Below are 576,716 nucleotides of genomic sequence, written 5' to 3'. Positions count from 1 at the left end.
AATATCTCCTCTGAGTTATATGGGGATTCTGGGGGGGATATATATTGTGCAAAGGAACACAAATTTTTCTGTCAGTACAAGTTCTTTTTTCAGTTTTAACCAAATGTGATATTTACCAATTCACTCTCTTTCGCTTTCTCTCTTTCTGTCTCTCTTTCTGTCTGTCTGTCTGTCTGTCTGTCTGTCTGTCTGTCTGTCTGTCTGTCTGTCTCTCTCTCTCTCTCTCTCTCTCTCTGTCTCTCTCTGTCTCTCTCAATTCAATTTCAATTTAAGGGCTTTATTGGCATGGGAAACATCTGTTTACATTGCCAAAGCAAGTGAAATAGATAATAAACTAAACTGAAATAAACAATAAAAAATTAACATTAAACATTACACTCACAATAGTTCGAAAATAATAAAGACATTTCAAATGTCATTATCTACAGTGTTGTAACAATGTGCAAATAGTTAAAGTACAAAAGGGAAAATAAATAAACATAAATAAGGGTTGTATTTACAATGGTGTTTGTTCTTCACTGGTTGCCCTTTTCTTGTGCCAACAGGTCACAAATATTGCTGCTGTGATTGCACACTGTGGTATTTCCCCCAGTAGATAAGGGAGTTTATCAAAATTGGGTTTGTTTTCGAATTCTTTGTGGGTCTGTTTAATCTGAGGGAAATATGTGTCTCTAATATGGTCATACATTTGGCACGAGGTTAGGAAGTGCAGCTCAGTTGCCACTTCATTTTGTGGGCAGTGTGCACATAGCCTGTCTTCTCTTGAGAGCCAGGTCTGCCTACGGTGGCCTTTCTCAATAGCAATGCTCACTGAGTCTGTACATAGTCAAAGCTTTCCTTAATTTTGGGTCAGTCACAGTGGTCAGGTATTCTGCCACTGTGTACTCTCTGTTTAGGGACAAATAGCATTCTAGTTTGCTTTTTTTTGGTTAATTCTGTGTCAAGTAATTCTCTTTTTGTTTTCTCGTGATTTGGTTGGGTCGAATTGTGTTGTTGTTGTTGTTGTCCTGGGGCTGTGTGGGGTCTGTTTGTGTTTGTGAACAGAGCCCCAGGACCAGCTTACTTAGGGGACTCTTCTCCAAGTTCATCTCCCTGTAGGTGATGGCTTTGTTATGGAAGGTTTGGGAATCGCTTCCTTTTAAGTGGTTATAGAATTTAACGGCTCTTTTCTGGATTTTGATATTTAGCGGGTATTGGCCTAATTCTGCTCTGCATGCATTATTTGGTGTTTTACGTTGTACACGGAGGATGTTTTTGCAGAATTCTCTCTCTCTCTGTCTCTCTCTTTCTGTCTGTCTCTCTCTCTCTCTCTCTCTCTCTCTCTCTCTTTCTGTCTCTCTCTCTTACTCTCTCTCTCTCTCTCTGTCTCTCTCTCTCTTACTCTCTCTCTCTCTCTCTCTCTCTCTCTCTGTCTCTCTCTCTGCCTCTCTCTGCCTCTCTCTCTGCCTCTCTCTCTTCCTCGCTCTGCCTCTCTCTCTCTCTCTGTCTCTCTCTCTTACTCTCTCTCTCTCTCCCATTCTCTCTCTCTGTCTCTCTCTCTCACATTCTCTCTATTTCTCTCTCTCTCCCATTCTCTCTCTCTCTCTCTCTCTCTCTCTCTCTCTCCCATTCTCTCTCTCTTTCTCTCTCTCTCTCTCTCTCGCTCTCCCATTCTCTCTCTCTGTTTCTCTCTCTCTCTCTTCCTCTCGCTCTCTCAGATGTAATCATTGGTAGAAACTCATTTGTCTACATTCCATACATTGCACTCCAATAGAAAAACAACTGCTGAGTGAAGAACAAGGAACTACGTGTATGTTCTGTGAAAATCTTTTCTGAGAGCAGTGGAATCAGGGTAAGTTAAGAAATGGTAGACTTTTAACAAATGTAACTCGCTTCTCTACATTTAACTAATTTCACTGTGTAATAAACACTTTAAAACCTCCCTCAATGGAGAAATACACTTTAAAAAAATCTACAAATTCATCTTGAATCTCCTCAAAAGACAAATTGAAAACATTTATGGGACAATCTGCAGTTCAAACAATAACAAAGCGGATCACACCGCCACTGTTTTGGTAAAAAGCTGAGGGATGGGACTGGAGACATGTAACCACTCTCTAATTCATAAACTGACCATCCATGAAATCTAAATGATAGTTTTAAAAATGTTTTGAGGCTATACAGTGTTCATTTACATTTATATTGTTTACAAATATTAGAGTAAAACAAGCTTATATTTTGGGTTCTGATGGGGTACGATAGTTGAGCTAAGCACATGAGGCATTTCTAAGTAACATTCTTCAATAATCAATGGGTATACAGTAAATAATGTATATAAAAGCCTAAAATTGGATGTACCAAACGCAGATTGCCCCTTTAAGGTTGATCTTAGATGTGGGTAGTATCTGATTGGCTGTACCTCCAGGCACTAGTCCTACTGAATAACCTTGTCTAGATGTAAGTCTTAACCAACACTTGCAACCAACTTGACCTCTGTAGGTCTAATCCTAACCCCTTTATTATTGCAACCCCCCACACACACACACACACACACACACACACAAACTATTTCCCATCTGTGCTGTTCCTCTCTATCCTGCTCTTCCGGTGATGTGTGAAGGGAAGGATGTGGCATGCTGTATTTCAGATGCCTGGTTGAGCTTCACACTCCACCTCCCTGTATGAACTAGTTGGTCCAGATTTCAGTGATGATGACACACTGGTAAACATGTACAGTGCCTTCAGAAAGTATTCATACCCCTTAACTTATTCCACATTTTGTTGTGTTACAGCCTGAATTAAAAATTTATGAAATATATATTTTTTCTGACCCATCTACACACAATACCCCATAATGACAACGTGAAAATATGTTTTTAGACAGTTTTGAAAATGTTTTAAAAAATGAAATACAGAAAATCTAATTTACATAAGTATTCACACCCCTGAGTCAATACTTTGTAGAAGCACCTTTGGCAGCAATTACAGCAGTGAGTCTTTCTCTAAGAGCCTCCCAAACCTGGATTATGCAACATTTGCCCATTATTATTAAAACAATTCTTCAAGCTCTGTCAAATTGGTTGTTGATCATTGCTAGACAACCATTTTCAGGTCTTGCCATAGATTGTCAATAATATTAAGTCAAAACTGTAACTCAGCCACTCAGTAACATTCACTGTCTTCTTGTTAAGCAACTCCAGTGTAGATTTGGCATTGTGTTTTAAGTTATTGTCCTGCTGAAAGGTGAATGAATCTCCTAGTGTCTGGTAAAAAGCATACTGACTGAACCAGGTTTTCCTCTAGGTTTTTTTTTATCCTGAAAAACTCCCCAGTCCTTAAGGATTACAAGCATACTCATAACACAGTGGCGGTCGGTGTCATTTAAGATGAGGGAGGATGATTTTTTCATTTATGAGAATGGCCTTATTTCTATTACAGCATATTGGATGACTGTCATTCATATTCCATTCATCCAGCTCAATGTAACATCGATAGGTTTACATTTATATTTTAGTCATTTAGCAGACGCTCTTATCCAGAGCGACTTACAGTTAGTGAGTGCATACATTTTTTTTCACACTGGCCCCCCGTGGGAATCGAACCCACAACCATGGCGTTGCAAACGCCATGCTCTACCAACTCACATTTTCCCTGTATCTGTCAGTGATGCTGTAGGTGGGTGTAGTGGTGGAATCAAGCGCAGGACACCGAAGTACAGTCCAAAAGACTTTAGTGAAATTCCACAAGGGAAAATGAACAAACTGGCCCGAAGGCGAAACTCCGCACGACAGACAATAAAGCAATCACACACAACACTGGACAAACACAACGAGAAACTTATAGGACGCTAATTAACCTAAACGATAACAGGTGTCACAACAAACAGACAAAAGCAAACGAACATAGAAACATGCAACGGTGGCAGCTAGAATTCCGGAGACAACGAACGCCGAAGCCTGCCCGAACAAGGAAGAGAGGCAGCCTCGGCCGAAACCGTGACAGTACCCCCCCCTTGACGCGCGGCTCCAGACGTGCGCCGACTCCGGCCTCGGGGACGACCAGGAGGACGCGGAGCAGGGTGCGTCGGGTGCCCACGATGGAATTCCGTCAGGAGAGACGGGTCCAAAATGTCTCTCCTCGGCACCCAGCACCGTTCCTCCGGACCGTACCCCTCCCACTCCACTAGATATTGGAGACCCCCCATCCGACGTCTCGAATCCAAGATGGACCTCACGGAGTACGCCGGTGCCCCCTCGATGTCCAATGGGGGCGGAGGAGTCTCCCTGATCTCACTTTCTTGGAGTGGGCCAGCTACCACCGGCCTGAGAAGAGACACATGGAACGAGGGGTTAATACTTTTATATTCAACAGGTAGTTGTAATTTGTAACACACCTCGTTCAACCTTCTCAGGACTTTAAATGGCCCTACAAACCGCCGACCCAGTTTCCGACAGGGCAGGCGGAGGGGCAGGTTTCTGGTAGAGAGCCAGACTCGATCACCAGGTGCGTACACCGGTCCCTCACTGCGGTGGAGATCGGCGCTCGCCTTATGACCGACGGAGGGCCCGCTGCAGGTGGACGTGTGCAGCGTTCCATGTCTCCTCCGAGCGCCGCGCCCACTCATCCACCGCAGGAGCCTCGATCTGGCTCTGCTGCCAAGGTGCCAGAACCGGCTGGTAACCTAACACACATTGAAAAGGGGTTAGGTTAGTGGAGGAATGGCGTAGGGAATTCTGGGCCATCTCGGCCCAGGGAACGTACCTTGCCCACTCCTCCGGCCGGTCCTGGCAGTATGTTCTAAGAAACCTACCCACATCCTGGTTCACGCGTTCCACCTGCCCATTACTCTCCGGGTGGTAACCCGAGGTGAGGCTCACCGAGACCCCCAACCGCTCCATAAAGGCTCTCCAAACCCTGGAGGTAAATTGGGGACCTCGATCAGACACAATATCCTCGGGTACCCCGTAGTGCCGGAACACATGGGTGAATAGTGCTTCGGCAGTTTGCAGGGCAGTAGGAAGGCCCGGCATGGGGAGCAGACGACAGGCCTTAGAAAACCGGTCCACAACGACCAGTATAGTGGTATTTCTCTGTGAAGGAGGAAGGTCAGTAAGGAAATCCACCGAGAGGTGAGACCATGGTCGTTGTGGAACGGGCAGGGGTAGTAACTTACCCCTAGGCAGATGTCTAGGCGCCTTACACTGGGCGCACACCGAGCAGGAGGAAACATAAACCCTCACATCCCTTGCCAACGTGGGCCACCAGTACTTGGCACTAAGACAGTGCACTGTCCGGCCGATACCAGGGTGTCCAGAGGAGGGTGACGTGTGAGCCCAATAGATCAATCGATCCCGAACCTCGAGCGGAACGTACTTCCGACCCTCCGGGCATTGCGGTGGACTAGGGTCGGTGCGTAACGCCCGCTCGAGCTCAGCATCGACCTCCCACACTACCGGTGCCACCAGACACGACTCCGGCAGTATGGGAGTGGGCTCCACGGACCTCTCCTCCGTGTCATACCGCCGAGACAGCGCATCTGCCTTACCGTTCTGTGACCCAGGGATGTACGTGATCTTAAATGTAAACCGGGTCAAAAACATATTCCATCTTGCCTGGCGAGGGTTCAGCCTCCTCGCTGCCCGTATGTACTCCAGGTTACGGTGGTCCGTCAAAATGAGGAAAGGGTGTTGAGCCCCCTCAAGCCAGTGCCTCCACACCTTTAGGGCCTGTACCACGGCTAACAGCTCCCTGTCCCCTACGTCATAGTTTCGCTCCGCCGGACTGAGCTTCTTAGAATAAAAAGCACAGGGGCGGAGTTTAGGTGGCGCGCCTGACCGTTGTGAAAGCACGGCTCCTATACCGGCCTCAGACGCGTCCACCTCTACCTGAAATGGCAAAGAGGGATCCGGATGCGCCAGCACCGGGACCGAGGTAAACAGGTCCTTCAGCCTCCCAAACGCCCTGTCCGCCTCGGCAGACCACTGCAGACGCACCGGACCCCCCTTCAAAAGAGACGTGATGGGAGCTGCCACCTGTCCAAAACCCCGGATAAACCTCCGGTAGTAATTCGCAAACCCCAAAAACTGCTGCACCTCCTTCACAGTGGTTGGTGTTTGCCAATTACGCACGGCTGACACCCGGTCTACCTCCATCTTCACCCCTGACGCAGACAACTGATACCCCAAAAAGGAGACCGACTCCTGGAAAAACAGACACTTCTCTGCCTTAACATACAGGTCGTGCTCCACCAGCCTCCGCAACACTCTGCGCACCAGGGCCACATGCTCGACTCGGGTAGGCGAGTACACGAGAATGTCATCTATGTACACAACCACCCCCTGCCCCTGCATGTCCCTGAAGATCTCATCCACGAATGATTGGAAAACTGACGGAGCGTTCATCAACCCGTATGGCATGACAAGATACTCGTAATGGCCCGAGGTGGTACTAAAGGCTGTCTTCCATTCATCGCCCTCCCTGATGCGCACCAAGTTGTACGCGCTCCTGAGATCTAATTTAGTGAAGAAACGCGCCCCATGCAATGACTCCGTCATGGTCGCAATCAGCGGGAGTGGATAACTGTACTTCACCGTGATCTGATTGAGACCACGGTAATCGATGCACGGGCGTAACCCACCATCCTTTTTCTTCACAAAAAAGAAACTTGAGGACGCAGGGGAAGTGGAAGGCCGTATGTATCCTTGTCTCAGAGATTCGTCTATGTAAGTCTCCATAGCTTTCTTCTCCTCCTGAGACCGAGGATACACATGGCTCCGTGGGAGCGCAGCTCCTGCCTGGAGGTCTATCGCACAATCTCCCTGCCTATGGGGCGGCAACTGCGTCGCCCTCGACTTACTAAACGCAATAGCCAAATCCCCATACTCAGGGGGAACGTGCAATGCGGGCACCTGGTTTGGACTCTCCACCGAGGTAGCCCCTACGGAAACGCCCAAACATCGACCAACACACTGGGCAGACCACTCCATCAGAGCCCTCTCCTGCCATGAAATAGATGGGTTATGGGTACTCAACCAGGGCATGCCCAGCACCACCGGATACGCAGGCGAGTCGATCAGAAATAGCTGAATCATCTCCTGATGACCCCCCTGCGCACACATCCTAAGTGGCGCAGTGACCTCCCTGATCAAGCCCGCACCCAACGGACGGCTATCTAGGGCATGAACGGGGAAAGGGACATCAACAGGGAGACGGGGGATCCCTAAGGCTAAACAAAACTTCTTATCAACAAAATTCCCAGCCGCGCCTGAATCTACCAGCGCCTTATGCTGGGAATGAGGTGCTACCTGTGGGAAACGCACAGGTATACAGAAATGTGCAACAGAGAGCTCTGGGTGAGTGGGCGCCTACTCACCTGGAAGGACTCCCCAGTGCGGGACCTGTCGTCCTCTCCCCTAGGAGGCCATCCCCAGCACCTAGCCGCGGTGTGTCCTCCCCCGACCACAGTTGGTGCAGGAGATGGACCCCCTCGTAAGCCGACCCTTCCTCTCTCTAGCGCCAGCGCCCCGAGCTCCATGGGGCACGGCTCGGAGGCGCTGGAGGGTGAAATGGACGGACCCCCCTCGGAACGTCCGCGGGTAGCTAGCAGGTTATCCAGCCTGATGGACATGTCGACCAACTGGTCGAACGAGAGGCTGGTGTCCCTACAGGCCAGCTCCCTACGGACGTCCTCGCGTAGACTACATCTGTAGTGATCGCTGAGAGCCCGCTCATTCCACCCTGCATCCGCCGCTAGAGTACGGAATTCTAAGGCGAACTCCTGGGCACTCCTCTTCCCCTGCCGGAGGAAGACCAGACGCTCCCCCGCCGCTTTCCCCTCCGGGGGATGGTCGAACACCGCCCTGAAGCGGCGGGAGAACTCGTCGTAGGTGATGGTGTTCGCGTCGATCCTCCTCCACTCTGCGTTGGCCCATTCCAACGCCTTCCCGGAAAGGCAGGAGATCAGGGCGGACACGCTCTCATGTCCCGAAGGCGCCGGGTGCACGGTGGCCAGGTAAAGCTCCACCTGGAGAAGGAATCCCTGACACCCGGCCGCGGTCCCATCGTAGGCCCTCGGGAGCGAGAGTCGAACTCCTCTGGGTTCCGGAGCGGGAATGGGCTGACTTGCCGATGGTGCTGGCAGAGAGGATGGCGGTGGAGGAGTCCCCCAGCCTCGGATGGTGGTGATCACCTCCTGCAGTGCGGACCCCATCTGCAGGATCTGGTCACTCTGTTCTCGGACCCTGTCCTCCAGCGTCGCCTGGGCTGCTGCGGCTCCTGCTGATTCCATTCTTGAAGGTGTGTGATTTTGTCAGTGATGCTGTAGGTGGGTGTAGTGGTGGAATCAAGCGCAGGACACCGAAGTACAGTCCAAAAGACTTTAGTGAAATTCCACAAGGGAAAATGAACAAACTGGCCCGAAGGCGAAACTCCGCACGACAGACAATAAAGCAATCACACACAACACTGGACAAACACAACGAGAAACTTATAGGACGCTAATTAGCCTAAACGATAACAGGTGTCACAACAAACAGACAAAAGCAAACGAACATAGAAACATGCAACGGTGGCAGCTAGAATTCCGGAGACAACGAACGCCGAAGCCTGCCCGAACAAGGAAGAGAGGCAGCCTCGGCCGAAACCGTGACAGTATCCATCATGAGGTTGTTACAACCTAGCCTATGAATTAAAGGTTACAACGTAAACTTTCATTGAGAGAATTTTGAGTAATCAAGGTGACAGACAGTGACACATTCAATACCGGCTTGCACACTCTTGCCTGCATCTAGCTGATCTAGGGTGTAATTATTAGTCCAACAGTTGCAAATGAGAGTTTCTATTGGACAAATTCAGTTATGTTTATCCCCGTTTCGTTCCGTTTGCTTCCGTTTATTTTCAACAGAATCGGTGGAATGAATACACCCCTGATCCAATTTGTAAGTCGCTCTGGATAAGAGCATCTGCTAAATGACGTAAATGTAAATCACACGTGTAGCTCAGTTGGTAGAGCATGGCGTTTGCAACGCCAGGGTTGTGGGTTCGATTCCCATGGGGGGCTAGAATGAAAATGTATGCACTCAATAAAACTGTAAGTTGCTCTGGATAAGAGCGCCTGCTAAATGACTAAAATGTAAAATGTAAAAAAATCACACGCAAACACAGTTAACTTTCATAGCAGCCACATAAAAACAGCATGATCACTTTGCTCGTTGTATATATAATTCCTTCTCTCACCAAACCTTCATTTCATGACTGCTAACCGCTATACACAGCCTACATCATTGTCAACATAGCTACTAGAACTAGCGCGTTAGTAAACCCGCTGCAATCATGCAGTAGAGTGTACAGTCAGAAAGCAGTTTAGCAGTTACACCGGTGGGCCCCGATGGCAATAAATTAATAAAACCAAAAGCTTACCTTGACTTGGAAGAGTTCCAGTGTTGGATAGCCATAGCCAGCTAGCTAACATAGCATCTCTCTCTGTTTGAACCGGGTGTTTGAGTAGGCTAAACTAGCTAGCTGCATTCAACTAGCTAAGTGAAAGTTAACAAAATAAAACCAAATATAGCTAGCTCTACTCTCTCTCTCTCTCACTTGTCTCCTTAATTTTGTAAGAAATTAATTTGATCAAAACTGTTCAACTATTGTCTTTCTCTCTCTTTGAGTCAACTACTCACCACATTTTATGCACTGCAGTGCTAGCCATCTTTAGCTTTCAGTACTAGATTAATTATCTTATCCTTTGATTGGGTGGACAACATGTCAGTTCATGCTGCAAGAGCTCTGATAGGTTGGAGGACGTCCTCCGGAAGATGTTATAATTACTGTGTAAGTCTATGGAAGGGGGTGAGAACCTCCTAGGTTTTTTATTGAAGTCAATGTACCCAGAGAAGGACAGAAGCTATCTGTCCTCCGGCTACACCATGGTGCTACCCTACAGAGTGCTGCTGAGGCTACTGTAGACCATTGCAAAACAGTGTGTTTTAATCAATGTCATGGATTCTGCCGAGACTGCCCTTCCTTCTGGCTCGGGCAGGCTTCGGCGTTCGTCGTCACCGGAGTACTAGCTGCTGCCGCTCTATGTTATATGTTTCTATGTTCATTTGATTGTTGTATGTTGTTGCACACCTGTCCCCTATTATGTTAGTTTGTCTTCCTATTTAACCTGTTCACTTCCACTGTTTGGTGTTCGTGTTTATTTTGATTGTACGAGTGTCCTTTTGTGAGCGGGTTTTGCTCCTCCTTTGTTGTTTTGGAGGGTTTTGCTTGTATTTCTTTACTACTCAGTAAAATGGTTCTTCATCTCATTCTGTGTCCTGCGCTTGACTCTGGCCTACCGCATTCCACCGACATTCGTGACAGAAACATGCACCATTATGGAGTCAGCAGGAGCAGCCGGAGTCACCGAGACGATGGAGGAACGAGTCCAACGTCAGGAATTAATGATTCAGACTCTCGGGGTCACCATGGCACGAGTATTCCAGACAATGGAACGATGGGAGAGAGGTGGTATCCCGTCACCATCTCCAACCACTCACCCACCTACAACACTGGTCACCGCTTCGCCATCTGGGTCCAGTGGGATTCGGCTCTCGCTCCCGAGGGCATATGACGGAACACCTGCCGGGTGCCAGGGATTTCCCCTCCAGGTCGAGCTTTACCTGGCCACCATTCACCCGGCACCCTCGGGATATGAGAGCGTGTCCGCCCTCATCTCCTGTCTATCGGGGAAGGCGCTGGAATGGGCCAACGCCGAGTGGGGAGGAATAGACGCAAGTACTGTCCGCTACAAGGATTTCACCCGCCGCTTCCGGGCGGTATTTGATCATTCACCAGAGGGGAGAGCGGCGGGTGAATGTCTGTTCCACCTACGACAGGAGATGAGGAGCGCGCAGGAGTTTGCGCTGGAATTCAGAACTTTAGCAGCCAGCGCGGGATGGAATGAGAGGGCCCTGATCGACCATTATCGCTGCAGCTTAAGGGAGGACGTCCGTCGGGAGCTGGCCTACAGGGACACCGATCTCACCCTGGACCAACTGGTGGACATGTCCATCAGGTTGGATAACCTGTTGGCAGCCTGCGGACGTTCTGATCGGGGGCCATCCATTCCATCCCCCAGCACCTCCGAGTCTACCCCCATAGAGCTCGGAGGTGCTACGGTTAGGGAGACTGGGAGAGGGACCATCCCCTGCACCAACTGTGGCCGCAGAGGACACACTGCTGGTCGGTGCTGGGGAAGGTCCTCAGGAGGTCGAGGCAGCAGGCAGGGCACCGGTCGACCGTCTCAGGTGAGTAGGCACCCGACTCACCCAGAGCCTCCTGTTGCTAATTTGTGTATAGATATTGTTTTTCCAGAAGTTTCCCCCTATTCCCAGCATAAGGCGCTAGTAGATTCAGGCGCGGCTGGGAATTTTATTGATCGCCAGTATGCTCGTAGTTTAGGGATTCCTACTGTGTCTGTTGATAAACCTTTCCCTGTGCACGCATTAGATAGTCGCCCGTTAGGGTCAGGCATAATCAGGGAGGTCACCACCCCACTTCTGATGAGGACGCAGGGGGTCATGAGGAGAGGATTAGCCTCTATCTGATTGATTCTCCTGCGTATCCTGTGGTGTTGGGACTTCCCTGGTTAACCATTCATGACCCCATGATTTCATGGCAACAGAGGGCTCTTAAGGGATGGTCCGGTCAGTGTTCAGGGAGGTGTGTAGGAGTTTCCTTGGGGGCAAATACGGTGGAAAGTCCAAACCAGGTTTCCACCATGCACATTCCTGCCAAGTATGCCGATTTGGCTATCGCCTTCAGTAAAAAGAGGGCGACTAAATTACCACCTCATCGTCCGGTGGATTGTGCGATAAATCTCCAGGTAGGAGCTGCACTTCCCCGGAGTCACGTGTATCCTTTGTCTCAGGAGGAGAGGGCGGCTATGGAGACATATGTCACCGAGTCTCTGAGACAGGGATACATTTGGCCATCCACTTCACCTGTCTTCTCAAGTTTATTTTTTGTGAAGAAGAAGGATGGTGGTTTATGCCCGTGCATTGATTACCGTGGCTTAAATCAGATTACCATCAAGTACAGCTATCCATTACCCCTGATAGCTAGTATGACGGAATCATTGCACGGGGCACGCTTCTTCACAAAATTGGATCTCAGGAGCGTGTACAACCTAGTGCGCATCCGGGAGAGATATGAGTGGAAGACGGCATTTAGTACCACCTCTGGACATTATGAGTATCTTGTCATGCCATACGGGTTAATGAATGCTCCATCAGTCTTCCAATCATTTGTGGATGAGATTTTTAGGGACCTGCACGGACAAGGGGTAGTGGTGTATATTGATGACATACTTATATACTCCACTACAAGGGCCGAGCATGTGTCCCTGGTGCGTAAAGTGCTTGGAAGACTGTTGGAGCATGACCTGTATGCTAAGGCAGAGAAATGCCTGTTCTTTCAGGAGTCCATCTCCTTCCTAGGGTACCACATGTCCGCGTCTGGGGTGAGGATGGAGAGTGACCGCATTTCGGCCGTGTGTAATTGGGCGACTCCAACCACGGTAAAGGAGGTGCAGCGTTTCTTGGGGTTTGCCAACTACTACCGGAGGTTTATCCGGGGCTTTGGTCAGGTAGCGGCTCCCATTACCTCGTTGCTGAAGGGGGGACCAGTGCGTCTGCGGTGGTCAGCTGAGGCGGACAGGGCTTTTAGTCGCCTGAAGGACCTGTTTACCTCGGCTCCATTGCTGGCTCATCCGGATCCCTCCTTCACGGTGGAGGTGGACGCATCTGAGGCTGGGATAGGCGCTGTACTTTCTCAGCGCTCGGGCACGCCACCCAAGCTCCGCCCCTGTGCTTTATTTTCGAAGACTATGATGTGTGGGACGGGAGTTGTTGGCGGTGGTCAAAGCCCTGAAAGCGTGGAGACATTGGCTTGAGGGGGCTAAACACCCTTTTCTCATTTTGACTGACCACCGCAATCTGGAGTACACCCTCGCCAGGCAAGGTGGTCCATGTTTCTAACCCGTTTTGTTTTCACCCTTTCTTACAGGCCGGGCTCCCAGAATGCTAAGACAGATGCTCTGTCCCGACTGTATGACACAGAGGAGAGTTCCGTGGAGCCCACTCCCATACTTCCGGCGTCGTGTCTGGTGGCACCGGTGGTGTGGGAGGTTGACGCGGACATCGAGCGGGCGTTACGTAGCGAACCCTCTCCTCCCCAGTGTCCAGAGGGTCTTAGTGGGAAGTACTGGTGGCCTACCTTAGCCAAGGACGTGAGGGTTTATGTTTCCTCCTGCTCGGTGTGCGACCAGTGTAAGGCTCCTAGACCTGCCCAGATGGAAATTACAACCCCTACCCATTCCACAAGGACCGTGGTCCCACCTATCGGTGGATTTTATGACTGATCTTCCTCCCTCAAGAGGGAACACAACCATCCTGGTCGTTGTGGATCGGTGTTCTAAGTCCTGTCGCCTCCTTCCTCTGCCCGGACTCCCTACGGCCCTACAAACTGCCGAGGCCCTTTTTACACACGTCTTCCGGCACTACGGGGTGCCTGAGGATATAGTGTCTGATCGGGGTTCCCAGTTCACCTCAAGGGTTTGCCCCTTCGCCTGCCCTGCTGGAAGTTGGGTAGGCGGTTTGTGGGTCCATTTAAAGTCCTGAGGAGATTGAACGAGGTATGTTATAGGTTACAGCTTCCTATTAATTATCGTATTAACCCCTCGTTCCATGTGTCTCTCCTCAGGCCGGTGGTAGCTGGTCCACTCCAGGAGTCTGAGATACGGGAGGTTCCTCCGCCCCCACTGGACATGGAGGGGGCACCGGCGTACTCGGTCCGTTCCATCCTGGATTTGAGGCGTTGGATGGGGGGCCTGCAGTATCTCGTGGAGTGGGAGGGGTACGGTCCGGAGGAGCGCTGCTGGGTTGCTAGGAGGGATATCCTCGATCCCTCCTTGTTGAGAGAATTCCATCAGAATCATTACATTTACATTTACGTCATTTAGCAGATGCTCTTATCCAGAGCGACTTACAGTTAGTGAGTGCATACATTATTATTATTATTATATATATTTTTTTTTCATACTGGACCCCCGTGGGAATTGAACCCACAACCCTGGCGTTGCAAACGCCATGCTCTACCAACTGAGCTACATCCCTGCCGGCCATTCCCTCCCCTACCCTGGACGACGCTGGGCCAATTGTGTGCCGCCACATGGGTCTCCCGGTCGCGGCCGGCTACGACAGAGCCTGGATTCGAACCAGGATCTCTAGTGGTACAGCTGCGATGCAGTGCCTTAGACCACTGCGCCACTCGCCCCGCATCGCGTCCTCCTGGCCATCCCCAAGGCCGGGGGGTACTGTCACGGATTCTGCCAAGACTGCCCTTCCTTCTGGCTCGGGCAGGCTTTGGCGTTCGTCGTCACCGGATTACTAGCTGCTGCCGCTCTATGTTATATGTTTCTATGTTCATTTGATTGTTGTCTGTTGTTGCACACCTGTCCCCTATTATGTTAGTTTGTCTTCCTATTTAACCTGTTCACGTCCACTGTTTGGTGTGCGTGTTTATTTTGATTGTACGAGTGTCCTTTTGTGAGTGGGTTTTGCTCCTCCTTTGTTGTTTTGGAGGGTTTTGCTTGTATTTCTTTACTACTCAGTAAAGTGTTTCTTCATCTCATTCTGTGTCCTGCGCTTGACTCTGGCCTACCGCATTCCACCGACATTCGTGACAATCAATTATTTGGTGACGTGAATATATTTAGTATAGTTTTATCTAAAAGGGATAACTTGAAAATGTTCCACTATTTTTATTTTTATGAAATTCGCTGAGTAGGATGGTCCTCCCCTTCCTCTTCTGAGGAGTCTCCACTGCCATAACATGATTTAGCCACCACTATGCTTGAAAATATGAAGAGTGGTACTCAGTAATGTGTTGTATTGGATTTGCCCCAACATAACACTTTGTATTCAGGATAGAAAAGTGAATTGCTTTGCCACATTTTTTGCAGTATTACTTTCGTGCCTTGTTGCAAACAGGATGCATGTTTTAAAAAGTTTATTCTGTACAGGCTTCCTTCTTTTCACTCTGTCAATTAGGTTAGTATTGTGGAGTAACTAGAATGTTGTTGAGCCATCCTCAGTCTTCTCCTATTGCAGCCATTAAACTCTGGAACTGTTTCATGGTGAAATCCCTGAGTGGTTTCCTTCCTCTCCAGCAACTGAGTTAGGAAGGACGCCTGTATCTTTGTTGTGACTGGGTGTATTGATACACCATCCAAAGTGTAATTAATAACTTTACCATGCTCAAAGGGATATTCAATGTCTGCTTTTTTTTACCCATCTACCAATAGATGACCTTCTTTGGAGGCATTGGAAAACCTCCCTGGTCTTTGTGGTTCAATTTGTGTTTGAAATTCACTGCTCGACTGAGGTACCTTACATAAAATTGTATGTGTGGGGTACATAGATGAGGTAGTCATTCAAAAATCATGTTAAACACTATTATTGCACACAGAATGAGTCCATGCAACTTGTATTTATGCTTGCCATAACAAAGGGGTTGAATACTTATTAACTCAAGACATTTCAGCTTTTCATTTTTAATTAATTTGTAAAAATTTCAAAAACATGATCCCACTTTGACATTATGGGATATTGTGTGTAGGCCAGTGACAAAAAATCTCAATTTAATCCATTTTAAATTCAGGCTGTAACACAACAAAATGTGCAAAAAGTGTGAATACTTTCTGAAGGCACTGTACATGCAGTTTTATAACTAGGGATCCAAGTCTTTCCCGACCATGTGACCTGTCCAGGGAAAACAAAACTGCAAGCTGCTAATCTACATGGTTATTGCCATTGGATAATGCTGTCTGATAAAATACCTGTTTGATTCCAAATGTTATACAATGTTATAGATGTTTTTATTTAACAAAGTAAATCAAGAACTGCAATAAAACCAGTGTATTTATTTTTACAATAACATCATATGAATACGCCTTTTCTTCCATAACAATTTTAACATTGTGATAAATTATTCTCTGAAAATTATTTTGGCTCTGTCATTGAACTAGTCATAATAATATGAAGGCAACACGAGCGTTTGAAACACAGATAATTTAATTATACTAAAACTACATCACTAAACACATTTTCACAGCTCATGCTATATGCAAGATCTACAATAAAATCTGTTTACAACTATTTCATTAGCAATAATACAAACAACATTAGAACATAAACAACAAACAAATTATATATAAAAACATTTAAATTAGTACCTAGTCCAAAAAAGTGTTCCATCCCCTAAATGGTATATTGAAAAATAACCAAAACAAACTGTACACATCAGCTTATACCTCATTTATAGAAAACTGCATTTGGTATATAGTTGTATTTCGTAAAAAAAAAGAAAAGGTACTGAGACAAAGTCGGTGCCGCTGATAAATAGCATGAGTCCGGTCCCTAGGTGTCCAAGGTTTGTATATCTAAAGCTACCACTACCACCTTGCAAACAATGGATGATCAGGGTAGAATGGCTGTCCTTTTTCTGCCCGTCTGAGAAAAGAAATAATGCAGCAGTCTGACAAAAAGCAGCAAGAGCTGCATATGTCCAGAAGGGAGAGAAAAACAAGGCCCCATTAGAGAAAATAAATAAATAAACATCCATTCAAAATAAAGGAGACAAAACAACAGATATTAAAATGTGATCCATGTGGTGCAAAAATGCATTTAAAAAACAGCTACATCATCCTGGATGAAGTCCCGGAGGGAAAGTGTCCAAGGTGTTGCTGTTGTCTTCGTCCCCTCTGGGTTTTGGGACACCTCCTATTAAAAAAAAGACAACAGAATAACATCAAACTGTAATTTTTGAATGCCTCACAAAACACATTACTCAGCACTAGAAATTAGCTTGAAAAATATTAAATCAATTATGATTGTATACATTTGTATAGCAACGTATACATACACTACACCTTTTATAGTCACTACCTTTTGTCAAATGACAAACATTGTTACATTTGGCATAGCATCTTCCATAAGACTTACTCATTTATGCTACTGCATGTTGTTTACAAAAAATGGCTTATAAAAGATAGAACATTTTAATCTGCTTATCAGAAATGTGCTAATAAGATCAGATAGGTCACTTTGGAGAGCACACCCACCTTGTGAAACACATGACAACGGCAACGATAATGGCGATCTGTACGGCTCCGATGACGGCTGCTATGAGAACATAGTGGAGTTTCTGTCCACTGGGCACCACGTACAGGATGTTGAAGTCTTGGATCTCCTCACACTGCTGGCCAGTGTAGCCCGAGTCACACCTGGGGAGACAACCAAACCGTTAGCACTTAATTTCATGATACAGAAATTACCAGGTGTTTACTAAGAAATTACATGGTGAGATGGTAATTACACAGTAATTATCTATGAATTAGGACAAAAAGAGATTAAACACAGCATACACAGGTATGTAAGACAATGAGACACCATGTTTTCTTACCGGCAGGTGGGGATGCTATACTTGATTTCACATTGGCCGTGTTCACAGAAGTTGGCGTAGTCCTCTGTGCAGAGGGTGGGGATCCCTCCATAAGCTCTATCCTCCCCTATGTCTGCCGTGTCTTTAAAGGTATCCAGAAAATCACAGATATTAATATGGATGATATAAATATTAAAGAGCGCACTAGGCCTTGTCCTCAGTTGCAATTCAAATATAAATGACATTTATCACAGAGCAGAAATATGCTTTGTAGAGATGTAATAGTATAACAGCATTATTTCCATATAGACAACATGAACCATGGTCTGAGATAAATCAACTACCATAACAACATCATAACAGAGTGTGGTAAAAGGGAGCAGCCATACCAAAAAGATCAGTCTTGCTGTTGCTACCATCGTCTTCGTCTTTCTTCTTCCCCTTTTCTAAAAACAAGATAAATATCTGAGTGCAAGACAGAAATTTCCCAATATTACAAATCGGCTAAAAAAAAAGTATTTTGGCTAAATCAAAACGTATTTTTCTGAGCAAGCCATCCTTTCAGTAGCTACAGACAGCAGCATTTTAAATGTGAAAGAATTATTTAGGCTAGATCTTGCTTAAAAATAGTTTTTCAACTGTAAGAAGCTGAAAATAAATGGAATTGGAGGGACTCTGGGAAATAGTGTTCCAGCTCCATGTTCTAAGAGAGCCCTAGTTACCAGAGCGTACCACGGCTTGAAAAGTGCCCCCACTTCTGGAGCAAGCTGTGGCATGATAGAGAGGAAAAGCTGTCATAGTATTTTACACACATTTCTGCTCCACCTCAAGGACGGACTATAAATACTATTTCTGCTGTAATATAGTTAATATCCCAAGTAAAAATAGCAGTAAACTAGCATTCTGACACGGCCTCATTAAAATACATTTGGTTAATCAACAAACCAGTTGAATGTTAGTTATATGATGTAGATTTTGTACAAGTAAGATACCTACCATTTTTATAACCGACGGTACTGTTTAGGATGCACATTTCTGATATACAACAATAAGATGACCATAGATACAATGTGAGGGGTATAACGGGTTTCTATTTGGGCCAGTCGAAGCACGAGGCTGTTGGTAACATTACTCTGACAGACAGTTATTGTAATACGTGCATGCCTTTGCAATGTTCATTTGCATTACAAAATGAAATAAATTATAGATAAGTGGCGAGTGACTGGGTTTAACTTGAGGGCAATTTGGCCTGTTGAGATGTAGGGTGACACACAGGCATGCTTCACTACATTTAATGGCCCTCCTGCAAGAATTGGCCAACTGCACCGTCAGCAGAAATGCCTCAAAACTGATTTAAGAGATAGACACGTACATAGGGTCACATGACAAATGTTGTTAAAAAACATCTCAGAACATGCACAACAATTACTCTGAGAATGAATGTAATATCACCATGGTTACAAATAATATCACCATGGTCATTTAGCAGACGCTCTTATCCAGAATGACTTACATTAGTAATGTGAAATTATAGGAATCCCTAACTAGTTATCAGATTTCCAGGGTGGGATGTATTCTACTGCATTTTGAAAAAGGTATTCAAGTTCATGTAATATTTGGTGAAACAAAAAAATATATAGATAATTTATGTAAATAGATATTTTAGCCCTACTCTTTTTAGAACTAGATTTTGAGACGTTTTTAAAACAGGGCCACATTTGGGGTAGTACATCTTTGCCCTCAAATGGAGAACTACATTTTTTTTATGGCTTTAAACAGATGTTCTGGTAAGAGAGGAGAAACATATTTGTAGTTCTCTGACCAGCTGGTTGCCCCTTGGTCATTATAATGTGCCCCAAATCCCAATTGTGTGCATCCAGATTGAGGTCATGTCCACAGTGTAGTCTACATTTGAAAGAAGAATCTCAAGTCTTTTGATGCACTGTAGAAATATGTTGTATGTCGGGACAAACCTAATAGTCTCAGTCATCACCGAACAGCACACTGCATAGTCATAGTGAGAATCAATCAACCAATTGGGGTGGGCATCATATTGTTCTGAATGTGTTCACAACAGAAACATCAGAGTTTGACATTAACTAGCCATCATATAGGTCACTGCCAGTATAAAGTGATATAGATGTAGAGGAAAGTTAAGACTGGTGGGTGGGATGCTTATATAAACACAGCACATATCAGGAATATCAGGACTGGCACCAGGAACCCATGCAGGGGAGGATATCTAGGACACTGTACTCAACTATTAAGTAGGATGTTGCATTACAGCAGGATCCCCTCATCACTACATCAATAATCTCAGTCAAATATGAAATTGTGATTTATTTTATTTCCCTGAGATAGTGAATAATAAATCTAATCCATCGAAAGCCACAATCCAATGTTTTTCCCCAGAACGCAGTGTAAATACAGTACATAGGGCATAAAATGACATGTTTCTAAATTACATTTAAAGATTAAAACGTGGCATTACCTGGACACCTCCCTAGATGCTTCACATCAATCTTCACCTGCTTCAAGCACGAAGCCTCTCTTACGTGACAGGGGGTAATGTAGGATTTACCATCTGTTCCACACACCGGGTTGTCATTATGGCCACTGCAGTCAATGTTACACATACACCTGGGTGTCGAAGAAAACATTTATAATAAACATCTGTTTAATGAACATTGTATTAACACTGTGTTCATTAACAGTGCTAAACATACACCATCAATCAATTTGAATCGAATGGGACAACCCAGGACCCCAGTATATGGAGAAAATAAGCGAAGATATCTATGAAGGACTAGCGGTCGCTAAGGCGTCAGCTTATTGGGATCCAGATGAAGACGAGTCCTCCTTTCAGAGACTACTGAGAGCACAATAGCTGATGAAGACGAGTCCTCCTTAGAGACTACTGAGAGCACAATAGCTGATGAAGACGAGTCCTCCTTAGGACTACTGAGAGCACAATAGCTGATGAAGACGAGTCCTCCTTAGGACTACTGAGAGCACAATAGCTGCAGTGGAAAGTACTCACAATACATCCTCAGAGTCCACATCGCATTCTGCTCCAAACTTGCAGTTGACGCATTTTGTGGGCTTTTTCCTTCTGCCTGTGCCTGATCCTTCATCATCTGTAGAAAAGGAGAGTATTTCAAAAATGTGTTAATGGTAGCTGTCAACAGAGTTAATATTGTTCTATTAGTGTTTGGATCTGCAAAGCTTTTGTTTAAGCAGGCTATGTTTAACCAGCTATTACTGTAACACTATAACATGGTCAAATGTATTAAAGTGAAGCAAGACGAAGTTATGACACTGTACCTCCGTCGCCTGATCCAGAACTGCCATCTGTGTGTTACAGCATAGAAAATGAGTTAGCTTCAGCTTGGTCTAAAATTATTAATAACAAAATGACTAGGGACAGAATAAAGTGTTAAAAAAGGTGCTCCATGAAGGTGATTCTGTACTCTCTTGAGTGAAAGTGTGCAGCCTGCGACTAAGACTCACCTGTATAGCAGGCCCCTTCAGAGACCTGTGATATGGACTTCTGCTGCTTGCACGCTGCTCTCCTCAAGAAGCACTCGTTCTGATAGGTGTCTCCATTGGACCCACAAACAGGGATGTACTTCTTAGAGCACTAAGACACAACGGGCAATGGAAGGATGTTACTGAACCATCATAGCCTAGACCAGGGATCATCAACTAGATTCAGCCATGGGACATTTCTTTCTTTTTTCTTGAGCAGATAGTCAGGGGGCCAGAACTAAATTACAAATAATTTGTAGACTGCAAATTGACTGCAAGAAGCCCAAACAGATATAATATTTGACTAAAACCTTGCTTACATTTGTATACGACCACATACAGTATATCTCTCTATTATGTGAGGGAATACTTTGGAACAGATTTCCTAAATTAAAATCACTTGGTATTGGTATTTTATTAGGATCCCCATTAGCTGTTGCAAAAGTAGCAGCTACTCTTCCTGGGGTCCACACAAAACATGAAAGCTGACATAATACAGAACATTAATAGACAAGAACAGCTCAAGGACAGAACTACATACATTTAGGAGCTGATTTGCTTTGGCAAAGCCATTCCTGCTTGCTCTCATGCTCATGGCAATGGTAATGGCAGTCTTATTTGACAACAGAGAACATGATAGCCTATATTCCACTGTGTTACTTACATGGAACTGGCAGACACATTTCAGGTCAGCCCCATTCTCTTGACAGGTCCCCCCGTAACGGCATGTTGCAGCATCACACACTCTCAGGTCACTCTTCTTCTCAGACAAATCTGTTAAAAACAAGGTGTTCTTATCAGCATGGCAGTGAAATACCATTATTATAGTGATCCATTTGTAAAACCATATGAATATCTAGTATATTCTATGTTGTGTACTAGTATTTATGTGACATTGGTTTTCTACCTGGGAGACATTTTATAACATGAAGATTGGAGCAAATAGTGTGTGAAAACGTTAAACTCAAAACACAATTATTTCCCAAACTACAGCCTTCGAGAAAAACCTCCTACGGTGTAGCCTACCTGGAAACACATTTGTTTACCTAAAATACAGTTAGCCCGGGATCCAAACTTATATGCTGTTTCACCACAAAACAGAGTAAATCAGTTTGGATTCCAGGCTAAAATCCAGTATGAACCAAAGCCCTGACAACTTAAGAGTTCACGGCCACTTGAATACACCTTCCAGTATTGACTTTCATCCATCCGACACACTTGTATAAGACCAAAGCCCATACACTTGAACATCTCTCACTCTCTCACACTGGGTGATATTTATCAGAGGAAGGAGAAGGACAAATCAATGGCACTAAAAAGAGAGGAGTCAATGTAGCGAAGACCCGGGTCAACGTAGCGAAGACCCGGGTCATTAGCAACACGTAGCCATCCAACTCCTTTGCCACAAGACATCAATAGTCATCGCCTCACTTCGTCAACGGTTCTACTAATGAGAGATCCGGTACAGAGAGAGCTTAGCTGTGCATCGTTTGTACAAGTTTATTGAGAAAGTCAGTGCAATGTGCATTGAGCAACAGTCACTGCCCAGCATAACTGGACTGCGATATCTAGCCACTACTGGTCATTCGGACGAGTCGGTCCTCGTTTACACAGTAATGCCTTGGCATTGCATGATCACAGGAAAGCAAAGCCAATAACCATCAATAGGGACCCAGAGAACAGACTTGAAAAGATTGGAGAAGAGGGTAAAATCCGATCTGATAATCTTTGATCAGGAGCTCAAGCACATTATGTGTGAGAGGCATTCCTGATAGGAATTATAGGATTTCAGGTTGCCTAAGTGGGCTTACAAGGCAATTATAGTAAGGTATGCCATCACAATATTGTTTGAATAAGTTCATCATTAGCCTGGTCATAAGTAGAGAATTACATTGGATTACATCATCCGGATCAATGAATTTGGTCAAAACAACTCCTCAGCGATGTGAGTCTTCAAGATTAACTTTAATCAACCAGTAACAGTAAACTGTCAAAAACATTATGGATGAAGTGAACTTACAGAGGATTTTATTTCCCATGTTGACATTCAGTTGTATTATATTCTGTTTTTCACTAGCTACAGTAGGTGTGCAAAATGACTGTTGTGCTACTGTGCCAGAACAACTCTAGGTCCATGGACACCCTGAGGGAGAGTGTTTGACTCTGGAGGAAAGGTTAACGCAGAGCTCTAATGGAGGAGTGAGAAGGCCTTCCCAGCCTTCCTGGCAGGTTCGACAGCAGCCATTTACATCCTCCCGGGGTCAACAGCATTATCACCCAGCCCTCCTATCAACTATCAGCACATTGGAAAACCCTTGCCTGTGAGATTTACAGGGAGGAAGGGAGAGAGACGGAGGGGGGGATGGAGAGGGGGATGGAGAGAAAGAGAAAGAATGAGAAATAATGAGAAATAAAGAGATAAGAGGGAGCGAAGGAAAGAGAGAGAAAATGAGAGGTGATGGGAATGGAAGAATCCTACTTCACTGAGGTTTGAACTGAAGTTCCCTCCTGCTCAAATCGCCAGTCCCCATGAGGGAAGACCTATTTCAACATGCAGTAGGCGCTTGATGTTGTCTTATCCCCACTGTTAGAGAATGTTTAAGAAGAGGAAGCCACTATACTACTAAACCATTGTGTTGAGACAGGTAAACACGCCGCAGGGTCTAATAACCCAACCTTTGAACAAATGGGAGGCAAAGTAGTTTCAGGCCAAAGATTATAATCAGCCACTCCTAACAATCCCCTCCTATTCTCAATAGATCTGTGTGTTACTCAACCAATGGTCACAGTCTCGATATAAAGGGGCTATCCCCGATCCCAGTCACCCTGTACTTAAAGCACTATTGACCAAACGGCTCATTTCCTCATTAAAGTCACTGTCGCCCTGGGGTCCCGAAGCTAGCCGATTAAATACGGGTCATGACCTAAAAGTCCTCTGTAATCAATCAATACCACCACTGTATAGGAACACTAGTCTTTAAAACACTGCAGTAGAAGTCATAGTGGGACCAGAGCTAGAATTAAATCAAACCCTAATGAAATAGCATTGATCCTGACCTGCAATATAGGCACATGTGTAATGTAAGTTAGGTAATTCTGGCTGTTTTATCGATGTTTGTTCTTTATAGCAGTGCAGGTTAACAACAACCGTGCTTCCACTGAATTCAACCCAATCAATGCATGCTTTGAGAAATAAAATCTGTATTTCTCAGTAACAGTTGGGAAATACCACACTTCACTGTATTTAAAGGGACAGTTCACTCTAAAATGAAAATGTTGTCTGATATTTTCAGAAGTAGTCTAATGTCAGGTCAAGCTTAATCCATATCCCACATTTTCATTTGGGTCCACTAGATCCAGCTACATGCCTCAACCTGAAAACGATGGAAGAAATAAGCACTGAATAAAGGTAAGAAATTATATGGTTATTATATTTCCATTCTGCTAAGGTCACATCTGCTATGGGGTTTACTAAGGGGTTTGGGATCAGCACCCAATTATAGGTTGTTTGAAGAGCAACCAGGACCATGGGGAAAAGGAATGGCCTGCTTATTGACGGAAGTTAATCAGGCAAGCAGCAAATGTAAACAAATAGATTGACAAGAGGAAAACAATTGGCTTTATCAGGACAGCTCGCTCTTTGTTATAAATTGGCTGCTTTTAAATAAAAGGGGAAACCGTAGCCTACTGAATGAATACAATACATAGGCCTTGTTATGGGAATGAGAGGAAGACACTCAAGGTTTATGGGATTAAGGAGAGGGTGGAACTACATCCACAACGTGTTTAAATTTCCATTCATCTTAAATATCATCAAACATAGGCCAACCTGTCAAAGTCACACTGAATGTTGGCTTCCATCCTAAAGTGGTGGAACCCCTTAGGAAACCACATAGCAGATGTGACCTTTTAGAAACCATATATATTCTGGGTATAAAGAGTAAAATTAATTTACCCTGAATTTAACCCATGATGACACTGTATACCAGTGGTGTAAAGTACTTGAGAAAAAATACTTTAAAGTACTAATAAGTCGTTTTTGGGGGGTATCTGTACTTTACTATTTATATTTTTGTACTTTTACTTCACTACATTCCTAAAGAAAATAATAATTACTCCATACATTTTCCCTGACACCCAAAAGTACACGTTACATTTTGAATGATTAGCAGGACAGGACATTTTTCCAATTCACGCACTAATGCAGAGAACATTCCTGGTCATCCCTACTGCCTCTGATCTGGCGAACTCACTGAACACACATGCTTCGTTTGTAAATGATGTCTGAGTGTTGGAGTGTGCCCTGGCTATCCGTAAATTTAAAAACAAAAAATCGTGCCGTGTCTGTTTTGCTTAATATAAGGAATTTGAAATGATTTATACTTTTACTTTTGATACTTAAGTATATTTGAGCAATTACATTTACTTTGATACTTAAGTATATTTAAAACCAAATACTTTTAGACTTTTACTCAAGTAGTATTTTACTGGGTGACTTTCAATTTTACTTGAGTCATTTTCTATTAACGTATTTTTACTTTTACTCAAGTATGACAGTTGGGTACTTTTTCCACCACTGTTGTATATAAACAAAAGTCATTACTCCTAACCAAGAAACTGAGCAATGACTGTTACCATTTAATAATGAAACCCAACCAAAGAAAGCAGGACAATCCAGGGTGGGGTTCAAATATGGATATTCTTCCCTGCATGCACCTCACCAATCCCCCCCATTCAGCAAGGACGATAAAGACCTCCAGGATGTGTGTCTGATAAACACAAATTATTCCCATACAAGAGCTTGCTTTGGCAAAGTTAATTGATAAAGTAAATTCATTGATACTCACCTAAGCAGCCCTTGCCTTTTCCTGAGACACATTCGCTGCTCTCAGGGTAAGAGGCTTGTGCTCCAGGCAGTATAGAGACGGCCAAAAGGCAGAGGACAGAGAGAAAACTGCCTGCTGAGGGTCCGTGAGATGAGAGGGGATATTTTATGGACATGATGCTGTGTAGAGTGGAAACCGTCGTTTCTCCAAATCACAACATATGCCTTTTTTTCATTCAAATTGCAGAAATATACCAACGAATCCACCATAAGTGAATTGATAGACGGAGAACAAAACGCGTTGTTGTTGGCAAACCGTTTCACCCACCGCTAGAGAAAGCTTTCATCTCCTTCGCAGAACGGGGATTATCTCCCAGCATAGCCATAGAAAAAACTGCATTATATCGGACTTTAGCACACAAACTGCATAAACGAAATGTTGGCTTTGCTCTATTGATCGCTCGTCTGGCAGTCGTACGGGATAGGGTGTGCTATCATGGGCTATTTTGACTGTCGCCTTTACCTTTGACGGGTCTGCCTCTATTTTATCCCAGCGGCAAACAGCTGGTTTAAAATGTCCCTGCGAGAATCTCTCTACATCCTTCCTCAACACAATCCCAGCAAAGGCGAAAATAAATGATATTGTTGTAGCAATTTACCCAAACAATGTCTGAGTGAGGTTTTGTGAATCACCATCAACAAAGGACTTCGGTGATGCTTGGGTATCACATGACGCGAGACCACCCCCAATCATTGAAGCACGCTTTGCGGTGGAGCGGTAAGATCACACCATAAATAAAGTATGTGTGGGGAGGAGATTCCGATTGTAGCCTAGTGGGATACGTTATAACGCGACATTTGCTAAAGCTACAGCCTAAGCCTACTAACTTTATTTTGTTAACAAGGAGTAAGACAATTACATTCATTAAAGTATAAGAAATTATAATTATTTAAATTATTATAATGGGTTTAAAAAATGCAGGCCTTATGTGCTCTCATATAAAACAAATTAATAAGAGGGATAGGTCTATCTGGCAGATAGAAAATACACATTTACATTTTACCAATCCATGTTAAAATGATTATTCACAGGTTACTTACCAACTACTATAAATTACAATTTCCCAGATTCCGAATCACCATATTTCTAAAAGAAAAAATATATATTCAAAACACTCAAACTGACAGAATGTGATTGTTCTGGCACTGAGTTTCAGTAGAAGTTGACCTCATGAGTAGCCTAACTAGAGGCGTATTACATGCATTAGTACATGCTTATAAGTGTTGGGAAGGGCTCGTAACCAAGCATTTCACGGTAAAATATTTGGCGCAATACATTTTGATTTGATAACATGGCTTACATATTTCATGACTTATTACATGGCTCATATCGCGTCTCTATTGCTCTCTCAGTCCTGTGGTGTTGGAGACCACAACATCAGTTGCATTATTGATCCTGATGACACAACCACTCTTTCCATTTCATTTTTGGACTGCCGTTCAAAAGACACATTGATGAGTATTACCACATAGAAATCACAGTCAAGCCTTTGCCAGATAGCTGAGGTGCTTGCTGTGAATGTTGTTATTCCAAGAGCACAACACAGGGTTTAGTTTTAGGATCACCGAAGAGAAATCAGGACTATTTTGACTAAAAGATGGATTCCTTTTTTCGGAGTGAAGATATGTGCCTTGCAGGGCTGTTTTCCAAACTGAGTCAGCTCACAACTGCATCAAGGAGTTTGAGCATCTAGGACTGGTGCAATTTAAAGATGTCACATTTCCAGTCAAATCAGTGGAAATGTGGTACACTGTATCTACCACTTTTTATTTACATTTGATGTTTCTCATGAATATGTTGAAATATTAATTTAGTTAATATTTTGTTCATATTCAATTAATCAAATAAAAAACTGATTTTTGTAACGGTCACCCCAGTTTAAATAGTGTTAAACTGAGCACAATATGCTAATGGCATGAAGTACATCAATTTATGTGCACACCAGTCTATAACGTATTGATTGAACCATGTACTCTGGATGCAATATCACTCTAAAATGTGTATTGATATTAACATTTTACTGTAAGTTGAATCATATAGTCATTGAAGGAAAGATCTGAAACTATCTAATGTATTATGCATTGTAATGACAAATAACATGTGAAACGTGGATAGACTGTATTACACATGGATAGGCCTTTTGATTGCCCTCTCAGGTTAAGATTAATGGATGTTGTCTGTAAAGCCTTCCACAAAAAACATTCACCATGCAAAACCAAACTGTTATTTTTGTGCATCATTTATTATCTTGCATTTACTTATGCAATTACATGATTGTAACATGTTATTGATTATTTTTGTCATTAAGTTTGGTTACATTACTTGATTCAGTGTTAGTTGTGTTTTCTAATGAAGGTAAACACTTCAAGCAGAATATGAGAAAATTGTTGACACTGAAATCATTACTTAAACTGCTAATTAGGCTATTCCTAACAGGTAGGCTATATAAGCCAATTGAAGTATACAGGTTATTTTTATGTTTTAGCTAAATCCTGGAACAGTGTCCTTTCAGTGCAGATTTGTGAGGGAAGTTAAGAAATTATTCGTAAGTATGGTGTTTCTAAAGGTACATTTAAATACATAGGAGTCTGGACGAAAGCCCCTTTTGATTGATACATATAATATTCCCTCACTAAATATTGTGCTCAATTTCTACTAGGATTCCTGTAAAAGGAGGTTCTGAAGGCAAACATCCCCATCCCAGCAGAATTTACTAGTGAGAGAATACCTTTACCATGAGATGTTCTGGATTTAGTGGTGCGATGCTTGCTCTCATGGTTGGCTCCGTGTAATCATTAGTTTTAAGTTGACCTTGTTTATGCCAAGTTATGCCAACAACTATGATTTGAAACAAACTGATTTGAATGGCATCCACATTCCTCCATTTCTGTTACCTCAGTCTAGCTTTGATCAACTGGAGCAGGAGCTGAAGGAGACCAACTCAATCCGAGACACTCAGGCAGAACACTCAACTAATGGAGATCAACCATCTCCTGCAGATGACTGCTGACTTTTTTGAGGAGGTAAATAACTGACTGCATTAGACTTATGCCCTTCAATGACAAATACTGGGATGGCAAGATGGAAAGATAAGAATTACATAAATGTCATAAAGAATAATAACATAAACAGCTGAGTCCCAGCTGAGCTTCCTTCTGAGGATTCAGTGTACTCGTCCAGGATGACAAGCTGATGCACCAGTTACACTAGCACCAACTTAGGTAGATTTTTAACCTCATGTTACTAGTCAGGCTAACCACAGAAAAAAAGCACTAGAGTAGGTCTTACAGTGTGTGTGCCTGCTACTCAATGGGCAAAACCGGGCATGGGAAGTCATAATTACATATTTTTCAGGTTGTTGTCTGGTTGTTTAGAAGTCAGATAACCAGATTACAACCAAGTAACAATGTATTTTTGTCCACTGGGAAACATGATGCCTTCCTCTTCTGTCCTCAGGCACGTTTATTATGTTTGTGACTGTTTTCTGCTCATAGGAGTATCCAGTGAAGAAGGATGTGTTTGTTGTATTTGTCCAAGGAGACCAGGTCAGAAGAAAGATCAGAAAGTTATGTGATGGGTTAGTGAAATTATCCCTTGAGTATGTCAAAAGTAAAATAATAAGACAATAAAACTGCTCTCAAAGATTAATATTATGTTCTACTCTCAACAATGCATATGCACAAAAGGAGGTGAGAACAAATGTCAAAACGCGCATTGAAGAACTTCGAATGGTAAATGGTCTGTTATATAACCCTTTCACGATGATGCTGCATACTGTATGTAACTGAGGTATTGAGTATGATGGGTCAAGACTACTGCTATACTGTCAATCGCTATGTATTTTCACGGTTGCACAGATCACCGGTTTCAGAATGGGAAGAGTACAAGATCTCATCAAATTAATTGACTTCTTTGTTTGTTTTCCTTCCTTCCTTCCTTCCTTCCTTCCTTCCTTCCTTCCTTCCTTCCTTCCTTCCTTCCTTCCTTCCTTCCTTCCACTTCTCCTCGCTTCTGTCAGGTCCTGAAGAGGACAGAACAGTTCCGTGCGACTGCCCTTACTACAGCAGCAGCAGCCAACCTCCAGGAGTGGACCACTAAAGTAAAGAAGATGAAGGCCATCTATTACACACTGAACCTCTGTAACATAGACATCACACAGAAGCTGATTGTTGCTGAGATTTGGGGTCCAGTGTCTGACTTAAACTCTGTGCACACCCGCTATGATAAAGGGATCAATAAGTACCCCGAACTTGATTTAATTACAAAGCATTCAGGGTGTACACAGACAGATTTAGGGTGCACATCAATGCAGATTTCTTAAAATTAACTGTGTGTGTATGCATGTGAATACAAACACATGCACGTGAATACACAACCCCGCACACACAACCTGATATAGCCTTCGAATTCTGCAACACTCCATTCACATAACAGACCATGAGCTTATTAACACAACTGAAGCAGCAATGGCAGCCAATCCAGATGAATGACATCGCTACAACAATAAGACAATAATTAAACTACAGTTTTATGATGTTTCCAAACGTTATGTTTTTATGTCTCATTTATCCTTTACCGGGTTGAATTCCGAAACAAGTTCTACAATGAATCTGGGTACAAGTTCACACCACTTTACTTCGACAGGATGCTCAACATGCAGTGATTTCAGATAGAGAAACATGCTATTGCTATTGCTAAAAGGCCATTCTCATATGCATTTATTGTTTATGTAGATATGTGTTTGTGTTAGTCATTGATCACATTAAGTTGTGTTGATCACACTCGATATGTGTGGTCCTCTGTAGCTCAGCTGGTAGCGCACGGCGCTTGTAACGCTAAGGTAGTGGGTTCGATCCCCGGGACCACCCATACACAAAAACAAACAAAAATGTATGCACGCATGACTGTAAGTCGCTTTGGATAAAAGCGTCTGCTAAATGGCATATATATATATTTTTTTATATGTGTATACTACACTACCGGTCAAAAGCTTTAGAACACCTACTCATTCAAGGGTTTTTCTTTATTTTTACTATTTTTTACATTGTAGAATAATAGTGAAGACATCAAAACTATGAAGGAACACATATGGAATCATGTAGTAACCAAAAAAGTGTTAAACAAATCAAAATATATTATATATTTGAGATTCTTCAAATAGCCACCCTTTGCCTTGATGACAGCTTTGCACACTCTTGGCATTCTCTTAACCAGCTTCACCTGGAATGCGTTTCCAACAGTCTTGAAGGAGTTCCCACATATGCTGAGCACTTGTTGGCTGCTTTTCCTTCACTCTGCAGTTTGGTTGAGGTCGGGGGATTGTGGAGGCCAGGTCATCTGATGCAGCACTCCATCACTCTCCTTCTTGGTAAAATAGCCCTTACACAGCCTGGAGGTGTGTTGGGTCATTGTCCTGTTGAAAAGCAAATGATAGTCCCACTAAGCCCAAACTAGATGGGATGGCGTATTGTCGCAGAATGCAGTGGTAGCCATGCTGGTTAAGTGTGCCTTGAATTCTAAATAAATCACAGACAGTGTCACCAGCAAAGCACTCCCACACCATAACACCTCCTCCTCCATGCTTTACAGTGGGAATTACACATGCAGAGATCATCCGTTCACCCACACTGCGTCTCTTAAAGACACGGCGGTTGGAACCAAAAATCTCCAATTTGGATTCCAGACCAAAAGACACATTTCCACCGGTCTAATGTCCATTGCTTGTGTTTCTTGGCCCAAGCAAGTCTCTTCTTATTATTGGTGTCCTTTAATAGTGGTTTCTTTCCAGCAATTCGACCATGAAGACTTGATTCACACAGTCTCCTCTGAACAGTTGATGTTGAGATGTGTCTGTTACTTGAACTCTGTGAAGCATTTATTTGGGCTGCAATTTCTGAGGCTGGTACCTCTAATGAACTTATCCTCTGCAGCAGAGGTAACTCTGGGTTTTCCATTCCTGTGGCGGTCCTCGTGAGAGCCATTTTCATCATAGCGCTTGATGGTTTTTGCGACTGCACTTGAAGAAACTTTCAAAGTTCTTGAAATGTTTCAAATTGACTGACCTTCATGTTTTAAAGTAATGATGGACTGTCATTTCTCTTTGCTTATTTGAGCTGTTCTTGCCATAATATGGACTTGGTCTTTTACCAAATAGGGCTATCTTCTGTATACCCCCCCTACCTTGTCACAACACAACTGATTGGCTCAAACGCATTAAAAAGGAAATAAATTCCTCATATTAACTTTAAAGAAGGCACACCTGTTAAATGAAATGCATTCCAGGTGACTACCTCATGAAGCTGGTTGAGAGAATGCCAAGAGTGTGCAAAGCTGTCATCAAAGCCAAGAGTGGCTATTTGAAGAATCTCAAATATAAAATATATTTAGATTTGTTTAAACATTTTCTGGTTACTACATGATTCCATGTGTGTTATTTCATAGTTTTGATGTCTTCACTTTTATTCTACAATGTAGAAAATAGCAAAAAAATAAAGAAAAACCCTTGAATGAGTAGGTGTTCTAAAACGTTTGACGGGTAGTGTATATGTCATCTATAACTGTCGCCATGGTATAAAAAAATACAGTATGTGCAAGCATGGTGTAGCATTTGCCACAAGATGGCAGCACACAATCATCAGTCAGTCATGGTTCTAAAATTACATTCAGCAACAAGAATTGCCAAAAACACAGTCAATAGAGAAAGATTTAGATGAGCATCTACTCCTTCAAATATGTTTTCACGTTGTATTTTATTATTTGTATAAAATGAAAATAAAATAAAAAGTGTTTACATTCAACAAATCTGTGAAATATCTTGGGATAGAATATGGAAAAATATGTTATTTTATTGTGATGACTGTACAGATTCTTCTTGTACATGCTTAGTGCATTGAAAGTAAAATCCCAAACCAATCAGTGTATCTGTTGCCCTGCAACATGATTCATATCAAGAGTGTAATAATACTGTATATCTTTATGTTTAAGTTGAACCCTCTCCATCCTGCTAAATAAATACTTTATTGTATAAACTAATTGGTCCTAATTGGCTAAATATTAAATTAGAGAGAATAGCTTGATCTGTAGATTTGGGGGACAGATTAGTTATTTGTGGATGTGCTACATTTAATTAATCTCTGTAGTCCTCTCTAGGAAAGAAAAGTGCATCATTGCCTAAACATCGACATTAGAATGTTCCATTGAAGGAACCACCAAGGAATGTAGGCTATATTTGCAGAGTTATTTAAGCCAGTTGTTGTTCAAATCTAAAAACTGTGTGTAAAAAGCATTGTAAAAAACCCTTTTGCAGTGTCTGAAAAAGGGTTACAGTTTCGGCTCACCTAACTTAATTTGCTTTCAACTGCTTGAGGAAAGGAAAGGGGATTCCCCCAGTTACCTTCAAGCCTAACAGTTGGCCTATATGACCATTCAGATTGACAATAACAATTATCAGCTACATACAAAAAATAATAGTAGCACATTCATATTCATAGCTCAATTCGATAAGGATGGTCACAACCCTCTGAAGACTGACCAAGTGCATTCAGATTTGAAAATGACCACGTCTATAACACAGCTGTGAAACCATACTGGTCACAGTTGGTATCATGGCGCTATTCCATCCTTATGTCTGCCACAGTTTATTCTAAGCATTGCAGTATATGTGTGTGTTCCTTTGTCTTTGTAAAAAAGAGGAGGGTTGGGACTTGACCATGATGGTAATCCCGGGGATTGACTGCACAATTGCTTCAGCCGTTTATTAGACAAGGCATAGGTACATTTTTATGTCTTATTTCATTTATATGGGTCCAGGTGCATCTTGTGTGCCAAGACCTTGGAGTTCTGTCAACACAAGACTCCTCCAAATGACTATAACACACAACTTAGAATACTTATTAATACACAACCTTCAAGTGTTGAGGTCAGTTCCATCCACTTACAAGTATTCAATATATGTAAAATATGCATACAACTTTGTTCTATCTCTATGGCATACACAATGGCCTGCCAGTTATGGGTGTTTACTTTGCTCTGTCAAAACTGGAGAAAGAATGACTGGTGGCTTAACCAAAATTAGTTTTCGTAATTCTGGAGATTTGGGTAAGTCATCAATCTTTGCTAATGAGAGGGGGAGGGCAATCATTGCTTAGAGCTGGACTGTGCTTTTGCAGTGAGTGCAAGTTGCAAGAGGCAGGTGAAAGCAGGTTAATTGAATTGGGCTTTAAAAAATGTGGATTGAAAGTGAGAGCAAGTGTGTGGTCACCTCTTTGCCCTCATTCCTTATTCTCCTCCGAGGGCACTTTTCCCACTTGCTGAGCAGAATATGCTTCATGCATGATGGAATCTCACTGAGGGGTCTCAACTTGTGTGCGTGTGTGTGTGTGTGTGTGTGTGTGTGTGTGTGTGTGTGTGTGTGTGTGTGTGTGTGTGTGTGCACAAAGGTTATCATAGTAAAATAAAACTTAAACTAAAACTTAAACTAATGATGACAAAACAATAATTTAATTATTTAGTCAACTGAAATAAAATCATGACCAAACCTATTTTAAAAACTAAAACTATACTGAAACAATTATATTTGACTCCAAAACGAACTAAAATAAAATAAAACCATCATGAGTTATGTTCATAAAAAAAGAAATGTTTTACTTTGCGCAAAAACCTAATGGGGTTTTCAAGCTACTGAATCTGGTGGGTAAATGCTACCAGGAGAAGCCGATGTTTCAAATAGGCTTAGCTTGTGCATCTCTTGGAATGGCCTAGTCAATGCCCAGACCTCAATCCAATTGAGAATCTGTGGTATGACTTAAAGATTGCTGTACACCAGCGGAACCCATCCAACTTGAAGGAGCTGGAGCAGTTTTGCCTTGAGGGCGGCAGGTAGCTTAGTGGTTAAGAGCGTTGTGCCAGTAACCGGAAGGTCGCTGGTTCTAATCCCCGAGCCGACTAGGTGAAAAGTCTGTCGATGTGCCCTTGAGCAAGGCGCTTAACCCTAATTGCTCCTGTAAGTCGCTCTGGATAAGAGCGTCTGCTAAATGACTAAAATGTAAATGTAAAAATGCATCGCTTTCACTAGCTGATAGGGAAAACCCCCCGCTAGGCAGCTAACTTGATTCTTCTTACATGTACTACTAAAGTTAAAAAGCATTGGATTGGTGTAAACATGGGCACGATAGAGTTTATTTCCTCCATATTCTTTTGCACCAATCTTGACGCTATTCCTTTTAAATTCAAGTCACATTGAGATTTACTTTATATCTTAAACCTAACCTTAGCTATGGGTTTCTCATTTGAACAACTGACCACAGCAAGGCCAATGTGTACAACGGTCTGTCTAACCGTGAATAATCACTGCGTGCAATACGCTTTTGTAAACCTCAGAAATTCTAAGCTTAATTGTTTTAAGAAGGTCATACCATGGATCATTTAGCTATTTGTTTTTGAATTTTAGGACCCCTTTAGGTATATATAAAAAAATGTAAAAATTATTTGATAAAATATTGAATTCGGCCTTTACTACTATAGCCCATAGAGACGCATTGAATAACACATTCATAAATGGCACAAAAAAAGACAGTCAAAAAACAAATAATAAGGAATAAAGTGTCTGTCCTATATCTAGGAGATATAAGAAAGCTCAGGAAATATATATATATATATATATATATATATATATATATATATATATATATATATATATATATATATATATATATATATATATATATATATATATTGTATATATTTAACCCCTTTTTTTTGCTAGCACAAAATTATCTCCATTAATTTGTATGGGTTAGCTGTAGATGAGTCCATCGTGTTCGTGTATGCCAAACCGTTCGGATGCTACAGAGGTTTTCGTGAGAAGACCGATTTTCGGGATGTCTCCTGGTCTGACAAATAACGCTGTAGCTCTGCCACTTTCCACCGCAGACGCAGAAGGGCGACATACAGTGCCTTGCAAAAGTATTCATCCCCCTTGGCGTTTTTCCTATTTTGTTGCATTACAACCTGTAATTTAAAATTGATTTTTATTTGGATTTCTTGTAATGGACATACACAAAATAGTCCAGATTGGTGAAGTGAAATTAAAATAATAACTTGTTTCAAAAACTTCAAAAAAATAAATAACAGAAAAGTGGTGCGTGCATATGTATTCACCCCCTTTGCTACGAAGCCCCTAAATAAGATCTGGTGCAACCAATTACCTTCAGAAGTTACATAATTAGTTAAATAAAGTGAACATGTGTGTAATCTAAGTGTCACATGATATGTCATATATACACCTGTTCTGAAAGGCCCCAGAGTCTGCAACACCACTAAGCAAGGGGCACCACCAAGCAAGCGGCACCATGAAGACCAAGGAGCTCTCCAAACAGATCAGGGACAAAGTTATGGAGAAGTACAGAGAGGGTTGGGTTATAAAAAAATATCAGAAACTTTGAACATCCCACGGAGCACCATTAAATCCATTATTAAAAAATGGAAAGAATATGGCACCACAACAAACCTGCCAAGAGTGGGCCGCCCACCAAAACTCATGGACCAGGCAAGGAGGACATTAATCAGAGAGGCAACAAAGAGATCAAAGAACCCTGAAGGATCTGCAAAGCTCCACAGCGGAGATTGGAGTATCTGTCCATAGGATCACTTTAAGCCGTACACTCCACAGAGTTGGGCTTTGTGGAAGAGTGGCCGGATAAAAAGCCATTATTTAAAGAAAACCTGTTTCAGTCTTCCAGAGATTTGAGACTGGGACGAAGGTTCACTTTCCAGCAGGACAATGACCCTAAGCATACTGCTAAAGCAACACTCGAGTGGTTTAAGGGGAAACATTTATATCTCTTGGAATGGCCTAGTCAATGCCCAGACCTCAATCCAATTGAGAATCTGTGGTATGACTTAAAGATTGCTGTACACCAGCGGAACCCATCCAACTTGAAGGAGCTGGAGCAGTTTTGCCTTGAAGAATGGGCAAAAATCCCAGTGGCTAGATGTGCCAAGCTTATAGAGACATACCCCAAGAGACTTGCAGCTGTAATTGCTGCAAAAGGTGGCTCTACAAAGTATTGACTTTGGGGGGGTGAATAGTTATGCACGCTCAAGTTTTCAGTTTTTTTGTCTTATTTCTTCTTTGTTTCACAATAAAAAATATTTTGGGTCTTCAAAGTGGTAGGCATGTTGTGTAAATCAAATGAAACAAACCCCCCAAAAATCAATTTTAATTCCAGGTTGTAAGGCAACAAAATAGGAAAAATACCAAGGGGGGTGAATACTTTTGCAAGCCACTGTAGGTGGATGTGGTGGATTGAGACACAGCCTATGCAAAAAAAACAGAGATCTCTATCTTAAACTGAAGGATTGTTTTAATTATTTTTTATTATATTACTTAGATTAACGCACCGGGGCGTAAATAGACTCTAGGGGTGTGAACTAAATAAAAACTACCAAATCAGGTCTGAAAACTAACTGAAAGTAAACTGAATTCAAAAAACAACAAAAATGTAAAAAGTAATAGAAATAAATAAAAACACAAATCTAAAATAACCTTGGTGCACATTGCCAGTGCCAGAGCGTCAGAATCCCTGCATGTGAATCTCCTTATTATTGTAAAAAATAAAGAGTATGTACTCAGCCCTATAGGTGTGGAGACATACGTGTGAATCTCATTAAAATAAAGAGTATATACTCAGCCCTATAGGTGTGGATACATACATGTGAATCTCATTAAAATAAAGAGTATGTACTCAGCCCAATGGGTGTGGATACATCTGATGTGCCTCAGAACCAGAGGAAAGAGGCTCTGAAGACAGACTCATGTCTTCCAGCATTGTAGTGTTTGCTCTGACTGAAAGGATATTTCCAGGTGAATACCATGATTTAACTCAGAAAGATGGACTGTAATTATTTGTTGTAATGTGTTGAGCATTGAGTCATGTTTGGTCACTGCTTTTACCAGTTTGTCAAAAAATGACAGTTACAACTGTGTTGACACAGCATACAAGTGTAAACCACAGATAAGGGTACACCACACTGCAGGTGCACTCATAAGGTTTTCATTATATTTAAGGACAAATGTTGTTTTGCATTGTCCACAAGAAGAACAACTTCTAAGATGTGTTGTATGGTGTATTATGTTGAAGCAGGTCGCACATCACATCCTCAGTCAGAGTTGACCTGGGGTCTTTTCCCACTGAACTTCTCTCACCTTATCATACACTGCAGGTTGTACTTTTAACAAAACAATTTCATGAAAACATTCCGACAGAGCAATTCATTAATGTTGCTCATACAGTAGTCATCCCACTGGATGCTCCCACTGGTTAGGACACAAGGTGAACCTGTTAGCATTATGATCCAGGTGACCTTGGTTGGACAGTTTGTGTTATTTAACAATGTGGGATTATGTGTCCCTTACTGTAGTCTTTTCCCAGCAACTATAAGACAAGTTAACAAAATGGAAGACAGAGATATTCAGAATAGTTTTCCACACATTTCTTGGATAAATGGTGTTGTAATTGTATTGAAAGTGGACATTTCAGTCCAGATCTTCGTTCTTCAGGTCTTTACTTTTTGCTTCCGCTCAGCGGGTAAGAATGCACTTCCAAATTCATTTAATTCACTGTCACCTAATGTACTAAAAGAAGAAAGGTAACCCATTTGCCTTAATGCTTTGTGTACTCAGAAATGCGTTGTTCACAAAGTGATTCATCGTGTATGTTGAAAGCCTTTTTAAACTAGCATAATCGAAACAGTTTAATAATGCATTTTGCATTGAAGGTCCAGTGAGTGCCTCTCATGTTTACTCCTAATCAACACAGTAGACCTCAAACTGCATTTGATGTAAAGTGATTTATGAATAGTTTTAGTGATAACAAATTGAGTGGCTTTAAATTATTATTATTTAATTACATTAAATTATGGATGAAGATAGAAATTGTGTACGGGAAATATGAGTAAAAAACAACAAGTTAAAACCCATCAAATCTAAAGTCTCAAGGAAAAGTACCAAGACAGGATGTGAATCACTGCTATACTCAGACATCTTTAGGTTAGAACAATGCTGCACAGTATCTGGACTATATCAACCGAAAAGTCGCTGGTTCGAATCCCCGAGCCAACAAGGTGAAAAATCTGTCGATGTGCCCTTGAGCAAGACACGTAACCCTAATTGCTCCTGTAAGTCGGTCTGGATAAGAGCATCTGCTAAAGGAATGAATTGTGAATGTAACAAGGGCCTTTCAACATTGTAGTACTAAGACCTACTGGGAGGAGATGAGGTCATTTGCTTCGGCTGAGAATCTTGTACCTCTTGTTTTTGTGACAGCAATAAACTACAAAGGTTTTAAGCCTGTATAGCCATAATCAAATGCATGATCGGCAATACAATTATATCATGCCCTGGTAGGGTGATGTATGTTGCCACAATGTACAGTTTTTTTATTCAGTAGTGTTGTTGAAAAATAGGGGTAGGGTTGTAGAGAATCGAAGGACCATGAATGTAATAAGAAACCTTAGGTGCTGGCTTAAGGCCGGTAGCAACCACTACAGAATGTCCGGTCAGAACAAGGATGAGGCGGATGTTCAGGTTCAGGGGAGTTTAATGGAAGAAGATGTCCACATTCACACACACATCACACACACATCTGACCACTCATGGTTCAGATATCTGAGAATCACGTACAGCGATAACTGACATTAACTATGGTTCTGAAAGGGAAGAGGAGAAAGAAAACTTAGGCTATAGCACTGCTATAATATGAATGACGTAGTACAGTGCATTCGGAAAGTATTCAGACCCCTTGACTTTCTCCACATTTTGTTACATTACAGCCTTATTCTAAAATTGATTAAATATGTTTTTTTCCCTCACCAATCTACACACAATACCCCATGATAACAAAGTGAAAACAGGTTTTTAGAGCTCAGGTGCATCCTGTTTCCATTGATCATCCCTGAGATATTTCTACAACTTGATTGGAGTCCACCTGTGGTAAATTCAATTGATTGGACATGATTTGGAAAGGCACACACCTGTCTATATAAGGTCCCACAGTTGACAGTGCATGTCAGAGCAAAAACCAAGCCATGAGGTGGAAGGAATTGTCCGTGGAGCGCCGAGATAGGATTGTGTCGAGGCACAGATCTGGGGAAGGATACCAAAAAATTTCTGCAGCATCGAAGGTCCCCAAGTACACAGTGGCCTCCATCATTCTTAAATGGAAGAAGTTTGGAACCACCAAGACTCTTCCTAGAGTTGGTCCATCAACCTAGAAGGGCATGTTGTGATAGCCTGAGTCTGCATATCAAATGTCTATCACATTGTAGCCGTTGCATCTACACATGGTAGTAAAATCTTTCTCTTATCCCTCCACTGTGTCCGCATTGAAACCAGATTTATTGGTGCCTCCCTGTATGCTGATTATTTACCAGATATTCTTTCAAAGAAATATGTATTTATTTATTTTAAGACAATTATTGATGCCATAAGTCAATGTTGCTACCTGTCAATGATTTTAGAGGCTGGTATAATGATGATTTAAATGGTTTGACCATCCAGATCTGTTTACGTTTACTTGATATCCAGATACAATGGGTCCCTGACAACCTTCGGAGTTGGTCAGGAAGATCTGATCACAATCAGATCCCAATGCGTCTTTAATCATCTACACCTGTCAACAAATGTGGGCACAATCAGAATGTGGACAAGATCAGGACAAAAGACGCATGTTAGAACCTGGTATAAACAAGGCTTTTAAGGAATCAGACAGTGTTTACTGACATTCCATTGCAGTGAGTGAGCTGAAATGCCATGAGATCATCAACAAACAAACTGGTGTCTTAGACCAGGGGTCTTCAACCTTTTCTTACTCAGGGACCCCGGCCCGGGCAAACCCAGGGACCTCCATCATATGTTTGCAAAAAAAAATTGTCTTATACAATACATCTTGCCATCAGGTGAATGATAAAGACAAGAAGAAGTAATCAACATTTTAAAATGAATAGATTTTGTAGATAGTTTTTCATTATTATGACCTCATCCCCACATTATAATTGGAAGAGGAAGTTAAAACTCTAACATAGCCTATTAGCTAAAAAGGTAACTCCAAACACATTTTCGCTAATAACAGCTGTTAAACAAAGGTTAGCCATGTGTTGGCAAAAATTTATGTCACAGTCAAGAAAGATTACCAGCAGCCAGCGGCACTTCCCTCAACTGGTACTCACGGTGTCAGTAGTTACCAAACTGTGGTCTGCGGACCACTGGTGGTCCATGGGGGGTACTGCAGGTGGGCCACGTTTTTCTTTTTACATTTATTTTTAAACAATACCAGTTGGGAGTAAAATGGTATTATAAGCAATTTTACATTAATTTCACATGCAAATTGTTTAACAACACATCTGTAATATGTCTTAAAGGTAGACTCAGCGAGAGGACGTTGCCATGAGCAGCACCGCAGATATTGAGATGAGTGAGATGCAAGACTTCACTCTCACACGGTCACACACTATCTGCACATGTGCACGGGTTCGCTTCACGCTCTTACAGTGTGGGAGCCACGGCACCAAAACAGCGGAGAAGTTGTGCCTCACGCTTCAACGCTCTTAGTTGTTGCGGAAATTGACACACTATGCTGTTTACTTTCTGCATCTACGTCATATCGCTGAGCCTACCTTTAAATCTGTTACATTCACTGATAAAATGCACTCTAAATTTGACTGCTGATATTTTATGTTAAAGGCCCAGTGCAGTCAAAAACGTGACTGTTTTATAATTTTTGCCCCACTATGAGGTTGGAATAATACTGTGAAATTGTGAAAATTATGATAATGCCCTTTTAGTGTAAGAGCTGTTGGAAAATACTGAGTGAAATTTCAGCCTGTTTTGGTGGGATGGAGTTTTGGCCTGCCTGGTGACATCAGCAGGTGGTAAATTAGTTAATAGACCAATAAGAAAGAGAGTTTGAAACCTCTCTGCCAAATAACAGCTAGTTTTCAGTTTTCCCCTTCCCAGTTAGACCACTCCCAGACAGTCCTAGCAAAATTCTTGCTTGAGAAATTGCTCTTTGCTGAGAAGCTATTTTTGTTTATTTTTGACAATTTTTATTGAAAACAATCAAATTCCAGATACTCCAGTGCAGAGGATGTGAGCGGAGTGGAGCCGGAGTGGAGATGAAAAGAATGTTGGCACGGCCAAATGCAGACTGCTGTGCAACTCCCTATTCGGGTAGGATGCAATTTTGGAATTTACATTTCGATCTGTCTTTTCAAGTGTGTGCTCCGTATTTAGTTTAAGATACACTACATGACCAAAAGTATGTGCATTAATATGGAGTTGGTCCCCCCTTTGCTGCTATAACAGCCTCCCCTCTTCTGGGAAGGCTTTCCACTAGATGTTGGAATATTGCTGCGGGGAATTGCTTCCATTCAGCCACAAGAGCATTAGAGAGGTCGGGCACTGATGTTGGCCGATTAGGCCTGGCTCGCAGTCGACGTTCCAATTCATCCCAAGGGTGTTCGATGGGGTTGAGGTCAGGGCTCTGTGCAGGCCAGTCAAGTTCTTTCACACCGATCTCGACAAACCATTTCTGTATGGACCTCGCTTTGTACACTGGGGCATTGTCATGCTGAAAGAGGAAAGGGTCTTCCCAAAACTGTTGCCACAAAGTTGGAAGCACAGAATCGTCTAGAATGTCATTGTATGCTGTAGCGTTAAGATTTCCCTTCACTGGAACTAAAAGGCCTAGCCCGAACCATGAAAAACAGCCCCAGACCATTATTCCTCCTACACCAAACTTTACAGTTGGCACTATGCATTAGGGCAGGTAGCGTTCTACTGGGATCTGCCAAACCCAGATTTGTCCGTCGGACTGCCAGATGGTGAAGCGTGATTCGTCACTCCAGAGAATGCGTTTCCACTGCTCCAGAGTCCAATGGCGGCAAGCTTTACCCCACTCCAGCCGATGCTTGGCATTGCACATGGTGATCTTAGGCTTGTGTGCGGCTGCTTGGCCATGGAAACCCATTTCATGAAGCTCCCGGCGAACAGTTCTTGTGCTGACATTGCTTCCAGAGGCAGTATGGAACTCGGTAGTGAGTGTTGCAACCGAGGACAGATGGTTTTTACACGCTACATGCTTCAGCCCATGGCAGTCCCGTTTTGTGAGCTTGTGTGGCCTACCACATCCCGGCTGAGCCGTTGTTGCTCCTAGACGTTTCCACTTCACAATAACAGAACTTACAGTTGACCGGGGAAGGTCTAGCAGGGCAGACATTTGACAAACTGATTTGTTGGAATGGTGGCATCCTATGATGGTGCCACGTTGAAAGTCACTGTCCTCATCAGTAAGGCCATTCTACTGCCAATGTTTGTCTATGGAGATTGAATGGCTGTGTGCTTGATTTTACACCTGTCAGCAACGAGTTTGGCTAAAATAGCCAAATCCAGTAATTGGAAGGGGTGTCCACATACTTTTGCATACATAGTCAGGGTTGGGTAGGTTACTTTCTAAATGTGTTACAGTTACTAGTTCCCTGTCCAAAATTGTAATCAGTAACGTAACTTTTGGATAACCCAAACTCAGTAATGTAATCTGATTACTTTTAGATTATTTCCCCTTAAGAGGCATTAGAAGAAGACAAAAATGTATGTTACCAATTGAATGACATCTATTGCAGGATAAATCAATGTTAGTGTTTACATAGCTGGCCATATATTTACTTTATGGGTTGGTTGTGTAGGCTTCTTCTAACCCATCGCTTTCTACTACATGTAATAATACGATTAAATGATATCTTTACATTAAAAACCAAAGTCTTTCAGAATTCCAGTCATTCCAATAAATGTTATACCCCTTGATCTTCAAGAATAGGACATGGAAATATGGAAGTATAGATTAGCCAAATTGTTTTACCTGAGCATAACCCCAAAACCAAGGACTTATTAGCCAGCCCTACTCCGTTGTTTATGATTTTGTTGTCATGGAGGACTGATTGGGCTCATTGATTCGAGTTGAAAAATAAATTCTGCCTGCTCTCATTGAATGGCATGCTTTGATCAATGATAAGTGATATCCATATCGCCGTAGACTACACCACTGCTGTCATCCTTACCTCCAAGCGTTTATTCAAGTTGGAAAATCTTTGATGCCGACAGCAGTCGCACCATTGCAGTGGTGATTTTAGCATGTAAATCTTGGTGGGGCAAACCCCAAAAACATTTTTGGGATGCATGCCAGCAAAGCCACTACACAACACAACACAACACAAGACCTAAACAATACATTAATTGCACTATAACGGTGACTAACGGTGCCCACAAACTGTTAGGGCCTACATAAAGCTGTCCCAACAGCAGAGTCCCAACAGCAGTCCCAACACCTTACCACTGCTACACCTGGCTATCAACGGAGGCTTGTCTGGCAGCGAAACAATACATTCAGCCTCATTTACTGCCTTTAAAAAAAACATAGCTGATATGGCTGACTTGCTTAAACAAATGTGGTTTCTACTGACAATTGAGATGTACAAACTATGGCATAAGGGGATGACGAGCGGATAAGAGGCAATCCGTAATTTCGATTAAGACATTAATGAGCGAGCTAGGATGGACGTAGTCAATATAACAATTTGTTCAGTACTTTTTAAATGTACAGCGACAGAATTCAGAACATGGGCCATTCTTACAGTATTCTCCCTGTACACCAAATCAGAACCGTATGATAAATAAAGGGGGCATATAAGCAGGTAATGAAAGCTCTTACAATATTTGATGATTACATTTCTCTGAAACAGGCAATAGGTTACATGTACACCACCATGTCAGAACAGTAGGTGAAATTAAGAGGGGAAGCAGGACCAAATTATTAGGGTGATGCACATGGGCTACTAACAGCTTACTACACAACATACACTTAGTATTACTTTCTCAGCTACAGTATACCTATCTCCCTGGCATATTACATCATTTCTGCAGCAGCATACAAGACATTTGTGCTGTGCTGTCTTGAACAGGAAGGTGGCGCGGCGGTCCTTCGTGGGCAAATTTTGTCATAAAATTTTGTCATCAAAGTCTGGCATTCTCTGGATTTCTGGTGCTTTCAATACTTTTTTTATTTAACCTTTATTTAACCAGATAAGCCAGTTCAGAACAAGTTCTCATTTACAACTGCGACCTGGCCAAGATAAAGCAAAGCAGTGCGATAAAAACAACAACACAGAGTTACACATGGGATAAAACAAAACATACAGTCAATAACACAATAGAACATCTATATACAGTGTGTGCAAATGTAGTAAGTTATGGAGGTAAGGCAATAAATAGGCCATAGTGCAAAATAATCACAAGTTAGTATTAATACTGGAATGATAGATGTGCAGAAGATGATGTGCAAATAGAGATACTGGGGTGCAAATGAGCAAAATAAATAACAATATGGGGATGAGGTAGTTGGGTGGGCTAATTACAGATGGGCTGTGTACAGGTGCAGTGATCGGTAAGCTGCTCTGACAACTGATGCTTAAAGTTAGTGAGGGAGATAAGTGTCTCCAGCTTCAGAGATTTTTGCAGTTCGTTCCAGTCATTGGCAGCAGAGAACTGGAAGGAATGGCGGCCAAAGGAGGTGTTGGCTTTGGGGATGACAAGTGAGATATACCTGCAGGAGCGCATACTACGGGTGGGTGTTGCTATGGTGACCAATGAGCTAAGATAAGGCGGGGATTTGCCTAGCAGTGATTTATAGATGACCTGGAGCCAGTGGGCTGGCGACTAATATGTAGTGAGGGCCAGCCAACGAGAGCGTACAGGTCACAATGGTGGGTAGTATATGGGGCTTTGGTGACAAAACGGATGGCACTGTGACAGACTACATCCAATTTGCTGAGTAGAGTGTTGGAGGCTATTTTGTAAATGACATCGCCGAATTCAAGGATCGGTCGGATAGTCAGTTTTATGAGGGCATGTTTGGCAGCATGAGTGAAGGAGGCTTTGTTGCGAAATAGGAAGCCAATTACAGTCTAACCAGACACCTAGGTATTTGTAGTTGTCCACATATTCAAGACAACTGGGAACTCTGAAAAAAAACAAGGTCGAATCATGATGACGTCAGTGATCTTCAGGTCGCAGCTCTAGAAAGAGGTCCGAGTTCCTGACTTACAATTCCGAGTTGGATGACCGTTCAAAACTTATTTTCCCAGTCGGAGCTCGTTTTTTCCCAAGTTCCCAGTTCTCTTGAACTCGCTGAAGTCAGATTTCCCAGTTCCGAGTTTCCAGTTGTTTTGAGATCGGCAGAAGTCATGCTGGATTGACAGCATGGCCAATGTTGAATGTTTATCCTTTTAAGCTTGGAAAAGAGACCCTTAAACCCAGACTTGCGACAACACACCCACTCCACTGAATAGCAGGCTAGCTTGCAGTTAGCCACTGATTCCTTCCAAACCACTCATTGCGATTTCCAACTTGTTGTGTAATGAGCACCAATACATTTGATCTATAATTTCTCTTCATTATTTCTCTTCATTTGACAAGGAGAAAAAATAATTTGCCAGTAGATTGTCGACTTGATTCATGATGATGACTGCTAGCTAAGATTTTGAAAGTATGATATTGACATGATCAGTCCAATCAAAGCTACTGTAGGTATAACATGTTTTTATGTAATTTTATCTGTGGCCAATGACCTTGAGCCTTCTTGGATGGGCACTTCTAATGTAACTCTTATGGCAGTACCCAAGGGGCTTGAATGTTTTTGCTCTACCCTTACATTTGGTGGTGATGTAGTGTCCCCATGAGTGTCAGAACACTGAGCCAATCACGGCGCAACTAGAGAACATTATCAACCCCTATGCTCCGTATTTTCCGCTGGCTGCCCCACCACCACCACAGAAAGCACTGAGCTAGGCTGAAACACCTGCATTTTGGAGCTGCCTTACTCAAGAAAGCAAAAAAGAGACCAAGTTTGTATTCACTTTATTAACTCAATGATTATTTTTTATTTGTGCTATTTTTGCAAACTGATATGTGACACTTATTAATGCCAAAATAACATGCAAAACAGGCAACCCCCTCAAAAAATAAAAAAAATGACTGGTCGCCACTGAATGACGGGTCGCCACTGAATGACGGGTCACCACTGCACCATTGGAAGAAATAGCTTGGACTGTAGCCTATTCCTGCTATTTTCCCACAATCCATCAAACACATTTGTGTGTCATCATAGTGGTCTCTGACTTGTGGTCAGACTCGCTCAGGTGAAGCAAACTTACATTTGCGCCTTTTTTCAATGCTGATTTGAATGTCATTGAGAAAACAGAGAAGTGTCAATGATTTTTTGCGCAAACATCCTTTCTGAATTTAAAAAGAATCATCTAGTTTTTCAAAAGTATCTATAATCTGATTAAAATATTTTTGCTGGTAACGTAACCGATTACAGTTACCAGTTTTTTGTAATCCGTTACTCCCCAACCCTGTATATAGTGTAGGTTATAAGTAGGCCTATTGTAAAATAAATAACATCAGCCTATTGCTGTCATTTGTTGGGTATGGTAGGCACTAGCCTTTGTTGGTAATTGATGTAATATAGCCTGTTAAAAACGTTTGTAAAGGTTTAAACAAGTTCGTAAGTGTTTTGTTTAATTCTATTGAGCCATTTTCTTTGGGCAAATTAAGTTCCAAGTGTAATGCTGTGTTTGCTGCAGTATAACAGCCTTCTCATATTTTCCCTATAAACAATGGCTTGACTTACATTTGATATTACCCTAATAAAGTTTAGAAAGGTTTGGTGTGGTGTGGCTATTATTAAGCTACAGCTACTGCAGGCCTATGAAGGCAGTGCGCACCCGCGCTCCAACTGACTCTGACAGATGAACTTGAGGTGAGAAATAATGTTTTAGGCCTACCAGAGTTACTCCTATAATCTAACAATATAATGCTTATCTTTAGCCAAAATATTCTGAAAATTAACGAATTAGCCCCCTGTACGCTTAAATGTGTATAGCAGACGCAGTAGCCATCTGACATAAAGAAATACATGTCGGTGTCATAGCATGCCGCCGGCATATCTCTATCTCTCTCTCTTTCTCTCTGGAGCTAGGCCTAAGCTTCTCTTCCTTTATAAATATATATTTTTATATTAATATCATACAGTGGACTCCAAAGCCTATAGGCCTACGCATGCAATGCCCTCATGCATTTAGTGCTCAAATCACCGACAGCTGAACCGTGAGGTGGACAATTATTGTTTTTGAGAAGAAAAAAACAATACAAAAATTATAAGTTATAAAGTTTTGCATACACTACACATCAAAACACAAGGAATAGTGTCTTTGTAATTTGTTATAGGCTGTTTTTAATGACATGTAAATGTGGCTCATTTGGTCAACATCCCTCGTTTATTGATGGCGCTGGCTGCGCCAGGTCGGATCTGAATGCATATGGATGTCTGGTAAATTTCTCAAGTGTCTGGTAAATCAAAATCTTCCTGGTCAAATTGTCCAGAAAACCCCAAACCCTGTACTACTAGCCACCTACAGATGCAGCATCTTAATTTGAGAGCCAGTTTGCTACAGCAGGAAAATAATCTTGCAGCAATAGGAAATGTGGATTATAATTAATGGACATTTTAGTAGGGGTTGATACATTTGTCGTAAGGGAAAAGCAAGTCTGTAATTTCAAAGTGGAAATTACAAACTTCAGAAACCTTTTAAACCTCAAATACGCTACAAGTTTTAAATGTCCTGTATCGCAGGACATTTCTTCTGCAACAGGGTGATCAAATTTAGATCCTACATCTGTAGCAATTTTATGACGTTGACTTTAGCTAGGTCAGATAGGTTCCCAATCTCACAACTTCATAACTAGCTACCAAGAAGCATTTTCAGGCTATCAATCAAGTTAGAGTAGCAAGGTTGGTAGACTTTATAAAAGCAAGCAATTGCTAAACGTACTGAATAAGACTCACATTCCTTTAAATCTTTTACCCAGATTTTAGCAGAGATGCAGAGAAGCATATTTAGTTTCTTTAAAAAAATTACCACCAGTCATGAGGATACAGACAGCTCAAGAGGTATGCTTAGATATGCAGAAAATTAAACATTTTTGGCATAGAATTAAGCATAATGATTGCAGGGAAAAGCAGTTTCAGGTGTTTGAAAAATTCAAAATTCTCCAACTTCCAGATGGGGGGACTAGCCCCCCTCCGGCCCATACTTTGTGCCCCTCAGATTTTTGTGGTGCATGACGCCCATGAGCGCAACAGAGCCAGTTACAACTTAATTATCTGATCATCAATAGATTAGACAAAAAGCAAGTTAGTTTTTAACACAGCAGCCACATATCATCAGGTAGGTCCTTGTGTAATAGCCTTTGACATGTTGTTGAAATGTTGAAGCTCCTTAAGATGGCCTACTTCCAAACCATAGTCACAAAGGTAGAAGGGGTGTTTGTTAAATTATATTTTTAAACAAAAAATGAATGGAACGAATTTGGAGCAGCAGTAAATGTTTTCTGTGAGCAGTCAAGAGATTGTTTGTGGAGTGGGGAAAGGAGGTTGAGCACCGGAGCGGTAAGCAAAGATGTGGAGCAATGAGTGGGATTTCTGACTACTCAACTCCACTCCCATACTCTGCTCCAGTGAGTGTAATTATCTCCAATGATTGTAATTTTCGCAATATTAGGAGTTGAGAAATAAAGTTGACATCATTAGAAAGAAGATATTATACTTTTTTCTACTGTAGGTAGCCTATGTAATTAAAAAAGTTATTTATTCTGTTGTTGCTAGCGATATTCATAAAAACATTGAAAGAATGTATATATTTTTAAGGTATTCTTTCTTTTAAAATATTTTTTGGGGGCAGACCCCCTGCAGTACCTGGGGGGTAGATCCATCACCCTAGGTTGAATGACCCTGTTTAGACAATAGCTTGCAATAAGAAGCCTAGGCATGTAGCCTACTTGCAATATTAACATATCAACCTAATGAAATGTTATTCCAGCCAGGGCTTAAACGCATGGATTGGCCTATGATTGTGAAAGACCATGCTTGATATAACTTTGTACTTGGCCGCTGTGCTTTCGAACGACACTCCTTCCCAATGACGTCAAAACAATGCAACGTTGCTCTGACTGCGATGCTACAGACTGAAGAGGACCAATCGCCGGGAGAGAGTGCCAGCGCAACGAAGTCCTATCCGAATAGTCTACACCTATTACCGCCCCTGGACGTAAAACGGGGGTAGATACATCACATAAAGGGGTGTTCGCCCAAGACTATGGAGAAGTTTATCCTGCAATTTCATTGAATATAACACATTTTGGAAACAATGAGACCTGAAACTGGAATAGTTCTTGCTGCCTTGTTCTGCGTGGGCTGCTGCGTGACACTGACAGCGCACAAGAAAGGTAGGTGTGAGACCGACTTTATCACGTTTATGCTTGTGGGTAATCTGATAAATGTGGGAATGAGTACTAGGTTAGCCTAGCATACTTACTTAAACGGAATGATTGACACGGAAACGGAATTATAAATGACAATGCTTCTTCTACTGGATATAACACAGTAACCTGTTTGTTGGTCGGAGGAAAAGTCTGCCAAACTTTTTTTTTTTTAAAGGAGACATCCACATCATGTAGCCTAATTCCGAAGATGTGTCACATGATTTCAATAGCATTTATCTCTATGGATCAGTAGACAAAGGCAGTAGGCAAATAAATTTGTATCAATTGCTATGAAAAAAATCAAATGAATAGCCTACTATTGATTTATGAGAGCTATTTAGACTACCTTTCTGAACACCTGCTTAAGGGCTTCATATATGTACATAGAGCTCTGCAATGTTTTTTCCTGTCACTGCGTTACTGTCTTAAGGCAATTTCTAAACAAAATAATTATTTTCATGAACAGAAATACCATGAATATAGGCCTAAACTAAAGTTGCATCATCACTCCTTACACATCAAACATTACACATCAGACTTCAAATTAAAGTACAATAGTCTATCGTTTATTTTTTACCTAATTAACCCACAAGAAGTTGCATAGCTGCTCTGGGACTGTCCATCGCCTGTTCCATGTCTAAACTGTCTTGGCACATTAGCCACCACTGGGAAAGAGGAGACCAAATCTGGTGTGGTGTTGTGCCAAAGTGGGTCTCCAGTCCAGATGGTGGTGATGACAGACGGGGGTCTCCCATGGAGCAGGGACTGCCCCTTGTCCCCCTGGCTCCTCTGTGGACAACCACCCGCAGTAGGTGACCCTCTGATCTGGCCAGAGTGCTATCTGTCTGGGACTCCCGCTAGTTTCAAAACACACCAGATTGTTAGCAGATTGTGGAAGTGTCCGATCTGATTAGGTGTTTGTCTGGGGATGTTGGGCAAAAGCCAGGGACACATTTCCATTCTAACCAAAATGGATGGACAATTCTGGTATCTATTTTATTCTATTCTACAGTTCTCGATGTATAGTGCAGTCAGACAGATAGACAGTGTCACTGGTAAAAAAATTATAATATTAGACATATTTAGCAGTCGTATCCTTTCCTGTGATATAGACTAAATAACATCTTCTGCTTGCCAGATGAATTCACAGTCGTGTTAGATGGAAATGTAGGTGAATTTGAATTTTTCATCCACTACCTTCTACAGTAAGCCACTATAAAGTTTGATATTTTTTATAATTTACAATGAAGAATGATTTTTCCTTTTTGGGTAGCCTACTAAAATTGATGTAAATTGAACTATAAAATGCTGACATGATTTTCTTATATTTTCTTCTGTAATTAACAGACCTCATCATGAGAGACAATAATTGAGTTATTGTTCATCTTTGAGTAAGAATAGCTGACTGTTCCTTTTTTTTGCCTGGCCTTACACAACAGCTTGAACAAAAGGTAGATCCTGGAAGGACCCTTGCTTATGGCTCACACCCAAATTATCCTGGTTTGTGTCTATGGCAATTAGTGTTCATCTTCAGTACATTGTTTGAATTGATTGTTTGAATTGAATTAATTTGTAATAATTTACTTCTTAGACATGTTCCCTCTGTTTCCACTATAACACAGACTTATAAGAATACATATGGAATCAGCACTGCTAATAACAAGTATCATTGGTTTATCAGTATAATTGTGATCCTCAATGTCTTTAAGAATTCAATAACTGTGTGTTAATAACAATGTAACAAGGTCCTTGATAAAATGAACGCACACTCTAAAAAGTAGGGGTTCAACAAGGGTTCTTCTAAGATCCTCAAAGTTCTTTGAAGAACCTTAGGGTTCTTGGCACTGAAAATGGCCCCCAAAAGGTTCTTCCAAGAACCCCATAGGAGGTGGGGTTCATCGAGGAACCTCCTCAGCTGGTGGGGGTTCTTGCAGGAACCTAACTGCCCAACTGAAACATTTGGATTTGAATTTGAAAGGACAGCAGGTGAAGGCACTTAACTGAAAAATGTAAAGATCTCCTCAATTTAAGGTAAGTTTTGTCCCTTGTATGATCTAAAATTATTATTGTTTTACGATGATACCATCTATCTTTTCATATTTGTGTAAATCTTTCTAAAACAGAAAATGGACACAATTCAATGGATATCAATCAACAAAGAGGTAAGAATATGTAGGCTATAAGAATATGTTGAAGGTTAGCTGTATTGGGTGCAGATGACTGAACTGCTCACTTTGGTGTCTGTGTCTGCAGGTATACAGACAAAAAGGCATACAAAGGTATGTCAATTGGTATTGGTATGTTATGCAGAGCACATTTACCATCCTCCTCCCTTACCTCTTCAATGAATGTCCCATAGGCCTCTACATTGTGGACAAGATATGTGTATGAAAAACATTATCAAAACAGTTTTTTTCATTCACATTCACCACAAAAAAAACAAGGTATGAATACTGACATGTGCATGTTTTGTTAATCATCTGTATAATTAAATTTTTTTGGATTCACAGACTTCACCCTCCCTACACCTCTGATGAATATAACAGGAAACCTGTTCGATCACCATGCACTGCAAAATCATTCTGGCTATGGATACGGAGAACATCAACACATTAACATCAACTCGCCAGAGGATATACCCATTGGACTTGGGGTTCTGCTGGGAGTTTACGTCATATTTAGATTTTTAATTCTGCTTTGCCACTAAAATCATAATAAACACTGAGAACTAAAATATTGTGTTATTGTTGTTATTGTTATGCATATTATTATTATTAATGTCCTTATTAATAATAATAATAACGGGATGAACAGCAAAAGGTTATTCAAAAGGTTATTCGAGGATCCATTTAAAGGGTTCTTCTAAGAACTTAGAGGGGTTCCCCCACACTTTCAATTTGAAGAACCCCTAAAGGATACTCCAGGAACCTTTTCTTTTTAGAGTTCAATTATTGAATGCAAGTAAATAGCTGGAAGGGGAATTTGCATAATTTGATTTGTAGACCCATCTTAAATTGATTAATGTAATGTCCTTCTCATATGAAACTAGTTCAGTTTATACCAGGGATGCTGAAATGATGTGACGTTTTCTGCTGTTTTGATTCAATGGATGGTATTGTTCTCTGGAACTCTTGCCAGGCTCTCAATTGCTGCCGTCTGCATTTCAGGGTAATTTTATTGTGTCAAGGGTCATCATGGGTTTTGGGTTTTGTTTTGTTGTGCAGGTTAAAATCATATGTTACATATTGCAATGCATTTGCGGAGAAAGCTTTTTCGGCTCCCATTTGTCGGAAGCATGTTATTCCTGGTTTGACATACTCAGCTGAATTCTTCCCTCGTAGAGATGCCAATGTTGTATTATTATTGTTCATGGATATTAATAGACATTACCAGATAGCCTTAGCATTGAGATGATACTCTCAGTGGATGGTGTCCTCTTTCGACGCAAAGAAAAGCAAAAGTGGGAAATAGAACAGAATTGTTGTCCTGAAAAGTAGCTCTGACCTTCGCTCCACTAGGCACTTACAGGACTAGTTAGGTGTGTAGGATAAGTCCATCAAACTCAATTTGTGGCATCAGTCTAATGACCAGCCCTGTGTTTTAGCCTCTGACAAGTTTTCCTCTTTGAGAATTTGTGGACAGAGGACAACAAAAGCATTTGCCACACAGAACCCTGTGAGTTTACCTAGTTATACCCTGCCTGTGGCCTCGAACAGACTGCATGGGTTGTAAAAACAGTGAAACCAGCCAGCCACACACGGCTCATCAGGCCTACACTCATTAGAAATACGGTCCTGCAAAGCTCTAGAAGGTCTTTACGGAGTCACACAGTCAATGTAACAACTTCTAATCCATTGAAAGAAGGTCCAGGCAGCTGTCAACATGCAATCCTTTTCACAAATTATTTGCATTCCAAAGATTCAAGGACTTTAAGAAGCTTGAACCACATACTGTAATGTAGTGGGGTCGACAGGTAGCGTAGCAGTTAAGAGCGTTGGTTTGAATCCCAGAGACGACTAGATGAAAAATCTGTTGATGTGCCCTTGAGCAAGGCACCTAACCCTAGTTACTCTGGATCATTTATTTTCTATTTTATTTAACCTTTATTTAACTAGGCAAGTCAGTTAAGAACAAATTCTTATTTACAACAACGGCCTACTAAGAGGCAAAAGGCTAAGAGTGTCTGCTAAATGATGGCTCACTAAAGGTCAAACTTGGTGTAGTGGGGAACAGCTACAACAACAAACCAGATGGGTATAGGGCACACCTGATTTTATAGGAGAAGCACCATAGACTACCAGATACATGAAGAAATTGTTTTATTTTATCAACTCAGAGTAGGTAAGGTGGAACTCGGTCTGACACATACAAGTTTGTGACATTTGGAATGAAGTATCAAAAGGTCTTCTACATATTCTGTCTGTATGTCCTTTCTTTGTGTCTGGTTCATGCAGTATCTCAATTTGAATTGCAATGCCGAGACGGTAAACTCTTGGCTCGTGCCGCCTTGCGTATTAAGAAGCAAAGTGAACAACACAAAGGTATCACAAATGTTTTTAACGGAAGGAATCCATTTGAGAAATGGAAACGTTTCTTTCTTTCTTGCTTCCAAGAACATGTGGAGTCAAGTTCTGGGCTGAATTTCTCTAGGCTCCATTTATGACAGTGTTTTTACCCATCAACCTGTGCACTCTATCCCTACCTGGAATGCTTGTAACGCCTCTGTTTCAAATGATACAAGTAAGTATCAATGTACGTTGAAAGGAAGTTGTTAAAATGTCAATAAGCTTTTGGTTCTTTAAATGCTTGATGAGTGATCAAGACTTTCCTCGAACACCTCCCAGTTTCTTGGAAGAAAGAAACTGATTGTTATGAATATTTTGTTTTGATATCACAATTATTCCGATTTTGGAAACGTGTTCAGTTGGTTGGATGACCAGACCATGTTCAGCATGGTCGTTGTCTTGTAGGGGGTTGACCTGAGAGGAGGGTTCTGAGCCTTTACAACCTTTTTCGTTTTTAAATGTTTTATATGTTCTTTAGTCCCCTATCTAAAGAACACAGTGTCCGTTTGACTGGAGGACCTTAAACCACCTTCCATAAGGTGTTACAGCAAGAGGTTCCAGATATGCTGTATGACCCTATATGACACTAAACTGAGCAGTATCCAAGCTGGTAAACAAATAACTTTTAGATTTGTTTTTCTTCTTCCATGACTTGGCTTTTATTGATTTTGTGTTGTTTAGCATAGATTTTATTAATCTGCCTAAATACCTCAGTGGCTGTGTCTACGGCATTAGTTATAATCAGCTATGTCTACGGTACATCAAGGACACTCTGTCCAGCCTTGGCATTTGGCTCCAGAGTCTGTTACAATTCTGGCCTCTCAAGCATATGTCGGCTATTCCCCGATTGATATGTCCTCTCCAACCAAGGAGGGCAGCTTTCTCATTGCTGTTTTCACAATACCGTTTTCACTAGACTAAATCCACCTTTTGAGAATTCACCATAAATCAGTATTTACTGGAAAGTTATTAGAAATCACTTTGAACACTTTAACATTTGACACTTGATGCCACATACGATTTCAAGAACGATGTCAATACAGCACTTGTTAGCCATTTAGGCATCATCTGTTATTGAGTGTGTGGAGAGTGAATAATGCTCCATTGATTTTAGGACTGAATATCCCACTTTATCACCCAGGGGGAGGTCACTTGGGAGTGTCCACTCAGTAACACTTATCAGTGTTAGTCCAATAAAATCATATCTCACAAATCACAGCTGCTCTGTTGGATGAATTGCAAAGGACATATTTAGCTAGAAAATTTCTGGCAAGTAAATTTTTGGCAAGTATATGAGGGAATAAAAAAAAACATTCACACCAGAACATAAAGATAAAATGAGGGTGAAATAAGTTTTAATGTAAGGTCAAGTTTAAATTAAGAGTTTTATGATTTAGCTTTTTTCTGTGTATTTTATTCCCAATTTAACAAAAACAAGTGCAAACTTTGCAGCTGGTACAAACACTTCTAGATACTGTAGGTATAGGTAAATGGATAATTCCATGGTAATGGAATCTCACTTAAAATGTATGCCAAACAAAAACCATTGATTTCAAAGTTTAACAAACCTATGCACAATGACTACTTTTAACATTTACTGGAAGAATTGTGACGATGCAAAGTTTTTTTTTTTTTTTATCCTCCATTTTTTTATGTGCCCAAGTTTTCCAAAAACTATGTTAAATATCTGCTCCGAATTAAGATTCAATGATGTCTGCAGAAAGAATGGGGTGTCAGCTATGACGTGACATATTGACTTTACAGTAGAGTACAAAACAGTAGAGTTCCGTATATTACAGTCGATTATAACTAATTTATAGGTCTACCTTTACTTGTTACGTCTGTGAACTTTCATTATCCTCCTTCCTCATTAGGTAGAGAAATGTGAAAATATATTAAAGATACAGTGCCTTCGGAAAGTATTCAGACCCATTGACTTTTTCCACATTTTGTTATGTTACAGCCTTATTCTAAAATATATATATTTTTAAAAATCTACACACAATACCCCGTAATGACAAAGCAAAAACAGGTTTTTAGAAATGTTTGCTAATTTATATATATTTTTTAAACGGACATATCACATTTACATAAGTATTCAGACCCTTTACTCAGTACTTTGTTGAAGCATCTTTGGCAGCAATTACAGCATCAAGTCTTCTTGGGTATGACACTACAAGCTTGGCACACCTGTATTTGGGGAATTTCTCCCATTTTTCTCTGCAGATCCTCTCAAGCTCTGTCAGGTTGGATGGGGAGCGTTGCTGCACAGCTATTTTCAGGTCTCTCCAGAGATTTTCAATCAGGTTCAAGTCCGGCCTCTGGCTGGGCCATTCAAGGACATTCAGAGACTTGTCCCGAAGCCACTCCTGCGTTGTCTTGGCTGTGTGCTTAGGGTCGTTGTCCTGTTGGAAGGTGAACCTTCGCCCTAGTCTGAGGTCCTGAGTGCTCTGGAGCAGGTTTTCATCAAGGATCTCTCTGTACTTTGCTCCGTTCATCTTTGCCTCGATCCTGACTAGTCTCCCAGTCCCTGCCGCTAAAAAACATCCCCACAGCATGATGCTGCCACCACCATGCTTAACCTTAGGGATGGTGCCAGGTTTCCTCCAGACGTGACGCTTTGCATTCAGGCCAAAGAGTTCAATCTTGGCTTCATCAGACCAGAAAATCTTGTTTTCCATGGTCTGAGAGTCTTTAGGTGCCTTTTGGCAAACTCCAAGCGGGCTGTCATGTGAGTTTTACTGAGGAGTGGTTTCCGTCTGGCCACTCTACCATAAAGGCCTGATTGGTGGAGTGCTGCAGAGATGGTTGTCCTTCTGGAAGGTTCTCCCATCTCCACAGAGGAACTTTAGAGCTCTGTCAGAGTGACCATCAGGTTCTTGGTCACCTCCCTGACCAAGGCCCTTCTTCCCCGATTGCTCAGTTTGGCCGGGCGGCCAGCTCTAGGAAGAGTCTTGGTGGTTCCAAACTTCTTCCATTTAAGAATGATGGAGGCCACTGTGTTCTTGGGGACCATCAACGCTGCAGAAATGTTTTGGTAGCCTTCTCCAGATCTGTGCCTCGCCACAATACTGTCTCGGAGCGCTACGGACAATTCCTTTGACCTCATGGCTTGATTTTTTGCTCTGAGATGCACTGTCAACTCTGGGACCTTATATAGACAGGTGTGTGCCTTTCCAAATCATGTCCAATCAATTGAATTTACAACAGGTGGACTCCAATCAAGTTGTAGAAACATCTCAAGGATGATCAATGGAAACAGGATGCACCTGAGCTCAATTTCGAGTACCATAGCAAAGGGTCTGAATACTTATGTAAATAAGGTATTTCTGTTTTTTATTTTGTATACATTTCGAAAATTTTCGAGAAACCTGTTTTCACTTTGTCATTATGCGGTATTGTGTGTAGATTGCTGAGGATATGTTTTTATTTAATCAATTTTAGAATAAGGCTGTAACGTAACAAAATGTGGAAAAAGTCAAACGGTCTGAATACTTTCCGAAGGCACTGTATGTTGGTTTTTGGTAATGGAATTTCAAGGCACAAGGCAATGTTCCTTAAACTTACGTAAGGCAGATACAATTATCCAAAAAGAAATATAAGTGTTGATATTAGTTGGCAGGGATTTTTCAACGGTATTGTGTTTTGATGTATTTCTGATACCTTTTAAGACTTTTTCTAAGACCCCTTTTCCATCTGTTTGACCAGAAATCAAAGCCTTTGCTTATTCCAAAAAAAACGGTTGAAAATGGTTGAAAATGTAAATGTGCCTTAATTAAATAAAAAAATATTGACACAGCTTTCATTTGACACCCAATTTGACATGCTCCTATGTTGGTGCTCACTGGTCCTTTACGTGGAAATGACCAAATTCTAGTATCTATTTTTACATTAGCAGACTTACAGGTTTGTGTTTCCCCCTGGGCTTAATCCCCTTATCTTTATTTTGCAAATCATAAAAGTAATTTATGGAACAGACCATGCTGGATTAGTTTGGCTGGAAAAAATGCCACCACATTCCCAGGAGAAATAGACCATGGTCAGGCTTAGATTCACTATTTTCTTTAAATGTTGTCCTTATGTCCCGAAATAACTACAGCAATTGGTGTGTTGAAGTAGAACAGGAGAGCTGCTGGGTGTGCAGGCTTTTGTTCCTGCCCTACACTCCTGATTTTTACTAATCAGCTGCTCATCAGGACTCGATAAAGAGCTGATACTGGTGTGTTAGGGCAGCGCTGGAGCAAAAACCTGCCTATCCAGTAGCTCTCCAGGAAGTGTTGGCCACCCCTGGAGTAGAAATTCTCACTTGTCTTGAGTTTCAAGTATACTAGTTCAAACTTGGTGCTAGATAGTTGTTCTCTTCAAGTTGTTTGAGTCCTGTCAGTGTCAAAACAGGTTTAACTCAGATATATATGGCCCTTTTTGAGATGTAATATAAGTCATATGAATTTTAGGCAATGACTGCAACGTTTAATCTCCAATGACCCCTAGAAAACACACTGACAAATAAACCATTATGCTATCTTATTTAATCCGAGGCACATAAGTGTTTCTATAGATACTCCATATGTGCCACCTCCTTGTTAACTGCACTATCTAATTTAAAGCAGCCTTAATGTAATTTGCTAAAATTCAATATAAAGCTGCTGTTACACATTTCTGTCTTTGTTGGCAACATTCTTGGACTTAAAGGGGGACTGCTCAGTGAATAATATTATTGTCTCTCGCTACATACGCTGTGAGAGACAGGGAGACCTTATCTGAGTCCAAAGGGTTGTGAAATTCCGGATCGGGGGCTGAAAAATCAACTTCCTGTCGCTGGGTTGATTCTTCTTATGTGGTGTTCTTTTCATATGTAAAGTATTCAGACCAGTCAGTCATGGTGATGAAATGCGAGACATTCACCTGGGAGAGAAGAAGAGTTTTCGTGATCCTAAGATAAGAAGCGAAAAATCCCTTCTCCTATTCGTTCAGTGACAACCCCTCTGGTTGTTTTAGCTCAGGTGTCAGATTGCAGATGACAGTTTATTTTTGTGAAAGATTCCACCTAGACCCGATGCTTCGAATGAATCCGGATCTAAGATTGTTATCACGTAGTGTACCACATCTTCTCATTCACAAAATACAGGAAATTCATCCAAAATAGAGTCAAAAGAATGACAGGATGAAATATATGACAAAGAATCTGTGACAGAGTGAATCCAGTTGTGACTTACAGTGAGGGAAAAAAGTATTTGATCCCCTGCTGATTTTGTACGTTTGCCCACTGACAAAGATATGATCAGTCTATAATTTTAATTGTAGGTTTATTTGAACAGTGAGAGACAGAATAATAACAAAAAAATCCAGAAAAACACATGTCAAAAATTTTATAAATTGATTTGCATTTTAATGAGGGAAATAAGTATTTGACCCCTCTGCAAAACATGATTTAGTACTTGGTAGCAAAATCCTTGTTGGAAATCACAGAGGTCAGACGTTTCTTGTAGTTGGCCACCAGGTTTGCACACATCTCAGGAGGGATTTTGTCCCACTCCTCTTTGCAGATCTTCTCCAAGTCATTGAGGTTTCGAGGCTGACGTTTGGCAACTCGAACCTTCAGCTCCCTCCACAGATTTTCTATGGGATTAAGGTCTGGAGACTGGCTAGGCCACTCCAGGACCTTAATGTGCTTCTTCTTGAGCCACTCCTTTGTTGCCTTGGCCGTGTGTTTTAGGTCATTGTCATGCTGGAATACCCATCCACGACCCATTTTCAATGCCCTGGCTGGTGGGAATGAGGTTCTCACCCAAGATTTGACGGTACATGGCCTCGTCCATCGTCCCTTTGATGCGGTGAAGTTGTCCTGTCCCCTTAGCAGAAAAACACCCCCAAAGCATAATGTTTCCACCTCCATGTTTGACGGTGGGGATGGTGTTCTTGGGGTCATAGGCAGCATTCCTCCTCCTCCAAACACGGCGAGTTGAGCTGATGCCAAAGAGCTCGATTTTGGTCTCATCTGACCACAACACTTTCACCCAGTTCTCCTCTGAATCATTCAGATGTTCATTGGCAAACTTCAGATGGCCCAGTATATGTGCTTTCATGAGCAGGGGGACCTTGCGGGCGCTGCAGGATTTCAGTCCTTCACGGCGTAGTGTGTTACCAATTGTTTTCTTGGTGACTATGGTCCCAGCTGCCTTGAGATCATTGACAAGATCCTCCCATGTAGTTCTGGGCTGATTCCTCACCGTTCTCATGATCATTGCAACTCCACGAGGTGAGATCTTGCATGGAGCCCCAGGCCGAGGGAGATTGACAGTTCTTTTGTGTTTCTTCCATTTGCGAATAATAGCACCAACTGTTGTCACCTTCTCACCAAGCTGCTTGGCGATGGTCTTGTAGCCCATTCCAGCCCTGTGTAGGTCTACAATCTTGTCCCTGACATCCTTGGAGAGCTCTTTGGTCTTGGCCATGGTGGAGAGTTTGTAATCTGATTGATTGATTGCTTCTGTGGACAGGTGTCTTTTATACAGGCAACAAGCTGAGATTAGGAGCATTCCCTTTAAGAGTGTGCTCCTAATCTCAGCTCGTTACCTGTATAAAAGACACTTGGGGGCCAGAAATCTTTCTGATTGAGAGGGCATCAAATACTTATTTCCCTCATTAAAATGCAAATCAATTTATAACATTTTTGACATGCGATTTTCTGCATTTTTTTGTTGTTATTCTGTCTCTCACTGTTCAAATAAACCTACCATTAAAATTATAGACTGATCATTTCTTTGTCAGTGGGCAAACGTACAAAATCAGCAGGGGATCAAATATGTTTTTCCCTCACTGTACTGGATGTGTCACATTACTATATGTTGCAGCTCTAATATTTCTCTAACGTCCCTACCCACTGGGCACACACTGTTTGAATCAACGTTGTTTCCATGTAATTTCGTTGAACCAACGTGGAATAGATGTTGAATTGACATCTGTGCCAAGTGGGTAATATTTTTGAAGATCTAAACAATTATGTTTATTTTTCCTCCAATTTGAATCTTCCTCCGTGCTTTGACAAACAAGGCTTTAAAAAAAATCCTCATTGCCATGTCATGTTGAAACATCGGGGTCACCTGCCTGTGGCTCAGTTCAGTGTTCACTTTTGACGGATTTCACCTTTGAACGAGGGTCCGGTTTTCAGTGAGGTCCAACATCATTTCCAGCAAAACCCAACTCAAACATCTCTGATCTGCCACAGCTCACATCCTAATGTCGACATACCAGGCATTTGTCAAATAAGACAAAACCAGTGATAGATGGGTCACTTGGCTTATGTGCTTGATGTGGGAGGACAGGACAAACACTTTTCAATCGAATCGATAACACACTTGTGACGCTGAGTGGTGGGCGTCAATGTTAATAATCTCCTGTAAATCTCATTGATTCGTCCCTAGCAAACCTATCGATTTCCTACCCAAAAGGTTTGTTTGACCGACAGATGTCGGACTTCCGAGAATGCACACATAGTGATGTTCTGTATTTTAAAGTGATATGCCAAATTGCAAATGTACATGCGTCCTCCCTAGTAGGGTCTGACTGTAGAGATTTAGAGCAATACTGATGCTTTGTTATTTTACACTGATCTCATTGATTGTGAATGATGACCCACACTTGAGGTGAGGAATGTGCAAACAAGTGCCAAGTTATCTCCTCTTGCGGGAAATGACCAATGTTTGTTTATGCATGCTTTGTGTGCATTGGTACGATAGCCATGCAAATCTACAGAATCGATCTTTCACAAGTTAATTCCCACTACAGGGACTGGTATTCATCTTTGGCTTTAGAGGAACATAGTTGAATAGTAGAGGGCCAGGTAATAGATTATGTCTTCAAACTGATTATTGTCATCTTGTCAAGATAGCGTGTCGGGAATATGATTTTTCTTGAATATTTAAAGCTAGAATCATTAGTTGCTACGTCTTTTATTTTACTTATAAATTAATTATATATATCCATGAAATCTTGAAGAATATAACTTATACAGTGGGGGAAAAAAGTATTTAGTCAGCCACCAATTGTGCAAGTTCTCCCACTTAAAAAGATGAGAGAGGCCTGTAATTTTCATCATAGGTACACGTCAACTATGACAGACAAAATGAGGAGAGAAAATCCAGAAAATCACATTGTAGGATTTTTTATGAATTTATTTGCAAATTATGGTGGAAAATAAGTATTTGGTCAATAACAAAAGTTTCTCAATACTTTGTTATATACCCTTTGTTGGCAATGACACAGGTCAAACGTTTTCTGTAAGTCTTCACAAGGTTTTCACACACTGTTGCTGGTATTTTGGCCCATTCCTCCATGCAGATCTCCTCTAGAGCAGTGATGTTTTGGGGCTGTCGCTGGGCAACACGGACTTTCAACTCCCAACAAAGATTTTCTATGGGGTTGAGATCTGGAGACTGGCTAGGCCACTCCAGGACCTTGAAATGCTTCTTACGAAGCCACTCCTTCGTTGCCCGGGCGGTGTGTTTGGGATCATTGTCATGCTGAAAGACCCAGCCACGTTTCATCTTCAATGCCCTTGCTGATGGAAGGAGGTTTTCACTCAAAATCTCACGATACATGGCCCCATTCATTTTTTCCTTTACACGGATCAGTCGTCCTGGTCCCTTTGCAGAAAAAACAGCCCCAAAGCATGATGTTTCCACCCCCATGCTTCACAGTAGGTATGGTGTTCTTTGGATGCAACTCAGCATTCTTTGTCCTCCAAACACGACGAGTTGAGTTTACCAAAAAGTTCTATTTTGGTTTCATCTGACCATATGACATTTTCCCAATCCTCTTCTGGATCATCCAAATGCACTCTAGCAAACTTCAGACGGGCCTGGACATGTACTGGCTTAAGCAGGGGGACACGTCTGGCACTGCAGGATTTGAGTCCCTGGCGGCGTAATGTGTTACTGATGGTATGCTTTGTTACTTTGGTCCCAGCTCTCTGCAGGTCATTCACTAGGTCCCCCCGTGTGGTTCTGGGATTTTTGCTCACCGTTCTTGTGATCATTTTGACCCCACAGGGTGAGATCTTGCGTGGAGACCCAGATCGAGGGAGATTATCAGTGGTCTTGTATGTCTTCCATTTCCTAATAATTGCTCCCACAGTTGATTTCTTCAAACCAAGCTGCTTACCTATTGCAGATTCAGTCTTCCCAGCCTGGTGCAGGTCTACAATTTTGTTTCTGGTGTCCTTTGACAGCTCTTTGGTCTTGGCCATAGTGGAGTTTGGAGTGTGACTGTTTGAGGTTGTGGACAGGTGTCTTTTATACTGATAACAAGTTCAAACAGGTGCCATTAATACAGGTAACGAGTGGAGGACAGAGGAGCCTCTTAAAGAAGAAGTTACAGGTCTGTGAGAGCCAGAAATCTTGCTTGTTTGTAGGTGAACAAATACTTATTTTCCACCATAATTTGCAAATAAATTCATAAAAAATCCTACAATGTGATTTTCTGGATTTTTTTTCCTCAATTTGTCTGTCATAGTTGACATGTACCTATAATGAAAATTACAGGCCTCTCTCATCTTTTTAAGTGGGAGAACTTGCACAATTGGTGGCTGACTAAATACTTTTTTTTCCCCACTGTACATGCCTCGTGAGTTTAGTTCAACTGTCGTACCCCATCAGAACCCAAAATATAAGCTTGTTTTACGCCAATGTTTGTAAACAATGTAAATGTAAACACTGTATAGTCTCAAAACATAGTTAAAACTATAATTGTGATATATGTTCAAGAATGGCCTTTTTCCCTTTATTCAGATTACAACCTCTCACTTTCAGTTATTTGAAAATAAAATAATCTCCAAAATATCCTATTTTTAAAACAAGCCATAGAAATGTGGTTGCAATTTCAGTTTAATCCACCAGGAAAGACAGAACAAATACTACAACAAATATTGTGGTTAAACTCAAATATACTAATTGATAAAAAAAAATATATATATATATATATATATATATATATATATATATATATATATATATATATATATATATATATATACACACACTACCGGTCAACAGTTTCAGAACACCTACTCATTCAAGTTTTTTTAAAAACTATTTTCTACATTGTATAATAATGGTGAAGACATCAAAACTATGAAATAACACATATGGAATCATGTAGTAACCAAACAAGTTTTAAACAAATCAAAATACATTTGAGATTTGAGATTATTCAAATAGCCACCCTTTGCCTTGATGACTGCTTTGCACACTCTTGGTATTCTCTCAACCAGCTTCACCTGGAATGCTTTTCAACAGTCTTGAAGGAGTTCCCACATATGCTGAGCACTTGTTGGCTGCTTTTCCTTCACGCTGCGGTCCGACTCATCCCAAACCATCTCAATTTGGTTGAGGTCGGGGGATTGTGGAGGCCAGGTCATCTGATGCAGCACTCCATCACTCTCCTTCTTGGTAAAATAGCCCTTACACAGCCTGGATGTGTGTTGGGTCATTGTCCTGTTGAAAAACAAATGATTATCCCACTAAGGCCAAACCAGATGGGAAGGCGTATTGCTGCAGAATGCTGTGGTAGCCATGCTGGTTAAGTGTGCTTTGAATTCTAAATAAATCACAGACAGTGTCACCAGCCAAGCACCCCCACACCATAACACTTCCTCCTCCATGCTTTACAGTGGGAAATACACATGCAGAGATCATCCATTCACCCACACCGCGTCTCACAAAGACACGGCGGTTGGAACCAAAAATCTCCAATTTGGACTCCAGGTCAAAGGACAGATTTCCACTGGTCTAATGTCCATTGCTTGTGTTTCTTGGCCCAAGCAAGTCTCTTCTTCTTATTGGTGTCCTTTAGTAGTGGTTTCTTTGCAGCAATTCGACCATGAAGGCCTGATTCACACAGTCTCCTCTGAACAGTTGTTGAGATGTGTCTGTTACTTAAACTCTGTGAAGCATTTATTTGGGCTGCAATTTCTGAGGCTGGTAACTCTAATGAACTTATCCTCTGCAGCAGAGGTAACTCTGGTCTTCCATTCCTGTGGCGGTCCTCATGAGAGCCAGTTTCATCATAGCGCTTGATGGTCTTTGCGACTGCACTTGAAGAAACGTTCAAAGTTCTTGAAATGTTCCGTATTGACTGACCTTCATGTCAAAGTAATGATGGACTGTCGTTTCTCTTTGCTTATTTGAGCTGTTCGTGCCATAATATGGACTTGGTCTTTTACCAAATAGGGCTATCTTCTGTATACCCCCCTACCTTGTCACAACACAACTGATTGGCTCAAACGCATTAAAAAGGAAATAAATTCCACAAATTAACTTTTAAGAAGGCACAACTGTTAATTGAAATGCATTACGGGTGACTACCTCATGAAGCTGGTTGAGAGAATGCCAAGAGTGTGCAAAGCTGTCATCAAGGCAAAGGGTGGCTATTTGAAGAATCTCAAATATAAAATATATTTTGATTTTTTTAACACTTGTGGTTACTACATGATTTTTGATGTCTTCAGTATTATTCTACTATGTAGAAAATAGTAAATAATAAAGAAAAATCCTTGAATGAAGTAGGTATTCTAAAGCTTTTGACCCCCCTTGAGAGGGGGGGGGGTGTAGAGGAAAAGAGAAAGCGCGGGGAGAGAGACTGAAAAAGAGCTGAGAGAGCATACAGATGAAGAAGGAGAGAGAGAGAGGGAGAAAGAGAAAGAGAGAGCCGAGAGTGCCTACGGTTGAACGGCAAAACGCAGACAACGGGGTCTCCGGCCTTTTGGAAGAGGGTAAACAACAGAAAGTCCAAGTTCTCTGGCCTTGAGAGGGGAACATTGGGGATAAATCTGTTGGTCAATTATCTGAGCCATGTGCTTCTGCTGCTCCAAGTGCAGCCTGCTGCCTGCCGCTGAGATTTTCACGCTTTTCATTAGCGAAAATCAAGGGGGATACAGTTTTAGAGTTTTATCAGCCCACAGCATATTTACAGTATATTAGTGCCTCGGTGGGATTGTTTTATGCTAAAACACTTATCCCTACAACAACCTTTCTGCACTGTGCACACTGCATCAGAACTGGGTTCTAATAGTCTTTGAAGTCTTTCAAATACTTAAGCTGTACTTGACAGTGTTTCGCCTTTACTTTATTGTACCAGAGACAGGCAAGCTATCGGCCCTTTTCACCTTAGAGTACCCACCGATTAAACTACAGTAAGATTAGCACTTGTGAACTGATTAAATTGGTGTCAGCTGACCGGTCACAATCAGTAATACCCTAAGGATCAGGAAACCCTGTTATAGTAGGAGAATGTTGTAGAGATGGAATGCACATTAACTCTATTATTGAGTCAATGAGGGATGGCTAATGTTTATCATGCGCTTTCCTCTTAATAAGTGTCTACCACCAATGGAATGGGCTCACCTCAACACAAGATGTAGGATCTTCATTTTATCATCCTGTTGCAGAATAACTTTCCTGCAATGCATTAAATGTAAAACTTGTAGTGCATATTTGAGGTTTAAAAAGGCTTCTGAAGTTTGTAGTTTTGACTTTGACATTTTTTACTTGATTTCCCTTACAAAGAATGTATCAATCCCTACAAAAATGGCCATTAACTATAATTCAAATAATAATTCACATTTCCTCTCACTTCATTCATCTCCCAGTGTCTGGTGGAAAGCATACTGAACCAGGTTTTCCTCTAGGTTTCTTTTTTTATCCTGAAAAACTCCCCAGTCCTTAACGATTACAAGCATACCCATAACATGATGCAGCCACCACTATGCTTGAAAATATAGAAGATTTGACGAAAAATAACACTTTGTATTCAGGACAAAAAGTTAATTGCTTTTGCACATTACTTTAGTGCCTTGTTGCAAACAGGATGTATGCTTTGCAATATTTTTATTCTGTACAGGCTTCCTTCTTTTCACTTTGTCAATTAGGTTAGTATTGTGGAGTAACTACAATGTTGTTGATCCATCCTACATTTTCTCCTATCACAGCCATTAAACTCTGCAACTGCTTTAAAGTCACTATTTGCCTCATCGTGAAATCCCTGAGCGGTTTCCTTCCTCTCTGGCAACTAAAGTTAGGAAGGACGTCTGTATCTTTGTAGTGACTGGGTGTATTGATACACCAGCCAAAGCGTAATTAATAACTTCAGCATGCTCAAAGTGATATTCAATGTCTGTTTTTTGTTTTTTTACCCAATAGGTGCCCTTCTTTGCGAGGCAAACCTCCCTGGTCTTTGTGGTTTGAAATGTACTGCTCGACTGAGGGACCTTACAGATAATTGTATGTGTGGGGTACAGAGATGAGGTAGTCATTCAAAAATGATGTCAAACACTATTATTGCACACACTTATTATTTGGCTTGTTAAGTACGTTTTAATCCTAAACTTATTTAGGCTTGCCATAACAAAGGGGTTGAATACTTTTCAGTTTTAATTAATTTGTAAAAATGTCTAATAACATAACTCCACTTTTACATTAAGGGGTATTGTGTGTAAGCCAGTGACAAATAATCTAAATTTAATCAATTTTAAATTCAGGCTGTAACACAACAAAATGTGGAAACGGTCAAGGGGTGTGAATACTTTCTGAAGGCACTGTACATTTGCATCAGCAATTGCTCCATAACCTGTCATCCAGGTTCACAATGGAAATAATAAAGTGTCCTTTAAATCTCTCTGTAACCAACATTGGGAATATAAAGGCTAATTATGGTGTGTACATAATGTATCTGCCCCATTTCTAATGCCTGTTAAGTCAACATACTGTATCATTTGTTTACTCAGGTAGGCCTACACATACTGAAGAAACGGTCTGCATAATGTAAAATTATGCAATATCTATTAATTTTTCAATGGAAGTGAATGTAGAAAGACATGCCACTGAAGAATGTGAGGAAAACTGCAGGCCAATTTCAGATCCCCAGGTATTTTTTTCTCAGGTTCAAACTGTCAGATAGAGGCAAGTACGTTCACTCAGGCCAGGGTGCAGCAGGCTTTTGCTCCAACCAAATAAGTCACACTGCTGATTCAAAAAAGTATGTTTCTTGAAGCCTTCACCAATACCAGCCCTCTGCAGATAAGAGTTTTGGGACTATTCCATTGGTTCCATTGAGCCAGACAAGCTCAGTCAAGCACAGCTAAAGTATTTAAAAGATGTATATATATTTATGTTACCCCCTTTTTTGATCTTGTCTCATCGCTGCAACTACCCAACGGGCTCGGGAGAGTCATGCGTCCTCCGAAACATGACCCGCCTAACCACGCTCCTTAACACCTGCCAGCTTAACCCGGAAGCCAGCCGCACCAATGTGTTGGAGGAAACACCATTCAACTGACGACCTGGGTCAGCTCGCAGGCACCCGGCCCACCACAAGGAGTCGCTAGAGCGCGATGAGCCAAGTAAAGCCCCACAGGCCAAACCCTCCCCTAACCTGGACGACGCTGGGCCAATTGTGCACTGTCCTATGGGACACCCGGCCATGGCCGATTGTGGCACAGCCCGGGAATGAACCCGGGTCTGTAGTAACACCTCTAGCACTGCGATGCAGTGCCTTAGACCGCTGTGCCACTCAGGAGTCCCTAAAGGTTTATATTTTAACGTAGTGTAGTATTTGAACCCACGTCTGAATTCAATTCACTCTACACAGATTAGGCCATTAGTGCTAACGTCATTCGGTGGGTGCTGATTAGACCTTCAATAGTGCTAACGTCATTCGGTGGGTGCTGATTAGACCTTCAATAGTGCTGTAAGTCAGTAGGTGGGTGCTGATTAGACCTTCAATTGTGCTGTAAGTCAGTAGGTCGATGCTGATTAGACCTTCAATAGTGCTGTAAGTCAGTAGGTGGGTGCTGATTAGACCTTCAATAGTGCTGTAAGTCATTCGGTGGGTGCTGATTAGACCTTCAATAGTGCTGTAAGTCAGTAGGTGGGTGCTGATTAGACCTTCAATTGTGCTGTAAGTCAGTAGGTGGGTGCTAATTAGACCTTCAATTGTGCTGTAAGTCAGTAGGTCGGTGCTGATTAGACCTTCAATAGTGCTGTAAGTCAGTAGGTGGGTGCTGATTAGACCTTCAATAGTGCTGTAAGTCAGTAGGTGGGTGCTGATTAGACCTTCAATAGTGCTGTAAGTCAGTAGGTGGGTGCTGATTAGACCTTCAATAGTGCTGTAAGTCAGTAGGTGGGTGCTGATTAGACCTTCAATAGTGCTGTAAGTCAGTAGGTGGGTGCTGATTAGACCTTCAATAGTGCTGCAAGTCAGTAGGTGAAAATTATAGACCCTTAATGTAATTCTTGAGGCAGGCTGTCTCAGCAGGGCATTTGAGGCTATTTCTGTTATATTATCTTAGGGGATATTGTGGCTGGGGTCAAGCATTCCATATTATTGAATGAGTCATTTTGGTGCAGGAAGGCAGCCCCAGTCAACTGGAGGTGAGAATAGACTTAACACCATGGAGCTGAAAGGCAGAGTGTATCGTACACTATCGTACACTATGCCTATTGTTCATTGTTCATGGTACAACACAATAATAACTAATTATTGTTATTATCGATATCCTACTAGTTCTACTTTAATTCTCTTAGGGCCGGATTCAAAGTTGAGATAAGCATGTGCTACTCAGACTTGTTGTCAATGGAAGACTCAAATTGGATGATATTTGGATGAAGTAGGGTGACCCAAATATGAAAATGTACTGTAACTGGTACATAGATAAAGTTTGATCATAAAGTTACTGGTCCACTCCCCTTGTGTCAAACACTTGGATTCAGGAGGCAGGCATTACCAAGGATTTACTTCCGGCTTTATGCAAAGTTGCATAAAGCCGGAAATGTAATACACCAACGGTAACGTCTTATCGTAACTGATTTAAATATGTACCACCTTAAAACCGTCATCACACTTGCGCCTACGCCTTGCTTTGGCTTTGTTTACAAACCGTAAGCTAGCTACAATAGCTCAAGCAGAATGTACGACCAAAGATACTGGTAACCTTTCATCTGTGTTGTGACTGTTAGCTAGCAAGCTACAGTGGCTTGCGAAAGTATTCACACCCCATGGCATTTGTCCTATTTTGTTGCCTTACAACCTGGAATTAAAATATTTTTTGGGGGGGTTTGTATCATTTGATTTACACAACATGCCTATCACTTTGAAGATGCAAAATATGTTTTATTGTTAAACAAACAAGAAATAAGACAAAAAACAGAAAACTTGAGCATAACTATTCACCCCCACCAAAGACAATACTTTGTAGAGCCACCTTTTGCAGCAATTACAGCTGCAAGTCTCTTGGGGTATGTCTCTATAAGCTTGGCACATCTAGCCACTGGGATTTTTGCCCATTCTTCAAGGCAAAACTGCTCCAGCTCCTTCAAGTTTGTCACGCCCTGGCTCTGGGGACTCTTATATGTTGAGCCAGGGTGTGGATTTTCTATGTGTTATTTTCTATGTTGTGTTCTAGATCGTTTAGATCTATGTTGGCCAGGGTGGTTCCCAATCAGAGGCAGCTGTAGCTCGTTGTCTCTGATTGGGGACAATACTTAGGCTGCCTGTTTTCACTAGTTTGGTGTGGGATCTTGTTCCGGAGGGTTTGTTTTGGTGTTATTTACCTAGGACTTCACGTATCGTTTGTTTTGGTTCGTGTTGTACACTAATAAAGTATGTACGCCTATCACGCTGCGCCTTGGTCCGCTTCATCATCTAACGACGATCGTGACAGAAGATCCCACCAAAACAGCACCAAGCCAGTGGTGCGCGTCGCCAGCCCGGTCCGGCCTGTTCCTGCTCCCCGTACCAAGCCTGTGGTGCGCGTCGCCAGCCCGGTCCGGCCCGTTCCTGCTCCCCGCACCAAGCCTGTGGTGCGCGTCGTCAGCCCGGTCCGTTCCTGCTACCCGCACCAAGCCTGTGGTGCGCGTCGCCAGCCCGGCCCGGCCTGTTCCTGCTCCCCGCACCAAGCCAGTGGTGCGCGTCGCCAGCCCGGTCCGGCCCGTTCCTGCTCCCCGCACCAAGCCAGTGGTGCGCGTCGTCAGCCCGGTCCGGCCCGTTCCTGCTCCCCGCACCAAGCCAGTGGTGCGCGTCGTCAGCCCAGTCCGGCCCGTTCCTGCTCCCCGCACCAAGCCAGTGGTGCGCGTCGTCAGTCCGGCACGGTCCGTGCCTGTTCCACCACCGGTCAGCTGCTCCACACCGGAGCCAGAGCAATCCGCTCCACCGATGTCCAGTCCAGCTCCGGCCAGCGGGGTCAGACCAGACCAGGGGCGCTACGGGGGGGTAGAGAGAGAGTGGTGGTCACGCCCGGAGCCGGATCCGCCCCCGAGGCGGAATGCCCACCCGGCCCCTACCCTCTTGTGTTTGGTTGGCGCGGTCGCAGTCCGTGCCTTTGGGGGGGGGTACTGTCACACCCTGGCTCTGGGGACTCTTATATGATGAGCCAGGGTGTGGATTTTCTATGTGTTATTTTCTATGTTGTGTTCTAGATCGTTTAGATCTATGTTGGCCAGGGTGGTTCCCAATCAGAGGCAGCTGTAGCTCGTTGTCTCTGATTGGGGACCATACTTAGGCAGCCTGTTTTCACTAGTTTGGTGTGGGATCTTGTTCCGGAGGGTTTGTTTTGGTGTTATTTACCTAGGACTTCACGTATCGTTTGTTTTGGTTCGTGTTGTACACTAATAAAGTATGTACGCCTATCACGCTGCGCCTTGGTCCGCTTCATCATCTAACGACGATCGTGACAAAGTTGGATGGGTTCCCGCTGGTGTACAGCAATCTTTAAGTCATACCACAGATTCTCAATTGGATTGAGGTCTGTGCTTTGACTAGGCCATTCCAAGACATTTAAATGTTTCCCCTTAAACCACTCGAGTGTTGCTTTAGCAGTATGCTTAGGGTCATTGTCCTGCTGGAAGGTGAACCTCCGTCCCAGTCTCAAATTTCTGGAAGACTGAAACAGATTTCCCTCAAGAATTTCCCTGTATTTAGCGCCATCCATCATTCCTTCAATTCTGACCAGTTTCCCAGTCCCTGCCAATTAAAAACATCCACACAGCATGATGCTGCCACCATCATGCTTCACTATGGGGATGGTGTTCTCGGGGTGATGAGAGGTGTTGGGTTTGCGCCAGACATAGCGTTTTCCTTGATGGCCAAAAAGCTCCATTTTAGTCTCATCTGACCAGAGTACCTTCTTCCATATGTTTGGGGAGTCTCCCACATGCCTTTTGGCGAACACCAAACGTGTTTGCTTATTTTTTTCTTTAAGCAATGGCTTTTTCTGGCCACTCTTCCGTAAAGCCCAGCTCTGTGGAGTGTATGGCTTAAAGTGGAACTATGGACAGATACTCCAATCTCCACTGTGGAGCTTTGCAGCTCCTTCAGGGTTATCTTTGGTCTTTTTGTTGCTTCTCTGATTAATGACCTCCTTGCCTGGTCCGTGAGTTTTGGTGGGCGGCCCTCTCTTGGCAGGTTTGTTGTGGTGCCATATTCTTTCAATTTTTTAATAATGGATTTAATGGTGCTCCGTGGGATGTTCAAGGTTTCAGATATTTTTTTATAACCCAACCCTGATCTGTACTTCTCCACAACTTTGTCCCTGACCTGTTTGGAGAGCTCTTTGGTCTTCATGGCTTCGCTTGCTTGGTGGTACCCCTTGCTTAGTTGTGTTGCATACTCTGGGGCCTTTCAGAACAGGTGTATATACAGTGGGGGGAAAAAGTATTTAGTCAGCCACCAATTGTGCAAGTTCTCCCACTTAAAAAGATGAGAGAGGCCTGTAATTTTCATCATAGGTACACGTCAACTATGACAGACAAAATGAGATTTTTTTTCTCCATAAAATCACATTGTAGGATTTTTTATGAATTGATTTGCAGTATTTGGTCAATAACAAAAGTTTCTCAATACTTTGTTATATACCCTTTGTTGGCAATGACACAGGTCAAACGTTTTCTGTAAGTCTTCACAAGGTTTTCACACACTGTTGCTGGTATTTTGGCCCATTCCTCCATGCAGATCTCCTCTAGAGCAGTGATGTTTTGGGGCTGTCGCTGGGCAACACGGACTTTCAACTCCCTCCAAAGATTTTCTATGGGGTTGAGATCTGGAGACTGGCTAGGCCACTCCAGGACCTTGAAATGCTTCTTACGAAGCCACTCCTTCGTTGCCCGGGCGGTGTGTTTGGGATCATTGTCATCCTGAAAGACCCAGCCATGTTTCATCTTCAATGCCCTTGCTGATGGAAGGAGGTTTTCACTCAAAATCTCACGATACATGGCCCCATTCATTCTTTCCTTTACACGGATCAGTCGTCCTGGAGAAAAACAGCCCCAAAGCATGATGTTTCCACCCCCATGCTTCACAGTAGGTATGGTGTTCTTTGGATGCAACTCAGCATTCTTTGTCCTCCAAACACGACGAGTTGAGTTTTTACCAAAAAGTTCTATTTTGGTTTCATCTGACCATATGACATTCTCCCAATCCTCTTCTGGATCATCCAAATGCACTCTAGCAAACTTCAGACGGGCCTGGACATCTACTGGCTTAAGCAGGGGGACACGTCTGGCACTGCAGGATTTGAGTCCCTGGCGGCGTAGTGTGTTACTGATGGTAGGCTTTGTTACTTTGGTCCCAGCTCTCTGCAGGTCATTCACTAGGTCCCCCCGTGTGGTTCTGGGATTTTTGCTCACCGTTCTTGTGATCATTTTGACCCCACGGGGTGAGATCTTGCATGGAGACCCAGATTGAGGGAGATTATCAGTGGTCTTGTATGTCTTCCATTTCCTAATAATTGCTCCCACAGTTGATTTCTTCAAACCAAGCTGCTTACCTATTGCAGATTCAGTCTTCCCAGCCTGGTGCAGGTCTACAATTTTGTTTCTGGTGTCCTTTGACAGCTCTTTGGTCTTGGCCATAGTGGAGTTTGGAGTGTGACTGTTTTGAGGTTGTGGACAGGTGTCTTTTATACTAATAACAAGTTCAAACAGGTTCCATTAATATAGGTATCTAGTGGAGGACAGAGGAGCCTCTTAAAGAAGAAGTTACAGGTCTGTGAGTGCCAGAAATCTTGCTTGTTTGTAGGTGACCAAATACTTATTTTCCACCATAATTTGCAAATAAATTCATTAAAAATCCTACAATGTGATTTTCTGGAGAAAAAAAAATCTTAATTTGTCTGTCATAGTTGACGTGTACCTATGATGAAAATTACAGGCCTCTCTCATCTTTTTAAGTGGGAGAACTTGCACAATTGGTGGCTGACTGAATACTTTTTTCCCCCACTGTATACTAAGATCATGTGACACTTAGATTGCACACAGGTGGACTTTATTTAACTAATTATGTTACTTCTGAAGGTAATTGGTTGCACCAGATCTTATTTAGGGGCTTAATAGCAAAGGGGGTGAATACATATGCACGCACCACTTTGCCGTTATTTATTTTGTATGATTTTTTGAAACAAGTAATTTTTTAAATTTCACTTCACCAATTTGGACTATTTTGTGTATGTCCATTACATGAAATCCAAATAAAAATCAATTTAAATTACAGGTTGTAATGCAACAAAATAGGAAAAACGCCAAGGGGGATGAATACTTTCGCAAGCCACTGTACTTACCAGAATGCCGGCAAAAGCACACTGTGTTGTGACTGGATGCCATAGTGTAAAATTAACCTTACACTATTTTCCGAAGAATGAAGACTTCTTACAGCAGTGGCTGCTTTTCGTTTAGGGTGGAGAGGCTGCACCTAAAATGTTGATCATGTCACGCGTGAGCAGTACACATTTCGAGTGAAGTTGCTTTATCAATTGGGGAGAACATTCGATTGGTCTTGCCAGGAAGCTAATCCTGAAGACGGATGCTCAACCATCATTGACCGTGGATCTTGCAAGCACTGACCATAATTAATGTAAGTATCAGAGTTAGATGAGTCTGACAGATTAGCCAACATTTTGGGGGGATCGTGGGGCTAACGTTAGATAACGCAACTGTGGCTGCTTTGACTTGTGAACGGTATATTTTCTATAACACACCGGATAGTCACTATATGGTTTTGCTTCTACCAGCCCTTAGCCCCCTACATTGAGTCTTAGAACTTCCAGCACACAGCTGGCACGAAGGAATGTTATCCACAAAAGGAGCTGCGGTGTGTGTATAGTATTTGTAATTTACCCCTGAAAATCCGATTTTGCCATTCCATTGTATGGGTTGTTGTCTTACAGTGGAGTAGCTTGTGCCATTAGGGTTAATCATGATGATTAGGGGGAGGGTGGTTATTATTATTTCACTTTTGTCTTTCCACTATCTAGCTGTAAACATCTACTCTGTCTGCACAGCTCCCAGGCAACCACTGCAGCCGGAATGCTGTGATACATGATCAGCTTTCCCAAGGCAAAGAAGGGGGGATATGCTGTGAAGCCTGTGAAGACAGACCCAACATACTGTAAGTCATAGTTATTCATTTCAAATCTGCATCAATTGAGCATTTTAGGTACACAAAATTCCAAATACAAACAACAAAAAGTGCACGACCAAATATTTCATATTTCAAATTGAGTACTTCAAAATCAACAGAAACCACATTATAGATCACTACATCAACGAATTGATAGCATCATAACTCAGAACAGTAAATAAAAGGAAATTAAATTCACTATCCATTTAACAAACATTTCCCTTTTCAAACATTACAGGCTACGTAGACTCCTGGATCTCCTCTTTAACAAGGTCACTCTTGATCCAGAGCAGTATGTGGGGAAGCTGTGCGAGCTCTCCATCCCAGGACCCCTGTCTGCCCAGTGTGAGAGGCCTGACAAGGAGGCCATAGCTGAATTGGTCTCCTGCCTCAATCTTGGGGATGACTGAAGCCAAGTGGGTGACTGAAGCCTGCTTGATTGAAGTGGGGTACATGTGTCCCCCTCCTCTCCCCCTCCCCTCCCCATCAATCTCTGTAGTTGGTTGCATTTCCTAAAGCCTAAGTAATTCCCTTCTATGTGATATGATATCACATTTTGTTACTTTGTATAGTTATTTTTCAAGCATTTGGACGAGAGATGAGTGTTACAAATTGTACGAATCAATGGATCCTGCACGCTGTAGGTCAAATGTAGGTCACCTTTATTTCGCATGTGTTCATGTAGATCAATATTTCAGCTATGCTGGCCTACTGCAAATGATAAAATAAACATCTGATCAATACATACAATTGTGAACATCTTGTCATTTATAATGCTAATGCAGCGGCACCAATAAACTGTCCAGTACCATTATTGTATGCTGTTTTCATGTACATTCTCTTATGTCTAAGCTTCTAAGGTGACTCAGGCTTTACTAATTATTGTGAAGAAGTGTATCAGTGGACTGTATTCTGTAATTAGTTACAAAACAATAAATGCAATTGTGTATTTCTGCTGTTTGTCTGATATCCAACAGTCCATGATCAGCGCTGTTGACCATGAGAGCATTTAGCAGAGAAAGTGTGTTGAGCAGTGGAGGACTCTGAGGGGAGGACGGCTCATAATAATGGCTGGAACGGAGTAAATGGAATGGCATCAAACACATGGAAACCATGCGTTTGATGTATTTAAAACCATTCCACGAATTCCACTTCAGCCATTACCACAAGCCCGTCCTCCCCAATTAAAGTGCCACCAACCTCCTGTGGTGTTGAGGCATACTATTTAGGCTCAAAATGACATGTGGCCCATTGTTTACCTTGTCATCAATGACATGTGGCCCATTGTTTACCTTGTTACCTGGCAATGACCACAAGGGTATTTCAAAGAGCTGCCAGACAAGGAAAGCTCATGAATATAAGCTCCCTGCCCAATCAGCCTGTTCTTTCAGGCTTCCTGATAGTTACCGATGAGAGAAAAGGTACAATCTCATCAATTCTGAGCATTTTAATAGCAAACAAATATTATGGAGGATGTTTTGGTCATTCAAAGGTTATTTTTACTTGGGAAATAGGATGACTGTGTGGGACCTTTAAGACAGCAGAATTATGGGGCATTCAGCAAGACGGGCATTTTCAGCAGGAACAATTAATGAAACGAAAAGGGCCAATCCTCTCATTATTTCTTCTCCCTTGTTCAGCCAGCAGTCTGAGAGCCTGTTTAAAGAGACAGCGGAGGTGAGTGGGAAGGCTGCAGTTAGTCCACTCATCCCATTTCCTGTGTGAATGAATGATTGTGACCACGTGTGTTTCTGTAAGATAGAGAAAGTGTGAGTGTGTGCGTCCTTGCGTGTGTGCGTTTGCGTAGACTCACCGTACAAATCCACTGTGACCGTAAAGCTCCTCGTATCTCAACAACTAGTGTCCACTCACTCCTCCATCTTTCCCTTCCTCCTCTCCCTCCATCCCTCTAACACTGCCCAAAGGATACATGGCACAGACTCAGGGAATTCCACACTTCTCTGTGAGGCGGGAGGGGAGAGGCAGGCGCCCAGGGGTGGACAGAGGAGAACTCTGGGGGAGGAGAGAGGTCATCTGTGGACCATTACACATGGGAACTGTGACTGGAACTTTAGTTCTATATTTTCAGCTAAGACAAATTACTTTCAATGCCTCTTACAGAAAACATTGGATTTAATGCAAACACACAATTGGCATCATCACTTGTAATGTCGGCTAAATTTACTCATACAGTGGGTGTAAAGGAAAAAGTCAGTTGAAAAAAGAGGGAGATTGCAAAATCTCTCTCATATAGACCCACGCAGTACAACACACACAGGAACTTCTTCCTATGAAGTCTGGCATGGCCTTGTAGTCAAGGATTTCCAAGTTAAACAATCAGTTGAAACCTGTTTTTTTCACAAACAAACAGGAGGAAAAGAGCACTAAACCAATAGAGTGATTCCTCACCAGAAAAATAATGATTTAGGGGATTTTACAAAATGTCTTCCATAGGATAGTCCTTTGAAGGAAGGATTATTGACATACAGTGCCTTTGGAAAGTATTCAGACCCCTTGACTTTTTCCAAATTTTGTTACGTTACAGCCTCATTCTAAAACGAACTATGGAAGAAGTTTGGAACCACCAAGACTCTTCCTAGAGCTGGCCACCCGGCCAAACTGAGCAATCGGGGGAAGGACAACCATCTATGCAGCACTCCACCAATCAGGCCTTTATGGTAGAGTGGCCAGACGGACGCCACTCCTCAGTAAAAGGAACGTGACAGCCCACTTGGAGTTTGCCAAAAGGCACTTAAAGACTCGCAGACCATGAGAAACAAGATTCTCTGGTCTTATGAAACCAAGATTGAACTCTTTGGCCTGAATGCCAAGCGGCACGTCTGGAGGAAACCTGGCACCATCCCTATGGTGAAACATGGGGGTGGCAGCATCATGCTGTGGGGATGTTTTTCAGTGGCAGGGACTGGGAGACTAGTCAGGATCGAGGCAAAGATGAATTGAGCAAAGTACAGAGAGATCCTTGATGAAAACTTGCTCCACAGCGCTCAGGACCTCAGACTGGGGGAAAGGTTCACCTTCCAACAGGACAACGACCCTAAGCACACAGCCAAGACAACGCAGGAGTGGCTTCGGAACCAGTCTCTGAATGGCCCAGCCAGAGCCTGGACATGAACCCGATCGAACATCTCTGGAGAGATGAAAATAGCTGTGCTGCAACGCTCTCCATCCAACCTGACAGAGCTTGAAAGGATCGGCAGAGAAGAATAGTATAATAATAATATGCCATACAGGTGTGCCAAGCTTGTAGCGTCATACCCAAGAAGATTTGAGGCTGTAATCGCTGCCAAGGGTGCTTTAACAAAGTACTGAGTAAAGGGTCTGAATACTTATGTAAATGTGATATTTCTGTTTTTTATTTTTAATAAATTAGCAAACATTTCTAAAAACCAGTTTTTGCTTTGTCATTATGGGGTATTGTGTGTAGATTGATGAGGGGGAAAAAACAGCTTAATACATTTTAGAATAAGGCTGTAACATAACAAAATGTAAAAAAAAAGTTTGCATATTTATGCCATTTTGGCCTTACCCAGGCCTCCTTTAAGACTCCATAGTGTTTCATCTGTAGGTGCTATAAGGCTTTGGTGTCATATGAAGCTTTACCGCTTGCTCTGTAACATGAGTAGTATTTTATTTATTTATATAACTTAACATAAATGTATGAATATTAAAAGCTATAAACATCCAAATTAAAAAATGTACCATCTTTTGGAAAATGTTCAACATATTATTGAAGTCGCTCTGGATAAGAGCGTCTGCTAAATTACTTTTAAAAAAACAAAAACAAAAACATAATATACTCTGTATCAAATCAAATCAAATGTTATTTGTCACACATGTTTAGCAGATGTTATTGCGGGTGTAGCGAAATGCTTGTGTTTCTAGCTCCAACAGTGCAGTATATCTAACAATTCACACAACCTAAAAGTAAAATAATGCAATTAAGGAATATAGAAATATTAGGATGAGCAATGTCAGAGTGGCATATACTAAATACAGTAGAATAGAATACAGTATATACATTTGAGATGAGTAAAACAAAAATGTGTAAACATTATTAGAGTGACTAGTGTTCCAGTGATTTCAAGTCTGTATATGGGGCAGCAGCCTCTAAGGTGCAGGGTTATGTAACCGGGTGGAAGCCACCTAGTGATGGCAATTTAACAGTTTGATGGCCTTGAGATAGAAGCTGTTTTTCAGTCTCTCGGTCCCAGCTTTGATGCACCTGTACTGACCTCGCCTTCTGGATGATAGCGGGGGGAACAGGCAGTAGCTTGGGTGGTTGTTGTCCTTGATGATCTTTTTGGCCTTCCTGTGACATCGGGTGCTGAAGGTGTCCTGGAGGGCAGGTAGTTTGACCCCGGTGATGCGTTGGGCAGACCGCACCACCCTCTGGAGAGCCCTGCGGTTGCGGGGGCGGTGCAGTTGCCGCACCAGACGGTAATACAGCCCGACATGATGCTCTCAATTGTGCATCTGTAAATGTTTGTGAGGGTTTTAGGTGCAAAGCCAAATTTCTTCAGATCGTCAGTGATGTGTACGTCGAGGAACTTGAAGCTTTCCACCTGCTCCACAGCGGTCCCGTCGATGTGGATAGGGGCGTGCTCCCTCTGCTGTTTCCTGAAATCAACAATCAGCTCCTATATTTTGTCGACATTGAGGGAGAGGTTATTTTCCTGGCACTACACTCCCAGGGCCTTCACCTCCTCTCTGTAGGCTGTCTCATCATTGTTGGTAGGGGCATATCAAAGTTCCAGAGTGGGATCTCTAATAGTTTTAAAGTTATGATCCAATTTGTAAGCATTACAAAAGAGTGAATGTGAAAATCGATTCAAAATGGTCGCCCTCTGCTGGTGATTTGCAGGATGTGATTGGTTACATTGCCTACTATGCCAATTTCTCTGTATAAAATTGGCCATAACTTTAAAACTAGCAGAGATCCCACTTTGGAACTTTGATATGCCTGTAGAGTATATTATGTTCAACAATAAATAAATACATATTTTATTCATGTTTATATTTTTCAATATTCATAAATAAATAAAAAGTTATTGAAATCAAAATACTACATATTACAGCACGAGCTTCATATGACACCCATTTTTGCTTTGTAGCGTCTACAGTTGAAACATTATGGAGTCTTAAAGGAGGCCTGGGTAAGGCCAAACTAATACATTTTAAACAATACAGTACAGCACAATATTGTACAAGATCAAATGTGTACATTAAACAATACATTAAAGTGGCAATCAGCAATTGAAACAATAACAAATCGTACTCCCCACCACTGTTTCGGTATAAAGCAGGGGGATGGGCCTGGAGAAATGTTACCACTCTCAAATTCAAAGACAGAGCTATGGATGCAAGGACTGACCATCCATGATTTCAAAATTATAGTTTCATCCATGTTTTGTTTATGCTATACAGTGTTTGTTTACATTTACTTTGTTTACAAACATTGAAGTAAAACAAGTTCTATTTTGGGTTCTGATGGGGTATGACAGTTGAACTAAGCTCATGAGACATTTAAACGTTATATTCTTAAAGAATCAATGGGTACATGTAATAAATGTATAAGTCCAAAAAGGGATGTAACAACTGCTGATTGTCCCTTTAAACAATACAGTATATATTGAATAGAAATCTGGAAACACTGGGCAGTTACATGAATCCCGCCCCCCCCCCACCACCACCCCAAAAAGAAAAGAAAAAATCAAGTTGAATTGTTTGTGTAGCATTTTACATTTTAGTCATTTAGCAGACGCTCTTATCCAGAGCGACTTACAGTTAGTGAGTGCGTACATGTTTTTTTTTGTTATACTGGCCCCCCGTGGAAACCGAACCCACAACCCTGGCGTTGCAAGCGCCATGCTCTACCAACTGAGCTACATGGGGCTTAAAAGTTGTATTCTTTAGTGATCCAATTGACATTTTAGTCATTTAGCAGACGTTCTTATCCAGAGCGACTTACAATTAGTGAGTGCATACATTTTTCATACTGGCCCCCCGTGGGAGCATCTGAGATAATTTCATTCACTTTCTTTTCATTCTATTATAAACTAACACCACCAACATTTCTGTCCACCCCCATCATTCTCTCCAGAGTAGAGCCGCATGTAAAAGTGATTGAGCTCCAGGAGGAGTACGACCCACCCCTCCAGCCCTCATCCCCCTCTTTTCTTTTGGGAATGTGTCTGTGGGAGGAGGAATGAGAGTGGGAACAAGGTTTGAGTGAGGGATATGAGGCCGGATGACCGCAGATGATGGTAGACTAAGGAAACAAGCTTGATCCTATTACAGGAAGTGTGTGGAGAAAGGGTTAAGGGTCAAGTCCTTCAGGGAGTGAAGCATCCAGAGGCAGAGGAGCTCCACAGTAGTGTAGGCTACATCAGTGCACGGAGAGTCTGCAGATAGGACACATATACAGTTGAAGTCAGAAGTTTACATACACTTAGGTTGGAGTCATTCAAACTCGTTTTTCAACCACTCCACAAATTTCTTGTTAACAAACTATAGTTTTGGCAAGTCGGTTAGGACATCTACTTTGTGCATGACACAAGTCATTTTTCCAACAATTGTTTACAGACAGATTATTTCACTTATAATTCACTGTATCACAATTCCAGTGGGTCAGAAGTTTACATACACTAAGTTGACGGTGCGTGTAAACAGCTTGGAAAATTCCAGAAAATGATGTCATGGCTTTAGAAGCTTCTGATAGGCTAATTGACATAATTTGAGTCAATTGGAGATGTACCTGTGGATGTATTTCAAGGCCTACCTTCAAACTCAGTGCCTCTTTGCTTGACATCATGGGAAAATCAAAAGAAATCAGCCAAGATGCCAAATGTAGACCTCCACAAGTCTGGTTCATCCTTGGGAGCAATTTCCAAACGCCTGAAGGTACCACGTTCATCTGTACAAACAATAGTACGCAAGTATAAACACCATGGGACCATGCAGCCGTCATACCGCTCAGGAAGGAGACGCGTTCTGTCTCCTATAGATGAACGTACTTTGGTGAGAAAAGTGCAAATCAATTCCAGAACAACAGCAAAGGACCTTGTGAAGATGCTGGAGGAAACAGGTACAAAAGTGTCAATATCCACAGTAAAACGAGTCCTATATCGACATAACCTGAAAGGCAGCTCAGCAAGGAAGAAGCCACGGCTCCAAAACCACCATAAAAAAGCCAGACTACGGTTTGCAACTGCATTTGGGGACAAAGATCGTACTTTTTGGAGAAATGTCCTCTGGTCTGATGAAACAAAAATAGAACTGTTTGGCCATAATGACCATCTTTATGTTTGGAGAAAAAAGGGGCAGGCTTGCAATCCGAAGAACACCATCCCAACCGTTAAGCACGGGGGTGGCAGCATCATGCTGTGGGGGTGCTTTGCTGCAGGAGGGACTGGTGCACTTCACAAAATAGATGGCATCATGAGGAAGGAAAATTATGTGGATATATTGAAGCAACATCTCAAGGCATCAGTCAGGAAGTTAAAGCTTGGTCGCAAATGGGTCTTCCAAATGGACAATGACCCCAAGCATACTTCCAAAGTTGTGGCAAAATGGCTTAAGGACAACAAAGTCAAGGTATTGGAGTGGCCATCACAAAGCCCTGACCTCAATCCTATAGAAAATGTGTGGGAAGAACTGAAAAAGTGTGTGCGAGCAAGGAGGCCTACAAACCTGACTCAGTTACACCAGCTCTGTCAGGAGGAATGGGCCAAAATTCACCCAACTTATTGTGGGAAGCTTGTGGAAGGCTACCCGAAACGTTTGACCGAAGTTAAACAATTTAAAGGCAATGTTACCAAATACTATTTGAGTGTATGTAAACTTCTGACCCACTGGGAATGTGATGAAAGAAATATCAGCAGAAAATAAATCATTCTCTCTAGTATTATTCTGACATTTCACATTCTTAAAATAAAGTGGTGATCCTAACTGACCTAAGACAGGGAATTTTTACTAGGATTAAATGTCAGGAATTGTGAAAAACTGAGTTTAAATGTATTTGGCTAAGGTGTATGTAAACTTCCGACTTCAACTGTATGCAGTTATGCACACACATACACAGGTAAGCATACACACGCACACTTAGGAACTAAGGGCGAGGATGTGCTTCCAGATGTCAGATTGCCCCAGAATGACATTGACCTGAACACTGAAGCAGCGTGGGGGGAACAGATACAAAACCAGGAGAGAGGGTGCAGCTGTGTTGATCTTAGTCACATCACTGAGTGAGGCCTGCTTAGGAACACACATGGAGCTCAATGTCCACTAATATGCATGTGAACTGCAGTTACATGTGAAGAAGTACAGTTAGGGACTGGAAAGTTCCAGCCAGAACATTCTATTTAGAGCATTATCTTCTGTTTTAGATGTAAACAAAAGGCACCTATCAATACATTTTATGATAACAAAGGTGATCCTGCCAGAACATGAGATACGACAGCTGTGTAATCAACCCAAGGCTCTAATGTTATTACACATTACAATGCACATGCATTATGATGGCAGTTGGTTAGTGGAACAGGAGGGGGGTACTGAGGAGCCATACCTACACCTGCACACTAATATTCTGACTTAGTCAAGAAGCAAATATGGCCTATGATTTTACTTATAATGTATTTGTAACATTTGTTCAAGGCCTAGGATCTTGCAACTTGTTAAGTTAAAAGCGGTTTCTTGAAGAATGACTTGCCTGTATACCTTATTAACCACAGCATGACTCTCTGAAAAGCTTTCTCGCAAGCTAAACTAATATGAACCACAAGCTAAGCTAAACTAATATGAACCACAAGCTAAGCTAAACTATTATGAACCACAAGCTAAGCTAAACTAATATGAACCACAAGTATATCAGACTTATTCAATGTTTTGTTTGGCTACATCCCCATGCTCATGCTGTGAGCCCTGTTGTCTGGTCCCAAGATAAATTACACAGGGACTTTGTATATTCCCTTACCAGCTGCTTCCATCTTCTCCCTCAGCTCCCACTGACTACAGCATCTGCCTCTAAAACTGTGAGTGTGTGTGCTCAACTCATGATACCCAACTCTCCTCACCATCCACAACACCTCCCCAAAATACACCCTTTCACAGGGAATGGTTCTCCCTCATTGGAAGAACAGGTACATTAAATTAAGCTTGTGAAAACTAACTATAGGTGTCCCAGAAAAATCTGAGCCAACCTATGCCGGTTGAGACACAATGATGTTAGAGTTTCAGAGGGCAGCAAAGTGCATGCGTGGAAGAACTTTCTTTCTCTCCTTCCTGATGATGGCGTGATGAACATTCCTCCTTGGTTGGTGTATAGCTTGCAGCAGTGTAGAATTAATGATGTGTCAACCTCTCATCTCCTCAGAACCTGTCCAACCTGTTGTGGAGACTCTCTGTAATGACATTTCACTTTATGTTAGGACTGACAGACAGTCATTATGTCACCATTACCTGCACCTCAACACCATTAAGTTGAACTGTGCCCATAGTAGGTTGGGTTTCATGGTGATATGCAGTGGAAATTTGTTTGGAAATGTACAGTTTCCACTAAATGATGTCTCTCATCCAAAAGTTGGAATCATTATGTAAATTACTCATACAGCTAACATTAAAGCCAAAGTTTGATGTATACAATTAGCAACTAAACTTCCATAGTGAAACAATGTTTTTTTCTCTTCTGGTTTCAGTGTGTCAGGGGATCAGCAACAGCCTGACACTGCTGGGGACTGAAGACAACCACTACAACAACCTGGTGAGGATGTACAGCAACTGTACCGTGGTCCTGGAGAACCTAGAGCTCACCTACATCCAGGACTACCATGACCTGTCCTTCCTCAAGGTAAGGAGATGGAGGGTTCGATTCCTATACCTTGCAGTGGTTCCTACCTATCCACCTTCCCTATGTCCTATAGCTCCTCACCCTCTCTCTAATCTAAGGTGACCTGAGAGAAAATAGTGTTGCAGCCATTTCAGTACTTTTCCTTCCGTGGCTTCTAGCTCCTAGTTGAATGCACTGACTGTAAGTAACTCTGGATAAGAGTCTGCTAAATGACTACAATGTCAATGTAATAGTCAGAATAAAGCTTTTCTCTCCTTTGTGACTTTACTACCACCAACTGAACAATGATTGTATTGCAATTTTAACTGGAATTACCTCCAACGTAGTACAGAGTAGGTTGCATGACCACTAGACCAAACTCTGGCACGTTCCATGATTTCCCCCTTTATCTCCCCAATTTCGTGATATCCAACTGCGATCCAATTACGATCTCATCGCTGCAACTCCCCAACGGGCTCAGGAGAGGCGAAGGTCGAGTCATGCGTCCTCCGAAACATGACCCGCCAAAACGCGCTTCTTAACACCTGCCCGCTTAACCCGGAAGCCAGCTGCACCAATGCGTCGGAGGAAACACAGTTCAACTGACGACCGAAGTCAGCCTGCAGGCGCCCGGCCTGCCACAAGCAGTCGTTAGAGCGCGATGAGCCAAGTAAAGACCCCCCGGCCAAACCCTCCCCTAACCTGGGCCAATTGTGCGCCGCCATATGGGACTCCCGGTCACAGCCTGGGATCGAACCCGGGTCTGCGATGCAGCCAGTGCATTCGGGAGGCCCTCCATAATAGTACTTCTATTCATTTCTATGTTCTCCCTCCAGTCCATTCAGGAGGTTGGAGGATACGTTCTGATCGCCCTCAACAAGGCAGCCAGCATCCCTCTGGAGAACCTGCGTCTTATCCGAGGACACTCCCTCTTCTTTGACAAGTATGCCCTGGCTGTAATTCTCAACTACGAGACGAACCACTCCTCTGTGACCCTCAACTACACCAGGGGCCTGAGGGAGCTGAAGCTGAGTGGACTGACAGGTTAGTGGGTGACTGGGAGGTCCATTTCAGTGACTTAAAGTACTTTTATGTATTTGAGGTGCGCTTGATTTAGCTTGGAGTTAGAATGTTGGGGTCTATATATCATTGGTTCCATTACACAGGCCAGACAACATATCTATGTGTCCTTCTATTTTGCACAGAGATTCTCAAGGGAGGTGTGAAAATTGCCCAAAATCCTTTGCTGTGTAATGTGGAGACCATCCAGTGGTGGGACATGGTAAATAAGGCCATAAACCCTAGTATGGAGTTCAAACTGGAGAGCTATGGCCGTTACTGTAAGTATGCTAGCTTCATTAACACTTAGTATAGTAATGAATCCTTCTCTCCTTAGTGTTCAGTGGAATCGTTTTGGGGTTGTTGTTTGTATGTTGCACAACTATTATGATAATTCCATATGATACAGCTTTCGGGTTTGTGATTTATAACCAAACTTGCATGGCCAGGTTTAACCATGGGTTACAACAGTATTCTATGAATGACATCATTCAGATGTTAGGCAGTGTTTTTCTCACCTTACAGGTGACAAGTGTGACCCGGGATGCTACAATGGATCGTGCTGGTCGCCAGGACCAGAGAACTGTCAAACCTGTAAGGATCCACTCTTCTCTCCCCGAAATTAGCATGAGAGTAGTCACACAAAAACCTCACATGCTATTTCTCTTGCATGATATGATATTGGTAGAATATTTTGTTCATGTTGAAAGTATTTTGTCGCTTGCTCATTTTCACCCACAGACCCTTGCGCTCAGTGATGGGTGTGTTTTGTTGACTGGTCCTCTCTCTCCAACTCCCATCTTTCCTCAGTTACCAAGCTGACGTGTGCAGAGCAGTGCTCTGGAAGGTGTAGAGGTCCTAAACCCAGCGACTGCTGTAATGAACACTGTGCTGCAGGCTGCACCGGCCCTAGGCCTACCGAGTGTCTGGTGAGAGACTCTTCTGACTTCGATGAATTCATCATTTTCCAAAAGTTATAATCACATAGGAAACACATTTAAAAGACAACAGGCAGACCCACACCTTGGCTGCTCCAGATATTGTTGGCAATATTGCACACTCATTGTGATCGTAGTCTTTCATTCTTGTATTCAAAGGCCTGTAGAGACTTCCAGGATGATGGCACATGTAAGGATGCCTGCCCCCCTACCATGCTCTACAATCCCAACACCCACCAGCTGGCTTCCAACCCTAACGCCAAGTACACGTTCGGGGCCACTTGTGTGAAGAACTGCCCACGTAAGGCCATCTACATTATCAATGGGTTAATAAAGATGAGGTCTGCTCAGAAAGGTACAACGTTACTGAATGGCCAGATAGAATTGGGAATTGTGCTCTATTTGTTACTTTCGCATCTGCAACGTTCAGAACGTTTCACCTCAGTGAATACACCCCATTATCTAGAAAACGCCCCCTCCACTGTACCTACATGGTGAAGAGACTTTTGCCTATAATTGTCTGGAGTGGTGAAGGTGACTTTGGGTGACCCCTGACCTGTCCTGTGATTGGTTGTTTCTTATAGATAACTATGTGGTGACGGACCACGGGGCATGTGTCAGAACATGCAGCGGCAACACACACGAGGTGGAGGAAAATGGTGTCAGGAGGTGCAAGAAGTGTGACGGAATCTGTCCGAAAGGTAAAATATTGCAAATGTAACTGTCTGTTTTTATTTGATTTATTTTACCTTTATTTAACCAGGTAAGCCAGTTGAGAACTGCGACCTGGCCAAGATTAAGCTGGGCAACATAAATGTGCTTTATTTTCAACTTTGCTAGCTGTGTCGTTTCTAAACCTCATAATGCTGCATTGGATCGTCAATGATTTCAATGTTTTTGTGTTCTTCTCATCTAGTTTGCGATGGACTTGGAATGGGGCTGCTTACTAAGGTCTTGTCAATCAACGCATCTAACATTGATTATTTCAAAAACTGCACCAAAATCAATGGAGATGTTTCAATTTTCCAGATATCTTTGGATGGGTAAGGATTAACAATCGCATTGTACGGTGTGTCCACGGGCTGTCCTAATATGCACACTGTAACAGTGAAATACAATGCAATTTACTCTGTGTTCATTCAAATTACTTTGAATAAACTTTAAATGACTGTGTTTTGAACTACTTCCTCTAATATATGTACAGTGCCTTCGGAAAGTATTCAGACCCCTTGACTTTTTCCACATTTTGTTACGTTAAAGCCTTATTCTGAAATGGATATATATATATTTTTTAATCAGCAATCTACACACAATACCCTTTAATGAAAAAGCGAAAACAGGTTTAGACATTTTTGCAAATGTATAAAAAAAAAAAACTGAAATACCTTATTTACGTAAGTATTCAGACCCTTTGCTATGAGACTCAAAATTGAGCTCAGGTGCATCCTGTTTCCATTGATCATCCTTGAGATGTATCTACAACTTGACTGGACTCCACCTGTGGTAAATTCAATTGATTGGACATGATTTGGAAAGGCACACACCTGTCTATATAAGGTCCCACAGTTGACAGTGCATGTCAGAGCAAAAACCAAGCAATGAGGTCGAAGGAATTGTCCGTAGAGCTCCGAGACAGGATTGTGTCGAGGCACAGGTCTGGGGAAGGGTACCAAAAAATGTCTGCAGCATTGAAGGTCCCCAAGAACACAGTGGTCTCCATCATTCTTAAATGGAAGAAGTTTGGAACCACCACGACTCGTCCTAGAGCTGGCCGCCCGACCAAACTGAGCAATCGGGTGAGAAGGGCCTTGGTCAGGGAGATGATCAAGAACCTGATGGACACTCTGACAGAGCTCTAGAGTTCCTCTGTGGAGATGGGAGAACCTTCCAGAAGGACAACCATCTCTACAGCACTCCACCAATCAGGCCTTTATGGTAGAGTGACCAGACGGAAGCCACTCCTCAGTAAAAGGCACATGACATCCCGCTTGGAGTTTGCCAAAAGGCACTTAAAGACTCTCAGACCATGAGAAACAAGATTCTCTGGTCTGATGAAACCAAGATTGAATTCTTTGGCCTGAATGCCAAGCGTCACATCTGGAGGAAACCTTGCACCGTCCCTACGATGAAGCATGGTGGTGGCAGCATCATGCTGTGGGGATGTTTTTCAGCGGCAGGGACTGGGAGACTAGTCAGGATCGAGGGAAAGATGTACGGAGCAAAGTACAGAGAGATCCTTGATGAAAACCTGCTCCAGAGCGCTCAGGACCTCAGACTGGGGCGAAGGTTCACCTTCCAACAGGACAACGACCCTAAGCACACAGCCAAGACAATGCAGGAGTTGCTTCGGGACAAGTCTCTGAATGTCGTTGAGTGGCCCAGCCAGAGCCCGGACTTGAACCCAATCGAACATCTCTGGAGAGACCTGAAAATAGCTGTGCAGCAATGCTCCCCATCCAACCTGACAGAGCTTGAGAGGATCTGCAGAGAAGAATGGGAGAAACTCCCGAAATACAGGTGTGCCAAGCTTGTAGCGTCATACCCAAAAAGACTCAAGGCTGTAATCGGTGCCAAAGGTGCTTCAACAAAGTACTGAGTAAAGGGTCTGAATACTTATGTAAATGTCATATTTCCGTTTTTCAATCAATTTTAGAATAAGGCTGTAACCTAACAAAATGTGGAAAAAGTCAAGGGGTCTGAATACTTTCCGAAGGCACTGTATGTATATACGTATATATGTGTGTGTATAATATGTGTCTTTGTAATTGCTTCTCTCAGTGATAGGTACACATCAACACCAAAAATGGACCCTGCCAAACTGGAATATTTCAAGACTGTGAAGGAAATTTCAGGTAGAACAGATGTTTAACTTATGTTCAATTGTTTTGTAATTCATCCAAGAGTAACAAAAGCAAAGACAATGCTTGATTACATTTATTTTTGTTATTTTCCTAAAGGGTTTTTGCTGATACAAGCTTGGCCCGAGCACCTCGACTCTCTCAGTCCATTTGAAAACCTAGAGATTATCAGAGGAAGGACCAAACATTTGTAAGTGTATCTCTGTCAAATCAAATCAAATTTTATTTGCCACATGCGCCGAATACAACAGGTGTAGACCTTACAATGAAATGCTTACTTAAAAGCCCTTAACCAACAATGCAGTTTTAAGAAAAGAAGGAGTGTTGTATGGCATTGAAGCTCGTTTGGAGGTTTGTTAACACAGTGTCCAATGAAGGGCCAGATGTATACAAAATGGTGTCGTCTGCGTAGAGGTGGATCTGAGAATCACCAGCAGCAAGAGCAACATCATTGATATACACAGAGAAAAGAGTCGGCCCAAGAATTGAACCCTGTGGCACCCCCATAGAGACTGCCATAGGTCCAGACAACAGGCCCTCCGATTTGACACATTGAACTCTATCTGAGAATTAGTTGGTGAACCAGGCGAGGCAGTCATTTGAGAAACCAAGGCTATTTAGTCTGCCAATAAGAATGCGGTGATTGACAGAGTCAAAAGCCTTTGCCAGGTCGATGAAGACGGCTGCACAGTACTGTCTATTATCGATCGTGGTTATAATATCGTTTAGGACCTTGAGCGTGGCTGAGGTGCACCCATGACCAGCTCGGAAACCGGATTGCATAGCGGAGAAGGTACGGTGTGATTCAAAATGGTCGGTGATCTGTTTGTTAACTTGGCTTTCAAAAACTTTCGAAAGGCAGGGCAGGATGGATATAGGTTGCAGCGGAGGGTGCAGAGCTGGTGACCGGGGTAGTGGTAGCCAGGTGGAAAGCATGGCCAGCCGTAGCAAAATGCTTGTTGAAATTCTCGATTATTGTAGATTTATCGGTGGTGATAGTGTTTCCTAGCCTCAGTGCAGTGGGCAGCTGGGAGGAGGTGCTCTTATTCTCCATGGACTTTACAGTGTCCCAAAACTTTTTGGAGTTAGTGCTACAGGATGCACATTTCTGTTTGAAAAAGCTAGCCTTTGCTTTCCTGTCTCATCGTTGTCGGTGATCAGGCCTATCACTGTTGTGTCATCTGCAAACGTAATGATGGTGTTGGAGTCGTGCTTGGCCATGCAGTCATGGGTGAACAGGGACTACAGGAGAAAACTGAGTACGCACCCCTGAGGGGCCCCCGTGTTGAAGATCAGCGTGGCAGATGTGTTGTTACCTACCCTTACCACCTGGGGGCGGCCCGTCAGGAAGTCCAGGATCCAGTTGCAGAGGGAGGTGTTTAGTCCCAGGGTCCTTAGCTTAGTGATGAGCTTTGAGGGCACTATGGTGTTGAACGCTGAGCTGTAGTCAATGAATAGCATTCTCACGTAGGTGTTCCTCTTGTCCAGGTGGCAAAGGGCAGTGTGGAGTGCAATAGAGAATGCATCATCTGTGGATCTGTTGGGGCGGTATGCAAATTGAAGTGGGACTAGGGCTTCTGGGATAATGGTGTTGATGTGAGCCATGACCAGCCTTTCAAAGCACTTCATGGCAACAGACGTGAGTGCTATGGGTCGGTAGTCATTTAGGCAGGTTATCTTAGTGTTCTTGGGCACAAGGACTATGGTGGTTGGTATTACAGACTCAGTCAGGGACATGTTGAAAATGTCAGTGAAGACACTTGCTTAAAAGTCTTACTCACATCGGCTACGGAGAGCGTGATCACATAGTCATCCGGAACAGCTGATGCTCTCATGCATGCTTCAGTGTTGCTTGCCTCGAAGCGAGCATAGAAGTGATTTAGCTCGTCTGGTAGGCTTGTGTCACTGGGCAGCTTGTGGCTGTGCTTCCCTTTGTAGTCTGTAATAGTTTTCAAGCCCTGCCACAGCCGACGAGCATCGGAGCCGGTGTAGTACGATTCAATCTTAGTCCTGTATTGACTCTTTGCCTGTTTGATGGTTCGTCGGAGGGCATAGCGGGATTTCTTATAAGCGTCCGGGTTAGAGTCCCGCTCCTTGAAAGCGGCAGCTCTACCCTTTAGCTCAGTGCGGATGTTGCCTGTAATCCATTGCTTCTGGTTGGGGTATGTACGTACGGTCACTGTGGGGACGACGTCATCGATGCACTTATTGATGAAGCCAGTGTCTGATGTGGTGTACTCCTCAATGCTATCGGAAGAATCCCGGAACATATTCCAGTCTGAACTAGCAAAACAGTCCTGTAGCTTAGCATCTGCGTCATCTGACCACTTCCTTATTAACCGAGTCACTGGTGCTTCCTGCTTTAGTTTTTGCTTATAAGCAGGAATCAGTAAATATAGAGTTATGGTCAGATTTGCCAAATGGAGGGCGAGGGAGAGCTTTGTACGCGTCTCTGTGTGTGGAGTAAAGGTGGTCTAGAGTTTTTTCCCTCTGGTTGCACATTTAACATGCTGGTAGAAATTAGGTCGAACAGATTTAAGTTTCCCTGCAATAAAGGCCCCGGCCACTAGGAGCGCTGCCTCTGGATGAGCGTTTTCTTGTTTACTTATGACCTTATACAGCTCATTGAGTGCAATCTTAGTGCCAGCATCGGTTTGCGGTGGTAAATAGACAGCTACGAAAAATCTTGGTAAATAGTGTGGTCATTAATCAATCCTACACTGAGGTGATGTTCAATATGTCTGCTTCAGAAGATGCTGCATGACACCTCTGCTATTGTCACAACTATGAAACTTGGTTTTTGAAATAATTGTTTCTATGGGGTTCGGTTCATGATTGATAGCAAAAACTCAGAAGCCTAGAAGATAAAATGTGAGCTGGCTTGAGAGGTTCCCTGCTGTATGATATTTCAGCAACTTCACATTGTTCAATTATATGTTTGGGCTAGCTAGAGTAGCACTAAGCTAACCTAGTAAACTAACATAACCTTTTCTCTTCCCGTAGTGGTCAGGTGAGTTTCGCTGCCCTCAACATGGCCCATCTGAAGTATCTAGGCCTCCGGTCTCTGCGAGAGATCAGCGATGGCAACGTTGTGGTGAAGGACAACTCCCAGCTCTGCTACACCAACGGAGACCACTGGAAGGGCCTGTTCAGATTGGACAAACAGTCCTCAAGGGTCGGCAACAACGCCGACATCAGCACCTGTGGTAAGCAAGGACAATGATCAAGTATGAACTCTGATCAACGCCTTTATACAAACTGCTTTTCTAGAAAAATGGTTACAATGGCCAAATGCTAACATTCATCCCAGTTAGTGTCTGTGATAGTCAAAACAGCCCTATTCCCATTGGCCACTGGTACTTGTAGTTAGCTTAGTTACTTAACATTGCCATGATTGGATACAAGCAATGAGGCAGTGACTCCACCTCCACCCTCTGATAGGTTAGATCGATTTTTAGCGCTATTGCTTACACCTATCCTACAAAGGAGGCTTCTGAGGGGAGGACAGCTCATAATAATGGCTGGAACGGAGCGAATGGAATTTGATACCTTTCCACTTATTCCGCTCCAGCCATTACCACGAGCCCGTCCTCCCCAATTAAGGTGCCACCAACTTCCTGTGCTATCCTATCCTTTCACATCTACCCTAGCCTTGGGGGTAGGGTCTAGGGGGGGTTGTTTCTGGATGGGGCCTATAGTTTTCCTCTCTCTTCCCTACAGCCAAGCTAAACAGTACCTGTGATGAGATGTGCACTGACGAGGGCTGCTGGGGGCCCGGCACCACCATGTGTTTTACCTGCCTGTATTACACCCGTAGGGGCCACTGTGTAGGGGTCTGTCACCTACTGGAGGGGTGAGCTAACCCAATGGCACAAACTATTGATACTTCTCATATGTCAAATATATCTACTGTAGGCTTGTGCTGTGTTCATGTTTTAACAGTTTTCCTTGCCTTTTTAGGGTGCCACGAGAGTATGTACTGAATAACAGGTGTCTAGAATGTGACCAAGAATGTATGGTGAAGAATGGAACCCGAAGCTGCTTTGGACCAGTACGCTACTTTCACTTCAAATCCATCTCAATTTTTTCATAAAAAATTATTTTGACATTCTCGCGTGATATTGAGTTACATAACAAATTCAGAGAATTAGATGAATTCTGTGTGACTTGGGAAATATAGCGAAGTCAGTGGTTTTACACAAGACAAGTGATTTTTTCAGTGATGATCAGCAATTCTATGAACCTCTGACCCTCCCCTCTCTCGCACTCTAAAGGGCCCTGACAAGTGTTTGGCGTGCGCCCACGTCAAAGATGGCCCCCACTGTGTCTATCGGTGCCCACACGGCGTTCTCGGGGACGGGGATAGGCACATCTGGAAATACGCTGACAAGAAGAGAGAATGTCAGCTCTGTCATGAGAACTGCACCCAGGGGTAAGGCATAGGCTACCCATCTATGTCTAACTCTGTTTGTTATAAAGCCAATGTCAGCTTATTTTGATTGAATGCCTATTGATAGACCATGATGATCATTTACCATGGTCAGGACCGTGTGAAGTAGTCTCCTGAACATAGTATTCCCTCCTTCCTGTCTGCAGATGCTCTGGACCTGGACTGAGTGGCTGCAGCACCAGAGGGTGAGCGAGGATCATATAGAGAACTATGGTGATCTGATCTTTCAAATAAAGCAACATGAAACCAGCCTGGTTCCAGATCTGTTTGTGCTGTTTAACATGACAATGACTATAGTAGTTAGCAAGACAGCACAAATAGATCTGGGATCATGCTAACATGAAACTGTATCATGGTGAAAGTAGCATTGATCAAGTAAATGAAGAGAAAAGTCATCTTGGGTGAGTTTCCCCCAAATAATTATATAGCTTACAGTATATAACCGTTTATTAGTCCGGTATAGGCAATAGATGAAAGATCAGTCAACCAATCAATCAAATGTATTTATAAAGCCCTTTTTACATTAGCAGTTGTTATAAAGTGCTTGATATTAGATGATCTTAGTGGTATTAAGAAGCTATTAGGAAACTCACCCCCTGTGCTGCTCTCCCAGTGGTCACGTTGCGTCGGTGGTGGCGGCCAGCGTGGTGGGAGGCCTCCTGGTGTTTGTGGTCCTGGCCCTGGGTGTTTTTGTGCTGCTCCGCAGACGCCACATCGTCAGGAAGAGGACACTGCGCCGTCTGCTGCAGGAGAGAGAGGTAACAGACAAGAGACCACAGCCACAGGAAGGACGCAAACTGTATACTTGGACATGCATTAGACATGCACATATAGGCTGCGTTCACAGTCACACATGCAGCCCAATTCTGATCTCTTTCCACTCATTTGTTTTTTGACCAATCACATCAGATCTTTTTCAGAGCTGTATTTGATTGGTCAAAAGACCAATTAGTGACAAAAAGATCAGAATGGCCTCCTGTAGCTCAGTTGGTAGAGCATGGCGCTTGCAACGGCAGGGTTGTGGGTTCGATTCCCACGGGGGGCCAGTATGAAAAAGAAAATGTATGCACTCACTAACTGTAAGTCGCTCTGGATAAGAACGTCTGCTAAATGACAAAAATTTAAAAATTTAAATTGGGCTGCCTGTGTCGCCATACCCTAGCTCAAGACCAAAAATGTAAAAGTAGGCTACAAAAAATACTAAAATAATTCCAATCCTGATTAAAATGCAACAGCGTATTGGCTAGCTGGCTTTAGGACCATGCGGAGCATTGCTCAGAGAGCTTTGCCGTTTAGGCAGTTCGCCGATTGCTTTGAATTTGATGTCGGCATTTGAGCTCGGCCTTGTAAGCCTCGCAGCCAGCTGTTTTATGCACCAGTCACTTTCACATTGATGTCGGCATAGGCAGTGCGTTCAATAGGCTAGGGGAAGATAAGCTTCCCCTAAAGTAAATTGAATTTGCCAAAATTAGCTATATAATTACTCGTGCCTATACAGAAATAAATAAAATCATTCAAAATACTACACCAGAGATTATGCGATGATAGATGCATGCAATCCTAGCTGTGGATTGTTTTAAAAGTGCGCAGTTTGTTCAGCGCACGCGGAACATAGCCTACCAAATAGCTGATTGTTGAGTTGCAGAGGTTAGTGAAAAGCAATTAAATAGGCCTATCGCAATATTTCAAAATAAAATCATAGGAAAAACATAGTTTAGAAAACAAATGGCTATTGCTGAAAAGACAAAGGAAAAGACTGATCTGTCTCTAGTTATCAAAATTCTCAACTCGCAATTGAGCAAACAGCAGCCTATCTTATTGGCACCAGCAGAGAGCATCGACCATATCCCCAGTGAGTGCACCCATATTCACTGTCTTTGTCATTGGATCAGTACCACTGGAATTTTTTTGGGGGGGACAATCATTTCCTCCTCCAGGCTAGATGGATGTCATATTGTACAATTTGTGTCTCCCCTTTTTGTAGGCCTAGATTAGATGGTTGCATTCAAGACAAGGTCGTTTTTACTGATCTGTTTGTCAGTGTCAGCAGAGGCAGCTATTAAAAAATATGTTGCTTATGTCTCCAGTCATATAAAGTGTAGAATTGCATGAAATGTGTTAATGAAAGGTCAAATTCTTCCCGTGCAAAGAAAGGAGAAGAAACATCTCTGATTAGGCCTACTCTGTCACTACGCGCGCTCAGGCATGCATTGTTCGGAACTGTCTGTTTTGCTAACAGTGATTGAGTTATATTATTAGCCTAAATTATGACTATGCAATCTACTCATCACATTAGGAATAGTAGCCTATCTTACATTAGTCTACAAATGCGATGATAGATGCATGCAATCCTTTATTATAAAGGTGCAATTTTATGGTGACTAAATAGCTTCCCCAAACTTGAAACTCGCGTGCTGCATATGGATGTCGGCATTTGAATTTGGCCTTGTTGTGACTCAATAGTGTGTATTATGCATTTATTTCACGTTGCACTGCATGTGCCGTACCACAAGTAAATTTATGATAAGGTTGAGTAGTGGTTGACATTGTATATGCCGTTCCACAGATCTTTAAACCTAATATTGAGGTAATCATTAATGGCTTGAATTATTTTTGTTTGTTTTTGCTGCTCTCAAAATAGCATTTTAGTTTTTAAATTGTGTAGAAATGCAGTAAATGAGCTTCAACTTCCCCATACCCTAGGTTTAGCTGAACTGACGCCACTGGTGTAAACACAGCCATACAAACTCAATCACAGACATGACATTCAACCACAGGGGCCAACATGTTAACAACATTTTACAGGGATGAATGACATACTGAAGGTAGATAAGACACTTTGCTTTGTTGTTGCTCCCACAGTTGGTTGAACCCCTGACCCCAAGTGGAGAGGCACCCAACCAGGCCCTGCTCCGCATTCTGAAGGAGACCGAGTTTAAGAAGATCAAAGTGTTGGGATCAGGGGCCTTTGGAACAGTCTTTAAGGTAAGCAAAGTGATCAATGCTTTTTTAATGGAGGTGGTTCAGACAGTGAATGATTAACCTTGCATGAGACCTGAAACTTGCATTCGCTCCCTGAGCTAATGCCTAGGCTTTAGCTCAGCGGACTAACAGTCTTGTGGCAGGACACCGGGGTCTGAATCCAGTCGATCACACTCTACAGTCATGGTCAAAAGTTTTGAGAATGACACAAATATTAATTTTCACAAAGTCTGCTGCCTCAGTTTTTATGATGGGAATTTGCATATACTCCAGAATGTTATGTAGAGTGATCAGATGAATTGCAATTAATTGCAAAGTCCCTCTTTGCCATGAAAATGAACTTAATCCCAAAAAAACATTTCCACTGCATTTCAGCCCTTCCACAAAAGGACCAGCTGACATCATGTTAGTGATTCTCTCGTTAACACAGGTGAGAGTGTTGACGAGGACAAGGCTGGAGATCACTCTGTCATGCTGATTGAGTTAGAATAACAGACTGGAAGCTTTAAAAGAAAGGTGGTGCTTGAAATCATTGTTCTTCCTCTGTTAACCATGGTTACCTGCAAGGAAACATGTGCCGTCATCATTGCTTTGCACAAAAAGTGCTTCACAGGCAAGGATATTGCTGCTAGTAAGATTGCACCTAAATCAACCATTTATCAGATCATCAAGAACTTCAAGGAGAGAGGTTCAATTGTTGTGAAGAAGGCTTCAGGGCACCCAAGAAAGTCCAGCAAGCGCCAGGACCGTCTCCTAAAGTTGATTCAGCTGCGGGATCAGAGCACCACCAGTGCAGAGCTTGCTCAGGAATGGCAGGTGTGAGTTCATCTGCACGCACAGTGAGGCGAAGACCTTTGGAGGATGGCCTGGTGTCAAGAGGGGCAGCGAGGAAGCCACTTCTCTCCAGGAAAAACATCAGGGATAGACTGATATTCTGCAAACGGTACAGGGATTGGACTGTTGAGGACTGGGGTAAAGTCATTTTCTCTGATGAATCCCCTTTCCGATTGTTTGGGGCATCCGGAAAAAAGCTTGTCCGGAGAAGACAGGGTGAGCGCTACCATCAGTCCTGTGTCATGCCAACAGTAAAGCATCCTGAGACCATTCATGTGTGGGGTTGCTTCTCAGCCAAGGGAGTGAGCTCACACACAATTTTGCCTAAGAACACAACCATGAATAAAGAATGGTACCAACACATCCTCCGAGAGCAACTTCTCCCAACCATCCAAGAACAGTTTGGTGACGAACAATGTCTTTTCCAGCATGATGGAGCACCTTGCCACAAGGCAAAAGTGATAACTAAGTGGCACGGGGAACAAAACATCGACATTTTGGGTCCATGGCCAGAAAACTCCCCAGACCTTAATCCCATTGAGAACTTGTAGTCCATCCTCAAGAGGTTCAATTGTTGTGAAGAAGGCTTCAGGGCACCCAAGAAAGTCCAGCAAGCGCCAGGACCGTCTCCTAAAGTTGATTCAGCTGTGGGATCAGGGCACCACCAGTGCAGAGCTTGCTCAGGAATGGCAGGTGTGAGTTCATCTGCACGCACAGTGAGGCGAAGACCTTTGGAGGATGGCCTGGTGTCAAGAGGGGCAGCGAGGAAGCCACTTCTCTCCAGGAAAAACATCAGGGATAGACTGATATTCTGCAAACGGTACAGGGATTGGACTGTTGAGGACTGGGGTAAAGTCATTTTCTCTGATGAATCCCCTTTCCGATTGTTTGGGGCATCCGGAAAAAAGCTTGTCCGGAGAAGACAGGGTGAGCGCTACCATCAGTCCTGTGTCATGCCAACAGTAAAGCATCCTGAGACCATTCATGTGTGGGGTTGCTTCTCAGCCAAGGGAGTGGGCTCACTCACAATTTTGCCTAAGAACACAACCATGAATAAAGAATGGTACCAACACATCCTCCGAGAGCAACTTCTCCCAACCATCCAAGAACAGTTTGGTGACGAACAATGTCTTTTCCAGCATGATGGAGCACCTTGCCACAAGGCAAAAGTGATAACTAAGTGGCACGGGGAACAAAACATCGACATTTTGGGTCCATGGCCAGAAAACTCCCCAGACCTTAATCCCATTGAGAACTTGTAGTCCATCCTCAAGAGGCGGGTGGACAAACAAAAACCCACAAATTCTGACAAACTCCAAGCATTGATAATGCAAGAACGGGCTGCCATCAGTCAGGATGTGGCCCAGAAGTTAATTGACAGCATGCCAGGGCGGATTGCAGAGGTCTTGAAAAAGAAGGGTCCACACTGCAAATATTGACTCTTTGCATAAACTTAATGTAATTGACAATAAAAGCCTTTGACACTTATGGAATGCTTGTAATTATACTTCAGTATACCATAGTAACATCTGACAAAAATATCTAAAAACACTGAAGCAGCAAACTTTGTGAAGACCAATACTTGTGTCATTCTCAAAACGTTTGACCACGACTGTACACAAATCACTAGTGATTAAACTGATTTTTATAAAAGGTGTTCCTCGTCCATGTGTTCATTAGTTTGTAAAAGGTGACATAAACGTGTCTTCTCCCTAGGGCATGTGGATTCCTGAGGGAGAAAACGTGAAGATCCCTGTTGCCATTAAGGTGTTGAGAGAGGCCACGTCACTGAAAGCCAACAATGAGATTCTAGATGTGAGTAAACTGTTTGTATAGATGATTCTAAATGAAGCCCAGGCGTTCCAGGTTGCCCTTTTTTTTTTGGGCAGCCTGGCTGCGCTTCTCAGCATTTCTTTTACATTTTAGTCATTTAGCAGACGCTCTTATCCAGAGCAATTAGGGTTAAGTGACTTGCTCAAGGGCACATTGACAGAGCCTTGTCAGCTTGGGGATTCGAACCAGCAACCTTTCAGTTACTGGCCCAACGCACTAACCGCTAGGCTACCTGCCACCAAGCAACTTTTCAGCAGATTGCCATATCCTATTCATGTGTTTTCTGAGATGTTGAATACTTCTCCAGGCATTGTGAGATCTGAAAAGATGACCTGGAACACCCTCCATGTTTTCTGTCTGCAGGAGGCCTATGTGATGGCCAGTGTGGAGCACCCCCATGTGTGTCGTCTACTAGGCATCTGCCTGACGTCCACGGTGCAGCTCATCACCCAGATCATGCCCTATGGCTGTCTGCTGGACTATGTCAAGGAGAACAAGGACAACATCGGCTCCCAGTGCCTGCTTAATTGGTGTGTGCAAATCGCCAAGGTGAGCAAACAGGAAATGACTTTGCTGTTACATTGGTGCTTTATCTTATTTTGTATATAGGTATGCCATACTCATGACTTTGTGGAAAACAGTACCTTCCATCTTATCACTAGCAAGCCTGTCAAAGAAGTACCTTTTCAGTCAATCTCGATCTGACTAATGTGACAAGCCTCAAATAGAACCATGCCAGCTGCTATCACAGCTGGATAACCAGATGTGTCTGCAATATGTAGACGAACGGCGGGTAGCGTGATTGATTATTACAAACGGGAGCAAACTGCTTTCTTCAACACTCACTCTGCTCTCCCACTATTTCAGGTGTGATTAGAAATGGGTCTTTGACGGACTGATATATTCACTTAACTTCTTTGTTACCCCTTTATAACCCCCCCCCCCCCACACCCCCACACACAGAGACACGCACGCATCCACCAAAACCCCTGGCCTGAGCAGAGCTTGCTTCCCAGCCATGGTTGTGACCTTGCCTCTGGCTATTCTTAGTCTATTTGTACAGTAAGCCTGCTGAGGGCTAATTATTGAATACACAGAGGTCTCTATCTGTTCACGGCTTGTCTTGCTGTCTCAAAGAGCAACACAGTCTTATTGATTCTATGGAGATATGGCTCAAAGCAGGTAGGGGCTGTAGCTATAAAGATACTAATAAGATACAATAATGATATGTTTGATAGAAAAGGGGGAATTAAGCATCTGAAGCTGTTTAGTCCCACTCAAAGTAGCCCTCTACGGAAGGTTAAGTATTGGGAGGTTATGTTAAAGTTCCTGGTGAGAGGGACCTTGTTCGTGTCAACATTAGTACAAATACTTGCCTCTGGATAAACCCATGTCAAATTGTAGTGATAGACTCTTTTAATAATTATAAAGTGCTTTTTCTAGGTGCTTAACGTGCTTTGCATTGTAAGGGGGACCTCAACTCATCCACTACCAATTTGTATGTACAGTGTCCGTATCAGGACAGCCTCAGAGTCACAAGGAGTTGGTGTCTGACGTCCATATGTCTTTTGGATGTTGTCTGCAGGGTATGAACTACCTGGAGGAGCGTCACCTGGTGCACCGTGACCTGGCGGCCAGGAACGTTCTGGTGAAGACGCCTCACCACGTCAAGATCACCGATTTTGGACTGGCCAAGCTGCTCACCGCAAACGAGAAGGAGTACCACGCAGATGGGGGCAAGGTTAGAGCAACTGACATCACTGCCATAGTCACATTTTGTGTTTTTATACAAATACGGTTTGCACAGTCATGCAAATCCTAGAAAATGTGGGGATTTTTTCTCAAAATGTTTATGTATGAACCCTGAACACAATTAACTTCCAATAAAGATTGAATTGAATTGTTACATGATGGTCAATGGACTTAACTGTGTGAGTAAAGTGAGTGAAAATATAATTTACTTGTAACTCACTCAACCATGGCTGACCAATAATCCTCCTTCCTACTGTAGGTGCCCATAAAGTGGATGGCACTGGAGTCCATCCTTCACTGGACCTATACACATCAGAGCGATGTGTGGAGTTACGGTAAGTCCAACTGGACAAACAGTACAACAAATATTTGAGGAAATAATCAAATAAACGTAATATCTGAACAACTACAGCTTCTGAAAGTGTCTACCTCTATTGAGTGCTACGGTTGATGTACCTGTAATGACATGCAGGTGTGACAGTGTGGGAGCTGATGACGTTTGGGTCCAAGCCCTACGATGGCATCCCAGCCATTGAGATCGCTGGAGTCCTAGAGAAAGGAGAGCGCCTGCCCCAGCCCCCCATCTGTACAATAGACGTCTACATGATCATGGTCAAATGTGAGTCATGTGCACCATAGATATGTAAAGAAACGGGTTACCAAGTTATTTGCATAACTGAACGCATTCAACCGAAATGTGTACACACGCGCGCAGGCTCACACACATACACGCACACACAAAATCAAGGGGTTTGATGTCTTACCTTCCTTCAGGCTGGATGATCGATGCAGACAGCAGACCACGGTTCAGGGAGCTCATCTCGGAGTTCTCCAAAATGGCCCGGGATCCATCTCGCTATCTGGTCATTCAGGTAATTAAGAATAATATACGCCCTCAGAATTAGATATTCTATTAGATAGTTGCATCAACTCTTATTTCTTTGATGGGACATTACAGGAATGGTCTCCCATCATAAAATAGATGCTTGATCTCAATGGGATTTTTGTCAATTTAGGATCAATCAAAATGAAATATTGACCCATATTGTAGCTACTATAGGCAATAAAAGGTATTGAAAACTATGATGGTATATCTACTTAATTTGTTGATGAGAGCAATTGATGTCCGAAGCATCATGTTTTAACTTAAGAAAGAATAAAACGTTGAATTTAATTTACTCTAAAATGTACATTTCAGGGGGATGATCGCATGTACCTGCCCAGTCCCACGGAACCTATGTTTTACCGTAGCCTGATCAGTACATCAGAGGACATGGAGGATGTGGTGGATGCTGAGGAGTATCTTCACCCCGATAAGGGCCTCTCCAATGGGCAGACCACCCAGCACCACAACTCTAGGGTAAACACACACACATGCACAGACATATGCACACATGCACACACACATCTTATGTTTGTACCGGAGTGCCAAGTGGTACCGGAGTGCCAAGTCTAGGTCCAAAAGACTTCTCAACAGCTTCTACCCCCAAGCCATAAGACTCCTGAACAGCAAATCATGGCTACCCAGACTATTTGCACTGCCCCCCCACCCCATCCTTTTACGCTGCTGCTACTCTGTTAATTATTTATGCATAGTCACTTTAACTCTACCCACATGTACATATTACTTCAACTACCTCAACTAGCCGGTGCCCCCGCACATTGACTCTGCACCGGTACCCCCCTGTATATATAGCCTCCCTACTGTTATTTTATTTTACTTCTGCTCTTTTTTTCTCAACACTTTTTTTGTTGTTGTTTTATTTGTACTTTTTTGTTAAAAATAAATGCACTGTTGGTTAAGGGCTGTAAGTAAGCATTTCACTGTAATGTCTGCACCTGTTGTATTTGGCGCATGTGGCCAATACAATTTGATTTGATTTGATGTGTCGATCGTCTCGCCACAGAACGGCCATCCGATGAGAGAGAACAGTGTGGTCCTTCGCTACATCACAGACCCCACCCACGGCGGTTCTCTAGAGAAAGATTTCCCAGCTCTTCCAGGTACAGTACAAACTTGATCTATGAGTTATTAAATTAACTTTCAACTTACAGTAACACATATGCATTGACGGCGTAACACTTCACCAAAATGCATCATCTCTGCTCTGTAATGTAAGCCTGGGTATTTACTTGACCTTCGTCTGTATTCTAGAATACATGAACCAGAACACCAGGCTCCCTGACGTCTTCAACCCCAGCTATGAGGATCCCACCGAGCCATCCTGGGCTAGTAGGCCCTCCTCTGGGTACGACCCGGTTGCCAAATTCTTCAACTTCCTGCCTCCCGTGCTGGAAAGGCCTGAGTACCTCAACATGGCCCGCAGTACCCTCCCTCGCTCCGTCTGCGAGCGCATGGACAACCCAGACTACCAGGAGGACTTCCTGCCTCAGGCCACGCCCACCAGTAGTCACTTCCTGCCTGCGGCAGAGAACCTGGAGTACCTCGGGTTGAGCGCTGCTGTACATGCCCCTGTACGCTACGGGTCTCCTCCCACAGAACACAGGGACAGTGAAGGACTATGGGTACTAAAGGAACTTGGATGGAGACGATGTGGGACATCAGGGAAGGGTTTGGAGGGATTATAGTAGTGTGGTTGTCCCTTTATTTCTGGAGTGAATAGGCTTTTTGCGTCGTCCTTGGACGTAAGTCAGCCAAAACCAAGATGGCGTCTGTCATGAACTGATGCTCCTGGGAAATGTGTACTCCATTTCAAATCCATTAAGCATCCACAGGCGACTTTGGGTGACTTTCCCATCAGAAGAATGAGCCAAAGCCTTGACAATATAATTATGTCACGCAAGTAATTTATTTGTACACTGTTGTTTGTTCAGTCCGGGTCGAGCGTGTGAAACAGTTGTTTTTTATTTGCTTGCCATGAAATGTGAATGTGGAGTGAACGGAGTACACACTGAGATACTGACCCCTAAGGCAGTGGTGGACACTGATGGACCTTATGCTTACATTGTATTGTGGACCCAATTTATTACAGATATTTTATCTGTTGTACACACTTGAATACCAAGACTCAAACCATTTTGGGTACCGAGAGCTACCAGTAACTGACAGGGTCAAGTCAAAGTATTTTGGAAAACGACACAAAAATGTACAGATGATCTAGATCAATGCATGCCTAACACATGACGGTAAATAATAGCTATTTATTCTAGGTTATTTGGGTCTCACTGTTTATCTTAGAAAGAAAACTGGTCTGTAAGTCTTATATCTTACTAGTATTAATAATTGAAATAGGGATTGAAAACTGGAAGAGCACAAATAGACACTATAAAGGACTTTATGGGCCCGATTCCGACCCGAGTTCTCTATGGGCCCGATTCCGAACTGAGTTAAGTGCACGTAAATGGAAAGTAGTTCCCTTTTTATGCACTTTTCTCTGTATGCGTATTCTGAATTTAAGCATGAGAATAGCGTTTTTGGTGGAGATCGAATAAATGAAGGTGTGGCGGTGTGTCGAAAGATACGCCGTATTCTGACCTTGACTTAATTCCACCACCTTTACGGCACAGACCCCTGGCGCCCCATTGTTTGGGAACCACTGCGTTAGACCTTATTCATGGTTTCCTAGCGCGTAAAGATGGTGGAATTAAGTCAAGGTCAGAATACGGTGTAAAAAAAAAAAAACTACATAAATACAAATATATAGATATATTGTTTTTACTCAGTCCGGCTTCAACTTACTCTTGAAAGTTGTAATAGTAGGATGCACAAGGTGAAATTTCGAAATTGGGTAGTGCAGCATCAGTTTTCCTCTTGTCATGTCAGTCATTGCATACCTTCGAGAGCTATTTATAGCCCATATCAGCTAATGTTTTTTAGCTAGGTTTTTTAGTCTAATAAAAAGCATGAGCTGGCACACACCCAAAGAAAATTATTTAGTGTAGAGGTGCTTACTAATGGTGAATAAACTGTAAGCTATAAAAATAGAGTTTATATATAAACTCCCAGTAATGTATTAGGTAAAACACCAGGGTCACCCTGAAGAAGGTACAGTGAATAAATTACTGGGAGTTTATATATAGAGTGTGCTATTTTTATAGCCAGGTTTTTTAGCTCATAGATTTTGTTGTAATGTTTGAGTCACTCAAATATCACATGAATCCACATTAGGCATGACAAAATGTGTAGAATTGCAGGAAATAAACTTGAAACCTTCAATTTTATTTTGGCCAACAAGAGGGATGTGAACAGTTTGTCATGAACAGTGCTTGTGCCCATAGAAATAGATGTGGCGCGCACGCAGGGAGGATGCGGATGTTCCCCAATGCTGGAAGGGGGGCCTGAGTGAAAAAGTTTGGGAACCCCTGGTCTAGCGAACTTACCGGTTCCAAGTGGAAAAAGCATCTACTTTATTTTTTCAAATAGAAATAAACAGCATTCTCCATGCACTATAATTTACAACTTAATAAGAGTTATTGATGAGAGCTAGGTAAATGAGTAATCCGTTTGGATAAGGGAATTGTAAATATAAATGACACTTGTTTTAGATAAATACTCCATGACCAAAAGTATGTGGACACCTGCTCGTCGAACATCTCATTCCAAAATCATGGGTATTAATAGATTGCTGCGGGGACTTGCTTCCATTCAGCCGCAAGAACATTAGTGAGGTTGGGCACTGATGTTGGGCGAGTAGGCCTGGCTCACAGTCAGCGTTCCAATTCATCCCAAAGGTGTTAGATGGGGTTGAGGTCAGGGCTCTGTGCAGGCCAGTCAAGTTCTTCCACACTGATCTCAACAAACCATTTCTGTATGGACCTCGCTTTGTGCACAGGGGCATTGTCATGCTGAAACAGGAAAGGGCCTTGGCCAAACTGTTGCCACAAAGTTGGAAGCACCGAATCATCTAGAATGTAATTGTATGCTGTAGAGTTAAGATTTCCCTTCACTGGAACTAAGGGACCTAGCTCGAACCATGAAAAACAGCCATTCCTCCTACACCAAACTTTACAGTTGGCACTATGCATTAGGGCAGGTAGCGTTCTACTGGGATCCGCCAAACCCAGATTCGTCCGTCGGACTGCCAGATGGTGAAGCGTGATTCATCACTCCTGAGAACGCGTTTTAGTGTAGCTAAACATTTTGAGAATAAGAACGTCAACAGTGTCATGTAGACTCTTAGCTCTTGTTAACAGTAGATATGTCAGATTGTTTGAGAAATTTCTACTTGTCTAACAAAACATTTTTACAATGGGGATTGTTTTAATAACCTGACTCTGTCTCTATCCCTGAGTTCAACATCCACATGTGAAATAATTTGTTATGAGTGTACAATACCAATTCAAATGTATTTCCCTAGAAATCAGCAGTCTTAAGCAATGTTAGGAAAAGGTTAGTTACTTGTACATAAATGAGCATTCCCTGGAAATCCCTTCAGTGACTCTTTCCATTCCTTTTGTTAAACCAATAATTCATAGGCTGCGTTTACACAGGCAGCCCAATTCTGATCTTTTTTTGCCACTATATGGTCTTTTGACCAATCACATCTTTTCACAGATCTTTTTCAGAGCTGATTTGATTGGTCAAAAGATAAATATCAGAATTGGGTTGCCTGTGTAAACGCAGCCTTAGTTGCTACATCAATTTTTTTTACTTATAAATTAATGACATACCCATTGATTCTTGAAGAATATAACTTATAAATGCCTCATGAGCTTAGCTCAACTGTCATAACCCATCAGAACCCCAAATAAGCATTTTACTCCAATGTTTCTAAACAACGTACATGTAAACAAACAGTGTATAGCCTCAAAACAGAGTTAAAACAATACTTCTAAATATCATGGATGGTCAGTCCTTGTATCCATAGCTCTGTCTATGAATTTGAGAGTGGTTACATTTCTCCAGGCCCATCTCTCAGCTTTTTTCTAGCCGATAACAGAGGCGGCTCAAGCTGTTTTTTTTATTGTGTATATTATTACAGTCAGTAATGTAAGTAGAAAATAGTTGGTAATTCAACTCAATTTAAGCAGTTGGTAATTGTGAGACTACTACACGCTCTCTGAGCCAACAGAGTTTGACACGTTACCATGACGTTCTTCCTGTGTTTGTATACTGTATCTACTAGTATTTGGTGTTTAGCAGATCAATTTCAATTGTGCACTTCACACATACAAAAGTACAACATTCCACTTTAATGCTATGTCCTAGACGCTACAATGCTGTAAAGGAATGCCAATTTAATATTCCCTAAAAAGTCAAATCTACGTATAATCAAATTATTTATCAGGTTTTCCGTCGGCAATAGAAGCGGACACCATCATGATGATGTTTTTCAAACCATAAGCGAGGTTTGTGTTCATTAGGCAGAGGGACTACCTTAACTTGTCCAATAAGAAATGCTCCTTTTCGTTTTACTGTTGCAAAACGTTGTCTATTGCATGCCCTAATGAGCATGACCCAGGGTTAGTCAGAAGGATGTCTTGTCAAGCAGACTAATGGACAAGTATGACATGTCATACACCATTGATTGTTAGAATATGTACAAATGATTTTATTAGCATGATTTGAACAATTATTTACAAAAAGTTAATGGACTGTGGGATAACATAAAATATGTCTAGACTCAAACTGTTACTTGCTTCATGAGTGCCTGCTCCCCGAAAACTTGCTTGAAGTATACCACATGCTCCTCACAGTGCTCACCTATAGGCCAATCAAAATATAGTATTAGGTCAAAGGTCAGTCAATACATGCCAGTGGCAGCTGGGCGGAGAGTCATTCATTTATTAGCTATTCATTTATTAATTCGTTATTTATTCCCAGGTTTATTTATTACCCCACTGCAAACACGTTGATTGTGTTTTTAGCATTAGTACCGATTGTGTCCTTATTAATTTATACATTTCTTAAAATTGTATACAGTATTTAGACAGGTATATGCTATGCTCTTTGTCATCCCCTTGGATTGCAGTTTACTTTGATAATGTGGGTGTCTATAAAACCTGAAACCTATAGGATAAAGGTTCACAATCACTGATACTCTCCCACATGTTCAAAGTTTCAAAGAAGCCATTCAATTGTGGTAAGAATTGTATGTTTGGGAAAAATCATAGATGCATCCATATGAATAAAAAAGCAACAGCTTCAGCACCTTTCAGCATATGCCTGTTGTTCCTGGTTTAGCGGAGTTATTATTTGGGTCAAGGCTATCTAATATAAAATCACACAGAGGGAGGGCACTCATTCATTGTTGAAAACAATGGCATTACCAACATTTCTACCACAGAATAGAGTCCATGTGTGAATTATTTATACAGTCATTACAAAGGATTTAGTCAGACCAGAGCCATAGAAATACATAGTCTGGTGTCACTCCTACACTATTTATCCAACCTATCGGTTTGTATAAGTCAAGCCATCTGGCTTAAGACAATGTGGTTCTAGATGAACTTTTCTCCTATGTGGGCCATGGTGAAAAGTAGTGCACTACATAGAGTATAGGGTGTGGTTTGAGCTGTAGCCCTAGTGTAGTGGTGTCACATCACCTGGGTTGAAGCTGGGGCTGCCTCTCAGACGCAGGTTCCTCTGCTCGAAGAACCGGAAGATGGTGTAGAAGAGCATCTGGTCGGCCGTCTGGCGTGCCGCGTCCAGGAACTTGCGGGCGGAGATGTTGTCGTGGCCGCCCACACTGCGGATGAAGCGCAGTGCACCCAGCACCTGCTGCCTGGACAGGAGCACCTCCACGATCTCATCATTAGCTGTGGACAGTCTCTGTCACACACACACACAGATCTAGTATGTTATAGATCAGCATGTTACACATAGATGTATGATGTTATAGATCAGCATGTTACACACACATACTGTAGATCAGAATGTCACATGGGAAACCATCACTGTGCTGACTCAAAGAAACTTAACTAGATTTATTGTTAGAATTCAGCCATAAATGGAGTTTGTTCACTTGAAGGTTCCTTATTTCCTATAATTAGCTGTACCAATAAAACTAATGGAACTTTAAAATGGGATTCTCTGAAAAAACAATCAACTCTCCAAAGGACTTTGGATGTCCTGTTTGATATTCGATAGCTGTTTAAACCGTGTGTGTATGTGTGTGTTTGGTTTTTGAGGGCATGTGTGTGTTTGAGTGCGTGTGTGTGTTTGAGTGTGTGTGCGTGAGTGAGTGCGTGTGCGTGCGAGTCTGTGTGTGTGTTTGCGTGTGTGTGTGTTTGAGTGCGTGCGTGCGTGCGTGCGTGTTTGAATGTGATGGTGTGTTTGAGTGTGTGTGTTTGAGTGCATGCATATATAAGGGATCCTACCTTCAACATATCCAGGGAGAGCTGGTGTGCAGGGGGGTATGTACTTTCTAGAGACAGCAGCAAACAGGCCTTAGAGAGAATGATGATACAGATGTTAATTCCATGACCAATCAAAATAAAGTTCTTACAGTAGAACTGATCCAAGGTCAGCTCAACCAATGAAACGAGAGAGAGAGAGACTAAATAATTAACCACTATTAGAGCAACATTATGCCTTTTACAGGAGGGATCACAGGAGGGGTAGATGAGGGAAGAGTTTCCCACGCATTATACTGGATTAAATACCATGTAGGAATTAATTGTGAAAGACCTGGGTCAAATACATACTTCAAAGGGTTTTACTATTGTTTCCATTGCACCTGGAAAACCATATGAAGCGCAGCTCAAGCTTTTTGACATGTATTTGACCCAGGTCTATTCTGAAGCATTGAGTCTTTAGCAAACAGCTTGCTAGCCCTTCGTCCTAAACGTTGTCTTATACGCCGCTGAATAACCAAAAGCTATTGATGACTATAGGACCAAACTACCATGAAATAGTTGAGCTGTTTGTAATAATTAGTGACTCACCAGCGGCTTGGAGTCGCTGAGGACGTGGTACTGGAGGAACTGATGGAGCATGTAGAAGAGGTTGTGCTGAACCAACATCTTAATGACCAGCTCATACAGGTAATGCTGGGGGGGGGGGAACAGAGAGTGCAACTTCATATTTCTGACTATCTCCAGGGCAATATGGACCAATAAATATGTAGGATCTACAGAAACATAAATCATACTAATGTAGCACTGACAACTTGTTACAACATGAAACAGTGGCATCTCACCATAATGCATAAAACAAAACAGGTTCTGATAGAGCCTCCCGAAAATATATATCTGCTTTTCTGCAAAGGAGTACCTGCACAGTGATCTGGACCTGGTTGAGTGAGCGAATGTACTCCATCAGCACAGCAATGATAAATTTGTGAGACGTGTCCTGTTGGAGGAGTGAAACAATATAATGTCCAGTCATCTTACAGGCAATTGCAAATTTTTATTTATTTATTATAAGGCAGCCATTGAAATAAGTGTTTTGCCGCTGTCACCTTTTTCTCAGAGAAGGAGGACAGGACATGGGTGTACATGTCTGACTGGTCGATAACCGCCTGCGTCCGGACGGGCCTCTCCCGAGCAGTGCTGCCTCGGCTGGGACCAGACTCCATAGCCTGGATGAGATCAACAGGAAACAACAGGCAGTGTGTGGGCTACTGTCCTGAACCACCGTAATACGGATGAAAACTCAAATCTGTTCATCTACATCCTTTTTGTTGTTCAAAATTGTTAAGACAGATCTAATAGTAAGATAACACTAAATATCTTTCCACTGGTGTCCCTTGATCTTGAAATTACTTAAATTACAATGAGCTTTGCTGTGCATTTATTAAAAGTAACATCATTGAAGTACACTACCGTTCAAAAGTTTGGGGTCACTTAGAAATTTCCTTGTTTTCCATGAAAACATGAAATGAGTTTGAATAGGAAATATAGCAAAATGCATAGGAAATGTAGTCATTGACAAGGTTAGAAATAATGATTATTAATAGAAATAATAATTGTGTCCTTCAAACTTTACTTTTGTCAAAGAATCCTCCATTTGCAGCAATTACAGCCTTGCAGACCTTTGGCATTCTAGTTGTCAATTTGTTGAGGTAATCTGAAGAGATTTCACCCCATGCTTCCTGAAGCACCTCCCACAAGTTGGATTTTCTTGATGGACACTTCTTACGTACAATACGGTCAAGCTGCTCCCACAACAGCTCAATAGGGTTGAGATTTTACATTTACGTCATTTAGCAGACGCTCTTATCCAGAGCGACTTACAGTTAGTGAGTGCATACATTTTTTTTCATACTGGTCCCCCGTGGGAAACGAACCCACAACTCTGGCGTTGCAAACGCCATGCTCTACCAACTGAGCTACACGGGACTGTGTTGGCCACTCCATTATAGACAGAATACAAGCTGACTGCTTCTTCCCTAAATAGTTCTTGCATAGTTTGGAGCTGTGCTTTGGATCATTGTCCTGTTGTAGGGGGAAATTGGCTCCAATCAAGCGCCGTCCAAAGGGTATGGCATGGCATTGCAAAATGGAGTGATAGCCTTCCTTCTTCAAGATCCCTTTTACTCTGTACAAATCTCCCACTTTACCACCACCAAAGCACCCCCAGACCATCACATTGCCTCCACCATGCTTGACAGATGGCATCAAGCACTCATCCAGCATCTTTTCATTTGGTCTGCGTCTCACAAATTTTCTTCTTTGTGATCCGAACACCTCAAACTTCGATTCGTCTGTCCATAACACTTTTTTCCAATCTTCCTCTGTCCAGTGTCTGTGTTCTTTTGCCCATCTTTTATTTTTATTGACCAGTCTGAGATATGGCTTTTTCTTTGCAACTCTGCCTAGAAGGTCAGCATCCCGGAGTTGCCTCTTCACTGTTGACGTTGAGACTGGTGTTTTGCGCGTACTATTTAATGAAGCTGCCAGTTGAGGGCCTGTGAGGCGTATGTTTCTCAAACTAGACTCTCTAATGTATTTGTCCTCTTGCTCAGTTGTGCACCGGGGCCTCCCACTCCTCTTTCTATTCTGGTTAGAGCCAGTTTGCGCTGTTCTGTGAAGGGAGTAGTACACAGCATTGTACGAGATCTTCAGTTTCTTGGCAATTTCTCGCATGGAATAGCCTTCATTTCTCAGAACAAGAATAGACTGACGAGTTTCAGAAGAAAGTTATTTGTTAATGGCCAATTTGATTCTGTAATCAAACCCACAATTGCTGATGCTCCAGATACTCAACTAGTCTCAAGAAGGCCAGTTTTATTGCTTCTTTAATCAGCACAACAGTTTTCAGCTGTGCTAACATAATTGTAAAAGGGTTTTCTAATGATCAATTAGCTTTTTACAATGATAGATTTGGATTATCAAACACAACATGCCATTGGAACACAGGACTGATGGTTGCTGATAATGGGCCTCTGTACGCCTTTGTAGATATTCCATTTTTTTTAAATCAGCCGTTTCCAGCTACAATAGCCATTTACAACATCAACAATGTCTACACTATATTTCTGATCAATTTGATGTTATTTATATGGACAAAAAAATTGCTTTTCTTTCGAAAACAAATACATGTTTAAGTGACCTCAAACTTTTGAACGGTAGTGTACATCCATTTAGCCACATGCATACAAACTGTATTATCTGTATCATGTTTTGCTAGCAGTCAAGATAGCTGTGCTAGAAACAGTGTGGCTTTTCATTATCCAGGTTATGCAGTGTTTTCATAGACAGTACTCACCACAGTGTAGGTCTGCTCTACCTCCAGGTACTCTTTGTAGACTTGGTTGAGTTTGTCGAACACTGTGGCGACCACTGGTAAGCTCCCCTTATCTTCCCCGTTGAGCACTGAAACACACAGAGAGGTCTTGCGTCAACACTATCTATGGGCACTATGGTTTAGGGTTCTCTAATCATGTACAACCTCGACTTCTTGTTTTATTAGTGTACTTGCTTCAGAAATGAACAGTCTCCCCTATCTGTTTCACGAGGCAGTCTTACTTTGTGCGCACACGGACAAGATGACCATCTTGCAGTCTCGTCTGCGCAGGAGGAAGTCCAGTAGCTTGCCCTTGTCCTGCAGGAGGTTGACGGTCGGCGGTAGCTTCACCTGCAGATACCACAGATACCCTGAAGCAGAGGGGGAACACACAGAACAGGTCAGACAAGCATGAGAGAACCTGAGCCCCACCCGGAACAACAAACTGTAGATCTGAGAAGTTTGAATAGGCGCAAGCAATATGGCAACCATTCGACATAGTCTACCAGAGAACGAAGTGGCTCTCCTACCACATTGGTTCCTGTACACCTATCTGTTCCTATCAGATCTACAGTGAATAGGGGTTAAGGACTAGTGGTCGTTTCTGGTCCAAATTAACACAGAAAGTTTGCCAGGACATAGTAGTTTATGGTTAGATGTGTGGGTGTTCTTCTCACTCACCTTCGCTTGCACTGATGATGATGTCGGGTTGAAAGACGCTCCAAGATGAGGAGTCTGAAGGTCAAGGGAAGCATCCGTGTTTATCAGTAATACCACCTACCATCTCCATGCTAGCTGTCCCAATTATCATTGATACCAATCCATTGACACAAGTGTCACCGCAGCTCATCCAGCTACTGGCGTTTCATAAAGGATACAGAGCTCACAAGGCACCGGAGGCTGGGAGGGTACAGCAGCAGGACCTATGGAGACAGGGAGATGTGAAGTTAGTTTAAAAGACATGGGACATAAGGGAGTGCAAGGAGAGGAAAAAAACCTGTTTTCAAAAGTGGCAGATGGGAGAGAAGTGAGAGAAGTTCTGAAAGTTCTGTCTCAGAGACAGAATGACACATGGGGTAGAAAAAGAACAACAGACTGATGTGTCACCTGTGTGTGACAACAGAAAGTGACAGAGGGATACAGTCACAGCTGGAGGGACAGACAGGCAAAGAGAAATATAAACTCAGACAGACAAAACTGGCAGGCATACAGACAATTCAGCCAGTCAGACAGTGACCAAAAATGGACCGGCATGGCCACATACAGTAGAGTAAATCCATGTAGCCTATACCTGTGAGGGGGATCCTGTAAGGGTGAATGGAGCGAGCAGGCAACACAGGCTGGTGGACGTTAAGGGCACAGTCAGGCTCCCGCAGCTTGATGTCAAATATAAGGGAGGTCTGAAACAGAAGACATTATCTACATCATTCAGGACTGAACGTGTTTGGATTTTGGATATGGAACAACATGACAGTAGTAGTTTGTCTGTCTAACCTCGTGGCTACCGCCGTTATTTCACAAGCTTGGGACTATAAGGTTCTTTCTGAATTTGTCAAAATTGAGTTATTAACATAGTCTTGTTCTGTTCAATGTTCTCTACCTACAGTGCATTCGGAAAGTATTCAGACTCCTTGACTTATTCCACATTTTGTTACGTTACAGCCTTATTCTAAAATTGATTAAATTACTTTTTTCCTCATAAATCTACACACAATACCCCATAATGACAAAGCAAAAACAGGTTTAGAAATCTTTGCACATTTATTAGAACTAAAAAACAGAAATACCTTATTTACATAAGTATTCAGACCCTTTGCTATGAGACTCAAAATTGAGCTCAGGTGCATCCTGTTTCGATTTATCATCCTTGAGATGTTTCTACAACTTGATTGGAGTCCATCTGTGGTAAATTCAATTGATTGGATATGATTTGGAATGGCACACACCTGTCTATATAAGGTCCCACAGTTGACAGTGCATGTCAGAGCAAAAACAAAGCCATGAGGTTGAAGGAACCGCCGTAGACCTCCAAGACAGGATTGTGTCGAGGCACAGATCTGGGGATGGGTACGAAAAAATTTCTGCAGCATTGAAAGGTCCCCAAGAACACAGTGGCCTCCATCATTCTTAAATGGAAGAAGTTTGGAACCACCATGACTCTTCCTAGAGCTGGCCGCCCGGCCAAACTGAGCAATCAGGGGAGAAGCGCCTTGGTCAGGGAGGTGACCAAGAACCCAATGGTCACTCTGACAGAGCTCTAGAGTTCCTCTGTGGAGATGGGAGAACCTTCCAGAAGGACAACCATCTCTACAGCACTCCACCAAACAGGCCTTTATGGTAGAGTGGCCAGACGGAAGCCACTCCTCAGTAAAAGGCACATGACAGCCCACTTGGAGTTTGCCAAAAGGCCCCTAAAGACTCTCAGACCATGAGAAAAAAGATTCTCTGGTCTGATGAAACCAACATTGAACTCTTTGGCCTGAATGCCAAGCGTCACATCTGGAGGAAACCTTGCACCGTCCCTACGATGAAGCATGGTGGTGGCAGCATCATGCTGTGGGGATGTTTTTCAGCGGCAGGGACTGGGAGACTAGTCAGGATCGAGGGAAAGATGAATGGAGCAAAGTACAGAGAGATCCTTGATGAAAACCTGCTCCAGAGCGCTCAGTACCTCAGACTGGGTCGAAGGTTCACCTTCCAACAAGACAGCGACCCTAAGCTCACAGCCAAGACAACGCAGGAGTGGCTTCGGGACAAGTCTCTGAATGTCCTTGAGTGGCGCAGCCAGAGCCTGGACTTGAACCCGATCGAACATCTCTGGAGAGACCTGAAATTAGCTGTGCAGCAACGCTCCCCATCCAACCTGACAGAGCATGAGAGGATCTGAAGAGAGGAATGGGAGAAACTCCCAAAATACAGGTGTGCCAAGCTTGTAGCGTCATACCCAAGAAGACTCGAAGCTGCAATCGCTGCCAAAGGTGCTTCAACAAAGTACTGGGTAAAGGGTCTGATTACTTATGTAAATGTATATTTCCTTTTTTTTTTTTTTTTTTTTTTAAATGTGCAAAATTTCTAAAAACCTGTTTTTGCTTTGTCATTATGGGGTATTGTGTGTAGATTGATTTAATACATTTTAGAATAAGGCTGTAATGTAACAAAATCTGGAAAAAGTAAAACACTTTCCAAATGCACATAGTACTCTAAATACCCCAATTCGAATTGTTGAATTCAAATGAATACAATATTAAAATTGCTGACACAATTCAAACCAATGAGGGTTCAGAACTTTAAAGCCAATTATCTCAGAATCATCTTTGAGCAGATAGAATCTTATAGTCCTAAGCTCTCGATTTCTTGCCAAAAGGAACTCACCTGAGAGCTCTGATGATGCACAACAACCAGGTTATCCACCACGTTGAGGGCAAACTTCCCTGTGGTGTTGAGTTTTAACACGTTGGTTTTCTTACAGGATCCCTCCCTGGGAACAACATGCTGTTAGTCAGGACCAATGACCTATATAAACCCTGGATTGCTGATGTAATGTATTGGCCATTGAGAGGCTTTGAAGCCACCGGTCGGCAATATTGTAACTCCCAATTAGGAGCAGTCCTACATAGGAATGAATGGAATTCTACAGTATTTCAATTAAATGTTTCAAGGACAAAAAAAATATTTTCTGTTGTATTGGGGACAGTACCTTTAGTAATCGTAAAAAATGTTACTTTAAGGAAAAATAATATATATATATATATATATATATATATATATATATATATATATATATAAAATATGTTTAGCTCACATAATATAAAAGTATGCATTAAGGTGTCTGTAATATAATAAATGTGTCAAGAACAAATCTAGAGATTAATAAATGCTTTTTTATAGCTTCCAAAATATGGCGTCACGGTGGCTTCAACACAGCGCCCCCTATCAGTCATATAGTGTATATATAAATCATTGGTCAGGACAGTGACTGACATAATATACCACTTTATCCCTTCAGATATTCCCTACTCATAAATAACACCATGCATATTTAATTTCAAGGTTGAATCAGTAAATGTCTATGAGTAGCTCCTTACTCTAGCAACTCTGCATATTAGGGTGATATGATTGCTGCATGACCTTGTTAAGTTAGTAGTATGAATTTCAGCATGTTTAGAGCAATGTCCATTAGGAATATGCTATATGAAATGTAAGATTTACCTGTGTAGCTGATAGAGGACCACCTCAGCACAGGGACTGTCAGTAGTTCTGGAGTGATGCTTCAGATACATTACATACAGCTGACCATAACTACCAGTAGAAACAAAGTGAACAACTCATTTAGCTTTTTATACTGCCAAAAGTTGTTTGAAAATGTTACTTGAATATCGAGCCAAAATATGACATTTCAATTCAAACTTACATGGTGGCCACAGCAATGTCCCTCTCTGACAGATTGAGCTTGGCTGGCTTGGGAACCACTGGAAGCTCGATCTCAAACTTGGGCATTTTAGACATGGTCCCACTCTGGAGGTACAAACAACAACGGGTAAGTTAACACCATCAAAAACGAGATAACGACAGCTTGGATAACCACTTTAATCAAATCAATCAATCAAATGAAATGAAACACTAACCAATCAAATGTACTGTTTGATGAATAGATTTTCAGCAACTTGCGGATGCTTTCTCAAACATGAACATGAGTTTTGGTGGAATATATCATGTCTTACTGTAGCTGGTTGTGGACATGTTTGAAACACTTATCATCTCATTATCTTGTGACCACTTACTTTGAAGGCAAACGGCTGCAGCACGTTGCCCTGGGCGGTGGTAGAGAGCAGGATGACTGCAGTCTCAGGACAGTACATGTACCAGTTCACATTGACGCTCTGGCTCTTCAGCAGCTTCAGGCTGCGCTTGTCAGGAAGCACCTAAACACAGCGGGCATCTCATTGACATCCACTTCATCGTCTGTCTAACGTCGGAAAAACTGGCACAAGAAGACATTTTTCTAGAACGTGTTTGGAGACTAATAGACATCCCTATATACATGCTTTTTCCAGGTACAATTTGACCTTACACAGTACAGTAAGACATCAGTAAGGCAACATCTGCCAACTTTATAGCTAAATTGAGACCTCTAGTGGTTGTAGTTTGATTTGAGTTGACATAGTCACATAAGCTTCATTTACATTTTAGTCATTTAGCAGATGCTCTTATCCAGAGCGACTTACAGTTAATGAGTGCATACATTTTCATACTGGCCCCCCGTGGGAATCGAACCCACAACCCTGGCGTTGCAAACACCATGCTCTACCAACTAAGCTACACAGTGTTTTAGAAAATAACAATACAAGTTCAATTCAACCAATTGTGTTACAATAATCTAGGACACGGTGCATTCCTAAACCACAAAACAATTGGCTTATTACTCCCGTATCACAAGAAATAGGAGTCGCAAAATATACACTGAGTGTACAAAACATTAGGAACACCTGCTCTTTCCATGACATAGACTGACCAGGTGAATCTAGGTGAAAGCTATGATCCCTTATTTATGTCACTTGATAAAATCCAATTCAAATCAGTTTAGATGAAGGGGAGGAGACAGGTTAAAGAAGGATTTTTAAGCCTTGAGACATGGATTGTGTATGTTTGGCATTGAGGGTGAATGGGCAAGACAAAAGTGCCATTGAACAGGGTATGGTAGTAGGTGCCAGGCGCACCAGTTTGAGTGTCAAGAAATGCAACGCTGCTGGGTTTTTCACACTCAACAGTTTCCCGTGTGTATCAAGAATGGTCCACCACCCAAAGGACATCCAGCCAACTTGACAAAACTGTGGGAAGCATTGGAGTCAACATTGGCCAGCATCCCTGTGGAACACTTTCGACACCTTGTAGAGTCCATGCCCTGACGAATTGAGGCTGTTCTGAGGGCGGGCGGGGCAACTCAATATTAGAAAGGTGTTCCTAATGTTTTGTACACTCAGTGTAGTTACCTGGTAGAACTCAATTCCCTGGTCAGTGATGAAAACGATTTCATTCCAGTTGGTCCAACAGAAGCCCAAAATACTGGCATTCCTCGTCTGCCAATCAAAACATCTGAATATCAAAACCACAACTATAGAAGATTGACTCATGCTTTGTTACACCTATTTAGAAATTACAGCTATTTGTAACTTGAAACGTTTGACACTGGATATGCTTGCATACCTTACATTCCTGGGAGCATTCCAAATGCGGATAATCCGGTATGAAGCTTATGAAATCCTAAAATAAAACAGAGGCTTTCGGTCAGGCCATCAGCACGGAAACACAATGTTGGAATAACTTAAAGGTAGGCTACCTTAATTGAGTTGAGAATGATTGCTGTAATGCTTACCACAGATTTTGGTGTTCTCTGGACAGCCAAAATCTTATTTCCGATCGAAAACTTAATGCACTTCACCTCTCCTTTGTCGTCCATTCTGTAATGAAAATAAATATTTTCATGAGATCATCTCACTGATCTTACGATCTTCATCATCATCATCGCAAGTTATGTGTGATCTTGTTACCTGAAGGCAACTGAGCTTTTGTCATCTGGTCCTTTAACCACAACCCCAGTGGCACCCCCTGATCGCACTGCAAACACCTTAAGGGGCAAACCGGGTAAATAGAGAAAGCTCAATATATAAAAGGACTTGGGAGGTAAATATTACATTTAGATAGGGTACCAATAGAAGAATGAGGGTTACTGAAGCAATAGAATGAGGGTTACTCCTCGTCTAGTCTGGTGAATGTATTGCCAGTGTTTACTGTGGAGAAACATTTCTTAATGTTGACTATGAGTTTACCAATTCGTCTACCTCCTTGGTACCTACTATATTAATTAGCCATACTGTATGGCTACACCTTCGCAAAGTTGACAGCCACCCTCACCTAGTTAGCCATCTGTTCTTGCTGAATGAAAGGAAATGTAATCAAAGTAAAAATCAAGTTCACGGATTTTGTATTTAACTAGCTATAAACGAGCTAACTAAAAGCATGTAGCTAGCTAGCTATATCTGTATGTCAGTGTGGTGTCGCCAGCATAATCCTGCTAGCTAGCTTTGGGACACTTTTTTTAAATATTTTTTTTTACACTCACTTTTATTGCAACAATAATAACAATATTACACCTCAATACAGGGACATTCCTGTGAAAGCTTTGGGACACAACATTGGGCGTCTGTGTATTGGTTGGACTAGTCATACAGACTCCCGGCGATGTTGTGTCCCCAAAGCTACTAGTTAGCCTAGGCTACTGTACCTGTTTATTTGCTTCGTCGAAAAACACATTGTTGACGCTTGAGGCATTTTCAAATTGCACAGGGTTTTCACAAAGTTCGAGGTAGTGTTCCTCACTCATTGTTACGTCTCGTAGTTGTCAGTGTTTGTGCTGCATAACAATTTCAGCACCGATTTGTCCAAAACATAGGGTCGTCACTAGTTACTACAGTCACAGAGTCATAAACCCCGCCTATTTCTACAATTTCTTAAAATGTGATTTTTAACCTTAACCACACTGCTAACTTTATTCCTAACCTTAAGACCAAAAATCAAATTTTTGTTTTCATGAATTTTTACGATATTGCCATTTTGACTTTGTGGCTGTGCTTGCTATCTAGCAGAACAAAACCCTCTCTAGGTAAGTTCCGGTTTCAAAATCATGTAACAGTCACGTGAATCGCCTACCATAGTAAATGTCCCTTTCAAAATATAAGTCCATTGTCAAACTCTGAAATCGAACGCTCCAAATAGGTACGGGTCGTTTCTGGAGTCTTTACTTTTTTTTTTTTTTTACAAGTTGGACTGACTGACTAAGATATTGGCACGTTGTAGTTACACAAAGCTTGCTTGTTATGCATCTTTTGTTATATATTTGCTAGTTTAGGTGTCTTCCAGCAGCAGCTGCTGCTCCATTTGTCCAGAGCGAAGCAAAATGACAAAGCATAAATTATTTTTACCATTTATTTCCACCATAATATTGCAATTACAGAGAGCACACAAACATGACAGCTCCATTGTAAGTACAATGGACCTCATTGTATCTTGGGAGACAATGACAAACAATTAATTGTGTGTCTTCATTCACAGCACCTTTTCATGATTAAAATATTCACTGATACTTTGGTTTCTTCACCAAAATGTTGGATGACAATTTGTTCCATTCAGAACATAATGCAATGCTCTTTTCATTCGAGCTCAGTTTACTCGTGAATATAACTTGTTCATAATGTCATTAATGCTGGTTACTAATACCCTCTAATTTCAAAAGCAATTATTGTGTTTGCATGTAGATGCATTATCTGTCATGTATCCCCTCAGATGTCCCCATCCATTCCATCTACAGCCGTAGTAATGGAATGAGATGTTGACATTTCATGGAGGTGGTTGGGAGCCTTTTTAGCCCACTGATCCATCTGCAGCCGTAGTAATGGGATGAGATGATGACATTTCATGGAGGTGGTCGGGAGCCTTTTTAGCCCACTGATCCATCTGCAGCCGTAGTAATGGGATGAGATGATGACATTTCATGGAGGTGGTCGGGAGCCTTTTTAGCCCACTGATCCCAGTGTAGCCTATGACACCATCTTGGGATGCAGCGACCTTTCGACCTCTTGCATACCTCATTGTGAGAGACCATGGGGGGGGGTTTACTCGACCCATTCTCTCAAACAATCAACCAAACAGGTTCCATGCAGCTATTCATGGTGTCTAATATCTCATTGTTAATCATCCTCGTCGTGTAATAGGGGAGGCCCTCCGTCACTGGTGCTGAAGGTGTACATTTTCTTGCCCCTTCTCTGCACGTGGTCCTCATTCATCTTCTCCAGTGCCTCGATCTAGAAAACGACAACTTTGTATGAAAATGACTATTTTAATCCCAGGTTTCCTGGTAAGCACTTTGTGACGAATGCATTTGTGGCGCTTTATACAATTTAATGGATTGGGGTCAAAATCCAGTATAAACATCCCTACCCCAAAAAGGCACTTTAGTACATGATAGATGTTGCTGCTGTGTGAGACTATAGATAACGTGAGAGCCCACTTTAAAACAGCCTGAAAAAGGCATTTCTGTAAATTCAATACAACTACATGAATCACCACCAGAGAAATAAACCCCTCATATGGCCTTCAAGGTTTTCTGACCTGGGCAAGGAACTCTGCCTCACTGTCACCACTGAGCTGCAGCCCTGACACAACGTTGAAGAGCTCGTACACGTTCATGGCCTCAGACACCCCGCCCTTCTGGAAGAACTGCGTTGAAGAGATAAAAAAACGATATCTTGGTATTAAAACCAACAGCTTGTCACTGATACAAACACTGGTCTAAGAATAGTTTACATATTGGTTTAGACTTTCGCTCATTTTCCACCAACATTCATTGCATGTTTTGAGGTGTGGCAGCTAAATATATTATCCATTCAAATTTGACTGATAAAATTCACATCATTTTGATTGTTGTGACAGCAAATCAGGACTTTAGTCAGTATTTACTGTGAGCTATACATTATAACAGGCAAATTAAACCTACAGTACTTGGATAACTGTGAGCTAACTTACCGTAGCCACGTTCCTGCAGTCCCTGAACAGGAACTCATGGCTGTGAGGGTGATTGGGCTCGATGGACTGACTCACGTCAATCAGCCAAACCTTCAAAAGACAAGATGATTACATCACTCAAGGCACAATCTCATGCCTGGATTTCCAGTGTAAATATTAAGGTGTAGATTGACCCACCTGGATATATAACGGTTAGACGAAAAGGATGAATAGCGTACCTTGCCCTCATGCCACAGCATGTTGTATTCACTCAGGTCAGCATGGACGAGGTTACACTCCTGATACAACTGTTGCATCATCTGCAAGGCCAGACAGACATCCAGGGGTCAAAATAATCCAGAATAATGATATGGTAAACTCTCTGGATACTCATCACTATGGAACTAGCGCTTACAACCAGAAATATTAGTAAAACGTATGCAACTATATACCAATAGAACCATGTCTATATTAAAGTGCATAGTGGCAAAGCTGCACTTACATGAACCACTTGGTCATAGGCCCTCTTCATGTCCTCAGAGCCCAACATGGCCTCCTTCAGTTTGGGAGCCGGCACATGGTCCTTGCCGATGAACGACATCACAAGGATGTGCTTCTTCAGAACCACCACCTCGGGGCATGGAATGTCAGCCTTCTTCATACTGATGAATTGAGTTTAGATTAAATCAGGTGGATTGGTGTTGGTCCATATACACTGAGTGTACAAAACATTAAGAACACCTTCCTAATATTGAGTCGACATTGTGTCAAGTTGGCTGGATGTCCTTTCAGTGGTGGACCTTTCTTGATAAAACAAAAACCTAACAGCGTTGCATTTCTTGACACTCAAACCGGTGCGCCTGGCACCTACTACCATACCCTGTTCAATGGCACTTTTGTCTTGCCCATTCACCCTCTTAATGGCACACATACACAATCCATGTCTCAAGGCTTAAAAATCCTTATTTAACCTGTCTCCTCCCCTTCAGCTAAAATGATTGAAATGGATTTAACAAGTGACATCAATAAGGGATCATAGCTTTTACCTGGATTCACCTGGTCAGTGTGTCATGGAAAGAGCAGGTGTTCTTAATGTTTTGTAGACTCAGTGTAGGTGACATCGCCACCACCCACCGTGCCAGGTTGTGCATCTCCTTCTCAGCCCACAGGCGGATGATCGTGCGGGGGTTCAGCTTGCTGAAGCGGTCTATGAAGCGGTAGTCATCTTTGATGTACTTGTCACGGTTCTTGAACTCGTTGAGTGTGGTCTTGAAGACCTTGAGCACACACTCATCTGGGACAGCATTCTTCTCCATGCTAGGAGAGGACGAAAACACACAAAACAGTATTGAAACCCTTAGAAACTTCAACTTAATTAACAGAGACATTTAGGGAAGTAGTTCTGTACCAAAACATCTACAGTGGGGGAAAAAAGTATTTAGTCAGCCACCAATTGTGCATGTTCTCCCACTTAAAAAGATGAGAGAGGCCTGTAATTTTCATCATAGGTACACATCAACTATGACAGAAAATGAGAAAAGAAAATCCAGAAAATCACATTGTAGGATTTTTAATGAATTTATTTGCAAATTATGGTGGAAAATAAGTATTTGGTCAATAACAAAAGTTTCTCAATAATTTGTTATATACCCTTTGTTGCCAATGACACAGGTCAAACGTTTTCTGTAAGTCTTCACAAGGTTTTCACACACTGTTGCTGGTATTTTGGCCCATTCCTCCATGCAGATCTCCTCTAGAGCAGTGATGTTTTGGGGCTGTCGCTGGGCAACACGGACTTTCAACTCCCTCCAACGATTTTCTATGTGGTTGAGATCTGGAGACTGGCTAGGCCACTCCAGGACCTTGAAATGCTTCTTACGAAGCCACTCCTTCGTTGCCCGGGCGGTGTGTTTGGGATCATTGTCATCCTGAAAGACCCAGCCACGTTTCATCTTCAATGCCCTTGCTGATGGAAGGAGGTTTTCACTCAAAATCTCACGATACATGGCCCCATTCATTCTTTCCTTTACACGGATCAGTCGTCCTGGTCCCTTTGCAGAAAAACAGCCCCAAAGCATGATGTTTCCACCCCCATGCTTCACAGTAGGTATGGTGTTCTTTGGATGCAACTCAGCATTCTTTGTCCTCCAAACACGACGAGTTGAGTTTTTACCAAAAAGTTCTATTTTGGTTTCATCTGACCATATGACATTCTCCCAATCCTCTTCTGGATCATCCAAATGCACTCTAGCAAACTTCAGACGGGCCTGGACATGTACTGGCTTAAGCAGGGGGACACGTCTGGCACTGCAGGATTTGAGTCCCTGGCGGCGTAGTGTGTTACTGATGGTAGGCTTTGTTACTTTGGTCCCAGCTCTCTGCAGGTCATTCACTAGGTCCCCCCGTGTGGTTCTGGGATTTTTGCTCACCGTTCTTGTGATCATTTTGACCCCACAGGGTGAGATCTTGCGTGGAGCCCCAGATCGAGGGAGATTATCATTGGTCTTGTATGAGGTGTGGACAGAGTGTGACTGTTTGAGGTTGTGGACAGGTGTCTTTTATACTGATAACAAGTTCAAACATGTGCCATTAATACAGGTAACGAGTGGAGGACAGAGGAGCCTCTTAAAGAAGAAGTTACAGGTCTGTGAGAGCCAGAAATCTTGCTTGTTTGTAGGTGACCAAATACTTATTTTCCACCATAATTTGCAAATAAATTCATTAAAAATCCTACAATGTGATTTTCTGGATTTTTTTCTCTCAATTTGTCTGTCATAGTTCACGTGTACCTATGATGAAAATTACAGGCCTCTCTCATCTTTTTAAGTAGGAGAACTTGCACAATTGGTGGCTGACTAAATACTTTTCCCCCCCACTGTATTAAACAGATATTAAACTGTATTACAACTATGGCTAATAACATATGGTAAATAAAGCTACTGCTATAGAATCTGTCAATGATTATGTCATCACAATGTAAATGTCATGCCATAACCTTAGGCAACCAGAGTTGGGGAAATTTCTATTCAGATCTGACTCATCATTAGGCAGGTAACAACACCTTTAGGCCTTCGGTCAATCAACCTTTGGTCAGCCAATTCAAGGTGTGGGTTCTTGCGACATAACTTGTAACGATGACACCCTCACCTTCCCCCATTTGCGTGGAACACCACAGACTCCTTCCCGGTGCTGATGCAGCCGTTGATGTTCTCCAGAATGCCTGCGTTCACCATTTTGTACATGAGCAGACGGGTCCTTGGGTCCACTGCTTGTTCCTGTGAGAGACAAGGGGAGAAAAAAAAATGAAGGGAAAAAAAAAACAAAGCATGAAAGAGGATCAGGAGGAGAGAATTAGGAAAGAATGAAAGTACATTCAAATTATACAGATCTGATTGTATAAGCCTTAGCATAGTGTTATTTTGAAATTCAAAGACTTCTACAGTGAATTTTGCTACTTGTTAGTGCTGAGCGATTAGTGCTTTTTGAAGTCGGTTCGGTTTGATAATTTGTTTATAATCACGTTTTCGATTACGGTTTCGATTATTTGGTTTGAATGCTGTAACACAGAATAAAACAATTAATACAAGTCCCCATGATGGTGGTGACAGCCCATGACTGCTTATCACTCATTTACAGTGGTGGAAAAAAGTAAAGGTAAAGATACCATAATAGAAAATGACAAGTAAAAGTGAAAGTCACCCAGTAAAATACTACTTCAGTAAACGTCTAAAAGTATTTGGTTTTAAATATACTTAAGTATCAAAAGTAAATGTAATTGCTAAAATATACTTAAGTATCAAAAGTAAAAATCATTTCAAATTCCTTATATTAAGCAAACCAGACAGCACAATTCTTGTTTATTTATTTATTTATTTACAGATAGCCGGCACTCTCCAACACTCAGACATCATTTACTAAATGAAGCATGTGTTTAGTGAGTCCGCCAGATCAGAGGCAGTAGGGATGACCAGGGATGTTCTCTTGATAAGTGTGTAACAAGTACTTTTGGGTGTCAGGGAAAATGTATGAAGTAAAAAGTACATTATGTTCTATAGGAATGTAGTGAAGTAAAAGGAGTCAAAAGTACAGATACTCCAAAAAAACTACTTAAGTAGTACTTTAAAGTATTTTTACACCACTGCTAATTTATTCACATAACTGAAATATTTTATTAAAGTAGTGTATATTACATTTGTTTTACTTGACTATTATTTTATTCCAAGTCATCATCTCATCTCTATAGAGCTGCTGCCTATGCTGTCTGACAAAATCACTATTTTGTAGTTCTTCAAAGTAAATAAGGCATACTTTTTATGACTGCTGAATACCAACTATCAATCACTTAGATCATGTATTTTTAGGTAGAGATACCTCGCGAAGCAACAGCTGCTCTCTATATACCCTCACGATTGCGCATTCTGCCTCTTCCGTAGCAGGCATGAAAGAAACAGAGCGGACAAGTAGATGAGCAATGGATTATGGTCTTTGTAGTTAAATTACCAAGTTTTATGCACTAAACTATGTAGAATATTGGCCAGTTGGAAACTACAACTCCCTATTACATCGCACAGTTCAGGCTGGATCTGATTTATCTCTAGAGAAACTGTGCAATGTGCACATTGAGCTCACAGAAAAAACACAAATGAAATCGAATTCAAATAACTGAACCAACATCAGTCAATTTGTTGTTTAAAAAACAAAAAATAACAGAAATGTTGGTTAATCGCTCAGCACTACTATTTGTATAAACTCACAGCAGTGGAGTGCTCCTTCTTCTCATGCAGCCGGGCACTGCGACGCTGCTCGGAGTAGCAGTGTTGCTTGAGGGAGTTGTACACCTGGTTGGAGAGCTTCAGGTCCATGCCAAGCCCATCTCCCACATTGATCTCTGGGGCAAACTGGGAGGACAAGACAGAGAGGGAGATTACAAAATGGCTGACAGTTCAGGATATGTCCACTTCAGTGTGTATGAACATTAAGCCACACATTTCAAAGCTAATGGAGACAACTGCTAACGACGTTAAATAGCCATGTATCTTTCTCAGTGTTGGGGAGTAGTGAACTACATGTAGTTCAACTAGTAATATAACTACATTTAGTAGCTTGGTGGTAGTTGATCTAAATCCAAATCTAGGTAACGTTTTCAGTAGTTAATTCCTTTTTTTGCCATGTAGGGGTGTAGCTAACTACTGGAACTACACATTACTTTTTTGCAAAAAATAAAATATGGGTGTCGGCAATAATAGCATTTATTTTTCATTATCAGTCCTGCCTAATTCTCACTTCAAACAGTTTGTGTGTTTAACAGGCTAAATTACACATTCTATTAACATATGACCCCAAAGTGATCGGTTTTTGCAATTGGTAGTCTATGACATTTTAGATTTAGATATGATAATTTTTCACTAAGTAGTTTGGATGTAGTGAACTATTTTATCAAAATAACTTTAGTTAGGTCAAATATATGTTTCTTAAGGGCAGCTTTAGTGTAACTTAACTTCTTCCAGTGTGAAGTAATTGGTATCTTGGTAAAATATATTTTCAGAGTAGCTTCCAACACTGGACTGTCTATTGAATAATGCTGTACCAAGCCAAAAGGTGATCTTGTTGTCACTCTTACATTGTCCATGCGTGCAGTATTCTTCCTGCCACACACAACCTCATCGTGCTTAGTAGTGATGTTCTTGCCTTTCCCAGTAAAGCCTCTCCTTGGAGTTGTCGTGGGCTTGTCTGGAATACATTAAACAAAAGTTAATATAGAAAGTTGAACTATTGCTTTAATATAAACAGCCACCAGTCACCAATATCATGAAAAGACTAACAGCCACCAATATTCTATGCAGCAAGACGTTGTCCTGTTACATGTATACAGTAGATGTATAGGGCCTAGCTGCAATACTAATATAGGGGTAAAATGACAAAGGGATAGGCTTTACCAGCTTTGTAGGGGTCGTCACGACTATCTTGCCAATCAACTTCATCCTCGGCGCTGTCGCTGTCCTCGTAAGTGTGCACCATGCGATAGTTCTCAAAGGAGATGGACACTGCAACAGTATATACCAATCATTGCTCAAATTCTTCATATTCCCACTTGATTCCTTTTTACACTCCAGAAACCTGGTTATGTTTATTAGAGTATCAAACAGAAAACATTTTGCTACTGAAAATGAAAAAATGTCTGTTTTCTTTCATTTGGTGCCTAAGGAACACAACCCTTCATAGGGTTGTCACAATACAAGTATCGCGATACTACGATACCAGTTTTTCCATGGCAAAAAAAACAAACTCTGGGGTCCTAGAAAACCTACTTTATGTAAAATTGTGGATGCTATAGCTTGCAAAGTAAACAAATGTGACTTTAGGTGACAACATAATGCTCTTTGTTTCCAATAAATTAAATCTACTTCCTGTTTTGATTCATTGCCACGATAGCTCAGAGTATCGCGATACTGGTATAGCAACAACCCTTGTATGGTTTTAATACAGGACTTGTCCATAGGCTTACGTTTGCTATCCCCATTGAACTTCTTTTCTTCTGTGCGCAGCTGGGTGTCAAACTCCTTGTCAAACTGCATCTGCAGCATCTGAGCCAGCATCAGATCACTGTCTGTCTCTGGCTCCTCACCGGCATCCAGATCAGCGCTGACACTAAAACAGAGACATAGGATATCGGCCATAAACATCAAATCAAATTTTATTTGTCACATGTGCCGAATACAACAGGTGTAGACCTTACCGTGAAATGCTTACTTACAAGCCCTTAACCAACAATGCAGTTCAAGATACATACCTCTCAAAAATAACCCAATGTCAGTGTGGTTTGACTTACAATTAGGTTATTAGGTTTGCCCATTAAATTGTTAGGAGCATATATAGTGTGCAACTTTTCTTTCTTTACAGTGACACTAACAATTGACACTGAAGTGCACACTGGCTAGAAAATAGGGTGAATATGTCATTCAAATGTCCTTACGAGTTAATGAGAATCAATAACACAGACAGGTGATACTGATGGGACTTACTTTGAGAAATCAGGGAAAGCATTACTTTCATCATCCAGTTGCTTGGCCAGCTGCTCGCTCATGACGTCAGTGAAGGAGCAGGGAGACACCACCTTGGTTGTGGTTGCGCCCCATGGACTCTGAAGGACCATTCATTCACATTATTAGTTAGGTAATGACAATACAATACAACAACAGGATGCATCCATTTGCTAACATATCCATGTACCATGTGCTTGAATAAAACAGTAACCAATGTCACCCATACTGTCAATTTAAAAAAAGCCAGCCATGCCCTGATTTGTCTGACTAGCTCGAATTAGCCAACGTTTGAAGCATGTCAGCCTGTTAGCGAGTATCAAACTTGGCTGGTATTGATTGATAAACGGCTGAATTAACTACCGTTAGCTAGCAAGTGCTAGTTAGATCAATTCATTTATAGCTGTATTTAAAACTAGGTCATGTTACCTGCCCTCCCCAAGACAAGCCATTTAAAGGCTCGGTTTTTGCCACGACCAGGGCCATTTTACATGTCCAGAATGTCGGACTGACTAGATAAGTTAACTAACCAACTCACCTTTGGTACTTCTGCAGTGATCGCTATTTGATCCATGACAGCAGTATACAGACAGTCAGATGTTGGGCTTGATCGTTAATAATGTTTGCGCAAGGACACGTTTAAAAGGCAGAGCTACGTAGAAAACCGTTTGCTATGATGACAGTCTATTTTGTTAGCTTCCTGAATTAGACACTTTAATGTAGATTTGTTAGCTTAAGTCAAATGATTATGATAGGATTTAAAAGTGAATTAACAGAATTTTAACAAGTCATCACGACCTATAGCGCAAATTCTCTGACTAGCGTTTCCCTTTACGTCTTCTTCTTCTTCTTCAATTAGGTTTTAAGGGCGGTTGGCATCCAATTTGTTGCATTACCGCCACCTACTAGACTGGAGTACAACTCCCTTATATTTTGCTTGAAAAATAAAATAAAATAAAGAAATACCCTACCATCTAACACTACACTCACAAATTCAAAATTATTATTAATAATTAACACCACCCTTCTCCACTATTTAAATATATTCATTCCTACCTCATGCCCTCAACCTGAAATGATGGGACATCACCACTTAACACTCCCTGTAACTCTTCTGATGTCTAGTCTCGCACACCCCAATACGTTTTCCTTTCTGAATAAGGAAATTACGTAATCAATCCCTCTTCTTCTTCTGTGATATAACGGCGGCCCACAAACCAACGTTAAAGGTGCATGCCGCCACCTATTGTGCTGGAGTGTGTGGTCAATCACGGTTTACAACATTTCTAAATCCTCCTACCTAACTCAGTACTTCTGAGAAAATATAAAAGAGCCCTACTACCTTCTAATAGACCCTCCCCCATCCCCAGAATCCAGGCTAGTGATTGCTTTGCAATGCTTGCAGTTAGCCACTGATTCCTTCCAAACCACTCATTGTTGAATTTGCGATTTCCAACTTGTTGAGCACCGATACGTTTTATCTATAATTTTTCTTCATATGACAAGGATTAAAAAGGATTTGCCAGTGGATTGTTGACTTGATTCATGATGATGACTGCTAGCTAAGATTTTGAAAGTATGATGTTGACATGATCAGTCCAATCAAAGCTACTGTAGATATAACGTGATTTGACGTCATTTTATCTGTGGCCAATGACCTTGAGCCTTCTTGGATGGGCACTTCTAATGTAACTCTATGGCAGCACCCAAGGGGCTTGAATTTTCGAGCTCTACCCTTAGATTTGGCAGTGACATAGTGTCCCCATGAGTGACAGAACACTGAGCCAATCACGGCGCAACTAGAGAACATTACCAACCCCTACGCTCCGTATTTTCCGCTGGCTGCCCAACCACCACAGAAAGCACTGAGCTAGGCTGAAACACCTGCATTTTGTAGCTGCCTAGCTCAGGAAAGCAAAAAAGAGACCATGTTTGTATTGAGGCTTTATTAACTCAATTATTAATATTTTTTTTATTTCTGTCACGATCGCTAGACGGAGTAGACCAAGGCGCAGCGTTGAAAGCAAACATACTCTTTATTGTGATCTCACGAACAAAACAACAAACGATAACGTGACGTCTATGGTTTAACACAAACCACACTGGAACAAACCAAACGGAACAAGATCCCACAACTATTGTGGGAAAACAGCCTCTATAAATATGGCTCCCAATCAGAGACAACCAGCAACAGCTGACACTCGTTGCCTCTGATTGGGAACCACTCTGGCCAACACAGAAATACACTACATAGAATATACACACCCTGGCTCAACATATAGAGTCCCCAGAGCCAGGGTGTGACAATTACATTGTTTGCAAACTGATATGTGACAGGTATTAATGCCAAAATAACATGCATAACAGGCAACCCCCCCCAAAAAAAATTATATTTGTTTTATTTTATTTATTTTTAGCTAAAAATGTGGGGCTCAAAACAGGTGGGGCTCTGCCCCATCTGTCCTGAATGACAGGTCGCCACTGGCTGGGACCCAGCGGAATCTCACGACTACACCCATTCTCTCAATTCTCCATAATAACATTAATACTGTCACACCCTGGTTCTGGGGACTCTATATGTTGAGCCAGGGTGTGTAAGTTCTATGTGTTTTGTTCTATGGTGTATTCTATGGGTGCTATTTCTATGTTGGCCAGAGTGGCTCCCAATCAGAGGCAACGAGTGTCAGCTGTTGCTGGTTGTCTCTGATTGGGAGCCATATTTAAACTGTCTGTTTTCCCTTTGTGTTTGTGGGATCTTGTTCCGTTTGGTTTGTTTCCGTGTCGGTTGTGTTAGACCGAGGACGTCACGTTTTCGTTTTGTTGTTTTGTTTGTGCATTCAATATATAAATAAAATATGTTTGCAACTAACGCTGCGCATTGGTCTACTCCGTATAACGTTCGTGACAGAAGATCCCACCATACCAGGACCAAGCAGCGTGTCCAGGAGCAGGCAGACTGGACATGGGAGGAAGCGCCGGGAAAGGAGCTGGAGAGGTTGGCGATGGCCCAGGTGGGCAAAGTGTGGTCCTGGGAGGACATGCTTGGGGGAAAAGGGCCATGGGCTAGGATTAAGGCCCTGGCGAGAGAGGAGCAACGGCATCAACAGTGTCGTCGTCGGACGGACGAGAGGCAACCCCAAAACATTTTTAGGGGGGGGGCACACGGCATGGACGACGGGGCTGACGGAGGCAGACAAGGGGCGAATTCAGAAGGCCACCAGGTTACGGGAGCCATTGGTGAGAGGAGGGAAGGAAGATGTAGAGGCGCGGCGAGAGGTACTGAGGTGTATTGCCAGTCCGGTCCGGCCCGTTCCTGATCCCCGTTTAAGGCCAGTGGTGTGTGTTCCCAGTACGGTCCGGCCTGTTCCTGCCCCTGGCACCAAGTGTACGGTGCGCGTCGCCAGCCCGGCCCGGCCTGTTCCTGCTCCTCGCACCAAGTGTACGGTGCGCATCGCCAGCTCGGCCCGGCCTGTTCCTGCCACTCGCACCAAGCCTACGGTGCGCGTCGCCAGCCCGGCCCGGCCTGTTCCTGCCACTCGCACCAAGCCTACGGTGCGCGTCGCAAGCCCGGCCCGGCCTGTTCCTGCCACTCGCACCAAGCCTACGGTGCGCGTCGCCAGCCCGGCCCGGCCTGTTCCTGCCACTCGCACCAAGCCTACGGTGCGCGTCGCCAGCCCGGCCCGGCCTGTTCCTGCTACTCGCACCAAGCCTACGGTGCGCGTCGCCAGCCCGGCCCGGCCTGTTCCTGCTACTCGCACCAAGCCTACGGTGCGCGTCGCCAGCCCGGCCCGGCCTGTTCCTGCCACTCGCACCAAGCCTACGGTGCGCGTCGCCAGCCCGGCCCGGCCTGTTCCTGCTACTCGCACCAAGCCAGGGGTGCGAGACGTCAGCCTGGTAAGGCCCGTTCCTGCTCCACGCACCAAGCCAGGGGTGCGCATCGTCAGCCCGGTCCGGCCCGTTCCTGCTCCACGCACCAAGCCAGGGGTGCGCATCGTCAGCCCGGTCCGGCCCGTTGCTGCTCCACGCACCAAGCCAGGGGGTGCGAGTCGTCAGCCCGGTAAAGCCCGTTCCGGCTCCACGCACCAAGCCAGGGGGTGCGCACTCGTCAGCCCGGTCCGGCCCGTTGCTGCTCCACGCACCAAGCCAGGGGTGCGAGTCGTCAGCCCGGTAAGGCCCGTTCCGGCTCCACGCACCAAGCCAGGGGTGCGCATTGTCAGCCCGGTCCGGCCCGTTGCTGCTCCACGCACCAAGCCAGGGGTGCGCGTCGTCAGCCCGGTCCGGCCCGTAGCTGCTCCACGCACCAAGCCAGGGGTGCGCATCGTCAGCCCGGTCCGGCCCGTTCCTGCTCCACGCACCAAGCCAAGGGTGTGCGTCGTCAGTCCGGCACAACCCGTGCCTGGGTCACCGGTGCCTGGTCAGGTACCGGTCAGCTGCTCCACACCGGAGCTGAAGCTATCCGCTCCTACGATGTCCAGTTCAGCTCCAGCCAGCGGGGCCAGACCGGACCAGGGGCGCTACGGGGGGATTATTAGAGGGTGGTGGTCTAGCCCGGAGCCGGAACCGCCTCCGAGGAGGAATGCCCACCCAGCCCTCCCCTGGTTTGTTGATGTTCAGGCGCGGTCGCAGTCCGCGCCTTTGGGGGGGGGGTACTGTCACACCCTGGTTCTGGGGACTCTATATGTTGAGCCAGGGTGTGTAAGTTCTATGTGTTTTGTTCTATGGTGTATTCTATGGGTGCTATTTCTATGTTGGCCAGAGTGGCTCCCAATCAGAGGCAACGAGTGTCAGCTGTTGCTGGTTGTCTCTGATTGGGAGCCATATTTAAACTGTCTGTTTTCCCTTTGTGTTTGTGGGATCTTGTTCCGTTTGGTTTGTTTCCGTGTCGGTTGTGTTAGACCGAGGACGTCACGTTTTCGTTTTGTTGTTTTGTTCGTGCATTCAATATATAAATAAAATATGTTTGCAACTAACGCTGCGCATTGGTCTACTCCGTATAACGTTCGTGACAAATAACTCCAATAGTAAGTCACTCCTATTAGATTTACCAGATGATAAACTATTCAATACAGACAGAGAATCTGAGCATACTATAATTCTAACAGGTTGTACGTCCTCCACCCACTGGAGGGCAACTATTATCGCCAACAGTTCAACTGAGTATACTGACAGTTCATCTGTTAGTCTTCTACATATCTGCACATCAAATTCAGGAACGTAAACGCCTGCTCCTGTGCGCCCACTATCTGGGTCCTTGGATCCATCTGTGAAAAGCGGTAAAAAAGCATAACAACTTCTACCAATGTAATTGTCAACCAGTTTCCCTATATCACTGACTTCTGACCAATCTTTCCTTTTCTCTACCAAGGTTTGATTAACAACAGGATCTGGGAGTCACCATGGAGGAACATCCCCTATCACCACAGAAGGCCAACCCAATCCTTCTTCGAAAGGAAACAAGCAGGTTAAACCATCGCAAGGCGCAGTGCTGCCACCTACAGTTCAATGTGTTTCCCTGTTCTTGCCCTGCTCAGCCAAGTCCTTTACTTGTATATATATATTTTTTAAAGTCCTTTGTCCTGCAATTTTGTTGTAAAAATGTATGTTATACTTTTACCAGCATTTGTTTACAATATGAGCCTAAAATATTGTTTAAAAAAAACTCTATAAAAACTCAGGAGACAGTAGTGGAAGGCCACCCCTAGTCAAAAAATCCTATAGGATTCCCGACTCCCCCCTCTCATTCTATTGATTTCAACGTGATAACAATATGAGTGATTTACAAATAAGTGTTGCGTTTCTCTTTCCGTTTTGGCGACCCCCAAATCAAAATGCACCACTCCAAAATGTAGCTGGTTGTCTTCAGCAGGTTGTCCTCTAACTAGTGATGTAATCAATATTTCCAGTTGTGGTTTTTGCATCCTGTTAGTTTCAACAGCTCATACAACCTTATTTCCCCCCTAATCAATATGGGTGATTCATTGCCACTTGTCAAAACAACAGGGTTTTTGGTGCACATGCAGTTTATAAGGTGCTCGTTAAAAGAAATACAAGCAATATGATTACTATTGTGGCACATGTATGTGTAAGTAGTACATTTTCTGTTTTGGTTTTCAATAAAATCAGAAACTGTTTATTGATTATTGAGTTGTACACTTCAAACTATTGTGGGGATCTAGATGTGATGCCTAGCTTAGAAAGAATGCATTAATGATTAAACATAATGGGTTTGTACTGTACTGATATAAATTGTTTCACATAACAAGCTGTGATTCATGTGAGGAACGTTAGGGGGTAGGATGAGATAAGAACTTGTGATTCTCACAGACACATACACGAACACTGCCTCTTTGTTAAACTGCGCTCAAGGACGTGTACTGCAAAAAGGTGCTGACTCGAGACGGGTATGATGATAACAATTTATGCCTGGCAACAGTGTGCAACGGTAAAGCGCCAAGGGACTGGGACCAGCCTGTGCGCCAACGATTGGCTGAGTAAGTCTAAACCACGCTCAGTCTCTACTCTGATTGGCCAGCAGGGAGCGGGAACTATCTCTGTCAGAGTATTTGAAGAAGAGCCTGTAACAATGGATCAGTTCTCTGTCTGCCCTGCGTGGTATTTCAGTGAGCCCGTGATCGAACCATCATACTTATCATACATACATTTTGCATATAATAAATTTAGCTTGGATTGAATATCTCTTGATTATGTTTTCTCTTATTCCAATACCAGATTTGAATTACGCTATTTCTAACAATTGGTGACCTCCGACTGTGATCTGGTAGCGGAACTTCGCTGGAATTCATCCAGCCCATTGGACATCGCTGTCGTCGGACGGTGTGTTTCACAAAGTGCCCGGCTTCTAAAAACAGGTAAGCAGACACCTATTGTTATGTAACTAAAGTTCTGCACATTGGCTTTATCCAAATTAATTTTGTGAAGCACCTGTTTGATGTAAGTGAACCCTATTGTACTATAAATAACGATTACAGTATACTACTTCGATTTCATAATATACTATGCAAATGTTTGATAATTGTGATGGTTAAACCCATGGGAATTGTATGATCATCAGTGCGAGCTATGACTGAGACTCATAGGAGGTACTTTAAATAGATAGGCAGTGCGACGCTATGGCACATATCAGTTCAGACTAGATATTACTAGGTTCATAGGAGGCACTTAAAATTCTTTAAGAAAGGGGTGACGCTATTGACACGTATCAGCAAAGGCTAGGTACGGCTAAGATCAGAGGGGCACTTTAGAGTATAGAGTGTTGTCGTATGCATGAGAGTGTGAATGATAAACCTGTATACCTTGATAGAAAACTAATTGGGAATTAAAGACGTCTGTGGCTGTCCAAACTGTATAATTTGTGAATAACTGTTGGGTTTGTGGTTGCTTAAACCGTATAACCCGTTAATAACAATTGGGAACATAAAGGTTAAAGTGATGAATGGCTAGTGTGACTGAACTGAAACGTTTGAGCTGATATGATTGAACTGTGGCGTTTGATGTTTGACATAGCATAATACTGGTTTTGAATAGTTGTGTTGAAGCAATTTGGTTTATTATTTGATTTAATGTTTGATGTTCGACATAGCATAATACTGGTTTTAGGTGGTTGGGTTGAGGCTATTTGGTTTGTTGTTTGATTTAACGGTTGATGTTTGACCCTGCAAAATACTGGTTAAATAATTAGACTGAAATAATTAGGTTTATCGTTGAAATATAAAGTAGAGAATATTTACATTTGCATTTTTTGTCATTTAGCAGACGCTCTTGTCCAGAGCGACTTGCAGGAGCAATTGGGGTTGGGTGCCTTGCTCGAGGGCACATCGGCAGATTTTTCGCCTGGTCGGCTCGGGGATTGAAACCGGCGACCTCTCGGTTGCTGGCACGGTGCTCTTGGTTACTAAGCTGCCTGCCGGCCCATATGAGTTTAAGGTTGTGCCGTTGTTTGATCATGTGATAAGGTTTAATGAGTAATCGGACCATTACTAATGTGGTTATGGAAGTAATGTATAAATAGTGGAGAGCCAATAGGGGGCTCCATTGAACTATTATGTTTTGTTGGGCATTTCGGTGGCATGAGGTGAAGTCTGTGTGTATGAGTGAATTCAACGGCTGGTGTGGGTGGTGACCGGATGCTACGGAGTGTTTGGTTTGGTGATGTTGAATGGACGATTTGTAGCGTGTTTTGGGGTTAAATAGGAGACTCACTTATTCAATAGAGAATGGGTGAAGGGAGAGATAGCATTACTTTGTGTTGCTAAATGAGGTGAGAGCTAGTGCGATTTTCATTTGGTGACGTCACTTGCTCTATGAACTGGAAGTATTTACTTTGAAAGCATTGCGGAATGTGTGGAGTGACTGGCGATGTATGTAGAGGGTCCCGGGTTCGAACACAGGTAGGGACAGTGGGTAAAGCTTTCGCATTGGGGCTATAGACCTAGATTACTACGTGCATTGAGAAATGTGAAAGGTTGAATTAGATAGCTTAAGTAGAAGTATTCTAGAAAGGTCTATGAAAATATGTTACAAGGTCCCCTTGCGCCTTCCCCGTTGGATAGAAAGGAGCAAGGGGAGGGGTGAGCGATAGTTCAAATGATAGGAATATCATTAAATGTATGCTTATCAACAATAGCAAGTATTTGTTTTATTACTTAGGGCCTAATCAGAGAGAACAGTTAAAGAAACTGAATAGCGAACTGAAATGGCGATAGAGCTGTGAAAATTGAGTTGAGGACAAAGAAGAGTAATTTATGGCTCTGGTTAAACTATAGTAATGCAATAGGCTACAATTATAACATTATCAGAAAAAGGTACAATTTAATGTGAAATAGTTATTACAATTATTATGAATAGTTATTACAGTTATTATCATTGATCCAGTAATGATAGAAGGATAGTAGAGGAAAGGCAAGGGATTAAATCTCATTTAGGGAACGAAGAAGAGTATGAAGATATATTAGGGAGAAAATACTATTAACTGAGGGATAAAAAACGTTTAGCTGAAAAAAGAAAACAGGAATAATTTACCTTACACCCTAATATAGACATTGCATTGAGTGGTTTTATGGATTAGTTATGAGGAATTAGATTGATACAAACAATTATTGATGGGTTAGGACTGGGGATATCTGTATCATGTTTTGTGTGTACTACCATCTTTAGATTACTGATGGTAATTGAAGGTTAACAAAAATTATAACCAGGAGAAAGATAATTAGCTTATCTCATTGGAATGTTGCCCAGGGCTAGGGGGAGCAGTAGTGAAGTTAGGCAGTATTTAAGTGGGGCCTGGCTATTTGTGGTTGTTGTTTTTCAAATGGGGTTTTTCAAACAAAAAACAACACACCTAGTATGATGTTTATAAAGCCTTGTTGTTTCAATTTTGGGGGGTTTTCAGCAGGTCAAGGGTGATAGGTCTTGGAGGAGCACGCACAGTGAATTTTATGGAGTTTTTCGGTTTTGCCTGAGTTTGGGGTATATATGATTTCTTATGAGAATGAATGTCATGAGGACTTAATGAACACTTGGGATAAGTAACATTTATGAAATATTTAGAATAATGGTAATGTTTGGTATACTATGGGATGGAACAGTTCGTTGAATAATTTCAATTGCCTCTGAACTCTGTTTTAACTTTCTGGTGTTAATTCATCATCCACACTGGTAAATTCTAAAGGCATGAGAGGAGGACTTTAGGATAGTTTATTTTACTAAGTTGAGGGTAATTTATAATACTGAAAAGTGTGGAGAAGATTATAATTTGGTAATAATATATATGATTTGAACCATAAAATAACAGAAGAGAGAGAGAGAGCTTTCCCTGAATGAGGGATACCTGTTGCTAGTCAATTGTACTAATCTTGGATTACTTTTAAGGGATAGAAGTAAATTGAGGTATTATCAAATGTTGTCATTTAAATTTCATTTTTAGTATGCTTTAATAAACAACAAGTTGGTATTTGAAACTAAATTAATGCAATGAGCTGAAGTAATCAGAGGAAGGCACAATCTAATGCGAGACAGCTATTACCTAGATCATTTATTTAGTAATGAGATCAGTGTCACGGTTTCGGCCGAGGCTGCCTCTCTCCCTTGTTCGGGCAGGCTTCGGCGTTCGTCGTCTCCGGAATTCTAGCTGCCACCGCTAGATGTTTCATGTTCGTTTGCTTTTGTCTGTTTGTTTACACACCTGTTTCTGTTTTGACGTAATTAGTGTCCTATAAGTTTCTCGTTGTGTTTGTCTAGTGTTGTGTGTGATTGTTTCCGTCAGTGTTGTGTTTTGCTCGGTTGAGCGTATTGTCTCCACTGTGCTGGAGCTTATTTTTGCACTTGTGTGTGCACCGTTACATTTTGTCGCACCTGTTAGTGCGCATTTACCTTTCGCCTTCGTGCGGGTTTTGCTGTCGGGCTTAGTTGTCCTGTTGACTGTGTTGGGCCAGTAATACAGCCTTTGGAACATTCAGTCTGCGTCCTGCGTTTGATTCCTACACTACACCTACAACACGCCCTGACAGAATCACACACCCCAACAATGGAATCAGCAGGAGCCGAAGCAGCCCAGACGAGACTGGAAGCCCAGGTTCGGGACCAGCAAGAGCAGCTCCTGCAGATGGGGACCGCCCTGCAGGAGGTGATTACCACACTCCGAGGCTGGGGTTCGCCTCCACCGCCGCCCGCCCTGCCAGCACCATCGGCCAGCCCGCCCATTCCAGCGCCGGAACCTCGAGGAGTCCGACTATCTCTCCCGAGGGCCTACGACGGGACCGCGGCTGGGTGTCAGGGACTCCTGCTCCAGGTAGAGCTATACCTGGCCACAGTGCACCCGGCACCTTCAGGGCATGAGAGCGTGTCCGCCCTGATCTCCTGCCTGGCCGGAAAAGCGTTGGAGTGGGCCAACGCGGAGTGGAGGAAGATCGGCGCCACGACGATTACGTACACCGAGTTCTCCCGCCGCTTCAGGGCGGTGTTTGACCATCCCCGGAGGGGAAGCGGCGGGGAGCGTCTGGTCTTCCTCCGGCAGGGGAGGAGAAGTGCCCAGGAATTGCGCTCGAATTCCGTACTCTAGCGGCAGATGCAGGGTGGAATGATCGGGCCTCATCGATCTATACCGATGCAGCCTACGAGAGGACGTCCGTCGGGAGCTGGCTTGTAGGGACACCAGCCTCACTTTCGACCAGCTGGTTGATATGTCCATCAGGCTGGATACCTTGCTGGCTACCCGCGGACGTCCTGCGGAGGGTCCGTCCATTCCACCCTCCAGCGTCTCCGAGCCTTGTCCTATGGAGCTCGGGGCGCTGGCGCTAGAGAGAGGAGGAGTCGGCAGGCTAGGGGGTCCATCCACTGCACCAACTGTGGTCGGGGAGGACACACCGCGGCTAGGTGCTGGGGATGGCCTCCTAGGGGAGATGACGACAGGTCCCGCACTGGGGATTCCCTCCAGGTGAGTAGGCGCCCCACTCACCCAGAGCTCACTGTTGCCCATTTTTGTATGCCTGTACGTTTTCCACAGGTAGCACCTCATTCCCAGCATAAGGCGCTGGTAGATTCAGGCGCAGCTGGGAATTTTATTGATAAAAAGTTTTGTTTAGCGTTAGGGATTCCCCTCATTCCTGTTGATGTTCCTTTTCCCGTTCACGCCCTAGATAGTCGTCCGTTGGGTACGGGCTTAATCAGGGAGGTCACGGCGCCACTTAGGATGTGTGCGCAGGGGGATCATCAGGAGATGATTCAGCTGTTCCTGATTGACTCTCCTGCGTATCCGGTGGTGCTGGGCATGCCCTGGTTGAGTACCCATAACCCAGCGATTTCGTGGCAGGAGAGGGCTCTGATGGAGTGGTCTGCTCAGTGTGTGGGTAGGTGTTTGGGCGTTTCCGTGAGGGGCTACCTCGGTGGAGAGTCCAAACCAGGTGCCCGCATTGCACGTTCCACCTGAGTATGGGGATTTGGCTATTGCGTTTAGTAAGGCGAGGGCGACGCGGTTGCCACCCCATAGGCAGGGGATTGTGCGATAAACCTCCAGGCAGGAGCTGCGCTCCCACGGAGCCATGTGTATCCTCTGTCTCAGGAGGAGAAGAAAGCTATGGAGATTTACATAGACGAATCGCTGAGACAAGGATACATACGGCCGATCCACTTCCCCAGCGTCATCGAGTTTCTTTTTCGTGAAGAAAAAGGATGGTGGTTTGCGTCCGTGCATCGATTACCGTGGTCTCAATCAGATTACGGTGAAGTATAGTTATCCACTCCCGCTGATTGCGACCATGACTGAGTCGTTGCATGGGGCGCGTTTCTTCACGAAATTAGATCTCAGGAGCGCGTACAACTTGGTGCGCATCAGGGAGGGTGATGAATGGAAAACAGCCTTTAGTACCACCTCGGGCCATTACGAGTATCTGGTCATGCCATACGGGTTGATGAACGCTCCATCAGTTTTCCAATCATTTGTGGATGAGATCTTCAGGGACATGCAGGGGCAGGGGGTGGTGGTGTACATTGATGACATTCTCGTGTACTCACCTACCCGTCTCGAGCATGTGGCCCTGGTGCGCAGGGTGTTGCGGAGGCTGGTGGAGCACGACCTGTATGTGAAGGCAGAGAAGTGTCTGTTTTTCCAGGAGTCGGTCTCCTTTTTGGGTTATCAGTTGTCTGCGTCAGGGGTGAAGATGGAGGTAGACCGGGTGTCGGCCGTGCGTAATTGGCAAACACCAACCACTGTGAAGGAGGTGCAGCAGTTTTTGGGGTTTGCAAATTACTACAGGAGGTTTATCCGGGGTTTTGGACAGGTGGCAGCTCCCATCACGTCTCTGTTGAAGGGGGTCCGGTGCGTCTGCAGTGGTCGGCCGAGGCGGACAGGGCGTTTGGGAGGCTGAAGGACCTGTTTACATCGGCCCCGGTGCTGGCGCATCCGGATCCCTCTTTGCCGTTCCAAGTAGAGGTGGACGCGTCGGAGGCCGGTTTAGGAGCCGTGCTTTCACAACGGTCTGGCGCGCCACCTAAACTCCGCCCCTGTGCTTTTTATTCTAAGAAGCTCAGTCTGGCGGAGCGGAACTATGACGTAGGGGACAGGGAGCTGTTAGCCGTGGTACAGGCTCTAAAGGTGTGGAGGCACTGGCTTGAGGGGGCTCAACACCCTTTCCTCATTTTGACGGACCACCGTAACCTGGAGTACATCCGGGCGGCGAGGAGGCTGAACCCTCGCCAGGCAAGATGGAGTATGTTCTTGACCAGGTTTACTTTTAAGATCACGTACATCCCTGGGTCACAGAATGGCAAGGCAGATGCGCTGTCTCGGCGGTATGACGCGGAGGAGAGGTCCGTGGAGCCCACTCCCATACTGCCTGAGTCGGTGTCTGGTGGCACCGGGTAGTGTGGAGGTCGATGCTGAACTCGAAGCGGGCGTTATGCACCGACCCTAGTCCACCACAGTGCCCGGAGGGTCGGAAGTACGTTCCGCTCGAGGTTCGGGATCGATTGATCTATTGGGCTCACACGTCACCCTCCTCTGGACATCCGGGTATCGGCCGTACAGTGCACTGTCTTAGTGCCAAGTACTGGTGGCCCACGTTGGCAAGGGATGTGAGGGTTTATGTTTCCTCCTGCTCGGTGTGCGCCCAGTGTAAGGCGCCTAGACATCTACCTAGGGGTAAGTTGCTACCCCTGCCCGTTCCACAACGGCCATGGTCCCACCTATCAGTGGACTTTATAACAGACCTTCCCCTCTCCCAAGGGAATACTACCATCCTGGTCGTTGTGGACCGGTTCTCTAAGGCCTGTCGTTTGCTCCCCATGCCGGGTCTTCCTACGGCCCTGCAAACTGCCGAGGCACTGTTTACCCATGTGTTCCGGCACTACGGGGTACCCGAGGACATTGTGGCTGATCGGGGTCCCCAATTCACCTCCAGAGTCTGGAGAGCGTTTATGGAGCGGTTGGGGGTCTCGGTGAGCCTCACCTCGGGTTACCACCCGGAGAGCAATGGGCAGGTGGAACGCGTAAACCAGGATGTGGGTAGGTTTCTCAGAACATACTGCCAGGACCGGCCGGAGGAGTGGTCAAGGTACGTTCCCTGGGCCGAGATGGCCCAGAATTCCCTACGCCATTCCTCCACTAACCTAACTCCATTTCAATGTGTGTTAGGTTACCAGCCGGTTCTGGCACCCTGGCAGCAGAGCCAGATCGAGGCTCCTGCGGTGGATGAGTGGGCGCGGCGCTCGGAGGAGACTTGGAACGCTGCACACGTCCACCTGCAGCGGGCCCTCCGACGTCAGAAGGCGACGCTGATCTCCACCACAGTGAGGCACCGGTGTACGCACCTGGTGATCGAGTCTGGCTCTCTACCAGAAACCTGCCCCTCCGCCTGCCCTGTCGGAAACTGGGTCGGCGGTTTGTAGGGCCATTTAAAAGTCCTGAGAAGGTTGAACGAGGTATGTTATAGATTACAGCTACCTGTGGAGTATAAGTGTATTAACCCCTCGTTCCATGTGTCCCCTTCTCAGGCCGGTGGAAGGGGCCCACTCCAAGAAGATGAGATCTTGGAGACTCCTCCGCCCCCGTTGGACATCGAGGGGGCACCGGCGTACTCCGTAAGATCCATCTTGGATTCGAGACGTCGGATGGGGGGTCTCCAGTATCTAGTGGAGTGGGAGGGGTACGGTCTGGAGGAGCGGTGCTGGGTGCCGAGGAGAGACGTGTTGGACCCGTCGCTCCTGACGGAGTTCCATCGGAGGCATCCGACGCGCCTCTGCGCCGCGTCCCCCTGGTCGTCCCGAGGCCGGGAGTCGGCGCACGTCTGGAGCCGCGTCAAGGGGGGGGTACTGTCACGGTTTCGGCCGAGGCTGCCTCTCTCCCTTGTTCGGGCAGGCTTCGGCGTTCGTCGTCTCCGGAATTCTAGCTGCCACCGCTAGATGTTTCATGTTCGTTTGCTTTTGTCTGTTTGTTTACACACCTGTTTCTGTTTTGACGTAATTAGTGTCCTATAAGTTTCTCGTTGTGTTTGTCTAGTGTTGTGTGTGATTGTTTCCGTCAGTGTTGTGTTTTGCTCGGTTGAGCGTATTGTCTCCACTGTGCTGGAGCTTATTTTTGCACTTGTGTGTGCACCGTTACATTTTGTCGCACCTGTTAGTGCGCATTTACCTTTCGCCTTCGTGCGGGTTTTGCTGTCGGGCTTAGTTGTCCTGTTGCCTGTGTTGGGCCAGTAATACAGCCTTTGGAACATTCAGTCTGCGTCCTGCGTTTGATTCCTACACTACACCTACAACACGCCCTGACAATCAGGAAGATAGGAGCAATAAAGAAGCAAGGGACAGTCTAAATAAATAAAAATAAAAATAAAATAAGGGATGGCAATTGGATAATGAATTACCAATATTACCTAAGTGATTGTTTAGGTAGGTGGTAATATTGACACATGAGCAAAACATGTGTCAAAAGGGGGATGGTAGGAGATGATAAGGAGATGGTAGGATTAAATAATAAATATATACGAAGGAGAGGACAAAATACTTTTTAAAAAAAATTGAGAGCTGAACATGTGTGAAGATAGTTTATTAACCACACCCGTATGTCAGAGGTTTTGTGCCCCACAGGTGAACTAAAGGAGAAGGTGACCCACTCTATCTAACCAGGTGACTGGTGAGCATCCAGTCCCTAAAGAAGAAAAACTGGAAGCAGGCCTGTTGGGAAGGGCCCTATCAGGTTATATTGGTCACTGCCTTTGCCATTGGAATAGCTGAGAGATCCACCTGGGTGCATGTCACACACTGCAAAAAGGTAAACCCAGCTACACCTGACGAACAAACACAGAGTTAGGAGAAAGAACCGATCACCACTAGGGCTCGGGGTTGGCTCCTTAATCGAAGATTCCCTTACCCTGTCTGATCATCCCTGTGTGAGTTCGATAGAAGGTAAAGCAATGGGTTGGCCTCCGGCGTCTGACATGTTCTCAGGGCGAGGGTGGGGATTCACAGGTCTCCTGACGGTAGGTAGCTGTCTGATTGTGGGGGCCATATTCCTAACACACTCAAACCCTCCTGATCCGCCAGAAGTAGTAGTTAACCTAACACAAGTTGATAAAATAATATCTAGATGTAGGGAAAGGGGAAGTACTAGGGACTGTAGGGAAGGACATCACCTTTTGAGGTCTTTGCGGACCAGTTGGGGAGTTGGGGACTACTGGCTGGTAGTATCGTAAAGGATGGGAGATATATATGTATGTCACCATATACATCCTGAAAGTCTGAATTATGCTAAAACAGGTTACAGACCTGACAAGTGAGATATCCTCTTCAACTGGGGCACCCTATAGAGTAAACATCTCTGAGGGAGGTAGTGAGACCGGGGCTGTGGTGAAGATAGTGCAAACTATAGACCTGAAGGAAGTAGTACAGGTGGAGACGGGGTATAGAGATCCTAACCTGTGGTTGGAATGGATTCAGTATACGGCAAGAACTATGTCTAAAGAGGACTGTTATGCCTGTGGGACAGCCAAACCAAGGTTAACAACTACTCATTCCCCCTTGATAGGCTTTAACTCTCCGTCAGGTTTATCCTCCATGATTAAATTGTTCAAGCCACCTGGGAATGTGGTGAAGGAGTCTTGTAGTAACTTGCACTATCTGTATCCCCTGATAACAAAGTCACCCCGACCTAGGTTGCCTCCGTTTGAAGTTTCAGGGGATTCTTATTATTGTTTTTCTAGGACTAATAAGATAGGATACAGGGTAGGGCATCTTAGCTCCTGCTCCCACACAGAGAATGTCACAACTAAAGAGACCATGACTAATCTCTCCTCTTTGTTGCAGCCAGAGGATTTTAGGAACCAAAACCAGGCCTGTGCTGACATCTGATGGTTGTGTGGTGATAACAGATTGTGAACTCACCTACATACGCAAACAATCAAACGTGTCAGAGACTGGTGAGTTGTCACGTAGAAAGTGGGACCTCCTCCCTAGATCCTTTGATGAAAGGATATATATTGATGGGATAGGAGTACCTCGAGGGGTTCCAGAAGAATTCAAAGCTAGGAATCAGATCGCAGCTGGGTTTGAATCAAGTCTTTTCTGGTGGTCAACAATTAATAAAAACGTAGATTGGATAAATTATATTTACTATAACCAGCAAAGATTTATAAACCACACTCGTGATGCAATAAAGGGATTGGCTGAGCAGACAGCGGCAACTAGCTTAATGGCATGGCAGAATAGAATAGCTTTAGATATGCTTTTGGCTGAGCGGGGCGGAGTTTGTGTTCTGTTTGGATCTATGTGCTGTACTTTCATCTCCAACAATACAGCACCGGACGGGTCCGTGACCAAAGTGCTTCAGGGACTCACCACGCTGGTGAACGAACTGGCTGAGAACTCTGGTATTGATAGCTCCCTAAACGGTTGGTTTGATAACATATTTGGTAATTGGAAAACTATTGTTGTAACTATTTTGGGTGAAGTTATAGCTTCTATGGGTATACTTGTTCTTTGTGGATGTTGTCTTATTCCCTGTGTCCGAGGGTTGGTGAGAAAGGCGATGGAGGAGGTGGTTTCCCAACAGATGGTGAGATACGGCCCAATCCCGGACTCCGACCTAAGGAATGAAGGATATGACCTACCAGGCTTGGTGGAGTGACACCCTAGAGGGTGTCTAAAGGGGGCCAAAATGTACTTCCCTGTTTGTGTTTTATGTTTTAGTAATCTTGTGTTTTGTGTTCTATTAATCCTGTGTTTTATGCTTTATTAATCAAGTTAACCATTGTAAATGTTTGTCTTTCCTTATGTGAAGGTTTGAAGTTCCTGGGTGGCTGGGTAGCCAACCTAGTACAAGTTAGGTGTAGATGGAAGGACTGAAGGCCTATTTATTATCATTATTGCCTATTAATAAAAGTGTGATTCTTTTTGTTTGTATTGTATTTTAATGAGTGACACCCTAAATTTCCCTGACATTTTTTAGTTTGGGTTCACACCCAGTGGGTGTGAAAAGGGGGATTGTGGGGATCTAGATGTGATGCCTAGCTTAGAAAGAATGCATTAATGATTAAACATAATGGGTTTGTACTGTACTGATATAAATTGTTTCACATAACAAGCTGTGATTCATGTGAGGAACGTTAGGGGGTAGGATGAGATAAGAACTTGTGATTCTCACAGACACATACACGAACACTGCCTCTTTGTTAAACTGCGCTCAAGGACGTGTACTGCAAAAAGGTGCTGACTCGAGACGGGTATGATGATAACAATTTATGCCTGGCAACAGTGTGCAACGGTAAAGCGCCAAGGGACTGGGACCAGCCTGTGCGCCAATGATTGGCTGAGTAAGTCTAAACCACGCTCAGTCTCTACTCTGATTGGCCAGCAGGGAGCGGGAACTATCTCTGTCAGAGTATTTGAAGAAGAGCCTGTAACAATGGATCAGTTCTCTGTCTGCCCTGCGTGGTATTTCAGTGAGCCCGTATACGAACCATCATACTTATCATACATACATTTTGCATATAATAAATTTAGCTTGGATTGAATATCTCTTGATTATGTTTTCTCTTATTCCAATACCAGATTGAATTACGCTATTTCTAACACTGTGTTTTGACATTGGGCATAAATGGAAGTATAAAAATTGAACTTTCAACATTCATTTCCAATAGTATTCTACTTATTTCGATAAAAACTGCTGAATGAGTCCAAAAACGTGATGTCATTTATTTTTATGATCTACCAAAAATCATAAAAACGGGGTTGAATTGCCTATAATAAGGAATAAGGATAATAAGGAACATATATTTATTAATAACAAACAAGAAAAAACATGTATCATCTGCTATAACAATAAAGTGACTCAAAAACGACATTCAAATGGCTACAACTTAGCTAGCTAGCTAGTCATCTGACAGGCAAAATGTGGCTAACGGTAGTTGGTTAACTAGCATAAAAATGAGTGCATAAAAAGCTGTACAATTACGAAAATATGACTAAAACACTGATAACTTCGTCAGGAAACATAAGGAAATAAATACTTTGCTAACAGTTCTTGCATTCACGCACAGTGAAAGATAAAACAGTTAGAATAATAATGTTAGAAAACCGGAGATTCTCTGCACAGCCACAGTTCAGGAGCTGAACTTGGGAGTTAGGCTAATAGGCGATATGCACAGGCGAGCATGACGTATTTCCGGTTAAATCTCAGGATGGATGTAAACCTCCGGTTATCGTAGAATGCTGTGCTACCGTATGCTAGCATTGAATGCTTGTCGTCAAAAACATCCGAAACGGTTAATTTTCGTTGTTGTTGTTGTTGTTGTTTATCTTAATGTTTATGTTAATGTTTTAACTTGTAATACTTCGTCTTGACTTATAACACGATGACATGTAAACGTACGAAAGTGTCCTTTCAAAAATGGGATGACAGCTCTTCCAGCCATGACTGCTGTGTGTCGCAATGTACAGTGTCTGCCAGATGCAATTCTTCTGTTCGTTTTTTTGCTTTTCTTGATCCGTCATGATCTCGTATGAACAGTCTGTTGGTTGTAAATGGTAACCGTCCAGTGGCACTTTTGGGAACGGTGGTGCATCCTCATGGATGACAACACTGTCAGGTGGAGGTGGTGGGTGTTGATATGACAGGATACTGCCAGTTTGTACCTTGCCAAAAATGGAGTCCACGAGTGGTTTGTCAGATGTGATGTTCATTCTGCAGATAAGGGGAAGAGAGTCTGGTTCCATGTCAGCAAAGGCAGGTAGTGGTTTGAGGGTTGATGGGTCTGGTAGCTTACCGCTGTAGACCTTGTAAAGTGTAGATCTGGAATAACAATATCAGGAAAAGTAAAGGGTTCACTAGGAAATACACCAGAATCTAACAGCGATTAATAACATTTATTTCGCAACACATTGTAGTCTGCCTATTTAATTGGATTCTGCATACCTAATTCCGCTTGCCGGAGTAGCATCTGGTTTGGGCTTCACTACAACCATGGCATCCACAGGTCCTGGCTTCACTCCCTATTTATTTTGAGATGGTATTAGGAGAGATGCTAGTATGCATGTGACACAACTGTCTGGTATTGAAATGATACAAACCATTGTTCGTGGTTTATGCCACTTCTGCTCTGTTTCAGTGCACGAAAGTACAGGAGGGACGACAGACATGCCACATTCAGAGTAATGGGCAGTCTGATATAGTAATGCAACCAAATGATTGCATATCCCACACCCAGCCACACAGGAATAGTAGCTTTTAACAAGCACAACTGGCTGTGAATCACACAATGTCATCTGAAATACACAGAAGCATAATTTAATGGGTTTTGAAAGACGAGGGTCTACAGCAGCAGGAGTAGGAGCAAAACGTGTTCTTTCTACTTTTTACTGGTGTAAGCAACTTATCTACTGTCTCGTGTCACTTTTGTGCTTTCTGCATCCCTTTCCTACTGTCTTGCACCACTTGGCTATACTGTCTCCCACCACTTACCTATTGTCTTGTGCCATTTACCTACCTTCAAACAGTATTGGCAGAGCAGTAGGTGAGTGGTGCAACATTGTAGCCTAGTACCAATAACAACAGTAGAGTGAAGGTTTTGCTCCTAATTCCTCTTGAAAAGTATAAACATCAAGTACAAAAGCAAGGAAGTTGGGCCATATGTTTAAAAAGAAATAAGTAAAGATGACAGGACAGTTTTTAGTAGAACATCAGCAGTTTGAAGAATAGCTGAGTGGAATATGTCATTGCAGTCATCAAGTCAGGAAAAAGTATTAATCTCATTATTGTTTACATTTCAAACCAAACTCCAATTTGTTTACAACAGACCCAACAACAAAGCATGGCAATTCCCACTCAGCTACCCTGGTCTGTATTAGGCTACCACTGTTCAGCTATCGTGAAAACCACTAAAGTTCTAAAGTGTTCTCTTAGCAATGGCAATCAAAGCTGTGGTAACTTTAAACGAGTAAAACATGTGTTGAACGGAACCTTGAACAAGTTCAACATAACTTTGAACGTATCACTTAATCTAGTCCTACTCTCAGCTGGTGTGGTGGCTTTAGTTTCTTCATTGAGCGGTAGCAGTGGGCTCTCACAGAGAGCCCACTGGAGCTCAGCTGGTAGAGCACGGCGCTTGTAACGCCAAGGTAGTGGGTTCGATCCCCGGGACCACCCATACACACAAAAAAATAAAATAAATAATAATAATAATGTATGCACGCATGACTGTAAGTCGCTTTGAATAAAATCGTCTGCTAAATGGCATATTATTATTATTATTATCTCATTTGTAGCCCTGTTTTTACCTGATACTTTCATAAAAGTACAAACACATGAAGTGAGAGGTATATACACATGATTAAACTTTATTTAAAGCATGATTAACCTGAAGCAGGACGGAGTCATGACTTAAAACACCAAAGCAAGGCTTCTAGCTCAGGCTAGCTAGCATTAGCATATTACCTTCAAAGTTGCAAAGAAAATAAGAAATGTAAAATTTGAAGCCTTTATCCAGTTTGCTACGTGGTGTCGTACTGGATGTCCGGATGACCCTCCGTATATCATTAACAGATACTTTTGGCAACTCCAGCAAACACCTTGTAAACTTCATCTCTGCCATCATAACGGTCTACTGTCACTGTCTAATGTTTTTTTCCGGTAACCGGAAATGCCCAAGCATCCTTACGCCAATGCGGAAGTGATGCGTGCATAGAGCCTATTAACGCTGCAAGCTCATGCTTGCTGTGAAGTCATCTGTCACTCTTAAAGGGACAGGCTTTATTAAAGGTCAATAAAGCAGAAATTAATACAGAACTGTTTTTTCCAATTAACGAAAATGTTGTAATGAATGATGTTGTATTGTACTGGAACAAACTATAATTTAATGGGTTAAGTAAAAGTCCAATAGGCAAAAAGTAGTACAATAGGACTCCAATAGGATTCTGTTAGAGGTGACAAAATCCTATAGGATTGTGAGAATCCTGTGGGATTCTATTGGAAAACTCACTAATCCTATAGGATTTATTTTACTAGGGACATACCTATCCAGGTCAATACATTACCTTCACCATAATTCAAGATATGGAGCACAATATTGGCATGCAATAAGTTCTAGTTTCATTCAGGGGCCAGGGTTTAGGGAGAAGGTATCTTGGTTTGCAAGTCCAGGGTTCAAACTTTGGTAGATAGTGTCTTGGTTTGCAGTTTGAGTTTCAGGATTCAGGCTTTGGTAGATGGTGTCTTGGTTTGCAATTTCAGGATTCAGGCTTTGGTAGATGGTGTCTTGGTTTGCAGTTTCAGGATTCAGGCTTTGGTAGATGGTGTCTTGGTTTGCCATGCTGGGGTTCAGATTTTTGTAGGTTGCCTAAAAATCAGTGTAAATAAGGGGTTGTAAAATAAAGGGTTACAAAAAAATAAATAAATGTATGAAGTATTTTAATGGTTTTTCTATTCTATTCTCACCTCTTTAGTGTTTCCTGTGTTTGGTTTGCTAGACTTCTGTCTGCTGGGAGAGACTGGCCCTGTAGAACACACATAATTATTTATTGCATGTGTGACTGTGTGTGTGTGTGTGTGTGTGTGTGTGTGTGTGCTCGTAAGCATGCGCATATGTATGTGTGTTTCCGTGTGTGAATACCTTGTTCCTTGTTACATTTCCATCTGTAGACTATTAGCAGGCTGACCACTAGCAGCAACACAGCCAGACTCACAGTCCCCAGTGAGATTCTTAAAACTGAGTTACCTGAAACTGAACACGAGAACACAAACCAGTTAGCACATTCAAATATAACGCACAAATGTGAATTAACCTTGATTGGTCTCTAAGTCACTTTTACCATTCACAGAAAATATTGAGCATTGAAATACTCTCACATACAAACCTCTATCCACAGTGAGCCTGACTTGAATCAGCTTATCTAGTCCCCATGATTCCACTCCACACCAGTATGTTCCAGCATCCTCTAGGTTCAGGTTATCAATGGTCACAGTGAAGACTCTTCTCTCTGTGTCGTCATATAGCGCATATCTCCCTTTATAAGTCCATACTGGACTCTGGTTAGGGACCTTTAGGGTTTTAATGAGAATTTCGAATAGGTAGTCTCCTTTTAAGATGTACTTTGGGAATGCCTCAAAGCCCTGTTCATAAGTACAGTTGATGTGAGTGTTTCCTCCCTCCATACCTCTCCATGTGATGAACCCTGACCCCACTGAGACCCCAGCTAAAAAGAAACACACAGAAACACACAAGGTCACACTCAGATTATCAGTAATGTGACTTTGTCTCCAAGGACATCCTCCAAACCATGGTGGTATGACAGAGGGACTTCCATAACAGACATTTACTGTACTTCAGGGTGTCACACTGAAACAAGCAGTGACAGATTCATTTTTTAAAGGAAATATATACAGTATATATTATATATTATTTTTTACTATTTTCTACATTGTAGAATAATAGTGAAGACATCAAAACTATGAAATAACACATATGGAATCATGTAGTAACCAAAAAAGTGTTAAACAAATCAAAATATATTTTATATTTGAGATTCTTCAAATAGCCACCCTTTGCCTTGATGACAGCTTTGGACACTCTTGGCATTCTCTCAACCAGCTTCACCTGGAAAGCTTTTCCAACAGTCTTGAAGGAGTTCCCACATATGCTGAGCGCTGCTTTTCCTTCACTCTGCGGTCCGACTCATCCCAAACCATCTCAATTTGGTTAAGGTCGGGGGATTGTGGAGGCCAGGTCATCTGATGCAGCACTCCATCACTCTCCTTCTTGGTAAAATAGCCTTTACACAGCCTGGAGGTGTGTTGGGTCATTGTCCTGTTGAAAAACTAAGCCCAAACCAGATGGGATGGCGTATCGCTGCAGAATGCTGTGGTAGCCATGCTGGTTACGTGTGCCTTGAATTCTAAATGAATCGCAGACAGTGTCACCAGCAAAGCACTCCCACACCATAACACCTCCTCCTCCATGCTTTACAGTGGGAAATACACATGCGGAGGTCATCCGTTCACCCACACCACGTCTCACAAAGACACAGCGGTTGGAACCAAAAATCTCACATTTTGACTCCAGACCAAAGGACACATTTCCACCAGTCTAATGTCCATTGGTCGTGTTTCTTGGCCCAAGCAAGTCTCTTCTTCTTATTGGTGTCCTTTAGCAGTGGTTTCTTTGCAGCAATTTGACCATGAAGGCCTGATACACACAGTCTCCTCTGAACAGTTGATGTTGTGATGTGTCTGTTACTTGAACTCTGTGAAGCATTTATTTGGGATGCAATTTCTGAGGCTGGTAACTCTAATGAACTTATCCTCTGCAGCAGAGGTAACTCTGGGTCTTCCATTCCTGTGGCGGTCCTCATGAGAGCCAGTTTCATCATAGCGCTTGATGGTTTTTGCGACTGCACTTGAAGAAACTTTCAAAGTTCTTGAAATTGTCCATATTAACTGACCTTCATGTCTTAAAGTAATGATGGACTGTCGTTTCTCTTTGCTTATTTGAGTTGTTCTTGCCATAATATGGACTTGGTCTTTTACCAAATAGGGCTATCTTCTGTATACCCACCTACCTTATCACAACACAACTGATTGGCTCAAACACATTAAGAAGGAAAGAAATTCCACAAATGAACTTTTAAGAAGGCACACCTGTTAATTGAAATGCATTCTGGTTGAGAGAATGCCAAGAGTGTGCAAATATGTCATCAAGGCAAAGGGTGGCTACTTTGAAGAATCTCAAATATAAAATATATGTTGATTTGTTTAAAAAAAAATAGGTTACTACATGATTCCACATGTGTTATTTCATAGTTTTGATGTCTTCACTATTATTCACTATTGTTCTACAATCTACATCAGCAGGTAGCTTAGTGGTTAAGAGCGTTGTGCCAGTAACCGAAAGGTCTCTGGTTCTAATCCCCAAGCCGACTAGGTGAAAAATCTGACGATGTGCCCTTGAGCAAGGCACTTAACCCTAATTGCTCCTGTAATTCGCTGGAGAAGAGCGTCTGCTAAATGACTGTAATGTAAAATAAAAACCCTTGAATGAGTAGGTGTGTCCAAACTTATAAATATTTCCTCCTACTATTCTACAATCTGTGTGGCGCTTCATTGGCCTGGGCTATTGTTTGTTTGAAGACTAGACTGATCTAATTTTGTCAGAGTAGCCACTCATTTTGGTCATTTGTGTCGTATTAAAAAAGATACCACTAATGACTTCTACTTTGTAAATGACGTAGAATTGCATGAAATGCGTCTTTAAAAAAAATTGAAAGTCAGACCCTGCTAACAAATGTTCCCCATGTGTGGAAATCCTAAAAATGCCTCTCCTCATCTATATCCTGAGCCACATCGCAAACATTATTATGGCTTATAAAGGGGCTTTTCTTCAACAGTAAATTTACCACGCGTTGAATTGCATCTTGTTTTTTTGTGTGTGTGGGGCTGTAAAAAAAAATAAAAGCCCCAGGGACTTTGATTTCTTAATCTGGCCCTGGAAACAAGAGTTGAGGAAGCAGAGTTTGTTCTTTTGCAAGGGTCAGAAGCCATTGCACAGAAAAAACGGGAAGCTCTTTATTTTTACATAGCCTATTGTTTCAACTGGTATTTACTTGTTATTCACTAGGAATTATTTGGTATCAATCGGTAGTTTCTGATACATACTCAAAATAATTGAACACAATTGGTAATTAATTACCTGGTATCAAATTATGAATAATGTTGCTTTAACTTATTTTTAAAAAACTATAATGTGATATTATTTAGGCTTTCTGTCACCGTGATGATCAGACAGAACTCACCTGATAGGAGGCAGAGGGAGAGGATCCAAAAATTATTCATCGTGATGAGCTATGTCCCAGTACTTGCCAGTAACTACCGCTAACTCCCTGTTAACAATTATAACTTGTCAGTTCTCACTGATCACACACATACACTGTCCAATCAGTCTGTCTTCTTAAATTATAATCAGTTGAGCAACCTGTCCTCTTCTTTTTCCACTGCATTTTCATTTAGCACTGCCTACTAATACAAAGCACACATACACGCACACACACACACACACACACACAAGGGGTGGGGTCAAAACGTTTTTTTTTTTTGTCAATTCAGAAAGTACACTGAAATTCCAATTTAAATGATCTTCAATGCTTTTGAGGAAAATGTTCAATTGGAATTTGGTTTACTTTCTGAATGTAAATGTAATTGACCCCAACCATGACAGACAGACACACACATTACCACGAGCCCACCCTCCCCAATTAAGGTGCCACCAACCTCCTGTGACCTCCAGACACTAGTCCTACTGAATAACCTTGTCTAGATGTAAGTCTTAACCAACGCTTGCAACCAACTTGACCTCTGTAGGTCTAATCCTAACCCCATTATTATTGCAACCACACACACATTCAGTGTCTGTGGTTGTGGTAATGGGGTTCTAATAGAAGGGAGGAGTGTTAGTGCTTCCAGGAAGTCAGTTCCACATTCATACATGCATCAACATCCTACAGAGAGGGAAAGGGGAAACAAAGTCACATGGGCATTCCTACTCAAAAGACAATAATTTAGTAACAAACTTGTCCCATGTTACAAGAACTTCCAGGTGAGTCTAGGGGCAGCCTTTGATCAGATAGTAATCAGATCAAAGCAGTGGACAGAGCAGCATGTTGTGTAGAGAAAAGACCCTCACCTCAAGCACCAACTCAAACTGTCCTGTTTCTCTGTGTGGTTCTGTAGACCCTGTGTGACACACAACATGTTATACACACTCAGGGAGAGAGAGAGAGAGAGAGAGAGAGAGAGAGTTACTTACCCTGGTTCCTCTTGCTCCTACATCGGTATATTACGATGAGTCACCAAAACAGCCAGACTCACAGACAAAGTGAACACAATGATCACAAGCACAATGTCATATACAGTGGGGAAAAAAAGTATTTAGTCAGCCACCAATTGTGCAAGTTCTCCCACTTAAAAAGATGAGAGAGGCCTGTAATTTTCATCATAGGTACACGTCAACTATGACAGACAAATTGAGAAAAAAAATCCAGAAAATCACATTGTAGGATTTTTAATGATTTTTTTTCAAATTATGGTGGAAAATAAGTATTTGGTCACCTACAAACAAGCAAGATTTCTGGCTCTCACAGACCTGTAACTTCTTCTTTAAGAGACTCCTCTGTCCTCCACTCATTACCTGTATTAATGGCACCTGTTTGAACTTGTTATCAGTATAAAAGACAGCTGTCCACAACCTCAAACAGTCACACTCCAAACTCCACTATGACCAAGACCAAAGAGCTGTCAAAGGACACCAGAAACAAAATTGTAGACCTGCACCAGGCTGGGAAGACTGAATCTGCAATAGGTAAGCAGCTTGGTTTGAAGAAATCAACTGTGGGAGCAATTATTAGAAATGGAAGACATACAAGACCACTGATAATCTCCCTCGATCTGGGGCTCCACGCAAGATCTCACCCCGTGGGGTCAAAATGATCACAAGAACGGTGAGCAAAAATCCCAGAACCACACGGGGGGACCTAGTGAATGACCTGCAGAGAGCTGGGACCAAAGTAACAAAGCCTACCATCAGTAACACACTACGCCGCCAGGGACTCAAATCCTGCAGTGCCAGACGTGTCCCCCTGCTTAAGCCAGTACATGTCCAGGCCCGTCTGAAGTTTGCTAGAGTGAATTTGGATTATCCAGAAGAGGATTGGGAGAATGTCATATGGTCAGATGAAACCAAAATATAACTTTTTGGTAAAAACTCAACTTGTCGTGTTTGGAGGACAAAGAATGCTGAGTTGCATCCAAAGAACACCATACCTACTGTGAAGCATGGGGGTGGAAACATCATGCTTTGGGGCTGTTTTTCTGCAAGGGACCAGGACGACTGATCCGTATAAAGGAAAGAATGAATGGGGCCATGTATCGTGAGATTTTGAGTGAAAACCTCCTTCCATCAGCAAGGGCATTGAAGATGAAACGTGGCTGGGTCTTTCAGCATGACAATGATCCCAAACACACCGCCCGGCAACGAAGGAGTTGCTTCGTAAGAAGCATTTCAAGGTCCTGGAGTGGCTTAGCCAGTCTCCAGATCTCAACCCCATAGAAAATCTTTGGAGGGAGTTGAAAGTCTGTGTTGCTAAGCGACAGCCCCAAAACATCACTGCTCTAGAGGAGATCTGCATGGAGGAATGGGCCAAAATACCAGCAACAGTGTGTGAAAACCTTGTGAAGACTTACAGAAAACGTTTGACCTGTGTCATTGCCAACAAAAGGTATATAACAAAGTATTGAGAAACTTTTGTTATTGACCAAATACTTATTTTCCACCACAACTTGCAAATAAATTCATAAAAAATTATACAATGTGATTTTCTGGAAAAAAAATTCTCATTTTGTCTGTCATAGTTGACGTGTACCTATGATGAAAATTACAGGCCTCTCTCATCTTTCTAAGTAGGAGAACTTGCACAATTGGTGGCTGACTAAATACTTTTTGTCCCCACTGTAACATTTTTAAAATATGAATTCACCAGGTAATATAAGTATATAATACACATGTTTAATGATTTATCATGTAGTATAGTAAAACACAACCTCATCTTTGACCTCCAGATCAACCACAGAGTAGACATCATGACCTCGGTCGACCCAGATGCCACACATACACATCCCAGAATCCACTTGGGTCAGCCCAGAGATTGTCATGGGGAACACTCAGGCTGTGTTGTTGTCATGGAGCAACCAAGACTCAGGGGTTGTAGCGGGTGATTTGGACGGAGTCAGGCGCAGGAGGGTAAATCACAGAATAAATGGTTTATTCAGCAAATACAGCGGTACGCAGCAATGCGTAAAACACTACAGTGCTTTGCACACTCTTGGCATTCTCTCAACCAGCTTCACCTGGAATGCTTTTCCAACAGTCTTGAAGGAGTTCCCACATACTGAGCACTTGTTGGCTGCTTTTCCTTCACTCTGTGGTCCGACTCATCCCAAACCATCTCAATTTGGTTGAGGTCTGGGGATTTTGGAGGCCAGGTCATCTGATGCAGCACTCCATCACGCTCCTTCTTGGTAAAATAGCCCTTACACATCCTGGAGGTGTGTTGGGTCATTGTCCTTCTGAAAAACAAATGATAGTCCCACTAAGCCCAAACAAGATGGGATGGCGTATTGCTGCAGAATGCTGTGGTAGCCATGCTGGTTAAGTGTGCCTTGAATTCTAAGTGAACGGAGATCATCTGTTCACCTACTCTGTGTCTCACAGCGGTTGGAACCAAAAATCTCAAATTTGGACTCATCAGACCGCACCATAACACCTCCTCCTACATGTTTTACGGAGGAAAATACACATGTGGAGAAAATCCGATCACCCACACCGCGTCGCACAAAGACACGGCGGTTGGAACCAAAAATCTCTAATTTGGACTCCAGACCAAAGGACAATTTTCCACCGGTCTAATGTCCATTGCTCGTGTTTCTTGGCCCAAGCAAGTCTCTTCTTATTATTGGTTTCCTTTAGTAGTGGTTTCTTTCTGAGGCTGGTAAGTCTAATGAACGTATCCTCTGCAGCAGAGGTAACTCTGGGTCTTCCATTCCTGTGGCGGTCCTCATGAGAGCCAGTTTCATCATAGTGCTTGATGGTTTTTGCGACTGCACTTGAAGAAACTTTCAAAGTTCTTGAAATTTTCCGGATTGACTGACCTTCATGTCTTAAAGTAATGATGGACTGTCGTTTCTCTTTGCTTATTTCAGCTGTTCTTGCCATAATATGGACTTGGTCTTTTACCAAATAGGGCTATCTTCTGTATACCCCCCTACCTTGTCACTACACAACTGATTGGCTCAAATGCATTAAATTCCACAAATTAACCTTTTAAGAAGGGACATGAAGCTGGTTGAGAGAATGCCAAGAGTGTGCAAAGCTGTCATCAAGGCAAAGGGTGGCTATTTGAAAATATATTTTGATTTATTTAACACGTTTTTGGTTACTACTGTCATGATCGTTGAAGAACGGGTCAGACCAAGGTGCAGCGTGGTATGCGAACATGTTTATTAAACTGGATAAACACTAGACAAAATAACAAACTCAACGAAACCGTGAAGTCCTATATACACGAAACCAGCCTACAAGGAACAAGATCCCACAAACAAGGACTGCAACCAGGCTACTTAAGTATTATCCCCAATCAGAGACAACGAGCGACAGCTGCCTCTGATTGGGAATCATACCCGGCCAAACATAGAAGTCTAACAACTAGACTCTAAACATAGATATACAACAACATAGAACTAAACATGCACACCCTGACCAAACTAACTAGAGTTCTAGAGGTCAGGGCGTGACAACTACATGATTCCATATGTGTTATTTCATAATTTTGGTGTCTTCACTATTATTCTACAACGTAAAAAATTGTAAAAATAAAGAAAAACCCTTGAATGAGTAGGTGTGTCCAAACCTTTGACTGGTGCTGTATATATATACATTTTTTGTTGTTGTTGTCATTGTTGTTGTTTCTCTGTAATACTACTAGCCACCTAGCAAATCTATGAAGTTGGCTTTAGCTAACCCAGATAGGTCCCCAATCTCCCAACCTCATAGCTAGCTACCAAGAAGTTAGCTGCTTTTAACAACACTAGTATTTACTCAAGCTCAGTAAATTTGTTTTGGTATCATTTGTCTCTGCCGGTGACAAGCATACCCATAACATGATGCTGCTACCACAATACTTGAAAATACATAGGATCAATAACATTGCATTCACTTGATATTACTGGCCTGTATAACAAATTGAAAAGAAGGAAGCCTATGTTAAAAAATCAACTCAAAATCGCCCATTCTGTTTGCAACAAGGCCGTTAAGTTATACTGCAAGACAATGCGCAAAGAAACTAAATTAAAAACTACAGGTTTGGGTCTACCCAACCAAATTCACTGAGTTTGAGCAATTTGTCAAAAGCAATTCCAAATCAAATCAAATCAAATTTTATTGGTCACATGCGCCGAATACAACAGGTGCAGACATTACAGTGAAATGCTTACTTACAGCCCTTAACCAACAGTGCATTTATTTTAAACAAAAAAAGTAAGAATAAAACAACAACAAAAAAAGTGTTGAGAAAAAAAAAGCAGAAGTAAAATAAAGTGACAGTAGGGAGGCTATATATACAGGGGGTACCGTTGCAGAGTCAATGTGCGGGGGGCACCGACTAGTTGAGGTAGTTGAGGTAATATGTACATGTGGGTAGAGTTAAAGTGACTATGCATAAATACTTAACAGAGTAGCAGCAGCGTAAAAAGGATGGGGTGGGGGGGCAGTGCAAATAGTCCGGGTAGCCATGATTAGCTGTTCAGGAGTCTTATGGCTTGGGGGTAGAAGCTGTTGAGAAGTCTTTGGACCTAGACTTGGCACTCCGGTACCGCTTGCCGTGCGGTAGCAGAGAGAACAGTCTATGACTAGGGTGGCTGGAGTCTTTGACAATTTTGAGGGCCTTCCTCTGACACCGCCTGGTATAGAGGTCCTGGATGGCAGGAAGCTTTGCCCCAGTGATGTACTGGGCCGTACGCACTACCCTCTGTAGTGCCTTGCGGTCAGAGGCCAAGCAGTTGCCATACCAGGCGGTGATGCAACCAGTCAGGATGCTCTCGATGGTGCAGCTGTAGAATTTTTTGAGGATCTGAGGACCCATGCCAAATCTTTTTAGTCTCCTGAGGGGGAATAGGCTTTGTCGTGCCCTCTTCACGACTGTCTTGGTGTGTTTGGACCATGATAGTTCGTTGGTGATGTGGACACCAAGGAACTTGAAGCTCTCAACCTGTTCCACTACAGCCCCGTCGATGAGAATGGGGGCGTGCTGACTAAAACAATTGATATATGTTGCCCTAAGAGATGTGCAAAGTTGGTAGAATCTTATTCAAAATCATTCACAGCTGTAATGCATTGACACAAGGGGTTAAATTGTTTTTCACATCTTGAAAGTGTTTCACATGCAGTTCAAAATACACCACAAAAAAGTTGGTTTGAAACAGGCACTCGATTAAAATTGTTTTTAAGCATTCTTATATTAGAAAGGTCAACTGCAAGGCTCAGGCTGCATAAGACTTCCACTGCTACTCTATCAAACTGGACCACAGCTGCTCATTTTGGACTGTATTAAACTCAATCTGTAATCTGTAATATTTGTTGTTTATTTATTTAACACCCCCCCCCCACCCCCCCTTAAATCCTTACAAGATATATTAACAAAAGAATACACAAAGATAAAGGGAACTTACCTTTGACTACTTGCAGTCTGATTTCTGTATAGATGTCTGTCAAGTTTCTCCTCGTCGTGCACCAGTATGCCCCAGCATCTTGTAGGGTCAGATTGGTAACATTTAAAGTGAAGACTCTTCTCTCTGTGTCACCATACAGAGAGAACCTGCCTTTCTCAGTGTGGCGAACACATCATTGAGTTTCAACTACAATATCAGAGTAGTTCTGGTAGTTCTCGTACCCACGGTCATAGTGACACCTGATCTCTGCCTCTCCTCCCTCATATCGAGATACGAAGATCCCATCCGTAGTAGACACACTCCACACAACAGCTGGAGAGAGACCACAAGTTCACATCAGACACAGAACTGCCCTTTAGTTACTAGCTGGTTCAGCACAAAGAACAATAAGCGAAAAGCAACAGTAAATCTAATGTGTTTTGCAACTGATAGTGTCCATTCAGTGTTCTTCAAATAAGCTTTACTGTATGCTCTGTAGATATAATGATGAACTCACCAGATAGGAGGCTAAGGAGCTCACTTTGAAGACTTTCCATGATGAACTGCTGCCCTCAGTTTGCCTAAAATGACTTTAAGTTGCTGTCTCCTGTATCTAACCAGTTAGGGTTAAGGTACTCTTACTTCTCCTAGTTAGGGTAGGTTTGCTAATGTGTGTGTGTGGGTTATTCTATTCTCACCTCTTCAGTGTTTCCTGTGTTTCCTGTGTGCGTCTAGACCTCTTTCTGCTGGGAGACACCAACCCTGTAGAACACACATTGTTGTTCACACTCTTATAACGTGCATGTGTGTATGTGTGTGTGTGTGTTATTTGTATGTATAGCCATTTATTTGTTAAGGAGGCTACTATCCTTTTCTTGCACTATCAACATAATATAACACTTCAATTAGGTGATGTCATGTTTATATATGTTTATATCACAGTAGACAGTCCATGTGCTCTCTCTCCTTCAGGGTCTGGGTTCATTTCAAGTCATTCAAGTCATTTTAGAAAATCAAATTCAAAAAAGAAAATACTCTTTTGAAAAATGGCACGTTTGAAGTCTAGTTAGAATTTAATTAATTGAAATGGAACCCATGATTAGACCTAAATGGTCCCAATTAGACTAACCTATGCTATATACTTTAATAAAGTATAGTATGCTTATTCTGGCATTGTACAATAGGTTATAATAAGTTGCATTAGTCCTATTGAAAAGGCAAAAACTATAGGCTTATTTGTCAGATGTGAAAAAAATCCACTGTGCTTGAACTGGACATGGGATGCGATGCGCGCGTCCTTCAGAAACCATATTCTAACCAACTGGGCACAATTGCCGCGAACCGAATTCATGGAGACTGCGTACATTTTTTATTGGAGGCTTGGAAATACCAAGGGGATGAGAATAGCCTATGGTTTACGTCGTGAGAATGGTTTGATACTTTGCGGCACACGGAATTGAGCACCACGGGGTGATTCCCCACCTCTGTGCGTCTCCATCACTATATGTTTGTCTCTTCTTCGTCCTCCTCCAGGCAGATTGCGTACAACCCTCATCGAAGCAGACACAGCCGTGCATGGCCGCCAATCTGTTCCGTTTATGGGGCACAGCATCCTTTTAGGCAGCCTACACCGTAGAATACATTCAGACAACGCAGTCCTTCAGGCTACAGGATTTCAACAATTTTTTTACTGGATAGCCCTTCAAGGAAATATTCTATTTTTCTTTATTTACGTTTTCTTTGCCAACTGGATAAAAATAGGCTATATATTATTTATTGAAACCCCTTTATGGCCAGTATTTATACATATCAATGGAATGATACTTCTGCTGTGCGGTCCTGCGCTTCAACGGCTACCTGGCTGGTTTTACAGGGCGTGGTGTTCATGTAAGTATTTCATTTATCTCAATGTGGATTTATAACATTTTTATATAAAAAGTGTTTATCAATATGTGGCAGGTTTTCTTCGGGGTATATGGCAGGTCGTCACGCAATTAATCCGTGAACGGCAGATGGATATTTTTGTTATTGAGCAGTGGCATAATATTTGGCATGCTATTCACAATTATATCTCAGAATAGCAAGGGAGATGAGGTAATGTTTCATAAATAAATAAACAGGGAGAGGCCCTCGCAGCGTTTGACCCATAATTGGTGAGCGTCACAGTCATCGAGAACCTGCTTGGACCAGCAGGCTATCTAATGTAAAAGCATTCGATTGGCTATGTCAAATGTAAAATGTAAATAAATAACAAATAACACCTTTGTGATTTTATTTCCGATTATGATTATTATTACTATTACATAATAATTATATTCATAACCTCTGTATATACAGTCCATTCGGAAAGTATTCAGACCCTTCACTTTTTTATGTTACAGCCTTATTCTAAAACTGTTAAAATTATTTTTTCCCTCATCAATCTACACACAATACCCCATAATGACAAAGCGAAAACAGGTTTTTATAATTTTTAGCAAATCTATTAAAAATTAAAAACAGAAACCTTATTTACATAAGTATTCAGACCCTTTGCTATGAGACTCGAAAGTGAGCTCAGGTGCATCCTGTTTCCATTGATCATCCTTGAGATGTTTCTACAACCTGATTGGAGTCCACCTGTGGTAAATTCAATTGATTGGACATGATTTGGAAAGGCACATACCTGTCTATATAAGGTCCCACAGTTGACAGTGCATGTCAGAGCAAAAACAAAGCCATGAGCTCGAAGGAATTGTCCGTAGATCTCAGAGACAGGATTGTGTCGAAGCACAGATCTGGGGAAGAGTATCAAAACATTTCTGCAGCATTGGAGGTCCCTAAGAACACAGTGGCCTCCATCATTCTAAAATGGAAGAAGTTTGGAACCACCAAGACACTTACTAGTGCTGAGCAATCGGGGGAGAAGGGCCTTGGTCAGGGAGGTGACCAAGAACCCGAGTTCCTCTGTGGAGATGGGAGAACCTTCCAGAAGGACAATCATCTCTGCAGCACTCCACCAATCAGGCCTTTATGGTAGAGTGGCCAGACGGAAGCCACTCCTCAGTAAAAGGCACATGACAGCCCGCTTGGAGTTTGCCAAAAGGCACCTAAAGGACTCTCAGACCATGAGAAACAAGATTCTCTGGTCTGATGAAACCAAGATTGAACTCTTTGGCCTGAATGCCAAGCGTCACGTCTGGAGGAAACCAGGCACTGCTCATCACCTGGCCAATACCATCCCTACAGTGAAGCATGGTGGTGGCAGCATCGTGCTGTGGGGATTTTTTTCAGCGGCAGGGTCTGGGAGACTAGTCAGGATCGAGGGAAAGATGAACAGAGCAAAGTACAGAGAGATCCTTGATGAAAACCTGCTCCAGAGCGCTCAGGACCTCAGACTGGAGTGACGGTTCACCTTCCAATAGGACAACGACCCTAAGCACACAACCAAGACAACGCAGGAGTGGCTTCGGGACAAGTCTCTGAATGTCCTTGAGTGGCCCAGCCAGAGCCTGGACTTGAACCAGATCGAACATCTCTGGAGAGACCTGAAAATAGCTGTGCAGCAATGCTCCCCATCCAACCTGACAGAGCTTGAGAGGATCTGCAGAGAACAATGGGAGAAACTCCCCAAATACAGGTGTGCCAAGCTTGTAGCGTCATACCCAAGAAGACTCAAGGCTGTAATCGCTGCCAAAGGTGCTTCAACAAAGTATAGGGTCTGATACTTATGTAAATGTTTCTAAAAACCTGTTTTTGCTTTGTCATTATGGGGTATTGTGTGTAGATTGATGAGGAAAACAAACAATTTAATATATTTTAGAATAAGGCTGTAATGTAACAAAATGTGGAAAAAGTGAAGGGGTATGAATACTTTCAGAATACACTGTATGTTGATAATATTTGGGTTTTCCACAGTGTGAAATTCATAGCTGGTAGGCTTATAGTTGGTATGGAAAATGCACTGCCTGTTATATTTGAACTCTGACCTGATGACCATGCACAAGAAAATGCAGCTGATGGGTTTCTCCATGATGTCAGCACAGGAACACTGTATGTTGTTGAAATGGTCAGCCCTTACGCATTTCCCAAACCTGGGCCCTTTTCGCCTACTTAAAAAATGTATCCTTCCTTCCTCCCTTCCTTGGAACATCTACTGATCTGACATGATTAGATCTGTGATAGATATGAAGGTGAACAAATTTATCCTATCCAGTTGTGTTGGATCAGTGCTTAGCCTATTGGATTTATTAGGATCCACATTAGCCGACGCCAATGGCGACAGCTAGTCTCACTGGGGTCTGACATATAACGAAAAATACATTACAAACAAAATACTTTACAATTTACATACATTAAAAAATATTAACATGTAGTGTGTGTGTGCATCTATCAGTTACACATACATGTCAGTACATACACACAACAAGTAGGCCTACTCTAAGGAAGAGAAGATGGAAGGATGCATGTTTTTAGTCTACTGGTGGACCAGTTACTCTGAATCTTACATCTCTTTTCTTCGTAGGCTAGACATCACAGGTGACACAGTTCAGGAGGTGGTGTACTGGAGAGACTTGTGTGCCGGTGAGACGCCACCAACAATGTACAGAACAGAAATCAAGACTGTTTACTAAGTAGACCTATACAATAATATTTATCCAAAACACAGATATAGAGAGAGAGTGTGAACTTGACTAAAGCCAAAAAAATGACTCACTTGCAAGTGGGCCTGAGCTCCGAGACCACAGAGAAAGCTCGCCAGGAGCTCAACGAGAACCCCGACACCCTCCACGCGGACATCCAGCAGGTGCGCGACATGATCGTGACACGGCCCGACATCGGCTTTCTGCGCACGGATGACGACTTTATCCTGAGGTTTCTGCGGGCGCGCAAGTTCAACCAGGCAGAGACTTTCCGGCTCCTGGCCCAGTATTTTCAATTCCGGCAGCAGAACCTGGACATGTTCCAGAGCTTCAAGGTTGACGACCCGGGGATCAAGAGGGCGCTGATGGATGGCTTCCCAGGTGTCCTGGAGACTCCAGATCAGCACGGCCGGAAGATACTCATCCTATTTGCTTCCAATTGGGACCAGGGCAGGTGAGTGCATAGATATTTTAGGAGGCACATTTGTCTCATTGAAATGGTTTCTGTGATGTCATTGTTTCATTAACCAAGTAAACATTTGTATTGTATCTACTGATCGATACTGATTTGATAGAATACTTCTTTTTTTTAAATTGGGAACTAAACAGCAAAACAACAACCACTCACTTGCCCAAAAACTTTACTCCGGCCTTTTTTTGGCCCACGTCAATGGTCAGACCCACCAGACCCGGAACAGAAATGATTGAATTATTGTAATAGTCTTGATACAGAACAGTGCTGGATTGTCATGGATTGTATCCCAATCTGATGTCTCTTTCTTTCTCTGTGAAGGAACTCTTTCACAGACATCCTCCGGGCCATCCTCCTCTCCCTGGAGGTTCTCATAGAGAACCAGGAACTCCAGATCAACGGCTTCATCTTGATCATGGACTGGAGTAACTTCTCCTTCAAGCAGGCGTCCAAGCTCACGCCTAACATCCTCAAACTGGCAATCGAAGGCCTGCAGGTAGGCCTTACCAGGGTTGTGTTCAGTATACATTAAACAGAACAAAACGGTCTGAAACAGAGTGAAACAGGGAGGTACTACAGTATCTGAACATGTCCAATAAGAAACGCTAAATTTCATGTTCCTACGGTGTGCCCTAATGATCACCACCCAGCACTGACTGGGTTGAATCAACCCAAAGCAGATCAATGTAGCTAAGTAATCAGCATTAAGGTGAATTAGATCATGGTTGCATTGTACAGTTGGATTGTACTCTCTTACAGCTATAATGTAGACATTTTCTTGAGGTATATTGTGCTAATTGGTTAGGTGTAGAGAGAAAAGGTGGAAAGTGATGGGTATCATCAGCACCTAGTGTCCTGATCATATAATCACCTGTTCTGAATGTTGAAATGAAGATGGAATTTATGGTTTAATGTGTCTATATGGTTTAATGTGTCTATATGGTTTAATGTGTCTCTATGCTCTGGTCTGATTATTCAACCCAAGTCTATTCCACTAGATTTTTGGACAATTGCAATTTCACACATGCAATATGTGGAGCCATCACACCCAACATGGCCAATTCTACAGTTAACTTTTTTATTGCATCATTTCAGGATCCATCTTTATTAGTTCTAAGGACAGAGATAGATAGACAGTATTCTGCCTTGAAGTGCAGTGTATATGACTACCAGTAAATAAAGATTTCTCGACAATATGACGATGATCCTCATTGTAGGCCTACATAAAGATGGGATGTCCTGTTGCTAAGTAACAAGGCAAAGCACAGTGGTTAGTGTATGACCTGATTTCAAATGCTATGCTAGTCAAGCACTGAATGAAGTGGACACATTATATGGGCCAATCAACAAGCAGACAGTGGAGATATCAGGGAATATGCTTTTTTGACTGAATTTCATTACACAATTGTGTTATATGTTATGGAAACACCAAATGCTTATGGTTTATGAGGCAATTATTTAGCAATGGCAATAAGTCAGAGATTGTACAATCAATTGGATAGTAGTTTACCTCTTTGCATAAAACTATACTGAACAAAAATATAAACACAACATGCAACAATTTCTAAGATTACACTGAGTTACAGTTCATATAAGGAAATCAGTCAATTTAAATACATTCATTAGGCCCTAATCAATGTATTTCACATGACTGGGAATACAGATATGCATCTGTTGGTCACAGATCCTTGTGACATGGGGCCGCGCATTATCATGCTGAAACATGAGGTGATGGTGGTGGATGAATGAATGGGCCTCAGGATCTCATCACGGTATCTCTGTGTATTCAAATTGCCATCGATAAAATGCAATTGTGTTCGCTGTCCGTAGCTTATGCCTGCCAATACCATAACCCCACAACCACCATGGGGCACTCTGTTAACAATGATGACATCAGCAAACCACTCGCCCACACGACACCATACACACTACGCTGTCTGCCATCTGCCCGGGACAGTCGAAACCGGGATTCATCTGTGAAGAGCACACTTCTCCAGCATGCCAGTGGCCATCGAAGGTGAGCATTTGCCCACTGAAGTCGGTAACAACTCCGTACTGCAGTCAAGTCAAGACCCTGGTGAGGACGAAAAGCACGCAGATGAGCTTCCCTGAGACGGTTTCTGACAGTTTGTTCAGACATTTTTCTGTTGTGCAATCCCACAGTTTCATCAGCTGTCCGGATGTCTGGTCTCAGACAATCACGCAGGTGAAGAAACCGGATGTGGAGGTCCTGGGCTGGCGTGGATACACGTGGTCTGCGGTTGTGAAGCCGGTTGGACGTACTGCCAAATTCTCTAAAACAACTTTGGAGGCGGCTTATGGTAGAGAAATGAACATAAAATTCTCTGGAAACAGCTCTGGTGGACATTCCTGCAGTCAGCAAGCTAATTGCACACTCCCTATCAGCGATGTAAACAAATTTGTGCACAAAATGTGAGAGAAATAAGCTTTTTGTGCATATGGAAAATGAATGGGATATTTTATTTCAGCTCATGAAACATGGGACCAACACATTACATTTTGCGTTTATATTTTTGTTCAGTGCATATATATATTTTAAAAAACAGCTTTCACAAAATTAAATCTTGCAAGACTCATAATCTGCTGAATGATTCAGCCTTTGTCATAATAACTGACCCATAAGCCTTGTATTTACATGGTTTTGTCATGGGGATTGCATTGTTGGTGCTACACCACAATCATTAAAGGTGTCGATTACAAGGGTGGAAGGGGCATGCCCAAACAATGCACTGTAGCAGTATTGCACACTGTAGATGGCTAGCAGAGTTTGAAACAGCAAGGGTAATTCTCCTAATATGTATCTATTGGAAGCTCTGTAATGCTCTTCTGCTGCTCACCTCGGCCCCTTTTGCTGCAGGCTACTGTACTGTTCTGTCATAAAATCTCTTCAATAAAATAATGAATGCCATTTCATTTAGCTATAACGATAGAGAAGGACAGAGGAACTGGCTTAGCCTACCATTTTATTATATTATTTTATATTAAGATTTGTAAACTTTTTAAAAAAGAATTATGCTATGGTATTTCAAGAGTCTCTCTATTGTAACTAAAACAATATATTTCAAAGCAAGAAGAGTTCATGAAACAACCTAAAAAAACATACTTTACTTGAGTATATCGCAACCTATATTCCCCTCCCTACTTCCCTACAGGACAGCTTCCCTGCTCGCTTCGGTGGGATCCATTTTGTGAACCAGCCCTGGTACATCCACGCCATGTACACCATCATCAAGGCTTTCCTCAAGGACAAGACTAGGAAAAGGGTAATTGCCTTTTTCACTGCTTCAGTCACATTCTCTTTTCTGTCCATCCTGTTGTAACTGTTGCAGTCATATTGAGTGGTTAAGCTCAGGGCTGGTAGAGGTACAACACTACTGAGCTGACAAAGCCAGATAGAGAGATGTCATTAAATATCTTTGCTAGTTTAATCAAATTTAAGTTTACACAAAGGGGATATATTATTCAGTCAGCACTTATAGAGCTAAGAAGTAGTAGGAGTATTTGGAATTCCACATATTTTGAGGTAGTTTCAACTTCAACTTTTCCTCAGGATAGTGCAGGTTAGATTAATGGGAAAACTAAAAGCTATTTTGTAATACAGCTTCCAGAGTCAAAAATGTTTGGAGGGGTCTGATGACACTGGTTAACCTCTTAAGGATCGGACCCTTTTTTTCAATTTTCGCCTAAAAAATCTAACTGCCTGTAGCTCAGGACCTGAAGCAAGGATATGCATATTCTTGATACCATTTGAAAGAAAATGTGAAAGTTTGTGGAAATGTGAAATTAATGTAGGAGAATATAACACATTAGATCTGGTAAAAGAAAATACAAACAAAAAAACATTCTATTTATTTATTTTTTCATCATCTTTGAAATGCAAGAGAAATGCAACAATACAATATTGCAGTTTAGGCGCAATTTAGATTTTGTGTGTGTGCAAAGTTTCAGATTGATCCAGTGAAGCATTGCAATACTGGACTATTTTGTATCAAGTCTGCCCAAATTTGCAGAATTTGGTCAATTTATACTTTTTCAAGTACATAACTATAGAGAACATACACAAATGATATGGTAAATCAAAATGTAAGTTTACACACTCCCAGGAATGTCATACATGATGGGTTTCAACATTTGAATATAAAAATGGATTTTATCAAACAAAACTATGCTACATGTTATCTCTGGGACCCTTAGGATGACAAATCAGACAAGATTACTGAATGTAAGTACATTATTTACCTTCAGAAGTGAATGTATCAAACCAGTTGCCGTGATAAGTTATTTGTTGTTGTGCACTCTCCTCAAATAATAGCATGGTATTTTTTCACTGTAATAGCTACTGTGCAGTTAGATTAACAAGAATGTAAGCTTTCTGCCCATATAAGACATGTCTATGTCCTGGAAAGTTTGCTGTTACTTACAACAGTCATGTTAATCACATTAGCGCACGTTAGCTCAACCGTCCCGTATACGGGACACCTATCCCGTAGAGGTTAAAAATAAGAAGGGGAAGTAAGAGATCAAACATTTTGGATAGTTATGAAACATATTAGCCAGGGCTCCCTTGAAAAAATTTGAACACCAGATAAATAAATAAATTAAATAAACAAATCTGAATACAAATGTAAATAAAATAAATAAATACATCGGATTTTTTCAATTCTTCCCAACAGATTTTCCTCCACGGGAACAACCTCAACAGTTTACACCAGCTTATCCTACCCGATTGTCTGCCATCCGAGTTCGGTGGCACGCTGCCGCCCTATGACATGGGCATCTGGGCACGGACCCTCTTAGGGCCCAACTACAACGACGAGACGGAGTACACACTCACCTACGACGCCCTCCATGTCAAAGAGTGCTATGGTGGCGGAGACAAGGAATGTGCCGACAAACTTCTGAAAAGGTGAGCTACAGAAAAGGTTGCAAAATTCGAGGAATTTTTCAGCTGGAAAATATCCATGGGAATATATGGGATTTGGGGGGATTTACAGGAATTTGGTGAATATTCCCCTCTTTTGCAACCCTAGCTACAGTATAGTAATGCACGAAGTTAACAAAAAGCGAAACAGAAAGTTGAGAACACAACAGGATCAATCCAGTGTCTCGCTGTCATTCTTCTTCATTAGTATCGACCGATTGTTTGAAGTCTGCCAGAGCAATTACACAGTCCACAGACTTTCAGATAATGACCTCTATGGGGCTGACCACTCACCAGTGGCTAGTGTGAACCCTCAGAAATACCAGTTTAAGTCCAAGGTGATCATTAGGCTTGAGTCTTGCCCACTACTGTCTCCCAAACAGCTCACTCACTCAGAGACCCACTGCAGTTTGACATTCATTCCCAACCCCGCAGCTAAAAAAAAGTATCCTCTCTGAAACACAAAAGGTTACACAAGAGCTATGTATAGAGGTACTGCATATGGCTCTGGGTTACATTCCTTTTAGGTTCAGAGCTATTCGACACCGTACCCTTTTACAAGTTAAAGGTGTATCTATAAGAGACTGAACATGAAAACAGAATACAGTACTGTAGATGGATTCTCTGTCCTAAAGCAAAGGGAAATGTCTGAGAGAGAGAGAGAGAGAGAGAGAGAGGGAGGGAGGAATCATTAAAATAGAAAACCTCCTCCACGGTAGCAGGCTGCATGCACGACTCTCTCCCTCTGCAATCAACAGAAAGTCATGTAGGATCAGGTCTCAGGAGAGCGGGCTTCTTGGAATTTATATAATTTAAAAAGCACTTAAGAGACCCTCTCCCTGACTCCGGCCAGTGTCTGCTCCAATCCCAGGGATCCCCAGTCTCATTTGCTTGCCACGCTCCCACTAATTAGGAGCGTAACCCAGGGGAGAGCATCTGGAGGGGATGTGCCTGGATGGGGGGTTGGTGCAGAGAGCATGAACCTCCCTCTCATCATGGATAGGATAGATGAGGACTCCCTCTACATGGCCAAGCTTTAAAGTCAAAATGTACTATATTGTGAAAGTGTATGAACACAGAAATTATCTTCAGGTCTTAGTTAAAAGTTGGAGTTAGGCACACGGTCAGGAGTATGGTTGAGCTAAGAGTTCATTTTCAAATCTGATTTTTTTATTGATATATTGTCGTACTGGCGATAGTGACAACCATCGATAAGGGATACTGGGAATGCTTGTGTGTTATTGGTCATCTGAGGTCATCTTCAGAGCATCCAGTGAAGAAATACCAGCCATGATTGTTGACATGTCATGAACCTACTGATGGCCGTGATCGGATGGCTAAGGCAGATTATTGACGATTGGGTCGATTGTGGGTTGGTTGAATATTCTTAGTGTTTAGTGTTGTATCAGATCAAGGAGGTTGTGTTAGCCTTTGATTGCTGCTGTTTCGTTTCAGTGTGGAGTCTGTTTGCTGTGTAAACTGTAAGTAGGCTATAGTCCTACAAGGCTGTTCAGCAGAAGGGCCTGACATCTGGAGGGTAAGGCTGCCAATGACCAGTGAAGGACATCATCCCAAAAACAAGATGGCGGAATAATATCACCTCTCTGACTGTATTGACTAAAAAAGAATTACATTAGCAAAGCTCCAGATGTAAATGCCTGATATATCATTAATTAATATTAATTAATACATTAATAATTAATATGCCATTTAGCAGACGCTTTTATCCAAAGCGACTTACAGTCATGCGTGCATACATTTTTGTGTATGGGTGGTCCCGGGGATCGAACCCACTACCTTGGCGTTACAAGCACCGTGCTCTACCAGCTGAGCTACAGAGGACCACATACAGTGCCTAGTGAAAGTCTACACACCCCTTGCAAAGTCTTCACATTTTGTTTCCTTAGTGGCACTCCAGTCTCCTTTTCACCTCATTTACTGTAACACCTGATTTACTTAACACAAGGCACATCTCAATAGGTGGTCCAGATAAGTCATGACATGGCACAAGTGGGGGGGCTTTCCTCTTTTGTTCTCTATAGTTCCTCAAGCAAGGGGGAAGGCCGATGACATCACAGATTCCCTTGAATGCCCTACTCCTAGAAGTTTGCAGTTGTCTTTACTCTACTGTATTTATACTTCCAATATCACTTTTCAATAGTAAGAGTAAAAATATATATATATATTATCAAGCTAAATGATCTAACATCATTGGCACATAATTCTACTTATTTTAACTTTTAAAAAAGGCTTAATACAAGTAATTTATCTCATTTCAATATATTTGTCAAAATATTTGACCTTAATCGTTTTATTAATGTAAAATATCTGGAAAATTAAATTGAAAGAAGGTGTGAAGACATACGCAATCAAGACATCTTAGATTTTTTATTAATTATTAAATAGGATAATGTTATAAAAATGTTCTTTCATTTTGAAAATGTGGAGTAGGTTGTGTAGATTGGTAGGAAAAAAAATCTAATTTAATCCCTTAGATTTAATTTTAAGGCAGCAAAATGTGTAGACTTTCACTAGGCACTGTATGTAGTATAGGATGACAGTTGCATATACATGATCTGTGAAGCATCTATACTGAACAAAAATACAAACGCAACATGCAACAATTTTAACGATTTTACTGAGTTACAGTTCATATAAGGAAATCAGTCAATTGAAATAAATTCATTAGGCCCTAATCTATGGATTTTACATGATTGGGCAGGGGTGCAGCCAGGGAGGGCATAGGCCCACCCACTGGGGAGCCAGGCCCAGCCAATCAGAATACGTTTTTCCCCACAAAAAGGCTTTATTACAGACAGAAATACTCCTGTTTCATCAGCTGTCCGGGTGGCTGGTCTCAGACAATCCCGCAGGTGAAGAAGCCAGATGTGGAGGTCCTGGGCTGGCGTGGTTACAAGTGGTCTGCGGTTGTGAGGCCGGTTGGACGTTCTGCCAAATTCTCTAAAACGGCATTATGTAGAGAAATTAACAATTAATTATATGGCAACAGCTCTGGTGGACATTCCTGCAGTCAGCATGCCAATTGCACGCTCCCTCAAAACTTGAGACATCTGTGGCATTGTGTTGTGTGACAAAACTGCACATTTTAGAGTGGCCTTTTATTGTCCCCAGCACAAGGTGCACCTGTGTAATGATAATGCTGTTTAATCAGCTTCTTGATATGCCACACCTGTTAGGTGGAAGGATTATCTTGGCAAAGGAGCAATGCTAACTTTCATTGGCATATAAGCATTTCATTTTGAGAGTTGCATACATGTACACTAAGTATACTAAACATTAGGAACACCTGTCAAGGCTTAAAATCCTTCTTTAACATGTCTCTTCCCCTTCATCTACACTGATTGAAGTGGATTTAACAAGTGCCATCAATAAGGGATAATAGCTTTCACCTGAATTCACCTGGTCAGTATGTCATGGAAAGAGCATGTGTTCTTAATGTTTTGTATACTCAGTGTATATATTTGAAGCAAGATTTGAAGGGGAAATCATTCAATGCAATGTTATACTCATCATCACATCAAATCTGAAAGATATTCAACCAAGATACATTTGCAATCTCTAAATCTCAGAAGACAGAAGGACATGTTTGGGCCACTGTCTCTTTCCTTAGAAGAGAGAGCTCTGGGTAGACTCCATTTTCATCTGCTGGTGATTTTAATCAGTGGGCTTACAAGGGGAGATGAGAGGAGGGTGTGGAGGGGAGCGGAGCGGAGCACTAATCTCTCCCACTGGTGTTAAAGCGTTCTAGAACAGCACAGCACAGAGCAGGGAAACAGGGATTTAGTCTAGCCCAGGGGTGTCAAACTCATTTTAGCTCAGGGGCCACATGGAGGAAAATCTATTCCCAAGTGGGCCGGACCGGAAAAATCATGGTATATATAACTTAAAAACAACAACTTCAGATTGTTTTCTTTGTTTTAATACGATCAACATACAACATAAAGCTGGAGCCTGAGGACAGTGTGTCCAAAATAGTACAAGCACAACATCACTATTAATCATAAAACACGTCAAGTTTATTTGAAAATTCTAAAGAAAAAGAACACACAAACACACAATGCCTCAGTGATTAACAGAACTGTTTCACAGATCACAGAACTATATCAGGGTGTCATTTCTCAGGCAGAAATGTAGATAAAAATAATGAAATCCTGTTCCCCAAACAAGTGCAAGAACCACAGAGTCAAGAATAGTTTAAATATACAAATAAAATAAAATCAATTAAAAACAATAGCACATCAACATAAAAACATATAAACATAAAGCTGGAGCCTGAGGACAGTGTCCAAAAGCACAACATCACTATTAATCATAAAACACCTCAAGTTATTTGAAAGTTCTGAGGACAAAGAACACACAAACACACAATGCCTCAGTGATTCACAGAAGTATATCACAGATCACAGAACTATATCAGGGTGTCATTTCTCAGGCAGAAATGTAGATAAAAATAATGAAATCCTGTTCCCCAAACAAGTGCAAGAACCACAGAGTCAAGAATAGGTTAAATATACAAATAAAATAAAAACAATTAAAAACAATAGCACATCAACATAAAAACATATAAACATAAATCTGAAAGCGTTGCTCTAACTCCCGTAACAGTCCCGTTATTTTATCTTTGAACCGCTTCATGTCTGCCACATGTTGGGTCGCGCACACATTTTTCAGACAGGGGAAGTGAGCTGCATCACCACCGGCAAGTTGCGTCTCCCACAATGACAGCTTCAACTTGAAAGAACGTATGCTGTCATAATACTGCGTGACAACTTTGTTGCGCCCTTGCAGCTGTTTGTTCAAGTTATTCAGGTGCTCTGTAACATCCACCATAAATGCAAGGTCCTGCATCCATTCTGCGGAATGAAATTCTAACACTGGTTTGCCCTTTTCTTCCATGAACTGTTCAATTTCTTCTCGTAAATCAAAGAAACGCCTCAGCACAGCACCTCGGCTTAACCATCTTACCTCAGTGTGGTATGGCAGGCCATAGATGTGGTCTTTCTCTCTGAGAAGGCTGTCAAACTGACGGTGATTCAGGCTTCTGGATCGGATGAAATTAACAGTTTGGATGACCACCTTCATGACGTTATCCATCTTTAATGACTTGCAACACAAAGCCTCCTGGTGCAAAATACAGTGAAAAGTCAAAAAATCACGTCCTCCATTTGCAGATTGCACTTTCTCTCTGAACTTTGTCACAACGCCTGCTTTTTTCCCGATCATTGAGGGCGCACCATCTGTAGCCAGGCTGACAGCGCGGGACCAGTCCACTCCGACCCTGTCCAGCGCACCGACGAGTGCGGTAAAAATATCAGCTGCTGTCGTTGTATCTGTCATCGGCACCAACTCCACGAACTCCTCGGTGACGGTCAATGTGTCATCAACTCCGCGGATGAAAATGGCCAGTTGTGCAACATCTGTAATGTCCGTGCTTTCATCAATTGCAACCGAAAACGCAATAAATGACTTTACTTTTTGCTTCAACTGGCTGTCCAAATCCACTGAAAGATCGGAAATCCTGTCTGCAACTGTGTTTCTTGTCAGGCTGACATTTGCAAAAGCCTGCCGCTTTTCAGGGCACACAATCTCCGCTGCCTTCATCATGCATGTTTTTACAAATTTACCCTCACTAAATGGTTTTGAAGCCACTGCGATTTCATTAGCAATGAGGTAGCTAGCTTTCACTGCAGTGTCACTGATGTCTCGGCTGTGAGTAAACACAGACTGCTGTTTCTTCAGACCCGCCAACAGTTCATTCACCTTCTCTCATCTCCGCTGTCCTTGAAAGTTGTCATATTTGTCGGCATGAAGACTCACATAGTGGCGACGAAGGTTATATTCTTTCTGCACTGCAACATGCTCTGAACACACCAAACATACAGCTTTCCCATTCAATTCCGTGAATAAATAGGATGACCATTTTTCTTGGAACACTCTGCACTCTGCGTCCACTTTTCTCTTTTTTGACAGATACATATTGGGGCAATGAGGGTGCCAAAGCACATAATGTTAAAAGTAGAGGCCGTAATAAATATCGCGGGCAAAACAAAGTAGCTCATTGGCTGCACGTGCTTGACCTACTTGCTCTGCCCCGGTATAAACAGTTTGCTTGCTTAACACAATTGCTATTGCGCCATCCAGTGGACGCAATTGGAACAGCAGTTTATTTTATTGAAAAATTGCAGCGCATTTTTATACTTTACAAAATTATTATTATTAAAATTATTATTATTATTAATTTTTTTAATCATCTCGCAGGCCGGATTAAACCCGTTTGCGGGCCTGATCCGGCCCGCGGGCCGGACGTTTGACACCCCTGGTCTAGCCTTAACCCCATTGGATTGCCCTCCTCAGCTGGGTCGTTGAGCTCATGTTTAATGGACCAGTCATAACCTAGCATGTTATAAGTACTTCCTGGTAGCTAAATGAGACAATAACACAGGGAGGCTTTGTGATGACGCATGGATATGAGAGTTGAGAGGAGTATTATGTCATGTATTTTACCATTGGCAGTCAAATGTGTTTTTAGGATATAAAACAATGTGCTATTTTCCTAATCTGGAACCCCCCCCCCCCCAAATGGTTGGTTCTCAGTTTGTGTTTAGACATAATAAAGGGGGGTGATCCATGCTTAGTCTTTTATGTATTATAACTGCATCATAACACATCATGACCATAGATACTGTATGTCTACAGTTTTCTCTTTGATCTACAAGTATTTGATCCCCTGCTGATTTTGTACGTTTGCCCACTGACAAAGAAATGATCAGTCTATAATTTTAATGGTAGGTTTATTTGAACAGTGAGAGACAGAAGAACAACAAAAAAATCCAGAAAAACGCATGTCAAAATGTTATAAATTGATTTGCATTTTAATGAGGGAAATAAGTATTTGACCCCTCTGCAAAACATGACTTAGTACTTGGTGGCAAAACCCTTGTTGGCATTCACAGAGGTCAGACGTTTCTTGTAGTTGGCCACCAGGTTTGCACACATCTCATGAGGGATTTTGTCCCACTCCTCTTTGCAGATCTTCTTCAAGTAATTAAGGTTTCGAGGCTGACGTTTGGCAACTCGAACCTTCAACTCCCTCCACAGATTTTCTATGGGATTAAGGTCTGGAGACTGGCTAGGCCACTCCAGGACCTTAATGTGCTTCTTCTTGAGCCACTCCTTTGTTGCCTTGGCCGTGTGTTTTGGGTCATTGTCATGCTGGAATACCCATCCACGACCCATTTTCAATGCCCTGGCTGAGGGAAGGAGGTTCTCACCCAAGATTTGACGGTACATGGCCCCGTCCATCGTCCCTTTGATGCGGTGAAGTTGTCCTGTCCCCTTAGCAGAAAAACACCCCCAAAGCATAATGTTTCCACCTCCATGTTTGATGGTGGGGATGGTGTTCTTGGGGTCATAGGCAGCATTCCTCCTCCTCCAAACAGGCGAGTTGAGTTGATGCCAAAGAGCTCCATTTTGGTCTCATCTGACCACAACACTTTCACCCAGTTCTCCTCTGAATCATTCAGATGTTCATTGGCAAACTTCAGACAGGCATGTATATGTGCTTTCTTGAGCAGGGGGACCTTGCGGGCGCTGCAGGATTTCAGTCCTTCACGGCGTAGTGTGTTACCAATTGTTTTCTTGGTGACTATGGTCCCAGCTGCCTTGAGATCATTGACAAGATCCTCCCGTGTAGTTCTGGGCTGATTCCTCACCGTTCTTATGATCATTGCAACTCCACGAGGTGAGATCTTGTATGGAGCCCCAGGCCGAGGGAGATTGACAGTTATTTTGTGTTTCTTCCATTTGCGAATAATCGCACCAACTGTTGTCACCTTCTCACCAAGCTGCTTGGCGATGGTCTTGTAGCCCATTCCAGCCTTGTGTAGGTCTACAATCTTGTCCCTGACATCCTTGGAGAGCTCTTTGGTCTTGGCCATGGTGGAGAGTTTGGAATCTGATTGATTGATTGCTTCTGTGGACAGGTGTCTTTTATACAGGTAACAAGCTGAGATTAGGAGCACTCCCTTTAAGAGTGTGCTCCTAATCTCAGCTCGTTACCTGTATAAAAGACACCTGGGAGCCAGACATTTTTCTGATTGAGAGGGGGTCAAATACTTATTTCCCTCATTAAAATGCAAATCAATTTATAACATTTTTGACATGCGTTTTTCTGGATTTTGTTGTTGTTATTCTGTCTCTCACTGTTCAAATAAACCTACCATTAAAATTATAGACTGATCATTTCTTTGTCAGTGGGCAAACGTACAAAATCAGCAGGGGATCAAATACTTTTTTCCCCTCACTGTATATTACCCTGGTCCCTTCCTTAACTTTCTCCATTATGCTGCTGATAGTAGTCTGTGTTTCACAGGAAATTACCATCTCTTACTGTTGTGGTTTAACTCAGGTCCCAGTCAGCCGTGGAGCCGGGTACCCTACGGCAAGCAGACAGGTACAACACGGCACAGCCGCTCCTGGCTCTGGACTGATCTCTCCTATCCATCCACACTGTATCCAAGCCACTTTAATTTTGATTCCAACCCCACGGACTCCAAAACCCCAAACTGAACTTTCAGAAAGTCAAAAACGCAGGCACTGACCCAAAATGGAGACTCTAAACCCTTATTCACATGGAGCTGCTGTACTGAAAACCTCTCATCTCTTGACTTTGAGCCAGTGCCAGTTTCAGTTCAGAACCTTCAAAAGCTGTGCCATCCACTTTCACTGGCAAACCTATCGGTCACCAGCCATCCAAATCAATGCCGATAGGAGTAGAATGATTAAACTAATGTTTGATTTAACAGTACCACTAGGAAAGACTGACTGGCCCCGCGAACAGAATGCCAAACTACTGTATCTTACTGTTTTAGGGGCTGTCGTTACTATGAAAGTCAATATATTTCAAGATTGTATATTTATCAGGGCTACTGCACTATCAGTGTGACCTCCATCGAACTGAAATGTATTTATGTCAACTTTAAAAGAATGTATAGGAAATGCATTTTAAGTTCTGTGTTATGCGTTCATTACGTGTGTGTGTGTCATGGTGTGTGTTTGTTCAGGTTTTGTCATTGAAAATCACACAACGGAGTAGAATTTCAAATTAGATTAAACACATTAGTGTTACACTATACAAATTAAGCTACCTATGTAAATAAACAACACAACTTCCTGTTTATACAGTGAGGGAAAAAAGTATTTGATCCCCTGCTGATTTTGTACGTTTGCCCACTGACAAAGAAATTATCAGTCTATAATTTTAATGGTAGGTTTATTTGAACAGTGAGAGACAGAATAACAACAACAAAATCCAGAAAAAATCATGTCAAAAATGTTATAAATTGATTTGCATTTTAATGAGGGAAATAAGTATTTGACCCCCTCTCAATCATAAAGATTTTTGGCTCCCAGGTGTCTTTTATACAGGTAACGAGCTGAGATTAGGAGCACACTCTTAAAGGGACTGCTCATAATCTCAGTTTGTTACCTGTATAAAAGACACCTGTCCACAGAAGCAATCAATCAATCAGATTCCAAACTCTCCACCATGGCAAGACCAAAGAGCTCTCCAAGGATGTCAGGGACAAGATTGTAGACCTACACAAGGCTGGAATGGGCTACAAGACCAAAGAGCTCTCCAAGGATGCCAGGGACAAGATTGTATCAAAATCAGCAGGGGATCAAATACTTTTTTCCCCTCACTGTATGTTTAGATCACTTGACACCATTTTGACCACATTTTTCATTTACTGAAAATAAGCTATTCAGTTTTCAATTATTCAGTGCAACTAAATACAACATACAAAATATAATTGAAAGATGCATTACTTACTGTACTTGCAGGCCAGTTACAACAGTTGGAACAGCTCAGTGATTTCAACACCACAAAAGTATTAACTTCAAATCTACAAAGAGTGATATAAATTCATAACAGAGTATGTGGCTTTGTGAACGTTCTTGATTTGTTACTAAGAAACTATTTTGAAGCAAGGAGGATAACTTGAATGTCGTCATCATCACAACCCAAACGGATAACCCCAAATACCCCAAGACACCTATGTCCATGACAGATAGCCACACTTGGTGAAAAGTTGAAAGGCAATCCTTTTTTGGGCAGACAGGATGACATCCAGTGGTCCTAAGGAATGACTCCGATCCATGGCATTATGATGTGTTCACATGCTCCTCTAAAGTAGGAAACTTGGGGTACAATGGTGTTACCCAAGTTTCCCACTCGTATTTTTCAATATGAACGGTTTTTGACATCTGAAACAGGTAGGTATGATGAGTCCGTGGGCTTGCTAGAAATTTCTCAGTCCCGAGTTTCCAATAATTCTGATAGCACATGAACGCAGCATAATAGCACCGGACTGATTCGGACATGATTTTGTTGCTGCAATGAAGCAGACTACCAACGCACATAGAGAGTGATTAAATAACAACAAATCTAGAAGAATATGCTTTGGCACTTATTTTTTCTTTTGAATATCAACATCATTGGTCAAGCAAAGACTCCTTCTAGTCAGCTTTGCTATACATGGAATGCAGCAGACCTGGGTGAAATACTTTATAATACTCTAGTATAGCCTATGATGTGCATTTGATTTAGCTTGGGGTTCTCCTTTTAGGGACTATTCCATTGGTTCCATTGTACAAGGCAAACTAAATTAAGCGCAGCTGAAGTATTGGTAAGTATTTGACATGTATTTGACCCAGGTAAGAATGCAGTGTGACAAGACTGGTGTACATTCAACATGCTCCTGCCAAAGTTTTACACAGGAGAATTAGCATTTTATAAAACATTAAAATGTTATGCATGTACAAAATATAAGCCTTCAGTCAAATGTTCATATTTGATACATTTAAGAATGTAAATACACACATTTGGGAGGATTTTAAATTACAAGGACAAGCCTGTTGAGCATAATGGTTTGTGTGTTCTCACAGGTCAAGGCACAGTTGAAAATATATTGTCAGCGTACAAATATAAGATGTTTCAGTCCATTTTCTTTGTTCACAATATTAATTCTGCAATATAAACATTCTTGGCATTGTGATGTCCCAGCCATTAATCTAAAGTGACATTCGAAAATCATACGAGTGAAATGGAATGACTTAATAAGTAGTGGAACCCCAAAATACAGTAAGAGGCAGATTACTGTACAGTTATGGAAGTAACATGAAGGTAATGTATGACCATTATATGCAATAAGAGCTGTGTAACAACAAATCAAGTGTTAGAGAAACAACAGATTCAGATTCACACTTTTCAGCTAGCAGAGGTTTAGCTAGCTTAGCAACAATTTACAGGGATAGTTTTCCGTGTTGTTACTCTAATCTTAATAGTGTTTTTACCTCAAGCTTTTGAAGACTTGAACATGAAAGTCATCAAATAACTTTTCTTGAGGAAAGAAAACGATTAAGATTGGGATAAAAACCAGGAAAACAATCCCTTTAAGAAATGATATCAGTACCTATACAACAGAAAACCTGCTAGCTGCAATACCAAAGTTTTGTTCAGTTACCGTTGATATGTTAGGTATGTTTCAGACATACTTTGGTTGACTAATGAAAAACAACAATGCACTTGTGATACATTTACAACACAACCTATGTGATATTCAACCCACACCTTACCGTAAGTCCACATTTAGGCCTAAAAACCGACTTGGCTAGTACCACAGTTAACAGTCAGTGTTCAAAGTGTCGTTGTAAGGCTTTTCCAAATCTGACAGGGCCTTCAGTAATGTTCTAGATGGTTCCAAAATGGAGCCCTTGACTGAGCAAGGGCAAGTGTCACATTTGACACGTTTGACCTAAAATGGCCGACTGTGAAGGAATGGGTGGACAGACAGAGACCAGATACTATGGACCCTTCCGTTCTTATGGGTTAAGAGTGTTAACCCCAGGACGCCAGTAGGTGACAGTCAGTCTGTCGTACAGTCTTTAAATGGGGGAGAGAGTCTGCCGTTGGTACTGGGTAAGCTCGGGGTGCCACACGTCCACGATGAAGATGAGCCGGTAGCTGTTGGCGTCCTGCCACACCTCGTGCTCAAAGGAGTCATCAAAGATGAGCACTTTCCCCTCCTCCCAAGCTCTGGAAGAGAACAGCAAAGATCATAGCCTTTGTGTTAAAGCTAGAGTCCTTAATTGAAACAATAACAAAGTGCCACCCCGCCTCTGTTTTGGTAAAAAGCTGAGGTATGGGCCTGGATAAATGTAACCACTCCCAAGTTTATAGACAGAGCTATGGATTCAAGGACTGACCATCCATGATATCAAAATTATTGTTTTAACCATGTTTTGAAGCTATAGAGCGTTTGTTTACACTTGCATTGTTTACAAACATTGGAGTAAAACAAACTTATATTTTGGGTTCTGATGGGGTACGACAGTTGAACTAAGCTCATGAGGTATTTATAAGTTCCATTCTTCAAAAATCTATGGGTATACAGTGGGGGAAAAAAGTATTTAGTCAGCCACCAATTGTGAAAGTTCTACCACTTAAAAAGATGAGAGAGGCCTGTAATTTTCATCATAGGTACACGTCAACTATGACAGACAAAATGAGAAAAAAAAATCCAGAAAATCACATTGTAGGATTTGTAATGAATTTATTTGCAAATTATGGTGGAAAATAAGTATTTGGTCAATAACAAAAGTTTCTCAATACTTTGTTATATACCCTTTGTTGGCAATGACACAGGTCAAACGTTTTCTGTAAGTCTTCACAAGGTTTTCACACACTGTTGCTGGTATTTTGGCCCATTCCTCCATGCAGATCTCCTCTAGAGCAGTGATGTTTTGGGGGCTGTCGCTGGGCAACACAGACTTTCAACTCCCTCCAAAGATTTTCTATGGGGTTGAGATCTGGAGACTGGCTAGGCCACTCCAGGACCTTGAAATGCTTCTTACGAAGCCACTCCTTCGTTGCCCAGGCGGTGTGTTTGGGATCCTTGTCATGCTGAAAGACCCAGCCACGTTTCATCTTCAATGCCCTTGCTGATGGAAGGAGGTTTTCACTCAAAATCTCACGATACATGGCCCCATTCATTCTTTCCTTTACACGGATCAGTCGTCCTGGTCCCTTTGCAGAAAAACAGCCCCAAAGCATGATGTTTCCACCCCCATGCTTCACAGTAGGTATGGTGTTCTTTGGATGCAACTCAGCATTATTTGTCCTCCAAACACGACGAGTTGAGTTTTTACCAAAAAGTTCTATTTTGGTTTCATCTGACCATATGATATTCTCCCAATCCTCTTCTGGATCATCCAAATGCACTCTAGCAAACTTCAGACGGGCCTGGACATGTACTGGCTTAAGCAGGGGGACACGTCTGGCACTGCAGGATTTGAGTCCCTGGCGGCGTAGTGTGTTACTGATGGTAGGCTTTGTTACTTTGGTCCCAGCTCTCTGCAGGTCATTCACTAGGTCCCCCCGTGTGGTTCTGGGATTTTTGCTCACCGTTCTTGTGATCATTTTGACCCCACCATAATTTGCAAATAAATTCATAAAAAATCCTACAATGTGATTTTCTGGAAAAAAATGTCTCAATTTGTCTGTCATAGTTGACGTGTACCTATGATGAAAAGTACAGGCCTCTCTCATCTTTTTAAGTGGGAGAACTTGCACAATTGGTGGCTGACTAAATACTTTTTTCCCCCACTGTATATCCTTAATTTATGAGTCCAAAAGTGGATGTAACAACTAAGAATGCATGTGGCTTTAATGAAGCCACATGCATGAGTTTTTATTTAATGGCAGCTTCTCCAGTTAGTTTGGTATAAACCTGAGAGGGATGGGGCTGGGGAAATGTAACCACTCAAATTCATAGACGGAGCTATGGATGCAAGGACTGACAGTCCACAAGATCGACATGTTAACAGTTAAAACATATTTTGCAGCTACACTTTGTCTTGAGTGACAATCAAGTACAGAGCACTCAAATGGTCAGTCTTACACTGTACCAAGAACTAACAAGTGGGTGAGGTTGTTAGATGTAATAAGGGGATGACGTTGATGGCTGTGGAAGATGTTACCTGGTGTTGTTGGTGCACCTGATCGTGCAGCCTGTCTTTGGGATGACCAGGCCCAGGTGCATGCGCAGGCGACAATTGGTGGGCCCCGTGTGGGGCCAGACGTGAGTACCAGGCTGCATCACAGAGAACTTGATCTGGAACCCAGGGAGAAATGGGGAGGGACGGGGAGACAGAGAGAGAGAGAGAGAGAGAGAGAGAGAGAGGCGATCATACACACAGAGAAAGTGAACAGAGCTGAAATTAAATATGATTAAATTTATTCAGACAATTCATTTTTCTATTTTGAAGCAACCTAAAAGAAAACAAACATTTCCTATTTTTACAACAGAAATTGAGAGAAATATCAGTGAGAGTAACATAGTGCCTTTGTAACTCCATCTATCTCCAGTAGGAGCCTGCAGGGCCAGGCTGTCTCTCCATCTATCCTCCCCTGCTCTACAGCAGTGCTGGCTGGCTGGATGTGTGGTGTGATGCCTGATAGTTGGCATGTCAGTCACATCTGTGGCAGGGTGACCTACCTGTCCTCTCTTGCAGCCCGTAGCCTCTGGATAGCGCTCCAACAGGCCACAGGTCTTTGGAACACTGCGGCAGGACTCCCCTGCCTTCTTGCCTGCAAGGAACAGCAGAAGATAAACAAGGAATTAGAGGCCAGGTTCAGACACCACTAAACCTATACTTAGACACTTATGGGCAGTGGTGTAAAGTAGTTAAGTAAAAATACTTTAAAGTACTACTTAAGTCGTTTTTTGGGGTATCTGTACTTTACTTTACTATTTATATTTTTGCCAACTTTTACTCCACTACATTTCTAAAGAAAATGATGTACTTTTTACTCCATACATTTTCTCTGACACCCAAAAGTACTTTTTCCAGCACTGCTTGTGGGGATTATTTTCATTCAATTACATTTAGTGTATTTCTAACATAGGGACTTGCCAGGTGTTTGATTTGTTTACCTTGCTGCCAGAGGGTGAACTGACCCCACTCCCCTTTTTCTCTGAGGTTCTCCTCCTCTGGAACAAAGAGGCCGGTGGTTTTATCCATCACTGACAGGGCCTCGTCCCTGATGGTCCTCCAGTTTCTCTCCAGGGTCTGGGCCAAAGACATAGAATTAGGACACATTATTCATATTATTATTATATCTCTATGGTCAGTCCAAGCAAAGAGAAGACAGTCAGAGACAGCTTTACGCCAGGTCAAAACTCAAAAGAAGAAGAATTGACTGTTTTAAGATGGGAGAGACAGATCAAAGGAAAAGAGAGGACCTGCTCCCTCTAGACATTATTGAACTCTGTGACATTGATCAATCAATCAACTAACTATCAGTGAGAAAAGACAACCAGATGAGACAAGTTGTCATCATATACCTTACCTTGACTAGATCCAAATAGCCAGTGTCCTTGGGCGTCCACCACGGTTGGGCTTTGAGACCGTCCACATTGTAGAGAGATCGCTGCCATACGGAGGCAAAGTGACCTCTTTTGTGCCCTATCTCATACCACTTGTAGGCCTGGAAGAGGAGAAAACAGTTGTGCTTGTAGTATTCCAAAACCAACACATTTGAACTCATATAATACAGTATATTCAAATGCTCTGTTTTATTGTCAGAGGAAAAAGACTATCACGATAAGTCATACTGTTACCATACTCCGTAAAGTTACTATCTAGTAAATACTTCTGCTGTGGAGTCAGTATTGGTGTAAGCTTGGTGTCTGTAAGTTTGATCTTAACTCACACTGTCGTCTCCCATTCTTTGCAAGGCGTCTCCGAGGTGGAAGTAAAATCTGCCGTCGTCTGTGCCAGGGTCTCCTGATTCCAAACCATCCTGCAGTGCAGAGAGAGAGTTTCAGGATCAAAAGGGTGGTTTGAATCTGTGGGAACATGATTGGTTTATTATACACACAGTACTTACCCTGAGGAATGGGATGCTCTCGGCTATCTTATTTTCTGATTTGAGGATGAAGCCATAATGGACTTTAGCAAAGCCGTCACTTGGTGCAATGGTCAACACCTACCAGGGGATACATCATTCGAAATCGTAAATTGTTAATCAAACATTCAATCATGACACTCATTGACATTTCCCAACTCAAAATGTCACACTAGATGCATTCCATTTACTTGTAATCTTGCAAATTACAATTCTGTTACAAATGTGTTTACTGAAGCAGACCTGGTGAAAATGTGTTGCAAAGTAAAATCACTACATTTTCAACACATGGTTTCACCGCAAAAAAAGAATGCTTGGAAACCCCAAAGCAATCAAGAGTGGTGATGACTTGGACCACGGCTCACCTCCTCGTAGACCCTCTTGGCACTCTTGTTGTCTCCGATGAGCAGGTGAGCCACGCCCAGATCGTTCTTCAGGGCCACGTCCCCAGGGAAGATCTGTACCAGCTTCTCCAACGTGGCCAAGGCACCCCTCATACGACCTACACCAGAGAGAGAGAGGGAGTCACAACACACTCTATGCACACAACCACACTCCCCAGTAATATCAATTTGATAAATTATTCCAAAATACTGAATGAATTATATTAAATACTCAATTAAACCTAAAGACAAACACTACAACAACCCCTTTCCCAAATTACATGAATCGGAGTCACGCAATGGTCTTCAAACTAAGTACACAAGAAAAATGTATGGTATAATTTGTGTGTGTGGTCACTCCAGCATGCTTGGCCCTGTAGGTTACCTAGGAACTGCTGACGCTCGGCTCGTTTCTTCAGTGTGGCTTTGATGAGGTCAGGCGTGGCGTTGGGCAGCTCTGATGCCTCCTTGTACGTGCTGAGGGCCTTCTGCAGCATGTCGTTGCTGCGCATTTTCTCTGCCAGGTCATCCTCAGCCTGGACACACATAATGAGCCCCAGAACATTTCAGGCCTTTTCCCTATTTTTACATGGGTGCAATTTTCACCCTCTGTTTAGGCTCATAGTAAACAGTATTTAAGTGTTTAGTTAGTGATAAACACTAAGTGTTATGTGTTAAACTTGTTAAAGGGTTAACATTTGTTTAATCAGTACAAAATAAACCAGTAGAATGGTATGGAACAGTATTTAGACTGTGGTTCTCACCAGGGCTTTCCCATAGCGACACCTTGGACTCTGGGGGTACTGCTGAACTAGAGTGTCAAAAGCCCGGACCGCCTCCTCCACTTTCCCCTGGGTGGTGAAACAAGACATGGAAAACAACAGATCAGCATTGATTCATCCATTTACTTTCAAGATAAGAGCATGTTCATTAAAAACCTCACACAGTGTTATAACTAAGACTACCTTTTTACGTAACTTCTCAGCCGCGTCAATCTCCGTCTTGATAGTTTTCTCAAATGTATTCAGGAGTTTAGGCTTCTTCATTTTGGCTGAAACGTAGAACAGAACGTAATAAAAGTGAGGTATTGGGTGGATCACTCAATGTGTGTGTGGGTGGGTGCAACCTCAGAAAATTACGATGTAGTTTCTCAATGAAATTGCAGACCACACTGTAGTCCCTCTTATTTTCAACTCTAGACGGCAACTGCTTGGCCTCCGACCGCAAGGCACTACAGAGGGTAGTGCGTACGGCCCAGTACATCACTGGGGCCAAGCTTCCTGCCATCCAGGACCTCTATACCAGGCGGTGTCAGAGGAAGGCCCTCAAAATTGTCAAAGACTCCAGCCACCCTAGTCATAGACTGTTCTCTCTGCTACCGCACGGCAAGCGGTACCGGAGTGCCAAGTCTAGGTCCAAAAGACTTCTCAACAGCTTCTACCCCCAAGCCATAAGACTCCTGAACAGCTAATCATGGCTACCCAGACTATTTGCACTGCCCCCCCACCCCATCCTTTTTACGCTGCTGCTACTCTGTTAATTATTTATGCATAGTCACTTTAACTCTACCCACATGTACATATTACTTCAACTACCTCAACTAGCCGGTGCCCCCGCACATTGACTCTGCACCGGTACCCCCCTGTATATATAGCCTCCCTACTGTTATTTTATTTTACTTTACTTTTTTTCTCAACACTTTTTTTGTTGTTGTTTTATTTTTAAAATAAATACTTAAAAATAAATGCACTGTTGGTTAAGGGCTGTAAGTAAGCATTTCACTGTAATGTCTGTACCTGTTGTATTCGGCGCATGTGACCAATAAAATTTGATTTGATTTGATTTGACTTCCAGATGCGTCACTCATTGTGACTCAGTGGGTAGACATTTAAATGACTGTATTCGGAATGAAAAGCTAGACACAGTTTCTCTGGCAGGGCTAGGTGGGAGGACACTAATGCCAACTGAGGAGAATAACTACAATACTACGGTGCTGGGGTGGCCAACCATCCTGGAGAGCTTCTGAATGTGCAGGCTTTTGCTCCATCACTACACGTAAACACTTGATTCAGTGAATCAAGTCCCGAAAGAGGAGCGGCCAATTAGTAGAATAAGTACCGGTAGGTGTGTCAGAGTAGGGCTGGAACAAAACCCTGTGGCAGGCTAGCTCTCCAGGAGGGTTGGCCACCCCTTGCTATTCTGCTTCTAGAAAGCTCATGTTAGCCATAAAAATACAGATCAAAAGAACACTTACCTTTGTATGTGAGCATATCCTCGGGTTGGTCCTCTGCATTTCCTGAAAGACATACAAAGGGGTCATTCCATGTCATTTCAGCAAGCCAAATAGTTTCTGTACTTAGAAACAGATAAGATTAGCATTCCTGCAACATTACTTTGTTGAAATATAATTTGATCTCTGAGGAATCAAGCTAATTGATTGAACCCAAATTGGCCATTTAAAATTTTACGATTCATGTAATATTCAATAAAAATAGTACATGACACCCGATTTGGACCCCAATTTTTTTTAACAATGGGTAAGACATGAGGATTCCAAAGAACTTGTCAAAAGCCACCCACAAATCCCCGCCAATCTCACCTCAACAACAAGTATACAGTATCAGTTCTCTATGTCTGACAAGTAGTATGGAGCTGCGGCTCAGAGTATTGTTTCTTCATCCTATGTAATGCATTCTCAGTGAATTTGGTGATGTTTTTTTCCCCCCGCAAAGAAATGACACATTGAAGTTGTTAGGTTTATGTCCCATCCTACATCCTGATATTACCAGGTTCTGACCACTAGATGGTGCTGTTCCTGCTATTAGGTAAGTATTTCTTAAATTATGGGTCATGAACCACTTATGTTAATGATGGGTTGCGACATATCAGAGCAAAAACAAAATATTATATACATATATATTTATTTTTTACGAACTCAGTCAGGGTCTCAACTTACTGGTTAGAGTTAGAATAGTAGACAAGGTGCAATTTCGAAATTTGGTTGTCCATCAGTAATTTTTCACTTGTTATGTCAGTCACTCAATTAGCCATGTCAGCTAACAATGTTTAGATTGGTCAGTTAGTCTAGCCAGCTATCATGACTGAATACCGACTGAGCACGCAGGGCCAAGGGGCCCTGACTTCCAGGGGGCCCTCATTGATTTTGTTAGTCACTCTCACTCAGATATCATTAACATGGCATACGTTTGAACATGAAGCGTGAAAATGCTAATATAGGTACCATTTACTTGCATTGGATTTGTGCCACAAATGCTAAAAAGTTAGCATTTGAAACAGTGGCCAGGTAAACAAAACCAAAGCATGGGTTGCGCTCGTACCTTGTCCATAGACTGCTTACAGGGTCATGAAACCAATATGTCATTTTGTCATTTGGGTGATATTTTCTTTCAATCACCTAATAGCAGAAACAGCACCATCTAGTGGTCAGAACCTGGTAATATTAGGATGTAGGACGGGACATAAACCTAATGACTAATTTATCTGAACAGAATAAAAAAAAACATCCCCAAATTCACTGAGAATGCATTATATAGGATGAAGAAACAATACTCTGAGCCGCAGCTCCATACTACGACATAGAGAACTGATACTATATGGTCGTTGTTGTGGTGGGATTGGTGTGGGGTGTCGGTGGTCCGTGGGTGGATTTTGACAAGTTCTTTGGAATCCTCATCTTATTCATTGTTAGAATTTTTTGGGGTCCAAATCAGATATCGGGTACTTTATTTATTGCATATTATATGAGTCCTATAATTTAAAATGTCAAATTTGGGTGCAATCAATTAGCTTAATTTCTCAGAGATCAAATTATATTTCCACAAAATAATGTTGCAGGAATGCTAATCTCATCTGTTTCTAACTACAGAAACGATTTCAGAACAATCGCAAATGTTGGGTGTCGAAATCCTCTTTCTTGTGCTTTTTGAGTTGGAATGACCCAAAGGGAAGAAAATGACAGCTAGAAGAACGCTAGCAACACACAGTAGCAGCGCAAATAACAAATCAAGTTTTTTCAGATCAATGTAACAAAAAAAAAAAACATTACACGATAAAGGAAGACACATTTAAGAAACAGAAAAAAAACTGATCTGGCTTAAAAAGCATAATGACTTTCTTGGAAAAACTAAAGGTTTATATAAAAGATTGTATAGAGAATAAACTGGTGTTCGCCAATTCAGTAAAAAAAAATCATGACGTCAACAGCAGCAAACACTGCAATACTAGACACTTGAAATCGTAGAGGTCTGCTTTTTTCATTATTGTATGGACTGCTCATATTTTACAAATCTCACAGATTAAAATAAAACTGACGTCTCACGCAACCAGTAATAAACTGAAGAAAGAACTCATTTTAGGTTCTGACCTGAGCTTACATTTCAGAGCAGTGATGTGAAAAGAGTGGTTATGTCACAATTTACCAGGCATATTGGATAAATACCATAGGCCAGGGATCTGGGGGGCTTTTCAAACTGCACCTCACTCTCCAACTTCAGAACAGTGTTTTCCCTACTGCTGTCTGTATAGGCAGGGTTGATCCCACCACAACATTGCCCTTGCAGTTAATAATCACAAGAGGGTGCGGATGGGTCGTATATCAGTCAAGACTTATTAGGAGGAACTGAGTGACTTTGATACCTAGTCATGTAGTGTTACACACCACGTCTATTGAACATCAAACTCCACTGTTAAGAGCCAACTAATTTGTGTCAACCAGTGACAAAAATACACTCTCAGCCAATACCACAGTTTCCAAGTGCGTGAGTCACAAATCAAAGCAGGAACCACCCAAAAAGGAAGTTTTTTTTATTTTTAAATTTTGTCATTTAGCAGACGCTCTTATCCAGAGCAATTTACAGGAGCAATTAGGGTTACATCGACAGATTTTTCACCTAGTCAGCTTGGGGATTAGAACCAGCGACCTTTCGGTTACTGGCACAACGCTCTTACCCACTAAGCTACCTGCCGCCCCCTCCATAGAAATGACAGTCACATAAGTGCCTTTGAGGTGGCCTTGAATGACTGGAAGCACTGGGAAACGCTATGTGACAACTGCATTGAGCCGCTGCCACGTCATCAACAGCAGCTGTAGACGGCTGATCTGAGGTATATAAGGCTACCCTACAAAATAGCCTGGTCTGCATTAGAGTACCATTAAAGTACTTATAGTCACATGTTATTTGACTGCCAACCCTAACGGATTTAACTGTTGACATACGATGTGATTATGTGTGTTCAAATGTTTACTGTGAATAAAGCTTAAATGTGTGTGTTGGTAAACCCACCTTCTGACTCTTCCTGTGGTGTTTTCTCCTCTACCGCCACTGGCTCCTCTGCAAGAACCCAAACCCACAGGCAAGTAGGTACAGCGCAGTTAGGAAATCAACATTATTCAATACTGCCTCATTTCAGATGGACACAGGAGCTCTAAGTGAGAATGTTCCTTTAAAAAGCAATGGTTTAAGACTATGGTACAAGATTTGGTATACTTCTAACCTTTCAGTTCTGGGACAGCTTCAGCTTCCAGTTCCGGAACAGATTCCAACTCTGGTTCCACGTCAGCCTCCGGTTCTGGGACTGATTCATCCTCTGCATTGTATTGCAATTGTAATCGTACTAAAGATGAGATTTCAGTGCCATATAAGCATGTTTATATGGTACATGGTGAAGGAGGACTAATCTAAGATAACACATTGGTGTGTGTGTGTGTGTGTGTGTGTGTGTGTGGCCCACCTGCTTCCTGTGTCTCCTGGAAGCCTGGCTGGTCATTGTATTGCTTTGACTCTTCTGCAAGCAAATAAACATTTAATAAATACACTAACTATTCACAGACCCTTCACCATGTCTAATAAACACACTAACTATTCACAGACCCTTCACCATGTCTAATAAACACTAACTATTCACAGACCCTTCACCATGTCTAATAAACACACTAACTATTCACAGACCCTTCACCATGTCTAATAAACACACTAACTATTCACAGACCCTTCACCATGTCTAATAAACACACTAACTATTCACAGACCCTTCACCATGTCTAATAAACACACTAACTATTCACAGACCCTTCACCATGTCTAATAAACACACTAACTATTCACAGACCCTTCACCATGTCTAATAAATACACTAACTATTCACAGACCCTTCACCATGTCTAATAAACACACTAACTATTCACAGACCCTTCACCATGTCTAATAAACACTAACTATTCACAGACCCTTCACCATGTCTAATAAACACTAACTATTCACAGACCCTTCACCATGTCTAATAAACACACTAACTATTCACAGACCCTTCACCATGTCTAATAAACACACTATCACCAATGCTCATACTGAAACGTTTAAATGTAGAATCAGTACTGTAGCTTACCTATTGTCTGCTGTGGCTGTGCCTCCTTAACCAATTCTGAAAATATACACCCATAGTTTATTTAGTGCAAGAAGCTATGCTTAGTGGTCAGTGCAAGTTCACAGTTAAGACCAGTTAACCAAGGAGGCAGGGAAGGAGAGTAGAAAACTCTATTTGGCCAATGAATAATCAAAACATTCTGAATATCTCACCTCCTTTCATGTCAATGGCATCGCTTTCATCCTCTAAAAAATGTAATGCAAAACAGACTCATGTAAGTATGAATGAGTCACAAACACACATTGTAAAAAAATAAAAAGAACATAAAAAATCTAAGACACACTAACCATAAGGATGTGTTGCTTCATCTCTACTGTCATCTAAGGAGATGTCAAACGGAATATTATTTGTTGTTGCTATCATACTAAACACACAGCAGCTAATGAGGCTACAGGTATGATACGTAGTTACAGTATGAGTTAGTCCATTTTGGGATTAATTATAAAATATTGTGATAGCCATTGATATTATGCCATTTATAATTGTCGTCACTTTTCATTAAGGGAAGATGCAAAACGTACCTGGGACAAAATCATCTGATATCGGCGGGAGTGGGACAGCAGCTGAAATGACATTGACATGAAGCTTGAGGAAGAGAGAATCAATGCTTTAAACTGTGTTAAACCGAGTTGATTGGAATTCAAACTAAGCCGCTATGCAGTTATGTGCCTTCTCTAGCCCCATCCCTCAGCTGTTTACCAAAACCGTGGTCTTAACCTTTGTAGCTCAGTTGGTAGAGCATGGCGCTTGCAACGCCAGGGTTGTGGGTTCGTTTCCCACGGGGGGGCAGTATGGAAATGTATGCACTCACTAACTGTAAGTCGCTCTGGATAAGAGCGTCTGCTAAATGACTAAAATGTAAAAAATGTAATAAAACCTTTTGTTATTGAAATACAGATTGCCCCTTTAAGGTTGTCGCATCAGTTTGTGCAGTTGCCATTCAGCTTTAGAAACACTCCTGCTGCCTTTTCGGGTGGTTCCTGCTTTTCTTTTTGACACAGCCAATTGCAATTTCTTTTTCCAGGTGGTTTTCAAGGCCCCAAATCAACATCCAGGGCCTATTCAACCAACATCTCTAATTGGAATATGAGAGGGGGCACTGGGTCAAGCAGGTTTATGGTCCTGTCATTGCTTTGACCTCTCCAGTCCTTTCAGAAAGATGAGCCATCAAAGTCAGTGTAGAGGTATGGTGTTAAGGGAATGTAGCCTAGCCATTGCCTTATCTTTCTGAAGGTATTATCATGACATTGTACAGCAGAGCAATCTCTATACAAGAAAACAATGTTGTTATGATAAGATTTATGTCCTGAATAGCAGCTTTTGATTGAATTCCACACAGGATGATCAGAATGAGTCACACGAAACATAATGGATAATTCTGCAATGAAGCACAGCAACAGAATGAGCGGAATGGATTTTTATGAAGGGACACAGTACGAATCTCCCCTCAAACTGTTTGCCAACAGAAGGATACATTGGTGGGATAGTGCATAGCTACACATGGAGGAAATTGAACAGCAGTTGGTATGCGCCGTGACAATATTTACCAGGTGATACTGGCACGCTTGATGTTCTTGGTGGGAGAAGGATGAACAATGTTTTATCAAGAGGGGTCCTCACCTTCCTCTACCTGGACAGCAAACTCAGCGAGAGCCTCAAATGATCCTGCCTCAACCGCCAGTTTCCCCTCAAAAGCTTCCTCAGTGGTATCTTCCGATATGGCTGGCGCTCCCTCTGTGTCCGGACTCTCCCCTTCAGGGGCCTGCTGCTCCTGTGATGGGGTCGGTGGACGCTGCTCTTCTTCCTCAGTCCTCTCTGTTGTCTGGACGACTTCCTCCACAATGTGCTCGGCTAAAAGTTGCATTTTACAATCCAAGGACATTCGTTTAGGCCAGGGACTATATCCTTATGAAGACATGTTTGTCGAAACGCATCGGTCTTAAGCGGAAGTTTTACTTATCTTAAAAGATACAAACCACAGGTTACTTCGCTTTTCGACATTCATTTTAGATTAGTTTACTGTGCTGTATGTCCAGGCAGTGTAGCACAACCCTATTGTAGTTTGTCATTTCAGCTCTATCGGATTCTGCCGGCCGGAGGTCATGCATACGCTTTTCATTAAAATATCTTCCTACCGTGACGGTCTTTGACCAAACACCACCAAATCAAATCAAATGTTATTGGTCACATACACATATTTTGTCACGCCTTCCGCAGAGGCTGCCTCCCCTCCTTGTTCGGGCAGGCTTCGGCGTTCGTCATCACCGGCTTACTAGCCAATGCCGCTCCATATATCATCATTCCATTTGTCTTGTCTTGTCAATTACACACACCTGGTTCTTATCCCCTCATTAGTCTGTGTATAAGTGTTCCCTCTGCCCCTCTTGTCCTTGTGGGGGATTGTTATTTGTGAGAGTAGTGTAGCTCGGTGGAGCTACTCTCACTTTGTATTGCCGGGGTAGATTTTTCCCCTGTGCCTGTATATTGTTGAAGCTACCCGTACCTTGTATTGCCAGGGTAGATGGTTTCCCCTGTGACTGTTTTCTGTTGTCGCTATCCAGCGCAATTGTGTACGATGGAATAAACTCTGTATTCGGTGATATACCCTCCTGCGCCTGACTCCTATCACACTCATCACATATTTAGCAGATGTTATTGCGGGTGTAGCGAAATGCTTGTGTTCCTACCTCCAACAGGGCAGTAGTCCTGTGTAGCTCAGTTGGTAGAGCATGGCGTTTGCAATGCCAGGGTTGTGGGTTCGTTTCCCACGGGGGACCAGTATGAAAAAAAATGTATGCACTCACTAACTGTAAGTCGCTCTGGATAAGAGCGTCTGCTAAATGACTAAAATGTAAAAATTTATCTAACAATTCACAACAATACACACAAATCTAAAAGTAAAATAATGGAATTAAGAAACATATACAGTGCATTCGGAAGGTATTCAGACCCCTTGACTTTTTCCACATTGTTACGTTACAGCCTTATTCTAAAATTGATTAAATTCATTTTTTCCCTCATCAATCTACACACAGTAACCCATAATGACAAAGCGAAAACAGGTTTTTATAAATGTTTACACATTTATAAAAAATTGAAAAACAAAAACACCTTATTTACATAAGTATTCAGACCCTTTGCTATGAGACTCAAAATTGAGCTCAGGTGCATCCTGTTTCCATTGGTCATCCTTGAGATGTTTCTACAACGTGATTGGAGTCCACCTGTGGTAAATTCAATTGATTTTACATGATTTGTAAAAGGCACACACCTGTCTATATAAGGTCCCACAGTTGACAGTGCATGTCAGACCAAAAACCAAGCCATGAGGTGGAAGGAATTGTTCGCAGAGCTCCGAGACAGGATTGTGTCAAGGCACAGATCTGGGGAAGGGTACAAAAACATTTCTGCAGCATCCCCAAGAACACAGTGGCCTCCAACATTCTTAAATGGAAGAAGTTTGGAACCACCAAGACTCTTCCTAGAGCTGGCCGCCCGGCCAAACTGAGCAATCGGGAGAGAAGGGCCTTAGTCAGGGAGGTGACCAAGAACCTGATGGTCACTCTGACAGAGCTCCAGAGTTCATCTGTGGAGATGGGAGAACCTTCCAGAAGGACAACCATCTCTGCAGCACTCCACCAATCATGCCTTTATGGCAGAGTGGCCAGACAGAAGCCACTCCTCAGTAAAAGGCACATGACAGCTCACTTGCAGTTTGCAAAAGGCACCTAAAGGACTCTCAGACCATCAGAAACAAGATTCTCTGGTCTGATGAAACCAAGATTGAACTCTTTGGCCTGAATGCCAAGCGTCACGTCTGGAGGAAACCTGGCACCATCCCTACGATGAAGCGTGGTGGTGGCAGCATCATGCTGTGGGGATGTTTTTCAGCGGCAGGGACTGGGAGACTAGTCAGGATCGAGGGAAAGATGAACGGAGAAAAGTACAGAGAGATACTTGATGAAAACCTGCTCCAGAGCGCTCAGGACCTCAGACTGGGGCGAAGGTTCACCTCCTAACAGGACAACGACCCTAAGCACACAGCCAAGACAATGCAGGAGTGGCTTTGGGACAAGTCTCTGAACTTCCTTGAGTGGCCCAGCCAGAGCCTGGACTTGTACCCGATCAAACATCTCTGGAGAGACCTGAAAATAGCTGTGCAGCGACGCTCCCCATCCAACCTGACAGAGCTTGAGAGCATCTGCAGAGAAGAATGGGAGAAACTCCCCAAATACAGGTGTGCCAAGCTTGTAGTGTCATATCCAAGAACACTCAAGGCTTTAATCGCTGCCAAAGGCTCTTCAACAAAGTACTGAGTAAAGGGTCTGAATACTTATGTAAATGTGATAACCTGTTTTTGCTTTGTCATTATGGGGTACTGTGTGTAGATTGATTAGGTAAAAAAAATATTTCATCCATTTTAGAATAAGGCTGTAATGTAACAAAATATGGAAAAAGTCAAGGGGTCTGAATAGTTTCCGAATGCACACTAAATATTAGGACGAGCAATGTCGGAGTGCCATTGACTAAAATACAGTAGAATAGAATACAGTATATACATATGAAATGAGTAAAGCAGTATGTAAACATTATTAAAGTGACTAGTGTTCCATTATTAAAGTGACCAGTGATTCCATGTCTATGTATATAGGGCAGCAGCCTCTAAGGTGCAGGGTTGAGTAACCGGGTGGAGAATGTGTGTACAGGTTGTGGGTCAACCCCGACCACCCAGTACATTGGATGAGCTAATCTGAGCACACCTATTCTTGCCTTGGTGGCATTTTAATATGTTTTTATGATCAACTGAGAATATCTGGTCAATGGCTGGTTAGCTGTAGGACAGGACAAATGCCTTTTCTGATAACAAATAAGCCCATAAGCCAAGAGGGTGTCATTTGAGTGACAGTTACACCCACTCTAACCTGTCTCCTAAACCCCCCCAAAAGAAACAATACTGGTGAGGATATGTCCACATGCATCTTTAACATTACGGTAATATTTTCAAAGTGGTATCACATCCTCATTGTCTCTCACATTATGCCTTTGTGTTTTTGGAGTAAGAAGAGCATGTCTGGGTATGTGCTATACAGAAGATAATACCTTGCTATATGCAATGTGAAGGGACCAATCAGTCTCAAGAAGGTGTGGTCTTACCTGGTTCTTCCATAGCAGATTCCGCCTTGGCTTCCCTCTGCACCAGAGAAACCGGCCTCTCCTTCACACCTGTTTGTTTGGAAATGTTCATGTGTGCACGTGAAACATTACGTACAAAAAAAATATGCCATTTCTCACCACCACACAGCTCTAGAAATAACTGCATTTCACAAGAGTATCAATTTCAACTGTCAGGAATATGATTGACTTGAGAACATACATAAAAAGGTACATTTTCCAAGAAGTTAGAATGACCAGAGGAAAGAGAAAGGCCCATAAATGAAATAAATAAATGACAGAGGAACATGAAAAGGAAATGAAAGAAGTCATATCAACAATGCACAACTGACTTGGGTTTACAGTTTGTTGTAACAGTGCCTGATCTAACAGGTATGGAAATACTTCCATAGGCCTTCAGTCACATAGCAGAATCTATGGCATCTTCAACTCTAACATTCTGAACTATTAACCCCCTCTCATTTTGTTTGGATTATTGGATGGTTCTTTTAAGGAGATTCTTTGACAGTCCTGGCCTGCCCTAAGTAATGTCAACGTTGACAAGTTTATTAATCACATATCACGGCTGTTGGCAATCTGAGAGAATAGGTCACTACTACCACTCATACTACCACAATACATACATATGAAACACGTTGGGCTTGGGCTACAATATATTGTATGAAAGTTGCTATAGATAGTTATTATTGCTATTGAAAAAGCACACACGCCAATTTGAGAAAAGATCTTTAATAATCAAAGAGGCTTGAGGACAAAAGCTTAACTTATCTGGCATCATTGCATTTTGGACCAAAAACTAAGTCAGCAATGATATGATTTAACAAAATACACCAACTTCAGCCATACTGCCAGTACCTTGTGAGATTTTAGTTTCACCAAAGCAAGAAAAGGCCTACATCGTTTTACAAAAATACACCTCGGCTGTTTCAAACACAACAGACACAGACATAAAAACAACGATTTTTAAAAAGGTAGTCTTTTTTCTGTCATGCAATTTCTAAATATTAACTTTACAGCAGTAAAATATAGCACAGGTACCATTTACAACTGGTAAATGACAGAGTACTCCAAGAAGAGTTGGTAGGTTGTTCCACACAGAGAGTTTCACACTTGCACTAAAAAGGAATCATCAAGTCTCTACGAAAATAAAAATGTAGCTATGGCCTTGCTTCATGAGATGTTTCAAGTAATATGTAAAGAAGTGCCCAGGCCATACTGAAGATTTTTCAGAAAGCAAAAGTAATCTTCTTGTCATCATACAAAAATACCTATCAAGTTAACACAAAACATGATTTAACGAGCATATAGCTGAAAAGCAAGCAAAGAGTAGAAAAGCACTAATTTGATTAAATTCCAAACAAACGAAAGAAAGAGCACTGATAGCACACATTTGATAGTTTACAATTAAGCATTAAGACCTGAGGGGGTGTGGTATATGGCCAATATACCACGGCTAAGGGCTGTTCTTACGCACGACGCAACATGGAGTGCCTGGGTACAGGCCTTAGCCGTGGTATATTGGCCATATACCACAAACCCCCAAGGTTCCTTATTACTATTAGAGCAGTCCAAATAAATGTTTTGTCATGCCCGTGGTATACGGTCTGATATACCATGACTGTCAGTCAATCAGCGTTCAGGGCTTGAACCACCCAGTTTATAGCACTCATTGTTTGTAAATCTGTATGGCAATGCAAATTTATGATAGCCATTTCAACTCACTGAGAAACACCTTATACCAGGGGTGTCAAACTCATTCCATGGAGGGCCTAGTGTCTGCTGGTTTTAGTTTTTTCCTTTCAATTAAGACCTAGACAACCAGGTGAGGGGAGTTCCTTACTAATTAGTGACCTTATTTCATCAATCAAGTACAAGGGAGGAGCGAAAACCCGCAGACACTCAGCCGTCTGTGGAATGAGTTTGACACGTGTGCCTTATACTAACAAAAATATTCTGCTTAATTTTGAAATCGAAAAAACAATCACTTCAAGCAAATGAGCATACTTTGTATTTAGTCTGTATATAACTCATTTCAAAAGTTGTGTATTCAGTGACTTGCAGGTGAAGGGTACAGAACGTACACTAATGAAAGAAAGACAGATACCCACACACTAATGAACGCTTCCACAATTTGATTGAATGCGTCCGCAGGTGTATCTATGGGAGCATTTTTCAGTGTGCAGGTACACATCTTTCTTTAATTATTATACAGTATGTATGTATCAGGGAACACGTTGGACACAAGTGGAATCGCTATAACGTGTTATCCCCTCGGTTGTACTCCGTGCATATTTTTCCCAATAAATCAATAATAAGCCATACAAATTTACCAAAAGGGGGAGGACAAGGCTCTAACAAAAGACCAAAACCAAAGTTGATTATCACAGATCACCACAGACCAGCCAAAACATATTTATTCAGCACCATCAATTATATTGGCTAAATTATAAATCAATTCCTTCAGATCTACAGAAGTGCCTTTAGGGAGGAGGGTATAGTTGTCTGTTTTGTAATTGAAGGATCATCAGCCTGTGCAGTTTCATTTCTTGTTCACCTTGGTGGCTTTAGGCTTCAGAAGGTCTTTTACAGCCAAGATTTTTTCCTTCTTGCTCGTAGTTGTGAAGTTATTCGCATTTTTCTCAGGCATCTCCTCTTTTGCCTGTTTGGCTCTTTTCTCCTCTTTCACAACTCTCTCCCTTTCTGCCTTTTCTTTGAGTACACGCTCTTTTTCAGCTCTCTCCTTCGCTGCCTTCTCCTTGGGTAACTGTTCTGTCTCAACCTTGGCCTTTGCAGTCTTTTCTTTTACTAAGTGTTCTTTTACCACCACTCTCTCCTTTTCTTTAGCAGCTAACTCTTTGGCTTGTTGCTCTTTCTCTGCTCTCTCCTTCTCTGCTCTCTCTTTGACTACCCGTTCTCTCTCCATCCACTCCTTTTCCTTGGCTACCCGTTCTCTCTCCATCCTCCCCTTTTCCTTGGCTACCCGTTCTCTCTCCATCCACTCCTTTTCCTTGGCTACCCGTTCTCTCTCCATCCGCTCTTCTTTCGCTACCCGTTCTCTCTCCACCCTCTCCTTTTCTGTTTTTTCCTTTGCTACCCGTTCTTTCTCTGCTCTTTCTTTGGTGACATGCTCTTTCTCCGCCCTTTCTCTCTCTTCCTTTTCTTTCTCTGCCCTTTCCTTGGCTAATCGCTCTTTCTCAACTCTCTCCTTTTCTTTGGCTAATCGCTCTTTCTCAACTCTCTCCTTTTCTTTGGCTAATCGCTCTTTCTCAACTCTCTCCTTTTCTTTGGCTAATCGCTCTTTCTCAACTCTCTCCTTTTCTTTGGCTAATCGCTCTTTCTCAACTCTCTCCTTTTCTTTGGCTAATCGCTCTTTCTCAACTCTCTCCTTTTCTTTGGCTAATCGCTCTTTCTCAACTCTCTCCTTTTCTTTGGCTAATCGTTCTTTCTCAGCCCTCTCCTTTTCTGCCCGTTCCTTCTCAATCCTCTCCTTTTCTGCTTTCTCTTTAGCTACCCGCTCTTTCTCAGCCCTCTCCTTTTCTGCCCGTTCCTTCTCAATCCTCTCCTTTTCTGCTTTCGCTTTAGCTACCCGCTCTTTCTCAGCCCTCTCCTTTTCTGCCCGTTCCTTCTCAATCCTCTCCTTTTCTGCTTTCTCTTTGGCTAATCGCTCTTTCTCAACTCTCTCCTTTTCTTTGGCTAATCGTTCTTTCTCAGCCCTCTCCTTTTCTGCCCGTTCCTTCTCAATCCTCTCATTTTCTGCTTTCTCTTTAGCTACCCGCTCTTTCTCAGCCCTCTCCTTTTCTGCCCGTTCCTTCTCAATCCTCTCCTTTTCTGCTTTCTTTTTAGCTACCCGCTCTTTCTCAGCCCTCTCCTTTTCTGCCCGTTCCTTCTCAATCCTCTCCTTTCCTGCTTTCTCTTTAGCTACCCGCTCTTTCTCAGCCCTCTCCTTTTCTGCCCGTTCCTTCTCAATCCTCTCCTTTTCTGCTTTCTCTTTAGCTACCCGCTCTTTCTCAGCCCTCTCCTTTTCTGCCCGTTCCTTCTCAATCCTCTCCTTTTCTGCTTTCTCTTTAGCTACCCGCTCTTTCTCAGCCCTCTCCTTTTCTGCCCGTTCCTTCTCAATCCTCTCCTTTTCTGCTTTCTCTTTAGCTACCCGCTCTTTCTCAGCCCTCTCCTTTTCTGCCCGTTCCTTCTCAATCCTCTCCTTTTCTGCTTTCTCTTTAGCTACCCGCTCTTTCTCAGCCCTCTCCTTTTCTGCCCGTGCCTTCTCAATCCTCTCCTTTTCTGCTTTCTCTTTGGCGGCCCGCTCCTTTTCCAGTATCTCATTCTCCATCCTTTCCAGCTCTGCCTTCTCCTTTTCTATCCTCTCATTCTCTACCTTTTCCTTCTCCAATCGTTCTTTTTCTGCCTTCTCCTCAGCTTCCCTCTGTTTCTCCAGCCTCTCTTTCTCTTCTCTCTCCAACTGCTCCATTCTCTCTTTCTTCAGCCTCTCTTTCCCTGCTTGCTCCAGTGCTCTTCTCTCTTCTTGTTCTCTTTCCTCCCCCTCTCTTTCCTGTTGAGCCAGTTGAGCCTCTAACATTTCCTGGGCTTTTTGGGCTGCCTCTTGCCTCTTGAGTTCCAGAGCATTGACCAATTGTCTCTCTTCCTCCTCTTTGGCCAGGATACTCCTCACTTCAGCCAAAGCCATTTCGGCAATTTTTTGGGCTTCAATCTTCTCATGGATCATTCTCAACTGTTCCTTTAATGCTGCCTTTAATTTCCTACCAAGTTCTCTTGTTGGGTGCTCTGGGGGTTGGAAACTTGTTTTAAAAAGGGCAGTATGTCAACACCCCTTCTATTTCCCACTGCCAATGGCACATGCCAGGAGGTTTATTATTATGTTATGTGTCCCAATATAGTTTGATTTGAAAATACAACATTTCACGCCACGTTTATTTTCAAAACATCCAGAATAAACGTTCCTTAATTAAATTGGGTTAGGTGTAAGGTTAGCAGTATAGTTAGGGTTATGGTTAGTTTGAAAATGTGATTTTTAGGAGAAATTATCAAAGTTCCAGCTTTGCCAGTTACTAAGCAACTCTGAAATGCTGTCTAGTTGATTTACATCTTACGTTCCACATTAAAGCTACATTCTGCGATTCGAAAAACAACAAAATGGGTTCCTGACACTTGTTTTGGTATAGAGTGGAGCGATGAAGCTAGGGAAATGTACCCCTCTCAAATTCATAGACATCACTCTTGATGCAAGGACTATAGCGTTGATCGCAAAATCAGCTATCCAAATCATGCTGTGATTGGGTATTGTGGTTCTGCCATGACTCTTTCGCATGCATGCACTTTACCAATCGGCTATCTGATCATTTGAAAACATCAAACCTGCATGAGAGAAGCCATTGATCACTAATGGATGTTCACAACATTGCTAACGAAATTGAAGAAAAACTCCAACATGCAGGCTATAGTTTGGCAGTGCTTTATTGTAACAACCAAACCAGTCTAGGAAATGAAACTGAGGCGACTGTATAGTCTACAGTTATTCAGCCTATCTTTTTCTTCTACCTCCTTCAACTACTTAAAAACGCTCTCTTTCTCTAGCCTTTCTTTCTCTGCTTGCTCCTGCGCTCTCCTCTCAGCCCCTCTTTCCTCTTCGAGTTGAGCCTCTAGCATTTCATGGGCTTTTGGGCCACCTCTTGCCTCTTGAGCTCCAGCACTCCGGACAATTGTCTCTCCTCCTCCTCTTTAGCAAGAATACTCTCAGCCTGTCTTTTGTCTTCTTGTTCAATTTCCTCCCTCACTTTCTCCTCCCTGAGTTCAGCCTGTAACATTCCCTGGGCTTTCTGGGCTGCCTCATGCTTCGAGCTGCAGAGCATTGACCACCTGTCTCTCCTCAGGCTCTGGTTGGGTCGGGCTTAAAATGTTCATTCTCGACTAAAACTCTCATTTCCATGCTCTCTTTATTTTCTCCTGATTGAGTATTCATTTCTCAATTTCAAGCTGCAGTTTTCTGGAGTTTGAGGACTTCCCTCTGCAGCATTGATACTTCTGCATCCAGACTAGATGATGTGCTCGTCCTGCTATTTCAATATATATCACATATTAGAGTTGATCAAATAGCCTTAGGACAGGGTTCTTCAATTCCGGTCCCGGAGGGCCCGAAACACCTCTGTTTTTCATCCTCTCCTTCTAATCAGGGGCTAATTTAGACCTGGGAAACCAGGTGAGTGCAATTAACTACCAGGTAGAAATAAAAAACAGAAGTGTTTCGGCCCTCCAGGACCGGAATTGAAGAACCCTGCCTTAGGACAATAGCAATAGGCTAGTGAGGTTGAGATCTACTTCTACAGTTCTCACCTTGTGTTTGCTGGTACTACGTTAGCACACTCCGGGTTATTTTCTTACTACATCACATCTATGGAAATAAGTGCTAAAAACATACACCGACCGGACTAGAGTTCAACATGTGAATCAACATGCTGCAGATCTCATGGCGGATGATTCCACAACTCTTCATAGAGTTCATTCATCCTAACAACTCACTCCAGTCGTTTCAACACGACTAAATCAAACAAATCAAATTAGAAAAACAAGGTTATTCAGATTATGACACACATTACGTATTAGGATAATCAATCAATCTTCAATTCCATTATCAATACAGCGTTTTGTCATGTTTTATAACCAAGAGGGATGCAAGCAAAGACAAAAATCAGTTGTCAGTGCACGTCAGGTAAAACAACCACACACCAACAAAGTTCACTTTCGTCTAACAACCAAAAATGCAACATGCTGATACCTTTTGTTCTGTTCTTTTTAGAAGCCACCTCTCCAGGACTCTCATCTGATTTGGGAGAGGAAGAACAGTAATAAAACACCAAGGCCATTAGAGCTACTTCACAATAAATTGCAGCCATGGTTGATAGCTAGCCTGTAAGACCCGTAGGATTCAGGCACCATTAAAGCTGCAATACCTAACCTTTCGGGCAACCCATCAAATTGACATAGAAATGTGAGTTATAGATCTGACACTCATTTAAAGCAAGTCTAAGAAGCGGTAGATCTGTTCTATGTGCGCTATTTCTCTGCTTCCCGTGGTTAAGTTTTGTTTTTGCGTCTTACTTTTGGGTTTGGTACACCAGCTTCGAACACCTAAAAAATATTGCTACACTTCCTTGTTTTGTCACAAACTGAAATTAGGCTAACTATTATTATGTTAGCAACCAGGAAATGGCGGAGCGATTTCTGCATAGTGCATCTTTAAACTTGCAGGGATACTTAGTGTAGCCCCCAGTCCCCTTTGGTTTAGGAATGGATTAAAGATATAACACAGTAATTAGCAATACAATGTGTGTGTGAAAATGGTAGAACACATCTATGCAGTTAGGCATATGTGAATGTCAATTATGTGAGCGAATGTTTTCATAATATATGCCATTTAGCAGACGCTTTTATCCAAAGCAACTTACAGTCATGCGTGCATGCATTTTGCGTATGGGTGGTCCCGAAAATCGAACCCACTACCCTGGCGTTACAAGCGCCATGCTCTACCAACTGGGCTACAAATGACCACATATCCTATAAACTACTCACAAGTAAGACAATGGTGAGCTCTACCGTTGAACAACTACTCAAACAAGTAGCTTTACAATAGCCACCCACTTCATCCGCTAACTCAAAATCTTATAAGAATATTTAGAACGAATGTAAAAATAAAAAAAAATAAAATGTAACCTTTATTTAACTAGGCAAGTCAGTTAAGAACTAATTCTTATTTACAATGACGGCCTACACCGGCCAAACCCGGACGACGCTGGGCCAATTGTGCGCCGCCCTATGGGACTCCCAATCACGGCCGGTTGTGATACAGCCTGGAAACGAACCAGGGGGTCTGTAGTGACGCCTCAAGCACTGAGATGCAGTGCCTTAGACCGCTGCGCCACTCGGGAGCCCACAATGTGAAGTCGTCCTGGATGCAAACAAATTTGCTTTAAGGTGACCTGGAGCAGAAGGTTGTCTCCATTATATAGGTGTCAACAGTCATAGGTTTTAGTTAATTAAATATACTTTATTTCTCAACAGACATCATTAGCATTAAGCCAATGTACCTCTGACCCTTGTCCATGCCCCACAGAAAGTTAGTCTGATACAGGTGTCCTTATAACAACCACTACAGATTCAAAACTCAACGTCTTCAAAAGTATGACTGATGATTTTATTAATGAATTCATGATAAACCACACGCATATGCAAGCACACATTACCATTTTCATCCCGACAGAGTAAAACTCAATGAAACTGGACTTAAACTAAATATCAGTCAAAGTACCTTCAGGTTTTACTTTTTTCATAGCATCCACAGGCTTGTTTTTTTATTTATTTTTATAAGAAAGGAAGAGCTTTTTAGCTTCATCAATGGTCAACAAGAATTGACTCATACAACAGACTCACCACCATTAAATAAGTGGGCTACCTTTTGGCTTTTCTGTTTTTGGAATAGGAACCTCTACAATCTTCTCCGCTGACATTTTTTCAGAGGACAAACAGAAACAAAAGTAAACGTGTGTCAAATGAAGAAGTGTCTGAAAACACATTTAAGTTCATCAAATACGTTGTGCCGCTGCCTAGTTCATAGTCTTCCATAACACAGGCAAAACACTCCCGTCTATGCCCCTTCATTAAACTAGAACCGTTTCCCCCCCCCCTACATTTTAGGTCTTATTTTATCCTTTAAAATGTAGGCTTGTTAGAAAAAGTCCAATAAGACCCAAAAGTAACCAAACTCTCTCTCTCTCTCTCTATATATATATATATATATATATTATTTTTTTAAAGAATTAGATCTATTCTGAACAGGGAACAACTTGAATCCACTACTGAGATGTCATTTTGCCTTACAAAAGCCTGTAGGAGCTGCAGTTTGTCTTATCCTCAGTCTAATGACAGGTAGCCTAGCAGTTAGGAGCATTGGGCCAGTAACCGAAAGGTTGCTGCTTCAAATCTCTGAGCCGACTAGGTAAAAAAAATCTATTGATGTGCCCTTGAGCAAGGCACATAACCCTAATTGATCCAGGGTCACCGTCAATAATGGCTGATCCCTGGCTCTTACCACACACTCAGGGGGAGTGGGATATGCAAAAAAAAACTCAAATTTGCACATGTGTGAAATAGGACAAATGTAAGCACCCACCCAATTATCTTAAAAAATAAAAGAGGATTTATGCTCAAAGCTTAAATTGGGCAGGATTATAGAGTCGCAGATCCGCCACCTCTGGACGGAGAAAACAGACAAACAGTGCAATATAAAATTGACGGTAAACAATCATCCAAACTCTATACTCAATTGAACAACTTCCACAAAAAAACAAGTTTCAACTCAGGCCTTGGTTGGCTACACACAAGACAAAACTTGTCTCTCTCTCTCTCTAAAAAATGAAAAGCAACAAAAGCTAATTTCAATCACAGTTTTGACCGAGGTGTTGCATGAAGTTGTGGCCTATGATTTGCCTCTTGGTCAAAACACCACGTGAGTGATACAATATTTCCACGCATGAAGTCTTCTACCTCTGATCCCTGACTGCACTGTCTGTCAAAGGGCTGGTTTAAAATCCATGGCCACAGAGCCACAGTCCAGAGAAAGTTGATTCTCACAAAGTGTGACCATGTCATGCCCACCCGAAATCAATTGTCCAACTTAAAAAACACACGTACGCACGTACACACAGACAAAAATGACACTTTTATTCCCAAAGAGATTAAAATCATTCTGGAGAATAAATTCTCAGGGAAGATACTTTTTTCTTGTCCTCTAATTATGTCAAAGGAAAGAAGAACCATTAGCTACAGTGACACAGTATGTTTTTTGTTTTTTTGAGGACTGGTCCATTTGCTAGGCAATATGCAGGGTCATGAGGGAGTTCAGCAAAAAACTCAAAATGTAGGCCAAAGTCAACACGCACAGGGAGCAATCAACCAGGAGGAAGTACCTTTTTTCAGCGTTTCCTTTTTGGGAGCAGGAACTTTGGCCTCTTTTTCGTCTAACATATAAACAAAACCAAAAAAGATATTAGACACAGCATGGACCATGTCGGAGGGGACTGTACGTGCCATTTCAAAAGAGTGCACACTGCATCATACCGCAAGTTTTACACAATCGCTCAAAGGATATCAAACAGAAAGAAGTCACTTATTCTGGTCATGATCCAGTCCTGTACAAAATGCATACAACAATTCATCGATGCCCATAATCGTTGATAGTGCCCATGTTTGTAGATACTACACATAAAATAATTCCATCAACACTGTGATAGTCATATTTATTCCTTAGACAGACGCTCAAACTTTTATCTCACAACATAATAAACAAAATGCAGTGTTCCGATATTTTATGTCCAGATATTAATAGACTAGGCCTGCATATTGCAATAGGCCTACCTAAAATGGTTAAGTAGGCCTATACACACACACACACACTTGCTTCAAATAGAAGTGCAAAACGTTGCAGAGTCGCAAATTCAGTGGTCATTTGGTCATTCACATTGCATTTGTGCATCATTCAAGCATCTCGCCAACATCACACTCAGTGTCAGTCCTTTCCAGATGTAGGTCTAATACCATTGAGTCATAGGAATTTAGACAAAGTAGTCATCCTTGACCTAGTGCTAAACTGAATTAACATACTACTGCTGGGAAAAGAGAGACGACTGCTAGACTTAGAATAGACAGTGCAAATAGATACAGCATGTTTTGATCAAACAAAGGTGAACATTGCTGACATAAGCTTTTGAGCATAAACACGTTATGTACTGCAGTATCCAATGTTGCATTGCTAAAAATATACATTACATACTTTTTTGTGAATTAAACTATGAGTCACATAAACTGTGACATACAACGTTATCAGAAGCCTGAACCATGTTATGTGGATGGTTGTAAAGATAAAAGAATTCATTGACATTTCTGATTAGAGTAAAATGATTTACTGTAAGGCTTTTAAGAGTATAGATTAACTGATTACATTCAAATCAAAACATGTTTCTTTTTACCAATGGTCTAAATGCAGAAATGAGAAATTCAGTTTAACTGGCAAAATTAAGATTTAAATAGCACATAAATGATTAATTCAGCCAGAACAAAGATGTGCAAAGAATGTGCATCACAACGATAATGAGTAGTGCAAAAGCTTAGAAAAAGTGCAAAGCATAAAAGTCTTCAAAGTCCAGGCCAATATTCCCAATGGCAAGCACCATCGCAGCAAGGCCAAAGTCGAGGAGGACAAAAACATAATATCCTCTTCTCAGACATTCTTTTCACAGAGACACGACCAGCGCAATTTTCTATTTCCTCCAGTTAGAGTTGAGGTGACCTTTGACCTCACCCAGTAGACTGGTCTCATTCTGCTCCTCATGGATGGCAAGCTAGGAGTGGAACGCTCAGGAGCTTTTGACTACTGATCCTGTAGGTCTAATATAATGCCCTGAACCCCACCACCATTCTGGGACGTACCAGCATCACCCTCCTCCTCTGCTGTCTGACTCTCTGGATCCTCCACCTTCTCTACGGGAGGAGTGATCACGTCATAGAGAAACGTGAAGAAGCCTTGAAACCAATCAGAGCCCCCCTCGGCTAAAATACCGAAGATTTCCTCTAGGGAATCTGCGTTTTCATTAGTAATTTCACCGCCCTCTTTGGTCAAGCCTGACGAGAGAGAGGAGAAAAACAAGGGGGAAGAGAAGAGGAGAGAGGATGGAGAGAGGGAAGGGAAGCGAAATGAAGAGAGTGGATGGTAATGCAGAAAAGAGAGAGGCGTATAAGTTGAAGAATAGAAGAGCGACAAGAAAATACCGCCTTTAAAAGTTGAGAGTGTAGCTGTCTGAAAGTGTAGAATGTTGAAATGTCGCTACCAGCTATGGACAGAGGTACTGTAACCAACTCTGCGCAGTGTTTTTAGTCAGTCAGGGACAGTCATTAGTCCTTCTCTTTGATTGGTAAAGTCTTTATTAGTCCCTTTATTAGGCCACACAGGACAAGAGCTATTAGGCTACACATTATGGGAAATGGAAAGTGTCAGTGATGAGCCAGTATTGTAGATACAGTGCCTTCAAAAAGTATTCAGACCCCTTGACTTTTTACACATTTTGTTACGTTACAGCCTTATTCTAAAATGGATTAAATAAAAATAAATCCTCAGCAATCTACACACAATACCCCATAATGACAAAGCGAAAACAGGTTTTTAGAAATACCTTATTTACATAAGTATGACACTCGAAATTGAGCTCAGGTGCATCCTGTTTCCATTGGTCATCCTTGAGATGTTTCTACAACTTGATTGGAGTCCACCTGTGGTAAATTCTATTGATTTTACATGATTTGTAAAAAGGCACACCTGTCTATATAAGGTCCCACAGTTGACAGTGCATGTCGGAGCAAAAACCAAGCCATAAGGTCGAAGGAATTGTCCGCAGAGCTCCGAGACAGGATTGTGTCGAGGCACAGATCTGGGGAAGGGTACCAAAACATTTCTGCATCATTGAAGGTCCCCAAGAACACAGTGGCCTCCAACATTCTTAAATGGAAGAAGTTTGGAACCACCAAGACTCTTCCTAGAGCTGGCCGCCCGGCCAAACTGAGCAATCGGGAGAGAAGGGCCTTAGTCAGGGAGGTGACCAAGAACCTGATGGTCACTCTTACAGAGCTCCTCTGTGGAGATGGGAGAACCTTCCAGAAGGACAACCATCTCAGCAGCACTCCACCAATCATGCCTTTATGGCAGAGTGGCCAGACAGAAGCCACTCCTCAGTAAAAGGCACATGACAGCTCACTTGCAGTTTGCAAAAGGCACCTAAAGGACTCTCAGACCATAAGAAACAAGATTATCTGGTCTGATGAAACCAAGATTGAACTCTTTGGCCTGAATGCCAAGCGTCACGTCTGGAGGAAACCTGGCACCATCACTACGGTGAAGCATGGTGGTGGCAGCATCATGCTGTGGGGATGTTTTTCAGCGACAGGGACTAGGAGACTAGTCAGGATCGAGGCAAAGATGAACGGAGCAAAGTACAGAGAGATCCTTGATGAAAACCTGCTCCAGAGCACTCAGGACCTCAGACTGGGGCTAAGGTTCACCTTCCAACAGGACCCGACCCTAAGCACACAGCCAAGACAAAGCAGTAGTGGCTTCGGGACAAGTCTCTGAATGTCCTTGAGTGGCCCAGCCAGAGCCCGGACTTGAACCCGATCGAACATCTCTGGAGAGAACTGAAAATAGCTGTGCAGCAATGCTCCCCATCCAACCTGACAGAGCTTGAGAGGATCTGCAGAGAATGGGAGAAACTCCCCAAATACAGGTGTGCCAAGCTTGTAGTGTCATACCCAAGAAGACTCAAGGCTGTAATCGCTGCCAAAGGTGCTTCAACAAAGTACTGAGTAAAGGGTCTGAATACTTATGTAAATGCAATATTTCCGTAGTTTATTTTTTTTGTGCAACATTTTTATAAAACCTGTTTTTGCGTTGTCATTTAGGGGTATTGTGTGTAGATTGATGAGGGGAAAAAACAATTTAATACATTTTTTAATAAGGCTGTAACCTAACAAAATGTGGAAAAAGTCAACGGGTCTGAATACTTTCCGAAGGCACTGTACACGCGGCAGGTGGCCAATATTACAACCATAAGCAATATGGTTGTTGGTTTTGAGCTAAATCTCACACAGAAATGTAGAGTGTTGTTGTAGCTGTTGTAGGAGTTAAATAACGCTGTGAAGAGGCTTCCAGAGGACTTCAAGCTCTTTTGAGCTGCACACTAAACAAAATATTTACTTCTGAACAACTGTGTCCAGGAGTACTTAAATTGAACAATTTTTTTATGTGAAGATTCAGTAACAGCTTCAACAAAAATGTCTGGTTTTAAAGCCACAAACTTTAGTTTTTCCCATCTAAGTAAGCTGTTTAGTTTATGGCACTGGTACTCAAACTAAAGAAAACCAAGTCAGTCATGCACAAGTAACCTTTACTGTAGAGGTCACAAAAAGGTAATTATTAAAAATGCACTTGCCGAGTAGTACTTTGGCATCCTCCACATCGAAGTCACCGTCGCCATCTGCATCATACGCTGAAAGTTTACCTGCGAAAATGTCATAGTTAAGGTCGTCATAAAAAACATTCAGAGTACAGTCCTTTCCACAAATAAGCCTAATGTTGGCCTATCCATCAAAATCATTTGGGGGGTACGACGACACGACATACAATACAGGACATTCACATCCTCTATAATTAGAAACAGTTAACAGATAATTTGCTTTCTTTAATGTGATTCTCCGGGTTTTAGTTTTACATCACTACTTGCCAATGAAGTCATATTATGGTGTTCAAAGTGGAACCGTATCATATTTACAGCCTATGTCTCAGCTCTGAATTATTTCTACATTTCTGAGGGGGATGTGGGGGGTTGTGGTCAAGGTGATTCTGCTGAACTGCAGCAGTATAGACATACAGCAGACGTAGCAGCAGCCACTCGACTGACTGCAGACTGCAGACATAGCTGTACCACAGACTGACTTCCTGTAGTTACACACACTGCCTGAGTGAGGTCACACTGTGCGTATGGTGACTGGTCAGATTCATTCAGTATGGAGAACTGATCCTTTGATTAATCAGGGAGTTCATAATCACAGTAAAACTAAAACTGTTTGGGAAATTAAGTGAATTTGCTGGTCAAAAGGTTGGGAGGTGAGGGGATAGGGAAATTAAGCTATAAGTAAGCCTAAGTAAGTAAGCCTTGTCCGAGCCGAAGCGACCCATAGGCTCACGTTTCTGTAGCGTGAGGCAGCTTGATGTACAAGTACACCCCCTGGATAGGACACTAGTCTGTCGCAGGGCCTTGATGAAATAATGCTATACCTTCAATTCAAAGAATTTGCTTCTTCAAAATCAGACATGAGAACTAAGAACTTTCAGTATGAGTCAAAGGTGGATTTACAGTATGCAACATCGGCAAGCCAAGACAAATATGTTGTTACTGCATATTGTTAAATCATTATTTTGAGGCATATTATAATGTAAACTATTCAAAACTAATAACAGATAGAATTGAAGATATTTTTGTGAAGTATGACAGATGGGTTTGAATTGTTTGGTGATGCATGCAAGCAAAGACCATAAATACCTTGTAAAACCTCTGAAAAGTTAAAACGGAATTCCTTTGCTCTCGCTGCATGCAAGATTAAGACACACAGGAGTATTTTGTTTTTAGGGGTATCATCAAGATCAAAAGTTCATTAAACAGCGACAGTATTGGGCCTACTTCACGCTACACATTAAATTGGTTACTAAATTATAATTTTTTACAAAACCTCTTACTAATATCAGTACAAATTCATCTTTCCAATTAATTATCTTCTTGAAAAGTTTGACAAGTAGGTCATGGCTTCCTGTCTGAGATGTGTTCCTGTCCAAACCACATACAACATTTCGGTTCCTGTTTGAGTCAGAGAAGGCATGAAGTGCTGTTCCTACGCATCTACAGTAAGCTGAGGTCAGAACATCATCTAGACCAGTGTTTACCAACTCCAGTCCTCCAGTACCCCCAACCAGAGGCGGTGTGTTCATTAGGGCGATATGGGCGACGCACTGCCAAACGGGAAAAGGAAGGGATTTTTTTTCTAATCAATTATATCACGGCAACAGTAGTTATTAGTGTTCTAATCTAGACGTCTGATCTGCCACTAAATGTCCAATCAGGCTAAAGTCGTGCTTCAAATGGCCCCGCCCGTTTTGGGGCGATTTCAGTCAGGTTGAAAATCGCCCAGAAGTGTCTCATAGCCTCTCATGTAAAATCTTTTTTTTTTCAAATATCAGAGCTTTCAATACAATCTCTATGGGTTCCGGGAGGGCTTGCACTTACGCGCTTTCGTCATACGTAACATAACTAAGAAAAGAGCGGGTAGCAGCGTCAATCAAGATGGCTAGCGTTCAGTGCAACTCGATTGTCTCTTTGAAAGAAGTTCGTTTTTGTCGGCGAACAAATCAAGATAAATTGGCAACGAAACAATTAGGACCTCCCAGACCAAATTTAATAATTCAACAGGTTTCTACTAAAGGGGGGAAAGTCCTACACCCGAGGATTTTCCAAAAATTGGGCTGTCAAAGACCCACATGGATAGCTGTTTGAGATTGTCTGCTTTGGGGAGAGTGAACATTGCCACTCAACTGGATGAGGGATACAGGCTAGCTGTCCGCCGCCACAACGATGAGGTTAGCAAGAACCGCCACATCCTCAGCCGGCTAATCCAGTGTGTGAAGTTTTGCGGAGTGTTTGAGTTAGCTTTGCGAGGCAAAGATGAAACGGAGGGCTCCACCAACCCTGGTATTTTTCTTGGACTTGTCAACTTTGTGGCACAATTAGATGAGGTGTTTGATGACCATCTTAAAAATGCTAGTTTTCAAGGGCACATCAAAGACCATTCAAAACGAGCTACTGGAGTGTATGCTAGCGGTCATGAGGGAACATATTGTGGAGGAGGTGAAGTCGGCGAACTTCGTAGCTATCCAAGCTGACGAGACCACGGACGTTTCTACACAGACACAGCTGGTGCTTGTGCTGAGGTACATAGTGTGATGTCACGAGAGGCTACACAGCTTTCAGCGGGATTGCTCAAGTAGTGCAAGGAGACCAGGTTCAACCAAAACAAGGATTTTATTAAAGGTCTTGGGAAACTAACGAAAGTATAACACAATTCTGTTCTCTGGTGGCTCTTTAAGGGTTAACAGTTCAGGGATGTCTCTTCCACATCCAAAATCATAACTCTCCCTCGCTCAAATAACTTTTCCCCAGTCTTACTGTATTCCACGTTGCAGCTAGTGGCCAACCCAGCAAAACGTCCTTCCAAATGTCCCACACGTATTTCCACAGGTGCATATATCCAAAGGTGAGTATTTCCCAAAGGTAAGTATCTCCAAATCCTTATATTCCTCATGGAAGTGGACGTGCAGCACTCTTGTCCTCCAGAGAGCCCAGCTTGGAGACCGTGTCTCTTCCCTTCAACAAACCTTCAGCTCATCAGCTCCTGATTGGTTTCAGCTGCGTGGGAAGATTGGCCATAGAGGGTTGGAGTTCCCGACCATACCAGCAGATGGAGCCATAGCTGTCTGGGTTTGCAGCCATCTCAGGGGGATGTAACGTCCCTCCAGGACACAGCCTCTCGTGACATCACAATAGATAGCAAGAAGATTTTATTTTTTTCCTGGGGCTTTTTCACAAAATCATGCCCCACGTCGACATTCTGTACCAGAAGCTACAGAAGAAGGACATCGATGCGGTCTTCATCAAACGCGCCCTCGACAGCTTCACAAGGAGTGTGCAGGCCATAAGGTAAGATTAAACAATATCATTTGATCTTTCTCAAAGCAGAGCTTTATTTGAAAATGTATGCATGAAAGGAGACATCATCATATTTACAAATCTATACAATTGGCCAGAATATGGTTGTTCATTTTTACAAAGCCATACAGATAGCTGTGTTTACCTTTTCTAGAAATTATTTTCAACTTCTGTTTTCAGGCAAAATGTCTATCACTGTTCATTTTCACAAATCTATACAAGAGGGAAGAATATGGAAGTCTATAAAAATTTCTTATTACCAATAACTTGCATCAATGTTTTCAGTAGCCTCTATCAAAAGCTCCTGCTTGCTTGTTGTGAATTATGCTCAGGTGCACATATTTCCAATTCAACCATGAGGCCTTTTTGAAGCAAGTAATGTGTATATCAGTATTGACTTATATGCTGCCCCTGTCTTCATGTTGTTGCTGGACATATCTTTTTTTAAATGTGTGTAGGTCACCTAAATCATCAGAAAAATTGCCCCCCCTGAGAATTTTTTCAGGAGCCGCCACTGCCCCCAACTGCACACATTTCTGTTGTAACCCCAGACAAACTCACCTGATTCAACTCATCCAGGGCTTGATGATAAGTTGGCAAGTTGAATCAGGTGAGTTTGTCCAGGGCTACAACATAAACATGTGCTGTTGGGGGTACTGGAGGACTGGAGTTGGGAAATACTGGAGTAGGGGGCTATACTCAATTTAGGCTAAACATGTAGCATACTAACACCCAATGCCCTATATTCTACATGATAGAAAACCATTACCTGCTCTACACAATATATTGCAATACAAACATTTTGTAACGTTGTGCATTCTTATCTTGAAAGAGATAAAAAGAGGCAATAGTTTATCAGATAACGGTTTACTTACAGCTTGCCGATACAGTAGTTACTTGTTAAAATAGTAACCTAATAAAATAATAATAGCATGGTAATTACACTTTGGTTTCTTTGGGATTCATTGACATACCAGGTAGTTACCAATTGTGCTGAATTCATTGAGGTAATTATTGTTACCACATAGTGCCTTCTTAGTAACATGTAAATACCAGGTACCAGCTTAAACCGGGCTGTAAAATAAAGCATGACTGTTTATCATAAGAATGAGGGGAGCTCAGGTGACTCACCGATGACGTTGTCATAGTCCACCAGGTCCAACCACACCACAGCCACGGAGCTCCACACCCCCAGGAGAGCCAGAACCATGAACCAGGTGAAGATCTTAGTGCCGCTAAAACCACCACCAGCACCACCACTACCCACACTAGCAGCACCACCACCCCCACTAGCTGCAGCAGCCTCCGCTTTCACACCATTCTTATTCACCACTGCTGCGGGCTTCACCTCTGGAAAAGAAAGGACGCAATGAGCATATGTCAATTATTCTGACTGGGGCATAGGGTACTGGGACATATCGCAGTCATTTTGGAAGATGTACTTGCTACGACTGTGATATGTTGTTGTCTCACCTAGATATTTTAAGATTAATGCACCAGTGTAAGTCGTTCTTGATAAGAGCATCTGCTAAATGTGTAAAATTGTAATATAATTTTTACTGGACATTTTTCAGTCATTGTGATTGACAGGACTGAAAGAAACGTGAGCCATTCTTTTCCCAGTGGCCTTCCTTAGAAGCTATGAGTTAGTGTGAGCAGATCTGAGTAGAGGAGGACTGAGGGGAATGCTGAAGTCCGGTTAGAAAATAACCCTGCCTGGATCAGATTACTGAATGACAGAGGCAGGCAGAAGACTTAAATGCCCCAGCCCCTGACTAGTCCGACAGGCTCAACTAAAGGTCTCCCATAGTAGGACCACGCAAGACAAGCTTTACTATGACAAGTAGGCACAACGAAATGCAAGACGTCCCAGTATGAAACGTGATATTGGTTAACTAACCTATATCTATATGAGGAACAAGGTATATGAAACACCAAGAGAGATCTGGTTCTCCCCCCCCATTACCTAGACATGTTTTCAGTGAGACCCTAGGAGGGGTATTCCAACTAACAGTAGAGGAGTAGTCTCAAGTTGGCATACTTCCTAGTGACATAGGCTATTCACACGAGGAAACTCGATAGGTTCGCAGAGAGGAGATGTCTGATGGTATAACTCAACATAGGCTCTTGTTCTGGATGTGTAAAGACATAAATGTGTATCCACAACATGAATAGGGACAGTATTCATACTGTAAATTGATAAGATAAAACCACGAATAGAGCGAGAGAGTGATGGTGACAACATGACCCGACAGAAGGGTAGGGAGAACTAGAGCGAGGAAGATCGAAAGTGTGAACAGGTGGTTATTCAACTACTAAAGGCTCCAAAGATACAGGTTTGGAACAAACACACAGCTACCCTACTGTAACTGTACAAGTTCAAAAGCATTGCTGTATACGAGGTAACACTACAGTTCCAAGCAATATACAGAAATACACTAGCCTAAGTGACGAACAACACCCTAGCCTACTTTTGCAACAGTACCCGTGCCTTGACAAGTCACCATGTTCTATATTCTTTAGTCCTTTTAACCTTTAGCACTTTTATAAATATTTTGTGCTTTTAAATAGCTACCCATTTAGATTAGGTTACTGGCCAAGGTTGCTCTGTCTACTACCTTTTGTAATAGCCCTACGTTACTGCAGACACTCTTCCTACCAAACACTGCTCCGTTACCCAAAATGACAACTCAATCCTCAACACACTGTTTGTTACCATTCCACATTTCTGAATGAAGCAGTTAAGCAGAACCATTCGCCTATTGTTTACAAATCCCCTTGACCCTACCTAGGATTTCTTCAGCCAATATGGCTTCTTCACAGATAGGTTCCTCCATCAAAGTTTCCTCCATCAGGTCTAATGAAGTGGGATCCACGATGAGAGAACTCCTCGATTTTTCCCAGTTTCTGACAAATCCCCCCTGCCTGAATCAGTTGTAGATGTCAGCTGGAACTTGATACGGCCAAACTGGTCTGAGGGACTATTTTTAGAGCTGTCGAACAAATATGGGGAGGGCATTCCGAGTGTGTGTCACTACTCTGCCTTAGCCAAATAGGACGGAGGGGGGACTGTGCAGAATGAGGTGCCTCTGTTTCTGCTGCTAAAGCCACTTTCTACCACTCTAAATTCCAAGCATCTGCCTCTAACCCTAGGAAGCTCTTTGCCACCTTCTCCTCCCTGCTGAATCCTCCTCCCTCTCTGTGGATGACTTCGTCAACCATTTTGAAAAGAAGGTTGACGACATCCGATCCTCGTTTGTTAAGTCAAATGATACTGCTGGTCCTGCTCACACTGCCCTACGCTTTGACTTCTTTCTCCCCTCTCTCTCCAGATGAAATCTTGCAACTTGTGACGGCCGGCCGCCCAACAACCTGCCCGCTTGACTCTATCCTCTCCTCTCCTATCATTGCTACGCAGACGACACACAACTAATCTTCTCCTTTCCCCCTTCTGATAACCAGGTGGCGAATCGTATCTCTGCATGTCTGGCAGACATATCAGTGTGGATGACGGATCACCACCTCAAACTGAACCTCGGCAAGACGGAGCTGCTCTTCCTCCCGGGGAAGGACTGCCCGTTCCATGATCTCGCCATCACGGTTGACAACTCCGTTGTGTCCTCCTCCCAGAGTGCAAAGAGCCTTGGCTTGACCCTGGACAGCACCCTGTCGTTCTCCGCTAACGTTAAGGCGGTGACCCGATCCTGTAGGTTCATGCTCTACAACATTCGGAGAGTACGACCCTGCCTTACACAGGAAGCGGCACAGGTCCTAATCCAGGCACTTGTCATCTCCCGTCTGGATTACTGCAACTCGCTGTTGGCTGGGCTCCCTGCCTGTGCCATTAAACCCCTACAACTCATCCAGAATGCCGCAGCCCGTCTGGTGTTCAACCTTCCCAAGTTCTCTCACGTCACCCCGCTCCTCCGCACACTCCACTGGCTTCCAGTTGAAGCTCGCATCTGCTACAAGACCATGGTGCTTGCCTACGGAGCTGTGAGGGGAACGGCACCTCCGTACCTTCAGGCTCTGATCAGTCCCTACACCCAAACGAGGGCATTGCGTTCATCCACCTCTGGTCTGCTGGCCCCCCTACCTCTGCGGAAGCACAGTTCCCGCTCAGCCCAGTCAAAACTGTTCGCTGCTCTGGCACGCCAATGGTGGAACAAGCTCCCTCACGAAGCCAGGACAGCGGAGTCACTCACCACCTTCCGGAGACACTTGAAACCCCACCTCTTTAAGGAAAACCTGGGATAGGCTAAAGTAATCCTTCTACCCCCCAAAAAAAAAAAAAAAAAAAAACATTTTGTAAAGTGGTTATCCCACTGGCTATAAGGTGAATGCACCAATTTGTAAGTCGCTCTGGATAAGAGCGTCTGCTAAATGACATAAATGTAAATGTAAAAACACTGCAGCAGAATTGGCACTTGTCCAAACACAGACAATGTAATAACATGACAGTTTCTGCTGCAGAGGTTGAACTTGAACTTCTCTAGAATTGAGCATGTCATTACACTACAGCATTTATAGCTTGCTGTAAACAAGAAAATAAAAAAAGTTGCTTAAATGTGTGAACAAGCAGCTCATGAATAGGCAGACACACCCCTTCTGCTACTTTACTGTGCACTACTGGTATAATAGAGTAATAATGTATTTTATAATGTATTGTTTTATGATGTAGGCTGTTGTTACCTTTTGTTGTATTGTAATTGTTTTAATCCTGTTTGGACCCTTGGCAGCAGCTAATGGAGATCGTCATAAATATTTAGAAAATACTACCATCTTCTCACTAGATGGGTGGAAAAATGCTTTACTGGCTTACCAACTTCCAATGATTTAACCTAGTCTAACAATTTTGATACCATACTTTAAGGGAGAACGCTGTACTGTACATGGCACTCTCTCGTATGCTTCTATCAATCGGGCACGCAATATGCTAGTTACCTTGATACAGAAACCATCACAGTCATCATTACATTTTAAATGGTGGTGGACAACTGTAGTATTTTTGGTGTCAACTCCGACTCCTGCTGACAAAAATGACCAAAATTAGCTACAGCTGCAATGTCAGAGTGTGTGCATGCACACTAATGAACTGGCTGATTGATTAGCAATGCAAGGAGCAGTCTGAAAATCTCTACTAACCAAAATAGTAAATGCTAATTAATAGCCTACGTCAGGAGCATATTAATGACTCCAGGATTTTTGGAGTCGACTCCGACTCTCCACCACTATATATAAACCTGTAAGGCTATCGGCTAATCTTAGTTTGTGTTTAACATAATAATATCCTCTATAATAAGTAGGGCATCATGGTAGTAGGTACATAAAAGGCGGCCAAAGGTTTATTTGGTTTGGGCTACCAGCTGTCCAACCTGGATGTTACATGGCAGCGACCATGAAAATGAAGAACTGTCAGGCATGCGCAAGCCTGCAAAATGTCTGGAGTTGGTTGATGTTGCCTTGGCTACGACCACTGGATCCAACGGATGCCACCCTAGTGTAGATGCAGTGTCTCTTTTGCAATACCAGCACAAACAACCCATTTAGTTCCCAGCACAGCAAACAGTGCCAAGCATTTGTAGGCTATGCCTTTCTATCCGATATTACAATCACAGTACATGCTGACTTTGTATGATACTTGGGATATGCCAAGCAAGTCCGTACAATGAAAACAACACAATTGAAATCCATGCATTGACTTACAAGGAACTGTAACATATCAACCACTCACAACACTTTCCACTTGTTTAGACTCGGTGCTTACAATGACACTCTCCTTCAACGATATTTGAAGAGGAGTAGGCTATTACTCGTGTGTTAAACACGTTAGGTAACCCTTTAATGATCCCGGCTGCTATAATCACACAAAATCCAGTGCAGAGTTACACAGGCTTTTTACCAGATCTGCGTGTCCAGGGATGGTCTGGATGAATGACATGGTGTGCACTGAAGGGAATAATTTGATAACTATGAGAGAAATTCCCCCGTATTGCCACACACGTCAACATTATTCATCATAATTTGAGAATAGAGAAACAAAAAGCCTAAACCAACCACCGAAGACAAATAGCTATAAGCTCCCTTCTAAATGTATTGAAGACATAGCTAACCTGCTGACACAGTTGACAACAGTAAACGTTAGAAGCAGCGGGGCAACATTGTATCATTGTTGTAACTGTAGCTAGTTGCTACATTGTAGCGTTACAAAATAGGCGCTGCACAATTGGCTCGAGGAAATAACATTATCAAAGACTTTGCCTCCAGCTCCTGCAGTTGCATAACTGGCAAAAAAATATTTAACTGGTTGCAACATCAAATACTCTGAGACCAGGTTGTTTAACTAGCTATACTTGCATATTAATCTATAGTTCACTAGCTATGCTGTTATCTAGTTAGCATAGGGATTAGGGAAAGGTACCGACCTTTTTTGGCTTGGTTTCTGGAATTCTTCCTTGGAGCCATTTTAAGTGCACGGATGCTGATAGTTCAAAGGGTTAGAAATGTTCAAATATTTAGCCTGTAAACCTTCTTGTTCCCTAAATTAATTTCTGATACCTCCTTATTAGTGGTAGCTTCCTACTGCTTACTATTTCAACAAAAAGTAATGTCCTCATTGATACTGACAAGCTAAAGTTTAATAATGAGTGATCTCAAATTCTGCCAGTCCACGACAGGGAATGAGGTCATGGGCGGAGTTTTCACCGGATTCTTTTTTGCAGTAATTCCACCGCGTGAACCACTATCGTTGGGAGTGCCCAGAGAAACCGCCCTGTAGTTTTTGATAAATTGCCTGGCCACTCGACCCCTTGATCCGGACAAACGCTACGCCACGCCCACGGATGTACATTTATTCTATGTAGCGAACTACAGAGCAGCGGAATAATTTTGTGTGAGTTGTCAGGCTATTTGATAACAGCAAAACGTGGCAAAAAAAGGGAACGTGTCCTCTGTCTATCGCGAGATCTTCACAAAACATAGCGATCAGAGGTTTAGGTGGCTGCTGGCTGGAAACACTAGGGGGTCCTATCCCCCCTCATCACCATTATATGTATGTTTCCTTTCAGATAGAGGTGGTGGTTCTGGGAGGGACAGAGGGGACTGTATTGTATCCAACCTGAGACAGGAGGGGGTCTTCTCTGTGTAGCTGGTGGTGCCTCAGTGTGCTGGGGGGGATTCCTGCAGTATCTTCCCAGGGTCAGATTTTACGGGATTGTCCCTGGAGAGGTTAATCTGTAGAGCGAGAGCTAGACAGAGAAATCGCCTCAGGGATGACTACACTTGCAAGAATTATATCGTTTGTATATACACTACTGGTCAGAAGTTTTAGAACACCTACTCATTCAAGGTTTTTCTTTATTTTTACTATTTTCTACATTGCAGAATAATAGTGAAGACATCAAACCTATGGAATAACACATATGGAATCATGCAGTAACCCAAAAAGTGTTTAATTTTGATTTGTTTATGTTATATTTGAGATTCTTCAAATAGCCACCCTTTGCCTTGATGACAGCTTTGCACACTCTTGGCATTCTCTCAACCAGCTTCACCTGGAATGCTTTTCCAACAGTCTTGAAGGAGTTCCCACATATGCTGAGCACTTGTTGGCTGCTTTTCCTTCACTCTGTGGTCCGACTCATCCCGACCCATCTCACTCTGGATAAGAGCGTCTGCTAAATGACCCCAAACATTTGGGGTTATGGTTGGGGGATTGTGGAGGCCAGGTCATCTGATGCAGCACTCCATCACTCTCCTTCTTGGTAAAATAACCCTTACACAGCCTGGAGGTGTGTCGGGTCATTGTCCTGTTGAAAAACAAATGATCGTCCCATGATCGTCCCACAAATACTTATTTTACACCATAATTTGCAAATAAATTCATTAAAAATCCTACAATGTGATTTTCTGGAATTTTTTTCTCTCATTTTGTCATTTTGTCTTAGTTGACGTGTACCTATGATGAAAATTACAGGCCTCTCTCATCTTTTTAAGTGGGAGAACTTGCACAATTGGTGGCTGACTAAATACTTATTTTCCCCACTGTAAATCAGACAGTGTCACCAGCAAAGCACCCCCACACCATAACACCTCCTCCATGTTTTACGATGGGAAATACACATGCGAGATCATCCGTTCACCCACACCGCGTCTCACAAAGACACGGCGGTTGGAACCAAAAATCTCAAATTTGGACTCATCAGACCAAAGGACAAATTTCCACCAGTCTAATGTCCATTGCTTGTGTTTCTTGGCCCAAGCAAGTCTCTTCTTATTGGTGTCCTTTAGTAGTGGTTTCTTTGCAGCAATTCGACCATGAAGGCCTGATTCACACAGTCTCCTCTGAACAGTTGATATTGAGATGTGTCTGTTACTTGAACTCTGTGAAGCATTTATTTGGGCTGCAATTTCTGAGGCTGGTAACTCTAATGAACTTATCCTCTGCAGCAGAGGTAACTCTGGGTTTTCCATTCCTGTGGTAGTCCTCATGAGAGCCAGTTTCATCATACATTTACATTTAAGTCATTTAGCAGACGCTCTTATCCAGAGCGACTTACAGTTAGTGAATACATTTTTTTTTTTTTATACTGGCCCCCCGTGGGAATCGAACCCACAACCCTGGCGTTGCAAACGCCATGCTCTATCAACTGAGCTACATCCCTGCCGGCCATTCCCTCCCCTACCCTGGACGACGCTGGGCCAATTGTGCGCCGCCCATGAGTCTCCCGGTCGCGGCCGGCTGCGACAGAGCCTGGATTCGAACCAGGATCTCTAGTGGCACAGTTAGCACTGCAAAGCAGTGCCTTAGACCACTGCGCCACCATCATAGCGCTTGATGGTTTTTGCGACTGCACTTGAAGAAACCTTCAAAGTTCTTGAAATGTTCTGTATTGACTGACCTTCATGTCTTAAAGTAATGATGGACTGTCGTTTCTCTTTGCTATTTGAGCTGTTCTTGCCATAATATGGACTTATGGCTATCTTCTGTATATCCCCCCACCTTGTCACAAAACAACTGATTGGCTCAAATGCATTAAGAAGGAAAGAAATTCCACCTGTTAATTGAAATGCATTCCAGGTGACCTCATGAAGCTGGTTGAGAGAATGCCAAGAGTGTGCAAAGCTGTCATCAAGGCAAAGGGTGACTATTTGAAGAATCTCAAATATAAAATATATTTTGATTTGTTTAACACTTGAATGAGTAGGTGTTCTAAAACTTTTGACCGGTAGTGTATATATATAGTTTTTTTATAGTTCAGCATTTGAGGTTTTCATGATAAATAATGTTGCATTTCACATACATGCAGGTGTACAGACCCAGGGCCGGCTCTAGCCATTTGGTGGCCCTAAACGAGATTTGGTTGGGGGGCCCTCAACCTAGTGGAAAAACATTTTAGTGTAGAGAAACATTTTAGTTTTAAAGCTAATTTCCTGCAATTCTACACATTTGTGACGACTTATGCCATGTTACTATGATATCGGAGTGAGAATAACTAAATCAATGGGGGGCCCCCTGGAGGTCAGGGCCCCTGGGCACATTCCCTGCGTGCCCGGTCGGTATTCGGCCATTTTTTTTTTTGCTGACATGGCTAATTGAGTGACTATCAGTGACTGACATAACATGAGAAAAACTGCTGACGCACAATCAAATTTCGAAATTGCACCTGGTGTATTCTACCATTCTTACCCTCAATAGTAAATTGAGACCCCGACTGAGTTTATGTTGCTTATGCCTGGAACCAGCCTTGTACAGACCCATAGATGACAGGGCTCAGACCATGACAACTGCAGGCCTGCTTCCAGCAGCATTTGTATTCCAACTCGGTCAACTACACTACAGAATAGGGTGATGGAGAAGAAACACTCTTCATCATCATCACACAAATATCACATTAACATTGCAATTGGTAGCTTGTTGTGTCCTGGAATTATGCAATATGATTTGTGACCGCAAGTCTCTGATCAATGCAATTCATCTTCCTCTGAAACTCAAAAGCATTTTATTCTCATTGTCATGTTGGTTAATTTATTAAGCACTTATTTACCCAAAATATACTACATTTAATTACATCAACACGTGGGAGCACATGGGTTGTGGATATGGAAACATAATTCTGTAGTAGCTATTTTCATGTAGAGCTTTTCAACAACCAGACAAAGCTTATCTTTCGACTAAAACCAAATAAATGATTTATTATAATACATTTGCTATAGCACTGTGTAATTCACATTGTTGGAGTGTTCCATTTAGAGTTGTAGAGCACAGTCTTCATTTTGTTTGCATAAATAAATTTTAAATGTTTTGTGATTCCCTCAAGAATATCTCCCCCTAGACTTTCGTCATTGTATCTGAAGAAGATTTAGCTGCAGGCTGTAATGGGTAATGTAATTTTTTTTACATTTTAGTCATTTAGCAGACACGCTTATCCAGAGCGACTTACAGTTAGTGAGTGCATACATTTTTTTTCATACTGGCCCCCCGTGGGAATCAAACCCACAACCCTGGCGTTGCAAACGCCATGCTCTACTAACTGAGCTACACGGGACTATGACAACAATTTAGCTTTCCTCTCAAATACAGTACAGTAGCCTATAAACATCCTGATTCCGTGGGTGAGATCCTTTAAAATCGTACATATCTGTTGCTTCTTCACACTTGATTTGTCTTTCCTCTCTTTTTAACATGAGAAAGCACCCTTTTGAAAATAACCTAGGGTTTGCAAAAAAAAAGAAATAAAATGTTCCTGATGAGGCGTACAACTTGTGCCAAAGTTGCCTACAAAATAATTACAGTCTATTTACAAAAAGAAAGATTGGGTCAGTAATTTAATATCAGCGTTCGTTAGCTAAAGAGATACAGGTTGGGGAATGTGTCCTTGTATGTGTCCATTTGGCGAGAGAAAAACTTCACCCAGCAGCCTTCAATACATCAGTCAGTTACCAAACTGAGGGATATCACACATGCATACTATAGAGTCATGTCTTTACATTCTGTCAAGTCCTTGATTGGTTTGAATGGTCGCCTGACAATCCAGAAAATCTTCCACAATGAACCGTTTCCTAAAAATGGATGGGGATGAAGGGTAGTGATAGGTGGTTGGAAACCAAGCGCGTTCCTGGAATGTATAGGGGGAGAAAAAATAAAATAATTTAATGTGTGCAGTCTACCAATCACGTCACAAAGTGAACCCCCAAGCATAGCGACGTTCTCAAGATGGACGGGCACGCCTTCTCTCTCTGAAGATAGACATGGTAATAAAACATCTTTCTTACAAAAATAAACTAAAGGAGGCAAAGAAATGGAATAAAAATAAACCTAAATGACAAAAACTTTAAAATTCCCTGGAATTGTCCTCAGTCCATTCACAGTACACAGCAACAATATTTTCTCGTCTTTCTCCTTGCGTTCTCATGCCTCTCTACATGGCTGGGTGTAGAATGGTGACTTTGTGTGATGCTCAGGCTACGGACCTTTTGAGGGGTTGTTAAGGTGTTGTGACCTCTTATAAGATCTTATAAGGAGTCGTTGAGCACAGGTTTGTGTTACTAACACATGGATCTGGTGGGATGAGTTGAATGGTCCAGGTTTGGTGCCAGAGGAAGAAGAAAGGAGGAGGAAGAGGAGGGCAGGCTAGCAGAAGATGAGCCTTCATCGCCGACACCGCCGACCTCACGTGGACTTCTGCCGGTAGTGAAGGGTTAGGTCTCCGCCGCTCTTCCAGATAAAATGCTTGACCGTCCGCAGGTCCATGTTGGGATCCAATACCTACAGACAACGAAAAGCGATCGTGGGAACATATATTAATACAAGACGTAACACAAAGGCAAAACATGGGGACCGTACCGTATAAGCGTACAGTACCTGGTCCTGACAGAGCAGCTCAATCTTCTCCTCGGCCAGCACGGCCACGTCCTCCTCCTCCTTCTGCTCGCTGGGCTTCTCGTTGTTCCCCGAGGTCCCCGTCTGAGACTCGTTGTCCAGGTTGATGATCTTCTCGTATACATGCTCCATCACCTTCCTCACCTGGAGCATGTCACTGGCCGACAGGCGGTCCCTATTGGAAGAACCACAACGTTGGAATATAACCGCAAGCTTGGAACATTGAACGGCGAGCGAAATAGTTCCAAATGAATGAAATGAATGATCCCTTTAGCAAAATGTGGTTTGCAGGGAAGAATGAACATGCAACACTAATAGGAAGAGAGAAACTGGTTCAATCGTTATAAGTGGCTTTAGTGTTTCACTTACTTCTTTAAGGTTTTTGCACCAGAGGAAGAATGAGGCTGGAGGTAGAACGGGATTTTGTTGAATTTGGGCATGTTTTTCTAAAAGACAGGGAAGAAAAAGCTGAAAATCATACATGAGAATCATAGTGTATAAACACTATACAATTAGCTATAATACATTACTGTCGAAAGATATGTATATTTATCATTAAATTAAAGGACGAGAGCTCACATCCACGGTGATGTCGATGACCCACTGTGGCACGGTCTCGTTAAGCAACATGGACTCAGTCTCACCACCTGAGTCTCGACACAACAACCTGGAGAGAGAGAGAGTCTTGATTAAGCCTGCCGGGAGGGCCAGGTGGGTGGGGTTTGCACTTTTAGTACTATTCCATTGGTTCCATTGCACCGGGAAAGCTCAATCGAGTGCAGCTTAAGTATTTGAACGAAAACAAATACTATTTCAACACATGACCGACTATGACACGGCGTCTTAGCACAGACTTCAATAGCAGCTGGTCACATTTCATGTACTCTAAGCAATGCTACACTGTGATACATAGAGATAGGATTGTGTATTCTACCTGAACAAGGTCCTTCCCCCTGTCTCTCCAAAGATGACTGGCGTGTGAGGGGGAACCAGGAAGTAGCCGTTCCCTTTCTGTATCCTGCTCTCATGCTCCCCATTCACTGTAGACACACACACACACACACACACACACACACACACACACACACACACACACACACACACACACCCATCAGAACATCACTGATAGATTTCATTCAACTTAATAACATCCGCATTATAATGTATGTGGGTATAGCAGCTCACTGTGGTTCATCTCTGTTTCTTCGTCCATGGGGTTGATGTGGGTCCGGGGCCAATACTCCAGTAAGGCCTGCAGCAGCAGTCCACCAAGGTTCACTAGAAGAGAACAGAACTCTGTAGGAACGATACTGCATGTATGGTAACACTGTCTGGGTAAAAATTAAAGTCAACCCTATCTTACAGGGCAGTAAAAAAAAAAAAAAAAAAAACACTCACACTTCGGGTCAGACCCATCAGGACTGGAGAAGCCTGCATCCTTGGCTGACACCCACGCAGCAAAGCAGTCGCTCTCATCCAGGGTGATGGTCAACATCTACCCAACAGAATATGTGTATTAGAATGAGGACAAATCACTGTTCTACCGACTGTCCAAAGCTTACAATGTAAAACTGGGCAGGATCATCTTACCCCAGTTTTAAGATCCACTGAGAACCAGTTTGGCACATACACCATTTTAAACCTCTTTTTAATCTCTTCGTCAAACTCCATCTTTCCCAGGTCTTCCCCTTTACACGCCTGGATGGGGACAAGAGGTATTCAATCAAACAATTTGACAAACAATGGAGAGATGGAAGATAAATGATAGATAGAAGAGAGAGCAAAGGGCACACACCTTTAAAACATCCCAGTATGCAACATTGTTGTTGGTGTCTTTGGTTAGTATGTGTCTCTTGTCGTTCAGAATGTGGCACTGGATAATGCTGGCTCCACCTAGTGGACAGAAATACACAGAACACTCATTTAGGCCTAGAACATATCTATTCTATTTTAAACACCTTCTGTATTTGCAACGCAGTTTATTGGGAAATGTATGAAGATATATTCAATAAAAAACAAGAATTCAATCAATCATATTTAATGATTAATTGATCATACAAAAATAAGAAGAGTGTGTGTGGTGTTTTTACCTGTAACGACCTGCTCGGGTTGTGTACAGAGAGGCGTCAGGGGAGCAGTGCAGTCGTTGTCGTAATCGCCAGATGCTCGGAAATTATGAATGCCCTTCAGAGACTGCAATGAGTCATGACGGGAAACATAATCAGGGAGTGAACATTGCATTAAAAGTATACAGAAACACACAGGCCTCACTGAATCCTGTTTTTTCTGTTATATTATCTACAGTGTAATTCTATGTCTACTTAATATTAACATATCCATTACTCATATAAAACCCCTGTTGTTCTACTTCAGCTATGCTGCTTACCCATTTGTTGACGGTGGACTTGGTGGTGGAGACCCAGAGGGCCGTGGGGGGGTCTGCCGAGCGGTCCAGCTCCATCTGAACCAGGGAGACACAGACAACAGATAGGGTCATTCAGATAGGACAAGAGGTCATTCAGACAGGACAAGAGGTCATTCAGACAGGAGAACTGTGATGGGCAGATTTGTTGTTGATAGAAACACTTTAGGATCACTTCACCTTGATATTACTTGCTGATTATCTTTAAGATTTCTCATTAATGCGATCCTGACTCTACTAATCATTATACTAGCCTACTTTCATATATACAACAGTCTTAAAAAAACATTTAAGTTAATGTTACAAAATACTTACAGTGGGGAGAACAAGTATTTGATACACTGCCGAATTTGCAGGTTTTCCTACTTACAAAGCATGTAGAGGTCTGTAATTTTTATCATAGGTACACTTCAACTGTGAGAGACGGAATCTAAAACAAAAATCCAGAAAATCACATTGTATGATTTTTAAGTAATTCATTTGAATTTTATTGCATGACATAAGTATTTGATACATCAGAAAAGCAGAACTTAATATTTGGTACAGAAACCTTTGTTTGCAATTACAGAGATCATACGTTTCCTGTAGGTCTTGACCAGGTTTGCACACACTGCAGCAGGGATTTTGGCCCACTCCTCCATACAGACCTTCTCCAGATCCTTCAGGTTTCGGGGCTGTCGCTGGGCAATACGGACTTTCAGCTCCCTCCAAATATGTTCTATTGGGTTCAGGTCTGGAGACTGGCTAGGCCACTCCAGGACCTTGAGATGCTTCTTACGAAGCCACTCCTTAGTTGCCCTGGCTGTGTGTTTCGGGTCGTTGTCATGCTGGAAGACCCAGCCACAACCCATCTTCAATGCTCTTACTGAGGGAAGGAGGTTGTTGGCCAAGATCTCGCGATACATGGCCCCACCCATCCTCCCCTCAATACAGTGCAGTCGTCCTGCCCCTTTGCAGAAAAGCATCCCCAAAAGAAAGATGTTTCCACCTCCATGCTTCACGGTTGGGATGGTGTTCTTGGGGTTGTACTCATCCTTCTTCTTCCTCCAAACACGGCGAGTGGAGTTTAGACCAAAAAGCTCTATTTTTGTCTCATCAGACCACATGACCTTCTCCCATTCCTCCTCTGGATCATCCAGATGGTCATTGGCAAACTTCAGACGGGCCTGGACATGCGCTGGCTTGAGCAGGGGGACCTTGCGTGCACTGCAGGATTTGAATCCATGACGGCAAGTGTGTTACTAATGGTTTTCTTTGAGACTGTGGTCCCAGCTCTCTTCAGGTCATTGACCAGGTCCTGCCGTGTAGTTCTGGGCTGATCCCTCACCCTCCTCATGATCATTGATGCCCCACGAGGTGAGATCTTGCATGGAGCCCGAGACCGAGGGTGATTGACCGTCATCTTGAACTTCTTCCATTTTCTAATAATTGCGCCAAGCTGCTTGCCTATTGTCCTGTAGCCCATCCCAGCCTTGTACAGGTCTACTATTTTATCCCTGATGTCCTTACACGGCTCTCTGGTCTTGGCCATTGTGGAGAGGTTGGAGTCTGTTTGATTGAGTGTGTGGACAGGTGTCTTTTATACAGGTAATGAGTTCAAACAGGTGCAGTTAATACAGGTAATGAGTGGAGAACAGGAGGGCTTCTTAAAGAAAAACTAACAGGTCTGTGAGAGCCGGAATTCTTACTGGTTGGTAGGTGATCAAATACTTATGTCATGCAATAAAATGCAAATTAATTACTTAAAAATCATACAATGTGATTTTCTGGAATTTTGTTTTAGATTCAGTCTCTCACAGTTGAAGTGTACCTATGATAAAAATTACAGACCTCTACATGCTTTGTAAATAGGAAAACCTGCAAAATTGGCAGTGTATCAAATACTTGTTCTCCCCACTGTAAATCCAATAAACATCTAGGCCTAATATCTACAAGTTACAACGTTTTCAACTACGTTCCCCAGCATGCCGTCTGCTCGGCATATCGCAGTAACCCCACCCCTCTCACCTTGAGGACGGGGGCCTTCTCCTCGCAGATGAGAACGCGGAGGTCTGGATTCCTCAGGTCGGTGCAGTAGATCTTGCGGTCGCGTCCGCCGGAGTAGACATGCGTGAAGGCTTCGTTGACCTGCAGGGCCCACACGCCCTCATCGTGCACCCGGTAGGTAGCGATGCACCGCTGCTGCCCCAGCGACCACAGACGGATGGTCCCGTCTGAGCTGCCCGAGAGACACTGGTGGGAAAAAGCAAGATGTAACATTAGGAATAAAACATTTTCAAAGCTTTCCCAAAAATGTCCGGGTTGTTCGAAATCCAAGTTGAAAAATTCCAGGTTGGAGACTTCCCTCGCAGCTTATTTCCTGCTGATTCCAGAAATGACTGAAAAATTCCTCTCCCTCCTATGAAATATGAGGCTTAAACAAGAGAGACATTGCGGCTGACATTTTTAAGGGTGAGGAATGAGATGAGATTTCTAAGGGCCATCCATACCTGAGTGCCATCCCTGTTTAGCAGTAATGATTTGACGTTGTCTGTGTGACCTTTTAACTTCATCAGCTTGGCACAGGTTCGAGGATCCCAAACTCTCAGCACCTGTAACAGGACACATTCACTCTCTATGAGGTATATGAAAACACAGGTTTAGCTTTTTGTTCTTACACACATCTTACTTTAGAAAATGGAGGTGAAGTAACTCAGGTTCAGTTAGCTGGAAGTATTATACCAATCTCATCACACCACTAGAAACATTAAGAATATATCAATAAAAATGTGTTTTAAAAAACCCACCTTTTCAGTGGACCCTGACACAATGACGGTGCCCATCTGATTCATAGCCAGACTGTAGATAGAGTCTTTGTTCCCACTCAGTGAGGAGGCTGGGAGACGACAACAACAGCATAGTCACCACAACACTCAGGTCTGTCTCAACAGTCTACTGGTCAGCAACCAGGAAAGTCCCACTGAGACACAGAGTGTATTTTACATATTTAAGATATCCATGTCCATCCTTCAAATTGATGTGTACTACAGAAACAAGAACTTTGTCTTCAATGATGGTTCTCCAGATACACATCCATCTCATGTTTTCATTCCAAGTAGTGCAGTAAACATTTACGATACTCAGTCCGGGATGTGCCTGTGACATGATATAGCAGGGTCATGTTCATTAGGGCATGCAATGGAAAACACTTTACGCAACAGGAAAAGAAAATTATCTTTCCAGATAGTCCCTCCCTGTTTCAGTTCCTTTTCTTCAGTTCGGTGCCTAATGTCTGAACAGGACCCAGATGAGAACGCATACTTACTGGTGACAGTATTATTGGAGGCGGTCAGTGCCGTTAGTGTGTTGACGTCCCATAGAAAGATCTGTCTGTCCAGCCCTGCTGAGGCCACCAGTTCCTTGTCCTTGGCATAGGCTAAGGCTTTGACATAGTCCTGTACAGACAAAACCATAGGGGGTCACATAAATCTGATGCCAAGTCCATGCTTTTGAGTAAGATTTGGGTTCTGATTGTGTTTCAGCCTATACCTTGAGATGTGCATGTTAACTCTAATGTAGCAGTAACGTTATGCGTACATATCTTAAGTTTGGTCTTTGTGATGATTTTAGAGCTCAGTACACAGTATGCTATTACATACCTTATGTGTTCGCAATGTGGACATGCAGAATCCCTTATGCGCATTCCAGACTTTCACTGTGGTGTCTGAGGAAGCAGATATCACTGGAATACAGAGTATATGGAACAGACAATATGCCATTAAAAATATACATTTTCAAAGTAAAAAACAACAACTATTTATACCAAATGGCTTGCAGGCTTAAAGTAACTGTCCAGTGTTTCCAGATTTCTATGAAATATTACCTATAATTAATTACACTATGAGTGAAATAGTTTTCCTTCCACATTTTTTTAAATGTTAAAAAGCAGCTTTTCTGTGTTGGAATGGTGTGGGCATACTGCATACCGTTCATTAATAATATTCATGCGAGTAGACCGCTGATTGGCCAGCTCAGGAGGATTACAAAATATAAAGTATTTTTGAAATGGTCTGTTTGAGGTACAAGTTTGAGGTGGGGATTTTTTAAGAGTTTTTTCTCCAATTTATGCTTTGGCCACAAATATGAGTATAGGATGAGTCAACAACATTATTTGGGTATGAGTTAACAGAATATGAACTTTTAAAAGTGCGATTTTCCCTGGACAGTTACTTGACAGACTGCAAAACATACAAAAATATATAGGAGCAAATATCCATAAACAGGGTTTTGCCAATTTGCACGTGATGGAAATGTCATAAAATCTGATTGCTTTTCTGTGATAATTATTTAATAAAAATGTATGCTTTCCATTCTGAGGTGTAGGGCACTGTTCCACACTGTTGTCGGACAGTTTAACCCTTTCAGCTCTGGATTAATACATTACACTGACTCACATGTCTTCCCATTGCAACAGAGGACAATGTCATTGACCCAATCTGTGTGGTGTTCCATCGACGCAATGTATGGGTCCTGCTGCAATAAAGTGGGCATACGCTGCAATATCAGTGGGTTTATGCAAGTATTCTATGACAATCAATTACAATAACAGCACAACAAATACGTCTGGATCTTTTCATTTGAACATTGACCATAGGCATTGGTCTGTACATCTATGCATCTACAATATCAGCTCTTTCTCAATAATTCTTTCCTCAACACCCTTAACATCCTCTCTCTTGCCTCCTTCTCGAAACAGGGGAGGGACCTTCTCCTCCAATACAGTTGAGAAGGAGACGATAGGATGTCAGGAATCAAGAAAAGACGAGCGCTAGAGCCATCAACAGTGTGACCTTGAGGGAAAGGGGTCATGATGATATTATGGCATTCTGCCAGGTGGAGTGTGTAGGTGACGGACAGGTTACCTTGTGCTGGTTGACGCTCCATATCCTAATGATGGAGTCTCGGCCAGCCGTGAAGAGGCGGTTCAAGGCCGGGTCGAGCTGCAGAGCGTTCACCCCATTGCGGTTATACTTCTCCACCTCATCCCTAATCACATAGGATACCTGCAGAGAGAATTGGATGAGTGCAATTTGAACCGTATTACAATAAAATGAAGATAGATTGGCGTTGTTTCTGGTGAATCCTTGACATTGACATGTCCTATAATAACATAGAGGCACTGGTGTTGGCACTGTAGCTGAAACCTTTCAAGTGTCATAAATGGCTTGTAAACACCGGTAATGTATATTGGTCAAGGATATATGTTGAAATGGTACTTGTGTAAACTAATGATGCTACAGCAGGAGTGTCAGGTGAGTCCTGTAAATACTAGCCCTTGATCATGACTCTCAGTTCCATTACACATAAGAGTAATTGGACGAAGGTGTCTTCTGTAGGAGGGAGTTTTGTTAACAACTCCAACACTCAATCTGAACATTAACACGCGTCGCTTGCGGTACGGTATTGGAAGCATAAGGACCTTATCTTTCATATCTGCGAGAAATAATAATACAAAAATAGTTAAATTGATACACACCTTGATAGGTTTAGTGTTCCCACACAGCCATATCTCCGTGTTACAGCGCTTGTTTACAGAAAACAGACAGAAGTCGAGGCGACCACCTGTGCTAATTTAGCAATAAGGCCCGAGCGGGTGTGGTATATTGGCCATATACCACAACCCCCGAGGTGCCTTATTGCTATTATAAAACTGGTTACCAACGTAATTAGAGCAGTAAAAATACATGTTTTGTCATACCCGTGGTATACGGTCTGATATACCACGCTGTCAGCACATCAGCATTCAGGGCTTGAACCACCCAGTTTATAATTAGCTATCTAGCATGCTCCGAACACCAGTGTGTAAAGCGTAACTCGGGAAGTGTAGCAGAAGTGTAGTTTCGTCGGATGGAGGCACTCATAGCTGTATGGATCTGTAACTGCTACAGTAAGTGTATCTTTTTTATTTGAAGGATTCTTTCTCGCTGATGAAAAATAAGGGCCATATGTTTCGAAAGCCGTATCGCAAGTGATGATTATTGACGTTTCTAAACATTAAAACACAGCGTTGGGATTTTAGTTCACATGAGGCAGTCATGGGCAAAGCTAATAGAGCTCACCAGCTTGTAGTCCTAAAACCCGGAAATTAGTTACCTCTGGTTCGTTCACCCATCCCTATGGGAAAAATTGGGTTTCGGAATAAAACGCGGAAAATAAGGTCTGAGGTTAGCACAGGCTTAGGAGATTTTATACGTTTTGTTCTATTTAATAATAGCAGTCAGTTAACATGACCTTTATGAGCTATGAAGCCTTTATGTGCTTTGTGCTTAGAAAAAGTGACGTTAGCTGATGAAGATTATCTCATAGAACAAAACGTATAAAATCTCCTAAGCATGTGTTTACCACAGACCTTATTTTCGGCATTTATCCAAAAACGCCATTCATTTTTCCCATAGGCTTTGTCCAATGAACCATGGCGGAGTTAGTGCCTACAAAAAAACGACCATTACCATTTCTCTCTATGGCTGAGAACTGCAGGGAGAAGGCACAATGCCGCCTAAAGTTTTCGAGAGTTGTGTAAATAATAGCCGTCCTATTAAACACAGCCTAAATGTATGTTCTGGGAGACCATAGCCTGCTGACAGACAGTGTAATTGTTTTTTATTGCACTATATGCTAATTGAGTGGCTCTGCAATGCATATCTGGTTAAATTCGATGCTAATGGTTTTCCAGGTGCAGAATACAAATTTGCAGATATCTACATACAAACATTATATTGCATCAACAGGGGACAAGGACACTTGTTGACCATCTACTGTAATGCAGCACTGAACACACTGCATGCCATCATTAGTATTGCATATGTGTGACTACAGTTTGATGACGTCGGGCAAAATAAGATCAAGCCTATAAAATTGTAATCAGACAAAGATAATTGCACCTTCCAACTGGTTGCATACTAGATAGCCAAGCTAGCTAGCTAACAGAAGGACGTGATTTTCTATCTCGTAACGTGAGAGTGGGCGCGGGGGGAATTCTTCCATCTCTAGCCGCAATAACACCCTATAATCCCACGTTCACATACAAATATCTTGACAACCCATTAAACACGAGACACAGTCTCGGTCAACCGAACTGAGTAATTTGCAGCGGGCCGCAGAATCTTTTGAGTAGCTGCAAGCTAAGCTAGCTAACGTTAGCTCTCTCTCTGGCGATGCCAGAGCCTGGGAGTGACCGGCTGCACTTGCCCGCCACACGTTGAGGGTTTAAAGACATCCATGGATAAGCAGGCAAAGGATACATTTCCGCAGCCATGAATGCAACTTGAAAAATCCTTAATCTGCATGACAATATAGATACATTTACCTGGACTTTTCTCCGCCCAGCAGCATTCTGCCTGTGAAGAGTCGCCATCTTACATGTTGACAGCTTGACGTCACTTCCATAAGGCGCAAAGGAGGATACTTCCGCAAAGGAGGATACTTCCGGAAAGCGGGCCCAATCTTCGAGGCTCCGCCTACAAAATTGATAACAGCCCTATCGTACAGATTTTTTTTTTTAACACTAAACAAAACTATAAACGCAACATGTAAAGTCCAAAAAACATTCCTTACCCCAGGATACTTCAACTGGTGACTGTCCGAGATAATAAAAAAACGAGCATTCTGTTGCTGCATAAATCTGATAGATTTATTGACGGGATAAATATAAATATAAATTAAATTAAATTGTAATTTCTCTACCATAAGCCGCCTCCAATGTCGTTTTAGAGAATTTGGCAGTACGTCCAACCGGCCTCACAACCGCAGACCAAGTGTAACCACGCCAGCCCAGGACCTCCACATCCTTTTTATTTATTTTATTTCACCTTTATTTAACCAGGTAAACCAGTTGAGAACAAGTTCTCATTTACAACTGCGACCTGGCCAAGATAAAGCAAAGCAGTGCGATAAAAACAACAACACAGAGTTACATATGGGGTAAAACAAAACAAAGTCAAAAATACAACAGAAATACATATAATATACAGTGTGCAAATTTAGCAAGTTATGGAGGTAAGGCAATAAAATAGGCTATAGTGCAAAATAATTACAATTTAGTATTAACACTGGAATGATGTGCAAGAGATGATGTGCAAATAGAGATACTGGGGTACAAATGAGCAAAATAAATAACAATATAGGGATGAGGTAGTTGGGCGGGCTAATTTCAGATGGGCTGTGTACAGGTGCAGTGATCGGTAAGGTGCTCTGACAACTGATGCTTAAAGTTAGTGAGGGAGATAAGTGTCTCCAGCTTCAGAGATTTTTGCAATTTGTTCCAGTCATTGGCAGCAGAGAACTGGAAGGAATTGCGGCCAAAGGAGGTGTTGGCTTTGGGGATGACCAGTGAGATATAGATCCTGCTTCATCACCTGCTGGATCGTCTGAGACCAGTCACCCGGACAGCTGATGAAACTGTGGGTTTGCACAACTGATGCATTTTTGCACAAACCATCTCAGGGAAGCTCATCTGCGTGCTCTTTGTCTTCACCAGGGTCGTAACCGGGTTTAGTGGGCAAATGCTGACCTTCGATGGCCAATGGCACGCTGGAGAAGTGTGCTCTTCACGGATGAATCCCGGTTTCAACTGTACTGGGCAGATGGCAGTACTTCTCCAGCGTGCCATTGGCCATCGAAGGTGAGCATTTGCCCACTAAACCCGGTATGGCGTCGTGTGGGCGAGCGGTTTGCTGATGTCAACATGGTGGTGGTGGGGTTATGGTATGGGCAGGCATAAGATCCGGACAACAAACACAGAGCTACCGTGACGAGATCCTGAGGCCCATTGTCATGCCTCATGTTTCAGCATGATAATTCACGGCCCCATGATGCAAGGATTTGTACACAATTCCTGGAAGCTGCAAATGTCCCTGCATACTCACCAGACATGTCACCCATTGAGCATATTTGCGATGCTCTGGATCGATGTGTACGACAGCATGTTCCAGTTCCCGCCAAAATCCAGCAACTTCACACAGCCATTGAAGAGGAGTGGGACAACATTACACAATCAACAGCCTGATCAACTTTATGCGAAGGAGATGTGTTGCACTGCATGAGGCAAATGGTGATCACACCAAATACTGACTGGTTTTCTGATCCATGCCCCTACTTTTTTTTAAAGGTATCTGTGACCAAGAGATACATATCTGTATTCCCAGTCATGTGAAATCCATAGATTAGGACCTAATGAGTTTATTTCAATTGACTGATTTCCTTATATGAACTTTAACCATATCTTTTAAATTGTTGCATATTGCTTTTATATTTTTGTTCAGTGTACATATATTATCATGAGATACATGCGTGGTGAAAAGCAATGTAATTACAGTGTTATTGTAAGTTACCTAACATTTTTTTAGTATTATTTTGCGGAACTTTAATTTTAGCAGTCTGATGCAGAGCTGAGTGGTGACAGATGGGCACTTTCACCACACAACAATCAAAACACAAAGATTAACAAGGAATCATTTCGGGCATGAAACTATCCTGGAATCATGCCTGGTTTGCAATCTCAACAAAATGACTACATTGTCTGTGTCCTGTCTGGATTTTATCACAGATATCTGTCTATGAATTTCTTTCTAGGATTATTTATCCAGTCCCTGTAAGATCTCAAAGGGTACTGGGAATTTAGTGACCATAAATGTACTTACCTCCACCCCTTGCCCTGACAACTGGTCAAGGGTGCATTGTTTTGTTATTTATCCACCTGTCTGACATATTTGGCCCTAGTTGTCTCTGAGTTTCCTGTGCACTTGCTTCAGTATCCTGCTGTTCAGTAGCCTACCCTGTTGACAAAAACAGTCTAGGCCAGCATAGGTCACCAGCCTTTGCTGTGTTTTTGCTGGTGACCAACCTTCGCTGTGTTTTTGACACTGGTGACCAGCATCTGTTTTGGACAATGGTGACAAACATATGCTGGTATACTGGTCACCAGTTAAACCAGCATCAAAGTACTTGAGGGCCTAGTTTTCCCCTCAGACCTGCAAGTCACATTATGCTGGCTTGCAAAGTGATGTTTAATTCCTATCGGAATCCAGCCAGACTGGGGATATCCAAAAATGTGAACTTTTAGTCACCCACAATATGCATTCAGAATGACTGCCAGGGTTAGAAAGAAGAATGAATGACACTACCTAATCCATCTAAACTGGAACAACCATTTCAGTTACAGGTGCAATAAGTCCAACTAACAGATTGGATTAGTTTAGAAAAATTTATCTTATTTATCTTTGTGTAGCATAACATTAATTAATCAAGCAATGTACATGCAAAAATACAACAAACAAAAAAGATATTGAAACAAATCATTTAAAAAAAATCTAACTGCAATAGAGCATGCTGGGAAATATGATAATGATGGGCGTGGTTTTGCCAGACTACCTTGACCAGCTACCATGCTGGACCAGCTTGGTCACCAGCATACCAGTATCACCAGCATTCCAGCATAAACTGGTCACCAGCATACCAGCGTCACCAGCATTCCAGCATAAACTGGTCACCAGTATACCAGCGTCACCAGCATTCCAGCATAAACTGGTCACCAGCATACCAGCGTCACCAGCATTCCAGCATAAACTGGTCACTAGCATCACCAGCTTGACCAGCTGGTCGGCCGGCCTAACCAGCTTGAAATTTAGGCTGGTCTATGCTGTTTTTTTCAGCAGATTATACTGCTAGTGACAGAGACTAATGTTTAGCCTCCCTTGGATCAATGGGTGGGTTTAGAGGAAAATCATTCTGGGAACATGTCACTGTAAAATTACCAGGAATTCAGCTTGAAAACTTTTTTTGTGATGCAAGATGACTGTGTTACTCTTCAAGTCCGCCCCTGCTTCTATCACAATAAAGCATGAATTTAGTGTAACAGTGTAGAGGTGCTAGTCTCTCTAGCCAGACGGATTGCCTCCCACAATGTACCAATGGCTCCAAGGTCTGGGTTTTCGAGACTATAGAGGTGCCTCTATTACTGTAAGTGAATAGGAATTTAAAGGTATTGGTCCTATTCAATTCATTGTTTGTGTGTTATAAAAGGTTGCAGATGTAACTCTGGAGAATGCAACTGTTTCCTACAAAATGGTGGTGCATTTTGTACTCTATAATGAAACCATCCACAGTGGTGTTTTATTTGCTTGGTATTAGAACCCACCACACAACATTCTTTGAAATGTCTGTCCACCACCTCAAGCTCAACATCGACAAGACAGAGCTGTTCTTCCTCCCGGGGAAGGCCTGCCCGCTCAAAGACCTCTCCATCACAGTCAACAACTCCACAGTGTCCCCCTCCCAGAGTGCAAAGAACCTTGGCGTGACCCTGGACAACACCCTGTCGTTCTCTGAAAACATCAAAGCAGTGACACGCTCCTACAGGTTCATGCTCTACAACATCAGTAGAGTACGCCCTTTCTTCACACAGGAAGCGGCGCCGGTCCTAATCCAGGCACTTGTCATCTCCCGTCTGGACTGCTGCAACTCTCTGTTGGCTGGGTTCCTCGCTTGTGCCATCAAACCCCTGCAACTTATCCAGAATGCCGCAGCCCACCTGGTGTTCAACCTTCCCAAGTTCTCCCATATCACCCCGATCCTCTGCACACTCCACTGGCTTCCTGTCGAAGCTCGCATCCACTACAAGACCATGGTGCTTGCCTACGGAGTAGCAAGGGGAACTGCCCCTCCCTACCTTCAGGCTATGCTCAAACCCTATATCCCAACCCGAGCACTCCGTTCTGCCGCCTCTGGTCTATTGGCCGTCCCACCCCTACGGGAGGTCAGCTCCCGCTCAGCCCAGTCAAAGTTCTTCTCTGTCCTGGCACCCCAATGGTGGAACCAGCTACCCCTGATGCTAGGACAGCAGAGTCCCTGCCCATCTCTCTCCCCCCCCCCCACTTCACTTTTCCTACTAGCACTAACTTTGCTGATAACTTCTTTATTGAGGAAGAAATTAACTTACTACGACTGTGATATGTGGTTGTCTCACCTACAGTGAGGGAAAAAAGTATTTGATCCCCTGCTGATTTTGTACGTTTGCCCACTGACAAAGAAATGATCAGTCTATAATGTTAATGGTAGGTTTATTTGAACAGTGAGAGACAGAATAACAACAAAAAAATCCAGAAAAACGCATGTCAAAAATGTTATATATTGATTTGCATTTTAATGAGGGAAATAAGTGTTTGACCCCCTCTCAATCAGAAAGATTTCTGACTCCCAGGTGTCTTTTATACAGGTAACGAGCTGAGATTAGGAGCACACTCTTAAAGGGAGTGGTCCTAATCTCAGCTTGTTACCTGTATAAAAGACACCTGTCCACAGAAGCAATCAATCAATCGGATTCCAAACTCTCCACCATGGCCAAGACCAAAGAGCTCTCCAAGGATGTCAGGGACAAGATTATAGACCTACACAAGGCTGGAATGGGCTACAAGACCATCGCCAAACAGCTTGGTGAGAAGGTGACAACAGTTGGTGTGATTATTCGCAAATGGAAGAAACACAAAAGAACTGTCAATTTTCCTCGGCCTGGGGCTCCATGCAAGATCTCACCTTGTGGAGTTGCAAAGATCATGAGAACGGTGAGGAATCAGCCCAGAACTACACAGGAGGATCTTGTCAATGATCTCAAGGCAGCTGGGACCATAGTCACCAAGAAAACAATTGGTAACACACTACGCCGTGAAGGACTGAAATCCTGCAGCTCCCGCAAGGTCCCCCTGCTCAAGAAAGCACATATACAGGGCCGTCTGAAGTTTGCCAATGAACATCTGAATGATTCAGAGGAGAACTGGGTGAAAGTGTTGTGGTCAGATGAGACCAAAATTGAGCTCTTTGGCATCAACTCAACTCGCCGTGTTTGGAGGAGGAGGAATGCTGCCTATGACCTCAAGAACACCATCCCTACCGTCAAACATGGAGGTGGAAACATTATGCTTTGGGGGTGTTTTTCTGCTAAGGGGACATGACAACTTCACTGCATCAAAGGGACGATGGACGGGGCCATGAACCGTCAAATCTTGGGTGAGAACCTCCTTCCCTCAGCCAGGGCATTGAAAATGGGTCGTGGATGGGTATTCCAGCATGACAATGACCCAAAACACACGGCCATGTCACGATCGTTGAGAGACGGGTCAGACCAAGGTGCAGCGTGGTATGCGAACATGTTTATTTATATTAAACACAAAACCAAAACAACAACGTAACGTGAAGTCCAAGGCTATACACAATACAAGCCTACACGGAACCCAAACAAGATCCCACAACCCAGGCAGGAAAACTGGCTGCCTAAGTATGATCCCCAATCAGAGACAACGAGCGACAGCTGCCTCTGATTGGGAATCACACCCGGCCAAATACTAGACTCTAAACATAGAATCTAAACAGAAAACTCACACCCTGACCCAACCAACAAGAGTTCTCTCGATCAGGGCGTGACAGGCCAAGGCAACAAAGGAGTGGCTCAAGAAGAAGCACATTAAGGTCCTGGAGTGGCCTAGCCAGTCTCCAGACCTTAATCCCATAGAAAATCTGTGGAGGGAGCTGAAGGTTTGAGTTGCCAAACGTCAGCCTCGAACCCTTAATGACTTGGAGAAGATCTGCAAAGAGGAGTGGGACAAAATCCCTCCTGAGATGTGTGCAAACCTGGTGGCCAACTACAAGAAACGTCTGACCTCTGTGATTGCCAACAAGGGTTTTGCCACCAAGTACTAAGTCATGTTTTGCAGAGGGGTCAAATACTTATTTCCCTCATTAAAATGCAAATCAATTTATAACATTTTTGACATGCGTTTTTCTGGATTTTTTTGTTGTTATTCTGTCTCTCACTGTTCAAATAAACCTACCATTAAAATTATAGACTGATCATTTCTTTGTCAGTGGGCAAACATACAAAATCAGCAGGGGATCAAATACTTTTTTCCCTCACTGTATCTTAAGACGAATCCACTAACTGTAAGTCGCTCTGGGTAAAAGCATCTGCTAAATGTAAATGAATGGGGTGTTTTTAATGTGTGCCGCTTTAGATAGACCACAGTCAAGTGAGGTTAACCTGTCTTACAAAACTAATGTGGCTGAGACGAACAATGCCTTTTGAGGGAACTTTTGAGGGAACTGGGCAGAAATGTGGACTGGATCTGAACTGCAACACATTTGCTGTCTGGGTATGCTTGATTTATTCTGTGACCAAATTACTATGTGGTAGGCTACCTCGGGGTCTGGGAGCAAAGTATCTCCGTTTTGCAGGTGTCTCGACAGCCTCTTAGGACCAGAGTGGTAATGATGTAGACTCAGGAGGGTAGGCCTGCAACATTTAGACCTTTGCTGATAGTAATAACTAGCCATTCCTTATTCTGCATGCCAGATTAACAAGTGTAGCTGTTCTAAACAACACAGTGTTTATTCGATATTAACCCAACAAGTAGTCTTAGTAGTAGGCCTGCTGTAATGTATGCTAGTCAGTGCAATATACAAAAGGTTGTTCTTACTGTTTACCAGCAGAGGGGGCAATGAACCCAGGTTTGGAATACATTTCAATGGAGTTGAGACAATGCAAGGCATCAACACACCTTATAGGCTACCAGATGGGTGGGTGAACTCAATAAAACATTGTATTATTGACTCATATTGTCCTAACCATTTAAACTAAGCTATAGACCTACTTTAAATCAACCCAGGATTAAAAACAAAGCGTTTTGTTGTAATGAAAGCATCATAATCCCCATTAGACTCATGACCCTATTGAGTCTAGCTTTTCAAAACAACATCCTAATGTTCACTTTCTGAAGAACAGGTGGTTACATAAATAGGCTAGTTAAGTGGTTAGCTAGCTAATTAAATGGGGAAAATGGATTCCATAAGTCACTATACAGTCTCCATCAGGATGAGGCATACACTCACTAATAGTTGAGTTAATAATAATATTTAAAAAATCAATCAAATGTCCTAATCCTTTAATCCCATAGGGATAGCCTACATTTCGACTGTAGGTTATTTAAAAGCATAATTGACTAACCTAGGCCTATTTGAGAGCATAATGTGCTGTAGCACATCATGTGTGACAATGTGTGACATGTCTAAAGACAGAAAGATTACAGACTCGTCAAACAATGAGTTTTTAATAATACTGTCTCATTATCCAGACACCTTTGCTCATCCTCATTCTGTCTCTACATTGTTTAAACGTAGTAGCAATAGCATATTATTGCATGCTCGACTATCATTTTATGATGCCCTCGTGAGAAGCACAGCCGGTGATGTGATGTGCTGTCCGAAAAGTACAGACGAATCTGAGTAGGCGTTACCTTGGGAAATCTGAGTTCCTCACTTCGCGGCTCAAGGGCATTCAAAACGGTTCGGACGCGTTTTTCGGAGAGAGGTTACAGAAGATGTTCAAAACGTTCAATCTCTCACGGGCGCTTCTTGTGATAAACCGGCGCGCTTATGAAGTTGTTACAGCCTACTTGGACTAAATCAACAGCTGTGTGCACAACGACTGCTTCTGGACGGAGCACATGAAATCATTTATTTTGAGTACATTTATTGGAAAGTGCTATAAAATATAAATTGGTCAACTCAGAACCGTAAAAAAGAAGCCTAATAAGGAGTTGGGTTAACAACTGGTAGGATAGACTACGCGCGTTTTTTTTTTTCATCCAACACGGGATGCACCTTGCATTAATACTTTTTTATATTTCTTTCAACTAATTATAATGCTTTTGAAATAAGGTGTTTCGGATGGTCTGGAATTGTCTAAAGAGTATTTGACAAGGTCTTACTTTGCGTAGCTCTACCAGTGGATGGAAATTCCTAAATGTATTGAATTAGACTGGAGGACGCAATGCTATAAATAAAGGAGTTTCACATGTAAGTAGTCTATTTTCATCTACCTTTGTTGTCCAGTACCGGTTCCTAACCTCAACAAAAGATGTCATAAGATGCCTACTGGCCTTACAATTTTTCTTTAATCAAACACAGCCCATTTAACCTGTACAATATAGCTAAAGTGTATAGGCTACCGTTAACAAAATATTGATTGTAGTTGACTGATAGCCTAGTTTTAACTTTTTGGAGGGGCCAATAGGCTATTTTATATTTTCAAATAGGCTAATTAATATATAATATAGGGTTGAGTTCATGGTATTATACTTCGGCTAATATATTTTTGCTTTTTCATTATAGCCTAAGCCTATAATTCATATGTCATATGTCCTGTATTACGTAGTTGACTTGGCATATGCAGTTGTGAAACAGAACTTGTGCTTTAATGCTTTGCATATGTTGTTTGGAAATCACGGTGGCGCGCGCACCAGGGATTAGTTCCCCCACTTGGTAATCATGTTTAGAACAACTCTTTGGTTGATTACTTGGGTTGAAATTATTAGGGCGCGGAGTTATAACATTAGGAGCAAGTCTTCCGGGAAGTTTCGTGGTTGTTCTTTTCACATTTGGCTAAAATATTAGTTAGGATTTGTGTTGGTTAGGTTTGTGTTACACTTTGCCCCTTGTCAGTGTTTTCAATGTAGGCCAGCTCTAAACCCCTGTGTCCTTTGTCTTTATGTAATCCAAAGAATGATTCCAAACTATATAGGCTACAGTATTCTTAAATTAGCAAACATCAAATAAGAGCAGCATTAGTATGCACTAACTGTAAGTCGCTCTGGATAAGAGCGTCTGCTAAATGACTAAAATGTAATACAATGCGCAAGACTACTTTAACCCAGGGACAACAGGTGTCCGCAGGCTATGCCTCGCATGCAATAGCCAGGATACATCTGAGAGTAGGCCTACCGTCGCAGTTCAAAAGCCACGGGCGCTGAGATGTTTGTTCTGGGTACTAGCGTACTATTCTCCCGAATAACTGACCTTTCGAGATGTAGTTGGCTAAGCAGACGCGGAAGCTGTCAGGGCTCAGAGCGCGCGATGGTTTTGATCAGCAACGCGGACCGCTGCGCGCTTGTCCAAGGTCCTGAAAGTCAAAACAATAAACTGGTGATTCGGTTAAAGTCTAATTTCGAACTACGTTAAAGCACTTTAAAGTGTAAATACGTTTATATAGACTTAACAGAACTGGGAGGGATATTATTTTTCCTAACGCACTTGCAAAAAGCATTTGCTCCAACAGCAGCAAAATAATACAGGGTTTAATGAAGATAAAAAGAGAGGAAAAACAAGGCCTCATCAATGTTAAACACACACACACACACACACACACACACACACACACACACGTGTGTGTGCTTGTGTGTGTATATATATATATAGGCCTGCAGTATATATATACATCCAATATATATATTAGACTTTTTAATATTATTATCCCAATTATATTTCGTATTTATTTGATGATAATAGTACATAATGATACCGCAGAGATTATCTAAGACATTTGGAATTATAAACAGAAAAGTGCAACAAGTTTGGATGTGCTAAGTCTAGAGCATTTTCCAGTATGATGACAACAGACCACACATCAGATGGATGTTATGGCTTTTGCTTGTATTCCTTCAAACACACACCATGTTGCCCCTAAGTCAGGTAGCCAGAAGTGGAGCCTCTGACTGGGCTATGAGGGGGGTTTGTTGGTTATATAACATGCCAGGCTCATGTATGCATGCTATGTGGCTGCACGTAATTAACAGCCTTACAATTTACATAAAACTGTCGAAACATAATCTAAGTCTTTATCAAGAGAGCCACAACTCACACTGCCTCATTTGACTGTGTACAGTGCCTTCAGAAAGTATTCACATCCCTTGAATTGTTCCACAGTTTGTTGTGTTACAGCCTGTATTTAACATTGATTTAATTGAGATTTTGTGTCACTGGCCTATTCACAATACCCCATAATGTCAAAGTATAATGATGTTTTTAGAAATGTTTACAAATTAATAAAAAATGAAAAGCAGAAATGTCTTGTGTCAATAAGTATTCAACCCCTTTGTTATGGCAAGCCTAAATAAGTTCAGGAGTAAAAATGTGCTTAACAAGTCACATAATAAGTTGTATGGACTCACTTTGTGTGCAATAAGTATGAAAACGTATTCACTCACTAACTGTAAGTCTCTCTGGATAAGAGCGTCTGCTAAATGACTAAAATGTAAAATGTAATAATAGTGTTTAACATGATTTTTGAATGACTACCTCATCTCTGTACACCACACATACAATTGTCTGTAAGGTCCCTCAGTCAAGCAGTGAATTTCAAACACAGATTCAACAACAAAGACCAGGGAGGTTTTCCGATGTCTCGCAAAGAAGGGCACCTATTGGTAGATGGGTAAAAATTAAAAAAAGCAGACATTGAATATCCCTTTGAGCATGGTGAAGTTATTAATCACACTTTGGATGGTGTATCAATACACCCAGTCACTACAAAGATACAGGCGTCCTTCCTAACTCAGTTGCCAGAGAGGAAGGAAACCGCTCAGGGATTTTACCATAGATTTGACCATAGAATAAAAATATTCCAAAACATGCATCCTGTTTGCAACAAGGCACTAAAATATTACTGCAAAAAAATGTGGCAAAGCAATTAACTTTTTGTCCTAAATACAAAGTGTTATGTTTGGGGCAAATCCAATACAACACAATTACTGAGTACCACTCTCCATATTTTCAAGCATAGTGGCGGCTGCATCATGTTATGGGTATGCTTGTAATTGTTAAGGACTAGGGAGTTTTTCAGGATTAAAAAAGAAAAGGAATAGAGCTAACCACGGGCAAAATCCTAGAGGAAAATCTGGTTCAGTCTGCTTTCCACTAGACACTGGGAGATGAATTCACCTTTCAGAAGGACAATAACCTAAAACACAAGGCCAAATCTACACTGGAGTTGCTTACCAAGAAGACAGTGAATGTTTCTGAGTGGCCGAGTTACAGTTTTGACTTAAATTTACTTGGAAATATATGGCAAGACCTGAAAATGGTGGTATAGCAATGATCAACAACCAATTTGACACAGCTTGAAGAATTATGAAAAGAATAATGGGCAAATGTTGCACAATCCAGGTGTGGAAAGCTCTTAGAGACTTACCCAGAAAGGTGCTTCTACAATGTATTGACTCAGGGGTGTGAATACTTATGTAAATGAGATTTTCTGTATTTCATTTTCAATACATTTGCAAACATTTCTAAAAACATGTTTTAACTTTGTCATTATGGGGTATTGTGTGTAGATGGGTGAAATAAAAATCAGTTTAATCCATTTTGAATTCAGGCTGTAACCCATCAACATGTGGAATAAAGTCAAGGGGTATGAATACTTTCTGAAGGCACTGTATATATAGAGAGATAGTTATGAATTCTAAGCAAAAGCTTTGCTCTGTTGAAGTGTTATTATCAGCAATAAGCGCAACTGGAATATTATCTCAAAGCTTGTCTTGTTATCGAAATGAGGGCAAATGCAGTCTCATACTCTCATTTCATTGCTATTGAACAATTTAAATGAATATCACTTATCATTGTAGCCTATGGTTTGTCTATAGCCTATATCAGGGCTGTAGCCTATGGGGAGGATTCATCCAAGTGTAGAGGTTTCATCAGGGTCCCTATTGTTGTTTTTCCAAAGGCATCAGTGTGCTGATAGGCTAATGCTTTATGGCTCTGGTGACGCACGGGAGTCCAATCAATCACATATAATGTGAATGCCTACATCACATCTCCCCTTCACAGAATCTCTGAACATTTATATAATATAACCCGCTCAAGTGTCTTTGACCTATCTTGATACCTTGAGATATCCCCAATTCCCATTTTTGGGGAAATAGTGTTATTACAATTATAAACCGATCTTGATATAGCATATAATGAAATAATTATGTTTTTTGGTGTAAGGCCTACATTCCAAGACTTATGTCAGTATCAATCCACCTACATGTCAAGTTCAGATTAACTGATTTATGGGTAATATTGTAAGGCTTCTGGATAGAATACATGGACGACAGACCAGGCCTGGTTGTTGTGAAACATTCTATCCCACATTGATGTGTTTGTTGTGGTTTTCAATGGTAGAAACATAATACTCATGATTTTGACTTGACCAGCGGCTGTTTCGCTAAAGCAAAGCAAGCCATCCCACTTCGCACAGACGTCAGTTCAACGTCAAGTTTTGATTTACATTTGGTTGAGTTGTCAACTAACGTGAATTCAACGTAAATCAACGAAACATTTCACCATGTCATTGGATTTAGGTTAAAAGTTGGGTGAAGAAAATACAAAATGCCCTTACATTGATGACTTTTTGCAAATCCAAATAGTTTCCACGTTGATTCAAAGGTATCACATATATTTTTGGAGTTGAAATGACGTGGAAACAATGTTGATTCAACCAGTCTTTGCCCAGTGGGATGACTCTACTAGCAGATACAGTGGGGGAAAAAAGTATTTAGTCAGCCACCAATTGTGCAAGTTCTCCCACTTAAAAAGATGAGAGAGGCCTGTAATTTTCATCATAGGTACACGTCAACTACGACAGACAAATTGAGAAGAAAAAAATCCAGAAAATCACATTGTAGGATTTTTAATGAATTTATTTGCAAATTATGGTGGAAAAAAAGTATTTGGTCACCTACAAACAAGCAAGATTTCTGGCTCTCACAGACCTGTAACTTCTTCTTTAAGAGGCTCCTCTGTCCTCCACTCGTTAGCTGTATTAATGGCACCTGTTTGAACTTGTTATCAGTATAAAAGACACCTGTCCACAACCTCAAACAGTCACACTCCAAACTCCACTATGGCCAAGACCAAAGAGCTGTCAAAGGACACCAGAAACAAAATTGTAGACCTGCACCAGGCTGGGAAGACTGAATCTGCAATAGGTAAGCAGCTTGGTTTGAAGAAATCAACTGTGGGAGCAATTATTAGGAAATGGAAGACATACAAGACCACTGATAATCTCCCTCGATCTGGGGCTCCACGCAAGATCTCACCCCGTGGGGTCAAAATGATCACAAGAACGGTGAGCAAAAATCCCAGAACCACACGGGGGGACCTAGTGAATGACCTGCAGAGAGCTGGGACCAAAGTAACAAAGCCTACCATCAGTAACACACTACGCCGCCAGGGACTCAAATCCTGCAGTGCAAGACGTGTCCCCCTGCTTAAGCCAGTACATGTCCAGGCCCGTCTGAAGTTTGCTAGAGTTTGGATGATCCATAAGAGAATTGGGAGAATGTCATATGGTCAGATGAAACCAAAATATAACTTTTTGGTAAAAACTCAACTAGTCGTGTTTGGAGGACAAAGAATGCTGAGTTGCATCCAAATAACACCATACCTACTGTGAAGCATGGGGGTGGAAACATCATGCTTTGGGGCTGTTTTTCTGCAAAGGGACCAGGACGACTGATCCGTGTAAAGGAAAGAATGAATGGGGCCATGTATCGTGAGATTTTGAGTGAAAACCTCCTTCCATCAGCAAGGGCATTGAAGATGAAACGTGGCTGGGTCTTTCAGCATGACAATGATCCCAAATACACTTTTTGACCTAAATGCAAAGCCAATGTTCAGGGCAAATCCAACACAACACTGAGTAACTGCCTCCTTATTTTCAAGGATGGTGGTGGCTGCATCATGGTATGGGTATGCTTGACATTGGCAAACACTGGGGAGTTTTTCAGGATGTAAAGAAACAGGATGGAGCTAAGCACAGGCAAAATCCTAGAGGAAAACCTGCTTCAGTCTGCTTTACACCAGACACTGGGAGAGGAATTCACCTTTCAGCAGGACAATAACCTACAACACAAAGACAGATCTACACTGGAGTTGCTTACCAACAAGACAGTGAATGTTCCTGAGTGGCCAAGTTACACATTTGACTTACATCTGCTTGAAAATCTATGGTCTAAGAATTGAAAATGGCTGTCTAGCCCCAACACCTTGACAGAGCTTGAAGAATTTTGAAAAGAATAATGGGCAATAAAGGTGTGCAAAGCTCTTATGAGACTTACCCTAGAAGACTCACAGCTATAATCACTGCCTGTCACGCTCTGGCTCCGGGACTCTGTATATTGAGCCAGGGTGTGTTCATTATTTGGGTGTATTTCTATGTTTGTATTTCTGTTGGGTTCATTTCTATGTTTGGTCAATGACTCCCAATCGGAGGTAACGAGTGTCAGCTGTCGGCTCGTTATCTCTGATTGGGAGCCATATTTAATCTGTATGTTTTCCTGTGGGTGTTGTGGGTTTTTGTTCCGTTTTCAGTCGTTGTAACTGAGGTCTTCACGTTCCGTCATTGTTTGTTGTTTTTGTTTCGTGGACTTTGAAATTAATAAAGTCATGTTCGCCACAAACGCTGCGCTTTGGTCCACTCCTTCCGTAGACGGCCGTGACAGAAAAACCCACCAAGATGGGACCAAGCAGCGTGTCCAGGAGCCATCGCCAGGGAGATCCCTCACAGATCTCCTTCGCCTCCTGGACTGGGTCAAGCCGAGGGAGGAAGACAAGGGCTTGACATTATGGCAGAAGGGCGAGAAGCTGGCGAGAGATATGGAGACGTGGTCCACGGGTAGGAGAGACGCCCCGAAAATTTTTAGGGGGGGGCTCACGACGGCGGACCAGCAGGAGGCCGCGATAGAGCGGTCCAGTGGGTTGCCGGAGAAGGCCGCCGGGTTACGGGGGCCACTGGTAGAAGAGGGGATGGAAGGTGTGGAGGCACGGCGAGAGGTACTGGCGTGTGTTGCCAGTCCGGTCCGGCCCGTTCCAGATCCCGGTGTAGAGCCAGTGGTGTGTGTCCCCAGTACGGTCCGGTCTATTCCTGCTCCCCGCACCGAACCTGCGGTGCGCGTCGCCAGCCCAGTCCGGCCCATTCCTGCTCCCCGCATCAAGTCTGTGGTGCGTCTCGTCAGCCCGGCTCTGCCCATTCCTGCTCCCCGCATCAAGTCTGTGGTGCGTCTCGTCAGTCCGGCACGGCCCGTGCCTGCTCTCCGCACCAGGTCTGTGGTGCGTTTCGTCAGCCCTGTCCGGCCCATCCAAGCTCCCCGCACCAAGCAAGTGGTGTGCGTCGTCAGTCCGGCACGGCCCGTGCCTGCTCTCCGCACCAAGTCTATGGTGCGTTTCGTCAGCCCTGTCCGGCCCATTCCTGCTCTCCGCACCAAGTCTGTGGTGCGCGTCGCCAGCCCGGTCCGGCACGCCCAAGCTCCCGCACCGGGTCAGTGGTGCGCGTCGTCAGCCTGAGGAGGTCCGTTCCGGCTCCACGCACCAAGCCGAGGATGCGTATCGTCAGCCAGGTCCGGTCCGTCCCTGCCTCACGCGCCAAGTTAGGGGTGCGCGTCATCAGTCCGGATCCAGCCAGCTGGGTTGGATCGGACCGGGGCCGTCACGGGGGATGGATGTAGGATGGTGGTCAAGCCCGGAGCCAGAGCCGGAGCCGCCTCCGAGGAGCAACACCCACCCAGCCCTCCCCTATTTGGGTTCTTTGAGGCGCGGTCGCAGTCCGCGCCTTTAGGGGGGTACTGTCACGCTCTGGCTCCCGGACTCTGTATATTGAGCCAGGGTGTGTTCATTATTTGGGTGTATTTCTATGTTTGTATTTCTGTTGGGTTCATTTCTATGTTTGGTCAATGACTCCCAATCGGAGGTAACGAGTGTCAGCTGTCGGCTCGTTATCTCTGATTGGGAGCCATATTTAATCTGTATGTTTTCCTGTGGGTGTTGTGGGTTTTTGTTCCGTTTTCAGTCGTTGTAACTGAGGTCTTCACGTTCCGTCATTGTTTGTTGTTTTTGTTTCGTGGACTTTGAAATTAATAAAGTCATGTTCGCCACAAACGCTGCGCTTTGGTCCACTCCTTCCGTAGATGGCCGTGACACTGCCAAAGGTGTTTCTAACACTCAGGGGGGTGAATACTTATCTAATCAAGGTATATTAGTGTTTTATTTTTCATTAATCTATAAAAAAATATAAAAATGTTCTTCCACTTTGACATTACAGAGTATTTTGTGTAGATCGTTGACAAAAAAATGACAATTAAATCAATTTGAATCCCACTTTGTAACACAATAAAATGTGAAGAAATCCAAGGGGGATGTATGCTTTCTATAGGCACTCTATGTCCACACTACGCGGTTGGAATGATACTGTGAAATTGTGAAAATTATGATAATGTATTTTTAGTGTAAGAGCTGTTTGAAAAGACTGCCTGAAATGTCTGCCTGTTTTGGTGGGAAGGAGTTTTGGCCAGCCTGGTGACATCACCAGGTGGAAAATTAGTTAATAGACCAATAAGAAAGAGAGTTCCAAACCTCTCTGCCAATAACAGCTAGTTTTCAGGTTTCCCCTCCCCACTCAGACCACTCCCACTCCCAGCTTGAGAAATGTCTCTTGCAAAGAAGCTATTTTTATTTTGTATTTTGTACCATTTTGATTGAAAACAATCACAGTAAGGTACTTAATTGTTACCTAGAAATGATTTGATATTGAGAAGAAAAAACATCTGCATTGGGCCTTTAACAGAAATCTTTCCTCTAGTTAGGCCTATTTCTATTCCGGTGAAATGCCTAAATATATATATATTTTTTTTTGCGCTGTCTTAGTATTTCACAGCTGCCTAGATGTATGCCCCAAACTATAGGTCTGACTCTGCTTTTTGGTACACTGTGAGCCCTTCATTGGCTGCTATCACCATATGATGTACTGACTTCAGCTGCTCTGGGTCATATACTGTAGGTTACACAAGCTGTCAGCAGATCTTTCTTCACAACCCACATTGCTATAATTAGCAGTACACCATATCAAGAACAACATTTGCATTTATAGATTTTCAATACTTTGAAATGGATTTGAGCATTTTCCCCTCTGTTGCAACTTTTGCCTTCATGCTACACAATGACATCTATATTTTCTACTGGGTTGGGGTGTGGTGTATTGTGGTGTAACCCACACCAATTATGGTGGGGCCATTGCATTGTTGACCTGTCACTAATTGCCTGGGACATGATTGTAAACAACTCCTTGTCTTATTTGTCAACACCCTCTATCTTTGTTGCTCTTCTGTAATGACCCCATATCTTTTGGGTGGCCAATAAATAAATAAAAGAGACCCATTTAAAGCCCAAATGGAGTGTCAGTGTTTTGACATGTGCCGTCTGGAGGGGCCTCAGGGGGTTGACATGATGAATGGTTTAAAGGATCAAATCAAATCAAATGTTATTTGTCAAATACACGTGTTTAGCAGATGTTATTGAGGGTGTAGCAAAATGCTTGTGCTTCTAGCTCCGACAGTGCAGTAATATCTAACAAGTAATATCTAACAATTTCACAACATATACCCAATACACACAAATCTAAGGAATGGAATTTAAAAATATATTCATATATGGACAAGCAATGATAGAGCGGCATGGACTAAGATACAGTAGAATATTATAGAATATAGTATATACATATGAGATGAGTAGTGCAAGATATGTAAACATTATTAAAGTGACTAGTGTTCCATTTCTTAAAGTGACCAGTGATTTCAATATGCAGCAGCAGCCTCTAATGTGCTAGTGATGGCTATTTAACAGTCTGATGGCCTTGAGATAGAAGCTGTTTTTCATTCTCTCGGTCCCAGCTTTGATGCACCTGTACTGACCTCGCCTTCTGGATGATAGCGGAGTGAACAGGCAGTGGCTCGGGTGGTTGATGTCCTTGATGATCCTTTTGGCCTTCCTGTGACATCGGGGGCTGTAGGTGTCCTGGAGGGCGGGTAGTTTGCCCCCGGTAATGCGTTCGGCAAACCACACCACCCTCTGGAGAGCCCTGCGGTTGTGGGTGGTGCAGTTGCCGTACCAGGTGGTGATACAGACTGACAGGATGCTCTCAATTGTGCATCTGTAAAAGTTTGTGAGGGTTTTAGGTGCCAGACTGGGAAAGGGAGAGATTGAATATGTCCGTAAACACACCAGCCAGCTGGTCTGTGCATGCTCTGAGGACGCGGCTAGGGATGCCGTCTGGGCCGGCAGCCTTGCGGGGGTTAACATGCTTAAATGTTTTACTCACGTCGGCCACGGAGAAGGAGAGGCCACAGTCCTTGGTAGTGGGCCTCGTCGGTGGCACTTTGTTATCCTCAAAGCGGGCGAAGAAGGTGTTTAGCTTGTCTGGAAGCGAGACGTCGGTGTCGGCGACGTGGCTGGTTTTCCTTTTGTAGTCCGTGATTGTCTGTAGACCCTGCCACATATATCTTGTGTCTGAGCTGTTGAATTGCGATTCCACTTTGTCTCTATACTGATGTTTTGCCATTTTAATTGCCTTGCGGAGTGAGTAGCTACACTGTTTGTAGTCTGCTATATTCCCAGTCACCTTGCCATGGTTAAATGCGGTGGTTCGCGCTTTCAGTTTTGTGCGAATGCTGCCATCTATCGACGGCTTCTGGTTAGGGTAGGTTTTAATAGTCACAGTGGGCACAACATCACTTATACACTTCCTGATAAACTCAGTCACCGTTTCAGTGTATTAGTCTAAATTATTTTCGCAAGCTACCCGGAACATATCCCAGTCCGCATGATCAAAACAATCTTGAAACGTCGATTCCGATTGGTCAGACCAGCGTTGAATAGTCCTTAGCACGGGTACTTCCTGTTTGAGTTTCTGCCTATAGGAAGGGAGGAGCAAAATGGAGTCGTGGTTAGATTTGCCGAAAGGAGGGCAGGGGAGGTCCTTATAACAATCCCGGAAGTTCGAATAGCAATGGTCGAGGATTTTAGCAGCCCGAGTACAACAGTCGATATGTTGATAGAACTTCGGCAGCCTAGTCCTCAAATTTGCTTTGTTAAAATCCCTGGCTACAGTAAATGCAGCCTCAGGATATGTGGTTTCCAGTTTGCATAAAGTCCAGTGAAGTTCTTTGAGGGCCGTCGTGGTATCGGCTTGAAGGGGGATATACACGGCCGTGACTATAACCGAAGAAAATTATCTTTGGAGATAATACGGTCGGCATTTGATTGTGAGGTATTGTAGATTGGGTGAACAGAAGGACTTGAGTTCCTGTATGTTACGACAATTACACCATGAGTCGTTAATCATGAAACACACACCTCTGCCCTTCTGCTTCCCGGAGAGATATTTATTTCTGTCTGTGCGATGAACTGAGAACCCATCTGGCTGGACAGATTTCGACAGAATAACCCCAGAGAGCCATGTTTCCATGAAACAAAGTATGTTACAGACCCTGATGTCTCTCTGGAAAGAAATCCTTGCTCTGAGCTCGTCGAACTTGTTATCCAAAGACTGAACATTAGCGAGTAGTATACTTGGAAGTGGTGGGTGGTGTGCGCTAAGTCGAACCAGCAGGCCGCTCCGAGTGCCTCTCCTCCGCCGGCGATGTTTTGGGTGGATGTTTTGGGTGATGGGACCTTGATACCCATCTCATTTGCCTGAGGTGACCCCCATGTCAAGGGATTTGTCGGCAGCTTAAATTTAGTTATGGGTCTCTCAGTGGCTGAGAGCACCCATTAGCCAATGGCCACGCGGTAATCTAGAATTTTAATGGTTCCCCCTGGGAACATGGCCGCCGGTGGCAGACTGCTCTATCTGTGTGTATATTGATCATGCAGCTTCCCAAGTCCTTTTTTAAGAGACAGGTCTTTGTCAAGGGACAAAGAAAGGTGAATCATTTGTGGTATGACCCCTTTTTACCAGAAAATAAAACTTACACAGCAGTGTTTCGATGCTGTATTTAGGGTATAGCACAAAATCATATCTCACTTCGTCCCATGAGACCATATGAGTCTAATATGGTCTCATGAGATGAAGGAAGATATAAGTAGACCTTTTTGCCTGTGTATACAAATGGAGTTGGGATTTGAAAAATTATAGTTTTTGTTTAACTCAGTCCCATAAGAGCCCAAGACTGAATTAACACTGGGTGTCAGACAGCAAGAGATGTGCTACCACTGTTCTAACCGGTGTTGGGAATGTAATGTCTTTGGGAAATGGCCAAGTCTCACCAGCAGTAACAGCAATCAAAGTCCCCTGCCTTTTCATTTGAGATTGGCAGGCAGACCGGCATTCAGTCAGAAGGTTCAAGCATGGTATGACCTTACAAGAATGAGTTGGAGATTGGTGGCATTGATAATACTCAAAGGGAGTGATAATGTGCTATAAATGAATGGTAATGAAACATCAACATAAGACGCAGCAATCTGTGTCAACAGAGGAAGTCCATTGTGTAATTCCCTGTGTGGTTTACCGAATGCCAACAGAAGAAAAAGAAGAAAATACATTTTGATGTACCACTGACACGCAAGATTGAGCCAAATATCTTGTTGGAGTGAATTAAAAGGCTGTCCTTGAGGTTTCAATGGTTCCCTCTTCAGTAAATCATTTCTCGGTACCCATATTGATGTTGAAAGCAAGTTACAACGAGGAGCAGAGAGGACACTTAGCTTTCAATCTACACATCACTGGTTTACCGACAGGATGCCCTTGTGACTGCTAGTGTGCTATCAGATATTCCCAGCTCCATTACTAGTTGTGGTTCAGTTGTGCTAGTTATGCAGTTTCCCTTTGAATAGGTCCTTTTCAACAGGATATTTATTTTAGTTTTTAATTCATCAGACATTTCACTACACCACATGTATCTCTTTAAGTTTATCTTACAAAACTATGTTTATTTTGAGAAGCATTTCTTTTTTTTCTTTTTCAGAAATTGAAGGATAATTGAGGGTTATGAAGAGCAAAGGAGGAATGTTTTGTCGGCGTAAGCTATCAAACATACAGCACATACTTTGAACAGAGTCAAATGAAGCAGGAACGTGAGGGGGGAAAAATCCTAAAATATCTTCTGGCCGTCCGTCCCTTTGACCGTACATAGCTCTCCATAGATTGTGACATCACCTCCATTGTGCAGGAGCGGAGACAACACAACTATTATTGGAGGCCTGTTCGGATGCATTATGAATTACACACACATTGATTCTGGCATTAACCCTGGCCTATTTGGGCCGTAGCCTCTGGGGCAATATGGGTATCACACTTGTAGTAGCTAGCTGTGCTGCGCTCCAACAGTCTTTTGTCAAGCTCTTTACCATATCTGACAGTGACTGGAGGTGGTTAGACGTCAATACTAGAAATCCTAAATTCTGTAGAAAAGTGCAACAGCAATGTATGAGTATCCTGTGTGTATGTGAGAGTGAGTGTGTGTGGGCGTGCGTGTGCGCGTGCGTGTTCAGTGTTGCAAGAATGTGTGTTTGACCAGGAAGTATTTTTAACACGTGGCGTATCTATTACAAATGTATTCATACTGCAGATGCAAATGACAAATGTCAAGTCATGCAGAAGACCAAATGAGTAGATTGAACAACCACCAAAAAACAGAAAAACAGCGTGAGACCGAGCCTCATGACAGTGCACAAAGCCCCGCATGAGCTTTACCAAGCCACTGAGTTCTATTAAAGAGGCGACGCTGCTCTTTTAGCAGGAAACAAATGTGACAAGGTGCAGGGAGGAGAGGATCTCAAACAAGATGAATCTAAGTGGGTCGCGAGAGCGTGAGGCAATTCTGCATCCATAAAACAGACGGAAAGGGAGTGAATCAATGTAAAGGCTATTAGGATGATGAAGATCATGTCATTTTAGGGCCAGATCGGGGCCAAAACAGAGTCTGTTGAATAGGCAAGGCTTTCTGCACTGTTGCTTTGTCTCAAATATGCACATATTAGGTCAAATTTAATATTGGGGTTTGAATTTACTGTATTTTTCAGCTATTACCAACTCTAAATATGTATTCGATCTGTATGTAGTGGCGTTTGACTATGTGTAACGATGTTGGGCAAAGGAAATGAACATAACTAAATAGCAGTGAGCTTTGTTTGATTCAACATTGGCTTAGTAGGCCTCGTTCTAGCCTTGGGGGAATCCAATAAAACATTATTACTAAGATGCACAATTTAATAATTTCTAATGAAAAGGATTATGAATTCCCTCAAAGTGAAGTGCGTGCTTTATTATCACATTACATAAAGAGAATAAGGAATAAGGATATCAAAGGGGGGAAAATCTGAACATGCTGTGCCGCTTCACTTACAGAACATATTGCTCTGCCACATGGGAGGCAGCGAAAGGTATGCTTTCAAGTTAGCTATCGCCCGTGTAAGCTTTTCCATGTAAGCTCAGAATATGACGGAATGTTTTCCCTCCTGTCACCTTCTCTATGGTAGATAAGCATTGATAAATAGATGACTAACTGGTCTATAAAAATACACCCTTTGAGTGCTTGAACGTGTGTGTGTGTGTCGGCAGGTGACTGGACATTTCCCTCACAGTAGTCGTGTGTGTGTGTGTGTCGGCAGGTGACTGGACATTTCCCTCACAGTAGTCGTGTCTGTGTGTCTGTGTGGTCATGTCTCTGGTCTTATTTGGTAATTAAGTAATGAGAAGGCGTATCAACCAATGGCAACAAAGATGGTAATAAAATGTAACTCTGGTCTTGGCTATGCTAGCCTACATTAACAGTCCCCACTTCCCCTTCTCACAACCCTACCTGTACACAGTACCCACTTCCCCTTCTCACAACCCTACCTGTACACAGTACCCACTTCCCCTTCTCACAACCCTACCTGTACACAGTCCCCACTTCCCCTTCTCACAACCCTACCTGTACACAGTACCCACTTCCCCTTCTCACAACCCTACCTGTACACAGTACCCACTTCCCCTTCTCACAACCCTACCTGTACACAGTACCCACTTCCCCTTCTCACAACCCTACCTGTACACAGTACCCACTTCCCCTTCTCACAACCCTACCTGTACACAGTACCCACTTCCCCTTCTCACAACCCTACCTGTACACAGTACCCACTTCCCCTTCTCACAACCCTACCTGTACACAGTACCCACTTCCCCTTCTCACAACCCTACCTGTACACAGTACCCACTTCCCCTTCTCACAACCCTACCTGTACACAGTACCCACTTCCCCTTCTCACAACCCTACCTGTACACAGTACCCACTTCCCCTTCTCACAACCCTACCTGTACACAGTACCCACTTCCCCTTCTCACAACCCTACCTGTACACAGTACCCACTTCCCCTTCTCACAACCCTACCTGTACACAGTACCCACTTCCCCTTCTCACAACCCTACCTGTACACAGTACCCACTTCCCCTTCTCACAACCCTACCTGTACACAACCCTACCTGTACACAGTACCCACTTCCCCTTCTCACAACCCTACCTGTACACAGTACCCACTTCCCCTTCTCACAACCCTACCTGTATACAGTCCCCACTTCCCCTTCTCACAACCCTACCTGTACACAGTACCCACTTCCCCTTCTCACAACCCTACCTGTACACAGTACCCACTTCCCCTTCTCACAACCCTACCTGTACACAGTACCCACTTCCCCTTCTCACAACCCTACCTGTACACAGTACCCACTTCCCCTTCTCACAACCCTACCTGTACACAGTACCCACTTCCCCTTCTCACAACCCTACCTGTACACAGTACCCACTTCCCCTTCTCACAACCCTACCTGTACACAGTACCCACTTCCCCTTCTCACAACCCTACCTGTACACAGTACCCACTTCCCCTTCTCACAACCCTACCTGTACACAGTACCCACTTCCCCTTCTCACAACCCTACCTGTACACAGTACCCACTTCCCCTTCTCACAACCCTACCTGTACACAGTACCCACTTCCCCTTCTCACAACCCTACCTGTACACAGTACCCACTTCCCCTTCTCACAACCCTACCTGTACACAGTACCCACTTCCCCTTCTCACAACCCTACCTGTACACAGTACCCACTTCCCCTTCTCACAACCCTACCTGTACACAGTACCCACTTCCCCTTCTCACAACCCTACCTGTACACAGTACCCACTTCCCCTTCTCACAACCCTACCTGTACACAGTACCCACTTCCCCTTCTCACAACCCTACCTGTACACAGTACCCACTTCCCCTTCTCACAACCCTACCTGTACACAGTACCCACTTCCCCTTCTCACAACCCTACCTGTACACAGTACCCACTTCCCCTTCTCACAACCCTACCTGTACACAGTCCCCACTTCCCCTTCTCACAACCCTACCTGTACACAGTACCCACTTCCCCTTCTCACAACCCTACCTGTACACAGTCCCCACTTCCCCTTCTCACAACCCTACCTGTACACAACCCTACCTGTACACAGTCCCCACTTCCCCTTCTCACAACCCTACCTGTACACAGTCCCCACTTCCCCTTCTCACAACCCTACCTGTACACAGTACCCACTTCCCCTTCTCACAACCCTACCTGTACACAGTCCCCACTTCCCCTTCTCACAACCCTACCTGTACACAACCCTACCTGTACACAGTCCCCACTTCCCCTTCTCACAACCCTACCTGTACACAGTACCCACTTCCCCTTCTCACAACCCTACCTGTACACAGTACCCACTTCCCCTTCTCACAACCCTACCTGTACACAGTACCCACTTCCCCTTCTCACAACCCTACCTGTACACAGTACCCACTTCCCCTTCTCACAACCCTACCTGTACACAACCCTACCTGTACACAACCCTACCTGTACACAACCCTACCTGTACACAACCCTACCTGTACACAACCCTACCTGTACACAACCCTACCTGTACACAGTCCCCACTTCCCCTTCTCACAACCCTACCTGTACACAGTCCCCACTTCCCCTTCTCACAACCCTACCTGTACACAGTCCCCACTTCCCCTTCTCACAACCCTACCTGTACACAGTACCCACTTCCCCTTCTCACAACCCTACCTGTACACAGTACCCACTTCCCCTTCTCACAACCCTACCTGTACACAGTACCCACTTCCCCTTCTCACAACCCTACCTGTACACATTACCCACTTCCCCTTCTCACAACCCTACCTGTACACAGTATCCACTTCCCCTTCTCACAACCCTACCTGTACACAGTACCCACTTCCCCTTCTCACAACCCTACCTGTACACAGTACCCACTTCCCCTTCTCACAACCCTACCTGTACACAGTACCCACTTCCCCTTCTCACAACCCTACCTGTACACAACCCTACCTGTACACAACCCTACCTGTACACAACCCTACCTGTACACAACCCTACCTGTACACAACCCTACCTGTACACAACCCTACCTGTACACAGTCCATATTGTCATCCCTTATAGAACACCAATGTGACAGACGGTGGTTCGAACCTGGGTCTCCTGCGTCTATATACACTGCTCAAAAAGATTCCAAGTCAATCACACTTCTGTGAAATCAAACTGTCCACTTAGGAAGCAACACTGATTGACAATACATTTCACATGCTGTTGTGCAAATGGAATAGACAACAGGTGGAAATTATAAGCAATTAGCAAGACACCCCCAATAAAGGACTGGTTTTGCAGGTGGTGACCACAGACCACTTCTCAGTTCCTATGCTTCCTGGCTGATGTTTTGGTCACTTTTGAATGCTGGCGGTGCTTTCACTCTAGTGGTAGCATGAGACGGAGTCTACAACCCACACAAGTGGCTCAGGTAGTGCAGCTCATCCAGGATGGCAAGAAGGTTTGCTGTGTCTGTCAGCGTAGTGTCCAGAGCATGGAGGCACTACCAGGAGACAGGCCAGTACATCAGGAGACGTGGAGGAGGCCGTAGGAGGGCAACAACCCAGCAGCAGGACTGCCAGAGCCCTGCAAAATGACCTCCAGCAGGCCACAAATGTGCATGTGTCTGCTCAAACGGTCAGAAACAGACTCCATGAGGGTGGTATGAGGGCCCGACGTCCACAGGTGGGGGTTGTGCTTACAGCCCAACACCGTGCAGGACGTTTGGCATTTGCCAGAGAACACCAAGATTGGCAAATTCGCCACTGGCGCCCTGTGCTCTTCACAGATGAAAGCAGGTTCACACTGAGCACATGTGACAGACGTGACAGAGTCTGGAGACGCCGTGGAGAACGTTCTGCTGCCTGCAACATCCTCCAGCATAACCGGTTTGGCGGTGGGTCAGTCATGGTGTGGGGTGGCATTTCTTTGGGGGGCCGCACAGCCCTCCATGTGCTCGCCAGAGGTAGCCTGACTGCCATTAGGTCCCGAGATGAGATCCTCAGACCCCTTGTGAGACCATATGCTGGTGCGGTTGGCCCTGGGTTCCTCCTAATGCAAGACAATGCTAGACCTCATGTGGCTGGAGTGTGTCAGCAGTTCCTGCAAGAGGAAGGCATTGATGCTATGGACTGGCCCGCCCGTTCCCCAGACTTGAATCCAATTTAGCACATCTGGGACATCATGTCTCGCTCCATCCACCAACGCCACGTTGCACCACAGACTGTCCAGGAGTTGGCGGATGCTTTAGTCCAGGTCTGGGAGGAGATCCCTCAGGAGACCATCCGCCACCTCATCAGGAGCATGCCCAGGCGTTGTAGGGAGGTCATACAGGCACGTGGAGGCCACACACACTACTGAGCCTCATTTTGACTTGTTTTAAGGACATTACATCAAAGTTGGATCAGCCTGTAGTGTGGTTTTCCACTTTAATTTTGAGGGTGACTCCAAATCCAGACCTCCATGGGTTGATAAATTTGATTTCCATTGATAATTTTTGTGTGATTTTGTTGTCAGCACATTCAACTATGTAAAGAAAAAAGTATCTAATAAGATTATTTCATTCATTCAGATCTAGGATGTGTTATTTTAGTGTTCCCTTTATTTTTTTGAGCAGTGTATAAGGCAAGTGTATATGTCTCAGGAAAGGTTACTCATTCTGGAGTCAGGACTAACAGGAGCCATTGCTGTGTACAGTATGCTGATTTGCTTGTTTAGATTTACTGTGATAGATGTGTTATTACGGTTGACTCTTCTGTTTTCTCTCTCTCCATCTGTCTACTGCAGAGTCTGAACTTTGATCTCAATGTTTCCCCGTAGCTCTCAAAATACTGTGATGTTGAGTGGAGACCACAGGAGGTTGGTGGCACCTTAATTGGGGAGAACAGGCTCGTCGTAATAACTGGAGCGGAATTAGTGGAATGGTAACAAATACATCAAACACATGGATTCCAGGTGTTTAATGCCATTCCATTTGCACCGTTCCGGTCATTATTATATGCCGTTCTCCCCTCAGCAGCCTCCTGTGGTGGAGACTCATCCTGAACTACAGCAGAGGGGCTGACAGGGTTTCTTCCCATTACACTATCACTCTGCTGCCTAGTTGACGTTCAAGGTTGCACAAGTAATTGGCAAAGACAGGGAACGTTGAACGATGATTCATATAGCACACACGGTATCCATATCTGTGGAATTAGAACTAAATGACTGTGGAGTGTGGATCCCACACATGGACAATGAAGACAAAATAGCAAAAAACAACCCATCCTTTCTGACCTCTTTTCAAGCTAAATTAAAATGAATCTGAACGTTGATGCCTAATGAACTGGTACTGTACAGAGGAGGCTTAAAGTGGAGCACTCTGCAAAATTACTGATCTACAAGTATGTGTGGGAGTCTGAGAGCCATTTGTCACCATTCATTTTTGATTAAATTAGTAAAGTATTCTGCATTGCGGGGAAGGCCTCATAAAACCACTATATGTGACCAACCGTCTTAAATAGGGCTCAAAATCTGATTAGTTGATTTTCTTTTTTGCTGTTATTTTAAGGACATTCAAAATTGTGTATCATACACTGTATTGGCAGTTTTGAGGAACAACCCTAAAGCTGTTTTCGGGATGCTTGAGTCCAGGTATTGGAAACTACAACCTAGGCCTAAGTCTGAAGCAGCACCATAGACCAGCACTATTGTGATTTTCTAGGCCATATCTGGCATGCCAAGGGAAAAATATAAACTGCTGTAAACTGCCATCTGTGGACAGGAAGGAGATTATGGATTTGAAATTATTCCATCAGCGTTTCCTAACTGATAGTCTGATTAGATGTATCACTGTCGCTGCCTGGACCATTTGCGCTCGCACGTGAGAGAGAGAAAGAGAGAGAGAGCGAGAGAAAGGGAGAGAGCTACTCATTTGAGCTGGATGGACGTCAGGAAGAGGAGAAAATGGAAGGAATATATTGCAGAAATATATAGCTATAGGTAGTGCTTCATCTATATGAAAATTGGACCTAGCCAGTTCAATCTCTCTCACTTTTACCATTCTTAACTGGCCGGCACATTTTGAGATAGCCCATCGTTTTATTCTTGAGTAGGCTTTGTCTTGCGTAGAATTTAAAAGAGACTCCTAGAGGCCTGAGGGTAAGAGTCGGTGAGACAATGGCTGTGTTTCATTGTCAATACTAGCATACCATATACACTTGGAACAAGCAACGTATTGGGCATGCATTCTAAGTTATATGCTAGTGCTGTTATTGGAACAGACTGTGCTGTGTTCCATTGGAAAAGGCCCCCTGCTCTATTGGAACAGAGCCAATGAAAATGGACAATAAGAGTGTGCACCGTGCATGACCCCTCCAACCTGAATGACACCTGTCACTGTACTCCAACCGACCCCACAGCAACTGTGTGTGTGTGTGTTATTTACTGTAGCTAGCACATGCAGTCTCTGTTGTGTTCAGCAAGGCTCTAACAGCATGTCTAATAATATCAAGAGTTTGCCTTGTCCACCACAGAGGTCCTGAGATAACTCGTGGGTGGCTTTGGCCAGGCATGGTGTGAGAGTGGCTGAAACAACACCCCCCTGAAAGGCGCAGGTCGCGGGCGGCGGGTGAGCCGCTGGTTGATAATCTTTTGACAAGGGGGCTGCTGTTGCGTCCTACTTTGAAAGTGACAGCTGAGTGATGGAGCGCTGCCACAGGCGAGATGGAACTATAAGGCTGAGGATATAAGGCTTGAGTTAGGGCTGACCCAATTCCTTTCAACACTCAACAGACAGACAGACATACTAAACTTTCAAATCAGGCACCACTACGGAGAGCACATCCATATCTACACCAGTGGTTTTCAAACCTCTTCTCGGACGTTTCACAATTTAGTTGTAGCCCTGAACTAGCTCACCTATTCAAGGGCTTGATGAAAAGTTGAATCAGGTGTTCTAACTGTGGAATAGTTCAAATACATGGAACGGCTTGGTGATTTGGAGCGGCTGGGGAGGTTAGAAAACCCCTGATCTACACGTCCCCCTCACAACCTGCTGCCACTTGTACGGTGTAAATTTTAGGACACCCTCAGCCTCACGCCTCATGCCTCATGCCTCACCCCTCCTTGAGTCAATGAGCGACTTTCACCAAAATGCACTGACATTTACATTAGCTTCCATCATGTAGGAGCAGCCAAACAGATCCAGATGGCAGCACAACAGTCCCTGTACAGTGGCGGGGCATCCGTGGCTCGTGACATCCTTCTCTGGCTCCATGGCAATCCGTCTGGTCTGTGGTCTGACTCCCAGCTGCAGCTGGGAGCCTCCATGCTCTAATCAGCATATTCATCACTAATTGCCTCCCTGCACATGCCCAAACGCTGGGTGTCTGTCTGTGGGAGAGGGGAAAAGGGAGGGTGGGAGGTAAGAGAGAGAGAGGGGTGAGAGAGAGCAGGCAGGGAATGATGTGCTGGGATGCTCTGGGTTAAGAAGGTTGATTGGTCGTAATCACATGTAAACGCTTGCTCACTCTCTCCCTCTCTCTCTCCCTCTCTCCCTCTCTGCCTCTCTCTCCGTCCTTCTCCCTCTACGGTTGTCTCTCTTCTTTTTCCTCTCTCTCTCTCTCTCTCTCTCTCTCTCTCTCTCTCTCTCTCTCTCTCTCTCTCTCTCTCTCTCTCTCTCTCTCTCTCTCTCTCTCTCTCTCTCTCTCTCTCTCTCTCTCTCTCTCTCTCTCTCTCTCTATCTCTATCTCTCTCTCTCTCTATTTCTACACACTGACTGGGGATTGACTGGGGTGCTGTGTTTTTTATTGCCGTGATTCACCCCATTTTTTATTCTAATGTGTTTTCACCTCTAAGCACAGTCACCCTTTCGAAATTTGTGAATAACAGTCAAATTAATCAGAGCAAAATTATGCGGCAGCATTCATATCACCATATAATTGTGTGAAACAAAAATCATATTTAAGGACCTCCAGAGTGGAAGGAGATCAAACCAACCCAACCATCTGCTCAGGTAGTCTTCATTATTTACTGTCCCTGTTCCCCGCTCTGACAGCGGTAATTTCTTTAGCGGTGAGATGGATGGCTCACATGTTTAACCAAACGAAGTTGCGGCGAAGCCCAAGCTGCCCCCCTGAGCTGTGAATATCCCTGTCAGTCAGTCAGACGGCAGGCGACCTTAATGACTCAGCTAACAAACACACACGCACACTCACACATACACACACACACACACACGTTGGCATAAACTAATACACACACACACACACCGGCTACAGCACCTATTAATTAATCCTCTCTTCCCATGGTCACTGGCCAACTCCCAGGCCCTGCCACTGCCTCTGTATGATATATTAATGACAGGACTGCTGGAGTATTCCACTGCAGGCTCATCCCTCATATTTCTTTATAACTTTTATCAAGAACCTTAAGCTGAAACTAGTCTAGCTGCAACCGAATGGCTACTTTCTATTAGCCACCGTTAGCGTCTTCATCATTGTCCGTGGCCTGCACTACCCACCAGCCAGCTCTAGCTCTAGCCTGGACAATTTGTCGGCCAGTCTGCATAGCGCGCTATCGACCCAGAGCATATCGGATTTTCTGCCGGAATCACTGGACCCTAGCGCCGGATCATCGCAACCAGCTAGCTGCAACCAAATGGCTGTTGTCGTTGGCTAATTACCATTGCCCCTTAGCAAGCACCAGTTAGCCTTGAGCTAGCCTCGAGCCAGGCCCATCTCCCGGCTATCTACCTCTCTGTCAACCGGACGGGACCTCCTAGTGTTGACACGGAGCCCTGCCGATCCAACACGACTGGTTTGCCGACGAAACCGTCTGATATGGTTTCAACAGCCTTCCCATTATGACGTCGACCACGAATATCCATCTGCGAGCCCCGGCCCGCTAGCACACGCAAGCCGGGCCTCTTGCTCGCCAGTGCTGTAGCAGCCCCCGAACTACCTCCAAACTCTCCTATTGCTGTTCACCGGACCTTATGATAACTCAGCTATACAGCTGATACCTGCTGGACTGTTCCTTTATACGGTACCGCATCCTGTTTATGTTTAGCCTCAGCCCAAACTTTGTCGCCATTACCAGCTGTTGTCGTAGCTCTCTCGAATAACACCTGTGATTGCTTTATGCCTCTCTCCCATGTCAATATGCCTTGCTTATTGCTGTTTCAGTTATTTCTTATTGTACTATTTCACTGTAGAGCCCCCAGCCCAGCTCAACCTGCCTTAGACAGCTCCTTTCTCCCACCCCCCATACATGCGGAGACCGACTCAATCGGTGCCTCCAGCGATGCTATCTCTTTCATCGTTACCTAACGCTTAGGTTTACCTCCACTGTACTCATATCCTTCCATATCCTTGTCTGTACATAATGCCCTGAATCTATTCTACAATGCCTGGAAATCTGCCACTTTTTTTCTCTGTACCCAACGCACTAGAAGACCAGTTCTTAAAGCCTTTAGCCGTATCCTTATTCTACTCCTCCTCTGTTCCTCTGGTGATGTAGAGGTTAACACAGGCCCTGTAGCCCCCAGTATCACTCCTACTCTCCAGGCGTTATCATTTGTTGACTTCTGTAACCGTAAAAGCCTTGGTTTCTTGCACGTTAACATCCAAAGCCTCCTCCCTAAGTTTGAGTTATTCACTGCGTTAGCACACTCCACCAACCCTGATGTTCTAGCAGTGTCTGAATCCTGGCTTAGGAAGGCCACCAAAAATTCAGAAATGTCCATCCCCAACGACAATATTTTCCGTCTCGATAGAACTGCCAAAGGGGGTGGGGTTGCAATCTACTGTAGAGAGAGCCTGCAGAGCTCTATCATACTATCCAGGTCTGTGCCCAAACAGCTTGAGCTTCTACTTCTAAAAATGCACCTTTCCAGAAATAAGTCTCTCACTGTTGCCGCTTGCTACAGACCCCCCTCAGCCCCGAGCTGTGCCCTGGACACCATATGTGAACTGATTGCCCCCCATCTATCCTCAGAGTTCGTACAGCTTGGTGACCTAAACTGGGATATGCTTAACACCCCGGCCAACCTACAATCTAAACTAGATGCCCTCAATCTCACACAAATTATCAACGAACCTATCAGGCACAACCCAAAATCTGTAAACATGGGCACCCTCATAGATTTCATCCTGACAAATTTACCCTCTAAATACACCTCCGCTGTCTTCAACCAGGATCTCAGCGATCACTGCCTTATTGCCTGCGTCCGTAATGGGTCCGCAGTCAAACGACCACCCCTCATCACTGTCAAACGCTCCCTAAAACACTTTAGTGAGCAGGCCTTTCTAATTGACCTGGCCCGGGTATCCTGGAAGGATATTGACCTCATTCCGTCAGTAGAGGATGCCTGGTTGTTCTTTAAAAGTGCTTTCCTCTCAATCTCATATAAGCATGCCCAATTCAAAAAATGCAGAACTAAGAACAAATATAGCCCCTTGTTCTCCTCAGACTTGACTGCCCTTGACCAGCACAAAAACATCCTGTGGCATACTGCATTAGCATCGAACAGCCCCCGCGATATGCAACTTTTCAGGGAAGTCAGGAACCAATATACACAATCAGGTAGGAAAGCAAAGGCTAGCTTTTTCAAACAGAAATGTGCATCCTGTAGCACTAACTCCAAAATGTTTTGGGACACTGTAAAGTCCATGGAGAATAAGAGCACCTCCTCCCAACTGCCCACTGCACTGAGGCTAGGAAACACTGTCACCACCGATAAATGTACAATAATCGAGAATTTCAACAAGCATTTTGCTACGGCTGGCCATGCTTTCCACCTGGCTACCACTACCCCGGCCACCAGCTCTGCACCCTCCGCTGCAACTTGCCCATGCCCCCCCCGCTTCTCCTTTACACAAATTCAGACAGCTGATGTTCTGAAAGAGCTGAAAAATCTGGACCCCTACAAATCAGCTGGGCTAGACAATCTGGACCCTATCTTTCTAAAATGAGCCGCCGAAATTGTCGCAACCCCTATTACTACCCTGTTCAACCTCTCTTTCATAATGTCTGAGATCCCCAGAGATTGGAAATCTGCCGCGGTTATCCCCCTCTTCAAAGGGGGTGACACTCTAGATCCAAACTGTTACATACCTATATCCATCCTGCCCTGCCTTTCGAAAGTTTTTGAAAGCCAAGTTAACAAACAGATCACCGACCATTTCGAATCCCACCGTACCTTCTCCGCTATGCAATCCGGTTTCCGAGCTGGTCATGGGTGCACCTCAGCCACGCTCAAGGTCCTAAACGATATTATAACCACGATCGATAAAAGACAGTACAGCGCAGCCGTCTTCATCGACCTGGCCAAGGCTTTCGACTCTATCAACCACCGCATTCTTATTGGCAGACTAAATAGCCTTGGTTACTCAAATGACTGCCTCACCTGGTTCACCAACTACTTCTCAGATAGAGTTCAATGTGTCAAATCGGAGGGCCTGTTGTCTGGACCTCTGGCAGTCTCTATGGGGGTGCCACAGTGTTCAATTCTCGGGCCGACTATTCTCTGTGTATATCAATGATGTCGCTCTTGCTGCTGGTGACGCTCGGATCCACCTCTATGCGGACGACTCCATTTTGTATACATCTGGCCCTTCATTAGACACTGTGTTAACAAACCTCCAAACGAGCTTCAACGCCATACAACACTCCTTCTGTAGCCTCCAACTGCTCTTAAACACTAGTAAAACTAAATGCATGCTCTTCAACCGAACGCTGCTTGCACCCGCCCACCCGACTAGAATCACTACTCTCGGCGGGTCTGACCTAGAGTATGTGGGCAACTACAAATACCTAGGTGTCTGGTTAGACTGTAAACTCTCCTTCCAGACTCACATTAAGCATCTCCAATCAAAAGTTAGATCTAGAATCGGCTTCCTATTTCGCAACAAAGCCTCCTTCACTCATGCTGCCAAACATGCCCTCGTAAAACTGACTATCCTACCGATCCTTGACTTCGGCGATGTCATTTACAAAAAAGCCTCCAACACTTTACTCAGCAAATTGGATATAATCTATCACAGTGCCATCCGTTTTGTCACCAAAGCCCCATATACTACCCACCATTGTGACCTGTAAGCTCTTGTTGGCTGGCCCTCACTACATATTCGTCGGCAAACCCACTGGCTCCAGGTCATCTATAAATCACTGCTAGGCAAATCCCCGTCTTATCTTAGTTCACGGGTCACCATAGCAACACCCACCCGTAGTCTGCGCTCCAGCAGGTATATCTCACTGGTCATCCCCAAAGCCAACACCTCCTTTGGCCGCCATTCCTTCCAGTTCTCTGCTGCCAATGACTGGAACGAACTGCAAAAATCTCTGAAGCTGGAGACTCTTATCTCCCTCACTAACTTTAGGCGTCAGTTGTCAGAGCAGCTTACCGATCACTACACCTGTACACAGCCCATCTGTAATTAGCCCATCCAACTACCTCATCCTAATATTGTTATTTATTTTGCTAATTTGCACCCCAGTATCTCTATTTGCACATCATCTTTTGCACATCTATCATTCCAGTGTTAATACAAAATTGTAACTATTTTGCACTATGGCCTATTTATTTCCTTACCTCCATAATTTACTACATTCGCACACACTGTATATATATTTTCTGTTGTATTTTTGACTTTATGTTTTGTTTACCCCATATGTATCTCTGTGTTGTTGTTTTTATCGCACTGCTTTGCTTTATCTTGGCCAGGTCGCAGTTGTAAATGAGAACTTGTTCTCAACTGGCTTACCTGGTTAAATAAAGGTTAAATAAAAATAAATAAATAAATCCCAGCGTGTAACATTTGGCATTTGGTTGTTTTTTGGTTGCATAATGCTTTGTTTGTCTGGTTTTAAAGGTGTCGGATTACAACCAGACTACAACCAGACTTTTCTGTGACGTCATCAAGACGTTTGGGAAATACATTCTTTATTATATAAATCAATAAATATATTACATGCTTCCATCATCAGATAGATGTGCAGAATATAACACAAAATGTATTTGAAATAGGGAAATTCGATTTGCAACAAAACACAGGGATACTTGGCATATAAAACAGACATAGAGATCACATAAGACATGAAGGCAAGCGAGGCATACGTAAATACAGTAAATAGGTGACTTAAAGTATACATTCTTTGTTTGTGTATCAAGTGACACCATCCACAGTGCACAACCTGCCTATCAGCCAATAATTTTGGTTGACCTAATCCTGTGAGTGAAACAGTAAATGAGGGAGGTCTGTGAGGCGTGAAACAGAGGCTTTCCAACACCATATCCTTTTCTACCAGGGAAAAGCTTATTTGGTTTTAGAAGTGGGGCGGACATAACCTGGCGGGTGGTCTGGGGGTTCTCCCCCAGAATTATTTGGGGCATCTAAAGCTAATTTCCTGCATTTTTACACAATCCAAGATGCCATCTCTATTTAGAACAAAAAGTAAGCAAAAATGCCCACAGTAATCAAGCTAGATAAGAGATCATTATTAAATATGTTTACTGTAAGTGATTAATAAGACCGAACTAGATCAAAGGTAATTCAATAATAAATAACCAATAGCCTAACAAATGAACAGCTCTTGAAAGAATACAAAGACTTTTGATTGTCTTTATTAAGACATCCTCTATATCAAATTTCAGGCAGACCGACCAGCCAACCCGAGCCGCCTGCACGCCCGACCCCACCAGTCTAGTCAATAACTCAACTCTCTCCCAACACAATTTCCTTCCCAGTTCAGACCTTACATTCTTTTAATTCCTAAGGGAAAGTTTTGGAAACAAAAAACAAAACCAAAAAATCCCACATACACCTCAAAAATCTAATTTGTAAGTCGCTCTGGATAAGAGCGTCTGCTAAATGACTTGAATGTAAATGTAAAAATATACATTAACACACAGAAACAGCAAATCCTCCATATAGCTTATATCATAGGACTAATAGTACTGTAGAGCTCTTTTTACTTGCACACATTATAGCTGGGTCGCCCAATCCTGTCCCTAGGGGTCCACCACCCTGCAGCCCCCCCAACCCAACACACCCCACTCAGCTTTAGGATCTTAGTAAAACATTAATTATTGTTTTCGGGTGTGTTAGGCCAATGCCAGAGTGACAACCTACAGGACGGCAGACCCCCAGGGCCAGGACTGAGCAGCCTAGCAGCTAGGGATTGCCTAAATTGGTATCTCCCCTGACTTGGGCATGTTTCCAATACAGACTCCTTTAGTCATATTGTATTCCATATAAGGCATCCAGAACTTATGAAACTTGCCCAGTATACCCTTAATCAAATCTAGTGATACATAACTTGACATTGTGTGAGGATAACCAACCTTCCAATTAATGGCAATGGATTCCTTAGCCGCTATAAATGCTTGGTTACAAAGTTTCATTATATAACAGTCTCCAGTATCAACATTTCCAAGCAAACAAAAACAGGGAGAAGGGAGAATCTGTAGACATGCTGAGATAAAAGGAGAAACTCTTTGCCAGAATTCAGCCAGCCTTCACAAGACCATAACACCTGCAAATATGTCCCCTTTTGTGTTTTACACCTCCAGCAGAGGAATGACATTTCTGAGTGCATATAATTCAGTTTCACTTGCATATACAGTTGAAGTCGGAAGTTTACATACACTTAGGTTGGAGTCATTAAAACTTGTTTTTCAACCACTCCACAAATTTTGCCTTAACAAACTATAGTTTTGGCAAGTCGGTTAGGACATCTACTTTGTGCATGACACAAGTAATTTTTCCAACAATTGTTTACAGACTTTCACTTATAATTCACTGTATCACAATTCCAGTGGGTCAGAAGTTTACATACACTAAGTTGACTGTGCCTTTAAACAGCTTGGACAATTCCAGAAAATGATGTCATGGCTTTAGAAGCTTCTGATAGGCTAATTGACATAATTTGAGTCAATTGGAGGTGTACCTGTGGATGTATTTCAAGGCCTACCTTGAAACTCAGTGCCATTTTGCTTGACATCATGGGAAAATCAAAAGAAATCAGCCAAGACCTCAGAAAAAATTTGCCACGTTCATCTGTACAAACAATAGTACGCAAGTATACACACCATAGGACTACGCAGCCGTCATACCGCTCAGGAAGGAGACACGTTCTAGAGATGAACGTACTTTGGTGCGATAAGTGTAAATCAATCCCAGAACAACAGCAAAGGACGTTTTGAAGATGCTGGAGGAAACAGGTACAAAAGTATCTATATCCACAGTAAAACGAGTCCTATATCGACATAACCTGAAAGGCCGCTCAGCAATGAAGAAGCCACTGCTCCAAAACCGCCATAAAAAAGCCAGACTACGGTTTGCAACTGCACATGGGGACAAAGATCATACTTTTTGGAGAAATGTCCTCTGGTCTGATGAAACAAAAATAGAACTGTTTGGCCATAATGACCATCGTTATGTTTGGAGGAAAAAGGGGGCAGCATGCAAGTGGAAGAACACCATCCCATCCATGAAGCATGGGGGTGGCAGCATCATGCTGTGGGGGTGCTTTGCTGCAGGTGGGACTGGTGCACTTCACAAAATAGATGGCATCATGAGGAAGGAAAATTATGTGGATATATTGAAGCAACATCTCAAGACATCAGTCAGGAAGTTAAAGCTTGGTCGCAAATGAGTCTTCCAAATGGACAATGACCCCAAGCATACTTCCAAAGTTGTGGCAAAATGGCTTAAGGACAACAAAGTCAAGGTATTGGAGTGGCCATCACAAATCCCTGACCTCAATCCTATAGAAAATGTGCCAAAGGGCCAAAATTCACCCAATTTATTGTGGGAAGCTTGTGGAAGGCTACCCGAAACGTTTGACCCAAGTTAAACAATTTAAAGGCAATGCTACCAAATACTAATTGAGTGTATGTAAACTTCTGACCCACTGGGAATGTGATGAAAGAAATAAAAGCTGAAATAAATCATTCTCTCTGCTATTATTCTGACATTTCACATTCTTAAAATAAAGTGGTGATCCTAACTGACCTAAGACAGGGAATTTCTACTAGGATAAAATGTCAGGAATTGTGAAAAACTGAGTTTAAATGTATTTGGCTAAGGTGTATGTAAACTTCCGACTTCAACTGTAGTACTTTCTATGGATGAACTTAAACTGAACATTACTGGGCATTTAAACATATCTGTATCCATTCATCATCATCAATAACTTCTACCAGGTCTTCCACATATTTTTTTTAAATTGTTTAACTTGGGTCAAACGTTTCGGGTAGCCTTCCACAAGCTTCCCAGAATAAGTTGGGTGAATTTTGGCCCATTCCTCCTGACAGAGCTGGTGTAACTGAGTCAGGTTTGTAGGCCTCCTTGCTCGCACACCCTTTTTCAGTTCTGCCCACACATTTTCTATAGGATTGAGGTCAGGGCTTTGTGATGGCCACTCCAATACCTTGACTTTGTTGTCCTTAAGCCATTTTGCCACAACTTTGGAAGTATGCTTGGGATCATTGTCCATTTGGAAGACCCATTTGCGACCAAGCTTTAACTTCCTGACTGATGTCTTGAGATGTTGCTTCAGTATATCCACATAATTTTCCTTCCTCATGATGCCATCTATTTTGTGAAGTGCACCAGACCCTCCTGCAGCAAAGCACCCCCACAGATGCTGCAACCCCTGTGCTTCATGGTTGGGATAGTGTTCTTAGGCTTGCAAGCACCCCCTTTTTCCTCCAAACATAATGATGGTCATTATGGCCAAACAGTTCTATTTTTGTTTCATCAGACCAGAGGACATTTCTCCAAAAAGTACAATCTTTGTCCCCATGTGCAGTTGCAAACCGTAGTCTGGCTTTTTTATGGCGGTTTTGGAGCAGTGGCTTCTTCCTTGCTGAGCGGCCTTTCAGGTTATGTCGATATAGGACTTGTTTTACTGTGGATATAGATACTTTTGTACCTGTTTCCTCCAGCATCTTCACAAGGTCCTTTGCTGTTGTTCTGGGATTGATTTGCACTTTTCGCACCAAAGTACGTTAAGCGGTATGACGGCTGCGTGGTCCCATGGTGTTTATACTTGCATGCTATTGTTTGTACAGATGAACGTGGTACCTTCAGGCGTTTGGAAATTGCTCCCAAGGATGAACCAGACTTGTGGAGGTCTACCATTTTTTTCTGAGGTCTTGGCTGATTTCTTTTAATTTTCCCATGATGTCAAGCAAAGAGGCACTGAGTTTGAAGGTAGGCCTTGAAATACATCCACAGGTACACCTCCAATTGACTCAAATGATATCAATTATCCTATCAGAAGTTTCTAAAGCCATGACATAATTTTCTGGAATTTTCCAAGCTGTTTAAAGGCACAGTCAACTTAGTGTATGTAAACTTCTGACCCACTGGAATTGTGATACAGTAAATTATAAGTGAAATAATCTGTCTGTAAACAATTGTTGGAAAAATGACTTGTGTCATGCACAAAACCTTAGTTTGTTAACGCAAAATTTGTGGAGTGGTTGAAAAACAAGTTCTAATGACTCCAACCTAAGTGTATGTAAACTTCCGACTTCAACTGTATATGGGTAAACCATTTTGGATATGACGTTTTGGAATTACACACTTCACAAATACACAGCTTAAGTATTAGGTTGCCAGTTCATTTGGTTGTCAGATGTGGCTACCTACTTTGTCACGGTTGTCCCCTTGGTGAAGGGCCTGTATTGTGTTGGGTCCCCCTTTTCTCGTTAATCTCCTCTTGTAGTGTACACATGGACATCTTGAGCCAACACCATGGACATCTTGAGCCAACACCATGGACATCTTGAGCCAACACCATGGACATCTTGAGCCAACACCATGGACATCTTGAACCAACACCATGGACATCTTGAATCAACACCATGGACATATTGAGCCAACACCATGGGCATCTTAAGCAAACACCATGGGCATCTTGAGCCAACACCATGGACATCTTGAGTGAGGGAGAGAGAGATAAAGAGAGAGAGAAACAGTCATGGATGGTGAAAGACAGAGATGGAAGTAATAAAAACACGTGGGGCAAAATCTTCCCCCATCGTTACACAACAACTCAGCCTCCCAAAGCCTCATGGGATCAAGCAAGCTGAAAAAAATAAGGAAAAAAAAACCTCAAACAAATCAACAATCAACAATGAAGCAACATATTGGCACATTTTAATAATCAAACAGGACACATTTGAATAATCAAACAGTGATTATAAACGCACACACAAGCTGCGTCGGAGGCCAAATTTGAGAGAGTCTGACGCACCAAATCAACTACCCCTACGTGAACCCCCCTCCATTTACAACATGGTCTCAGGGCATTTCATATTATCCTGTATGCAAATCCGGTACGTTAGGTTATATCATGAATGGAATAGCGGTCGTGCAATGTCATACGAATTAGAGGACGTACACTGAGTATACAAAACATTAAGAAATCTTTCCATGAAACAGACTGACCAGGTAAATCCAGGTGAAAGCTATGATCCCTTATTGATGTCACTTGTTAAATCCACTTCAATCAGTGTAGATGAAGGGGAGGAGACAGGTTAAATAATGATTTTTAAGCCTTGAGGCAATTGAAACATGGATTGTGTATGTGTGCCATTCAGAGGGTGAATGGGCAAGACAAAAGATTTAAGTGCCTTTGAACGAGGTATGGTAGTAGGTGCCAGTTGCACCGGTTTGTGTCAAGAACTGCAACGCTGCTGGGTTTTTCACACTCAACAGTTTCCCGTGTGTATCAAGAATGGTCCACCACCCAAAGGACATCCAGCCAATTTGACAGAACTGTGGGAAGTATTGGAGTCAACATGGGCCAGCATCCCTGTGGAACGCTTTCGACACCTTGTAGAGTCCATGCCCCGACGAATTGAGGCTGTTTTGAGGGCAAAGGGGATGGGGAGGGTGCAACTCAATATTAGGAAGGTGTTCCTTATATTTGGTATAGTTAGTGTATAGTATCATACGTCTTACCCGGTCGTACAATAGCATACGAATTGGATGATGTAATTTAACATACGTCTTGGACGACGTATTGTATTGCAGCTTTCTCTGAGACCAGGTTGCTTGTTGCGTCATAACAACCAAGGAGAATTACAGGGAGAATTTACGTTGCCGGTTAGGGGAACTAACAACAATGGTTAGGATCATTTACGTAAAAGGTTAGGAGATCTAAAACGACAAAGATTAGGTGAATTGGGTTAAGTTTAGAATAAGGGTTAGGGGAAATGTTAGCTAAAATGCTATATTTGTCCGCAACTCGAACACGCAACCTTTGGATTGCTAGACGGTCATGAATTACGCCCACCCATCCTCCCCGACCAACCTCCCTTCTTTCATTTCTGTCTAAAGTAACTAGACCATTAGTAGGTATTATACATCTTGGAGGCGCCAGCAATACGTAAAGTATGTTTCGTATGGCTCTGAGGCCAGGCTGCCCTTCAAGCCTCTTTATTTCTTTTCTTCTCTTCCCCTGTGGTCACAGCGAGGGAGTTGATTAGACAGAGGGTTCAGTTCGGGTGCAGTTGTCTTGCCCAGATGAATAATCTGTCACGAGGTGGAACGAGGGGGTCACCAGTCATCGATGACAGTGTTTTGCCTCCATCCCCTTGTTAGTTAAGCATGTAACGGCTTTGGGGGAGGGACAGGGTGTGTGCACTGTGCACATATTTGTGTGCGTTTGTGTGTGTGTGTGTGTGTGTGTACAGTATGCATGTGTGCGTGTGTGTCTTGAAAGAAGGGAGCTAGATTAAAGACAAACTGTAATCCTATAGGGATTTAAGGTCTCAATAATAACTAACTGATGATAAAGAAGCCTTCGGTTAAGATGCCAGCAACATTGATTAAGCATAATCCCTTTTTTCCCCTTATCACGGTGACTATGGAATCAATTTAACAAAGCCTGTATTTTGTGAAAGGCAGTGTTTTTCCTAGTTACTGTTTTCTTTGAAAACTGAGCATCAAGGTTAGAGGTGCACCACACACTTATGATGAAGAATTTCGCCTCTGCCAATCTATGTTGACCGTGGTATGTGAGTGTGAGAATTTGATCACATGCACCCAAGCCTCTGTCCATTGCCCATCCATCTCAAGAGATATCTGGAGTAGTTTACTCTGCTTGAATCATAGAATAAATCGGCAATTGCACAATAACACTACAAATAATGGTTCTTATCTACAAACATTCTTTTTTCACATTTCCGGATTGAACGGTTTATATCAAACGCATCCCCTTCCAGGCTACCATACGATGGTAAGACGTGAACATCTAAAGGTCTAAAGACGAGTCATGCTACAGCACCATTCAGTCCCCTCAGGCTTATGGCTCTTCTTACATCCCAGTTGTAATGTTCTAATAGGAAACCTAGATGAATAATGCTGACAGCCTGTAAAGTGACTCTATGCTTCAGCTGGATATGCTGGATTGAGGCCCTGACTGAGCCCTTAGCTGCCATAGCCTCTGGCACCGCTGGTACACTGCTCCTCCATGTGTTGCTCTTTACTGCTGATTTCCCAAAGGGATACCAGGTCAATCCCCAGTCCCAGGATAGAGGAGTTTGGGGTGGGGGCAGAGGGTGGTGGGGTAGTGGGGTGGTGGGCTTGACCCCAGCGCTGAAGTTAGGGGCCAGGTCTCCCTTGCAAAAGTGGTATTTTGACCTCGATGGGACAGCCTGTTAAAATAATGATTAGATAAATAATTAATTTATGTCTGAGGTTTATGTCTTATTTAATAGGGATTCCTGGGTTATGGAACAATAGCTAGGTTGTGTTCAATGAGGTGAAATGTTCATAACATTCTAATTCTACTGAACAGACAATCGTATCTGCTCTTTACAATATATTTCTATGTCTTTCTATTTCTATTTTTCATCCCATTAGATAGTTTCAACGTCAGTCAACCTGCATGACTTGTGTAATGTTCTTGACCAGGACTGAGGTCTTTATGTCACTTTTGTCAATCGGGGTCGGAATCATACAAGATAAACTAAACATCAATTACATATGGTATGTGGATTGTGTTGCATCAGAAGTATAGAAATGCCAGTATGAGAGGATTGTATTACAGAGCCAAGAAATAGACACAGGATCTCTCCTTGAAATGAGTTCTGAATGGCTCTCTGCTTCCACTATATATTTCCCTCCTGTCTCTCTATCTGCCGCCCCATAATGCTGAAACTGGCCCAGTCCTGTTTGTTGTCGCACCGGGTTTTTCCATGCAAAGAAGCATCCATCTGATATTCTCTGCTCTTGCCCAGTTGTTTTTGTGAGTGTACTTCTGTGTGTGTGTGTGTGTGTGTGTGTCTGTGTATGAATGTGTTTGTGTGAGAGAGACGGAGAGAGAGAAAGAGAGAGAGAAAGAAACAGAGAGAACACACACGTGTATGTGTGTGTGTATGTGTGTGTGTGCAGTGGGCAAGCTGTTATAAATCATCAACATCAGGGCTCACATCAGGCCCACAAGCTACATGCTCCTATCCTCAGGTACCCCCCCTTTTGTTCAGGATTCTCTTTAGACGTCTGCACTCAAGTGCTGCAGCTGAAAGACCAGAGCGGCGCAGGCAGCGAGCCTTTGAAATGAATCAGAGGCCCATTTAACTTGTTCAATACCCCTAGTGACATACATAGTGCACTTTAGTGGATCAACCCTATTTTTGGAGGGAATTGCATTTGCCTAAACGGGCTCTTGGTCAAGCCTGACGAGCTGTCCTTTACATTTAATTAACTCCAGATATGCTGAGTGCTGGTCCTACAGGGTGCTAGACTACAGGGTGTTAGACTACAGGTCACTAGACTATAGGGTGCTCGACTACTGGGTGTTAGACTACAGGTCACTAGACTACAGGGTGCTAGACTACTGGGTGTTAGACTACAGGTCACTAGACTACAGGTCATTAGACTAAAGCGTGTTAGACTATAGGGTGCTCGACTACAGGTCGCTGGACTACAGGTCACTAGACTACAGGTCAGTAGACTACAGGGTGCTAGACTACAGGGTGCTAGACTACAGGTTGCTTACAGTGTGCTAGACTACAGGGTGATAGACTTCAGGTCACTAGACTACAGGGTGCTAGACTACAGGGTGCTAGACTACAGGTTGCTTACGGGATGCTAGACTACAGGGTGCTAGACTACAGGTCACTAGACTACAGGGTGCTAGACTACAGGTCACTAGACTACAGGTCACTAGACTACAGGGTGCTAGACTACAGGGTGCTAGACTACAGGTCACTAGACTACAGGGTGCTAGACTACAGGTCACTAGACTACAGGGTGCTAGACTACAGTTCACTAGACTACAGGTCACTAGACTACAGGGTGCTAGACTACAGGTCACTAGACTACAGGGTGCTAGACTACAGGTCACTAGACTGCAGGGTGCTAGACTACAGGGTGCTAGACTACATGTCACTAGACTACAGGGTTCTAGACTACAGGTCACTAGACTACAGGGTGCTAGACTACAGGTCACTAGACTACAGTTCACTAGACTACAGGTCACTAGACTACAGGGTGCTAGACTACAGGTCACTAGACTACAGGGTGCTAGACTACAGGTCACTAGACTACAGGTCACTAGACTACAGGGTGCTAGACTACAGGTCACTAGACTACAGGTCACTAGACTACAGGGTGCTAGACTACAGGTCACTAGACTACAGTTCACTAGACTACAGGTCACTAGACTACAGTGTGCTAGACTACAGGTCACTAGACTACAGGGTGCTAGACTACAGGTCACTAGACTACAGGTCACTAGACTACAGAGTACTAGACTACAGGTCACTAGACTACAGGTCACTAGACTACAGGGTGTTAGACTACTGGGTGTTAGACTACAGGTCACTAGACTACAGGGTGCTAGACTACTGGGTGTTAGACTACAGGTCACTATACTACAGGGTGTTAGACTACAGGTCACTAGACTACAGGGTGTTAGACTACAGGTCACTATACTACAGGGTGCTAGACTACAGGTCACTAGACTACAGGGTGTTAGACTACATGGGGCTAGACTACAGGTCACTAGACTACAGGGTGTTAGACTACAGGGTGCTAGACTACAGGGTGTTAGACTACAGGGTGCTAGACTACAGGTCGCTGGACTACAGGTCACTAGACTACAGGTCACTAGACTTCAGGTCACTAGACTACAGGGTGCTAGACTACAGGGTGCTAGACTTCAGGTCACTAGACTACAGGGTGCTAGACTACAGGGTGCTAGACTACAGGTTGCTTACGGGGTGCTAGACTACAGGGTGCTAGACTACAGGTCACTAGACTACAGGGTGCTAGAATACAGTTCACTAGACTACAGGTCACTAGACTACAGGGTGCTAGACTACAAGGTGCTAGACTACAGGTCACTAGACTACAGGTCACTAGACTACAGGGTGTTAGACTACTGGGTGTTAGACTACAGGTCACTAGACTACAGGGTGCTAGACTACTGGGTGTTAGACTACAGGTCACTATACTACAGGGTGTTAGACTACAGGTCACTAGACTACAGGGTGTTAGACTACAGGTCACTATACTACAGGGTGCTAGACTACAGGTCACTAGACTACAGGGTGTTAGACTACATGGGGCTAGACTACAGGTCACTAGACTACAGGGTGTTAGACTACAGGGTGCTAGACTACAGGGTGTTAGACTACAGGGTGCTAGACTACAGTTTGCTGGACTACAGGTCACTAGACTACAGGTCACTAGACTACAGGGTGCTAGACTACAGGGTGCTGGACTACAGGTCACTAAACTACAGGATGCTAGACTACAGGGTGCTAGACTACAGGTTGCTTACGGGATGCTAGACTACAGGGTGCTAGACTACAGGTCACTAGACTACAGGGTGCTAGACTACAGGTCACTAGACTACAGGTCACTAGACTACAGGGTGCTAGACTACAGGGTGCTAGACTACAGGTCACTAGACTACAGGGTGCTAGACTACAGGTCACTAGACTACAGGGTGCTAGACTACAGTTCACTAGACTACAGGTCACTAGACTACAGGGTGCTAGACTACAGGTCACTAGACTACAGGATGCTAGACTACAGGTCACTAGACTGCAGGGTGCTAGACTACAGGGTGCTAGACTACATGTCACTAGACTACATGGTGCTAGACTACAGGTCACTAGACTACAGGGTGCTAGACTACAGGTCACTAGACTACAGTTCACTAGACTACAGGTCACTAGACTACAGGGTGCTAGACTACAGGTCACTAGACTACAGGGTGCTAGACTACAGGTCACTAGACTACAGGTCACTAGACTACAGAGTGCTAGACTACAGGTCACTAGACTACAGTTCACTAGACTACAGGTCACTAGACTACAGGGTGCTAGACTACAGGTCACTAGACTACAGGGTGCTAGACTACAGGGTGCTAGACTACAGGTCACTAGACTACAGAGTGATAGACTACAGGTCACTAGACTACAGGTCACTAGACTACAGGGTGTTAGACTACTGGGTGTTAGACTACAGGTCACTAGACTACAGGGTGCTAGACTACAGGTCACTAGACTACAGGGTGCTAGACTACAGGTCACTAGACTGCAGGGTGCTAGACTACAGGGTGCTAGACTACATGTCACTAGACTACAGGGTGCTAGACTACAGGTCACTAGACTACAGGGTGCTGGACTACAGGTCACTAGACTACAGTTCACTAGACTACAGGTTACTAGACTACAGGGTGCTAGACTACAGGTCACTAGACTACAGGGTGCTAGACTACAGGTCACTAGACTACAGGTCACTAGACTACAGGGTGCTAGACTACAGGTCACTAGACTACAGTTCACTAGACTACAGGTCACTAGACTACAGTGTGCTAGACTACAGGTCACTAGACTACAGGGTGCTAGACTACAGGTCACTAGACAACAGGTCACTAGACTACAGAGTGCTAGACTACAGGTCACTAGACTACAGGTCACTAGACTACAGGGTGTTAGACTACTGGGTGTTAGACTACAGGTCACTAGACTACAGGGTGCTAGACTACTGGGTGTTAGACTACAGGTCACTATACTACAGGGTGTAGACTACAGGTCACTAGACTACAGGGTGTTAGACTACATTTCACTAGACTACAGGGTGTAAGACTACATTTCACTAGACTACAGGTCACTAGACTACAGGGTGTTAGACTACAGGGTGCTAGACTACAGGGTGTTAGACTACAGGGTGCTAGACTACAGGTCGCTGGACTACAGGTCACTAGACTACAGGTCACTAGACTTCAGGTCACTAGACTGCATGGTGCTAGACTACAGGGTGCTAGACTTCAGGTCCCTAGACTACAGGGTGCTAGACTACAGGGTGCTAGACTACAGGTTGCTTACGCGGTGCTAGACTACAGGGTGCTAGACTACAGGTCACTAGACTACAGGGTGCTAGACTACAGTTCACTAGACTACAGGTCACTAGACTACAGGGTGCTAGACTACAGGGTGCTAGACTACAGGTCACTAGACTACAGGTCACTAGACTACAGGGTGTTAGACTACTGGGTGTTAGACTACAGGTCACTAGACTACAGGGTGCTAGACTACTGGGTGTTAGACTACAGGTCACTAGACTACAGGGTGTTAGACTACAGGTCACTATACTACAGGGTGCTAGACTACAGGTCACTAGACTACAGGGTGTTAGACTACATGGGGCTAGACTACAGGTCACTAGACTACAGGGTGTTAGACTACAGGGTGCTAGACTACAGGGTGTTAGACTACAGGGTGCTAGACTACAGTTCGCTGGACTACAGGTCACTACACTACAGGTCACTAGACTACAGGGTGCTAGACTACAGGGTGCTAGACTACAGGTTGCTTATAGGGTGCTAGACTACAGGGTGCTAGACTTCAGGTCACTAGACTACAGGGTGCTAGACTACAGGGTGCTAGACTTCAGGTCACGAGACTACAGGGTGCTAGACTACAGGGTGCTAGACTACAGGTTGCTTACAGGGTGCTAGACTACAGGGTTCTAGACTACAGGTCACTAGACTACAGGGTGCTAGACTACAGTTCACTAGACTACAGGTCACTAGACGGCAGGGTGCTAGACTACAGGGTGCTAGACTACAGGTCACTAGACTACATGTCACTAGACAACAGTGTGCTAGACTACAGTTCACTAGACTACAGGTCACTAGACTACACGGTGCTAGACTACAGGTCACTAGACTACAGGGTGCTAGACTACAGGTCACTAGACTACATGTCACTAGACTACAGTGTGCTAGACTACAGTTCACTAGACTACAGGTCACTAGACTACACGGTGCTAGACTACAGGTCACTAGACTACAGGTCACTAGACTACAGGGAGCTAGACTACAGGGTGCTAGACTACATGTCACTAGACTACAGGGTTATTGACTACAGGGTGCTAGACTACAGGGTTCTAGACTACATGTTGCTAGACTTTACACTTACAGAGCAGAAATAACGCTGTTTTTATAATGCAGTAAAAACAAAGTGTTGTGGTATACTTACAGGATTCAATCATCTGGACTGGCCTAGCGGTAGCTTCCCAAATAATGAATACAGAGGTTGTGTTTATGTATGTTTTTGTGTGTGTGTGTGTGTGTGTGTGTGTGTGTGTATGTGTGTGTGTGTCTTTCTCTGTGTCTGTGCTCTGTAACCTCCTTGGGGGTGACCTGTGACTGTGTAGCATGGTTACCAGGGTTACCAGGGTTACCAGGTCTCTGATTTGTGTCGAGAACAATGGCAGCCCTGACCACCAGGCACTAGAGACAATCAATGTAAATAATACATTTGTCACGCCCTGACTCAGGGGACGGTTATTTGTTGAGTCAGGGTGTGTATATTTCGTGTTGTGTTTATTTCTATGTTTAGTTTCTAGATCGTTTAGATCTATGTTGGCCAGGGTGGTTCCCAATCAGAGGCAGCTGTAGCTCGTTGTCTCTGATTGGGGACCATACTTAGGCAGCCGTTTGGCACCAGTCTGTGTGGGATCTTGTTCCGTGTAAGGTATGTTGTTTGTGTGCTACCTTGGACTTCACGTTTCGTTTGTTGTTTTGTCGTGTGTTCAGTACGTGAATAAATATGAATACATATCACGCTGCGCCTTGGTCCTTCTTGTTAAGTGTACCGTTGTTGATAGTGTACTATAAATGTTTTGCAACAGAAATTGAAAATAAGTGTTTCTTATTGGATGAGTCCAAGTAGTCCCTCCCTGTTTCTATCCGTTTTCTTCCATTTGGTGACTACTGACCCTGGTTCTCCCTTCTGCTTGACTTTGTGTTGTGATGTTAGAGTGATGACTACATGCGCACAATCACACATACAAGGTCAAAATGCCTATCCACGGTACTATATATATTTTTGACTGCACTATAAAAACAAGGTGCTATCTAGAACCTCAAAGGGTTCTTCGGGCTGTCCCCATAGGAGAACCCTTTGAAGAACCCTTTTTGGTTCCAGGTAGACCCCTTTTGGCTTCCATGTAGAACCCTTTCTACAGAGGGTTCTACATGGAAACCAAAAGGGTTCTACCTGGAACCAAAAATAGTTATCCTATGGGGACAGCTGAAGAACCCTTTTGGAACCATTTTTTTCTAAGTGTAGACATGACAAATGACAGGAGAAAGGAAATAAGCCGTGCATTTGTTGCTTGTGTTGAATGTACAGTACAGTATATTACAGTACATTACAGTACATTACAGTACATTACAGTACATTACAGTACATTACAGTACATTACAGTACAGTCATTCTGCATCAGTGGTGATGTGTTATCAGGATATCCGAGTCTGGGATGCCTATTCTCTTCGCTCCGTTAGGTGTCTTGTCTCTTCAAATAGCATCTCTGGGCTCCATAACTACAAAGCATTAGAAGCTGAGGCATTCATTGATATACACTGTACATGCACACACATAACAATTTGATTTATGATACACAAAAACACATTATTAACTGAAGCGCTCATTGAATTATCTTCATCTCGAATATTTTCCCAAATACACATGAATCCTGTACTGGTGGTTACTAAGATAATTATCTAGGTTATAAAAATGGGGTCAAATAGGAACGTGAATAACCAGAGCTGGATGTGAAAACATGGACACATGAGAGAGGCAGGATTCTGTCAAAGCAAAGGTTGAGATTATGCTGCGAGAGAGAGAAAAGCAACCCAAGCGTACTGGCATTTTGTTCAGCCCTTCACAATGTCCATTGCATCAGGGTCCGGGGCATTGCAGGCCACCCGGATGCAGTTAATAGCCGAAATGGTATGGAAGTAAAAGGGGAGACTTCACATGCATGGTATACAGGTGCAGGGGGCCACACAAAGGCCATGGAATCCCACACAGATTGATTTAACCCGTTTATAAAGCTGCAAAACACGAAGGGATATTTATGTCATAGGCTTTAATGCAGGTCAGGCCTGATATATTGTATAACATGTATAATATCTTAATGTGCGATTGACACTCATTGAAATACTGCATTTGATAACTCTTTTCATGGGGGTATTGACCCAGAAAGTGATTTCTGATTAAACATATTCAGTAACACTTTATGAGCAGTTATTGTCACGTATGTTGTGCAGTACAATAAGGCGTTATGAATGTGTTTGCATTATATGAAGAGGGTATTCATGGGATGTGTTGCCAGATAGTTTTATATTTTCAATGAAGTTGTCATCTTCTGAGCCTGTATTAATATGGAAACTTATAGGTAAGGCCTTAGGCAGGTCTAAAGTGGCTATAGTGATTATTTTGATATTTTATTCTCTAGTGAGCAGGTTGCTACCTGATTGAAAGACTGTATAAGTCTCCAGACTCTGATGGACTGAGGTTGTAAGCTGAGATAAATGGGACATCAGGTGCTCTTTTGATGTGGACTCTCACGAGGAACAACATGAAGAAACGCATGAATGGATGAAAAATGAGGCCTGTCCAATCATTCAATTAGAATACAAAACAGATGCCGTAGTCTGTGCACGGAAGTTTGTGCACCCACACAAACACGCGTACAGGCATTCACACACATACACATGCATACACACACACACACACACACACACACACACACACACACACACACACACACCATTACACACCCACACCAAGCATTAAGACAATAGTGCCACAATCTATTTTGGCGACAGAATAACTGTCCTCGTCTGAAGTGATGATGTGAGTGAATGGGAGGCAATATCAATGACAATGACAACTGTTTCATTATGATAACCCCCCCAAGCTTGGTCTATCTGTACAGTACGATAGCAGCCAAATAGGACATTAAACCTTTTACTGCAGTGGGCTAAATCAGGGTCACACAGTGTTTCTTGGTAGTCTTAAACAAATCTACTTTGAAACAAAAGTCTACACCTCACACACAAAAAAAAGAAGACCCCTGTACCATGTCAGATGTAGAGTTGAAATGTATTACATTTGGAGTTTAGATCCCAATATTACACTTTATATACAGTGCATTCGAAAAGTATTCAGACCCCTTGACTTTTTCCACATTTTGTTACCTTACAGCCTTTTTCTAAAATTGATTAAATAAACAATGTTCCTCGTTAATCTACACACAATACTGCATAATGACAAAGCAAAAAAAGTTTATTTGAAATTTCTGCAAATGTATTACAAATAAAAAACAGAAATACCTTATTTACATAAGTATTAAGACCCTTTGTTATAAGACTTGAAATTGAGCTCAGGTGCATCCTGTTTCCATTGATCATCCTTGAGATGTTTCAACAACTTGATTGGAGTCTACCTGTGATAAATTCAATTGATTGGACATGATTTGGAGAGGCACACACCAGTCTATATAAGGTCCCACAGTTGACAGTGCACGTCAGAGCAAAAACCAAGCCACGAGGTTGAAGGAATTGTCCGTAGAGTTCCGAGAGAGGATTGTGTCAAGGCACAGATCTGGGGAAGGGTACCAAAACATTTCTGCAGCATTGAAGGTCCCCAAGAACACAGTGGCCTCCATCATGCTTAAATGGAAGAATTTTGGAACCACCAAGACTCTTCCTAGAGCTGGCCGCCCGGCCAAACTGAGCAATCGGGGGAGAAGGGCCTTGGTCAGAGAGGTGACCAAGAACCTGATGGTCCCTACGGTGAAGCATGGTGGTGGCAGCATCATGCTGTGGAGATGTTTTTCAGCGGCAGGGACTGGGAGACTAGTCAGGATCGAGCTAAAGATGAATGGAGCAAAGTACAGAGAGATCCTTGTGGAAAACCTGCTCCAGAGTTCTCAGGACCTCAGACAGGGATGAAGGTTCACCTTCCTTCCACAGGACAACGACCCTAAGCCAAGACAACGCAGGAGTGGCTTCGGGACAAGTCTCTGAATGTCCTTGAGTGGCCCAGCCAGAGCCCGGACTTGAACCAGATCAAACATGTATAGAGAGACCTGAAAATAGCTGTGCAGCGACTCTCCCTATCCAACCTGACAGAGCGTGAGAGGTTCTACAGAGAAGAATGGGAGAAACTCCCCAAATACAGGTGTGCCAAGCTTGTAGCGTCATACCCAATAAGACTTGAGGCTTTAATCGCTGCCAAAGGTGCTTCAACAAAGTACTGAGTAAAGGGTCTGAATACTTATGTAAATTGAATATATCTGGTTTTTATCTTTAATAATTCCCCCAAAAAAAAAAAAAAAGTTTTTGCTTTGTCATTATTGGGTATTGTGTGGAGATTGATGAGGGATAAAACAAAAACAAAAAAAATGTATTAATTATGAAATTATGAAAAATATTAATAACATTCCACCCATGAGGCCACTAGAGGGCGATTTGGTTATTTGACTGCAGGAAAGGGTTCTATGTTAACTGAGGTCTGCTTTTAGGAGTGATACCCCTGTGTGACTGCCCTGTTGATTACCTCTCTCTATGTCTTTCTATCTCCCACACCCTACTCCCTCTCCCTATCACCTCCTCCCTACTCCCTACTCTCCCTCCCTCTCTCTATCTCTCTCTTTCCCTCCCCTCTCCCCCCTGGTAGCTGGTGAAGTCAACCCTAGGACAGGAGACTCAGGATGAGAAGATGGCCACCCTGCTGCTACCACCGGGTCCTGACAGCTTGCACCGGTTCTCCCGGGAGTCTCTGGCTGCCGTGGAGCAGCGGATCGCAGAGGAAGAGGCCCGGCGCACCAAGCACTACCAGGAGGACCTGGGAGACGTGGAGCTGCCCCGGCCCCGGGCCGACCTGGAGGCTGGCAAACAGCTGCCGCGCATCTTCGGCGACATCCCCGCCGGCCTGGTGGGCGTCCCACTGGAGGACTTTGACCCGTTCTACTTCAAGAACCACAGAGTGAGCTCTGGGGGGTGATGGTGGTGGGAGAATGGGAGGAGCTGTGTGTGTGTGTGTGTGTGTGTGTGTGGGTGTGTGGGTGTGTGTGTGTTTGTGTGTGTGCGTGAGGTGGTGGGTGTCTCTCTCTCAAGTGTCCTTGTACTTGTGTTCGAATGCCTGTGAGTGTTGAATGTGTATCTAAGAACATGTCACCTCTTATATCATCACTGACATTGCTTTCCTTTGTCTATTGGACCTCCTAGAAGGATTTCGTCTTTAGTACCGTTCCAATTACTGGAACATCTTCCTGTGTTCTTTTATTCATCTGAACCAATTTCCCCTTCTGAAACACATCTCTGATGTACTCACAGTGACCATCCTTATAGCTCTGAAATGGTGTGTGTGTGTGTGTGTGCATGTGCGTGTGTGTGTCATCATTCTTAATGGAAACTGTCTGTGGCCTTTGAGGACGGGTTGAAAGGATTCCCCATGTCCATGTTTGGGCCCTGTGACTGGGCCTGTTTGGGCTGATGATTCAGGATATGTGTGTGTGTACGTGCACGTGCGCGCGCGTGCACGTATGTGTGTTCGCAGGATGCAAAAGGTAGGACTGACTTATGAATGAAAGGATAAGTCAGACAGACAGACAGACTGATGATGGTTTAGTGTTGCCTCCACTATCAGTTTCTCACACAGTCCTTCTTCCTTAATAACAGTTTTGAAATGGGGTTGTGTGTCCCCAACTGTGTAGACTGGAGGGTGCCTCATCAAGTCATTCTATACAGTATATCTCCCAGAATGGCACATTTTTGTTCCAGCCCAGCACCAGCACATCCATATTGAACTACTCAATTAATCGTCAAGCCGCTTGATAAGTTGAATTAGGTGTGTTAGTGCTGGGCTGGAACAAGAATGTGCAACCCTGGGGGTACTGTAGGACAGTAGTTGAGAAAAACATGTATTCCAGGATGTGAATATTAAGCTTTTAAGCTGGTGGATAAATCTAATTGAACTGACAGCTATGGCCGTAGTTGGTGTGGCATGAGTTGGATTTAAGTGATTTGAGTGTGTAGCAATTGAGGACATAACATTTGATTTGATTTAATCAGTTGCCCAGGGAGTGGAAATTGTACCGTTACAGTATGTGAAAAGGACAGAGGCTAGAGTACTGGTTTTAAGGTTGTCACGCCCTGACTCAGGGGACGCTTATATGTTGAGTCAGGGTGTGTATATTTCCTTGTTGTGCTTTTTCTATGTTGTCGATCTAGTATGTGTGGATCTATGTTGGCCGGTGTGGTTCCCAATCAGAGGCAGCTGTCGCTCGTTGTCTCTGATTTGGGACCATACTTAGGCAGCCTATTGGCACTGTCTAGTTGTGGGATCTTGTTCCGTGTAAGGTATGTTGTGTGTGCTACCTTGGACGTCACGTTTCATTTGTTGTTTTGTTGTGGTGTTTATCAGTAAATAAACATGTACGTATATCACGCTGCGCCTTGGTCTGACCCGTCCTTCAACGAACGTGACAAAGGTGCTCAGTTTTAAAATTGGCCTTTCAAAATTCATCAGTCAGGAGCTTTGGTTGGTGGATACAGAGGGAGGCTGAGGTCTGTAGAGCTAGTTCTCCTGGGGATAGATAGTTTTCCTGGGGATAGAGGACATGTCAGGTGGATACAGTTGTGGGTCCTCTCCTCACTTTCCTCTCTCTTCCTCAATGTTTCTGCCTCTTCCCCCCCTCCCCTCACTCTCTCTCTCCCCATCCCTCCTGCACCCCCCCCCTCTCTCTGTCTGTCTCTTTCTCTCTCTCTCTCTAACTCTCCCTCAATCTCTCTCTCCCCATCCCTCCTGCACCCCTTTCTCTGTCTCTCTCTCTCTCTCTCTCTCTCTCTCTCTCTCTCTCTCTCTCTCTCTCTCTCTCTCTCTCTCTCTCTCTCTGTCCCTCCTCCCTCTCCTCCAGAGGATAAGAGCTCCTGCTAATTTCCCAAAGGTTTTGTAGGGGAATGGAACAAATAAACCAAACCAAACCAACCTCATTGTTTACCTTAACCGGCACAGGCCATCTGATAATCCAATAGGTCTATGCAAGCCCACACCGACAGAGAGTGGATAGACCTGCTGGTACTATATGAACTACATTTTAAGAGATGTTTTCAGATGACTATGAAAGCTTGGGATGTGGACTCATCATTAGTCTGTTTAGAGATCTGAATACATCGGACCAGGGTTGCAAAATTCCAGTAACTTTCCCAAAATTCCTAGGTTTTCCAGGAATCTCTGTTGTAACATTCCCGGAATCAGGATGGAATAGGCAGGAAATTCAGTATTTCTGGAAAATATGGGCTGGGAAAGTTACTGAAATTATGCAGCCCTACATCGGACACGAGTGTAATGTCTCTTTACAGAGCAGAGAGCACCAGCACGGGGGGCTTGCCATGTAATCAGTGCTTATGTTTGGGTGTGTGTGTGTAGATGTACTGTAAGTGTGTGGTTGGTGCCACCGCAAGTTTATTGTACATGTTTATTGCCATGCCAAATTGTCCTTAACCATGATGCATCTCTCTGGTTCTTTCGATCTCTCACCCCCCTCTCACATTCTTCCTCTCTCTCTCTGTCTCTCTCACTTCCTGTTTCTCCACAGACATTTATAGTACTGAACAAAGGGAAGGCCATCTTCCGATTTAGTGCCACATCTGCACTCTATATTTTTAGCCCCTTTCATCCTGTTAGAAGAGCATCAATAAAGGTTTTAGTACACTCATATCCTTTCTGATGGAACGCTCACAACACCACCAACACTTGAAAATCAATGAGCAGAGATTGAACAACATTTGGGAGGGAACCAAAGCCTTAGAATGTACTCTAGTTCAGTTTGTCTAGTTGTAATCATGTCGTTCTCGTTGTAATCATGTTGACATTGTGTACTGATGGGGGTAAATAGAGACAGGGGAGGGAGCTGAGCTGCTCAGAATTGAGCCGTTGGTATTGCCTGCTGTCTCTCACTATCAGTGAAGAGAGGAAATGTCAGTCCCACTATTAGTTTGTATTGTACTGTTTTATTACGCAAAATCAATGAATGAGAGGAGTCTACACAGGACCTTTAGTATTTTAGTATCTCTTCAAAATGTCTCAACACAGATGGAACTCTTCAAGAATTGTCCCCTGCCTTATGTGCGTTAGACTCATCTTAGAGGTCATACTCCAAAACAGATTTAATCTCAAGCTGTCACTGACTCATAGACTCAAACAGTAATGAACCCTCCAGCAACCATGGTGGTCACTGTTAGGTTATGTAATAGACTGGATGGTTACTGTTAGGTTATGTAATAGACAGGATGGTCACTGTTAGGTTATGTAATAGACTGGATGGTTACTGTTAGGTTATGTATAGACTGGATGTTTACTATTAGTTTATGTATAGACTGGATGGTTACTGTTAGGTTATGTAATAGACTGGAATGGTTACTGTTAGGTTAGGTTATGTAATAGACTGGATGGTTACTGTTAGGTTATGTATAGACTGGATGGTTACTGTTAGGTTATGTATAGACTGGATGGTTACTGTTAGGTTATGTTATAGACTGGATGGTTACTGTTAGGTTATGTATAGACTGGATGGTTACTGTTAGGTTATGTATAGACTGGATGGTTACTGTTAGGTTATGTAATAGACTGGATGGTTACTGTTAAGTTATGTATAGACTGGATGGTTACTGTTAGGTTATGTATAGACTGGATGGTTACTGTTAGGTTATGTAATAGACTGGATGGTTACTGTTAGGTTATGTATAGACTGGATGGTTACTGTTAGGTTATGTAATAGACTGGATGGTTACTGTTAGGTTATGTATAGACTGGATGGTTACTGTTAGGTTATGTATAGACTGGATGGTTACTGTTAGGTTATGTAATAGACTGGATGGTTACTGTTAGGTTATGTATAGACAGGATGGTTACTGTTAGGTTATGTATAGACTGGATGGTTACTGTTAGGTTATGTAATAGACTGGATGGTTACTGTTAGGTTATGTATAGACTGGATGGTTACTGTTAGGTTATGTATAGACTGGATGGTTACTGTTAGGTTATGTAATAGACTGGATGGTTACTCTTAGGTTATGTATAGACTGGATGGTTACTGTTAGGTTATGTATAGACTGGATGGTTACTGTTAGGTTATGTAATAGACTGGATGGTTACTGTTAGGTTATGTATAGACTGGATGGTTACTGTTAGGTTATGTATAGACTGGATGGTTACTGTTAGGTTATGTAATAGACTGGATGGTTACTCTTAGGTTATGTATAGACTGGATGGTTACTGTTAGGTTATGTATAGACTGGATGGTTACTGTTAGGTTATGTAATAGACTGGATGGTTACTCTTAGGTTATGTATAGACTGGATGGTTACTGTTAGGTTATGTATTGACATATGCTTACTGTTAGGTTATGTAATAGACTGGATGGTTACTGTTAGGTTATGTATAGACTGGATGGTTACTGTTAGGTTATGTATAGACTGGATGGTTACTGTTAGGTTATGTAATAGACTGGATGGTTACTCTTAGGTTATGTATAGACTGGATGGTTACTGTTAGGTTATGTATTGACATATGGTTACTGTTAGGTTATGTAATAGACTGGATGGTTACTGTTAGGTTATGTAGTAGACTGGATGGTTACTGTTAGGTTATGTATAGACTGGATGGTTACTGTTAGGTTATGTAATAGACTGGATGGTTACTGTTAGGTTATGTATAGACTGGATGGTTACTGTTAGGTTATGTAATAGACTGGATGGTTACTCTTAGGTTATGTATAGACTGGATGGTTACTGTTAGGTTATGTATTGACATATGGTTACTGTTAGGTTATGTAATAGACTGGATGGTTACTGTTAGGTTATGTATAGACTGGATGGTTACTGTTAGGTTATTAATAGACTGGATGGTTACTGTTAGGTTATGTAGTAGACTGGATGGTCACTGTTAGGTTATGTATAGACTGGATGGTTACTGTTAGGTTATGTATAGACTGGATGGTTACTGTTAGGTTATGTAATAGACTGGATGGTTACTGTTAGGTTATGTAGTAGACTGGATGGTCACTGTTAGGTTATGTATAGACTGGATGGTTACTGTTAGGTTATGTATAGACTGGATGGTTACTGTTAGGTTATGTATAGACTGGATGGTTACTGTAAGCTCAGTCAAGTGATGCTGTAAATCACAAGCTAACAACACCATGTTCTTTTCTCAGAGGATTCGGGAAGCCCCTATAGGAATGGGATTTTGCTGTAGTGACCAAGGCCATTGTATAAGGTATCCATAGTTATGGGAACGGTATGGGAATGTTGATGGTTCCTGTAGCTATGACACACAGTTACCCATCATCCAGTGGAAGCCAGGAAGTGACTGAATCTGCCTGAAAAAAATGTGACTAGATTTTTTACATGATATTGACCAGAGCTTTAGTTTTGTTTTGTCCACCGACACATTATAGGAAGGTTGCCCCCCCACCCCACCCCTCCTCCGCCAAACTCCCCCTATTCCTATCCTCCTCCGCTGAGACCTGCTATAAATATCGGGAGCGGCGTTTGCGGGTGTTGAGAAATACTAGGCTGCAGGACACTTTGCTCTTGTCAGCCTGATAAGCGGGTGGAATAGGTCGTCTCTAAAGGTGTTGTGTGGGTGGGGGCGGAGGGGGGGGTGGTTAGGATGGGGTGGGGCGGGGTGGAGGGGCAAGAGATAACCCTCTTCTCATACAACCCATGGGCCCCATGCGAGGGTCTGCCTCCAGTCCACCCACCTGACACCTTGGTGTGTCGCTATGGCGCCAGGCGGGGGCGGAGTCTTCCCAATATGAGATGTCATAGCTCTGCGATTAAATACGAGGGCTGGGATTTAGGATGTAGGACCGTATGACTACTCTGCCTGATAGCTGTCAAGACGGCAGCATGAGCAATCACATACTAAAATATGTACCGTACATCAACCATATACACAGAACACGTGCACACACACGATTCTGCGTCGGCTCGTCCTTTTATGCGTGTGCCTATCTCTCTGTTCATGCCAGTGTCACGCCTGTATGTGTGCATGTGTGAGATGACAGAGTGGTGAAAAGCGCTCACTTTGAGGCGGCGTCAGAGATGCCATGTGTCCTCACGATAGCTGATTACCCAGGGGTCCTTGGGCCAGGGTACATGTTTGATTATTAACTAAGGATCAATGAGGTTGTAGCCAGAACACACTTACTTTAAAGTGGGTACAGCACTACAAAAATGTGATTGAAGTCATCAAAGCGAGACTATATAATATAGCCTGTAGATTAAGCCGTCAGAGACCTAAGTAAGCATTCTATAAAAGGATGAGAATTCATGCAAAAGCTTCCGCCGAGATATGCTTTGACGACTCGCAGTTGGTGCGTAAAAAAACAGTCTGTGTACATTTGTCTAGCGATTTATTAACAAACCCTGTGATTCCAGGCCCTAGCAGCTTTTGGAAGGAGTATGATTTGTACATAATGCTGAAGTTGACTTTCTCTAGTGTGGGTGCTCTGGAAGACTCTGTAGAGCCAGGGTGCTTATCGTTATGGTGACTTATTTGAGTAAAGTGCTGTCTGTGAGTGTGGGAATTTGAACAAGCCGTCATAGTAATGCTTGCTCAGGCAAAGCGACTTATGACACGGCAGCCATTATTTTGACACCTCAGTTTTGGCAGGGGAGTCATTTGATTGTATAACTGACCAGTGATTCAAACTCTAGTTGCCTGCTGGTAGCCCTCTGACCTAAAGCCTAAGCACAAGGTTACTCATCACAAGGGTTTTTCCGAACCATCTGTAAATACAAGCAAAAATAAGAACACAGGACGTTCTGCCGTACGAATAGCCCAGCGCATTTGGCGTAGCCTACAGCAAGCCATTTCCAACTGTAAATACAAATGAGGGACTATTTATTTTATTGAGAGATTTTCGATAGACAGATATCAACGGATCAACATTGAAATACAGAGGGATATCAACTGATCAAAATCTTTTAAAATATAGGCCAAGTCACCAACTTTCCAAAACACCTCCTCAATTCCACCTCACTGGCTGTGTTGAAGTTGCATATTTAATATGCTTTTTAATAGGCAGTTTGGGTTCCACATGCCACTCTCCACACAGCAAGGCGGATGTTCTAATTTTGCCCATGAAATGAGAAGGGAGGGGGGAGGGGGAGGATAATGCTATTAGCACCATGGTGGCCAAGTCTAACCAACAGCTGAGGTATAATCTTTGCCGTTAATTAGCTTTTAATTAGCTTTTGCCCCAGCAAATACTTTGAATATTTGTTCTGTGCTTGCTCTTTGCCCCTATAATTTAAATGCACTGCAATGATGCACTGTGAGTATTTAAAAGTGATATACATCTTACTTTGGACAGATATTTTCGACAGTATATTTATTATTTCAGATAATTTGGTTTCCTAAACATTGAAAATATTTAAAACGATTAAAATATACACTACACGCCTACATGCAGAGATGGTTCCTCAGCCTAGTGGCAAAGCTTCACATAGTGTATAATTCTGTGCCAATGTAGCTTTTGATCACTGAAATAGTATGTAACAACAATGTTATTACTTGGGGTTATTTTAGTGTTACTAAACAGGGATAAGAACAATATTACACAAAGTGTTAGAAAATGTTTTTCTTTCTTCTATTCACTGTGCTCAGTAGAGTGATATGACAGCAGGCAAAACAAACCTAAACGGGATACTTGGGCATAATCACTACGTATTAATATTCAGAATAGTACTGTTGCAATATATGTATATGTTGTTATTGATGCCACCATTTTCCTTAACCACGTGCACGTTATTCAGTCTGTTCATAATGTGCACTATTTTGACCAACTGTTGCTTCATGGCCATGTCGGAACCAGCGTATTGGGCCAAGTATGTCGAGTAAGTATGCCTTATTCGCCCATCATCTCTGTCTCTCAGCATTGACGCTAGCTTCTGTGAATTCTCTCTGTGTTCTTCTTTCTGTTCCCTCAACCCTCTTTGACTGTATTGATCCTCTGTGCCCTATGTGTCCTGATGTAACGCTTTGCCAGGTGTTTGTTGCCTTGCCAACCACAATTTGCAAGTAAGTTCACGATTTTAGTGTACCCGGCTAATTTGCTAATTGCACTCTTGCTATGCTACATCGGAATGAACAACCATGGTATGGGTGTCACATACCGTTTATGCATTCTTAAATTTTCATTAAAGGGATTCATATTCCAACCAAACACTGTGATAAACAAACAATTGAAAGCTAAATCAATGATGGAATGGGAATTATCATTCAGTTGAATCTCTATCTATCTATCTATCTATCTATCTATCTATCTATCTATCTATCTATCTATCTATCTATCTATCTATCTATCTATCTATCTATCTATCTATCTATCTATCTATCTATCTATCTATCTATCTATCTATCTATCTATCTATCTATCTATCTATCTATCTATCTATCTATCTATCTATCTATCTATCTATCTATCTATCTATCTATCTGTCTCTGTCTCTGTCTCTGTCTCTGTCTCTGTCTCTGTCTCTGTCACTATTCTCTCTTAGTCAATCATTCACAGTATAAGTCCATCTCACACACTGATTTGCTGTTAGGCAGAGGCATGTGTCATATGGATAGAGCGGATTTGACCCACAGACATGTAACCAACATAGTCTAGTCTGCTATGTTGTGAGAAGCAACTGCCCTTTCTTTGAAACTTTCTGAGTCTAAAACCAGAGTACACTCTTAGAAAAAAGAACCCTTTTGGAACCCTTTTTTCTAAGAGTGTAAGCCCTCCAAGTTTACCTTTAATGAAGACAGTCTTTCTGCCAATGGAATCTGCGCAGTCAACAACACACTACTAATCGGCACGATCTGTAGCATGCAATGACTCCCAACCAGTCACAGTCTCCCTTCTTAACCTTACAGTCAGGAACAATGACAAAGACTAAAAGGAATATGGCTGTGCACTTCCTCCAAATGCTGCATCCTCCATCCCAGTCTCTGTTGCCTCTGACTCTGAAGAGTGTCTCTCTCTCTCGCTCTCTCTCTTTTAATTTATATTATATTACAATTAAGTGACCCCCTGGATTTTAATGCCCATTCTTGTCTTGATGACCTGCTTAACTCATCAAGGAGCACTGCTGTCAAAGAGCTTGTTGTCTGTTTCATTCCCTCGGGGCTGTACTGTCCACATGCTTCTCATTCTTACTGTCCTGTGACTCAGTCTCTCCCTAAAGCTGCTACATGTCTCTGTCTCTTCCTAAAGCTGCTACATGTCTCTGTCTCTTCCTAAAGCTGCTACATGTCTCTGTCTCTCCCTAAAGCTGCTACATGTCTCTGTCTCTCCCTAAAGCTGCTATATGTCTCTGTCTCTCCCTAAAGCTGCTACATGTCTCTGTCTCTCCCTAAAGCTGCTACATGTCTCTGTCTCTCCCTAAAGCTGCTACATGTCTCTGTCTCTCCCTAAAGCTGCTACATGTCTCTGTCTCTCCCTAAAGCTGCTACATGTCTCTGTCTCTCCCTAAAGCTGCTACATGTCTCTGTCTCTCCCTAAAGCTGCTACATGTCTCTGTCTCTCCCTAAAGCCGCTACATGTCTATGTCTCTCCCTAAAGCTGCTACATGTCTCTGTCTCTCCATAAAGCTTCTACATGTCTCTGTCTCTCCCTAAAGCTGCTACATGTCTCTGTCTCTTCCTAAAGCTGCTACATGTCTCTGTCTCTTCCTAAAGCTGCTACATGTCTCTGTCTCTCCCTAAAGCTGCTACATGTCTCTGTCTCTTCCTAAAGCTGCTACATGTCTCTGTCTCTTCCTAAAGCTGCTACATGTCTCTGTCACTTCCTAAAGCTGCTACATGTCTCTGTCTCTCCCTAAAGCTGCTACATGTCTCTGTCTCTCCCTAAAGCTGCTACATGTCTCTGTCTCTCCCTAAAGCTGCTACATGTCTCTGTTTCTTCCTAAAGCTGCTACATGTCTCTGTCTCTCCCTAAAGCTGCTACATGTCTCTGTCTCTCCCTAAAGCTGCTACATGTCTCTGTCTCTTCCTAAAGCTGCTACATGTCTCTGTCTCTCCCTAAAGCTGCTACATGTCTCTGTCTCTCCCTAAAGCTGCTACATGTCTCTGTCTCTCCCTAAAGCTGCTACATGTCTCTGTCTCTCCCTAAAGCTGCTACATGTCTCTGTCACTTCCTAAAGCTGCTACATGTCTCTGTCTCTCCCTAAAGCTGCTACATGTCTCTGTCTCTCCCTAAAGCTGCTACATGTCTCTGTTTCTTCCTAAAGCTGCTACATGTCTCTGTCTCTCCCTAAAGCTGCTACATGTCCCTGTCTCTCCCTAAAGCTGCTACATGTCTCTGCCTCTTCCTAAAGCTGCTACATGTCTCTGTCTCTCCCTAAAGCTGCTACATGTCTCTGTCTCTCCCTAAAGCCGCTACATGTCTCTGTCTCTCCCTAAAGCTGCTACATGTCTCTGTCTCTCCATAAAGCTTCTACATGTCTCTGTCTCTCCCTAAAGCTGCTACATGTCTCTGTCTCTTCCTAAAGCTGCTACATGTCTCTGTCTCTTCCTAAAGCTGCTACATGTCTCTGTCTCTCCCTAAAGCTGCTACATGTCCCTGTCTCTCCCTAAAGCTGCTACATGTCTCTGTCTCTTCCTAAAGCTGCTACATGTCTATGTCTCTCCCTAAAGCTGCTACATGTCTCTGTCTCTCCCTAAAGCTGCTACATGTCTCTGTCTCTCCCTAAAGCTGCTACATGTCTCTGTCTCTCCCTAAAGCTGCTACATGTCTCTGTCTCTCCCTAAAGCTGCTACATGTCTCTGTCTCTCCCTAAAGCTGCTACATGTCTCTGTCTCACCCTAAAGCTGCTACATGTCTCTGTCTCTTCCTAAAGCTGCTACATGTCTCTGTCTCTTCCTAAAGCTGCTACATGTCTGTCTCTGTCTCTCCCTAAAGCTGCTACATGTCTCTGTCTCTCCCTAAAGCTGCTACATGTCTCTGTCTCTTCCTAAAGCTGCTACATGTCTCTGTATCTCCCTAAAGCTGCTACATGTCTGTCTCTGTCTCTCCCTAAAGCTGCTACATGTCTCTGTCTCTTCCTAAAGCTGCTATATGTCTCTGTCTCTTCCTAAAGCTGCTACATGTCCCTGTCTCTCCCTAAAGCTGCTACATGTCTCTGTCTCTCCCTAAAGCTGCTACATGTCTCTGTCTCTCCCTAAAGCTGCTACATGTCTCTGTCTCTCCCTAAAGCCGCTACATGTCTCTGTCTCTCCCTAAAGCTGCTACATGTCTCTGTCTCTCCATAAAGCTTCTACATGTCTCTGTCTCTCCCTAAAGCTGCTACATGTCTCTGTCTCTTCCTAAAGCTGCTACATGTCTCTGTCTCTTCCTAAAGCTGCTACATGTCTCTGTCTCTCCCTAAAGCTGCTACATGTCTCTGTCTCTTCCTAAAGCTGCTACATGTCTCTGTCTCTTCCTGAAGCTGCTACATGTCTCTGTCACTTCCTAAAGCTGCTACATGTCTCTGTCTCTCCCTAAAGCTGCTACATGTCTCTGTCTCTCCCTAAAGCTGCTACATGTCTCTGTCTCTCCCTAAAGCTGCTACATGTCTCTGTCTCTCCCTAAAGCTGCTACATGTCTCTGTCTCTCCCTAAAGCTGCTACATGTCTCTGTCTCTCCCTAAAGCTGCTACATGTCTCTGTCTCTTCCTAAAGCTGCTACATGTCTCTGTCTCTCCCTAAAGCTGCTACATGTCTGTCTCTGTCTCTCCCTAAAGCTGCTACATGTCTCTGTCTCTCCCTAAAGCTGCTACATGTCGCTGTCTCTTCCTAAAGCTGCTACATGTCTCTGTATCTCCCTAAAGCTGCTACATGTCTGTCTCTGTCTCTCCCTAAAGCTGCTACATGTCTCTGTCTCTTCCTAAAGCTGCTACATGTCTCTGTCTCTTCCTAAAGCTGCTACATGTCCCTGTCTCTCCCTAAAGCTGCTACATGTCTCTGTCTCTCCCTAAAGCTGCTACATGTCTCTGTCTCTCCCTAAAGCTGCTACATGTCTCTGTCTCTCCCTAAAGCCGCTACATGTCTCTGTCTCTCCCTAAAGCTGCTACATGTCTCTGTCTCTCCATAAAGCTTCTACATGTCTCTGTCTCTCCCTAAAGCTGCTACATGTCTCTGTCTCTTCCTAAAGCTGCTACATGTCTCTGTCTCTTCCTAAAGCTGCTACATGTCTCTGTCTCTCCCTAAAGCTGCTACATGTCTCTGTCTCTTCCTAAAGCTGCTACATGTCTCTGTCTCTTCCTAAAGCTGCTACATGTCTCTGTCACTTCCTAAAGCTGCTACATGTCTCTGTCTCTCCCTAAAGCTGCTACATGTATCTGTCTCTCCCTAAAGCTGCTACATGTCTCTGTCTCTCCCTAAAGCTGCTACATGTCTCTGTTTCTTCCTAAAGCTGCTACATGTCTCTGTCTCTCCCTAAAGCTGCTACATGTCGCTGTCTCTCCCTAAAGCTGCTACATGTCTCTGTCTCTCCCTAAAGCTGCTACATGTCTCTGTCTCTCCCTAAAGCTGCTACATGTCTCTGTCTCTCCCTAAAGCTGCTACATGTCTCTGTCTCTCCCTAAAGCTGCTACATGTCTCTGTCTCTCCCTAAAGCTGCTACATGTATCTGTCTCTCCCTAAAGCTGCTACATGTCTCTGTCACTTCCTAAAGCTGCTACATGTCTCTGTCTCTCCCTAAAGCTGCTACATGTCTCTGTCTCTCCCTAAAGCTGCTACATGTCTCTGTCTCTCCCTAAAGCTGCTACATGTCTCTGTTTCTTCCTAAAGCTGCTACATGTCTCTGTCTCTCCCTAAAGCTGCTACATGTCTCTGTCTCTCCCTAAAGCTACTACATGTCTCTGTCTCTCCCTAAAGCTGCTACATGTCTCTGTTTCTTCCTAAAGCTGCTACGTGTCTCTGTCTCTCCCTAAAGCTGCTACATGTCTCTGTCTCTCCCTAAAGCTGCTACATGTCTCTGTCTCTCCCTAAAGCTGCTACATGTCTCTGTCTCTCCCTAAAGCTGCTACATGTCTCTGTCTCTCCCTAAAGCTGCTACATGTCTCTGTCTCTCCCTAAAGCTGCTACATGTCTCTGTCTCTCCCTAAAGCTGCTACATGTCTCTGTCTCTCCCTAAAGCTGCTACATGTCTGTCTCTGTCTCTCCCTAAAGCTGCTACATGTCTCTGTCTCTCCCTAAAGCTGCTACATGTCTCTGTCTCTTCCTAAAGCTGCTACATGTCTCTGTATCTCCCTAAAGCTGCTACATGTCTGTCTCTGTCTCTCCCTAAAGCTGCTACATGTCTCTGTCTCTTCCTAAAGCTGCTACATGTCTCTGTCTCTTCCTAAAGCTGCTACATGTCCCTGTCTCTTCCTAAAGCTGCTACATGTCTCTGTCTCTCCCTAAAGCTGCTACATGTCTCTGTCTCTTCCTAAAGCTGCTACATGTCTCTGTCTCTTCCTAAAGCGGCTACATGTCTCTGTCTCTCCCTAAAGCTGCTACATGTCTATCTCTGTCTCTGTCCCTTTCCTCTTGGTTTATTTCTTCTTAAAAATATATGTTTTATTTGAACTGCACTCGAAGTCGGGGAACCATGTGGAGGAAGAAGAGGGATGTTTTGCCCCTCACCCTAGCTTATGCCATTGCCTGCTAATGTTTTGACCTTTTGTTCCCCCCTTCCCTTACCCCGTACACCCGCCCAGGTACACTTTCACTGGCATTTACACGTTTGAGTCGTTGATAAAGATTCTGGCGAGGGGATTCTGTGTGGGGCCATTTACCTTCCTGCGGGACCCGTGGAACTGGCTGGATTTCAGTGTGATTGTCATGGCGTAAGTATCTCTCTTGTTACAGTAGACCTCTCTGTATCTCTCCTGTTACTATGTGACCATCTACTTCCTTTTAACCTGCCCTCTCCTTCCTTTTAACCTACTTCCTTTTAACCTGTCCTCTACTTCCTTTTAACCTGCTCCCTCCTTCCTTTTAACATGCGCTCTCCTTCCTTTTAACCTACTTCCTTTTAACCTGCCCTCTCCTTCCTTTTAACCTGCCCTCTACTTCCTTTTAACCTGCCCTCTCCTTCCTTTTAACCTGCCCCCTCCTTCCTTTTAACCTGCCCCCTCCTTCCTTTTAACCTGCCCTCTCCTTCCTTTTAACCTGCCCTCTCCTTCCTTTTAACCTGCCCTCTCCTTCCTTTTAACCTGCCCTCTCCTTCCTTTTAACCTGCCCTCTCCTTCCTTTTAACCTGCCCTCTCCTTCCTTTTAACCTGCCCTCTCCTTCCTTTTAACCTGCCCTCTCCTTCCTTTTAACCTGCCCCCTCCTTCCTTTTAACCTGCCCTCTCCTTCCTTTTAACCTGCCCCCTCCTTCCTTTTAACCTGCCCTCTCCTTCCTTTTAACCTGCCCTCTACTTCCTTTTAACCTGCATTCTACATCCTTTTAACCTGCCCTCTACTTCCTTTTAACCTGCCTCTACTTCCTTTTAACCTGCCCTCTACTTTCTTTTAACCTGCCCTCTACTTCCTTTTAACCTGCCCTCTACTTCCTTTTAACCTGCCCTCTACTTCCCTTTAACCTGCCCTCTACATCCTTTTAACCTGCCCTCTACTTCCTTTTAACCTGTAATCCAATCTACACTCTCAAAGCAATGGATGCCCTTTTGATTACTCCTCTAATACTCTTTTCACACTACTGAGCCGAGCCAAGCTGTACTGTGCTGGCCTGGTTATGGATCCACCATAGTTACTGGAACCATGATGGAATGGAAAATGTGAAAGGAAAACATCTGAGCAGGCAAAGTACGGTTTGGGTTGGCAGAATAGTGTGAAAAGTGTATTGTATTATATTTGTTGTCTGACAAGCTGTATTGTGACTTCCCTCTATCGCTCCTCTTTACTCCTTAATCAAATCCCTTAATGTTCGACAGAAAAATGTCACTGGAAGTACAAGTTTGCGGAATGCTTTTCTTACCTCCTCTTTTTTATACATTGGAGGAGAGTACAGTTCTATGAAAACTACTCAGCTGTTTGAAGTTGACCTAACGTCTTTTTGATGCATCCATATTACGGGGGGGGTGCTAAGCTAACATATAGAATTGTTTTAAGATGGTCATACTATGGATCATTTAGCTATTTGATTTGGAATTTTAGGACCCATAAAAAATATATGAAAATATTAATTGATAAAATATTGATTTTGGCCTTTACTACAAAAACCCATAGAAACGCATTGAATAACACATTCATAAATGGCATAAAAGACAGTCAAACTGAGACCACCATCGTGTTCGTGAGAGTCTTCCCTTTCCATAATAGTTTGTAGGTAAAACCGTTCGGACGCTACAGGCGTTTTTGTGAGAAGACCGATTTTCGGGATGTCTCATGGTCTGATAAACGTCGCTCTAGCTCTGCCACCTTTCACCGCAGATGCGGAAGTGCGACACTGGCAGATGTGGTGGATTGAGACAAAAAAAATACAGATATCTCTAGTTTAAACTGATGGATTTTGATGGGAGGTTAACTGAAAATCAATAACATCGGGATTAGTTACTGACAGTCCAATTGGAGATCAAGTGTTGTATGACTCAGATAAGATGAATGATCCTCAATTCTGAAGCATAAATCAATATTTGACGTCAATATGGAGGGCTGCTCTTTATGAATGTAAAACAAAATAATGTGACATTTGTATTACTGTAATACAGTGCCTTGCAAAAGTATTCATCCACTTTGGCGTTTTTACTATTTTGTTGCATTACAACCTGTAATTTAAATGGATTTGATTTGGATTGCATGTAATGGACATACACAAAATAGTCCAAATTGGTGAAGTGAAATGAAAAAAATAACTTATTTCAAAAAATTATACAAAATAAATAACGGAAAAGTGGTGCGTGCATATGTTTTCACCCCCTTCGCTATGAAGCCCCTAAATAAGATCTGGTGCAACCAATTACCTTCATAAGTCACATAATTAGTTAAATAAAGTCCACCTGTGTGCAATCTAAGTGTCATATGATCTGTCACATGATCTCAGTATATATACACCTGTTCTGAAAGGCCCCAGAGTCTGCAACACCAGTAAGCAAGGGGCACCACCAAGCAAGCGGCACCATGAAGACCAAGGAGCTCTCCAAACAGGTCAGGGACAAAGTTGTGGAGAAATACAGATCAGGGTTGGGTTTTTAAAAACATCCGAAACTTTGAACATCCCACGGAGCACCATTAAATCCATTATAAAAAAATTTAAAGAATATGGCACCACATCAAACCTGCCAAGAGAGGGCCGCCCACCAAACTCACGGATCAGGCAAGGGGGGCATTAATCAGAGAGGCAACAAAGAGACCAAAGATAACCCTGAAGGAGCTGAACAGCTCCACAGCGGAGATATCTGTCCATAGAACCACTTTAAGCTGTACACTCCACAGAGCTGGGCTTTACGGAAGAGTGGCCAGAAAAAAGAAAGAAAAAAATAAGCAAACACGTTTGGTGTTCACCAAAAGGCATGTGGGAGACTCCCCAAACATATGGAAGAAGGTACTCTGGTCAGATGAGACTAAAATCGAGCTTTTTGGCCATCAAGGAAAATTCTATGTCTGGCACAAACCCAACACCTCTCATCACCCCAAGAACACCATCCCCACAGTGAAGCATGGTGGTGGCAGCATCATGCTGTGGGGATGTTTTTCATTGGCAGGGACTGGGAAACTGGTCAGAATTGAAGGAATGATGTATGGCACTAAATACAGGGAAATTCTTGAGGGAAACTTGTTTCAGTCTTTAAGAGATTTGAGACTGGGACGGAGGTTCACCTTCCAGCTGGACAATGACCCTAAGCATACTCCTAAAGCAACACTCAAGTGGTTTAAGGGGAAACATTTAAATGTCTTGGAATGGCCTAGTCAAAGCTCAGACCTCAATCCAATTGAGAATCTGTGGTATGACTTAAAGATTGCTGTACACCAGCGTAACCCATCCAACTTGAAGGAGCTGGAGCAGTTTTGCCTTGAAGAATGGGCAAAAATCCCAGTGGCTAGATGTGCCAAGCTTATAGAGACATACCCCAAGAGACTTGCAGCAAGTTTTCAGTTTTTTTTGTCTTATTTCTTGTTTGTTTCACAAAAAAAATTATTTTGCATCTTCAAAGTGGTAGGCATGTTGTGTAAATCAAATTATACAAACCCCCAAAAAAATCCATTTTAATTCCAGGTTGTAAGGCAACAAAATAGGAAAAATGCCAAATGGGGTGAATACTTTCACAAGCCACTGTACAGGGACAATGTTGTGAGACATACTGGAAAACCCTGTTTTACTTCACTATACTTCAATCCTCTTGCTTTTTTAGCCAACAGTTGCAGAGCAAACTTTTACTTCCAACATTTTAGAATGTATCCTGAATTGAATACCCATTACCGATTTTCTTACTCTTCAAATGTTATATTTGGCTTTGGTTGTGTGGGTGTAGAAACCACCTTAAGTTGCTTTTGAATAATATATTTTGCTCCTGACCTTCTACTGTGGATGGTCTAAACACGGAGGACATACGGCACCTTTTTTCTAAGGGAACAATTTTGAACATCCCCACCATGCATTAACTGTCTCCCCTGTGAGAAAACCGTGTTTGAAGTAGGAGTAGACTGTAGGTAAGGCTCAGACAGTTTCCCAGCCACCCATAACAGCCTCTAAACCAATGACAGATCATCTGATAGAGGACCTTAACCACAGGAGCAGGTTATATTTTTTTATTTTACCATTTAGCCATTAAGGATGCCTCCAGAGATTGGATGAAGTCCACCCCCCTCCTCCCCTGATGAAGTGTTGATTTCTCATTTGGCTTTTGCAGCTTTATTTCTCCCTCTTTCCAGAGGGCCAGTCGACCTTGAACTGGATGCCTATGTGGGGTCAGATGGATATTTAGCAGGACAGGGACACATCAGTCATCGACTTCCGCTGCCCTCCCACTAGTGTTGACAGACAGGCCACCTTCCTTCCCACCGCTGGCTTTATTAAATCCAGACTGATGACCCCCCCCACGCTGATAAATATCCACACCCCCAACCCTGGGGGTTCCCATGGAAACAGAGTGCATGCCATGTTAGCTATGAAGCTTTTGGAAAACTCACCTCAGAAATGTAATACGGAATGGAACCACTTAGGTCCAGAAGACTTAAAATACCTCATATGAGCAGCACATGGACTGGCACCATACTGGTTTTTCGCCTTTTTTTCCTGTAATCTCAGCTGTCTCTTTGTGTGGAGACATACTAACAGCACACATAACTATAAAAGAAAAATGAAATATCTATACTGTGCTGTTTCTGTCCTGTTCTCCATGTAAAGCTTTACTAAGAGGCAGTGAGCAGTCCTTAAGTGCTTAGCCTACAGTTGTCTTTCCTTTTTCTTTTTGGTGTTTGACCAAATAACTGTAATTTGATCCTGCAGGTTGCTAACCGAATTTGTTAAAGTAGGCAATCTCCAAGCACTTCGAACATTCAGGGTCCTCAGAGCATTGAAAACTATTTCAGTAATCCCAGGTAAGAGGGAGTCTCCCCTGCTGCTGCAGTGTTACCGAAAAATGGGTTACATTGTCTATCGTCCAGTCCACATACTGTTACTGTACTGTACATGCCCCTTCCCCCCCTTCCTCCTCTCTGTCCAATCCAAAGCCACCCTTTTTTACCCTTGACCTCTAGCCATGCCCTCCCACCCTCCCCTCTCTTCCAATCCCAGCCCATTCAACTGTTGTGTTTTGCCTGTTGTCGGTGCTTTGTCATTGTGTCTGCTTGACTTTCACTTGTTGCAGATATGTTACTGAGTTTGTGGACCTGGGCAATGTCTCAGCCTTACGGACGTTCAGAGTCCTACGAGCACTGAAAACTATCTCAGTCATCCCAGGTGAGAAGGGAGTTTCAAACACTAAGACACCACCCACCGCTGGAAGAGCTAAACCCCAGCTACATTCCAATTATGTCCATACTAGCACCCTACTGTACTTAGGATGAAGCAATGTATTGGGCATGCATTCACAGTGGCCTGCTAGTGTGGGTATTGGAACAGAGTCCCTTGTCATTTCGTTTTTGTTTCTGGTAATCAAACTGACCAGTGAGTGGAAATGAGACCTTTGAGTTGGGCAACGTCTGATTTAAAATGGAGGATTCTCACATTTTAGATTCTCAAAGAATATGTTTGCCCATAGTTTGTTTCAAGTTTTATTAGTCGTATGTACGGGATACGCATGGTTTACATCTCCCTACGAAATGCGTACTTGCAGGTTCCTTCTCGACAACGCAACAACAATAATAAATAAGAAAAGATAAGAAAACAAACATAAAGTCAATGGCTCAGTAGAATAGAACAAACATTTTAGCATGAGTATGATAAAGGAAGGCACAATTTATAGTCCAATATTAACACATGTATTGGGGAAGGGGGGGGGTCAGTGTATAACCTGAGCAGAATAATAAGAGTCTGGTAGCAGCCGTTGTGTTGTGACTTCAAATTAGTTTTGTATTTAGATGTATGAATGCCATTCATTTATTAAAAATGGCATAGTCATGCAACAATGCTTGCATCCACCTGCTATATGCAAACACTTCACTTTAGACATCAACAAAGTGAATGTATAGTCCACGGATAAAATTTCAACATGACATCTGGCCTTAAGCCCAAGGATTATGTTACCTCGTTATCTGACTCAACAGGTCTCATTCACCCTTAGTGTTTAACAGGCATGGGTATAGTCAAATACTACTTTGTATGGTAATAATATCTCCATTCACAACAGACGCTCCCATAGGAAGCAGGACATACAGTCCATTCAGAATGGATCTCTACTCAAATAGGACTAAATCCCTTGTTTGGATGAAACAGATGTAGTACCCTTAGAAACATATAGTGCAGTATATTTCTGAGCAGGGCCCTATATGTAAACATTTACATTTTAGTCATTCTACAGTACATAACATGTCCACTTGACCTGCCCAGGGAAAAACCCTGAACCCTACTTTTTACTTTACGCTATAGGACCTAGACTCCTAGATTTACCTGGTAGGTCACTTTGGGATGATCTGTATTATAGCTACCCGGTATCTACTCTGTGGGGGCTAACTTCCATCAGTCATGGCCCATGTATTCCACTACACTGCTGTTCAGAGACATGGTGCGTCAGGCTCTTCATGGCTGACCTCCTTTGGCCCATGCCGTCTTCTGGAAATGCCAGAGTGGAAGTGACGGTTTAGAGGCTGTCTGCATTCCTCTCTGTGTTCATACTGTATAGCAGTCTGGCCCTCCACACTACCTTAAATCCAATACAAATCCTGGCCAAATAGGAATCAGGATAGTGAGGTAATAGCATAGGATCAGATGAGCTAAAAATAGTTAGCTAGCAAACAAAATGCTAGGAAATCTTAGGAAATGCTTTGGGCACACTCTGAGACAGTCAGTCAGTCAGTCAGTCAGTTAGTCAGCCAGTCAGTTAGTTAGTTTGTCAGCCAGTAAGTCAGTTAGTTTGTCAGCCAGTCAGCCAGTCAGTCAGTCAGTCAGTCAGTTTCTCAGCCAGTCAGTCAGTTTGTCAGCCAGCTAGTTAATTTGTCAGCCAGTCAGTCAGTTAGTTTGTCAGGCAGTCAGTCAGTTAGTTTGTCAGCCAGTACGTCAGTAAGTCAATTTGTCAGTCAGTCAATTTGTCAGCCAGTCAATCAGTCAGTTAGTTAGTTTGTTTGTCAGTCAGTCAGTCAATTAGTTTTCAGCCAGTCAGCCAGTCAGTCAGTTTGTCAGCCAGTCAGTTAATTTGTCAGCCAGTCAGTCAGTTAGTTTGTCATCCAGTCAGTCAGTTAGTTTGTCAGCCAGTCATTCAGTCAGTTAGTTAGTCAGTCAGTCAGTCATTCAGTTAGTTAGTTTGTCAGTCAGTCAGTTTGTCAGTCAGTTAGTTAGTTAGTTTGTCAGCCAGTCAATCAGTCAGTTAGTTAGTTAGTTTGTCTGTAAGTCAGTCAGTCAATTCATTTTTCAGCCAGTCAGCCAGTCAGTCAGTTTGTCAGCCAGTCAGTTAATTTTTCAGCCAGTCAGTCAGTTAGTTTGTCAGTCAGTCAGTCAGTTAGTTAGTTAGTTTGTCAGCCAGTCAATCAGTCAGTTAGTTAGTTAGTTTGTCAGTCAGTCAGTCAATTAGTTTTTCAGCCAGTCAGCCAGTCAGTCAGTTTGTCAGCCAGTCAGTTAATTTGTCAGCCAGTCAGTCAGTTAGTCAGTCAGTCAGTCAGTCAGTTAGTTAGTTTGTCAGCCAGTCAGTCAGTCAGTTTGTCAGTCAGTCAGTCAGTTAGTTAGTTTGTCAACCAGTCAGTCAGTCAGTTAGTTTGTCAGCCAGTCAGTCAGTCAGTTTGTCATTCAGTCATTTAGTTAGTTTGTCAGCCAGTCAGTCAGTCAGTTAGTTTGTCAGCCAGTCAGTTAGTCAGTCAGTAAGTTAGTTAGCATGTCAGCCAGTAAGTCAGTCAGTTAGTTTGTCAGCCAGTCAGTCAGTCAGTTAGTTTCTCAGCCAGTCAGTCAATCAGTCAGTTAGTTTGTCAGGCAGTCAGCCAGTCAGCCAATCAGTCAGTTAATGTGTCAGTCAGTCAGCCAGTCAGTCAGTTAGTTTGTCAGCCAGTCAGTCAGTCAGCCAATGAGTCAGTTAGTTTGTCAGCCAGACAGTCAGTCTGCCAGTCAGTTTGTCAGTCAGTCAGTCAGTTAGTTTGTCAGCCAGTCAGTCAGTCAGTTAGTTTGTCAGCCAGTCAGCCAGTCAGTTAATTTGTCAGCCAGTAAAGCAGTTATTTTGTCAGCCAGATAGTCAGTCAGCCAGTCAGTTAGCTTATCAGCCAGGCAGTCAGTTAGTTTGTCAGCCAGTCAGTGGGTTAGTTAGTTTGTCAGCCAGTCAGCCAGTCAGTTAGTTTGTCAGCCAGTCAGTCAGTCAGTCCTTTAGTTTGTTTGTCAGCCAGTCAGTCAGTCAGGTAGTTTGTCAGCCAGTCAGCCAGTCAGTTAGTTTGTCAGCCGTCAGCCAGTCAGTTAGTTTGTCAGACAGTTTGTCAGCCAGTCAGCCAGCCAGTCAGTCAGTTAGTTTGTCAGCCAGTCAGCCAGTCAGTTAGTCAGTCAGTTAGTTTGTCAGACAGTTTGTCAGCCAGTCAGCCAGCCAGTCAGTCAGTTAGTTTGTCAGCCAGTCAGCCAGTCAGTTAGTCAGTCAGTTAGTTAGTTAGTTAGTCAGCTAGTCAGTCAGTCAGTCAGTCAGTCAGTTGGTTTGTCAGCCAGTCAGTCAGCCAGTTAGTTTTTCAGCCAGTCAGCCAGCCAGTCAGTCAGTCAGTTATGTTGTCAGCCAGTCAGTCAGTCAGCCAGTCAGTTTGTTTGTTTGTCAGCCAGTCAGCCAATCAGTTAGTTCATCAGCCAGTCAGCCAGTCAACCAGTCAGTTAGCTGTCAGTCAGCCAGCCAGTGAGTTAGTTTGTCAGCCAGTCAGTCATCCAGTCAGTTAGTTGGTTAGTTTGTCAGCCAGTCAGCCAGTCAGTCAGTTAGTTAGTTTGTCAGCCAGTCAGTCAGTCAGTCAGTTTGTCATTCAGTCATTTAGTTAGTTTGTCAGCCAGTCAGCCAGTCAGTTAGTTTGTCAGCCAGTCAGTCAGTCAGTTTGTCATTCAGTCATTTAGTTAGTTTGTCAGCCAGTCAGCCAGTCAGTTAGTTTGTCAGCCAGTCAGTCAGTTAGTCAGTCAGTAAGTCAGGTAGTTTGTCAGTCAGTCAGATAGTTAGTTTGTCAGCCACTCAGTCAGTCAGTTAGTTTGTCAGTAAGTTAGTTAGCATGTCAGCCAGTAAGTCAGTCAGTTAGTTTGTCAGCCAGTCAGTCAGTCAGTTAGTTTCTCAGCCAGTCAGTCAATCAGTCAGTTAGTTTGTCAGGCAGTCAGCCAGTCCGCCAATCAGTCAGTTAATGTGTCAGCCAGTCAGTCAGTTAGTTTGTCAGCCAGTCAGCCAATGAGTCAGTTAGTTTGTCAGCCATACAGTCAGTCTGCCAGTCAGTTTGTCAGTCAGTCAGTTAGTTAGTTTGTCAGCCAGTCAGTCAGTCAGTTAGTGTGTCAGCCAGTCAGCCAGTCAGTTAATTTGTCAGCCAGTAAAGCAGTTAGTTTGTCAGCCAGATAGTCAGTCAGCCAGTCAGTTAGCTTATCAGCCAGGCAGTCAGTTAGTTTGTCAGCCAGTCAGTGGGTTAGTTAGTTTGTCAGCCAGTCAGCCAGTCAGTTAGTTTGTCAGCCAGTCAGTCAGTCAGTTAGTTTGTCAGCCAGTCAGCCAGTCAGTTAGTTTGTCAGACAGTTTGTCAGCCAGCCAGTCAGTCAGTTAGTTTGTCAGCCAGTCAGCCAGTCAGTTAGTCAGTCAGTTAGTGTTGTAGAAACATTTAACTAGATAATCAACTCAAAAATATCTCTCAAGACATCAGAGCCTGTGAATTTAAGAATTTAGACTTTATTTAAAAAACAAAGCCTGAGCCTTTCTCCGTGAAGGAAAAAGACTGACTCCCTCTGGCTAAGATGTCTCTTTATATAGACACATATGGAAAAACATGCATACAGTCCCATCTTTTTTTTTTAGTTCTGCACTCTGCACCACCCCTCTCATTCGATCATTCTATTGGCTGCGTGCCTAGACCCCTTCTCAAAAGCCCCTTCTTAAAAAAACTAATGTAAATGCAAACCAGATGTCTAGAACCCCATGGCCTCAGTTTAAAAAACCCCATTTGAAAGAACACATCATATACTTAATATCTATATTCATTATTTAAACATATATCTGGATTATAAAATATCAAACATGTTCATTCTGTTTCACCATTATCATTTCATAATACATTATAAAACATTTATCATTCATCATCCTCTCAGCCCCTGAGATGATATGCATGTGGCCATGTGTCAGGTCATAAGGTCATAAACATAAAGAAACGCAAACACTAGCTCCATTGTTACTTCTATCTCCACAGCCATCACGTCATTCACATTCCTAAACCAGCTGCAGGAGTTTTCATGAAAAACACATAATTATCTCTGCTCTGAATTCAACTGGCTCTCAATCCATAAACACTCCAAGGCATATAGATTTTCAATTTTACAACATATCCATGCTTATTACTAATATTATTATTTTACCTTTGACCTTTCCCTACACTTACCTTCATGATACATAAAATAACACCACATATCCCCCCTTTGGGACATTATAATATTGTCCCATCAATACAAAAATTAATCACTCATATCACAAGTATTATAACAATCAAAATAATCAATATCCATATCTAATCAATTAATTGCCATGTCAACATCACTAAGCATTAATATTATAAGTTATTCAGATCAGTCAGTCCACTTATAATTTATAATCATAATCAAATGAATTACCCAAAACACTTTAAAATGACAATTCTTAATTAGTCACCTTTGTTCCATCATTCAAAGTTAAAACTCTCACCTTGGCACATATCGATACTGGCTGAATGTATATTTATATTATAATAATTCTAGCATTAACTTCCTCATAACAAGAATTACATCAGATCAGTACCCTAATGCATTGTCCAAATTACTATAAATTTAGTAGTGTATAATACCTCCTTAATCAACATACTACCTCAACTAACACTCCCTTCCTCTACCGGCACTCAATCTTCTGGCGTCTTCATTATTCTTCATAGTTCATCATAGTTCATCTTGAATTACCCATAACAATGTCCCAATTCCAATGTCACACCTGAACCACCACACCTCCACCATCATCCTGTTTTGTCCATGTGCAACCCAGTATACCCAAACTAGGCCTTTGCATATACCTCTTTCCTCACATTCTTGAAAGAAAAAACAGAAAAGAAAAGGCATTTGATTGCTTTGATTTGATGTTGGATTCAGGGCAGAGGTGGGTCAGACAGGAACCTCTTCAACGCCTTTGTTGTTCCTCTTCAGCCGAGTAGAGGATTTTTGGTTTTTATTGAGGTTTACACCGTTCTGAGCCAATTGATCTCTGCAATGCATTACGACACCATCCGTTGTAACCTCAGGAAAGGACAGATCATAACAGTTCAGTTGAGTTAATTTCCAATCCAAAACATCCCTAGTAACATCATCTACATGACAAATCATTATGTTTCACATTCTCCCTTGAATTCTTCCCAAATTATATAACCCAATTGTTTTATTGTAACATTCCTATATTTTTCTCATACTCTATTTGACATTAATCTGATGTTTCCCTTTTCTTGTTCCTATTCTAACACTTGCTTATACTTCTCTCTTCTAATAACACTTTCCCCTGGAAATCTAACACCAATACTACATCAAATTGTTTATCTAAATATTGGACTGTTCTCCTTATGTCTATGATTCACCTCTCTCTTTCTTTCATTATCTTAAGGTCACACTACCCCATGTGACTTCCCCATACTCTTTGTGCTGGTTTCTCACACACCAATAATATTTTAACCCTTGTATTTTAATAGTGATCCCTTCCTGTATTTTTAGTTATGGTTCCTGCCTGTGCAAGAATCTACATTCTACTCCTTTCTATATCCCTTCTATGTCTTGTTCTTCTGCTCTTTATTATTATTATTATCAGTACTCCATTCCCCTTATTATCAGATAACTAGTCAAGTACATAGAAATCAATGATAAGGATATCTGGTGCATCTTGGAGATCTGGAATCTCCCAATCATCAGTTCCCTCACTCTGGTACAATGGTTAAGATGATACCCAATACTCCCCTCTATCAGTACCATCGTTGGTATAACCTGGACAACAATATGTAGGTCACTTCTGTTGTTAACCTTCCCCCATCACTAGGATCTCCGGATCAGCCAAAGTCCCTCTCAATCTATCAACATCGGTCTGTGAAAAGTGTCCTTCTATCAGCCTTCCCATAGGGAAGCTCAGAGTTACTGCTGCAAAGACACAAGCACAGACACACACAAAAAACAACAATACTACACAATGGCTGAGGTTGGAACACTCCTATAGTGGAAAACATTAATCTTAGTATCTGTCTCCACCAGTTTTACCATCATTAAGGCAGCCAACAACACCTGGTACAAGCCCCTCCCACATAGGGTCTTTCCAGCTCTTTCTTCTGTAGTCTTTTGCCATCACATAGTCTCCAGGGCACAGAAAATACTCAGATTATCCTACTCAGTTGGGCATAGTTATCTTCACCCATGAAAATAAAATCTTAAGAACATTGTTAGGTTAGGTGAGACACAGTATGCTACTCATGTCCTCTCATCCGTCAAGAGAAGCCTTGAGATTATGAAGCACACCTGCTTCCAGCTTGTTGTAGTCCACCTCTACACCATGCCTCCTATCACAAAAAACAAAAATGATTTAACCTAACCCATAACACATTATTACTACTTTCACATCCTTAATACACCTTGCATATTTCCCCACAAAACCATAATAAACCATTAAAACCTCTGTAATCCCAACTTCCCCCCTTGGACACATACATCACATCGTGATTCATGTGTACAAAAAACAAAACAAAACAATATTGCCTATCAAACCTAACATAATAACTAACCTTAAAATGACAACCCTTAAGCATATCTTTACTTAACTGTATTCCATAACACTATTCAATGAATGCTTCTCATTCAGGACTAACTCTCTCACTACATCCTTGTCCTGTTTAGACTCATTTATATATAGGATTTTTCCAACTTGTAAACTTCTTCACAATTATCCTTATTTTATCTAACCCCTTAATTCAGCATGCCTCTAGAATTCATAGTGCAGGTGATCAGGTCACACTATAAAGCCAGGACAGATTTCAGAGGTCATTGAAATCATTCAATTAATTGTTTCATCCTATAGTATACTACTTCTAACAACCATCAAAACCTTTCATAACTGTTGTAATTCCTTATTACAGCTCTTTTCAAAATAAATCACACATATTTACTTATCCCTCAGTAAATAAAACCCATATTACATGTGTATGCCCCTTTAAGATATTTCACTTCCATCCTGTCAAAAAAACACCAATAGAAATAAAAATCCTATACAACTAACATTTCATACTAAGTAGTTTGTTTGTGGTTATTTGAACACCACATAGTAAAACAATAAACAAACAAAAATGGCCAGGCCTTATTTATTTTTGTAGCTCCCTATGACAACCTAAGAATAAAACTACTTAATTTTACTAACTAGTTCCACCCTAGCCTACAGACTTTTTTTCACCTCCCAATAAAGAAATCCCCATGTTCCTGGAAGAGAAAGTATACATGTCGTTAACATATAATCATCAATCCAAAGATAGCAATTACACACAAAACATCATACATATATCCCCAGTCCTATCTCATCAACAATCATTAACCCCAGCATCCATTTAAAATTGTTTGATACGTCGTGTCCTACTTTACCTTTAACCTAATATTATAGGAGACTCTCATCAATTCTTAAAAGAAAACTCCCATTTAGAAGATACTATATAATAACCCATTTTATTAAGTTAACTCCACCTTCCACTATAAACCTATAACCCCTTTTTAGTAATTTAAACGTCGCAAACTGTTGCATTGATGTTTGTTTTTTTCCCCAAATATAAACTTATTGTTTCATAATCCAAAACCCATAAAAAGATGTCTACTTAATCCATCAAGTCAACAGCAACAACTACCTCCCAAGGTTCAACGTACTATAAACAATTTATCGTTATCTGAAGTAATAAAACATCATCATAACTCACTGCTGGTTAAACAAACTATATAATGTCATAATAAAATTATCAATTATCAAATATCGTTCCTTATTCAACTATCGAGATATGTTCTTCATTAGTTAATCGTCTCCACAAAGCAATACTACCTAATAACATATTCTCATTCTCCTAAATATAAATCAATAAAACATCCAATTCACCAATATGCTATTTCAATTACTATGTTATCCTATTCGACATAGATTGGTAGGACATCTTCCCTATAATGTTATCAATGAAACCAGTAATTCACATCAATAACATCAATGTAAAAGATTTGCTTTCTGTCCCTCACTGGATTCGAACCAGGGACCCTCTGCACACATTGACAACTTTCACCATAAAAGTACCATTACCCGTCGCTCCACCAGTGCCACACAAAGCATCTACTTCCAGTTCATAGAGCAAATGACATCACCCAACGAAAACCACACTAGCTTTCACCGCTAACTAGCTAGCAATCTCCTGCCAATAACATTCCACGACCTCCCACACCACGCGATCCCCGTACACCTAACGTACCCATAACGTCCATTATAGCGCTCTCACGTTTCAGCAAGTTTAACATCCACAGAGAAAAAATGGAAATTCTTCAATTTTTCCTAGCAGACGAAATAAAACCACTTTCAAACAGCATTCTGCATTTACCTCTATCATAGGGTTTAAAAACCCCAACTTAACAACATTAACAATCCTAAATTGCCGTAGTAACGTCATGTTTGGTTCAATTGATCTATTACCATATAAGACATTCACTTTTCCATGAGTCGTAAACTATATCCTATTTCTCCTGTAATCAACTAAAATCATAGCCACATAATTAAACCATCACTCCGCCATTACAGAATGAATTAACTATCCTTGCTATGTAAGCCACAAGTAACACCAAACACTTGCTATAGTTTGCCTCATATATTGAAATCATCCATCTATCACAATCCAATTTATTTATAGACATATTCCACCATTGTCACTCGTTTAATTTAGCAAAACCTCATTCAATGACTAAAAATTACTACCACGTTGTCTCCTCTCCGTTAACATTTTAGTCATTTAGCAGATGCTCTCATTCCAAGCGACTCACAATTAGTGTGCTCATACATTATTATACTTATACTAGCCCCCCTTGGGAATCGAACACCCAACCCTGGCGTTGTAAGCACCGTGCTCTACCAACTGAGCTACAGCGGACCACAGATGAGCGTATAGTGCCCTTTTCTGATAATGTTATAATTGTAGCCTATTGCATTACTTTTGTTTAAAACATAAGTTTGTTTATTCAACAAATCCACAACCCACTATAACTTGATGCTATTCCCTCAGCATAAAAGCCAAAGCTCCTTGCATCCCCTAGTTCACGTAATGAAAATACATTATCATTCTACAATTCACCAACTATTCGCATACACCACTGGTGACGCAAACCATAGAATAAAGTAATAACAATTAGAATTTTGTCAAATAGATGTTTTCCATTCAACTATTCAAACTTTCTTTAAATAACTATTTCAGCTCAATACAGTCAAACAAGTATAACTCTCTTTTTACCGGAAACTAATTCATGCTTTTAGTAAAATCTATTCACATCCCAACAATAGCTAATAATATATGTATATTAATATTATTAAAATACCTTACTTTCATTCCAGTCTACCTAAACAATTCAAATTATGGCCAAATCTCTTATCCAAATTGCCAGTCCGCTATTCAAATGAAACTGTCCTTTCTGATTTAGACTATAGACACTCCTCCTTTCCCCTTGAATAAGTGAGTCCTTCAGTCTGAAAAGACGCAGGCTACTAGATCTTCCAATCTTATCCTGACTGTTCCTTCAATCTAAACAACCCCCAACTATAGTTAAACTATACGTAGAAAACCTAGACTCTGTCCAGCGATGCAGAACCCATGCTTTATCGAAATGACAAGTTAATCCTCCTTTATTCCAATGATAATAGTCAGTAGTATTAGTATCTGGAACATACCACACTTTATCAGAAAATAGTTCTGAAGGACACAGTTCTCACACGCTCAACGTAATCAATTTAGCAGTCAACAAGTCAAACCCCACATTCATTGATTTGGAAACAGATCTAACAACCTAACCAAATGAATTATATATCTGCTTCTGAAATAATAGATCGTTTATTATTATGCTTAATTCTATCACATGTCCTATGTACTCTCTCCCATTTCCACATCCACCTACGTGTTTGAACAAGTCAACACCTATAATTTTATTATTTTACGTAGTCAATTTATCATAATACTGCATTACCTCTAAAGTTTCTAAATATATCGTCCGAAACATACCCTAACAGATGTATCAAAATACAATGCATAGACGTCATATGACCACACCAATAAACGTGACCTGTTCCTCCAACAGGATTTATTCTACCCCTCCTGGTAACGTGAATTTTCTACACTCAGTTGGTCAATGAATATCCACGCACCATTTATTCTTCTCTTTCCTAAGTGAGATTGGGCACCCCCTTTCTCCATCAGACAGAAGCTTCAAACAACCTCAAATAGATTTCCTTTCCTTACAGAAAGGCTATCTACTTGCAGGATTTAATATTATATTCTCACTCACACAGATGAGCAGCCACTTGTGCCCAAATGAATCAGACAGTTGAATGACTCACAGCCGCACAAGCAACCCATTCACCATACGAGATGAGCAGACCTACTCTATATATAACACTTTATCAAAATTTGGAAGCCCTTGTAGCTATTTAACCCGTTCACCTACTCAGGATAACCTAACTTTTTTTCCTGATAGACCCTACATAATATTGACATCATCACAACACAGGATGATTCACTACTTACCCGTACAGACCTCTAACAAAGAATTTATCATCAGAGCGGTATCCGTAAGTAATCTTGTCTGTTCAGGCCAATGGAATGCTAATTTATAGCCCCCAAAGCGGTATCCACAAGATTTCTATTTATACTACACTTTCCTAAGTGACCTGTCAATTCTGCCCTAATTTTTTCTGTTACACTTCCTCAACACAGAAAAAGAAGCGGTATTACCCAGGATTTCTGCCTACCTATGCAGTCCTCAAGACGATTAACGTCTAAAGCGGTATCTGCAGGACTTAACCTGTTATTGTCTGATCGCTCAACCAGCCGTACAACCACCCATGTCGAAATGACCCAGACAAAGCAATCAGCAAGATGAATCAACTGAATCAACTGAATCAAATCAATTGAACAGACGGTTCAGACAAACAACAGCGACATGTATTCTTAAATTCAAAAGCTCCTAGTGTCTAACTTTCTGGTTCTTAAATTTGGAGAGACCTACTTGGTATTTCTTTAGATGTTGCCGAGTCCCGGATCGGACCACACAAACGTTATACTATTTTAGTAAGAACTTCTTACCTTTTTAAAAGCGGCCGCTTTTGTTTGTATGGTCCGTCCAAGCCGTTTCACAACTGCAAATACATACCGTCACTGATCCCTATCAAGTCCCTTCGTGGTCGCCAATTATGTTGTAGAAACATTTAACTAGATAATCAACTCAAAAATATCTCTCAAGACATCAGAGCCTGTGAATTTAAGAATTTAGACTTTATTTAAAAAACAAAGCCTGAGCCTTTCTCCGTGAAGGAAAAAGACTGACTCCCTCTGGCTAAGATGTCTCTTTATATAGACACATATGGAAAAACATGCATACAGTCCCATCTTTTTTTTTTAGTTCTGCACTCTGCACCACCCCTCTCATTCGATCATTCTATTGGCTGCGTGCCTAGACCCCTTCTCAAAAGCCCCTTCTTAAAAAAACTAATGTAAATGCAAACCAGATGTCTAGAACAACCCCATGGCCTCAGTTTAAAAAACCCATTTGAAAGAACACATCATATACTTAATATCTATATTCATTATTTAAACATATATCTGGATTATAAAATATCAAACATGTTCATTCTGTTTCACCATTATCATTTCATAATACATTATAAAACATTTATCATTCATCATCCTCTCAGCCCCTGAGATGATATGCATGTGGCCATGTGTCAGGTCATAAGGTCATAAACATAAAGAAACGCAAACACTAGCTCCATTGTTACTTCTATCTCCACAGCCATCACGTCATTCACATTCCTAAACCAGCTGCAGGAGTTTTCATGAAAAACACATAATTATCTCTGCTCTGAATTCAACTGGCTCTCAATCCATAAACACTCCAAGGCATATAGATTTTCAATTTTACAACATATCCATGCTTATTACTAATATTATTATTTTACCTTTGACCTTTCCCTACACTTACCTTCATGATACATAAAATAACACCACATTAGTTAGTTAGTTAGTTAGTTAGTTAGTTAGTTAGTTAGTCAGCCAGTCAGTCAGTCAGTCAGTCAGTCAGTTGGTTTGTCAGCCAGTCAGTCAGCCAGTTAGTTTTTCAGCCAGTCAGCCAGCCAGTCAGTCAGTCAGTTATGTTGTCAGCCAGTCAGTCAGTCAGCCAGTCAGTTTGTTTGTTTGTCAGCCAGTCAGCCAATCAGTTAGTTCATCAGCCAGTCAGCCAGTCAACCAGTCAGTTAGCTGTCAGTCAGCCAGCCAGTCAGTTAGTTTGTCAGCCAGTCAGTCATCCAGCCAGTTAGTTGGTTAGTTTGTCAGCCAGTCAGCCAGTCAGTCAGTTAGTTTGTTTTTCAGTCATTCAGTTAGTTTCAGTCAGTCAGCCAGTCAGTTAGTTTGTCAGGCAGTTATTTAGTTATCTTGTCAGTCAGTCAGCCAATCAGTTAGTTTGTCAGCCAGTCAGTCAGTCAGTCAGTTAGTTTGTCAGTCAGTCAGTCAGCCAGTCAGTAAATGTTTCAGCCAGTCAGGTAGTTTGTCAGTCAGTCAGTCAGTTAGTTGGTTTATTCAAATACGTACAGCATAGAATAGATCAATTTTATTTTTTAAACTCATTATTTGGGAAGCGTCTGTTGTAAATGACCATACATTGTGAATTTGCGGTGCATTTTTTATCTCTCAAAAAGAAACAAGACAATGTTTCTTTCTGTAGAGGTTTGTTCGTATGTGTTAGTTTTCTTTGTGTAGTGTTATTAGTGATGGACACTGATATGGAAAATCTATATCAATATAATTTGTAACTGTATGGACTTAACTTTTAAGGCTTTGTGAAATTCAGACAACTTCTTGCTGATTTCTCATTAGGCCAAGGGTGAATGTTCTGGGGGCCTAACCTACCCAACCAGTTTGAACACAATGGGAATCCCATTGATGGCCCATCAGCAGGCAGTTATGCTAAGTTGAGAGCCTGTGAGAGGGTTTTGTGCCTGCAGGAAGAGTAATGTTTGCTCTTTTAAATAAAGTGTCGGTTAACAGCAAGGATAAACTAATATGACGATATGCCATGCTCATATCGATATATCAAACTATATTGATTTCGTATCGAATTATTGATATTAGTGCCCACCACAAATTATTGTATTGTTCGTTATACAATTGTTGTCATTTTTGTAACCCAGGGCTCTATTCAATCAGCGCTGCTTTAGCCAACATCTAAAATACATTGCGGTTGTTTTGGCGGTGTTGGAGGTGGAACTACGATAGAGCTGTCAAACCCCAGAAGCGGCTTCCGGCATCATACCTAAAATGGATATTGCCATTGGCTACACGGAGTTGCTTTAAGAGAAATCTTGATTTGAGCGTCATTTGAGTGTCATTATTTCTGTATAGCCTACACTTTCTCGTTCTGAACTTCTAACATGAGTGGGGCCGGTGTGGCTTCATGACAACGATCACAAGAGTAGCTGCTCGCCGATTTAACAGCTCCAACGCATTTCCACATCCGACACCGCCAAAACATCCACTATGCGGGTGTCTGCTATCACCGGTTACCGCTTGATCTGATTGAATCTAGGCCTTATTAAACATAGTAATGCACTGTAGTTAAGTCACTGTTAGCAAACACTACTATACAGTATGTGATTGTAAAAAGTTAACAGACCACTAACTTCCAGAATTATTGGAATTATTTTTGCTAAAAATAAAAAATAAATACATATACACAATAACCAAAACTTCTGTTTTAAGATCTAAAACAGATCCTTATGAGGGCAACCTCTGATTCAAAATGGAGGATTATTACATTTTAGATCCTCAAAGAATATGTTTGCCACAGTTTGTTGTGACTTCAAAATAGTTTTATATTTAGATGTAAGGTTATGGATGTATGCCATTCATTAATTAAAAATAAAAATTTTGTTTCTTTCAAGGCATAGTCATGCATCAATGCTTGCATCCACCTGGTATATGCAAACACTTCGCCATAGACATCAATATCTGGCCTTAAACCCAAGGATTATATTACCTTGTTATCTGACTCCATTCACAACAGACGCTCCCATAGGAATCAGGACATACAGTCCATTCAGAATGGATCTCTACTCAAATAGGACTAAATCCCTTGTTTAGATGAAACAGGTGTAGTACCCTTAGAAACATATAGTGTAGTATATTTCTGAGCAGGGCCCTATATGTAAACCTACAGTACATAACCTGTCCACTTGACCTGGCCAGGGAAAAACCTTGGACCCTACTTTTTACTTTACGCTATAGGACCTAGACTCCTAGATTTACCTGGTAGGTCACTTTGGGATGATCTGTACCATAGCTACCTGGTATCTACTCTGTGGGGGCTAACTTCCATCAGTCATGGCCCATGTACACTGCTGTTCAGAGACATGGTGTGTCAGGTTCTTCATGGCTGACCTCCTTTGGCCCATGCCGTCTTCTGGAAATGCCAGAGTGGAAGCGACGGTTTAGAGGCTGTCTGCATTCCTCTCTGTGTTCATACTGTACAGCAGTCTGGACCCCCACACTACCTTAAATCCAATACAAATCCTGGCCAAATAGGAATCAGGATAGTGAGGTAATAGCATAGGATTAGGTGAGCTAAATATAGTTAGCTAGCAAACAAAATGCTAGGAAATGCTTTGGGCACACTCTGAGACTGTCAGTCAGTCAGTTAGTCAGTCAGTTAGTCAGTCAGTCAGTTTGTCAGCCAGTCAGTCAGTTAGTTAGTTTGTTTGTTTGTCAGCCAGTCAGTCAGTCAGTCAGTCAGTCAGTTAGTTTGTGAGCCAGTCAGTCAGTTAGTTTGTCAGCCAGTCAGTCAGTCATTTCGTTTGTCAGCCAGTCAGCCACTCAGTCACTCAGTTAGTTTGTCAGCCAGTCAGTTAGTTTGTCAGCCGGTCAGTCACTCAGTTAGTTTGTCAGTCAGTCAGCAAGTCAGTTAGTTTGTCAGCCAGTCAGTTAGTTTGTCAGCCAGTCAGTTAGTATGTCAGCCAGCCAGTCAATCAACCAGTCAGTCAGTCAGATCGTTTGTCAGCCAGTCAATCAGCCAGTTAGTTTGTCAGCCAGTCAGCGAGTCAGTTATCCAATTAGTTTGTCAGCCAGTCAGTCAGTCAGTTAATCAGTCAGTTAGTTTGTCAGCCAGCCAGTCAGTCAGCCAGTTAGTTTGTCAGCCAGTCAGTTAGTTTGTCAGTCAGTCAGTCATTATTTGGGAAGCGTCTGTTGTCAATGACCGTACATTGTGAATTTGCGGTGCATTTTTGATCTCTCGAAAGAAACAAGACAATGTTTCTTTCTGTAGAGGTTAGTTCGTTTTTGTTAGCTTTCTTTGTGTCTTGACTGCGGTGTCTTCAGTTTCTGTGTGGCTTTCTTGCTTTGATGTTCTGAATTTGTAACTGTACAGTTTATTTAATCCATGTCATGGTTAGTATTATTAGTGATGGGCACTGATATGAAAAATCGATATCAATATCAGTTGCATTTTTTCAAACCGATATCGAAGATTGCAACTGTATGGACTTCACTTCTACGGCTTTGTGAAGTTCAGACAACTTCTTGCTTATTGCCCATTGGGCCAAGGGTGAATGTTCTGGGGGCCTAACCTACCCAACCAGTTTGAACAAAATGGGAATGTCGTTGATGGCCCATCAGCAGGCAGTTATGCTAAGTTGAGAGCCTGTGAGAGGGTTTTGTGCCTGCAGAAACAGTAATGTTTCCTCTTTTACATAAATGTGTGGGTTAATAGCAAGTATAAACCGATATCACGATGTGCCTTGCTCATATCGATATCAAACTATATTGATATCATGTCGAATTATCGATATTGATGCCCACCACTAATTATTATGGATAGTGAGTCGTTGTATTGTTCCTTATATGATTTTTGTAACTTGTTATACATAGTAATGCACTGTAGTTAAGTCACTGTTAACAAACCCTACTGTACAGTATGTAATTGTAAAAAGTAAGAGACCACTAACTTCCAGAATTATTGTAATTATTTCTGTTAAATGTTTAAATGACATATACAGTGGGGAAAAACAGTATTTAGTCAGCCACCAATTGTGCAAGTTCTCCCACTTAAAAAGACGAGAGAGGCCTGTAATTTTCATCATAGGTACACGTCAACTATGACAGACAAATTGAGATTTTTTTTCCCAGAAAATCACATTGTAGGATTTTTAATGAATTTATTTGCAAATTATGGTGAAAAATAAGTATTTGGTCACCTACAAACAAGCAAGATTTCTGGCTCTCACAGACCTGTAACTTCTTCTTTAAGAGGCTCCTCTGTCCTCCACTCGTTACCTGTATTAATGGCACCTGTTTGAACTTGTTATCAGTATAAAAGACACCTGTCCACAACCTCAAACAGTCACACTCCAAACTCCACTATGGCCAAGACCAAAGAGCTGTCAAAGGACACCAGAAACAAAATTGTAGACCTGCACCAGGCTGGGAAGACTGAATCTGCAATAGGTAAGCAGCTTGGTTTGAAGAAATCAACTGTGGGAGCAATTATTAGGAAATGGAAGACATACAAGACCACTGATAATCTCCCTCGATCTGGGGCTCCACGATAAGATCTCACCCCGTGGGGTCAAAATGATCACAAGAACGGTGAGCAAAAATCCCAGAACCACACGGGGGGACCTAGTGAATGACCTGCAGAGAGCTGGGACCAAAGTAACAAAGCCTACCATCAGTAACACACTACGCCGCCAGGGACTCAAATCCTGCAGTGCCAGACGTGTCCCCCTGCTTAAGCCAGTACATGTCCAGGCCCGTCTGAAGTTTGCTAGAGTGCATTTGGTTGATCCAGAAGAGGATTGGGAGAATGTCATATGGTCAGATGAAACCAAAATAGAACTTTTGGTAAAGACTCAACTCGTCGTGTTTGGAGGACAACGAATGCTGAGTTGCAGCCAAAGAACACCATACCTACTGTGAAGCATGGGGGTGGAAACATCATGCTTTGGGGCTGTTTTTCTGTAAAGTCTCCAGATCTCAACCCCATAGAAAATCTTTGGAGGGAATTGAAAGTCCGTGTTGCCCAGCGACAGCCCCAAAACATCACTGCTCTAGAGGAGATCTGCATAGAGGAATGGGCCAAAATACCAGCAACAGTGTGTGAAAACCTTGTGAAGACTTACAGAAAACGTTTGACCTGTGTCATTGCCAACAAAGGGTATATAACAAAGTATTGAGAAACTTTTGTTATTGACCAAATACTTATTTTCCACCATAATTTGCAAATAAATTCATTAAAAATCCTACAATGTGATTTTCTGGATTTTTTTTCTCATTTTGTCTGTCATAGTTGACGTGTACCTATGATGAAAATTACAGGCCTCTCTCATCTTTTTAAGTGGGAGAACTTGCACAATTGGTGGCTGACTAAATACTTTTTTTCCCCACTGTACATAATAACAATTTTCAGCAAAGATAGCTTATATTTACCCTGTGTCCATTTCTATGACCATGTGTGTGCGTGCTGACCTATTCACCTTGGGCAGGCCTGAAGACCATCGTGGGCGCGCTGATCCAGTCGGTGAAGAAGCTAGCAGACGTGATGATCCTGACCGTGTTCTGCCTCAGTGTGTTTGCCCTCATTGGCCTGCAGCTCTTCATGGGTAACCTGCGGCAGAAGTGCGTCCGCAGCACGGCGCACTGCATCAACAGCACCCTCAACACCAACACCACCTTCTTCTGCAACAACCGGACGTGGCCCTCGCTCAAAGACTTCATCGCAGACGAAGGTGAGCGCTGTGCGTCAGTTTTTTATTTGGCATTTTTTATGATTATACAAATAACAGACAGAACAGGTAGAGGGCAGAACACACACGGATCCCCTACCAAATCAAACGGAGCCCCACCCCAAAACCAGACTTAAAGCAGGCATGATATACAATGAGTAATATAATCAAATAGTTTAAAAAATACAAAGATGTTATAAAACAAAAAGTTAAAATGTATGCATTGTTCCACATCAGTTTTGAGCTTCTTAACCGTGGTTTATAGCGTAGTCTTGTCGTCTGAGCATGTTGACAAGCCTTGTTCCATGTCGTAGACAGTTTTCTTAACTGTATCCAGTTCAGTACGAACCATTGCTGTATGCTTTGCGAGTTCTTTCTTGACTGCTTGTAACTCCGACTTAATAAAATTAGAGTCCTCACTGAGCGCCTCCTTGAGTTCCGACTTGAGAATAGATTAAAGGTCCGCTCTGAGGGCAGCAAGAATCTCGGCCTTCAAATCCTCTGTGTTCATTTTTTCGCCGAGCCGAGGGGAGGAGCCGCTGCTCCCACTTGTTGAAGAACTCGAGCTCCTCATCTTGGGCCTAGTGTTTTCTCTTTTGTCAGTGACTTCGCTGAACTTAAACTGTTGATTTACGCATTAAAACCAAAAATTAAAGTTGAACAAAGTAAAGCACATCATTCAAAGGCTGTGTTTCCTATTTCTTTTTGGGTCAAAGCGCGAAGAAAGTATTAAATAAATGCAATTTCAGCAGGAGCTCGGAAAAACGTGACCTACTCCATGGCTTGCTCACTAGCGCCCCCTTAAACGGCCGTTTAATTAATTAATTAATGTATCTTTTAGTTAAAAAGGCTGACCCTATTGAGATCAAAGATCCCTTTTGCCAAAGAGACTTGTTGTATAGGGTGGCTTAGGGCTAAACACCCCCCAGGGTTAAACACCCCCCTCCTGTAATTCTCACAGAAACCACTTTTTCCCCCAACACTTTCCCTGGATGCCACTAGTCTTTTCCTGGATGCCACTAGTCTTTCCCTGGATGCCACTAGTCTTTCCCTGGATGCCACTAGTCTTTCCCTGGATGCCACTAGTCTTTCCCTTGATGCCACTAGTCTAAAAATGTCATCTGTCTCATCTCAACTTTATAAGTCATCCCAACAAAACAATGTTGAGGTACATTGATCTAATATTTTGTCATTTAGAAAAAGTTATATATACAGTATATACTTTAATGAAGTTAGGTCTATAAACTTTTCATATATATACACTACCGTTCAAAAGTTTGGGGTGACTTAGAAATGTCCTTGTTTTCGAAAGAAAAGCAATTTTTTTGTCCTATTAAAATAACATCAAATTGATCAGAAATACAGTGTAGACATTGTTAATGTTGTAAATGGCTATTGTAGCTGGAAACGGCTGATTTTTTTATGGAATATCTACATAGGCGTACAGAGGCCCATTATCAGTAACCATCAGTCCTGTGTTCCAATGACACTTTGTGTTTGCTAATCCAAGTTTATCATTTTAAAAGGCTAATTGATCATTAGAAAACTCTTTTGCAATTATGTTAGCACAGCAGAAAACTGTTGTGCTGATTAAAGAAGCAATAAAACTGGCCTTCTTGAGACTAGTTGAGTATCTGGACCATCAGCAATTGTGGGTTCGATTACAGGCTCAAAATGGCCAGAAACAAATGACTTTCTTCTGAAACTCGTCAGTCTATTCTTGTTCTGAGAAATGAAGGCTATTCCATGCGAGAAATTGCCAAGAAACTGAAGATCTCATACAACGCTGTGTACTACTCCCTTCACAGAACAGCGCAAACTGGCTCTAACCAGAATAGAAAGAGGAGTGGGAGGCTCCGGTGCACAACTGAGCAAGAGGACAAATACATGAGAGTGTCTAGTTTGAGAAACAGACGCCTCACAGGTCCTCAACTTGGCAGCTTCATTAAACAGGACCCGCAAAACACCAGTCTCACCGTCAACAGTGAAGAGGCGACTCCGGGATGCTGACCTTCTAGGCAGAGTTGCAAAGAAAAAGCCATATCTCAGACTGGCCAATAAAAGTAAAAGATTAAGATGGGCAAATGAACAGGGGAGCATAAAGATAAATAATCCACTTGGTTAGAGAGAAATATTGTAACCAGTTTTTAATAAAGTAGTACGATTTTAAGTGAGTATGTTTGGGGCCCCAATAGTGGGGCAAAATGCCTCCTTTCTAAAATTTCTGTTTTTATTGAATTACAAAAAATATATACAGTGGGGAAAAAAAGTATTTAGTCAGCCACCAATTGTGCAAGTTCTCCCACTTAAAAAGATGAGAGAGGCCTGTAATTTTCATCATAGGTACACGTCAACTATGACAGACAAAATGAGATTTTTTTTCTCCAGAAAATCACATTGTAGAATTTTTTATGAATTTATTTGCAAATTATGGTGGAAAATAAGTATTTGGTCAATAACAAAAGTTTCTCAATACTTTGTTATATACCCTTTGTTGGCAATGACACAGGTCAAACGTTTTCTGTAAGTCACACACTGTTGCTGGTATTTTGGCCCATTCCTCCATGCAGATCTCCTCTAGAGCAGTGATGTTTTGGGGCTGTCGCTGGGCAACACAGACTTTCAACTCCCTCCAAAGATTTTCTATGGGGTTGAGATCTGGAGACTGGCTAGGCCACTCCAGGACCTTGAAATGCTTCTTACGAAGCCACTCCTTCGTTGCCCGGGCGGTGTGTTTGGGATCATTGTCATGCTGAAAGACCCAGCCACGTTTCATCTTCAATGCCCTTGCTGATGGAAGGAGGTTTTCACTCAAAATCTCACGATACATGGCCCCATTCATTCTTTCCTTTACACGGATCAGTCGTCCTGGTCCCTTTACAGAAAAACAGCCCCAAAGCATGATGTTTCCACCCCCATGCTTCACAGTAGGTATGGTGTTCTTTGGATGCAACTCAGCATTCTTTGTCCTCCAAACACGACGAGTTGAGTTTTTACCAAAAAGTTCTATTTTGGTTTCATCTGACCATATGACATTCTCCCAATCCTCTTCTGGATCATCAAAATACACTCTAGCAAACTTCAGACGGGCCTGGACATGTACTGGCTTAAGCAGGGGGACACGTCTGGCACTGCAGGATTTGAGTCCCTGGCAGCGTAGTGTGTTACTGATGGTAGGCTTTGTTACTTTGGTCCCAGCTCTCTGCAGGTCATTCACTAGGTCCCCCCGTGTGGTTCTGGGATTTTTGCTCACCGTTCTTGTGATCATTTTGACCCCACGGGGTGAGATCTTGCGTGGAGCCCCAGATCGAGGGAGATTATCAGTGGTCTTGTATGTCTTCCATTTCCTAATAATTGCTCCCACAGTTGATTTCTTCAAACCAAGCTGCTTACCTATTGCAGATTCAGTCTTCCCAGCCTGGTGCAGGTCTACAATTTTGTTTCTGGTGTCCTTTGACAGCTCTTTGGTCTTGGCCATAGTGGAGTTTGGAGTGTGACTGTTTGAGGTTGTGGACAGGTGTCTTTTATACTGATAACAAGTTCAAACAGGTGCCATTAATACAGGTAACGAGTGGAGGACAGAGGAGCCTCTTAAAGAAGAAGTTACAGGTCTGTGAGAGCCAGAAATCTTGCTTGTTTGTAGGTGACCAAATACTTATTTTTCACCATAATTTGCAAATAAATTCATTAAAAATCCTACAATGTGATTTTCTGGATTTTTTTCCTTCCATTTGTCTGTCATAGTTGACGTGTACCTATGATGAAAATTACAAGCCTCTCTCATCTTTTTAAGTGGGAGAACTTGCACAATTGGTGGCTGACTAAATACTTTTTTTCCCCACTGTACATTTCCCTTCAAAATGTGTTTGCCTAAGGATAGCCAGTATGCACATATATAAATGTTACCAAAACCTTGTCAAAAAATAGACATTTGGCATCAAATTCCAGACCTCTCGTCTATTGGAGATTTCCTGTACTGGATAGCTTTTTGCCAAAATTAGAATACTCTATATTCCCTGCCACTGACACAATCTAATTAGACGTATGAAATGGCGTGGGCCTGCTTCAAGTTTTTGTGACGTTGAGTTTTTACTCATGGCTACGTGTGTTATTAAAGTGTGATATGATATGTGAAGTATCCTTGAAATATGAATAAATGAACAACGCTAGAGCAGTAGCTTATATGTTAGCGTATAAGATTAACATGCTGTAATATAGACCTGGTTTCAAACAGTATTTGAAATCTTTCAAATACTCTCAGCGTTTGCTTTAGCCTGCCTGGAGTGCCACTTGGGCAGAGTTTACACTTTTGGGACTATTCCATTGATTCCATTGCACCAGCCAAGCTCAATCAAACACAGCTAAAGTGTTTGAACGATTTCAACTAGTTGAACCCAGGTCTGGCTCACATGCTGTCGTAGTGATTGATGTTTCTTAACTGCACTAATATGGTCACGTTGTTGGTCGTGGGTCTGTTAGCTTTGGGTGAGTCTCGCAGTTGTTGTGTGACAGTGACATCAACCAAACATTACATGCAGCCATAGCATAACATGTTTGCAGGGGATAATGTGTACCCTAGAAAAATGGTCACACAGCAGTTGTTTGAGGCTCATTAGGGACACACAGGACATGGCAGTGTTCTGTTCCATTGTCATCTGTACCGTACTATCCAAACAGGCAATAACAGAGACAGCCCTGCAGCGATTGGCCTACTAGGGTCAACCCTCACCAACACAGATTATTGCGTGCTAACCTTTGCTTCACAACACTGATGTTTAAATGGACTGACGTTCCTCTAATCGTGAATGGTTGTCACATGATGAGACTGCATGACGCCTGACCATCCCGACATGCTTCATGATGGAATGACAGTAAAAACCACAGCCAAACAAACAAGGCAAAAACAAAGAACAGCTCAATATTTATTCCTGAGATTGCATCTATTATTTTTTCTTTAACACAGCAACGATGTATAGCTCATTTAAAAAAACACAAAACAGACTTGTCAAAATATAAGACTCGTCTTTTTTGTGGGAGTCGGCAGCAACACTGCACTGGAACGAAAACAGAGAGGGGTTGGCGAAATCCCAAACAGACCGGACCACCAGGCTAGTGTGACGGTGGCTTGTAGATGATTCAACCATAGCCTCATGATCCATACTTGTAGATATTACTGCACTGTCGGAGCTAGAAGCACAAGCATTTCACTACACCCGCAATAACATCTGCTAAACACGTGTATGTGACCAATAACATTTGATTTGGTTTGATTTGAACACAGTCTCTGGGTTCTGCTATTGCTATTCATTCATTCATTAATCCCCCCCCTTCAACTTCAAGCAGGCTCTGCTATACATCACCTTAAAAATAGGAAAAATGTCCCAGGCAGGCCTCCGTATTGGTCCCTAAAAGCTAAAAGCTCGGGTGAAACACAAAACGATACCATTTTCTTAATTTGATAAACGGTTAGAATCATACGTCCAGTGGGTTATTTAAGGGTGGCTGATTTGAGATCAATGATGGCACTTATGATTAATATAATACAGTCAATAAACAACTTTCCCCAAGCAGGGCAGGCTGCCTTTTCAGGACAAGGAGTTCTGGTCAAAGGTCTGAGTACCACTGAAAGACTTTTAACCTTGAAATGCTAATGCTTTTGGGCACATTCAGCAATACTGGGGCAATGTAATCAAATGAAATGATCAAATCACTCATCCATTTTTTTCTTTCTCCTTTTTCAGACAACTACTACAAAGTGGAGGGAGCTAAGGATGCCTTAATATGCGGGGACGGGAGTGATGCTGGGTAAGTGACACTACTCTTTCTCCTCCTTCTATTGCTATAGAAAATGTCAGTGAACAATAGCCAATGATTATGAATGTGCATCAGTGTGATGATAGGCTAGTCCCATTCTGTATGTGCTGTAGCCAGCTCCCCTCTTGTTGATCTTGTTTGGTAAGGAAGAAAAACAGAGAGGGGTTGGCGAAATCCCAAACAGACCGCACCACCAGCCAAGTGTGACGGTGGCTTGTAGATGGTTCAACCATAGCCTCATGATCCATAGCCTCATGTTGTATGCTCTAGTCTAGGACATGCTGTTGAGCAGTACCAGAGGACGTCACAAAGGGGCCCTGAGGTTAGGGTTTAGGTGGCTGAGATGATGCCTGTCGCCTTGTGGCTAAGTCAACAGAGATAGCCCGGCTCTGAGGGTGTGAGTCAGCAAGACGGAGTGATGGCGACCGATGGTGACTCAGCTGCCCTCAGGCTGTAGGGAGATGACACCATGGGCTTATCAACCACCATCCATCCTGTGAGAGCCAATAGGCTTTAACAAGCGAGTGGGCCTTGACAGTGACGTTAACTATGGTAGCGTTGCTAACGTGCCAGAATTGGTTTCCCCAAACTATGCTTGATGAGTAACCTTGCCTTGGACGGGAAGACGTGTTAGCACTAATGCTGTGTTTAGGCTTTAGCTCAGAGGGATAATGCGTTTTTGAGTCATGCGGATTGACACTGGTGCACTACACAGTAGGCTTGCAGGTCCAAGAAGGACTGAATCCCACAGTTTTTGTAGATATTTTTGCTGTCATAATGCGTGCACCCCAAGTTATTATAGCACAGTTGGAGGAATGTGGATAGAAGTACGCCCAGCTACGCCTCTCTCGAGCCAATTGAGGAGTTACAAAGATGAGCCAAGGGACCTAATTCAGGGAGAAAACGGGGTAAACAAATATGCTTGTGGCCATACCACCCTGGACACGCCTGTTCAGGGTCGGGCCTGGTTTGTACTGGGATAAATAGTCATTTTGTGTAACTAATAACTTTGGTGTGTGTCACTTTGACATTGGGTAATCTTTGGGTTTTAAGGATTGGGGCCAAGTCTATTTTACAGTAGGTGATATTTAAAAAATATATATATCTCAGAAAATAATGGTCAATTTACAATTCCTGAATATATCTTCCACATTCACTGAAGTGAAACGACATTGACCTCAACCCAAACCTGATGTATTTTGGACCAAGATCTGGAATGGCAATTGGGAGAACATGCATGTTGCATGGCTGGGGGTAAATACCCAAACGTGTCGGCTCATCACCCTGGCAATGAATGTGACATGCTAGTACAAGCTAGTACACGGCTGCCCTCCGCATGACAGTATGAGGGGTTGAGCCATGGGAGACTGCAGTTAGCATATCAACATTTGACCTCTGACATCACTTAAAGTGTACTGTATACATTTTAGGACACCCAGTGGCAGTTGTATCCACAGAAAGGAAGGAGGAGAGCCTGAACACAACTACACTGAGAATGCAACAGTGAAAAATGTGTCCATGAAGTGTGGCATCTTTCTTAGTCATTAAACAACAACATGATAGTCCCTTTCAGGACGGATAAAAGGGGCATCTTTGATAGTCGTCAAGTAAACATCAGATGGCAACTTTCCCAATCCTTCGGATGTTGTTCTGAGACATTCTCAATCCCATTCTCAGCCCAACTACTCATCAAATGTCTGTACTTTACATAGACAAGGAATTAATGAATGCCCTCAACACTAGCACGACCCGTCCTGCCGACAATCTAATCCTGTAACGCCAAGTGATTTTGGAGTGGCAGGAGAGGAGTGCCTGATGCCAACGCTGCCAGGGCTAAGATCTAGGGTTTTACAAAAGTAAATAATACCCATCTGTATTCTGTTGGGTGCCAAGCGATAATGTGCCCCACGGTTTCCATTTTGCTCCAACCACAAACACAGACAAAATATTCCACACTTTCAGTTCTCCTGCTTTTATACTTACAAAAGAAATATGGAAAATGAATACGAACGACATTGCACCCATGTCTTTTCCAGGAACTCACAAAGGCAATCACACAGGCAGTCTCCATCTTTTATGAGCAAAGCATGCACTGTCAAATGCAAGCCTCTTCCAATGCCCTCAATGTGGCGTGATGCTAGCTCATGCTTTCAACATTCCCCCCACCACATATGGTTAAAACATTATCTTTGAAAAGCTGCAGTAATCGATACCGTGATATTTCAACATTCTAATCTCCTCTTTTCTTTGTTTAATTCCTGTGAGAATCTGTTGAAGATATAATGGAAAGTAGGAAAGACATGCGGGTTGTGAGTTATTGGGCGGATGCCTAAAGGGAGAGTGTAATGGTCCTTTGGGGTGAGTTATGACGGGCTGGGGACACGGTAAATGTAACATCTTCCTCCAGCCACACGGAGACAAAGGACATATCTGTCTGTCTCTCTGAGAGATAATGACCAATGAAATCGCACGCTCCAGCTTGTTTCCACGAATGAAAAAACAGCCAGGCTCCAAGCTTTGTCTGTCTGGTGCATGGTGATTGGTCACCAAACTCCAAAGCTCTGATTTATGCTGCATTCACGTACTAGTCGGAACTATGAAACTCCGACTTGCTAACTAGTTGTAGTTATATACGTTCCACGTTCAACCAGTTAGCAAGTCGGAAATGTTCAAGTTTTCTGGTTCCGACTAGCACGTGAACGCGGCATAAATCAGAGCTTTGGAGTTTGGTGACAAATTAGTCGCCATATTTTAGCCATTGATGAAATTGAAATGGAACAATAAGGGTTTTAAATACTGTGGCTGTACATGGCCTTAAATGATGTCTCACCTTAATTGCTATGATTTTTTACTCTTAACAAAATGTCAAACACCCATCTAAGTGGTCAGAGGATGGAACTGCCTCAAAAATGTTGAATGAAATACACTATATATACAAAAGTATGTGGACATCCCTTCCAATTAGTGGATTCGGCTATTTCAGCCACACCCATGCTGACAGGTGTATAAAATCGAGCACACATCCATGCAATCTCCATAGACAAACACTGGCAGTAGAATTATCTTACTGAAGAGCTCAGTGACTTTCAACGTGGCACCGTCATAGGATGCCACCTTTCCGACAAGTCAGTTCGTCATATTTATGCCCTGCTAGAGCTGCCCGGTCAACTGTAAGTTCTGTTATTGTGAAGTGGAAACGTCTAGGAGCAACAACGGCTCAGCCGCAATGTAGTAGGCCTCGGTTGCAACACTCACTACCGAGTTCCAAACTGCCTCTGGAAGCAAAGTCAGAACTGTTCGTCAGGAGCTTCATGAAAAGGGATTCCATGGCCGAGCAGCTGCACACTAGCCTAAGATCACCATGCGCAATGCCAAGCGTCGGCTGGAGCTCGCCGCCATTGGACTCTGGAGCAGTGGAAAGGCGTTCTCTGGAGTGATGAATCATGCTTCACCATCTGGCAGTCCAACGGACGAATCTGGGTTTGCCAGATGTCAGGACAGCGCTACCTGCCCGAATGCATAGTGCCAACTATAAAGTTTGGTGGAGGAGGACTAATGGTCGGGGGCTGTTTTTTATGGTTCCAGTGAAGGGAAATCTTAACACTACAGCATACAATGACAGTCTAGATGATTCTGTGCTTCCAACTTTGTGGCAACAGTTTGGGGTAGGCCCTTTCCTGTTTCAGCATGACAATGCCCCCATGCACAAAGCGAGGTCCATACAGAAATGGTTTGTTGAGATCGGTGGAAGAACCTGACTGGCCTGCACAGAGCCCTGACCTCAACCCCATCGAACACTGCGAGCCAGGCCTAATCGCCCAACATCAGTGCCCGACCTCACTAATGCACTTGTGGCTGAATGGAAGCAAGTCCCCGCAGCAATTTTCCAACATCTAGTGGAAAGCCTTACCAGAAGAGTGGAGGCTGTTGTATCAGCAAAGGGGGGACCAACTCCATATAAATGCCCATGATTTTGGAATGAGCTGTTCGACGAGTGGGTGTCCACATACTTTTGGTCATGTAGTGTATATAATATATTTTATTTTTCTGTAGAGATGAACTTAGAGGTTGTATTGACACAACACCCTTTATGATAAATACATGGCAGACAATGGTATTTGTTTGTCTCTGTGGTGTTTGTTTATTGGTCTGGCTGCCTCTGTCTCATAGTGTCAATAAAGGTCTGTAGAAATCAATGCTCCCATAGGCTCGTCCCACATTCAGCTGGTCACTGGCTGTCACTCACTGGAACCTTTTGCTGTCAATCAAAATGGACTGGATCTGAGCCGATATTTATCAAACTTCTGAGAAAAAAAATCTTAAGAATCCTGTAAGAAGCTGGTTTAGGAGATGCTTGATGACTATGGCCCAGGTCTTCTTTATAACTACTAATTTAGAAATCAAGGGACAAAATGCATCAGAACGAATTCTGTCCCTTATCAAACTGAAAAAAGAAACATTCTATTTAATATCCCTTCCAGGACAAAATCTCTGTCAGAACTGAACTGTACTAGAGAGTGGGAGAGAATTTCTTGTTCCCTGTGTGTTACCCACTGTTACATAGATTGGCACATGCATTTAGGCTGGTCTCACTCACTACAAATACAATCGACATGAGCAGTTATATCTAGCATTCCAAATGGGGGTGTGTGGGGGGTGGGGGCGGGGGGTGGAGAGGCGGCGGGTGTTTTTTCTCTATTTTTTTCTCCACTATAGTCACATTTGATCCTTTTTAAGCTTTTTGGCTTCACTCTAATGGGTTTGCTAATGGCTACCCTGACTGCAAAGTGAAGATGATTGCCTCTCACTTACGATCCACCTTTTCTCTCTCATCCACCCTAGGCTCTCTGCATGTGCCATGTTCTATAGAAAAGTTGAAGTGTTCTTAACTCCTTTTATTTCCCTGACTCCAGTTCTACTTCATGAGTCATCAAATTGAATGTAACAGCTCGCTAATTGCATTTATATCAAGTGCAAGTTGAAGGGCCTTTATTTTTGTCGTTATTAATGCTGGCTAGCTTTGCTGTTAACATTTTTTGGAATGACATTATCATTGGCCTATATCATTAGGGTGGCGATTCAGAGCAACTTCACAGAATACTTTAAGATAGTCCAAGGGTATGCTAACAATTGTGCCAACATTGCCCAGTTATGATACCAGCTAAAGGACTCCTTTGATGATCTGGTCTTTTCTTAGTACTGTAAATATTCTTATTATAAAAACCCATCAGCAAGCATGTATTACACTGGTAATTACAGTGTAAAACAATGTTAATTAAGATGAGAGACAGTATAAATAAACTGTAAGTAGGATGTATTTTAGATGCTCTGAAGGTTACATGAGTATGTCCGCCTACTATTATTTGACCCGGTTCACCTCAAAATATCCCATTGGAAACAGCATAGTCATATGATCTACAGTGGGGAAAAAAAGTATTTAGTCAGCCACCAATTGTGCAAGTTCTCCCACTTAAAAAGATGAGAGAGGCCTGTAATTTTCATCATAGGTACACGTCAACTATGACAGACAGATTTTTTTTCTCCAGAAAATCACATTGTAGGATTTTTAATGAATTTATTTGCAAATTATGGTGGAAAATAAGTATTTGGTCACCTACAAACAAGCAAGATTTCTGGCTCTCACAGACCTGTAACTTCTTCTTTAAGAGGCTCCTCTGTCCTCCACTCGTTACCTGTATTAATGGCACCTGTTTGAACTTGTTATCAGTATAAAAGACACCTGTCCACAACCTCAAACAGTCACACTCCAAACTCCACTATGGCCAAGACCAAAGAGCTGTCAAAGGACACCAGAAACAAAATTGTAGACCTGCACCAGGCTGGGAAGACTGAATCTGCAATAGGTAAGCAGCTTGGTTTGAAGAAATCAACTGTGGGAGCAATTATTAGGAAATGGAAGACATACAAGACCACTGATAATCTCCCTCGATCTGGGGCTCCACGCAAGATCTCACCCCGTGGGGTCAAAATGATCACAAGAACGGTGAGCAAAATCCCAGAACCACACGGGGGGACCTAGTGAATGACCTGCAGAGAGCTGGGACCAAATTAACAAAGCCTACCATCAGTAACACACTACGCCGCCAGGGACTCAAATCCTGCAGTGCCAGACGTGTCCCCCTGCTTAAGCCAGTACATGTCCAGGCCCGTCTGAAGTTTGCTAGAGTGCATTTGGATGATCCAGAAGAGGATTGGGAGAATGTCATATGGTCAGATGAAACCAAAATATAACTTTTGGTAAAAACTCAACTCGTCGTGTTTGGAGGACAACGAATGCTGAGTTGCATCCAAAGAACACCATACCTACTGTGAAGCATGGGGGTGGAAACATCATGCTTTGGGGCTGTTTTTCTGTAAAGGGACCAGGACGACTGATCCGTGTAAAGGAAAGAATGAATGGGGCCATGTATCGTGAGATTTTGAGTGAAAACCTCCTTCCATCAGCAAGGGCATTGAAGATGAAATGTGGCTGGGTCTTTCAGCATGACAATGATCCCAAACACACCGCCCGGGCAATGAAGGAGTGGCTTCGTAAGAAGCATTTCAAGGTCCTGGAGTGGCTTAGCCAGTCTCCAGATCTCAACCCCATAGAAAATCTTTGGAGGGAGTTGAAAGTCCGTGTTGCCCAGCGACAGCCCCAAAACATCACTGCTCTAGAGGAGATCTGCATAGAGGAATGGGCCAAAATACCAGCAACAGTGTGTGAAAACCTTGTGAAGACTTACAGAAAACGTTTGACCTGTGTCATTGCCAACAAAGGGTATATAACAAAGTATTGAGAAACTTTTGTTATTGACCAAATACTTATTTTCCAACATAATTTGCAAATAAATTCATTAAAAATCCTACAATGTGATTTTCTGGATTTTTTTTTCTCATTTTGTCTGTCATAGTTGACGTGTACCTATGATGAAAATTACAGGCCTCTCTCATCTTTTTAAGTGGGAGAACTTGCACAATTGGTGGCTGACTAAATATTTTTTTTCCCCACTGTATATATCAGTCATATAGTCATATAGTCGTATGATGCTTGATTGTTTGTTTGATTCTCCAGACTTTTTACTTTACTGCTAATCGATCTAAGATAAATATTGATCAGAGATTTCCGTTTATCAAGTTATTATGTAGCTCAGCTGGTAGCTCAGCTGGTAGAGCACGGCGCTTGTAATGCCAAGGTAGTGGGTTCGAGCCCCGGGACCACCCATACACAAAAAAAAAAAATGTATGCACGCATGACTGTAAGTCGCTTTGGATAAAAGCGTCTGCTAAATGGCATATTATTATTATTATTATTATTATTATTATGGATTCTGAAGGTTATAAGCAAACTGAATACTTGGCATAAACAGTCTATCAATTTATTAACTCAACAATCTATGAATTAATTATGCAAGGAAACTAAACTTTTTTGTAAATACATGAATAACATAGGAAATATTGTATTGCATTTTTACCTAATCAGACAATCTGTCTACACGAGCTACACTGGAAACAAAAAAAGGCATAAAATACCACATAAATCATGACAAACCAATCATATTACCTGCCTCCACTGAACTCCTCCAATCCCTGAGAGACCAATGCACATCCTCAGAATCTCCATGGGCAACAACCGCCTGGATACTGTTGCTACAGTGAGGGAAAAAAGTATTTGATCCCCTGCTGATTTTGTACGTTTGCCCACTGACAAAGAAATGATCAGTCTATAATTTTTAATGGTAGGTTTATTTGAACAGTGAGAGACAGAATAACAACAACAAAATTCAGAAAAACGCATGTCAAAAATGTTATAAATTGATTTGCATTTTAATGAGGGAAATAAGTATTTGACCCCCTCTCAATTAGAAAGATTTCTGGCTCCCAGGTGTCTTTTATACAGGTAACGAGCTGAGATTAGGAGCACACTCTTAAATGGAGTGCTCCTAATCTCAGCTTGTTACCTGTATAAAAGACACCTGTCCACAGAAGCAATCAATCAATCAGATTCCAAACTCTCCACCATGGCCAAGACCAAAGATCTCTCCAAGGATGTCAGGGACAAGATTGTAGACCTACACAAGGCTGGAATGGGCTACAAGTCCATCGCCAAGCAGCTTGGTGAAAAGGTGACAACAGTTGGTGCGATTATTCGCAAATGGAAGAAACACAAAAGAACTGTCAATCTCCCTCGGCCTGGGGCTCCATGCAAGATCTCACCTCGTGGAGTTGCAATGATCATGAAAACGGTGAGGAATCAGCCCAGAACTACACGGGAGGATCTTGTCAATGATCTCAAGGCAGCTGGGACCATAGTCACCAAAAAAACAATTGATAACACATTACGCCGTGTAGGACTGAAATCCTGCCGCGCCCGCAAGGTCCCCCTGCTCAAGAAAACACATATACATGCCCGTCTGAAGTTTGCTAATGAACATCTGAATGATTCAGAGGAGAACTGGGTGAAAATGTTGTGGTCAGATGAAACCAAAATGGAGCTCTTTGGCATCAACTCAACTCGCCGTGTTTGGAGGAGGAGGAATGCTGCCTATGACCCCAAGAACACCATCCCCACTGTCAAACATGGAGGTGGAAACATTATGGTTTGGGGGTGTTTTTCTGCTAAGGGGACAGGACAACATCACCGCATCAAAGGGACGATGGACGGGGCCATGTACCGTCAAATCTTGGGTGAGAACCTCCTTCCCTCAGCCAAGGCATTGAAACTGGGTCGTGGATGGGTATTCCAGCATGACAATGACCCAAAACACACGGCCAAGGCAACAAAGGAGTGGCTCAAGAAGAAGCACATTAAGGTCCTGGAGTGGCCTAGCCAGTCTCCAGACCTTAATCCCATAGAAAATCTGTGGAGGGAGCTGAAGGTTCGAGTTGCCAAACGTCAGCCTCGAAACCTTAATGACTTGGAGAAGATCTGCAAAGAGGAGTGGGACAAAATCCCTCCTGAGATGTGTGCAAACCTGGTGGCCAACTACAAGAAACGTCTGACTTCTGTGATTGCCAACAAGGGTTTTGCCACCAAGTACTAAGTCATGTTTTGACTCCTGGACTTCCTGACGGGCCGCCCCCAGGTGGTAAGGGTAGGTAACAACACATCTGCCACACTGTTCCTCAACACGGGGGCCCCTCAGGGGTGCGTGCTCAGTCCCCTCCTGTACTCTCTGTTCACCCATGACTGCATGGCCAGGCACGACTCCAACACCATCATTAAGTTTGCCGACGACACAACAGTGGTAGGCCTGATCACCAACAACGATGAGACAGCCTATAGGGAGGAGGTCAGAGACCTGGCCGTGTGGTGCCAGGACAACAACCTCTCCCTCAACGTGACCAAGACAAAGGAGATGATTGTGGACTACAGGAAAAAAAGAGGACTGAGCACGCCCCCATTCTCATCGACGGGGCTGTAGTGGAACAGGTTGAGAGCTTCAAGTTCCTTGGTGTCCACATCACCAACGAACTATCATGGTCCAAACACACCAAGACAGTCGTGAAGAGGGCACGACAAAGCCTATTCCCCCCTCAGGAGACTGAAAAGATTTGGCATGGGTCCTCAGATCCTCAAAAATTCTACAGCTGCACCATCGAGAGCATCCTGACTGGTTGCATCACCGGCTGGTATGGCAACTGCTTGGCCTCCGACCGCAAGGCACTACAGAGGGTAGTGCGTACGGCCCAGTACATCACTGGGGCCAAGCTTCCTGCCATCCAGGACCTCTATACCAGGCGGTGTCAGAGGAAGGCCCTCAAAATTGTCAAAGACTCCAGCCACCCTAGTCATAGACTGTTCTCCCTGCTACCGCACGGCAAGCGGTACCGGAGTGCCAAGTCTAGGTCCAAAAGACTTCTCAACAGCTTCTACCCCCAAGCCATAAGACTCCTGAACAGCTCATCATGGCTACCCGGACTATTTGCACTGCCCCCCCACCCCATCCTTTTTACGCTGCTGCTACTCTGTTAATTATTTATGCATAGTCACTTTAACTCTACCCACATGTACATATTACTTCAACTATCTCAACTAGCCGGTGCCCCCGCACATTGACTCTGCACCGGTACCCCCCTGTATATATAGCCTCCCTACTGTTATTTTATTTGAGTTCTGCTCTTTTTTTTCTCAACACTTTTTTTGTTGTTGTTTTATTTTTACCTTTTTGTTAAAAATAAATGCACTGTTGGTTAAGGGCTGTAAGTAAGCATTTCACTGTAATGTCTGCACCTGTTGTATTCGGCGCATGTGACCAATAAAATTTGATTTTTATTTGATTTGATGTTTTGCAGAGGGGTCAAATACTTATTTCCCTCATTAAAATGCAAATCAATTTATAATATTTTTGACATGCGTTTTTCTGGATTTTTGTTGTTGTTATTCTGTCTCTCACTGTTCAAATAAACCTACCATTAAAATTATAGACTGATCATGTCTTTGTCAGTGGGCAAACATACAAAATCAGCAGGGGATCAAATACTTTTTTCCCTCACTGTATATTAATGTTAAGTACTTTCATTCTCATAGACCTCAGTTCTAGACCTCTCTAATATTAGGCTAACTGGTTGTAATTTGAACTTTTATTTTTCTTAATGGTTTGGGATGATGACATAATGTTTTTGTGAGATGAGGGGGCCTAGTGTTATTGATGCCTTGAGTAGATAGACATATAATTCAGAATAAATAAAAAAAAATTGTTAAAACACGTCTTATGTAATGACAAAATACATACTCAAACTATTCATTTTCATTCTTGACGTACACATTGCAAACTTTGTTTTTGCTGATTGTCGTCCTCTTTTGCTGATGTGTTCACTCTGCCTGTATCAGTGCCTCAGGAGGAAGCATGGTTGTGTAAGAGCTGAAGCCTATTGCAGAGTTCTTCATCACAATCCTGTTCATACACCAAACAGAAGAAAATTGACTAAAACAGGGAGGGACAACCTGGACTTGGCCAATAAGAAACATTTACGTTTTCCACTGCAAAATGTTCAAAAATGTTTTCATTTGCAAGCTTTAATGAACGACTCAACCCTTGCTATTCCTAGCCTGTGGTTGGTCACTTGGTGAAGCAGCCTGGGCAGAATCCTGGATCATATTCATTAGGGCACACAATTGTAAACTAAAATGAACATTTCTTGTTGGACAAGTCTAGGTAGTCCCTCCCTGTTTCAGTTTGTTTTCTTCCATTTGGTGCCTAACGAACACTGATTTGGTAAACCTGGGCATAAATCTGAGCTGTGAGAACACCAGGTCTAGGAGGGCACCTTCCTCTCCCCACCAGTCTTTGAAGCCTTCCCCGCCGGGCTTTGTTGTTTCACAGGGTGGAAGAGTTGGAAGGGGTGACTCAACTCACAGCCAAGCCAATGTTCCCTCCACAGAGTGACTCTAGGGAACCCTCCCCTGTTCACGCTTCTGTTCACTTTTATGTTGTATCCAATCAACTATTGGATCTCATCTGTGGCTGGGATAAGAGGGAGAGGGATGGGGGCGAGGGGAGGAGGGGTCATGTCTAATCTGATGAACACACATCTGAACTGTTGTTTGCCACATGGGCGATGTGCTCAGATATAGCGATCTGATCTTTCAATTAATCCTCGCCAGGTGATTTGATACTTTTAATAGCCTACTACCTTGTATTCCAAGTAGACCACCAACACTGTTTTGCTGCTGCCAATCTGTTTGGCCTCTCTTGTTCTCTGTACTGTTGTCAGTGGTGTACTGTTGCTTCCTTGACAGTTTCCCTGGTATTAGGTCTACAGTATAGACCCAACTTTATATTACAGCTAACTTTTCAACAGTGTGTTGGGATGAACCGTCAGGTAGTCACTATCCTCCCAGGGATATAGTTCATCATCCACCAACCCTCCCACAACCCACCCGCCCCTTCCCAGATCCTCTTAAAGGGATAGTTACCGGAGCTCACTGCTGGTGCCCAAAATAGCTCCATGTCAGAATGCCCAGTGCCCTGGCGAGAGATAGGATAGCGGTCCATCGCACCCCCAGCTGCCGGAGTGCTGAGAGAAAGCAGTTACTCTGACAGATACTCTCAGTGACTTCTCCGTGCCAGGGCTCATCTCTCTCTCTGTCTGACAACAATACAACACGTTACTCATCACAACACAAACCGCAGGCAGGGTTTTGATTGCTTGTGTCCTACAAAAGTGATCTGATTCTGTGGATGTTGCATGTTTGGGGCTCAACAACAGCTACGTTTGTGTGACTGCTTTAGTGACATTTTCTGTGCAGTTAAATTAGACATAGGGTGAGAGCATTCATTTACCAAACTTGGTACTTTTAATTACAGTGTGTGGCATTGTTAAATTATAGCATTCCCTGGCACTCTTTCCGGAAAGGTCATAAGAATTTATGCCCCTAGAAAAATAACAAAACATTATTCAGCTACCATATTTTAGTGGGTTACTATGGACGTGTACATGCACCCATGATAACAATTACAGAAAACACAAAAAGGGTGTACTTAGAATTGGAAATTGTAAATCTAGGAAATGCATCTTAAAAAACGATGATAAATGATATTCTGCAGTTCAGACATGTTTTGTCATGCCACCGTATGGGAATTGTGTGTGTGTGGTGTGGTGGGTTTGGGGCCTCCCGTTAGCGGCCTCCCGGGGTCTGAAGTGGGGCCTGTCCATTAACACGTCCTCCAGATACAGAGAGAGGTGTCTGGTGGGTGATAGCGCCCATCACCCCACACCCTCACACCCTCCCTCCGCATGCCAAGGCCACGGTCAAGGCCGCTGAGAGACAGGTGTTGCCTGGCCTGGCAAGCAGGCTGCGGGTGTGATGGGCATTGCAGGGATGGGTGAAGGGCTGGGGTGGTGTGAGGGGGAGAGTGACTGGCATGATAGCAGGTTGGTGGCATCATGTCCTTTCAACTCCCCCGCCTCGCTCTTCCTGACGCCCACCTATTTCACCCCAGCCCCCCTAACCCGGTCCGTGTCTGAAGAAGCCGGGTGTCGGAGTGACTCACCTTTTTGTCACAAGAATGTGGGGGGTGTTTCTAACGTGGGGTGGCATGCAGTGGCATTGCAGTGCAGTTAGTCATGGAAAGGGTTACTCATAGAAATGTATCTAAACTAGTTCCACTATGTCATGTACATTTGAACAACAATCACAAAATACACTGGTAAGCTTATAAACTGTAAATTAGATGCGTTAAATTTCAGCTTATTGAATTAGTATTATCTGTACCACATGACGGGGATGACTGGTACGGGACCTTGTCGCATGGATAAAGCTCAAGGCCTGTGGACACGGTTATTTATCTTAATGGCCCCGCTTCGCTAAGATAACAGGCGTGGGATGAGCTCGCTGTGCGGCAATGACAAGCCAGTGAATGTGCATGAACTGTACACACTAAGGAGGTAGCATATTGGCATGGGATCCAATCTGCAGCATCATTTTATACAGAATGACCTTGTCTACGTTTTTTTTGTGGCAAAGGGACATATTTGGGTCTACTGACAGAACAAAAATGCAACATGCATCTGGACTAGGGCCTAACGTTTAATTTTCTTGACGTTTTCTTTCTGTTTTCTTCACAGGCATTGCCCAGATGGGTTTCAATGTTTGAAGGCAGGAAGGAACCCTAACTATGGTTACACCAGCTTCGACAGCTTCGGCTGGGCATTCCTGTCCCTCTTCCGGCTCATGACACAAGACTACTGGGAAAACCTCTATCACCAGGTCAGTATGGACACCAGGAAATGACCAGGTTAATTTCAAACCATATCCACATACAGGTCATAGTCTGAAAGACCATACGAAGAAAATAAGTATATTTGCTTACAGTAATATATTTAAGGTCTTAGAGGTCTTCTACAATCTTCCACAATCTTAAGCCTAAGCTTAAACCAACATTAACTTGCAAAAATCAAACCCTGTGTCTTTTATAACATACTTTTTGCCAAACCATCCATCCATCCATCCATCCCTCCATCCATCCCTCCCCAGACTCTGCGGTCAGCAGGGAAGACCTACATGGTGTTCTTTGTGGTGGTCATCTTCCTGGGTTCCTTCTACCTGGTCAACCTGATCCTAGCTGTTGTGGCCATGGCCTACGAGGAACAGAACCAGGCCACCATCCAGGAGGCCTGGCAGAAAGAGAAAGAGTTCCAGCTGGCCATGGAGCGCCTGAAGAGGGAAGCGCAGGTAAGACCTAAGGTTTTACGTCATGGATGCTTTCGATGTTGGGAATTTGGACCGTAGACATTTCTTTCAATTGGTTAGCTGGTATGGGAGTTTAGTACATTTTGAATGACACAATATTCTGAAAAGGACTATGGCTATTTGAGCTGACCCTTTGCATTTCCTACTCAGAAAGCTCAGGATACAGAATCATTGATGTCCCCGGGCCTGGCTCTCCCTGATGACAAGGAACTGCAGAGCAGGAGGAGAAGTCTGGAGGGGCTGGTGGAGGAGGTAGAGAACGGGGGAGACGTGGAGAAGGGATACGTGAAGATGTTGAAGGTGGATACAGTGGATGGGGGCAGGGTAAATATCATCATTATGCATTCTTAATGGATTCATATTTCATCATGGATAAAACACCATGGATAAATAAAAACATTCTGAATCTAATAGTATGCTTTCAGGTTTTGTATATAGGTATATATTTTGGGACATCGATTTTTCTCCCCTAATACCGTTACCAGTCTGAAACTACAGAGATCAATGGCAAGCCTAATTTGTGAAAGGATTATCTGATTTCCAGGGTTTGAGTCAAGTATCTTACTCTTTTCGAACAGAGGACTTCCCTACCATATAGCCCACTTAAACTTTTTCTCCACTCCCCCACCAGCCGACACATCCACTCCTCGTCCGCACCATCTCCACACGCACCAGACGAGGCAGCAACGTCAGCATCTTCAGCTTCCGTCCCCGGAACAAAGACTCGGAGGGCGACTTCGCCGATGACGAGTTCAGCATCCATGGGGACAATGAGGGAACACACAGTCGTGCTGGGTCCCTGGTGATCCCATGGAGCACCAGACGCAGGCCCAGTACCTACAGCACCGGCAGCCGGGGTTCCCAGGTCTTCCTCAACGTCAATGGGAAGCTGTTTGTGGCCATGGACCAGAATGGGGTCGCCCCGCAGGGACTCCCAGCCTGCACCATGGAGAAGGTCAAGGAGGAGAGTGTGAGTACTGGGTTACTGAGTTGAGTGTGTAGCTTTGTAAGCATGTGTGTGTGTGTGTGTGTGTGTGTGTGTGTGTGTGTGTGTGTGTGTGTGTGTGTGTGTGTGTGTGTGTGTGTGTGTGTGTGTGTGTGTGTGTGTGTGTGTGGTCGTGTTTAACTATACTTGTAGAGTTAAACACGTAAACCAAGTAAACCAAGAAAAGTTTGACCAACTGGGGACATTTTGTTGGTCCACACAAGGGGGCGGCAGGTAGCTTAGTGGTTAAGAGCGTTGTGCCAGTAATTGAAAGGTCGCTGGTTCTAATCCCCGAGCCGACTAGGTGAAAGATCTGCCGATGTGCCCTTGAGCAAGGCACTTAACCCTAATTGCTCATGTAAGTCGCTCTGAATAAGAGCGTCTGCTAAATGACGTAAATGTAATGTAAATGTCAAATGCTATTTCTAAGGAGTTTAGGTTAAGGTTAGAATTTGTGTTAGGAGATAGGGTTAGTTTTAAGGTTAAGGTTAGGGTTAGGGTAAGGGTACGGGTTAGGTTTGGGGTTAGGGAAAATAGGATTTTGAATGGGACTGAATTGTATGTCCCCACAAGGTTAGCTGTGCAAGACTGTGTGTGCGTGTGTGTGTGTCCGTGTGTGTGGTTACATATGTGCGTGCATCATGGGAAATCACCCGGTGGATAACTGGTGATACTACTATGGCAAAAGCCTGTATCAAAGGAATGTCCCCAGCTCATATCCTATAGAGTAGACTTAGTAGCCCCTGGCTGCCTGGAGTCACCGGCCAAGACCTCTGTGACCTGACAACAGCTCCCTCTTCCCTGCTAGGCTCCTCAACATTAACACAACACACTGTTTGATTTGCTGTTTCAAAACAGATGATTCACACTACCCCGCAGGGATGTTAGCAACTGTGTAGGAACGGAAGAGGGAATAGCATAAATGCAATTGCATTTTCTCTAATACTCAATGAATCGCTTGCCATGCTATCGCTGCCTTGTGTTTGTGTTTGTGTGTGTGCATGTGTGCATATGTGCTTGTGTGTGTGTGTGGTTTGGTTTTACTATCCTTGTGGGGACCAGAAGTCCTCATAAGGATAATAAAACAACGAAACATTTTGCCGGTCCCCACAAGGAAAAAAATCTATTTTAGGCTTAGGGGCTGGGTTACAATTAGGGTTAGGGTTAGAATTAGGGTTAGGCGTTAGGTTTAGGGTTAGCAGTTTGGGTTAGGTTTAGATTTAGGGTTAAGAGTTAGGGAAAATATGATTTTGAATGGGAATAAATGTTTTGGTCCCCACAAGGATAGTAAATGTGTGTGTGTGTGTGTGTGTGTGTGTGTGTGTGTGTGTGTCTGTGTGTGTATCTGTCTGTGTGCACAAATAAAGAACATGATGCTCCTCTCTCCCAGGAAACAGACTGCTCTCAGAACAGACTGCTCCCAGAACAGCATGGGTGTCGGTGCACTCCAATGATCCTATCTCTATTACTATTCTATATATCTCTTGTTCATTCTCTCACACACACGTGCACACAAACGCACACACACACATGCATGCACACACACACACAACTAGCAAAAGTGTGTCATGTAAACAAATGATGAACATGCTCGAAAAAGAAAGATAAAAATCAAAAGAATAGATTCTATTTCAAAGGAATTTGAACAACATGTTTGTCTATTTACCCCAAACCAAAAAAACAAGCACAGTTCATTTATAACCAGCTTTATTGTGCTCTGGAGGTCAATACAGTACACTGCAATATCACACCCAAAGGACTGACCAGGAAAGGCACTAAAACCTCTGTGTTGCTGCTAATACAGATGAATAGTGGTGGAAGGATGTTGAGGAGTGTGTGTGCACGTGCCTGTGCGTGCGTGTGCTTGTGTGTGGCACAGACGCCTAGTTGTCTTGGAAACGCAACCATGGCAACAGATGCTAAATTAACGTTGGTGGTGGTGGGGCCGAGGAGTAGAGAAACGGTGAATGGCCTTGTGGTGGGTTCCCTACTTGCCAAACAGTGAGTGGGTGGTTTTATGTGAGCTCCGACACTGGGGATGTGCGTCACTCATGCCTGCCAGCCTGACTACCTGGGAGACCAATGAGACGTTATGTAATCATAGAGGGAGGCTGATTTGTGTCAGGGAGGCTTTGATTGGACTCCCTTTAACCCCTGTCATTCACACCACATGGATGCATACAGCTGGGAGGTAACTAGTTACAGGGATATCACATTTACGAAAACATTTTTGTCATTTAGCAGACGCTCTTATCCAGAGCGACTTACAGTTAGTGAGTGCATACATTTTTCATACTGGCCCCCCGTGGGAATCGAACCCACAACCCTGGCGTTGCAAGCGCCATGCTCTACCAACTGAGCTACAGGAGGCTAATCACATGGCTCTAGGGATGATTTGTGTGGGTGTGTGGGTGTGTGTGCATGTGTTTGTGTGTGTGTGTTTGTGTGTGTGTGTGCGTGCGTGCATGCGTATGTGTGTGTTTGTGTGTGTGTGTGTGTGGGATTGTCTTAGATAACTGTCACCACCCTACCTCTATCTTGAATCATGCTCCTGCCATTGACCCAACATAAATTGGAAAACATGTCTGTGGAATCAATGTGAGATATGTGTGTGTTAGCATAGCCTTGCCTAAGTGACTGCTGTGTTCAACCCTGCCTGAACCACAGCATGTGTGTGTGTGCGTGTGTGCGTGTGTGTGTGTGCGCGTCTCCATCAGCCTGCCCTCTGGGAGGCGGCTTGACTGATAAGGGGATGACAACTGATGTTTAAAAAATAGGACATTTTGATGCTGAAATATTTATGGTCCTCTCTCCGTGGCTGCTGTGTTTGTTTCATTGACTTATTGATCCCATTTTGTATGAGTAGTAGACAATGATAAGCCTGCGGGCAGACAGAGAGAGCTTTACGGCGTACGATATAAGTGATGTTTTTAGCCAATAGAGACATCCATTAGTATTATCTGGTTAGAGATTGTAATTCTCTATCTGTCATCTTTGAATTTGTCTTACTCGTGCTGTTTCCATGGTAATCGGATAAGACACATTTAAAATTAATAATCATATAAGTATAAAAACATAATTACAACACTTGTACTAGAAGTGTAGTATATTTCTTCAGGTGTGGTTTCCAAGTTAGAATCATGTAGTATTTAAATAAATGTACAATTAATATAGAGGAAATTATGTCCTGAAATTATTATGCAGAGACTGAACTGAAGGAAATACAAATACTTTAAATAAATGTACAATTAATATAGAGGAAAATATGTTGTTGAAGCTGCAACCCTGACTCTGCTGAGAATGTAGATTACATTTGACTGCATAGAATCATCAAAATATGCCTCACCAATATGGCAGCCTGTCCTCACCAATATGGCTGCCTCTCCTCACCAAAATGGCTGCCTCTCCTCACCAATACAACACCTCTTCTCGCCAATATGGCTGCCTCTAACGTCCAATATGGCTGCCTCTCCTCACCAATATGGCCGCCTCCCCTCACCAATATGGCCGCCTCCCCTCTCCAATATGGCTGCCTCTCCCTTACCAATATACCTACCATTCTGTCTCCTCCAGGGGCCTAACTCCAGCACTGAGCTGAGCACCATGCTGCTGCCTCGCCCGGTGTCCAGAGAAGAGCTTGTGCGGCGGGGCCGAGCTCTGAGCGGGGCCAGCTACCTCACAGACGCCTTGGAGGGTAAGGGCAAGAGGCCTCTGTACCAGTGTTAATTTTTTATTATTTACTCTAGTTTTAGTCATTTTGAAAAAATAGAATTAAGTCACATTCTTGTCATTTGAATAAGTATTTAGTCTAGTTATTGTCAAAATGACGAAAACAGTGGGCCATTTTAGTCAACTAAATGCCCTTTCATTTTAGTCACATTTTAGTCACATCACATTTGCTTTGCCTCATTAACCTATAGTAAACATAAATCACTGACTTCCATGTGCACACACATACATAGCCTTTTTCTTCATATCATCCTATCGCATGATCTCTTCCCAACAGCCAATTTGGCAGAAGAACACATTACTCTGCAGCAGATCAAAAATCACACCCATTGACATACTGTAGCTACAATATATTGTAATCAAAGTTCTGTCATAAGTAGGGGTCTGATAGGTTGCAGCAACTAACTAGCTAACATTATCAATATGTTATTACCTGAGCATATATATTGGGATCTTTCAGATGTCTCTTGAGGCTGGTAGTATTTTTCCCCGTCAACTTGTGGGTGCAAATGCTGTCTTCTCCTGTGGAAACGTTGCATTCGGTCTTGTTTGAATCGACACGATAAGTAAAGTGACTCCAAACATCGCCCCCTTTTCTACCGGGAGCTTGTACCAAAGGGAGAGTAGCCATGGCGTGTGCCTTATTTGCATCAATGATTTGTTACCGCCAGATTGGAGAACGGTTGCCGGGCAGAGAGGTGACTCGTGAATGACCTGGGCATGGTATTTATTTTCCACCAATAACAGCATTGCAACGTTGCAATGAGAAAGCCTTACAATTCTGCTAATGTCATGCATGCTTTTGATTGGAACAAACAAATATCTCTGAAAAGCTCTCAATCTCTCCAAAAACTCTTGTCCAGTCCACTTAATAGTCAGATTTGAGTCACAGAGATAAGTTTCAAGTTTCATGTTTTGAGGTTAAAGTTTTAATGTCACATGCACAAGTACATTTCTTGCAAACTCAAAACCCAACAATGCAATAATCAATAACAAAGTAATACTAGAAAAAACACACGAGAAATAAGAAGCAATAGGAAGAACTGAATAAGTAAGTAAGTAAGCACACTATATACTAGTGGTGTAAAGTACTTAAGTAAAAATACTTTTTAAGTACTACTTAAGTATTTTTTGGGGGTATCTGTACTTTACTTTACTATTTATATTTTTGACAACTTTTACTTTTACTTCCCTACATTCCTTAAGAAAATATTGTACTTTTTACTCCATACATTTTTCCTGACACACCAAAATACTTGTTACATTTTGAATGCTTAGCAGCACAGGAAAATGGTCCATTCACGCACTTATCAAAAGAACATCCCTGGTCATCCCTACTGCCTCTGATCTGGCGGACTCATTAAACACACATGCTTCGTTTGGAAATTATGTCTGAATGTTGGACATCCGTAAATAAAAAAAAGTAGAAAATGGTGCCGTCTGGTTTGCTTAATATAAGGAATTTTACATTATTTATACTTTTACTTTTGATACTTAAGTACATTTCAGCGATTACATTTACTTTTGATACTTAAGTACAGTACCAGTCAAACGTTTGGACAAACCTACTCATTCAAAGGTTTTTCTTTATTTTGTACTATTTTCTACATTGTAGAATAATAGTGAAGACATCAAAACTATGAAATAACACATATGGAGTCATGTAGTAACCAAAAAAGTGTTAAACAAATCCAAATATATATTATATTTGAGATTCTTCAAAATAGCCACCCTTTGCCTTGATGACAGCTTTGCACACTCTTGGCATTCTCTCAGTAAAAATAAAGAAAAACCCTTGAATGAGTAGGTGTGTCTAAATTTTTGACTGGTACTGTATATTTTTGTTCAGTATAGGTGTTTGACGAATATTTGTCACTGTATTTGTCGATGACACTGCTCTGTACTCTATTGTTCACCTCACTGCCTCATTGAGGGACAAATAATCCCTTGAAACAAACATGTGTAACTTAGATTTTGAAACAAATATACAGTGGGGAAAAAAAGTATTTAGTCAGCCACCAATTGTGCAAGTTCTCCCACTTAAAAAGATGAGAGAGGCCTGTAATTTTCATCATAGGTACACGTCAACTACGACAGACAAATTGAGAAAAGAAAATCCAGAAAATCACATTGTAGGATTTTTAATGAATTTATTTGCAAATGATGGTGGAAAATAAGTATTTGGTCACCTACAAACAAGCAAGATTTCTGGCTCTCACAGACCTGTAACTTCTTCTTTAAGAGGCTCCTCTGTCCTCCACTCGTTACCTGTATTAATGGCACCTGTTTGAACTTGTTATCAGTATAAAAGACACCTGTCCACAACCTCAAACAGTCACACTCCAAACTCCACTATGGCCAAGACCAAAGAGCTGTCAAAGGACACCAGAAACAAAATTGTAGACCTGCAACAGGCTGGGAAGACTGAATCTGAAATAGGTAAGCAGCTTGGTTTGAAGAAATCAACTGTGGGAGCAATTATTAGGAAATGGAAGACATACAAGACCACTGATAATCTCCCTTGATCTGGGGCTCCACACAAGATCTCACCCCGTGGGGTCAAAATGATCACAAGAACGGTGAGCAAAAATCCCAGAACCACACGGGGGGACCTAGTGAATGACCTGCAGTGAGCTGGGACCAAAGTAACAAAGCCTACCATCAGTAACACACTACGCCGCCAGGGACTCAAATCCTGCAGTGAAAGACGTGTCCCCCTGCTTAAGCCAGTACATGTCCAGGCCCGTCTGAAGTTTGCTAGAGTGCATTTGGATGATCCAGAAGAGGATTGGGAGAATGTCATATGGTCAGATGAAACCAAAATAGAACTTTTTGGTCAAAACTCAACTTGTCGTGTTTGGAGGACAAAGAATGCTGAGTTGCATCCAAAGAACACCATACCTACTGTGAAGCATGGGGGTGGAAACATCATTCTTTGGGGCTGTTTTTCTGCAAAGGGACCAGGACGACTGATCCGTGTAAAGGAAAGAATGAATGGTGCCATGTATCGTGAGATTTTGAGTGAAAACCTCCTTCCATCAGCAAGGGCATTGAAGATGAAACGTGGCTGGGTCTTTCAGCATGACAATGATCCCAAACACACCGCCCGGGCAACGAAGGAGTGGCTTCGTAAGAAGCATTTCAAGGTCCTGGAGTGGCCTAGCCAGTCTCCAGATCTCAACCCCATAGAACATCTTTGGAGGGAGTTGAAAGTCCGTGTTGCCCAGCGACAGCCCCAAAACATCACTGCTCTAGAGGAGATCTGCATGGAGGAATGGGCCAAAATACCAGCAACAGTGTGTGAAAACCTTGTGAAGACTTACAGAAAACATTTGACCTGTGTCATTGCCAACAAAGGGTATATAACAAAGTATTGAGAAACTTTTGTTATTGACCAAATACTTATTTTCCACCATAATTTGCAAATAAATTCATAAAAAATCCTACAATATGATTTTCTGGATTTTTTTTTCTCATTTTGTCTGTCATAGTTGACGTGTACCTATGATGAAAATTACAGGCCTCTCTCATCTTTTTAAGTGGGAGAACTTGCACAATTGGTGGCTGACTAAATACTTTTTTTCCCCACTGTAAGTGCATTATTGATTGATGATCATATTATGATAATGTTCCCACAAACTCTGATAGATGAGGAAATAAACATACTGAACGTGCTGCAGCTTTTTTGCTGAATCATAAACATCATACAGTTACTCCTCCTCGTTTGAACGTCTCTATGATTCAAAGAAACACTGTAAATCAGATCTTCACCCAAGCTCATTTTTAGGACAAACCTCATTCCTGAATCCCAAATCCTAGTCATTCGAAAGCTACTTTATCGCACCTCGGTTAAAAACGACTTGCAAAACGATTAATGTTCAGCAGACAATTCATTGGTGTTCCCCAAGTTCACCCAAGGTTCTCAGCCACTGCTCTCTGTGGACCATCAAGGTGACCATTGTGTGAGCTCAGGATCTCCTCGTATCTACTGAGGCTTGAGGCTGTCCTCAATTGTACACCGTCTGTACCTATGGACTAGATAGAGGGTGACAGTGCGGCAGAAGCCACAGTGCAACACGACACCAACAGGTAAACAAATTAGAGGTATCACGCGTTAGAGGGCCTCGCAGCCTCATCCTCAGCCTCCATTGAGCTACCGTCAATCTTCATCAAACTCCTCAGTACGCATGCCTGCACCCAAGCATAGGCCCTACCAACCAACATCTGGAAAAGGCATATTGTGCTAACCTTCCTAAAGTAGCAGAGTACATTACTTAGACACAGAACAGTCTCTTATACCACAAAGGTTGATTTAAAAAAAAGTGATGTGACCACCTCTCTCCCCCCTCCTAGAACTGGAGGAGTCGCATCAGAAATGTCACCCCTGCTGGTATGAGTTTGCCCACAAGTACCTGATCTGGGAAAGCAGTCCACGCTGGCTGCGGTTGAAGGCGCTGGTCAAGGTGATGGTGATGGATCCCTTCCTGGACCTAGCCATTACCATCTGCATCGTGCTCAACACCCTGTTCATGGCCATGGAGCACTACCCCATGACTGACGAGTTCAATGGTATGCTGTCCATAGGCAATCTGGTAAGTGGAAACTGGAGAGGGCTCAGGGGTCAACCTTGGCGGTCACAGGTATGCGTTTTTGTTGTTGTTGTTGTTGTTTTTTGCCCACCACCCTCTTTGGAGGGTCTTAGTCAAGGTTCCAGATCAGTTAGTCAGAAAAAAAAAACGATTTGCTCCACTATGTCCTGTGCTGTCACTGAGATGCATGCTCATAGGTCGGCAGGGAATGAATGAGCTGCTGCACAGACACTATCAGCCTAAAATTAAATGTTGATTTATTTTTACATATTCTATTATTTTATATTGCGCTAATTTCATGTACGTGGACATATGTGGATAGTATAGTATGTGTTATTACATTACACAAGCTGACGTTTTGACCACATGGAAATGAGAGGAATTACCTTTTTACCTCAGATCAGTGAAGTTTAGTCCCGCTTTAAATGACGTTCAGCTAGTAAAGGCTTCATAAAGCCTTCATAATGCCTTCATAAGCACTACATAAATGTGTTACAAAGCATCTATAACCATACATCATGCTTTATAAAGGGTTCATAAATGTGGCATAACTGTGTGACATAATTAATCATCTTTACCTCAGGTTAGGACTGTTTGTATAAAAGTTGATATATAATCACGATGGCACAATCGATTGCTTAAAACAGATCAATATCATTGGTTTTGAACCGTTGATTTTGTCATACGCGGTTAGGACTTAGAATTCTGCTTTCATTTTCAAACTCAAATTGCAGGGAAAATTCAGGGCACTGTCTGTATAAAAGTCGCTGGCCTCACACCAATACACAGATTTCAGAGGCAAACTATCACTCAAATAACAGCCAACCCTTGTCACTGTTGATATCCTATGGTGGGTCGTGATTCGTCGTTAAATAACAAATCAATTGATTTGTTCCCTTCCTTTTTTCGGCAGCCTCCCAAAACGTCCCTCCGACATTCTACAATTTAGATGACTGTCTTCAGCAAATTCTCTTCCAACCAGTGATGTCAAAAATATTCTCAGATTCAGTGTGGCATTTGAATAGTGTTAGTTTAATCAGCGCATACAACCCAAACGTTTGCCCCCGCTCTATTTTATTTCAAATTGATATCGATATGAGTAATTGACAAAATAATGTTGCGTTTACCTTTCCGTGTTGGCGACCCACTTCAAAAAAATGCAATAATCCAAAAAATAGCTGGCTGTCTTCTACAAGTTGTCCTCTAACCAGTGATATATATGTTATTTCCCAGATTCTGTGTGCTTTTTCAGTAGTGTTAGTTTGAACAGGACGTGTAACCTGACTCCCTCCTCTCATTCTATTAATTTAATGTGATATTGATAAGAGTGATTGATAAAAAAAGTGTTGCGTTTTTGCCGACCCCCAAATCAAAATTAATCACTTCAAAATATAGCTGGTTGTCTTCAGCAGGTTGTCCTCTAACGAGTAATGTTAACAATATTTCTAGTTGCCATGTGGTTTTTGAGTTGTTTTAGTTTCAACAGCACATACAACCTGATTTCCCTATAATCAATATGAGTGAACTATTGCCACAAATGTTTTGGTGCTCGCAAAACTAAATACAAGTAATATGATTACTATTGTGGGAAACGACTGGGACGATCCGTGTAAAGGAAAGAATGAATGGGGCCATGTATCGTGAGATTTTGAGTGAAAACCTCCTTCCATCAGCAAGGGCATTGAAGATGAAACGTGGCTGGGTCTTTCAGCATGACAATGATCCCAAACACACCGCCCGGGCAACGAAGGAGTGGCTTCGTAAGAAGCATTTCAAGGTCCTGGAGTGGCCTAGCCAGTCTCCAGATCTCAACCCCATAGAAAATCTTTGGAGGGAGTTGAAAGTCCGTGTTGCCCAGTGACAGCCCCAAAACATCACTGCTCTAGAGGATATCTGCATAGAGGAATGGGCCAAAATACCAGCAACAGTGTGTGAAAACCTTGTGAAGACTTACAGAAAACGTTTGACCTGTGTCATTGCCAACAAAGGGTATATAACAAAGTATTGAGAAACTTTTGTTATTGACCAAATACTTATTTTCCACCATAATTTGCATATAAATTCATTACAAATCCTACAATGTGATTTTCTGGATTTTTTTTTCTCATTTTGTCTGTCATAGTTGACGTGTACCTATGATGAACATTTTTAAGCGGGAGAACTTGCACAATTGGTGGCTGACTAAATACTTTTTTCCCCACTGAATGTGTAGGTAATACATTTTATGATTAGGTTTTCAATATATCATAAACTGTTTCTGCATATTGCTTATTGATTTGGACACTTAAAAACTGTGTTTTGATATTGGGCTATTTATCAAAAGCTATTGTCAACGGGAACCAGCAACAGCATCATTTTCAACGTATGTTTTAAGAATATAAATGGAACCTTCAACATGAAATTCCAATAGTATTCTACTAAATTAGGTAATAACTGCTGAATGAGGCCAACATTTTTATTTATTTTGATGATCTACCAGAAATCATGAAAACTGTTTTTTAGAATGGGTTTGTGTGGAGATCTGAGAAGACTGTTACATGTACAGTGCCTTCAGAAAGTGTTCACACACCTTGACCTTTTTCACATTTTGTTTTGTTACAGCCTGAAGTTAAAATGGAGTAAATTCAGATTTTGTGTCACTGATCATACAAAATACCCCATAAAGTCAAAGTATAATTTTTTGTAAACAAAGCTGAAATGTTTTCAGTCAATAAGTATTTAACCCATTTGTTATGTCAGGCCTAAATAAGTTCAGGAGTAAAAATGTGACATAATAAGTCACATAATAAGTTGCTTGGACTCACTCTGTGTGCAATAATAGTGGTTAACATGATCTTTGCATGACTACCTCATCTCTGAACCACACACATACAATGATCTGTAAGGTCCCTCAGTCGAGAAGTGAATTTCAGGCACAGATTCAACCACAAAGACCAGGAAGGTTTTGCAATGCCCCACAAAGAAGGGCACCTATTAGTAGATAGTTTAAAATAAAATAAAACAGACATTGAATATCCCTTTGAGCATGGTGAAGTTATTAATTACACTTTTGATGGTGTATCAATACACCCAGTCACTACAAAGATACATGCGTCCTTCCTAACTCAGTTGCCGGAGAGGAAGGAAACCACTCAAGGATTTCACTGTGAGGCCAAATGTCATTTTAGTTACAGAGTTTAATGGCTGTGATAGGACAAAACTGAGGATGGATCAACAACATTGTAGTTACAACATTGTATTCCAAAACAAACTTCCTGTTTGCAATAAGACACTAAAGTAATACTGCAAAAAATGTGGCAAAGAAATTAACTTTTTGGCCTCAATTCAAAGCATTATGTTTGGGGCAAATCCAACACAATACATCACTGAGTACCACTCTTCATATTTTCAAGCATGGTGGTGGCTGCATCATGTTATGGGTATGCTTGTCATCGGCAAGGACTTGGTAGTTTGTTGTGGGATAAAAAATAAATAGAATAGAGCTAAGCACAAGCAAAATCCTAGAGTAAAAACTGGTTCAGTCTGCTTTCCAAAATACACTGGGAGACAAATTCACCTTTCAGTAGGACAATAACCGAAAACACAAGGCCAAATATACACTGGAGCTGCTTACCAAGACGATAATGAATGTTCCTGAGTGTCCTAGTTACAGTTGAGTTTGGACTTAAATTGGCTTGAAAATGGCTGTCTAGCAATGATCAACAACCAACTTGACAGAATCTGAAGAATTTCTTAAAGAATAATGGGCAAATATTGTACAATCCAGGTATGCAAAGCCCTTAGAGATTTACTCAAAAACACTCACAGCTGTAATCGCTACCAAAGGTGATCCTAAGATGTGTTGACTCAGGGGGTTGAATACTTATCTAATCAAGATATATTAGTGTTTATTTATCATGATTTAAAAATATTGTATATTGTGTGAGTATTGTGTGCAGATCATTGACAAAAAATGACCATTAAATACATTTTAATCCCACTTTGTAACATAACAAAATGTGTAAAAAGTCTTATAGATCCACCGTGCTAGGTGGAACTTTGGGGATATTGATTACCCCTGAAAATCGGTCTCATATCCTCACAAGTGCATAGGGCGTAGGGGCTAAGGGTTCATTTGGGATAACAACAGTGCAACAACCTGTTAATCACACCTCAATAGACATCATTCACAGCAATGAGTTTACAATCACAGTAAAAAGTCAATATGGTGGTGGAATGAAGGCAAATCACCTGGATGGGACGGTATTCCTCCTCAGGTCTATTTACATTTTTGAAATCAATTAGGTCCACTAACGCTCACATTCATTTGGGAGAGAAGTGAATACAGCACTAATTTAGCTTTTATTAAAAAAAGGTAAGGATGCCACCCAGTGTTCTCACTATCGCCCCCTATCTTTGATAAACACAGATATTACATTTACCCAAATTGGTCCACACGGACCAGAGCGGATTTGTTAAAAATAGATTATTCTCGGAAAACCTCTGTCGACTATTACATAGCTTAGATGCTTCATCAGAAACAACAGCTCCTTGGGCTGTATTATTGCCAGCAGCATACCACCCTGCATCCCACTGCTGGCTGGTCTCTGAATCTAAGCATGGTTGGTCCTGGTTGGTCCCTGGATGGGAAACCAGGTGCTGCTGGAAGTGGTGTTGAATGGCCAGTAGGAGGCACTCTTTCCTCTGGTCCCCCCCAAAAATCCCATTGCCCCAGGGCAGTGATTGGGGACGTTGCCCTGTGTAGGGTGCTGTCTTTCGGATGGGAAGTTAAACAAGTGTTATGGCTCTTTGTGGTCACTAAAGCGCCCATGGCACTTATCGTAAGAGTAGGGGTGTTAACCCTGGTGTCCTGGCTAAATTCCCAATCTGGCCCTCATATCATCATGGCCACCTAATCATCCCTAGCTTCCAATTGGCTCATTCCTCTCCCCTGTAACTATTCCCAAGGTTGTTGCTGTAAATGAGAATGTGTTCTCAGTCAGCTTTCCTGGTAAAATAAAATAATCTCTCGATGCAGAAAAAGCTTTTGATAGACTAGAATGGTAGTATCACTGGTCACTCTTGGAACATATGCGAATTGGCTCCAATATCATTAATATGATTACAATAATATATGCCAATCCCTCAGCCATAGTTATAACAGGCTATATCTGCTCTGCTCCGTTCAGAATCACTAGGAGCAGCAGAGATGGTGATCCAATTTTGCCTTTGCTATTCTTATTATCCATGGAACCCCTGGCCCAGGCAATTCTTCAATCAAAGGAGATAACACACATTTCCTTAAAATCTGCTGATCACTTCATCTCATTATATGCAGACAATATTTTACTATATCTAGATAATGTATCTCAATTGCTCCCAAACGCATTAAAGATCAAAGATAAATTCAGCTTCATCTCAAGTTATAAAATGAATCTAACCAAATCTGCCCTACTGCCTCTCAAGACCCCAGTGGAGGACTCCATCTCTACTTATGCAATCCCAATCGTTTCTCATTTTAAATATTTGGGAGTAGATATATTTCTTTCCTTAGATAAAACCATTGGCAGAAACTTTAACAGAATGCTCAAATCAATTCAATCCGACCTCAATAGACCTTTAACCGGCAGAATACAGTGAGGGAAAAAAGTATTTGATCCCCTGCTGATTTTGTACGTTTGCCCACTGACAAAGACATGATCAGTCTATAATTTTAATGGTATGTTTATTTGAACAGTGAGAGACAGAATAACAACAAAAAAATCCAGGAAAACGCATGTCAAAAATGTTATAAATTGATTTGCATTTTGAGGGAAATGAGTATTTGACCCCTCTGCAAAACATGACTTAGTACTTGGTGGCAAAACCCTTGTTGGCAATCACAGAGGTCAGACGTTTCTTGTAGTTGGCCACCAGGTTTGCACACATCTCAGGAGGGATTTTATCCCACTCCTCTTTGCAGATCTTCTCCAAGTCATTATGGTTTCGAAGCTGACGTTTGGCAACTCGAACCTTCAGCTCCCTCCACAGATTTTCTATGAGATTAAGGTCTGGAGACTGGCTAGGCCACTCCAGGACCTTAATGTGCTTCTTCTTGAGCCACTCCTTTGTTGCCTTGGCCGTGTGTTTTGGGTCATTGTCATGCTGGAATACCCATCCACGACCCATTTTCAATGCCCTGGCTGAGGGAAGGAGGTTCTCACCCAAGATTTGACGGTACATGGCACCGTCCATCGTCCCTTTGATGCGGTGATGTTGTCCTGTCCCCTTAGCAGAAAAACACCCCCAAAGCATAATGTTTCCACCTCCATGTTTGACGGTGGGGATGGTGTTCTTGGGGTCATAGGCAGCATTCCTCCTCCTCCAAACACGGCGAGTTGAGTTGATGCCAAAGAGCTCGATTTTGGTCTCATCTGAACACAACACTTTCGCCCAGTTCTCCTCTGAATCATTCAGATGTTCATTGGCAAACTTCAGACGGCCCTGTATATGTGCTTTCTTGAGCAGGGGGACCTTGCGGGCGCTGCAGGATTTCAGTCCTTCATGGTGTAGTGTGTTACCAATTGTTTTCTTGGTGACTATGGTCCCAGCTGCCTTGAGATCATTGACAAGATCCTTCCGTGTAGTTCTGGGCTGATTCCTCACCGTTCTCATGATCATTGCAACTCCACGAGGTGAGATCTTGCATGGAGCCCCAGGCCGAGGGAGATTGACAGTTATTTTGTGTTTCTTCCATTTGCGAATAATCGCACCAACTGTTGTCACCTTCTCACCAAGCTGCCTGGCGATGGTCTTGTAGCCCATTCCAGCCTTGTGTAGGTCTACAATCTTGTCCCTGACATCCTTGGAGAGCTCTTTGGTCTTGGCCATGGTGGAGAGTTTGGAATCTGATTGATTGATTGCTTCTGTGGACAGGTTTCTTTTATACAGGTAACAAGCTGAGATTAGGAGCACTCCCTTTAAGAGTGTGCTCCTAATCTCAGCTCGTTACCTGTATAAAAGACACCTGGGAGCCAGAAATCTTTCTGATTGAGAGGGGGTCAAATACTTTTTTCCCTCATTAAAATGCAAATCAATTTATAACATTTTTGACATGCGTTTTTCTGGATTTTTTTGTTGTTATTCTGTCTCTCACTGTTCAAATAAACCTACCATAAAAATTATAGACTGATCATTTCTTTGTCAGTGGGCAAACTTACAAAATCAGCAGGGGATCAAATACTTTTTTCCCTCACTGTATCTATTGTCAAAATGAACATATTACCACGGCTGAATTTCTGTAGTTCAATGTCTCCCCTTTCTGGCTATTGGGAGGAAATTCAGAGTGCAGATTCAAAATGTATATGACAATTTAAACGATCCCGGATAAAATTAACACATTTACAATGAGGGAAAGTAGGAGGACTATCCGTACCCAACTTTAAATTGTATGTCCAGGCACTAGCATTTCGCCCCAGCCTAAATCGGTTTGGACATTGTGCTTATATAGTAAGAGAGAAATATGGTGTCTCCTATTGCCCTGGAAGAGGTGGTCTTCACTGATACAGTATATCCCTTAAACAATATTAACTAGGCTTTGGTCCTATTATTGCTCACACAATTTCAGTTTGGCGCAAAATTGAAAACAACGTAACTGGGAATAAAAAATGGCATGATCATAATCCAATATTTCACAATAATGCCTTGGGATCTGGAGGGCGGCCTTTTACATCCCCCAATGGTCCAAATGTGGAATTCATACCTTTACCGATATCATGGGCAGTAATGCTTTGAGAACATTCCAAGGTTTGAAAGATACATACTAGGGTTGGGCTATATCCAGATTTTCATACCGTCATATTGTTTCTGTACCATACCGGGGTATACTGTATTACTGAATGTGCACACAAGGGGCACTATTTAAAATAAATAAATACATGGTTTTTTTATGCACAAAACCATTGGGGCATCTTGACAGCTAGCAAGTTAGCAAACCAAATGCATAGCTGAAGCCTTGAGCTCGATATCATTTATTTTACACATCTTAGATTTTTTATAGTTATACTTAATAACTTATAGCGAGGCAGGGATGCCCCCAACTCCCCCCACTAATCAAAAATCAAAAGAATATATTTTTAAAAGGTATTGAAAATCATACCGTCTGTATTTTGAAATACCCCGGTATACTGTATAAACGGTATATCGCCCAAGCCTAATACATACACATTACCAGGCAACTCCTTTTTTCTATATTTACAACTTAGGTCAGCTATGCTGGCCTATGGACTACCTTGGGAAATCCAACTACCGAACCATCCAATGATGGGATTTATAAATAAATAATCTGGGCTCCCGAAAGGACTATAATATATAAACAACTTTTGGAAAGCTCATATTCTGAGCTAGCCATGAAAAAAGTATGATCCACAGATCTAATTGAATCTGAACAACCCTTTAACTGGAACAGAATATGGAAAAATATGACTTTGGCATCCCATAAGCCAAACCATCAATTTATACATTTTAAGTTTGTTCATAGATTGTATTTAACACCAAGGAAAAAAATTTACGATGAAATTGGCCAACTGTTCACTGTGTCCCCTAAATCAGGTAGGTACATTCCTTCATATAATGTGGGAGTGTCCTGCAGTTAAATGCTTCTGGGGAAAAGTTACAAAATAAATTTTGAACAGCATGAATTTAAATATTCAATGCTTTGCATCTATTATGTTACTTAATGATGATAGCTCCTTGAATCGCTCAATCAATCAGAGAATATTACTGCTGGCAGGCAGCACTGCTGCGAAACAAATGTTGGCAACCACCTCTCCCATTTAACCAGTGGATACAGTTACTGTTAGAATTTATTACATTTACATTTTAGTCATTTAGCAGATGCTCTTATCCAGAGCGACTTACATTTAGTGAGTGCATACATTTTCATACTGGCCTCCCGTGGGAAATGAACCCACAACCCTGGCGTTGCAAGCGCCATGCGCTACCAACTGAGCTACAGGGGACTACATTACTATAACATTAGAATTACCGAAAGCGAGAATGAAGAGTGCTAGTCAAAGAACAATTGAGGCCTAGGCGGGGTGGGAAACATGGTTTCCTGGTGGGGAGGGAGGAGGCGGGATGGGTGGATGGGGACTGAGGGGGGAATGGGTTGAGGTTATCTTTGTATGCATTTGTTTGATTGTTTTTGTACCTGTACCCCCCCTCAAAAAAAATAAAAAAGAGTTGGTCTCAAAGAAATATGATGTTCCATGAATTACAAGTCAGTGAACCCAGTTATGTGTGTTTGGATGTTATCTGCAGGTTCTCTATAGTGCTGAGTATGAGCCCTGGTCAAAAGTCGAGCACTGTAGAGCCCTATACAGAACAGGTTCAGCCAAACTCAACTGGCGGACCGCGGTCCTGGTACGGGCCCAGAGAAGGGTCAATCCGGACCGGACAACATCGCATTTTGTTATATAAAAGTCAATCAATTATTTTTTTGACAGCTTTAAAAAATCAACCGGGCACAGTGGCCTCTTTAACTCAGCAACCTCTCTCTCTCTCTCTCTCTCTCTCTCTCTCTCTCTCTCTCTCTCTCTCTCTCTCTCTCTCTCTCTCTCTCTCTCTCTCTCTCTCTCTGTCTCTCTGTCTCTCTCTCTCTCTCTCTCTCTCTCTCTCTCTCTCTCTCTCTCTCTCTCTCTCTCTCTCTCTCTCTCTCTCTCTCTCTCTCTCTCTCTCTCTCTCTCTCTCTCTCTCTCTCTCTCTCTCTCTCTCTCAAAGCAACGCCCACCTCTACTAGTGCTCCGTCTAATCCAATAGCGTATATGCAAATACAAGAGGCCGTGTCTTACCCAATCACATCAATACAAATATCCTCAGAGGAACCTTGGGACAAGCAGGCAGAAAGAAACAAAAATATTTGACCACGGTTCAACTGTTACAGTTTTTCTCGATTGCTAAGACACATTTCTTGAAAGCTGCTCTCATTTTCTCTTAACTGTGAACACAAAACCCAATTTTCAAGCTACATTCACAAAACCTCAGACTCTTCTTGCAAAACCAAACTTTCACCTCAAAACAGTTCAATCTGTGCTCAAAACTGAACTATGTTTTCAAATCGTGCCCCGAGTCAATCAAAATAAAAAACACTACTGAACAGTCACTAAACACTACGTAGAAAAATAGAAAACACAATGCTCAGGACATGAAGCTGGAGAAATAAATGTTTATTGTTCACTGTAGGCTAAATGCATGTTGCAAAACAAAAAAAAACTGTGCATTTAGCACTTGTACAAAAAGACAAAACAGAAATCTTGTGCATTTACATGTAGCACTTGTAAAAACAAACAGAAATCTTATGCGTTTGCCACTTGTGTACAGTAAGCCCATGTAAAAATAAAGTACAAAAATATACAAATAAGTGCATTACTCAGCCACAGCATCATGTCTCCGTACTGGGTCAGGCCACAGGACTTCATCCACATCACAGGCCACATTTTGTCTGGCCAGGCAACGGGGAAAAAACCCCTGGCATGCCGTATCCAGGCTTGGCATGCCTCCACACCTATGTCACCACAGGCAAGTCCCATGGCTTGCAGGAGATTTACCCTGGTGTAAGGTTGGCGTTCATATACCTTCCACCGCCATGAGGAGAAGAATTCCTCAATGGGGTTTAGGAAAGGGGAGTACGGTGGAAGGCAAAGATTGATAAAACCTTGGTTCATATTGTACCACTCTCTAACCTGGAGGGCTCTGTGAAAACTCACATTGTCCCAAACAACAACATAGATGGGATGCTCATCCTGCTGCCCTAACAAAGCATCTCGCATGTGATTGAGGAAAATGAGGAGCTGGTGAGTGTTGTAGGGCCCCAGGTTGGCATGATGGTGGACAACCCCATGATTGCTGATGGCAGCACATAATGTGACATTGCCACCACGCTGCCCAGGAACACCAACAATGGCCCGATGGCCAATCACATTCGGCCTCTCCTTCTCCTTTTGGTGAGATTAAACCCAGCTTCATCCATGTAGATGTATTGATGGGGTCTTTCCATTGCATCCAGTTGAAAAACCCTCTGTAGAAATAGATATAGTTTTGTAAGTGATACGGAAAAAGTGATTTAGGCCACTACAGTAAATCACTACTTAGAGTAATCAACATTGAATGTGTCTGGATATATGCCAACCTGTACATACTGGAATCTTTGCTCTTTGACTCTGTCTGAGTTGCGATCAAAGGGCACTCTGTATAGCTGTTTCATGCGCAGTCTGTTGCGCTTGAGGAAACGATCAACAGTAGAGAGGCTGACACTGTTGATACCCTCAAAATGTAAATGGTCCTCAATGATCTTCTGCTGAATTTCGCTCAGTTTAATGGCATTGTTCTCACGGACCATATCAACAATTAGGGTCTCTTGGTGTGGGGAGAACATACCTGTCCTCCCACCCCCATGTGGCAGTCTTTCAGTTCTACAAAAAGAGAACATGGAGTTACAAAAAATATACATGGAATACTAGGCCTACAAACAGTTAGACCAACCCTCCATTACAATACTACAGTACATTGGTACAGTGATGTACTGAAACATATATTCACTTACAGTATACTGTGGTACAGTATATAGTATGTCATACAGTAATTGCTGTCAACATTTACATACTGTACTATAATGTCAAAAAAAGGTAATTACCTGTTCTCTTCTCTAAATCTTCGGATTATGGTGGACACAGTGAATCTACTGATGTTTGGTTGTACCCTTTGTCCAGCCTCCCTCATGTTCATACCATGGACAAGAACATGGTCAATCACAGTAGCTCTGATTTCATCAGATATTACTGTTCTTTGTCTTCGCTGACCACCTCGACCTCCTCTCACACCCGAACTCTTCCTCTCATATTTCTATCCATTGTAGGGCCTCACAAACCAGTGCTCTCTGAACTGGCTTACTGTATATGTTCCCTCACATCATTAGCCACAAGTGTGATCAATTTTGAGTTGTTGTGTTCAAGTGGTGATACCTGTGCTCTAATTGTGTTTGACTTTTGTCACCTGTGCTCACCATTATGCAGCACGGGTGCATCACAATGAAAATGTGTTGGCAAGTTGTGTCTAAACAGGTGAAAAGTGCTTATGGTTTTGCCAAAAGAGTGATTGATTCAATCAGTGGGTTCAGGCAACTGAGCATTTGGTTCAGACAATAGGGTTTAGTGTTTTAGCAATTGAGAAAAACTGTAATATCACAGATAGAAGGAGCTTAGTTACCAGTATCTGTGTTAATATGACTTGTTAAAAAAATAATGAGTTAACTCTGAAAACCGTATATTCAAAGACGAGTGGACGGAACAGTATGTATTCATTCTCCCCGCAACTAACACAAAACCAATGTGCCTGATATGCAGTGAGTCCGTAGCTCTTGTAAAAAGTGCCAATGTTAAGTGCCATTATGACACCAGGCATAGTAAATTCGATCAGACGTATCCCCTGAACACGGAGGTGAGAACAAACAAGATTAACCAACTCAAATCCCAATATTAGAGGTCCACCAAAGTCCTTGTCAATTCCCTGACAGCCCAACAACGTGCAATGGAGGATTCAATGAGGATAGCTTGGGTTTTGGGAAAACATAAAAAAACATTTTCAGAAGCTGAGATGGTAAAATAATGCATGTGTGAAGTTGCTGACACCTTGCTTGAAGGTAAACAAAAAGATAAGCTCAAGGAAAAGATCAAACAGATCCCACTGTCACATTCCAGAGCAATGAGGAGAACTAAAATATTAGCTGAAGATTTAACTTCACAACTTGATGAGGCCATTCAGAATGCACAATGCATTTCATTATCTGTGGATGAATCAACAGATAACACTGATAATGCCCAGCTTCTGGTGTTTGTCAGATTTTATAACGAAACAAAGAAGGAATTCTGTGAGGAGCAATTGGGCTTAACAAATCTAGAAGCACAGACACGGGGAGAGGATATCCATGAGGCCATCAAAGGGATGCTGACAAAAAGGGGGATAGATCTGAAGTCAATGGTCTCCTTCACCACAGATGGAGCTCCAGCCATGATAGGAAGAGGGAGGGGACTGGTTGCATGTTTGAAAGTGTACCACCCGCCTGACATCATATCACTGCATCATCCACCAATCTGTCCTGTGTGCCAGTCTGGGAAAGGAGTATTCTGAGGTCATGACAACGATGATGAAACTGATCAACTTTTTGAGAGCAACATCATCCCTACAACACCACTTGCTACGAGGCATTCTGACAGAGGCCAATGCCAGTTTTGATGACTTACTACTGCACAACAATGTCAGATGGCTCAGCAAAGGCAGGGTTTTGGAACGCTTTTGGGCCATTCAAGAGGAAATCAAAGCTTTCTTATTAGAGAAAAAGAGTGACAAGGTAACTCAGTTTTCTGAGTTTTTGGAAGATGAGGAGAAGATGGAAACAGTTGCATTTTTAACAGACATTACATCACACCTTAATCAACTGAATGTTATGCTGCAGGGACGGGACAACACAGTGTGTGATATGATAACAGCAGTCCGGGCTTTCCAGAATAAATTTGAGCTTTTCAAGTATGATCTCCAGGGAGAACTTGTCCACTTCCCCAATCTTCTAGTGCAAACGCAGGGAGACAAAGATGTTCCCAACCATGTTAATTTCATCCAGAAGCTGATGGATAACTTCAAGGCTCACTTTGATGACTTCACTGTTGGGAGAGAACTGCTGCTGCTCATCCAGAACCCCTTCTTGGTCACAACTGTGACAAAGTTGTCAGAAGAAGCAAAACAGATCTTCAGATCGGTAGATGTTGCATCACTGCAAATGGAGTTAATTGAGCTGAAAGAAAATGTGGCTTTGAAGGAGCAGGCTGGTGATTGTGACCCTGTCAGTTTCTGGGGATAGATGGTGCCTGCAGCTGTAGTCCCTGTTCTCAAGAAACTGCCACTAGACATCCTGACCATGTTTGGCAGCTGTGAATCAGCCTTCTCCACAATGAACTTTATTAAAAACAAATACCTCACCAGGCTCACCAATGAACACCTGCACCAGTGTCTCAGAGTTGCTCTCACAAAGTTCAAAGCATTGGCAGGAGACAGAAAGTGTAATTTCTCTCATTGATGTAAGGGCAGGGCCCAGAGTGACTTATACATGAATATTGCATGGCCCACAATGACGTTCTGTGCATTCAGATTATTATTTTTGTTCAACTCTCCTTTGTTCTCCAGAAAACATGCACTTTATTTGATTTAAAAAAGTATTATAATAATTTAAGGCCCATGTACAATGGTTCACAGTGCACTTTTTGCATAGTCAATTATGCAACCACTTCTGATCTTCAGCAATGCTGATGCAATGTTGCACATGTTTACATTCAAAAGAATGAAGTTGTAATTAATTCAAATTCTTAGTCTCGTTTAATGTATTTAATGTACATTTTATATAACAACATGTTTCCTAAGTCGTAGACAACTACGTTTGTTTCTACGCTGTACCAGAGAGCTGATAAAGGACGATATCCATCCAGACTTTTGACACCTAGGAAGTTTGTGTCACTGAACCTTCTAAAATAGTAGTTAAGTACCCCTGGTATAGGGAATATGGTGCCATTTGGGACACAGGTGGTGTTAGTGTTGTGTAATTTGTTGTGTTGTACAAGGAGTGGTCCAACAAGGAAGTCATTTCAGGCCAACGGTGCCAAAATCAATAGAGCTTTTCCTCCACTTGGCTGGTCACAGTATGCTACAGTGAACACTCTGGTTGGTGTGTGTGTGTGTGCATGTGTGTGTCTGTGTGTGACCACAGCAGATACAGCATATGCTGTCTCATCCCTCTCTTGTCCTGCCCAGCTTTTAGCAAGACCTGCCTTTATCACCTTGGTCACTTGAGTCTGAACTATTGTGGAGTGGTGGCTGAGTTGGATGCATAGAGCAACAAGATCTCATAGTTTCCCTTCGAAATGTTGATGTGCAGTTACAGGGTTAATTAATTACCAATAAGTATCATCAAGTATTCTTGCGGCTTGCTAGAGCATTGTGAACTGTGATAGCGCAGTGGTCTAAGCAGCGCCGTCACAGAGGATCATGAGTTCGCTCCCAGTGCTGGGCCACCTTTTTTTAATATGTTCTTTCCCCCCGATTTCTTAAATATTATGACATATTTAAATTTTATTTTTTTAGTGCCAAGGAAGGTACAGTGAGGGAAAAAAGTATTTGATCCCCTGCTGATGTTGTACGTTTGCCCACTGACAAAGAAATGATCAGTCTATAATTTTAATGGTAGGTTTATTTGAACAGTGAGAGACAGAATAACAACAAAAAAATCCAGAAAAACGCATGTCAAAAATGTTATACATTGATTTGCATTTTAATGAGGGAAATAAGTATTTGACCCCCTCTCAATCAGAAAGATTTCTGGCTCCCAGGTGTCTTTTATACAGGTAACAAGCTGAGATTAGGAGCACAGTCTTAAAGGGAGTGCTCCTAATCTCAGTTTGTTACCTGTATAAAAGACACCTGTCCACAGAAGCAATCAATCAATCAGATTCCAAACTCTCCACCATGGCCAAGACCAAAGAGCTCTCCAAGGATGTCAGGGACAAGATTGTAGACCTACACAAGGCTGGAATGGGCTACAAGACTATCGCCAAGCAGCTTGGTGAGAAGGTGACAACAGTTGGTGCGATTATTCGCAAATGGAAGAAACACAAAATAACTGTCAATCTCCCTCGGCCTGGGGCTCCATGCAAGATCTCACATCGTGGAGTTGCAATGATCATGAGAACAGTGAGGAATCAGCCCAGAACTACACGGGAGGATCTTGTCAATGATCTCAAGGCAGCTGGGACCATAGTCACCAAGAAAACAATTGGTAACACACTACGCCGTGAAGGACTGAAATCCTGCAGCGCCCGCAAGGTCCCCCTGCTCAAGAAAGCACATATACAAGGCCGTCTGAAGTTTGCCAATGAACATCTGAATGATTCAGAGGAGAACTGGGTGAAAGTGTTGTGGTCAGATGAGACCAAAATCGAGCTCTTTGGCATCAACTCAACTCGCCGTGTTTGGAGGAGGAGGAATGCTGCCTATGACCCCAAGAACACCCTCCCCACCGTCAAACATGGAGGTGGAAACATTTTGCTTTGGGGGTGTTTTTCTGCTAAACGGACAGGACAACATCACCGCATCAAAGGGACGATGGACGGGGCCATGTACCGTCAAATCTTGGGTGAGAACCTCCTTCCCTCAGCCAGGGCATTGAAAATGGGTCGTGGATGGGTATTCCAGCATGACAATGACCCAAAACACACGGCCAAGGCAACAAAGGAGTGGCTCAAGAAGAAGCACATTAAGGTCCTGGAGTGGCCTAGCCAGTCTCCAGACCTTAATCCCATAGAAAATCTGTGGAGGGAGCTGAAGGTTCGAGTTGCCAAACGTCAGCCTCGAAACCTTAATGACTTGGAGAAGATCTGCAAAGAGGAGTGGGACAAAATCCCTCCTGAGATGTGTGCAAACCTGGTGGCCAACTACAAGAAACGTCTGACCTCTGTGATTGCCAACAAGGGTTTTGCCACCAAGTACTAAGTCATGTTTTGCAGAGGGGTCAGATATTTATTTCCCTCATTAAAATGCAAATCAATTTATAAAATTTTTGACATGCGTCTTTCTGGATTTTTTTGTTGTTATTCTGTCTCTCACTGTTCAAATAAACCTACCATTAGAATTATAGACTGATCATGTCTTTGTCAGTGGGCAAACGTACAAAATCAACAGGGGATAAAATAATTTTTTCCCTCACTGTATATATCGACGTTCTGGGAACCTTTTCAAACGTCCGAAATCGCAGTCTATTTCCAGTGATCAGTCGGACACAGCATGCTAACTGTCAGCTCACTGGATGCAGCATCACACACAAAACACTATTCTGTCCCTGTCTCTGTCTCTGTCTCTGTCTCTGTCTCTGGTTCTGTCCCTGGTTCTGTCCCTGTCCCTGTCCCTGTCTCTGTCTCTGGTTCTGTCTCTGTTTCTGTCTCTGTCTCTGTCTCTGTCTCTGTCTCTGTCCCTGTCCCTGTCTCTGTCTCTGGTTCTGTCTCTGGTTCTGTCTCTGGTTCTGTCCCTTTCTCTGTCTCTGTCTCTGTCTCTGTCTCTGGTTCTGTCTCTGTCTCTGTCTCTGTCTCTGTCTCTGTCTCTGTCCCTGGTTGTGTCCCTGTCCCTGTCCCTGTCCCTGTCCCTGTCCCTGTCCCTGTCCCTGTCCCTGTTTCTGTCTCTGTCTCTGTCTCTGTCTCTGTCCCTGTCCCTGTCTCTGTCTCTGTCTCTGTCTCTGTCTCTGTCTCTGTCCCTGTCCCTGTCCCTGTCCCTGTCCCTGTCTCTGTCTCTGTCTCTGTCTCTGTCTCTGTTTGGAGGATATTTCTCTCATCCCTCGTATAGTGGATGTTTTTTTACTTTGTAAAAATAACTACGTACACTATATATACAAAAGTATGTGGACACCCCTTCAAATTAGTGGATTCGGCTATTTCAGCCACACGCCAAGGACAGTCTCAGAACAGTGTGTCATGGTCCGCTTGAGGTTTTTGTCTAGTTGTGGTGAAAATATGGTAAATCTACAACTAGTTACTGTATTTTTACAGCTAAATTAAGGTGTTCATGTTAGTATGCTGATTACTTGGGAGTCAACCTCACTTGGGATTTGAACTCACAACATATTAGTTGCTAGCTACCTGAAGTTCCTGCTGCGCCACCAGGTCTATGGACATGATGGAGATTGTCTATACATTTATTACCAAAAACACATTTGCGCTTTGCCTAAAGTTGCGGTAAAAATAAAGTAAATACACTATATATATACAAAAGCAATAGGACACCCCTTCAAATTAGAGGATTCGGCTATTTCAGCTACACCCGTTGCTGACAGGTGTATAAAATCGAGCACACAGCCATGCAATCTCCATAGACACACATAGGCAGTAGAATGGCCTTACTGAAGAGCTCATTGACTTTCAATATGGCACCGTCATAGGATGCCACCTTTCCAATAAGTCAGTTTGTCAAATTTCTGCCCTGCTAGAGCTGTCCCGGTCAACTGTAAGTGCTGTTATTGTGAAGTGGAAACGTAAAGGAACAACAATGGCTCAGCGGTGAAATGGTAGGCCACACAAGCTCACAGAATTGGACGGCTGAGTGCTGAAGTGCGTAGCTCATAAAAATCGTCTGTCCTCGGTTGCAACACTCACTACCAAGTTCCAAACTGCCTCTGGAAGCAATTTCAGCACAATAACTGAAGAAAAACTTCATGAAATGGATTTACATGGCCGAGCACACAAGCCTAAGATCACCATGCACAAAGCCAAGCGTCGGCTGGAGTGGTATAAAGCTCGCCGCCATTGGACTGGAGCAGTGGAAACGCGTTCTCTGGAGTGATGAATGGTGCTTCAACATCTGGCAGTCCGACGGACGAATCTGGGTTTGGCGGATGCCAGGAGAACGCTACTTGCCCCAATGCATAGTGCCAACTGTAAAGTTTGGTGGATGAGGAATAATGGTCGGGGGCTGTTTTTCATGGTTCGAGCTAGGCCCCTTAGGTCCAGTGAAGGGAAATCTTAACGCTACAGCATACAATGACATTCTAGACGATTCTGTGCTTCCAACTTTGTGGCAACAGTTTGGGTAAGGCCCTTTCCTGTTTCAGCATGACAGTGCCCTTGTACACAAAGCGAGGTCCATACAGAAATGGTTTGTCGAGATCGGTGGGGAAGAACTTGACTGGCCTGCACAGAGCCCTGACATCAACCCCATCAAACACCTTTGTTTTGACTTGGAACGCTGACTGCGAGCCAGGCCTAATCGCCAAACATCAGTGCCCGACCTCACTAATGCTCTTGTGGCTGAATGGAAGCAAGTCCCCGCAGCAATGTTCCAACATCTAGTGGAAAGCCTTCCCAGAAGAGTGGAGGCTGTTATAGCAGCAAACAGGGGAACAACTGCATATTAATGCCCATGATTTTGGTATGAGATGTTTGATGAGCAGGTGTCCACATACTTCTGGTCATGTAGTGTATATTGTCTCTCTCTCTGAGCATGCTTATGTGTGTGTGTGTGTGTGCGTGTGTGTGAGCCTGTGTGTGCATGAGCGTATGTGTACATGTGTGGGGCTGTTCACCCGAGGCTAGTTGGGCGTGTGTCGTCCCGTGGAGTATGTTAACTGTGGGAGTGAAACCTTGTTGACGCCCCTCTGTGTGCAGTGTCATGCTTCCCAGAGAGAGCTTGTCGCTGGGCATCTCCTCTCTGCTCCCCTCCCCGTTGAGCCTGCCCTCACCGCCCTTCCACTCACATGAGCCTCACTCTGCTCTGTGTGTGGTTGTGTGTCTGTCTGCATACGCATGTATGTGTTTTGTGTGTGTGTGTGTGTGTGTGTGCTGGTGTATGCATGTGAGTGTACCTTCATACAGTATATGCTGAGCCATAGATGTCTGATATTGCCAACATGGCCACAGTCAGCAGAGCACAGGCCCTAGTTTACACAGCAATGACCCATCCTCTCGCGCCCCTCAGCTACCCCTCAACCACAAAGACATAGCTGGACAGACGTACGGACAAACCCCTCCGGGTCAGGCCTGTTAGATAAACACGAGTGTGTCGGTTGCTGGCATGTTTTTATTTTCAGAAATGTGCGTGCACTGCACATCTGTATGTCTCTATGTGAGAGAAGACAGGAGTACATTGTTTAGGTTGGGAGAGTGACAGACAGGTTTGGGGTGGGAGAGTGACAGACAGGTTTGGGGTGGGAGAGTGACAGACAGGTTTAGGTTGGGAGAGTGACAGACAGGTTTGGGGTGGGAGAGTGACAGACAAGTTTGGGGTGGGAGAGTGACAGACAGGTTTAGAGTGGGAGAGTGACAGACAGGTTTGGGGTGGGAGAGTGACAGACAAGTTTGGGGTGGGAGAGTGACCGACAGGTTTGGGGTGGGAGAGTGACACACAGGTTTGGAGTGGGAGAGTGACAGACAGGTTTGGGGTGGGAGAGTGACAGACAGGTTTAGGTTGGGAGAGTGACAGACAGGTTTGGGGTGGGAGAGTGACAGACAAGTTTGGGGTGGGAGAGTGACAGACAAGTTTGGGGTGGGAGAGTGACCGACAGGTTTGGGGTGGGAGAGTGACACACAGGTTTGGGGTGGGAGAGTGACAGACAGGTTTGGAGTGGTAGAGTGACAGACAGATTTGGAGTGGGAGAGTGACAGACAGGTTTGGGGTGGGAGAGTGACAGACAGGTTTGGGGTGGGAGAGTGACAGACAGGTTTGGGGTGGGAGAGTGACAGACAGGTTTAGGTTGGGAGAGTGACAGACAGGTTTGGGGTGGGAGAGTGACAGACAAGTTTGGGGTGGGAGAGTGACAGACAAGTTTGGGGTGGGAGAGTGACAGACAAGTTTGGGGTGGGAGAGTGACCGACAGGTTTGGGGTGGGAGAGTGACACACAGGTTTGGGGTGGGAGAGTGACAGACAGGTTTGGAGTGGTAGAGTGACAGACAGATTTGGAGTGGGAGAGTGACAGACAGGTTTGGGGTGGGAGAGTGACAGACAGGTTTGGAGTGGGAGAGTGACAGACAGGTTTGGGGTGGGAGAGTGACAGACAGGTTTGGAGTGGGAGAGTGACAGACAGGTTTGGAGTGGGAGAGTGGCAGACAGGTTTGGGGTGGGAGAGTGACAGACAAGTTTGGGGTGGGAGAGTGACCGACAGGTTTGGGGTGGGAGGGTGACAGACAGGTCGTCTGAGGCAGCGTTTAGATTAATAATATGTGAGTAATCAGCAGATAAGCATTTTCAGACTCTCTACTAACTTGTATTTACACTGTTGGGCGACACATATTTGTGTTCTTTCTGTCTTTTAGCTGGGTTCATCTTTTGGAATATATACTTTTAATAATCCCATTTAGTCTGGAAATCAAGCTAATTTGTTTAGAAGCTGTGGGATATTCAATACAGTATAGGCCTACCCAGTAACAATATTGTTTTCTACAGAAAACAGAATGGGGGCATCTGAAATGGCATCCTATTCCATATAGAGTGTAGTGTACTTTTGTTTACCAGAGCCTGGTCAAAAATAGAGCACTTCTGCCCTAGGGAATAGGGTGCCATTTCAGTGTTTCGCTTAACCTATTCAGTCGTGCCTCAGTTTACTTAGCTGGAGCAGCTCATACGCTGAAGAGGATAGACTTCACACACAACCTGGACACTTTCTTATGATTATCACTGGAGATATGAATCGTGTTGCCATGATGCCGTGACATGCTCAGACCAACACATAAGGATTCCTCAATTACCATGTTTGCCTGGGGATCCCAAACGCTTACTCATTACTTATGCTTTGGCCTGACAAAAATAATTACCCAGCATGCCTTTGTCCCAAATGGCACCCTACTCCCGAATAGTGCACTGCTTTTGAACAGAGTCCTATTGGCCCTGGACAAAAGTAGTGCACTATAGAGGGAATAGGTTGCCATTTGTGACACAGCTTGGTGTGATATTGTGTACCACACTGACTGACCCAGTGCTGATGTAGCCTTCCCCTTTTTAAGGTTTGCCCACACAGGTGTTAGTACAGTGTGCTGCTCACTATCCGAATTAGAATTACAGAGATGCTAATTTCATTTGATATGAAACACATTCATAAAAAAGAATGCTGACCATACTGACCCTATGGAAAATTTCACACAAGATTAATACGTTGCATTTGCATTCCAATAAAGTACTTGTGATAATAAGTTGAATTTGCATTCCAATGCTGAATGGAAAATATATTTCCAATAAAGTACTTGAGATCAACTTACAAACTGAAAATGTTGTGTTTGCTGAAGTACAGACATTATAATTACATTGCAACACAATAAATTCATTTTTCAACACACCCAATGCTGTGCGATAGACCACTCAATTAAGTAAACCGGAACTATTAACTCACATTAACTTTTGCATCACTCTGGGCAACATCAACATCATCAACATCTTCCTAAATACATTAAATAATGGTCTCCTGCACCATATCTCCCCGCAAACCAGTACTGCACAGTGCAGTACACAAACCCAGTCAATTCATGTAGTGTATGTCCATGTCTTGTCCTTCTCTGGGGCTGTGCCATGTCAATGTTGTCACATGATCTCTGCGATAGATTCTCCGCCCAATCATAATGAGCGGCCCGTCTCGTCCTCGGGTCTTGACAGCGTAATAACGGTATGATTGTGAAGAACCTCATCATCGATAACGAGCTGTGAGCCGAGCCTAATGAGCCCCATGTAAATGAGAATGGAGACACACGCCAAAGCAGCAGGCACACACACACACGCACACGCACACACACACACACACACACACACACACACACACACACACACACACACACACTGACATTGGGCCACTCCAGGCAGCTGAAAGTGCCAGTCAATATCCCAGCTGTAATCACGCTGTCCCGCTCACTCAACTACTCACTGTGTGTGTTTGTGTGTGTGTGTGTGTGGGTGTGTGTGTGTGTGTGTGTGTGTGTGTGTGTGTGTGTGTGTGTGTGTGCGGACATGGCCTACGAGTCTAAACAGACTCCAGATCAGATCCTTTCAAGAGTCCCCGGTTGCATGGGGACAAAAAAAATTGACATCAGTGGCCTGGTGTCACCGCAAAGGCTACCCAGACGCGCACTCTGACGCTTTCGCCTTGTCCCACCACCCTCTCGCCTCCCGCCTGTGTGTCACGTACTCCGTGTCACATCGAGGAGCGCGTCTCCCAGGAACAACTAGCAGAGAGGCACTTCTGGAGCTGCAAGATGAAAACACCAGATTACTGAAGCACACACACTCGCACGTACACACACACCTAAACTGCAGACCTGTCAGCTGCTTCAGCTTTTACCACACAAACACAGAGCAAGAGACCATCTCCACAGGAGTCCAGCGAATGGAGAAATAGAAAGAGATGAGGATGCTCCCTAAACAGCATCTGAAAACTGATTCATAAGCATTGCAGTCGTAGTTCCAGACACTCCAATGAAGAAAACACCAAGACAGGGATTGAATCAAAAGTGCATTGTTGACAAGCGCACTGCACTGGCAATTTCCCTGAAGTTCGCTGAAATCCCATTCACGGTTAACGCTCAAGCGTAAATTACCAGGACAACTGCAGTTTGCTTGTCAGCAATGCACATTTTATTAATTCCCAGCCCAAGTAGAGCTGCTGTGTTAGTATGGGTAGGTATTGGCAAAAAAGTCAACAGAGTTTTCTAGAAGGATGGTTTTGGGCAACGTCTACAATACCTTAGATCTTATTTCAAAAAGTTTCTCATCATCTACCATTAGTCCTTCAAGTTAGTTTTAAGTGGAAACATTGTACAGCCCTGCCTTCCAGATAGTTCCACGTGGATAACATCAGTAGATTGGGAGGCAAAGCGACAGACAGCCTTGTTCTATTGCAATGCTTCATGTGCAAGGGAAGCCGGGCCTGATTCTGACTCTAAGTGTCCTACCCCCAGGCTAAGCACTCCCTCTCTCTGTGTGTCTGTGTGTGTCTGCGTTTCCTAGGTATTCTCCGGGATCTTCACAGCTGAGATGGTCTTAAAGATCATCGCTCTGGACCCCTACTACTATTTCCAGCAAGGTTGGAACATCTTTGACAGCATCATCGTGTGCCTCAGCCTCATGGAGCTGGGCCTGTCCGACGTGGAAGGACTGTCTGTTCTCCGATCCTTCAGACTGGTATTTAAGCATTAAGCATGTCGCCTCTCCGGCCTATCTGTCTCTCTGTGTGCTGTCTGTGTGTTAGTAGATGATGGTTGTCTGGATGTAAGTGTTGCTGGCTGCACTGTTTGACAGTGTGACTGGTTAGCTCGCTCTCCCGATGCTAATGTACGAATACTGTAAGTCCCCCTAACTGTGAGCTTGGCAAGTCCTTCTCAACAGTTACTTAGAGGCTATTCCTATTGACGAACATTTAAGGTGAGGCAGCGCGATGAGATTTAAATGTACATTAATGTACATAAACTTTTCAATTTACATGACACTATTGCTCTGCAACTCCAAATGTACAGTAAATACCAGTATCACAGTAGCCACTAGCCAATAAGCTTGCAAACTATTCAACAATGCGAGCAACTTTTCCTCTAAAACACATTAGATATACTCTTGAATAATGTAACCAAATCATATTACACTCTTAAATAATACAACAATTCACAAGCATGTGCTGACCGTTAAAGGGTTTATTTTCTTGTTCGTACACACAATAACACCACTATCTATGCTAGCTAGTAATATTAGCATATCAAACATGAACGTTTACCCCTCTCATACGAATATAAAAATATAGTTTCAGCATATTAAAGATACCTTAGAACAAACCAGGTTTCATTTTATCAATATCATGGAAGTCATTATATGAGGTAAACGCAAAATCTCGACTGAAAACGTTGATAATTTCCCTGATGAGTTGATCAGCTTCTTGTTGCATTCTTCGTGCCTGGATGGTGGCTCACCATCTTTGAGCTTCCCTTTCTTAAAGCTACGGAGACAATTTCAGAATGTAACAGGCTGTAACTGCAATTTCAGGTGAAAACTCAATAAAAATAGGTTGAAAATATAATGAAAAGGTCTATACATTTAAGCTGTTTCAAAAACACTGCTCTGCTATTAGTATTTTTACTGTACGAATGTTGGGCTCAATGAGACAATTCTGTTTACACTGCCCTGCTTAGAGGGGGGCAACTGTCGGGCAAATGTTGTGTGTGACCTCTGGAGGTAGCATTCGAGACGTGAGAAATACGCAAGTTTACATTACAGTTATGTCTCTCGAGAATTGATACCTCTCGAGAATCTCTTGAAATTCTCCTTAATTCTCGACAATGAGAATAGACCCTAAACCAGCCTGATTGAGTTAACCCCTTCTTAGTACATAATTTCATTGACACAATTATTTGAATTGTAGCCAGTAGCCACTTCTTTATTTTGAATAGACATTTATTCACTTTAAAGGTTTAAACTTAAAGATGAGAATAGGATCAAGTCAAATAAATAACAACATGGAAGAATACATTGATAACTTTTAGATAACATTAATTTCTAAAACACACATACTGACCATGTCTCAGATAACGAACAAACAGCAGGTCTCACTATACCATCCCCCCCCCTCCCCCCTCCCACAGCTGAGGGTGTTCAAGTTGGCCAAGTCATGGCCCACCCTCAACACGCTCATCAAGATCATCGGCAACTCAGTGGGCGCCCTGGGAAACCTGACCCTGGTGCTAGCCATCATAGTCTTCATCTTTGCCGTGGTGGGCATGCAGCTGTTCGGCAAGAACTACCAGGACTGCGTGTGTAAGATCTCCAAGGACTGTACGCTGCCGCGCTGGCACATGAAGGACTTCTTCCACTCGTTCCTCATTGTGTTCCGGGTGCTGTGCGGCGAGTGGATCGAGACCATGTGGGACTGTATGGAGGTGGCAGGGCAGCCTCTCTGCCTACTGGTCTTCATGCAGGTCATGGTGATCGGGAACCTGGTGGTAAGTCATTCTTCCACTCTCACTCTTGGGTAGTGTGGGCAGTAAGGTTTATGTTTTGGTTGCTGTTGACGAAAAACAGCTTTTCAGACTGAAACTATAATTTTGACTTTTGCATGCACCACTAAAGTGTGTGTGGCCTCTATATTTTGTGTAATTTCAGTGCTTAGAGGCTACTCAAATTTAAAATCAACGTGTGTAATCCTGTCTTAAAATTGTGAAATTAGGAATCAAATTTATTAAGCTGAACATTTCCCTCTGCTATTTGACCCTGTAAAAGGTTGCCCCCCTTACGTCAACTTAGCTCAGTTTTGAGCAGGACACAAGCATGGTTCATTCATGTCTGTCACGAGCCCACTGTGGTGGTGGGGGTTTGCTGGGAGAAGGGATGGTGTGTATGTGTGTGTGGGTGGGTTTGTGTGTGTGGTGATAAGGGGTGGGGGCGAGTTCCTCCTCTAGCTCTCTGCCCTTCCACTTTACCCCCTTCCTGCCAATGGCCTCCATATCTGCCATGGTTGGAGCTTTTGGCAGGGTGGGCAGTGGTATATGGGGATTTATGTGGGTGGGAGGAGATGGGGGGCGAGCTAATCTCCATGAATTGTTTTGGTAGTGGAATGACAACATGACCCTGATGGTGGCCCTCGTTGTACGCCCCACCGTCCACCACTTTAGCCTTGTTAGCCTTGGCAAAAAGAACACACAAGGACGAATTGTTGGAATGTCACACAGTTCTGTTTTGGGACCGTTTTGTGTCCGTTAGAAATGGATCGAGTTTTACGGTCCTGCTCCCTATAGATTCTACAGATGTAACGGGTCCCCCTAGGCATGTATAGTAATTAAAAGACGCCCTTAACATCCTATATCATTTTAGAATGAAGCTGTTTATTGATTAGTTCAAGACTGGTAGTGTTGAACTGTGGGCCAGGTCAGGTGGTCAGCTGGTGAAACTAACCGTGATAATGAAGGAAACAGGGTCCTGGGCCCCAGTTGGTCTAGATACCGTTTGTCAAAGAAACCTATGCAGTGTTTTTGAGCTGTGTTGCATGGTTGCATGTCATGACACTTCAGTAGTTTTGCTAGGTTATGGGGATATTTGCACACTTCCAAGACTGTCTTCCTTGTCTGTATTTCTGCTCTCACACACACACACGCATGCACGCGCACACACACACACACACACACACACTTTGTCCTGGCAGACATAATGCCATGTCCTTAAGGCTGTCAGGGGTGAGGGGTTTTCCACACTAACTGACACGTAGACACATGCTGTAGTTTACACTGGCATTGTTGGGCAGCACGATGACATACTGAGGGTTACTGCATAAGTCTCCTTACTGTATGTGTTAGGGATGTTGAAATACAAAATGTCTCATGATTCCTGTGCGGGAGGGGAACCTACGTTCTTGCCACTGCCGGTGCCCTACCCCAACCCACTGAGCAACTTAATTAGAGACTGAATGGGTAGAGGAGCTCTACTATATGGAGTGGTACTCAGCCTTGCCAGTAACACTCTCTACCCACAGTATCATCTCTGTCCTTCACTACATGCGCCAGTACTGTTCTAATCCGCGGGGCAGACAAGCGATGAAGTCGCAATTACCCAGCCTGCCCCAGCTAAATACATCCGCTAATATTATCTTTCTCTGCAGGGTCGCCCCAGTCCCTCAGTCAAGTCAGTCAAGTCAGTGCCTGTCATTTGCTTACACACTTGTGTTAGAGGCCTCCTCCCTCTCCTCCTCTCTCTCCCTCCTCCTCTTCCTCTTCCCCATCCTCTTCTCTCCCTCCTCCATCCCTCCTCCTACCCCCCTCCTTCCCCCTACACCTCCTCTTCTCTCTCTCTCTCTCCTTCTGCGTCCCCTGTCTTATTTATTTTGGCTGAGCAGTCAAAGGAAGTCGGTTGAGACTGAAATCTGCCTGGGCTGTGAGATGTCGTGTTGTGTAAAATAACATGGCTGCTGATGTCTCGTCGGGATATTTACAAGGATGACAAAATGTCTGATGTGGGACGGCGTGTTAACGGATCCAGATGCATGACTAAGCATTATTATGATTGCATAGCATCGTGGGATAAATAGGGGAGAAACATTTTATACTTAATTAAGTGATAATGCCCTCAAAGCCGGTGTTTGGAGAATATTTTCGCACGGGTGTTATTAGCATCTCGGGCCGGCAAACCGTGCCAATATATCCTCTAAACACCAGCTTTGAGGGCATTGTCGCTTTTATACAATGGGTTACCAACATATTCAAATAATGATTGACATATTTTCATAACAAACTTTCTTTTGATGAATTTATTCATACTAATTTATCCTTCCACGAGATATAGTCCCGACACAAATCTAGGGTTGCTACCAAGCTGTCTGGATCATTCATTCTATCGGTTAGGTTGCCAGAGATGCGACCCAGTCTTGAAGGCTTTTTGTTCTAAATCTATGGACTCAACCCAGTCGTTCGTTCTAAATGTTTTGTTGCCATGCTGCCTGGCAACATTATTTTCCCTTGCTTGCTAGCTAGCCAACAACGGCTTACAGTCAGGTCAAACAGTGCAGCCAAAATAACACCAAAGTAGCTGCATTTGCGATTGTTTAAGCTGTTTTCTAGTGACATTTATTTGGATATTTCGCCTGGGCTGTGTGTGTGTGTCGGACCATGGACAAGACCTGCATGGGTCTGGGTCAGGTTGCTCTTAATCTTTAAGCCTGGCTGGGTCATGGCATCATTGCCAATCAGGTGCATCCCTTCATAGCACCAGTGTATCCATCTGCAAATTGATTTTTTCAGCAGGATAATGCCCCATACCACAAGGCTAGGATTGTCCAGGAATGGTTCCACAAACATGACAGTGAATTCAGTTTACTGCAGTGGCCTGCCCAGTCACCAGATCTCAATTCAATTGAGCATCTGTGGGATGAGATGGAACGAGCTATTCGGAGTAGAGATAATGTTGCAAGGGTCAAATTTCAAGTGTTTAAGTTTAAGTTCAGGCATTAACTCCACGTTTTTATGGTTAGGGTTAAGTTTAGGCATTAACTCCAAATGGTTAACGTAAGGGTTAAGGTTTGGGATAGGCTTAAAACAAAAATCTCAAAAAAAACTTTCTATTGCTGGATTTGAACTTGCAACCTTTGAAATCAGAGGCAGATGCTTACCTCCATCCCTTTCCACAATGCCCTAGCAAAACCGAAACCTACATGAAGGTAACAATGCTCACTGTTGCCCCTAGTGGCCGATTTCCATGTCATCTCCCGACATCGATACTGACTTGTATCACAGGTGACCTGGCTGCTACTTTATGTATGTGTGTGACTCCAGTGTCTCTTTTTAAAGCTCCATGTCAGGTGGTGCCCTTCCATTGGACCATTGCACTGTTTAACTTAACCATGCCAGGTGTTAATACCTAGGCACAACTGGCAGCAGTTAGCACCTCACTAACTGTGTAACAACCAGGAGCCTGCTACAGTACACCGCTCTCGTTCCAAATTCCTTTATTCCTTTACACGCAAGCCTCCGATGGTAATAGTTTCAGGGGATTTGTTGTTCTTGTTGTTGTTGTGTTTTGATCCAAGCAGAATATAATAGAGTAGAAAAAGCCCTCACCAAGTAATTACCACATTTTAATTAGAATTTAACTACTGTGAGAATGTACTGCCAGTGTCGTCTCACTATAGTCTAATCAAATAACACAGTGGTTTAATGAATACTACCAAATAAAGCATTGAAATTCATTGGCGAAAGGTATTTGAATAACTTTGATCCTGAATCATGTGTCTCAAATCATTCCATAGGCTAGCCACAGGCTAAGACTGGTTCTCACTGTAACGGTAGGATTCATAGTAGAACTAGTCCTGTTTTGAGGAGGTTTTGGATAGAAAGGGTTCTGTTAATCAGTGAGAATGTGGGCCACACTGTCCTGAGGCTTATGCCTTCCACCATTCATGTGATTTATCCACACAAAAATGCTCTCATTTTGCATGGATGGGCAATGTAACCACGCAGGGTGTGAAGGTTAGTGTGTGCGCGGGTGTGCGTGCGTGCGCTTGAGTGTGCGTGCGTGTGCATTTGGTTGCAGTTTCATATTCAGTTGCCATAACAGTCTTTGCTTGGATACAGACGACAGGGTTTCTGACTATTTTTTGGACTCGGGAGCAGCTTTAAATGTCAAGTCAAATGTCAAACGTCAAACGTTATCAAACACAATATTGAGATTTAGTTTGGCAAGATATCCTAAAATGTCTGTGGTCAAAGGTATTGGTTGGTCGTATTGGCTAGACAGTGTCTGGACGTAGAGGACTATGTATGAGTTGATGAAATACCAATCAACAGTGCATGAAAGTCAACCCTTTTGGTATTTTGCCCTTGACATTTTGCTGTTTCTCCTCTCTGTCAAGATGCCACTAGCCATCGAGAGAGTGGGAGGCATGAAAACAATATTTGCTCCAGTTCTGTTGGTTTAAGGCTTTATATAATATAAATAAGAGAACACAAAAGGCTTTTTCTATGTTGACAAAGGGTGAGATATTTGTGTGTGTGTGTGTGTGTGTGTGTGTGTGCTGGGCCTGTAGAGACAATGGTCTATTTATAGTGAGTAGTCAACTCATGTTGCTCCCCACCTAGAGCCAGGGGAGGTATTCAGCTATTTAGCTATGCAGAACAGATGACACTATGACCCCAGAGCTACCTGCTCAGTGAGCTCATACTAATCTGACCTCATCCAAGATGGCCGCCCAGGCTTCAGAGTAGGTGGAAGTTGCCCTTAGTTGCCTGACCACTGATACACTGTCAGATATTTGTTATTCCCATAATGGTAAAGGTTGAGAGTAGAGTAATATGACTCTAGACCTGTGGTAATAGGAGCATCTTCTACATTGAGCGCTTGCTTCACTATATATTGATGTACTTGGTGAAGGTAAACAGACAGTTGAGAATGAGAGTGGGACAGGGAGAGGTGGAGGGGTGAGGACTGGCGAAGTGTATGGGATATTATTAAAGCGCTAATTAAATGTCCCCGTCTGCGTCTAATAAGGGTTAGGACGTAAATCTCCTGAAGGCCTGGACCCAGGTGGTGGCTGTGGTGGCTGGGACTGTGGTGGTGGCTGGGACTGTGGTGGTGGCTGGGTCTTAATACTAATACGGTATTATAATACCCACTGGGTGCTGCAGACTGGACACTAATGAACACGGATCAATACATGTTCACCTATTTTTAGGTCTTAGAACGCACGTGTGTATCGGTGGGTGTTGGCGGAGGTGATGGTGGGGGAGGATGTGAGGTTGTGCCTGTGTGTAACCTCTTGAGGTTGAGAACCTCTTTGTCAAGAGAGAGCTAGCATTTTACACATTATACGTGTCAAATCCCCGGAATTGTATTTGGTTTAATTAATTACAAAGAACTCAAAGAAAATGTTGAATCTTGAAAAACAAAACAGCACTGTTTAATGAAAGCTTAAAATAAAGCTTTAAGGCGAAAATGTCTTGCTTATAATTATGATGTCTGTGACTAAACAAGTAAAATGTCAGTCCTGTGTCTAAACAGGTAAAATGTCAGTCCTGTGACTAAACAGGTAAAATGTCAGTCCTGTGACTAAACAGGTTCAACCCAGAGTCATCCGTGAGGTAAGCAGCGCATCGTCACTCTTTCATATTGGCTAGGTTCACTCGGGTTGCGCAAGGCAACCTTTCCTACCCCCCCCCCCACACACACACACACACACACATACACCACACACACACTAAACATGCTGTACACACACACACATACACAAACACACACAGCACACACGCCTGTGTGTGTGACCATCAAGGCCTTGTGTGCCCTGTATCTCGGAGCAGACACGGATGCCCTAGGCGCCCTGAGTCACATTGCTCCAGAGTCGGTGTGGACTGGAGACACAAGTGTGTGTAATGCAATAAGCATTGCATGAATGATATAGCAAGAACATGACCACAATATCCAGAGGGATGTGTCCCAAAAAAGGATGGGATATGGTTAGTACTGTGACACACACATTATTCACTGTCATGTGGCCTGAACTATAATGATATGACAATGTTCATGTTTTCTGTTATGAAAAGTTTTTATGTTATGACTTTGTTTGAGCTCATTGAGCTCACTGATTATTGTAAATAAAATTATGGAGAGTTGTTTCAGTCTGAGAGAGAGAGAGAGAGAGAGAGAGAGAGAGAGAGAGAGAGAGAGAGAGAGAGAGAGAGAGAGAGAGAGAGAGAGAGAGAGAGAGAGAGAGAGAGAGAGAGAGAGAGAGAGAGAGAGAGAGAGAGAGAGAACTGACAAGAGGGCTAGTGAGCTTTAGCTTGGTAGCTTGTTACTCAACAGATGGCCAATTTTGAGCAACATCGATACAACAGAAAGATACAAGTCATGTCTTTATAGTCAGACAACCTTAAATATTCTGCCTTGGTATATCAGGGTTTATTTAAGGTCTTTCTAACATATATTTCTAACATGATCCAGTCAAAGTGTTTTGTGGTGGGGAAGCATGACTGCACGCTGTGATGAGCGAATTAGTTCAGGTGATATTTATGCTGCTCTGAGTCTCAGAGAGGGAAGCAGACAGGCCCTGGGTCTCAGAGAGGGAAGTAGGGAGGCCCTGGGTCTCAGAGAGGGAAGCAGGGAGGCCCTGGGTCTCAGAGAGGGAAGCATGGAGGCCCTGGGTCTCAGAGAGGGAAGCAGGGAGGCCCTGGGTCTCAGAGAGGGTAGCAGGCAGGCCCTGGGTCTCAGATAGGGAAGCAGGGAGGCCCTGGGTCTCAGATAGGGAAGCAGGGAGGCCCTGGGTCTCAGAGAGGGAAGCAGGGAGGCCCTGGGTCTCAGATAGGGAAGCAGGGAGGCCCTGGGTCTCAGAGAGGGTAGCAGGCAGGCATGGGGCTACACTCTTAGAAAAAAGGGTTCCAGGTAAGGTCTCCCCATAGGAGAACCCTTTGAAAAACCATTTTTGGTTCCAATTAGAACACTTTTAGTTCCAGGGAAAACCCCTTTGGGTTGAATGTAGAACTCTTTCCACAGAGTTCTACCTGGAACCAAAAAGGGTTCTACCCAAAAAGGGTTATCCTATGGGGACAGCCAAAGAACCCTCTTAGGTTCTAGCCAGCACTTTTTTCTAAGAGTGTTGACTGCTGCTTCCTTAGGGAGCTATGGGGCTACACTGCTGCCTTGTCGTTCAGGCCTCAGCACCTCCAAGGCCTCGAAGGCTACCACAACATGTCTATTTTCTCTGTATTCTTGCCTAGTCCTGAGCTAACCTCTTGTGATGCACGGTCCTTGCTTGGTTCGTTCTGTTTCTTTGCCCCAATACAGCAAGTAAGTGGTTTGGTTTGAGCCCCAGTTTGTTGTTATACAGAATGTTTTAGGGTCTATATGAGAGTATCCATGTAGCTAATCCAAACTTTTTTGTGTCGGGCAGGGACGGACTGGCCATCTGGCATTTCTGGTAAATGCTAGATGGGCTGGTCCATTTTTAGCCCAGTGAGCCTGTCTAACTATTTTATATTTTTTTTTGCACAATTATCATTATTTAGCTAATAATGGGGGCCTCAAGAAAAAAATGGGTGTCACGCCCTGACTCAGGGGACTCTTTATATGTTGAGTCAGGGTGTGGTTTTCCATGTTGTGTATATCTATGTGTATGTTCTAGTATGTGTAGATCTATGTTGGCCGGTGTGGTTCCCAATCAGAGGCAGCTGTCACTCGTTGTCTCTGATTGGGGAGCATACTTAGGCAGCCTGTTGGCACTCGTTAGTTGTGGGATCTTGTTCCGTGTTAGAGGCTTGTTTTGTGTTTAGCCTTAGGACTTCACGGTTCGTTGGTTTGTCGTTTTGTCGTGTGTTTATCATTTAAATAAACATGTACGCATTTCACGCTGCGCCTTGGTCTGACCCGTCCTTAAACGAACGTGACAATGGGCCAGTGTGTTAGAAATGCAAGTCCACCCCTGGCGTCAGGGACCCCTTTTGTGATAGCAAATTCATCAGGGACCCCCTCATAATATCAGAATACAACTCCTACTTAAAGAAAATTCCACCCAAAAACGATCTTTTGGTATTTGTTTCATTAGTCCATTGCTGACAAGTAAAACATTTGGGGACTATGTCAACAATGGACTAATGAAACAAATACCGAAATATAGTTTTTGGGTGGAGTTTTCCTTTAAGAGTGCCATACAAATAGCATACAAGCAGTTTTACTATTACTTCTGCAGTGTAAAGGCCCCTCTCAAATCTTTTTTTCTAGCGGTTTTAAAGCTAATTCTGTGCAATTCTATACATTTGGCTATGGGCCAGAGAGAAAATTTTGCAGTTTTGGAGCTTAAATTACAGTGCATTTATGTTCAAAACAACATTTCTGGGGAATACCATTGTGTTGTACCACTTTGGGAACTGATGATCTAGAGCAAATGCCGGACCCGATCTAAACTAATTGGTACGATCCGACTAAACGAGTTGGGCTCAGGTGGGATGAATGCATCACAGTTTCCGTGCCTTACCCCGGTGTTCTGTGAGCGTTTGTGGGTTGAGGTCTTCATTTGGCGATATTGCCTCTGGTCTCGAACAGTGTCAGGGGTCCAAGGTTGCAGGCTGGGGAAAGGGGAAGGGCACCGTTCATATTGAAAATGTCAAGTTTCAGGTTTTAATGTGACGTGCACAAGTACAGTGAAATGCCTTTCTTGCAAGCTCTAAACCCAGCAATGCAGTAATCAATATCAATGTAGTACTAAAAATAATATAAGGTAGAACAAACACACACAATAAATAAAAAGAAGACATAAGAAGAACACAAGAAGTAAGTAAGCTATATACAGGGTCAGTTCCAATACCATACTTACAATGTGCAGGGATACTGGAGTGATAGAGGTAGATACAGTATGTCTAGGGGTAAGGTGACTAGGCATCAGGATTTATGATAAACAGAGTAGCAGCAGCATATATGATGATTGTATGTGAGTGTGTGTGTGTGTGTAGAGTCAGTATAAATGTTATGTGTGTGTGAGAAAATTAAGTGTGTGTGTGTGCATGCGCGTGTGTGTTGGAGTGTCAGTGTGCGTTAGTGTGTAGAGTCCTGTGAGTATGCATAGAGACAGTGCAAAATATACAAGAGTCAATCGCTTGCCGTGAAGAAGCAAAGAGAACAGTCTATGGGTTGGGTGGCTGGAGTCTTAACAATTTTCTGGGCCTTCCTTTTACACCGCCTGATATAGAGGTCCTGGATGGCAGGGAACTCGACGTAAGTGATGGACTGGGCTGTCCGCACCACCCTCTGTAGTGCCATGCGATCAAGGGCGGTGCTGTTGCCATACCAAGCAGTGATGCAGCCAGTCAAGATGCTCTCAATGGTGCAGCTGTATTACTTTTTGAGGATTTGAGGGACTATGCCAAACCTTTTCAACCTCCTGAGGGGGAAGAGGCGCTGTCGCGCCTTCTTCACGACTGTGCATGTGTGTGGACCATTTTAAGTCCTTATTGATGTGGACACCGAGAAACTTGAAGCTCCCGACCCATTCCACTGCAGCCCTGTCAATGTGGATGGGGGCGTGCTCGCCCTACCAGTTTCCTGTAGTCCACGATCAGCTCCTTGGTCTTACTGACGTTGAGGGAGAGGTTGTTGTCCTGGCACCACACTAATATAATATGCATGTAAATCTCTCATGACTCAAAGTGGAGGAGAGATTGACTTTTTCACTACTTGTTTTTGTAAGAAGTGTTGACATGCTGAATGCACCGAGGTATCTGTTTAATCAACTAGCACACAGCTCGGACACCCATGCATACTCCATAAAACATGACACCAGAGGTCTCTTCACAATCCCCAAGTCCAGAACAGACTATGGGAGGCGCACAGACCTACATAGAGCCATGACTACATGGAACACTATTCCACATCAGGTAACTAATGCAAGCAGTACAATTAGATTTAACAAACAGATAAAAATACACCTTATGGAACAGCAGGGACTGTGAAGAGACACACACAGGCACAGACACACATACACATGATAAGACACACACTACACACACGTACACATGGATTTTGTATTGTAGATATTAGGTAGTAGAGTAGTGGCCTGAGGGAACACACTTAATGTGTTGTTAAAAGTCTTATGAAACATAATGTCATGTAATATTTTAAATTGTATATAACTGCCTTAATGTTGCTGGACCCCAGGAAGAGTAGCTGCTGCCTTGGCAGGACCTAATGGGGATCCTTAATAAATACAAATACAAATACACTGCCAGGTCACTGACCTCCTCCCTGTAGGCTTTCTCATCAGCAAACTTGATAATGGTGTTGGAGTCATGCGTGTTGTGGGTAAACAGGAAGTACAGGAGGGGAGTAAGCAAAGCCCCTGTGGGGCCCCCGTGTTGAGGGTCAGCGTGGCGGAGGTGATGTTGCCTACCCTCAACGACTGGGGTCGGCCTGTCAGGAAGTCCAGGATCCAGTTGCAGAGGGAGGTGTTCGGTCCCAGGGTCCTATGCTTGGTGACGAGCTTGGAGGGGACTATGGTGTTGAACACTGAACTGTAGTCAATGAACAGCATTCTCACATAGGTACAGTGGCTTGCGAAAGTATTCACCCCCCTTGGCATTTTTCCTATTTTGTTGCCTTACAACATGGAATTAAAATGGATTGTTTGTATCATTTGATTTACACAACATGCCTACCACTTTGAAGATGCAAAATATTTTTTATTATGAACCAAACAAGAAATAAGACAAAAAAACAGAACTTGAGCGTGCATAACTATTCACCCCCCCCCCCCCAAGTCAATACTTTGTAGAGCCACCTTTGCAGCAATTACAGCTGCAAGTCTCTTGAGGTATGTCTCTATACACTTGGTACATCTAGCCACTGGGATTTTTGCCCATTCTTCAAGGCAAAACTGCTCCAGCTCCTTCAAGTTGGATGGGTTCCGCTGGTGTACAGCAATCTTTAAGTCATACCACAGATTCTCAATTGGATTGAGGTCTGAGCTTTGACTAGGCCATTCCAAGACATTTAAATGTTTCCCCTTAAACCACTTGAGTGTTCCTTTAGCAGTATGCTTAGGGTCATTGTCCTGCTGGAAGGTGAACCTCCGTCCCAGTCTCAAATCTCAGGAAGACTGAAACAGGTTTCCCTCAAGAATTTCCCTATATTTAGTGCCATCCATCATTCCTTCAATTCTGACCAGTTTCCCAGTCCCTAACGATGAAAAACATCCCCACAGCATGATGCTGCCACCACCATGCTTCACTGTGGGGATGGTGTTCTCGGGGTGATGAGAGGTGTTGGGTTTGCGCCAGACATAGCGCAAACCCCCCCAAAAAGCTCAATTTTAGTCTCATCTGACCAGAATACCTTCTTCCATATGTTTTGGGAATCTCCCACATGCCTTTTGGCGAACACCAAATGTGTTTGCTTATTTTTTTCTTTAAGCAATGCCTTTTTTCTGGCCACTCCGTAAAGTCCAGCTCTGTGGAGTGTACGGCTTAAAGTGGTCCTATGGACAGATACTCCAATCTCTGCTGTGGAGCTTTGCAGCTCCTTCAGTGTTATCTTTGGTCTCTTTGTTGCCTCTCTGATTAATGCCCTCCTTGCCTGGTCCGTGAGTTTTGGTGGGCGGTTTTAGAAACCAACCCTGATCTGTACTTCTCCACAACTTTGTCCCTGACCTGTTTGGAGAGCTCCTTGGTTTTCATGGTGCCGCTTGCTTGGTGGTGCCCCTTGCTTAGTGGTGTTGTAGACTCTGGGGCCTTTCAGAACAGGTGTACAGTGGGGAGAACAAATATTTGATACACTGCCGATTTTGCAGGTTTTCTTACTTACAAAGCATGTAGAGGTCTGTAATTTTTATCATAGGTACACTTCAACTGTGAGAGACAGAATCTAAAACAAAAATCCAGAAAATCACATTGTATGATTTTAAGTAATTAATTTGCATTTTATTGCATGACATAAGTATTTGATACATCAGAAAAACAGAACTTAATATTTGGTACAGAAACCTTTGTTTGCAATTACAGAGATCATACGTTTCCTGTAGGTCTTGACCAGGTTTGCACACACTGCAGCAGGGATTTTGGCCCACTCCTCCATACAGACCTTCTCCAGATCCTTCAGGTTTCGGGGCTGTCGCTGGGCAATACGGACTTTCAGCTCCCTCCAAAGATTTTCTATTGGGTTCAGGTCTGGAAACTGGCTAGGCCACTCCAGGACCTTGAGATGCTTCTTACGGAGCCACTCCTTAGTTGCCCTGGCTGTGTGTTTCGGGTCATTGTCATGCTGGAAGACCCAGCCACGACCCATCTTCAATGCTCTTACTGAGGGAAGGAGGTTGTTGGCCAAGATCTCACGATACATGGCCCCATCCATCCTCCCCTCAATATGGTGCAGTCGTCCTGTCCCCTTTGCAGAAAAGCATCCCCAAAGAATGATGTTTCCACCTTCACGGTTGGGATGGTGTTCTTGGGGTTGTGCTCATCCTTCTTCTTCCTCCAAACACGGCGAGTGGAGTATAGACCAAAAAGCTCTATTTTTGTCTCATCAGACCACATGACCTTCTCCCATTCCTCCTCTGGATCATCCAGATGGTCATTGGCAAACTTCAGACGGGCCTGGACATGCGCTGGCTTGAGCAGGGGGACCTTGCGTGCGCTGCAAGATTTTAATCCATGACGGCGTAGTGTGTTACTAATGGTTTTCTTTGAGACTGTGGTCCCAGCTCTCTTCAGGTCATTGACCAGGTCCTGCCGTGTAGTTCTGGGCTGATCCCTCACATTCCTCATGATCATTGATGCCCCACGAGGTGAGATCTTGCATGGAGCCCCAGAACGAGGGTGATTGACCGTCATCTTGAACTTCTTCCATTTTCTAATAATTGCGCCAACAGTTGTTGCCTTCTCACGAAGCTGCTTGCCTATTGTCCTGTAGCCCATCCCAGCCTTGTGCAGGTCTACAATTTTATCCCTGATGTCCTTACACAGCTCTCTGGTCTTGGCCATTGTGGAGAGATTGGAGTCTGTTTGATTGAGTGTGTGGACAGGTGTCTTTTATACAGGTAACGAGTTCAAACAGGTGCAGTTAATACAGGTAATGAGTGGAGAACAGGAGGGCTTCTTAAAGAAAAACTAACAGGTCTGTGAGAGCCGGAATTCTTACTGGTTGGTAGGTGATCAAATACTTATGTCATGCAATAAAATGCAAATGAATTACTTAAAAATCATACAATGTGATTTTCTGGATTTTTGTTTTAGATTCCGTCTCTCACAGTTGAAGTGTACCTATGATAAAAATTACAGACCTCTACATGCTTTGTAAGTAGGAAAACCTGCAAAATCGGCAGTGTATCAAATACTTGTTCTCCCCACTGTATACAGTGAGGGAAAAAAGTATTTGATCCCCTGCTGATTTTGTACATTTGCCCACTGACAAAGACATGATCAGTCTATAATTTTAATGGTAGGTTTATTTGAACAGTGAGAGACAGAATAACAACTAAAAAATCCAGAAAAACGCATGTCAAAAATGTTATAAATTGATTTGCATTTTAATGAGGGAAATAAGTATTTGACCCCTCTGCAAAACATGACTTAGTACTTGGTGGCAAAACCCTTGTTGGCAATCACAGAGGTCAGACGTTTCTTGTAGTTGGCCACCAGGTTTGCACACATCTCAGGAGGGATTTTGTCCCACTCCTCTTTGCAGATCTTCTCCAAGTCATTAAGGTTTCGAGGCTGACGTTTGGCAACTCGAACCTTCAGCTCCCTCCACAGATTTTCTATGGGATTAAGGTCTGGAGACTGGCTAGGCCACTCCAGGACCTTAATGTGCTTCTTCTTGAGCCACTCCTTTGTTGCCTTGGCCGTGTGTTTTGGATCATTGTCATGCTACAATACCCATCCACGACCCATTTTCAATGCCCTGGCTGAGGGAAGGTGGTTCTCACCCAAGATTTGACGGTACATGGCCCCGTCCATCGTCCCTTTGATGCGGTGAAGTTGTCCTGTCCCCTTAGCAGAAAAACACCCCCAAAGCATAATGTTTCCACCTCCATGTTTGACGGTGGGGATGGTGTTCTTGGGGTCATAGGCAGCATTCCTCCTCCTCCAAACACGGCGAATTGAGTTAATGCCAAAGAGCTCGATTTTGGTCTCATCCGACCACAACACTTTCACCCAGTTCTCCTCTGAATCATTCAGATGTTCATTGGCAAACTTCAGACGGCCCTGTATATGTGCTTTCTTGAGCAGGGGGACCTTGCGGGCACTGCAGGATTTCAGTCCTTCACGGTGTAGTGTGTTACCAATTGTTTTCTTGGTGACTATGGTCCCAGCTGCCTTGAGATCATTGACAAGATCCTCCCGTGTAGTTCTGGGCTGATTCCTCACCGTTCTCATGATCATTGCAACTCCACGAGGTGAGATCTTGCATGGAGCCCCAGGCCGAGGGAGATTGACAGTTTTTTGTGTTTCTTCCATTTGCGAATAATCGCATCAACTGTTGTCTCCTTCTCACCAAGCTGCTTGGCGATGGTCTTGTAGCCCATTCCAGTCTTGTGTAGGTCTACAATCTTGTGCCTGACATCCTTGGAGAGCTCTTTGGTCTTGGCCATGGTGGAGAGTTTGGAATCTGATTGATTGATTGCTTCTGTGGACAGATGTCTTTTATACAGGTAACAAGCTGAGATTAGGAGCACTCCCTTTAAGAGTGTGCTCCTAATATCAGCTCGTTACCTGTATAAAAGACACCTGGGAGCCAGAAATCTTTCTGATTGAGAGGGGGTCAAATGCTTATTTCCCTCATTAAAATGCAAATCAATTTATAAAATTTTTGACATGCATTTTTCTGGATTTCTTTGTTGTTATTCTGTCTCTCACTGTTCAAATAAACCTACCATTAAAATTATAGACTGATTATTTCTTTGTCAGTGGGCAAACGTACAAAATCAGCAGGGGATCAAATACTTTTTTCCCTCACTGTATATACTGAGATCATGTGACAGATCATATGACACTTAGATTGCACACCGGTGGACTTTATTTAACGAATTATGTGAGCCTGAAGGTAATTGGTTTCACCAGATCTTATTTAGGGGCTTCATAGCAAAGGGGGTGAATACATATGCATGCAGCACTTTTCTGTTATTTATTTTGTATAATTTTTTGAAACAAGTAATTTTTTGCATTTCACTTCACCAATTTGGACTATTTTGTGTATGTCCATTACATGAAATCCAAATAAAAATCAATTTAAATTACAGGTTGTAATGCAACAAAATAGGAAAAACGCCAAGGGGGATGAATACTTTTGCAAGGCACTGTTATCTAGGTGGGAGAGGGCAGTGTGGAGTGAAATTGAGATTGCGTTGTCTATGGATCTGTTGGGGTTGTGAGCAAATTGGAGTGGGTCTAGGGTGTCTGGGATGATGGAGTTGATGTGTGCCATATCCAGGCTTTCAAATTGCTTCATGATTACATATGTGCTACAGGGCTGTAGTCATTGTGGCATGAAGCCTTAGAGTTTTTGGGAACAGGAATGATGGTGGTCAGCTTAAAACATGTGGGGATTAGAGAGGTTAAAAATTATTATGAATAAGTCTGCTAGCTGATCTGTGCATGCTCTGAGAACACACCCTGGAATACTGTCCAGCCCCGCGGCCTTGGAAGTTTTGACCTGATTAAAGACCTTTCTCACATCGGCCTCGGAGAGCGAGATCAACCCAGTCCTCTGGGTCGGTGGGAGCCCTCTCGCATGGCACGGTATTGTTATTGTCAAAGTGTGCATAAAATGCATTGAGTTCATCTGGTAGAGAGGCATAGTTGGGCAGATCACGGCTGGGTCTTACTTTGTAATCCGTAATGGACTGTTGCCCCTGCCACATGCGGAGGGCATCGGAGCCTGTGTAATATGATTCCACCTTATTCCTATATTGTCCTTTTGCTAGTTTGATGACTCTGCGGAGGTCGTAGCTGAACTTCTTGTACTTGTTCCTGTGCTCAGCTGTAGCCTCAGGGTTGTCTGTGATAGCACTGTGAGCACTAGCCCTGTCCCAACCTCAGTGTTAATCCAGGGCTTTTGATTGGGAAAGCAGTGAACCTTCAATGTGGGGACAAAGTCACCAATGCATTTCCTAATGAAGCTGTGGCTGTTGACTGTTAAAGGTGATTTATTCTGAACACAGGGTTTAATCCTTCACACAGGCCTTGGCTCAGAAAGACAAAAACCTGTTTGTTGTTTGGTATTTTGGTATTTTATTAGGATCCCCATTAGCTGTTGCAAAAGCAGCAGCTACTCTTCCTGGGGTCCACAAAAAAACATGAAACATGACATAATACAGAACATTAATAGATAAGAACAGCTCAAGGACAGAACTACATAAACAATTTTTTTAAAGCACACGTAGCCTACATATCAATACATACACACAAACTATCTAGGTCAAATAAGGGAGAGGCGTTGTGCCGTGAGGTGTTGCTTTATCTGTTTTTTGTTCATTTGAGCAATATGAGATGGAACGGAGTTCCATGCAATAATGGCTCTATATAATACTGTACGCTTTCTTGAATTTGTTCTGGATTTGGGGACTGTGAAAAGACCCCTGGTGGCATGTCTGGTGGGGTAAGTGTGTGTGTCAGAGCTGTGTGTAAGTTGACTATGCAAACAATTTGGGATTTTCGACACATTCATGTTTCTTATAAAAAGAAGTGATGCAGTCAGTCTCTCCTCAACTGTTAGCCAAGAGAGACTGGCATGCATAGTATTTATATCAGCCCTCTGATTACAATGAAGAGCAAGACATGCCACTCTGTTTTGGGCCAGCTGCAGCTTAACTACATCTTTCCTTGCAGCACTGGACCACACGACTGGATATTAATCAAGATTAGACAAAACTAGAGCCTGCAGAACTTGCTTTTTGGAGTGTGGTGTCAAAAAAGCAGGGCATCTCTTTATTACGGACAGACCTCTCCCCATCTTTACAACCATTGAATCTATATGTTTTGACCATGATAGTTTACAATCTAAGGTAACGCCAAGTAATTTAGTCTCCTCAACTTGTTCAACAGCCACACCATTCATTACCAGATTCAGCTGAGGTCTAGAACTTAGGGAATGATTTGTACCAAATACAATGCTCTTAGTTTTAGAGATGTTCAGGACCAGTTTATTAGTGGCCACCCATTCCAAAACAGACTGCAACTCTTTGTTAAGGGTTTCGGTGACTTCATTAGCTGTGGTTGCTGATGCGTATATGGTTGAATCATCAGCATACATGGACACACATGCTTTGTTTAATGCCAGTGGCAGGTCATTGGTAAAAATAGAAAAGAGTAGAGGGCCTAGAGAGCTGCCCTGTGATACACCACACTTTACATGTTTGACATTAGATAAGCTTCCATTAAAGAAAACTATTTGAGTTCTATTAGATACATAGCTCTGAATCAGAGGTTGAAAAGCCATAACATTTTTACATTTTAGTCATTTAGCAGACGCTCTTATCCAGAGCGACTGCATCCATTATTCTTATTTATTTTTCATAAGTGGGAATCGAACCCACAACCCTGGCGTTGCAAACGCCATGCTCTACCAACTGAGCTACATCCCATAACACATACATTTTTTCAACAACAGGTTATGGTCAATAATATTAAAGGCTGCACTGAAATCTAACAGTACAGCTCCCACAATCTTCTTATTATCAATTTCTTTCAACCAATCATCAGTCATTTGTGTGAGTGCTGTACAGTGGGGAAAAAAAGTATTTAGTCAGCCACCAATTGTGCAAGTTCTCCCACTTAAAAAGATGAGAGAGGCCTGTAATTTTCATCATAGGTACACGTCAACTATGACAGACAAATTGAGATTTTTTTTCTCCAGAAAATCAAATTGTAGGATTTTTTATGAATTTAATTGCAAATTATGGTGGAAAATAAGTATTTGGTCACCTACAAACAAGCAAGATTTCTGGCTCTCACAGACCTGTAACTTCTTCTTTAAGAGGCTCCTCTGTCCTCCACTCGTTACCTGTATTAATGGCACCTGTTTGAACTTGTTATCAGTATAAAAGACACCTGTCCACAACCTCAAACAGTCACACTCCAAACTCCACTATGGCCAAGACCAAAGAGCTGTCAAAGGACACCAGAAACAAAATTGTAGACCTGCACCAGGCTGGGAAGACTGAATCTGCAATAGGTAAGCAGCTTCGTTTGAAGAAATCAACTGTGGGAGCAATTATTAGGAAATGGAAGACATACAAGACCACTGATAATCTCCCTCGATCTGGGGCTCCACGCAAGATCTCACCCCGTGGGGTCAAAATGATCACAAGAACGGTGAGCAAAAATCCCAGAACCACACGGGGGGGACCTAGTGAATGACCTGCAGAGAGCTGGGACCAAAGTAACAAAGCCTACCATCAGTAACACACTACGCCGCCAGGGACTCAAATCCTGCAGTGCCAGATGTGTCCCCCCTGCTTAAGCCAGTACATGTCCAGGCCCGTCTGAAGTTTGCTAGAGTGCATTTGGATGGTCCAGAAGAGGATTGGGAGAATGTCATATGGTCAGATGAAACCAAAATAGAACTTTTTGGTAAAAACTCAACTCGTCGTGTTTGGAGGACAAAGAATGCTGAGTTGCATCCAAAGAACACCATACCTACTGTGAAGCATGGGGGTGGAAACATCATGCTTTGGGGCTGTTTTTCTGCAAAGGGACCAGGACGACTGATCCGTGTAAAGGAAAGAATGAATGGGGCCATGTATCGTGAGATTTTGAGTGAAAACCTCCTTCCATCAGCAAGGGCATTGAGGATGAAACGTGGCTGGGTCTTTCAGCATGACAATGATCCCTAACACATCGCCTGGGCAACGAAGGAGTGGCTTCGTAGGAAGCATTTCAAGGTCCTGGAGTGGCCTAGCCAGTCTCCAGATCTCAACCCCATAGAAAATCTTTGGCGGGAGTTGAAAGTCCGTGTTGCCCAGCGACAGCCCCAAAACATCACTGCTCTAGAGGAGATCTGCATGGAGGAATGGGCCAAAATACCAGCAACAGTGTGTGAAAACCTTGTGAAGACTTACAGAAAACGTTTGACCTGTGTCATTGCCAACAAAGGGTATATAACAAAGTATTGAGAAACTTTTGTTATTGACCAAATACTTATTTTCCACCATAATTTGCAAATAAATTCATAAAAAATCCTACAATGTGATTTTCTGGATTTTTTTTTCTAATTTTGTCTGTCATAGTTGACGTGTACCTATGATGAAAATTACAGGCCTCTCTCATGTTTTTAAGTGGGAGAACTTGCACAATTGGTGGCTGACTAAATACTTTTTTTCCCCACTGTACATGTTGAGTGCCCTTCCCTATAAGCATGTTGAAAGTCTGTTGTTAATTTGTTTACAGAGAAATAGCATTCTATTTGGTCAAACACAATTTTTTCCAATAGTTTGCTAAGAGCTGGCAGCAAGCTTATAGGTCTACTGTTAGAACCAGTAAAGGCCGCTTTACCATTCTTGGGTAGCGGAATTACTTTGGCTTCCCCCCAGGCCTGAGGACAAAGACTTTCCTGTAGGCTCAGATTAAATATATGACAGATAGGAGTGGCTATAGAGTCAGCTACCATCCTCAATAGCTTTCCATCTAAGTTGTCAATGCCAGGAGGTTTGTCATTATTGATCGATAACAATCATTTTTCCACCTCTCCCACACTAACTTTACAAAATTCTAACTTGCAAAGCTTTTCTTTCATTATTTGTTTTTTTATGCATGAATACGATGGCTCACTGTTCATTGTTGCCATTTCCTGCCTAAGTTTGCCCACTGCCAATTATGTAATCATTAAAATAATTGGCAACATCAAATGGTTTTGTGATGAATAAGCCATCTGATTCGATGAAAGATGGAGTTGAATTTGTCTTTCTACCCATAACTTCATTTAAAGTATTGCAAAGTTTTTTTCCATCAGTCTTTATATCATTGATCTTGGCTTCATAATACAATTTCTTCTTCTTTTTGTTGAGTTTAGTTACAACATTTCTCAATTTACAGTAAGTCAACCAGTCAGATGTGCAGCCAGACTTACTAGCCACTCCTTTTGCCCATCTCTTTCAACCATACAGTTTTTCAATTCCTCATCAATCCATGGAGCCTTAACAGTTCTAACAGTCCGTTTCCTAACAGGTGCATGTTTATCAATAATTGGAAGGAGCAATTTCATAAATTCATCAAGTTGTTGTTGTTATGAGTGCAGTACCTTGACATGATGGGTGCAGTTTCAGGTGGAATGTTGGTTCAATGTGTGTGTGTGTGTGTGTGTGTGTGTGTGTGTGTGTGTGTGTGTGTGTGTGTTTTGTCATGCAAAATGACACAAACACACACGCACACATACAAACCCCCCCACCACACACACAGAAACACACACACACAGTCACACACAGTCACACACAGTCACACACACACACACACACACACACACACACACACACACACACACACACACACACACACACACACACACACACACGTAAGGTGCATTTCTATGTCATTCACTGTGGCCCTTACTGCAGGTAACAGTACTGCACCCTCCCCTTCCACTTCAGCATTTATCATCAAAACCCTGCTGTTTTCCCCTGGCAGACACCCCTCACGTCAAAATCTCTTCTCTGTCTGGATAGATCAACGAAATTAACTTGAAAAGTTGACATTTAGCTAATAGTTTTGTGAAATCTGGTGTCCATCCTATGGCAGGACATGGGTGGGAGGGTCCCTTATTTGACAGCTTCTGTTCCTTTGTGTTAAGATGGATCCAGGGGTTGAAATTCCAAGATAAATCAAGTGCCCAGTATTTATATATATATATATATTTTACAACAATGGACGAGGTGCTGTTCCCGTACAGTAGCTGCAGCATGGTTGACTGTAACAATTGGATATTAAAAATCTGTGAATGAGATCATCCGCCCGGCACTGTCAGGTCATGGTGTGACACATTGATCCGTTACTGGTTGAACTTGTGCGACAACCAATCAGATCCCAGGATAGTGGGAACAATAAGGGGTCATATGGATGCTGACTGACACCCATCCTAGATCTTTACTACAGATCACACACTATAAAAATGTATAGAGCACACACACACACATACACACACACACACACACACCGCAGGCAAATCCAAAAACATATCAATGAATCAGATACGGGCGCACCAGGCCCAACGCTGAGCATCAGATTATTTCAGGAAGTGATTTTGTTATTGACCCAGTGGCACAGTTTATTCTGGCTGGTCCCTCTGTTATTATGCAATGAGGTGATGTACACCACCAGTGATGTTGTGACATTGACCTGGCATTGACCTGTCGTTGACCTGGCATTGATCTGTCATTGACCTGGCTACATGTGACAAAATATGTCACTGCTGTAATGGCAGAGTTGACGCCATAACATGAACTCCCCCTGGTTTGTAATTGATTTGCTGCCTTCTATGTTCTTAGAGATGACACTATAACGTGGTAGACTGCTAATGGTTTGACTGATGTTATGTCAGAGAAAAATAATAGCCAATTTGGTAAAAGCCCTCAAGTGAAAGGTCAAATGCAAAAAATAAAATAAAAAATAAAAATGTGTGTGTGTGCACACGTATGTATACTGTATGCATATATGCCTTTTTATTTATTTTTCTGTGTGTGTAAATCCCATTCTGAAGCACCCGTACAGGGCCAAGTATATCATATAACTCTCATAACAGCATGCTTGGAGATACAGGAACAGTAGCATACAGTCTGTAAAGTCTACCAGACCTACTGTATCTACAGTATAACATCACATGTAATTAGACAGTTAGAGGAAGCCAGCTGAGCTATTTGATCTCGACTCAGTCGCCTACCATCATCCCGCTGTGGACACACCTCCCAGTCAATTTGGCTAAGAGCACCACACTTAGAATTATTAAAGAGCCAACAAGAGGGCCCTTACATGATTAACATAATTACAGCATAATGAAGTTAAAGAAAACACTGGGATGGAGGAAGTCTAATGAGAGATCTGGGTCTGAAGACAAGGACTCTGTGTGCGTGTGTGCGTGTGTGTGCGTGTGTGTGTGTGTGTGCGTGTGTGTCCATCCATACACATTTGGCATTGAACAAGTGCTCCTCCTACAGGGGAAGCCTATATACTCTCTGTCATTAGTTGCACAGACAACTAACTGATTGACTGACTGACTGACTGACTCATCACCAGATGAAGAGCATCCCATGGGAAGAAACCCTCTTTCCACAAGGTGTTTAATAATTGAATGGGCGTAAGCAAGATGAATATGGTGATTCAGTGGACAATTTGGTGTTTTGCTGTATCACTCTCTGAGATGGCAGGATGGCATGGTGGTGTGTTTTTAGGACAAGTGTAGCGGGGCAGAAAATAGAAAATCCAGACACCTAATTACACCTGTCACAGCGGGCACCTAATTACACCTGTCACAGCGGGCACCTAATTACACCTGTCACAGCGGGCACCTAATTACACCTGTCACAGCGGGCACCTAATTACACCTGTCACAGCGGGCACCTAATTACACCTGTCACAGCGGGCACCTAATTACACCTGTCACAGCGGGCACCTAATTACACCTGTCACAGCGGGCACCTAATTACACCTGTCACAGCGGGCACCTAATTACACCTGTCACAGCGGGCACCTAATTACACCTGTCACAGCGGGCACCTAATTACACCTGTCACAGCGGGCACCAAGCGTGGCGCAACTGGCAAAGGGGGTCCAGGGCTGTGTCGCCTCCAACTCCCATCCTCAAACACACACATGCACGCATACACACACATACATGCACACATACACACACATACATGCACGCATGCACACACACACACACACACACACACACACACACACACACACACACACACACACACACGTATGGACGCATACATGCACTATGACAGTTTGTTCCCCTGGGTGATATGGGGACACGCTAGACACTCACACGTAACATATGTTTTTCCCTTTGCCAAAAGTAGTGTGAAATCTCAGAACCATAGATTGATGCTGGCTGCATAGATATATTAAATGGATGGTTATCAAGAAACAGATGAATGACATGATAATTAATTGATTTGGATTGATATGATTGATGCGTTGGTACAACAACTATAAGCCTTTGGAGAAACACAGAGAGAACAGTCTCAGGTAAACCCAAAACATGCATTTTAGGTCTAGGATGCTTCGTTATTATAGGCCCTATTAAATCACAGTGTTTAATTTATGAAGCTCGTGTTAGGATGTGGAAAGAATCTCAATTTGACTACAAAATGGTGTTTGTAATCATTACACGATGGTAATGAAATTCCATCATGAAACTGCATGCACAGTTGACATTTACTAAACTGAGGAAAAGTGGCCCTGTGTCCAAGGGGCTACGGTTGCTGTGTGCAAATTCCGGCATGCACGCATGCAGGCACGCGGACGGATGCACGGACGCACACACACTCACAACCCCCACACACACTAAACACACACAGCCCTACAGCCCAGAGGAGCAGGTTCTCTTGTTTAACATGGACATGGAGAGCTTCTGTTCCTGTTGGAGGCTGACATTTAAAACCAGGTCCAAATCACACCTGCTGTTTACATTTCTAGTGTTACACATCAGGGCCCTTCTCCGTCCACACTCTGCCGCTTACAGGAACCAGACCTGCAGGCTAGGTTTTTCTAGCTATTGGATCTAGCAGTCTGGTGTACTGTAAGATGTTGTTTGTCACTAACTTTTTAATCAACGTGAAAGTAATAACATCTTAGTTGTCCAACAAGGCTTTATTAAAACTCGTCTCCCTCTCTCCTCCTCCCAGGTGCTCAACCTTTTCCTAGCCTTGCTGCTGAGCTCGTTCAGCTCGGACAACCTCTCGGCACCCGACGATGACGGCGAGATGAACAACCTGCAGATTGCCATTGGCCGCATCAAAAGCGGCATGGGCTGGCTCCGAAGCCAGGTCGGGCACTTGTTTTTAAACAGCTATTCATTGTTTTATTTAATATTTATTCTATACTTTTTTTTGACTATTTAGCATAGACAATTACATAGATTCAAAATAAGATATGGCATGAAATGTAGTATGGGCTATGAGTCAAAATTAAACAACCAATATCACCCAAACAACCAAATGAATCACAAAAAATGTTAACACATGCAAAAAAAGTTAATCACGTCTTCTAAACATAGTTTGTTACTTCATTGCAGATCTGCGACTTCTTCAACGGCAACTTCAAGCGGCGGCAGCAGAAGAGCAAAGAAGCCGAGGCAATGCTGAAGCTCAAGAGGCTGAGCCACGGCGCTCCGCTTGGCGAGGTGGGCAACGGGACAGCGGTGGCGGTGGGGGGAGGGTTCGGGCACCACGGGGAGAAGATTATGGTCCCGGAGGTGGACGACAGCTACATGACCAACCCCAACCTGACCATCAGTGTGCCCATCGCTCCTGGCGAGTCGGACGTGGAGTTCCCCGAGGATGAGGATGAGGAGGAAGAGGGGGAGAGCGAGAGCTCAGAGGAGGAGGAAGAGAGCAAGCAGGTAGGATGGGAGTTTGGGTTGGTGGAATTGAAGGGTACCAATATGGAAAGTCTATATCAGTCGCATTTTTGTGATACAAGCCATTAATGTGCACCGTAAGATATCAGATATTGCTATCCCCAAACATTACATCATAGAGGCTAATATTTTCTACATTACTTAGTGTTTGAATTCAGACGGCGGACTGCTACTAGGTACGGAATCATGACAGATTTGGTCTTGTCTCACACTGTAGGCATTGTCATGTGTGCTTGTCTCCCTCATGAAATGTTAGAACTGTGCTGTTCATTGTGTCTACTAAATGTGGGTCCGATTGATGTATGAGTTCTTCTAGTCTTCTGGTCCACCCTCTCTTTCCTCTTCTCTCTCTCTCCCCCCATCTTTTTCTTTCTCTCTCTCTCTTTCTCTCTCTGGCCTGAGAGGTTGCTTAGCAGTCCAATAACTGCCTGTTGGGCAGACTGGAAAGAGAGCCCTTATCTCCCTCTCTCTTTTTCTCTCACTCTCCACCCTCCTCTCTCTCTCTCTCTCTCTCATTCCATTCCTATCCCTCTCCCTCTCTCTCCGTCTGAAGTGAGCCGCTCCAAGCCCACGCACAAGGGCTATTTTCATGCCCTGTTTTGTTTTCTCACTTCCTCCAGAGCAATTTGGCCCTGAGCGGACTCTTCCCAAAATGGATGCCCTGTCCAATTTTACCCCTTGTAAAGATTTATACCACTGTTTCTGCAGTTGGGTCCCTCTTCCACTTGGTAACAATGGCCCTGTATATTGCCGCCCAATCAGGAATATGGAATTAGATCCTTCAGGTTAAAGTGCATTTTGTTGCCTGCATTTGTCTTTCACCTAACTGTCTCTGTCTGCATCCATTAAAATGAGTTGAATTGAACTGAGCTAGATCGTGTGCCATTACGTTGTTGTCTGGGGGTTAGGGTTAGTTTCAAAGATTAATCTATGTTGATGAGGAGACGTGAAATGAATAAATGTAAAACTTGAATAAATGTAAAACTTTGTTAAAGCTGAAATGGTTGAGGCGCTGGGAGAAGGAGAGCGGGCTTGGCACACCACCAGTGTCTACTACGGGGTTTGCAAATGTTTATGGAACGTTTTGCAAATGTTTATGGAAACATGATATAGCATTCTCAACATGTATAGAACAGGTTGTTAAAATATATATATATATATATATATATATATATATATATATATATAGAGAGAGAGAGAGAGAGAGAGAGAGAGAGAGAGAGAGAGAGAGAGAGAAAAAGCAGTTGTTTACATCTGTATTCTCTTCCGTTCCCTCTGCCTCCCTCTCTCTGTCTCTCTCTCTCCCTCCGCCCCTCTAAACAGAGCTGACTTATCTGTGTCAGTTTGTCTCTTTGCACACCTGTGCTCCAATTAGTTTTAAGAGAGCGGTCACGTCTTGCCCACCCGCTTTAATCTTACTATGCACCTGTCTTCTCACCTTCCCTTGTTCTCTCTTTCTCTCTTTTATCTCTTCACACTCCATCTCTGTACACCTGCCTGTCCACGCACTCACTCTGTTTTATCTTTATCCCTACACCTGTCCCTGTCTCATCCCTCAGTCTCTCTCTTTCTCTCTCTCTTTCTCTCTTTTTCTCTGTTTTAAGACAACCTGTTATATGCATGTCACCCATGGAGGCTGTATCAGGTTTGCTGTAGCTCACTGTGTAGATAATCAGGAAGTACACACAGGGTTCCATTTCCCTAGCCAGTCTCCCGTACAGAGCGGCCATCTGCATCTATCCAGCTAACCGTGGCCTCAGATGCATTATGGTCGCTATCCTTTATCGGGAAAAGGGCAGGTAAAGAGAACATTGCCCTGAAACATTAGTTAGCACCTAAAAGTTCATTCGAAACATTCAGTACATTGAAAACAAGGCAACAGTAAACATGTTGTCCCCCACGAATGATTGAGCCAATTTCAGTTATTGTGTGTGACCACAGATTATCCATTATATTGACCAGATACTCAAGTGGCCACTCTAACAATGAAAATAAATGTCTTCAAAAATGGAAGACAGTTAGACTGTACCAGTCTCTTTAGCTAATCCTCTCCCTGTACTCCATGTCATGTGCCAAAGAGACTGGCCTTTCTGCCATCTTCAAATATGAACATTCTATCATTAATGAGCTCGAGGAGAACAGAGGATTTGATCCTGATTCGACACCCTCACAGCTATCCTCCAATCACAACGATTATGCAAATATTGGAACTCCACAGAACACAGTTGGTATCTGGTTGCTAAGCAACCGTTTTTTGTTTGTCCAGATTAAACCAGTAAAAAATTGCTAGCTCAGGTGTACATTTAAGTGATAATGCCCGATATGCCGGTGTTTGGAGGATATTTTGGCACGGGTGTTGTTAGGCCCGGGACGAAGCCAATATATCCTCCAAACACCGGCTTCGAGGGCATTATCACTTTTATACAGCGGGTTACCAACATACAGTGGGGAAAAAAAGTATTTAGTCAGCCACCAATTGTGCAAGTTCTCCCACTTAAAAAGATGAGAGAGGCCTGTAATTTTCATCATAGGTACACGTCAACTATGACAGACAAATTGAAAAAAAAAATCCAGAAAATCACATTTGTAGGATTTTTAATGAATTTATTTGCAAATTATGGTGGAAAATAAGTATTTGGTCACCTACAAACAAGCAAGATTTCTGGCTCTCACAGACCTGTAACTTCTTCTTTAAGAGGCTCCTCTGTCCTCCACTCGTTACCTGTATTAATGGCACCTGTTTGAACTTGTTATCAGTATAAAAGACACCTGTCCACAACCTCAAACAGTCACACTCCAAACTCCACTATGGCCAAGACCAAAGAGCTGTCAAAGGTCACCAGAAACAAAATTGTAGACCTGCACCAGTCTGGGAAGGCTGAATCTGCAATAGGTAAGCAGCTTGGTTTGAAGAAATCAACTGTGGGAGCAATTATTAGGAAATGGAAGACTTACAAGACCACTGATAATCTCCCTCGATCTGGGGCTCCACGCAAGATCTCACCCCGTGGGGTCAAAATGATCACAAGAACAGTGAGCAAAAATCCCAGAACCACACGGGGGGACCTAGTGAATGACCTGCAGAGAGCTGGGACCAAAGTAACAAAGCCTACCATCAGTAACACACTACGCCGCCAGGGACTCAAATCCTGCAGTGCGAGACGTGTCCCCCTGCTTAAGCCAATACATGTCCAGGCCCGTCTGAAGTTTGCTAGAGTGCATTTGGATGATCCAGAAGAGGATTGGGAGAATGTCAGATGGTCAGATGAAACCAAAATAGAACTTTTTGGTAAAAACTCAACTCGTCGTGTTTGGAGGACAAAGAATGCTGAGTTGCATCCAAAGAAAACCATACCTACTGTGAAGCATGGGGGTGGAAACATCATGATTTGGGGCTGTTTTTCTGCAAAGGGACCAGGACGACTGATCCGTGTAAAGGAAAGAATGAATGGGGCCATGTATCATGAGATTTTAAGTGAAAACCTCCTTCCATCAGCAAGGGCATTGAAGATGAGCTCCTGAGTGGCGCAGTGGTCTAAGGCACTGCATCGCAGTGCTAGCTGTGCCACTAGAGATCCTGGTTCGAATCCAGGCTCTGTCGCAGCCGGCCGCGACCGGGAGACTCATGGGCGGCGCACAATTGGCCTAGCGTTGTCCAGGGTAGGGGAGGGAATGGCCGGCAGGGATGTAGCTCAGTTGGTAGAGCATGGCGTTTGCAACGCCAGGGTTGTGGGTTCGATTCCCATGGGGGGCCAGTATAAAAATAAAAAATAAATAAAAAATGTATTCACTAACTGTAAGTCGCTCTGGATAAGAGCGTCTGCTAAATGACTAAAATGTAAAAATGTAAATGTAATGAAACATGGCTGGGTCTTTCAGCATGACAATGATCCCAAACACACTGCCCGGGCAACGAAGGAGTGGCTTCGTAAGAAGCATTTCAAGGTCCTGGAGTGGCCTAGCCAGTCTCCAGATCTCAACCCCATAGAAAATCTTTGGAGGGAGTTGAAAGTCTGTGTTGCCCAGCGACAGCCCCAAAACATCACTGCTCTAGAGGAGATCTGCATGGAGGAATGGGCCAAAATACCAGCAACAGTGTGTGAAAACCTTGGAAGACTTACAGAAAACGTTTGACCTGTGTCATTGCCAACAAAGGGTATATAACAAAGTATTGAGAAACTTTTGTTATTGACCAAATACTTATTTTCCACCATAATTTGCAAATAAATTCATTAAAAATCCTACAATGTGATTTTCTGGATTTTTTTTTCTCATTTTGTCTGTCATAGTTGACGTGTACCTATGATGAAAATTACAGGCCTCTCTCATCTTTTTAAGTGGGAGAACTTGCACAATTGGTGGCTGACTAAATACTTTTTTTCCCCACTGTATTTAAATAATGATTGACATATTTTCATAAAAAATGTTATTTTGATTAATTTATTCATACTATTTCATCCTTCCACAAGATATAGTCCCGACACAAATCTAGGGTTGCTAGAGACGAGACCCAGTCGTTCAGTCTTTTTGTTCTGTATCTATGGACGCAACCCAGTCATTCAGTCTTTTTGTTCTATATCTATGGACGTGACCCAGTCGTTCATTCTAAATGTTCCATTGCCATACTGGCTGGCAACGTTCTTGTCCCTTGCTTGCTAAATCACGTCAAAAAGTGCAGCCAGAATAACAGCAAAGTAGCCTCATTTGCATTTGTTTAAGCTGTTTTCTATTGACATTTATTTGGATGCATCCATAACAATGAGCCAATGAGGCGCGATTTTGCCTGGCATAGAAAATGTGCTCACTCGTCAGGACACTGTTGTTCAGAGGAGCTAGCCAACAACACAGCTACGGTAACACAATCACTTCAAACTGAAGCTGGAAAGACTGCAAATTAGCTGCGTTTCATTTTACCCTTTTTCAATTGAGACTTTTTTGTATATATCCATAGAAATTATGCCAGCTGATTCATGATTTTGACTGGCTGAAAAACGCTGCCTGTCTGTCTCGTCCCGACTCCCGACACATTCATTACTATGGGACTGTAGGAGATCAAATTTGAATATTGAAACAATGTTGCAAATGTCGGAGAGACAGATAGCAAGGTTTATACAAATCTCCGCTGTTGAATACGAAATGTTAGTCTAAAATAAATGTGAGATGTCTAGATGCTTTTTATAGTGGAGATCAAGTTTATAAATTGCCTGGCTGGGCTGATGAGACAGTGGATTGCGCAGTCAGATCGAACAGAGTAAATAGGCATTTTAACGTCATAGATTTAGCCGGTGGCAACTTGTGGAATAGACACCGGCTGGAATGCGGTTTTAACCAGTAAGCATTCAGGATTAGACCCACCCAATGTATAATCTCAAAGTAAATACATACTGCAATTCCAACCACAAAACATCTTCGTTTTCAAGCCACAAAATACAACAACAATAAAATATGTTTTATTGTCACATACACAGGATAGGTGCAGTGAATTGTGTAGTTTTACAGGGTCAGCCATAGTAGTACAGCTCCCCTGGAGCAAGGGTTACGTGCCCAACGCTCTAACCGCTAAGCTACCATACCTGTCGCCACAGGCTACATGCCGCCACTTGCCTAGCTAATAGTTAATGTTTGTTTTTGACTTTGTTATAAATTCTAATTATATTTTCGAGTCTCCACATGTTGTCATGGAAAATATTTATGTTATTTCCAACAACCAATGAGCAACTCTGCCGTAAATCCAGCGCATATTGAACGTTGAGATTGCCGAAAGGCCAGTCTCTTTGGAAATGACAAGGATCGAGTGGCAAGGAGTGGAATGTTAGTTAAAGAGAGTGGTACTCAGACTGAGGGGGTTCAATTAATTTCGCCCGGGCGCCCATGTAGGTGTGTTTTGCACCGACTTAAAGTTGATTGCATTCGTGTTTTTGGACAATGTACCATTCTGCCTTGTTGACAACATGACAGAGCTGCGCAGATTACTGTTCGATTTGAGAAGGCCGCGCTTCCCTCTCTGCTTTTGCCCGATGGCGTGACTTTCAACTGGGCCAGCATAAAATAACTCCCTCACTAGAAGGCAGTCGGAAGGAGGCAAGATCAGGTGGGACCATTCTAGCCAATGAGAGGGCAGATATGCGTGAAATCCGTAATATAAAGTGTTTTTTTCTTAAAGTTGCTTGGATATCACGTGCCCTACTTATCAGGACACTCATGACAACCTAATTATTGCGAAACTTCTATTTGATCAAATAAGCCACACCTAACAAAAAAAGCCATTCAATTAGACACTCTCTCATTGACCTCCATACAAACACAAAAAAACACCACCTGCTGGAGAAGATAGATTTTGGGCCCAGTTATCCCTCTCACTTCGCCTCTTACATTTACATTTTAGTCATTTAGCAGACGCTCTTATCCAGAGCGACTTACAGTTAGTGAATACATATTTTTTTTTATACTGGCCCCCCGTGGGAATCGAACCCACAACCCTGGCGTTGCAAACGCCATGCTCTATCAACTGAGCTACATCCCTGCCGGCCATTCCCTCCCCTACCCTGGACGACGCTGGGCCAATTGTGCGCCGCCCATGAGTCTCCCGGTCGCGGCCGGCTGCGACAGAGCCTGGATTCGAACCAGGATCTCTAGTGGCACAGTTAGCACTGCGATGCAGTGCCTTAGACCACTGCACCACTCAGGAGCTCACACACACACACACTTCCTCTCTGGTTTGACTCACAAATGTCAGTTAGTTACTATAGCTTCCGCCTTGGGCTAATCAGTGTAATTTTGTAAATGCCGGAGCTCTATGGCAAGATGCATCATTCACCCAAGTTTCGTCAAAATCGGGCCAGTACTGTCTGAGATATTGCGTGTGACTAACATATACGAACGAATGGACAAACGGCAGCAGGCAAAAAGCGTCTCTGCTCTTGTTTTTACTATGAAGAGACTGTGCAGCCGAGGCAGACACGGGCACGTCCCTTTCACAACACCTTAATGTCAAAGTGTGGCTGGGGGGGTGTGATAGGAAAAGCAGCACTCTGCGTTAGCTCGCACGCGGGACAAATCTCCCATACAAGCTGTAATGCCACCGCCAGCTGAAAGACTGGGGAAAATTTAGATGGGATATTTTCACCTCTGACCCCCACCTTACCTCTTCTTCAGTCAACGGCCTGTCTGTCTGATTCATCACTACAGGGGCCAAGGCCCGGACCATTTTTACACCTCGGAGGGAAGGGTGTGTGTGCATGTGCGTGTGTGTGTGTACAGTGTTTGTGGAGCCTGGAACCCTAGCTGCTGTTGACCATTCCTCACACCATTGTGCAATTGAGCCATTGTACATCATAAGCTAACTGTAAAGTAAACTCTGTCGCTAATGACTTGATATTGTTTTAGCGGGAGGCCTATGTTGATTATCCCACTAACAGGGTTATTGTGCAAGGCTAATCTTGTTCAGATGAGCGTGGAGCTAAACATAGAGAGACCATGCTCATGTTACAGTGCTACACATCCTGCCAATGTGTTTATAGTTGCCTTTATCCTAGAGGGAATAACTCAGCATACTCCACAACATGTGGTTTGTTATGAAACTCATTTGAAAGACAATTTGGGCAAGTTTATTTTATTACAAGTAAATTATGTGATTTGCATGTTATTGGAAATTCACAGTTGAGTCATTCAGAACTTTCTGAAAGTAATAGCACAGCATGAAGCTACTGTACTTTATGTGTTGTGATGCTTGCATTCTAAGTGTCATAATAGTATGGATAAGAACATCTCGGGCAACAAAGTGACGTTGTGGGAAGGCTCAGAGGCTCGGGATCTCCAGGGACCAACGGTTGTGTAACGCCACACAGCTGTGTCCGAGCGGTGCACAGCGCAACCGCGACAATGCTGCCACGGCAACAACTGGGTCCACCTCAGATCCCAGAGGCTCTGAGACTGATGAGGAAATGGGATACATGATTTATAATTTATTGACTGAAAACATGCTTGAAATTGTTTTGGCAGGGATTTTCTCCTAGCATATCAATGGCTCTAATATAATGTCTAAATAAGGGTGAAAGCCAAGCCTCCTCTTGGAGAAATGGGTATGCAGGCTTTTCCTCAAACCCTGCTGTAACACACCTGATTCATCTTATCAGCTAATCAAGATCCTGGTAAACAGCTAATTAAAACCAGAATCAGGTGGGCTAGATTAGCATTGGGAGAGAGCCTGCAGGAGGGTAGCTCCCCAGGAGAATGTATTTATTTATTTATTTTATTTCACCTTTATTTAACCAGGTAAGCCAGTTGAGAACAAGTTCTCATTTACAACTGCGACCTGGCCAAGATAAAGCAAAGCATTGCGATAAAAACAACAACACAGAGTTACATATGGGGTAAAAAAAACATAAGGTCATAAAATACAACAGAAAATATATATACAGTGTGTGCAAATGTAGCAGGTTATGGAGATAAGGCAATAAATAGGCTATAGTGCAAAATAATTACAATTAGTATTAACACTGGAATGCTAGATGTGCAAGAGATTATGTGCAAATAGAGATACTGGGGTGCAAAAGAGCAAAATAAATAACAATATAGGGATGAGGTAGTTGGGTGGGCTAATTTCAGATGGGCTGTGTACATGTGCAGTGATCGGTAAGAAGGGCTGCTATGCACCCCAGATGGGCAGTGATGACAAAAACGGTTGTCATTCATATAGACATTTACAGATACCTACTCATCATCCATCTATAGCCACTTTTCAGACATCTCCCTATTGTTTATGTTCTATAAAACATACACCTCCGATTTCAACTAGCCAGGTCAAGGATGGTGTCACTCGAGCAGTGACACATTACTTTTTGAGTTTCTCATCAAGCTTATTGTGTTGCTCTTTGCGACTCCTTGAATACCTGAAACCCTTAACGTCTGCCACTACACCCATTACCCCTGACCCTTAACCTAGGGTGACCACGTTTAAAATACCCAAATGAGGGACAACAGGATGATTTTGCGGGACATTCACAGGACATTCGCAGCAAAATATAACATTTTTGTCCTCAAATATAAAAAAAATCTGCATAATCCTGGAGGGACTGGTTATACAGTATATGCATTCAAAGGAGTCCTGATTCATAGAGTTTGAGATGTGTTTGTGTGTGTGTGTGTGTCTGCCTGTGTGTGTGTGTGTGTGTGTGTGTGTGTGTGTGTGTGTGTGTGTGTGTGTGTGTGTGTGTGTGTGTGTGTGTGTGTGTGTCTGCCTGCCTGCCTGCCTGCGTGCGTGCGTGCGTGCGTGCGTGTGTGTGTGTGTGTGTGTGTGTGTGTGTGTGTGTGTGTGTGTGTGTGTGTGTGTGTGTGTGTGTGTCTGTGTGTGTGTGTGTGTGTCTGTGTGTGTCTATGTCTGTGTGTGTCTGTGTTTGTGCAACACTGCTTAGTGCCCCATTCTCTCCCCAGAGGGGCTATTTATAGGTCTGTCATATGGGGGACAATGCATCTGGTATGTGTGATAGTCTCAAGTTTCAAGTTTAATTTGTCACATGCACAAGTACAGTGAAATGCTTAACTTGCAAGCCCTTCCCAACAGGGCAGTATTCAATATCAAAATAGTATGACAAAAACAACATAAAAAAAACACAAGAAATAAGAAAGAGAGAGAACTAAAATAACAAAAGAGTGTAAGCTATGTACAGGGTCAGTGCCAGTACCAAATGTACAATGTGCAGGGATGTACATGTAGGCAGGGATCTGGAGAAAGTGACTGGTAGCAGGATAAATAATAATAATACAAATTATAATACAAATTATAATAATAATAATAATAATAATAATAATAATAATAATACAAATTGTAATAATAGTAAACAGTATGTCAGAACCATAAGTGGTGGGTGGGTGTGTGTCACTGGTGTAGAGAGGAGTAGGCAGGAGGGGGAGCCAAAGCGAAGGCTGGTGTGACTGTGTGTGCGTGGTGTATGTAAGTGTATTTGTGTATTGGGACCATGGGCGGAGTATACCACCAGTGTTATTGGTTCAGGGATACGAGACATGCCAACTCCCCTGTCACCCCCTTAGCTGAGCACAATGGGCCTGTAAAACACAAAGACTCATGGGATGCCCGCTCGACAGGCGGAGCAGTAATATACAGTACCAGTCAAAAGTTTGGACACACCTACTCATTCAAGGGTTTTTCTTTATTTTTACTATTTTCTACATTGTAGAATAATAGTGAAGACATGAAAACTATGAAATAACACATATGGAATCATGTATTAACCAAAAAAAGTGTTAAACAAATAAAAATATATTTGAGATTTGAGATTTTCCAAAGTAGCCAACCTTTGCCTTGATGACAGCTTTGCACACTCTTGGCATTCGCTCAACCAGCTTCATGAGGAATGCTTTTCCAACAGTCTTGAAGGAGTTCCCACATATGCTGAGCACTTGCTGGCTGCTTTTCCTTCACTCTGCGGTCCAACTCATCCCAAACCATCGCAATTGTGTTGCGGTCGGGTGATTGTGGAGGCCAGGTCATCTGATGCAGCACTCCATCACTCTCCTTGGTCAAATAGCCCTTACACAGCCTGGAGGTGTGTTTGGGGTCATTGTCCTGTTGAAAAACAAATCATAGTCCCACTAAGCGCAAACCAGATGGGATGGCGTATCGCTGCAGAATGCTGTGGTAGCCATGCTGGTTAAGTGTTCCTTGAATTCTAAATATCACAAACAGTGTCACCAGAAAAGCACCCCCACACCATCACACCTCCTCTTCCATGCTTCACAGTGGGAACCACACATGCAGAGATAATCCGTTCACTTACTCTGCGTCTCACAAAGACACGGCGGTTGGAACCAAAAATCAAAAGGACAGATTTACACAGGTCTAATGTCCACTGCTCGTGTTTCTTGGCCCAAGCAAGTCTCTTCTTATTATTGGTGTCCTTTAGTAGTGGTTTCTTTGCAGCAATTCGACCATGAAGGCCTGATTCACACAGTCTCCTCTGAACAGTTGATGTTGAGATGTGTCTGTTACTTGAACTCTGTGAAGCATTTATTTGGGCTGCAATCTGAGGTGCAGTTAACTCTAATGAACTTATCTTCTGCAGCAGAGGTAACTCTGGGTCTTCCTTTCCTGTGGCGGTCCTCATGAGAGCCAGTTTCATCATAGCGCTTGATGGTTTTTGCGACTGCACTTGAAGAAACTTTCAAAATTCTTGAAATGTTCTGTATTGACTGGCCTTCATGTCTTAAAGTAATTTCGAGCTGTTCTTGCCATAATATGGACTTGGTCTTTTACCAAATAGGATTATCTTCTGTATACCACCCCTACCTTGTCACAACACAACTGATTGGCTCAAACGCATTAAGATGGAAAGAAATCTACAAATTAACTTTTAACAAGGCACACCTGTTAATTGAAATGCATTCCAGGTGAGTACCTCATGAAGCTGGTTGAGAGAATGCCAAGAGTGTGCAAAACTGTCATCAAGGCAAAGGGTGGCTACTTTGAAGAATCTCAAATATAAAATATATTTTGATTTGTTTAACACTTTTTTGGTTACTACATGATTCCATATGTGTTATTTCATAGTTTTGATGTCTTCACTATTATTCTACAATGTAGAAATGTTTTAAAATAAAGAAAAACACTGGAATGAGTAGGTGTGTCGAAACGTTTGACTGGTACTGTACATCTGATTATATGTTGTTATAAGCCTGACATGGGTATGGTATGACCAGTAAAACTCAACAGATGACATGAGATTACATAAAAGGTTTATCTGTGTATCTAGAAGGAACAGCAAAAGAAAGCTTCATAATCATCAAGTTGACCAGGACAATGACTGTATTGGTTTTAGATTGATGTCATTGTTCTCGTAGGGCATTTGTGGGTTTATTGACTGCGGTAATAGGATACTGATCCTCTAAAGCCAAGAGAATGTAAAAGTGAAATTGGAGTAAAGGTTGTTTGTTGAAGGACCCCCATGCTGTATTGTCTGCACAGAATGGCTGTATGACTGTATTGGTGATGGACAGTTGAGAGGATCTACTGTATTGTTAAGTCATCCCTCTCTCTCTCAGCTGTGCTCGCCAACGCTAGCATTCTTGAAGTTGGAGGGAATGCATACAGAATTCCAAAATTCCAAATTAATTTACAGAATAGATGAATAAAGGTATGGATTGAGCTCCACTTTAGCCCACTTTACAAGTATGAAAACATCAGTCATACTTCAGTTTTGGGGTGCACCATCCCTTTAAATGACACATGGACATGAAGGATATGCATTAAATAATGGTTTAAAGATGGAGAACGTTGAGGGTTCATTATGCCCAAGGCTGACTTTCGTCACCCTGGAACTTCCTCTACCCACACTTTACTCTGTGTTTATGCATGACTGTCTTCTTGACTCTGGTGTTGTCACCTCACCTTTTGCACAGACACTAGAGTTACTACAGTGCAAATATTTAGTTCAAAAGTAGAAGCAGCATTTTTCCATGTACAAGGTACAAAAAGTATATAATAGAAAATAAATGGATATACACTGAGTGTACAAAACATTAGGAACACCTTCCTAATATTGCGTTGCACCCCCTTTTGCCCTCAGAACAGCCTCAAGTCGTCAGGGCATGGAATCTACAAGGTGTCGAAAGTGTTCCACAGGGATGCTGGCCCATGTTGACTCCAATGCTTCCCACAGTTGTGTCAAGTTGGGCTGGATGTCCATTGGGTGGTGGACCATTCTTGATACACACGGGAAACTGTTGAGTGTGAAAAACCTAGCAGCGTTGCAGTTCTTGACACGCTTAAACTGGTATGCCTGGCACCTACTCCCATAGCCCGTTCAAAGGCACCTACATATTTTGTCTTCCCCATTCACCCTCTGAATGGCACACACACACAATCCATGTCTCAATTGTCTCCAGGCTTAAAAATCTAAGTTAACATATGGAATTGTTTTAAGATGGTCATACCATGGATCATTTAGCTATTTGTTTTAGCATTTTAGGAACCCTTTAGGTAGAAAAAATATATAGTAAAAAATGATTTGATAAAATATTGAATTTGGCCTTTACTACTATAGCCCATAGAAACGCATTGAATAACACATTCATAAATGGCAAAAAAGACAGTCAAAAAATAAATCATAAGGAATAAGGTTTTGAAGAGTCTGTCCTATATCTAGATATACGAAAGCTTAGGAAATATATATATTTTTTTTACACATTTTTAACCCCTTATTTTTGTTGGCACAAAACTACCTTAATTTGTATGGGTTAAGTTCACACGAGTCCTGTGACACTTGTGATAGCACCATCGTGTTCGTGAGAGTCTCATCTTTCATAGATCATATGGTCATATTAGTTTGTAGGCCAAACCGTTCGGACGCTACATACAGTTGAAGTCGGATGTTTACGTACACCTTAGCCAAATACATTTAAACTCAGTTTTTCACAATTCCTGACATTTTAACCTAGTAAAAAGTCCCTGTTTTAGGTCAGTTAGGATCACCACTTTATTTTAAGAATGTGAAATGTCAGAATAATGGTAGAGATAATTATTTATTTCAGCTTTTATTTCTTTCATCACATTCCCAGTGGGTCAGAAGTTTACATACACTCAATTAGTATTTGGTAGCATTGCCTTTCAATTGTTTAACTTGGGTCAAATGTTTTGGGTAGCCTTCCACAAGCTTCCCACAATAAGTTGGGTGAATTTTGGCCCATTCCTCCTGACAGAGCTGGTGTAACTGAGTCAGGTTTGTAGGCCTCCTTGCTCACACACGCCTTTTCACTTCTTCCCAAAAATGTTCTATAGGATTGAGGTCAGGGCTTTGTGATGGCCACTCCAATACCTTGACTTTGTTATCCTTAAGCCATTTTGCCACAACTTTGGAAGTATGCTTGGGGTCATTGTCCATTTGGAAGACCCATTTGCGACCAAGCTTTAACTTCCTGACTGATGTCTTGAGATGTTGCTTCAATATATCCACATAATTTTCCTTCCTCATGATGCCATCTTTTTTGTGAAGTGCACCAGTCCCTCCTGCAGCAAAGCACTCCCACAGCATGATGTTGCCACCCCTGTGCTTCACGGTTAGGATGGTGTTCTTTGGCTTGCAAACCTTCCCCTTTTTCCTCCAAACATAATGATGGTCATTATGGCCGAACAGTTCTATTTTTGTTTCATCAGACCAGAGGACATTTCTCCAAAAAGTACGATCTTTGTCCCCATGTGCAGTTGCAAACAGTAGTCTGGCTTTTTGATGGCGGTTTTGGAGCAGTGGTTCTTCCTTGCTGAGCGGCCTTTCAGGTTATGTCGATATAGGACTCGTTTTACTGTGGATATAGATACTTTTGTACCCGTTTCCTCCAGCATCTTCACAAGGTCCTTTGCTGTTGTTCTGGGATTGATTTGCACTTTTCGCACCAAAGTATGTTCATTTCTAGGAGACAGAACGTGTCTCCTTCCTGAGCGGTATGACGGCTGCGTGGTCCCATGGTGTTTATACTTGCGTACTATTGTTTGTACAGATGAACGTGGTACTTTTAGGCATTTGGAAATTTGCTCCCAAGGATGAACCAGACTTGTGGAGGTCTACAATTTTCTTTCTGAGGTCTTGGCTGATTTATTTTGATTTTCCCATGATGTCAAGCAAAGGCACTGAGTTTGAAGGTAGGCCTTGAAATACATCCACAGGTACACCTCCAATTGACTCAAATGATGTCAATTAGCCTATCAGAAGTTTCTAAAGCCATGACATCATTTTCTGGAATTTTCCAAGCTGTTTAAAGGCACAGTCAACTTAGTGTATGTAAACTTCTGACCCACTGGAATTGTGATACAGTAAATTATAAGTGAAATAATCTGTCTGTAAACAATTGTTTGAAAAATGACTTGTGTCATGCACAAAGTAGATGTCCTAACTGACTTGCCAAAACTATAGTTTGTTAACAAGAAATGTGTGGAGTGGTTGAAAAACGGGTTTTAATGACTCCAACCTAAGTGTATGTAAACTTCCGTCTTCAACTGTACGTTTTCGTGAGAAGACCGATTTTCAGGATGTCTCATGGTCTGACAAACACCGCTGTAGCTCGGCCACCTTCCACCTCAGATGCAGAAGGCGTATGCGGTGGACTGCGGTGGATTGAAACTGACAGGTTTTGATGGGGATTTTTTTATTATGTTACTTAGATTGGGTGCGTAATTAACCTGTCTCCTCCCCTTCATCTACACTGATTGAAGTGGATTTAATAGGTGACATCAATAAGGGATCATATCTTTCACCTGGTTTCACCTGGTCAGTCTATGTAATGGAAAGAGCAGGTGTTCCTCATGTTTTGTATACTCTGTGTATAAACACACACTATTGAAGACTGAAAACCTGGTTGAAAAGTATACATGAGCATTTAACAGTGTCTAGTTATTTTCTATTGTCGAAATATTCATCACTTTCCCTACATTTGGGACGGTTTGATACAGTATTGGATGGGGTTGAGTTACCCTTACAACAATGAATTGCAGCGAGACATATTGAAAACAAGTGCAATTGAGCATTATATTTTCTAAATGCATTTATTATCATGATCTTTATGGAGGTAAATCGGTCTAAACATTAATCAAAATATCAATGGCATAGGGTCACATCCTTGTGGTTTGCTTCTTACGGTAAATTGAGATGTTACAGCTTGGCAAAGATGAGCCTTTGAAGTAAACAGGGGGTTTTCTCTCACTCTTTCTCGCTCCTCACATCCAGTGCCTTGCTTTTGTATTTGGTCAGATGTGGTATTTGAAGGTTAATTGCGAAGGCTTTCTTCTCCTCAGTGCAGAGCTGTCACCAGACAGGACGCATTTAAACAGTTAGTCTCTCTGAAAGTAAGGCACAGCAGCCACTTGTCAAGAGAGATCTGCTTTGTCTTAGATTTCCTTTCTCTCTCTGGTTCGCTCCATTGTCTCTCCACCCCCACCACCCCCCATTTCTCACTCTTTCTGTTACCTCAGTACTGTACAGCAAACTACTTGTCACTACTGTCCATTGCTTTTTATCATGCCATGGATGTCAGTGTTGGGACTGTGACCCTGAGAGGGCTGAGTGGTGAGAGGGGAGTCGGTGTTGGGACTGTGACCCTGAGAGGGCTGAGTGGTGAGAGGGGAGTCGGTGTTGGGACTGTGACCCTGGGGGGGCTGAGTGGTGAGAGGGGAGTCGGTGTTGGGACTGTGACCCTGGGGGGGCTGAGTGGTGAGAGGGGAGTCGGTGTTGGGACTGTGACCCTGGGGGGGCTGAGTGGTGAGAGGGGAGTCGGTGTTGGGACTGTGACCCATAGGGGGCTGAGTGGTGAGAGGGGAGTCGGTGTTGGGACTGTGACCCTGGGGGGGCTGAGTGGTGAGAGGGGAGAGGGGAGTCGGTGTTGGGACTGTGACCCTGAGAGGGCTGAGTGGTGAGAGGGGAGTCGGTGTTGGGACTGTGACCCATAGGGGGCTGAGTGGTGAGAGGGGAGTCGGTGTTGGGACTGTGACCCATAGGGGGCTGAGTGGTGAGAGGGGAGTCGGTGTTGGGACTGTGACCCTGGGGGGGCTGAGTGGTGAGAGGGGAGTCGGTGTTGGGACTGTGACCCTGAGAGGGCTGAGTGGTGAGAGGGGAGTCGGTGTTGGGACTGTGACCCTGAGAGGGCTGAGTGGTGAGAGGGGAGTCGGTGTTGGGACTGTGACCCTGAGAGGGCTGAGTGGTGAGAGGGGAGTCGGTGTTGGGACTGTGACCCTGCGTGTGTGTGTGCGCGTGTGCACACACACATACACACATATGGCAATATGAACTCGTATCCCCCTGCCCCACCTTGACAGGACCCAGAGTATGATCACATGTTAGCCTGCAGGGCGTCATCAACAGGAAGGAAGAGCTAGAGCCAGAGACCAGACAGAATATTCTGGGTAGATGTCCCAACACACAAACACACACACCCAGCCCCCCCAGGGTCACAGTCCCAACACCGACTCCCCTCTCACCACTCAGCCCCCTTAGGGTCACAGTCCCAACACTGATTACATAACAGACACACAATGTCAAATGGATGGCATATTATTAAGCAGGGTTACTGAAGTGTGTCTTCAAGTAGCTTGGTGATGTATTGCCTCAGTGCTTACTATAACAGGCGAATACTGTAACCTCTAGCTTTACACAGTATACAGTACGTGTGGAGAAACAAATATCACAATTAATCCCCATCTAAAGAGTCTAGGGATCTTGCCTGAATTCTGTCTAAATATCCAGCCGACTACACCTCTTGTGTCTATCATGCTATAATATCACTCCAGATCGCTGATTGTTTGATTTCATTTTGCCAGATTTGATTGAAACAAATGCTGCAGATGATCGCTTTCCAGGCATAAGATTAAGATGTGCTGTAAAATACAATACGGTAAATGCCACAAAGGTAATACCAGGTTAGGTTCTATATGAGACTTTGCACCCAGGCTTTATATGCACCAGAACAGCAGTAGTTATTACTGGGAGAATTATGACCTTCTGAATGTTTCTCATTCCATATCTACCAGATCACCTTCTATTGTCAATAAATCACCAATATATCAATACACCAGTCATCAATCACCTGATAATAACTATTTTAATCTAGCATGTCTCTGATTGGTTGTTTTCCTCAGGTGAAGGATGACATCAGCCTATCCGAGGGCAGCACGGTGGATCTGAGGAAGCCAGGGGAGGAAGAGGATGAGTATTCAGAGATGGCTGAAGAGACCATGGATCCTGACAACTGCTTCCCTGATGGTACGTTTATTTGACTTTATTGTTACATTACTGTTAGGCGAGTCCGATGGAGATTGTGTTGGTAAACGGTGGGTTTAGATCCCACTTCTGACACCAAATGTCGGTAAGTAGACAGAACACCATTATGTTTGCTTCAGAACATCTTTACTAAAATAAAAATGGATACGTTGTACGGTACTACATCATGCTCCAGAGAAATTAATCTATTTTTCAAGGGAGTCGTGGCGCCAAGAGGTAGCAGCATGAACAATCATACAGCTTACAATATACATGCACTAGTAATGCATTACTAATGATACACGTGACCAAGTAAAATACATGTATAAGCAAGCACATTTCAGGAATATTATTTAATGTCATGTTTGGAGAGAAAAAAATAAGATGGGGAATTAGACCTGAAGTTACTCTATTAATTCTGTATGTGGAAATGAAAACAGAGAAAGATACAGGTCAAACAGGTCAATGAATGAGTTTCTATCATACTTTAAATGTGTATAATAATATGCCATGATGGCGGGGATAACTTTCCAGTCCAGCCTAAACATTTGTATATTTGGCTCACTCTCACTGCAAGCCTGAATCTAAACATTTACACTGGGCTAGCCCAAACATTTGGCTTTCGCTTCAAGTGGAGGCCATTTGATATAAAACATTAAACAATTAAGTGACATTTGAAAGGGTAATGGCGCATTAAATTGAATGTCCTGTGTCAGCAGAGATTTGAAAAGGCGTGTCAGGCACTAAATGGACTCTGGTTAATTTGATGATGACTGACTACCTGAATTAAATTTGGTCGCAACTAATCAACCCCCTCAGACGGTCTGAGGTAACTTAGACCAATCACGTGATGTCTCCGAGACAATCGTGGTAAATGTCTGAGTGTACACTGAAACAGTCAGCAGTGGCTGAGTGTACATTGAAAGGGTCAGCGTCGTTGGGGGTTGTTCTAAAAAGCTTTTGACATGTTTATGTTAGAGCGTTAAGATCATTACTGAAGGTCTTGTGAACGTTGACTAATATTTTGAATCAAGATTGGATTAGGGGATCACTCTCTTTGATGACGCATCCATTTTTACACACGTATTGACTGGTTGTGGTGGGGAAGTAATTTAGTTCTTAGTGTTTCTAGGTTCGTGTTTAAAGGTGTTTCCTGAATGCTGACACTGATAGGTTTTTATTGAATAGAGTCTGAGTTGTGTATGGGGTATCATATTACTATGTGTATGTGTTCATTTGACTACACAGGGAGCATAAGTATCCATAGAAACAACCATTGCACCATAACTCCTTTAATAATGTGGACTACAATAGAGGCTGAAACCTTCTATCCCTTTCAGTGTAATACCTCATAACGCTAGTAAACACAGGGGTGTAGATGGTGGGTGGTCGTACACAGGGGCTTTATTTAAGGTTACATAATAATATCCTAAATGCAAGCCTCATGGTTTGGGTACCTCACCAGGGAAATCCATTTGTGTTCCTTGGACGCGACCAGGACTCTGATCCCGCCATTACCGCAGGCTCTTAGTGACACAATGATTTATTATCAATCATATGATACTCACATTATGCTTCATGAGTCACTGCTTGTTTGCTAGGTGTGGCCCCAACACAGACTACTTTGACACGGCAACATGGAAGGCCCAAAAGGGGAGTTATAAACCGGGTGGTTCCATCCCTGAATGCTGATTGGCTGACAGCCGTGGTATATCAGACATTATAATCTGGGTGGTTCGAGCCCTGAATGCTGATTGGCTGACAGCCATGGTATATCAGACCGTATACCACGGGTATGACAAAACATGTATTTCTACTGCTCTAATTACTTTGGTAACCAGTTTATAATAGCAATAAGGTACCTCACGGTTTAGCCGTGGTACAGTGGGGAAAAAATGTATTTAGTCAGCCACCAATTGTGCAAGTTCTCCCACTTAAAAAGATGAGAGAGGCCTGTAATTTTCATCATAGGTACACATCAACTATGACAGAAAATTGAGAAGAAAAAAATCCAGAAAATCACATTGTAGGATTTTTAATTATTATTATGGAAAATTATGGTGGAAAATAACTATTTGGTCACCTACAAACAAGCAAGATTTCTGGCTCTCACAGAGCTGTAAATTCTTCTTTAAGAGGCTCCTCTGTCCTCCACTCGTTACCTGTATTAATGGCACCTGTTTGAACTTGTTATCAGTATAAAAGACACCTGTCCACAACCTCAAACAGTCACACTCCAAACTCCACTATGGCCAAGACCAAAGAGCTGTCAAAGGACACCAGAAACTAAATTGTAGACCTGCACCAGGCTGGGAAGACTGAATCTGCAATAGGTAAGCAGCTTGGTTTGAAGAAATCAACTGTGGGAGCAATTATTAGGAAATGGAAGACATAGAAGACCACTGATAATCTCCCTCGATCTGGGGCTCCACGCAAGATCTCACCCCGTGAGGTCAAAATGATCACAAGAACGGTGAGCAAAAATCCCAGAACCACACGGGGGGACCTAGTGAATGACCTGCAGAGAGCTGGGACCAAAGTAACAAAGCCTACCATCAGTAACACACTACGCCGCCAGGGACTCAAATCCTGCAGTGCCAGACGTGTCCCCCTGCTTAAGCCAGTACATGTCCAGGCCCGTCTGAAGTTTGCTAGAGTGCATTTGGATGATCCAGAAGAGGATTGGGAGAATGTCATATGGTCAGATGAAACCAAATATAACATTTTGGTAAAAACTCAACTCGTCCGTGTTTGGAGGACAAAGAATGCTGAGTTGCATCCAAAGAACACCATACGTACTGTGAAGCATGGGGGTGGAAACATCATGCTTTGGGGCTGTTTTTCTGCAAAGGGACCAGGACGACTGATCCGTGTAAAGGAAATAATGAATGGGGCCATGTATCATGAGATTTTGAGTGAAAACCTCCTTCCATCAGCAAGGGCATTGAAGATGAACCGTGGCTGGGTCTTTCAGCATGACAATGATCCCAAACACACCGCCCAGGCAACGAAGGAGTGGCTTCGTAAGAAGCATTTCAAGGTCCTGGAGTGGCCTAGCGAGTCTCCAGATCTCAACCCCATAGAAAATCTTTGGAGGGAGTTGAAAGTCTGTGTTGCCCAGCGACAGCCCCAAAACATCACTGCTCTAGAGGAGATCTGCATGGAGGAATGGGCCAAAATACCAGCAACAGTGTGTGAAAACCTTGTGAAGACTTACAGAAAACGTTTGACCTGTGTCATTGCCAACAAAGGGTATATAACAAAGTATTGAGAAACTTTTGTTATTGACCAAATACTTATTTTCCACCATCATTTGCAAATAAATTAATTAGAAATCCTACAATGTGATTTTCTGGATTTTTTTTCCTCATTTTGTCTGTCATAGTTGACATGTACCTATGATGAAAATTACAGGCCTCTCTCATCTTTTTAAGTGGGAGAACTTGCACAATTGGTGGCTGACTAAAATACTTTTTTTCCCCACTGTATATTGGCCATATACCACACCACCTTATTGCTTAAATATAGTATAGTTATGCCCAATAAAGGCAGGTAGTAGGTTGCGATTCTGTTTCCACACCATTGTTACGGTCTCCATGGCAATACTAAGAACACTACATGTTCCTGTGCTTCCCCAAAATGGAAAAACTGTCCTGGAATGGAGCAGGAGTACTGTCACTGGAGCGTAGATGAAGAGGCCATATTTACATGGCCATATTTCACACATTTCTGGGTTGCGTAAGAAGGACAAAATGGCGGCACTTCGCCATAATACACAAATTAAATCAAAATAGATAAATCATGGAGCTATGTGGGTCATTCCATTAAAAGAGTGCCTTTTGGTTCCCTTTGGTATTTTAAGTAGAAACAATATGAATTTGAAAAGCCTGTTATATTAAATGAAGTGCATTTTAATATAGACTACATGGAGAATTCAATAAATCCGATTTTTTATATGAATAAAGACTTACTAAAGTGCAAAACATCTGCATTTTGAAATGTCCCTCCGTGCACTCTCTGTCACTTCTAGGACGATTTTAACCCACTTAACCCAAAAATGTCTCTAAGTTTTACTATCATTATCACTATCATACAAGATCATTAGCAGACTCCATCACCATCATCTACCATCCTCTTTTCTTTTTTTTATATAATATTTGTATATTTGAATGAAAGATAACATTTAAAGACATTGTACATTTTTCCCCCTTTCTGTCCCCCTTAGCCTAACAATTTCAGGTGATTAGGTGATCTTATAGGCCTATAGCAGTAATCTCAAGAGGAACAGCATCAGATCTTTGAGCCAAAGAGAGGCTAAGGGAGAATTGACAGATTTCCAATCAAATAAAATCATTCTGCGGGCTAACTGGGAGGCAAAGGCAATGGCATCCAGCTCTCCATTGGTCAGAGAAGGATTGTTGTTTGGTACTCCAAAAATAGCAATTTCTGCACTAGGCTGCAACTTTATATCAAATGCTTCAGAAAGGGTTTTAAATAAAGTGGACCAATAATCTGCCAGACAGGGACAGGCCCAGAACATGTGGGTCAAGTCCCCCAAGGAGCCTTTACACCTGTCACATGTACCATCAATATTTGGGTAGAATTTGGACAATCTGGCCTTACTGAAATGGATACGGTGAAGTACCTTAAACTGTATAAGGCTGAGCCGGGCACAAGAGGAGCTTCCATTTACCCTCAGTAAGGTACCATTCCAGACGTCATCAGACATCTCTCCACCAAGTTCCCTTTCCCACTCAGATCTGATTTTATTGAGTGACGGGTTATCAAGGGACATGATAATCTCAAAAATACGGGATATGAGTCCCTTTAGTTGAAAAGGTGTTTTCAAAAGGGCATCCAGACCCGATCCGGGTGATAGAATTGGAAAGGTTGGGCTTTGAGTGCGAATACACTGGCGGATTTGGAAATACCTAAATAAACTTGAATGGGGTAGATTAAATTTGATAGCGAGGTCTTCGAAATTGGCAAAGGTGCCATCAATATAAAGGTCATTAAACTTAGTAAGGCCATTCCTCTGCCACAGCCTGAAAGCTGAATCCAATTTGCCTGGAAGGAAGAGGTGATTAGGTCCTTGAATAGAGAAATCACAGAGTTTAAAATGTTGACGGAATTGAGTCCAAATTTTAAGAGTATTGACAACAATTGGATTGGATGTGTAGAGCGAAGCTGAAAGAGGGAGATTGGAGGTGACTAAAGCTGACAAAGAGGAAGAGAAACAGGAGTTCAAATGCTCGCATCCGTTACAAGACCATGGTGCTTGCCTATGGAGCAGTGAGGGGAACGGCACCTCCGTACCTTCAGGCTCTGATCAGTCCCTACACCCAAACGAGGGCATTGCGTTCATCCACCTCTGGCCTGCTGGCTCCCCTTCCTCTGCGGAAGCATAGTTCCCGCTCAGCCCAGTCAAAACTGTTCGCTGCTCTGGCACCCCAATGGTGGAACAAGCTCCCTCACGACGCCAGGACAGCGGAGTCACTCACCACCTTCCGGAGACATTTGAAACCCCACCTCTTTAAGGAATACCTGGGATAGGATAAAGTAATCCTTCTACCCCCCCCCCCCCCAAAAAAAAAATAATAAATAAATAAATAAATAATAATATTTGGAAAGTGGTGATCCCACTGACTATAGGGTGAATGCACCAATTTGTAAGTCGCTCTGGATAAGAGCGTCTGCTAAATGACGTAAATGTGCCCTTGAGCAAGGCACTTAACCCTAATTGCTCCTGTAAGTCGCTCTGGATAAGAGCGTCTGCTAAATGACTAAAATGTAAATGTAATGTAAAATGAGTTGGCTTCTGTTTGACACCAGTCAGTTTCTGGGGTGTGAAGCCAGTAAACAATCTTTTGTATATTTGCTGCCCAGTAATAATCCATAAAGTTAGGAAGGGCTAGTCCTCCGTGTGTTCTATCTCTCTGGAGGAATACTTGATGTATTCTTGGATTCCGACCGCCCCATTAAAAAAAATAAAAGATATAAGCTTATCCACTGAAGTGAAAAAAGACGGAGACATTGAAACAAATACAGAAATCTGGGCAATACATTCATTTTGATACAATTCACTTTACCAGCTAAAGTAAAATGGAGAATACTCCATCTCTGAAAGTCCACTTTAAGTTTGCTAATTAGGGGAGTAAAGTTCTCATCATGGAGGGAAGACAAGGAACGGGTGATATTGATCCCTAAATATTTAAAGCCAGACTTGGACATATGAAATGGAATAGTATCCCCTGGAATTTGTAATGCTAATTCATTAATAGGAAAACATTCACTTTTTGAGAAATTAAATGTATAACCCGAAAACACACCAAACCTACGCAGTAGGTCCACTACCTCAGGGACACAGATATATAAAAGCAAATCATCTGCATACAAGGAAACTTTGTGTTCCAGTCCCCATCTGTAGATACCATGTATTGAGGGTGTGTCCTTCAGCATAATAGAAAGGGGTTCTAACGCCAGGGCAAATAACAGAGGGGACATTGGACTTCCCTGGCGTGTGGCCCTTGATAATGGGAAATACTGTGAACGAAGTCTGTTTGTGATGCCTTGGGTGATGAGTACAACAGTCGGACCCAGGAAATGAAGTTTGCACCAAAGCCAAATTTTCCCAGTACAGAGAATAAATATTCAAATTCTACCCTGTCAAATGCCTTCTCCGCATATAAAGAGATAACTACTTCAGGAACATCCGAAGATGCAGGATAGTGCATGACATTAAGCAGATGTCGAATGTTAGAAAAGGAGTGGCGACCCTTAATAAACCCTGTCTGATCAGTCGATATGATGTCTGTCATAGTGTACTCTATTCGAGAGGCAAGCAATTTCGCTAATATTTTAACATTGCATTTAAAAGTGAGATTGGTCTGTATGAGCCACACTCAGTCGCATCTTTGCCGGGTTTTAACAAAAGTGTGATCAACGCCTCTATCAGGGTTTGGGGTAAAACAACCTGGTCCAGGGCATTTTCAAACATTTCAAGCAGGAGTGGGGCCATTTTGGCAGAAAACTTCTTGTAGAATTCGATTGGGTAGCCATCTGGGCCACTTTGCTTTGCTGTAATTGAATTAATAATCTCCCCTAACTGCAAAGGTTGATCAATTTCCTCTCTCTTCTCTGTACTAATGGTAGGAGTTTCCAAGTTGTCAAGAAAATCATTCATAATTGAATTGTCTTCAGGTGATTCTGACGTGTAAAGATCTGAATAAAAATGTTTGAAAGTATGATTGATTTCAGTGGGACTAACTGTTAAGACACCTGAGGTGTTGTGAATTTGAGGGATCAGCTGCGAGGCAGATTTGCACTTGAGTTGTTGAGCTAGAAGTCGACCAGCCTTTTCTCCATGTTCGTAAAACAAAACCGTGTGCGCAGAGTAGCTGCTGCTCAGCCTTATCTGTGGATAGTAAATTGTACTGAGATTGAAGACTCAGCCTTTCTTTGTAAAGTTCTGGTGATGGAGAGGTGGAGTATTGTTGGTCTAATTCCAGAATTGCGTTGATCAGCTGTTGTTGTTTAATTTTCCTTTGTTTTTTGAGAAGAGAGGAATAGGAAATTATTTCGCCTCTAAGAACAACATTAAGTGTTTCCCAAAGTGTAGATGGAGAGATCGATTCTGTTTTATTTGTCTCAATAAAGACATCAATTGCATTCGATAGAATGGTGCAGAATGAATTGTTTGAAAGTAAAGATGAGTTAAGTCTCCATGGGGGGGGCGATCTGTATAGTTCAATGTGAATGAGAGGTTGAGCGACAGAGGAGCATGGTCACTAATATTCTACCTTCTTAACAGAGGGGAGAAGGGCTTTATCTACGAAAAAGTAGTCTATTGTAGAATAGGAGTGGTGCACATGTGAAAAGGACTGGGAAAAAGGAATCTCCATGGATCGACACATCCCGCCTGGCTCATAAACGCAGACAAAGCGCTGGACATTTTTGAGGGAGATAATGATCTAGGGTTCGAGCGGTCCAAGTGTGGGTGGATCACACAATTCAAGTCGCCTCCAAAGATGAAATAGTGTGAGTTAAGATTGGGCAGCAAAGAAATACATTTGTTAATAAACTCAACATCATCCCAATTGGGAGCATACACATTTACAAGCAAAACAGAGGTGTGAAGAGAGAACCAGATACCATAACAAAACGCCCCTGTGGATCTGATATTATATCAGCAGCAGTAAATTGTACTTTCTTATGAATAAGTATTGCTGTTCACCTTGCCCTAGCATTTAATTTTGAATGGAATATTTGTCCTACCCAAGCTTTACGGAGTCTACCATGATCTGCTGTACACAGATGTGTTTCTTGTAAGAATGCTATATCAGTTTTTAAATTCTTAAGATGAGCAAATACTCTAGCCCATTTAACCGGACCGTTCATTGCCTTGACGTTCCAGCTTGTAAACCTAATAGCTGACCCCCCAACTCCCACCCCAATATCTGAATTGTCAGTCATAAAAAATGTAGATTACTAAATTATAACTGGAATAGAGATGAAAACCCTGTATAAGACCACCAATCATATCCTGTGACAAAAGAAAAAGCATGTACCGAAAAATACTGTTGAAGTAGTATATGTAACAATCAAATGGTTAATGAAGGCAAACAACGTCCCCCCACCCCCCTGACATAAAACCCTCAAAATAACACAACAAAACACATCTACCATCCTCTGACCAGCTCTCTCCGCTCATGCCATGAACTGACATTTTACATTTACATTTTAGTCATTTAGCAGACGCTCTTATCCAGAGCGACTTACAGTTAGTGAGTGGGGTGTCGAGACAACGATGCTGATATGCTGTGATGACAAGAAATCCGCTGACACTGTCCTTGATTATAATGGTTTATTACATCAAAGATTACAGTATCAATTTACAGACTCCTGCAGAAATCTGGAGAACAACTGACCCAATCTCTAATATGTTATTCTCCCCGTCCTTTGTTCAAAACATGGTATTTATATCCTATGTAACATAATATGGGTGGTTTTTGATAGACCAATCCCTGGCCTCCCCATTTCTCCAAATGTCCTCTATTCCAAGAAGCCTATGTAGTAATGCTTTCCATATGTTTCAGCAAAGCAGAGAAAAGTTCATCTATCACACCATTTGCAAACGTCAGCAAAATCATAGACATTCAGTTGCAAACGCCATGCTCTTCGTAGGATGCAGCTTTCAGAGACTTGGCCTCTATTGGTTGTCATGATATATTGCGTCTTAGTTTTTTGCTCTTGAAGCACTTTGAAATTCTATAAAAAGTGCCTTAGAAATGTAATACATTATTATTATTATTATTATTATTATTATTATTATTATTATTATTATTATTATTATTATTGTAAAGCCCTAGTTATTTTGTTGCTTTGACAAAGTCATTTCTGAAGATTATTATTTATGAAGTGTGATTATCGTCAACCCTGTTACGGACAACAATGTTACTTTATTCGGCACTTAATAGGCACTTACTATAGCATTTTTTAAATGTAACCTCTTGAGATGGGAAAACTAGGTTTTTATCAAGTTGAACATGTGCTCTTTATGACAGATTTCCCTTCACTGGAACTAAGGGGCCTAGCCCGAACCATGAAAAACAGCCCCAGACCATTATTCCTCATCCACCAAACTTTACAGTTGGCACTATGAATTGGGGCAGGTAGCATTCTCCTGGCACAACCCGCCAAACCCAGATTAGTCTGTCAGACTGCCAGATGGTGAAGCGTGATTCATCACTCCAGCGAACGCGTTTCCACTGCTCCAGAGTCTAATGGCGGCGAGCTTTACACCATTCCAGCCTGCTTGGCATTGCACATGGTGATCTTAGGCTTGTGTGCGGCTGCTCGGCCATGGAAACCCATTTCATGAAGATCCCGATGAACAGTTCTTGTGCTGATGTTGCTTCCAGAGGCAGTTTAGAACTCGGTAGTGAGTGTTGCAACCGAGGACAGACGATTTTTACAAGCTACACGCTTCAGCACTCGGCGGTCCCGTTCTGTGAGCTTGTGTGACCTACCACTTCATGGCTGAGCCATTGTTGCTCCTAGATGTTTACACTTCACTATAACAGCACTTACAGTTGACCGGGGCAGCTCTAGCAGGGCAGAAATTTGACGAACTGACTTGTTGGAAAGGTGGCATCCTATGACGGTGCCACGTTGAATGTCACTGAGGTCTTCAGTAAGGCCATTCTACTGCCAATGTTTGTCTATGGAGATTGCATGGCTGTGTGCTCGATTTTATACACCTGTCAGCAACAGGTGTGGCTGAAATAGCCAAATCCAGTAATTTGAATGGGTGTCCACATACTTTTGTATATATTGTGGATCTTAATCACACCACAGAGTCAATACTTTGTAAAAGCACCTTTGGCAGTAATTACAGCTGTGAGTCTTTCTGGCTAAGTCTCTAAGAGCTTTACACACCTAGATTGTGCAACATTTGCCAATGATTATTTTCAAAATTCTTCAAGCTCTGTCAGATTGGTTGTTGATCATTGCTAGACAACCATTTTCAGGTCTTACCATTCTAAAGTAGATTTAAGTCAAAACTGTAACTCAGCCACTCAGGAACATTCACTGTCTTCTTGGTAAGCAACTCCAGTGTAGATTTGGCCTTGTGTTTTAGGTTATTGTCCTGCTGAAAGGTGAATTAATCTCCCAGTGTCTGGTGGAAAGCAGACTGAACCAGGTTTTTGCCTGTGCTTAGCTCCATTCCGTTTATTTTTTATCCTGAAAAACTCCCCAGTCCTTAACAATTACAAGCATTGTGGTCCTCTGTAGCTCAGCTGGTAGAGCACGGCGCTTGTAATGCCAGAGTAGTGGGTTCGATCCCTGGGACCACCCATACCTAAAAATTTATGCACGCATGAGTGTAAGTCGCATTGGATAAAAGCGTCTGCTAAATGGCATATTATTTATTATTTTATACCCATAAAATGATGCAGCCACCACTATGCTTGAAAATATGGAGAGTGGTACTCAGTAACGTGTTGTATTGGATTTGCCCCAAACATAACACTTTGTATTCAGGACAAAAAGTTAATTTGCTTTGCTGAATTTTTGGCAGTATTACTTTAGTGCCTTGTTGCAAATACGATGCATGTTTTGGAATATTTTTTATTTTGTACAGCCTTCCTTCTTTTCACTCTGTCAGTTAGGTTAGTATTGTAGAGTAACTACAATGGTACTCCTCAGTTTCTTCTATCACAGCCATTAAACTCTACAACTGTTTTAAAGTCACCATTGGCCTCATGGTGAAATCCTCGAGTGGTTTCCTTCTTTCCGGCAACTGAGTTAGGAAGGACATCTGTATCTTTGTAGTGACTGGGTGTGTTGATACACCATCCAAAGTGTAATTAATAACTTCACCATGCTCAAAGGGATATTCAATGTATGCTTTTTTTACCCATCTACTAATAGGTACCCTTCCTTGCGAGGCAGTGGAAAACCTCCCTGGTCTTTGTGGTTGAATCTGTGTTTAAAATTCACTGCTCGAATGAGGGACCTTACAGATAATTGTATGTGTGGGGTACAGAGATGAGGTAGTCATTCAAAAATCATGTTAAACACTATTATTGCACACAGAGTGAGTACATGCAACTTATTATGTGACGTGTTAAACAAAGGGGTTGAATACTTATTGACTCAAGACATTTCAGCTTTAAAATGTGTATTAATTGTGAATATTTCAAAAAAACATAATTCCACTTTGACATTATGGGGTATTGTGTGGAGGCCAGTGACAAAAAATCTCAATGCAGAAAAAGTCAAGGGGTGTGAATACTTTCTGAAGGCACTGTACATGAGGACCCATGTTTTCATTTAAGGCGTTCACTTGAGGCAAACTCATGTCACATTGGTTATGTCAAGCTTTGTCTCTCTTTCTCAGTGCCATGACTAATGGCTTCTCATACAAAATGGCCGCCAACCTAACAAACCACAACTCTCTGGACTTGTCTAATGATAGTTTGAGGGACTAAATCACCAGAAGGACCCTTCATACACTCAGAGAAGAGGTAGCAGCATTTCAGCAAAGGCATTTTGCATTCTTTGTACGCTCAAAGATCAGAAAATCTACATCCCATAGGAAATGCCTCTAATCCGAGGTCTAACTGTATATCGACAGGCCGATAACTGTAAATGCACAGTCAATAGGGCCTCTTGATTTCTTCTTGATGGCTGTTAATTGCTTGGCAGACGTCAGCGCCAGGGTGCTAAAACGTCTGCAGCTTCCAAGAAAGACCCTGAGAGCGTCGTTACAAATTGAGTTGCAAGTGGTCCGTTACCATAATCCCATCATTATTAAGTTTACAGGCAATACATTCATTTGGACGGGGTGCTCAGATGACTGTAATGGAGGAGTCCGGGTCGACTCGCCGGACATTATGGGTCGACTTCTCAAATGCGATTTCATAGCAGCCAGCCTGAGCCATTGTTCTGGCTGGAAAGCTTTTGAAGAGTCATTGATACCAGGAATATGTTGCTCCAAAGACACAGTCTCTTACCGAGTGATTAGCAAAGACATCGGGTCCTTATCCTCCTGGCTAGGCTGAAGCGGTAGCATGGATAAGTAGTGCAAGGTGTGCTAGCTAACGCTCGCAGGGGCTATGATCTCTGTATGCTCACTACTTCCTGGCATTACTTCCTGCTTCATGTGTATTAATAAATGGGTTGATTCAATTAGTATTTATGCAAACTCATCTTAAAGTAACTGTCCAGTATTTCCAGATTTCTATGAAATATTACCTATAATTAATTCATTATTAGAAATGAAATAGTTTTCCTTCCCGAAAATTGTAATTAAGTATGTTAAAAAGCAACTTTTCTGTGTTTGAATGGTGTGGACGTACCACAACAACAGAATGGTGTGGGCGTATACCGGTCAAATATTCAGTAGACCGCTGATTGGTCAGCTCTTCTCCAATGTATGCTTTGGCCACGAATATGAGTATAGGACTTGTCAACAACATTATTTGATTGTGAGTTAACAGATTTTCACTGGACAGTTACTTTAAATGCATCTGGAAAATGTTAGTCTTGAATACAAATTGGAAGAAAGAGACATGACGTGTCACTACACTTGTCATTAACTTTTCATTCTTTCTTTAAAACATTGATGTTTCTATTTATCTCTATCTCTCTACTATCTCTTTATTTTTCTCTCTCTCTCCCCCAGTGTGCGTACGTCATTTCCAGTGCTGTGATATCCAAACCACGGAGGGCCTGGGCCAGGCATGGTGGCGGTTGAGGAAGACCTGCTTTCAGATCGTGGAGCACAGCTGGTTCGAGTCGTTCATCATCTTCATGATCCTGTTGAGCAGCGGCGCTCTGGTGAGCAGTGTGCATGCTGGGTAGGGGTCGTGTGGAAGTGGCGCCGGGTGGTCGGCTCTGCCTGCTGACTGGTAAATCTGCCAGGCTAGGCTACTCAGTGTGGGGTGAGACTGGGGAAGAAACAGGGGGAGAGGTTGGCACAGAGAAGTCTGACACGGACGGCTACTGTAATATGCTGTAAGTAGAGGCTTCAGGCTGTGTGAGATGCTTAGGAATAATCTCTCTGATCATACAAGTTGTTTGTTACCAATGTTCCCTCTAAGCTGCGTGCATCCATGGGCGCCCAGCTCCCCTTGGACTGCCGCGCAGAAGAAATATGAGCCCCCGCACATAAGCACGAGATTGAACTTCACCCAACTTTCTACAGTTTTCCCCTTTAGTTTCGCTCTACTGTGGGATTTGTAATCGAATCAACGCAATATTAGCCACATTCAATGTAATATACCGAAACAAAATGAAGTATGCAAGATTTAGTATGCAAAACTAACTGTGCAAGAGATTTTCTTGTAGGCAGAGCACATCGGAGTAGGATTCTATTGCATTGACAGGCACGACTCAGTCCCGTACTCTACACAGACCGGTGCGCCATAACCAATCAGAGCTGCAGTAGGCTTATATGCAAATAGCCATTGCCATATATGGATCTGTGCCATTCACTTTGAACTGGACTGTGTTTAGGTTACAGTATGAGCGGTCGCGAGTAGATGCGCTTGTTTTGAGTTCAAAGTGAAAGCTGTATGTGGCCACGTGTGTACATTTGTTCATATTCTTTGCTAGTTAGTGAGTTATTAGCTTTGAAAAGCGAGTCAGATAAAGAGCTTTTTATGTCTTAAAGAGGAAGTGTTGTATTTTGAGACGGTCTTGAATAAGCTAAGTAGCCAATTTCTAGTCAACAATGGGGGAGTGGTTGCTTCCAGTGGTGACCCACCTGTTTTGAGCCCCACCTCTTTAGCAAAAAAAATATATATATATATTTGTTTTTTTTTTATATTAATTTTTTGTTGTTGCCTGTTTTGCATGTTATTTTGGCATTATCAAAAATATCAGTTTGCAAACAATGTAAAAAAAATAATCTTTGAGTTCATAAAGCCGCATACAAACATGGTCTCTTTTTTGCTTTCTTGAGTAAGGCAGCTCCAAAATGCAGGTGTTTCAGCCTAGCTCAGTGCTTTCTGTGGTGGTGGGGCAGCCAGCGAAAAATGCGGAGCGTAGGGGTTGGTAATGTTCTCTAGTTGCGCCGTGATTGGCTCAGTGTTCTGTCACTCATGGGGACACTACATCACCGAAAATCTACGGGGAGAGCTCAAAAATTAAATCCCCTTTGGTGCTGCCATAGAGTTACATTAGAAGTGCCCATCCAAAGAGGCTCAAGGTCATTGGCCACAAATAAAATGACGTCAAATCACGTTATATCTACCGTAGCTTTGATTGGACTGATCATGTCAACATCATACTTTAAAAATCTTAGCTAGCAAGCTAGACAAGCAGTCATCATCATGAATCAAGTCGACAATCTACTGGCAAATCCTTTTCAATCCTTGTCATATGAAGAGAAATTATAGAAAAAATGTATCGTGCTCATCGGCTATTGGACATAAACGTTACACAACAAGTTGTAAATCGCAAAAAAGTATTGTGCTCATCGGCCATTGGACATAAACATTACACAACAAGTTGTAAATTGCAAATGTAACCATGTGTGATTTGGAAGGAATCATTGGCTAACTAGTGAATGTATTGTGAATGTGTTGTGTTGTGTTGTGTTGTGTAGTGGCTTTGCTGGCATGCATCTAAAAAAAAATCTGAGTTTGCCGCCCCAAGATTTACATGCTAAAATCGCCACTGGTTGCTTCCAACAAGAGCACAAAATGGGTACATTTCTAGCCATCTTTGAAAAGCAAGTCAGGTAGAGAGCTTTTTTATGTCTTAAAGTGGAAGTGTTGTATTTTGAGACAGTCTTGAATAAGCTAAGTAGCCAATAGGCAGAGCATAATTTGTCTGATTCTCTGTAATAATGGCATGGGAATAATAATGAATTGTATTTTGTAAAGTGGTTTCTTACATCAAACACAACATTTTCAGTCACCTCCTTATCTGAAGGACAAGTGGATAAACAGGTTAATGTGAAGCCCTGCATGTTTTTTTCAAAAGTCTAATGGTATGTAGGCATTGAACACCACACATTGGCTGCTACTGTAGGCTGAATGATAGAACAGCTATTTCTATGTTAAAATGTTATGGGATGCGTTTTTCTCCATTGTAGGCCTACATTATGATCAAATAGCCACAGTAGCCTACTTGTCCACTGTTAAAACTGTAACTTAAAGCAGGTACAGCCTCAGTGTTCACAGTAAACGCGAGAAGACTTGAAATATGCTCAGTGACAAAAAAAATTGAGGGCACATTGTTTGTTACTTCATCTCTTTTTTATTGCTCTTTGTCTCCACAGTCATTGATTTACTCTAAGATCCAGGCTATTAAATAAGATAATAATAAGATAATCTCATCAAAAAGAAGGTTAGCCAATAAAAATAATATTAGTCACAAAATCCCATATTTGATGTCGGGAGGATGCTAACATGGATGGCTAACTCTTGATCAGCTTGTGTGATATGCCAACCTTGGTCTTAGGTTGTAATAACAGTAACACTGACGGGTGTTTTTGCATGAGCCCTCGTACACTATTTCCCTGACAGCACCCTACAACCCTCCAAGGACTAACACTGACAGCATTTGTTCCAGGGTGCAGCTCACAAACAAGGTCAATGACTCTTTCACCTGCCATTACAATCTAACACCAAGGTTGGCAGGCATGAATTGCCCAACATGGTAGAATTAGCTGATAATTTAAAGCAGGTGAAATTGAAATATATAAGACAAATTGTGGTGTATATGAAAACATTGAATAGAACGTTTCTATTGCAATAAATTGGGCACACAGAATCAAGGAATGATTGGTTGAGGTGCAGCTTTTCATTGCATCTGCCCGGGCCCTCTCACTCCTCCTCCTCCTCCTCCTCCTCCTCCTCCTCCTCCTCCTCCTCCTCCTCCTCCTCCTCCTCCTCCTCCTTCTTCTTCTTCTTCTTCTTCTTCTTCTTCTTCTTCTTCTTCTTCTTCTTCTTCTTCTTCTTCTTCTTCTTCTTCTTCTTCTTCTTCTTCTTCTTCTTCTTCTTCTTCTTCTTCTTCTTCTTCTTCTTCTTCTTCTTCTTCTTCTTCTTCTTCTTTTTTATTTTCTTCTTCTTCTTCTTCCTCCTCCTCCTAAGTGATGTAGTGCATGAGCAGATATGCAGCTGAGAGGAGTCAGGTCAATGATTGGTCAAGCCTTCTCAGTTCTCCTCCTAATTAGCAGCGGATTGGTCAGAGCCCAGGGGGGAGACGTGTGCTCAAACCTCAGCTGTTCTACCAGTGCCTGCCTCTCCCCACCTCTCCCTTCACCCTCTTGGGTATTGCCCGGTCTGTGCCCGTGTGACGTTAATATAGGGCACGTGGTGGCCGAGCTCACGAGAGCAAAGCAAACAGTTTCCGACGACGCGTCTAGCTGGATAGGGCTCTTGTTCAGCAAAATCCCTCAATTTTGTTTGTTTGTTGTTTTCCCCTCTCTGAAAACACTTTCCTTCTGTTACAGAAAACCATGCAGAGGCATATTCTATGTATGAAGTATGTTAGTCGTTATAATATAAAGAATAGCCACACACTGATGAATGCTCCTGTTGTTTTATTGTGCAACGTGTGTGTATATGACAAATATCTAATTAATGACACACCCTGTATCACCTGCTTATGTTGAAACTATAAATATCACTGCATTTTCCATGTGGGATAAGCCTGACAAATACCTTTGGGTTGAAACGTTGCATAATAAACAACGGGAGCGTTCATCTATTACACCATGAGTTTATTTTTGTACCCAGCACCTGCAAGTCATTGGATGTGCATACACCATGTTTGAAATGAGTCATTATACATTATTGGACATTTTAGAGGTCAAAGTCCCTCATTCGTGAAATGTTATTATAAGCAAAATACCCTGTTTTCATCCAACTTTATTATCTAGGTAATAATGTTTATAATTGTGAGGCAAACATTGCAGCATTATTATATACTGTAGCATATAAACATACCCTTTTTCCCGAAATCACTGAAAGGGTTTTGGGACAATAACATGTAAAATTCCCTCATGGGTACGATTGCTATGTACGATTGATTGCCGAGTAAATACGAGTCTAGGGGCATTCCACTGTATTACAACATGAGACTAATTTACTATTTAAAAAGCAGTCCCTAATCATGACTCGTTAAAAAGCAGTCCCTAATCATAACTCGTCTCTCTTGTATCTTTCACAAGGCCTTTGAGGACATCTACATCGAACAGAGAAAAGTGATCAAAGTGGTGCTGGAGTACGCCGACAAGATCTTCACCTACATTTTCATCCTGGAGATGCTCCTTAAGTGGATCGCCTACGGATTCAAGAAGTACTTCACTAACTACTGGTGCTGGCTGGATTTCCTGATTGTGGATGTAAGTGCAACGTTTATTTCCAACCCCTCAGACATGATGATGAGATGATGATGTCATTTGCTTAAGCAGCGGCCCACTTCCCTTGATTGTGTTGTATAATATGTCCAGGCATTATCAATTGAGCTTGATCAGTTTGTCGTGTGTAATCTGTCCAGGCATTATCAATCGAACTTGATCTGTTAGTCTTGTGTATTCTGAAAACTGTGAATTAGTTTTGAGACATGGACAATGTGGAATCCTGATTTGTCTTTGTCTTACTTTGTCAATAATAGTTTTCCAAAACATTGAACATTATTGAGCCACTTCACTTTCTGGGTGGTTTAGCTGTCTTGTCAAACAGTCATAGGGTCATTTTCCCGGATTCAGATGAAGCCTAATCCCGAACGAATAAGGATGCTCAATGGAGAATCTTTTCCGGGAATAGACATAATCTGTGTGCTGGAAACCGTTTCATAATGTACAGTATACTGGTAGATACTGTCTGGGCAGGACTAGATGCATTTCGTGAATTCTCACCCGACCTACTGCGGTTCTCAAAAATGCTTTGTCCAAACAGCACAGCCCTGTAGCGAGTCTAGCGACCCCACAAAGCCCTGGGTTCATACGTCACTTATTTACATGATGTTTGTTACCACATTATCCTCAGGGAGAAACATGAGAGCTGAGTTCACGTCAGTAGTTTGGACATATTGGTCTGTGGCAGAGAATCTTTGGGCAGAGAGAGAGAGGCTTGAGCAATTAGTGTTTGCTCTCTGCACACAGACACACCGCACAAAGGGAGGGAGAGAAAGGGGACAGGGAGGCGGGGGAGGGAAGAAAAATAATTGAGAGAGAGAGAGCAGACTAGACAGATGTAAACAGCAGTTTCTCCCCGGGAAATCAAATAGTATTTGCCACATGCGCCGAATACAACAGGTGTAGACATTACCGTGAAATACTTACTTACAGCCCTTAACCAACAATGCATTTATTTCTTAATAAAAAAGTAAAATAAAACAACAACAACAAAAAAGTGTTGAGAAAGAAAGAGCAGAAGTCAAATAAAATAACAGTAGGGAGGCTATATACAGGGGGGTACTGGTGCAGAGTCAATGTGCAGGGGCACCGGCTAGTTGAGGTAGTTGAGGTAATATGTACATGTGGGTAGAGTTAAAGTGACTATGCATACATAATTAAATGTCTCCCGCATGGCTTCATGTTTTATTATTGCCATGAAAACTGCCCAGTCAATACATATTCCCTATACATAGCTAGTTGGGTCTATTTCTAATGATAGATTATGCCTTAATTTGTCTTTGTTTTGGATTTGCAGCAGATGTTGTTCTATTTAATCTGCCATGTTGTCTGTGTTTCTTCAGGGCTATACATTGCCTTTTCTTCATGTACAGTTGAAGTCTGAAGTTTACATACACCTTAGCCAAATACATTTAAACTCAGTTTTTCACAATTCCTGACATTTATCCTAGTATAAATTCCCTGTCTTAGGTCAGTTAGGATCACCACTTTATTTTAAGAATGTGAAATGTTAGAATAATAGCAGAGATAATTATTTATTTCAGCTTTTATTTCTTTCATCACATTCCCAGTGGGTCAGAAGTTTACATACACTCAATTAGTATTTGGAAGCATTGACTTTAAATTGTTTAACTTGGGTCAAACGTTTCGGGTAGCCTTCCACAAGCTTCCCACAATAAGTTGGGTGAATTTTGGCCCATTCCTCCTGACAGAGCTGGTGTAACTGAGTCAGGTTTGTAGGCCTCCTTGCTCGCACACGCTTTTTCAGTTCTGCCACACATTTTCTATAGGAATGAGGTCAGGGCGTTGTGATGGCCACTCCAATATTTTGCCACAACTTTGGAAGTATGCTTGGGGTCATTGTCCATTTGGAAGACCCATTTGCGACCAAGCTTTAACTTCCTGACTGATGTCTTGAGATGTTGCTTCAATATATCCACATAATTTTCCTTCCTCATGATGCCATCTATTTTGTGAAGTGCACCAGCCCCTCCTGCAGCAAAGCACCCCCACAGCATGATGCTGCCACCCCCGTGCTTCACGGTTGGGATGGTGTTCTTCGGCTTGCAAACCTTCCCCTTTTTTTCCTCCAAACAATAATGATGGTCATTATGGCCAAACAGTTCTATTTTTGTTTCATCAGACCAGAGGACATTTCTCCAAAAAGTACGATCTTTGTCCCCATGTGCAGTTGCAAACCGTAGTCAGACTTTTTTATGGCGGTTTTGGAGCAGTGGCTTCTTCCTTGCTGAGCGGCCTTTCAGGTTATGTCGATATAGGACTCGTTTTACTGTGGATATAGATACTTTTGTACCCGTTTCCTCCAGCATCTTCACAAGGTCCTTTGCTGTTGTTCTGGGATTGATTTGCACTTTTCGCACCAAAGTATGTTCATCTCTAGGAGACAGAACGCGTCTCCTTCCTGAGCGGTATGACGGCTGCGTGGTCCCATGGTGTTTATACTTGCGTACTATTGTTTGTACAGATGAGTGTGGTACTTTCAGGCATTTGGAAATTGCTCCCAAGGATGAACCAGACTTGTGGAGGTCTACAATTTTCTTTCTGAGGTCTTGGCTGATTTATATTGATTTTCCCATGATGTCAAGCAAAGAGGCACTGAGTTTGAAGGTAGACCTTGAAATACATCCACAGGTACACCTCCAATTGACTCAAATGATGTAAATTAGCATATCAGACGTTTCTAAAGCCATGACATCATTTTCTGGAATTTCCCAAGCTGTTTAAAGGCACAGTCAACATAATGTATGTAAACTTCTGACCCACTGGAATTGTGATACAGTGAATTATAAGTGAAATAATCTGTCTGTAAACAATTGTTGGAAAAATTACTTGTGTCATGCACAAAGTAGATGTCCTAACCGACTTGCCAAAACTATAGTTTGTTAACAAGACATTTGTGGAGCGGTTGAAAAACAAGTTTTAATGACTCCAACCTAAGTGTATGTAAACTTCCGACTTCAACTGTACATTTTGGTAGGGGTTGATACATTTTTCGCTAGAGCAAATCAAGTCTGACATTTTAAAGTGGAAATTACACATTTTAGAAGCCTTTTTAAAACTCACTACATGTTTAACATTTCCTGCATTGCAGGAAAGTTCTCCTGCAACAGGGTGATCAAATTGAGATCCTACATCTGTATAGTTTACCTCCTGAGTGAAGTGATTCAGTATTCTAAATTGCTGATATAGATGTGACAAGTGAAGGGGGAATCACAATGTGTACATGCGCTCGCTGACTCTTTTGAAAGCCTCAACAAAGTGTTTTAATGCATCCTGAAATAGCATGTGTAATGCAAAAAGGTCTCCAAGTGCTGAAGTACCAAACCCCTTTGGCAAGAGGATAACCAGTGAGTTTATCCCCTTTATCTCAGTGTGCTCTGCCGGTCATGTTCAACAAATGATTACAAGTGTCATGAAGTTTTAATTTTCTTACACGCCGAGGCATAAAAGCACAAAAAGACCCTGCTCTTGTGTTGGTGATTCATTAAAATAACATGACGAAGTGCAGATGTCTGTGAACCTTTGAGAATATTATTTATCTGATTGTGATATTATTATATGTGATATATTGTGGGGCGGCAGGTAGCTTAGTGGTTAAGAGCGTTGTGCCAGTAACCGAAAGGTCGCTGGTTCTAATCCCCGAGCCGACTAGGTGAAAAATCTGTCGATGTGCCCTTGAGCAAGGCACTTAACCCTAATTGCTCATGTAAGTCGCTCTGGATAAGAGCGTCTGCTAAATGACTAAAAATGTAAAATGTAAATATTAGTCTCAGATAGTGTCTGGAGGGCAGTTGAATGTGAAGTTGTGAGGGGTTTTGGGGGGCTGAAAGTACAAAACAACCCTATTTGCTCCATGCAACATTTGCTTGTGTAGAAACCTGTATGTATTGGATAAGTCTGTACTGTACATTAATTTAAAAGTAAGTAAGTAAATAAATACAGTGAGGGAAAAAAGTATTTGATCCCCTGCTGATTTTGTACGTTTGCCCACTGACAAAGACATGATCCGTCTATAATTTTAATGGTAGGTTTATTTGAACAGTGATAGAAAAACAAAACAAAAATCTAGAAAAACGCATGTCAAAAATGTTATAAATTGATTTGTATTTTAATGAGGGAAATAAGTACAGTGGGGAAAAAAAGTATTTAGTCAGCCACCAATTGTGCATGTTCTCCCACTTAAAAAGATGAGAGAGGCCTGTAATTTTCATCATAGGTACACGTCAACTATGACAGACAAATTGATTTTTAATGAATTTATTTGCAAATTATGGTGGAAAATAAGTATTTGGTCACCTACAAACAAGCAAGTATTTGGTCACCTACAAACAAGCAATAACAAAAGTATTGAGAAACTTTTGTTATTGACCAAATACTTATTTTCCACCATAATTTGCAAATAAATTCATTAAAAATCCTACAATGTGATTTTCTGGATTTTCTTTTCTCATTTTGTCTGTCATAGTTGACGTGTACCTATGATGAAAATTACAGGCCTCTCTCATCTTTTTAAGTGGGAGAACTTTTGGTGGCTGACTAAATACTTTTTTTCCCCACTGTATTTGACCCCTCTGTAAAACATGACTTAGTACTTGGTGGCAGAACCCTTGTTGGCAATCACAGAGGTCAGACGTTTCTTGTAGTTGGCCACCAGGTTTGCACACATCTCAGGAGGGATTTTGTCCCACTCCTCTTTGCAGATCTTCTCCAAGTCATTAAGGTTTCGAGGCTGACGTTTGGCAACTCGAACCTTCAGCTCCCTCCACAGATTTTCTATGGGATTAAGGTCTGGAGACTGGCTAGGCCACTCCAGGACCTTAATGTGCTTCTTCTTGAGCCACTCCTTTGTTGCCTTGGCCGTGTGTTTTGGGTCATTGTCATGCTGGAATACCCATCCACGACCCATTTTCAATGCCCTGGCTGAGGGAAGGAGGTTCTCACCCAAGATTTGACGGTACATGGCCCCGTCCATCGTCCCTTTGATGCGGTGAAGTTGTGTTGTCCCCTTAGCAGAAAACACCCCCAAAGCATAATGTTTCCACCTCCATGTTTGACGGTGGGGATGGTGTTCTTGGGGTCATAGGCAGCATTCCTCCACCTCCAAACACGGCGAGTTGAGTTGATGCCAAAGAGCTCCATTTTGGTCTCATCTGACCACAACACTTTCACCCAGTTCTCCTCTGAATCATTCAGATGTTCATTGGCAAACTTCAGACGGGCCTGTACATTTGCTTTCTTGAGCAGGGGGACCTTGCAGGTGCTGCAGGATTTCAGTCCTTCACGGCGTGGTGTGTTACCAATTGTTTTCTTGGTGACTATGGTCCCAGCTGCCTTGAGATCATTGACAAGATCCTCCCGTGTAGTTCTGGTCTTCTCATGATCATTGCAACTCCACGAGGTGAGATCTTGTATGGAGCCCCAGGCCGAGGGAGATTGACAGTTATTTTGTGTTTCTTCCATTTGTCACCTTCTCACCAAGCTGCTTGGCGATGGTCTTGTAGCCCATTCCAGCCTTGTGTAGGTCTACAATCTTGTCCCTGACATCCTTGGATAGCTCTTTGGTCTTGGCCATAGTGGAGAGTTTGGAATCTGATTGATTGCTTCTGTGGACAGGTTTCTTTTATACAGGTAACAAGCAGAGATTAGGAGCACTCCCTTTAAGAGTGTGCTCCTAATCTCAGCTCGTTACCTGTATAAAAGACACCTGGGAGCCAGAAATCTTTCTGATTGAGAGGGGGTCAAATACTTATTTCCCTCATTAAAATGCAAATCAATTTATAACATTTTTGACATGCGTTTTTCTGGATTTTTTAGTTGTTATTCTGTCTCTCACTGTTCAAATAAACCTACCATTATAGACTGATCATTTCTTTGTCAGTGGGCAAACATACAAAATCAGCAGGGGATCAAATACTTTTGTCCCTCACTGTATCTGTTTTCACTGAATTAACTATAATTTGATTCACACAGATATCAGTGATTGGCCTGTTGGCCAGTGCCATCAATATAGAGCAAATTGGCACCATGAGAGTCCTCAGGACCCTGCGAGCATTGCGCCCGCTGAGAGCGGTGGCCCGCTTTGCCGGCATAAGGGTAAGGCCCGATCTGACTGCTGACCACCGCCACCGACCGTCCACAGTAGACACCTAAGCTGTAGTTTCTGGTTGGCTTTGCGGTTGGCTTTTCATTGACCTCTCTTCCTCCCTCTCTTACATAGATCCAAGAAGAGGTTTTGTGACCTATTCTTAATAGTCCAATTTCTATTTCTAAGTCTGTTAACAGGCCTCTTAATTTGTTCTGCTATGAAATAAACTCATTTTAACATTATATCCCCTTGAATAGCAGATGGACGACCTCGATGGGTGACATCAACACACCTTTGAGTCTAATGAGCTACTACCTGTCTTTCCCTTAGGGCAGTTGCTAACAGGAGGAACTCACCAGGGTGGTCCAGTGTTCCCTTTCAGGTTCTGTGTATCGCGATTTCTTTGAATAGGTTGTGGCAGCCCCGCTAACCATGTGGGTCCTTGCGCTTTCTGTCCCCACCTAGGTGTCTTTGGTGAGTCTAGTAGCTAACACGCTGGGCTACTCGGACTTCGCTGCCATCAAATCACTTAGAACCCTCAGAGCTCTGAGGCCACTAAGAGCACTGTCCCGATTTGAAGGCATGCGGGTAAGAGTCATCTCTCCTCTCTGACTCATCAACTCCCGATTGTCCTCTAACCATCTTCATCGTCACTCTCTCTACCTCTGTTGCCACCCTTTATTTCCCTTACCAGCAGTTTCTATTCAGAATACTCCAAATATTTTCCCACTTTATCTCTCCACTTATAGTGTTATAATGCTGTCAAATCCAATTCTCCAGCTAATGCCACTAATCCATTAACAAACTTTCCCTTGGAGCCGGCAGTGGCAATATTAGCACAAAGTGGCAATATTAGCGCGAAGAGATATTTCCCCTCAACTCTCCCCTCAGCCTGACATGATACCTCATTATCTGACTTATCACTTTGGATAAGATTTATTTCATATTAAGCTTTATTTTGCAGTCTTTTCTACCTGTTATTTACATAGAGCTTTCATGGTGAAATTATAATTAGGCCCTACATCATCATTTGTAATCATCAAAACAGGTACCATAAAATGTGTACAACATACTGAAGTTAAAACAGAAAATTGCCTATTGTTACCACATAATTACCAAGTAAATACTTGACAGATACCTGTTGTACCACTTATGTCAAATACAGCATCAGCATCCATTTGTGTTGGATCCTTAGAATCTTTCATGATCTTCGATCCACCAAATCATGTCTAGTTCTATCATGTCTAACTATACATAATGCTTCACATCATTATGAGGATGGCCAAATAGACTGAAGTGCCTGAGTAGAGTAGATAAAGTAAATAGATTGAACTACAACTGTAGTCTTAGAGCTCTCCAGCAGTATTACATTTCATGTAAATTCTTCAACCCTAGGCTCTAACATGTAACATCATGACACGATTTCTTCCTTAAATTATTTTCAGATTCTTTGATAGATTCTTTTGAAAGGAGAAATTGCACATGTATGTGTCTAACGAAAAAAACAGTGTAATTACATAGTAGTTGCTTGGTAACGGAATTGAGCATTTTCTGTAATTACAAGTTTTCAGTTACAAAGACCAGTTCTTACTAAATCAATGTTCTTACAGGGAATTACAGCCTCATTACACAGGAATATGGACAAATACATGTAGTGTTATCAGAAAAGATGATAAATATGACAGTATTATGCATGTACATACCTAATCCACTTAGTATGGAGTATTTCCATTATCTCATTCCAATCTGTCTTTACTCATCTGTGATATTACATTACAAGTTGTTGCTCACTTCTGACAGTATTAATATTATTCTCCTTGCTATTCCACTGTTTGTTTTAGCTGTTGATTTTCTTATTACGTTCTCTTACATGCATCCCCGTGTTCAGATATTCCGATTAATGTTTAGCCCGTAACATTTCCATAATCATTATTCATTCCCTAAAGCACATCCTTAAACCCTCTTGAACATTTCATGCACACTGTAGTTAAGATTTTGGGCTATTGTTCCCTCCCATTACACAGTGTTCGTTTTCTAAGTCAACACCTGTCAGCCTAGCTTGTGGCCTCTAATATGTATATAATTTCCCCTGACTTCCACTGGAATTAATTTGAATTCCTGCCAATGAAATTTGCATGCTGTCGGAAATGGGGGGCTGATGTCCGCCGAGCTCGCTGCTCTCTGCCACTGTAAATCTGGAAAATGGGATTAGGCGTCATGCTGCTTTAAAATGGCTGGGTCCGCTACTCGGTGGTAAACACAAAGTGGAAGTGCAACCCGGCTATACAGAGGCACCGAGTCTGTGTGAGCAGCAGATTTCTTTGTGACACCCTCTTTAGGGATGTGCGGGGCTAAACCCCCTATCAACTGGTTCCATTAGAGCTGTGACACTCAGGAACTCCTGGCTCAGCACTCATTTCCTCTCAACCAGGAAATCTCTTACCAGGGTGGTTTGAAAAGATGCTGCTGCTCCTGATTGAATATAAGACATGCTCTTAATAATCTCATTTGCCAGATTCACTAGTTTGCATGAACTTTGGACATTTGGGGTTTGATTATTATATTTTTATTAGGATCTCTTTTGTTTGAGTGGTTTGATATTTTGTGTTTGGGGGGATATGGATTGGGTAAGCACTTAGGGTAGGTGAATTGAACCACAAGCATGTAGACACTGAGTTTCTCTGATTGACTGACTGTCGTGTGTGGCACGTGACAGCAAAAGGGTTCTGGATGGATACCTGACTTGATGTGTGTTTCCATGGCAACAGGTTGTGGTGAACGCCCTGATCGGCGCCATCCCGTCCATCATGAATGTCCTGCTGGTGTGCCTAATCTTCTGGCTCATCTTTAGCATCATGGGGGTCAACCTGTTCGCCGGCAAGTACGGCCGCTGCGTCAACCGGACGGGCTACATCCACAACGTGTCTGTGGTCAACAACAAGACCGACTGCCTGGCCATGAACGACACGCAGTTCTACTGGACCAAAGTCAAGGTCAACTTCGACAACGTGGGCGCTGGTTACCTTGCACTCCTACAAGTTGTGAGTTTGGCATTTTTTTCCCTTTCCTTTAAGTTTTCCTCACAGTTTGAGACGTTCTTTCCTCCCACTTGTACTTTATACTTTTTGTCGCTGCCCACCTTGTCTGTCCAGAGAGCCCCGAATCAATCAACAAGTCGCTAGGCTCTTATTTTTAGCAGCAACGGGGGCCATTACAGAGAATTGGGTGCTCAGCGAGAGTGCATGCACTTCATTCTTCGTTTTAACTTAGTTGGTGCGGTAGCCTAGCAACAATTCACTTAACTCCTTTCTGTCACCTTCTTGTGACTTGCCTCCATGCAAACCTCCATTTGCATCTGGAAATAGTCTGGACCTCTGTTATTCAACAAAAGCCAGTAATAACCTGTAACCAAAGCAAAAAGGCCCACCTCCGTGATTTCTCGCTGATAAGAACTCACTTGTGTTGAAGTAGGGCTCCCCGCTCACTCTCCTTTTTCCTCCCTCTAGAAAGACACTCCATGCAGTCAGGAGGAAGCCCATATAAGTCCTTTCTGCTGCCATTCATAAAAATATATCTCTAACATGGCACACGTGCAGTATTTATTTTGTAGAGACTGTATGTGGTCTTCCTTTAAAGGAACAATAGATACCCGCACTCTGCCTCAGAGTTTGGAAAAATCCAGAGGCTGGAAATGCAAAAATATACAGTATACAGTACCAGTCAAAAGTTTGGACACACCTACTCATTCCAAGGTTTTTCTTTATTTTTACTATTTTCTACATTGTAGAATAATAGTGAAGACATCAAAGCTATGAAATAACACATACAGTGAGGGAAAAAAGTATTTGATCCCCTGCTGATTTTGTACGTTTTCCCACTGACAAATAAATGATCAGTCTATAATTTTAATGGTAGGTTTATTTGAACAGTGAGAGACAGAATAACAACAACAAAATCCAGAAAAACGCATGTCAAAAATGTTATAAATTGATTTGCATTTTAATGAGGGAAATAAGTATTTGACCCTCTCTCAATCAGAAAGATTTCTGGCTCGCAGGTGTCTTTTATACAGGTAACGAGCTGAGATTAGGAGCACACTCTTAAAGGGAGTGCTCCTAATCTCAGCTTGTTACCTGTATAAAAGACACCTGTCCACAGAAGCAATCAATCAATCAGATTCCAAACTCTCCACCATGGCCAAGACCAAAGAGCTCTCCAAGGATGTCAGGGACAAGATTGTAGACCTACACAAGGCTGGAATGGGCTACAAGACCATCGCCAGGCAGCTTGGTGAGAAGGTGACAACAGTTGGTGCGATTATTCGCAAATGGAAGAAACACAAAATAACTGTCAATCTCCCTCGGCCTGGGGCTCCATGCAAGATCTCACCTCGTGGAGTTGCAATGATCATGTGAACGGTGAGGAATCAGCCCAGAACTACACGGGAGGATCTTGTCAATGATCTCAAGGCAGCTGGGACCATAGTCACCAAGAAAACAATTGGTAACACATTACGCCGTGAAGGACTGACATCCTTCAGTGCCTGCAAGGTCCCCCTGCTCAAGAAAGCACATATACATGCCCGTCTGAAGTTTGCCAGTGAACATCTGAATGATTCAGAGGATAACTGCGTGAAAGTGTTGTGGTCAGATGAGACCAAAATTGAGCTCTTTGGCATCAACTCAACTCGCCGTGTTTGGAGGAGGAGGAATGCTGCCTATGACCCCAAGAACAACATCCCCACCATCAAACATGGAGGTGGAAACATTATGCTTTGGGGGTGTTTTTCTGCTAAGGGGACAGGACAACTTCACCGCATCAAAGGGACGATGGACGGGGCCATGTACCGTCAAATCTTGGGTGAGAACCTCCTTCCCTCAGCCAGGGCATTGAAAATGGGTCGTGGATGGTTATTCCAGCATGGCAATGACCCAAAACACACGGCCAAGGCAACAAAGGAGTGGCTCAAGAATAAGCATATTAAGGTCCTGGAGTGGCCTAGCCAGCCAGAGGGAGCTGAAGGTTTGAGTTGCCAAACGTCAGCCTCGAAACCTTAATGACTTGGAGAAGATCTGCAAAGAGAAGTGGGACAAAATCCCTCCTGAAATGTGTGCAAACCTGGTGGCCAACTACAAGAAACGTCTGACATCTGTGATTGCCAACAAGGGTTTTGCCACCAAGTACTAAGTCATGTTTTGCAGAGGGGTCAAATACTTATTTCCCTCATTAAAATGCAAATCAATTTATAACATTTTTGACATGCGTTTTTCTGGATTTTTTTTGTTGTTATTCTATTTCTCACTGTTCAAATAAACCTACCATTAAAATTATAGACTGATCATTTCTTTGTCAGTGGGCAAACGTACAAAATCAGCAGGGGATCAAATACTTTTTTTCCCTCACTGTATAGAATCATGTAGTAACCAAAAAAGTGTTAAACAAATCAAAATATATTTTATATTTGAGATTCTTCAAAGTAGCCACCCTTTGCCTTGATGACAGCTTTGCACACTCTTGGCATTCTCTCAACCAGCTTCATGAGGTAGTCACCTGGAATGCATTTCAATTAACAGGTGTGCCTTTTTTAAAGTTAATTTGTGGAATTTCTTTCCTTCTTAATGCGTTTCAGCCAATCAGTTGTGTTGTGACAAGGGAATGGTGGTATACAGAAGATAGGCCCTATTATGGCAAGAACAGCTCAAATAAGCAAAGAGAAATGACAGTCCATCATTACTTTAAGACATGAAAGCCAGTCAATCCGGAAAATTTCAAGTGCATTCGCAAAAACCATCAAGCGCTATGATGAAACTGGCTCTCATGAGGACCACCACAGGAAAGAAAGACACAGAGTTACCTCTGCTGCAGAGGATAAGTTCATTAGAGATAACTGCACCTCAGAAATTGCAGCCCAAATAAATGGTTACTACATGATTCCATATGTGTTATTTCATCGTTTTGATGTCTTCACTATTATTCTACAATGTAGAAAATAGTAAAAAATAAAGACAAATGAGTAGGTGTGTCCAAACTTTTGACTGGTACTGTACATATTACCTCAATTACCTCGACTAACCTGTACCCCAGCACATTGACTCGGTACCGGTGCCCCCTGTATATAGCCTCGTTATTGTTATTTTATTGTATTACTTTTTATACTTTAGTTATTTAGTAAATATTTTCTTAACTCTTATTTTCTTAAAACTGCATTGTTGTTTAAGGGCTTGTAAGTAAGCATTTCACCGTAAGGTCTACCTGTTATATTCGGCCCATGTGACAAATATAAATTGATTTGAAACATTGGCAGTAGAATGGCCTTACTGAAGAGCTCAGTGACACTGTCATAGGATGCCACCTTTACAACTAGTCAGTTCGTAAAATTTCTGCCCTGCTAGAGCTGCCCCGGTCAACTGTAACTGCTGTTATTGTGAAATGGAAATGTCTAGGAGCAACAACGGCTCAGCCGCGAAGTGGTAGGCCACTCAAGCTCACAGAACGGGACCGCCGAGTGCTGAACCCTGTAGCTTGTAAAAATCGTCTGTCCTCAGTTGCAACACTCACTACCGAATTCCAAACTGCCTCTGGAAGCAACATCAGCACAAGAACTGTTCGTCGGGAGCTTCATGAAATGGATTTCCATTGCCGAGCAGCCGCACACAAGCCTAAGATCACCTTGTGCAATGCCAAGTGTCGGCTGGAGTGGTGTAAAGATTGCCGCCATTGGACTCTGGAGCAGTGGAAACGTGTTCTCTAGAGTGATGATTCACGCTTCACCATCTGGCAATGCAACGGACAATGCCCCGTGCGAGCCAGGCCTAATCGCCCAACATCAGTGCCCGACCTCACTAATGTTCTTGCGGCTGAAAGGAAGCAAGTCCCCGCAGCAATGTTCCAACATCTAGTGGAAAGCCTTCCCAGAAGAGTGGAGGCTGTTATAGCAGCAAAGGGGGGACCATCTCCATATTAATGCCCATGATTTTGGAATGAGATGTTCGACTAGCAAGTGTCCACATACTTTTGGTAATGAAGTGTATCTTCAAATTTGATTTCAAAACCAAACAACTTTTACTGCATGAACGTTGTCTATACAAATGCATCCTTTGTCCTCTGCATGTGTTTATATGGCGATAATAGTGGCACACCACCTCTAATAACCTCCTCATGCTCATTTAAGTTGATGTCCTTTGTTACAAGGCTACATTCAAAGGCTGGATGGACATCATGTATGCAGCAGTGGATTCTCGTGCTGTAAGTATTAAACATCAATGTACTTGTTTTGAAAGCATTTCACTGTAATGTCTACACCTGTTGTAGTCGGCGCATGTGGCAAATAACATTTGATTTGATTTGATTTATAACATTTTGGAACGGGTTTAGTACTTAGAGCTTTGGTATTTTCATTAATGGCTGTCTTTGTCATAACCATGCCTTGATGCAATATCACCATAACATTTACCAGAAAACACAGATTTCAACTGATAAAAATGTAGCTGAATGATGTATCGCTCTAACATGGTTTCTCCCTGGCTGAACTAGGTGGAGGAACAGCCTATCAGAGAGGTCAACATGTACATGTACCTCTACTTCGTCATCTTCATAATCTTTGGCTCCTTCTTCACCCTCAACCTCTTCATCGGGGTCATCATCGACAACTTCAACCAGCAGAAACGAAAGATAAGTATCAAAAGCATCATGGCCAACAAATGGTTTGATGTGAACAAACCAGATACCTGCCATGAAAAAAAAGTGTTATTTTCACAGTGAAAATAACAGAAAAGGGACATCTCTTTACTTAGGTGGGCAAGACATCTTCATGACAGAGGAACAGAAAAAGTATTACAACGCCATGAAGAAGCTAGGGTCTAAAAAGCCTCAGAAACCGATTCCAAGGCCAGTGGTAAGCTGGAGCTAATTGAACCCTACTTTCTTGATCTTATTAAAGGGATAGCTCATTTTTTGAAAGTATTAGCTTATTTTCGATAACACCCCAGATAAGTCGAAAATAGGTTAAAACCTAAAAAAAGTGAACTATTCCTTTAATTTTCTTCGCCCTAGTGTATTAGCGTCTTGCGTTCCAAAAGAGCTTTTCACCCACTCCTCACTCCACTTCTCTTCTCCCAGAACCAAGTGCAGGGCTTCTTCTTTGACCTGGTGGGCAAGCAGGCGTTCGACATCATCATCATGGTCCTCATCCTGCTCAACATGATTACCATGATGGTGGAGACGGACGAGCAGCCGGCCCATATGGAGTACATCCTCAACAAAATCAACCTGGCCTTCATCATCATCTTCTCCTGCGAGTGCCTCATCAAGATCGTGGCGCTGCGCTGCTACTTCTTTACCATTGGCTGGAACATCTTCGACTTTGTGGTGGTCATCCTCTCCATCGTTGGTGAGTCTGTTGCTTGGGCTTAATCAGGGTTTTTCAATTATTCTTATTACAATGTAATTACATGGGTTCGTCAACTGGCAGTTATACTGGAATAAGGTTGCTATATGTAGCTATTTGTACCTGATGGCTGGCCAACGGTTTGACCTTGGGTTGGCTGACAATGTCACGAAAATAATGTGTGCGCATTAATGGGGCCAGAAGCTGTGCTTTGTTATGATTCTGAACGGTCAGATAGCTAGCAATAATGACAAGAAGCTGCCATGTGGGGAATTGTAGGTGGCTCGTTTCAGCTAGTTTTATCTTGTTCTTGATACCATGTCTTGTTTTGTGGTGTTTTGACTGATTTCATGTCAACGCTAATATCGCTAAAATTAGCTAGCTAGCTAACCAACAACTGTAACAATGTATTTGAGGGACAACAAGTGCTCCTTATACTAAATATAGTTTACATGTTGTCAACAATCTAAGCCAACCCCGACTGTTTTGCCACATACTTGCGCACACATCGATTTTGTTGCTAAACAACCAACTTGTCTATAAGCAAGGTATTCCATGTCACTAGCTGGCCCATACACAGATTATGACATTTAGCTTGGGACCTTGAAATTTACCAACAAAAATCTAATCAACAGATTACAAATTATTTTCATTTAGTTCCAAAAAATGTCATGCTCAAAGAACACATTTCAGAATCTGAATTGTGTTTTTCAATGCAATGGACAATATACCTTGGCCATCATCCAATATTTTAGGGTCCATTTGGCAAGGTTATCTATCATGTCAATCAAGTCATTGAAAGTAAGTGGGAATATATCTGATGAACCAGGGGCACTGTGCTTACACTAGGTAATAGCCTCTGTTCAGTATCCGCCAAACGGATTTCCCTTTCTGTGAACATATACGTCCTGCATTGCCCCGGTGGGGAACTCAAGCGAACCAAAGGGCCAGCACATAGATCGAATCTAAGTAGCTGCCCCCATGCTAACTGACGTGTGTGGGCAAGGATGCCCCTGTTGAGGTGAAGGTAATTGTAGCAATCAGGGCTGTCAGTGGGGGTGATTTGGGCGTGATTGAGGTGCTGCATCAGCTGACTGTAGACGGTGGGAGGGCTGGGGTCTTGTCATATGGCTCTCAAGGGTGGCTCCCAACCCCCCTCCCCAATCCATCTCAGGTGCGAGTCTTGTTCCATGGGGAGAGTAGGGTCACAAATCAGGGACAGATGGTAAATTGGTTGTGGGGGTGAGAGGGCTGGGAGGCAACATGAATGTCATTTGAGGGCAGACAGACTCTGTAGTAAAAGTGGAAGCCTTTATCATGGGCTCATTGGTGAGTGAGATTGAGGAAGCTGGAATTTACAGGGAGGAGAAGGCAGCTTAATATTGATGGCAAGGAGACCCTCTCCTTCAGCCTAATTCACTCCTGGTTACCAATTGTCAACCTAATTCCATAAGATATTGTGTACATAGTGTGAAGTGGCGGCAGGTAGCCTAACGGTTAAGAGTGTTGGGTCAGTAACCAAAAGGTTACTGGTTCGAATCCCTGACCTGATTAGGTGAAAAATCTGTCGAATCGCCTTTGAGCATGGCACTTAGTCCTAATCGCTCCTGTAGGTCACTCTGGATACGAGCATCTGCTAAATGACGTGAAAGAGCTGACCTTACTCTATGCCATTTAATGGTTCATGATGGTCTATTAGAAGTACAGAGATCTCATTCATGTTTTTTTCCCCTCCTTTCTTCCAGGTATCGTTCTCGCTGACATCATAGAAAAGTACTTTGTGTCGCCCACTCTGTTCCGAGTCATCCGATTAGCCAGGATCGGACGAGTACTGCGACTCATCCGCGGAGCCAAAGGAATAAGGACCTTACTCTTTGCCTTAATGATGTCCCTTCCTGCCCTGTTCAACATCGGCCTCCTGCTCTTCCTTGTAATGTTCATCTACGCCATCTTTGGCATGGCCAACTTTGCCTACGTCAAGAAGCAGGCAGGCATCGACGACATGTTCAACTTCGAGACATTCGGCAACAGTATGATCTGTCTGTTCCAGATCACCACGTCGGCAGGCTGGGACGGCCTGCTCAGCCCCATCCTCAACAACTCTCCGGAAGAGTGCAACCCCAACCTCATCCACACAGGCACAAACGCCCGGGGAAACTGTGGCAACCCCTCGGTGGGCATCACCTTCTTCGTCACCTACATCATCATCTCCTTCCTCATAGTGGTAAACATGTACATCGCCATCATCCTGGAGAACTTCAGCGTGGCCACCGAGGAGAGCACGGAGCCGCTGAGTGAGGATGACTTTGAGATGTTCTACGAGGTGTGGGAGAAGTTTGACCCAGAAGCCACGCAGTTTATCGAGTATGCCAAGCTGTCAGACTTTGCAGACACGCTGTCGGAGCCGCTGCGCATCGGCAAGCCCAACAAGATCAAGCTGATCTCCATGGACCTGCCCATGGTGAGCGGTGATAAGATCCACTGCCTGGACATTCTGTTCGCCTTCACCAAGCGCGTGCTGGGCGAGTCGGGCGAGATGGATGCTCTCAAACAGCAGATGGAGGAGAAGTTCATGATGGCCAATCCGTCCAAGATCTCCTACGAGCCCATCACCACCACGCTGAGGCGCAAGCAGGAGGATGTGTCAGCCGCTGTCATCCAGAGGTGCTACCGCAGGCACCTGGTGCGGAGGCAAATGAAGCAAGCCTCCTTCCTGTACAGATCAATGCAGATCAATCTGACGCAGAGCCCCACGGGCGACGGGGGCACCGCTCCAGAGAAAGAGGGCCTCATAGCCTCCATGATCAAGGAGAACTACGGGGGGCCTGAGATGGAGCTGATGGAGACCCTGTCCTCCACCTCCTCTCCGCCGTCTTACGACAGTGTCACACGGGCGACTAGTGAACTTTTCCAAGTTCTGATTTCCGAACAGTCAAGGAACACTGACCTGAGGGAACATTGCCCCGCCCCCGACAGAGAACCAGACAGAGACTGCGAGACATTTCTGTAACGGCAACTAGGAAATGCTTTTTTTCCTCTTTTTCTGTTTACCGAATGTAACATAGCTCAAATGACACTGGTTTAGTACTTGTGGTTGTCCAGAGAAACTGCAGGGGTTTTCATAGAGAAAAGGCTAACTATTTATTTATTTTTGGAGAACATCCTTTGAGGGAGTACACAAAGGTGGCGTGTGTAAATCCTAGATGTCCTTTGACCCTGCTCATGTCAACTTTGCTTCACAGTTAATATGCATGAATGACCTCTGCAGGGTCACGACAATTATATCACTGATGTAAAAATAATTTATTAGACTGAAGGAAATACAGTTTATCAATATTTACAAAGTATGAGTTCATTAAAGGTCTTACTATTATTGGTGTGATTACTTATAATAAATAGTTTTCAAATTGTGAGATGTGAGAAAGAAAAAAACAAAGGGATAAAGCATTTCGTAGTAAAGTATAACATGGTTGATGTTACCAGTCTTTCATAGCAGTACAATTATTACTATTTTTTATATTTTTAGAGTAAGAAAAAAAACATGGCCTCTTCTGAATTGCAGTACTACCACATTGTTACAAGATGAAAGGGCAGGTAATTACTTTTCACATTAAAAGAACATTGTATTTTAACAGTTTTTAGCATTTTTGCATTTGCTTTTACACGTAAAGAAGTCCCGGGATATCCGGAGGCCCTGCATTTTAGTTATTTTTCTTTCATAACGATCTGGTCCTAGTTACACAAAGCTAAGAAGCAGTGCAGTAACCATGATCTGTATGTGACAATCAAACCTACATCTATCTCATGGTTACGATTGACAGATTTTTCTTTCTCCATAACTTCTTTAGGATTAAAACTGCCCCAATGGCTGCATATTTTATATGAGCATCAGAGATCATATTCACTATTAGTCGGACGGATAATCGTCCTATTTATGTTTTATTTAAAGTGTGTTTTGCATGTTTTGACTGCATCATATAGATGCGCTCAAGACTGAAAAACAATTATTTATCAATTTTGCACAAACTGTGTTTAGCAATAATTTACTACTTTTTAAGATAAAAGTGTCAAAGTTTGTATAGCATTTCTTTTGCTTGAACTCTACAGACCTTTCAGCTTCTCTTGGTTACCCATAGCTTAGGCCTACTCTCAACTATATAACTGACACTGGTTTCTATTTTACTCAAATAATAATAAGGACACCGCTCAACTTTAATAGGAAATATATTTTCAGGTTATGGTTGCAGGTGTGTTGAAGGGCTGTTTTCTGTAGCAATAGATCCAGTGTGTGCCTGGTATATACCCCTGTCCTGTTTCTAAATGGACCTCTACTCACATCGTTCCCCCATTAGATTCCATGGGTGTGACTGGGATCGCACTGCTATTTACCAGTGTCTACGGGGACTTTTCTAAAGACATTTCTGATTGCATGCTTTGTATTGGGAACATTGGGGAAGATGTTTAAAATCCTATTCGTTTTTGGGTGGGACATTTTTACACAAAAATGTCATGGTGAAAAGTCAACTCTGCACATCTCTGTCATAAATGTACTGTTTTCATCATAACGAGAGCTGCTTAATCATAAAAACAACCAAGACATGCACAGAAAATGCTTATTTTTCATTCTTATAAACTGTCAGAAATGCAATAGCCTACAACAGGTATCTTCTCAGCAGTCAGTATATAATTGTTTTGTTGTTATAATGATTATTCTCAGAGCATTTCTCACTGCTCAACCACAATGCAGTGCCTCAGTAAAGCCCCCATTGCAGTAAATATTATTAATCTAGTGTACAGATTTCAGTTTCCATTTAACCCATCTGAACAGTTCCCTAGATGTGCCATAGGCCTATTTGAAGTCCCCATCTTGTGACTGTTACATTTGTATAGCACCTCACAATCATCACACAAAACACAGCCGGCATTGCTATGATCTTCTTTAACCACTTCGACAAATCTTTCCCAAACATTACTTTTCTGGCCCTCCTTTCTCTTTATATTCAACTGTCCATTTCACAGCTTTTCTCTTATTGAATTAAACTCCGACATTGTCCTTTTGCCTCTATGGATCAACGTTTTCTGCCAGTTCCCAAAGCATTTGGCGATTGGCGTGTAGGCTATTTGGCACACGTACAGTTAGGCCCTAAATCTTATAGGCTTACGCACTAATGCCAGATAGTCTGAAATAATGAAAGAAAACCTTGATGTTGCCTATAGATATCAATTGTAGAAGAATGATACATTTATGGATTTTTTATAAGGTATTGTTTTCTCTTTATTCAACCCGCCCGCCACTCAAAATATCAATTAGTTTAGAAAATATCAGAATTGGGCTACCTGTCTAAACGCAGCCTATTTGGTTATACAAGGAAGATTGGCTACTGAAACGGAAACCCCACCAGTGCTGCAATGCAGATGTCCCACCAACCCTCAAAAGAGATGATGTAATTTGGAATCAGTTGGGTTAATTCTGGCATCAGTAATTTGGTAATAAATTTTTTTCCAACACAGATTGAAAGGGACCTACTTAGGCTACCTAAGATGATCAAATCCTAAGGTAGGGCCAACAATACAGAAAATGCAGAAAAAAACATTACATTAAAGTCTGGTCATGCATGGATGTTAAAAACAGTAGAGGAAATGTCTAAGCCTATTTTCATTGTGCTGTGCATATTGCTATGTGCAACAAGAAGGAGACAGTCAAAATGGATCCTAAACCTGTCTTCGGGCTCAATTCAATCAAGCTTAAAACACAGTATTCATACTGTAGTCAGAAACATCATAGAACGGTTATCATGTAATGTAGGCTAATGCCAGAGGATGACTCTGAGGTTCTCTGAGGATAATAAGAATGCACATCTGTAATTACTGTCAAAATAAAAACCTTCACACGTCATTGCTTATGGTTTTCCGAGTACGATACACGTGTGCAAGGACAGTGATTTTATACTGCAAGACATGGCATGTTTGACTGGATTCAGCCCGAAGTCTTATTGCTATCGCACACAACCTGAGCTTTCATTATGTAAGTGTGTGTGTGTGATTATGTGTGTGAGCTGATGTGCATGCACTCAGGTGTGTGCTTTAAGAGTATACAGTATGTGTATATATTGTGTATTGGGTGTTGTGTGTGTGTGGTTGTGTTTGCTTGTATGTTCGTGTACTTGCATTTGCAGGTGCTTGTGTATGTGGACTTCACCGTACCATGGTATACAGCGCTGCGTCTGTGCAGCAGGACAAAAGCGGAGCGATGCTGCTGGTTCTGTGATCTGATGCTTTCAGATGGGTTCTGTGCCGGAGAAGAGGAGCAGATCGACTTTGACACCTGGACGCAGGGCAGAAAGGCCCCCTTCTGCTTTGTTAAACAGCACATCGCTCTGGCTCCACTTCTTTCCTTTGCAGTCAAGGAGACCAGGAATTCACTGTTTATGTTTTTCTCATTTAAACAATTACCATTCTTAAAAAATATATGTAATATGTGGATGTTTATGAAGAGTAGTAACTTGTGCAACATGAGAGCATACACCTTATATGATCAAGGCCTATAGTAACACTGCCGTAAATGCACACAATTTTCATTTCGTCAAAACGGATGAATTTTGTTTGTTACTTCTATAATGGATGTTTGTAAGCACATAGTAGTCATTTTTGTAAGTTAATTCACTTTGGATTGAGGCCAAGCAAAAGGGAGCAGATGGGTTTGTTGTGCAGCTCTGAGTGAATGTTCTCACAGTGTTCCACTTTACCTTACAGAGGGGGTAACAAAATATTGCCTGACAACTATTCAACAGAGAAGTTCCCTGACACTTTGGCTGTGTTTACACCAGGGTTGGGCTCAATTCAGAATTGAATTTAGAATGCCTCATACATTCCAATAAAATGTTTGCATTAACTGAAGTTGCAAAGAGAATACAGAATTGCAATTCGAATTTCAATTAAAGGAAATATAATTGAATTCAGTGAAATTCAATGAAATTCAAATGCCTGTTCTATTCTATATTAGTTGTAGTCTATACAAATATACACTACCGGTCAAAAGTTTTAGAACATCTACTCATTTAAGGGTTTTTCTTTATTTTTACTATTTTCTACATTGTAGAATAATATTGAAGACATCAAAACTATGAAATAACACATATGGAATCATGTATTAACCCAAAAAGTGTTAAACAAATCAAAATATATTTTATATTTGAGATTCTTCAAAGTAGCCACCCTTTGCCTTGATGACAGCTTTGCACACTCTTGGCATTCTCTCAACCAGCTTCATGAGGTAGTCACCTGGAATGCATTTCAATTAACAGGTGTGCCTTTTTTAAAGTTAATTTGTGGAATTTCCTTCCTTCTTAATGCGTTTCAGCCAATCAGTTGTGTTGTGACAAGGTAAGGGTGGTATACAGAAGATAGTCCATATTATGGCAAGAACAGCTGAAATAAGCAAAGAGAAATGACAGTCCATCATTACTTTAAGACATGAAAGCCAGTCAATCCGGAAAATTTCAAGTGCAGTCGCAAAATCCATCAAGCGCTATGATGAAACTGGCTCTCATGAGGACCACCACAGGAAAGAAAGACACAGAGTTCAAATAGCCACCCTTTGCCTTGATGACAGCTTTGCACACTCTTGGCATTCTCTCAACCAGCTTCATGAGGTAGTTATGGTGTGGGGGTGCTTTGCTGGTGACACTGTCTGTGATTTATTTAGAATTCAAGGCACACTTAACGAGCATGGCTACCACAGCATTCTACAGCATTCTACAGTGATACGCCATCCCATCTGGTTTGGGCTTAGTGGGACTATCATTTGTTTTTCAGCAGGACAATGACCCAACACACCTCCAGATCGTGTGCTGCATCAGATGACCTGGCCTCCACAATCCCCCAACCTCAACCAAATTGAGATGGTTTGGGATGAGTCGGACCACAGAGTGAAGGAAAAGCAGCCAACAAGTGCTCAGCATATGGGGGAACTCCTTCAAGACTGTTGGAAAAGCATTCCAGGTGAAGCTGGTTGAGAGAATGCCAAGAGTGTGCAAAGCTGTCGTCAAGGCAAAGGGTGGCTATTTGAAGAATCTCAAATATATAAAATATATCATGATTTGTTTAACACTTTTTTGGTTACTACATGATTCCATATGTGTTATTTCATAGTTTTGATATCTTCACTATTATTCTACAATGTAGAAAATAGTAAAAATAAAGAAAAACCCTTGAATGAGTAGGTGTTCTAAAACTTTTGACCGGTAGTATACATCTTGTACATAAAATATAAAACTTGTCGTAATATACATGCATATACAATATTGTTGAAACTATAAATTATCAAGAAAAACAAAACCTGTATGCGAATATTCTAAGATATTATATTTAATTAATTGTATTCAATATGGGGGGGAAGTACTACATTTCCCAGAATGCTTTAGTTTAATCAATCAATCAAATGTATTTATAAAGCCAGCAGTTGTCACAAAGTGCTTATACAGAAACTCAGCCTAAAATCCCAAAGAGCAAGCATTGCAGATGCAGAAGCACAGTGGCTAGGAAAAACTCCCTAGAAAGACGGAAACCTAGGAAGAAACCTAGAGACTAACCAGGCTGCCGGGTGGAGATTGTAAGGGTACATGGCCATTAAGGCCAGATTGTTCTTCAAGATATTTAAACTTTCATAGATGACCAGCAGGTTCAAATAATAATCACAGTGGTTATAGAGGGTGCAACAGGTCAGCACCTCAGGAGTAAAGTTGTCTTTTTTATAGCTGAGCATTCAGAGGTCGAGACAGCAGGTGAGAGAGAGAGAGAGAGAGAGAGAGAGAGAGAGGAGAATTAGAGGGAGCATACCTAAGCTCCCACAGGACACCAAGTTGACCCTGAGGCAAACAAATCAAATGGTTATTGGACATATAATTGGCTATTCTAAGCACGAAGGTTAAAAGAGTATATGAACATTGTTTCCAGAGAAAAGTTAGATATTATTTGGTATCTGGAAGTGTGACCTGTTAGATTCAATGAAACTCTTATGTTCTAGTACTGAGTGGAATTTCTTAGAATTGCACTGAATTAAATTCTACTTCCTGTCACTCAAATTCAAATTCTACATCCTGTGGGGTGTTGCAAATTCAATTTGAATTTCAACTCATGAGTTGGGAATCAAAGTTCGAACATAAATCACAAAGGTTGCAAGTAAATTGTAATATCGTACAACGCACAATAAGCTTGTATAAATAACTTACAGCAATTTTGTAAGGTCCTATTTTTGGCCATTTATTTCTTTAAACTATGTCAATAGCAATTAAATATCAACTTGGGTGAAAAATTGCGGGTGGATATGATCATAGCCCTGAGCACTAATCTGATGGACTATTACGGATTATAACAATCCAATTAGGATTATTATGGTGTGCTAGTCCTGTCAATTTTACAGCCCTACACACATGCAGGCAGATACACACACACACAACAACATGCATACACACAGCTGTCAACTTCCATTGGGGACAGAGCTTGGAGTATTTTGTCTGGATTGAGGGACTTCCAAAGTAGCACTGTTTAGGGAATATGGTGCCAAATCAGACGCACCACCTATTGTTTCTACAGAGATGGAGACCCAAAAAGCAATAGAAAGAGTGCACAGAAACTCTCTCTCTTTCTCCCGGTCTTTTTTTTTTAAAGAACGGCAGATGTCCTCAACATATGAGCAGAGAAAAAAACACTGTGAGCGTGAAGTAATCTGCGTCTCTCTTTGCCTGAAACCTAGTTGTGCAACCAAGGTAAATAAACCAATGCCCTTGATGCAGTCGGCTTCTCAGAGCATGTTCACGTCTTCTGCAATAAGGTGTGTTATGAGGAGAACATATTTTAAATAATATATTTGTCTGAACATGGACGTCTATAATGAGTTGTCAACTAACTGCAGGACAGGAGTTATTGTAGAATGCAATGCATAATTGTGTAATCAATTCTTATGTTGTTATTGTACTATTATGACAGTTTTGTAATTCAACAGTGATCCAATTTCTAGTTTGAGGCCATGGCTAATCCAGGAGTGCATCTCAATAGTCAAAAATAGTTTCTTCTCCCTTTCTCTTTTCATTAATCTCTACTGCTTGGAAAGAACAGGCGAGGTAAAAGCAACTCCTTACAAGGCATCAATCATATTGCTTTCACCTATCCTGTAGTTTCAGATCAGTGCAGTTGAAGTAAATTGGAGGAAGCCACTGTAGACTATTGAGATGCGCCCAGAGCCGGCTCCAGGCATAAGCGACATGAGCAGTCACTTAGGGCCCCAGGCTGCTAGGGGGCCCTCGAAACCCCCCCAATTATTATTTATATATATATACAGTGGGGAGAACAAGTATTTGATACACTGCCGATTTTGCAGGTTTTTTTCACCCTTCTTCTTCCTCCAAACACGGCGAGTGGAGTTTAGACCAAAAAGCTCTATTCTTGTCTCATCAGACCACATGACCTTCTCCCATTCCTCCTCTGGATCATCCAGATGGTCATCGGCAAACTTCAGACGGGCCTGGACATGCACTGGCTTGAGCAGGGGGACCTTGCGTGCGCTGCAGGATTTTAATCCATGACGGCGTAGTGTGTTACTAATGGTTTTCTTTGAGACTGTGGTCCCAGCTCTCTTCAGGTCATTGACCAGGTCCTGCCGTGTAGTTCTGGGCTGATCCCTCACCTTCCTCATGATCATTGATGCCCCACGAGGTGAGATCTTGCATGGAGCCCCAGACCGAGGGTGATTGACCATCATCTTGAACTTCTTCCATTTTCTAATAATTGCGCCAACAGTTGTTGCCTTCTCACCAAGCTGCTTGCCTATTGTCCTGTAGCCCATCCCAGCCTTGTGCAGGTCTACAATTTTATCCCTGATGTCCTTACACAGCTCTCTGGTCTTGGCCATTGTGGAGAGGTTGGAGTCTGTTTGATTGAGTGTGTGGACAGGAGTCTTTTATACAGGTAACGAGTTCAAACAGGTGCAGTTAATACAGGTAATGAGTGGCGAACAGGAGGGCTTCTTATAGAAAAACTAACAGGTCTGTGAGAGCCGGAATTCTTACTGGTTGGTAGGTGATCAAATACTTATGTCATGCAATAAAATGCAAATTAATTACTTAAAAATCATACAATGTGATTTTCTGGATTTTTGTTTTAGATTCCGTCTCTCACAGTTGAAGTGTACCTATGATAAAAAAAATTACAGACCTCTACATGCTTTGTAAGTAGGAAAACCTGCAAAATCGGCAGTGTATCAAATACTTGTTCTCCCCACTGTATATATGTATTTTTTTAAAGAAACTTACTGTTGAGAGCTAGAATAGTAGAATACACAAGGTGCAAGTTCAAAATTTGGTTGTGCATCAGCAATTTGTATCTTGTTATGTCAGTCACTGACAGTCACTCAATTAGCCATGTCAGCTAACAATGTTTTGATTGGTAAGTTAGTCTAGCCAGCTATCTAAACTTGTAGAAATCATGGCCGAATATCGACCGGGTACGCAAGGCACGTGCCCAGGGGCCCTGACCTTCAGTGGGCCACCATTGATTTTGTTAGTCAATCTCACTCAGATATCATTAACATGGCATACGTCATGGCAAAATATGTAGAATTGCAGGAAATTGCTTCAAAACTTTTACAAAATGTCTCTCCACCCCCATGGCAAAATGGGGATAATTGCAGGAAATTAGCTGTAAAACAGCAAAAAAATGTTCTCTCTGCCCCATGGCAAAATGAGTAGAATTGCATGAAATTTGTTATAAAAACACTGAAATGTTTTGTCCTCGAGGTGGTGGGGAGGGGAGCAACCAAATCTCGCTTAGGGCTTGGACGCACCCCTGCAATAAAGATGTGAAGGACTGGCTGTGCCCTAATCTGACCCTGGCCTGGTAAATGTCTAAATGCCCTGGACAACATCAACACATGGGCTCTGTGTGAACTGACTGAATGTACATGACACACTCAACCACTGGCAGGACACAGACACAGAAACCGACAGGAAATTCAAGCACGCAGACATGCACTCATGCACGCACACACACACACACGCACTCACACACACACTGTGGTTAATACCCAGTTTGGAACACCCCCAAAGGGATTTAGATATTGTCCTGTGTAGGGTGTTTTTCAGTGAATGAGAAAGGCCCCCATACCCAGATTCACAACCTGGAGCAGATGGCACCCACAGGGATAATCTGAACCTAAAAGATCTTACAGTAAACATCACTGGCTTTAATGACTGTTTTACACACACACTGTACGGGAGACATGTAGCGTAGCCTTGCCAAGTGACAGACAGAGGCGGAAATGTTGACGTTAGCCTGGCAACCCACTCACTGTATGTCCTCATCAGTGTCGTTGGGAAGGAAGTTGCTTTGATGCTTTCTATTAGATTAGTGTTTGTACAGGAGAGAGATCAGCTGTTCCTCCACGATGACCTGGTATCATCTGAGGACAATGCCCTTTCGGGTTTACTCAACTTTATTTAACTATAGGTGAAATGAAATGATAAAATAATTAACCTGTATTAATACCGCTCCCCCAGTCTTATTCATTATGATCTGAAAGGTAAAACTGATTCTATATCATCACTCATAGGCATTTTCAATGGTCAAAACAATACGTTCTAAACACATGCAGGACCATGTTATGAGACACTTTGTGCCCTGGACTAAAATACATTTTAAATGCAGATTCTCACTTGAGAATGCGTTTTAATGCAGGACTAAACTTAATTTGGGTCCAGGAAACAGGCCCTGTGTATATATGACGTATTTGTGTGTGTAATGTAAACACTACCCATGTAGTCATCTCACCTGACTGTTTGGTGGTCACCTTGGGTTGTGTCTGTCATTAAAACACAGTGACAGCTGTCACTTTGGCTCAGTGTGTAACCTGTTTGTCTTATGGTTAAGACGCGGTGCTTATTACCATACCTGCCCCGGCTCATTCCTATCAATCAGACAGTGCTGTCGCACACACTCTGCCACAGCACGAGTCAGGACAATGCATCCTCGTTATGTCAGGTTTCTAAACATCGCCCCGCCCCCACCCACGCACAACACATACATGCATATGTAACCGGCGTCGTGCTGCCACAGTATAAAATATCTATAGTATAACAGTATAGCTTCCTCCCTCACGAGCTCGCACTGAGACAAGATCTTGGGTCATCTTTCTTGCAAACACACGTGACTCTTGAAATACCGGTAGCCAGCTGCGCCACAGAAAGCTAGCAATTCGATGGCGCGGGTATTTCAACTTGAGCAGTGAGTTTAACCAATCAGCAATGGGGGCATGAGGGGCTCAGCGGATATAGCTGAACATCTCAATATTTAAATGTATCCCCACTTGACATACCAACCAGTCTGTGTATGACTGTGATGGTTAAAATGCTTAACAAGTCAATGAGGCTCCATTGTAAGTCAACCTGTCAGTTCTAATCTCTGAATGGTCATTAAATCAAAATAATTTGTGCGCGTTTCATATAGTGATATGCTTTAACATGAACCTTAGACAACAGAAACCATGAAGGCCTCAGGCTACATTATGTAGGCCTGCATAGCATAAGAGCTGGCCTGCAGTACGTGCCATCTATCCCATACTGCACTGTGTCAGTCTCGGAGTCCTTTCTCATGTCAAAGAGATATGACTGAGGTGGCGTCTTGGTCAGAGACTGGATGGGGACTAGGAGAAATTGTGTGCCTCATTTGGGCTGTCAGTGAAGGTTGATGTGGGTGGAATTGGGGATAGGAGGGTTGGCCATTTTAAAGGGGGGATGGCTAGCCGCTAGTGGTGCGTGGGTCAGCAGTTTGTTCACCCACACCCACCCGCAATTGCTAATAACCCATCTGCAACGGCCAACTACAGTGCCTTGCAAAAATATTTATCCCCCTTGGCGTTTTTCCTATTTTGTTGCATTACAACCTGTAATTTAAATGGATTTTTATTTGGATTTCATGTAATGGACATACACAAAATAGTCCAAATTGGTGAAGTGAAATTAAAAAAATAACTTAAAAGTGGTGCGTGCATATGTATTCAGCCCCTTTGCTATGAAGCCCCTAAATAAAATCTGGTGGAACCAATTACCTTCAGAAGTCACATAATTAGTTAAATAAAGTCCACCGGTGTGCAATCTAAGTGTCATATGATCTGTCACATGATCTCAGTATATATACACCTGTTCTGAAAGGCCCCAGAGTCTGCAACACCACTAAGCAAGGGGCACCACCAAGGAAGCAGCACCATGAAGACCAAGGAGCTCTCCAAACAGGTCAGGGACAAAGTTGTGGAGAAGTACAGCTCAGGGTTGGGTTATAAAAAAATATCAGAAACTTTGAACATCCCATGGAGCACCATTAAATCCATTATTAAAAAATGGAAAGAATATGGCACCACAACAAACCTGGCAAGAGAGGGCCGCCCACCAAAACTCAGGGATCAGGCAAGGAGGGCATTAATCAGAGAGGCAACAAAGAGACCAAAGATAACCCTGAAGGAGCTGCAAAGCTCCACAGCGGAGATTGGAGTATAGGACAACTTTAAGCCGTACACTCCACAGAGCTGGGCTTTACGGAAGAGTGGCCAGAAAAAAGCCATTGCTTAAAGAAAAAAATAAGCAAACACGCTTGGCATGTGGGAGACTCCCCAAAGATATGGAAGAAGGTACTCTGTTCAGATGAGACTAATATTGAGCTTTTTGGCAATCAAGGAAAACGCTATGTCTGGCGCAAACCCAACACCTCTCATCACACCGAGAACACCATCCCCACAGTGAAGCATGGTGGTGGCAGCATCATGCTGTGGGGATGTTTTTCATCGGCAGGGACTGGGAAACTGGTCAAAATTGAAGGAATGATGGATGGCACTAAATACAGGGAAATTCTTGAGGGAAACCTGTTTCAGTCTTCCAGAGATTTGAGACTGGGACGGAGGTTCACCTTCCAGCAGAACAATGACCCTAAGCATACTGCTAAAGCAACACTTGAGTGGTTTAAGGGGATAACATTTAAATGTCTTGGAATGGCCTAGTCAAAGCCCATGCCTCAATCCAATTGAGAATCTGTGGTATGACTTAAAGCAGGGGTGTCAAACTCATTTTAGCTCAGGGGCCACATGGAGGGAAATCTATTCCCAAGTGGGCCGGACCGGAAAAATCATGGTATATATAACTTAAAAACAACAACTTCAGATTGTTTTCTTTGTTTTAATACGATCAACATACAACATAAAGCTGGAGCCTGAGGACAGTGTGTCCAAAATAGTACAAGCACAACATCACTATTAATCATAAAACACGTCAATTTATTTGAAAATTCTAAAGAAAAAGAACACACAAACACACAATGCCTCAGTGATTAACAGAACTGTTTCACAGATCACAGAACTATATCAGGGTGTCATTTCTCAGGCAGAAAAGTAGATAAAAATAATGAAATCCTGTTCCCCAAACAAGTGCAAGAACCACAGAGTCAAGAATAGGTTAAATATACAAATAAAATAAAATCTATTAAAAACAATAGCACATCAACATAAAAACATATAAACATAAAGCTGGAGCCTGAGGACAGTGTCCAAAAGCACAACATCACTATTAATCATAAAACACCTCAAGTTATTTGAAAGTTCTGAGGACAAAGAACACACAAACACACAATGCCTCAGTGATTCACAGAAGTATATCACAGATCACAGAACTATATCAGGGTGTCATTTCTCAGGCAGAAATGTAGATAAAAATAATGAAATCCTGTTCCCCAAACAAGTGCAAGAACCACAGAGTCAAGAATAGGTTAAATATACAAATAAAATAAAATAAATTAAAAACAATAGCACATCAACATAAAAACATATAAACATAAATCTGAAAGCGTTGCTCAAACTCCCGTAACAGTCCCGTTATTTTATCTTTGAACCGCTTCATGTCTGCCACATGTTGGGTCGCGCACACATTTTTCAGACAGGGGAAGTGAGCTGCATCACCATCGGCAAGTTGCGTCTCCCACAATGACAGCTTCAACTTGAAAGAACGTATGCTGTCATAATACTGCGTGACAACTTTGTTGCGCCCTTGCAGCTGTTTGTTCAAGTTATTCAGGTGCTCTGTAACATCCACCATAAATGCAAGGTCCTGCATCCATTCTGCGGAATGAAATTCTAACACTGGTTTGCCCTTTTCTTCCATGAACTGTTCAATTTCTTCTCGTAAATCAAAGAAACGCCTCAGCACAGCACCTCGGCTTAACCATCTTACCTCAGTGTGGTATGGCAGGCCATAGATGTGGTCTTTCTCTCTGAGAAGGCTGTCAAACTGACGGTGATTCAGGCTTCTGGATCGGATGAAATTAACAGTTTGGATGACCACCTTCATGACGTTATCCATCTTTAATGACTTGCAACACAAAGCCTCCTGGTGCAAAATACAGTGAAAAGTCAAAAAATCACGCCCTCCATTTGCAGATTGCACTTTCTCTCTGAACTTTGTCACAACGCCTGCTTTTTTCCCGATCATTGAGGGCGCACCATCTGTAGCCAGGCTGACAGCGCGGACCAGTCCACTCCGACCCTGTCCAGCGCCCGACGAGTGCGGGTAAAAATATCAGCTGCTGTCGTTGTATCTGTCATCGGCACCAACTCCACGAACTCCTCGGTGACGGTCAATGTGTCATCAACTCCACGGATGAAAATGGCCAGTTGTGCAACATCTGTAATGTCCGTGCTTTCATCAATTGCAACCCAAAAACGCAATAAATGACTTTACTTTTGCTTCAACTGGCTGTCCAAATCCACTGAAAGATCGGAAATCCTGTCTGCAACTGTGTTTCTTGTCAGGCTGATATTTGCAAAAGCCTGCCGCTTTTCAGGGCACACAATCTCCGCTGCCTTCATCATGCATGTTTTTACAAATTCACCCTCACTAAATGGTTTTGAAGCCACTGCGATTTCATTAGCAATGAGGTAGCTAGCTTTCACTGCAGCGTCACTGATGTCTCGGCTGTGAGTAAACACAGACTGCTGTTTCTTCAGACCCGCCAACAGTTCATTCACCTTCTCTCATCTCCGCTGTCCTTGAAAGTTGTCATATTTGTCGGCATGAAGACTCACATAGTGGCGGCGAAGGTTATATTCTTTCAGCACTGCAACATGCTCTGAACACACCAAACATACAGCTTTCCCATTCAATTCCGTGAATAAATAGGATGACCATTTTTCTTGGAACACTCTGCACTCTGCGTCCACTTTTCTCTTTTTTGACAGAGACATATTGGGGCAATGAGGGTGCCAAAGCACATAATGTTAAAAGTAGAAGCCGTAATAAATATCGCGGGCAAAACAAAGTAGTTCATTGGCTGCACGTGCTTGACCTACTTGCTCTGCCCCGGTATAAACAGTTTGCTTGCTTAACACAATTGCTATTGCGCCATCCAGTGGACGCAATTGGAACAGCAGTTTATTTTATTGAAAAATTGCAGCGCATTTTTATACTTTACAAAATCATCTCGCGGGCCGGATTAAACCCGTTTGCGGGCCTGATCCGGCCCGCGGGCCGGACGTTTGACACCCCTGACTTAAAGGTTGCTGTACACCAGCGGAACCAATCCAACTTGAAGGAGCTGGAGCAGTTTTGCCTTGAAGAATGGGCAAAAATCCCAGTGACTAGGTGTGCCAAGCTTATAGAGACATACCCCAAGAGACTTGCAGCTGTAATTGCTGCAAAAGGTGGCTCTACAAAGTATTGACTTTGTGGGGGTGAACAGTTATGCACGCTCAAGTTTTCAGTTTTCTTGTCTTGCATCTTCAAAGTGGTAGGCATGTTGTGTAAATCAAATGATACAAACCCCCAAAAAATCAATTTTAATTCCAGGTTGTAAGGCAACAAAATAGGAAAAATGCCAAGGGGGGTGAATACTTTCGCAAGCCACTGTATATGTGATAAAGTGAAAATCTGAGGCCCACATCCGACCCTAACCCACTAATATAGAAAATACGCTATAGGCTACAGTCAGAGACAGCGGAGCGATTTTTTGACAGGGGTGCAGGATATTATTTAGCCTTTTTTTTGTCTTTTCGACATTTTGGTAGGCTATTTGTCATTAAACTTGTCTATAATTAGATACTGTACAGTCGTGGTCAAAAGTTTTGAGAATGACACAAATATTAATTTTCACAAAGTCTGCTGCCTCAGTTTTTATGATGGCAATTTGCATATACTCCAGAATGTTATGAAGAGTGATCAGATGAATTGCAATTAATTGCAAAGTCCCTCTTTGCCATGAAAATGAACTTAATCCCCCAAAAACATTTCCACTGCATTTCAGCCCTGCCACAAAAGGACCAGCTGACATCATGTCAGTGATTCTCTCGTTAACACAGGTGAGAGTGTTGACGAGGACAAGGCTGGAGATCACTCTGTCATGCTGATTGAGTTAGAATAACAGACTGAAAGCTTTAAAAGGAGGGTGGTGCTTGAAATCATTGTTCTTCCTCTGTTAACCATGGTTACCTGCAAGGAAACACGTGCCGTCATCATTGCTTTGCACAAAAAGGGCTTCACAGGCAAGGATATTGCTGCTAGTAAGATTGCACCTAAATCAACCATTTATCGGATCATCAAGAACTTCAAGGAGAGAGGTTCAATTGTTGTGAAGAAGGCTTCAGGGCGCCCAAGAAAGTCCAGCAAGAGCCAGGACGTCTCCTAAAGTTGATTCAGCTGCGGGATCGGGGCACCACCAGTGCAGAGCTTGCTCAAGAATGGCAGCAGGCAGGTGTGAGTTCATCTGCACGCACAGTGAGGCGAAGACCTTTGGAGGATGGCCTGGTGTCAAGAGGGGCAGCGAGGAAGCCACTTCTCTCCAGGAAAAACATCAGGGATAGACTGATATTCTGCAAACGGTACAGGGATTGGACTGCTGAGGACTGGGGTAAAGTCATTTTCTCTGATGAATCCCCTTTCCGATTGTTTGGGGCATCCGGAAAAAAGTTTGTCCGAAGAAGACAAGGTGAGCGCTACCATCAGTCCTGTGTCATGCCAACAGTGAAGTATCCTGAGACCATTCATGTGTGGGGTTGCTTCTCAGCCAAGGGAGTGGGCTCATTCACAATTTTGCCTAAGAACACAGCCATGAATAAAGAATGGTACCAACACATCCTCCGAGAGCAACTTCTCCTAACCATCCAAGAACATTTTGGTGACGAACAATGCTTTTTCCAGCATGATGGAGCACCTTGCCATAAGGCAAAAGTGATAACTAAGTGGCTCGGGGAACAAAACATCAACATTTTGGGTCCATGGCCAGGAAACTCCCCAGACAATCCCATTGAGAACTTGTGGTCAATCCTCAAGAGGCAGGTGGACAAACAAAAACCCACAAATTCTGACAAACTCCAAGCATTGATTATGCAAGAATGGTCTCCCATCAGTCAAGATGTGGCCCAGAAGTTAATTGACAGCATGCCAGGGCGGATTGCAGAGGTCTTGAAAAAGAAGGGTCAACACTGCAAATATTGACTCTTTGCATAAACTTAATGTAATTGTCAATAAAAGCCTTTGACACTTATGGAATGCTTGTAATTATACTTCAGTATACCATAGTAACATCTGACAAAAATATCTAAAAACACTGAAGCAGCAAACTTTGTGAAGACCAATACTTGTGTCATTCTCAAAACGTTTGACCATGACTGCTCATGCAGCTTCTCTTCTGTCATTATATGTTGCCCTAGAATACTAAATAAACCCTTGCTCACCAGAATAATGTCATAAATCGATAGAATGAATGCTTCAATCTAATTGACATCGGTAAAGTTTTCTCTGTCATCTGCTTTTTTCGTGGACTAAAGATGTTTAGGGACCGTGGAGAAAATGCAATTTGTAAAAAAACAAAAACGGGAAAGATTTTCTGTGCAAAATTTGCAAATGACATCAGTTTGACCGGTTGTAAGAAAATAGTAAGCTGTGAAAATGACCCAACATGTTTCTGATAAGATTTCAGTTCGGCTTGGATGCATATTTTATGTGGTTGAAATACAATTAGCTTTTATGATGCTGATAAAGATACCACCTACAGATGGTATCTAACTGGCATTCACATTCTCTCAAGATGCTGAATGAAAGAAATCATATTTCTCCACTTCGGTTCCCGAATCCAAATTTTGCCTACATTTGGTGTATCATTTTACTGCAAGAAATGCTTAATTCTGCAGGAGTTAATATTAAGGCTTTGTGAGAGGTTATAGCCCTACAGTCAGTGTCCCGATTTCTGTTTCCATTTAACCCATCTGAACAGTAGGCTACAGTTCCCTTGACATTCCATAGGCCTATTTGAAGTCTCCATCTTGTGACTGTCAAATTTGTATAGCACCTCACAATCATCACACAACATAGCAGGCACTGCTATCATCCTCTTTCACCACTTTGACAAATCTTTCCCAAACATTACTTTTCTGGCCCTCCCTTCTATTTATTTTCAACTCTCCATTTTGCAGATTTTCTTTTATTGAATTAAACTCTGACATTGTCCTTTTTGCCTCAGTGGATCAATGTTAACTTCTTCTGGCGTTCCCAAAAGCATTTGGAGATAGGCGTGTCGGCTATTTGACGCGCATACAGTTAGGCCCCTAGCTTATAGGCTTATGCACTAATGCCTGATAGCCTAAAATAATGAAAGAAAACCTCAATGTTGCCTATAGATATAAATTGCACAATAATTATACATTTATGGATTTTTTAAGGTATTGTTTTCTCTTTGTTCAACCCATGGATATGAGTCAACCCTCGCGTCACTACTTGCCGCGCCATGGTGTTAAATTGGCATCAGTTAAATGCCTCTGCCATGGCTCTGCCAGCCTCATCCAGTGTGTGCCCGCTGCCTGCTGCCTGCTGCCCGCTGCCCGAGGGCATAGGAGATAGGGGTAGGTGTTAGGGGTAGGAGGTAGGAGTTAGGAGGCAGGAGATAGGGGTAGGAGATAGGGGTAGGGACAGTAATATAAGGGGATTTAAGGATTGAGGAGACGAGGGTAGCGGGCAGGGATGAGCAGTAGCAGTGCGTGGGTTAAAATCACAGGGGAAGCCAGGAAAAAATGCCATATTACAACCTACAGTGAGGGAAAAAAGTATTTGATCCCCTGCTGATTTTGTACGTTTGCCCAATGACAAAGACATGATCAGTCTATAATTTTAATGGTAGGTTTATTTGAACAGTGAGAGACAGAATAACAACAAAAAAATCCTGAAAAACACATGTCAAAAATGTTATAAATTGATTTGCATTTTAATGAGGGAAATAAGTATTTGACCCCTCTGCAAAACATGACTTAGTACTTGGTGGCAAAACCCTTGTTGGCAATAACAGAGGTCAGACGTTTCTTGTAGTTGGCCAGCAGGTTTGCACACATCTCAGGAGGGATTTTGTCCCACTCCTCTTTGCAGATCTTCTCCAAGTCATTAAGGTTTCGAGGCTGACGTTTGGCAACTCGAACCTTCAGCTCCCTCCACAGATTTTCTATAGGATTAAGGTCTGGAGACTGGCTAGGCCACTCCAGGACCTTAATGTGCTTCTTCTTGAGCCACTCCTTTGTTGCCTTGGCCGTGTGTTTTGGGTCATTGTCATGCTGGAATACCCATCCACGACCCATTTTCAATGCCCTGGCTGAGGGAAGGAGGTTCTCACTCAAGATTTGATGGTACATGGCCCCGTCCATCGTCCCTTTGATGCGGTGAAGTTGTCCTGTCCCCTTAGCAGAAAAACACCCCCAAAGCATAATGTTTCCACCTCCATGTTTGACGGTGGGGATGGTGTTCTTGGGGTCATAGGCAGCATTCCTCCTCCTCCAAACACGGCGAGTTGAGTTGATGCCAAAGAGCTCGATTTTGGTCTCATCTGACCACAACAACAACACTTTCACCCAGTTCTCCTCTGAATCATTCAGATGTTCATTGGTAAACTTCAGACGGCCATGTATATGTGCTTTCTTGAGCAGGGGGACCTTGCGGGCGCTGCAGGATTTCAGTCCTTCACGGCGTAGTGTGTTACCAATTGTTTTCTTGGTGACTATGGTCCCAGCTGCCTTGAGATCATTGACAAGATCCTCCCGTGTAGTTCTGGGCTGATTCCTCACCGTTCTCATGATCATTGCAACTCCACGCGGTGAGTTCTTGCATGGAGCCCCAGGCCAAGGGAGATTGACAGTTATTTTGTGTTTCTTCCATTTGCGAATAATCGCACCAACTGTTGTCACCTTCTCACCAAGCTGCTTGGCGATGGTCTTGTAGCCCATTCCAGCCTTGTGTAGGTCTACAATCTTGTCCCTGACATCCTTGGAGAGCTCTTTGGTCTTGGCCATGGTGGAGAGTTTGGAATCTGATTGATTGATTGCTTCTGTGGACAGGTGTCTTTTATACAGGTAACAAACTGAGATTAGGAGCACTCCCTTTAAGAGTGTGCTCCTAATCTCAGCCCGTTACCTGTATAAAAGACACATGGGATCGAGAAATCTTTCTGATTGAGAGGGGGTCAAATACTTATTTCCCTCATTAAAATGCAAATCAATTTATAACATTTTTGACATGCGTTTTTCTGGATTTTTTTGTTGTTATTCTGTCTCTCACTGTTCAAATAAACATACCATTAAAATTATAGACTGACCATTTCTTTGTCAGTGGGCAAATGTACAAAATCAGCAGGGGATCAAATACTTTTTTCCCTCACTGTATGTGTTGTGAAAATTGCGTTGTTTGCTCTATAACCTGTTAGTTCATTTGCCTTGTCACTGTGATACAGTGGGGGGAAAAAGTATTTAGTCAGCCACCAATTGTGCAAGTTCTCCAACTTAAAAAGATGAGAGAGGCCTGGAATTTTCATCATAGGTACACGTCAACTATGACAGACAAATTGAGGAAAAAAAATCCAGAAAATCACATTGTAGGATTTTTAATGAATTTATTTGCAAATTATGGTGGAAAATAAGTATATCTATCTGTGTGATTGGTGTGAAGACAAATCCACTGGCTTCCCACTTTTTTTGGTGCGGCAGGACCATTCATAGTTGAACTCGCTCAGTTTAGCTCTGTTTTTTATAAAGGGAGGCCAAATGCTCGCTGGCTTCCCTTGCATTCAAAGCTACGGGTGGCAACAATATCATACCCTCCTTGACCAGACAGCATCAGATAGATGGACTACAGAGACAGAGGGACGCTGTTTCGGTCGCTCGGGTGCTTTTTCCGGTGAGATACATTCATACATTGGAGGTTAGTGTTGGTTAGGAGGGGAGGTTAGAGAGACCTCACGGCATGGGGAGCTCACACGGCAACAGCTGGCCACACAGTAGAGTCTAACTCAGGGGTGTCAAACGTCCGGCCCGCGGGCCGGATCAGGCCCGCAAACGGGCTTAATCCGGCCCGCGAGATGATTTTTTATTTTTTTTTGTAAAGTATAAAAATGCGCTGCAATTTTTCAATAAAATAAACTGCTGTTCCAATTGCGTCCACTGGATGGCGCAATAGCAATTGTGTTAAGCAAGCAAACTGTTTATACCGGGGCAGAGCAAGTAGGTCAAGCACGTGCAGCCAATGAGCTACTTTGTTTTGCCTGCGATATTTATTACGGCTTTTACTTTTAACATTATGTGCTTTGGCACCCTCATTGCCCCAATATGTCTCTGTCAAAAAAGAGAAAAGTGGACGCAGAGTGCAGAGTGTTCCAAGAAAAATGGTCATCCTATTTATTCACGGAATTGAATGGGAAAGCTGTATGTTTGGTGTGTTCAGAGCATGTTGCAGTGCTGAAAGAATATAACCTTCGTCGCCACTATGTGAGTCTTCATGCCGACAAATATGACAACTTTCAAGGACAGCGGAGATGAGAGAAGGTGAATGAACTGTTGGCGAGTCTGAAGAAACAGCAGTCTGTGTTTACTCACAGCCGAGACATCAGTGACACTGCAGTGAAAGCTAGCTACCTCATTGCTAATGAAATCGCAGTGGCTTCAAAACCATTTAGTGAGGGTGAATTTGTAAAAACATGCATGATGAAGGCAGCGGAGATTGTGTGCCCTGAAAAGCGGCAGGCTTTTGCAAATATCAGCCTGACAAGAAACACAATTGCAGACAGGATTTCCGATCTTTCAGTGGATTTGGACAGCCAGTTGAAGCAAAAAGTCATTTATTGCGTTTTCGGTTGCAATTGATGAAAGCACGGACATTACAGATGTTGCAAAACTGGCCATTTTCATCCGCGGAGTTGATGACACATTGACCGTCACCGAGGAGTTCGTGGAGTTGGTGCCGATGACAGATACAACGACAGCAGCTGATATTTTTACCGCACTCGTCGGCGCGCTGGACAGGGTCGGAGTGGACTGGTCCCGCGCTGTCAGCCTGGCTACAGATGGTGCGCCCTCAATGATCGGGAAAAAAGCAGGCGTTGTGACAAAGTTCCGAGAGAAAGTGCAATCTGCAAATGGAGGACGTGATTTTTTGACTTTTCACTGTATCTTGCACCAGGAGGCTTTGTGTTGCAAGTCATTAAAGATGGATAACGTCATGAAGGTGGTCATCCAAACTGTTAATTTCATCCGATCCAGAAGCCTGAATCACCGTCAGTTTGACAGCCTTCTCAGAGAGAAAGACCACATCTATGGCCTGCCATACCACACTGAGGTAAGATGGTTAAGCCGAGGTGCTGTGCTGAGGCGTTTCTTTGATTTACGAGAAGAAATTGAACAGTTCATGGAAGAAAAGGGCAAACCAGTGTTAGAATTTCATTCCGCAGAATTTATGGTGGATGTTACAGAGCACCTGAATAACTTGAACAAACAGCTGCAAGGGCGCAACAAAGTTGTCACGCAGTATTATGACAGCATACGTTCTTTCAAGTTGAAGCTGTCATTGTGGGAGACGCAACTTGCCGGTGGTGATGCAGCTCACTTCCCCTGTCTGAAAATTGTGTGCGCGACCCAACATGTGGCAGACATGAAGCGGTTCAAAGATAAAATAACGGGACTGTTACGGGAGTTTGAGCAACGCTTTCAGATTTATGTTTATATGTTTTTATGTTGATGTGCTATTGTTTTTAATTTATTTTATTTGTATATTTAACCTATTCTTGACTCTGTGGTTCTTGCACTTGTTTGGGGAACAGGATTTCATTATTTTTATCTACATTTCTGCCTGAGAAATGACACCCTGATATACTTCTGTGAATCACTGAGGCATTGTGTGTTTGTGTGTTCTTTGTCCTCAGAACTTTCAAATAACTTGAGGTGTTTTATGATTAATAGTGATGTTGTGCTCTTGGACACTGTCCTCAGGCTCCAGCTTTATGTTTATATGTTGATGTGCTATTGTTTTTAATTGATTTTATTTTATTTGTATATTTAACCTATTCTTGACTCTGTGGTTCTTGCACTTGTTTGGGGAACAGGATTTCATTATTTTTATCTACATTTCTGCCTGAGAAATGACACCCTGATATAGTTCTGTGATCTGTGAAACAGTTCTGTTAATCACTGAGGCATTGTGTGTTTGTGTGTTCTTTTTCTTTAGAATTTTCAAATAAACTTGACGTGTTTTATGATTAATAGTGATGTTGTGCTTGTACTATTTTGGACACACTGTCCTCAGGCTCCAGCTTTATGTTGTATGTTGATCGTATTAAAACAAAGAAAACAATCTGAAGTTGTTGTTTTTAAGTTATATATACCATGATTTTTCCGGTCCGGCCCACTTGGGAATAGATTTTCCTCCATGTGGCCCCTGAGCTAAAATGAGTTTGACACCCCTGGTCTAACTCATGGGAAGGTTACAGATCCTACTATACATAAACTGATCATCATTCTAGCTATTCTATTCTATTCCAGACATGTAATTCTATTCTCTTGCTCCAGCAATGATTAGGCTTGAATAGTACTTACTCCAAGCTGAGGGTCAAATACATTACGATATCAGCATATAAACACAGAACATATCAAGTCAACAAAAAGCATTGTGGATTTAATAAGAAGTCACTACAACAAACAAATGGCCATAAACATGAGCTAAAACTGGCTGTGTCAATACAAAACCCTTAATCAACTGAAATAAGCTGACTAAACCTGCCATCCACCACAGGCTGAAGCAGAACAGAGCAGTAGTCAGACAGTCCTGGGTCCGGTCTCTCTCTCTCTCTCTCTCTCTCTCTCTCTCTCTCTCTCTCTCTCTCTCTCTCTCTCTCTCTCTCTCTCTCTCTCTCTCTCTCTCTCTCCTCTCTCTCTCTCTCTCTCTCTCTCTCTCTCTCTCTCTCTCTCTCTCTCTCTCTCTCTCTCTCTCTCTCTCTCTCTCTCTCTCTCTCTCTCTCTCTCTCTCTCTCTCTCTCTCTCTCTCTCTCTCTCTCTCTCTCTCTCTCTCTCTCTCTCTCTCTCTCTCTCTCTCTCTCTCTCTCTCTCTCTCTCTCTCTCTCTCTCTCTCTCTCTCTCTCTCTCTCTCTCTCCTCTCTCTCTCTCCTCCTCTCTCTCTCTCTCTCTCTCTCTCTCTCTCCTCTCTTCTCTCTCTCCTGCCTCCCTCCCCTCCTTCTCTCCATGTGTTCAGAGATAAGCGTATGTGTCTGCGGTGGGTCCCGGGGGAGCAGTGTGTTGCTGTATGGCGTTGCCATGACAACCCAGGTCCTGATGAGGTCTCAGGATGGCCCGGGAAGATGAGTGTGTTCTCCCCGGTGGAAGGCTCTGACCTCACTCTCCCAGGGTTAATCCTCCTGTTTGTCTCCCGTCGTACACAGACAGAGATGACAACGAACCGCACCACACACACACACACACACACACACACACACGTACATGTATACAGTATGTACACACAATGCGCAATACACAATACACACAGTAGACAATTGTGTACACACACACACAATATTGGACTATAAATTGTGCATCCTGTATTATACTCATGCTCAGTATTCTACTGAGCCATTTACTTTTATTATTTAATATTGTTGTTGCGTTGTCAAGAAGGAAACTGCAAGTAAGCATTTTGTTGGATCATGTGTATCCTGTATATACGACCAATAAAACTTGAAACGTGAGACACACACCCACAGACACACACATACAATAAGCACAGTCACATATGCAGGTCCAAACATGTACGCCATTCCAATGTGCTAACACATGCCCACAGCCATAGAGAGAGATACCCTATAGTGACAGAGAAGGCCATCCCTTACTTTCAGAATCAAGGTTAGGAAAAGTAGCATTTCAAACTTCTGCAAACTGACTCATTGGTGACACCATGATGGGCCCAGGACTAATTTGGGCTGACATTTTGTCAATGCAAAAAAGCTGTGCAGTTGTCACAACAGACATCATCACTTCAAACACAGTCAGCATGGCTTTTATTTAAAAATTAAACAGTTGTGCAACTGAATTGTTGTGCATCAAGTGTCAACTGTCACATTCTGAACCCAAATGAATGACTGTCACTCTTGGAGGGAGTGACATCACACAGAGTACTGTATTTTGAAACATCCTGCTACTGGTGCTTGAAGTGATACATTCTCTTTTGATGCTAACCCTTCTTATTTAGCTGATACTGCTTATGTTGACGCTAACACTACTTATTTTGATGCTAACACTGCTTATGTTGACGCTAACACTGCTCATGTAGATGCTAACACTACTTATTTTGACGCTAACACTGCTTATGTTGATGACAACACTACTTATTTTGATGCTAACACTGCCTATTTTGACGCTAACACTGCTCATGTTGACGCTAACACCACTTATTTTGATGCTAACACTGCCTATTTCGACGCTAACACTGCTCATGTTGACGCTAACACCACTTATTTTGATGCTAACACTGCCTATTTTGACGCTAACACCACTTATTTTGATGCTAACACTGCCTATTTTGGCGGTAACACTGCTTATTATGGTGCTAACACTGCCTATTTTGGTGCTAACACTACTTACTTGGGTTGTCAAAATGGGACCCTGGGTGATTGTTTCTGGAGGGCCAAAACTTTAGGCCCTAAAGATGTGAAAACAAGAGGGACAGTTTGACTGGTTTTGAATGATCATACACTCTGGGTGGATCGGACAGTCAATCCACCCTGGTGCACTTATCCTATGTGTTCTTCTCAGTGTGTTGAATAGTGTTCAAGTGTTGAATAGTATTCAAGTGTTGAATAGTGTCCAAGTGTTGAATAGTATTCAAGTGTTGAACAGTATTCAAGTGTTAAATAGCATTCAAGTGTTGAATAGTGTCCAAGTGTTGAATAGTATTCAAGTGTTGAACAGTATTCAAGTGTTAAATAGCGTTCAAGTGTTGAATAAGTCCATCCCACATACCCCCCCCCCCGAAGTTTAACAAGGTCTAGAGTAAACAATTCAAGCCACTACCAAATCGTGTGGCAAGTGCACCTCCTTGACAAGCTTCCAGGAAAGTCAAGCCAGCAAACAGTGAGTGGGGCCTAGGAGGGCCACAAATACAACAATACCGGAAGCCCCTCCGATAGCATATCAGCTCCAGCCCTCCTCACCCAGACTTAATGCGAGTGGTCCTCGGAGCCGAGCGTGTTGTGCTGTCCTCTAGGATGCCTGACCTCAGAGCGTCTCCGTGTTTTCTAGGTCTTTCAGGGTGGCGTTGTCGTGCTAATTCAACGAGACAGCTCGTCAGGGTCAGGGGAAAGAGAGAAAGGGAGAGAGAGAGCAACTGAAGTTCATAATGTCGACTTGCAAGTGTCAAGGGAAAGAAAGAGAGAGGGAGAGAAAGAGAGAGAGAGAAAGAGAGAGAGAGCGAGAGAGAGACTATTCCCAAAGTCCATTACGTTGACTATTATCAGCTGGCCTAAACTTCTAGACAAAGCATAATATTATCCGGCCTACTTCACAGCACTTTAAAAAGTTAATTGTTTCTATTTTTGATAGGTCTAGTTTTAAGAATAAGACGAAGGAGGCAAAAATGGCCTAAAAAAGGGAGATTCATATTACAGTAAGCAGAACAAGTCCATTGTACAGGGCTAAGCTATACATATTAATGAACTGTTTAAGTCTGTGTGGACAGACACGCACACCTGGGTCATATTCATTAAGACACCAAATGGAAGAAAACAGACTGAAACAGGGAGGGACTACATGAACTTGTCCAATAAGAAATGCTCATTTTCATTTTTTAAATTGCAAAACGTTTTTCTATGGTGTGCCCTAAACGACACTGACATGAGTAAACCAGAAACCAGTTATTCTTACCTGTGTGGTTCTTGAAACACCTTTAGGAGGATGATATTAAGGAACAGGGCAAAGGTCTGTGTAATTTACAGGAAGGGGAGAAAAGGCTAGTCTTAATCACAGATCCTTTGACCTCAATCCCCTCAGGAGTCTGGGCTTGTTCCCCCCTCTCTCTCCTTCTCTTCATCTCCCTCCATCCCTCCATCCCTCCATCTCTGCCGCTCCTGCATCCTCTGTGTCAACACATGCACGTACGCACACACACACACACACAATTCAACCCTGACTTCTGTGCTCCAGAGCAAGATCCTAAACCTGCTGGTATTAAACTGCACTGTCATTACCATCAACTCTAAAGACGTGTGGTAATCCACTCACTTATAATATAGCGCTGATACCTTGTGTGCATGGTCTAACATCCCCACCTGCTGGCTTCTACAGGTAGGAACCAAGAGTGTCCTGAACACAGATAACCTGCTCTCGGCTGAAGGAGAAGTACCATCGAAGGAATTACCAACAGTTTCCCTTATATCTGTTTTGACTGAGCGGAGATAGAGTTAGTAGTACTCATTCTCAGTATCCAGTGTTTACAGATCTGAGCAGATGATGAGGAGAGGAAGTTGTATTGAGACTATTGAGAGCCCCAGTAGTCTTGTGCAAGCCAGAACAGCCCTTCTACTGTGCTGTAAACCAGAGGACGGGCAGAGCATAGATGGACTAATTGCTTACATGGCAATTTGTTCTGAGGGGGAATTCACTCCGACACCGTGGCAGACTGGGGCTGCTAATTACAGCCTTGGGTTGGCCAACGCAGCTGCTCCACACACAGCAATAGCACAAGTCTGCATGGGGAAGAGAAACACTGCACCGTCACACACACATGCATGAAAGCCTACACAGACACACACTTTCACATGCATGCAGGTACACACACTAACTTGCAGATATGACACACACCCACACACACTCACAGGACTCACGTTGCAATTGAAATACACGCCACTCAAAACCGCCCATGCCACTTTCAAAACCGCCCATGCCACTGTCAAAACCGCCCATGCCACCGTCAAAACCGCCCATGCCACCGCTCACTCCCACCACTTCCTGCTCTTGGAGATTGGTCCTGTGGAGGTCGTGGGCAGCAACTACTAGTTTCTGCATCAACTTTCTGATTGCTCTCAGCGGTGAAAGCCACCTGATAGTGTTCCTGCATCAGTAGCAAACAAGACCCTAGTTAGTGCCTTTTGATGAGTTTCAGATGACTTAAGCTGCACTGTGAAAAATAAAGAGTTCATTTTATGTTTAATGCACACGTGCTAAAGTAACCTGCAATTGCTTGATAGAGCACTGTGAGTTATAAAATCTGGTCTAATATGAATAACAATGCCTCCAAACAGGGCAATAAGATATCCTTAATTTTTGGCCAGTGCAAATAGTAGGCCTACATTAATTCAGCCTGGCCTCAAAGATTAGACGTAAAATAGTAAACGTAAGTCTGTGACACTCAAATTAGTATGATATGTTATGTTTGGTATGGTTACATAAGACAGAAGGTTACTTAAGCCAAAAACGAAAGGAGGGAGGTTGGTCGGGGAGGCATATAATGCGAACGTTTAGCAACCCAAAGGTTGCGTGCACATCACGGGCAACTTTAGCTAATTAGCAACTTTGCAACTACTTACTACTTTTTTGCTACTTTACAACTACTTAGCATGTTAGCTAACCCTTCCCCTAACCCCTAACCCTAACCTTAAGCCTTAACCCTAGACTTAACCCTAACCTTAACCCATAACCTTAGCCCCTAACCTAGCTAATGTTAGCCACCTAGCTAACATTAGCCACAACAAATTGTAATTAATAACATATCATACAAATGGATGAAGGACATCCACAAATTAGTACATACCATATGAAACGTAACATTTCATACTAAATGGAGGGAGACAAGAGTTACACTTAATATGTTATGTCTATCCCTGAGTCCAGCTTGGAATTAAATATACCCTTTTCCACTCCATAGTTCTTGTAGCCATGCTGGAAAGGACAATGTGAAAGGAAAACAACCGAACCAGCACGGTACGGTTTGGATCTGACCTTTATTGTGTGTATCAAGTATTTCTCTCAGTAGCATATTCACTATGATAAAACATTCAATTCAAATTTTAAACACCTGTAGCCAATACCTTTGAAAATATTATGATATCTCCCAAAGGCCATGTGAGCGTATGAACTCTCATGTAATTTACAATGTAATGACCTGGATTACACAATACATTTGGTTACATTTGATCCAGTTGCATTCAACTTCCTTTATGGCGTCTGCGTTAGTAAGGTTAAGAGGATGTAGGTGATAAAAAGATAAACAGTCCTAGATGACATCCTAGATTCAACTCTCTTCATATAGATTTCCCATGCAAATTGATCGGTCTGTGTTAAACACACAGTTCCTGAATCACTCTAAATGGGAAAGCCTCTCTTTGCCTTCAGGCTCATTTACCTTGGGAGGTGAAAATGACAGCATTCTCCATTCAGAGTAGGATTACAATCACAGTAAGAGCACCGATTTGCAGTGTGAATGGTTCTCTGGTGAGGAAAATCTACTTTAAATAGGTCCCATCTTCCAATGGAGAACCTCTCTGCTCTCCATATTTATTAGCTGTTGGGAGATGTTGATCCTAATGAACAGTTGATTATTAATAAAACCATGGTTACATTGGAAAAGTAACAACGTATTTCTACATAATATATCATCACATGGTCCCCAGTGCCACCCTTGCTCCTGACCTTCCCTGGCTGGTGATCCCTGACAAACAGGGTGGCACAGTGGGACTCTAACTAGTTAAGCAGTGCCAGCTGAGCTCAGACTGGATTACTGTCGCCCCAACCTACTGTAAAGTGGCATCAAATCATTAAAGCTAGACGACTGACAAATCTAGCATCTCAATAGTTGAAAATGGCCACCTATCTATCCCCTGTATCCTTTCATTCACCTGTAGTAATCTGACAAGACTGGAGAGGTCCAACCAAATTCCTGGTAGGCATCAAGCATGGGAGTTTCAAGGAGAGAACACAAGCAGAGGAAACTGCTTTATAATATTGAGATGCAGCTCTGGTCTGCCAGACAGTGTGTGTACAGTAGACAGAGTGTGTGTTTATGTGTTCTCATTTGTCAATTACACTGCATTAGGCCTAATAGTTCTCATCCTGATTCCAATATGCTATGGTTGATAATAGATCGCTGAGTAGGATCCTGTGTGTGTGTGTGTGTGTTTTTGTGTGTAAGGTGGATGATGATGAGCGAGTGATGGGGGCTAGGCTTTAGTGATGTGATACTACTGTATATCTGATATCCGCCTGGGCCATTTGGTGGGTGGGAGTGGTTGAGTGGTAATGTCCTGAAGTCAGCTATGAGGTAATACAAACAATAAAGCGACCAATAGTGCTTCTCTGTAACAAGCTGATCCATTACACTGGTGATCCATGTGCCCTTCTTTTCCTGTGGTCCAATTGAAATGTCCCAATACAATTAGTAGCGACAGGAAATGCATGATTCCGCCTGGGTCTCTATTAACAATTAGTACCCGTAAAAGCCTGATAAACTGATTGAGTTAGACGGAGGGGTCCCTCATAGGACACGACAAGCTAATCATTCGAAGTGATGGGCCAATATGGCTACTCAGATAAAACAAAACATAACATTAGCAGAACATATTTAATGAAATACCTGTGAAGAAGAGCAATATTGTTGGGCATGATAAGAGTAAACTTTCTGGATATTAATACAGTAGATGTGTGAGTTTAATATTGTTAATACTGAGTATTACTCTGCCATTGAAAAACAAATGGAAGTTTGCTGAGGAAATATGGCAACACATCAATTGAAACAAGTAACTTTGAACATTCAATGGTGTCAGTAAAATATACTGAACAAAAATATAAACGCAACATGTTAGTCCCATGTTTCATGAGCTGAAATAAAATATCCCAGAAATGTTTCATAAACACAAAATGCTTATTTCGCTCCGATTTTGTGCACAAATTTGTTTACATCCCTGTTAGTGAGCACTTCTCCCTTGCCAAGATAATCCATCCACCTGACAGGTGTGGCATATCAAGAAGCTGATTAAACAGCATGATCATTACACAGGTGCACATTGTGCTGGGGACAATGAATTTATTTCAATTGACTGATTTCCTTATAATGAACTGTAACTCAGTAAAAACGTTGAAATTGTTGCATGTTGCGTTAATATTTTTGTTCAGTGTAAATAAAATAAAAATCCCCGTTTTGAAAACATTTTTTGTAATTCTGGCATGGGAAATACACTTTCCAATGGGAAAAATAAAAAAGCGTTATGAAATATACAGAAAAATCTATTCAATCAACAATCTAACAAACTATGTAACCCATAGCAAAACAGCCACTCGACCAGTCGCTCGCTCAATAGAGCCATAATGCACATTCCATCCAGGGTTGTGTTCATTAGGCACCAAACCAATGAAAACGTGAGGGTCTATGTGGACTTGTCCAATTTGAAACCCTCATTTTTGTTTTCGCTACAAAACCTTTTCTCTTCGTGCCCTAAGGAAGATGAGCCAGGTTATGCTCTTTGTTTTCCAGCTCCTTCTTCTTCTCTTGGTACAGTTTGAGTAGGTAGTCGTCCGGGGCAATGCCCTGCTCTTTCAGCTCCGCCATGCTCTTCTCCAGCTTCACCGTGGTGCGGGCACTGCCCACCTTCCTGCCTGTGAGGTACAGGGTGAAATCCTTAAAGTCCATCAGGTGGCAGGAATCCCTGTCACACAGGTTGGGGAGGCCCGGAGTTGTCCGCTCCACTTTGGGGAAGAAGGTCAGGCCCGACATCTTCTCTAGTTCCGATAGACTCACCTGGAAGTCCATCAGCGGGCGCTTGAAGCCGATTGGCTGGTTGGGTATGACAAAGGCCCCGAGGGCCAAGGTTTCTGATAATGATTGTTTGTTAGCCAAGTTGCCAGATGCCGATTGGTCCTTCCCGACGAGGATGACTTTGAAGAGGTGGGTGGGGACGGCCACGTCGTCTTTGCCTATAACCTGCACAAATAACAACACATTACGTTAAATCATGTTAAAACACATTTTTTTGCGTTTTGCATATTTTGGTCTACCTGAGCCTCGATAGATTGTGGACTAGGCTGTTCCGAGATACGACAGTCTGTTAGTTTATGGATGCCTCGTAAAGGAACAGATGCACGTATGCCTTCAGCACCCTGAGATCTCAAGGACAGGTGCACGCTGATTTATGGTAACGGTTGTTTGTTCTAGATTAAAGTAGCCTCTAATGGCCACATCAAATAATCCAAAACCAAAGACCAGGAGCCAGGCAGATCCGCTTCAGAAGACATCCGCATACCTGCAGCTGTTGTTTTGACGGCATCGGAGGTGGAACTGCATTAGAGCTGTCAAATCCACAAGCGGCACCTAAACAGGACATGCTGCATGGAGTCGCATTAAGAGAAATCCCATGCAGCTTTGTTTACAAGTTTGAACACTGGTATGTGAGATGTAATCTACACCTCGATTAGTCTGATAGAAACCCTCATTATTTTGTTTGATGATGTTCAATTTGACCATCATTATTTCTATGTACAGTGCCTTGCAAAAGTACTCATCCCCCTTGGCGTTTTTCCTATTTTGTAGCATTACAACCTGTAATTTAAATTGACTTTTATTTGGATTTCATGTAATGTACATACACAAAATAGTCCAAATTGGTGAAGTGAAATGAAAAAAATAACTTGTTTCAAAAAATTATAAAAAATAAATGACGGAAAAGTGGTGCGTGCATATGTATTCACCGCCTTTGCTATGAAGCCCCTAAATAAGATCTGGTGCAACCAATTACCTTCAGAAGTCACATAATTAGTTAAATGAAGTCCACCTGTGTATAATCTAAGTGTCACATGATCTGTCACATGATCTCAGTATATATACACCTGTTCTGAAAGGCCCCAGAGTCCGCAACACCACTAAGCAAGGGGCACCACCAAGCAAGCGGCACCATGAAGACCAAGGAGCTCTCCAAACAGGTCAGGGACAAAGTTGTGGAGAAGTACAGATCAGGGTTGGGTTATAAAGAAATATCAGAAACTTTGAATAATAAAAAAATAAGGAAACACGTTTGCCGTTCGCCAAAAGGCATGTGGGAGACTCCCCAAACATATGGAAGAAGGTACTCTGTTCAGATGAGACTAAAATTGAGCTTTTTGGCCATCAAGGAAAACGCTATGTCTGGTGCAAACCCAACAACTCTCATCACCCCGAGAACACCATCCCCACAGTGAAGCATGGTGGTGGCAGCATCATGCTGTGGGGATGTTTTTCATCGGCAGGGACTGGGAAACTGGTCAGAAATGAAGGATGGCGCTAAATACAGGGAAATTCTTGAGGGAAACCTGTTTCAGTCTTCCAGAGATTTGAGACTGGGACGGAGGTTCACCTTCCAGCAGGACAATGACCCTAAGCATACTGCTAAAGCAACACTTGAGTGGTTTAAGGGGAAACATTTAAATGTCTTGGAATGGCCTAGTCAAAGCCCAGACCTCAATCCTATTGAGAATCTGTGTTATGACTTAAAGATTGCTGTACACCAGTGGAACCCATCCAACTTGAAGGAGCTGGAGCAGTTTTGCTTTGAAGAATGGGCAAAAATCCCAGTGGCTAGATGTGCCAAGCTTATAGAGACATACCCCAAGAGACTTGCAGCTGTAATTGCTGCAAAAGGTGGCTCTACAAAGTATTGACTTTGTGAATAGTTATGCACGCTCAAGTTCAGTTTTTTTGTCTTATTTCTTGTTTGTTTCACAATAAAAAATATGCTGCATCTTCAAAGTGGTAGGCATATTGTGTAAATCAAATGATACAAACCCCCCAAAAATCAATTTTAATTCCAGGTTGTAAGGCAACAAAATAGGAAAAATGCCAAGGGGGGGTAAATACTTTCACAAGCCACTGTAGCCTCAATTTTGTCATTCTGAACTTCTAACGCTTCATGACAATGATCACAAAAGCAGCTGCTCACCGATTTGACAGCTCCAACGCAGTTCCACCTCTGACACCGCCAAAACATCAGCTATGCGCTCTCAGCTATTGCTGGTTAACGCTTGATCTGATTGAATCTCGGCCTTAGTAGGATTGTTTTTGATTTATTATATTTGTAATTAATTATTTAAATAACCGTTAGGGTTAGGACACTCTCATAAGCCCTCTAGGGTTTCTTTTTTCATCCTGCACAATTCTGTTTCACTTCACTGCTCATGTTTGTCTGTTTTTGTTCCGCCTCTGTTTTTAGGTGGGAAAAAATGTCTAGGCCATTGAGCTTAAAGTCTATACTGTAAAACAAGCTGGTATCGAGGAAACACATACAGTAATGTACACATTGAACGACTTGTTGTGAGATGGAATACGATAGTCTTGATGTGCTGACGGTGACAGGTGTATGGGTTCCTTCCCTTGAAGAGTGACCTCACCCACTCTGCAATAACAACACAGAGGTTTGTTAGAGGGGCAATAACCATTCAGTTAATGGGAGAATCATTCACCACACCTGCCAAGTGCATGAGGCTCCAACTAAGGCCTTGACAAATCAGGGAGACCTTTAAATCGGTTACATTACTCTAACTAACGGGAGTACAGACTGTACACTAAGATTACATTTCCCTTCGTAAGGTCATAAAGGAAAATTGGGGTTGTGAAGGAAAGTACCAAAAATAAAACACATGCATAGGCTTAGACATAGTATCGTTTGTAAGACATGTCAGCAACATAGCCAACTGGACAGGGACGAGCAATGTTGGACATTTCACTGATAAGCAGGGTGACAAACCAGGTGGAAGAAATATAGCTCTGGTTTAAACAATATTGTCAAAAAAATATATATATATATACAGTGGGAGAAAAAAGTATTTAGTCAGCCACCAATTGTGCAAGTTCTCCCACTTAAAAAGATGAGAGAGGCCTGTAATTTTCATCATAGGTACACGTCAACTATGACAGACAAATTGAGGGAAAAAAATCAAGAAAATCACATTGTAGGATTTTTAATGAATTTATTTGCAAATTATGGTGGAAAATAAGTATTTGGTCAATAACAAAAGTTTCTCAATACTTTGTTATATACCCTTTGTTGGCAATGACACAGGTCAAACGTTTTCTGTAAGTCTTCACAAGGTTTTCACACACTGTTGCTGGTATTTTGGCCCATTCCTCCATGCAGATCTCCTCTAGAGCAGTGATGTTTTGGGGCTGTCGCTGGGCAACACGGACTTTCAACTCCCTCCAAAGATTTTCTATGGGGTTGAGATCTGGAGACTGGCTAGGCCACTCCAGGACCTTGAAATGCTTCTTACGAAGCCTCTCCTTCGTTGCCCGGGCGGTGTGTTTGGGATCATTGTCATGCTGAAAGACCCAGCCACGGTTCATCTTCAATGCCCTTGCTGATGGAAGGAGGTTTTCACTCAAAATCTCACGATACATGGCCCCATTCATTCTTTCCTTTACACGGATCAGTCGTCCTGGTCCCTTTGCAGAAAAACAGTCCCAAAGCATGATGTTTCCACCCCCATGCTTCACATTAGGTATGGTGTTCTTTGGATGCAACTCAGCATTCTTTGTCCTCCAAACCCGACGAGTTGAGTTTTTACCAAAAAGTTATATTTTGGTTTCATCTGACCATATGACATTCTCCCAATCCTCTTCTGGATCATCCAAATGCACTCTAGCAAACTTCAGACGGGCCTGGACATGTACTGGCTTAAGCAGGGGGACACGTCTGGCACTGCAGGATTTGAGTCCCTGGCAGCGTAGTGTGTTACTGATGGTAGGCTTTGTTACTTTGGTCCCAGCTCTCTGCAGGTCATTCACTAGGTCCCCCGTGTGGTTCTGGGATTTTTGCTCACCGTTCTTGTGATCATTTTGACCCCACGGGGTGAGATCTTGCGTGGAGCCCCAGATCGAGGGAGATTATCAGTGGTCTTGTATGTCTTCCATTTCCTAATAATTGCTCCCACAGTTGATTTCTTCAAACCAAGCTGCTTACCTATTGCAGATTCAGTCTTCCCAGCCTGGTGCAGGTCTACAATTTTGTTTCTGGTGTCCTTTGACAGCTCTTTGGTCCTGGCCATAGTGGAGTTTGGAGTGTGACTGTTTGAGGTTGTGGACAGGTGTCTTTTATACTGATAACTAGTTCAAACAGGTGCCATTAATACAGGTAACGAGTGGAGGACAGAGGAGCCTCTTAAAGAAGAAGTTACAGGTCTGTGAGAGCCAGAAATCTTGCTTGTTTGTAGGTGACCAAATACTTATTTTCCACCATAATTTGCAAATAAATTCATTAAAAATCCTACAATGTGATTTTCTGGATTTTTTATGATGAAAATTACAGGCCTCGCTCATCTTTTTAAGTGGGAGAACTTGCACAATTGGTGGCTGACTAAATACTTTTTTCCCCCACTGTATATATATATATAGTCACATTACCAGTCAAAAGTTTGGAAACACCTACTCATTCAAGGGTTTTTCTTTATTTTTACTATTTTCCACATTCTAGAATAATAGCGACGACTTCAAAACTATGAAATAACACAAATGGAATCATGTAGTAACCAAAAAAGTGTTAAACAAATCATAATATATTTTATATTTCAGAATCTTCAAAGCAGCCACACTTTGCCTTAACGACAGCTTTGCACACTCTTGGCATTCTCTCAACCAGCTTCACCTGGACTGCTTTTCCAACAGTCTTGAAGGAGTTCCCACATATGCTGAGCACTTGTTGGCTGCTTTTCCTTCACTCTGCAGTCCAACTCATCCCAAACCATCTCAACTGGGTTGAGGTCGGGGGATTGTGGAGGCCAGGTCATCTGATGCAGCACTCCATCACTCTCCTTGGTAAAATAGCCCTTACACAGCCTGGAGGTGTGTTTGGTCATTGTCCTGTTGAAAAACAAATGATAGTCCCACTAAGTGCAAACCAGATGGGATGGAGTATCGCTGCAGAATGCTGTGGTAGCCATGCTGGTTAAGTGTGCCTTGAATTCTAAATAAATCACAGACAGTGTCACCAGCAAAGCAACCCCACACCTCCTCCTCCATGCTTCACGGTGGGAACCACACATGCAGAGATAATCCGTTCACCTACTCTGCATCTCACAAAGACACGGCGGTTGGAACCAAAAATCTCAAATTTGGACTCATCAGACCGAAGGACAGATTTCCACCGGTCTAATGTCCATTGCTCGTGTTTCTTGGCCCAAGCAAGTCTCTTCTTTTTATTGGTGTCCTTTAGTAGTGGTTTCTTTGCAGCAATTCGACCACGAAGGCCTGATTCACACAGTCTCCTCTGAACAGCTGATTATGAGATGTGTCTGTTACTTGAACTCTGTGAAGCATTTATTTGGGCTGCAATTTCTGAGGTTGGTAACTCTACCGAACTTATCCTCTGCAGCAGAGGTAACTCTGGGTCTTCCTTTCCTGTGGCGGTCCTCATGAGAGCCAGTTTCATCATAGCTCTTGATGGTTTTTGCGACTGCACTCTTGAAATTTTCCGGATTGACTGACCTTCATGTCTTAAAGTAATGATGGACTGTTGTTTCTCTTTGCTTATTTGAGCTGTTCTTGGTCTTTTACCAAATAGGGCTATCTTCTGTATACCCCCCCTACCTTGTCACAACACAACTGATTGGCTCAAATAAATCCACAAATTAACTTTTAACAAGGCACACCTGTTAATTGAAATGCATTCCAGGTGACTACCTCATGAAGCTGGTTGAGAGAATGCCAAGAGTGTGCAAAGCTGTCATCAAGGCAAAGGGTGGCTACTTTGAAGAATCTCAAATATAAAATATATGTAGTTACTACATTTGGTTACTAGATGATTCCATATGTGTTATTTCATAGTTTTGATGTCTTCACTATTATTCTACAATGTAAAACATAAAGAAAAACCCTGGAATGAGTAGGTGTGTCCAAACTTTTGACTGGTAGTGTATATATCTTCCCATAAGGACACAAGGTAGGCCTACTACACAGAGCTTTCACTCTTCTCTACTCTCTCTCTCTCCACTCCATCCCTTCCTCTCACTCTCTTTCTCTCTCTTCTTCCTCTCTAGGTGGGAGTCATGTTCCTGCTGATGGGGGGGACAGTGTGTTGGCCCCTGATAAACCACAGGGAGACCCCACTCCAGGGGAGATCATCTGGGATGAAGACACTGCACTCCAGGCCTCTCCACTGCGGATGTTAGAGGCTGGCAGTACCAACCTAAGGCGGGCATCCCCGAGAGTCCCCTCTAAACCTCTCAATCCCTCACAGGAAACAATCACTGCCTGGCAATACCCAGGGGGCACTGCCATGGCAACTGGAGAGGTAGCAAAAGGAAATAATAAACTGTGGGTATGTGTCGTGTGTGTTTAATCCCCACTGCTGTAGCTCAGGCCCCAGGTGGGTTTGGGGTTTCAACGGGTGGAACACGGCCCCTGTCACGGATGATCTGTGTGTCTAGGTAACAGCCCCAGCACAGGGTTCCCCAACTGGTGGGGAACACATACACATGTCACTGTGATTTTATTTGGCTCCCCAAAAAGTGTTATTTTATTTATTATAATTTTTTATTGTTGGACATAAAAGACTAAAAACACCAGCAAATCAGCTCCAAGTGATTTACATTTAGAAAATCTGTTCCAAAGTATTGACATGAATAATAGAGATATATGTGATCGTATACAAATGTAAGCAAGGTTTGAAATTATTATGTTTTAGTCAAATATTATATCTGTTTGGGCTTCTTGCTGTCAATTTGCAGTCTAACATTATTTGTAATTATGTTCCGGCACCCTGACCATCGACTCAAGGACAAAATCGGCCTGCGGCTGAATCTAGTTGATGATCCCTGCCCTAGGGCAACCGTCTGTCCTTGTGTGTTTACACTCTGGGCCTCACTGGAGGACAAAGAAACACTCATAGCACCCTTTCTCTGATAGACCAGCCACAGGGGGGCAAAGCTTCGATGCCAACCTAACTAACGCATAGGAAAACAAACATTAACCTAACCAGCTGGCAGTTGTTTTTTTAAGCTACTAAACAGCCACTGTCAGAATCTAGCAAGTGTTGTTTGACGTTGAGTAAGACTAATATTAAGGGAGAGCAGGCATCTTTTATTAATGACAATAGGAGCAGTGTACAAAAGTCTCCATGAACAAATAACAACTTAGTACTTGTGTGATTTCTGTGGGTTGGAAGCACTTCAAAAGAAGATTGGCTTCATCGACAAGAGGGATCTTTTGTGCAACAGTGACATCCAGTGGCCATGAGGCTGCACTGTGACATGTCCAGAAAAGAACCATCATGTTGCCTCCTCCCTCATTGTATATGTAAATGTCTTAAATTATAGCCATGGTATAAAAGAGATAATCAACTCGGGGCTCTATGCGTTCTCTGGAAAATAATGCCACTGCTTGGAAGGTTAGGTCCACTCCGCTAGTGCTATAATTTAACACAGTATGAAAAAATGTATGCACTCACTAACTGTAAGTTGTTCTGGATAAGAGCGTCTGCTAAATGACTAAAATGTCAATGTAATTTGCAGCTAGAAATGTGTTTCATTTGCAGGTAGAAATGTGTTCAACATCCACTGAAGTACTAGCAAGTTTACTAGATAGCTACAGTAGTTGCCTTGGTAACCAAACAAACAGACTTACTAGTTTAGCTAACCAAACCATCAGTCCTAGCTTGCTATTAGGAAAATTGAATTCAGCAATGCCAGTAATGTTTTCAATGTGACTTTTGCTTTCAAATGCAGCTCAAACATAGAACATGTAAGAATGACCTGTAGCCATTGAATTGTACTGCTGATATACTGTGTGTTATAGGGAAATAATGCACACTCTAGAATGCTCTTCAAGCCAATCAGAAACGAGTATTCAACAATACCATGATATAATTAAGCAATAAGGCACGAGGGGATGTGGTATATGGCCAATATACCATGGATAAGGGCTGTTCTTACGCACAACACAACACGGAGTATATTGGCCATATACCACAAACCCCTGAGGTGCCTTATTGCTATTATAAACTGGTTACCAACATAATTAGAGCAGTATAAATAAATGTTTTGTCATACCCGTGGTATACGGTCTGATATACCACGGCTGTCAGCCAATCAGCTTTCAGGGCTTGAACCAATCAGTTTCTAATTAAGTGATAATGCCAGAGAAGCCGGTGTTTGGAGGATATATTGGCACAGGTGTTGTTAGGCCCAAGACGAAGTCGAGGGCCGGCAAACCGTGCCAATATATCCTCCAAACACCGGCTTCAAGGGCATTATCACTTTTATACAATGGGTTACCAACATATTCAAATAATGATTGACATATTTTCATTAAAAACGTTATTTCGATGAATTTATTCACAAGCTATAGTCCCGACACAAATCTAGGGTTACTACCCAAGCCGGCTGGTCGTTCGTTCTATTGGTTCGGTTGCCAGAGACGCGACCCAGTCGTTCAGTATTTTGTTCTGTATCTATGGACGCGACCCAGTCGTTCGTTCTAAATGTTCCATTGCCATACTGGCTGGCAATGTTCTTATCCCTTGCTTGCTAGCTAGCCAACTACGGCTAACTTACAGTCACATCTAACAGTGCAGCCAGAATAACAACAGTAGCACCATTTGCATTTGTTTAAGCTGTTTTATAGTGGCATTCATTTGGATATATCCATAACAATGAGCTAATGAGGCACGATTTCACCTGGCATAGAGAATGTGCTCTCTCGTCAGGACACTGTTGTTCAGAGGAACTAGCCAACAACACAGCTAACACAATCACTTCAAACTGAAGCTGGAAAGACTGCAAACTAGCTGCATTTTGTTTCGTTTTACCTTTTTTCAATTGACATTTCTTTGTATATATCCATACAAATTATGCCAGCTGATTCATGATTTCGACTGGCTGAGAAACGCTGCCTGCCTGTCTGTCTTGTCCCAACTCCCGACACCTTCATTACTATTGGACAGCTGGAGACCGAATTTGAATATTAAAACAATGTTGCAAATGTCGGAGAGACAGACGGCAAGGTTTATACAAATCTCTGCTGTTAAAAACAAAATGTTAGTCTAAAAGAAATGTGAGATAATGTCTAGATGCTTTTTATAGTGGAGATCAAGTTTATAAATTGCCTGGCTGGGCTGATGAGACAGTGGATTGCGCAGTCAGATGGAACAGAGTAAATAGGCATTTTAACGTCATAGATTTAGCCGGTGGTAACTTGTGGAATAGACACCGGCTGGAATGCGGTTTTAACCAATCAGCATTCAGGATTAGACCCACCCGTTGTATAATTAAGTGATAATGCCTGAGAAGCTGGTGTTCGTCTCGGGCCGGCAAACCGTGCCAATATATCCCCCAAACACCGGCTTTGTGGGCATTATCACTTTAATACGGGTTGCCAACATATTCAAATAATGATTGACATATATTCTTTAAAAAAGTTATTTACATGAATTTATTCATACTATTTCATCCTTCCATGATATATAGTCCCGACAGAAATCTAGGGTTGCTACCCAAGCCGGCTGGTTGTTCGTTCTATCGGTTCGTTTGCCAGAGAAGCGACCCAGTCGTTAAGTATTTTTGTTCTAAATCTATGGATTTAGTCACGTCAAACAGTACAGACAGAATAACAGCAAAGTAGCTGCATTAGCGTTTGTTTAAGCTGTTTTCTAGTGATTTTTTTGGGATACATCCATAACAATGAGCTAATGATGTGCGATTTAGCCTGGCATAGAACATTTGTTCTCTCGCCAGGCCACTGTTCAGAAGAGACAGCTAACAATCACTTCAAACTGAAGCTGGAATGACAGCAAACTAGCTGCATTTCTTGTTTTTCTATTGACATTTATTTGTATATATCCATAGAAATTATGCTGATTCGTGATTTCGACTGGCTGAGAAAAACTGCCAGCCTGTCTGTCTCGTCCCGACTCCCGACACGTTCATTACCATAGGACAGCTGGAGATCGAATTTCAATATTGAAACAATGTTGCAAATGTCGAAGAGACAGATCTAGAATATAAATTGCCTGGCTGAGCTGATGAGACAGTGGATTGCGCAGTCAGATGGAACAGAGAAATAGGCATTTCAACATCATAGATTTAGCCGGTGGTAACTTGTGGAATAGACACCGACTGGAATGCGGTTTTAACTAATCAGCATCCAGAATTAGACCCACCCGTTGCATAATGTAGTATATAGATCAGGGGTATTCAACTCTTACCCTAACGGGGTCCGGAACCTGATGGTTTTGTGTTCTACCTGATAATGAATTGCACCCACCTGGTGTCCCAGGTCTAAATCAGTCCCAGATTATAGGGAACAAAGCCAAAATGCATTGGAACTGTCTTCGAGGTCCAGAGTTGAGTTTGAGGGGAAAGATTATACCAATTATATACAGTGCCTTCGGAAAGTAATCAGACCTCTTGACTTTTTCCACATTTTGTTACGTTACAACCTTATTCTAAAATGGATTAAATTAATGTTTTTCCTCATCAATCTACACACAATACCCCATAATGACAAAGTGAAAACAGGTTTTTAGAAATGTTTGTAAATGTATTAAACATAAAAAACAGAAATACCTTACTTACATAAGTATAAAGACCCTTTGCTGTAAGACTCGAAATTGAGATCAGGTGCATCCTGTTTCCATTGATCATCCTTGAGATGTTTCTACAACTTGACTGGAGTCCCCCTGTGGTAAATTAAATTGATTGGACATGATTTGGAAAAGTACACACCTGTCTATATAAGGTCCCACAGTTGACAGTGCATGTCAGAGCAAGAACCAAGCCATGAGGTTGAAGGAATTGTCCGTAGAGCTCCTAGACAGGATTGTGTCGAGGCACAGATCTGGGGAAGGGTACAAACATTTTTTTGCAGCATTGGAAGTCCCCAAGAACACAGTGGGCTCCATCATTCTTAAATGGAAGAAGTTTGGGATCACCAACTCTTCCTAGAGCTGGCCTCCCAGCTAAACTGAGCAATCGTGGGAGAAGGGCCTTGGTCAGGGAGGTGACCAAGAACCCGATGGTCACTCTGATAGAGCTCCAGAGTTCCTCTGTGGAACTCTGGAAGGACAACCATCTCTGCAGCACTCCACCAATCAAGCCTTTATGGTAGAGTGGCCAGACGGAAGCCACGCCTCAGTAAAAGGCACATGACAGCCTGCTTGGAGTTTGCCAAAAGGCACCTAAAGACTCTCAGACCATGAGAAACAAGATTCTCTGGTCTGATGAAACCAAGATTGAACTCTTTGGTCTGAATGCCAAGCGTCACGTCTGGAGGAAACCTGGCAACATCCCTACGGTGAAGCCTGGTTGTGGCAGCATCATGCTGTGGGGATGTTTTTCAGCGGCAGGGACTGGGAGCCTAATCAGGATCGAGGGAAAGATGAACGGAGCAAAGTACAGAGAGATCCTTGATGAAAATCTGCTCCAGAGCGCTCAGACTGGGGCGAAGGTTCACCTTCCAACAGGACAATGACCCTAAGCACACAGCCAACAATGCAGGAGTGGCTTCGGGACAAGTGACTGAATGTCCTTGAGGGACCCAGCCAGGGCCCGTACTTGAACCCGATCTAACATCTCTGGGGAAACCTGAAAATAGCTGTGCAGCGACGCTCCCCATCCAACCTGACAGAACTTGACAGGATCTGCAGAGAAGAATGGGAGAAGCTCCCCAAATATAGATGTGCCAAGCTTGTAGCGTCATACCCAAGAAGACTTGAGGTTGTAATCGCTGCCAAAGGTGCTTCAACAAAGTACTGAGGAAAGGGTCTGAATACTTATGTAAATGTGATATTTCTATGTTATCTTTTTAATACATTTGCAAAACATTCTAAAAACCAGTTTTTGGTGTGTCATCATGGGGTATTGTGTATAGATTGATAAGGGGAAAAAACAACAATCCATTTTAGAATAAGGCTTTAACGTAACAAAATGTGGAAAAAGTCAAGGGGTCTGAATACTTTCCAAATGCACTGTATGCCAGTGCATTTATTTTTGGAGCTCTCAGACAAACTACTGACATTGAGTGGACACTGTACAGTTGCCCCTAGTTGCATTTCCCCCATTAATGGTTAAGGTTAGGATTAGGGAGATGAAGCTGATCCTAGATCTGTACCTAGGGGAAACTTCACCCTGGACTGTACAGTGTGGTCCGCCTAACAGCTTCAGTTACCTGGTAGGACACTGTCTTTTTCCCACCAGCCCCCTCTTCAGAAAGGACCAGAGGTCCCGATATGACCCACACGTCATCAAAGCGCTTGGCCAGGTCCCTGCAGTACATCTCCAGTCTGGAATACAAAATAGTCTATTATACTGGGGCAACACACGGTTGACAGACTTGAAAATGATAATTCCATTCATCATAAGTAAAGTTAGGCTTCAAGGTACAGTAGCTTAGATTAAGAGAGAATTTCATTTCAGTATAGGTCATTCCATTTATATACAGTACTAGGACCAATTGGTATCACCTAACTTGTGGAAAAAATGCAATGAATATCACAGGGAGTTCCCATATACCTGTTCCAGTAGCCAGCGTTGTTTTCATAGTTCTGGGGCACAATGTTGGACAGGTAGAAGGTCTCAGCCATTGACTGCTGTTGATAGGGACAGAAAGGAGAGAATTCTGTGAGACCAATTCACCTCATATACCATCAAAACAAGAAAGGGTCTGAACAAACCACTGGTGTAAATCACATCAACTAATGACAAGACAATACACCAAGCTCAACCTACGATACTAAACATCACCAATGTGTTGGATAGGTGTGATGTGCTGGGTACCTCTGAGGACTTGTTGTCTCCTGCGGGGGCCATATGGCCCCTGGACCAGCCACTGCCCAGGTAGTCTGCATTGTGTGCAGTGAAGGGTTCTGGGATACTGGGGTCTGGCTTGAATTTACAGTGCTTTCTGTCAGCTTTCCCTGCGGCAGCAAGAAGAAGTGAATTTATCTACATCTAGAATGTCTGTATAATAGCTGTCTCTCATTATTATGACTATCCCAGTGAGCACAATACGTTCTTGCTCATAGGGATATTATGACTACATTATTAGATTATCATTACACCATTATTACAACATTATTACCCAATAGTTTCTCATGTGACAGGTGCTCTGCGACCCATCTTGGTGTTTTCCTGGCTTGGTCGTAGGACAATGTGTGGTTGGCATAGTATCGTATCTCAGCTCCTGTCAAGGGGAAGCCATACCGCCCTATGTCCTGCTGTGCCTGAGGAACTGTAACAAAGCACTGATGTTATTTACATAGGCAGAACTCACAAATAATGCAAAATTCTACCAATCTATTTGACAGTGAAAATACAGCCACATTTGGCTTTCTTCTGAAGTGGCTAAGTTTAATATGAATCAGCAATGATAATTGTTCATTAAGTAATCATCACGTATCATCTGTGTATACTCTCCAATTTCACTACAGGTAACAGTTAACTTAACTTAGCTAGCTAGCTAAATACTGTTACTAGCTTAAAAGCAAACCTTTCTCAGGCTCTCTCTGGTCCTCTGTGTCCTCATCCTTGTAAAGTTTCATCACTGCAACACATGATCCAGTGGTGACGGCAGCACCACACACAAAACCACCAACAAATCTAAATAATTTAACATTTGCTGCCATCTTTATAATATTCAACAGATAAAATACTTTCAAATAATGTATCTTCTTGTTGCTTGGTGTTTTTAGCTAGAAGTTACCGCCAGCGTTTTGTGGGCAACACTAAAAAAGTACTTCCGGGTCACGGAATTTCGAAAAACTTTCCAAATAAAAGTCCCCCACGTTATAGTAGAAACGTTTCATTTACCTGTATTTATTCATGATATGTGAAAAATAATTGTCTAAACATTAACAATGATCCACTTTTGTTAATATTTAAGTAACATTTGCACTTTTATTTGTGTTCTTTATTTGTATTTTATTTTATTTAACCTTAATTTAACTAGGCAAGTCAGTTAAGAACAAATTCTTATTTACAATGACGGCCTACCGCGGCCAAACCCGGACGACGCTGGGCCAATTGTGAGCCATCCTATGGGACTCCCAATTACGGCCGTATATATGAAATACAGTACATATTGGCTTATAGAGAGAAAACTATTCTAGGTGCTGCACTAAAAGTGGGGTTGGGATTACTCACTAGGGTCTGTAGAATATACACTACCAGTCAAAAGTTTGGACACACCTACTAATTAATGGGTTTTTCTTTATTTTTTACATTGTAGAATAATAGTGAAGACATCAAAACTATGAAAGAACACATATGGAATCATGTAGTAACTAAAAAAGTGTTAAACAAATCAAAATATATTTTATATTTGAGATTCTTCAAATAGCCACCCTTTGCCTTGATGACAGCTTTGCACACTATTGGCAGTACATCATTACTTTAAGACATGAAGGTCAGTCAATCCGGAACATTTCAAGAACTTTGAAAGTTTCTTCAAGTGCAGTCGCAAAAACCATCAAGCGCTATGATGAAACTGGCACTCATGAGGACCGCCACAGGAATGGAAGACCCAGAGTTACCTCTGCTGCAGAGGATACGTTCAATAGAGTTACCAGCCTCAGAAATTGCAGCCCAAATAAATGTTTCACTGAGTTCAACAGACACATCTCAATATCAACTGTTCAGAGGAGACTGTGTGAATCAGGCCTTCATAGTCGAATTACAGCAAAGAAACCACTACTAAAGAACACCAATAAGAATATACGCTATGTGAATCAATTTTTGCAACTTATCACATGGCATGCATCGCCAATGCAGCCATTAACCTAGATAGAGTATGATGGCATTACTGGCCTTTTGGACATCTGTCATCTGAAGCAGAGAATAGCGAAACTCACATTGTTTACATGTTGAGCTACAGTGCCTTCAGAAAGTATTTAGACCCCTTGACTTTTTCCACATTTTGTTATGTTACAGCCTTATTCTAAAATGTATAAAACATTTTTTTCCCTCATCAATCTACACACACAATGCCCCATAATGACAAAGCAAAAACAGGTTTTTAGACATTTTTGCTAAGTTATTCACAATAAAAAATGGAAATATCACATTTACGTAAGTATTCAGACCCTTTACTCAGTATGTTGTTAAAGCACCTTTGGCAGCGATTACAGCCTCGGGTCTTCTTGGGTATGACGCTACAAGCTTGGCACACCTGTATTTGGGGAGTTTCTCCCATTCTTCTCTGTAGATCCTCTCAAGCTCTGTCAGGTTGGATGGGGAGCGTTGCTGCACAGCTATTTTCAGGTCTCCAAAGATGTTCGATCGGGTTCAAGTCCGGGCTCTGGCTGGGCCACTCAAAGACATTCAGAGACGTTGTCTTGGCTGTGTGCTTAGGGTTGTTGTCCTGTTGGAAGGTGAACCTTCACCCCAGTCTGAGGTCCTGAGCAGGTTTTCATCAAGGATCTCTCTGTACTTTGCTCCATTCAGCTTTGCCTCGATCCTGACTAGTCTCCTAGTCCCTGCCGCTGACAAACATCCCCACAGCATGATGCTGCCACCATGCTTTACTGTAGATATGATGCCAGGTTTCCTCCAGACGTGACACTTGGCATTTAGGCCAAAGAGTTCAATGTTGGTTTCATCAGACCAGAGAATCTTGTTGCTCATGGTCTGAGAGTCCTTTAGGTGCCTTTTGGCAAACTCCAAGCGGGCTGTCATGTGCCTTTTACTGAGGAGTGGCTTCCGTCTGGCCACTCTACCATAAAGGCCTGATTGGTGGAGTGCTGCAGAGATGGTTGTCCTTCTGGAAGGTTCTCCCATCTCCACAGAGGAACTCTAGAGCTCTGTCAGAGTGACCATCAGGTTCTTGGTCACCTCTCTGACCAAGGCCCTTCTCCCCCGATTGCTCAGTTTGGCCCGGCGGCCAGCTCTAGGAAGAGTCTTGGTGGATTCAAACTTCTTCCATTTAAGAATGATGGAGGCCACTGTGTTCTTGGGGAACTTCAATGCTGCAGAAATTTTTTGGTACCCTTCCCCAGATCTGTGCCTCGACACAATCCTATCTCGGCGCTCTACGGACAATTCCTTCGACCTCATGGCTTGGTTTTTGCTCTGACATGCCTTTCCAAATCATGTCCAATCAATGTAATTTACCACAGGGGGACTCCAATCAAGTTGTAGAAACATCTCAAGGATGATCAATGGAAACAGGATGCACCAGAGCTCAATTTCGAATCTAATAGCAAAGGGTCTGAAAACTTATAATTATAGGTAAATAACGTATTTCTGTTTTTTGTAGAAAATTCTAAAAATCTGTTTTCGCTTTGTCATTATGGGGTATTGTGTGAATACTTTCCGAAGGCACTGTATATAGATTCTACAGGGTGTACAGAGTACTCCCAACCACATTTTTACTTCTGCACAGATTAAAAAAAAAAAAAAGATTATATATAAGCCAATATGAAATGTATAGGCCTATAGTGTATTTGTCTGGCTGACACCAGCCCTCAAGGTAGTCACAGCTCACTGGGTAGCACGTCAGCCAAACTAACTGTGTATTGCATTGGGACCAATAGATTGGGTGGAGTAGAAGGTGTTGCTGGGAACCTAGACCAGAGTCCCATATGAAATAACACAATACAGTATACAGCTTATAAAGACCCTACTGAGTATTCCCAACTCCACTTTTACATCGGCACATAGAATACATTTTTCTCTCTAAGCCAATGAAATTGATAGTAGAAAGATCTGCTGGGTATTTAGACCACAGTCCCCGAAGAAATAACACCATATATAATTCTAGTGCTAGATCAGTAGGGTCGGTAGAATATTATGTTCTTTACATCCATTTAATCATTTCTCAATGTATAATATATATTATATAAAAGTACAAATCTGTTTAGTTTAGAATTTTCCCGATTTAGTTCTCATTTTGTAACATTTTAATATTATGCACTATCAAAATACGCAAAAAGTATTGATTTCGTATCAAACACATAGCGTTTTACCACAGACTTTTATTTTGAAGGCAAAATAGGAAAACCTAAAGTCTTTATGCTGATGCCGTGACGCTAATCAAGTTGCCGGTTGGTTTCGTTGACCAGGCAGCTTCCTTTGAAACGATTGAACTTGAAACAGGTGTGGTCAACAACAACAAAGCAAGCTTGGTGAAGGAAGTAATAGAAATATAAACATTGCCCTCTTGTGGCAGGGGTCTAAAAATATTGAGCGGCAGCCAAGGAATTTACTGGTCTTGCATTTCTGGATAAAAATGTATTTGAATTTCTATCAACACGTTTTGCATTTTGTATTTCATTGGAACTACAATCAATCTCTAAAGAATGCCCTTTCAACACTAATCAATAGATTTAGCCTATCACAGAACCAAACCGCAGGGTGTTTGTATGGAGGGCCTAAATTCAGAGTGAAAATACAAATACAAAATAAGGACATTCTTAATTGATTTGCAAAAATTATATATAGCTTTTCATCAGTGTATCATGATATATGCCACAATCAAATTTTATATTTATGTGGTACCAATTGAGCATGGGGACAAGGTTAGCACAAAGCACTTGAATAGGCAACACTACGTCAAGCAAGAACAAATCGAAAATAGTCAAATAAATCACTAAATTGCTGCTGTGCTGTAAATTCCTTTAGGACATACCATAGAAGAGCCTTGGAGAGTTCACATATTTCATTTTCATATACGCAAGATTACTGCACATTCTGGCTTAAGTATCAGTCGTTGAGGCTTTTAGCCCACTCCTGTGCATGGTAGTTCACTGCAGGTAGAGCATTTTACGGTTGTAGCAACGTAGCATTCCAGAGAAGCAACATCGTCAGCTCCCTTCAAGGCCACTGTGGCTACACAGAATTCACACAACATGATCAAAAACTTGTGATTGATAGAATCTCTTCTATTATGGTGTGATGATTAATATCCTAGCACATTATAAAACTTAATTCTGATTAACTGTCATTCGAAATGGTCAACACACAAAGTAGGCACATTCTGCAATCAAATGCTTTAACAGTATTTTATTGTTTACTTTCATATACAAAAAGATACAATTGAAATAATCCTTTCTAGTATTTTTTCTCTAACAGTCAGGGTGTAGTTGTTTCACACTGGGCAAATACTACATTCATACTGGTTTATTCTGGCACCAAGTGCAGAGTAGAAGCAGCCACACCCCAACAACTAGGCAAATCTACTTGGATACTGAGTTCTAAAATTACCACAGTAAAAAGGAACAATGATCCACTGCAAATTAAAGAACTATGTTACAATGATCGTTGAAAAAGTCCTCATGTCATTACGGCAATACAATGGATGTTGGATTTTTCCAGCGCATTTCATATACATAAAACTTTTAAACATATTCTTCAATCCAAAAGAGGGGTTACAGCAACAACCTCAACTCTGTATACATTTTATCTTATACAGATTTATTTGAGTATATTTGTTAAATTCAGTAGTACAAGCCATCTCTGTTCTACAATTTAGCTACAATAGTGAAACATAACCTACAACATTTACATTTCACGTATCCTGGTAGAGAAACATCACTTTTAAATAAGACCCCTTGACAAAACAAGAAACCCCCCTTTACCCATTTGCCGAATCCTGCACCCTTGTTTTGGTGGGTCTTGGAAGAAAGACATTGTGAATCCGTCCTTGCAGTGGAATTGTTTTTCGGTTTTGTTTGGTTGAACACTTCCATGTGCAAAGAGCAAATGATGAGCTCTTAGTAGGAAAAAAACTAACATTCGGCACTGACATTGTTAACCAACAGCAAATTCCACCAGTTTTTAAAGGAGCGAAAGAAACTGGCACTGTATGGAATTAGTGGCTTTTTAAAGCATAGCTCTACTAACCCAGATGCTACAAAGAAATTGGACGTTCTAAGCGTTTAGCCATTGGCATTTAGAATCAATAATTCTCCCCTGCTGGGGAAGGTCTTAATACTTAAGGAGGGTAAGTCGATTGCCCAGGCTCACAGCTGCTGCTTGACACAAGACCTGAACACTGATTTCTGGGAAAACGAGGTAATGTTCACATGGCCTGAGTGACTGCCCGTGCACAGTAAATAAGTAACGTAGTAACACTAAAAGATGCTCATAGAGAGTTGGGTATTGGGTAAAGTAAAAATAAGTAAATATGAGGGATTGATGACCAATCTAAGGGTACAATGGTAATTAGTGTTGTTAGGGATTTTTTGCGAGCTAGACAGGACTATAATGAAATCTCAGCCAATTGAATGTTTATTTTTCTTCAGTTCTGCCAGATGACAGTGAGCTGTCAAACCAGAGTACACTAACAATTTCAGTTGGTAAAGTAGCATAGGAAGCACTTGAACATGGTTTTCCATACAATACCATTTCTTTGCTGTTGAAAAATAAAAAGGTGAGAAGCTCGGAAAGGAAGAGGGTTTTCACATTGTCAAGGGGTGGATCATACATGTTACACCAGTACAAACAAGGTTTCCTGTTGGTATGACGAAAGTGTACATCATTTTTCTGTAGTATCGACGACTATCCAGCTAGCAACACTGTTTCACGTGAGGTCTGAGGTAATTGGTTCCTGAACAACCTGGATCTAAGACTGCATCCAGAATTACAGCTGGTCACTTTTTAATATTTTTATATTAGATATTAGATTATATATACATTATATATATATACACATATATATATATATATATATATATACATACATATATACATATACATATATATATATATATATATATATATATATATATATATATATATATATATATATCACATACATACATACACACATGTATATATACATATATATACACATTATATATATATATATATACACATTTTATATATATATATATACACATTTTATATATATATATATATATATATATATATATATATATATATATATATATATATATATATATATATATATATATATATATATATATATATATATATATATATATATATATATATATATATATATATATATATATATTATATCACACACATAGCATTTTTTTGTCAGGTACTAATAACAAATAAACAAAGAGGGGCGCCGCAGCGGTGGCTTCAGCAACGACCATGAGGAAAATAAAGGCACAACATCAGAACACCTCAGAATTTAAGTCCAACGCTCCAGCAATAATACTGATATTACATGCTGTTTGTATTCCAAGACTTCAGCTTTGTCATCATGAACCCAAATGTGAGTATTGGTAGTAATAGATCACTGATTTTACCCTATGTCCAATGCACTAAAGCTAAAACATTCATTTGGAAAGATGTGTTAAGTCCAGCACCCATTTCCCATCCCTATGCTCTCAAATAAAAAACTAGAGCGACGGTAGAATAATTAAAAAAATGGCACCTGAGTAAAAACCCAGACAATGATGAAAGACCAGAGTAATACTTGCCTTTCCCATCGAGGCTAAAACTTTAAAACCACCGATTGGTACTGCATAATCCCCCCAAAAATAGAACGAATTAAACCCTTAAGACCGCATGGCATATGTAATGCTGAGAGTGCATCAGACCACTATTTAGAAAGAAACCTTAGAGATTTCAATTTTGAAGTCTAACCACTCACTTTGTAGACCTTACTCCCTGCACTCCCACTCCCTCCCCATCAAATGAATCCACTTAACTCTTGAAAAGGCGGCAAAAAGGTAAAAGCAGGTCAAATAAAGGAGAACACGTCAGATTATTTTGTCTAGCTTCTCAAATCATCAAAGTCAAAGACTTTGTTACACATTAACAGCAAAGGGAGAGAGTGGGGACAGATTACAAACCCTCTCAAAAATTTAAAAAAGAAAGAATTTGGTTCCCCCTCTTTCAGATTTAGGTGCAAGGAATTTGGCTAAATTTTTCCCATGGTTAAAGGTCTATAACAGAAGAAAAGGTCAACCTATCATAACTCAACGAGCATTATGACAATGACTTGGGATCTGCAAACCCACCAGCCTTCCTCTTCACAACAAAGCGCATCTTGAACAAGATGTTTTGGTTGGTCACTAGCTCAAGGGCCTATTGCAGTACCTATGAGGTTATTCTGTCATATCAGAAATATGTAGAACTATTGCTGTAGATATTGCTTGCTACATTTTATATCCAAACTTGCAATTTCTTGATCCCATCACATTTATAGCAGAAATACAGTAAACCATATCGTGTTACAATAAGCTTCCTGAAAAGATAGACATCAAACACTAACCTGATCATTTGACACAAAAATAACCCTGATTTGCTAACAAGGCATTGAAATCAAACCAAGTTTGATCCATCCTGGTTAATGATAAAATAGTGGGGAGTCAATCCAGAGAAACAAAAAAGTGTTAAATGAGCGTGCTACCTTGGCAAAATAAGTTCTTATTATTTTCTTGCCCTCTCTGCAAATATCACACAGAGAAAGAGGGGCTCCTTGAAAAGTAGTCTCTTTACAGACCTAAATATATGTTCAAGTTTCCTAACCCCAAAAGCTCAAATAAAGCTAGCTGTGGTTTTACTACTCAAAGCAGCCAGATCGCAGCGATATGCGGGCCCACATCAAACACTGGGGTTCATGATGACAAGAGATTGAAGTCATGAGTGTCTCGAAGCTCTCGCTTCTCCATGGGTATCACTAAAACACCCTGAAAGACACTGCGCACATGGTTCCACTTACACACACGTGGAACGCTGCTAAACTATGTAGAACCTTAAAAGAACGTATGACATCTTCAATAATAACTTAAAGCTCTGGTCTGTAGGATGTAGTGTTTTTAAGGTGCTGAAGCCCCGCCACGGTGCCTCGTCAGTCAATGTGTGAAAGGAGACGAAGGGGATGAGAATCCAGGGACACTAAACCTTTCCCCTCCCCCTTTGAAGGCGCTATCAAATCAATCATCAATTGAGAACAATTTCACAAAAATATGACTATGCTTTAAAAAGTTAGAACGCTATAAATCGAGAGAGAAACTAATTTGGAGACGCGTTGCTTTGTATAAGGAAATTCAATGGTATCTCTTGGTACTCAATTAGTATTTTCCATATAAATGCTTTATATTTTAATCAAGGAATGGGATAAGTCATTAAAATACATTTTAAAAGCAATGACAAACCAAAGGTATATCATGGGGTATGCAAAAATATTACAGGTGAGACACGGTGGTGGTGGGTGGATATTTGTTTTTTTGGGAGGAAAACCAAATACAAGGTTCAATGTCCCTTTAGGTAACGGAGAGGAAAAAAAGACTTGGGGGGGAAAAAGCCAGCACAAATCATGAATAATGCCTAGATGTCATATATAGGTAGAATTCTACAACTGTATACATCTATTTACACAATTTTCTTTCATTTATACAACATGACGCGGTAGCACTATTTTATTTTTCCAAAACTCCCTAATCATAAAAGCCAAAAAACTCACATTAAAATATACTTACTATAAGTCAACACAACTAACAAAATATATAACAGAACTCGTACACGTAGAAAAATCTGAGGTATTTCTGGTTTGAGGTGGTCTGTGGTTCATGATTTATTTTAATTTTTTTGCGTTTTCGTTTTATATTTTCTCTCTACTAGATTTTATTGTTCACCTCGGAAGCCTTGTCATGTCTACCAACGTACTTTTGCTATTGTATGCATGTTTCCTTTACTACTGAGAGTTGCACATGTAACCCACAGAAAAAAAGGAATACACAGAAATATATTCATCTTTGAGTTGAAACAGCAGCATTGTGGACATTCACTGTTACATTATGGCATACAGAAATGTGGTTTCTTGCGTGCCACTTTTAAGACAAAAAAAGTTCCATGTTCGTTTTCAGTTTCTTTTTTTCCTTCTAATGAATGAGAACGTGTAACTAATCGTAATGAAGTTAAGTTTAAACCGCTTGTTACGCTCTGTGCCCTGTCGAAAACAGTTCTACAATGCAGGACCTACCCGGTCCAAACTCGAAGTTTGGTCCCTGTGCGAAAGAGGTAAATCACAAATGGACCAGGCAGTGATGATTGAACTTTACTCCCTCCCGCTCGACACCAGTGAAGGATATAGGCTTTTGTTGAGGCCTAAGATGGGTCTCTGTGGATAAGAGTCTAGGTCCTTAGCTCCCAATGTCCAATATACTGACTGAAGGAGAAATAAAAAAAGAAAAGACATCAAAAAAGAAAAGACATTTAACTTATCTTCAGCTGTTTTCACGGTCTTAATCTTCATCTCTCTCCGCCACACACACACACACTCTCACGATAACTGCACAAATAGTCACACGCAAACACATACACACACTCATTCTCACACCTAAAATGTATACATATCTTCACCAGGGTCTTGCACCTATTGTGGGTTTTTGTAGTTGTTTGGGCACGTTCCGTGTTTAGACTCCATTTTGATCTCAGATAAAAAGGCTCTGAACCAAGTCAGAAAAGCCCCTCCCACTAAAGTTTGCCCCCACCGACCCATCAAGGGCGGCAGTTGTGGCTCTCGCCCTACTTTACAGGACGCGTTGCGATATCACCTCAAATCAACATCTCCTGACCCCTTGAGACTGGATACCTGAGAAGTAGTTCCATACCAAACCAAATGCACTATTCAGATGCTGTGATGTCCAATCTCTGAATGTAAGCCATTTCCTTTTGAACTTTTCAACATGCACTCATAAGAATGCTTTAGCCAACCCTATCCATAGTCACCAGTCTGAACATAGAAAAAAACAAAAATAAATTAGTCCAGTTGTCTTCCACTTTTCCCTGTGTTCTAGAGACACCCGTTAGTTCCGAAGGTTCGTATGGGACACGCTGTCGGAAAGGAAAAGTTTTCTGAAAACTAAAATCCCTTGAGGAAGGTTAGTTGTGTGTAACAGTCTTAATGTTCCTACAAGGTTTTTGCAGCATCGTTGTATTGTCCAAAGTGGTAGATGGTTGCTTGGTTGGTGGGTGAGTGAGTTGGTTGGTTTTGTCACAGGCAATCCTGTCCAGAAGACAGAAAAAGAGGAATAAACTAAACCAAAATAAACTACTGAGAGCTGAAAACATCTGAGGTACCTGCACCAGCATTCATAAGTCGGCACCTGAATGCGCTTTTGAGATGTCCATGTAGCTTTTTTAAAAGTATTTTTTTCTTGTCCTTTCTTGATAAAAAAACAACAGTAGAGAAGAAGTGTGCTGGTAATAGTGATCCGATCGGAAATAAAATACAAATAATTATAATTAATAGAAAAAAAATGTCAGGATAAAATAGCAGCTGCATTCATGTTTTTTTTCTGAGATCCGCTGAGGCTTAAGAAGAAGACGAGGGTGGTTGTTTTGTATGCTTGCTTGCTTGTTGTCGCTCTGCGTTGGGTGGGTTGGTGGTGGTACGGTTGAGACTCAGATACTGGACTCTTTGGGTGGCAAGTCCACGTTGGTGACAGAGGTCACCATGGAGACCAGGCAGTCCGAGGTAGGGGGGCTGGTCAGCCGGCGGATCTGTGAGATGCGCTCCTCCACGCAGCCAGCAGAGAGGCGCGCCTCGGCGTCATGGTCCCAGCACTCCTCTATAGTCTCACACATCGACTCCAGGCCCTGGGAGACAGGAACATCTCAGCACTTAGCTAAACCAATCTGCTTATTCAGTGTTTATTACATGTATTAACTGCTTATTCAGTGTTTATTACATGTATTAAATGTGTATTAACTGTTGACTGTTCATATGGTTCAGTTAATATGACAGAGGCAACATCATGTTTATGCGCTTAAGTTACACCTGGGTGACATATTGTGGGAAATGTGAATCAAACTGTACTGCTGTAAGTACATCACAGTATTGACCCACTGCTCTCTGCGTTGGCGAAAGAGCTTGCATACTCACAGCGTGTTTGAGCCAGCAGTCCTTGAAGACCGGCCTCATCTTTTTGTGGACCACCACCTCCTGTAAGTCCTCCAGGGACGGGTGCTGGCCGATCTCCTCCTCAAACGGCAGCATGTATTCATCCACCGGGCCTGACCATACAACACAACAGCAACGTGTCTTAGCATGGAACGCCTTATAGGACATGCTACGTCGTTACCCATAAGCTATCAACAGTCATGTTTTCTCATTTGTCGATTACAAAGCATTAAAAGTTCTTATCCTGATTCCAATGTGGTATGGTTGCTGATAAATCGCAGAGTAGGATCCTGTGTGCCTGTTTGCATGTGTGTATTACTCACCGTCGGCCGCCTTGCAGCGCGACACCAGCTCCCACAGCACCAGGCCCATGGCGTACATGTCTATCCTGAGGAAGGCATCCCGCTGGAAGTTTATGGCCCCTTCCAGGACCTCCGGCGCCATGTAGCGCCTGGTACCCACCTGGACGGACAAGACACCGTCAGACAAGGTCCACTACACACACAAACAAGCGGACGCACACACACACACTTCCTTGTCGTGTGAGTACGTGGAGCTAGCTTTAAAACAGTGTCTTCATGATGTTCCTTGTTCATAGTTTGTATGATACATTTTCGTGGCTGAAAATGGCTTTCTAATTTCTGTACACTGGTCAAAAGTAGTTAACTCTATGCCATTTGGGACGCAACCAGACTGATGGTGGCCCACTCACCTGGCCGTGAGTGTCCCCTGGGGGCTTTCCCGGTTCGAACCGCACCGCCAGCCCAAAGTCCCCGATGATGGCCGTCAGGTCCGTCCGCAGCATCACGTTCTTACTCTTGAAGTCCCTGGAGGGGAGAAGGCAGTTAGGAAGGGGGATCAGTGATGGTGTAGAGCAGTGCTATTTAACCACATGGCTCGAGGGCCGAGCTGGGTCATGTTCAGTAGGGCACAATGTAGCAAAATGTTTTGCGACGGAAAACGAAAAGGTGTGTTGTTACTGGACATGGTCAGGTAGAACCTCCCCATTTTGAAACTTTTTCTCCCTACTCAACTCTAACATAGTTTTCTTTTTTAGCCAATCAATTAACATCAATGATTGGCCTGAGAGTCTCTCTCCCCCCCCCCCCCTCTTTTGAAAGCCTGACCTTATCCTGAACTACACACAAATAAAGAAGACAGACTCACTTCCCACAGAGAACAGTCATGTCTAGACTTATGGCTCGGTTTGATTATAACCGAATTGAAGTGTTTTCCCAATGGAATAAACTGTAAACAATTTTGATATCCTGCAGAAAAATATTGCAGTCCAGAGGTTTGAGTGCTGTTAAAATAACAGACTCCCTCAGGGGTAGATGCCTCCTGATTGCAGAATGAAGACACAGGGGACCGCAGACAGAACAAAGATTCAGCATAAACATCAATACGCTATAGGATTAACCTCATCTTTACTTAGCCAGATAGGTCATTGAGAAAACAAAAAGCTGCTCGAAACCCAAGTCGAATGTTCCTCTCTTTCTCTTTTTTTTTTGCAAACACACACTAGTGCTGAGCAATTATGGCTTTTTCAGGTCGGTTCTGTTTCGGTTCGATTCTTAAATAATCACGTTTTCAATTTCGATATTTATTTATTTTACATTAAATGCACTATGCATAATGCGGGTTGAATGCTGTAACAACGCAGAATAAAACAATTAATAAAAGTCCCATGATGGTAGTGACTGCTCATTACTGCTTATCACTTATTAACTATCATTTATTCACATTACTTTAATAAAATATTTCAGTTATGTATATTACATTTGTTTTACTTGATGACTATTATTTAATTCCAAGTCATCATCTCATCTATATAGAGCTGCTGCCTATGCTGTCTGACAAAATCCCCATTTTGTAGTTCTTCAAAATAAATAAGGCATACTTTTTTTATGACTGCTGAATACCAACTATCAATCACTTAGATCATGTATTTTCATATAGAGATACCTCGCGAAGCAACAGCTGCTCTCTATATCACCTCACAATCTCGCATTCTTGTCTCTTCCGTAGCAGGCATAAAAGAAACTCAGACCGGACAAGTAGATGCGCAATGGATTGTGGTCATTGTAGTTAATGACCACATTTAATGCGCTAAACTATGTAGAATATTGGCCAGTTGGAAACTACAACATCGCACAGTTCAGGCTGGATCTGATTTATCTCACGAAACGAAATGGAATTGTAATTATTGAACCGACGTCGGTCAATTAGTTGTTTAAAATTCGCTCAGCACTAACACACACCTAAGTGCTGTCCTCGTGTGCCTTACCTGTGAGCGATGGCCGGTTTGGGTCCCTCTCCTTTGTAGCGGGGCACGTCCTCGTGCAGGTAGGCCAGCCCGCAGGCCATGGTCTCAGCGATGTGACACAGCTCAGTCCAGCTGATTGCATTCCCTTTCAGATAGTCCGTCAGGGAGCCCTGGAGCATAGACAGACACACACACACACATACACAGACACACGCACATACACAGAACAAGAGAAAAAGAATGAGAGAGCGACAGAGAGAGAAGTGGAGCTGTTAACAACTAGCTACATTAAGACATCCCCAGAGCACACTAAATAGCTTGTCAATGATTGAACTGGGAAAAATAGAAGTGTATTCAACTGCAGAGACAGGGTTGACATCATTCATATTCACATCGTTTAATGTCTGAGATCAATGAAATGCCAGCCAACCCACTGTGGTCTGTCAAATTGAGTGTTATTAAATTGTAGCAAACAACTTTCACGCTATTGAAAATTAAACAGCGAGGAAAATTAAAAGGCAATACCTCTCAGAGCAACAAAACACAGCTTCCTCAGTGCCAATAAATAAATAAAATGGTGGGTCTCTGTAGCAAACCTGATATGAACGCCTAGAGAACATTGCTAAAGCTCAGTGGCGGGACCTTGTGATGGCTAACTGATGTAAACTAATGACCCAGACTTAGAGCTAGTTTTATACTTCCTCCCCCAAACCTAACCTCCCCACACCTTAACACCTCTGCCTCCACCCCCGTCTCCCTCCTCACCCTCTCGTGGAACTCAGAGATGAGCCACAGCTCCATCTCCAGGTTGGTTCCGCGCTTCTCTGCAGCGATGTAGCGCAGCAGGTTCTCGTGCTTCATCCCCGGCGTGAGGAACACGTCCCGCTCGTTCGTCCACGACTGTTTATCCTGTGGGAGGACACACAAATAAAGCAGGAATGTTACACCAAGGCTTCAGAGGACAGACAGACAGACAGACAGTTGAATCCACCTTTTGGCCACTTACCTGAATGGGGAAGACCTTGACAGCCACATATTCATTCATCATCTGGGCCTTCCATACGCAGCCGAAGCGCCCCCTGGCCTTAATCTCCAGCAACTGCAGGGGTTTGAGCCCTACCAGGGGAGAGGGAGGGGTAACTAGGCCAGGATCCTGGTAGATAAAGAGGTCAGAGGTCAGTACAGGGAAAGACTGGGTCATTATATTCAACACGGTTATGAGGATTGATTGCCACTCACAACTTATAATACCTGGAGCTTTTATATCAATGTAAAATATGAATTCTAATATTCTGTTGCAAAACAGTTAAGAAGAAAAACAGATGAGCCCTTATGCACAACGGCTAATGTAAAGTAGATGTACACATACTGACAACTGACAGTAGTAAACTAACAACGGTCATATAGGAGGGACCTATATCCCACCCCAGTGGCACCCGACTACCTCTAGATGGAGCTAGTCGTTAACAGAGGTCCTGTGTGGCCTACTTGGCAGCTTAGGAGCTGCTAACAAGATGGCCTCCCAAAAACAAGGGATGAAAAGGGAAAGGGCAAGAGAATACAGGAGTGAGAAACCACAAACTGGAAAGAAGTAGCACCACAGAAGATAAGTAAACAGCTATATCTACAGACAAAGAGAGCCAACAATACCGACAGACAGGAGGACCACAATAAGTAGTAACTTTATTTTGATTTTAATCCTCAATTGTTTTTTTTTGTGTGTGTGTGTATTGTTCCAAATCGGCTGAGGCAAGTCTACATCCATTTTAAACATGTCAAATAAATTCAGTCATTCGAAGATGAGAACAGAAGAGGGACTGGAAGCAAAAGTGAAAGATACGTAGCTAGGGAGGGGAATAGGCCGACCTCGTTGATGTCCACGTGGCCATAGGGCGGCTTACGGTGGCGGTACATCCAGAAGGCCAGCAGCAGGGCCATGGAGAGCATGGTGATAGGCAGCAGTGAGTAGACCAGCACATTGACTAGGGTGGGCGTGGGGGGAGGCGGCTTGATCACTGGAAGGAGAGAGAGAGAGAGGGACAGAACACAGTGTTACCAAGCAGCCATGGAGAGGAGCAAGGGGGGAGAGAGCGAGAGAGGAAAGATGGAGGGAGGAAGGAAGGGAAAATGAAAGGAGGATAGGTAGAGGGAGGAAGAAGGGGAGAGAAGAGGGAGAGAGTAGTGTAAAGGAGGGAAGGATAGGGAGAGAGAGAGAGGTAGAGTGAGGGAGGGGAGAAAGAGGAGAGGGGCAACTGGCAGAGGTATTGATTAGGCACACACTATAGGTTTATTTCACCCTTCTAAGCCAAGCTTTGGCTTTAACACACAAATAGGTTTGCTGCCTGTCTGGATATCTGTGTGCTCAAGAATATCTGGAGAGGAAAGGGAGCTGTAAAATGTTAGAGGTGCTATTCTCCTGCGCAGAATTGCCCCTAACTTTCCGAGCGTCAGTCTGCAAACAGGGGGTGTAATTCAATACTCGTGTGGCCTCTTGCACATTTCTGTCCATTGTGTTTAAGATCTTACCCCACTGTGAGGACTGTTTGTGGAACAAAGTCAATACTTAACCCTGGGTGAGGGTTTAAAGCTGGTATAGGTCTTACATGGATGTCAAATATAATAACCTACTGGGCTTCACACCAGGCAGGGTTAGAATACCACGATAACATACCAAGATATCATAATAGTAGGATACCACAGCAAAGCGGGTGATATTGGTTCTGAAACAAATGGAGCGAGCAGTAAATGGGAAAATCAAATATTCCAAAATGACGACATAAGCTAATTCAGATATAGGTCAATATAATGTCTACATTTGACTAGCCGTTGACATCTGACGCCAGAAAGAGGAGTACGGGAGTGATCAGGGGTGCATTCCAGGAACACAAAATTCTACACAGGTCTGCAAGGTATATCAGATCTTAACAATGCCTTGAGGTGTTTTAACATATCAGGAACCCCATCATATATGGATCTTCTGATCTGCACAGGCCAGAGCAGAATGTGTAGAACATTTTAACCAAGGTGTAGCCTAACCATATAAATGTAATTAGTAGCACAGACCTTTCCTTTCATGTTCTGTGACGGGTGGACTGTGGTCATATCTACTTTCTATTTATATGGATGTAACACAGAGGAAAGAGATCCGAGTCCTACAGGTTTACTAACTTGGTCCGTTGACGTCAGGCAGGTGGGTGAACCTCTCGTTGCAGAAGTTCCCCTCGCAGCAGCAGAAGAACACCTGAGGATTCTCCTCTGTCGCCACACACTCTTGCCTGAGAGAAAGAACAAAAGAATGAGAGACAACATTTAAGTGACCGTCAAAGGGAAATGCTTTAGTCTAGGGTAGCGAAGGGAGCGCCTCAGCTTTCCATTTACTTCAGTACTTCAGAGAGAATGTGGTTATACCCTATGGCATGTCATGTTCAGAACACTATGAAAAGCAGTGAAACATGAAGGTTCTATCTGAAACTGTCCAATAAGAAACTGTTTTTAAATTTCTGTTGTCAGATGTTTTAAAAAGCTTTGCTACAGCGTGCCCTACTGAACAAGACTCCGGAGACCGAACTAGAGCCTATGACCTGCTCAGACACCTAACTAACCCTTAGCTAACCACCTCCCTCCATTCCCTTCCCTCGCCATGCAACGCTCACACTGTTGGCCCTCTGCGAAACGACTTATTGACCTCTGTGGAGGACAGGAGTGGGAGGAGTGGCGGTGTCGCCATGATTCTGCTGGCGCCAGGCACATCGGCAGTGTCGGGCCATGTCAGCAATGTGTCGGGTCATTGGGCAGTGTCCTCTCTCCTCAGAGAGCCAGAGCCAATGGCGAGGCCAGCCAGTCGCCCCTGACAACACTGGAAGGAGGCCGGGATTAAGGGCTGCTTAGCCTTGTGAGAGTCTCCTCAAGCTGTCCCAATATGAACTCCAACCAGAAACATGCTTGTAATCATGATGCGAATTTGAAGATTGACATTTGAAGACATCCATTGTATGTCTAGATTAGAGGGATCACACTGAGATAACTGTGGCCTCCAGGATCAACTTAAATGCTTCACTATTTCAATGCATATATATCAATGCATTCGAGGTACCTGGATCTTTGATCCCACAGGGTATTATGTTGCACAATTAATTCAGAGCAAGTCGGACCACCTCACCCATGCCGGCAAAATAACATATCTTTACCGAAGTCTAATCTACAACAGTCCTGAGCATTTAAAAAAAAGCTTTCAGACTTAAGCCCGTCACTCAACACACTTCAATGTTTGGTCTTTCAAACATGCACCGGAGACTGCTCGTCTGCTATTTTAAGAAGTGGTGACCTCTAGTTTTAAACAAACTCGGATTGCTGCCGTTGCGTTTCAAGATCAGTCATTGTTGCTGGGCCACTTTCGCACTGATGAGGGATCGGAGAATCGTTTCATAGATAGCCTTTTTTATAGTGGGATGCTAACGCAGCTTTAGAATTGAGCTTTTAGGAAACGTCTGGTTAAATATCCCAAAACAAAAGCCCTTAATGCATTGGTACCTTGGCTTTTCTCATTCAACACTACAAAACAATGTTTTTCAGCTATTCTACAAATATCCTGCAGATACATTATTTTCGAGTTGATCATTCAAACCATGTACACATCCATACAACATTTGTCTCTCTCTGTAAACAATGCGGTGGATTGGTCCTAGTCAAAACCTAAGGCACTTTGCTCCTCTCTAATGTGTATCTGTGGAGAAGTGACTGTATTCAAGTTTCTTATCCGGATCCATTTATTTAATGATTTATCTTGGTCTCGGGAGCAAGGCCGGAAATAGATTGCAATGGCAGCAGGCAACTGGTTGAAAAATCTACCGCACCACTCCACCTGACTTCTCCCGAGAAGTTATCGAGCACCTACGAGACCCGCCAGGCGCGGGATAATTGAATATTCCAGTTTGACGGAGAGACATTTAATATAGAATCCAATAAAGCTTCCAATAAATGAAATGAAAACAAAAATGTTCGGTAATGCAAGCAAACGTCTGAGACAATCTTGTGTGAGTTTGCACACACGCCAGCGGTGAAGTCAATGCAGTAATGTTAATGTTTTATATACGGTGATATCTGATGGTTAGAGTAACAGTCATTATCATAGAGTGACGTATGATTGTGCTTCACTAACATTTGTTGAGACTTTGATCACACTGGGGAAATGAAAACATTTGATGCCATTGAGTCGATATTTAAACTCGCCTATACAACCATAGGGGACACACAGATTCTACCTCAGCTCCCCACCAGGGTCTGTTTTGATAAAGCGTCTCAGAGTAGGACTGCTGATATAGGATCCATTTTTGCCTTTAGACCTTAATGAATACTGTTATATGGGCAGGGGGGACCTGATGCTAGATCAGCACTCCCATCCTGAGAGACTCTTCAAGAATACAAGGACTCTAATCTTTTAGGCGGAGGAAGACAGAGTTTAACGAATGTACAATAAAGAGAGGCACAATGGTAGGAGATTCTACCTGTCATAGCAGTTGAAGTCATCCAGCCAGCAGCCCTTCTTCACCAGCTCTATGGTGCCCGAGTTGTTGCGCCATGAGGCGTAGCAGTGTGACCGCTTGTCCTTCTCACCCTCGCAGCGCTCTACCCCACTCTGGTTAGTCTTCTCGATCTCATAGTTGACATTATAGAACAAGCACTCCTGTGTGTCCACCTCTCCATGGCTTGGTCCTGGCACAGAAAGAGAAAGAAGAGGAGCGTTAGTTTAGTCAAGCATCATAGGGGCACTGTTAGCCCAGGTTAAATACCCCCTGTAACCTATAACTGATGGTTAAATACCCCCTGTAACCTATAACTGATGGTTAAATACCCCCTGTAACCTATAACTGATGGTTAAATACCCCCTGTAACCTATAACTGATGGTTAAATACACCCTGTAACCTATAACTGATGGTTAAATACACCCTGTAACCTATAACTGATGGTTAAATACCCCCTGTAACCTATAACTGATGGTTAAATACACCCTGTAACCTATAACTGATGGTTAAATACACCCTGTAACCTATAACTGATGGTTAAATACCCCCTATAACTGATGGTTAAATACCCCCTGTAACCTATAACTGATGGTTAAATACACCCTGTAACCTATAACTGATGGTTAAATACACCCTGTAACCTATAACTGATGGTTAAATACACCCTGTAACCTATAACTGATGGTTAAATACACCCTGTAACCTATAACTGATGGTTAAATACACCCTGTAACCTATAACTGATGGTTAAATACACCCTGTAACCTATAACTGATGGTTAAATACACCCTGTAACCTATAACTGATGGTTAAATACACCCTGTAACCTATAACTGATGGTTAAATACCCCCTGTAACCTATAACTGATGGTTAAATACCCCCTGTAACCTATAACTGATGGTTAAATACACCCTGTAACCTATAACTGATGGTTAAATACACCCTGTAACCTATAACTGATGGTTAAATACCCCCTGTAACCTATAACTGATGGTTAAATACACCCTGTAACCTATAACTGATGGTTAAATACACCCTGTAACCTATAACTGATGGTTAAATACACCCTGTAACCTATAACTGATGGTTAAATACGCCCTGTAACCTATAACTGATGGTTAAATACCCCCTGTAACCTATAACTGATGGTTAAATACCCCTGTAACCTATAACTGATGGTTAAATACCCCCTGTAACCTATAACTGATGGTTAAATACCCCTGTAACCTATAACTGATGGTTAAATACACCCTGTAACCTATAACTGATGGTTAAATACACCCTGTAACCTATAACTGATGGTTAAATACCCCCTGTAACCTATAACTGATGGTTAAATACCCCCTGTAACCTATAACTGATGGTTAAATACCCCCTGTAACCTATAACTGATGGTTAAATACCCCCTGTAACCTATAACTGATGGTTAAATACCCCCTGTAACCTATAACTGATGGTTAAATACACCCTGTAACCTATAACTGATGGTTAAATACACCCTGTAACCTATAACTGATGGTTAAATACACCCTGTAACCTATAACTGATGGTTAAATACACCCTGTAACCTATAACTGATGGTTAAATACACCCTGTAACCTATAACTGATGGTTAAATACACCCTGTAACCTATAACTGATGGTTAAATACCCCTGTAACCTATAACTGATGGTTAAATACCCCCTGTAACCTATAACTGATGGTTAAATACCCCCTGTAACCTATAACTGATGGTTAAATACACCCTGTAACCTATAACTGATGGTTAAATACACCCTGTAACCTATAACTGATGGTTAAATACCCCCTGTAACCTATAACTGATGGTTAAATACACCCTGTAACCTATAACTGATGGTTAAATACACCCTGTAACCTATAACTGATGGTTAAATACGCCCTGTAACCTATAACTGATGGTTAAATACGCCCTGTAACCTATAACTGATGGTTAAATACCCCCTGTAACCTATAACTGATGGTTAAATACCCCCTGTAACCTATAACTGATGGTTAAATACCCCCTGTAACCTATAACTGATGGTTAAATACCCCCTGTAACCTATAACTGATGGTTAAATACCCCCTGTAACCTATAACTGATGGTTAAATACACCCTGTAACCTATAACTGATGGTTAAATACACCCTGTAACATATAACTGATGGTTAAATACCCCCTGTAACCTATAACTGATGGTTAAATACCCCCTGTAACCTATAACTGATGGTTAAATACCCCCTGTAACCTATAACTGATGGTTAAATACCCCCTGTAACCTATAACTGATGGTTAAATACACCCTGTAACCTATAACTGATGGTTAAATACACCCTGTAACCTATAACTGATGGTTAAATACACCCTGTAACCTATAACTGATGGTTAAATACCCCCTGTAACCTATAACTGATGGTTAAATACCCCCTGTAACCTATAACTGATGGTTAAATACCCCCTGTAACCTATAACTGATGGTTAAATACCCCCTGTAACCTATAACTGATGGTTAAATACACCCTGTAACCTATAACTGATGGTTAAATACACCCTGTAACCTATAACTGATGGTTAAATACCCCCTGTAACCTATAACTGATGGTTAAATACCCCCTGTAACCTATAACTGATGGTTAAATACACCCTGTAACCTATAACTGATGGTTAAATACCCCCTGTAACCTATAACTGATGGTTAAATACACCCTGTAACCTATAACTGATGGTTAAATACACCCTGTAACCTATAACTGATGGTTAAATACCCCCTGTAACCTATAACTGATGGTTAAATTCACCATGTAACCTATAACTGATGGTTAAATACACCCTGTAACCTATAACTGATGGTTAAATACACCCTGTAACCTATAACTGATGGTTAAATACCCCCTGTAACCTATAACTGATGGTTAAATACCCCCTGTAACCTATAACTGATGGTTAAATTCACCATGTAACCTATAACTGATGGTTAAATACACCCTGTAACAGGGGTAGGCCACTAGATTCAGCTGCAGGCCTATTTTTGTCGGAGAGGATGGTCGGGGGGCGGGAACATACTTTAATTATAATAATTTGTATACTACAAATTGACCACAACTAAACACAAAAATTGATCGAATTTGAAAACAATCATTTCATACCTTGATTACATTGATACACAACTCACTTTTAGCTGAATTCCTGGTGATTTTACAGTGCTTTTTTTTATACCAAAACCCAAAGCTGTGTTTGGTACAACCTTCTCAGAAGTTCCACATCTAGACATAATCAAAAAGATGCTCTTCCTTTAAATAAACCAAATATGCAAGTCAAGACTGATCAAGAATCACAGATTACCTATAAAACCACTCAACCCCTGTGTGTCAACGGGTTTTTGTTAAAGAAAAGTTTGCTACTGAAGCACTCCAACTGAGGCAGGGGATTCTCCGGTATCACGTAGTGTGGTACAGTAGCAGTGATTGCTGTGGCGGTGGTCAGTGGTGGGCGTATTTGATGAGGGCATGGCACCCGCCACGGCGCCACAGATAGAAGCACTGGAGCCACCCCCTCCCTGTGGCGCACAGAAACTCCTCTCAATTTCCTCTTCTGTCAAAACGGCATTCGAGACATTACTCACGCCTTATTTTGATAACATTTTCTGATCATGAAAGCGGAGTATGTGCCGAAAGAGGGAACGAGAGAAGTAGAGTAGTTTAGGGGAGAGAGGGAATGAGAGAGAGTGAGAGAATACACAGTAGGCTGCTACAGACTGAAGGCAAGTGCAGTGTTTGCCAGCACACAAAGAAGCGTCAACACGCCTCAGAGAAGAGGTAGGGTTTCATCATCATCTGAAGCCACGGCTGTGATCATCAAAGAGCATGGCCGGGGGATGTGAAGGGACAGACCATTGACCTCTGACACTTTCTGGGTAGCAGAGAATGAGGTCATTCAGATAACCTCGTTGGTACAGAAACACACAGAAAGAGCTGCATTTTTCTTTGACAAAGAAACACCAGGTGAAAAGGGTCCATAATCAGGGGATATCGTTACATGACACGTTTTTGATATTGTACAGGACGATTTCTGATGCATCTGAGTTTTCCCCACATGAAATCCGGATATATTGACTCATTAGATTTCCTGAGATAGGCCTACGTGGACATCTTATTTTCTCTATATGATGACATATACTGACAGTAGGCCTACATAGTATATTTTCTCAGCACATAAAATTCATATGCTCTTGACTGAGGTCCATATCAGGATCTTGATATGCTTTTTGATATGCTAAATAAGGACAATTTCTGATGCTTAGTTGAGTTGAGGATATGCTCGAGAATTTGACAAATATTAAATCCATATCATTCTTTCAGACACTAGCTATAATTTTTTGTATTGCCTTTGGATAAAGGCATGCGCAAACCGCAAGCTAAAACCACTGTAACTGGTAGCCTAGCAACAAGAATCACATTTTCTGCTGTGGCATTCCATGTTTTAATTTAGGCGCCACAAATGAGTGTGTAAATGGTGTGTGGTCGAACTGACAACTGGAGAAACAAATTGAGAAGCTGTTCAGAAAATACCTCAAAGAAGTTAACGCTAAAGTAAGTAGCTAATTTGAGATGTTTTATTTATCTTAGTAAATAGAATCAAGAACGTTAGCTAATTTGGCCAGCAGCCAGTAGGCTAGCTAGCTAGGCTTGATGGGGGGGTCAAATCTAAATGGTAGCCTAGCTAGCTAACAAATAACAAAATGTCCTTCCCTTCAGGGATTTCTTTTTTTTTCCCCCTTATCAAGCCTCAAGGTGATAGCTAACGTTTTAAAACATTTAGGCATATTTTGTATTACTGGTTAATATAAGCCTGTTAGTTCCAGTTAGTTTTCTTGTCATGAGTGTTGCTACCTTGTGGTATGATTATGTGAAATGACAATATATTCTTGTAATATCTGCAATTTTGATTAATGATTTATGCATTGAGAGTTTGGAGTGGATCACAGACCAACACTACCACCACATTGGGTCTGGACTGCGAGGGCCCACCGCTGACGACCCAATCTGCCCCATCGCATCCATAACAAACAGTTAAATAAATAAAACACATGTTTTGCAAAGATTGGCCTACATTTGTATCTTTACAGAAAACATGTGTTGTGATCGGAGCTCTGGATTTGTTATGCTGCATTTTTTAAACAGAAATAGCAGAGATGTGCTTTGGAAATAGCAACTTGGATTAAATAGGATGATGTTTGCCTTTCCGTGTCTTGTATAGCCTACTACTGAATATGGTGCAAATGTATGCTCAGATATGTCACCTTCATTTGAAGAAGCACAATGGTTTTCAGCGCCTGAACAGGTCAAATCATTTGTCCGCTGGACTATGATCATGTGTCGGATTTAGCCCATTTTCGATCAGACATACTAGGATGAATATTACATATCATGTAAGGATATCTATTGAAATTATGAATTTGAGAAATACGGATGACTACAGATATGTTACATTTCTGAAAATGTGGATTCGTTCATGCCTAAGTATAAAGGCTTAGATACTGTATGTCAGCATGTTGACACATACCCTTTCCGGAGTTAGAATATTCTACAAATATGTACAGTGGGGAGAACAAGTATTTGATACACTGCCGATTTTGCAGGTTTTCCTACTTACAAAGCATGTAGAAGTCTGTAATTTTTATCATAGGTACACTTCAACTGTGAGAGACGGAATCTAAAACAAAAATCCAGAAAATCACATTGTATGATTTTTAAGTAATTAATTTGCATTTTATTGCATGACATAAGTATTTGATCACCTACCAACCAGTAAGAATTCCGGCTCTCACAGACCTGTTAGTTTTTCTTTAAGAAGCCCTCCTGTTCTCCACTCATTACCTGTATTAACTGCACCTGTTTGAACTCGTTACCTGTATAAAAGACACCTGTCCACACACTCAAACAGACTCCAACCTCTCCACAATGGCCAAGCCCAGAGAGCTGTGTAAGGACATCAGGGATAAAATTGTAGACCTGCACAAGGCTGTGATGGGCTACAGGACAATAGGCAAGCAGCTTGGTGAGAAGGCAACAACTGTTGGCGCAATTATTAGAAAATGGAAGAAGTTCAAGATGACAGTCAATCACCCTCGGTCTGGGGCTCCATGCAAGATCTCACCTTGTGGGGCATCAATGATCATGAGGAAGGTGAGAGATCAGCCCAGAACTACACGGCAGGACCTGGTCAATGACCTGAAGAGAGCTGGGACCACAGTCTCAAAGAAAACCATTAGTAGCACACTACGCCGTCATGGATTAAAATCCTGCAGTGCACGCAAGGTCCCCCTGCTCAAGCCAGCGCATGTCCAGGCCCGTTTGAAGTTTGCCAATGACCATCTGGATGATCCAGAGGAGGAATGGGAGAAGGTCATGTGGTCTGATGAGACAAAAATATAGCTTTTTGGTCTAAACTCCACTCGTCGTGTTTGGAGGAAGAAGAAGGATGAGTACAACCCCAAGAACACCATCCCAACCGTGAAGCATGGAGGTGGAAACATCATTCTTTGGGGATGCTTTTCTGCAAAGGGGACAGGACGACTGCACCGTATTGAGGGGAGGATGGATGGGGCCATGTATCGCGAGATCTTGGCCAACAACCTCCTTCCCTCAGTAAGAGCATTGAAGATGGGTCGTGGCTGGGTTTTCCAGCATGACAACGACCCGAAACACACAGCCAGGGCAACTAAGGAGTAAGAAACATCTCAAGGTCCTGGAGTGGCCTAGCCAGTCTCCAGACCTGAACCCAATAGAAAATATTTGGAGGGAGCTGAAAGTCCGTATTGCCCAGCGACAGCCCCGAAACCTGAAGGATCTGGAAAAGGTCTGTATGGAGGAGTGGGCCAAAATCCCTGCTGCAGTGTGTGCAAACCTGGTCAAGACCTACAGGAAACGTATGATCTCTGTAATTGCAAACACAGGTTTCTGTACCAAATATTAAGTTCTGCTTTTCTGATGTATCAAATACTTATGTCATGCAATAAAATGCAAATTAATTACTTAAAAATCATACAATGTGATTTTCTGGATTTTTGTTTTAGATTCTGTCTCTCACAGTTGAAGTGTACCTATGATAAAAATTACAGACCTCTACATGCTTTGTAAGTAGGAAAACCTGCAAAATCGGCAGTGTATAAAATACTTGTTCTCCCCACTGTAAGTGGATGCATGTGCATCAGGTGCGTATCCCACCCCAGATATCTCCCTGCATGTAGAAACTGTCCAATTATAGAGCATATCCTAGCTCCGTAAATACAATTAAGGACATGAGTATCTGGAGCATGTCTACTCCTTATATCTAATAAAATGTTAGATATACGGAAATATAAATAAAAGATACACCCAGATATTGTTTTCATTGATAGAAGAAATACTTGCTGGAAGAAGAATACATTAAAAACCTGTTGCAAACCAAATGAGCTTGAAGGGTAAAAGCTACCATTTTACAAACCTTTTGAGACCATTGTTGACAAATCTTCACTCAGCTCAAATGTTTAACAGCCAGTGGCATTAGCAGTCCATAGCAACGATCCCTAGAGCCATTCAGTCCATAGCAACAATTAGGGATGGGCCTGAGTAATTTAGTACCCGAACGGACGTCAAAGCTTGATCTTTACCCAGCACTCATATTTTTTTCAAATACTGTAAAACTATTTGGTGGAATGTGCTTCGAGGCTGCCTGAACGGGCAAGTGAAATTTGGTCTTGAAAACAACGTTCATTTGCTTTGACTCTAGTATTCCATTTGTACATGTGCATTTGCAGGGCACAACAAAAAAGAAACCAAGCATCACACAGTTCTTCTCCCTAAATTCCCTTATGTCTCTCATTCACTTAACTGTGTTCGGACCGCTTCCCCCACACACGCGTGCTGATTGCGCACACAAGCTCCCATTAGGCCTACAGAAATAAATGCCTATAAAAACGTATCTGATGGGATACACAAGCTACATTCCTTGCCAAATGACGACAGTTTTATCACAAATTCAAAATGGACTGGATGACTGAAGTAGGGAAATGTGTTCCAACAATGAGCTGCAGTTTTGGATTAATTGCGTCCCGTCTATTTTCCGCTTAAACTACTTTGCAAACTGCTAGTGTCTTTTAGAATTGGTTATCCTAGGCTATAACCTCCCTAAACATAGACATGTAAAAACATTAGTTTGATAAAGACAAAGAGTGTATTTGTCAGAATCATTAAGCCTAGGCCTACTCACCAAACAGATGTCGTGGCCGTAATTCATCACCATGCAGTGTTCAATGTGGAATTATTCATCAATTTAGAACATTCCAAAGAACAGGCAGAATAAACAAAATCTTCGACCTTGCACTCCATCTAAAACAACAGAATCGTTTTAAACTTTGGCAAAGTGTCAAGTCCATAAAACTTACTGCACTGTGTTTGAAACCGATTTCAGTTTTGGGAACAGAAAAATTTATTGAGATCAGATTATCTCATCGATGAGAAAATTAGCAGAATGTTGGCGCAGTGTCACGTAATTCCAGCCTCTCCCACTACCCGCAACTGGCCTTTTGTGGTGAGAAAACATTCTAAACGGATGCTTCAGCTTTATAGCCTGTGTGACGTGTCTGGGTTACCGCTTCCGTCTGTGTTGCTACCTTTTTGAAGATTGTATAACGATTATATAATGTAACCAGTTGATATTACGGTTTCAATAAATTCATCTTAAAATGGCACTTGCTTTTTTAGACTGAATATATAAATGGAGCAATTTAACAATTAGGAATAGTTATCTGTAATGGTTATGATTAATTCGGCATAACTGCAATCTGTTGGCATATATACTGAATCAAATATAAACGCAACATGTAAAGTGTTGGTCCCATGTTTCATGAGCTGAAATAAAAGATCCGAGAACATTTCCAAACGAACAAAAAGCTAATTTATCTCAAATTTTGTGCACAAATTGTTACATCCCTGTTAGTGAGTATTTCTCCTTTGCCATCTGACAGGTGTGGCATATCAAGAAGCTGATTAAACAGCATGATCATTACACAGGTGCACCTTGTGCTGGGGACAATAAAAGGCCACTCTAAAATGTTCATTTTAGAGAATTTGGCAGTACGTCGAACCGGAATAAAAACCGCAGACTACATGTAACCACGCCAGCCCAGGACCTCCACATCCATCCGAATTCTCCACCTGCGGGATCGTCTGAGAGCAGCCACCCGGACAGCTGATGAAACTGAGGAGTATTTTGGTCTGTAATAAAGCCCTTTAGTGGGGAAAAACTCATTCTAATTGGCTGGACCTGGCTCCCCAGTGGGTAGGCCTGGCTTCCGAGTAGGTGGGCCTATGCCCTCCCAGGCCCACCCATGGCTGCGCCCCTGCCCAGTCGTGAAATCTATAGATTAGTGACTAATGTATTTATTTCAATTTGACAGATTTCCTTATATGAACTGTAACTCAGTCAAATCTTGAAATTGTTGCATGTTGCGTTTATATTTTTGTTCAGTATAGATACATGCACACATATTTGTTTCCAGTGTGGGGCTTATGTTCTAAAAATATGTATTTTTTTCATTCGAGTACTCAAACAAAATGTCACCAAATTTCAACTGCCCATCCCTGGCAACAATCCCGAGCCATAGAGGCCTTATCTCTGCATTGCCGGAAATATTACAATTGGCCGCTTGACAAGGGCGGCGTATCCTTCCCTTGGTGGAGGAGTGAAAGGTCATCAGGGGGATTACCCTGGTGGTGTGTGTGAATGGAGAGAAAACACTGCTCCTTCCAAAAGAAAACAGGCCAAAAGAACAGCAGGAAGGCGAGCTCCTCTTCCCCTCCCCGCTGGAGCGAGGGAGTGAGAGAGGGTGAACGAGAGAGTTTACTATACAACACAAATTTGGCAGCGCCGACCACGGCAGATGTTCTTGCCAATCTGTGCATTACTGTCGCTAGGCGACAGGAAATGTGGGAGCATACGACGTCGCCCCACTCCCCCAGACAAAGCCCTATTCAACCCCTAATTTACACACACACACACAGACAGAGAGAGAAACACACATACGGTGTACATAAACACTAACCTCAGAAACACACACACAACCCGGGATCAGTGTGAGACTGGAAACGGAGCTCGATGCCAATGTCCTGTTCGTGTTGCTGCACGACGGGTTGAATACTTAAAACCCCGCTGCCTCAGCAATGGACCCTCATCAACATTCAGGAGCTGAATTTACAGGGTTCCATGGGGATATTAAGGCTAATGGCGATAGCAGATGTCAGGAGCAACAAAAGGAAGTATGCACACAAAATGCCGCTTCAGACACTGGGCCTTTGAGGTGCACGTTACATCCACTGGTCTCCCCCTTTACATTATGTGGGCAATATAATTTTACTGTTACCAGAGTTTTTCTGGCCCGCGTACAGTGGGGCTGGCAACAGCGCTTTGAGCAGGCTAATTCATGACAGCATGACATAACCAAAATAAAAAAAAGAAAGAAAAATGTTTAGTGTGCTGATAATCATTGGTGGTCTTAAAAGACACTGTAAAATTGGGACGCCGTAAAAGCCAAGTAAACTAAGCCCAGGCCTAACTAGAGAGAGAGATGCTAGTGAGAGAGGCCTGCTGCTTCCTAGTCAATAGAAAAAGAGCAGTGGATCATTACAGCCAGCCAAACAGCTTTATTCTACTTCAGGCACAAAAGACAAAACCATCTGTTCTAGCGCATCTTCGGCACTTCAAAACAGAACATCTTGTTCAGTACTGACTGCCTGAAATGGAGTGACTTAGCAAAAAAAAAATCCTTTCCCCAGGAAGACGGTGCAATATGTCAGTAATGTTCAATCTTAGCTGTACAGCGATGTTTTGAAGGGGGTGTGGCACCAATCTGAACTGGCCGGACCAAACACTGCTGTTCATCCACAGCAGTTGGCAAGCTCTGGTGCTAAATAGCCACTGGTTATAGAGCAAATACTCAATCAGAAACCAATTTACACTCAACTGAGGCAAATTCTCTTAGAATTCCACACATTCATGAAGCCAAAGGAGAAACTCTAAATCCAGTTTCCCAGAAGCACACTGGGCAATTGCAAAGTCCTTTCTCAGTTACATGAACTTATTTTCCAATTTTCTTGTCCACATAACACACTATGAATCATCAAGACTTGTTAAAACTTAAATACAATAACACAAATGGTTGATTCACTTATAGGTAGATGATGCATGCCAACAAACAATTGTTTCATCAACTTAAATTCACTGAAGTGAATAGTGCCAAATTCAAACATTACCGTAACACGATTGCATTCAAGTCGGAGGCACAACAATCTAGACCTAAACATTTGCCACTCATGCTTACTCACCTTCCAAAGAATTGTTAGAGAGTGAGAACAGCTCAGTCTAGATATCACCCCGTGAAATGAACCAAACGTGTTAAATCGCAACCAAAAGGCCATCCCAAAAACTGAGCTCGAACTAAGATGTTTCTCGTAGGGCTGGGAATTGCCAGGGACCTCATGATATTATCACGATACTTAGGTGCCGATACGATATGTATTGTGATTCTCACAATTCTATATGTATTGCGATTCAATACTGTGATTTTAATTGCGATTCGACGTTCCAAACATATTGCTCACCATATGTCTGCTGCAGAAGGATGAGAGAGCCATGAGAAAATGATCAGTCATGGAAATAAAAGTGCTGAAAACAAATTGGGAAAGTCCAACACATTTCATATGGCTCATAAACGGCGTCAGTCTGCACTACTGTGCACACACACAGGGTCACAGGAACAGAACGAGGCACAACTGCGAGCAGTGCTCCCGCATTCCTTACAAGTACCTCGGTGTGTAATTAGAAGAAGAATTTGGCAAACCGCAAGAACACAGCGGCAAACACTTTATCACACAAAACATATTGAGATCTTCTCGACTAGCCTCCGAGGCTTGTTTGCTGTATAAACAACAGAGGAATTATATTACGGTGCGTGTTTATTTTTTGGGGGACATCTGTAGCCCCGGAATGAGCTATGACTTGGATTTTTTTGGGGGGGCTTTACCATGGCTGGGTACTCGAAGCTTTCACCCTAACAGGATAGGCTACATGAGTATCACAACACTATTATGTGAGACAGGGAGCTTAGGCCTACCAACCGGATAACAGGCCTACAAAAAAAGAAATACATCACGCTGTATGAAAAATATACTTACAACAAAGCCTATACAAGAAGACACTGAAGCATACTTCCAGGGAAATGTCTCAATATTTGTAGCAAAACAGTCATAAACACACCACTAGTTGCTACCAACTTCATTCTTACTTAAAATGTCAGTCTTGTTCATCAAGCAAATGTGAGTCATATTTACAAACATCTACAATTCCTACAAAGATGAGGTCATTGCCTGCTGTTGAGTTGTATGCAGGCCTAATCTTTACTTTTGATCCAGAGAGAGAACGAGCGCGAGAATACTATGTTGGATACACAATCTGTCATCACTGCTCTTTCTCTGGCTTGGGGTTTGGCATGGCGGGCGGGACCACATGAAAAGCCTGTGGTTCACCCACTATGGTTGAGACGCTTGTCTGCCAGAGTTCATTTCCAGGCCTTGTGCCCATGTATGTGGCTAGAGCATTGTCCTTTCTAACCAGCAGAACGCAAACTTTTTCACAGCTTCACTGACATAACATTACAATACGCTTAACACTTTACAAGAGCCAAGGATAATAAATGTACACAATATTGCTGAGCTAGAATATGAACAGGGTCCTGGGTATTGTGTAAATAAATAATATATATGCCCAAATATACCCTTGCATGTTGATTTTGTCCACCCACACCAGACGCGATCAGGAGACGCAGCTTGAAATATCAAAACGAACTCTGAACCTACTAAAAAAAAGCATTAAACATTTATTGCAATTTAGCTAGCTAGCTTGCTGTTGCTAGCTAATTTGTCCTGGGATATAAAGACTGGTTTGTTATTTTACCTGAAATGCACAAGGTCCTCTACTACAACAATTAATCCACAGATAAAAGGGTAAACCGAGTTTGTTTCTAGTAATCTCTCCTCCTTCAGGCTTCTTCTTCTTCTTTGGACTTTATATGGCGGTTGGCAACCCACTTTGAGGTGCATTACCACTACCAACTGGACTGGAGGGTGGACTTCAGTTAATCTTTCAATCACCCACGTGGGTATATGCTCCTAAAAACCAATGAGGGGATGGGAGAGGCAGGAATTGCAGCGCGTCAAGCGTCACCAATAGAACCAAGTTCTATTTTAGCGCCTGGCTACGCAGACACTCGTTGACGCGCGCGAGCAGTGTGGGTGCAATGATTGAATAACATGCATGTGTAAAAGTATTTTGCAACGCGAGTGGTGTGGTCAGCATGTTATAGTGCACAAGCTTCCTCTACACTCTCTCTAATAGGCTTTAAATATACAAATGAGGCACCTTGATTGAGCTTAGATAATTTCAGCAGCATTGAAGAGTATGGAATGTGCCCATAAGATTCCAACTAAAGTAGCTACAGTGGGACTAGCATAGCTCTCCACAGGAATGCCTGGGGCAGGTTTATCACTAATAAGAATGCACATACGTCACAATAAGAATGAGAATTAACAAACCAAGGCACATCCATATATTCTCACACATTCCTCGCTTTTCCAACAGGTTTCTAAGAATTTAGTTGTGAAGCCTTGACAAAACCCTGGCAAATTCTTGGGTGCCAAAACATGACATTTATTCTCTAAGGCAGTGGTTCCCAAACTGTGGGGGGCACGAGGGGTATTAATACATATTTCCTATTAAGGAACTCAGTCCGGTTTCAACTTACTCTTGAAAGTTGTAATAGTAGAATGCACAAGGTGCAATTTGAAATTGGGTGGTGCATCATCAGTTTTCCTCGTCATGTCAGTCATTGAAAACCTTACGAGTAGCGTTTCACTAAACTTGTAGGCCCTATAACACTGAAGCCCCTACCCAACTCTTACTGATAGCTTAGCTGAGGCCTAAATACCTGGGTCATGTTCAGAAGGACACCGTGTAGCAAAACACTTTGAAACTGAAAAAGAAAATCTGTGGTGTTAAGAGACAAGTTCAGTAGTTTTCCTTACAAAACAACCAAATTGTAAAACAGGGAGATATTCTGCACCAATCATAGGCTTTATCAAATGCTGATCTGCATATATCACAGAGATGAAGACACATGAAAAATGTGTTCAGACGAGGAAGTGTATTGATGTGGCTATCTGGATGAAAAACGTATAACAAACCAATACAAGCTTTGAACCTTAAAATAGATATTGACTTTCATCAGCTCTCTTCTTTGGCACTATTGAAGAAGTGTCAGAATAGCCTAGTTCCTCTGATCTATAAGGGCACCAGTTGAACGACTAATCAATTAGGACATATATTAAAAAGGGACAGTTCACCCAAATTATTAAATTTACCCTGAAAGGAGTTTGGACAAGGAGAGACGGTAATCCATGCTTTGGTTTTGCTTACCTAACCACGGTCACCAACTGCTAACTTTAGCATTGTTAAGCCAAAGACCAATAAAAGGTAATGCACCCGATATTAACATGTTTCTTAAGTAGGCCTACCTGTTTTCAACAGGACAATGACCCAACACACCTCCAGGCTGTGTAAGGGCTATTTGACCAAGAAGGAGAGTGATGGAGTGCTGCATCAGATGACCTGGCATCCACAATCACCCGACCTCAACCCAATTGAGATGGTTTGGACCGCAGAGTGAAGGAAAATCAGCCAACAAGTGCTCAGCATTCCAGGTGAAGCTGGTTGAGAGAATGCCAAGAGTGTGCAAAGCTGTCATCAAGGCAAAGGGTGGCTACTTTGATGAATCTCAAATATAAAATATATTTGTTTAACACTTTTTTGGTTACTACATGATTCCATATGTGTTATTTCATAGTTTTGAGGTCTTCACTATTATTCTACAATGTAGAAAATAGTAAAAATAAAGAAAAACACTTGAATGAGTAGGTGTGTCCAAACTTTTGACTGGTACTGTATCTGGGGAAGGGTACAAAACAATTTCTAGAATGTTAAGTTTCCAAGAGCACAGTGGTCTCCATCATTGGGAAATATAAAAAATATGGAACTACCCAGATTCTGCATCGAATCAGAGCAAACTGAGCAACCGGGCAAGAAGGACCTAGGTCAGGGAGGTGACCAAGAGCCAAATGACCATGCTGCCAGAACTACAGAGTTCTTTGGCTGAGATGGGAGAACTTGCCAGAAGGAAAACAGTCTCTACAGCACTGGGCTTTATGGGAGAGTGGTCAGACGGAAGCCACTCCTAAGAAAAAGGCAAGTGATTCTGTGGTCTGATGAGACAAAAATGTAACTCTTTGGCCTGAATGCAAAGCACTATGTCTGGAGCTCATCACCTGTCTTACACCATCCCTACCGTTAAGCATGGTGGCAGCATCCTGCTATGGGGATGCTTAACAGCGGCAGGGACTGGGAGACTGGTAAGGATAGAGGGAACAATAAATGGACCAAAACACAGGGAAATCCTCGATGAGAACCTGCTTCAGAGTGCAAACGAACTTAGACTGGGGCGAAGTTTTGCGTTCCAGCAAGACAATGACCTCCAAGCATACAGCCAAAGCAACGCTGGAATGTCTTTAGAACAAGAATGTGAAAGTCCTTGAGTGGCCCAGCCAAATCCCATTGAAAATCAGTGAAAATTGCAGTTCACCACCGTTCCCCATCTAACTTAACCCGATGTCCACGCCCAGCGGAAAATCTAATTAGCATAATAAAAAACCCATCAATATCTGTCTGTTTAAGCTAAAGATATCATTTTATTTGCATGGGCTGCATCTCAATCCACCGCATCCGCCAATGGTGGCCTGTGGTCCTCTGTAGCTCAGCTGGTAGAGCACGGCGCTTGTAACGCCAAGGTAGTGGGTTCGATCCCCGGGACCACCCATACACAAAAAATTTATGCACGCATGACTGTAAGTCGCTTTGGATAAAAGCGTCTGCTAAATGGCATATTATTATTATTATTATTATTATTATTCCGGATCTGCTGTGGAAGGTGGCCGAGCTACAGCAGTGTTTGTCAGACGATGAGACATCCCGAAGATCGGTCTTCTCACAAAAACGTCTGTAGCGTCTGAACAGTTTGGCCTACAAACTAATGATCACTATGGAAAGATAAGACTCTCACAAACACAATGGTGTTCTCCGTTTTGCTCAGTACCTCCGATCTGCCAACTTCTGTCTGTAGCGTCCGAACAGTTTGGGCTACACACTAATTTGATCCCTCTATGGAAAGGTGAGACTCTCGCGACCACGGTGGTTTTGGTCTAGGAAGCCCACAAGCCTCATCTGAAGGCAGCCCGGTATCAGTTAAAATATGGAAGTATATATGGAAGTAGTTAAGTGCCAATAAATAAATACAAATTCAATGGGCACAAATATAAATAATTTCCTGATCTTTCATATCTCTCAGATAGGACAGACACTTTAAAACAAACTTCCTTTTGATAAATTTGACTATCCGTTTTTCCATGTATGAATCTGTTATTCAACACGTTTCTATGGGCTAATAGCAGTAAGGCCAAATTCATATTCTTTTGATACCTAAAAGGGGTCCTAAAATTCCAAATCAAATAACTAAATAATCCTTGGTATGACCATTTAAAAAAAAATCCATATGTTAGCTTATAGAGCCCCAACACATTAATGCAACCCACGGTAATAATTCAGCTAGCTCGCTAACTGGCCTTCTAAACATTAACAGCCTGAAAGCTCATACAGACAACTCTGCGAACCAGATTCCCGTTCTTCACCACAGACCGCCGAAAAATCAGGCAGCTCAGAACGAGAGATGGCTGCCATTAGGAAGAGGTTCCTGGGCTGTGAAATGCCTGCAGGCCACGTATTGAAATGCCTGCAGGCTACGTATTGACAAGCCTGAGATGTGAATTTTTTGCTGCAGGTAAAAGAGGGTCTTCCAAACAATTTGCTTGCTGCCAGACCATTGAAGAGCTTGATGAGGTGGGTCTGTCACGTAAGCTGCGCGCTATGGTCATGTAGGTCAGTGCTATATCCTTATAACCAATGTGACATAGATGTCCAGAATGGTGAAAGCTTATAGCCAGGCTAGTATATATATATATATAAATAAAGCACTAATCATAAAATGTGCCCTATATCAGTCCTGTACATTCTCATTTCCATCCTAATACTATTGTTAAGTTTTGTCATGTAATCTGGCATTCCTGCAGGGTCATATTTTCTAGGTCTACGAGGAGAAGCGCAAAGCACCGTTTCAGATGGCTTTTCACAAGGTGAGTTTGCAGGAGGGGGGGTCTTTCTGCTCCAGTAGGGCGTGATGGGGAGATCCTCTTCGCTCTGTCTTCCCTCCGGCCGTGTAAATAAAGGACTCCATAAACTCCCGGCCTGCCCTGGCATTCCGCGCCCACTCAACTCAGCTGCCTTGCACGCCCACCCCACGCCTTGGTTAACTGGTCCTGGCAAAGTCCTATCTCACTCACTTACACACACACACCACCCCCGGCACAGGGACTATTTCTCGAGCTACTGGAGAGGCCCAGTGTTGTTCTTGGCAGATGCAGCTACCTGAGCAGAGAACACTTCCTTCTCTGATCCCCACACTGAGCCAGTCGCTTCCTGCAGAGGAAACTGGGCCACTGGATGAGGTCAAAAGGCACTCACTTGAGAGCCATGTGTTTACTTCTGCACATCTGGGTACATAGCTATTAAAACAAGACAAGCCTATGGCAACAATTGCATGTACAGAAAACAATGTATGACAATTATTCCTCAAAGCACAAACATACAGTTTACATGCTGAACAGTTTACATGCGCGAGCTTTGCAAAATAAAATGTACACATACATGTTCAATCATTTCACCCTAACTGCGTAGCCAGGTGCTAAAATAGAACTTGGTTCTATTTTAGATGCTTGATGTGCTGCATGTCCCGCCTCTCCCATCTACTCATTGGTGTGTACCCACGTGGGTGATTGAAAGATGAACGAGGTCCACACTCCTGTCCAGTTGGTGGCGGTAGTGCACCTTAAAATTGGTTGCCAACCGCCATATAAAATCCACAGAAGGATGAACAAAGAGATTTATCAAAGAAAACAAACTAAAAACTAACTAGGTTTCCCCTTTTTTATCTGTGGATTAATTATCAATGTAGAGAACACACGATTTTGTATGACTCAACATGGGTCAAAATTCTACAACGATCCAGCAAAAAAAGAAAAAAATAACCATATGCATTTCAGATAAAATAACAACCCAATGTTTATTTCCCAGGACAAATTAGCTAGCAACAGCAAGCTAGCTAAATGTCCATGTATGTTTCGACCTGTCCCCAAATTAATATAGTTGGTTCACAGTTGGTTTTAGTATTTTAATCTGCATGTTATGAACGCATCTGTTGGGAAAGACAAAATCAACATGTGCACGCAGACGCACGTGCAGAGCTGGTCTGGTCAGCATGTTAGACTACGCTGAGTGTACAAACGCTTTCCCCTGGACTCACCTGGTCAGTCTATGTCATGGAAAGAGCACAAAGTTTTGTACACTCAGAGTATATTGAAATCAGTAAGGCTTGGTTTGATTTTGCACAAGAAGCAATGCTTTTGGTTTATTTAATTTTAGTCCACTAAGGAGTGATGCGAGTCAAATACCTATTGATTTGATCCTTTAACATGCCAGTGACTGAGAAAAGCGTGACTAGATGACATGTTGGCCACAATTAATTTCACGTCTAGGGGAGGATTGCATTAATATATCTGTACAAAACTGCTGAAAAAGGTAAGTGGTAACAGTTACTAGACAGTAATAGGAAGTTAAGAGCGAAGCTAAAATGTAGGTCTACCTGAGAACCAAATTATTAAAATAGCCATTGAAATCAGATACCATACCATGCTCACTCTACAATCAACAGCCTTTTAATTAAACACTACAAGCAATGACAACCTGCTTGCATAAGAGTTTTGATAATCATTGACAGTTCTACAATGCCTTAACGGCATACAGTGAATCCATTCATCAGCACAGCTGGAGAAGTTCATTACAAACATTTGGCCTTTGAGGGCTTCTTAGAGGGACGACATGGTGCAGGGGAAAGCAAATGTGTAATTGATGCAGAAAGGCAAGAGAGGAGTTGTTGTGTACACTGGACTGTATTGTCAGCTCGGCAGAAGAGAGGATGCCACTGTTGCTTGGCCACTGGGCACAAAGTCTAGTTACTGTTGCAGAGCTGGAGTTGTTGTGGTGCCTTCCACAAAATATGCTGAGACAATCTGAAGCTATTCAATTATTTCATTCTTGAATTTGCTATCAACACTTGTTGTGGGCCATAGTTTTATAGAGTATCCTTGAGCACCATAGGCTATGCATGAGGGACCATATGCATCTGCTGTAAGAACAATAGGTCTGTGTACAATCAATCAAACACCACCACTTGGAGACCATTGTTCATATACTAAGAAGGATAGAAATTACTCCCTAGAAGATGGTCTTGTTTCGTTAACCTAGAAACTGAAATCACTGAGACAACTGAATGACTTCACTTGCAGCATTGATCATGAACCCTTTAACTTATGCCTTTGAGTGCATGACATGGCAAAACTGTTGGTAAAACATTTAAGTTGCTCTATACCTGTTTTGTATACCTGTTTACTACACGGCTAATCGAGCAACACCAAAGTGTTAAACTGTTTTACTGTCAGATAAGAGCCACAGTGAGACTCATTGCATATTCAAGCTAGGCCCATCATTGTGGATGACTACCAGTATGTCACCATTACAGCCAAGGAGCTCCCTTTGTCTCCAAAAAATAATTCTAAATTGAATAGTCCTCGGAAGCAAGGAAAGGAGACTTTTCAGGGTCTTCATAAACGCAGCACAAAAAATTAGGAAGCATTCAAGTATGTTCTTCTCCATGACAAGTCCAAAGTCCACAAGCCAAGTCCGGCTAGCATTGGGTGAAAAAGGATGAGCTGCAAAAAGTGTGTGTGTCCTCGCTGCAAGTGTTTCATTTATCTGCACTGCATCGGTTTTATTTATTTTTATTTATTTCACCTTTATTTAACCAGGTAAGCCAGTTGAGAACAAGTTCTCATTTACAACTGCGACCTGGCCAAGATAAAGCAAATCAGTGCGATAAAAACAACAGAGTTACATATGGGGTAAAACAAAACATAAAGTCAAAAATACAACAGAAAATATATATACAGTGTGTGCAAATGTAGCAAGTTATGGAGGTAAGGCAATAAATAGGCCATAGTGCAAAATAATTACAATTAGTATTAACACTGGAATGATAGATGTGCAAGAGATGTGCAAATAGAGATACTGCGGTGCAAATTAGCAAAATAAATAACAATATAGGGATGAGGTAGTTGGGCGGGCTAATTTCAGATGGGCTGTGTACAGGTGCAGTGATCGGTAAGGTGCTCTGACAACTGATGCTTAAAGTTAGTGAGGGAGATAAGTGTCTCCAGCTTCAGAGATTTTTGCAATTTGTTCCAGTCATTGGCAGCAGAGAACTGGAAGGAATGGCGTCCAAAGGAGGTGTTGGCTTTGGGGATGACCAGTGAGATATACCTGCTGGAGCGCATACTACGGGTGGGTGTTGCTATGGTGACCAATGAGCTAAGATAAGGCGGGGATTTGCCTAGAAGTGATTTATAGATGGCCTGGAGCCAGTGGGTTTGGCGACCAATGTGTAGTGAGGACCAACCAACAAGAGCGTACAGGTCACAGTGGTGGGTAGTATATGGGGCTTTGGAGACAAAACGGATGGCACTGTGATAGACTACATCCAATTTGCTGAGTAGAGTGTTGGAGGCTATTTTGTAAATGACATCGCCGAAGTCAAGGATAGGTAGGATAGTCAGTTTTACGAGGGCATGTTTGGCAGCATGAGTGAAGGAGGCTTTGTTGCGGAATAGGAAACCGATTCTAGATTTCACTTTGGATTGGAGATTCTTAATGTGAGTCTGGAAGGAGAGTTTACAGTCTAACCAGACACCTAGGTATTTGTAGTTGTCCACATACTCTAGGTCAGACCCGTCGAGAGTAGTGATTCTAGTCGGGTGGGTGGGTGCCAGCAGCGTTCGATTGAAGAGCATGCATTTAGTTTTACTAGTGTTTAAGAGCAGTTGGAGGCTACTGAAGGAGTGTTGTATGGCATTGAAGCTCGTTTGGAGGTTTGTTAACACAGTGTCCAATGAAGGGCCAGATGTTCAGCCTCACAATGAAGTGTTTTACCATTTTCTTTTCAGGACAACCAGGGCTACAAGTAGAACGCACAACAATTTGATAAACTGCTGCATTCATGAGTTTTATTGACAAAAAAAAGTTTAGCCAAAGCAAAAACCTGATAAAAATGAATTTAAATGAATGCTGTAAGTACAAAAATTGTTTGCTCACTGGGAAATGAATATCCAACTAGTTTGGAGTTTGTGACAGCAACTATGTGAGCTTATTACAATATTATAGACACGATATCCTGAGATTTCCTGGATGCAGAAGAAATAGACAAATCCAATGGTACAACCCAGAACTCAAACACACTATATTTAAAAAGAGGTTAGAAGTCCAAAACGTGCCGCCGTTACTCATTGGGTTAAAGGCAGTGTAGCACCTCTCAATGCCAGAAACACATATAATAGTAACTTAGAGCACCCCAAGAAAACATTCCCAAATTACAAACTCTTTAAATCAATTGTTATAATTTTATGTTGTTCTAAAAGTTGGGTTTGAGGTTCTCCAAATCAACTCCATCTACTGAAAACAATCCCACAACGTCCCACATCATTCATCACACGATGAAAAACTTAAATACATTAATGAGAATGACGCAGGCGAATTCGGTGTCTACTCGTCAATCTGCAAGGCACATTTCATCCCTGAGAACTTCCACGACTATCAATGGAAGGAGGGCTTCAGCAAGAAGTTGTTTCTCAAAGTGGATGCTGTCCCTACCATCAATGTGGTTTAAGCATCTCAAACAGCCAGCAGCACCAGCAGAGACCATGAGAATGGAAATGGAAGCTATTTTTCTACCTCTATGGTAACATTAGCTAGCTATAGCGCATTTAGCTCACATCTTCCATCTAAATAACACTGATAAAACTAACCAAATGTAAACATGTCTGCCAGCTGTTGGTAGCTATCTGCTGTCATAATTTATTGGAAATGAAATACAGAAATCTCATTTACATAAGTATTCACACCGGAGTCAATACTTTGTAGAATAACCTTTGGCTGTGATTACAGCTTTGAGTCATTATGGGTAGGTCTGTACAAGCTTTGCACATCTGGATTTGGGGATTGTTTCCCATTCTTCCTTGCAGATTTTCTCAAGCTCTGTTAAATTAGAATCTTAAAGTCTTTCCACAGATTTTCAAATGAGATTCAAGTCTGGGCTTTGGCTGGGCCAATCAAGGACATTCACATTCTTGTTCTGAAGCCATTCCAGCATTGCTTTGACCATATGCTTGGGGTCATTGTCCTGTTGGAACATAAATCGTCACCCCAGTCTAAGGTTGTTTGCACTCTGAAGCAGGTTCACATCAAGGACTTGCCTGTATTAGGCTCCATCCATTGTTCCCTCTATCCTTACCAGTATTTCAGTCCTTGTCGCTGAAAAGCACTCCCATAGCATGATGCTGCCATCATCATGCTTCACGGTAGGGATGGTGTTAGATGGGTGATGCGCTGTACCTGGTTCTCTCCAGACATGGCGGTTTGCATTCAGGCCAAATAGTTAAATTTTTGTCTCATCAGACCACTGAATTTTTATGCTCTCAAGTCTTTCACGTGCCTTTGTGCAAACTCCAGGCGTGCAGTCATGTGCACTTTTCTCAGGAGTGGCTTCCGTCTGGCCACTCTCCCATAAAGCCCAGATTGGTGAAGTGCAGTAGATACTGTTGTCCTCTGGAAGGTTTGCCCATCTCAGCCAAGGAACTCTGTAGTTCTTTCAGAGTGGTCATTTGGGTTCTTGGTTACCTCCCTGAACAAGGTCATTCTTGCTTGGTTAATATGCTGGTTTCACAGGTCAATAGCATTTAATTAGTCCCCTGTAGCTCAGTTGGTAGAGCATGGCGTTTGCAACGCCAGGGTTGTGGGTTCGTTTCCCACGGGGGGCCAGTATGAAAATGTAAGTCGCTCTGGATAAGAGCGTCTGCTAAATGACTAAAATGTAAATGTAATTAATAATGACTTGCTTTGACTCTAAATCTGGGGGAAGCTGGGGTACTTACACAACAAGGAGTAGAGTTTTCCTACTTGTAGAATAGCCTACCTGTACAAAAGGTGATTCACTGAATAAAAATCTTGAAAACACACAATATTCATTTAAAATATTTGAAATCTTGAGTGGATCTAACAAACACATAAAAACAAACCCAAACTATAACGGAGGGGGTGAAGGGACAAATAGAAAACCTATATTTCTAGAGGTTGACAGTTTTACAAAGCATTTCAAGTGATATTAAAGTCCATAACCTGGAGAGAAGTAACAAGAAACTGCTATCCATCCAAGATTTCAAAATGCTACGTAAGACTAGTCTCGAGCTAGTTACCAGACACTGCAGAGATAGATGGTTCATTAAACTGACCAGAATTTACACAACACTACTGCAGTGGTGTAAAGTACTTTAGAAAAAATACTTTAAAGTACTACTTAAGTCGTTTTGGGGGGTATCTGTACTTTACTATTTATATTTTTGACAACTTTTACTCCACTACATTCCTGAGGAAAATATGTACTTTTTACTCCCATACTTCTTCCCCAACACCCAAAAGTACTCGTGACATTTCGAATGCTCAGGCAGGCAGGACAGCAATATGGTCCAATTCACACACCTACAGTGAGGGAAAAAAGTATTTGATCCCCTGCTGAATTTGTACGTTTGCCCACTGACAAAGAAATGATCAGTCTATAATTTTAATGGTAGGTTTATTTGAACAGTGAGAGACAGAATAACAAAAAAATCCAGAAAAACGCATGTCAAAATTTTTTGAAATTGATTTGCATTTTAATGAGGGAAATAAGTATTTGACCCCCTCTCAATCAGAAAGATTTCTGGCTCCCAGGTGTCTTTTATACAGGTAACGAGCTGAGATTAGGAGCACACTCTTAAATCTCAGCTTGTTACATGTATAAAAGACACCTGTCCACAGAAGCAATCAATCAATCAATCAGATTCCAAACTCTCCACCATGGCCAAGACCAAAGAGCTCTCAAAGGATGTCAGGGACAATATTATAGACCTACACAACCTGGAATGGGCAACAAGACCATCGCCAAGCAGCTTGGTGAGAAGGTGACAACAGTTGGTGCGATTATTCGCAAATGGAAGAAACACAAAATAACTGTCAATCTCCCTCGGCCTGGGGCTCCATGCAAGATCTCACCTCGTGGAGTTGCAATGATCATGAGAACGGTGAGGAATCAGCCCAGAACTACACGGGAGGATCTTGTCAATGATCTCAAGGCAGCTGGGACCATAGTCACCAAGAAAACAATTGGTAACACACTACGCCGTGAAGGACTGAAATCCTGCAAAGTCCCCCTGCTCAAGAAAGCACATTTACAGGCCCGTCTGAAGTTTGCCAATGAACATCTGAATAATTCAGAGGAGAACTGGGTGAAAGTGTTGTGGTCAGATGAGACCAAAATTGAGCTCTTTGGCATCAACTCAACTCGCAGTGTTTGGAGGAGGAGGAATGCTGCCTATGACCCCAAGAACACCATCCCCACCGTCAAACATGGAGGTGGAAACATTATGCTTTGGGGGTGTTTTTCTGCTACGGGGACAGGAAAACTTCACAGCATCAAAGGGACGATGGACGGGGCCATGTACCGTCATATCTTGGGTGAGAACCTCCTTCCCTCAGCCAGGGCATTGAAAATGAGTAGTGGATGGGTATTCTAGCATGACAATGACCCAAAACACACGGCCAAGGCAACAAAGGAGTGGCTCAAGAAGAAGCACATTAAGGTCCTGGAGTGGCCTAGCCAGTCTCCAGACCTTAATCCCATAGAAAATCTGTGGAGGAAGCTGAAGGTTTGAGTTGCCAAACGTCAGCCTCGAAACCTTAATGACTTGGAGAAGATCTGCAAAGAGGAGTGGGACAAAATCCTTCCTGAGATGTGTGCAAACCTGGTGGCCAACTACAAGAAACATCTGACCTCTGTGATTGCCAACAAGGGTTTTGCCACCAAGTACTAAGTCATGTTTTTCAGAGGGGTCAAATACTTATTTCCCTCATTAAAATGCAAATCAATGTATAACATTTTTGACATGTGTTTTCTGGATTTTTTCTGTCTCTCACTGTTCAAATAAACCTACCATTAAAATTATAGACTGATCATGTCTTTGTCAGTGGGCAAACGTACAAAATCAGCAGGGGATCAAATACTTTTTCCCCCTCACTGTATCAATAACACATTGTCATCCCTACTGCCTCTGAGCAGCCGGACTCACTAAACACAAATACTGTCAGAGTGTCGGTGTGTGCCAGTCTGTCTGTACATTTTTAAACAAGAAAATTTGTGTCGTCTGAATTTGATGTATAGCATTTACTTTTTACTTTTACTCAAGTATGTCAATGTAGTACTTTTTCCAACACTGTACAATTAAAACGTAGATACCTTTAGACTTTTAATCAAATAGTATTTTACTGGGTGACGTTCATTTTCTATTAAAAGGTATCTTTACTTTTACTCAAGTATGACAATTTAGTACTTTTTCCACCACTAAGGTTCCATGTAATGCAAGGTATGAGATTTATCAGATAGAAGGTTGGCGTTTGTCATTGTGAATGAAAAGATGAAACTAGGCCTTGCCTACGACGTGGGCCCAGCAAATGTCATCTGCTTTCTGTACATTAATGTCAAGGCTAGAGTGCAACCTTTCCATGAGCACCATAGAAAAGGTAAAAAGAGTGTAGCAAGAAACTACTTTCAACCAGTTTCTATAAATTGATGTCAGCAATGACCAGTGGAAAGAAAAATGCCAATGAAAAAGGCATGGGCTTAGGACATATTGAACGGTTTGTTTGCGGTGCCTAGAGTGCAGGTTTATACTGACATAAACAAAAGTACAAATAGAACTTTGAAACACTTAGCTTTTCGGACCCATTCTTGTCAGGGAAAGCAGGTGACCAAAACAACAGACCTTACAAGATAAAAAATATCTAAAAGGTGTTTCAACCTCATTCTTGCAACATTTCTTCTAAACATTAGCAAGAGCGCCAAACACTCATGTTCAACCAAACCATATCTTAATATTCTCTTTTTCAGAAAGATATTACACAACATCAAGTTGTTCTGCTGAGAGAAACGGAATCAGATTGTGAGGTTGGAAAATAACATTGTGGTTCATTTATGAAATAACTAAACTGAAAAGCGGATTTAAGCTCCGCTCACAAAAGACCCATTCTGTTTTTCAATATCCTCCTAACAGAGAAGGCCTAGGCCCTTCTCATCACTATGGAGATGGGCTTACATTTGAAACACGCAATTTCCCTGAACGGATGCTTGACTATACCCCTGAATGGAAGCCTATAGCTGTAGTTGGGGCAAAGTCACCTTTCTCACACAGTGAATAGGCGGTGGTGACAATGACAAGGGATGCTGCGCCGATGTGGACTTTAACTACGTGTATGTTTTTCACACATGATGAAAAGGATTCTCCAAACATTTTACATTTTTACATTTTAGTCATTTAGCAGACGCTCTTATGCAGAGCGACTTACAGGAGCAATTAGGGTTAAGTGCCTTGCTCAAGGGCACAGAGATTTTTCACCTAGTCGGCTCAGGGATTAGAACCAGCGACCTTTCAGTTACTGGCACAACGCTCTTAACCACTAAGCTACCTGCCGCCCCAAACCATGCTATACACAGCCCATCAATGTGTCTGATTCATCTTTGCCAGATGCATCAAGTAAACAGGCTGAAAACTTGCATTTCTTTACTGTAAAAGACAGAGACGCTCTGTTTTGTCTCTTAAAAAACCCAGGCCCATAACAAGGTTTGGGCCATAATGAGGTTCCATTGAGCAGTTAATTTTCAAATCCATATGATCAAATAGGGTCATTTGCATTTGCATGTGTGTTTGACCCCGCATCTGATGACGACAAAGAGTGTTAATGACACGGATATGGTCATTTTGCATGATAATATACATCTCAGACACATACATCTGGCAAACCTACTGTGTCTCGACATACATGCATCCCAAAGGTTTATTCAAGTAAAAGTCATGCTTCATATCTTAGAGAAAAGAGATGCAAACTTTGATAAGACCTATAGATATGATATTTTCTGACATATTGAGAAGGTATTTTATCATCATCGTTTTCTAATCTTAATAGCGCTAGTCCCATGTACACTGAGTGTACAAAACATTATGAATACCTGGTCTTTCCATTGCATAGACTGACCAGGTGAACACTATGATCCCTTATTGATGTCACTTGTTTAATCCACTTCAAAATCAGTGTAGATGAAGGGGAGGATTTTTAAGCCTTGAGACAATTGAGACATGGATTGTGTATGTGTGCCATTCAGAGGGTGAATGGGCAAGGCAAAAGATTTAAGTGCCTTTGAACGGCGTATGGTAGTAGGTGCCAGGCGCACTGGTTTGAGTGTGTCAAGAACTGCAATGCTGCTGTGTTTTTCACACTCAGTTTCCAGTGTGTATCAAGAATGGTCCACCACCCAAAGGACATCCAGCCAGCTTGACACCGCTGTGGGACAGCATCCCTGTGGAAAACGTTAGACACCTTGTAGTCCAAGCCCCAAGGAATTTAGGCTGTTCGAAGGTAAAGAGGGGGGTTGCTTACAATATTAGGAAGGTGTTCTTAATGTTTTGTACACTCTGTGTATATGATGAATGACTGAAGACTCTGGATGAAGAGTTAACTTCACATTGCTGTCTATCATTTTGAGGACACCAAAGCCTTCTGTTCTAGCATTGAAGTCCGCCCTAATTCAACTCACATAACCTCTGCCTATTCGAGAAAAACCCAAATGATAGCAAACAGCAACCAACATTATTCAATTGAACTCTGACAACGACTACGCAGGCTAAGGAGATACAAAAAGAAGCCAGTGCCTCTTCACATTCATAATGCTCCCTTGTCCCGTGTGGTTCAGTTGTTAGAGCACGGCGCTTGCAATGCCAGGGTTGTTGGTTCAATTCCCACGGGGGAACAGTACGATTTTTTTTTGCACTTCCTACTGTCAGTCGCTATGGATAAGAGCGTCTGCTAAATTACTTCATTAAATAAATCCCTTCATTTAAAAAAAGAAAAAAACACACGAGACGTGAGGAAAAAAAAATCCCCCAAAAAGCAGCTCTTCACTCCTCTTTACTACGACACCTCCAAAAAACACTCTCCACCGCCACGCTACACTCAGCCAGGCCTTGGCTGGCATCCAGCTGGATGCCAAAAAGGGCTTTTCCTTCTGCGCTGCGCAGCTCCCCCTCATTCAGATACTAACGCCAACACTCTGCTATTTATAGATGCTGGCAAGACACCAACCACAACTTGACCGCATAACCACGGACCAAGGCAAAAATAATAATACAATCGGGGTCAAGAATACATATAAAGAGAGAGGGAGAGGGAACGGGAGCGGACGGGATGCCTGCCAATGGAGCAGTGGCGCGAGGCGGTGTGAGGGGAAACTGTAGGGGAGGGATTCTGAGGTCAGCCTGTTTCCAGAGAGAAGAAGAGAGATGGGGATACGGACAAGCTGCAGACATTGGACCGCACGGTTCCCTCATTCCCGTCAAAAACCAACAGGCATCAGGGTCTGCAGAGAGCACCTTCCGACTGAAACGCTGGAATCTCACATTTGTGTGAGTAGTGGGGCTCCAAAACTAGGTCAAGACCAGGCCTGAACCGCATACCTTATGCAGAGGTGGCAGCATAGCATAGGTCTGAAGTTACTGCACAGCACATTCAGTATTGTCAACAAGGTCTGTTTACAAAGTCTGATCTTCTGAAGGCTGTCTTTGTCACAATATAAACCATCGATATTTCAAGGACAATTAATCCAGCTGGCATTGATGTTCACCAACCACACTACAAGCAACATAAGCAGAATAAATAACTCTGGCCACATAGCTCAAGGCAAGTCAGCTTCACAGTTTTCAATACGAGGATATGATTAACCTCAATCCAGGACACTCTGCAATGTTTCAGACTTATTTTGGGTCTGCATGGCTCTGAATACATTGCTGCCCATCTGACAGCACCAGCATAATATCAGTCTCTTGCTCAATGTGTGGCAATCAGTGTTTTCCCTCAGTGAGCGTACAAAAGGGCCCTAGACAATGGACCAACTGAGCCTCAGCAACACCAGGGAGAGAGGGGCTCAACTCCCGACGTTCCATTTCAAGGTGTCTCAACTGCCAGACAGAAATGTTAGGGGCCAAATCCTAACTGACGTAAAAGTTTGAGTTGTGTAAATATTTAGTTGTAGGATTCGGTCTTGGGGGAAGTTTGCCGGACCTGAGATTGAACCTAACAAATAGACAATATGAAAATGCTGAGCCCCCTATTAGCCAGCTTGTGTTAGTCTAACCTACATTTTGGCTAATCACACACCCTAGAGGATGAACTTCTCTCACTATATATATATATATATATATATATATATATATATATATATTGTATTATTTATTTTTATTAAGCTCAGAGAAAATGTTAGCTGTTTAAATTTAAGCTTCTCAATTCCCAAAATAAGCCTCTAATCTTTACATTTCCCCTGGTGGTGTGATAAAGTTTTCAGTCAGTCTACATCCTTGGGGGCTGCTCATTTACATTTTAGCAGACGCTCTTATCCAGAGCGACTTACAGTTAGTGAGTGCATACATTTTTCATACTGGCCCACCGTGGGAAACGAACCCACAACCCTGGCGTTGCAAGCACCATGCACTACCAACTGAGCTACAGGGGATTTCCCATGCAGCTGTAGACAGCCATTGTTGGGGCATTATGCACAGCAGGTGGTCAAGTTACTGGGTTTACCATGACAAAGACTCGCCCCCTGTGACCTTCTCCCTCTGTTGTTGCTGCCCTTCCCTCCGCGGAGAGAATCTTGCCCATCAACATGTCTATGGTTCGGCCTGCTACCCTCACAGGGCTATGGGGAATATGTGACCCTCTCCCACACTCCTCCAAACCTCATTGTCCATTAATAGTGAATGGCAGTTCTCTAGACGGTCACGGTAGCCTTCAATTAAACAAGGCTAGAACAAAACCAAGGATTCATGCAACGTGTTGGCTGTCGCCTTGGCTTACAATATGATACATACAGTACCAGTCAAAAGTTTGGACACACCTACTCATTCAAGGGATATTCTTTATTTTTACTATTTTCTACATTCTAGAATAATAGTGAAGACATCAAAACTAGGAAATAACACATATGGAATCATGTAGTAACCAAAAACAAATCAAAATATATTTTATATTTGAGATTCTTCAAAGTAGCCACCCTTTGCCTTGACAGCTTTGCACACTCTTGGCATTCTCTCAACCAGCTTCATGAGGTAGTCACCTGGAATGCATTTCAATTAACAGGTGTGTCTTCTTAAAAAGTTAATTTGTGGAATTTCTTTCCTTCTTAATGCATTTGAGCCAATCAGTTGTGTTGTGACAAGGTAGGGGTGGTATACAGAAGACCCTATTTGGTAAAAGACCAAGTCCATATTATGGCAAGAACAGCTCAAATAAGCAAAGAGAAACGACAGTCCATCATTACTTTAAGACATGAAGGTCAGTCAATAAGGAAAATTTATTTGAAAGTTTCTTCAAGTGCAGTCGCAGAAACCATCAAGCGCTATGAAACTGGCTCTCATGAGGACCGTCACAGGAAAGGAAGACCCAGAGTTACCTCTGCTGCAGAGGATAAGTTAATTAGAGTTAACTGCACCTCAGATTGCAGCCAAAATAAATGCTTCACAGAGTTCAAGTAAAAGACACATCTCAACATCAACTGTTCAGAGGAGACTGCATGAATCAGGCCTTCATGGTCAAATTGCTGCAAAGAAACCACTACTAAAAAGGACACCAATAAGAAGAAGAGACTTGCTTGGGCCAAGAAAGACGAGCAATGGACATTAGACCGATGGGAATCTGTCCTTTGGACTGATGAGTCCAAATTTGAGATTTTTGGTTCCAACCGCCGTGTCTTTGTGAGACGCAGAGTAGGTGAACGGATGATCTCCACATGTGTGGTTCCCACCGTGAAGCATGGAGGAGGAGATGTGATGGTGCTTTGCTGGTGACACTATCAGTGATTTATTTAGAATTCAAGACACACTTAACCAGCATGGCTACCACAGCATTCTGCAGCGATACGCCATCCCATCTGGTTTGCGCTTAGTGGGACTATTATTTTGTATTCAACAGGACAATGACCCAAAACACACTTCCAGGCTGTGTAAGGGCTATTTTACCAAGAAGGAGAGTGATGGAGTGCTGCATCAGATGACCTGGCCTCCACAATCCCCCGACCTCAACCCAATTAAGATGGTTTGGGATGAGTCGGACGGCAGAGTGAAGGAAAAGCAGTCAACAAGTGCTCAGCATATGTGGGAACTCCTTCAAGACTGTTGGAAAAGCATTCCTTGTTGGGAAAGCTGATTGAGAGAATGCCAAGAGTGTGCAAAGCTGTCATCAAGGCAAAGGGTGGCTACTTTGAAGAATGTTTAACACTTTTGGTTACTACATGATTTCATGTGTTATTTCATAGTTTTGATGTCTTCACTATCATTCTACAATGTAGAAAATAGTACAAATAAAGGAAAACCCTTGAATGAGTAGTTGTGTCCATACTTGTGACTGTTACTGTATGTATATTGAAGCCAAGTCACAGGCTGCATCATAAGAGGAATCATTCTAAAAAGGCAAAGAGAAATGGCTTCAAGGTCTGAAATGTTCCCTTTCTGTACAACCGACATGCTCCACACAACACATGCAGCGGGGTTTTTCATTTTGCTCCCTCTTGGTCACATCAAGGGCATACTGGAACAGGATGCCGAAGACATCAGAGAACTTGCCAAACAGAAGTTTGTGTAAGTGTATGTGTGTTGACGGTCTGCGACAGCTGGGCCCGAGACGCAAGGGTCATCAGAGAAGCCTGGGAGCCAACATGAACCAGCGTACGCCTCCATCTGGAGAAGGCAGACCAGGAGAAAACCAGACGAGCAGCTGCCACCGTCATCTCCATCTCAAAAAACCCCAAGTTCAAGCAAGGGAGGGCGAGCAGAAGAGAATAGTGAACTAGCTCCACAGTCCACACACAGCACAGGCATGGCGCGTGAGGTTTGAGGGAGATGAGGAATGGAGGGGGGGGAAGAGTGTTGAATGAAAGCAATATACAGCCTGATCAAAAGCCTTGACTCATCCGTCTGAGAGAAAGCAACAACACTATCTAGATCCAGAGGGCTAAAAGGGATAGTTCAGCCCAGAGAGTTAGTTACATGTTTTCAGAAGCAGTCCAAAAGTTAAACTGAGTTCATAATAATAAATAAAACAAAATAAAAATCAGCCAAATCCACAGGCCTACATACCAACTGAATAGTAAGGATTGGCCCATCTAGATGATGGGCACCTATTTTGAGATACAAAAAAAGGTGTGAGAATCTGGGGTGAACTAGCCTAACTGCTTGTGTAGTTGAAAAATTTAGGCCATATATGAAACAAATGTTACATGACCTTCAGAGTATGTTGCACTTCCTGTTCCCTGACAGAACGTGTCAAAGGAGGTGTCGAAGGAAAGCATTTACAGCAAAGTAAAATTGAAAGGGAAGTAGGCTATGTTGAATGAAACCTGAATGAGCATTGGATGTCATTTCAAGTAGAGGTGACACTTTTCATTCATCTTTGAGGTGATTTTCCTAAATGTTTCGCATTACCTTATTGTTTAAACCTTTCTGCGGTTTAAGCTAACATCCCTTATACACACACATTGCAGAACGGTTCTTCACACGTCCACTTCCTCCAGAGTCCAACCCAGACGTAAGAGGGAATCTTTGTTCTCGCCATTCCCCCCTGACAGGAACAACATGTGGATCTGAGGGAGGTGGTGTCAATACCCTGCTAAGCTCAAAAAGGTGAGTGGGTGACCACCATGCCCCATGCCTCTTCTCTCAGTCCCACGCCCAGCCTCAATCCCCCCAGCATGGGGGACAGGGGCTCGACAAACAGGCCTCAGCAGCAGTCTGCCTGACACATCTCTGCACAGAAGGAGGGGTGGGTCAGTGGGAGGGACACAAAAGCAGAGAGGGGCCCTCCACAGGGGCTGGGTCTAGAGTGGAGAGACCCAGGGAGTGGAGAGACCCAGGGAGGGGAGAGACCCCCCGCAGGTCCTCTGGGGGAAGAGGAGGCTTCTTTCAGACACAGGAGCATGAGGGCCATCAATCCCACGGTGAATGGAACTCCAAAACTAGTGCCCAACCCCCTTCCCCTCTAGCACCCAGTGAGTTATTGCAACCATTGCTCTCAAATGGGGCGAATGGATGGAGCAGGAAATCAGAGGACAGAGGGAGAGAGAATTCTACCCAGTGCGAAACCAACCCCTAGCATATAGGGCTGGGAATTGCCAGGGACCTCACGATACAATATTATAATGATACTTAGGTGCCGATAGGATATGTATTGCAATCCGATACTAGGGCTGTGACGATACCAGTATCGCAATATTTTTAAGTGCTGAAAACTTGGCTCACTATTTAAAAAGAAGATGGAGAACAAACTATAGGATGAAAAATACTGGAGTTTTGGCGCAGGTACAGCAGACTAGCTTTAGCTAATGCTACCTACAGTAATTTTTTTACTAATCGATACTCAAGTCAAATATTTATAGAATATCATTCAAAAATTACATTGCGATATGTAAGTATCGATTTTTCCCCCATTAATACTAGCTTCATCCTCTCTAGACACTTCCCGTAGCTCCAAATGGATTAGGTTGGTGAAAGTAGCATAGAAAAATAGTTCCAGCTAACCTCTCTCTGTTGCAGGCCAGGTTGAGTTAACCTTAATTGCTCCTGTAAGTCGCTCTGGGTAAGAGTGTCTGCTAAACGACAAAGTGTCTAGCGGTTGGGGCTATAAGGTTGATGTCATGATATCAGTCTGGGTATTGGTGATCACCTCAAATATAGAGAAGAGAATGTCCCGGCAACTTTAAATGGATAGCGCATGACATGGTACTCCTGCTACAGAACAGTTCCAAGACAGAGAACACAGCATCAGTTCTTACCATACATTACTTCAATAACTAGAGGCTTCTGTTGTGGCTCCTAATGGTCACATATATACACCATTGTTTTTTTTTAAAATGATTTGTTTACAATAAAATAATAATAATAATAATAAGCCATTTAGCAGATGCTTTTATCCAAAGCGACTTACAGTCATGCGTGCATACATTTTTGTGTATGGGTGGTCCCGGGGATCGAACCCACTACCTTGGCGTTACAAGTGCCGTGCTCTACCAGCTGAGCTACAGAGGACCAAAATAAGAGGCAAAGAGTCAAATTGGAATCTCATTTATTTTCTAGAGAGAAAAAGGTGGATATGGACAGAACATGCAACAATTTCAATTGTTACAGTTTATAGAAGGAAATCATTCAATTGAAATAAATTAATTAGGCCCTAACCTATGGATTTCACATGAATGTTCAGGGGCGCAACCATGGGTGGGCCTGGCAGAGCATAGGCCCACCCACTGGAGAGCCAGGCCCAGCCAAAACATGAGTTTATCCTCACAAAAGGCCTTTATTACAGACAGAACTACTCCTCTGTATCATCAGCTGTCCAGGTGGCTGGTCTCAGATGATCCTGCAGGTGTAGAAGTCAGATGTGGAGGTCCTGGGCTGGCGTGGTTACACTTGGTCTGCGGCTGTGAGGACATACTGCCAAATTCTCTAAAACGACATTGGATGCGGCGTATGGTAGAGAAATTAACATTAAATTCTCTGGCAACAGCTCTGGTGGACATTCCTGCATTCAGCATGCTAATTGCACTCTCCCTCAAAACTTGAGACATCTGTGGCATTGTGTTGTGTGACAAAACTGCAAATTTTAAAGTGGCATTTTATTGTCCTCAGAACAAGGTGCACCTGTGTAATGATCATGCAGTTTAATCAGCTTCTTTATATGCCACACCTGTCAGGTGGATAGATTATCTAGGCAAAGGAGAAATATTCACTAAAAGGGATGTAAATACATTTGTACACAACATGAGAGAGAAATACGCTTTTTGTGCATTTGAACATTTCTGGGATTTTTTATTTCAGCTCATGAAACATGAGACCAACACTTTCCATGTTGTATTTTTACTTTTGTTCAGTATAGATTGTTGTATGTTATCCATCCATTTCCCAAGAGGGATCTGGAATTGACTCTAAAAGCTCGATCTCTGCGTTTTGTGCTAAACAGTAAACATTGGTAATTCATTATCATGCTATGAAACATGGCACGTATCCTCTGGAGCTCCTCTGGAGTTAAGCGCTTGGCTAATCCCATCCCACCGCATGTTCAGGAGGACTTTGAGTGCTGCGTATGATGTACGACGCGGCCTACGCCAAGATAAGGCCCTGCCGAATATCATTGTTTACGTATGGCATTCCACCCATGCAGCTTTGCCCAGATAAGTGTTATCGGCAAAGGTAAACAAACGCTGGGGCCAGACCAGTGTGGCTTCTCAGCAGCACGCGACCGAGCGGGGACGCTCACAAGCTTCCTCCCTCTTCAAATGCTGGAGCTCACACTTAAGAAATAATAGACTTGGGCACACAAGGATATAGCTATATTGGGACATTATCCAAGGCTTGGCAAGCAATGCCTGTTTGTCAGCAAACTCTGCGTGTTTCCCAGACCCATGCAGAGGAAAAAAGTTCACAAGGCCTAGATACTGTGCAAATTAACCACCTCTCTCTTAAAAGTAAAACATCATCTCTATAGGCTTAAGGGTTGCCCATCCCCAAGCATGGACCAGCCTGTTCACTTAAGATGACCCCAAACAACTGCAATCCGCTCTGGTTTATGCATCGGTCTCCTGTAACAGACTATATAAAGAATGGTTTGGGTAGATTCTATTAATGCTTTAGCTTAGCAAATAGCTGATACATCTGGCAGACTAACTGTAGTTGCATTATCAAGAGTAAATCAGTACTTGTGTGCTTTTCCCAATAGGCAGCACATCATCCATTTACCCCTACGCAATCATCAATTCAGCCGCTGTGTCAACGCAAACATGTTCCATTTCCTTTCAAACTGCGTCTTTTCCATGGGAGAGAAAATGGTATCGCTCACTGGGCCACTGTGTTCCATTTATATACAGTGCCTTCAGAAAGTATTCACACCCCTTGACTTTTCCTCATTTTAATGTGTTACAGCCTGACTTTAAAATGGATTAAATTGAGATTGTGTCACTGACCTATTCACAATACCCGATAATGACAAAGCGGAATTATGTATATTTGTTTAATACAAATTAATTAAAAATTAAAAGCTGAAATGCCTTGAGTTAATAAGGCAAGCCTAAATAAGTTAATGAGTAAATTTGTGCTTAACAAGTGACATAATAAGTTGGATGGTCTGTGTGAAATAGTGTTTAACATGATTTCTTAAATACAACCCCATCTCTGTAACCGACACATAGAATTATCTGTAAGGTTCCTCAGTTGAGCAGTGAATTTCAAAGCACAGATACAAACCACAAAGACCATGGAGATTTTCCAATGCCTTGCGAAGGGCATCTATTGATAGATTATTAAACAATTTTAAAAAGCAGACATTGAATATCCCTTTGAGCATGGTGAAGTTATTAATTACACTTGGATGGTATATCAACACCCAGTCACTACAAAGACACAGGCATCCTTCCTAACTCAGTTGCCGGAGAGAAAGGAAACCGCTCAGGGATTTCACCATTTGTCCAATGGTGACTTTAAAACAGTTACAGAGTTTAATGGCTGTGATAGGAGGAAACGGAGGATGGATCAACAACATTGTAGTTACACCACAATACTAACCTAAATGACAGAGTGAAAAGGAATACAAATATTCAAAAACACACATCCTGTTTGCAATAAGGCACTAAAGTAAAACTGCAAAAAATGTGGCAAAGAAATGAACTTTATGTCCTGAATACAAGGCGGTATGTTTGGGGCAAATGCAACACAACATCACTGAGTACCACTCTTCATATTTTCAAGCATGGTGGTGGCTGCATCATGTCATGGGTATGCTTGTCATCGGCAAGGACTAGTGTGTTTTTGGGGATAAAAATAAATGGAATAGAGCTAAGCACAGGCAAAATCCTAGAGGAAAACCTGGTTCAGTCTGCTATCTAACAGACACTGGGAGACAAATTCCCCTTTCAGCAAAACAATAAGCTAAAACACAAGGCCAAATATACACTGGAGGGGCTTACCAAGAGACATTGAATGTTCCTGAGTGGCCTAGTTACAGTTTGACTTAAATCAGCTTGGCAAGATTTGAAAATGGCTGTCTAGCAATGTTCAACTCGACAGAGCTTGAAGAATAAAAAAAGAAAAGAAAGTGCAAATATTGTACAATCCAGGTGTGCAAAGCTCTTAAAGACTTACCCAGAAAGACTCACAGCTGTAAATCGCTGCCAAAGCTGTTCACTTTGTCATTATGGAGTATTGTGTGAAGATGGGTGAGAAAGAAATATATTTAATCCATTTTGAATTCAGGTTGTAACACAAAATGTGGCGTAAATCAAGGGGTATGAATACTTTCTGAAGGCACGGTAACTTAGGTTTGGTTCAAACCTGCCAAAACGCGCAATTGGTGCCAAGCAGCAGCAGAGTCAAACATGGAAGGCTCATGTTTCCCATACACTGTGAGAGGGGAGCTACAAGGACATTTGTGTTGCAACCGGCTTTTTTGATCTGCGCTTATCAAATTAGCCCCGATTCACACTGTGGGTTTTGGAGATCTGCAGTTAATTAGGAAAGAAGCCAGAGTAAAACCAACAAATTAATAGAAGCCACGTTTCTCCACTTTCGGGGACCGAAGCCAATTACATAAGGAATGCATGCGAGCGGGGCATTGTATACATTTCTTCCCGTGTTTGCGCAACATGTTATGAAAGACCATGCCAAGCCTCGCACAACGTGAGGCGGATGACACGAGAAGGAAATTCTACAGGCAGCGCTGATCTCACTCACTGCTCGGCCCAAATTCTCTCTCTTTCACTCTCTGCTGGCTGTTGTAAATGTGTCCAATTCTGAACACCACTCTCAAAAATGAGACCCTTGCTTGCGAGTCACTGACACAGAGGTGGTGACGACGAGAGGAAGAAAGGTCTCCCTTCAGTTACTTACATTGTGACATTGAACGGATGCTGACGTGTGTTAATTCGGTCATGGTCACAGCCTATTTTTGTACAATTGACCTATAGTGGATTCGGAAAGTATTCAGACCCCTTGACTTTTTACATTTTGTTACGTTACAGCCTTATTCTAAAATGGATTAAATAGTTTTTTCCTATAATCATATCAATCTACACACAACACGCCATAATGACAAAGCAAAAACAGGTTTAGACATTTTTATGAAATCATTATTTTTTTTTAAACGGAAGTATTCAGACCCTTTACTCATTACTTTGTTGAAGCACCTTTGGCAGCGATTACAGCCTTGAGTCTTCTTGGGTATGACGCTACAAGCTTGGCACACCTGTTTTTGGGGACTTTCTCCCATTCTTCTCTGCAGCTCCTCTCAAGCTCTGTCAGGTTGGATGGGGAGCGTCACTGCACAGCTATTTTCAGGTCTCTCCAGAGATGTTCAAGTCCAGGCTCTGGCTGGGCCACTTAAGGACATTCAGAGACTTGTCCCGATGCCACTTCTGCGTTGTCTTGGCTGTGTGCTTAGGGTCGTTGTCCTGTTGGAAGGTGAACCTTCGCCCCAGTCCGAGGTCCTGAGCAGGTTTTCATCAAGGATCTCTGTACTTTGCTCTGTTCATCTTTCCTTCGATCCTGACTAGTCTCCTAGTCCCTGCCGCTGAAAACATCCCCACAGCATGATGCTGCCACCACCATACTCCACCGTAGCGATGGTGCCAGGTTTCCTCCAGACATGACGCTTGGCATTCAAGCAAAAGAGTTCAATCTTGGTTTCAGACCAGAGAGTCCTTTAGGCGCCTTTCAAACTCCAAGTGGGCTGTCATGTGCCTTTTACTGAGGAGTGGCTTCCGTCTGGCCACTCTACCATAAAGGCCTGATTGCTGGAGTGCTGCAGAGATGGTTGTCCTTCTGGAAGGTTCTCCCATCTCTACAGAGGAATTCTAGAGCTCTGTCAGAGTCACCATCGGGTTCTTGGTCACCTCCCTGACCAAGGCCCTTTTCCCCCTATTGCTCAGTTTGGCCGGGCGGCCAGCTCTAGGAAGAGTCTTGGTGGTTCCAAACTCCTTCCATTTAAGAATGATGGAGGCCACTGTGTTCTTGGGGACCTTCAATGCTGCAGAATGTTTTTTGTACCCATCCCCAGATCTGTGCCTCAGCGCTCTACGGACAATTCCTTCGACCTCATGGCTTAGTTTTTGCTCTGACATGCACTGTCAACTGTGGGACCTTACATAGACAGGTGTGTGACTTTCCAAATCATGTCCAATCAATTGAATTTACCACAGGTGGCCTCCAATCAAGTTGTAGAAACATCTCAAGGATGATCAATGGAAACAGGATGCACCTGAGCTCAATTTCGAGTCTCATAGCAAAGGGCCTGAATACTTATTAAAAAAACACCTTATTTATGTATGTAAAAAAATATTGTAAAATTCTAAAAACCTGTTTTGCTTTGTCATTATGGGGTATTGTGTGTAGATTGATGAGGGGAAAAAAGTATTTAATCCATTTTAGAATAAGGCTGTAATGTAACAAAATGTGGAAAGAGTAAAGGGGTCTGAATACTTTCCGAAGGCACTGTACATGTACTATAGGCTTGCTACTCGTAGGAGAACAACATCGGTCTCAATGACTCCTCTTCCAAGAACTGAACAATCTCTGCTTTTTCTATTTGAGATTCACTTTCACAACAAGCATTGAGAATGATTTTGCTCTGGGGACCAGATTTCTATGCAATGGGAGATGTTCTGCTAGTTTTTTTCCATTCGAGGAAATGACTGCACAAACATGATATGAATAGAAGTGTTGATGAATGAACAGCATAGAGTCAAGCAGAGTTTGGGATCTTTAGGAAATAATTCCAGCCTGTCCTGTTAAGTGCTCATTGCTTTCTACACCAAGTTAAAAGACATGCTCCGGAACTTTGGTGACTAGTAAGTATGTTTTAAACCTCTCGCTTTGGGCTGGATGTGCCGATGTGTAGTTCATACATGCATAATCTATGAGCAGAATTACTGTCTTACCTCAATTAGCCACGAAATCCCTAGTTTGAAAGCAACTGTTTTTCTGGAAGCTGTGCTGTGCCATTTTCCCTACATTTCTCCCCACATGGGCCAGCCCCCTAGCAATTCGAGTTCTAGCCAATGAGCTTTAACCCCTCGCGATTTGAGTGACAGCTAGCAAGATGCACACACAGCAGACAGAGAGAGCAACGATGTGGTGCACATATGCGAAGTAGTAGCAATTTTCGGGGACCACCTTTGGCACATGAGTGTTACTTTCAGAACTACTGGCTAAAAAGTATACTAAAGTAACATAGAATTTCTTTAAGAGGTTGGGGGAAACTAAGCAAAAACAAGATGGTGCCATCTTTATCAGTAAGATTGATTTATGACTCTGGGTTTGAGGGAAAAGCTCCAAACAAAACCAGAACCTTATCTGTGGGCTCATACAGTCATTCGGTTTGGAAAAGCTTCTCCGAATGAGATTTGAAAGATATTATCCTTCGACAAAAAATAGGCCTATGCTGTGTGCATGGTGCCAAAAACATGCAAAGAGCTCAAGTCAAAACATACTGTAATGGGGAAGATGTACAACCAAAACAAAGCATATCATACACCTAAATACACTATATATACACAAAGGTATGTGGGGACAGCCCTTCAAAAGACTGGATTTGGCTATTTCAGCCACACCCATTGCTGACAGGTGTATAAAATCGAGCACACCGCCATGCAATCTCCATAGACAAACATTGGCAGTAGAATAGCCATACAGAAGAGCTCAGTGACTTTCAACGTGGCACCGTCATAGGATGCCACCTTTCCAACAAGTCAGTTCATCAACTGTCTGCCCTGCTCGAGCTGCCCCGGTCAACATTAAGTGCTGTTATTGTAACGGCTCAGCCACGAAGTTGTAGGTCACACAAGCTCACAGAACGGGACCGCTGAGTGCTGAAGCACGTAAAAATCGTCTATCCTCGGTTGCAACACTCATTACCGAGTTCCAAACTACCTCTGGAAGCAACGTCAGCACAATAACTGTTCGTCAGGAGCTTCATGAAATGGGTTTCCATGGCCAAACAGCCGCACACAAGCCTAAGATCACCTTGCGCAAAGCCAAGCGTTGGCTGGCGTGGTGTAAATCTCGCCGCCATTGGACTCTGGAGTAGTGGAAACGTGGTCTCTGGAGTGATGAATCACGCTTCACCATCTGGCAGTCCGACTGACAAATCTGGGTTTGGCGGATGCCAGGAAACGCTACCTGCTCCAAAGCATAGTACCAACTGTAAAGTTTGGTGGAGGAGGAATAATGGTATGGGGCTGTTTTTCATGGTTCGGGCTAGGCCCCTTAGTTCCAGTGAAGGGAAACCTTAACACTACAGCATACAATGACATTCTAGACTATTCTGTGCTTCCAACTTTGTGGCAACAGTTTAGGGAAGGCCCTTTCCTGTTTCAGCATGACAATGCCACCGCGCACAAAGCGAGGTCCATACAGAAATTGTTTGTCGAGATCGGTGTGGAAGAACTTGGCTGGCCTGCACAGAGCCCTGACCTCAACCCCATCGAACACCTTTGGGATGAATTGGAACGCCGACTGCGAGCCAGGCCTAATCGCCAAACATCAGTGCACGACCTCACTAATGCTTGTGGCTGAATGGAAGCAAGTCCCCGCAGCAATGTTCCAACATTTAGTGGAAAGCCTTCCCAGAAGAGTGGAGGCTGTTAAAGCAGCAAAGGGGGGACCAACTCCATATTAATGCCCATGATTTTGGAACGAGATGTTCGATGAGCAGGTGTTCACATACTTTTGGTCATGTAGTGTATGTATATTACACATTCATCTCACTGTAGCCTGAAAAAACTAAGCTTTGAATTACAGTCCCAGCTGTCCCGACAAACATATCTGGTCTATTCTCTCCCAAACAACTATGCCATGAATCTCCTACAGCTCGACATCTTTAATCCAAGGCGGGGGGGGGATACACACTGTCACTTTAAATCCCTTCTCCAGCTAGAGGCTACCCATCCCCCATTTCCCACAGTGTTTTCCCACTCCCCATTTCCTGTCCATGCACTATAGAATGTATCCATATGAAAATGATAACAAATGCATTCACCGGCAAATATGGGGATGATATGCAGCAGCGTGCAGATGTGTGTTTCTCAGATAGAGAATAGAAGAGAGGGTTAAGCGGTGGCCATTACAACTCAGAGTAGTAATCCATCCTCGCAGAGCCACCCCTCCCCCATTTCCACTACACCATGTGGCCAAACCTTTGAAAATCCTGCACAGCACACACACACCATTGTTCCTGATTCAGTAATGCTGCGATGAGAGAGCACTGTAACAGCATTCCAAGCCCCAAGTCCTGCTGTCACACACACTAACATGCACACGCTCACGGATCGGTGGGCAAGGCCAATCTGCACAAGGGGACGCAGCCCCTGCCTCGGCTGACGCCGTGCTGTCATACCGGGACAATCGCAGTCTGTCCTCCACTCAGCAAAAGCCAATGAATCGACAGGAATGAGTGCGTGAGGAGAGATGCTATGACTCGGGTCAGCATCTCCTGCTAGTAGAGAGAGAGAGAGATAGAGAGCCATGGGCAGGGATCCGGCTTCCTTTGTCTCAACAGAGTGGATCATCAGCTGATAAGAGCAGAGCACCAGAGCTGCATTCTACTACCTCTGCTGCTAGCCAGGGAGCCACTGAATGCACTCAGTGAGACCATTACACAGTACATCCAGCACAGCCAAAACAGCTGGTCTGTGATTTATTTAGAATTCAAGGCACACTTAACCAGCATGGCTACCACAGCATTCTGCAGCGATACGCCATCCCATCTGGTTTGCACTTAGTGGGACTATCATTTGTTTTTCAACAGGAGAATGACCCAACACACCTCCAGGCTGTGTAAGGGCTATTTGACCAAGAAGGAGAGTGATGAGTGCTGCATCAGATGACCTGGCGTCCACAATCACCCGACCTCAACCCAATTGAGATGGTTTGGGATGAGTTGGACTGCAGAGTGAAGGAAAAGCAGCTAACAAGTGCTCAGCATACATGGGCACTCCTTCACGACTGTTGGAAAAGCATTCCAGGTGAAGCTGGTTGAGAGAATGCCAAGAGTGTGCAAAGCTGTCATCAAGGCAAAGGGTGGCTACTTTGAAGAATCTAAAATCTAAAATGTATTTTCATTTGTTTAACAATTTGTTGGTTACTACAGGATTCAAATATGTGTTATTTCATCGTTGATGTCTTCACTATTATTCTACAATGTAGAAAATTGTCAAAAATAAAGAAAAACCCTTGAATGAGTAGGTGTGTCCAAACTTTTGACTGGTACAAAGCAGCAGTGATGAACAAATTGTCAAAAATGTAATCTGTGAGCCTACAGGTATAGATAGGGCTAAATGTATGCGTCACTGAACTAGATAATGAGACAAGAACAATCACATTTCGCGTGGAAATCCAGAGTAGAATGCTTATTTTAAAAAATAGTTATTTGAAGTACTCTCTCATCCTATTGCTCTGAAAGAATACATGCCAAAGAATACATTAATGAACAATTACGCTACAAGTGATGTGGGCTGTGCGAAATAAGTGTGGAATTCTACTACTTATTGTGGTGATCTGAAATAAGTATAATTCACATCAGTATCAACACCTGTCGGCGCGCTTCAATGGAGAGAGATCTTCAATCATGTGGTTTAATTTAGTTTACACAGGTCAAAATACACTGATAAATGTGTCTGATAAACGTGTAAACATTTTCAAATCCATCACTTTGTGGATCTCCATCTATGCATTTTCCAATAGAGTCGCATGCACACTTCTAAAGCAATTATATATTTGCAACATATGAGGCCAAATGACTTCATTGTAGGCTAAAGAAAACCGGTATTTGAGCCAATACTATAAGCTGCCATTTTCAAATAAATGCGATACTTATATTTTCATGACTGATCATTGAAGATTTTGATACATTTACCATAACACTCATTCGGAAATTGTATCTGGTCGCGAGTTACTGTTACTTATTGATCTACAATGTACCAATGCACCGAAAAGCCTAAATAACCTCTCGCATGAATGCTCAAAAAAAAAAAACATACAAAATGTTAACCATTTAATTATTGCACTGGCTATTTTAATGCCATTAAATAAGTGTCATTTTTGTACCATTCGATAAAGCCAATATCAATAGTAAAACGACTACCTACAGCACGTTATCCTAGGTTTGGGTACATTAGAATAATCCGAATTGGCGTTCTGCTTTTCTGTTACAGTTTGAAATCACTGAATACATTCTATAACTGATTGCCAATTCACTACCCCAATATTAAGCGAATGCCTATTACATAAATAGGGTGCTTACCTGCAAAAAAAGTTCCCAGAAGTGCAAAAGTCAGACAGGAAGCAAACATATTCCTTTAATTAAAAAGAAACACACCAGATGTTCTCCTTTTTAACCTATTTTCCTTTGTGAACATTTAAAAAGATGATCCGCACAACACAACGAGCCAAATGTCCCAAGGCCTTCGATGTCCACGGCACCAAGAGTTTGCGTTGCTTTTGTGTGTACAGCCCCCCAATGCAACAAAATTGCATGGGCTAAAAATAAGTTTTAAATATAAACAAATCCATTGGGAAAGGATCGGTCGAATCCAAAATGTAAAATCGACAAGGTAAAATGACCTCGATGTTTCAAAGAAACAATTGTCTCGCTCCGCGGTGCGCGTTAACCTTTTCTACTGTGTAGTCGTGAATGGCTGAGGACAGGGTCCGATATTCACATGCAGGAAACTGAACTGAGTCCAAAATGGCTTCTGAGAGGGGGAGTAAGCCAGAGTCAGCACAGCCAGTGGGAAAACCCGGATGTTTAAATACAAAGACAGGAACGCAATCAAAGAGGCATGGGTATGGAGTGCAGTGCAGCAATGTTGGAGCTTTAACCAATGCTTTAATTTCAGTGAAAATACTAGACAAGAAGTAAGACTTAGAAAGGGAATTAAATTATACACACTGGTAATAAAGGTCAACAGGGAAAAAAATAAATATATAATAATAATGCTGATGCCCACATCTAAACATAAGCCTATTTTTGGCTTTACAACAACAGTGCTTGGAATGAAAATCTGGTCTGTTTTCTGGAAAAGGCTGTACACTTTTCGTTCTGCTATTTATAAAGGTAAGTCTGCTTTCATTACATGATTATGTATCTTAGAGATACAACATTCTGGAGATACAACCATTAAATCAATTAAGCCATATGAACAAAAGGAAATTACCAATAATGGCAGGTAATAATGTAGCCTATAATGTATGTACACATTTCAATTGCTCACTTATAGGCCTATCCACATATCTGTAGTGACCCATTATGAATAACCGCTTTAGGAGACACTGATCAAATACTGATCAAATAAGAAATATCACAATTTCATACATAGGCTCAAAACAAATCCCAGCATAGTAGGGGGTCATGTAAGTAGCTAGTTCAATTGGTTATTGTAGTTCTAACAGCATGTTACAATGACATGTTGCATGTAAGCAGAGCCATATATAAAGCCATTGGCCTATAGCCTTGTATAAACCATGCATATCTAGTCTGTAGTTGTAAGAAAGTAGATCAGCTTTATCAAAATCTGGCAACTCGTCAAACAAGTCTTGCACACATCAAAGGGTTTTATGTCATAACTTGGAAACACATGTCTTTGTTTTTACACAGTGTACACATTGGAATTCGTCCAAAGATAAATTGCATTAATTATGAAATTGGTCTAGAAAGCATTCCTGAACTAGGGAGAATATGTTGGCTAATCACCAACTGTGGATCTTCTCTTATACACTAGGGTGAGACATGGCATTTTAGTTCAAGTTATGTAATGACATGTTATAAACATTTGCTACCTCAGCAACATATTTTTAACAACACAAGGGATGGCTCGCATACTTAGCTTTAGAGGAATGGAATATGTAACCTCTTATTCTTTCCAGGTTTGGTTTGGACAGGGACGGGGGGACGGGACACAGTTTACAGACTGGCTGGATATTTCTCATAGTGACATTACAGGAGCAGATAATAGCCGGCCTCCAACTCACACACATACACACACACATACACACAGATACACACACATACTCACACACACACAGCTTCTCTGAGCTGAAGAAAGAAGAGATTAGTATTTCACTGTCAATGTCCAAAAGTGTGATCACTGCTTGAATGAGTTAGCCAAATGATCTGACTGCATATAGCAAGTCAATAACGTGGATAATTAACATTAGGTGTATTCTATATTGTCACTAATATGTTTAAGCCTTTAGAACCGGAAATGATCTTAGTCTCATTCTTGTAGTAGACTAAAGTATTTGTGTTAGTAAGTTACTGGGATATTGGCCAAGTGGACAGGACTGTGAAGATTAAAAAGTATTCAGGCTTCGGATAGGATCGTGCCTCTGTTTCATGGATAGCTCAAACTCGATCTGATATTTTCCTCTTCCCTTAACATATGGGCCTTGATAGATATTCTATCGCAGTCAGTTTTTTGTTTTTGTTTTACATCTCAAAGAAACGTCAGTCTTGGACGTAACGGTAGATCTGCACTGAAGTCCCAGATTTAGTTCATTTCAATTTTACAACGAATTCAATAGAGAGAGAGAGAGAGAGAGAGAGAGAGAGAGAGAGAGAGAGAGAGAGAGAGAGAGAGAGAGAGAGAGAGAGAGAGAGAGAGAGAGAGAGAGAGAGAGAGAGAGAGAGAGAGAGAGAGAGAGAGAGGGATCATGAAAGAGGGACTCAAAGCAAAACTTTCAGATTTAGACACATCCTCGAAACAAAGGATGTTTGGTGTCAAGAGTTAGTTGTGTGAGATCAAACCAGTGGAAATTACATTGGTTAAATCAGTAGATGAGGTATTCACATGCACTGATTGACCAGCAGTAGTGTGTAAAATGCTCCCTCTTCACGTTTATGTACTTCATCTATCCCTCCACCCTTAATGGTTGCCATGGGAACAGCAGAAAAGGTTAACATATCCTTAAGACAGTGGTTGATCCTAGCGGCACCTTTTGTTTAACCTGTCGACAGACGCTTTTATAGCCAATGCATCCTTTGTGGTTAAACACAATCAGTTTACTCTTTCATGTTTGAATGAAACATTAATCTCACTTAATCAAATGGCATGGTGCACAACAGCTCAGTTTGAAAAAGCTCTGTAGCTTTTAGAAAAAGACAAACGGTGTGATACTATCATCAGTCAACACACAGCCCTGATGACCTCCCTCATTCAACCCATCCACTACAACTGTGGTGTAATTACTATTTTTGTTGTATCGCAGGTAGCAACTGGCCATACATCAGGAACAATTGTATAACAACCACTGCCAATATAGAAAGGCCTGTTCCGTTTAGTGGCAGATTTCATACTACAGTACTAATACAGTGCTTATCAGTTGAGAGAAGGTCTATGGTGACAGTGGTCTCCTTGTCTTTGGCACTACACTACTTCACACACTCCTATATATGAGCCAGGCAGCATGTCTTACAAGGCCTCCTGGACAATGTGGAGTGAGTTATGTCA

At 42.6% G+C, this 576,716-nt stretch overlaps 11 protein-coding genes and 1 long non-coding RNA gene across 28 annotated transcripts; 4 read left to right on the top strand and 8 right to left on the bottom strand.

Annotated features, from left to right (window-relative positions):
- Positions 1–15,923: 15,923 nt before the first annotated feature.
- LOC121569196 (tomoregulin-1-like) lies at positions 15,924–26,541 on the bottom strand. The gene is made up of 10 exons (XM_041879956.2): positions 25,839–26,541; positions 21,656–21,765; positions 20,974–21,103; positions 20,788–20,814; positions 20,504–20,600; positions 19,955–20,103; positions 17,853–17,909; positions 17,485–17,605; positions 17,144–17,305; positions 15,924–16,802 (listed from the first exon to the last, which is right to left on the bottom strand). Exons 1-10 carry the CDS (start codon positions 25,990–25,992, stop codon positions 16,718–16,720), a joined length of 1,092 nt encoding a protein of 363 aa, XP_041735890.1. The 5' UTR covers positions 25,993–26,541; the 3' UTR covers positions 15,924–16,717.
- On the top strand, positions 26,506–30,711 carry LOC121569197. 2 transcript variants are annotated; one of them, XR_006001337.1, is made up of 4 exons: positions 26,506–26,594; positions 28,777–28,900; positions 29,372–29,454; positions 29,896–30,711. It is a non-coding gene; the product is annotated as an uncharacterized LOC121569197 (long non-coding RNA). The 2 variants fall into 2 exon arrangements; XR_006001338.1 differs by having other exon boundaries at positions 29,334–29,454.
- A 19,168-nt stretch (positions 30,712–49,879) lies between these two features.
- On the top strand, positions 49,880–106,313 carry LOC121569195 (melanoma receptor tyrosine-protein kinase-like). Its single transcript, XM_041879955.2, has 27 exons — positions 49,880–50,271; positions 86,027–86,178; positions 86,994–87,201; positions 87,363–87,497; positions 87,742–87,810; positions 88,027–88,145; positions 88,314–88,455; positions 88,739–88,855; positions 89,071–89,197; positions 90,933–91,006; positions 91,112–91,202; positions 94,016–94,218; positions 94,733–94,865; positions 94,973–95,063; positions 95,287–95,444; positions 95,609–95,647; positions 96,076–96,220; positions 98,325–98,447; positions 100,995–101,093; positions 101,475–101,660; positions 102,697–102,852; positions 103,123–103,198; positions 103,336–103,482; positions 103,638–103,735; positions 104,062–104,223; positions 104,771–104,867; positions 105,019–106,313. Exons 1-27 carry the CDS (start codon positions 50,193–50,195, stop codon positions 105,450–105,452), a joined length of 3,660 nt encoding a protein of 1,219 aa, XP_041735889.1. The 5' UTR covers positions 49,880–50,192; the 3' UTR covers positions 105,453–106,313.
- A 3,034-nt stretch (positions 106,314–109,347) lies between these two features.
- LOC121569194 (regulator of MON1-CCZ1 complex-like) lies at positions 109,348–122,124 on the bottom strand. Of its 2 annotated transcripts, XM_041879954.1 has the most exons (21): positions 121,775–121,791; positions 121,347–121,425; positions 121,041–121,117; positions 120,866–120,950; positions 120,697–120,753; positions 120,483–120,569; positions 119,274–119,414; positions 118,904–119,007; positions 118,702–118,791; positions 117,865–117,970; positions 115,784–115,892; positions 115,371–115,415; positions 115,174–115,227; positions 114,735–114,863; positions 114,475–114,581; positions 112,226–112,345; positions 112,039–112,116; positions 111,711–111,815; positions 111,144–111,212; positions 110,370–110,595; positions 109,348–109,527 (listed from the first exon to the last, which is right to left on the bottom strand). In XM_041879954.1, exons 4-21 carry the CDS (start codon positions 120,947–120,949, stop codon positions 109,448–109,450), a joined length of 1,791 nt encoding a protein of 596 aa, XP_041735888.1. In that variant the 5' UTR covers position 120,950; positions 121,041–121,117; positions 121,347–121,425; positions 121,775–121,791; the 3' UTR covers positions 109,348–109,447. The 2 variants fall into 2 exon arrangements, with proteins under 2 accessions (XP_041735888.1, XP_041735887.1); XM_041879953.2 differs by lacking the exon at positions 121,347–121,425 and having other exon boundaries at positions 121,775–122,124.
- A 337-nt stretch (positions 122,125–122,461) lies between these two features.
- Positions 122,462–131,954, bottom strand: LOC121569193 (serine/threonine-protein kinase RIO3). Its single transcript, XM_041879952.2, has 13 exons — positions 131,629–131,954; positions 131,073–131,191; positions 130,556–130,698; positions 129,987–130,094; positions 129,671–129,780; positions 128,805–128,948; positions 127,198–127,325; positions 125,185–125,367; positions 124,553–124,712; positions 124,290–124,370; positions 124,072–124,161; positions 123,658–123,765; positions 122,462–123,350 (listed from the first exon to the last, which is right to left on the bottom strand). Exons 1-13 carry the CDS (start codon positions 131,662–131,664, stop codon positions 123,237–123,239), a joined length of 1,524 nt encoding a protein of 507 aa, XP_041735886.1. The 5' UTR covers positions 131,665–131,954; the 3' UTR covers positions 122,462–123,236.
- Positions 131,955–152,699: 20,745 nt separating this feature from the next.
- Positions 152,700–157,135, bottom strand: LOC121570455 (CMRF35-like molecule 3). Its single transcript, XM_041881916.2, has 5 exons — positions 156,873–157,135; positions 153,942–154,280; positions 153,698–153,808; positions 153,523–153,581; positions 152,700–153,424 (listed from the first exon to the last, which is right to left on the bottom strand). Exons 1-5 carry the CDS (start codon positions 156,910–156,912, stop codon positions 153,182–153,184), a joined length of 792 nt encoding a protein of 263 aa, XP_041737850.1. The 5' UTR covers positions 156,913–157,135; the 3' UTR covers positions 152,700–153,181.
- Positions 157,136–164,625: 7,490 nt separating this feature from the next.
- On the top strand, positions 164,626–182,639 carry LOC121569192 (clavesin-1-like). 2 transcript variants are annotated; one of them, XM_041879951.2, is made up of 6 exons: positions 164,626–165,219; positions 167,842–168,408; positions 168,748–168,922; positions 171,600–171,710; positions 173,121–173,353; positions 181,797–182,639. In XM_041879951.2, exons 2-6 carry the CDS (start codon positions 168,020–168,022, stop codon positions 181,876–181,878), a joined length of 990 nt encoding a protein of 329 aa, XP_041735885.1. In that variant the 5' UTR covers positions 164,626–165,219; positions 167,842–168,019; the 3' UTR covers positions 181,879–182,639. The 2 variants fall into 2 exon arrangements, with proteins under 2 accessions (XP_041735885.1, XP_041735884.1); XM_041879950.2 differs by having other exon boundaries at positions 167,837–168,408.
- Positions 182,640–183,198: 559 nt separating this feature from the next.
- On the bottom strand, positions 183,199–225,522 carry LOC121569191 (aspartyl/asparaginyl beta-hydroxylase). 12 transcript variants are annotated; one of them, XM_045221413.1, is made up of 27 exons: positions 221,513–221,819; positions 219,856–220,074; positions 216,511–216,555; positions 215,401–215,469; positions 212,852–213,043; positions 211,333–211,383; positions 208,146–208,190; positions 201,341–201,409; positions 196,708–196,749; positions 196,474–196,506; positions 196,339–196,371; positions 196,148–196,183; positions 195,494–195,547; positions 195,257–195,376; positions 195,046–195,093; positions 191,997–192,038; positions 190,708–190,793; positions 190,507–190,593; positions 190,128–190,278; positions 189,725–189,861; positions 189,342–189,440; positions 189,165–189,254; positions 188,802–188,939; positions 188,386–188,521; positions 187,948–188,039; positions 187,430–187,563; positions 183,199–185,486 (listed from the first exon to the last, which is right to left on the bottom strand). In XM_045221413.1, the coding sequence occupies exons 1-27, from the start codon at positions 221,574–221,576 to the stop codon at positions 185,336–185,338; spliced, it is 2,463 nt and encodes an 820-aa protein (XP_045077348.1). In that variant the 5' UTR covers positions 221,577–221,819; the 3' UTR covers positions 183,199–185,335. The 12 variants fall into 12 exon arrangements, with proteins under 12 accessions (XP_045077348.1, XP_045077349.1, XP_045077350.1 ...); XM_045221414.1 differs by having other exon boundaries at positions 195,257–195,349; XM_045221415.1 differs by lacking the exons at positions 211,333–211,383; positions 212,852–213,043.
- Positions 225,523–229,398: 3,876 nt separating this feature from the next.
- On the bottom strand, positions 229,399–240,476 carry LOC121569190 (WD repeat-containing protein 48). 3 transcript variants are annotated; one of them, XR_006001336.2, is made up of 20 exons: positions 240,373–240,476; positions 237,929–238,069; positions 237,461–237,539; positions 236,666–236,748; positions 236,332–236,461; positions 235,814–235,902; positions 235,517–235,618; positions 235,035–235,259; positions 232,992–233,066; positions 232,696–232,798; positions 232,401–232,498; positions 232,196–232,303; positions 232,004–232,100; positions 231,791–231,883; positions 231,540–231,645; positions 231,185–231,272; positions 230,975–231,051; positions 230,588–230,780; positions 230,197–230,491; positions 229,399–229,841 (listed from the first exon to the last, which is right to left on the bottom strand). XR_006001336.2 is itself a non-coding variant. In XM_041879936.2 (19 exons), exons 1-19 carry the CDS (start codon positions 240,418–240,420, stop codon positions 230,396–230,398), a joined length of 2,031 nt encoding a protein of 676 aa, XP_041735870.1. In that variant the 5' UTR covers positions 240,421–240,476; the 3' UTR covers positions 229,399–230,395. The 3 variants fall into 3 exon arrangements, 2 of the variants coding, with proteins under 2 accessions (XP_041735870.1, XP_041735871.1); XM_041879936.2 differs by having other exon boundaries at positions 229,399–230,491; XM_041879937.2 differs by having other exon boundaries at positions 229,399–230,491; positions 237,461–237,536.
- A 6,971-nt stretch (positions 240,477–247,447) lies between these two features.
- On the top strand, positions 247,448–467,677 carry scn5lab (sodium channel, voltage gated, type V-like, alpha b). The gene is made up of 28 exons (XM_041879935.1): positions 247,448–248,906; positions 294,083–294,391; positions 297,006–297,124; positions 302,224–302,313; positions 308,146–308,274; positions 313,244–313,335; positions 332,006–332,248; positions 337,987–338,050; positions 351,632–351,773; positions 352,041–352,238; positions 352,407–352,580; positions 352,888–353,226; positions 356,815–356,935; positions 361,324–361,562; positions 385,084–385,257; positions 386,703–387,059; positions 410,909–411,049; positions 411,298–411,624; positions 429,278–429,401; positions 442,588–442,742; positions 447,088–447,261; positions 453,848–453,970; positions 456,151–456,423; positions 460,574–460,627; positions 460,916–461,053; positions 461,172–461,276; positions 461,501–461,771; positions 463,514–467,677. Exons 2-28 carry the CDS (start codon positions 294,125–294,127, stop codon positions 464,776–464,778), a joined length of 5,898 nt encoding a protein of 1,965 aa, XP_041735869.1. The 5' UTR covers positions 247,448–248,906; positions 294,083–294,124; the 3' UTR covers positions 464,779–467,677.
- A 27,507-nt stretch (positions 467,678–495,184) lies between these two features.
- Positions 495,185–509,784, bottom strand: LOC121570454 (nuclease EXOG, mitochondrial). The gene is made up of 6 exons (XM_041881915.1): positions 509,564–509,784; positions 509,156–509,305; positions 508,852–508,991; positions 508,588–508,664; positions 508,244–508,358; positions 495,185–496,045 (listed from the first exon to the last, which is right to left on the bottom strand). Exons 1-6 carry the CDS (start codon positions 509,697–509,699, stop codon positions 495,560–495,562), a joined length of 1,104 nt encoding a protein of 367 aa, XP_041737849.1. The 5' UTR covers positions 509,700–509,784; the 3' UTR covers positions 495,185–495,559.
- A 6,261-nt stretch (positions 509,785–516,045) lies between these two features.
- LOC121569187 (activin receptor type-2B-like) lies at positions 516,046–573,939 on the bottom strand. The gene is made up of 11 exons (XM_041879934.2): positions 573,512–573,939; positions 528,668–528,875; positions 526,332–526,438; positions 525,030–525,178; positions 524,170–524,316; positions 523,929–524,072; positions 523,185–523,333; positions 521,610–521,724; positions 521,221–521,359; positions 520,880–521,010; positions 516,046–520,593 (listed from the first exon to the last, which is right to left on the bottom strand). The coding sequence occupies exons 1-11, from the start codon at positions 573,558–573,560 to the stop codon at positions 520,399–520,401; spliced, it is 1,533 nt and encodes a 510-aa protein (XP_041735868.1). The 5' UTR covers positions 573,561–573,939; the 3' UTR covers positions 516,046–520,398.
- Positions 573,940–576,716: the final 2,777 nt, after the last annotated feature.

Source organism: Coregonus clupeaformis, chromosome 7, assembly GCF_020615455.1.
Source record: "Coregonus clupeaformis isolate EN_2021a chromosome 7, ASM2061545v1, whole genome shotgun sequence".
Classification (NCBI taxonomy): domain Eukaryota; kingdom Metazoa; phylum Chordata; class Actinopteri; order Salmoniformes; family Salmonidae; genus Coregonus; species Coregonus clupeaformis.
This window is presented reverse-complemented; position numbering and strand designations above follow the sequence as displayed.

Excerpts from the sequence above, each read along its gene's own strand:
- LOC121569194 (XM_041879953.2), bottom strand. The coding sequence starts at position 121,873 with ATGAGTGAGGAACACTACCTCGAACTTTGTGAAAACCCTGTGCAATTT. Across the intron at positions 120,570-120,696 it reads AATGCTCCCAGGAATGTAAG|ACGAGGAATGCCAGTATTTT; the intron begins GTATGCAAGCAT and ends TTTGATTGGCAG. Across the intron at positions 109,528-110,369 it reads CAGCCCCAGCTTCAACCCAG|GTGAGCACTGTGAGGAGCAT; the intron begins GTGATGTGACAC and ends ATTGGCCTATAG.
- LOC121569196 (XM_041879956.2), bottom strand. The coding sequence starts at position 25,992 with ATGTCCATAAAATATCCCCTCTCATCTCACGGACCCTCAGCAGGCAGT. Across the intron at positions 20,815-20,973 it reads TGAAGGGGCCTGCTATACAG|ATGGCAGTTCTGGATCAGGC; the intron begins GTGAGTCTTAGT and ends TGTAACACACAG. Across the intron at positions 17,306-17,484 it reads TATAGCATCCCCACCTGCCG|GTGTGACTCGGGCTACACTG; the intron begins GTAAGAAAACAT and ends TTGTCTCCCCAG.
- LOC121569192 (XM_041879951.2), top strand. The coding sequence starts at position 168,020 with ATGACTCACTTGCAAGTGGGCCTGAGCTCCGAGACCACAGAGAAAGCT. Across the intron at positions 171,711-173,120 it reads AGGACAAGACTAGGAAAAGG|ATTTTCCTCCACGGGAACAA; the intron begins GTAATTGCCTTT and ends TCTTCCCAACAG. Across the intron at positions 173,354-181,796 it reads GCCGACAAACTTCTGAAAAG|GTCCCAGTCAGCCGTGGAGC; the intron begins GTGAGCTACAGA and ends GGTTTAACTCAG.
- LOC121570454 (XM_041881915.1), bottom strand. The coding sequence starts at position 509,699 with ATGGCAGCAAATGTTAAATTATTTAGATTTGTTGGTGGTTTTGTGTGT. Across the intron at positions 509,306-509,563 it reads CCAGAGAGAGCCTGAGAAAG|TTCCTCAGGCACAGCAGGAC; the intron begins GTTTGCTTTTAA and ends GCTTTGTTACAG. Across the intron at positions 508,359-508,587 it reads AACGCTGGCTACTGGAACAG|ACTGGAGATGTACTGCAGGG; the intron begins GTATATGGGAAC and ends TTTGTATTCCAG.
- LOC121569190 (XM_041879936.2), bottom strand. The coding sequence starts at position 240,420 with ATGGCGACTCTTCACAGGCAGAATGCTGCTGGGCGGAGAAAAGTCCAG. Across the intron at positions 231,273-231,539 it reads GGGGGAAGGACCTTGTTCAG|GTTGTTGTGTCGAGACTCAG; the intron begins GTAGAATACACA and ends CTCTCTCTCCAG. Across the intron at positions 230,781-230,974 it reads GGTGCAAAAACCTTAAAGAA|GGACCGCCTGTCGGCCAGTG; the intron begins GTAAGTGAAACA and ends TTCTTCCAATAG.
- LOC121569193 (XM_041879952.2), bottom strand. The coding sequence starts at position 131,664 with ATGGATCAAATAGCGATCACTGCAGAAGTACCAAAG. Across the intron at positions 131,192-131,628 it reads TCACTGCAGAAGTACCAAAG|AGTCCATGGGGCGCAACCAC; the intron begins GTGAGTTGGTTA and ends ATGGTCCTTCAG. Across the intron at positions 125,368-127,197 it reads TTCCACGCAAATGGGGGAAG|CATGGAGAAGAATGCTGTCC; the intron begins GTGAGGGTGTCA and ends GTCCTCTCCTAG.
- LOC121570455 (XM_041881916.2), bottom strand. The coding sequence starts at position 156,912 with ATGAATAATTTTTGGATCCTCTCCCTCTGCCTCCTATCAG. Across the intron at positions 154,281-156,872 it reads CTCCCTCTGCCTCCTATCAG|CTGGGGTCTCAGTGGGGTCA; the intron begins GTGAGTTCTGTC and ends GTTTCTTTTTAG. Across the intron at positions 153,582-153,697 it reads GAAATGTAACAAGGAACAAG|GGCCAGTCTCTCCCAGCAGA; the intron begins GTATTCACACAC and ends TGTGTTCTACAG.
- LOC121569195 (XM_041879955.2), top strand. The coding sequence starts at position 50,193 with ATGAGACCTGAAACTGGAATAGTTCTTGCTGCCTTGTTCTGCGTGGGC. Across the intron at positions 98,448-100,994 it reads CCTTTGGAACAGTCTTTAAG|GGCATGTGGATTCCTGAGGG; the intron begins GTAAGCAAAGTG and ends TCTTCTCCCTAG. Across the intron at positions 104,868-105,018 it reads AGATTTCCCAGCTCTTCCAG|AATACATGAACCAGAACACC; the intron begins GTACAGTACAAA and ends TCTGTATTCTAG.
- scn5lab (XM_041879935.1), top strand. The coding sequence starts at position 294,125 with ATGGCCACCCTGCTGCTACCACCGGGTCCTGACAGCTTGCACCGGTTC. Across the intron at positions 297,125-302,223 it reads ATAAAGGTTTTAGTACACTC|GTTATTCAGTCTGTTCATAA; the intron begins ATATCCTTTCTG and ends AACCACGTGCAC. Across the intron at positions 411,625-429,277 it reads AGGAGGAAGAGAGCAAGCAG|GTGAAGGATGACATCAGCCT; the intron begins GTAGGATGGGAG and ends TGTTTTCCTCAG.
- LOC121569187 (XM_041879934.2), bottom strand. The coding sequence starts at position 573,560 with ATGTTTGCTTCCTGTCTGACTTTTGCACTTCTGGGAACTTTTTTTGCA. Across the intron at positions 525,179-526,331 it reads GCCTGACGTCAACGGACCAA|TGATCAAGCCGCCTCCCCCC; the intron begins GTTAGTAAACCT and ends CTCTCCTTCCAG. Across the intron at positions 524,317-525,029 it reads GCCACGTGGACATCAACGAG|GATCCTGGCCTAGTTACCCC; the intron begins GTCGGCCTATTC and ends TTTATCTACCAG.
- LOC121569191 (XM_041879939.2), bottom strand. The coding sequence starts at position 221,576 with ATGGAGGAAACTTTGATGGAGGAACCTATCTGTGAAGAAGCCATATTG. Across the intron at positions 216,556-219,855 it reads GGACTATGACAACGTCATCG|CGAGAGCAAAGGAATTCCGT; the intron begins GTGAGTCACCTG and ends TCTTGCATGCAG. Across the intron at positions 206,138-208,145 it reads TAAAAAGAACAGAACAAAAG|AGCACCCAACAAGAGAACTT; the intron begins GTATCAGCATGT and ends TCCAACCCCCAG.